The 525,852-nt window shown below is 40.6% G+C and overlaps 4 protein-coding genes and 1 pseudogene across 13 annotated transcripts; 2 read left to right on the forward strand and 3 right to left on the reverse strand.

Moving 5' to 3' along the window:
* Nucleotides 1-43,729: 43,729 nt before the first annotated feature.
* On the reverse strand, nt 43,730-43,910 carry LOC126420158 (U2 spliceosomal RNA; annotated as a pseudogene).
* An 18,042-nt stretch (nt 43,911-61,952) lies between these two features.
* Nucleotides 61,953-236,020, forward strand: LOC126419072 (D-altritol 5-dehydrogenase-like). Of its 5 annotated transcripts, none has more exons than XM_050086154.1 (8): nt 61,953-62,068; nt 111,188-111,351; nt 120,948-121,072; nt 158,464-158,618; nt 214,543-214,740; nt 217,440-217,605; nt 231,013-231,120; nt 235,780-236,019. In XM_050086154.1, the coding sequence occupies exons 2-8, from the start codon at nt 111,202-111,204 to the stop codon at nt 235,913-235,915; spliced, it is 1,038 nt and encodes a 345-aa protein (XP_049942111.1). In that variant the 5' UTR covers nt 61,953-62,068; nt 111,188-111,201; the 3' UTR covers nt 235,916-236,019. The 5 variants fall into 5 exon arrangements, with proteins under 5 accessions (XP_049942111.1, XP_049942112.1, XP_049942114.1 ...); XM_050086155.1 differs by lacking the exon at nt 61,953-62,068 and adding an exon at nt 66,503-66,735 and having other exon boundaries at nt 217,512-217,605; nt 235,780-236,020; XM_050086153.1 differs by lacking the exon at nt 61,953-62,068 and adding an exon at nt 66,504-66,735.
* A 4,435-nt stretch (nt 236,021-240,455) lies between these two features.
* Nucleotides 240,456-295,845, reverse strand: LOC126419919 (39S ribosomal protein L44, mitochondrial). Of its 2 annotated transcripts, none has more exons than XM_050087200.1 (6): nt 295,688-295,845; nt 280,741-280,846; nt 261,376-261,633; nt 261,204-261,288; nt 248,901-249,204; nt 240,456-240,724 (listed from the first exon to the last, which is right to left on the reverse strand). In XM_050087200.1, the coding sequence occupies exons 1-6, from the start codon at nt 295,758-295,760 to the stop codon at nt 240,531-240,533; spliced, it is 1,020 nt and encodes a 339-aa protein (XP_049943157.1). In that variant the 5' UTR covers nt 295,761-295,845; the 3' UTR covers nt 240,456-240,530. The 2 variants fall into 2 exon arrangements, with proteins under 2 accessions (XP_049943157.1, XP_049943158.1); XM_050087201.1 differs by lacking the exon at nt 295,688-295,845 and adding an exon at nt 295,417-295,567.
* A 36-nt stretch (nt 295,846-295,881) lies between these two features.
* LOC126419921 (zinc finger CCHC domain-containing protein 17-like) lies at nt 295,882-359,328 on the forward strand. 4 transcript variants are annotated; one of them, XM_050087202.1, is made up of 7 exons: nt 295,882-296,218; nt 335,000-335,158; nt 343,346-343,428; nt 347,491-347,620; nt 347,742-347,873; nt 357,966-358,049; nt 359,088-359,328. In XM_050087202.1, exons 1-7 carry the CDS (start codon nt 296,162-296,164, stop codon nt 359,220-359,222), a joined length of 780 nt encoding a protein of 259 aa, XP_049943159.1. In that variant the 5' UTR covers nt 295,882-296,161; the 3' UTR covers nt 359,223-359,328. The 4 variants fall into 4 exon arrangements, with proteins under 4 accessions (XP_049943159.1, XP_049943162.1, XP_049943160.1 ...); XM_050087205.1 differs by lacking the exon at nt 359,088-359,328 and adding an exon at nt 358,313-359,003; XM_050087203.1 differs by having other exon boundaries at nt 295,883-296,218; nt 359,091-359,328.
* An 8,465-nt stretch (nt 359,329-367,793) lies between these two features.
* LOC126419011 (m-AAA protease-interacting protein 1, mitochondrial-like) lies at nt 367,794-383,402 on the reverse strand. Of its 2 annotated transcripts, XM_050086065.1 has the most exons (5): nt 383,016-383,399; nt 382,681-382,852; nt 382,392-382,590; nt 372,669-372,765; nt 367,794-367,994 (listed from the first exon to the last, which is right to left on the reverse strand). In XM_050086065.1, coding segments are annotated over exons 1-5 (567 nt in total). In that variant the 5' UTR covers nt 383,018-383,399; the 3' UTR covers nt 367,794-367,897. The 2 variants fall into 2 exon arrangements, with proteins under 2 accessions (XP_049942022.1, XP_049942021.1); XM_050086064.1 differs by having other exon boundaries at nt 382,681-383,402.
* Between the last annotated feature and the right edge of the window lie 142,450 nt (nt 383,403-525,852).

A 525,852-nucleotide genomic window follows, 5' to 3' on the forward strand; every position in this document is an offset into this window, starting at 1 on the left:
GACTTCAACAGAGAAGCCAAAAGAAGGTCTGAAATACAATGGTGGAAATATTTATTGCATCGCCTCTTACAATTAAAAACTTTTGTTACAGTCATTGAATTACTGATCTAAATTTGCCTGATTTCTCTCGATTTCTATCACAAATGAAATTACACAATAATTTTTGTCAATTTGTTTTTATTCTTAATTTTTGTTTCTATAAAAATGTTTGTTTTTTATAATTTAACACTTTCTTGAAAATGAGTGTAAGTGGATGTGTCAGCTATTCTGTTTGCTATTCTGAAATATGAATACTAATGTTGAAAGAAACACTGCATATTAATGTTGTAACATAACACTGACGGATTTTAGTGTTTGTATTGCCTCATATGAATATACTGTTTCATTTAATACTTTGTTGCGCCTTAAGCACCACTTGGCATCGTGAAGGCATTGAAAGAATTAACTTTTTAATGTTAACTGTTCGTCAAACCTCACATGCACAAAGGTCTCCAACAGCTGCCGTTTGTTCCGTGGCTTCGTTTTGGTGATAGCACTACCCATAACCTTCCAACAGTTCTCATTAGGTTTGAGATCAGGGCTGTTTCAAGGCCACTCTAATACTCGAACCCCATTTTGTCGAAGAAAATATTTCACCTGAAATGTAGAAGTACATGATAACTAACCAAGAAAGTAATCTGCTTCGTGTTTGGTGCAAATATTAGTCATAGGACTCACCTTCAAAGCTCTATGGAAAGGAGCGGAGTCATTCTCAAAAATACAATTGGAAACATCTCCAAACTGGTCTCTAATGGCTGGCATAAACTTCCTTTCAAGGATGCGTATGTAGGCATCTGCGTTGACAGTGCTATTGATGAAGCCCAGACGACCTACTGCGTGACTGGAAATGCACCCCTAGACCATCTGTCCTTGTGGGTTTTTGATTGAATGTGTTATGCATTATAGCAAAAATTCCTCACCTCTTCTTCGATGCATGAACACTTTTCCATCTGAGTCATGCAGATTAAATTTGAACTCGTCTGAAAAGATTACTTTGTTCCAAATCTCTGGTGTACATGTCGCCTGTGCTTTTGCCCATTGTAGTCGCTGTTGTCGCATTATCTTGGTCAATAAAGGCTTCTTTCTAGGATGACGAGCTGAGTCCAGCCTCCAGTAGTCTACTTCTTACAGTTCTACTGGTTACTGAGATATCGCACATTTCTTCCCAGTTTCGCTTTAGTTCAGTTGATGACAGACTACGATCGTCGAGCAAAGCCTTTTCGATACCCTGGCCTGTTTGGCAGTAGACGCACTTTTCCGACCTCTTCCTTTCTCACGATCAACATTTCCTATTTCCTTGTATTTTTTCAGTAACATCGAAATTGTAGACCAATTAAATCGTGTCTTAGAGGCTATCTCTCTAGTGCTGAAACCAACAAACGAATAAGCAAGTATAGCAGCTTTCTTTCTGGCATTAATTCAACTGATCTGCCAATCTTCTCGCTGCAAAGTCTCAACTCAAAATGGCAGTATAAACACTGGTTTCATTGTAAAACCAAACGTCAACAACAAAGAGTTGTGTATTGTTGGAAAACATGCGTGAAGAAGTCAGATTATTATGGAAAGAATATGTCAACAAAATTTAGCAACAATGGGACTGGTATAACCTGAAGCAAACTGCTGCAAAAGACAAAAAGACGAAGTAATTCATGGTGATGCAATAAATATTTCGACCACTGTAGAGCTTGAAGAAGGTGTTTCAACAATCAGGTACTGGAAGTTACACCCCACCTATACAGCGTCCTAACACAAAGGTCTACATAGGCTTCCAATCACTACCTGTGAAAGCCTGTATAGTAGGAAACCAGCGTTTTAAGTGTTGTGACCTCAAACATACGACTACAACCTCCAGAAAGGCCAACGTTACATATGCCAGGTGTGGCAACCAAGGACAAATGCGCACTGCATGCACATCCTCCAAGGCTTGTTTCTGCATCCCCTGCAAGTTCAAACGCCATGTTTGCAACAAAACAAAAGGAAACCCGAAAACGATTGCACAACTGGCTCCTACACCACACGCACATACACATGCATGCACATAAACATCCGAAGCCAAAACACAAAAAATACAATTCACCATCAATGATACAGAGAAGGTATCGAAGAGCAATTTCCTGGATAAGACAAATGAGTCTTCTGCCAGAGAATCACGACTAAAATGAACTCAGCCCACCCCTAAGACACTTAATGGCGCTACAGAACAACTAGATTAATATATAGATGACATTACAATTGGTGGCACCATCAACTATGAGGTGGCAAAGCAAATCAAAAGGTAAATACACAACAGAATAAATTTCCAAATAACATTAACGCAAAGGAAAGATGAACTGGAAGATGAGCTTACATACACTAATGGCCATTAAAATTGCCACACCACGAAGATGACGTGCTACAGACGCGAAATTTAGCCGACAGGAAGAAGATTCTGTGATATGCAAATGATTATCTTTTCAGAGCATTCACACAAGGTTGGCGCCGGTGGTGACACCTACAACGTCCTGACATGAGGAAAGTTTCCAAGCAATTTCTCATTCACAAACAGCAGTTGACCGGCGTTACCTGGTGAAACGTTGTTGTGATGCCTCGTGTAAGGAGGAGAAATGCGTACCATCACGTTTCAGACTTTGATAAAGGTCAGATTGTAGCCTATCGCGACTGTGGTTTATCGTATCGCGACATTGGTGCTTGCGTTAGTCGAGATCCAATGACTGTTGGCAGGATATGGAATCTGTAGGTTCAGGAGGGTAATACGGAACGCCGTGTTGGATCCCAATGGCCTCGTATCACTAGCAGTCGAGATTACAGTCATCTTATCCGCATGGCTGTAACGGATCGTGCAGTCACGTCTCGATCCCTGAGTCAACAGATGGGGACGTTTACAAGACAATAACCATCTGCACGAACAGTTCGACGACGTTTGCAGCAGCATGGACAGCCAGCTCGAAGACCATGGTTGCGGTTACCCCTGACGCTGCATCACAGAGAGGAGCGCCTGCGATGGTGTACTCAACGACGAACCCTGGTGCACGAATGGCAAAACGTCATTTTTTCGGATGAATCCAGGTTCTGTTTACAGCATCGTGATTGTCTCATCCGTGTTTGGCGACATCGCGGTGAACGCACATTGGAAGCATGTATTCGTCATCGCCATACTGGCGTATCACCCGGCGTGGTGGAACTGGGTGCCATTGGTTACACGTCTCGGTCACCTCTTGTTCGCATTGACGGCAGTTTGAACAGTGGACGTTACATTTTAGATGTGTTACGACTGTAGCTCTACCCTTCATTCGATCCCTGCGAAACCCTACATTTCAGCACGATAATGCACGACCGCATGTTGCAGGTCCTGTACAGGCCATTCTGGATACAGAAAATGTTTGACTGCTGCCCTATCTAGCGCATTCTCCAGATCTCTCACCAATTGAAAACATCTGGTCAATGGTGGCCGAGCAACTGGCTCGTCACAATACGCCAGTCACTACTCTTGATGAACTGTGGTATCGTGTTGAAGCTGCATGGGCAGCTGTACCTGTACACGCCATCCAAGCTCTGTTTGACTCAATGCCCAGGCATATCAAGGCCGTTATTACGGCCAGAGGTGGTTGTTCTGGGTACTGATTTCTCAGGATCTATGCACCCAAATTGCGTGAAAATGTAATCACATGTCAGTTCTAGTATAATATATTTGTCCAATGAATACCCGTTTATCATCTGCTTTTCTTCTTGGTGTAGCAATTTTAGTGGCCAGTAGTGTATATTACACACAAGAAAATACACAAATGAAACCAGCACCCCAGTACACAATTTAACCCAACGAAAGTACATCACCATCACCATCACCAATCACCATCGCCGATTTGGAATCATCATCACATGGAAAACCCTACAAAAGACAAATGTTAGCAATACATCAAACCAGCTGAATTTGTCTTGGGAGGCGCTCTTCACCCTGGAGAAAAGAAAGAAGGAATAGACAGATACATAGAGCCTGACTCAATAGACACTGACCACAAACCAATACAAAACCGAGGACTACCGAACCCAGTCTTATAACAGTAAACAAATCAGACAGCAAATTTGAGGTAGACACATGTGACATTTCCAATTATGTCAATTTGTAACTAGAAACAACCACCACCCCAAATATCATCAGAGACATCACACACGTGCAGTCAGTCCAACACAAATCAACACTATCGTTAACATCACACCAGCAAGCACTACTAAAATCAGTGAAAGAAGTGTGAAAGCAAAAAGCATTGAAGAAGCAAATGACAAAATGCTGTGGAACTGTCAGATGTTTCAAAAAGATCTTAACATAATCAAAATATCCACGGGTGTGCTGCCGGTCTATAGTGTCCAACGGGCACAATATTTCGGCGATCATACATGTCGCCATCATCAGGTGAACTGACGGACTGAGCTCCTGTGAACGTGCCGGCACCTGATGATGGCGACATGTATGATCGCCGAAATATTGTGCCCGTTGGACACTATAGACCGGCAGCACACCCGTGGATATTTTGATTATCAAATACGCCGGGAGAAACTCAAGAATCACAGATCTTAACATATCTCCTATCAGTGGCCAACACCGAACCACATTTTATCTAACAATACAGCAGAAACTGCAACAGAAATCAGCACCAACAAGAAGCTAATTATAATAAATAAGAATCTAATTAGAGAAAAAAAGATAATAGCTCACAGCGCAGCAGATCTACTTACATTGCACCATCCAAAGGATGATTTTATCTATTTTCCAATAACAGAGCAGACAGACAGTATCATCCTAAGGACAGAGAATATTTCTACGTCAGCAGAGCCACTGCTTGACCTCATGCTCCAGATCTGCCTGCACAGGTCGGAACCATTTGACTTGGACAAATCATATACAGATCATATAGAGCACTAGAGCTCTTCATCTGAGTTTATGCCCGCTTGAACTGCTCGGTGTAGTTCCACATAACTTCGTCACATATCAATGCAGCCACTTTGGACTGGGGGAGCAACTGCACTCTACTTCCTTAACGCTATTGACCGGTCGACTATTGCAGTTACCCAAGCGCCTCTCACTCCCTCTCTGTAGGAACATGGCATGTGAACAGGACATGAAGGAGAGTGTAAAAGCGAAACATGATTCTCAGTAATACCCTGAGTGCGAAAGCTGGTCGTCATAACAATGTTTTGAGGAGATTTTTATTAGTGACTGACAAAGATGTTGGCTGCATGTACTGTGGCAAGTGCTTTGCTGTCCTGCGTTACAGATCTGGCACTACACATCTGAAGGCACGTGTATACTGAATATGACAAAGTGTAGGTGTAAGTCCCAACGCATTACCAGTTTCAGAGAAAGGTGCAGTAATCACAAAGGTGCTTAAAAATGTGTTCCAGAGATCTTCGTTCATTTATATTAACATTAGGTGTCACATTTCGCGCTTTATGTCAGTAGCTTGTAAATATCGGTTCAGAATTTTGAGATGTAGACGTCTCCAAAATTTTGCGTTGTCCTACAACAGTATCACGAAACAATGACAGATAAGACGATGAAATATGTGTTAGTATGATACCCAGCATTATCCAGACCACAGATGTGAATGCATGTTCACTGCAGAGAGAGAGAGAGATGCAGGAAAATATTTAAAGAATTTAAGATAATGACACTTCCTGGCTTATACATTTATGAATCTGTGTGCTTTTTGAAAATTCACCAGGAAGTTTCCACACAGAATAACCAGGCTCATAACTACAAAACAAGAAATAGAGATGACTTTGATAGAGAGACCCACAAAATAGAAATTTACCAAAGACGTGAACAACATTAACCAAAAATACTTTTTAGTACATTGCCTGCTGCAATAAAGAAAATTAAAGAATTTCATAAATACGAAATAGAGCTAAAAAGTCTTTAATAAGGCATAGCTTCTAAAAAACTGAAGAACACATGGAAATGAAAAATTAAAAGTATTTATGTATACTGATGTAACATGATCGTATTTCTACATAAGATTGTAAACTACTTAAATATAAGTAACAGTATTGTAAATGGTCCTGGCTATGAACTGACTACATTCATGCAATGTATATTGTTAACAGATGAAAGAAAAATTTGTTTGCTTGTTTGTTTACCAAGATTAGGCACTGCAAAATATGATACTTGTGACGACTGAATTCTCTGAGAAGAAAAAATTTTGGCGAATTTATTAAGACTTACATCTAGGAGTAAAACCCAGCATTGTAACAAGATTTCATTGTCACTGAGTCAGGTGCTAATACATACAAGGGATTGTAACCCTTACCGAATTATGGATGCATTACATACGCTTAGGACACACCCCTAAAACACATGTTCGATGACGATTATTTCATAAATAAGGCTGCAGTGGGTTATTCCACGACTTATGCTGTCACAGATAAACGATTTACGAAATTTCATTTTCGTCTTTCGGAAGATATGTCGCTTTGTGTAGGTACGTGGTGGAAACCCCTGGATATGATAGAGTTAAAATTTATTAAAAAATGAAACAGCGATAACGACAGAATCAAAGACCGGACTATAAGCGTCGGCAGTTATGAATGCGCAGTAAAGCGCAGACAAATAACCATAAAATATCATTCTTTTTTTTTTTTACATTATTTTGTTTCACTCTCTCGCTTGTAGAATTTTGGTTAAGATGGATTGCTCGGCATATGAGTGTTTTGTATTGTATGTGTTTCTAAATAAGTGAAGACTTAATAACAGTAATAAGTACTTTTATTAAAGTGAAATAGAACCAAATTAAGAGTAATTCCTTCATATTTTTTATCATCTTGGGAAGCACTGGTATTCCCTGGAGTCGGCTGCCTACATCTACAATTGAAATGGAGGAAAAGGTGTCCACCGTCATATTTTCGTAAAATTACCAGAAGGAGAAGCTCGCAGAAGACGGCACATATAATTAAAATATATTTAGTGATGGGCATAGAAATAGAAACGACGCAAGGTGAAGTGAATGAACAATAGCACAATTTCGTACATGCAGGACATTTCACAATAATGTGCTGTACTAATATTCTCTTTTCATTGCAAGCGAAAGGACAGCTACCAATCAATTCCTTTCATTTTTCCTTACAATTAATTTTTTATTATTATAATACAGCACTTAAACATAAGACTGTCCGTTTCCTTAACAAAACTGGTGACAGGAATTCGATAAAGACAAGCTTAAAGTAAGAAATGGAGAGTAGTTGGGGCAGCTTGTTTAGAATGCTACTATATGTAGTTGGACAGTACGATAAACTCGTGTAAATTCCTTTGGTGAGAGGCGTGTCAGATTACACCAGCACTGCAAGAGAACTTGTGATATTTTAGTCGTATTCAAATATGCAATAGGAGTGCTGGAAGGCGAGAAGTTTCCTACAGTCCGTTTTATTTTGTTATGGGTTCACAAACTGAAAAATCATTGTAATATAGGGCCCAAGGACAAGAGGTACTTTTAAATTATGATGGACCCAGTTTTCTTGTTTAATACACGCTGCGTGTTCAGCAAATGAAATCTGCACTTGATAATATTCTTCTCGGGTATGCAGCCGGATCATAACGTCTTCATGACACAATATTTCCGCGGCCCAACTGGCCGCCATCTTCAGGTGAGAGTGCTGGTGCACGATCTCGCCGGAACTCACTTCCCAGCGCAGACGCAGACGCACTTGACTGAGGGATTGTACCCTCTGCAGTTGGCGAAGTTCTAGCGCAACTAAGGCGCTTCTCCTTCTTACTTAAAGATTGGTGTAGGGTGTCATGGCCGTTAGATGTTTGCTTGACTTTGTGCAGGTTTTTTTTTTTTTTTTTTTTTTTTTTTTTTTTTTTTTTTTTTTTTTTAATAAAAGAAAGATGAAAGGATAGTCAGAGGGACAGTAAGAGACGCTGAAAACGAACGGCCTAAATGACTGTCCGGTGGGTTTAGAATGACTCACACCGACTTATGATGATCTCTCACTGCTTTGCTACCTAGGTTCAGGGATTATACATGTCTGCAGGTATATTGCCCGTCACATGTAGTTGTGCTAGGCACGCCAGTAAGCGCCAGTCGTTTGGCGTAAAGATGGGATATTTGTTAATTAGGATTAGATCCTTCTTTGTCATGAAATTTAGCCACCTGAGCTGAGACTGGTTAAAGCGGTGGGGGCGATGGGGGAGGGGAGGCCTAGCACATGGTACTGAGAAGGGGTACGGTTGTTCAAAGAATGGGTAAGACCCGTCCTGTAGCGGCGCCGCAATGTTCTTACGGGACGGCTGCAGCTCGTGTGAATCTGGTATTTTCAGGTGCTGCAACTTCTTTGCGATAGACTTCTCTACATGGGAGGAGTCGGTCGTTGCCACAGCACCTTTGCTTGCACCTGCCTTGGCGGAGTGTGACGACTGTGACGTCACATCGTCGGTTTCCATAGGCGCCACCTCCTGCATTGCTGCAGGGGGCGGAGCGGCGCGGCCGGCCGAAGTGGCCGTGCGGTTAAAGGCGCTGCAGTCTGGAACCGCCAGACCGCTACGGTCGCAGGTTCGAATCCTGCCTCGGGCATGGATGTTTGTGATGTCCTTAGGTTAGTTAGGTTTAACTAGTTCTAAGTTCTAGGGGACTAATGACCTCAGCAGTTGAGTCCCATAGTGCTCAGAGCCATTTTTGCGGAGCGGCGGTTGTCTGTGTCGCCGCATCGACCCCCACCGGTCGACTCACGCGTTGGGGGGGGGGGGGGGGGGGGGGAGGCGGCGGCGGGTACCGGCGGCTTCTGCTTGATAGCTCGCAGCTCATCGCGCAGCTGCTGGAGCTGGCGATGCACAGCTGCGAGCTCCTCCTTCAGTGCGGCCCTTTCGGCCGCAAAGGCGGCTTGGAAGCCGGCCATAGCATGGTCGGTGGCGGCTTCAAGGCGGCGCGGCTCGCACCCCTCGCCTGAGCGGGGGGGGGGGGGGGGGGGGGGGCGGCCGTCGTGGCGCTTGGCACCGCCCCAGGGCGTGGTGTAGAGATGGGCAAAACTGTTCTTTTCAGAGATCGAATCAGAACTGTTCACTCCCTGAAATGAATTAGCTCTTTTTCATGACTCACCACTCATTCACAATAGAAAATAAATGGAAGGCACATTGCCCTTTAAACTTGGTTTATTCCAGTACTATACCTGTATTTTCATCTTATTTTGATCCTATTTTGAAGTAACACGAATAATGAGTAAGAATTTTGTATTGTTTATTGAAATTTCCACGATATGACAAAGTTTTTGATTATTGATTTATTTTGCACTATTGTGGTTTTTTGGGTGATCAGAAAATGTTGTAGCTTGAGATTTACATTAACAATATATTTGGCTATAATGTATTAAAATTTCATTAACCTCGTACAAATACATCGCAAGCCATATATTTTTTAAGTGAACGTTTCCTTCCGAAGACGCCTAAAATCGCAAAATCCGTACCAGAATAAGAAAATATATATATATATATATATATATATATATATAAATATATAAATTTGACTGTAAGACTAAAGTGCTGCATATAGCCTTACACAGAATAAAACAAGGAAAATATTGGTGTATCACATTTTGCGATACGTTTATCGGTTCGCTTGTAATTAAAGCATAAATTCGAGTGTCCATAAAAAAAATCCTATAATAAGAGGAGTTGTCAGGAACCTAATCTGATCAGTTTAAACAAATAAAAATAAAATAAAAACAAATGATGTATACATAACATAATAATGTAATATACATAGCGGTATTACTACGAAGAACAATATCCAGTAGAGACGAACTCCGATGCAGGGACGCTCAGTCAAGCAGGTCGAGCCGCGAGCTGTATTACTGCGTGAGCTAAGACCGCAGAAACGGGAGTGACACCTGAGTTGCTTTGCTCAACGCTCTGGCTAGAGTCGAGAACGGTGGGATGAGCGTTGTGCGGGCGAGTTCCGTGGGTAGGGGGAGCGGTGAACGGCCACCGGTCACCCGCTCCGAGACAAATCGTCCGTTCTCTTGCGAGCAGATTGTTGCAAGTAGTTCTTTTGTTCTCCGCTAGGAGGCTCTCTGTCCTGTTGCTCGCATCAACTGCCCAGAAGGCAGGACGTGTGACTGAAACGATCGCCGACAGAGTGCGATGCTGCACCAGACACTGCACGCGGCAGAGGAAGCACAGAGACGGCACGGCATATGTGAAACACAAAATCCAATGGGGCACTGCACAATGCAGGCAGCCAAGGTAGATGCAGGGCAGAGGCCGGCGCTGGCTGTGTTGTGTGGCGTGCAGTGTGCTGTGACGAGCAGAGGCCCCGCTGATCCGCTCCGACTCTCTCTCTCTCTCTCTCTCTCTCTCTGCTGTGGGAAACGTTTGGAGCTACCGTTCTTTTTTTCTGAATCACTGATTGTTCACTCCTTTGAAAGCAGGAGCGGATCCCCCACCTCTAGCGTGGTGCGGCGGGCAGACGGCGTGACTCCCTGAGGTAGCCGCAGCTACGCGAGTTGTCGGCGTGTGGCCCGCCGCAGTTCGCGCAGCTGCTGGCCACCCCACGAGGCTTCGTGCAGCTGCGGGTGTCGTGAGCCGCCGCGCACTTGAAGCACGCGACGGCGTTCTTGCACTCGCGCGCAGTATGCCCCAGCTGCTGGCAGTTGTAACACTGCTAGCTCTTCCTGTTCTGCTGCGTCCGCTTGGGCTTTGGCTGCCGTTGGCGGCCGCCGTTGAACCCCATCGCATGGATCAGAGCTTGCAGTGCGGCGCCAATCTGCTTCCCTTTTTGTACAGCCATGGCGTTGCGTGCGCGGTGACGAAGTGAGCCGCAGCGAGTCGAGCAGCGGAATGTGCGTCGACGAGTTCCCAGCGCAAGCGGCGGCCCCTATATACGCCGCAGAAGACCCACAACGCGTGCGCGAGAAGGTGCCGTAACTGCCCTCTAGCGCAGTAGACATATCCCGCCGCCAGTGGTGGAAACAGGCGAAATCGAGATATCGCTGTCAAAAATTAAAAAATTTTTATTCCGACGATCGAACCACAGACCGTTGTTTTTTAATGTCAGATAACACCGGGTCCCAAGTCTTACTTAAAAGATAACCCTTGTCTATTAATAAGATTGTCAGATAAACGAATCTCTATGGATTCTTTTAAAACACAGACCCAATAGCGAGATGCAGGGGCAACCATTTGTGTCTCGTCATATAGCATTCTGTGTCCCTCGGTGAGACAGTGTTCCGCCACTGCAGATTTCTCAGGCTGAACCAGCCGTGTGTGCCGCTGATGCTCAACACATCGGTCCTGAATGGTCCGGATTGTCTGACCAATATAAGCCTTCCCACAGTGGCAAGGGATCTTGTAAACACCGGGCTTCCTCAAACCCAAGTCATCCTTAACAGAGCCAAGGGGCTCTCTAATCTTGGCTGGTGGACGAAAAATACTTTTGATATGATATCTTTTCAGAATCCTTCCTATCTTCGAGGAAATGCTCCCAGCAAAAGGCAGAAAAGCCACCGATTTGCAGGTATCTTCTGGTGGTTTAGGCGAAGGTCCAAACTGGAAAGCACGACGGATCTGTTTATCTGTATAGCCATTCTGCTTGAGCACAATCTTAAGATGGTCCAATTCTTGTGTCAAGCTTTCTCCATCTGAAATGGCATGAGCTCTTCTCGCCAACGTCCGCAGAACCCCCGTACGCTGGAACGATGGATGACAGCTAGAAGCATGTAGGTAACGGTCCGTGTGCGTAGGCTTTCGATGAACACTATGTCCCAGTGTCCCATCATCCTTTCTGTACGCCAGAACATCCAGAAACGGAAGCTTTCCATCACTTTCCACCTCCATGGTAAACTTGATGCTAGTATGCAGGGAATTAAAAGAGCTAGGAGGCGGTCAAGAGCTTCTCTCCCATGAGGCCACACCATAAACGTATCGTCAACGTACCTCCAAAAACAGGTTGGTTTTAAGGACGCGTCTTCAGCGCCATGTCCTCAAAATCTTCCATAAAAAGATTGGCGACTATTGGGGACAATGGGCTCCCCTTAGCAACTCCATCAGTCTGTTATAATATTTGTCATTGAATAAAAAGTACGTCGACGTCAACACGTGGCGACAAAGCCTGGTTGTTTCCTCATCCAGTTTCTCACCAATTAATTGCAAGGATTCTTCCAGAGGAACCCGGGTAAAAAGCGACACGACATCAAAGCTCACAAGCAAACTCCAGGGACTAAGAGACAAGGACTTCAATCTCTGAATAAACACCATAGAATTGGAAATGTGATGCTCGCATTTACCGACGTGAGGGCCAAGAACAGATGCTAAATACTTGGCTAGATTGTAGCTAGGAGCACCCAAATTACTCACGATCGGACGAAACGGGACCCCTTTCTTATGAATCTTGGGTAGACCGTATAATCTCGGTGGCACGGCAGCACCAGGACGAAGTTTTTTCAGAACGTCGTCAGGTAAAGAACTCTTCTTCAGCAGTGAAGGCGTCTTCCGTTTTATCCGTTCAGTTGGGTCGTCCTGCAATGTTCTGTATGCTGAGTCTTCAAGTAAGAGATCCATCTTTCCCAGATAGTCATCACGTGACAGAAGAACTGTTGCGCTGCCTTTGTCCGCTGGTAGAACTATCAGATCTTCGTCTTCTCTAATGGACTGGAGGGCTGCCCTTTCGAGAGAGGAGATGTTACTCTGGACACGGCGCCCACCACAATGTATGTGAGACCTCTTGCCTAATCTATTCAGCTTGATCCTCCGAAAAGCTGGACACTGCTTGTTCGACTGCGCAGATGAATTCGGTGATAGGTACATTCCTTGGTGTAGGGGCAAAATTCACGTCTTTCTCCAACAATGACAGCGTGGCATCGTCCAGTTCTTTACTCGTGAGGTTAATCACTGTCCATCGACGGGTGTCGTCATCAGATATCATGGGTTGAGCACAAAGCCGTTGAAACTTCGAAGACTGTTTCCTGACGGCGCTCCTATGCGTCCAATCTGATAGTGCCCAAGAAGAACTATCCACCCATTCCCAGGATGCATCCGACAGCAGCGACGATAGCTCCAAGTGCAAGAAAAGTAAATCCTTGGATATGAGATCCAGTTGTCTTCGAGTTAAGCGAATGCGCTCCTTGACTAAGGCGAAACTGGCATGCTTCATGATGTTGTTGGCCGTTTTCGTATCAATAAAATGCACAAATCTAGCAAACTTAGATATTACTCTTCCATCGCGGCATCTCAGCAAAAATATGAGGTCACTCAGCAACTTGCCTTTCTTCTTACGAAGTTTATCAAACTTCTTCACAAGTTCCACCATCTCCTCCCCGTAGAGGCTTCTGATGTGACTACGAAGGCTTTCCTGGCGAAATAATTGATAAGATTCTTCTCGGGTATGCAGCCGGATCATAACGTCTTCATGACGCAATATTTCCGCGGTCAAACTGGCTGCCATCTTCAGGTGAGAGTGCTGGTGCACCATCTCGCTGGAACTGACTTCCCAGCGCAAGCGGCGGCCCCTATATGAGGTGCATTCAAGTTCTAAGGCCTCCGATTTTTTTTCTCCGGACTGGAAAGAGATAGAAACATGTGCATTGTTTTAAAATGAGGCCACGTTCATTGTCAATACGTCCCAGATATGGCAGCACCGTGCGGCAGATGGAATTTTACCGCCAGCGGCGAGAATGAGAACTGTTTTAAATACTTAAAATGGCGACGTTTTCCTTACTTGAACAGCGTGCAATCATTCGTTTTCTGAATTTGTGTGGTGTGAAACCAATTGAAATTCATCGACAGTTGAAGGAGACATGTGGTGATGGAGTTATGGATGTGTCGAAAGTGCGTTCGTGGGTGCGACAGTTTAATGAAGGCAGAACATCGTGTGACAACAAACCGAAACAACCTCGGGCTTGCACAAGCCGGTCTGACAACATGATCGAGAAAGTGGAGAGAATTGTTTTGGGGGATCGCCGAATGACTGTTGAACAGATCGCCTCCGGAGTTGGCATTTCTGTGGGTTCTGTGTACACAATCCTGCATGACAACCTGAAAATGCGAAAAGTGTCATCCAGGTGGGTGCCACGAATGCTGACGGACGACCACATGGCTGCCCGTGTGGCATGTTGCCAAGCAATGTTGACGCACAACGACAGCATGAATGGGACTTTCTTTTCACCGGTTGTGACAATGGATGAGACGTGGATGCCACTTTTCAATCCAGAAACAAAGCGCCAGTCAGCTCAATGGAAGCACACAGATTCACCGCCACCAAAAAAATTTCGGGTAACCGCCAGTGCTGCAAAAATGATGGTATCCATGTTCTGGGACAGCGAGGGCATAATCCTTACCCATTGCGTTCCAAAGGGCACTACGGTAACAGGTGCATCCTACGAAAATGTTTTGAAGAACAAATTCCTTCCTGCACTGCAAGAAAAACGTCCGGGAAGGGCTGCGCGTGTGCTGTTTCACCAAGACAACGCACCCGCACATGCAGCTAACGTTACGCAACAGTTTCTTCGTGATAACAACTTTGAAGTGATTCCTCATGCTCCCTACTCACTTGACCTGGCTCCTAATGACTTTTGGCTTTTTCCAACAATGAAAGACACTCTTCGTGGCCGCACATTCACCAGCCGTGCTGCTATTGCCTCAGCGATTTTCCAGTGGTCAAAACAGACTCCTAAAGAAGCCTTCGCCGCTACCATAGAATCATGGCGTCAGCGTTGTGAAAAATGTGTACGTCTGCAGGGCGATTACGTCGAGAAGTAACGCCAGTTTCATCGATTTCGGGTGATTAGTTAATTAGAAAAAAAATCGGAGGCCTTAGAACTTGAATGCACCTTGTATAGGCCGCAGAAGACCCACAACGCGTGCGCGAGAAGGTGCCGTAACTGCCCTCTAACGCAGTAGACATACCCCGCCGCCAGTGGTGGAAACAGGCGAAATCGAGATATCGCTGTCAAAAATTAAAAAATTTTATTCCGACGATCGAACCACAGACCGTTGTTTTTTAATGTCAGATAACACAGGGTCCCAAGTCTTACTTAAAAGATAACCCTTGTCTCTATTAATAAGATTGTCAGATAAACGAATCTCTATGGATTCTTTTAAAACACAGTCCCAATAGCGAGATGCAGGGGCAACCATTTGTGTCTCGTCATATAGCATTCTGTGTCCCTCGGTGAGGGACTTAACTGCGAAACGCCGGTTTCCGAGTCACCGGTATTATGGAAGTACAGTATAAATGTATTATCGTCTATTAACTGAAGATACTATGAGTGCTGAAGGGTCGCTGTCTCCGAAAAGTCTAAATTCGGATGTTACACAGAATGGTAACATCTCTTTGGTCACCCTTTCGATTTATGGAAGTGCCGTCTGTTTCTGATAGAGATGAGACGTTACATACTGTGTGTCAGATATGTGGTGAAGTATCAGATCCTGATAAGCGAGAACAAAATTATAACGTGGTGGTAATATACTCTGTTTTTGTGGTATATGTAAATATTTATTTAGGGCCGTTGAGAGAAAGTCAGCAGCCAAAACAATGATGTCTCTTGTTTTCGGAGTGACTATAGCGAGATTGAGATACCAACGAGATTGACTTGTTTTTACTCGAATTGATCGTGATAACGGCGAAAATTCGGTTGAAAGGTGAAAGCATAACCATAGTCTCTTTCCTAAGCTACAATTTAATTTAGCGAGTAGAATGTTTTTTGTGTTCTAGCCTCAAACGTAACTAACGAAAAAAATTTCAGAATGGCTCGGTACCTTGTGTTGGAACGACGAAGCTAACTTGATCCGAAACGAGCCGATTCATTGTAATTACGGGACCATCGTTACAAAATATGGTAGTTAGACAGATTTCCTGTGAAACACCAAACTGTTCCCAAATTTTCGTTATTGCATAAAGCATGCTATTTTTTCTTATGAATGACAAAGATATTGTGGTTAGACGCCACCGCCCAGCGTAACCAAATTGACCTGACTGTAGTTGGACTCCATCTATTCCATTCCACAATGCAGCATTAGCAGCCACTATGTATGTCACTCCATAGCAACCACCAGCCACCTCTCTCATAGCCTTCACCTCATCTGATGGTGGTTTCCTGAGATTCCGATAGAATTTCCGTGGAATTTAGACTGTATACTTTGGCTTGGTAGCAACTGTTCTGTTCAATGTCACCACGGACTTTGATGTCATGATTTCACATAGGCCATTCATAACAATAATTTAGTTGTGTCATGCAGGCTCTGTATTATTTTGAACTTTATTTTTATGTGTTATGCACATAAAGAGCACTTACATGCAATCTGGGAATAATCATTATTCCCATGACGAAAAAGGACACCAAATTTTTCTCCTTGTGACCAAATATTTTAAGTTTTTTTACGCAATACAGCTGTTTAAGTAAACAATCTACCAAAAATTTCAGATTCCTTCTTTCCTCTAGCAAAATTCGAAAACTTGTACACAAATCTCTTTCCGAGAAAATTTGACGTTTGTCCTTCTCTCCTTTCATCTATTAATCTATAAATTTATATTAAGTCTATTTGCCAAACAGGACCTTTGCTTTTTATTTTAATGTCCCGTCCTCTTCTCATCAAATTTGTGTGTGTGTGTGTGTGTGTGTGTGATGTTTCCATGAGGCAGTTTCTCGTCATATCCAGGTGTGACTGTTGCTAGCTGTTGTGGCTCGCCAATTTATACACTGCTTCTCTAGAAAAGGGCAGACACCAAGAGACAGGGCTCTAAAGTCATTGCAGTAGACAATGACATCCAGAACCCTGTGTTGGAGAAGCCAAGCTGTGGACTCTGCATGCACTTCATGGGAAAGTTCGAACAGAAGCTGTGCAGGCAAGGTGTTGGGGAGGTATTTTGCTGTTCTGGCTTGGTTGCTCCATTGGTGTTATTTCGCTTAATTCGTTACTCCTAGGGCTGATGATTCCTTAGTGCAATCAGTGCTGGTCCCCCTGCTTCGCTGGCTTGAAAACCTGTGTCCCCATTTATTAAAGTGTTAGCTGTACATATTTTGACTGCTTCTTTAATGACGGAGTCCCAGTAAATGGAGGCTGATGAGAGGATCTCGGTCTCTCTGTAATATTCATGCTCTGTCCTGTATCAAGACAGTAGTTAGCAAAAGTAGATTTTCTGGCTCACCTAGTCTTGGGTGACATCTTTGTTTACCTCATCTGTCTTTGAGAGTGCGACACATTTGACCAGCGTATGATTTCCCACAGTGACGATGGATCTCACATATTATTGGTCTCCTTAGACATATAACACCTTTTACCAAACCCAGAATTGTTCACACTTACACCATAGCAACCAAAACCCATTTTACTCGGTGTTCAAGAAACAGAGACAAGCCTGAAGCCACCACAGCTAGCAGCTGCAATTAATTTGCAACAATCGTCACACAGAAGATTGACTACACCGCCACACCGCTATGGTCCAAGCTTGTCTGCAATACTTTGTTCTGCGCTCGATCTGTTCGTCGACTTGATGGAGAAGCTGGCTCAGATGCTGAAGATGCCTATTAAGGTAGCCACACCATCTGCTTCCAGGACAACTTCACCATAAACCTCAATCCAAGTGCCTCTCTTGCTGCCACTACCTTTGACAGCCATGCTGCCAGCACTAGAAGGAAGAGCACAGAAGAATGGCTAGAGAGGATACAAAGAAGAGAGATGGTATCCTAACTCATCAAATAGACGGAAGGTGCAGACTTCGAGTACTTGAACTCTGTAATATAGGGAAAGGGCTCTCTCTGTGAAGATCCCATGGCATTCGGAACCATTGTAGCAACGATACAGACAGAAAATGGGCAAATCTACTGACAAAAGCCACTTTGACAACGGGTTGATTGTTATGGCTCAGCACCTGGGAATGAGCATCTCAGAAACAGTGAAGTTGATGGATGTTCACTTCTTACTGTCAGGAGCGTCTGTGGAAAGTGGATGAAGGATGATGAAAACATGAGTAAGTTCAAAATGGCTCTGAGCACTATGCGACTTAACTTCTCAGGTCATCAGTCGCCTAGAACTTATAACTAATTAAACCTAACTAACCTAAGGACATCACACACATCCATGCCCGAGGCAGGATTCGAACCTGCGACCGGAGCGGTCACTCGGTTCCAGACTGTAGCGCCTAGAACCGCACGGCCACTCCAGCTGGCAAAACATGAGTAAGCAACAAGGTATTAGATGTCCACACGTCATCATAGAAGTAAAGATCGGAGGCTTGCTCACTCTGTAAAGCAAGATAGGGGGCAATGAGTGGCAAATCTGATGACAAAGTAAAATTCTGGTGCAGGCACAAGTCGTTTTGGCTACACTGTTCGATGTACATTGCTGAACAAGCAGCTTCACAGCTACTTGTTACCATGTTGTTCGAACGACACCATCAATTACGATTCCAGTGTACATGGGATCATCGAGATTGGACTGTACATCAATGGAAATGTGCCACCTGGACTAATGAATTACACTCTTATTACACCAGGTTGATGGTTGCATCTGGATACACCATTATCCAGGCCAATGGCTGCTAGAAACTTGCACCACACCATAGATGCAAGCCACTAGCATTTCTTCTTTATTATGCTATGGGGGACTTTCATGTGGTCTTCTATGGGACATGTGGTAGGACTGTAGGTATTATCTCATTGTTGGAACGCGCAAGAGTTCAGTCAATATGTGTGTTACGAATATACTACACATATGCTCTCTAGAAGTCATCAAACTCCCAACTATATTCATCTCCGACATTTATTGAATTAGTATTCTTAGAGCTTGGATTTACAATCGGAATTTAGTACACATTGAACATAGATCAGACAAGAGATTTATATTTAGAATGTGTCTTAATGTGAGACAGACATTCAGTTCAGATTCTGATATTCAATGACCCAAACAAAATTATTTCTAAAAACATTCAATGTATATCGACATTATTGCAATATGTGATGTTTGAGTCACTGATATTCCTTGGAGCTAGGTACAGAGCAGAGGTCTCTTTATTGTCGTTATCATGACATCAAGTGCAGTACTAGAGCTCTTGTTGCCACAAGAAGCCAATAAGGAATACCTTAGAGAAATAAATAGAACAACCACAATAGGAAGTTCTCCATAATAAATCTTTATAGATAGGAAATTTAGTTCTAACCCTCAAAATCACATTCCTATTGAATTTTATCTATATGCACAACTATGTACACTTATTCATTTATACATCAAGCTAGAGTGCGATTTTCCTACTAATCAGATATTTTTTTTATTGAAACTCTTACCAATAAGATGGCGGAAAATAACCTGCCCTCTCAACTGCTTGCATGTAGTTGCCGAGCATTGACATCCCTTCATGCTTGATGTCTTCCCCAAAGGTGTAGACACCTTCCAGCAGGATAAATGTCCATGACAAAAGGCCCGAATTGGGCTACAGCAGTTTGTGGAGCATGATAGTGAACTCATGATGATGCCTTGGCCAGCAAATTCACCTGCTCTGAAGTCAGTGGAAGAGATCTAGACCATGCTACGTCACCAGCTTCAGGGCCACAAACCACCAGTCTATAATTCATGGGAATTATATGATTAGTGCAAAGACATCTGGTGACACCTACCTCCAGAAAACTATCAAAGAATCTTCGAGTCCTTGCGAATCAGAGTCACTTCTATAGTGTGTTCTGAAGGTAGATCAATATGCTGTAAAGCATGTAGTCATAATATTTTGGCAAAGCTGCATATAATTCAGTTTTCACAAACATGTTAGATAGTTCATCTTTGTACCAACAATTTCATCAAACCACTTGTTATTTACAAAAATAAACGTGTTTCACTTAAATAATTTCTGAATTTTTATATTCGCCAAAAAGCACTTCTGCGTTTCCTAGCATTTCGTTATACTTGAAAAATACAAATACAAAAAAAGCACTTTCATAAAACTCTACTTTCTCCATATCTTACCAAAATACAAGTAGGAATTTAAAATCTGCAGCACCAAATACTGCACTTTCATTGCTTTCCACAGATAAAATTACTCATCATATCACCTTGTTTGCCAGATATTAATCATTTCTCAGATGATGCGAGATTTTATTTTCACTATTAATTCAGTCTTTGGTTGGGTCATGCATACTGGTTTCAGCTATTTTTAAGATGATTTTAAAGGAGTTCTGTCGCTGGTGGCAACCTAGCATTTGTAGTGCCCAGTCATAGTTGAGTTTAAATGATTTGTTTTTTTAAAGAGCATTAGTTCTCCTGTGTGTCTGTGTGGGCGTTAAATAATTTAGGTAGGGACATTATGATTTCATGATCCTCTTATAAGTGACCTAGAATTAGGACAAACATTAAAAAACAGGATTGTAACACATCTGGCAGGCTAGTTTGTACCAGCAATAGCTGTGAGCGAATAAATAACACGTTTCCCAATCTTAGTTCTATAGGAAGTAACAGGTTACATGAAATGATTTCAGTCATTCGGCAGAGTAGCTTGGAATTTCATAATTAGATCATCTACAAAACAGTTGCCAGTATTGCTGTTCTGTGTTATCAATTTCCTCTTAAAATTATAAGCATATAGTTCACAGCCTTATAAAACATTATAGGTCCTGGTTAAGACCCCACAGCAGACTGTCGTACTTGTTAGCGATTGTAAATGTATAGGACAAACACTGGAATGCACCTTAGTGTTAGTGTACCAATATCATCACCAACAGCAAATACTTCTGTTTATTCACAATAGTAGCGAAAACCTTCAGGTAAAGATCACGATGAGAATACTTCCAATCACATAACATTCTGTCATACCATCTAAATTTGACTTGGCGCTCAATCCAACTACACTATTTTGTATGTGTTGTTATTTGGATACCTGAGGGTCAAGTGATATGGTCCAACAATGACAAGCAACATGCACAATGCTACTCTGTACTCTAAAAATGCATCTTATTGGAGTATATTTATTAAAGTATCACCCCAATGTCCAGAAAAAAATACGAGATGCTGCTCCCAAGTCAGTCAACTATATGGAAGAACATGATAATGCTACCCTAGTATTGAAGATCAGGATGACATTTAGGTGACTTTCATATCGTTTTAAGTAGAGTTAAGATTTGCACTTTGATAAAATAACATCTACAAACTAGACTGAGGTCATCATTCCTGTGATATAGCACCCTCTTTAGTAGTAGTATACAACTCAGAATACATTATTTTATACCAACACAATAACAGCACGAGTTTACAGAACCGATTTTATATATATATATATATATATATATATATATATATATATATATATATATATATATACACTCCTGGAAATTGAAATAAGAACACCGTGAATTCATTGTCCCAGGAAGGGGAAACTTTATTGACACATTCCTGGGGTCAGATACATCACATGATCACACTGACAGAACCACAGGCACATAGACACAGCAACAGAGCATGCACAATGTCGGCACTAGTACAGTGTATATCCACCTTTCGCAGCAATGCAGGCTGCTATTCTCCCATGGAGACGATCGTAGAGATGCTGGATGTAGTCCTGTGGAACGGCTTGCCATGCCATTTCCACCTGGCGCCTCAGTTGGACCAGCGTTCGTGCTGGACGTGCAGACCACGTGAGACGACGCTTCATCCAGTCCCAAACATGCTCAATGGGGGACAGATCCGGCGATCTTGCTGGCCAGGGTAGTTGACTTACACCTTCTAGAGCACGTTGGGTGGCACGGGATACATGCGGACGTGCATTGTCCTGTTGGAACAGCAAGTTCCCTTGCCGGTCTAGGAATGGTAGAACGATGGGTTCGATGACGGTTTGGATGTACCGTGCACAATTCAGTGTCCCCTCGACGATCACCAGTGGTGTACGGCCAGTGTAGGAGATCGCTCCCCACACCATGATGCCGGGTGTTGGCCCTGTGTGCCTCGGTCGTATGCAGTCCTGATTGTGGCGCTCACCTGCACGGCGCCAAACACGCATACGACCATCATTGGCACCAAGGCAGAAGCGACTCTCATCGCTGAAGACGACACGTCTCCATTCGTCCCTTCATTCACGCCTGTCGCGACGCCACTGGAGGCGGGCTGCACGATGTTGGGGCGTAAGCGGAAGACGGCCTAACGGTGTGCGGGACCGTAGCCCAGCTTCATGGAGACGGTTGCGAATGGTCCTCGCCGATACCCCAGGAGCAACAGTGTCCCTTATTTGCTGGGAAGTGGCGGTGCGGTCCCCTACGGCACTGTGTAGGATCCTACGGTCTTGGCGTGCATCCGTGCGTCGCTGCGGTCCGGTCCCAGGTCGACGGGCACGTGCACCTTCCGCCGACCACTGGCGACAACATCGATGTACTGTGGAGACCTCACGCCCCACGTGTTGGGCAATTCGGCGGTACGTCCACCCGGCGTCCCGCATGCCCACTATACGCCCTCGCTCAAAGTCCGTCAACTGCACATACGGTTCACGTCCACGCTGTCGCGGCATGCTACCAGTGTTAAAGACTGCGATGGAGCTCCGTATGCCACGGCAAACTGGCTGACACTGACGGCGGCGGTGCACAAATGCTGCGCAGCTAGCGCCATTCGACGGCCAACACCGCGGTTCCTGGTGTGTCCGCTGTGCCGTGCGTGTGATCATTGCTTGTACAGCCCTCTCACAGTGTCCGGAGCAAGTATGGTGGGTCTGACACACCGGTGTCAATGTGTTCTTTTTTCCATTTCCAGGAGTGTATATATGCTTATAATTTTAAGAGGAAATTGATAACACAGAACAGCAATACTGGCAACTGTTTTGTAGATGATCTAATTATGAAATTCCAAGCTACTCTGCCGAATGACTGAAATCATTTCATGTAACCTGTTACTTCCTATAGAACTAAGATTGGGAAACATATATATATATATATATATATATATATATATATATATATATGTATATATAAGACAGACATTTAAGAACCAGATTTTTAAATTGTAGGACATTTCCAGGGGCAGATGTGGACTCTGACCACAATTTATTGGTTATGAACTGTATATTAAAACTGAAGAAATTGCATTAAGGTGGGAATTTAATAAAATGGGACCTAAATAAACTGACTAAACCAGAGGCTGTACAGTGTTTCAGGGACAGCATAAGGGAACAATTGCCAGAAATGGGGGGAAAGAAATACAGTAGAAGAAGAATGGGTAGCTCTGAGGGATGAAGTAGTGAAGGCAGCAGTGGATCAAGTAGGTAGAAAGACGAGGGCTAGTAGAAATCCTTGGGTACAGAAGAAATATTGAATTTAATTGATGGAACGAGAAAATATAAAAATGCAGTAAATGAAGCACGCAAAAAGGAATACAAACGTCTCAAAAATGAGATCGACAGGAAGTGCAAAATGGCTAAGCAGGCATGGCTAGAGGACAAATGTAAGGATGTAGAGGCTTATCTCACTAGGGGTAAGATAGATACAGCCTACAGAAATATTAAAGAGACCTTTGGAGAAAAGAGAGCCACTTGTATGAATATCAAGAGCTCAGATGGAAACCCAGTTCTAAGCAAAGAGGGGAAAGCAGAAAGGCGGAAGGAGTATATAGAGGGTCTATACAGGGGCGATGTTCTTGAGGACAATATTATGCAAATTGAAGAGGATGTAGATGAAGATGAAATGGGAGATACGATACTGCGTGAAGAGTTTGACAGAGCACTGAAAGACCTGAGTCGAAACAAGGGCCCGGGATAAGACAACATTCCATTAGAACTACTGGCGGCCTTGTGAGAGCCAGTCCTGATAAAACTATAACATCTGGTGAGGAAGATGTACGAGACAGGCGAAATACCCTCAGACTTCAAGAAGAATATAATAATTCCAGTCCCAAAGAAAGCAGGTGTTGACAGATGTGAAAATTACCGAACTATCAGTTTAATAAGTCACATCTGCAAAATATTAACTCGAATTCTTTACAGACGAATGGAAAAACTAGTAGAAGCCGACCTCGGGGAAGATCAGCTTGGATTCCATAGAAATATTGGAACACGTGAGGCAATACTGACCTTACGACTTATCCTAGAAGAAAGATTAAGGAAAGGCAAACCTACCTTTCTAGCATTTGTAAACTTAGAGAAAGCTTTTGACAGTGTTGAATGGAATACTCTCTTTCAAATTCTAAAGGTGGCAGGGGTAAAATACAGGGAGCGAAAGGCTATTTACAATTTGTACAGAAACCATATGGCAGTTATAAGAGTCGAGGGACATGAAAGGAAAGCAGTGGTTGGGAAGGGAGTGAGACAGGGTTGTAGCCTCTCCCCAATGTTATTCAATCTGTATATTGAGCAAGCATTAAAGGAAACAAAAGAAAAATTTGGAGTAGGTATTAAAATCCATGGAGAAGAAATAAAAACTTTGATGTTCGCCGATGACATTGTAATTCTGTCAGAGACAGCAAAGGACTTGGAAGAGCAATTGAATGGAATGGACAGTGTCTTGAAAGGAGGGTATAAGATGAATATCAACAAACGAAAAACGAGGATAATGGAATGTAGTCGAGTTAACTCGGATGATGCTGAGGGATTTAGATTAGGAAATGAGACACTTAAAGTAGTAAAGGAGTTTTGCTATTTGGGGAGCAAAATAACTGATGATGGTCGAAGTAGAGAGGATATAAAATGTAGACTGGTAGTGGCAAGGAAAGCGTTTCTGAAGAAGAGAAATTTGTTAACATCGAGTATAGCTTTAAGTGTCAGGAAAGCGTTTCTGAAAGTATTTGTATGGAGTGTAGCCATGTATGGATGTGAAACATGGACAATAAATAGTTTGGACAAGAAGAGAATAGAAGGTTTCGAAATGTGGTGCTACAGAAGAATGTTGAAGATTAGGTGGGTAGATCATGTAACTAATGAGGAGGTATTGAATAGGATTGGGGAGAAGAGAAGTTTGTGGCGCAACTTGACAAGAAGAAGGGATCGGTTGGTAGAACATGTCCTGAGGCATCAAGGGATCACAAATTTAGCATTGGAGGGCAGTGTGGAGGGTAAAAATCGTAGAGGGAGACCAAGAGATGAATACACTAAGCAGATTCAGAAGGATGTAGATTGTAGTAGGTACTGGGATATATATATATATATATATATATATATATATATATATATATATATATTACCTGGAATTTATGTTCATCCACATAAGTCAACAGTATTTCTGTATTTACTACAATTCTCTGTAAGATACTGGTTTAGGCGCTATGTCATTCTGTCTTAGTAATCTTAAATGTATACGACAAGCACTGGAATACAACTTAGTACGGCAACACGATTAGAATGACCATCAACAGTAAATGCTTTTTTCCTAACGATAATTATTCACACTAGCACCAAAAACCTTCAGGTAAGGGTCATGATGATGGCACCACCAGTTGCATGATCTTCTGGTCGTATGTTGTAAATATAATTGGATTTGCAGTCCAGTTACACTATTTTGTGTTATGACAGAGATACACCATGGTCAGGGGTTGTGGTGTGGGTCCTGCAGTGATAAGCAGCATGCACTTAAGATGTCACCCTCTAAGTGTGGTTGTTACTTCACTCTTTTGTGTGTGTGCTGTGATGTAAATACCCCAAGGCCAAGTTTAGGTGGATCTGATTACCTTCTATATGTATGGTGTCACCCAAAATGTTCACAAATGGAGGAAATTCACTTTAAAGACACCCATGCCATCTTAAAGCAAGAGGGTTACGGCTTATTTGAATAATAACAATAATAATATATGATTGTAAATGTTAAACAGAAATGGTGATAGCACATCATAGGCTGGCAAGTAGGTAGAGCTATTGGCGACCCTGGACAATTGAGCTATATGGAAGACATAATCTTCCATAACAGGCTGGTGACGAGATATAAAGTAGTATCTCGCCTTCCAACATGTATTCACTCTCATCCAAAACACTCTAGTGTATATTTGTTGAAAGAAGTAAATTTCCCGCAACTGACACTGCCAGAGAGAACAGAAATGTTTAAATGTAGGGTAAATGCTTTCAAAAGTCAGGCAAACGGCTAGCAGAAGCATAGATGCTAACCTGACTTGTGTAGATAAAAATTATGATATCCATGTTGTGCACAGAGACTCTTTTATCCTCTGTGAGCAAACTGCCTGTGATTTTATCTGTAATATCAAAATGCAGCTTTACTGTATGATTAAATGATGATGGCGTCCTCTTGGGTAAAATATTCTAGAGGTAAAATAGTCCCCCATTCGGATCTCCTGGTGGGGACTACTCAAGAGGACGTCGTTATCAGGAGAAAGAAAACTGGCGTTCTACCGACCGGAGCGTGGAATGTCAGATCCCTTAATCGGGCAGGTAGGTTAGAAAATTTAAAAGGGAAACGGGTAGGTTAAAGTTAGATATAGTGGGAATTAGTGAATTCGGTGGCAGGAGGAACAAGACTTTTGGTCAGGTAAATACAGGGTTATAAATACAAAATCAAATAGGGGTAATGCGGGAGTAGGTTTAATAATGAATGAAAAATAGGAGTGCGGGTAAGCTACTACAAACAGCATAGTGAACGCATTATTGTGGCCAAGATAGACACGAAGCCCACGCCTTCTACAGTAGTACAAGTTTATATGCCAACTAGCTCTGCAGACGATGAAGAAATTGATGAAATGTATGATGAGATAAAAGAAATTATTCAGGTAGTGAAGGGAGACGAAAATTTAATAGTCATGGATGACTGCAATTCGACAGTAGGAAAAGGAAGGGAAGGAAACGTAGTAGTTGAATATGGATTGGGGTTAAGAAATGAAAGGGGAAGCCGCCTGGTAGAATTTTGCACAGAGCATAACTTAATCATATCTAACACTTGGATCAAGAATCATTAAAGAAGGTTGTATACATGGAGGAACCCTGGAGATACTAGAAGGTTTCAGATAGATTATATAATGGTAAGACAGAGATTTAGGAACCAGATTTTAAATTGTAGACATTTCCAGGGGCAGATTTGGGCTCTGACCACAATCTATTGGTTATGAACTGTAGATTAAAACTGAAGAAACTGCATTAAGGTGGGAATTTAAGGAGATGGGACCTGGATAAACTTAAAGAACCCGAGGTTGTACAGAGTTTCAGGGAGAGCATAAGGGAACAATTGACAGGAATGGGGGAAAGAAATACAGTAGAAGAAGAATGGGTAGCTTTGAGGAATGAAATAGTGAAGGCAGCAGTGGATCAAGTAGGTAAAAAGACGAGGGCTAGTAGAAATCCTTGGGTGACAGAAGAGATACTGAATTTAATTGATGAAAGGAGAAAATACAAAAATGCAGTAAGTGAAGCAGGCAAAAAGGCATACAAACGTCTCAAAAATGAGCTCGACAGGAAGCACAAAATGGCTAAGCAGGCATGGCTAGAGGACAAATGTAAGGATGTAGAGCCTTATCTCACTAGGGGTAAGATAGATACGGCCTACAGGAAAATTAAAGAGACATTTGGAGAAAAGAGAACCACTTGTATGAATATCAAGAGCTCAGATGGAAACCCAGTTCTAAGCAAAGAGGGGAAAGCAGAAGGGTGGAAGGATTATGTAGAGGGTCTATACAGGGACGATGTTCTAGAGGACAATATTATGGAAATGGAAGAGGAGGTAGATGAAGATGAAATGGGAGATACGATGCTGCGTGAAGAGTTTGACAGAGCACTGAGAGACCTAAGTCGAAACAAGGCCCCGGGAGTAGACAACATTGGATTAGAACTACTGACAGCCTTGGGAGAGCCAGTCCTGACAAAACTATAACATCTGGTGGGCAAGATGTATGAGACAGGTGAAATTCCCTCAGACTTCAAGAAGAATATAATAATTCCAGACCCGAAGAAAGCAGGTGTTGACAGATGTGAAAATTACCGAACTTTCAGTTTAATAAGTCACAGCTGCAAAATATTAACTCGAATTCTTTACAGACGAATGGAAAAACTAGTAGAAGTCGACCTCGGGGAAGATCAGCTTGGATTCCATAGAAATATTGGAACACGTGAGGCAATACTGACCTTACGACTTATCCTAGAAGAAAGATTAAGGAAAGGCAAACCTACCTTTCTAGCATTTGTAGACTTAGAGAAAGCTTTTGACAATGTTGACTGGAATACTCTCTTTCAAATTCTAAAGGTGGCACGGGCAAAATACAGGGAGCGAAAGGCTATTTACAATTTGTACAGAAACCAGATGGCAGTTATAAGAGTCGAGGGACATGAAAGGAAAGCAGTGGTTGGGAAGGGGGTGAGACAGGGTTGTAGCCTCTCCCCGATGCTATTCAATCTGTATATTGAGCAAGCATTAAAGGAAACAAAAGAAAAATTTGGAGTAGGTATTAAAATCCATGGAGAAGAAATAAAAACTTTGATGTTCACCGATGACATTGTAATTCTGTCAGAGACAGCAAAGGACTTGGAAGAGCAGTTGAACGGAATGTACAGTGTCTTGAAAGGAGGGTATAAGATGAACATCAACAAAAGCAAAACGAGGATAATGGAATGTAGTCGAATTTAAGTCGGGTGATGCTGAGGGAATTAGATTAGGAAATGAGACACTTAAAGTAGTAAAGGAGTTTTGCTATTTGGGGAGCAAAATAACTGATGATATGTAATAAAATGTAGACTGGTAGTGGAAAGGAAAGCGTTTCTGAAGAAGAGAAATTTTTTAACATCGAGTACAGATTTAAATGTCAGGAAGTCGTTTCTGAAAGTATTTGTATGGAGTGTAGCCATGTATGGAAGTGAAACATGGACGATAAATAATTTAGACAAGAAGATAATAGAAGCTTTCGAAATGTTGTGCTACAGAAGAATGCTGAAGATTAGATGGGTAGATCACATAACTAACGAGGAGATATTGAACAGAATTGGGGAGAAGAGGCACAACTTGGCTAGAAGAAGGGATCGGTTGGTAGGACATGTTCTGAGGCATCAAGGGATCACCAATTTAGTATTGGAGGGCAGGGTGGAGGGTAAATATCGTAGAGGGAGACCAAGAGATGAATACACTAAGCAGATTCAGAAGGATGTAGGCTGCAGTAGGTACTGGGAGATGAAGAAGCTTGCACAGGATAGAGTAGCATGGAGAGTTGCATCAAACCAGTCTCTGGACTGAAGACCACAACAACAACATCAAAATGTTATCCATATGTGTAGCTTTACACAGCATTCAGAATGAAATAATATTATCATTTCCTCATGCACACAGATCTAGTGTGAATATGACAATGCTGTCTTGTATCACCATGTTTATCTCTCCCTCTCTCTAAAACACAGTCTTTCCACTATTAAAGCATATGTGATGCCACATCACCCTCTTATATATACCTGTTACAGCCCCTGTCTACCCATTATCCCTTCTGTATAATGATGTGTTTATTTCAAAATATTTGTGTGGCCACATGTCTCTCCCTCCCTCTAAATAAATAAGAATAATTTCAAGAATCACAACAAAATCCACATATGCTTTTTTCCAAGAGCCTGCAAGCTCTCTTCTAACATTTAGTGCAGATCTCTTAGACAATCTGGAAGCAGATAGTGATGTGATTCTAATACTTCTTTCTTAATTGTAGCTTCCCAGGAAAGTATCCAAGAGTCCCCCAAGTACTTTGAACTGGCGCTCATGTCAAAAAAAGTTCATATACTTCCAAAGTGTAATTATAGGCCCAGATATTTTGTATAACAATGTTGTGTACAGATTTTACAGAGTTTTGACATCGGTTTACCATTTTTCCACAATTTTGTCGTTTTTTCGATATTTTTTCGTGTTCCATATGGAAATGTACAAGTGTAAGCTATGTATGTTCATATTGCTTACATCACTTTGTGTGGTTTGCTATTTTTTTTTTTTTTTTTTTACCGTCTGGCTGTCATACAGAGTCCAAGCCCAGCCATGATACCTACAAAGTACTTTCTTCCTCCAAATGCCAACACTAAGTGACAAAACCAATGCTAAAATACACACACATGTACATTACTGTGGAAGTTGAATGTTTTAACATTATTCTTTACCCATAGATATTCTGAATATGTATGTATGCATGTGTTACATCTCTTCCTAAACCACTAGATCGATTTCAGCTAACTTGGTACACATATCCATTTCAGTCAGGCAACAACCCCTGTCATGATAAGAACAAGCTACTTATCACAGTTCTGAAGATATAAACACTGACATTTATGAAAAACTGCCGCGTCATGCATGACATTTAAATTTATTGCTTCTGTGCTACTAACTATATTCGGAAATACGGAAGCGTCCCATCCCGCCCGTCTGCTTTGACTCATGACCTCACAAATATGGCGGAAACAAAAACAAACACACACACTTTCCACAAGAAGCCTAATGACAATAACGGGACAAGCGCGGGAAATGGGGAGTTTTGGGTGGGGGGCAAACTAAATATAAACAAATTTAGACGCCTTGCGTAGCTACAACGTGTAAGTGAAGACAGCCGTGCATGAATACCCACCCACCTCCCCAGGGGTCGTAACCCCTGCAACCCATAGAAGATAAAGATGCTTCAGTATCTGATTAGTGTTTTTTGTCTTTTTAAAAAAAAAAAAATCTCACGGGATAGAACGAACAGATCAGAAAGATAAATATAATAAACTAAAACAGAAATTGGAGGAAACAGATAATTAAAATAAGTAATAAGTGTTTTTAAATTAAAAAAACAATCTCACGAGACAGAACGAACAGATCAGAAAAGTAAATAAAATAAGATAAAACAGAACTGGAGACAGCCACACTCAAACCAAACTCCGCGCCGTCATGACGTCACACACGACAACACCCTTACGTCACGGGTCAAAGCCGACGCGTGGAATCGGACGCTTCTGTCGACCCCTATATTCTCAATGAATTACGCAGACAGCATCCACATATGCCATTCCATGCACCTAAAAACTTATATCATAGTACTACACACAGTTCAAGAGTTATGATGTCATGAACACTGAGATACATGAAGAACTGTCCCATTGTGCATAACATTTAAATTCATTACTTCTTTCCTACAAATTCCATTCACAACACATTTTGCAGACAGTATCAATATACACCGTTGATTTTACCTACACAAATATATCACTGTAGGACAGATTATTCAACAGCTGTGATGTCAAAAACACTGAGGTACGTGAAGAAAATGCTGCATCTTGCATGACGTTTTAATACATCGACTCTCTACCTGCAGGCTAGTCAACTTAAGAAAAGTTCACAAACTCGCGTTGTAGGCACGCAAAGCAGCTGCACTCAGTGTACAGAAAACTGTCCAGGATATTACACTACAGAGCAGACAGTTCATTTTTTGTTTTCGTTTCTAAGACAAAACTGGCAAAATTAATGTCTGTTTGTCATCTAGTATGGCTTATAACACCATGCACTGTGTGCCTATAGTTTTAAAGTGGAAATCGATTACGCAAAACAACAGCACTGATAGCTGTTTTGTAGATGATCTAATTGTGCAATTCAAAGCTACTCTGCTGAATCACTGAATTCATTTCGTCTATCACGTTACTTCGTATAGAACCAAGACTGGGAAACATGCTTTATTATGCACTCGCAGCTACGGCTGGCCTGGAACATGACTGTTCCAGATGTGATGCTGTCGTGTTTTTCTTATGTTTGTCCGAACTCTAGGATCACGTAGTCGAGAAGTCTCTACCTAAATTTTTTTAACACACACACACACCTATTCCATATGGTACCCAATGCCACTCACAAGAAAGGTGCCACAGAGAGAGAGAGAGAGAGAGAGAGAGAGAGAGAGAGAGAGGAAAGAGTGTGTCTGTACGATTTCTGATTGCTCTTGTCTTATGTAAACTGTGAATGTCGGTTCTCAATAGCGTTTTCACGAAAATAGCGTGTTGATTGAACCTATCAGTAACAAGTCTGGCATTACGTTACTGGTTTTGAGAGAAGTCTTCTACTTAGTAATAGGAATGTGTTAAAGCAAATCTACGAGCAACAGGAGCTTCACTGCTACAAACTGTGGCCAGTAACCTTGTGAAACCACATTACGTGATTTGCTCGTCGCTCTAGACCCATACCAGGTTGGATTAAGAAATGTCATGGACCCTATCTTAAATGTATGGTCCCTAAACAAGTGCTGTAAGAGGAAGACATCACATGCAACGATTTCAGGCATTTTACAGATGAGTTGTCGCATTTACTGCCTTGTAAGAGAATGAAAAAAAAATTGGTAATATACTATCCACAGCCTTTTCCTCTTGGCAATCTCAAGCTCTGAACTTGGTCCCATACTAGCTGCTTTACTCTTCATCGTCGATGACAGTGTAGTAGACAGAGCGTTGTTAGATCTCTCATGATGTCACCGAGCCCTTTCAGGCTAATCATATTATTATTGTATCGACTGCATGTGGGGGTGTTATTGATACTAAACAATGTATTTTTATTAATAACACCCACGGGTAAATCCAGCAGATCAAAAATGTCCTCAGCGACATACAAATACATGAGCTGCATGATAAAAATAATTGTAGAACATTTTGAAGTCATCTTCATGCATCCCCCCCCCCCCCCCCCCCGAAGCGTCTCAGTCTAGTTACCATAGATTTCATCATGTTAAGATGCTGAGTGTGTTATCTGGTGAAAGCAGCTGCTCATACTGCGAGCTGTTGAAAGGAATTCTCGATCGTCAAGTAGATGGACACACGGGTAAGCGAGTCCCCACCATTTATCAGTTTGCTTAGGCGTTTTCCCACTATTGCCATCAGTCCAGAATCGAGAAGAAATGTGGCGATTTTACTGTTGTCAGGTATGTGCAGCTCGTTTTCCCGTTTCATGTCTGTTCACAATTTGAGTCCCGTTGGTGGGAGATTAAATGCAAGTGAATGAGTGGAGGTTAGACTTACCAACATATGGTGCCCTAGCCCTGCAGCTTTCTACTTTCGCATTTTATAGTTTAGAAAGAGATGTTCTGTGAGCTCTGTGAGTCACTGATTTTGTAGAAACATTTTATTTTGCTCGACTGTGCCCATTGCTCAGTCTCATTTGCGTGTGGCGAGGGTGTACATACTTTGGATTATTTCCGTATCTAATTTACGAGTCATATACTGACGTTGCAAAATAATATTGCGAGAGTTAAGGCTCTTTTTATTCTGACTGGAAGCCCTGGCAGATCTCTAGCCCATCTTCAGTGTGCTTGCAGGATTGTAATTTGTTGCCAAATGTTTTCCAATATGGCCAGTATGGTTCACATATAGTGGTGGGGTATTTTGAATATTTCTTTTATAAAGTGTTTTATACTGTGCTGATATGTTCTTTAACTGTATGTTTCCTATGGTCAGTGTGTTGAAGAATTGTAGAAACTGAGCTCCAATACAGAAGCAAAGCATTCCCAAATCCATTCCATGTAACATTTTCTTCCTTTATATGTTTAGATTAGATTAGATTAGATTAATACTAGTTCCGTGGATCATGAATACGATATTTCGTAATGATGTGGAACGAGTCGAATTTTCCACTACATGACATAATTAGGTTAATTTAACAACATACTTAAGTTAATATAACAACTTTATTTTTTTGTGTTCTTTACTTTTATTTTTTTAATATTTTTTTTCTTAATTTATATCTAAAAATTCCTCTATGGAGTAGAAGGAGTTGTCATTCAGAAATTCTTTTAATTTCTCCTTAAATACTTGTTGGTTATCTGTCAGACTTTTGATACTATTTGGTAAGTGACCAAAGACTTTAGTGCCAGTATAATTCACCCCTTTCTGTGCCAAAGTTAGATTTAATCTTGAATAGTGAAGATCGTCCTTTCTCCTAGTATTGTAGTTATGCACACTGCTATTACTTTTGAATTGGGTTTGGTTGCTAATAACAAATTTCATAAGAGAGTATATATACTGAGAAGCTACTGTGAATATCCCTAGATCCTTAAATAAATGTCTGCAGGATGATCTTGGGTGGACTCCAGCTATTATTCTGATTACACGCTTCTGTGCAATAAATACTTTATTCCTCAGTGGTGAATTACCCCAAAATATGATGCCATATGAAAGCAATGAGTGAAAATAGGCGTAGTAAGCTAATTTACTAAGATGTTTATCACCAAAATTTGCAATGACCCTTATTGCATAAGTAGCTGAACTCAAACGTTTCAGCAGATCATCAATGTGTTTCTTCCAATTTAATCTCTCATCAATGGACATACCTAAAAATTTGGAATATTCTACCTTAGCTATATGCTTCTGATTAAGGTCTATATTTATTAATGGCATCATACCATTCACTGTACGGAACTGTATGTACTGTGTCTTATAAAAATTCAGTGAGAGTCCGGTTACAAGGAACCACTTAGTAATTTTCTGAAAGACAGTATTGACAATTTCATCAGTTAATTCTTGTTTGTCAGGTGTGATTACTATACTTGTATCATCAGCAAAGAGAACTAACTTTGCCTCTTCATGAATATAGAATGGCAAGTCATTAATATATAATAAGAACAACAAAGGACCCAAGACTGACCCTTGTGGAACCCCATTCTTGATAGTTCCCCAGTTTGAGGAATGTGCTGATCTTTGCATGTTACGAGAACTACTTATTTCAACTTTCTGCACTCTTCCAGTTAGGTACGAATTAAACCATTTGTGCACTGTCCCACTCATGCCACAATACTTGAGCTTGTCTAGCAGAATTTCATGATTTACACAATCAAAAGCCTTTGAGAGATCACAAAAAATCCCAATGGGAGGTGTTCGGTTATTCAGATCATTCAAAATTTGACTGGTGAAAGCATATATGGCATTTTCTGTTGAAAAACCTTTCTGGAAACCAAACTGACATTTTGCTAGTACTTCATTTTTACAGATATGTGAAGCTACTCTTGAATACATTACTTTCTCAAAAATTTTGGATAAAGCTGTTAGAAGGGAAGAATGTTTCCTGAAAGTTTGGCCATATCTTTTTGTTACACCCTGCGTAAAAAAATAATTTTATACAACTGAAAATCCCTGTCTTTGAGACAGGTGTCTTGCGTTCAATTAGTTTTGGATGGCTGCTAGAACACATCTCCCGTACCAACAAAATATTTCATAAACTTATCTAGTACAGTATCACGCGACCTACTAATAGGTGCAGTCTACAAATTCATATCCTTCTGTTATTCTAACAAAATTGTGCAGAATGAGTTGGACGATTCGACAATAGAACTCCAAAATCCAGTTTGACATTCAGGGACTGATGAAAAATCCTCTACTTGTGATTTAAAATTCCTGAAGTGCATTCAATAAATTTCTGGGCTTGAGTAATTTAAACACGTTTTTCTTTGTGATTCAGTTTCTTCCGTGCATTTTATTGTTGTTGCCATTGTGGTCTTCAGTCCGAATACTGGTTTGATGCAGCTCTCCATGATACTGTATGCTGTGCAAGCCTCTTCATCTCCAAAGGAGTACTACAAGTTACATCCTTCAGAATCTGTTTATTGTATTCATCTCTTGGCCTCCCTCTACGAATTTTACCCCCCTCTCCCCAACACTTCTCTCCAATACTAAAATGGTGATCCCTTGATATGTCAGAATGTGTCCTATCAACCAATCCCTTCTTTTAATTAGGTTGTGCCACAAATTTCTTTTCTCGCCAATTCCATTCTCATAATCTACATCTAATCTTCAACATTCTTCTGAAGCATCACATTTCAAAAGGTTTTCCATTCCCTTTTTGTCTAAACTGTTTATCGTCCATTTTTCACCTCCATAAGTGACTACACTCCAGATAAATACCTTCAGAAAATACTTCTAACACTTAAATCTATATTCGATGTTAACAAATTTCTCTTCTTCAAAAACCCTTTCCTTGCCATTGCCAGTCTACACTTTATACCCTTTCTACCACAGCCATCATCAGATATTTTGCTCTCCAAATTCCAAAACTCACATACGAGTTTATGTGTCTCATTTCCTAATCCAAATCCTTCAGCATCAACTGATTTAATTCGACTACATTCCATTATCCTTATTTTGCTTTTGTTGATGTTCATCACATATCCTTCTTTCAAGCAATGTCGATACCATTCAACTGCTCTTCCTTGCTGTCTCTAATAGAATTGTCATCGATAAATCTCAAAGTTTTTATTTTTTCTCCCTGAACATTAACTTTTACCTCAAATTTTTCTTTGTTCCTTCAATACATGCTTAGTGTACAGATTGAACAACATTGGGGATAGGTTACAGACCTGGCCCAGAGCCTCCCTTTCACGCCCCTCGACTCTTACAATTGCTGTCTGGTTTCTGTACAAGCTGTAAATAGCATATTGCTCCCTGTACTTTAATCCATGCTATCTTCAGAACTTCAAAGAGAGTATTCCAGTCAACATTGTCAAAGGCTTTCTCTAAGTCTACAAGTTTTTTAAACGTAGGTTTGTTTTTCCTTAACCGATCTTCTAAGATAGAGTCAGTATTGCCTTACATGTTCCTACAGTTCTCCAGAATTCAAACTGTTCTTCCCCAAGGTCAGCTTCTATCAGTTTTTCCATTATTCTGTAAAGAATTTGTGTTAGTATTTTGCAACTATAACTTATTAAATTGATAGTTCAGTAATATTCAAACCTGTCAGTACTTGTTTTCTTTGGAATTGGAATTACTACATTCTTTTTTTTTCGCACATATGGCCTTAATATTTCTTTAGAAAAAAGCAAAGTCTTCATCCTTCACAAGAAAATACGGTACATGGGGGTTATGTGTATCTGTCAGCTGTTTTGGTTAAGGTGACACTGATGTACATCTTTCTAGTTTCCCTCAAAACACGCTGTTTTTAAATGTATTTGAATCACAATTTTATCCATATGCCCTGACATCAATGAAAGTGAAAGTGAAACAAGTCTACAATGGCTATGGGAAGAACACAGAAAAAAAGTTTGTAACTGAAACAGAGTGAATCTTTTTTTAGAGGTTTTACTAAATGTTTACATTTTCCATCCAGGGCTTGGATGCAATGAGGAAAATTGGCGTGCTTAATACAACCATTGCTAATTTAGTTCCATTTTTCAGTTGAGGGTTCTAGCATGCATTCTTCTTTCTTAATGTAGTTATCTGCACAATCGTTGACATACTCATTAACAAAGAATAACGCAGGTACGAAAATGTGTTTATGCTTCCAAGATATCTGTAACATGTAAAGTGTATATTTGATACATATTTACATTCACAGAGTAAAGTCAATCGAATTTTACATATTAAGTCAGTCGAGCTTGCACTAAAAGCTTAAGCGTTTTTTTATTGAAATAGTAGAAGTACGTGTCCACAGTAATAAAAGAGTTATCAGCCTTTCCCTTCCTTCAGTCGATGAGGTCCAAAAGCGATGGAAAACTACACGGGATGCCTATTTTAGAAGTCATAATGAAATTACAGAAAAGTAATCGGGATCAGCAGTAAGTACGATATAAAAATATGTCTTCCGCGATCATATAAACGTTGTTGATTGCATTCGTGAAGGATCAACAGAGAATGGCTTTGTCTCAAAAGTTTTTCGAGATATACACTGTAATAACGATGCACTCGAAGAAAACCATCAAGACAAACCTTCTGAAATCGATATTGCCTCCATGTACACCTACATCAGATTCCATAAACTTCCAGTGGTGTGTGGCGGAGGGTTCTTCTGGAACTGCTAATTAATAACCCCTTCCTTGTTTGCATGCAAATAGCGCATGGGAAGAATGATTGTCAGTAAGCCTCTGTATTAGCTTTAATTTATCGAATTTTCTCGTCGAGGTCATTTCGCGAGATATATGCTGGAGGAAGTAATATGTTCTCTGACTGTTCTGGGTAAGTACTCTCTCGAAGTTTCGGTAGTAGAGCTCTCTATGATGCACAATGCCTCTCTCGTAGTGTCTGCCACGGAAGTTTGTTGAGCATCTCTATAATGCTCTCCTGCTGACTAAACGATCCTGTGACAAAACCCGGTACTCATTTTGGATTTTCTCTGTCTCTTCTATCAGTCCTATCTAGTAAGGATCCCAGATAGATGAACAGTATTCAACAATCGGTTGGACAAGCTCTTTGTGTGCCTCTTCCTTCGTGGATGATTGCTTAACATTCTTCCTCTGAATCTCAGTCTGGGATCTGTTTTTTTTTCTGTATGCTTTATGTGGTCATTCCACTTGAGGTCGTTCTGGGTAGTCACTCCTAGATATTTTACGACAGATACTGTTTCCAGCAATTTGTCATCAATATTGTAGTCATGCAGGAGTGGATGGTAATAGGGTAAAGGGAGAATCACCACAGTTTGTTAGTGTGGGTTGCCTACATCAGCGGCAAGCACACATTCAGAGTCAAACCTATTGTTCTCTTTTGCTTGACAGGTCCTTAACCTGTTGTTCTACTAAGTGGATTATGATCCCCTGGGAATAATCTGTCCTTCCAAGAAACCTCCACCCCTCCCCCTCCTCCTCCCCCACCCATCTGGGAGCTCCCCTCACCAATACAAGCACGCTTTTGATATCAATTTGATGGACTAATTAATTAAATCATCAATTAATTAAGCCCTCTGGGAAATCCCCCAACCCTGCCACTCCCCTCCCCCACCTGGAAGTTGAAAGGAAAAAAGAATCAGTTGATTGTCCATTTGGTGAGAAATCGATTGCAGTGTTTGGAATATTGTTTAAATACTGAAGACAATGTGTGGAATATTGTTTATTTAAATGATTTATGGGATACAAAACAGTGTATGGAATACAGTCTCTTCAGTTATTTAGTTAAAGAATTTGTTGGGAAATTGACATGTTAAGACTCTAATTTTTTATTTTCCCCGCTTTAAGAAGTGCACTAGAATCTAAGCACAGATGCCAAAATCAGTACACTTATGTACCTAAAAGTTCATGACATATATCGAAACCCACAGCAAATTATGGAAAAAACACACAAACAGAATTAGAAGCACTGTTCTCCAGATGAGAAAAATGGAGGGAATTTTTGGTGTCCTACAAACGCTTGTCTGGAGATGCTCTAAAGCCACCATGGTGTCTGTGGGACAACATCCCACCTGTCCGAACCAGAGGCGGCTGGTGTGCTTGGACTTGACTCTGAACAGTCGAGCAAAGAAGATATCATGTGACTATCTTACATCAAAGAATTTTCTGTAAATACACTGCTCTGCCCCCATCTTTTTCGAACAACTCTGTAGAGACTCCTATGAACAATTGTAGAATATGTGGAAAGAAGTGACATAAAATCGATAAAATTACGAAAAATATGGAAAATATTTACAAATTGATGGAATATTCCGAAATACTGGGAAATTGAGGGAGTACTTGCATGTCTTCTGTTTGGTGCAGGAAAATTCTTGTACATGGAAACGAATAGGCGACAACAAGAGGAATATCAGAAAAAGTTGACATTGAAGCACCATGAACCAGGAAAACAGTCATTTTTCGTCGAAAATGATAAGATGATTGGAATAGAATGTTTCATGTGTATGACCACCAAATGTAGAGTAGTAAATTTATATACAGGGTGTACATAAAGTATGGGAACACTTTTAATTATTTATTGCACAAGAACCAAACATTGTACAGATACCATACATATGTCATTTTGGAGAGAAACCCTGAAAGTTTTTTTTCATGCATACCGCCACTGCATAGTTTGGTAATTTGCCGATAGTCAGCGCTAGTCGCAAACATGGCGTTTTCAGGTGCGGAGCGAGCTTTCTATGTGTTGGTGTTCAACAAGAACGACTGTGCTACAGCTGTTCAATGGATGTTTAGAACCAAGTACAGTAAGAAGCCACTGGCACGACAAATTCGTTACAACGAGTTGCTTGTGCCCAGCAATGAAAAGCGGACGTCCCAGTGTGAGTGAAGTGAATGTGGAGTGCTTACAAGAGACATTCATAAGGAGTCCAAGAAATCGGTGCATTGTACATCCCGTGAACTCGAAATGGCTCCAATGACAGTGCAGAAAGTTCTGCGACAGAAGCCGTCTGTGAAACCATTCAGATTGGAGCTAGTGCAGAAGCTTGATGGATCGGCCATGCTACAGAAGGGAACAGCTGTTTCACGAAATGGCCTCCCCGACCACCAGATCTCACTCTGTGTGACTTTTTTCTGTGGAGACACATTAAATACCTGGTGTACGTACCGCCTCTACCAAGTGATGTAGCAGAACTCCGGGAGAGAATACGGGAAGCAACTGCCACAGTTGACGATGCCATGCTGGGACAGGTATGGCAAGAATTCTATTACCGTATTGATGTCTGCCAGGCCACTCATGGTTCGTATATTGAATGTTTGTAAAAAAAAAATACTTTCAGAGTTTCTCTTCAAAAAGCAATATGTATGATATCTGTATAATGTTTAGTTCTTGTGCAATAAACAATTGAAAGTGTTCCCGGATTTTATGTAGACGCTGTATGTTGGATAACAAGCCTGCATGTGACCTCAACGTTATCAGCAACCACTTTACAAATTTTTATAAATGTCCTTAGCTAAAGGGCGTTGTATTAACAGCTGGGGTGACTGCAATGTACAGTTACAAAATGGGTCACATGTTTGACCCTATGAATGACTTTTTCGGTGCTTTAAACCCTAACAATCAGTATTTCTCCGTGCTCTCCACCAATCACAACCATGTGGTGTCAGCTAACAAATGCCTTACAGAATTGTTGACGTATAGTTTTTTAACATCGTCCTACTGTATGTCTATTGAGGCAAGAGTGATAAATACAGATTGACTGCTGTCTTTGATGCTTTCCTGGGAAAGAGAGCCATCTGCCTCTAAACTGACATGGATCTGCGTTAAAAGACGATAGAACAGAGATGGAATGGTCTGTTGAGAGGGGTTATAACGATGTATGATTTAATGGTACATTGATGATGCATTCTAGAGAGAGAGAGTGATGTTGCTGCAGGTCATTTATCACACGTTTAACCATTTTTTTCAGTTGCTCTCTCGGTGTGCATCAGTTGTGTGGTATAACTCGCGATCGACTTGTATGCAACTGCATATTCTGCGTGTGACTCAGGGCGCTATCTACCTGCAATCGTCAACAGCAAACGTTTCCACACCACTTTCAGCGGAGTGCTTCCAACGCATGTGTGATGATTAGTGTTCATCATTAGAAAATTTTTGTCAACACACCCATCTAGACGAACGAAACTATATGTGAAGTACTCCATTTGTCTGTCACAACTTGGACATAAAAAATCGAGTCTTCAGTTTCATATATGTATGAAGCGACTGTTATTGTACTTTTCGCTTTCGTCCTATCCAAAATGCATGCATGTGGATCATCGAGGAGAGGGCAAGCAGGTTAGTATGTAAAAGACACAAATGCTCTTGTAGAAAATCAAACAGCAGATGGGTATGTGAGCAATTAGACGATATACATACGGAAAACTGTGGAAAAAAATCGAAAAAAAATTCGAGGATAACCTACTATCATCACGAAAAAATGATGTGAAATACATAAAAAGTGAGGCAAACACGATGAAATATAAAAAATCACAAAACATAGTAAAATTATGGAAATTGACAGAGAATACATAAAATTAGAGACAAATATCATGAAAAGAGTACTGAGCAAAATAAATAAATTTGCCTGTTCTGGAGGACGAAAATATGCTGATGTTACAGATACACTCCTTAATAGTGGAAAGAGGAGGCACTCTAGAGATGTGACATCAAGGCGAAACAGCAATCCTGCACATGGACAATACAACCTAACATCGGACCATGACTTCTGTGTGCAAGAGGAAGGTTACCAGAGCAGTGGTAAACTGCAATAATCTCCTCTGGCTGCTGATCATGGTGTTTGGTTCCTCATAAGAGGTCATTGTTTCTTCGTATGCATTTTCGGCTGCCAACGATTTTTTTGTAGGGCTGTTGTGAACATATCATAATTTCTAAATAGTAATCGGGCTTGAACTTTGTACACAGGAGGCGTCATACACCTCTGGAAAACTAGGTAGTGTTTGTGTTACAAAAGGTTGATGTTTTCTAGTAGTTTTATCACTTTACAGTTTGTCACCATAGTTTATCGTAGAGAAACTTGCAGGGAGAATGTATATCATGCACTGGAAATATATTTTTTACATTGGAATATTGACAGCATTGCATTCCACACTACAAATAGGTCAGAAACTGCATTGTTCTAACATTATATCGGTTTAAGTGCAGAACCGTTTAGCCTTTGAAATGTGTTTATGTTCAATGATCATATCTGCCTTTCTGATACCTTCTTGGTACGGACACTAAACACCGGAACAGTGCTTCAGAATTGATAGCACAGTTGATTTATGTAAAATGTTTCAAACTATGTCCGTCTGGAGATCCATCATGCATAAACTACACATTTCTTCTTAACAGTCTGTTATATCATCACAACACTCTCAGATCTACTATATACCGATAAAGGATGCTAGCCTCCTTGACGTGTGCTCGTATGGAAAGAACTTGTGCACTTGGATGGGCGCTGTGAGTAAGATTGGTGCAGAACAGTCTACACTGAACAGCAGTTATGGACTCAGGTCATTCTGTTCCTTCACGAGATGTGGAATCTAGTTGGTAATAGTATCCTCTTACTTCTGATCAGCTGAAAATTATATCGAGGACAGTGTTGTATAGAGGGTTGGCAAAAGACAATGTGGGAAGATATTTCAATATCCAACTTTATCCTAAGAATGAGAGAACGCTCTGTAACTCCCATCCAAATAAGGAAAGATGGGCAATCATAGTCGTAAATTATGTTCCATGATGAAATGCTAGAAATATATAGGTAACCTAACTGCATTGGTATATGGCGTTGTCTGGTATACTTTAGCGTATATGTTTGAGAATTAAGAATGATGAATGGACATACTGCACAGTCATCTATTTAAATTCTCAATGTAGTATATGGTAATCGAAAAGTAGTGGAGGGAGTGGTTTAGCGACGATACAGAAACTGGGGAGTATGCTGTCATGTCATTTGTTGACGTTGAAATTACAGAAAAAGTGATAAAATTGCTAAAATTGATCTCACTATTAACTATGGTGCTTATTACAGTACATCGTCACATACCAACTGTGTCTTTTCTATCCCTTCTGTCCATTGGTATGCTGATGATTCCACTTGATTCCAAACCGCAGATAGCATTTCTACCAGAAAGCGTAACTTTCTCAGCGGCTCTTGTGTGTGCCTGTAGAACCAACACCGCTTTTTATGCAGGATGACGGCAACATGATCGTTGTGATCATGTTTTTAATAGCAAAGTCCTTACGCAAATGTATGTTGCCAGTGGTGGAATCCTTCTGAGGTCAGCTTCAAATGTCTGTTCTCAATAGTGTTCCTCGAAAAGAACATCGTCTTCCTCCAGGTATTCCCATTTGAGCTACCTGGTGAGTACAATCCGACTGTTGAAAAAAGAAAAAAAAGTTACTCGCCATGGAAAGTGATTCTCATGATCAATTTAATTAATTAGCCTATCAATTTGATACCAACAAATTTCCATCTGGTGGGTGGAAGCGATGGCTGAGGTACCACGATTATGATTCTTGAGTTGGAGCGTTAGTCAGGCGTTCTTTTTTTTTTTTTTTCGTTGCGGCAATATCTTTTAATGAAATTTCAATCTCCCACCTACACAGGGAGAGACGACCATTGTAAAAAAATCAGATGTATTACCGATTTTGTAAAGTGATATATAGTATAAACCTGATATTTGCAGCTTGTCTGTGCTGTTACCTTAAGAGACTGCTTATGTAGCGATGCATTTAGTTACTTTAAGGGGAATTCGAAAGTGAGGAGACATCCTGTAATTGAGGTAGATCTTAGCACTCCCTCACGAGCCAAAAAGGAGTTTAATATTCTAGTCCTGTGATGCAGGGCATAACAGATATTAAGCTGATTAGAACAGATCTTTTTCTACTTGATGAGAAAATACTCAGAGGAAATATAGCCTACGCCATACGGTTACAGGATTTTCACAACAAGGAACGCTACTTTAGCGATGATAAAATGCGTGTATGCCCTGATTTTCTCTGTCTTCGAAAATAACTTCTATAAAAGAGAAAAAATCTACATTTAGTGTGAGGAATTTGAGATGTATGGTTTACATCATCGATGTCTCGGGTTGGGTAAAGTGGGTTTTTTAAACTTGGAGGCGGGTCTATGCTGGGGTGGAACTGGTTAGAAGTACTGTATACATCCAAGCCACAGCTGTTTGTTTCGCAGTGCACTGTGGCTGGCGACAGGGGTGGTCGCGAGGCTTCGGTGACAGATTATCTCGGTCAGTTAGATACAAAGAATGCACTGACCCCTCTGATCTTGTCCATGGTAGCGGGGTCTGGTAAAGTGACCAGTGTGCTGGGTGAGCAGTGACAGAAACGATTGTGTGTGTTGCGTAAGAGAAGATTCAGTTGACGGGTTTTTGCACTGGACGATTATTCTGCCCATGTAAACTGATTGGTTGACTGCTTGGTGACAGCCACTTCAGCATCTGAGCGTTCGGTACGGTGAGTGTGTGGATGCCAGGAGATGGGCACGCAGTTGCCGGCATAGCCGATACATGTGCAAGCCTCTCCTCACCAGGGCCGGCGAGACGGTCAGTGTCCCTGCTGGCGGCGGATGGCGCGACCACGGCGTCAGGCAGTCAGCGGATAGCATGCACTTCACATCGTGTGTATGACTGGTTGAATATTTTTTTTCTGGATATGTTTAGTGGAAACGATATGATGGAGGAGGGTGTTTGTGTTCTCGAACATCGGTGCATACAATATCTCGGATATATTTAACACTAAGATCTGTTTGTGGCTGAAATTTCATTACTTGATTTACACAACGTTTGCCTGTGGTACTCAAAAGTTGAAAATATGTTTTATTAGAACAAGAATCATATTAAGGTGACGGTGAGTGTTTTCAGCAATCTATTTAACTCCTGTAAATTGTTAAACAATTAATTTGATAGGGTAGTGCAAAAGGATTATTCCACTGTACTTTTGATGTCGATATTGCGTTAACTCTCTTTGTCTTCAGGATAGGGCAACAGGAATAAAGTATTCTGGGGAGAGATGAAAACCACTGTCTGCATGTTTCAAGACGTTGTTCACCCAGACAAACAGGGAGTGACTTCTTGAGAGAGAGAGAGAGAGAGAGAGAGAGAGAGACAGGAAGTGAGTCTGGAATTTTCCGTTCAACAGAATGCCATCACTTGATAACTTAGTTGGGGGGGAGGTGAGATCAAAGGAGGCCTATATGTGATCCTTGGCTGGAGGTGTTTACTGACACGATCTTTAATTAGGACATTGGGCGGTTTTGACCTACATGGCGGCACCATGACGTTAGAAACACACACAGGATACCCCAAACGGTGGCTACTGTACCACACTTCATTTCATTCATGATTATAGACCACTTTTTCAGGGTTTAACTGTCAGTAAAATATGACTGCTATATGTCTCTCGATCTGTACAAAATAGTTTGCCGCTGAAATTCTCGTACTCCTACACCAACAGCAGCAGTTTGGCTGGTAAATTCAGTAAGAAACAATCGGAATGCTCCATTCACATGAAGTTCCATGTGTAAAGGTGCAGGTGTTTTGTTTTTGCTTATTCGAGAATTGAGAACAACTGTGTGAGGTGAAATGACAAGTTTAATGTCGCAATATATTTCTCACTAAATTACAGCTTTTCACGCAGTTTTCAACTCCCCAACATAAAAACAGCGCAATGGCTAACGCATCTTGCCAACATCAAAAAGTGAAATAAGTTTATACACAACAATGTTAAATATTAACTCTCTGGAAGCACATTAATCCTAAACACAATATTATGAAAGTTTATGTGGAAGTTTCTTTACATTACTCCTAAGCACACTTAATGTGAAAATTTAATTGGGCATTTCTTTACAAAATAGCTCCTACACATACATTATGATGTTGGTCAGTACTACGAAAATCGTCCAATTCCGGTTCAAAGTTCGGTACTATTTAGGATGACAATCAAGTCTACGGTGGATGGTTAGTGAAGTGACAAATTTGAGAACAAAATTACCCAAGGCCGCTCGAGTTTATCATGGACACAAGCTGGTGAACCAACAAGGATTACGCCTCTCCATGCAGTATTTCCCTTAAGCTGCGATGTGCTGCTGTCTGCAAGGCTGCTCTCTCCCAATGAATTCCTACAAAACTAATCTGGCCTTTGCTGAACTTTCTCTATGTTTCTCGTTATACGAGAAAACATGAAAACAGCCATAGTCTTATTATGTGGCGATATACACTCGCATGGTTGGAGCAGCGTGCATATTATAGTACCTTCTCAGTTAGAACAATTTATTAATTTCGTTGGTTCGTTTCTCCACAGTTGGAGCTAAATTTTGCTACAGCTAATTCTTTAGCTGGAGTGCCGCCGCTGTGAACGCAGTGTCCACACAAATTTCTTCTCTGCGTCATACGGAGCGTTAAGCACTCCCTTCTGCACTTGACGCCAGGTCAGCGAATAGTCCCCTCTCTCATTTCTCTCTTGTCCTACTCATGGCAGAACTGCCTCCCTCCACTTGGGTTCCTTTTTCATGTCACGGCTTTTTTCGACTAATAGGAGCGTTCCTCTTATTTTGTAGAAACACCCTCTACCAATCGCAACGCCCCTTCTATCAAAGTGCGTTGAAATTTCAGTATTTTTCTCCATCCTAGTGCGTTTCCGCCAATCGGACGTTTTGTGCCTGTTGTAGACACCTAAAGTACATTGACCTTTCCATGTCGCACTCGCTGGACGAAAATGCGTCACTCTTTTGTTCTTATCCCGTTGGAATTCCGAAAACCCAGTTTTCTAAAGCTTCATCTCTGCCCTTGCGAAGATGCCTCGCTACAGGTGGTCGTCCGGCTCGAATCACCTGGTCTGTGGTCGCTGTCCCCCTCCTGCCACCCCTCTAAGTGGTTTTCCAGCACAACTCACACAGCGTGGCTTCGCTACACCATTGTGGAGCTGGCTTTTCAAAACTAAAAGCGACTCGACTCGCATTCCCTGTTCTACCTTCCACTAAAAAACATGCATTGTATAGGAATTGTGTGTTAATTACCATCGATTGACTGTCATCCCTTTTTGCATTACATATTGATAGGCAAATGTTCTCGTAACTGTCGATTTACTTTAGGTGTCATCTTCACCTTCTCATTGCGATTTGTAAAGGTCTCATGTAAGGTGCGAATCTGACCATTTATTCTGCCACCTTACACATGATGTCAGAGAATCACAAGACATTCTTTGTGGGAGGAGGGCGGGCATAGGTGTCTCTACAGGCTGGTTCGAATAAGGTGGGGGCAGAGCAATATAGTTCGGTGATGTCAGGCAGTTACGTGATATCTTCTGTTTTCAAGTGTTCAGAGACCAGCCTCCTCTCGTTTGGTCGGGTGAGATGTCCCCCAACTGCCATTGTGACTTTAGAGAATCTCCACACCAGCAGTAGTAGAACATCGAAAATTCCACCCATTTTTCTCCTCTGTAGGACAGTGCTTCAGATTATGCATTTTTTTCCATGATCTGTTGTGGGTTTTGAAAGATGTCATGAACTTTTAGATATGTAATTGTTCTGATTTTCGTGCCTGTGCTTAGATTCCAGTGTGCTTCAAAAAGTGAGGAAAATAAAAAGTAAGAGCCTTAACATGTCAATTTCCCAATAAATTCTTTAACTAAATAAATAAACTATATTCGAAACGCTACCTTTTATCCTATAAATTGTTTCAATAAACAACATTGCACACATTGCCTTGTCTTTCAGAAATTGTTTAAGTAACATTCCATACACTGCAATCGATTTTCCGCGAAGTTCCTTAAATAAATAAGTAGACAGATAAACTATATTCTATACACTGCCTTGCATACCATACATTTCTTACGTAAACAATATTCCACCCATTGCCTAAGTTGTTTAAACAATAATCCATACATTTCAATCGATTTCCTGCCAAAAGACCAATCAATTGAGTCTTTTTCCATCCAATTTCTAGGTGGAGGAGGGGAAAGAGAGGGCTTGGGGACTTCCCAGATGGGGAGGGGTTAATGAATTGATCTATTTACTTAATTAGTCACTCAAATTGACTTCGAAAGTGTGCTTATATCGGTGACAGTAGTTCCCAGAGGGATGGGGGAGGGGAAGAAGGGGTGGGAATTTCTTGTAATCATATATTATCCCCAGGGGGTCATAATCCACTTAGCAGAACAATAGGTTAAGGACCTGTCAAGCAAAAGAGAACAATAGGTTTGTCCTATATGTATGCTTGCCTCTGATGTTGGCAACCCACATAACAATTTGTGCTGATTTTCTCTTTACCCTGCTACTGTGGATTTCTTTCCCTATGTATGAGCAACATGATACGTTTATGTACGCTCCTGGTCAATTCTCAGAGCCTGCAATATTCATCAAACCCCTGCAGGTCATTCTGCAAATAGAGAAAGTCTTGTGGCATCGTTATTTTCGTATAGGAACCGAATAGTCTGTAAACAGTCTTAAGGAGATTGCGATACTGTCAAACTGATCATTTATATACATTGTAAACAGTGAAGGTCCTATCATACTTCCTTGCATAACTCTGGATTTTATATATACATCTGTCACTTTTGTTCAATTAAGAGAGTTCCATGTGCAAGGATGTCTTGAATACAGTCGTAAATATGGTCCGATATTCGACAAGCTCGATTTTTTTTTCACTTAACGGCAGTGGATAATGGCGTCAAATGCCTTCCGAAGTCAAGAAACACGGCGTCAGCCAGAACGTCGTTATTTACAGCGCTATGGGTTCAAAAATGGTTCAAATGGCTCTGAGCACTATGGGACTTAACTTCTGAGGTCATCAGTCCTCTAGAACTTAGAACTACTTAAACCTAACTAACCTATGGGCATCACACACATCCATCCCCGAGGCAGGATTCGAACCTGCGACAGTAGCGGACCCGCGGTTCCAGACTGCAGCGCCTAGAACCGCTCGGCCACTCAGGCCGGCTGCGGTATGGGTCTCGTGAAGGAACAGAGCGAGCTGAGTGTCGCAATGACTCTGTCTGCAGAATCCATGTTGATCTTCATAGTGGAAATTTTTGATCTCCCTAAATGTCGTATTCTTGAGCATAAAAAATGTTCCATAATTTCACAACAGATTGACTTTCTTAACATTCCTTGCAAAACTGTAGTCATAATTGCTGTCACAGCCCTATGATCAATGATATCTCCCTGTACGTTAACTCATGCAATAAGTTCAGGTCTATTTGTACTAGGAGGTCTAAGATGTGACCTTCACGAGTTGGTTCTCCAATTATCTGCACAATGTAATTTTCGAACAATACATTCAGAATAATGACATATGAGTCTCTGTCTCTGACACCAGTTTTGATGCCATGATTCTTCTTATCTATACCTGGCAAGCTGAAGTCTCCCCCTATTATAGCGGCATCATCAGGAAGCTTATTAACGACATTCTGCAAGCTCTCTCTGAAGCGCTTTACCACTACTGCTCCTGACACATGCGGTCTATACAAGCGTCCGATTACCATTTTCACTGATCTCTCGTGCTTAATATTGCCTAGATTAATTCACATTCGGAATCCGTGATAATCTCGATAGATATCGAATTCGTTATTGTAATACAAACACCGCCACCATTGGCGACTAACCTATCCTTACGATAAATATTCCGATCTGAATTTAAGATTTCGTTCCTGTTCCAGTTTCAACTAATTTTCCGTTCCTAATACTATCTGGGCATTATAACCTGCAATAAGCGATTCTAATTTTGAGATCTTTCCTTGGCTGCTACTGCGGTTAACTAATATCGTATTAACGTCTTCTGTGAGGACGAGCATTCTTTGAGAACATTGTGGCTGATTTAACTTCTATTTTGGCAGACAATTCGTCTCTGATCCTAAGTGGGAGGGTGTTCTCTAACCTAAAAGAACCCCTACGTGCAGCACACATACTCCACTACCCCTATAGCTGCTTTCCGCATGCCTGAGCTATTAAGGGGAGCTCTAAAATTCTGCATCCTATATTGTACGTCGAGAATTTGCATCCGGTATTGTTACAGTGTCTGCTGAGTCTCTGGTTTGGACCTTCAACTCTACGCCAAACTAGAGGACCGTGATCGACCCTGGATACAAGTAAATCAGCTTAGGCTGCACCTCCCCCCCCCCCCCTTCCATGAGAAGCTAGTTATCTTCGCCAAATCAGGCATAACCGAAAGGAACTGAGGATGGCCGCAGAACCCAAGTGGCAGGCGTCATTCGTTCCGTCATGTGCCACTATTTTCAGCCAGTTGCACTCAGTACCTCTTTTACATCGCGGTAGAGACCCCCTGGCAAACGTACCGAGTGCATACTGGCATTCTTTTCTCCCCTGCAAGGAGGTCCATTACTTGCCTAACGTTGGAGGTCCCAGTACCCAGCAAAACCACCCTCTGTACTTGTCCAGACTAGGAAGGAAAATCAGCCACTGACCCACCAGGAGAGGAAACCCATGGCTGCTCAGAAACATTACCAACACGGGATAGTATCTCGTACCTATTGCTAAGTTGTAAGGAGCCAGCCATGCAGCTCGTTCCCTCTTTCAGCTTCCACCCACAACACGCAAACCCACCATCATCCACCATACACTCTCGATTCTATCAGGTGTTGGGTATCAGAAGATGCAGCGACAAACTGGTCGTCATGGAATTCCAACGGCAACAAGGACGTCTCAGGTCTCATAATTGGCGACTTAATGTCGCCGCAGCTTTTAGCAGCAGCCAGAAGTTATTCGACCACGCCAATGCAGCCTCCAGCTGTTTACAGACAACAGACAATTCTCCTTTAGTGCACTCACAACAAGCACAATCCCTATCCATGTCGTACTGAATAAAAAATAAATTAATTAAAATATCAACAAAGCATTGAGGAGTGGCTAAGGAAGTACACAGACTCAAGAAAAACAGAAAACTATCCGACTGTGTCGCTACTGAGGTTGGTATGTAGGCAAAATATAAGCGAGAGAGTTCTCACTACAACGTAAGATCTTGAAACAGAAATAAATTTCTCTACTGTTAGTTACTTTTTATTAGAAACTATGCTTGCACATAAGGTACCGTAGGAAACAAATACGCTGTGTAGTAACACGAGATTTAAACAAGTGTCACGCAACGCGGATCTTCAGACGGCGGATCGCTTCACTCAGATATGCACTACGATTTAAGCAAAAAACTTAAGAGTAGTAAACATTAGTTTACGCAGTAAAATCTACAAGTACAATTCACTTCCTCCCGGTTCTGTATAGAATTAGGGAGAAGAGGAATTTGTGGCACAACTTGCCCAGAAGTAGGGATTGCTTGGTAAGGACACGTTCTGAGGCATAAAGGAATCACCAATTTAGTATTGAAAGGAAGTGTAGAGGGTAAGAAACGCAGAAGGAGACTAAGAGATGAGTACACTAAGCAGATTCAGAAGGATGTAGGTTGTAGTAGTTATTTGGAGATGAAGAGTCTTGCACAGTATAGAGTAGCATGAAGAGCTGCATCAGACCAGTCTCTGGACTGAAGACCACACCAAAAACAACAAAAAGTAGGATCTACATTCAAGAGTATAACAACACCAGTGTACGTGTGCTACGGCTTCTGACCAGTCACCTCGTTTGAGTTTGTTTGCAACAGAATTATTCTTATGATGAACAGAGTATAGTCGACCACAATATTATTGCACCTGCGAGTGAGGGCCCTTCGGTCCGCGCATTGTGAGTTTTTATCGTGATATTTCACGAGCACATGCTGAACCACTTGAAAGTATTTGGACACGTGTCCCGAAATCATTCACATTTTGATGTGTTTTCCTTGGTCACCACTGTATTTGTTTACTGTAATCTCACCGCATGTTCCCGATAATGGCCACAGGAGGCCAAGTGCAATAATATCGTGGTAGGGTAAGAATGGTCCTAAAGTTTCTCTTTCAGCTCAACATGTAAACAAGCAGCATTGTATTTAGCGTGTCCTTCCTAAGAGTTGTGAAGCACACGTTCTCTTGCTTTTCGGCACAAGGTCTTTTTTTCTACAGTTATTTGCAATTCCATTTTTGCAGTGTGTAGTTGGAGTATGTTGAAACAACTACTGCTCACCACATTTTTCCCGAGGTGCCTGGTGTCGACAGAAAGCGTCAATTTGTTTCCTGTTATAAAGAAAATGGTTTTTAAGTGGAATTTTATGTTCCCATTCGATAGAACGGTTCCAAAATTACGATATTGGTTTTATCCATTGATCGTGACCGGGCCAAATATCTCACGAAATAAGCGTCAAATGAGAAAACTACAAAGACGAAACTTGTCTAGCTTGAAGGGGGAAAACAGATGGCGCTATGTTTGGCCCACTAGATGGCGATGCCATAAGTCAAGCGAATATCAACTGCGTTTGTAAAAATAGGAACCCCCATTTTTATTACATATTCGTGTAGTACATAAAGAAATATGAATGTTTTAGTTGGACCACTATTTTCGCTTTGTGATAGATGGCGCTGTAATAGTCACAAACATGTGGCTCACAATTTTAGACGAACAGTTGGTAACAGGTAGGTTTTTTAAATTAAAATACTGAAAGTAGGTACGTTTGAACACTTTATTTCGGTTGTTCCAATGCGATGCGTGTACTTTTGTGAACTTATCATTTCTGAGACTGCATGCTGTTACAGCGTGATTACCTGTAAATACTACAGGGCTATTACAAATGATTGAAGCGATTTCATAAATTCACTGTAGCTCCATTCATTGACATATGGTCACGACACACTACAGATACGTAGAAAAACTAATAAAGTTTTGTTCGGCTGAAGCCGCATTCAGGTTTCTGCCGCCAGAGCGCTCGAGAGCGCAGTGAGACAAAATGGCGTCAGGAGCCGAGAAAGCGTATGTCGTGCTTGAAATGCACTCACATCAGTCATAACAGTGCAACGACACTTCAGGATGAAGTTCAACAAAGATCCACCAACTGCTAACTCCATTCGACGATGGTATGCGCAGTTTAAAGCTTCTGGATGCCTCTGTAAGGGGAAATCAACGGGTCGGCCTGCAGTGAGCGAAGAAACGGTTGAACGCGTGCGGGCAAGTTTCACGCGTAGCCCGCGGAAGTCGACGAATAAAGCAAGCAGGGAGCTAAACGTACCACAGCCGACGGTTTGGAAAATCTTACGGAAAAGGCTAAAGCAGAAGCCTTACCGTTTACAATTGCTACAAGCCCTGACACCCGATGACAAAATCAAACGTTTTGAATTTTCGGCGCGGTTGCAACAGCTCATGGAAGAGGATGCGTTCAGTGCGAAACTTGTTTTCAGTGATGAAGCAACATTTTTTCTTAATGGTGAAGTGAACAGACACAATGTGCGAATCTGGGCGGTAGAGAAACCTCACACATTCGTGCAGCAAATTCGCAATTCACCAAAAGTTAACATGTTTTGTGCAATCTCACGGTTTAAAGTTTAAGGCCCCTTTTTCCTCTGCGAAAAAAACGTTACAGGACACGTGTATCTGGACATGCTGGAAAATTGGCTCATGCCACAACTGGAGACCGACAGCGCCGACTTCATCTTTCAACAGGATGGTGCTCCACCGCACTTCCATCATGATGTTCGGCATTTCTTAAACAGGAGATTGGAAAACCAATGGATCGGTCGTGGTGGAGATCATGATCAGCAATTCATGTCATGGCCTCCACGCTCTCCCGACTTAACCCTATGTGATTTGTTTCTGTGCGGTTATATGAAAGATTCAGTGATTAAACCTCCTCTACCAAGAAACGTGCCAGAACTGCGAGCTCGCATCAACGATGCTTTCGAACTCATTGATGGGGACATGCTGCGCCGAGTGTGGGAGGAACTTGATTATCGGCTTGATGTCTGCCGAATCACTAAAGGGGCACATATCGAACATTTGTGAATGCCTAAAAAAACTTTTTGAGATTTTGTATGTGTGTGCAAAGCATTGTGAAAATATCTCAAATAATAAAGTTATTGTAGAGCTGTGAAATCGCTTCAATCATTTGCAATAACCCTGTACATTAATGCAATAAATGCTCAAAATAATGTCCGTCAACCTCAATGCATTTGGCAATACTTGTAACGACATTCCCCTCAACAGCGAGTAGTTCACCTTCCGCAATGTTCGCACACGCATTGACAATGCGCTGACGCATGTTGTCAGGCATTGTCGGTGGATCACGATAGCAAATATCCTTCAACTTTCCCCACAGAAAGAAATTCTGGGACGTCAGTTCCGGTGAACGCGCGGGCCATGGTATGGTGCTTCGACGACCAATCTACCTGTCATGAAATATTCTATTCAATACCGATTCAACCGCACGCGAGCTATGTGCCGGACATCCATCACGTTGGAAGTACATCGCAATTCTGTCATGCAGTGAAAAATCTTGTAGTAATATCGGTAGAACATTACGTAGGAAATCAGCATACATTGCACTATTTAGATTTCTATCGATAAAATGGGTGCCAATTATCCTTCCTCCCATAATGCCGCACCATAAATTAACCCACCAAGGTCGCTGATGTTCCACTTGCAGCCATCGTGGATTTTCCGTTGCCCAATAGTGCATATTATGCCGGTTTACGTTACCTCTGTTGGTGATGGCGCTTCGTCGCTAATAAAACGCGTGCAAAAAATCTGTCATCATCCCGTAATTTCTCTTGTGCCCAGTGGCAGTACTGTACACGACGTTCAAAGTCTACGCCATGCAATTCCTGGTGCATAGAAATACGGTACGGGTGCAATCGATGTTGATTCTCAACACCGACGTTTTTGAGATTCCCGATTCTCGCGCTATTTGTCTGCTACTGAGGTGCAGATTAGCCGCGACAGCAGCTAAAACACCTACTTTGGCATCATCATTTGTTGCAGGTCGTGGTTGACGTTTCACATGTGGCTGAACACTTCCTGTTTCCTTAAATAACGTAACTATCCGGCGAACGGTCGGGACACTTGGATGATGTCGTCCAGGATACCGAGCAGCATACATAGCACACGCCCATTGGGCATTTTGATCACAATAGCCATACATCAATACGATATAGATCTTTTCCGTAATTGGTAAACGGTCCACTTTAACACGGGTAATGTATCACGGAGCAAATACCGTCCGCACTGGCGGAATGTTAAGTTATACCAGGTACTTATACGTTTGTGACTATTACAGCGCCATCTATCACAAAGCGAACAAAGTGGTCCACCTAAAACATTCATATTTCTTTACGTACTACACGAATATGTAATAAAAATGTGGGTTCCTATTTTAAAAAACGCAGTTGATTTCCGTTTGACCTATGGCAGTGGCATCTAGCTGGCCAACCATAGCGCCATCTTGGTTTCCCTCTTCAAGATAGACGAGTTTCGTTCCTTGTAGTTTCTTCGTTTGATGCTTATTTCGTGAGATATTTGGCCAGGTCTCTATCACCCTGTACAGATACGTAAATTATTGTGTATGACTTAGTACACAATGGTAAGTAGAAGTGGGTGACACAGTGGTGCAGCAACTGTCATTGTAGGGAAGCTGGAGAGGAGCAGAAGTAATAAGCGAACAAGTTGACACAACAAACAGAAGATTTACTTAAATTGTATTTCTCCAAGGGCACGAAGATACATTCCAAATAATGCAGAAATAAACAGAGTCCAGCTATCACAATGTCAACAACGATGAGGATCGCTAAAGTAAGAACGAACATTGGCGTCACAGCGAAGAGGCTCCAAGTGTGAATAGGGATGAGGGGCTGCCGCTGGCCGATCTACACGCGTCAGCAGAGGGTGCTCGTGGTACTGAGCTGCTGGCGATGTGGCTCAGTTTGCGCGCTCCATTGGGTCCACTGGGTCCCACACGACCGCTATCGGCGTCTGACGGAAAGTTGCAATTCCGTTGCAAGTTCAAGATGCCCGACAGCACCGCCTTGGCCTGTGCTGACTGCTACAGCCGTGCATAAGCGATGCTCATCGCTGGTAGACCACTATAGTTCAATTCTTTTATCTTGGCGGCTCGCGCATGCTCGTCCAGACGCGGGAGATTGCTGCGTTGCCAGTTGCAAACGATGCACGCGCCAAGAGAAGCAGCGCCATAGTGTAGTATAGTTCGCAAACTTTAAGTTTAGGGGGGAGCGCGCAGTTTATGAAGTAAAGCCACCACGGCCGCATTAACCCTTTCGCTGCTACAGAGACGTGCTCCCAGGATTCCGCGCTGTGCGCGATTTTGTCATCACTGCACCGCTCGCCTGTGGTAACACATGGTGTTCCGACTGCTTTGACACACTTATTATTTGATTTCACAAAAACTATTTGGCCCAAAAATTTGATTTTTACACATCTTATTGACTGATACCTTCCCCCCATAAATGACTTAATTTTGTTTCGATGTTCAACGCAGTTATTGTGAAGCATTAAATATAGTAAACCATTGCCCGAAATTTTGAAGAGTTTGCATAGGTAAAGGTCCATAGCGTATACTTTCCGTATAGTCGATTTTAGTTGCCACAATGTTGAGAATGAAATGTGGACAAGATACCTAAATTTCATATAAAATTTACTGTATAACAATATCTCATTTCATTCAAGTACCAGATAGGTGTCGTATGTAATATTGAGATATATTCTGTCTTTCGCGACTGTAATAAAATTTTTATTTATACCAGAGTCATTTCGCTTTTTTTCTAAAAAGTTCAGATTTAAAAAAAAGTTGGCGAAGTACACAAAACTGAATTGTGGACATAATATAACATAGAAACTAAAATATATTGTCAGTGAGGCGCAGTGCGCAAACAATTTGTGTTTGTCACAACGGACAGCAAATATTTGCCAAAACAGTCGACGAAAACGTTGAATATGATGATGTTCAAATGGTTCAAATGGCTCTGAGCACTATGGGATTTAACATCTGAAGTCATCAGTCCCCTAGAACTTAGAACTACTTAAACCTAACTAACCTAAGGACATCACACACATCCATGCCCGAGGCAGGATTCGAACCTGCGACTGTAGCGGTCACGCGGTTCCAGACTGTAACGCCTAGAACCGCACGGCCACACCGGCCGGCATGATGATGCTGCCAAAGCAGCGAAGCAAAGAATTGTGTCAGACAATCAAGTAGCTTGGCAACGTACGAGCCAAAATTCTGCTCTAAGTAAACTTTTATTACTGTTGCAAAAGAATATATCTCAATATGCATAGTAAAACAGCGACTGCGGAAGAGAAGATATACAAACAGATAACATGAATGTTGTATGTGTGCCTTTTCATTGTTTTTAATTGCTGTGAAAAGAAATATTGGGGGACAAAATTAGAAAAACCGAAAGCTTATTAAGATTATAATGAAGAGAGAAAGCACAAGAAATTTCAAAAAATTACATTCAAATGAATAAAATTCATGAAGTAACACACTTCGACATTGTTTTATAAATAAGAAAATACTAAGCACCAAACAAGGTTTGATCTTAGAACCTTTCCCTTAGCAACCAAACACCTTAACCATTACACTAATGCAAATTGTCAGTCAAAGGAATTCCTGGAGGACTCTAAAATATCACGCAAAATACCGACAAACACTGTTGGTGTGACTATGAATTACGTTTCGTCGGAGTACTATAGGAAATAAACAATTACCGCTGTTCTTTATTGCAAAAAAGCGATTCGTGAGAATGATACAAACACCTTTCCTTGCTTATTGCTTGTTTGGTTTAATTAATTAATAGAATATGAAGCATTTGGTATAAAGAATGCTTTTTCCAAACTTTCTACACTCCTGGAAATTGAAATAAGAACACCGTGAATTCATTGTCCCAGGAAGGGGAAACTTTATTGACACATTCCTGGGGTCAGATACATCACATGATCACACTGGCAGAACCACAGGCACATAGACACAGGCAACAGAGCATGCACAATGTCGGCACTAGTACAGTGTATATCCACCTTTCGCAGCAATGCAGGCTGCTATTCTCCCATGGAGACGATCGTAGAGATGCTGGATGTAGTCCTGTGGAACGGCTTGCCATGCCATTTCCACCTGGCGCCTCAGTTGGACCAGCGTTCGTACTGGACGTGCAGACCGCGTGAGACGACGCTTCATCCAGTCCCAAACATGCTCAATGGGGGACAGATCCGGAGATCTTGCTGGCCAGGGTAGTTGACGTACACCTTCTAGAGCACGTTGGGTAGCACGGGATACATGCGGACGTGCATTGTCCTGTTGGAACAGCAAGTTCCCTTTCCGGTCTAGGAATGGTAGAACGATGGGTTCGATGACAGTTTGGATGTACCATGCACTATTCAGTGTCCCCTCGACGATCACCAGTGGTGTACGGCCACTGTAGGAGATCGCTCCCCACACCATGATGCCGGGTGTTGGCCCTGTGTGCCTCAGTCGTATGCAGTCCTGATTGTGGCGCTCACCTGCACGGCGCCAAACACGCATACGACCATCATTGGCACCAAGGTAGAAGCGACTCTCATCGCTGAAGACGACACGTCTCCATTCGTCCCTCCATTCACGCCTGTCGCGACACCACTGGAGGCGGGCTGCACGATGTTGGGGCGTGAGCGTAAGACGGCCTAACGGTGTGCGGGACTGTAGCCCAGCTTCATGGAGACGGTTGCGAATGGTCCTCGCCGATACCCCAGGAGCAACAGTGTCCCTAATTTGCTGGGAAGTGGCGGTGCGTTCCCCTACGGCACTGCGTAGGATCCTACGGTCTTGGCGTGCATCCGTGCGTCGCTGCGGTCCGGTCCCAGGTCGACGGGCACGTGCACCTTCCGCCGACCACTGGCGACAACATCGATGTACTGTGGAGACCTCACGCCCCACGTGTTGAGCAATTCGGCGGTACGTCCACCCGGCCTCCCGCATGCCCACTATACGCCCTCGCTCAAAGTCCGTCAACTGCACATACGGTTCACGTCCACGCTGTCGCGGCATGCTACCAGTGTTAAAGACTGCGATGGAGCTCCGTATGCCACGGCAAACTGGCTGACACTGACGGCGGCGGTGCACAAATGCTGCGCAGCTAGCGCCATTCGACGGCCAACACCGCGGTTCCTGGTGTGTCCGCTGTGCCGTGCGTGTGATCATTGCTTGTACAGCCCTCTCGCAGTGTCCGGAGCAAGTATGGTGGGTCTGACACACCGGTGTCAATGTGTTCTTTTTTCCATTTCCAGGAGTGTATAAAAGAAAGCCTGCTATCAAGATATTGCTTTTGTTCAATTACTTTATTTATGACTGAACGTTTCTAAAACTGAAGACAGTCGTCCGTGCTCTGCACTGCAGTCGAGTTCTGGCAACGCTGTTCTCTGTTCATTGGCTGACTGTATTTTGTGACGTCAGATGCGCAGAACGAACCTAAACTCGGCCGCCGTCGTAAGTGAGGCGCACTATAGTTATTCTTCTTGTTTTACTGTCCCTGTTAAGCAAATCCATAAAACGAATATCGTACTAGACTACTCTGGAACCACTCTGTCGAATAGGAACGTAAAATTTTGTTTTAAATATCATTGGAAAGATACTACACTCTTTCTGTCGACAATGGGCATCACATGAAAGATGTGATGAGCAATATTTGTTTGAGCTGACACCAGCTACACATTGCAAAACTGTAAATATCTGCCGCAAAATCAGCGAAAATGCACTTGATGACTCTTATGAGGGACACATCACAATTCACGTGACTATTATAATTTGATGTTGGCTGCATCTGCAGTACACTTGGACCATATAAGATGTACTGCACATGATGTAATTGCGTAGAAATAAACATCTCGTCAGCTGACTAGCGACAGCACATATTTGCAGGTCATTTGTGGAATACTCTTCAATTGGTCTTTATCTCGATTGTAGTATTTTCAAAAAAAGTTACTTTATTACAATGACGGAACCTCGTTTAGCATTTGGCTGCAACAAAAGATGTATGAAAGGAAGTAAAACATCGTTGCACAGGGACAGCTCGTAAAAAACGAACACTTTATCGAAATTAAGTCAAAGAATTTATAAGCTGAAGCTGAGGGATATCATTACCTAGCAGATGCTAATGGTCTTCCATTTGAAAGTCTCTAAACGTTACGAACTGAATTATAAGCGTCGTTATACACAGATGGAAAAAAATAGTAGCACCAAGAAGGAATTGTGCGATGTAAACGAAAGCTGGCGAGCGGGCTACTACATCTGAAAGATGATGTCTTCTCAAATGTCGTGCCAGTCGTATTAGAGTGACGCTAGTAACACCACTATGAGAATGCAAATCAGATTTGCTTCAAAAACGCGCTTTAACGCTCGTAAGCGTTACTTACCTTTGAGACTAGACGTAGTAGTGAGTTGATTTCAGTCAAGAATGCCTTTAAGGCGACGAAGACACCAGTACCAGCACCTCACTGAGTTTGAAAGAGGTCGCGTAATAGGGCTACAAGAAGCTGGATGTTCCTTTTGTGACACTGCAGAAAGACTTGTCAGAAATGTAGTCACTGTACATGATTTTTGGCAGATGTGGTCACGAGAATGTATGGTCGCAAGAAGACTGGGCTCCAGATGGCCACATGGCAGTACCGAGAGGGAAGACTTTCGTGTTTAATGTATGGTCCCAGCGTATTGTACTGCATCTGTAGTACCAATCTGAGCAGCAGTTGGCATTGCAGTGACACAACGAACTGTTAGAAATTGGTTACTTCAAGGACTGCCCCGAGTCAGATGCCCTGTAGTGTGCATTCCACTGACTCCAAATCACCGTCATTTGCGACTTCATTGGTGTCAAGTGAGAGATCATTGGAGGGTAAGGTGTTTTATGATGAAAGCTGATTCCGCTTCAGTACCAGTTATGGCACTGTTTTGGTTAGAAGGAGGCCAGCTGAGGGCCTGCAACCAATCTGTCTGCATGCTAGACACACTGGACTTACACGTGTGGTGCAATTTCGTTTGATGGCACGAGCAGTCTCGTGATTATCCCACGCGCCCTGAGTGCAAATTTGTGCTTCACTCTGGTGATTAGAGCTGTTGTGCTGCCATTCATGAACAGCATTCCAGAGGGCGTTTTCTAACAGGAGAAAGCTCACTCACATACCTCTGTTGTAACCCAACGTGCTCTACTGGGTGTCTTCATGTTCTCTTGGCTTGCTCGATAACCAGATCTGTAACCAATCGAGCACATATGGGATATCATCAGACGGAAACTCCAGTGTCATCCACGAACAGCATTAACAGTGCCTTTATTGACCGACCAAGTGTAACAGGCAAGGAATTCCCCATGCTACAAACTGACATCCAGCACCTATACAACTCAATGGATGAAAATTCTGGCGGTTAAGCTGATTATTAATGTACCAGCATTTCAGATTTGCAATGATTTATCTCGCTCTATATTAACCTGTGATCTTGCAGAGTTAATCACTTAAATGTGTTACCTAGACAGATGTATTCTCGAAATTTCATTACTCTACACTAATGCTTTGTGGTGTTGCGGTTTTTTCCCTCCTATGTATATTTGTCTCGGAAAAATACGTGCGGAAATTTATGAAATATTAATCTATAAACCGATGAATGACGAAGATTTTGAGTCGGTAGAGTGCTAATAGCTGACTCATTAAAGGAATGTTCTCTGAAACCAAAGTTTTCTCATAGATTTCTTATCTTGATATTGTTTCGGGATGTGTAAAGGATCATAGAAATAAAAGCCAGACTTTGTGAATAGAAGTGGGCATCATTTCCTATAAAATATAGTAATAAGATATTTCACACTTAGGCCTATAACTGAGGAGTCGTCAGAAAATTAAATGCATCCTATCTCTATCAATGCTTGATTTCAGCTATAACAACAATAAGGTTAATTGTTGGTTCCACTACGCATAATAATTAATGACAAAAATGCAACTTTTCTCCTTTGTCATGTGACATAGTTGTTGGTTACAAATCTTAAGGTGGCAAAGATTTGGACAATTTCTAGGTTGTTATTTCTTGTTGAATTCCACAGACGTTATTAGATAAGTTGGCGCTCTGTTTTTGTTAAATTCTAGTAGTTCAGAAGAATGTGATGGCATAACCAAATTATCCCAGTAAAGAGTACATTAAGCTGTCGGAAGCAACATCAAGAATACGGCAAGTAATATTTTAATTATGAGCTGATAAAATATAATAAGAGTAACAGAAATGGCGAAAAATAATACGTTGTTGTCCAAATGCAAGTAAACTCATACTGTCCTTAAAGCGACAGTTAATTCTGTTTTGATATAGTTTTCGTAACAGCTGCACTGAGATTTTCTTGTGTTTTGAGCAGTATTATGATTCATCATGGAGTCGTGTCGCTCTTCTCTCCTAGGAACACTCAAAAGCTTCCTTGACAGTTTCTCGACTTCATGGAGCTCAACGCCTTTTACGTCGACACCCGTGCTTCGCAAACTACTGCGAAAGGTTTCTTCCCGTTCCATTCACTTACGAACTGCAGGAAGAATGACTGTTTCACTACGATATTGCTTTACATTTCGTTAATATGACTTAAAGGTAAACAATATTGTGTTTGTAGATCAATGAGTGACATTATGCACGAAATATCTTTCCACAAAAATTCGGCGATACCACTCGACTTTACTCATTTCACGGCTGCCTTTCCTCTAATCAAATAGAACTCATTATTTAGTTCATCACTGTAATTTTAATAGTGACTGTCTTCCGTTGAGGAGTATTCTTACAATAAATAGCATATGACTTTCTATGGCATCTGATTTGTGGTGATAATCATTTTCAGAGGGTCATCCTATGCCAACTAGTCCATCCTCCTAGCCTCCCTTCGTTGATATCTAAGGTTTCGTTGAAATGTGATGCTGAGATTCCAACAGTTAGCGAAGGAAACATCACAAATTTGTAGCTTGTGGTACGCATTACGTAAGGTGCTGTACTCATTCAACTGACAGTGGTTAAAACATTATGCATGACTTTCCAACGTTTTTGACAAAAGTTTACATTGTAGTTAACAGTGCTCTCCCTGTGATACTTAATACATCAATTCTCTGCTAACTGTAGAAACTAACTTAGGATTCAAGGATGAATAGTTTGGTTTCCATGGCCCCTCAAACCTGGGAAAAATTTCTTCAGGGCAGATATTTCGCATGGTTTGATCATTAGTTTTTTCCAAACAAAATAAACTTAAGGCAGGCCTCCTTTTGTATGAATGAAAAGCCCTGTATGATTAACAATGTTACCAAGTTGTAGGTATTACACTTAGTTTCAAATATATTTTTAAGATAAAGAGGGTTCCAAAAGAAAAATTTGCATTAAATTTCACTACTTTTTGAAGTCCTAACTCTCAAAATGAATACTCCATTTTTTTTTACGTTTAGCTACCAATTGAAAGCGCTTATCTTTGTCTACAAGAGTGTTATTTGTTTCGCTGTTTCCGGAAATTCGGTGCTATTTAATCACTTAAGCACGCACATTATTACTCCTGTTTATTGGGATCACACCTGTGAGGTCCAAACATTGGAATTTGTTCAGTTTGTGTTATTTTAGTTACACAGGCCATCAAGAGGAGTTTTCAGGTATTGAATATACAAATCAGATATGAGGTGTTGGAGTTACAACTCCATCAGGAATGTGCTGTACTGTTTTGACATTACTGTACCTAAATATGAATAATTTTTTGTTTTTCCTTCTCCTCTTCTTTCTGCATCACTATCAGTGACTTGCCACAGTGCTAGTCGAAATACTTACATTTATTTTAATAAATTTCGGAATTCACAGAGAAGTAGTTACACATTGATGCATAAGTAATAACAAAAGGATTTTCATGGCCAATACCAACAACAGTATATAACTTAATACTGAAGACATATCAAACGGATGTATAGGAAGGATGAGCTCGCAAACAAAAGACAAGATTTGGTGCTTATGGCGAATTAGCAAAAAATAAAAATAAGTAGTAATCGATAAGAGACTGGACATGTACACTATATACAATAGAGGCTATGGTAAATCAACCACACTATTCATCACTTTCTGGGAACACAAACACACACACACACACACATGTGTGTGTTTGCATGTGCTATCATATGTACCATTTTCTGTCTTCACAGATGAGCTATTTATTATCACAGTAAGACCCAAAAATCATTTGCAAAATACAGATGTTACCGTATTCAATGTGAACCAAAAATTAGTATGTCATACACTGTGTGATCAGAAGTATCTAGACACCCCCAAAACATACTTTTTTCATATTAGGTGAATTTTACTGCCACCTACAGCCAGGTACTCCATATCAGCGACACTCATTAGATATCGTGAGAGAGCAGAATGGGGCATTCCATGGAGCTCATGGAATTTGAACGTGGTCAGATGATTGGGTGTCACTTGCGTCATAGGTCTGTACACGAGATTTCCACACTCCTAAACATACCTAGGTCCACCGTTTCCGATGTGCTAATGACGTGAAAACGTGAAGGGACACGTACAGCACGAAAGCATAGTGGCCAACCTCGTCCGTTGACTGACAGAGACCGCCAACAGTTGAAGAGTGTCGTAATGTGTAATAGGCAGACATCTATCCAGACCATCACACAGGAATTCCAAACTGCATCAAGATCCACTGCAAGTACTATCACATTTAGGCGGGAGGTGAGAAAACTTGTATTTCATAGTCGAACGGCTGCTCATAAACCGCACATCACGCCGTTAAATGCCAAACGACGCGTTGCTTGGTTTTAGAAGAGTAAACATTGGACACTTGAGCAGTAGAAAAACGTTGTGTGGAGTGACGAATCACAGTACACAATGTGGCGATCCGATGCTAGGGTGTGGGTATGGCGAATACCTGGTGAACGTCTTCTGTCAGCGTGTTTAGTACCAACAGTAAAATTCAGAGGCGATGGTATTTTGGTGTGGTCGTGTTTTTCATGGAGGGGCACGCAACCCTTGTTGTTTTGCGTGGCACTATCACAGCACAGGCCTACATTGATGTTTTAAGCACCCTCTTGATTCCCACTGTTGAAGAGCAATTCGGGGATGACAAGTGCATCTTTCAAAACATTCGAGCACCTGTTCATCACGCATGACCTGTGGTGGACTTGTTACTGTAGTGGACTAGCCTGCACAGAGCCCGGACCTGAATTCTATAGAACACCTTTGGGATGTTTTAGAACGCCGACTTCATGTCAAACCTCACCGACTGACATCACTACCTCTCCTCAGTGCAGCACTCCATGAAGAATGGGCTGCCATTCCCCAAGAAACCTTCCAGCACCTGATTGAACGTATGCCTGCGGAAATGGAAGCTGTCATCAAGGCTAAGGGTGGGCCAACACCATACTGAATTCCAGTATTACCTATGAAGGGCGCCATGAACTTGTAAGTCATTTTCAGCCAGGTGTTAGATACTATTGATCAGATAGTGTATTACAAGTGGGGCGTTATCATCTCAACGATTGATCTTCGACATCATGTAAACCAGTAACAGCACACAGTAACTCCTTAGCTCATCCCAGTGCTATGACCAACTCTATGTGGTAAGGGTACATTTTATACCTTAGATCTAGAAATTCTACAATCAGTTACCCATTCGTCTCGTCTTTCATGAGACCAATCACCTTGTTGCTTACCAGTATTATGTTATATGGGTTATGAGACTCTTAGACATATCGAGTGAATTTTGGTGACACGTCATCACCTCATATGGATCACAGCTCTTTGCCCAGTAGATGAAACGGTTAGGATTCATGTTAAGCAACTCTGGTACTTCAAAATTAGTTTATCGCAATTTCATACTGAAACTGATGCATCTGGAGTTTGGAGAGGTCTGATGTTCCAGTTCCATGAATTGAGCATAACGAATAGTCATACAGTTATTTGGATTTAATGTCGCAATTTCCCTCTAACCTCCTCTTCCCACTGCACAGTGTCCATGGAGATGCACACCAGAGTTTAAGTTAGGTCTTGGTGTTGACTTAGTACTTATGTACAGCATTTTTAAAATGTGACTGCGCCTATTCAGGCTGTTTTAGTTTTATTTCTAGACCATGCCCTCTTAGACAAATTATAGATTCAGGTATATCTTCTGAAGAAGGCTCAATTATTTGGGTTGAAACCTACGTAAAGGTTGGTTTCATTACCACAATCGAGGCTGATAGTTTCTTATATATTAGATTATCACGATTGCTGACTGTGCTACAATGTTGAAAGTACAAAAATAAGATATGTGAGTAGTATTACTTCTGCTTCTCCTACAACTATTTGTTTTTTAGAGTTGCGTGTAGTACTTGTGATGTACGTTTGTTCTAAGTGTTCTGGATAGGGATGTAGTGAGAGACGTAAATGCTGAATTGGAGCATGAAATATTGGCTTATGCACATAATACATATGATGAAGGTGACAAGTGAATACAATCACTCATCATTACTGAAACACAATGTATCAGAAATTATTATTATTAATGACATCATTAATTATTGTGTGTGTCTGTGTGTGTGTGTGTGTGTGTGTGTGTGTGTGCACATATGCATGATGCTTATCAATCCCACTTTTCCTTGCAGGAGTATTGACACCTTATGGAAGAGGCCTTACAACACCGCAGCCACACCCAAGTATGATTTGTCCATCATCACCACAGCCCAGACCGTCAAACTGGTAGTAACCATTTCTGAACCCATTTCCGGTACTACATACAGTAGCCCCATCGTCCCCTCCTGGAGCATCATGTTGCAATTGGCCACCAACTTTCTGGGTCTAGTAGCAACAGCAGCAGTTGTACAGCCTGCCTTTTTAATGAACACCAGGTGAATCATGCAGTTGCATTGAACTACTCTGCAGCTGCTTGTGCTTTTGGGGATCAGCTATTGCAGCCCAACACTGGTAACACCAATGTGGGGTATTAACTTCTCTTTACATTCCTTTTTGCTTGTACAGCAAGGCTAGAAAGAGAGTTCCCTGAAATCATCTTTACACAGCAGTATTTCACCATCAGCTGCAAAGGTGCAAGACAGATCTGCACTGTGAGTTGGTACACAACCTAACCCCCACCTACTCAAAGATGGCGGTAATGAAGTAGAGAAAATCTTTGTTAGAATTTGGGGAAAAGATGGTGTAATTTCGTGGATTGCATCAGTTACATACTGGTGTGGTAGTTGTTCCAAGAGCGTCACACTGAGCCTTTTTTTATATATCTAGGAAAGAGGATCTGTGTACTCCATTTTGACATGTACTCACATGACTTTGCTCCAGTTAGTAGGGAAGTACAGTTCTATCGCTCTTCCTCCAGATATTCCCGTTAAACAGGCTGGTATTAATGTCCAGAATACTAAAAAGAAGAATAGATTTTGCTTTGCATGGTCGCTTCTGGCTTGTGATAGAAATTACCCAAAAAATGCAATGGCTATGGGTGCAAACAAAACAACTAAATCTGTGAGCAAAATAGTTTTGAAGAAATTTCTATCTCCATCACAAACCTAGACCTTCCAAGATTCCAGAGGCAAACCCTAGTTATTCAGTTCATCTTTATGGTCTGGATGTAGATAAGAAGGGAAAAAAATTCCAGGAAATGTGAAGATAAACCCCACTGCTTTGCAAAGTAGCTGGTCAGCATCCCAAACATGTAGATTTATTACTATTCTGCAAGAATGAGAATCATCACTGCATCTGGATCAAAAACATGTCCTGCCTACTTTCTGCCAAATTTTTGAAATACATTAAAAAAAAGTTTTGCATCACCTCGCTTCCAAAATTTCTGTAACCTGTACAGTTCAGAGGTTCTGGTCCTGGTACCTCTAATACTCAGTATCATGTCCTCTTGAATTGATGCACATCTGCATTCGTCATGGCATACTATCCATAAGTTCATCAAGGCACTGTTGGTCCAGATTGTTCCACTCCTTAACGGCAATTCGGCATAGATCCCTCAGAGTGATTGGTGGGTCAGGTCGTCCACAAACAGCTCTTTTCAGTCTATCACAGGCATGTCTGATAGGTTTCACGTCTTGAGAACATGTTGGCCACTCTAGTCGAGCAATGTCGTTATCCTGAAGGCAGTCATTCACAAGATGTGCACAATGGGGGCACAAATTGTCGTCCATGAAGAGGAATGCCTCGCCAATATACTGCCGATATGGTTGCACTATTGGTCGGAGGATGGCATTCACCTCTCATATAGCCGTTACTGCGCCGTCCATGACCACCAGCAGTGTACGTTAGCCCCACATAATGCCATCCAAAAACAGCAACGAACCTCCACCTTGCTGCACTCTCTAGGCAGTGTGTCTAAGGCGTTCAGCCTGGCCAGGTTGTCTCCAAACACGTCTCTGACGATTGTCTGGTTGAAGGCATATGCAACACTCATCTGTGAAGAGAATGTGATGCCAATCCTGAGTGGTCCATACAGCATGTTGTTGGGCCCATCTGTACCATGCTGCATGGTGTTGTGGTTACAAAGATCGACCTCACCATGGACGTCGGGAGTAAAGTAGCACATAATGCAGCCTATTGTGCACAGTTTGAGTCATAACGTGATGATGTGTGGCTGCACGAAAAGCATTATTCAATATGGTGGCGTTGCTCTCGGGGTTCCTCCGAGCCATAATCCATAGGTAGCGGTCGTCCACTGCAGTAGTAGCTCTTGGGTGGCCTGAGCGAGGCATGTGTTTGGTTCAGTCTGAGACGCCTGGACACTTCCCTTGTTGAGAGCCCTTCCTGTCACAAAGTAGCAATGTGGACGCGATCGAGCCGAGGTATTGACTGTTTAGGCATGGTTGGACAACAGACAACACTAGCTATATACCTCCTTCCTGATGGAATGAGTGGAACTGATCAGCTGTTGGACCCCCTCCGTCTAATAGGCGCTGCACATGCATGGTTGTTTACATCTTTTGGTGGGTTTAATGACATCTCTGAACAGTCAAAGGGACTGTGCCTGTGATACAATATCCACAGTCGACGTCTATCTTCAGGAGTTCTGTGAACTGGGTGATGCAAAAGTTTTTTTTGACATGTGCATAATGAGGCAAGAGATTTTTGTCGCATGTACCTCAACTCTTTCACTATGTGCAAGTGTTTAGGAAGAGACGTGATTGATTGCTTGAGCCAGGAACCAGCATGCATGAAAATTCCTATCCAGGATAAAAAAGTCTTACAGTTTGATAGTGTCCCCCACCAGGAATGCTGTCCCTTCATTGTATATGCAGACTTTGAGCCCTTACTATGTAGTTCCTATGGCACATTGTGAAGGCGATCTCACAGCCTCTCACACCACTTTCATAGAAATGCATGTACTGTATATAGTGGTATACCAAGTTTTACACTCATATGACTCCAATATCTATCAGTTTGAATCATATGTTGGGGATAACCCTGCGAGATTCTTGCTCTCTTAGCTGAAACGAATTTCTGTGAGCATTGGTGAGATTTGTTGCAACAACATTCCAATGACCAAATTACTCCAAAATGTCACATTGTACAAGAAGACGGTTATTGTCATATTTGTGGCCTACCTGCCATTGGATAGAAATGCAGAAGCTCTGCTCAGAGTCCACTGCCATCTAACAGGGAAGTTCTGTGGTGCAGCTCTTAATGCATGCATCTTGAAATTCAAACTGCCACAACATATACCCAGCTTCCTCCTTGAGCGGGCATGATGCTCACTTTCTTTTTGAGCACTTGGGTGGTTTTGGTTTGGGAACGATAACGTTAGTGCCATAACTGACAATGTAGAAAACTGCATTTCATTCTACAAATGAATCATGTCCAGAACATCACTTGGGTTTCTGGATTCACTGCAATTCATACACGCATCCCTACAAAATCTTGGTGACACAACGATTCAGGAGGATATGCATCTCACCAGAGCTGCATATCTTGATGTTGTTAGGTTTCAGCTTGTGATGAAGAAAGGGGTCTTCATTTAAGAATACCTGGATTTGATGGAGAGGCTCTGGGAAACCACACTGCTCGATATAACATTCTCCAGCTCACTCACAGGTACTACCACAATGGATGCAGAGTATAGTCATGCAGTGAATATTTGTCAGGAGATCAGTAACTCTAATTTAGAGGAATATGCTAATTGTACATGGAGACAGGAGTGCATCTGCTCAGAGACATTTTTGAGAAATTCCAGAGTATGCTTGGGCACATACACCCTGTATCTTGCCTTCTAGTACACTGTGCAAGAGTTTTGAGCTTTTGTGGGATGCAATGTTAAAAAAAGACATGTATCAACCTCGAACTGTTGACCAACATAGATATGTTGCTTTTTTTCGGACACGGGATTCGGGGGTGACTTTGTCAGTGCCTGAACAGGTATACCAAGGGAATAACCCACAAATGAGTGAGGAGTACAGGCCACCTGAGGATTCGTATGTAAACGAACCCAAAAGACATGTCACGCAAAGGTCTATGTCATTTGGAGGGTTTCCATAGCTGTTCTTAGATGAATTAGATTGAAAGATGAAATCTAAGATGCAGCTGCAGATGCTTGTGTGGAATATATCCTAAAGGTAGACCTGGAGTATCCCACCTCTTTGCATGATGCACATACCGACTTGCAACTGTGTCCAAAGCGCCTAGTCTCGCAAAATAATTCCATCCCCAAGCTGATGACAACGCTGGGGAATAAGCAGTGATATATTCTACATTACAGAAACCTTCATCACTGTCTCAGATTGAGGATGAGACTTTCTAGAATGACATACAGCATCTCCTTCAAGCAGCATCCCTGGTTGATGGAGTGCGTTGATGTTAATACCAAAATGAGGACTCCTATGACGTGTGATTTTGAAAAGGACTTTTAAAAATTAATGAGTAATTCTGTTTTTGGCAAAATCATTGAGAATGTTAGAAACCACAGCAAAATTCATTTAGTTTACTGTTGGAATGGGTATAATGGCGCAAGAGATTACATTGCCAAGGCAAATTTTAAGCAGTCCACAATCTTACATGAAGGACTAGTCGCTATGAAAATGACTAAGCTTAGTGCAGTTCACGAAAAGTGTCTGTATTAGTATATGTGTTCTGGACATCTCCAAACTCTGCATGTAGCAATTCCACTATGAGTTCTCACAACAAAACTTCGCCAAGCCCCAGATTACTTTATGGGTACAGACAGTTTCATCTGCTGGGTGAAAGGTTGCAATCCATACAAAGTATTTGGTATAATTCTGAGGAATTCCAGTTGTCTGGACATGCAGCCGATAGTAAATACGGCATAGCACCTCAAAACAGGAATGTTATTGGCCTGATGAAAGACGAGATGAAAGGTTCACAGATTCTGGAGTTTGTGGGGTTTGTACCCAAAATGTATGCAAGCATATAGCAGCTGGTGCCATCCAAAGGTGAACTGTGGGTGTGCATCGTGCAGCCTCACAAGCTCTCACAACTGAGGACCAGGAGTGCCATCATGGTGATGCAGATGATTCTCCACATATGACGTGGCAAGTAGTCTCTCCATCATGGGGCCATGAGGTACATACTGCTCTGCAGTTGGAAGTTAGCCTGATGTACAGCGATGACAAACATTTCATCTGTATGGATGGGACCAGGAGTAATTGATGGGTAACACATTCAACCCTCTGCTTTTTGGCCAATCTCTGATGATAGCATTGCATGACAATCCTTTCATCACCGTCTACACACATCAAATGCTTGCTATTGGATGAGAGCAAAGTTGGGGGAGGGGTGGGAAGGGGATGACCGTGCCACTTGTCTCCAGTGACATTCAGTATGATATGCACAACTGTATCAACTGTAATATGACACCAAAGATCATTTGAATGTTATCTTGTTCTCTGTAAGCCTCTACTCCTCTTCACATGTGAATAGTTTTAATTTTACCAGTTTTTGAAGAAATGGCCATATGAATCTACATAAATGTAAGCACCACAGTATAACAAGCCTACTAACCTTCCTTGAAAATGAAGTTTGCTCACTGTTAGGACACTAATCAGTATTGTTCTCAGTTTCATGTTTGCCAAGTCATCCATGACGAAATGACCATCGCACCTAGTCAAGGTTCCAAAAAATAAGAGAATGTACTGAGGAATCCAGCAAGACACGTTGCAAGCTAAACTTACAACACCGCAAAATATACCTGTTCATTGGCAGTCCCAAACTACCTTTTGCAGATATAACATACATCAGAATGTTGGAAATGCAGTTCATTTTCCTGCAAAATTGTTAGAGAAAAGGAATTATCATACTGTTCATCAACTTGAAACTCAGAGAGCGGCTGTTCTCCACATATTTGCTGTAAAACAACCAATTATCCTGTCAAAATCTTTTATAAAATGAGCCACAAAATTTTATTTGTAAAAATAAATTGTTAAGACACTAACAGTGTCCCTCTTGCAGTGATGAAGTTTTATCCTCACAACAGAAAGCAGATAGTCTCGTTAACAGACTGTGTCATACACTTGAAAATAACTGAGAATGGAGATCATAACATGTATAGTACCACAAGGATTGGTGCTGGCCCCACACTTGTTTCTAACCTGCATAAATGATTGTCTAATGACATTAAAAGGGGGTTAGAAACTAACATTTGCTGATTACAAGCATACTAATCAAGAGTCCAAATTCAGTCCTAGCAGACACAGCCCAGATGAAGGCTGAGCAAGCATACAGATTGTTTAAAGTTAAATCTTAATCTTACAGTGACACCTATTACGGAATATCAAACCAATAATGAAGACCTGTCAATATCTGATGTAGACATTGAAGGTCATACATTAAATGAATTATCCTGAAAAATTCCTTCGAGTCCTGTAGGATAATATGGAGTCAAGACATACATAAGTTAATCAGGAAGCATGGTTCAGTGTACTTTTCCCTTAGAAGTAGTGCTTGATTTGTAAAAAAAAAGAGATTCTGGTACCGTGACCTTCTAAGGGATGGTTTTAAAATTAGGACTTCTTAAAAAGTTATTTTAACGCTTTCCTGAGCATTTTAAAAGTGTGAATACAACATCTGTTTTAGATTGTTTCAACCACAGCAAAAGTTCTATCGAACTACATCTCAAAATCTGAGGTTTTGATTTTTTTCGTTAGAGGTACTGGTACATCACATTAAAGTGCACCATCACAAATCAAGCTGTTGTCAGAAATGTTTTTCATTGTGTTCACCTAAGGACAAGAGTGATGTCTTATTTTGCATATTTTTACTCCCTGTTATCTTGCAGAGCTATCTTCAGAGGCAGTGTTCATAAAGTAAATGAAATGTTTATTCAGCAGAAGCGAGTAGTAAGAATATTGTGTAAAGTAGACAAACATACTTCTTGAAAATGCCTTTTTAAAGCGCTTGAGACTCTTACACTCTCTTCTCAACACATCTGCCCCTAAATCAGGTTAACAGAATTCCGTTCACGGGAACTACGATTTACACAGTCTCAATACAAGACACAAAAATAATATTTTTGCCTCCTTGTCCAGATTTCAGGTAAAAAATAGCACTGTAAGATACATAAGAAGACAGCAGATTTTCTCACAGTACCAGCTGTGTTTCTAATTTAATCGATTAAATGTAGCATAGCAATAATTCATTGTTAAATATTGAGCAAGCAATAAAGGAAACAAAAGAAAAATTCGAAGTAGGTATTAAAATCCATGGAGAAGAAATAAAAACTTTGAGGTTCGCCGATGACATTGTAAATCTGTCAGAGACAGCAAAGGACCTGGAAGAGCAGTTGAATGGAATGGACAGTGTCTTGAAAGGAGGATATAATATGAACATCAACAAAAGCAAAACGAGGATAATGGAATGTAGTCGAATTAAGTCGGGTGATGCTGAGGGAATTAGATTAGGAAATGAGACACTTTAAGTAGTAAAGGAGTTTTGCTATTTGTGGAGCAAAATAGCTGATGATGGTCAAAGTAGAGAGGATATAAAATGTAGACTGGCAATGGCAAGGAAGGCGTTTCTGAAGAAGAGAAATTTGTTAACATCGAGTACTGATTTAAGCGTCAGGAGGTCTTTTCTGAAAGTATTTGTATGGAGTGTAGCCATGTATGGAAGTGAAACATGGACGATAAATAGTTTGGACAAGAAGAGAATAGAAACTTTTGAAATATGGTGCTACAGAAGAATGCTGAAGATTAGATGGGTAGATCACATAACTAATGAGGAAGTATTGAATAGGATTGGGGAGAAGAGAAGTTTGTGGCACAACTTGACCAGAAGAAGGAATCGGTTTGTAGGACATGTTCTGAGGCATCAAGGGATCACCAATTTAGTATTGGAGGGCAGCGTGAAGGGTAAAAATCGTAGAGGGAGACTAAGAGATGAATACACTAAGCAGATTCAGAAGGATGTAGGTTGCAGTAGGTACTGGGAGATGAAGAAGCTTGCACAGGATAGAGTAGCATGGAGAGCTGCATCAAACCAGTCTCAGGACTGAAGACCACAACAACAACAACAGTACATTTTCCATTAAAAGTACAGGGTCACTTTTTTTGAAACCCCATCATTTTCTCCCATTACGATGCAAAAGTTCCAAATTTACCTCGGAGGTGCCTACAACGTTCCTCTGTAGTAGCGCCCTTCGACGTCACCCCTGGCCTCAGTGGCACTTCAAACAATAATGTGTCGACAAGGACAAAGTTCATGTGAAGTGTAAGTTGGGTTAATGATGTCATATTGTCACCACGTTTCACCATATTTCGGCTGAACGCCACTGTGGACGTGTTACACTATGGGAAGATCGTTACAACTCCCCTTCTCCATATTTGGCCCCTACTCCTGATGCCTCTGCCGCAGAGGTCAAAACCATGCTGCCTAGCATTGAAATCATGCGGTTTTCTTACACTCGACGTTAAATCCTGAGCATTCTGGGGTTATGTCGAGGCCTATGATTATTTCTAATGGGCTCCCCAGTCGCGTCTTGTGACGTCGGGCCATCAAGTGGCTGGCACTGGCGCTAGATGTCACACTCAGTGAGCCCTTTTTAGAGCTCTGGTTGTACTTTTGGAGAGTTCTGGAAATGGCTGCAATCTATTTGAGTTACTGTCAGATTTGTTATGCACTGTGTACGTGTTTGCACTCTGGTCACACAGCAAGTTATATAGATTTTATATCTGTAAGCCTAAATATGAACTTTTACCTGAGAAGGGAACCTGTTCGATTTTCTTTATGTATACTTATATGATTTGGAAGTCTGTGCCAAGACATCAGTTTCCTAAAGCAAAGTGACACAATTTAAAGAAAGAAAAACTCGAGAAAATTGCCTCTAAAAACAAATGATATCCGAGTGCTTTCTGCTGCAAAATGTTTGGCAGATGTTTCATAGATCCCTGTAGTTGAATGCATAGCACTGAGGACTGGTGATGTAAAGGTATGTGATTCAAATTTTCTTTCCAACAAATTTCTTTCTTACTTTTATTTAAGTTCTACGTTTTTTGAAAGAGGAAATTACGATAAAGAAACACTGAACCATAATTTTGTAACGAAAATGTTATCATTTTGTTTTCCTTTATGGCCATATGAAACGAACTAAAATTTGGCACAGGCATCTGAAATGACCTATATACTTGAAGAATACTTCATAATGAAGTTCACTCTGTATATCCTCTGTTTATTACAAATGCCCATTAATTTTTTCTTTCTTCTTTCTGTGGAGAAGCAAACACACGAAATGCACCAGTATAATGGATGAAACTTCCTGGTAGATTAATCAGGTTTTAATTTGTGAGGAAGTTTCATTTCAGTGCACATTCCATAGCAGAGTGAAAATTCGTTCTAGAGTATTATTGATGAACATGTCATTTCAGATGTCTGTACCAAATTTTGTTTCACACGACTCATAACTGAAAATAAAAATAATATAATCAGAAAATTATAATCCAGTTGTTTTTATTATAATATCCACTTGTCTGAAAATATACAATTTAACTGAAAGCAAAAAAAATTGTTTTAAAGGAGGTTTTAACCAAAGCCCCTTCCATCACCATTTGGTGACGCAATACATTCAGCTGCAGGTACCTATAGGACGTTTGTCAAATAGTTGTAGTTAACAGTGGCTGGAAATCATTTCTTTTTAGTGGCAGCTTTTTCAAGTTCTTCTTTTTCAAAATTGTGTCAGACTGTGGTAATAAAGTGATGTCTGGGCACAGACTTTCAAATCCTATAAATATATGTAAAGGAAATCGAACAGGGCCAGTCCAGTCAGATAAAAGTACTAATTTAGGCTCTCAGGCGTAAATCTATATAACCTGCTGTCTGACCAGAGTGCAGACACATACACAGTGTATAACAAATCCGACAATACCTCAAATACATTGCAGTCATATTCACCAATCTTGAAAAGAATGACCAGAGCGTTAAGAATGATTCACTGAGTGTGGCATCTAGCGCCAGTGCCAGGCACTTGGTGGCCTTGACCCCAGGAAGCTCACGATTAACCGTCAAGGTTTCTTATGAGCTTATGAATGGCTGCGAAAAATATTTTGAGCAAACTGCTGCTTACAATTGACTCGAAAAGACCATAGAAGGTGCCACAAAAGGCCTGAATGAAACCAATCCTTTCTTTGGGGCGTTCATTTCCATATATTCTGCCAGCGAAAACGAGAGTTTGCAATGGGTTGTGTAACAGAACGGCGTTCATTTTGACACTGTTGTCCTTCAATCCCCCCTCCCCCAGAATATTCAGCCATTCTCTACAAATATCACAGGGCTGCAACCACACAGAACATGATATCACCGATTTAGACTGTAGATGTACTCTAATTTTTGTTATAATATGCAGGCTGGAATAACTAGCCACCGCTCAAAAGCACTGCCGAAATCTGAATGTCATCCAGAGCAGAAAAGGATCTTTATGCTTTTTCACATCTCCCCACATTGGTAGCAACTTCAGCGCCGTAAGCATGTCTCTTTTTGCACTTTAAATATTTCTCTGTACAGAGCTACCCATTCGACAATTTCTAGGTGCTGGCAGGATAGGCAATCCTTTTGATAGTCTTCAGATTCTGCATGCAGCCAGCAAGCGCTGCTACAGCGACTTAGCACCACACAGCTACTTTTTTTATTAATCACAATGGCATAATTCTACAGACAGCTATCGCACATTGTGGCTTGTTTTCGTCTCATGTTATCGTCATTGTTTTCAGTATGTGCTGAAGATTCTGTGAATAACGACGTCTCCCTTAGGCTCCGGCACATCTCAGTGCAGATGAATTGAACTGTTTGTTTTATTTTACAGAATTACGGAGACAACTGTCTTCCGCTGAGTTTAGCCACGCTGTAGCTCTGTCTGGATATGACAGAGCACGGTGGTGGTAAATTGTGAACATGGTAGGCCTCTTATAGAGTGTGGTAGTAAGGGTGCAGCAACAACTTCAGGCGGCAGACCTTCCATGATGATCACACTAGTGGGTGCCGAGCAGCCTGGGACTGGCAGGTAACAGCAGGGACTCTAGTTGATTGCCATGCTGTTGTTGCTGGTCAAGTGACATCAGTGTAGATGTTTGGCAATAGTTGAGGGAACTGGAGGTGCATTAGTGCAACTCAGTGAAGATGCCCAACTTGGCATGTGCACATAATGTGACTAGGATGCAGTTTGCCAGACAGCTTGGGCTACGGAGTATCGTTGTCTGATGATTTTCACAGATAAGTCACACTTCTCCAGGGAGGATCACTATGGCATGATGTGTGTTTGGCATCGTGGTGTAGAGGTGAAGGGTCATCTGTACATAATTTTCCTACAGACCGCATTTGGGAGCAGCCCTTTCATGAGTTGGAGAGGCATCTGACTAATCAGGACACCACTTTTTGTCTGCATGCCAGGTCCAGCATTGAATGTCCAGCACCACCAGTATGAGACAGTGGAACTGTACATCATTTTCGAGGCTGCAGTGTTCATACTAATACAGGACAACACAACACTTGGCCTCACATCGTCCTGATCATTCAAGAGCCTCTCAATACAGCAGGAATCCTAGTAATGGAATGGCTGGTCAAAGGACCTGACTTAAACTCAGTTTAAAAAGTTTGGTATTTCATGTGTCGAAAACTAAGGTGCCTTAATACCCACAGCTAAGGTGCCTTAATACCCAGCCATGAACAGTTAAGGAATTTGGTGATGTGTCACGAAACATCTGAACAACATTCCTCAGGTCTAGATTTATTTCTTGATCCACAACAGTAGTCACCAATGTCAGGCAGTCATTAATACTAGAGTTGGAACCACCTAAAATTCAGTGAAATAATTTTAAATGTCATTAAAATCAGAAAATGTACCTTTCTTCACATTCAAAATGATTTGAACTTCCATCAAAGCAGAAGAGCTGAGTGGTGTTACAGCAGCACATTAGTACTTGCTGGCCACATGTGAAATGTGAGGGCTGTCGAAAGGTTGCCTATGCTACTGGTGCCTTGGAATTGATGAATGGATGTTTCTATACAGGGTGTAGCTCACAATTGGTTCACCTCTTACTTTAACAGCAGACAGCAAAAGGTCATTATTCACAGTGTTGAGAATGATGTGGGGTCTGAGTAGGGTATAGTCAAATGGGAAGGGGGGGGGTGCCTCATAGATCACTGCTGGAGGCACTCCTGTTCCTTACTGATATAAATGTATGCCCTCTAGTATTATGGGTATCTCTAAAATATCTCTGTTTGCTGATGACACTTGCTTGATAGTAAATGTTGTTGTGTGCAACATTGGCTCGGTTTCAAATAGTGCATTTCATGACTTAAGTTCATGGCTTGTAGAAAATGAACTAATGCCAAATCGCAGTAAGACTCAGTTTTTGTAGTTTCTAGCACAAGATTCAACAAAACCCGACATTTTAATTCCATCGAATGGACATATGATTAGTGAAACTCAAGAGGTCCAATTTCTATATGTTCAGATAGGTAGTAAATTGTTGTGGAAAGCCCATGTTCAAGATCTTGTTCAAAGACTTAATGCTGCCATTTTTACTATTTGAACAGTATCTGAAGTACGTGATTGTTCGACACGAAAATTAGTCTACTTTGATTATTTTCATTCGCTTATGTCGTATGATATTATCTTTTGGGGTAACTCTTCCCATTCTAAGAGGATAATTTTGGCTCAGAAACGGGTGTTTCAGGCAATAAGTGGTGTAAGTTCGCAAACTTCTTGTTGGCTCCTGTTCTCTAGTCTGGACATTTTGACATTGGCCTCTCAATGTATTTATTATTTACTGTCATTTCTTGTTAACAGTATCAGCTTATTCCAACGAATAAGAAGCTTTCATTCAGTTAATAATCGACAGGAATCCCATCTGCATTTGGATCGGACTTCCTTAACTCATGTGCAGAAAGATGTGCAGTATACTGCTGCATCAATTTTCAACAAGCTACCAAACGAATTCAAAAATCTTACCAGTAATCCAAGCACTCTGAAATTGACAGTGAAGAATTTCCTCATGGGTCACTTTTTCCATTCTGTTGAGGAGTTCCTTGAAAATTACGCTGATTCTTATGTTATATTGTTGATTGCATGTACTTAAACTTATGGCTTGATTTTTTGTGTTCATAAACTTTTATTTTTATCTGTTATTACTTTTATGAGTGTTTTGTAAGCAATCTCCTTTGTTGATTGATTTCATTTCCCTAGTATTCTACCAATGAACCTCAGTCTGACACCTGCTTTATTCACAACTGAGACTATGTGAGAGTTCCCTACAAAATTGTTACACCAAATAATTTAAGTCTCTGCAGATACCAGTTGTGACTCATTGGTACCATTGTCATGGGATATCATGTTTTTTTCGTTTCGTGAAGTCCATAATTTTAAATTTCTCTGTGAGCTGCCAGTCTTTGCACCAGTTTGGAATCTTATCAAGATCTGACCGAATATATGTGCGCTCTTTTCAAGCAGAATGTCATTTTCTATAAGTTCATCAACAGGGAAAAGTTTGTGGACTCAATTAATATTGTCTGCAAGGTCATTAACATACAACATGAAGAGAAATATTCCCAACACACTTCCCTGGGGCTCTATCCGTGAAGTTGCCTACATTTGTAGGTGACTCTCCATCCAAGATATGTTCTGGTCTCACACTTCACTTGATATCCAATATGAACATGCATATACTGCCAGAAAAAAAATTAGCACACCTTTCTAGAGGTTTCTAGTTCAGTCAAGATTTATTGTTGCAGCAGTGCATATGGAGTACCTACATAAAATGATTACATTTACAAATCAGTACCACAAGCTGTTTTGAGGTACCAGGTATCGATCGACACTGATACAACCATATTAGTATATGGTGTAGCCTACATGGGTGGCACTGCAGGCACTGATTTTGACGTCCAGTCGATTATACAGATGGTGAATAGTGTCCTGGGATACGCTATGTCATGCATGCTCGACCTGTTCATGTAATTCTATAAGAGCTGTTCGTTAATACGTTGCATGAGTCCTCCTCATCCCATCATGTCCCACACTTGCACAATTGGAGACAAGTCTAGAGGTTGCACTGGCCAGGAAAGTTGGTGCACGTCTTGCAGAGCACGTTGAGTTTCACAGACAGTGTGTAGGCCAGTATTATTCTGCTGGAACAATGCATCACCTGCCTGCTGCACAAACAACAAAATAATGGCTCTAAAAACATTCTGTGAGTATTAAGTCCTGGTTCGTGTCACCCCTAGAAGTATCAAACGTGAACGAGAGATGCAGCTCATTTCACCTCACACCATAACACCTGGAGTAGGACCAGTGTGACTTTCTCCAATGCATTCTACAGTCGGCGAGGACCAGGTCTACATCATCACTTGCATACGGGCAGAATCTGCTTTCTATGCTGAAGACCACGATGCTCCATTCCATCTTCCGAGTCATCCTCTGACTGCAGCAGTCGGAGCTGTGCACGTTGATGCTGTGGCCTGAGTGAACAACGGGCTAGAAGTGTGCATACCTACATTCCCACTGCTGATAACTGGTTTGCAACAGTTTGTGTTGACATGTCTGGTCTCACAAGCCCTCTTACCTGTGCTGTGGTAGCTGTACGATCTGCCATTGCTACCCTTAACAATACGATGATTCTGGCAGCGTCTGTGCTACCTGGACATCCAGTACCTCATCTACGTGTGTGAGAATGTTCATGTGACCACTGATACCAGCATTGTTGCACAACCGATACGGCATATCCAGTTTGTGCAGCAGTTCTCTGAAAAGACCATCCCACCATTCGGATGGCCACAATTTGACCCCTTTCAAACTCGCTCAGTTGGTTGTAGGAAACATGAGTGCATTTCCGTGGCATGGCTGCCTATAGCCTTCTGCCAATGAGCATTCTCTCTGAAAGGGTAGACATGGCCCTCTAGTTGCTATGCCACTACGCTATCCATTGGCGAACATAGTTGAAACCATTATCAGTCCATCTATTATGCCCATGTGGCACAAGCCATCATCGGATCAAAATCGACTTCGTCTTTCCAGGTGTACTAATTTTTTCCGGCAGTGTATAATCTCAGGCACTAAGTGAAATGCCTTTTTCTTGTCAAGACACACTGCATCTGTCTAACTGCTTTGGCCCGTGGCTTTCGGGATGTCATATTTATTTATCTATTTAGTCCTTCAAATCCTATATGTATAGAATATATACAAGGATATTGGACATGGTTAGGTATTTACAAGATAAAATACAGTTTGTATTGCAATCCTAAGGACTAGATATTGAAGTAATTTAGCACAGATTCATAAATACAACAAACATTACAGGCAACATACAAATTAGAATATTAATAATGCATCTTTATTTTTGTTGTTTGGCTTTTATATATTCTGTCAGACTGTAAAAGCAATGATCAATTAAATATGCCTTTACTTCAGCCTTAAAACCACAGAGTTTACCTATTGATTTAATATGTTTAGGTAGATTATTGAAAATCTTTATCCCAGTATGTAGTGTGCCTTTTTGGCACAATGATGTTCTCACCCATTTCACATGAAGGTCAGATTTTTGCCTTGTATTGTGTGCATGTATATCTTCATTTTTTAATAAGATATCTGGGTGTCTATTGATATATTGTTTGATGAAAACTGATGTTTCATAGATAAAAATGCAAGGAAGAGGAAGAACTGACAGTTTTTTGAATATGGGTCTGCACGATTTCGTATTGTTTACCCCTTCAATAATTCTTAGTATTCTCTTTTGCATCCTGAAAAGTTTAATATTTGTTGTTGTATTGCCCCAGAAGATTATGCCATATTTAATTACAGAATGCACATAGGAGTAGTATACATTTAACAGGCTGGCTTTGCTGCAACAAGTTTTTAAGATCCGTATCATGTAACAGGTTTTGCTTAGTTTTCTTTGCAAATATTCAATATGTACCGCCCATTTTGTGTTGTTCTGGAGCCAGAGTCCCAGAAATTTAGTGCTGTCAACACTTTCAAGAACTCTGTCCCTAAGTTCTATTTCTATGTTTGGATGGTGTCTTCCTTTTACATTATAGAAATTCAGTGCTACTGTCTTTTCTTTGTTTATAATTAGCTTGTTGTAGCTGAACCACTGTTCTACACTGTTCATTGTTTGGATAGCGGAGTCTTTAAGTTTTTCTTCTGTTTTACCACTAATAAGGAAGCTTGTATCATCTGCAAATTGGAGGGTAGTTTGGCAATACTTGTTGTACATAAGATCATTGACATAGAGGAGAAACAGAATGGGTCCTAATACTGATCCTTGAGGGACACCATATTTCACATTTTCATATCCTGAATAGTAGTAGCTGATTTTGATATGGTCAGTATATTGCACTTCAACCACCTGTTTGCGACCACATAGGTATGTCTTGAGCCACTCATTGGATATACCTCTAATTCCTAACTGGTCAAGCTTCTGCAGTAGGGCACTATGGTCAATGACGTCAAAAGCTTTAGATAAATTAAGACATATGCCTGTCACAAACTCACCTGCATCCAGTTTAGTATAGATTTCATTAAGAAATTCAAATATTGCACTTTCAGTTGAATAGCCTTTCCTGAAGCCATGCTGTGAAGGAGAGAGAATCTTATTTTTATTTAGGAAATCAGACAATCTCTTATAAAAAACTTTTTCAAAATTTTAGAAAATACAGGCAGTAGGGCTATTGGTCTATAATTTGAAACACATTCTGGATTTCCTTTTTTGAACAGTGGTTTCAGCTTTGCTGTTTTTAAGCATGAAGGGAAGGTTCCTGATGCCAGTGAGCTGTTGCACAAATGTGTCAAGGGTTCAGTTAAGGCAAGACAGCATTTTTTAATAATTGCATCTGGTATTCCATCAATTCCACATGAGTAGCCTGTTTTCAAGGTTTTTATAACTGATAAAATTTCTTCAGAATTTGTGGGTGAAAGGAACAAAGATGTAGACACATTTCTCACACTATTGCATGTTGGAGGTGATATTTTGTTGTGTTCTTCCAGTCCACTCACCAGCTCTTCACTTACGTTTGCAAAATATTTGTTGAAGGTCCCTGCAATTTCTGTTGGACAAGAAATCATTTGTCCTTCATAACATAAGTTCACATTTTTATATTGTTTAGTTTCACTTGTTTGATTTTTTATAACTTCCCATATAGCTTTAGACTTGTTTTTTGAGTTTTCAATGTATTTGTCATTTGCCATTGTTTTAGCTTTCCTTACAACATTTTTGAGGATCCTCTTGTAATTCTTCAGGTACAATTGAAATTCATGAGGCATGTTCTGTGTCTTTACTATATCGTGTAATCTTCTTTTCTCTGCACAAGATATTCTAATACCTATTGTAATCCATTTGTTCTTCTTGAAGTTAGGTTGACATTTTTGCTTTTTTAATGGAAATGCAGCTTCAAAGTATGACATGAAGATTTCCATGAATTTTTCAAACTTTTTGTTAGTATTTTCACAGGTATACACTTCATACCAAGTTTCTTCACTTAGTCTCTGTACAAAAAGGTTTATTTGCTTGTTAGTGAATTTCCTTGCTTCTTTTACAAGTTCCTCTTTCTCAGTTGTTTCACTTGGGGTGTGCAAAGCAATAAACTGTGCATAGTGAATATTGAAGCCAGTATTAAGATTTCCGGCACATAAATTGTGATTTACATTTGTGTTTATTAATATCTGATCAATTGTTGAGCTAGTTGTTGGTGTAACTCTTGTAGGAGAGTCTATGGTGGCTTTTATGTTATATGTTTCCAGTAGGGTCATCAAGCTTTGCTGGTCTTTTGAGATTTCTTGAAAATCAATATTAAAATCTCCACATATGGTCACTGTTTTGTTGAAGTTTTTTATAGTATTTAAAGCTGCTTCTAGTTGGTGACAGAAATCATTTAAGTTCCCATCAGGGCTACTATATACACAGATGATTATTAATTTTAATGCAGAGAGTTCAACTGCGGATACTTCAAAAATTTTCTCTTCAGCTAACAGTTCAATGCATTTTATGTTACAATAATCAATGCCACTTTTAACAAATATACATGACCCTCCATGACTGGATGTAATTCTAGAAAATGATGAAGAAAGATTGAAGTCTGCAAGTTTTGTGACTGACATTGCATCTTTAGGCAGCCAGTGTTCAGTTATACACACTACAGAAACGTTTTTTAGCTCATCAGTACATAAAATTTCAACTTCACTTAATTTGTTTAGCAATGATTGGACATTTTGATGAATCGGCATGAAATTAAAGGGTTTGTTAGGCTTTGGCATATTGTTAGACTTTGGCATATTTAATTGATCACTTACCTTTACCCTGTCAATAAAAAATCATTCAGGTGTGCTGTAAGTACTGCTTTTCTTCTCCCGACTGCACCTATTCTTCTATTATCATCTGCAGCAGCATTTTCTTCTGTGTCTGGTTCCCCTGGTAGTTGTTCAGCTGCTGCACCTGCTGTTGATAATATTGCTGCTGGTGTTTGAGCAGGGTCTGCAATTGGTAGAGCTGTCACTGCATTCATTGTGCCTGAATATTGGAGGCACCTAGTTCCTTCTTTTGTTGTTGATGTTGGTGAGTGAGGTCTTGCTGGCGTTGTTTCCTTCGAATATTTGGGGGGCCAATCCAGGATGATTTTACTTTTGAGTGTTTGATGCCTCTTGGTGATAATTTCTTCAATTTTTCCGACGAGCAGTTTTTTCCCCATGTTGTTAACGTGCAATCCATGTAATGTGTGGAATCTGCGCCCAATATTATTAACATTTACGAGTTCTACATTTCTGAAATGTTTGCAAAGTAATGAAATTTGTTGGTTGGCATTGATTATTTCTTTATTTACGCATGACCAAGACGGTAAGTCATGCCGATGTGGAATGTTCAGCACTAAAACATTTGTGTGTGTCAACTGTCCTAAGCATCTTTTTAGTTCTTGTTTTGCTTTGTGGGTTTCGTTTTTATATACGTCATTTGACCCACTAATTAGCACAACAAAGTCTTCAGAGGATAAGTCAGCAACGTCTGTGGATCGTACATGATTGCAAACTTCCGACATAGAAGCACCAGGCTTTATGTAAGCGATTGTTTGTAAACTGGACTGACCGTTCAGAAGGCGAGCAAATCCACGACCATGACTGTCTGCCATTAAAACTACTTTTCTTCGTTTAGGTTTCTCTGCCTGTTTAGAAGGTCCACCGTCGTTATGGCCAAACAATTTAGTATCAGCGCTGGACATATACTTCATATTTGGGTCACGTAAGTGTTCAGGTCTTTCAGTTTCATTTCCTTTCATAGCAGTAGTTGAGTTGTTAGGCATTCTTTTGGATGTATCACTCCGCGTATTTTTAGTTTCATATTCAGCTCGGAAGTTAGTTTTATCAGATGCACAATGTTTCTTACCTTGCACGGTTGATTGCACACTGAACCTGCTTGTAAACGCGGTATTAGGGTCATACAATAACCTTTGTTGAGAATGAGGCACTTTGTTTTTCACTTTGCCTGGAATTTCGTGGTTACTGTGAGGCAAGTTTGATGTAGGTTCACACTTTCTGGTCGTAAGTTTTTTTAGTTCGCTCATCAGAGTATTAATGGTTAATTGCAGACTACTTAAACGATCATTTAACTTTCTGATTTCATCACTACAATTCGTGCACACGCTGTTTTTATCGGTGTAATTTTCACTTTTTCCCGCATGAACACTATGCATATCAACACTAGCCGCCATCTTTATACATACGAGAAGAGTGCAACTTGGGTTCCACTTGATTGAAGTTTTCGGAATCAAGGGTGGTTGGCCTGCAGGATATCATTCTGCTTGAGATACATAATTACATTTGAGCTCAGAATGTTTCCAAGATTTTACAACAAACAGATGTCAAGGATACTGAACGATAGTTCTGTGGCTCACTTCTGCTGAACGTTTTGTAGATGGTTGTGACTTGTGCCATCTTCCAAACACCAGCCACAGTTTCTTATTCGAGGGATCTTTGGTGTATTGCAATTAAAAGAGGTGATAAATCAGCTGTAAATTCAGTAATGAACCTGTTAGAGTTCCTGTCACACCCTGGAGCTTTGTTCAGTTTTAACGATCTCAGATGTTCCTGAATGTCACTAACTCAAATATCTGTTTCACTTATCTTTGCAGTGATATAAGAATTAAACTGAGGCATAACTGCTGGGTTTATCTTTGCAAAAGAACATCTGAAAACGGGGTTAAGAATTTCTGCTTTTGCTTTGCTGTACTCAGTTTCAATTCCTGTCTCATTCACAAGCAACTGGACACTAACTTTGGCACTGCTAACAGCCTTTTCATATGAGCAGAATTTCTTTGGGTCTTATAAAAGATTTTTCTATAACATTCTCCTATAGTAGTCATTTAAGGCTTCATGCATTGCTCACTTGACAGCCAAATGCTTTTAATTTAGCATCTCTCTATCTATAGTTCTGTGCTTTGTCTTACACGTATTATGCAGCAGTCTTTGTATCTTTAGAAGTTTCTTTACAGTGAGTGTATACCATGAAAGGTCTCTCCCATCACACAGTGGTCTTCTAGATATGTATTATAACATAATAGAAAAATAATAAATGTTAGATATATGGAAATAATGAGATTAATTTTTCAGCGTGTCGGACAAGCACGATAAAATGAGCTCTGCTTGAAAATGCCTAAAGAGTCTTTTATATTAGTTCCACATAAACGAAATAGTATTTCTGTAGTTGTAGAATTATACTTAGCAATTAATAATACTATGTCAGATCACCGTATCCACCTACGAAATCTTGACTGTGTCCATCATGCCTTTTGTAATCGGATCTTCGTAATAACTCTGAAGTACACAGTTGGGCTTCTTGGGTTTTTGTATGTTACAATACAACTTGGAATAATAACTCAGTTTTTCACTGGTGAAATACTATTATATTCTTTCTTCTATGCACATCAAAAATACAGACTTTTTACTTATTCTCACAACCAAAATGGCTAACGACGATTTCGCTCTAAAGTAACATTTGTCTACCTTCATTCATTAACAGAGAGCGAGTCCTACCTCTTATCGAGGAACAGGAAAAACACCTTATGTTTTTTAACGCTTGATAGTCAAAAATATGTGACGTAGGCGCAGCTCTACGTTAGGCTACCACTTCACATCTTCTCTTAGTCTGTGAAGAAAACGAAAACACAAAAGCAAGAAATGCAAAAGGTACAGCAGAGTATCTATCCAGTGCATGGTCAACTGTTCTTCTAAAGTTGTGCCATCGTTCCTCTACATGCTCCCATTTTTTCACACAATCGACTTATCATTTAGCATCTCACCCTCCTCCCTCCCTTTCTCTCACACTTTCACCTGGGTCAGTTTTCACCAATAATTGTGATACACACTGTATACAAGTCCTGCACTTGGGGCCCCAGTGCCCCTCTCAACTTGGTTCGCAAATCACCGCTACTAATTGTGATTCATCTTGTATATAAATCTTAAAGTTGAGGAGCCTCTGGAGCCCCTCTCAGCTTGGCACCCAAGCAGCAGCTTATGTTGTTTGGGTCTCAGCTGGCATTGCATGCCCCTGTCTTTATTTAAAGGTTTCATGTTCCTCTTTAAGATCTGACATTATTGCCTCTTTCATCTAGTTTATTTACTGTCCATAGTGGAGAAAAATTGTGTCGCGAAATTTGAACCCTAACTAGCTGATCCCAGTAGGAACCAAAATTACTAATGTTGTGTAGGTCGACAACGCACAATTTTTAAACTATGGATACTTGGAGCCACGCACTCTGGTTGCCCACGGGATTGCCCTGTTGCCGGATGCTCTGGACAATGCATGACCGCAAATGCTTTGCCTGTCAGAGATCGCGATGTATCCAAGGCGTCCCGTACACTTGATGGTAGTGCGCTAGCCTTCCATTCTTAGAGCCTGGGGGCGAATCCGCTGGGATCCCGACACATCCATTGTAGTGTCATGATAGGATTTACCGGGAACAAACCCGTCAACAGCTGCTAGTTCGCACACAGAAAGTGTTTTACAAATTGTGTTCGCCCTGAAAAAAGCCTCTTTTGTAACTAGGACATTGTTTACTTAAAGCAGATGCGCGAACTGGTGACCCTCTGACGCGGCACAAGCTTGGTAATGTCGAATGGTGTTTTGACAAACTCTTTCAAAGATTGCTGGCATTGCCCTGATGTGATTGGCGGCATGTTGAATGCGATCCATTAATTCCTCTTCATTTCTAGGCGTTTCGAGTCTGGGTGGGTGAACTAGAACCTTGAAGAATCCCCACCGGAAAAAGTTCAGTGACATGAGGTCTGGTGATCGCGGGGACCATGTCCTACAAGCACCTCTGCCAATTACACGAACGTCGAAGAGTTTGTTTAAATATCTCCGCACAACATGACTGTTATGTGTGGGTGCCCCATCGTGCTGCAACCACATGTGTAGCTGTAAGTCCAGAGGCACATCTTCCAGCAAGCCGGGTAGAGTTTCTAAGTGAAGGTAATTTTCCCCATTAAGTCGAGGAGGTAGATGGACCGGCCCAGTCACATGGTCACTCACAATGCCTGCCCAAATGTTGAGCAAAAATCGTTCCTGGTGTCTGTGAACGTACGTGACGTGAGGATTTCCCCTTGCCCAGTAATGAACGTTTTGAATGTTGTACAGGCCATCCCGATGGAAGATGCACTCGTCAGCAAACAACACAATGGTGGGGAAGTCGGTATCTTGAGCAACACGTCGCAGAAACCACTGGAAAAACCCTAACCTGTGATCATAGTCCGCCATAGGATTTAAGTCTCGGATAGGGTGGAAACTGAATGGATGCTGGCCATCATCCCTCAAATCCTCCCAGATTAACCGATGAGTGACCCCCATGTCGTGTCCAACCAGCCAAGTACTTGTTGTGGGTGCTACCTCGCAGCACTCATGAACAGTCTCTTCAAATGCAGCATCTCGTCGTGTTGGTGGTCTTCCAGCATCACCATGATATCCCGCTAACAAGCCTGTTTCGCCAAGTCACCAGTGAATTGCTATAAACGTTTGTGGGTGTGGGTGGCGTCTTGTTGTGTACCGTTCAGCATACAACCGTCGAGCTTCATGTGCGTTTTCGTTGACTAGTCCATAAACAAAATCTATATCTCGTTGTTCTTCAAGCGGATACTGTACCTCCATGCTTACTGTATGACTAAATCGCAGCTGATGTGTGTGTGCTCCGAAGCGAAGCTTAAGTGTGAATGCCTCTGATGTGATGTGGAGACAAACAGCAAGACCTATTCAACACATGTGCGTATCACATTGTGGCAATGACGGGGCGAGGGACGTCCGTATGTGTGAACTGACAACCATAGTGTTTCCCGTGAACCAACGAATGTCAACAGAGCAATCCCATGGCCAATCGGAGAGCATGTCGCCAAGTTTCCGTAGTTTAAAAATGGTGGGATGTCGACCTACACAACATTAGTAATTTTGGTTCCTACTGGCATCAGTTATCCAGAGTTAAAATTTCGTGACACAGTTTTATTCCACCCTGTCTAAATATTTTTATTTGTTTTAGTTGCGTTTTGTACCTTCATAGTCATTGTTGCTTCAACTACTTCAGGGTCACTGTTCAGCGTGCTGTGTGGACATCCTCTTGAGATCAGGTCTATTTGTCGCCATTAGAACCCATATATTTCCATCAATAGTTGAAATCCAAACAGTGTGTTCCTGGAAGTTTTCAAAAGAAGGCATTTAGTAATGTTTCACATCATGTCTTGTCTTATACATCACTGACAAAACTGTAATTATTGCAACTGATTGTTGGATGATGAAAGTCTCATTTGATGATTACAGAATGAATGGGGAACTTATGCACCATCCATCTGAGATTCACCTGGGTGAGTCTCTTGGTCGATAGAAGGATCCAATGACAATTCATTGCCCTCCCCTAATAACGAGCCTTGCCCAAATAATCTCAAATACATTTCTATTTCTATATCAGTGGATAAGAGTTGCTTGTCTATTGTGATAAATACACCGCTTCCCTTACCCATTAGCCTATCCTCTGGATACATGCTTAAAGTTTTCCCAAAAATCTCACGATTTCGGCTCCTTATCAGTTTCCTGTACCTAGCACTGTAAAATGTGAGCTACATTGCTTTTTGTGAATGTTTCAAAATCTGTCACTTTGTTGCAAATGCTTCGGAAGTTAATTATTATTACTAAGATAGTGTCAGAAGATCGCTGTCAACTTGCAACACTGTCGCCAACTTACAACTGAAAAGCGCTAACGGCTGCAGGCGAAACGAGTAGCCGTCTATGGCTCTGTCACAACATTGAGGCGTTACCATATATGTTTACAAAATCACGTTATAATATTGAATTTGGTATCACTGTAAAGCTGCTGCGTTCAGCCTGCAACAGCTGTCAGGAATGAACTTACTCCAACTCAACCACGGTATCGTATTTTAATACTGTCACATGTGAGGACAGTTCATTGGATTTTACACTGATATTCTAGGTCTCCTACAGCTATTGTTACATGACATAAATACCCTTTTCTGCTTCAGATCACGTTCATATTTCGTCGAATGTAGCTGAACAGTTCATAATGGTTCAACCTTGTATACCAGAGGAAAAATTGTGGTCACGCTGCACTCCAAAGGGGTGAGATCACATTAACTGTGGCCGTAGTATCGCAATGTCCTTAGAGAAGGGTTGAATCGTCTGGGAGGGGGAGCGTGGTGTGTCAGCACTGTGAAAGGTTGTCACAAACGTCGTCCTGTTGCACATCGCACTTCAAACTATTGTTTTCGACTGTGAAGTAAATGAAAATCATCGCTCCAAAGGAAGGGGGATTGTTTCATTCACTTCTCCTACCCTTTATGATACCACCTGAGGCCTTTTTGTTTCAGTGCTTAGCAGTGGTGCGTCCAAAATATTTTATCCTCCACCCATAAGAAAACCACGTGATTTCAGCACAGAGTCACGGTGCTGACCTCCGTTGCAGAGGTGTCAGGGCAAGGGGCATGATGTTGCTAAGTGGAGGTGTGGCAGCCTCCCCATATTGCGATCATCCACTCTGGTGTATGGCCACGGTTGTGGTGAAATTTGATGCCAATGAGACTTCATTAACCCAACTTACACCTCATTTGAGTTGTGGGGTCAGATATTTTTGGGGACATCAACAGTTTTTTTCAGATCTCCAGTACTGTCACCTTACAACATTGCCATATTTCTCCTCCACCACCACTCCCAACACTACGACATTAATCTAGGCTAATTTCCCTATGTACAAATTGTCCTAGGCGTAAAATCAAAATTGGCGGACCTTAGAACAGCTTCTAATATGTTGGATTCCAATGTGGTGGACCTAGCCCAGTTCTCCTAAGTATAAAATCCGAGATGGCTTACCACAAGACTGCCTTTATGATGTCAGAATTAACTATGGTGGACCTGAAAATACTGGGACAACCTGCATGGTTGTCAGATTTCCTGGGTTTTACCCCAACCTATGTTGTTAGAATCCATGTATCAGACCTGGAGATACTGGGGCAACCTGCATGGTTGCCATGTCACTTAAACCTTTGATGTTAGAATCCATGTGTCAGACATGGAGATACTGAACCTGCATGGTTGCCATGTCACTTATGCTAAGTACAGAATCCTGTCTTACGTTTAAAATGGTGGGAAATTATAGGTTTTCCTCACTCCTATGATGTTACAGTTTACTTGTGCTAACAGTCCACTTGCCATGTAACTCACTTTTGCTGTATAACAATTGCCACTTCCACAGGGATAATATAGAAATGTTTATGTCTTTATTTAACCAAAAGAGTCTGTCCCTGCATCAACAGTCATATTCAAGGAGAATTTTAGGTGTATAGTACAATTAGTAGCACAAATGAAAGGACTGATGTAGCATTCCTTCACAGCAATCAAAGTACACGTTTCAAGAGTATCAAAATGTTCCTGTATGGAATGTTTCCCACTGTTAATGAAGTATCAGAGATTTTCATGAGTACAGTATACTGTAGACAGCCCACTGCCTCCTTTCTGCCAATACCAGATTCTTTTGCCAAGGACTCTGCACTCAGCTGACTCACACATAAATCATGACCAATATCATTGCAGGCAGGCCAAGTGAGGGCAAACTCTCACCATTTCCCTGAAAGACACTCAGTGATCTTCTATGACACTCCTGCAGCACTTGCACATGCACTTTGAAATGTGGGCTCTTAATGGCTATCCCATAATGTGGGCACCTAATAGCTATCCCATGTCCTAGCTATTAATAGGTGTAGTGTCAGAGTTTACAAGAATGTCAGTTGCACAGTCAATATGCTAGTCACCACTGCTGCAAGGTGACAGTTTGTATGCTTTGCCCATACATACCTTAATTCCTGAGCAGTTACATTCCTGCAATGAGTGGGTCCAGTTTTGTTTGCCTACATCAGAGACTGCTTTGACTTGTGGTAGTTCAAAGTGCTAATGTGTCCTACCCTAAACTGAATGAAAGCTTTGATTTCCAGTTATTATTGGAGAACTTGGACAATTTTGTTACTGACAGTGGTAGCATAAATCACACTGAAAATGGCATGTTACTTAGAATTAAGAAAATTTAAATATTCATATGTCCACTACAGAATTATTTTGTGAAGATATTATGGTAGTTGAAATCTATGATCAAGTGAATAGTCATACAAAATTAGAGAGAGGATTGTCCTTCAAGTTAAAAAAAATAACATGCGTATGGTGCATTTAATAGTTATGTATGTGGTAAATTCTCCACGTTCATGTCTGTGAGAGATGGTGTCAAGGCATAAGTACCACTCCTCCTACATGGGAATGACAATGTTATAGCTTGAGGTATTGTGTAAAATTGGCAAGGTAGCATCTAAAACCCTATGACCATATCATATAAAGTGGGAATGGCTGCTGGGTATTCTGATGGGACATTGGCCTAAAATATTGCACTAGCTCTGCTTCTTCAATGCACAGGTTCAACTGCAGGTCAGAAGAACTGCAACCTTATATTACCCCTTTCCAGTCTGAGTGCTTCCCTCTTGACTTAACATTATTATGGTTCCCTAGAGGTTCTTCTACATATTGTTTACTACCAATCTTTCCCTGTAGCTTCTGCTTCTTTTTCATAGAATTTTAACTGTCTATTTGCTACTTTGTCAGATATTCTACCTTCATAACAGCGATACCTTCACCACAGCAGTAATGTGATAGGGAGATGCCTGATGATGGACAACTGTTGGAAGAAGCTGCGTCATGAAATCTATCTCTGAGACCCTCCGTTTCATTATCATACATGAAACAAAATGGTTTTGGGTATTATTTATCAAAATAGTTAAAGATTTGTTCTATAACATTACAAGACACATGTGGCACTACTACTGATTGAAAGTTACCAAAAGATGTATGGCATCACTCACTGTACACAAAATGTTATGAAAATTTATGTTAAATCAAACAATGGAAAATAAAGGAGTGACTAACAGCCAGATCTGGCTTTAGCTGCCAGAGACTGTGGACATGTGTGTGTATGTGAGAGCTGCATTTGTGTGTATGTATGTGTGTGTGTGTGTGTGTGTGTGTGTGTGTGTGTGTGTGTGTGTGTGTGTTGTCTATGTTTGTCAAAGGCCTTCTTGGCCAAAAGCTAATTGTGTGACGGTTTTTCTATTGTGCCTATCTGTGACTCAGCATCTCCACTATATGGTGAGTAGCAACTATCTTTTTCATAATATTGAAAATTTATGTTAAAATCACCAGACAATATGATATTCTTACCTTTGGATTTGTAAAAATGTGTGACACTTTCAAGTCTGTTCAGAAACTGGGATATGTTGCCCTCAGGGGAATGGTAAATACAAACTATTATTACATTAGGCTGCTTGATTTATATGGTGCAATGTTCAAAATGTTTCTGAGTATTTAAATGGTCATTTTTCTCCTGACTGAATACTGTGTCCTCCTTAGCAGATATCACAGAGGCCCCCAACCCTCTTCCCACCCCCTTCCCCTGCTATTTACAGTAACTGGTACTAACTGTATAATATGGAACATCAAAGAATGACATATTTTGATTTTTGAGTCGGACTTACTTTCCACAAAACTCAAAGAAATTCTGGTCATATGTAAAAACAGTTAGTACCACTACAGCTAGTGTACAGTCGCTTACAGATGAAACAGGAACGGAAATTAAGGGTAACAAATCAAAAAGCAGAAACGCTAAACATCATTTTCAAATGCACATTCACAAAGGAAAACACAGTAATATTGCCACAATCTAATTCTTGTACCACTAAAAAGATGAGTGAAATAGATATGAATGTCAGTGGTATTCAGAAACCGATGAACTTATTAAAGTCGAACAAAGCTTCGGGGCTCAATGGAATTCCTATTGGATTCTATACTCAATTTTTGGCTAAGTTGGCCACTCTTTTAACTATAACATACTGTAGATGCCTCAAATATGTAACTGTGCACAGTACTCTGAAGAAAGCAAACATACTGTAGATTCCTCAAACATCTAACTGTGCCCAGTACTTAGAAGAAAGCACAGGTCACACCCATTTACAAGAAGGGTAACAGAAGTGATCCATAAAACTGCTGCTCAGTATCTTTGTCATCTATCTGTAGTAGAATCTCAGGACATATCTGAGCACAAATGAAGTGGGTTACCACAAACAGAATGACCTCCTCCATGCCAACTAGCATGGATTTGAAAGAAATTGATCAAGTGAAAATCAACACACGCTTTTCTCACACAACATACTGACAGCTATGGATCAAGGCATTTGATTCAGTGTTACAAGTATACTTCTTATCAAAAGTATGACCATATGGAGGATCAAGTGAAATTTGTGACTGTATTAAAATTTTTTTGACAGGGAAGTTGCAGCAGGTTATTCTGGATGGAGAGTAATTTACAGATATGCAAGTAACTTCAGGTCGAACCCGGGGAAGTGTGTTAGGGTCTTTGTTGTTCATGTTGAATTTTAATGACAGTACAGACAACTTCAGTAGCAGCCTCAGATTTTTTACAAATGATGCAGTTATGTATAATGATGTACTGCCTGAGAAACTATACAAATATTCAGTCAGTTCGTAAAAAAATTTCGAAGTGGTGCAAACATTGGCAACTTGCTTTAAAAGTTCAGAAGTGCAAACTGTGCACTTCACAAAAATAAAAAATGTTATATTCTATGACCTCCATACCAACGAATCAGTCACCTCATGCAAATACCTGGATGTAAAAATTTGTAGATATATGAACGCAGTCTAAATCATAGGTAAAGCAGGTGACAGACTGTGCTCCATTGGTAGAACACTAGGGAAATGCAATCAGTCTACAAAGGAGCCTGCATACAAAACTCTTGTGTGGCCCTTCCTGGAATATTGCTCATGTGTGTGGGCATTGTACCAAATAGGACTAACAAGGAACACCCAATGGATGCAAAGAATGGCAGCATGTATGATTACAGGTTTGTTTGATCCACAGCAGAGTACCATGAAGAGAGTGAAAGAGCAGATCTGGCAGATGCTTGAAGATAGATGCAAACTATCCTACAAAAACTTACTTAGAAAATTTCTAGAACCAACTTTAAGTGATGAATTGAAGAATGTACTCATATTACAGCCCCCTACACATTAATAATAATAATAATAATAATACAGGATCAAACAATAAACACCAGATATTACAGCAAGCATATTATTAAAGATCCCAATACCACAACAGATAAATGCAGACTTTGCAAACAACAAATAGAAACAGTAGATCACATCACAAGCGGATGTACAATACTAGCAAATACAGAATACCCCAGAAGACATGACAACGTCGCAAAAATAATACATCAACAGCTTGCCTTACAACATAAACTTTTAAAACAACACGTTCCTACATACAAGTATACACCACAAAATGTACTGGAGAATGATGAATACAAATTATACTGGAACAGAACCATTATAACAGATAAAACAACGCCACATAACAAACCTGACATCATACTCACCAATAAAAAGAAGAAATTAACACAACTAATTGAAATATCCATACCCAATACAGCAAATATACAGAAGAAAACAGGAGAAAAAATTGAAAAATACATCCAACTGGCTGAGGAAGTCAAGGACATGTGGCATCAGGATAAAGTTGACATTATACCAATTATACTTTCAACTACAGGAGTCATACCACGCAATATCCACCAGTACATCAATGCAATACAGCTACATCCAAACTTATATATACAACTTCAGAAATCCGTAATTATTGATACATGTTCAATTACCCGAAAGTTCCTAAACGCAATGTAACATATACCGTACAGTTAAAAGGAAGTGACGCTTGATCAAGGTCCGCGTCACTTTCATTCCGAACCAGACCTAAGGTCTGAGAAAGGAAAGATAATAATAATAATAATAATAATTTTATTGTCGTTCAGCTGATTACAGTAATAGACAAAGTCAAGAGCATATATTTCTACATAAACTACTATATCGAAGTAAATTGGTCTACATAAAATAGGTACACGTTAGAATACAGTATTTTCATCTTCAAAGAATTCATCAATGGAGTAAAACGGATTGTTCACTAGTAGCTTGTATAATTTAGCTTTAAAGATATTTACAGGCAGTTCTTTAAAGTCAGCACTTAGTCTATTAAACATCCGTAGTCCAAGAACTAGCTAAGAGTTATGCGATTTTGATAATCTATGATATGGTATGTCTACAGATGTTCTGTTTCTAGTATTATGGCTATGAATATCACTTCTCAACACAAAATTAGACACATTGTTTCTAATGTACATTAAAACATTGTAGATGAATAAGTTTACTACTGTAAGACACTGAAATTTAATAAACAGAGGTTTACAATGTTCTGTTTTATCAGAATCCGTTATTATTCTTATTACTTTCTTCTGTAAAAGTAAAATGTCATTTACATGACAGCTACTGCCCCACAGTAAAATTCCATAAGAGATGATGCTTTGGAAGAAGGCAAAATATGCTGATCTCATATAGTCATTGGGAACATGTCTTTTTAAATTTCTAAGTAGATAAATAACTCTTGAAAGCCTAGCCAATATATTTTTAATGTGTGGTTCCCACGTCAATTTATTGTCAATAGTAACACCTAAAAATTTAACAGTTTCTAATTCCTGGGAGTTAGGAATCTCCCTGAGGCTAAAGTAAAGTGTCTGGGTTTTGTTTTCATTTAGCAAGAAGCCATTAGCTTTGGACCATAATGAGGACTGAGCAAGGGTATTTTCGGTCAGTGTTTTCAGTGTACCTAGATCAGAGCTTTTATGTAGAAAAGTTGTGTCATCAGCATACAATATTGTATGAGATTTTATGAATAAGGGCAGGTCATTAATCATTAGTATACACAGTAAAGGTCCAAGCACCGACCCTTGAGGCACTCCGAACCTAACATTAACCAAATTTGATTTCTCCCTACCAATGCACACAACTTGTTGACGGTTCTCTAGAAAAGACCTGAACATATTTATACTGTTGTCATCAAAACCATAGTAAACTAGCTTATTCATCACAGTGTCATGCTCTACACAGTCAAAGGCTCTGCTCAGGTCACAAAATGTAGCCTGGGCATAGTCCCTAGCCGCGAACACATCTAGGACTAACTTTACGAGGGAGTCCATTGCATCTGTTGTGGATTTACCTTTCCTAAATCCAAACTGTTTATCACTAATTATACACTCCTGGAAATTGAAATAAGAACACCGTGAATTCATTGTCCCAGGAAGGGGAAACTTTATTGACACATTCCTGGGGTCACATACATCACATGATCACACTGACAGAACCACAGGCACATAGACACAGGCAACAGAGCATGCACAATGTCGGCACTAGTACAGTGTATATCCACCTTTCGCAGCAATGCAGGCTGCTATTCTCCCATGGAGACGATCGTAGAGATGCTGGATGTAGTCCTGTAGAACGGCTTGCCATGCCATTTCCACCTGGCGCCTCAGTTGGACCAGCGTTCGTGCTGGACGTACAGACCGCGTGAGACGACGCTTCATCCAGTCCCAAACATGCTCAATGGGGGACAGATCTGGAGATCTTGCTGGCCAGGGTAGTTGACTTACACCTTCTAGAGCACGTTGGGTGGCACGGGATACATGCGGACGTGCATTGTCCTGTTGGAACAGCAAGTTCCCTTGCCAGTCTAGGAATGGTAGAACGATGGGTTCGATGACGGTTTGGATGTACCGTGCACTATTCAGTGTCCCCTCGACGATCACCAGTGGTGTACGGCCAGTGTAGGAGATCGCTCCCCACACCATGATGCCGGGTGTTGGCCCTGTGTGCCTCGGTCGTATGCAGTCCTGATTGTGGCGCTCACCTGCACGGCGCCAAACACGCATACGACCATCATTGGCACCAAGGCAGAAGCGACTCTCATCGCTGAAGACGACACGTCTCCATTCGTGCCTCCATTCACGCCTGTCGCGACACCACTGGAGGCGGGCTGCACGATGTTGGGACGTGAGCGGAAGGCGGCCTAACGGTGTGCGGGACCGTAGCCCAGCTTCATGGAGACGGTTGCGAATGGTCCTCGCCGATACCCCAGGAGCAACAGTGTCCCTAATTTGCTGGGAAGTGGCGGTGCGGTCCCCTACGGCACTGCATAGGATCCTACGGTCTTGGTGTGCATCCGTGCATCGCTGCGGTCCGGTCCCAGGTCGACGGGCACGTGCACCTTCTGCCGACCACTGGCGACAACATCGATGTACTGTGGAGACCTCACGCCCCACGTGTTGAGCAATTCGGCGGTACGTCTACCCGGCCTCCCGCATGCCCACTATACGCCCTCGCTCAAAGTCCGTCAACTGCACATACGGTTCACGTCCACGCTGTCGCGGCATGCTACCAGTGTTAAAGACTGCGATGGAGCTCCGTATGCCACGGCAGACTGGCTGACACTGACGGCGCCGGTGCACAAATGCTGCGCAGCTAGCGCCATTCGACGGCCAACACCACGGTTCCTGGTGTGTCCGCTGTGCTGTGCGTGTGATCATTGCTTGTACAGTCCTCTCGCAGTGTCCGGAGCAAGTATGGTGGGTCTGACACACCGGTGTCAATGTGTTCTTTTTTCCATTTCCAGGATGTATTTAGTTTACCCAAGTAGGCACTAACTTGCTCATACATAATCGTTTTTAAAATTTTTAAAAAACTGGGGTCATGGATATATGTCTGTAACTAGCGGGACAGTTCTTTTCCCCTTTTTTGTATATGGGCACAACTCTAGAAATTTTTAGTATGTCGGGGAACTTACTTTCAACTAGGCATTTGTTAACACAAAAGGTTAAAGGATAAATCACACAATCAATAACATCTTTCAACAAATTACATGACATATCATAGTAATCAACACTAACTGAAGGTTTGAAATTTTTCACTATTTTTAGGATATTATTTGGGCTCACTTCTGTGAAAGTGAAGGTGCTTGGGGGAAGCTTTTCAAAGCAGCTGTCCATAATACTAAGTGCATTTTCAGGTGGTTTGATTATTGAACTACTAATTTCTTCAATGGACTGAATGCAATATTTATTAAATTCTTCTGGGGTAATGGCAATTTCCTCTTTGTGTTTAGTGTGTGCAATGGAGTTTATTACACTCCAGGCCTTCTTGCATTTATTGTTAGATTTTTCAATGTTTACAATGTTATGCAGTTTCTTTGCTTCATTTATTGCCTTCCTGTACTTGCATTTAGCTTTAGCATACAGGTCTTTATACAGTTCTGATTTACTAGTTTTTTACAGACTAGAGTACAGCATAACAGTATTTTTCAGTTGCCCTAACTGTGGAGTATACCATTCCTTAGTTTTCCTTTTCTTGTAATTACTACTAATATTCACTGTACATTTTTTCAGAGGGATGCTATTTTCAAATACATTTAAAAAGATGGAGAAAAACTTTGTGAATACAATATCAGCTGAACAGTGTTGAAGCCTAATAAAACATATGTCCCAACTGAAATATGTGAGGGCATGTCTAAACCTATCCATCCTCTCTCTGCTCACTGGTCTAGTAATCACAGTTTTAGATTCTGGTTTGGTGCAGTCTGAAGTTACATTATTAAGACTAAGATATACTGCATCATGGTCTGAGAAAGGGAAACTAATTACATCAGTGGACATACAAGTTCTCTTAATATTTGTAAATATATTGTCTAGACAGGATGAGCCTCTGGTAGGTTTGCAGTTAACATAGTACATGTTAAATGGGCACAGTTTTTCTGTCCTGCAGGACATCAAAACTTGAATTGATATCCCCTCCACTGACAACATTGTATTTTTTCCATTTCGGTATACATATGTACATTAAGAGTTCCTCAAGTTTCTCCAGAAAGATATGGGGGTCACCACTAGGTGGCCTGTACACTACTACTACCATTAGCTTAAGGCTCTCAATTACTAGACCTGACATTTCAAAATGCATTTCATCACAAAGGGTATTGAGATCTATCCTGCCACAGTTTGGTGCAAGAGGTGTTTTTGCATATATTGCTACCCCACCACGTAAGTGCTGTTTTCTGCAATAGCAACTAAGTAGTGTGTAATCCTCCAATACTTTGTACCCAAGCTCATCCTCTTTACACCAATGTTCACTTAAACATAGAATATCTATCACGTTTTCATTTGAAAATTCGTTGACAGTTAAGTTTTTATCTGCCATGCCCTGAATGTTGAGGTAGCATATTTTAAACTCTACTTTAGGCATTTCTTTTTTTGCGTATTCTCTTAGTTGACATGACCTACTGTTACTGCATGAAAGTTGACCAGGTTGTGTCCTTATGTTACTAGAACACCCAATTCTGGTCTATGCATACAAGTTTTTTGTCATCTCAGTTGAAACCTAATCCAAACACATTACTGGTCTTTTTTCCTTCTCTAGCTTATCCAATACTATTTCGATAATTGTATCACTTAAAACACGTTTACCTAGATAACTGAAATGTTGACCATGCTTGGTATGCCATTCTCTGCTACAACTACTGGTGTTAATTAGGGAAACATTCTTAAAGTGCTTACAGATAGCTTTGTACTCCTTGTTTGTCTGCTCCACTTCCTTATTCACACATGACCACTGGGGCAAATCATGTCGATGTGGCACATTAACAACAATGACGTTGGTGTGGGTTAACATTCCGAGAGTCTTCTTCAGGTCGAAGTAGCAATCTTCCTTTCGTTTCTGCTGACGTCGTTTGCTCTGGCCATTACCACTACAAAGTCTCTGTCCGCGAGGACTGTGCTTTCTTTCTTGATTGATGTTGAAACATCTCGTAAACCAGCTCCTGATTTAACAGTACCTTCTATTTCAAACTCGTTAATCACACGAGGTCCGCTTTCCGTTAACATAGCTGCTAATCCTCTGGCGTAACTGTCTGAATAAATCTTGATTTTACGTTTTTTCTTATACCTTCCTTGGCTGTTCGCTAAGTTTTGAGAGTCCTGCACCACATTATCAGATGAGTGTGCTGATACAGTTTCTATGTCATCTGTGTTTTGAAGCGAATTATATTTGTTATTTAATGGTAACACAAAGTCCTGCCTATGTTTATTGTTAATATGTTTGTAAGCGCCCCCCTTCGATTTTACAGTTACCCATCTACTGCTAGGCCTGTTGTGAGTCGTTTTAGTCGTAGCTTCACTTTCTGGCAATCCTTCCATAGGTTTGGGGATATTAAGACATACCTGATGACTAATCTCTTCCAATTTAAGCTTGAGTCTTCTGTTTTCATCACTCAGAATTTTTGTGTCCTCTCGTAGCTCAGCAATAATTAACAACAGATCATTTTTGGAGGATGAAGCACCGATTTTCACATCTTTGGTTTTTGTTTTACCACGCCATTGCTCCGACTTGTGTGGATTTAATTCATATTTCTCGTACAGTTTTTTTAATTCGTCCTGTAAGAGTCCAATAATTGTAATATATGATAGGTTTTCCTTTTTGATACTGTCGGTCTTCCTTGCTGCATCACACGTACACGTTTCTTGACCATTAAGGGATGCAGCCCTTTGTTTACAATCCGCACAGTTCCACATAGTCGCACAATTATCATCGCTTCTCAGTGAAGGATCAACCTTTCTGCAACGAAAATGAAATTTATGGTTACACTGGACACAGACGAAGCCACTTTTAACAGGTTTCGTGCACTTTTTGCAAGATAGACACTGTAAAACACTATTTTCGCGAACTTCTATATTCAATACTTCCGCAACTGACGCCATCTTGGAACCGCTGGTCCTATAGAGATCACAAAAACATGATAGATGAATTACAATGTGTATGGAGGCATTTAAGCAATTATTCTTCCTGCACTCCATGTGTATGGAACAAGGAAACTAATAACTTGTACAATGGAGTGTAACCTCTGCCATGCACTTCACAGTGGTTTGCAGAGTGTGGATATAGATAGAGTGGTCTTATTATAGCTGTACCTTCGTCCAAGTAATATTGCAGGTCTAGGTCAATAAATTCCAAAAGATAGAGCTGTTGGGGAACAGACTTTCAGATAACTTTCACTCATTCTGTTCATTTTTTTATAAATCCACTCATGAAGGAGAGCTTTCAGGGATATCAAATCTGTAAAGTTATGTATTCTCTGGAAGAAGCAGCAACTGAAGGCCATGTTTTTTAACTAAGTAGCAACAAATTGTGACTAGTACAGTTTACTTGCACTGATAATTATAGCACAATCTAAGATAAAAAAGATTATGCACCATGAAGGAGTTATCTAATGTGATGGAAATTTGTAGATGTGATGTACATGCATAATCTACTAAGAACTTATTTTGCTATGAGCCAGTGTTTTAGTTGTGAATTTCACAGTTAATCCTACTTGTATGGATAGAGGTTTTTCTTGGCAACTGGAGTAAATCAATAACTGGTGCCTTTTACAGATCCCCTGACTCAGATGACACAGTTGATGAACAGTTCAAGGAAAATTTGAATCTCATTTCAAATAGATACCCCATTCATACAAATACAGTTGGTGGTGACTTCGATCTACTCTCGATATGTTGTCAAAACTACATGTTTAAATCAGCAGTGTGCATGAAACATTGTGCAAAATTTAAAAGAACACAAAACCCCCAAGACTGGCAAAGTCTTACAAAAGCTCGAAATTTAATGCAAACTCCAATGCAAGATGCTTTTAATAGTTTCCACAATGGAACTCTGTCTTAAAATCTGGTAGAAAATCCATGGAGATTCTGGTCATTTGTAAAGTACACCAGTGGCAAGACAACCAATATTTTCAGTGCACAATAAAATTGTGATGTTGCTGATATAGTGCCATGAAAGCAGAGTTACTAAGCATGGTTTTCTGAAATTCCTTCATCAAAGAAGACAAAGTATTCCAGAATTCAAATAAAAAACAACAGCATAAGTAACTTAGAAGTAGATATCTTCAGCGTAGCAAAGCAACTTAATGCACTGAATGAACGCAAGGCTTCTGGTCCAGATTGTATTTCAATCAGTTTGTTTTCGTAGTATGTTGATATAATTGTACGTGAAGGAACTTATCCCCCTTCTTGCAGTGGTGTACCGCAGGTCTCTATAAGAGCGTAGCATTCCAAAGGATTGGAAAAGGGCACAGGTCATCCCCTTTTTCAAGAAGGGATGTCGAACAGATGTGCAGAACTATAGACCTATATCTCTAATGTCGATCAGTTGTAGAATTTTGGAACACGTATTATGTTCGAGTATAATGACTTTTCTGGAGACTAGAAAGCTACTCTGTAGGAATCAGCATGGGTCTCAAAAAAGACGATCATGTGAAACCCAGCTCGTGCTATTCGTCCATGAGACTCAGAGGGCCATAGACATGGGTTCCCAGGTAGATGCCATGTTTCTTGACTTCCGCAAGGCGTCCGATACAGTTCCCCACAGTCGTTTAATGAACAAAGTAAGAGCATATGGACTATCAGACCAATTGTGTGATTGGATTGAAGAGTTCCTAGATAACAGAACGCAGCATGTCATTCTCAATGGAGAGAAGCCTTCCGAAGTAAGAGTGATTTCAGGTGTGCCGCAGGGGAGTGTCGTAGGACCGTTGCTATTCACAATATACATAAATGAGCTTGTGGATGACATCAGAAGTTCACTGAGGCTTTTTGCGAATGATGCTGTGGTATATCGAGAGGTTGTAACAATGGAAAATTGTACCGAAATGCAGGAGGATCTGCAGCAAATTGTCGCATGGTGCAGGGAATGGCAATTGAATCTCAATGTGGACAAGTGTAATGTGCTGCGAATACATAGAAAGAAAGATCCCTTATCACATAGCTACAATATAGCAGGTCAGCAACTGGAAGCAGTTAATTCCATAAATTATCTGGGAGTACGCATTAGGAGTGATTTAAAATGGAATGATCATATAAAGTTGATCGTCGGTAAGACGGATGCCAGTCTGAAATTCAGTGGAAGAGTCCTAAGGAAATGCAATCCAGAAACAAAGGAAGTAGGTTACAGTACGCTTGTTCACCCACTGCTTGAATACTGCTCAGCAGTGTGGTATCCGTACCAGATAGGGTTGATAGAAGAGATAGAGAAGATCCAACGGAGAGCAGCGCGCTTCGTTACAGGATCATTTAGTAATTGCGAAAGCGTTACGGAGATGATAGATAAACTCCAGTGGAAGACTCTGCAGGAGAGACGCTCAGTAACTCGGTATGGGCTTTTGTTGAACATACCTTCACCGAGGAGTCAAGCAGTATATTGTTGCCTCCTGCGTATATCTCGCAAAGAGACCATGAGGGTAAAATTAGAGAGATTAGAGCCCACACAGAGGCATACCAACAATCCTTCTTTCCATGAACAATATGAGACTGGAATAGAAGGGAGAACCAATAGAGGTACTCAAGGTACCCTCCACCACACACCGTCAGGTGGCTTGCGGAGTATGGATGTAGATGTAGATGTAGGTTGTTCCATACCTAGCAATCATGTACATCCGCTCATTCATCAAAAGATCTGCAGCTAAGGAGTAGAAAGTTGCACAAGTCACATCAATGCCCAAGAAAGGAAATAGGAGTAAACCACTGAATTACAAACCCATATCACTAATGTCAATAAGATTTTGGAACATATATTGTGTTTGAACATTAAGAGTCACCTCAAAGAAAATTATTTATTAACAAACAGCCCACAAGGATTCAGAAAATATTGTTCTTGTGAAACACAGCTTGTTCTTAATTCTCAGGATGTAATGAGTGTTACTGATAGTGAATGTGAAACTGATTTCATATTTTTAGATTTCTAGGAGGCGTTTTATACTGTTCTCCACAAGGGATCTCTAATCAAATTTTAAGCCTATGGAGTATTGTCGCAGTTGTGCAGCTGGATTCGTGATTTCCTGTCAGGAAGGTCACCGTTCATAGTAATGATGGAAAATCATAGAGTAAAACAAAAATGATGCCTGCATTTGCCTAGGAAATGTTATAGGCTCTCTTCTTTCCCTGATCTACAGAAATGATTTAGGAGACAGACAGCGCAGTCCTCTTAGATTCTCTGCAGATGATGCCAACATTTATCATCTGGTACAGTCATCAGATGATCAAAGCAAATTAAAAAATACAAAAAGTGGCAGTTGACAGTAAATAACAAAATTTGTGAAGTCATTCACTTGAGTCTAAATGAAATCTACTAAATTTGGGTTACATGGTAAATCATGCAAATATGAAGGCTGAATCAAATAGCAGAAACTCCAGGCTGGAATATCAACAATGTAAGTAAAAGATAGATTGTAGTTAACATAAATGTAACATATTAAGTTGCAGACAGGCAGAATTAAAATACACTTACACATCAGCTTTCAGCCACAATCTTTGTGAGAAAAAGAAACACACACACATTCATTCAAACAAGCAAGCACACCTGACACGTACATAGTCACCATCTCTGACTGCTTGGACCAGAACGCAACTGTCATGCGGAATGGAAGTAGCAATCTGGAGGGGCAGGAAGAGGAGGGGGTAGCAGTATATGGGTGGAAGAAAAGAGGAATACTGTCTGGCAGAGTTTGCAGGGAATATACTGCCAACAGGTGCAGCATTAGGAGCCTGTGGGGTAGGGAGGGAGAAATAGACCAAAAAAGGAGAGCAGCAGGGAAAGATAGACTGTTGGTGGCACACAAAATTGGGTGGGAGAGAAGAATAGGGATGAAGTGATAGAACAGAAGGAGTAGGAACTGTTGGGTCGAGGGTATGGGGACAGTGTGGTACCACAGGTTAAGACCGGGGTAAATACAGGAGCAGAGAATGTATTGTAAGGATACCTCCCATCAGTGAAGTACAGGAAAGTTGTTGGTGGAGGGAAGGATCCAGATTGCTCATGTAGTGAAGCAGCCACAGAAATCAAGCGTGTTATGTTCTGCATGTTGTGCAACAGGGTGGTCTACTTTGCTCTTGGCCACAGTTTGGCAGTGGCCATTCTTCCTGGAGTGCTGGTTGGTAGTCATACCAATATAAAAAGATGTGCAATGATTGCAGCAGAGCTGGTATATGACATAGCTGCTTTCCCACATGGTCCAGCCTCTGATAGGGTTGGATAGGAAGTACTGGGGAAAGGTGGAGGGTATGGATTGGGCAGGTCTTGCATGTGGATCTACCCCAGGGATATGAACCTTGTTGTAAGGGGTTGAGATTGGGAGTGGCATATGGTCGACTAGGATGTTGTGAAATGGAACACCACTTTTTGAGGGGTGGAAGGATCTTGGGTAGGATGTCCCTCATTTCAGGACATGATGATAAGTAATCGAAGCACAGGCAAAGGATGTGGTTCAGTTGTTCCAGTCTGCAGTGGTACTGTGTGACAAAGGATGTACTTCTCTGTGGTTGATCCTTGGGGGTGGTGGGAAGATTGGGGGTGTGAGAGTAAATGGCACAGGAGATTTAGTTTCAGACTAGTTCTGGGCAATAGTGCCTGTCTGTGAAGGCCTTGGTGAGACCCTCAGCATACTGGGCATGGGAGTTCTTGTCACTGAGGATACTCAATCCCCAGGTGGCCAGGCTGTATGTGACGGATTTTTTGGTGTGAAAGGGATGACAGCTGTCAAAATACAGGTACTGTTGGTGGGTGGCTGGTTTAATATAGACAGAGGTGGAGACAGAGCGATGAGAGTGGAGGAGTTCAACATCCAGGAAGGTAGTACACTGGGTTGAGGATGACCAGTTGAAGTGGATGGGAGAAGAGTCTTTGAGGTTGTGAAGGAATAGAGATAGTGTGTCTTGGATCTGAATCCAGATCATGACGATATCATCAATGAACCCAAACCAGACAGGAGATCTGGCATTTTAGGAGACCAGGTAGGTTTTTTCTAGATAGCCTATAAATAGGTTGACATAGGAGGGTGCCATGTAGGTGCCCATGGCTGTACTGTGGGTTTGTTTCTATACCTTAGGTTCAAAGGAAAAGTAGTTGTGGGTTAGGATAAAGTTAGTAAGGTGAGTGGTGGGTTTTGAGTCTGAAGGACATTGGGAAAGTGTTCAATAGTGGTAAGACAATGGGCATAAGGGATATTGGTGTATAGGGAGTTGGCATCAACAGTGACGAGTAGGGATCCAGGAGGTAAAGGGGGGGGGGGGGGGGGGATGGTGGAGAATCAGTGAAGGAAATAGTTGGTATCTTTGATGTGAGAGGCTAGATTATCGGCAATTCATTGGAGGTGCTGGTCAATGGGGTCTGAAATTGTTTCAGTTGGGGCCCAATAACCAGCCACAATTGGGCTTCCATGATTTATGGGTTTGTGAATTTTGGGGAGCATGTCGAAGGTGAGTGCATGGGTGTCATAGGGGTGAGGAGGGAAATGTGTTCATGGGGAGGTTCTGGGAAGGGCCTGTGGTTTTAAGCAGGGACTGGAGGCTGTGTTGAACTTCTGGGATGGGATCACTCTGGCAGAATTTATAGATAGAGTTACATATAACGGGGAGAGGCTTTCTGTCACATTGTCACTGTTGTTCATAACAACAGTGGTGGAACCTTTGTGTGCAGGTGGGATCATTAAGTCAGGATTTATTTTGAGGTTGAGTACAGCTGTTCTTTCTTCTACTGATAGATTGGTGTTCTGAGAAAGGGGCGTGGGAAGGACAGTGGGGCTAAGTTGGAGGTAAGGAATTCCTTGAAGGTGACCAGTAAGTGATTAGGTGGGAGGGAAGGAGGATCACAGTTGGATGGTGGTATGAACCGGAAGAGGCAGGGTTCAATGCTGGAATTAGTGTGATTTTGGTTGGAGGGGTTGGTAGCAAAGAAGTATTACCATTGCAGGTATCGGGAGATGGAGAGTAAGTCTTTGACAAGTAGTGCATGGCTAAATTTTGATGTAGGGCAAAAGTTGAGGCCTTTGAATAAGACTAAAATTTTTGTGGGGCTGAAAGAATAACCATACACAACCTCAAAATAAATCCTGACCTAATAATCCCACCCACAGACAAAGGTTTCACCACTGTTGCTATGAATGGCATTGACAGTGTAATGGAAAACCTCTGTCAATTATATGTACCTCTACCATAAACTCTGCCAGAGTGATCCCATTCAAGAAGTCCAACATAACCTCCAATCCCTGTCTAAAACCATAGTCCCCTCCCACAACCTCTCCCCTGAATACATTTCCCTCCTCACCCCTATGACACGCCACACACCCACCATCTACATGCTCCCCAAAATCCACAAGTCCAACAATCCTGGATGCCTGATATTGGCTGGTTATTGGTCCCTGCTGAAATTATTTCGGTCCCCATTCACCAACACCTCCAAGCAACTTGCCGATAATCTAACCTCCCATATCAAAGATACCAACCATTTCCTTCACTGACTCTCCACCATCCCCACCCCTTCACCCTCTGGATCCCTACTTGTCACTGTTGATGCCAATTCCCCATACACCAACACCCCATGGTCTTACCGCTATTGAACACTACCTTACCCAGTGTCCTTCAGACTCCAAACTCACCACCTCATTCCTCATACACCTTACTAACTTTATCCTAACCTGCAACTACTTCTCCTTTAAAGGAAAGGTATACAAACAAATCCACGGTACAGCAATGGGCACCCACATGGCATCTCCTATGCCAACTTGTTTAAGGGTCATCTCGAGGAGAAATTCCTAGCCTCCCAAAATGCCAGTCCCCCAATCTGGTTCAGGTTCATTGATAATATCTTCATGAATTGGACGTAGGTCCAAGACACATTATCTTCATTCCTTCACAATCTCAACACCTCCTCTCCATCTGCTTCACCTGGCCACCCTCAATTCAGTGTACCACATTCCTGCACATTGCCCTCCTCCTCTCTGATCACTCTATCTACACCTCTGTCCACATTAAACCCACCAACCACCAACAGTATATGCATTTAGATAGCTTCATTGCACAGCTTTTTATATTGGTATGACTACTAACCAGCTGTCCACCAGTGCAAAGTAGACTACCCTGTAGCACAACATGCAGCTGAACATAATATGCTTGATTTCAATGGCTACTTCACTGCCCAACCTGTCTGGTTCCTCCTCTCCACCATTTTCTGAATGGCACGCATCGGAGTTACCCTTACAACTCATTCTCAGATTCTGGCCTCAACATATAGTACCAGAACCTTGACCCAACAGTTCCCACCCATACTGTCCTACACCTCCTCTCTATTGTTGTCTCACACCCAAATTTGTGTGCTGCCCTCTGCCAACACATCAGCCCACCTTTCCCCGGTCCTCCCCTTTTTAGCTCATACCCCACCTCCCTGTCCCTCTATCTCCTGACGTTGCACCAGTTGGCAGCCTAGTCCCTAGCCACTTCACTGGACAGTACTCCCCCCCCCCCCCCCCCCCCTCCTCACCCACCCACTCCCATCCTCTTCCTGCCCTCTTCAGATTGCTGTTTCCACTCCATATGACAGTTGCATTGTGGTTTGAGCTGCTGGATATGGTGGTTGTGTGTGTGAGGTGTGCTTGCTAGTATGAATGAATGTATGTGTGTTTCTTTTTCTAGTGAAGATGTAGCCAAAAGGTAATGTATAAGTGTCTGCAACTTAACATGTCACCTTTACAGTAAGTAGCAGTCTTACCTTTTCCTTACATTGTAAATATAAAGCCTGTAAATTCCACTTTTACAACTAACTTAAAGTGAAATGATCACATAGATAACATTGTGGAGAAAGGAAACCAAAGACTGTGATTTATTGGCAGGACATTTAGGAAATGCAACAGGTCTGCTTACACTATGCTTGTCCAACTTCTTCTGGAGTATTGCTGTGCAATGTTGCAGTGTAGGATCTGAATTAGATATGACTGATGGAGGACATCGAAAAAGCTCATTTCTCATTATTATGAAACAGGGGAAGAGTACCCTGGATGTGATATGGGAACTATGGTGGCAATCATTAGAACAAATGTGTCTTTCACCATTTTTCTCCTCAGATTGTAAAAATATTTTGTTGGACCCCAGGAAGAAATGATCATCATAATAAAATAAGAGAAATTAGAGCTCACATGGAAAGATTTAAGTGTTCATTTTTCCCAGATGCTGTCAAGTATGGAACGGCAGAGAAATAACTTGAAGGTGTTTCAATGAACCCTATGCCTGGCACTTAATTGTGAATTGCAGAGTAATCAAGTAGATGTAGATTATGCCTTAGGACAGTATTGATTGAAAGTGTGTATGTATGCTTGTATTCATCTCTGCAGGTCAACAGAATGAGAGAGATTTCTGAGTGCAAAGCACACAGAACTGAGCTTTTTGATTAACTTATCCAAGTACAAGTGTTATCTCAGGTTATTATCCATCTTAAGTCATTGTATGATCAAGACACTGACACTGATCTGCAGATCACTATCCAATTTGAGTTTTGCATAAGTGAAATTCACAATCAGTACTATTAGGTGGCGGCAGTGACATGGGGGACTATGCAGCACTTCAACTGGACACGCGTCTGCGACGACTATATCCAACACGGCTGCCCATCATGACACGCTGCCCACCAGGAGAAGTGATTGTTCGTGTTGCCTATGCTGGCATCTGCCACACTGATCTTGCCATTCTGCAGGTTAGTGTAAGAATATACAATCTAGGCTTATACACACATCGAAAAAAGTTTTGCATCACCTCAGTTCTGGGAATTCTGGAACCTGTACAGAAAATTGGAATAGAGATCAACATAAATATCATTTCCACCCTTTTTATTGCTCATGAAAACCACACATTGCGTGAGACCTTCAGAGGTAGTGGTGCGGACTGCTGTACACGTCGGTACCCAGTAGCATGTCCTCTTGCACTGATGCATGTCTGTATTCGTCGTGGCATACTATCCACAAGTTCATCAAGGCACTGTTGGTCCAGATTGTTCCACTCCTTAATGGCAATTCGGTGTAGATCCCTCAGAGTGATTGGTGGGTCATGTCATCCATAAACAGCCCTTTTCAATTTATCCCAGGCATGTGCGATAGGGTTCATGTCTGGAGAACACGTTGGCCACCCTAGTCAAGCAATGTTGTTATCCTGAAGGAAGTCATTCACAAGATGTGCATGATGGGGGCACGAATTATCATCCATGAAGACGAATGCCTTGCCAACATGCTGCCGATATGGTTGCACTATCGGTCGGAGGATGGCATTCATGTATTGTACAGCCATTATGGTGTCTTCCATGGCAACCAGCACCATATGTTGGCCCCCCTTAATGCCACCCAAAAACAGCAAGGAGCCTCCACCTTGCTGCACTCGCTGGAAAGTGTGTCTAAGGTGTTCAGCCTGACTGGGTTGCCTCCACACACATCTCCAATGATTGTCTGGTTGAAGGCATATGATACACTCACTGGTGAAGAGAACATGATGCCATTCCTGAGCAGTCCATTTGGCATGTCATTGGGCCCATCTGTACCGGACTGCATGGTGTTGTGGTTGCAAAGATGGACATCGGGAGTGCAGTTGCACATCATGCAGCCTATCGCGCACAGTTTGAGTCGTAACATGACGTCCTGTGGCTGCACAAAAAGTATTATTCACATGGTGGCATTGCTGTCAGGGTTCCTCCAAGCCATAATTTGTGGGTAGTGGTCATCCACTGCAGTAGTAGCCCTTAGACGGCCTGAGCGAGGCATGTCATCGACAGTTCCTCTCTCTCTGTATCTCCTCCACGTCCGAACAACATCCCTTTGGTTCACTCGGAGACACATGGACACTTTCCTTCTTGAGAGCCCTTCCTGGCACAAAGTAACAATGTGGACACTATCAAACCACAGTATTGACCATCTAGGGATGGTTGAACTACAGACAAGGTGAGCCATGTACCTCCTCCCTGGTGGAATGACTGGAACTGATCAGCTGTCGGTCCCCCGCCGTATAATAGGCGCTGCTCATGCATGGTTGTTTGCATCTTTGGGTGGCTATAGTGACATCTCTGAACAGTCAAAGGGACTGTGTCTGTGATACAATACCCATAGTAAACGTCTATCTTCAGGAGTTCTGTGAACCGGGGTGATGCAAAACTTGTTTTTATGTGTGTAGTTATTGAATAACAAACACATGTAGCTGGGATAGAGGGGGGAGTGGTGGAGGTAGGGGCAGAAGAAAGAAGAGAGATTTTATATTGAAAAATTCCTTTGTGGAGAAGGAAAAATTGGCAAACAAGAAGAATTTCAGCATATTTTCTAAATTGTATTTATGGCCTATTTTCCTTTTCCTGTGATTACTGTTGATGTAACTGAATTCTAAAGGCTGTAAAATCTTGCTTTGTTAAAAGAGTAAGGCTATGTTTGAATTGTGGAGGAGATTTTTATTCCTAGTGTAATGCTCATGGATGCTAATACAGGTATTGTAATTTCTGAGGCTCTTCTGATGCTAATATTACTGTTGTTTCCCAGATATCACTGCCTGTTAATGACAGACTTCATAATTAAGCAACTACATTGCAGAGTTATTATTAGCAGTCTTAGTTGCTTACATGATCATTATGTTATTTGTGGTCTATGTTTCTCTATGTAGATATTTTGTTTCTTAAATGTACAATTTCTCCAGAGTATTGGTCTATGTATCTTTAAAAAATTGGAACACAAAAGCCAGCTTATTTTCTGAAATTTTAATTCCCAAAATCAGCTCTATTTGATTATTTCAGAAGATTCGTAGTGTGTTGTTTCCAGTTCAAGTACTTTTCACTAAGCATATTCAGAAATTTTTCTCACTGTTGGCTCTCCCTTATCTTCTAGTGCAACTGATGAAGTCACAGTATGTATTGTGTATAAGTATTGTATTGTGCTTTTCTTTGTTTTGGACATAATTAACTTACAGAAATCTTTTTAGCAAGAAGCCATTCAATATGCTGTTGATTAGCACCCATCCACACTGCATGAAAGATATTTTATAAGAATCTGAAACTTTATGCCACTTAGTTTATGGGAAAATGGTGACCATTTATTTAAGAATAACCCCTGAACGTAATTAGTGCTTATAATCAGAGCAAATAATTAAATCTATCACTTACCTTCCTTCAAAATTCTCTGGTAAATGTCCTGTTGATACATTTGTAACTGTAATATTTATACCAGTCTTTGGCCACAAGAATATTTTTTTAAATTTTAATAAACATTGTGCTTTAAATAAAAAACTCTTCCTAGCAAAGACTGGTGTAAATACTACAATATTAGGCATCCATATCACAGTATCTTCATCATGACAATGTCACACATCCTGTTGCTTACTGTCTATTGAAAATGTAATGTTCATTTTTATCTCAATAACGTGTAGATAATACAGATAAATTATTGACTTTTATTGCATTTTCTTATCATTATTCACTTTCTCAGATCTGTTTATGGACATGAATCCTCATCATCTATTACAAACAAATGACTCATTTTTTGGCAAGTGTTGTATTAATGAAAGTACAATTATCCCTGTAGTATCTTTAGAGAATAGTAATACACCTGCTTTCTGTTTAGTGTCCACCACTTACTTTTTTTCCCATAAATATGCTTATGTTTTCTCTTCTCCTTATATGTGTGTTTCTTTATCTTGCATAGAAACTTTTACACACCCAGTTTTACATTTTGCTGCATTAATTCCTTGCTGGTCTTTAAATGTTATTCTTGATATATTATCTAGATTATTGCTTTAAGTACAATATGTTTTTAAAATTTTGACTTTGTGAGATATCTTTCTTGACATGCATACTTCAATGCATGTACTTTTTATGCTCATAAATATTTGAAAAGTAAAAGATAATTATTCCTAGAGTTTCTTGAAGGATTTTCAAGTTTCAGATATCTTAAATAATTTGGTGATTTCACTGTCAAATATCCTTGAATGTAATATGGCATGGCCAAGCTTGTAACTGTACAAGGGCTGTTCAGAAAGTAAGGGATAGTTGGTCATAAAATGGAAACAACAGTGAAAATAAAAACTGTTTTATTTGCAACAGTTAACTACATCTTCCAGACACTTAATTGCTGCTCTGATTTAGACGTGTGTCATAACATTGTACCAACTTTCCAATACCCTTGTCATAGAAGGCAGTCTCCTGTGCTTTCTGACAATTTTCTATGCTGGACTGCAGCTCATTATCTGTGCCAAAATATTGTCTTCATAGTCAGTGGCTCCTTTCAGTAGTGATGAAAAGGCCATGTGGTGGATGATCAAACACTATCCATCAAAAACACTGAGGGGTATCCTCACTGCCCCTGCAGTGTGTGACTAAGAACTGTCAGGAAGAAGGAAATGCATGACAGTTACATTATGTGGGGTTGCATGAAATGAGGCATAATCTCTCGACAGGCACCCATGCTTGTCAGGAAACGTTATTTTCTAGGCATCTTTGTGCATGCAGAATTCAGATGAGCTACATGACACTATCTACAGGCATACTATAGACGCTGCCCAATACACCTGTGCAAAGCTTTTACGTTATGGGTTTCATGTCATGACCTATCATTCCTTACTCTCTGAACAGAGACCTACCAAATGTGCAAAATTCAAGAATATTATTTCTTCTTTGCCCCTCTGAAAATTAATATTGTAGTACTGTTTTATAACACATAGCTTTATCTTTCAGATGTTATCTGTGGTTTATATTATTTGTGTGCAAAGAAGATAGAAGTCAGAACAGGTTCCTCAAACCTAAACCATGAATTTCAAATTCAAATTCTTTATTCATCCAGTAAATCTCTACAGATTGTGCAATGTCATATGTGTATGAACACACACACTGACATGCACACACAGACACACGCACACACTCACACACACACACACACACACACACACACACACACACACACACACACAATTTGCCTGTAACATCAAACTCTATTGAAATAGTGCAATAAATTAATTCTATTAGATCTTGCTGTAGGAGTGGTACCAGTGGTACTTGCTTCAAGTCTCGTGTACTTCACATGATTTAAAAATTGTACCACTAAATAGAGGTATTGAGCTAATAAGAATGCCTTTAGGATGCATAAAACAGTAAAAATGAGGAAATAACTTTTATTTTATGTAGCAGTCCATTGTACATTTGTATAGCATTTTTTGTAGCGGAAGTAGTAAAGTTTGATATCTGTACTGACTGGACTTGAAGTTTATCTTTTTGCCTGGAATCACATTCATGTATACTGAAGTTATTATTTAAACAATGGAAAATACAACATGGACTATAAAAATATAATGAAAAGGATAGTTGCTACTCACCATATAGTGGAGATGTTGAGTCCTAGAAAGGCACACCAAATGACTGTCAGAAAGTTAGCTTTCAGCCAACAAGACCTTCATAAAAAATAGACCACACACACACACAAATACAAATCACACACACCTGACTGCAGTCTCTAACAGCTGCAGCCAGACTGCGAGCAGCGGCACATTAGGGGAGAGGCAATTGGGCGGGGGTAAGGAGGAGGCTGGGGCAGGGAAGGAGAGGGATAGCATGGTGGGGGTAGGGGACAGTAAAGTGCTACTGGGAGTATGCAGGTATGAGGTGGAGAGCAGGGCACCTAGGTGCGCAGTTGGGAGGTTAGATAGAGAGCAGGGGAGAGACGGGGGATAGCGGAAAAGGAGAAGAGTAAAAAGACTGGGTGCAGTGGTGGAATGGAGGGCAGTGTGGTGCTGAAGTGGGAACGGGGAAGGGACTATATGGGTAAGGACAATGGCTAATGAAGGTTGAGGCCAGGAGGGTTACAGCAATGTAGAATATATTGCAGGCAGTGTTCTCAGTGGTGTAGTTTAGAAAAGCTGGTGTTGGTGGGAAGGATCCAGATGGTACAGGCCTTAAAGCAGTCACTGAAACGAAGAATGTCGTGCTGGGTGACATGCTCAGCAACAGGGTGGTCCAGTTGTTCTTCACAAATGAGAAATGCCCTACCCACTATCCTTCCCACCCCTCCCACAGTGGTATTCCATCACCCACCAAACACCAAACCTACAGTTGTTCTTCACAAATAAAAACAAAACAACCAACAAGTTGTCTGTCTGCATGAATGGCCACTGACAAACTGCGGCTGAGAAACAAGTGAACTACCCTGTTGCTGAGCACACTGCCCAACTCAGTGTTCTTCATTTCAGTGACTGCTTCACAACCTGTGCCATCAGGATCCTTCCCAACAACACCAGCTTTTCTGAATTGCGCAGGTGGGAACTCTCCCTGCAATATATCATACATTCCCATAACCCACCAGGCTTCAACCTTCATTACCCATTGTCCTTACCCATCTAGCCCCTTCCCTTCTCCCATGCCAGCACTGCACAGCTGTCTATTCCACTGATGCACCCTGTCTTTTTACTTCCTCCTTTTTCCGCTACCCACCTCTCTCCCCTGTCCTGCGTCTCCCAACTGCATGTAGCTGCCCTACCCTCTACCTCATCCCTGCATGCTCCCAGCAGCACTTTACTCCCGCCCCCTCCCCCCCCCCCCCCCCCCACCTTCCCTGCCATCCTTCCCCCTCCCCACCCCAAATTCCACCTTACTCCCATCCGATTGCTTCTCCCATAGTTAGCTGATGCTCGCAGTTGGGCTCCAGCTGCCAGAGATTGTGTTCATGTGAATGTGAGTGGTGTTTGTGTGCGTTTGTGTGTGTGTGTGTGTGTGTGTGTATGTGTGTGTGTGTGTGTGTGTGTGTGTGTTTTGTCTATTTTTGACAAAGGCCTTGTTGGCTGAAAGCTAACTTTCTGACAGTCTTTCTGTCGTGGCTTTCTGTGACTTAGCATCTCTGCTATATGATGAGTAGCAACTATTCTTTTCATTATAAAGTTTTTATTTATGTCTTTTAAACTCTTTCTCACATACTTATGAATAAAAATGCACTGGAGTGGAAGGAGCCTCCAGGAGTCTGTTGTGTATGGTGCATTGCTCTTATAGCTCTTTTTTTGGTCAAGAAGTTGAGCATGTAGGGTGTAGCGTACTTTCATCTGTGTCACATTTGTTTTTTTTTGTTTTTTTATGTGTGTGTGCTATTTAAAATCATATAAGCTATAAGCTTAAAAATTTTGTTTCCAGTATGAGTACAATTTCACCAGAGTTTGCCACAGAAGTGGTGGAGGCTTCCCCCTTTAAACAAAAGTTTAAAAAAGTTGTTTTGAATGTATTTATTGTAAGGTTATTTTCTTGAAACTGGTCATTTAGTTGGTCTGTAAATTCATTTATGTTTGCCTGTAGTTGTCGTGCGGTTTTCTCTGAAAGAAAGATGCCAGTCTCACCTGCAAGCAGGATATTTGTTTGTCATTCAGTGCTTAGACCTAGGCCATTTATGTACAGATGGAAAAGAATAGGCCCAAGAATGGATTCTTGAGGACTATACTTTTTATTAATCCTGCATCTGAAAAATATGTTCCAATGCTAGCATTTAGTTCAGGCATGGCAGCCTTTGTTGAACTGCAGGCCTGTTCACATACTTACTTAAGCTTGCAGGCTACCTCATGTCATGACGTGATAGCAATGCTTCTAGCACATAAAGTCAAAACTGCAGTCTCCGTGAAGTTAATGTTTATAGGGTAATGCACCGTTATGAACGACACTCTTTTCCCAGCACACCACAGCAACAAATTATGCCTCAAAACTTGCATTTTCTATGTTTCCATTTATTAATGCTTGCTAAACATTGTTTTCTTACTTATGATGGTTTACAACAACTGTCTTAAAAACTTCTGATTCAAAATTCAGCAACACCATTAGTAATGAAATAATGTATGACACATAAACAGATAGAAGCATCTGAAGATGGGTTTCCAGATATCTTGAAATGTCATCATGGAAAACAGATGCCAAGGCCTATAAAAGCAACTAGTTGCAACTAATTCATTATAAATAATCTTAAATTTTAAGAGCTACAGTGTTCTACCAGAGGCATTCAATAAGATGCAACACATATTTTTCTGAAAGCAAGTTGGTTTCATTCAGGATTCCTGTACACCATACTATTCCCCATTCTTTTGGTTACAAAATCTTATTTTTCTACATAATCTCTGTTCAGTGCAATGGCCTTGTTGTGGCCTTATGCCATCTTACTGGGAGGGCCTGAATGCCTGCATGGTACCACTGTACTGGTTGATGCTGAAGCCAACATCTTGCTGCATCAATAACCTGCCCATCATCCATGTACTTCTTCCCGTGGTGTGTATCCTCATTGAGTCAAGCAGATAGGAGTCACAGGTTCATGATCCAGGTAATAGGGTGGATGAGGAAGAACAGTCCAACAAAGTTTTGTGAGTCCTCTCTGGTGGGCAGGGTTGTGTGAGTCTTTGCATTGTCTGGAGAAGGAGAAGTTTGTTTGCATTTTTGTGATGACAAACACATGTAAGTCAAACATTGCAGAGTCACAGCTGTGTGTGGCCAGCCAGCAGATAGGGGATTTGACAGGTTTGCATGACCTTCTTGCGATGATGACAGATGCCTCGCCTAACAACGCACCATACTTTTGTTCACTGCCAGGTCTCTGTAGACATTCTGCAAGTGCCTATGAATATCTGTGATACTTATGATGCTCATGTTTTCCACCAGAAAAAACTCTCTCTGCTTGGAACACACCTCCAATACAGACACCATTTTGAAGGCTATGTATAGCACCACCAACTATTGGAACTTTGTGAAGCTGTAGGGTTTGAAGAGGGAATATCCCACAACAAATTCCACGTTTTTTTCAACTGAAATAGGCTTAGAAAAATGGTGTTGCATTACTTATTGAATGCCCCTCATAATATGTCCACAATCAACAAAAAATATTTACTAGTGTTAATACATGAAAGAATAGATAAAAAAAGTGTCAATAATGTAGGAAATTCCAGTTGACACCCTATTAGGAGTAAGTTCATGATTTTCAGGCACAGGCAGCGCATTTGAGTGTGTGAAATTTAGATTGTTAATATCCTCAAACAATATTAGCAAGGAGTTTTTAAATATTCACCCAAAATACTTTTGATGACTCATGGCATAGGCCTGTGTTGTTTCTATAACACTAAATAAATTGAGATATTTCTTTGTTCATATTCAAAAGATTAAAAGTCAAAATTGCTTGAGCATAATATATTTCATCTGTGTTGCACATAAGCCAAACTGGAAAAATCCAAACAACACAATGGTGAATTGTCAAACAGATCATATTCACCCTCACATGCTCAGTACATATTGGCAATACTGAGAATATTTTGGCTGGCATCAGTACTGTTCATCAGTATACCAAGTCTTGACAATAGACTCTCAGATGGTTATTATATTTACGTATTGGATGTGTGTGGGACCTTCCCTCACTCTCCCTCCCAGAACTTCTTCCACCAGCCAGACTGAAACCAACTGTGGGCTGACTCCAGTCCACGGCCTGATGATTGCCTACATGTTATATAGTTTATGTGTTGTTACTACTTTCTGTTTGTGGTTAGTGAAGTATGAGGAGACTCATTTTAATGCAGAGCCTCTAATGCTATACTTTTGGGTCTTTTCCAACAGGCTTTTGTTGTGCAAGATGACAAAAGCTTTACTTAGATATAAGAAAATACCAGCAGCACTTTGTTTTTTGTCCATTGCTTCTAGAGAATTTTGTAAACAATTATTGATAGCACTAGTCATAGATTTATTTTTCCAGAAACTGTGTAGGGCATCAATGAGGATTTGTACTTTTCCAGTAATTTAATTAATCTGTAATACACAAGTCTTTCAGTGATTTGTGCAAAACCTGATAATAAAGAGATTGGTCTATAGTTTTCTAAATCTGCTTTATCACCCTTTTTATCAATAGGGATCACTGTGGCAATTTTAAGACGGTCAGGAAAGGTTCCTTTTGAAAAGGATGTGATGCTTTTATCTGCAACTAGTGTTTGCATTGTTTATGATAGTTCCTTTATGATAAACTCTGGAATATCATCAATTTTTAAGGACACTCTTTTTTAGGTTTTTGCTATGTGAATGATTTCATTTCAGGTTGTTTCATAGAGATAGATTGTGTGAAGACAAATGTAGATGATAATAATGATGTGCTAGATTTTCTTGAGGTTCATAAAATAATTTGTAAACTAAAAAAGATATGTCAAACAATTAATTAGAAAGCATATTTTAATGCGAAATGTTATTGTTATGACTGAGTACATTCACAGAGGTAACCAGTGATTCAAATGAAAAAGGAAATATAAAAGGCAGAACAGTCATGCCTATTCTTGATTGTTTCACAGGGTGATTTTCAAATAGACTGTGATCGGCTTGTTCTTGGACATGAAATAAGTGGAATTGTCTCAGGTGTTGGCAAAGAAGTTAATTGGTTGAGAATTGGTGACAAGGTCGCTGTGAATCCAAACAGGTGAGTTGAATGTATGGAGAAAAGCAAGGATTTAACAAAAATACAATTTTTTATATGAAATTATATGTATATGTGGAATTTCCACATTTTGTGGCAATAATAATCAATCGAAAGAATAAATCATAATATTAAGATTGCAAATCAGTTGTGAAATTTTGATTATGTGCTAAAGTGCAGAACAAAAAGTATCTTTGACCAGCTATTACATTGTGGCGACAATAGGTTGTATTGACCATGATTAACACCATCTTTGGACTCTTATTGCTCCGCTGAGCCTCCATGTTAGTTTTTAGTTCTGTTCTGTATCTGATGCTGTGTACACATTTATGACTAACTACGAAATATATCTCGATGTGGAATTTAATGGGGATAGTTATTGCATTCGGCCAATAACCATATCTCGTTCCCATACTGGTGACCCCAAAGTTTCTACGTCTTCTGCAGGTGTTGTAAATCAACAGGTTATATGCACAACATCATGGCTACCTCACCCAATGCTTTGCTCAGAGACTTGGACGCCCAACTAAGACAACCAGGCCACTCCAATCCATCGCCAACAGCTGGCTCTCACTAATCGACAGTGATTCGTGATGTCCAACCAAGTTAACCTCAAACTTTGTTGTTCTACAATGGTTGAGTGCTACACCGTTAATTCAAACAATGGACTCTGGTTTTGTGTCACTGGACTGTAATCATCAACATGTGAAATGTGAAGTGGCTAATTTTCAGAACTGTGTGACTACCAATCGATCATGTAATGTTCAAAGTGATCTAAATTCGCACATGTACTTTGACCCTCAACGAATTTGCACACGTACTTTGACTTTCAGTGGGTCGCAACATCAGTTACAGTCATGCCGTGTGCAATGATGCCATTTGTGCAAAACACACACGCTATCAACCTATTCTGGTTTTGCCTCACTCACAAACTAATGATGGACATTTTCATGCACCAAATTCCCCTTGCTCACCCACCAGACCTGTTGCTCAATTTTTCGACCATGTGGGCTCGAGCACATCTTATGGTGCATTTTACTGCAGCAATGCGATTTTCAGCAAGTTTCACTGGTAATTTATAGTCCGACCATACGGGATGTGTTCCTGACGTGCACAGAAAACTCACACTGGTGTCGCACGAAGTACCAACCCAAGCCCCCCCCCCCCTCCCCCTCTACCTCCCCCCACCCCACCAGACGCATTGGAGGGACCCTGATTCTGAACATTCAGCCGCTCACCTCTTCCACAGTTCTACCTGCGTCTGCCATGCCGGGCTTCTGCATCATTTCCGAGGTGGACAATTTCAAATCTGTACCTCTAACCTCTGGTCCAGTTTATGGGACCACCACACATGTTGCACAACCACTCATTCCCATGGTACTGACCATGCCAGCCGCGTCATGTTTTTGCGACATGTCAAGAACAATGCAACCCGCCATTGCTTTGGATGTCCTTGCCAAAAACACACCTACACCTATGGTGCCAGGCTGCAGTATGGCCCCTCCTACCACAGACCAGCAGGCCTTCCAAGACACACTGAAGCTGATTTTGTCCCCCCCCCCCCCTCCTCACCCCCTGGCCATGTGTGGAAGCTGTCCCCTTTATACGAGGACAACCTCATATCATGGTTTGTGCTTGTGGAGCATCTGTTCGAGTTACATCATGTCTCCAATAACAACTCTAAATTCCTGTGTCTCGTCACGCACCTCCATGATCACTCAGACTTAATTTGTGATCCACTACTCTCGCCACCACCTCCACGAAGTACGAGTTCACAAAGAAAACAATATTGGACCGACTTGCCTGCTCACCACAAGAATTAATCATCAAGATCTTGTACGGGGAGCAACTGGGGCACTGAACTCCATCACAAATCTGGCACCGCCTTAAATTACTTGTGAGTGAGCATACAATGCCGGATGTTACTCTGTGGGCGGTATGGTACGCCAAGATAACTATCGACCTACAGATTCACCTGCTACTGCACTCCTTCAAGTCAATCAGCTTTTGTCTTTGCATTGCAGACCAGCTGTATGCACTGCTACGACAACACCAACTAGCACACCACTCACCACTGGTTGGCACAACTGCTCCTGTTCACTGGCTGTCTGCAGGCACAGGCAAAGCTCTCTCCACCTCCACGCCGTCTACACCACCTGGCAGTATCGGCTCACTCTCTCCTCCATCCGAGTACTCAAGAATCACCCACCCACCATAAGTGCCATTATACATCCTAGAACAAATAAATGAGGACAAGCATCCTCCGCTGCCACAGCCGCCACCACCAGCACATCCGGCTCATCCGTATTGTTGGTACCACAAGATTTTCGGCGATGATACCAAGAAGTGTCAGTTACCTTGCCAGCACCCAAACGCTGACCACAGGATTTAGAAGATGCTGAATCCTGCGGGAACCTCACAGGGGTCCTCACACATTGCACTCCGTCCACTCATCCACCCGACCGAGCAGTCATTTATATGTGACCGACATTTCGTCACAGCTTGACTTCCTAGTCAACACAGGCGCTGACGTGTCTATCATACCCACATCGTTGGTTCCTCCCACCTTTTCACCGATGAGGTCACTTCTACAAGCTGTCAACGCATCAGTGTTACAAACCTCAGGCTCCGTCAAAGTTACAGTGCACCTATCTCCTTCTCTGTGTTTTCCATGGACTTTCTACATTGCCGACATCGATGAACCAATTCTCGGTATGGATTTTTTGTCACATTACAAACTCTCTCCAAATGTGGTTCAGGGCTCAGTGCTTCATCATCCCACTAACACTCAGATACTGTACTCCTGCACTTATGTTCCAAGTTCTGTTTCTCTTGTGACATGTGAGTTAGTACACGAGTGCTATGCCCTCACAGGTGACATTATGACCTGCGTCACTAACCTACTGTCAGAATATGACGCTGCAGCACAACTCCACGGGGAAAATGACGAGCTGAAACAACAAATAGCACACACTTACAACAAGCTTGTCGCAGCTCGTACGTCACTGGTGAAACTGCAGTCCACAGTGCCACCACCTAATTGTGTTTCTCCAGCAGACACCAGCTCGGTCACTCAGCAGGTTAGTCCAAAAACAATGTGTGTGACGATTCGCATCCAGTAGACACCGCACCCCCAACGCGCTCGCCAGATTCATTGCCATGTGTTTCAAACAGTGCTTTTAATGATAGTTGCACGTGCAATATGACCACGCCCACCAGCCAGGCAGGTGCCACATGTGTTGATAAATATTCCCCCTCTCTCACGCGCCAGGCACCTGACTCGGTGGCCATCGCTGTTCCCCGTCCGACGCCAGTGCCTCTCTTGCCCACACCAGTTACCCTAGGCAACGCTGACAAGAGACAGTTGCTGCACATCCCGACCTGCTCCACACTGTGCACGCAGCCAACCTCTCCAACCAAGTGCACACCATGCTAGAAAATAGGCATGTGACTTTCATGCTGTCTTTTTCCACTCGCACTAACGGTTATGTCTTGTTACGCCCCACTCTTCCAAAAGCTTCACATCAGGATGTTGCTCAGTTTCATGTGCAGTTCTCAGTTTCTTCTGTCACTGATGGAATGACACACAAGATAGTTACCACTGCCAGCCCTCCTATTAGGCACAAGGTTAGATGCCCTAATCCCATTAAGTTGCGCACTGCCTGGCAGCAACTTAATGAACTTTTGGAGGCAGCTATCCTGCAACCATCGGACAGCAACTGGTCTTCATGATTCACCTCATCACCAGACATGATGGTTCTTTCTGAATATGCGGTGACTACAGACACTTAAACGCTTGCACCGTCATGGACAATTACCCAGTGCCGAACATAAATGATTTCACTCATATGTTATTGGGCGCAAAAATCTTCAGTGTTATTGACTATAAATGTGCCTATCACCAGATTCCTGTAGCACTGGGAGACATTCCAAAGACAGCTATTATTACACCGCTCGGTTTGTTCCAATACAACTTCATGCCGTTTGTCCTGAAAAACACAGCACAAACATGGCAACGTTTCATCAACTCAATCTTATGACAGTTCGAGTTTTGCATTGCATATCTGGATGACATACTCATTTTCAGCAACTCAGCTGAGGAATGTGAAAATCATTTGTCCAAGGTCCTCCAGACCTGGCATTCCAATGGCGTCGAGGTCAACAAGGACAAATTCCAATTGCGCCAGTCCTCTGTCACATTTTTGGATTACACCGTCTTCACAGACGGAATACAGCCTCCCAAATCCTGTGTGTAGGCCATCACAACTCTGCCGCCTCCGGCTACTTACAAAGAACTCTGACATTTCTTGGGTATAATAAATTACTACTATTGGCATCTGCCTTCTGCCACTGCCGTGCAGGCCCAACTGACAGAATCGCTGTCAGGCAAACAGACTTCAGACCTTAAACCAGTTCGCTGGACTGAACCTATGCTGGAGGCCTTAAAGGCTCTAAAAACGTCCTTAGCTCACACCATGACACTCGCCCATCCCAACCTGTCGGCCGAGTTGTTCATCACTACGGATGCCAGTGACATCACAGAAGGAGCAGTACTACAGCAATGTATAGGCGACATGGTTTCTCCCCTTCATTTCTTCTCTAAAATACTGTCTACAGCTCAGAAGAAATATTCCACTTTTGATAGGGAACTTCTGGTGGTCTATGAAGCCGTCAAACACTTTCGTCCCGACATCGAGGGCCGTTCTTTCTTCATCCTTACTGATCACAAACCACTAGCGGACACTTTCTGCAACCCTCTTGAGAACCCACCCCCTCAGCATTTCCGCCACTTTGATTTAATCTCTTAATTCACAACAGACACTCGCTACATCAATGGTACAGAAAACATCCCCACTGATTTTTTCTTGCCTATCAATACTGTCTCACGCACCATCAACTTATCCAACTTGGCCCCTCTCCAGACCTCTGATAAGGAATCTCAAGCTCTCCTCACAGATCCTCAAACATATCTTGTATTTGACAAGTTCCCCAGAGTTTTGGACGAGGTGTGGTGTGATTCTTCTACCGGCACCCTGCGGCCATTGCTCCCGCCCACATTTTACTGGAACAGCCTGCGACGCCTTGCATAACCACGCTCACCCTGGCATCTGCACCACTGCACAGCTCATATCCTAGCATTTTGTTAGGAAAAATGTTAAACGAGACTGTCAGACCTGGGCACACAGTTGCATCTCCTGTCAATGCAACAAAATTGACTACCACGCCTCCCCTCTGCTATGCAAGTTGGACATTCCGAAAGGAAGATTTCGTCATATCCATATCGACCTTATCGGGCCACTACCACCATCAAAGGGCCACAGATATATTCTCTCCACAATTGACCATATGTCTCGCTGGGTGGAATCTGTTCCTTTACCCGACATCACTGCTGAAATCGTGGCCAAGGGTTTCATCTACTCATGGATTGCCAGGTTCGGTTGCCTGACTACCATCACCACTGACCAAGGTCGGCAGTTTGAGTCTGCCCTGTTCACCATTTTATGTAACACCTGCGGCATTAAAAAAATTCATACAACAGTCTACCACCTGCAAAGCAATGGGTTAGTTGAATGGTGGCACCGCACCCTCAAAACTGCCCTCAGGTGCCATGACTGCCTCTGGTCTGAGGTTCTTTCATGGGTGTTACTTGGTCTCCGTTTGACCTTTAAACCAGACTTACAGGAAACCATCTCTGAATTCATTTTCAGGGAGTACCCCGTCCTACCAGGGGAACTTATCCTGCCTCAAGCACCCGAGGATTTTTCCCCCTCCCCAAATTTCATTAGTCGCATGCGGACTCACTTCAAACATGCACAGCTACTCCCACCTATCAGCCATTCCCTGCCGGACCCTTACATGCCAACCGCACTCAACACTTGCTCCCACGTTATGCTCAGGCATGATTCTGTTAAACAACCCCTGCAATTAACCCTACCTCGGCCCCTTTAAAGTACTGCAGCGGGGCGAGACAACGTTCGACATTATGGTTAAAGATTGTCCTCAAACTGTTTCATTCCTGCTTTCATGGACTCCGACACTCCTTTGCCATCTCAGTCGGACCCTCCTGACAACTTTTCCACTGTGGAGCCTGAAAATACTTTGTCTCATCCCACAGCGCTGTTTTCTCCAACCCATGATTCGTCATCACCACTGCAGGTTTTACAGCCACATAGTGATCCACCCCATGTGCGGGTTTTGTCTCCCACATTCAGCCTGTGCTGCAATGTGCCACCACACCATGTAGATGACGTGTCGATCGTCACTTTCAATGACTGTGTGCTTGTGTTCCTAATAGACACCGCGGCCTCTCCCACCAACGGGCAGTTAAATGTCAGTGTAGTGCATAACCTGTCCCTCCCCCACGAGTGCGAGCCATCAGAAATTCACGCATTCGCCTCCTTGGGTGGTTCAATCTGCATTCGGGGTGGGCACGCCTGCACCATGCTGCAGGCCGTTCCACACGCCTGCTCGCGGGCCGGCTGACACATTGTCCATCCCCGCTGGTTGACTTACTACGAGATGGACCTGCTGCCAATCAATCTGCCTCCACACTCTGCCTCATCTCAGATGGAAATCCTGGTTGTATGCCTGCCGCCTCACATGACTACTACCGACGTGGATGCCCACATCACCTCCATGCAAGCCTCACAGGTGGTACTCCATACTGCGGGAGGGGTGCGTGGGAGTGGTCGGTTGGGGGTGGGGGGGGGGGGGGGGTTGTGTGGCATTGATATGTCATATCAACCATGATTAACACCATCTTTGGACTCTTCTTGCTTGCTGAGCCTCCATGTTAGTTTTTAGTTCTGTTATGTATCTCAAGCTGTGTACATGCGTTTATGACTAACTATGAAATATATCTCGACATGGAATTTAATGGGGATAGTTATTGCATTCTACCGATAACCATATCTCATTCCCATAACATTTTTAACTGAAGTAGCTGATGCGAAGCATGTCTAAGCTCTCATCCACAAACTTCTCCAGAAAGTCAAAGTAGTGGTTCAGCAGACTGACTTATGAGAACATAGTTTTTCATGGTGAAATTCTTGGATAAATGCTTCACAGGTTTCATGAAGCTTTCAATGACTTTGTCTGCCATAATTGTCAGGAATTATCTGTAGGCTGTGGTTTATCTGGAATGTTGATTTGTAACTTAGAGATGAAAAAATCATGGACCTCCAGGAATGTGCCAGAGATTATGATGGAGAAACATTGAAAAGGAATTAAGCTTGAAATCTCCATGAGAAACCAAGTTGAAAATTTCAGCATTAGCAGTGCAAGTAGCGTTGTCTCACTTTCTGCTTACTTTTGTTTTTGTTACTTGAATTGTTGATTTTGTCCAGCAAGTACTGGTGCATTGTTTTCTATTGCTTTGTTTAGAATTTTACTCCAGGTTCTGAAGAACTTCAGTTACATAGGGTTATTTGAAAATTTGAAATCATTGTGTAACTCCAATTTTCCTTAACAGGATATTTTAATGTCAACAATAAGCCATGGTTTCTCAACCAGTTCTTTGGAGTCAACTCTGTACATTATTTTTTAAATGTGTGTTCAAAAAGTGGTCCAATTTCATTACTAAATATGTTAAATTTAATATTGCCTTAGGCTCCAGATAAATAGGCCCCAATTAATTTTCTGAAGACAGTGTTTAAACTTCTAAACTGTACCATTATTTATGGTCTACTTGTTCTTCAGCAGCATTCTATCATGCTCTGAGATGCACTGTGCATAGAAACAGTCTCCATCAAGCCATCATGGTCAGATAGTCTATTTATAAGTTGCATGACTGCAGTGTTGTTAATTTCATCATTTTCTACAAATATGTTAATGACTAATGTACTGGAGCGACCAATGATTCTGATCAAGAAGTTAACCACTGGTGCTAGATTAAAGGAAAACATAAGGTCTTTATGACAAGAGTCTGTTTGCATTGAGATCACAAGTTAGTTTGTATTCTTTGTGTTTACTGTTAGTTGCTGTCTGATAAACTGCTTAAAATTGCCAGAAGGATCTGTGCAGGTGGATACAGTTATTAGACAGTAAGTAAGTTAGTTAGTTACATGTTCCATAGATCATCTGAATGATTATTTTATCAAAGTAATGTGGAATACGTCTATTTACAGGATAGTTATATATGTTTAGTGTTAACATTAAAGAACACATTATTATTTCTGGTCCTATTCAAGCAACATGGGCAGGTGTCTTCAGTTTAAATGTCATTCACCTCAAAGTATTCCTGAATGTTTAGTGCTTTAAAAAGGCACTTGGTTTTTACAAAAATTCTTGTTCTTCCTCCACCATATTATTTCTACAGAACAAAGTTGGTAAGGTATAGTTATCAATCTGGAGAGAGCTGGTGGGGGTAGTCATATGATGGCCTGAGAAGCACTTGCGTCTTATATACCTTGTTAATCCTCTAAGAAAATGGGAATTTCATTAATTGTACTTAAAAGTTTTGGTGGAAACTTGTTACTGCCTTGTCATTTGATGTATGTGAGCACTTAATTGCCTAAAACAACCTGAGAGGAATAAATCAAAATACTCAGTATTATCTGTTTTTCTTGGGTAACTTTGCACATCCAGATTACCTTTCAAGGGGAATGGGATTTGAGTATAGGTTTTTTTCCCCACAATTGCTGCAGTTACAAGAGCACCTAATGCATTTTTACCTGCTTCATTAGATGCAGGCCTAAGTTAGTAAACAACTTTCTAGAGCATGCAAATATTTGTCATTTGATAGTTCTTTTGAGCAAAAGCCTCCTTCACCCATGACTGTGGGATGAAGTCTGGTCTTTCTTGGATAATTTCAAACAAATGCCTTGAAGTATTGAAGCGTTAAAATTTTATCTGGACCATTTGTATATCATAGTAACTTTCCTTGCAGGCTATGTTGCCAGTGCCCCGTATCAGGAAATCGTAACCATTTGTAATCTTACCCTCCCACACATCACTATTAAATTTTTCTTTGTGTCTTCATTAGTTTCAAAAGCTTCAAGAGGCATAAGATAGACAAAGGAAAAACTTTTTACTTCTCTTCATTATCTCTTGTTGTTGACTCCAAGCCTTGCATCTAGGGGTACACTCTTGCGGCTGAAATTTTGACTTTTTGGGTTCCTGAGGACTACATAACTGATCAAGTGCTATCTGTTGCTATGATTTTCTTTTTATTTTATCTCACTCTTCTGTATCACACTGACTTTGCAATTTTCATTTTCATAAAACCATCAAATACATTGTTGTTGACAAGATTAGCAAAATACATGCATTTCCATCATAGGCATGCCAACTACTACTTACATTCTGCAGTACTCACTATGCCAAAGAGTTTACAAAGTGAAAGAGTTTACATACTTTCTTGACAAAAGAAGAATTATCACCAACTTATAACATTATTATATAAATGAATCCAGAAATAAATTTAATAATTAACGTTAGATTTTTCAATTAATAATATGAATTTTAAGTATGCCAGAAATTTCATAATTTAAAATAATTTTAAAGAAGAGCAATTTTAACAGGTTACCCGATAAGTATTCAGCAGGTACTGATGAAATACCAGATATTATCATCAAAGCAAGTGTAAGATCTATTGTAGAACCATTAACGGATATTTTCAATTCATCGTTCGTGAGTGGTATATTCCCGAAAAATCTGAAAATGGCAAAAGTGACGCCACAGTACAAGAAAGGGGACAAACATGAAGCTGCAAACTATAGACCTGTATCAGTATTGTCAGGCTTTCGTAAAATTCTTAGAAATTTCTTAGAAGGCTGACAGTCTTTCTAAATAAAGAAAACATAATAAGTGATGCACAACACAGATTCAGAACTGGCAGATCAACACAGTCAGCTATTTATACCTTCTTAAATGAAATTCTAACTGCAGTAGATAATAAGCAACATGTGTCTGGCATATTTCTTGACCTTAGTAAAGCCTTCGATGTAATTGATCATAATACTCTGTTGCAGAAGCTAGGTAATTTTGGAATACGAGGCCTGCCAAACAAGTGGATACATTTCTACCTTCATGACCGTCAACAGATCATATGGAGTTCCTCCAGGGTCAGTCCTTGGGCCAATTCTTTTCATTCTTTATGTTAATGATTTGTCAGAAAAAGTAACTAAAGGGACAACAGTACTTTTTGCAGATGACACAAATATCCTAATCAAATCACATGATGAGGAAAGCCTACAAAAAACAGCTAGAGGTATAATACAAAATTTGACACAATGGTTCAGAACAAACAAGATAATAATAAATAATGAAAAAACAGTGACAGTCAATTTCCACAATTCACAGAAACTACATCCTGCAAGACCAATTTTTAAAATTGATGGAAAAACTGTCTCATCTGCGAGCGACACAAAATTTTTAGGTATACATATTCAGCAAAACCTAAAATGGGAGACACATCTTAACCATGTAAATAAAAAGCTAAACACACTTACTTACACAGTAAGAATCCTCGCACAAAATACAAGCCGTGCGTCTGTGATCACAATGTACCATGGCAGTATTCAGTCACTGCTGATCTACAGCGTTATCTTTTGGGTGAACTCTGTAGGTACAAACAAAACATTTAGGCTACAGAAAAAGATTGTTAGAATAATAAGCCATGCTAAGTACAGAGACTCCTGTAGACCAATATTTAAAAATCTCAGTATACTGCCTCTTCCTTGCTTATATATATATGAAATATTAAATTTCACAAAAGGAAGTATTTTAAAAGATGGAAATATCTTCAAGCATCACTGTGATTACCACCCTCATGATACTAGGCAGAAGCATTATTTGCATGTCAATACAGTAAGTAAAACCATTTGTAAGAGAGGAGAGTATCATACTGGCATAATGCTGTACAATCACATGCCATCCTATTTGAAACAGATGCAAAATTTACAAAAGTTTAAAGTGAAACTTAAAGAATACTTGGTTGACCACTGCTTCTATTCTGTTTCCGAGTTTTTAGAGTACGAGAAAAGTGTAGTCTAATTTCTCCAATATTCTTAATAAGTCTATCATTTTATTTTATTATATTAAATTTGTCATCAATATTCAACATGTATTGAATAATTTTTAATTATTTATCCTTTCAAAATAACAATGTGTATGATGTTGTATATACTGTATCAACCTGACTTGTCCTACATCGTTTGTGCAAAATATGTACCTAAACCCGATTTACAGGACCAATGAAGAAATACAAATACAAAAATACAAATACATACATAGTGCTATCAAATTAATTCCTTTTTACACATTTTAGCCTGAGATATAATACATTGTATACAAAATCATATAAAGTCTTTTAGAGATAATGTTCACCTATACAAGAACTGATAGTATAAATGGTATCAGTTATTTCTATAAAAATGGTAATGTTAGAAAAGGGTTCCCCATTACAATATCCTCCTCACAAAATTTGAAAACAGTGTTTACAATATTTTGTGTCAGACTACAAGGTTTTGCCAAATGGTGTACAAAATGATGCTCAGGATAGCAGATGGATGTATAGGAGTATCTGATACATAACATATTACAGAAAACATGAAAAAATATCTACTATACAAGTCATAATCTAAACAAATATCAGGATATGGAACTCAGATTTTCAGATCTGTGGAAAATACTGTCACAGGACAAATAATACAAAGTCAAAACTACAACATTAGACCACTAATCTATAGAAATAATTACAGAGACAATGTAAATTACTAGAATCATAAATTGTACGTTAACATGCATACAATATTCAAAAGAGAAGAGAAAAATTTCAGAGCCTAAGTGAACGACGAGTGAGCTGATTCGAAAAACTCACGACGGGTACAGATGAGCAAAAATATTCTCATCCATGAGTAAGCATATAGTACAAAATCAATCAGCCACATAAACCAGAGTAGTTGAGGATAAGTTGACTCATTAGGGCCTAAGTTTACGATGTGGGGATAGACCCACGAATCCAAACCACAGCGGGTACAAACCAGCAAAAAGTTTCGACATAACAAAATGAATAAAGTTCATAATCATATCAATAAGTCCAATTAATACATTCTCCTTGAGTACACACAGTCACAGGGGTACTCAAAACAGAGCTAAGCATGAGTCTGTCCATAACTCAAGAACTAATCAGATACAATATCGCAATACTCAGTATACATTCAAGTAACAGTCTGTCAACATATCATAAATATTGTTCAAGGCAATCATCAGATCCATGAACTAAATCTTACAGCAACCTTTCTTCTAATCTCCTTTTTAGTGCACCAATCAATGTCATTTTGTCAAATGGTTTGTCAAGATATGTTAATTTCTTAAGTTGGTTCTTACAAAACTCTTTCTGTGTACTGTCCCTATTCCTATAATTTGGACCATTCAGAAATTCACTTTTAATTCACCCTTGTTCAACTTCTGGCCAAAATTTATTTAAAAAACTTTTTTTGAAACTTTGGTAATTCCCACAGGTTTAAATTTAGAGTTACCCAAGCCAGAGCTTCACTTTCAAGACATCTTTTAACAAACTTAATTTTTTGATCATCACTCATGTCCGACACAAAACTATCTTTACAGTGGTGTAGAAAATCCACTGGATGTAAATTGTCTGATGGAAAACTTTTTATTGGAATGTTGGACCATGCAGTATCATTATTTGAATACAGATTGTTGTGAATGCAATTTTCTTGAACAACTGATTTTTTTTTTTTTTTAATCTAAAACATTTACATTAGTTTCATAATGTTTTCAACGTTTAAAATTTTTTGACCTAAACTATTAAAGTTCTGTTCCATTTTTTCCTCTATGGCCTTCTGTTGAACTCTGACATCATCAACATTCTTTGTTTGTTGTGCAGGTTGGGCCATGAACTCATTTTCCAAAACAATAAATTTATTTTATAATGCATCGACTTTTCATTCACACTTTTTAATCCATCTGACAACCCATTTTTTTTAGCTCTGAAACCTGATTACTAAGTTGGTCTGTTTGGTGTTGTTTCCATTAACTGATCAGTAACTGCACTCAATTTTGCCAAAATCAACTGAATAACTTCAGTTTTAACTATTTCTTTTCTGACCACACTTTCACCTAAAGTTCTCACTTCATCAGCACTACCTTCATCTCTGTTCATCTTCCCAGCAATCACACAAGTCCACCAAAAACATTAATTTCACAAATAGTCTGTACTTATCTTTTTTCTTATTGATGCCCCTCGTCATAGTTGAAAAGTCCTCTTTCAATTCATCCAGTCCGTCACTATCGATATTATCTTGTCACTGTTGGTCCAGCTTTGTTGGGCAGTTCTTGGGTCTTCTTTCATTGAGCGATTGAAGTTCATTTACATAAAAAAATGCAAATACACAAATCTAAAATCCATTGTTCTTCTGCAACAGACAAAATTTCGTTATCAGTCAACAGATTCCGGCTGATGACCACACTTATAATCTTACCCACCCACACATCACTATTAAACTTTTCTTAGTGTTTTCATTAGTTTCAAAAGCTTCAAGAGGCATAAGATATACAAAAGAAAAACTTTTTACTTATCTTCATGATCTCTTGTTGTTGGCTCCAAGTCTTGTATCTAGGAGTACATTCTTGCAGCTGAAATTTTGACTTTTTGTGTTCCCGAGGACTAAATAACTGATGAAGTACTGTCTCCTGGTATGATTTTCTTTTTATTTCATCCCATTCTTCTATACCACACTGACCCACAGTTTTCATTTTCATAAAACCATCAATTACATTGTTGTTGACAAGATTAGCAAAATACATGCGTTTCCATCAGAGGCATGCCCTCTACTGCTGACATTCTGCCGTATTCACTATATTCCAAAGTGTTTACAGAGTGAAAGAGTTTAAATAATTTCTTAACAGAATGAGAATCATCACCAAGTTATAACATTATTTATAAATGAATCCAGAAATAAATTTAATAATTAGTGTTAATTGTGCAATTAATAACATGAATTTTAAGTATGCCAAAAATTTCGTACTTTAAAATAAGGGTAATTTTAACTGTACATACATATTACTACCAAATTAATTTCTTTTTATACATTTTAGCCTGAAATCATATGAATTCTTTTAGTTAAACAGCTGAGATAATGCTCACCTATACAAGAATTGATAGTATAAATGGTATCAGTTATTTCTATATAAAAGAAATGGTAATGTTAGAAAAGGGTGTCCCATTACAAATTCTTTACATTTTCAGGATCACAATTTAGTACTACATTATGAAATTTTGGGTCAGTTTACACCATTTCACTAACCTCAACAACATCTCATATTTCTTTTTACAATTTTAGCCATACCTCTCCAATGACTGTTAGCAAAAAATTATCCACATCTTTTGGCTGTTTTGCTTACAGTAGAATGGTTTAGGCTTTGACACATAACATTAATCTCTCTTTTGACAACTTCCACTTTTTATCATTGAAACATAGGCCGTGGACAAATTAATTTTTTTGTAATTTTCACATTTAGTACTGGAACAGTAGGTTTAGCCACATTAATACCTGAATTAACTTTTGAGTACGATAATTCATGATCCATTTACTGTAAATAGTATTCTTGTGTCAACAGCTTTACCTTTATTCCTTAGTTTTTTCTATTCTGGAAATTTGTTGACTCTATTTTACAACAGTTCACACGCATTTTGAGTCAAGTAAATTTTATAATTTCTTTATTTGTCCAACAAAAATAAGTTTTTTTCTTTTTTATTATTAATCTAAGAGTATGATCTTTTGTTTCTCCATTCCTCATAGATTTCACTGTAATAGAGAAAACTGCATGTTATGTAAGCGTAGACATATAAAATTAGGAACACGAAATATGGCTATAGTACCATTCAGTCTTCTATGATTTGAAAATGTGACCAACAAATTGAGAAATGTATGCTATCTGACAAATGTATCCAGACATCTATTAGTGGACATTAAGTTCCATCTACATCTATACTCTGCAAACCAAAGTGATGTGGACAACAGAGGGTACATACCATTGTACCAGTTATTAAGGTTTCTTCCAGTTCCATTCACCTAAGGAGCATAGGAGGAATGATTCCTTGAATGTCTCTGTGCATGCAGTAATTATTATTCTAAACTTATCCTCACAATTCCTGTTAGGGCGATATATAGGGGATTGCAATATATTCCCAGAGTCATCATTTCAAGCCAGTTCTTGAAACTTTGTTAATAGACTTTCTGAGGATCATTTATGTCTGTTGTCAAGAATCTTCCATTCCAGTTCCTTCAGTATCACTGTAAAACTCACCTATGGATCAAATAAACCTCTGACCATTCATGCTGCCCTTCTCTTTATATGTTCAATATCCTCTGTTAGTTCTATTGGTATGGGTTCCAAACACTTGAGCAGTGTTCTAGAACTGGCTGCACAAGTGGTTTGTAAGCAATCTCCTTTGTAGACTATTTCCTTTCCTCAGTATTATACCAACAAACCAAAGTCTTCCATCTGCTTTGCCCACAACTGAGCCTATGTGATCATTCCATTTCATTTCCCTACGAGATGTTGTACCCCGGTATTTGTATGAGCTGTCTGATTCCATCAATGACTCATTGATACTATAATCATTGGATACTACATTTTTTTTGTTTTGTGAAGTGCACAGTTTAACATTTCTGAAAATTTCAAGCAAGTTGGTAATTTTGCACCACTTTTAAATATTATCAAAATCTGACTGAATATTTATGCAACTTTTTTCAGTTAGTACTTCATCATATTAATATTTTCTGCAAGGTCACTGACCTACAACATAAACAGCAAGGGCCCAAATACTTTTCCCTGAGGCACAACTAAAGTTACCCCTGCATCTGATGATGACTCTCCATCCAAGATAACATGCTGTGTCCTCTCTACCAAATAGCCCTTAAACCAGTCACAAATTTCACTTGATATCCCATATGATCATGCTCTTGATGGTAAGCATACATATGGTACTGCGTCAAATGCTTTTCAGAAATCAAGTAATATTGCATCTACCTGACTGCCTTGATCCAAAGATTTTAGTATGTCATGTGAGAAAAGTGAGAGTTGGTTATCACATGACCGATGTTTTTAGAATCCATGCTAGTTGTCATCAAGGAGGTCATTCTGTTCAAGATACATCATTATGTTTGAGCTCAGAATATGTTCTAAGATTCTATGATAAATCAATGTCAAGGATATTGGATGGTAGTTTTGTGGATCACTTTTACTACCCTTCTTGTAGATGGGTGTGACTTGTACTTTTTCCCAAGAACTGGGCCCGTTTTTTTGAGGGATGTGCAATAGATTATAGTCAGAAGAGGGGCTAACTCAGCATCAAATTCAGTATAGAATCTGACAGGGGTATCATTGTGCACTGGGATTTTGTTGAATTTGAAAGATTTCCACTGTTTCTCAACACCATTGACACTAATCTTTTGAGTGGTATGAGGAGTAAATTGGGGCAATTTTTCTGGGTTTTCCTTTGTAATGGAACATTTGAAAACAAGAGTTAAGCATTTCAGCTTTTGCTTTGTTACCCTCAATTTCAGTTCCTTCATTCACTAGGGACTGGACACTAACTCTGGGGCAACTAACAGCCTTCACATGAGACAAGAATTTCTTTGGACTTTGTGAAATATCATTTGACAGTATTCTCCTGTGGTAGTCATACCTTGACAGTGAAATGCATTTCATTCAGTATCTCTCTATCTATAGCCCTATGCTTTGTTTTACATCTGTTATGCAGTAATCTCTGTTTTTTTAGAAGTTTCTTTACAGTGACTGTGTACCATATAGGTTTCCTCCCATTATGAACTCTTCCACTGGATAGATACCTATCTAGTGCATGGTCAACCAATGAGCCATAGTTCCTCTACATGCTCTTGCCCATTGCCCAATGTTTCAAAGTTCCTGATTTTTTATCTAGTTTACTGAACATATATATCTACCCGCTTGTTTTAGTTGCCCTTTGTGCTTTGGTAATCACTGATTCCACAACCACATCATGATCACTGATACTAGTGTTGACATGGATATCCTCAAAGAGGTCAGGTCTGTTGTTGTTGCTATTAGATCCAATATATTTTCATCACAAGTGTGGTTCCTAACTATTTGTTCTAGGTAGTTTTCAGAGAAGACATTTAATAATGTTTCACAGGATGTCTTATCTGTGCTCCACTAAAAGAACTCTAATTTTCACACTTAATTGTTGGATGATTAAAGTCTCCACCAATGATTACCATATGATTGGGGAACATACATGCAAATGAACTGAGGTTTTCTCTAAAGTTTTTGGTTACATCAGGAGGTGAGTCTGGTGGGCAACAGAAGGATGCAATTGTCATTTTATGCCCACCCCGGGTATTGAGTCTTGCCCAAACAATCTCACATGCAGCCTGAATTTCTATCTTGGCAGATTTGAGTTTCTTGTCTACTGTGACAAATACACCACCTCCATTGCCCATTAGCCTGTCCTTTCAATATACACTCAAATTTCCCCCAAAAATTTCACTGCTGTCAATTTCAGGTTTCAACCACGTGTCGCGGGGGTGGGGTGGGGTGGGGGGTGGGGGAGGGGGGAGGGAAGAAGAAGAAGAAGAAAAGAAAAGACTCCTCCCTAACAGGCCATGAAGGCCCATGAAGGCCCAACAGTACTGACCAGTCGCTGTGTCATCCTCAGCCCACAGGCATCACTGGATGTGGATATGGAGGGACATGTGGTCAGCACACCACTCTCCTTGCTGTATGTCAGTTTCTAAGACTGGAGCCGCTACGCCTCAATCAAGTAGCTCCTCAGTTTGCCTCACAAGTACTGAGTGTACCCCACTTCCTAACAGTGTTTGGCATTTATGTTCACCCATCCAAGTGCTAGCCCAGTCTGACAGCACTTAACTTCAATGATCTGATGAGAACCAGTGTTACCACTGCAACAATGGCATTGGCCAACCAGTTGTCTGGACTTAGCATCATGTGAGCCTCGCTGCTTCTCATGAGAACTTCAGGCTCTGGCACTTTGTTGCAAATTCTTCGGCAGTTAACCATTAGAATTTTAATATTCTCACCTGTGGGAGGCATTTCTTTCGATCTTACACTGATACTTCTGTGTTTCTGACAGCTATCATTATCTGTATTGGATGAAGAGTAATATAAACTGAAAAGCTCTTGTGTGCAACCCGCACACAATCAACTGTCCAAGTAGCAGCCTCTGATGTGTAGTGCACACCTGATCCATTTAGGGGGACCCCAAAGTTCTCAACCCTATGGTGCAAGTCCAGAAAATAGCAACCTAACTTGTCACAGAACCTTCAAAGTCACTGCTTCACTCCTTCAAGTTGACTCAGAACTAAAGGCACACAATCAATTCTGGGGACAATGGTGCAAATTGTGAGCTTGTTTGAAACTCCATACATAAGGCTGGTCTTCTCAACCTTCTTGCCAGTCACTGGAATGATCCAAGTATGACCTCAGAGCCCATACGACAGGCATCATTTGTTCCACTGTGTGCCACAGTCTACAGTTGGTTGCAAGCTGTTCCCTCTGTGTCTGGTGGATAGCCTCTTCAAAATGTTGAATATAAAGTGAGTTGACTCTTCACTTTTATGACAGCTTGAACACAGCTGGTGATATTTTCAATGAGGTACCTGAATGACTGTAAAGAATTGGTAGCCCATTCTTCTTCAAGAGTCAAAACCAGATAACATAAGTGATATTTAAAGGGGGGTCTGGAGTGATGCTGACATTCTAACTCATCTTAAAAGCACTCCACTGGGTTCAGAGTGCAACTCTTGGCAGACTATTCCATTTCAGGAATGTTATTGCCTTACAGGTGCTGCTTTAGGACAGGGTGAGCTCTCATGCTGATACAAATAATTATTGTCACCAAATTGTTTCTCTACTGTATTTATTACTCAATGCTGTAAAATGTGTTCATATCCTTTCGCATTTAGCATTTTCTTAAGCTCAATAAGGCAACCACATCCTAACCAAGAAAAAACACCTCCATAACATAACACCAGCTCCACTGTACTTCACTCTCGGCACTACATGTGATGGCAGGTAACATTATCCAGGTATTTGCTAAACACAAACGCTTCCGCCAGATTGCCGCAGGATATAACATGATTCATCACTCTCAGTTTCTCAGTTCCAGTCATTCACTCTCCAGTGACATCACTCTCTACACCATCATTTAGTATTGGCTACAGAAATGTGTGGCTTATGAGGTGTGGCTTGATCATTGTACCCCATTCTCTTTAACTCCCTATGCAAAGTTATTATGCTAGCTGGAATATTTTACATGCTCGAGTGTCCTTGTCCACAATTACATGAGATCTGCCTGCTCTAGGTTTCACAGTGGTTGTTCCTTCACATTTTCACATCACAGTTACACTACCAACAGTCAATTTGGTAGCTTTAGTATGGTTTCGGTATGGATCTGTTCCTCAGGTGACATCCAATAACTACTCCATCTTCAAAGTCACTGAGGTCTCCTGACTGCTCATTCTGCTGTTCCTGCTTCTCTACTGAAAATGTACTGTCTCCTTCCTCTTTATGTACTGGCAAGTCCACCTCTCATGACATCTAGTGGTTATGTTTGCAATATGTAAGGGTATCTGGATATTTTGATCAAATAGACTAAGAATTCTTTTGTCATTTTATATTAGTATGCAAATTTTCTGTGGAATTTAACCTCTGCTGTTCTAAAGACAAATGCCTAAGCAGATTATAATATAGATTACTCACGTGGATCATACCCTTATGGAAGACCCAGCTGCAAGACCTGTTCTATGCACACACATAGTACATCCTACCTAGTCTTATTAGAGACATATCCTATCCCGTCAAAGGCAGTGCCACCTGTGAAAGCAGTCATATCATATAGCATTTCTGCATGAATGGCTACTACCAAATTGTGGTCAAGAGCAAAGTTGGCCATCTAGTGACAGAACATTCTGTTCAGCACAACATGCTCAATTTCAATGGCTGTCTCACAAATTGTGCCATCTCTATCAATCCCACACATCACCAATACTGGCTAAGTAACTGGAATTGTCCTTATAAGACATTCTTCAATCCCACAAACCTCCTGCTGACCTCAAACGCTACTAGCCCCTGCTCTGCCCCCTCCTCCACCAGAGCAACCTCATTGGTGCCACATTTCTCAGCTGTGTACTTGTTGCCTCTCCCTCTCAGCCATCAATCAGCCTTCCATTCAACCTCCCTTCCTGCTCTCCACCTGCTCCCTTACTGCACCAAATATATCTGGGTGAAATCTTGGCAACATTTTCAGTCTTGTTTATATGCTCATCCAGTACTCAGTCTCTATTATACAGTGAGTTATTATGCGTACTCCTTCCATTATTTATATACCATCCAGGAGTTTCCATTATCAGAGTACTAGCTTTCAAGAAATGAAAATCTGATCATAGGCTTTTGCTGAAATGAACAACCAGAAATCATTATCACTACTTAGTGGGAATTAGTGAAGTTCGGTGGTAGGAGGAACAAGACTTTTGGTCAGGTGAATACAGTGTTATAAATGCAAAATCAAATAGGGGTAATGCAGGAGTAGGTTTAATAATGAATAAAAAAATAGGAGTGTGGGTAAGCTACTACCAACAGCATAGTGAACGCATTATTGTGGCCAAGATAGACACAAAACTCATGCCTACTACAGTAGTACAAGTTTATATGCCAACTAGCTCTGCAGATGATGAAGAAATAGATGAAATGTATGATGAGATAAAAGAAATTATTCAGGTAGTGAAGGTGGACAAAAATTTAATAGTCATGGGTGACTGGAATTCGAGAGTAGGAAAAGGGAGAGAAGGAAACATAGTGGGTGAATATGGATTGGGGGAGAGAAATGAAAGAGGAAGCCGTCTGGTGGAATTTTGCACAGAGCATAACTTAATCATAGCTAACACTTGGTTCAAGAATCATAAAAGAAGGTTGTATACATGGAAGAATCCTGGAGATACTAGAAGGTATCAGATAGATTATATAATGGTAAGACAGAGATTTAGGAACCAGGTATTAAATTGTAAGACATTTCCAGGGGCAGATGTGGACTCTGACCACAATCTATTGGTTATGAACTGTAGATTAAAACTGAAGAAACTGCAAAAAGGTGGGAATTTAAGGAGATGGGACCTGGATAAACTGACTAAACCAGAGGTTGTACAGAGTTTCAGGGAGAGCATAAGGGAACAATTGACAGGAATGGGGGAAAGAAATATAGTAGAAGAGGAATGGGTAGCTCTGAGGGATGAAGTAACGAAGGCATCAGAGGATCAAGTAGGTAAAAAGACGAGGGCTAGCAGAAATCCTTGGGTAACAGAAGAAATATTGAATTTAATTGATGAAAGGAGAAAATATAAAAATGCAGTAAATGAAGCAGGCAAAAAGGAATACAAACGTCTCAAAAATGAGATCGACAGCAAGTGCAAAATGGCTAAGCAGGGATGGCCAGAGGACAAATGTAAGGATGTAGAGGCTTATCTCACTAGGGGTAAAATAGATACTGCCTACAGGAACATTAAAGAGACCTTTGGAGAAAAGAGAGCCACTTGTATGAATATCAAGAGCTCAGATGGAAACCACGTTCTAAGCAAAGAAGGGAAAACAGAAAGGTGGAAGGAGTGTGTAGGGGTCTATACAAGGGCGATGTACTTGAGGACAATATTATGGAAATGGAAGAGGATGTAGATGAAGATGAAATGGGAGATATGATACTGCATGAAGAGTTTGACAGAGCACTGAAAGACCTGAGTCAAAACAAGGCCCCGGGAGTAGACAACATTCCATTAGAACTACTGACGGCCTTGGGAGAGCCAGTCCTGACAAAACTCTACCATCTGGTGAGCAAGATATACGAGACAGGCTAAATACCTTCAGACTTCAAGAAGAATATAATAATTCCAATCCCAAAGAAAGCAGGTGTTGACAGATGTGAAAATTACCGAACTATCAGTTTAATAAGTCACAGCTGCAAAATACTAACGCGAATTCTTTACAGACAAATGGAAAAACTGGTAGAAGCCGACCTCAGTGAATATCAGTTTGGATTCCGTAGAAATATTGGAACATGTGAGGCAGTACTGATCCTACGACTTATCTTAGAAAATAGATTAAGGAAAGGCAAACCTACATTTCTAGCATTTGTAGACTTAAAGAAAGCTTTTGACAATGTTGACTGGAATACTCTCTTTCAAATTCTAAAGGTGGCAGGGGTAAAATACAGGGAGTTAAAGGGTATTTACAATTTGTACAGAAACCAGATGGCAGTTATAAGAGTCGAGGGGCATGAAAGAGAAGCAGTGGTTGGGAAGGGAGTGAGACAGGGTTGTAGCCTCTCCCCGATGTTATTCAATCTGTATATTGAGCAAGCAGTAAAGGAAACAAAAGAAAAATTCGAAGTTGGTATTAAAGTCCATGGAGAAGAAATAAAAACGTTGAGGTTTGCCGATGACATTGTAATTCTGTCAGAGACAGCAAAGGACTTGGAAGAGCAGTTGAATGGAATGGACAGTGTCTTGAAAGGAGGATATAAGATGAACATCAACAGAAGCAAAACGAGGATAATGGGATGTAGTCGAATTAAGTCGGGTGATGCTGAGGGAATTAGATTAGGAAATGAGACACTTAAAGTAGTAAAGGAGTTTTGCTATTTGGGGAGCAAAATAACTGATGATGATCAAAGTAGAGAGGATATAAAATGTAGACTGGCAATGGCAAGGAAATCGTTTCTGAAGATGAGAAATTTGTTAACATTGAGTATTGATTTAAGTGTTAGGAAGTCGTTTCTGAAAGTATTTGTATAGAGTGTAGCCATGTATGGGAGTGAAATGTGGACAATAAATAGTTTAGACAAGAAGAGAATAGAAGCTTTCGAATTGTGGTGCCACAGAAGAATGGTGAAGATTAGATGGGTAGATCACATAACTAATGAGGAGGTATTGAATAGAATTGGGGAGAAGAGGAGTTTGTGGCACAACTTGACAAGAAGAAGGGACCAGTTGGTAGGACATGTTCTGAGGCATCAAGGGATCACAAATTTAGCATTGGAGGGCAGAGTGGAGGGTAAAAATCGTAGAGGAAGACCAAGAGATGAATACACTAAGCAGATTCAGAAGGATGTAGGTTGCAGTAAGTACTGGGAGATGAAGAAGCTTGCACAGGATAGAGTAGCATGGAGAGCTGCATCAAACCAGTCTCAGGACTGAAGACAACAACAACAACAACTTAGTCAATATACATGAATCCTTGGAAGAAGTCAGTACAGAACTTTAATATCCTTTTATAAAATATTCTTATAAACATATTCAGGGAAAATCATGGTTAGAAACAATTTTCTAATAATTGTTATAAGTTGACTTCATTGGTTACTACAGCATGAGAAATATGCACTACATAGTTTCTTTTGTGAAGTGCATACTGTGGCTATGCAACAGTTTAGTGGTTACACAGCATTATTCTTTGATGGTTGCCTAACTATATCCTCTAAGATCTCAGTTCTCTTTTACTTGGGTTATTTAAATAACTAAAGTATTTATTGTAAATGAAAGAACACATTGAAATTCCTCCAAATCTTGCTTTGTTCATAAAACTAATGTTGCTATCTGCTGTTTTATTTCAATCCCAATTTTGTGAAAATGACTGGAATGCATTTTTCATGGTAGTAGATTTTCCATGAGATGTTTAAATTACTTGCGTGTAATTGTATGTGTAAGAAGAGACAAATTTAATTTGAACTAACAACCAAATTTACACATTTACATTGTTGATGCCAAGGAAGGCATCTGTCATTATTGATATTTCGTGTACAGTTGAATCACAATCCATGACAATCTCAAGTGAGACATACATATAGATTCTTTAGCCTCTAAGTATCTAAAAACTTATCTAAACTCTCATCTCATAAAAAATAGACTATAATAGCAGGCAATGTGAGCATTGACTCCATAACTAATGGTATAAATTATCTTAGATATATTGATATGTTACAGCCCTATAATTATACCCATGTGAATTCAACATCAACAAAAGTAGCATGTGACTCTCAGACATGTATTGGCCCCATTATTACAAACGGAAGCAAGGAAGACTTTGTCTTTCTGAACCGTTGAGAACCACATTTCAGATCATAGTGCATTAGTCCTATAGCTTCATACAGGCAGAAGAATATCTCTTTTACCAGTAAAAGAAAGCTAGACTATCATACGTTAAAGGAAATGTGGCACATATAAACTGGAATCAGATAGGCCACTATGAAACAAAAGGTATTAATGAAAAGTGAGACAAATTTTATACAACATTAACCCATTGTCTTAATCAAGCCCAGTGGTCAAAAAACTAAGGAAAACATACAGTTTCAAGACTCTTAAACTCGAAGGAAGATATGAAGGATGTATATATTCTTTTTAGAGACACCAAACTGCAATGCTAAACCTTGTGGAAAATGTACAGGGCAGCACTTAAGACATTAAAAGCACAGATATACGCAGAACAGATGAGGCAATCCAGCAATGTTAGCAAAACAGTATGAAGTATAGTAAACAAGGAAATCAGGGCAAGTGACAATGCAGTTTGCAACAACATAATAATAGGCAGTGGAAAACTGCTGAGTGGCCCAAAGCAAGTATGAGGGATTTATAGACCAATTTAGCAAGATGAGTAGGGAGAATGTGATTGACCCACAACAGGTGCTAAATCCCAGTAATGTCAGTAATTCATTCTTCTTGAGGTGTGTTACAGAATTGTAAATCCTGAAAATGTATTCAACTTTAAAACAAATACAGCCAGTGGCTGGAATGACATCTCAGTCAAATTCCTGGGAGAAGGAGTAGTGAATTAATGAATCCACTACAACATTTAATAAATAGCTCTTTCAGTCAGGAGCCATTTCCTTACATGTTAAAAGTCACTGAAACAAGAATGGTGCATGAAAAGGGAATAACAACTGATGTGCAAAATTATAGGCCTATTTCATTGACATCAGTACTTAGTAAATTGTCAGAAAGGCTACTTCTTGATCAACTCAAGTCATTTTTCTTCAAGTACAATTTACTAAAAAGCTCTCAGCACAGTTTGAGGAAGGGAAGATCTAAAGTAACAGCTGTAGCCACATTTTTTCAAGTGCTATTGGATAAACATGATGACAGAAACAATGTTATTGGCACCTTTTTAGACCTATCTATGGCCCTTCACTCTGTAAATCATTCCATTCTCCTATATAAATTAGAAACTTATGGCATCAGAGGAGTGACATTAAATTTGTTAAGATCCAATCTTGCCAACAGGAGACAATGTCTTAAGCTGTATCATACAGTTGGGCTACATACACAAATAGTAAAACCATCTTATTAAATTCATAACAGTGGAGTCCCTCAGGGAAGCATTATTGGGCCTTTTTTGTTTATTGTGTTCACCAGTGATATAATAATTCCACAAAATTCAAACCTAATAAAGTATGCCAACAATACCTCCTCCATAAGCTGTGGCTCTACAGAACAGTTAGCAGTGAAAAATAAAACAGAGAACATGAACCTCGTCACAGAATATCTGACCAAAAACAAATTGATGGAGTTTCTACCAAATCATAAATCAAGACACATGGATACTGAGCCAGAGTTATCCATTGAAACAATTGATAAGTATAAATTCCAGGGTATTGTAGGCATAAATTCCAGGGTATTGTAGTAGATGAACATCTTACATGGAAGGAGCACATCAGCTGTATGTGTTAAAAAGTCTTCTGTAACATCAACCTGCTAAAACACCCTTCTAGCACAATAGTGCCACCTGTCTTAAGGTAAATCTATTTTGGAATCCTAGGTATAACATACTAGCAGTGTATTAATTGTATGTTCTCAGGACTATACTGTTTGTAAAAGAAAATATGGAACATAGTATAATCAATAGTGAAATCCATAATTATACTGCAAAAAACAGAGGATTACCTCATAAAATTTAGTAATAAAGGAGCAGCAGATCATAGTACATTTTCTGCTGGAGATATTTTTATAACAGACTGCCAAATAATATAAAACTGTTAAAAAGGAAACATATTTTAGACAAAACTAAAGCAATTGTTAATTGCTAAATGTTTGTACTCCATCAAGGACTTTTAATGTTGTTGTTTATAATTTATTGTTATTTCTACACTCTTGTTGGTGTTCATATGTTTATAAACACAGTGTCCATAACTGTAAAAGTTATTATGGACAAATAAATCATTTATTTCTTATTTATTTATTTATTATTCTCCATAAATGTGGTTAGCAAACATTGTAAAGATAAGTATGAATTAAAACTGCATATCATCCATTGCTCTCATAAAATTTGAACTATGCAATAGAAATATGGGGTACAGAGCAAGAAAACCTAAACACAATTATAACACTGCAAAAATGGGTGTGCTTACGATTATAAGTGTACATATTTTGAACATAATATTGCTTGCAAAAATTGTGAAATCAAAATTAAAGTGTAACTGCAACAGCGTAACACTAGGATAAATATAAAACACCACATAAATAGCCTCAGGTGAGCACTATATGAAAAAAGTGCACTTCATATTGGGCTGAAGCCAATCAACCCAACTACTATGAATCTATTATTTAAAAATAAAAAATAAAACAGAAAAAAATAAAAAAATACCTTAAACAAATTCTAACAGAAGATTCATTTTATTTTTCAGAATATTTCTTTGTATTCATGAAAATAAATAGGAATATTCTTTTTTTGTTGGTATTCTAGGTACAGTGTTAATTCATAGGTAATTCACAAGAAATCACTATCAACTGTAAGATAGTCCTTCTACTCTTCAAATCTGTATTATAACTACCAATCTATTCATAAAAAGTAGGCCTAGTCATGCCTTTGTATATTCACAAATTTATTGTTGAAATCAAAACTATACCATTACACTTGCATTTTTGTTTTGACAAACTGTAGTTTGTAAAATCATCATCATCATCATATGCAGTTTTAGTTTAGGCATTCTTGTCTGTCCCAGTTTCAGGCATACTGCAGCAGATTGTTCCACATCTTCTTAGGACACTCAGCATCTGACATCCACTGAAAGTGTTCAAACTTTGTAAAGTCTAAATTTCAATATTCTTACCTGATATGTTCACAAGAATAATCTGTGTAATGTTCTCACATTGTATTATTTATCGATTTTACTGATTATCTGATACTGAATAAGTGACATTATTATTATTATTGTTATTGTTATTATTATTACTAATTTCTTCACTAGTGTTGCTGTGATTCATTTCACATTTCTAAAACTTCCTCTTTATGTGCATGCTCAGGTTTAGAGAAGGAGTAAATGAATAGAACCCAGAAACATTTCACTTTTTGTACCATGCACAATTTAAATATAGTGTTCTATGGACATAATGAGCTTGTGAAAAAAATTGTACAATTGAGGTTGTCTCCATTGTTAGCTGTGTTATAGTGTTATAGAATATCTATGCAGTATGCTCTGCTGTACATAATTGTTTACTAGATCTGTGTCATTGTACTTAAGGTTTCTGAATTTACATATGTGGTACAGTAAAGAGAGAGAAAATCATATGTGTTATTTACGCATTCCTTGAACGTACACATAAGAGAACATTTCCAAGTGTAAATAAATGATCTTGATGAAATTTGGTGAGTGTGTGGAGGGACAAAATAACAAAATACATACATCTTTTTGTGAATGTGTAATTTCACTTTTAAGGGTAAAATATTCCCCTAAAGGTAATTTTGCAGCTAATATTTGAAGGAAATATCTTTGAAATAATGACATATAATTTTTTTTTGTGTATAATAGTTGATATGTAACCAACGTTCTTGAAAACTGTATAATTGACTTTTGTAATAATTTGAAATTTTAAAAAATACCCCACCACCATAATTAATTTTGAAAAATGAAAACTTTTGTTATAACCTAAATTAAAGAAGCTTTCAAGCCTCATACATCTATGTGTAATAAAGCTGGTTTCTTTTTGAAAATAAGCTGTACACAATGTGCTTTAGAGAGTTTTCAACAAATCTAATGAAAATATCTAAACATTCATTATTATCCTAATTACTTATTTACTTATATTTGTTTTATGTTTTAACTTGTTATTGTATGTTTTACATCCTTTTTTTACATACTTGTATTTTATTAATTGAAAATAATAAGTAACTCATTATTATGATTCAGCTTCATTCCATTAATGACAATCTGTAAAGACATGCTTGAAATGTAACATTTTTTACAATATTTTGTATTTATTTCGTTATTTATTTATTTATTGGTCCAGTGATCCATGATGTGACAATATCACAGGATACGGAACATGTCAGACATACATGGTAGCACATAAAAACAAAACAAAATGATTTCATATTACAGTAAACAGTAACTTAGGTTCTACTATAGAAAATCTATTTTGAGAGATAAATAAATATTACAAAATAATAACTAAAGATTGTAAAATATGAGTTTACAATAAAGAATAGTCAGGATTACAAATATAGATTTTGGCATACATTTGCAGTTAACAATACAAGAAATGCTAAACATTGTAGTTCAGGAACTCTTCTATCATATAAAATGATCCTTGTAATAGGAACTGCCTTAAAGATTTTTTTAAACAAGACTCATCTTGTACCAAACACTTAATTCTTGAAGAGAGAGTGTTAAAGATCTTGCAGCCAGTGAAATGGACTCCTTTCTGTACCATATTTAGATTTGCCTGTTCATTGTGGATATCATGTTTTCTTCTCATCTCATGACCATGATACTCACTATTCAGTTTAAGAATGGATTTTTCTTTCCTTATGAAGCACATCAAAGAGAATATATATTGTGCAGGGAATGTAAGGAGTCCAAGTTTCTTTAAAAAAAAAAAAAAAAAAAAAAAAAAATATTAACATGTTCCACATCCACGAGGATCTACTCAGCACGGATCTATGGAATGAAAAACTGATCGAATCTAATCTAATCTAAAAAATATTCCTGCATGTGGCTGTAGAATGGACTCCACATATGATTCTTATGGCTCTTTTTTGTGCACACAGTACTTTTTTTAAACCAGTGGCTGATTTTCCCAAAATATAATTCCATTTGCCATAATGGCATGAAAATAACCATAACAGGCTGACTTCATGGTTTCCATACTTCTATAAGAAGAAACAATGCATAATGCATACGTTGCTGAACTCAATCTTTTGCATAGAACTAGGATGTGGTTTGACCAGTTCGATTTGCTGTCAGTATGGAAGCATAGATATTTTGAGGTATTCACCATCACTATCACCTGCTCACCTATTTTTACTACTATTTCTTCATCTTTGAATGTTTCATGGAACTGAATGTAGATTGTTTTAGTGTAATTTAAAGAAAGGCCATTAATGTTAAACCAGTTCACTGTTTCTGCTTAAAACCTTATTTGCTGTTTCCTCAAGTTTATCCACAGAATTATCAATAAGTAGTGTAGTGTCATCAGCAAGAATGGTGAATCTACAATATTCCATACAGAGAGGCGGATCATTTATAAAGATAATAAAAAGTAGGAGGCCCTGAACTGTGCCTTGGGGCACTCCAAATGTGATGACACCCTATTCTAAAGATAATGGGACTCCATTTTGACTATCCACTACAACTTTCTGTTTCCTGATTGACAGGCACAAGTCAAGCCATTTCCTTGATGAACCACATATACTGACATATGCAGATTTTTGTAAAAGTATCTGGTGACTGACACAGTCAAACACTTTTGTTAGGATACAAAAAATTGCAACCAGTTTTTGTTGATAGATTCCAAGACTTTGCCAGCAAATGCAAATATTGCATCTTCTGTTGACAAACCTTTCTGAAATCCAAACTGACTTTTGCTGAGGATATTTTGATCCCTGAGATGCTTAACTATCCTGGAATTCATTAGTTTCTCTAAAATCTTTGACAAACTTATCGGTAGTGATATTGGCTGATAGTTAGCAGAATCGGTTTTATTTCCCTTCTCATACAGCAATTTTACAACTGCATACTTAAGCCTGACAGGAATTCCAAATAATTTTTACTTTATTGCTTGAGTAATCAATTTCTGCCTTCAAGCAAATATTCTTTGCTGCTTGTATCGTCTTATACAGAACTTTATTGTAGAGTTTTTAGTGCACACACATATTGGGATCTGCTGCATGTAGTTCTCTTCTTGTTTTACAAGAAATTTTTATGCCTTTAGTAATCCAAGGCTTGTTTCCAGATTTTAACAGGTTTTCTCTCACTGACTTTTTTGGAAAGTTTTTTTCAAAAAGACTTGTAATTTCATTAACAAATATATTAAATTTTGAGTTAACATCAATTGCAGCATACACAGGAGACCAGTCCACTAGCTGTAATTGCTGATTAAAGCTTTCAATGGTGTGTTTGTTTATAATCCTAAAGTTTTTCCAAATGACATTTTATTTCCTTTGGGCATTTATTTGGTTTAGAGTGAGGTATTGCCCTTCATGACCAGATAGGCCATTTATAATATTTTTCACAGTTAAATTACTGTAAATATCCTTAGCTACAAAAACATTATCTATTAAAGTGCTAGAACCAGCTGTTACTCTAGTGTCCACCACTGGTATGAAGTTGTAGCAGTACATCAGGTGTTCAAAGTCCATTTTATTTCTATTTTCTGTTAAAAAGTCCACACTGAAGTCACCCATAACAATGGTTAATTTAGTTTTCCTACATAGGTGAGACAGAAGTGATTCTATCTGTCTCAGAAATACATTCAGATTTCCAGTAGATGCCCTGTAAATACCCAGTGCAATAACTATTACACTGTCTGCTGTTAATTCGATGCCACACACCTCAAATAGCTATTCATCACACTATTGCACATAAATTGAATGAAATTTCTTCACATAATATGCGTGATGAAGAACAAATTATAAAAGAAAATTCAGATGACTTTGAAATTGTTGCAGGTGATCATTTAAATATCGTGGTGTGTATCAGGCTTATTTCAGTACATTAATAAGCCTTGGCAAAGAGAACTGTTTATGTATTACTGAATGCAACTTGATTATATTGTTTCTCAAGTGGAGACTGACATCATAATTGTTCAACAGAACTAAATCTGAAGAACTTGTCACAATGTTTTTACAACATTGAAAGCCTTATACCTATCAAGAATGTAACAATAATACAAATTTTTCTCCCTCACTGGGAATAAGAATCATCTTTCAAATATCTTTTCACCTTCTGAGCTGTTTGTGTACTAGATTTTGATGCTGTCACAAGGATATTTGGAGCTTCAAAATGAGCCATTATGTGAAGCAATTCGATTCATTTTATGTGTGTGGTATAAAAACGTTATGTTTTAAGCACTATTTACAAATTATTAATGTTGTAATGATTTTGTACCACAATAATGAGTTACTTATTATGTTCATATTGTGTGAAGTGGTATACTAAAAAAAAGAAACAAAAAAATGAGTGTAAAATGTAAAATAATGATGTAAAACATTAAACAAATATAAGTAAAAGAATAATTAGGATAATAATGAATGTTTAGATATTTCACTAGATTTGTTGAAAATACTGAAACAGCACATTGTGTACAGCTTATTTCCCAAAAATTTAATTACATATTAACCTTAATACGAAAAACAATTTTTATTTGTGATTATTTTGAAAATATTCTTTCCAAACCTAAAATTCCCAATGACCTTTCTGGATGTGTTTTACATCTTAAAAGTGAAACTGGGCACAAACAAAGAAATATGTATTGTTTTATTTTGCCCCCCCCCCCACCCCCACTGCCCTACCCCACCAAGCAATGGGGTCACTTGAATCAATACAAATTGTGCTATTAGACAGTCACCCTGCAGATAGCACAGAGATCAGTGCATTTGTCTACCTTTTGTAAACATGGCAGGAAGAGCTGATGACATATAAAACAAAACTTGGCACAGTGAAGACAACACAGAAAACCAGCACACAGCAATGTACACTGGACTATGGTTGGTGGTTTTAACATCTCCTTCTCATTAAAATCTGTAGGAAAATCAACATCCTGCCATTGAGTCAAACTACAAGTGCATTAATTTGGATAACAACCAATACCAGAGCACCTCTTGCAGTCAATATACAAAAGAAGTTAAAAATTCATAGTTCAAAGTCATAATTGGTTACTTATCATTTTCATATGATTTAGAGGGCCAGGGTTTTACATCTGATTAACAAGCCATTCATTTGATGCATCTCAGTTTATTTTACAAGGGCTCAGGACTCAAACATGACCATGAAAGTAACATAGTGATCAACTTTGAGAAAACGGAACAAAGGGGCAATACACTCTGTTATGGTTTTATTTATATTTTTAATGGTTAACAGAATTCATTGCTTTGTTATGAGAATAATTTCAATTAGTTTTAATCTACAGTAACAATTTTACAATTTCTATTACATCATAATTATTCAGTGCTTTATTGCCTGGTCCCCCCCCCATGAACCATGGACCTTGCCGTTGGTGGGGAGGCTTGCGTGCCTCAGCGATACAGATAGCCGTACCGTAGGTGCAGCCACAACGGAGGGGTATTTGTTGAGAGGCCAGACAAACGTGTGGTTCCTGAAGAGGGGCAGCAGCCTTTTCAGTAGTTGCAAGGGCAACAGTCTGGATGATTGACTGATCTGGCCTTGTAACAATAACCAAAACGGCCTTGCTGTGCTGGTACTGCGAACGGCTGAAAGCAAGGGGAAACTACAGCCGTAATTTTTCCCGAGGGCATGCAGCTTTACTGTATGATTACATGATGATGGCGTCCTCTTGGGTAAAATATTCCGGAGGTAAAATAGTCCCCCATTCGGATCTCCGGGCGGGGACTACTCAAGAGGATGTCGTTATCAGGAGAAAGAAAACTGGCATTCTACGGATCGGAGCGTGGAATGTCAGATCCCTTAATCGGGCAGGTAGGTTAGAAAATTTAAAAAGGGAAATGGATAGGTTGAAGTTAGATATAGTGGGAATTAGTGAAGTTCAGTGGCAGGAGGAACAAGACTTCTGGTCAGGTGACTACAGGGTTATAAACACAAAATCAAATAGGGGTAATGCAGGAGTAGGTTTAATAATGAATAGGAAAATAGGAATGCGGGTAAGCTACTACAAACAGCATAGTGAACGCATTATTGTGGCTAAGATAGATACGAAGCCCACGCCTACTACAGTAGTACAAGTTTATATGCCAACTAGCTCTGCAGATGACGAAGAAATTGAAGAAATGTATGATGAAATAAAAGAAATTATTCAGATTGTGAAGGGAGACGAAAATTTAATAGTCATGGGTGACTGGAATTCGAGTGTAGGAAATGGGAGAGAAGGAAACATAGTAGGTGAATATGGATTGGGGGACAGAAATGAAAGAGGAAGCCGCCTGGTAGAATTTTGCACAGAGCACAACATAATCATAACTAACACTTGGTTTAAGAATCATGAAAGAAGGTTGTATACGTGGAAGAACCCTGGAGATACTAAAAGGTATCAGATAGATTATATAATGGTAAGACAGAGATTTAGGAACCAGGTTTTAAATTGTAAGACATTTCCAGGGGCAGATGTGGACTCTGACCACAATCTATTGGTTATGACCTGTAGATTAAAACTGAAGAAACTGCAAAAAGGTGGGAATTTAAGGAGATGGGACCTGGATAAACTAAAAGAACCAGAGGTTGTACAGAGATTCAGGGAGAGCATAAGGGAGCAATTGACAGGAATGGGGGAAATAAATACAGTAGAAGAAGAATGGGTAGCTTTGAGGGATGAAGTAGTGAAGGCAGCAGAGGATCAAGTAGGTAGAAAGACGAGGGCTAGTAGAAATCCTTGGGTAACAGAAGAAATATTGAATTTAATTGATGAAAGGAGAAAATATAAAAATACAGTAAGTGAAACAGGCACAAAGGAATACAAACGTCTCAAAAATGAGATCGACAGGAAGTGCAAAATGGCTAAGCAGGGATGGCTAGAGGACAAATGTAAGGATGTAGAGGCCTGTCTCACTAGGGGTAAGATAGATACCGCCTACAGGAAAATTAAAGAGACCTCTGGAGATAAGAGAACGACTTGTATGAATATCAAGAGCTCAGATGGAAACCCAGTTCTAAGCAAAGAAGGGAAAGCAGAAAGGTGGAAGGAGTATATAGAGGGTCTATACAAGGGCGATGTACTTGAGGACAATATTATGGAAGTGGAAGAGGATGTAGATGAAGATGAAATGGGAGATATGATACTGCGTGAAGAGTTTGACAGAGCACTGAAAGACCTGAGTCGAAACAAGGCCCCCGGAGTAGACAATATTCCATTGGAACTACTGACGGCCGTGGGAGAGCCAGTCCTGACAAAACTCTACCATCTGGTGAGCAAGATGTATGAAACAGGCGAAATACCCTCAGACTTCAAGAAGAATATAATAATTCCAATCCCAAAGAAAGCAGGTGTTGACAGATGTGAAAATTACCGAACTATCAGCTTAATAAGTCACAGCTGCAAAATACTAACACGAATTCTTTACAGACGAATGGAAAAACTAGTAGAAGCCAACCTCGGGGAAGATCAGTTTGGATTCCGTAGAAACACTGGAACACGTGAGGCAATACTGACCTTACGACTTATCTTAGAAGAAAGATTAAGGAAAGGCAAACCTACATTTCTAGCATTTGTAGACTTAGAGAAAGCTTTTGACAATGTTGACTGGAATACTCTCTTTCAAATTCTAAAGGTGGCAGGGGTAAAATACAGGGAGTTAAAGGGTATTTACAATTTGTACAGAAACCAGATGGCAGTTATAAGAGTCGAGGGACATGAAAGGGAAGCAGTGGTTGGGAAGGGAGTAAGACAGGGTTGTAGCCTCTCCCCAATGTTGTTCAATCTGTATATTGAGCAAGCAGTAAAGGAAACAAAAGAAAAATTCGGAGTAGGCATTAAAATTCATGGAGAAGAAATAAAAACTTTGAGGTTCGCCGATGACATTGTAATTCTGTCAGAGATAGCAAAGGACTTGGAAGAGCAGTTGAATGGAATGGACAGTGTCTTGAAAGGAGGATATAAGATGAACATCAACAAAAGCAAAACAAGGATAATGGAATGTAGTCGAATTAAGTTGGGTGATGCTGAGGGAATTAGATTAGGAAATGAGGCACTTAAAGTAGTAAAGGAGTTTTGCTATTTGGGGAGCAAAATAACTGATGATGGTCGAAGTAGAGAGGATATAAAATGTAGGCTGGCAATGGCAAGGAAAGCGTTTCTGAAGAAGAGAAATTTGTTAACATCCAGTATTGATTTAAGTGTCAGGAAGTCATTTCTGAAAGTATTCGTATGGAGTGTAGCCATGTATGGAAGTGAAACATGGACGATAAATAGTTTGGACAAGAAGAGAATAGAAGCTTTCGAAATGTGGTGCTACAGAAGAATGCTGAAGATTAGATGGGTAGATCACATAACTAATGAGGAAGTATTGAATAGGATTGGGGAGAAGAGAAGTTTGTGGCACAACTTGACCAGAAGAAGGGATCGGTTGGTAGGACATGTTCTGAGGCATCAAGGGATCACCAATTTAGTATTGGAGGCCAGCGTGGAGGGTAAAAATCGTAGAGGGAGACCAAGAGATGAATACACTAAGCAGATTCAGAAGGATGTAGGTTGCAGTAGGTACTGGGAGATGAAAAAGCTTGCACAGGATAGAGTAGCATGGAGAGCTGCATCAAACCAGTCTCAGGACTGAAGACCACAACAACAACAACATTGCCTGGTCAGTGACATTATGATCTTTTGTATTATGCTCATTTTCATTTATGAGTGAATTTTACATTTGACTTGTTTTACATTTCTCATCAAAATCTCACTACTTCAACAGGGCTGCAAAAGTTACTCACATATATTCAGCAGTTATTTTTAATTACATAACTGTGGACATTCTCTTTTTTTCTATATAACACTTTTATATAGGAAAATTTGGTTTTATAGAACTATTTGTTTCTTCCCCAGAAATTTTTTTAAAACTTTTATTCATGATGCTGAGGAAAAACACATACAAAAATAACAGGAATTTTCATTCTTTCAGTACCTTACCCAGATTTTACAGAAAAAAATTTTGAGCCTACTTTTGATGCGTTAACTGCAGTTGCTGTGTCAACTGAATCACATGTCAGGGTGAACAAGACCTCTCAGTTAAATAAATGAATTACATGACCTCTAAATATATAAATTTATTGCAACAACATTCATAATAATGCTAAACATCCATTTATGAATATATTAATGAAAAAATCTTGGAAATAATAAAACTTATCCACATTGATTTTAGCAACAACAATATGGATCCAAAACACATTTCCATAGTGAGTCCTAGTGCCATTTATTGGATTGGGACATTTGGCAATTATTTCACGTGGAGCAATAAAGGTATCATCTTCTATTGTAGCTTCGAATTTTGTAGTAGAAACACTTCATAGTAATCATCACACATTTTAATGCCTTGAGCAAATAAGCGTGACTGCTCATGGCACTTTTCCCTTGTACTTTAATTACAATGAAGTCCCTTTCTTCACTGTTTGAATGTTTTCATCACAACTTGTGTAAAAGCCAGTATCAGAAGAATCAATGTACTGGACATGATCAGCATTTTCAGAGCTGCTGCTTCTCTCTTCCAATATTTGACTGAAGGCCTTACTTCATTTAATTTATACTTCATTGGCAACTGCTTGGATCTCTTTGCTGCTGCCTCTAACTGTGGTTTAACTGGTGTTACTATTAAGGACAGCTGATTTTCCTTTCTTTCTGCCTCTTGTTGTTTTCCTTCCATCAGTCATAAGTTAAGGATGTTTGCACACTTATGTATAATTGAAAGATGAAGTATTCTGACCTGTATATTACTACCTAACTTAGAAATTTAAAAAAAAAGCAAAAAAACTCTCATTTTTATTCAAATATATCATCTCACTACTCATCAATATACTGAAATAGCAAACTCAGGAGAAGACAAGCCTTTTATTATGAAATATGTATGCATCATATAGTTCACTATGTTGTGGGATCAGATACTATATCTAATCTTAGTTCTGACTGTTACATTTTACGGGGACCAAAAACAAGTGAAGACAGCCCATTGTCATACACTGTATTGCACTGTACTGCAACTTTTCTTGATTCTACTACTTCCATCAGTCACCTCACAGAATGACTTCTTAAAGGTCTGATTAATATTGTACATACAAGAAACAAGTTTTTGGGACCTGTTGAAGAAAGTTAATGATGATTGTAGTAGAATAACAGATTTCAAATTCCTGACAGAATTTTTCCTCGTATCTCTTCACTAACATTATTATTGGATTAAGACAATGCATTGAATTTAGAGAACAATACTTTATGACTTTTCAGCAAATGCGAGCGATGTGCAGTTTGTCTTCATGAGGAAATGGGTGCACCTGCGGAAGCAAGTGTAGGTGTGGAACGAGATGGAGGCTGGGCAGAGTTCTGCCTAGTGCCACAGTCGCAGTTACACTTGCTGCCATCAGACGTCCCTCTCAAACAAGGTCCGTTTATCAGCATCTTCTGAGTCTGTGTACTACTGATAAGCATTCTGAATTAAATTAAGTGTGGCTAGTAAGGAGTCTAAGAGCTTCCTACTTCAATCTCTCTCATAAACAGGACCTAGGTGATGGACACTTGGATGAAGTATGCTAACTGTTGTCATAATTGTTTCTTCATCTCTTTTATCAGTTATGTGTAATGTTTCTACATCTCCTCAGGAATATGATGTTGTACTGAACAACCACACATCTGTAATTGGCTTAATTTGTTAATCTTAATGTATGTATGAACATTGAATACTTGAAATGGAATTGTGTACTGACATATAATTTTTCATGAACTTTGTTTTCATACCACAGAATCCTTTCATGTATTGGGGTGATTATAAATTACAGCTAAGTCATATTTACCTTGAGCCCAGGCTTAGCACTTTGTCTTAAACTAAAGCCATTATTCTCATTTAATCTGCACTCAGTATTTTGAAACTCTGAGTAGTCCAGTTAACATCCCTAATGCCCATGGCCTTACTGCTATTGAACACTACCTTTCCCAACATCCAATGGATTCCAGACCAACATCCTCCTTCCTAGTCACCATAACCAACTAAATCCTCACCCACAATTACTTCTCTTTTGAAGGCATTACCTACAAACAAATCTGGGATACAGCTATGGTCACCCACATGGCACCATCCTGTGCCAACCTATTCATGACCCATCGAGAGGAATCTTTCCTAAACACCCAGAATCCTAAAACCCTCATCTGGTTCATAATCATTGACAACATCTTTGTTGTCTAGATCGAGGGTGAGGGCACCCTATCCACATTCCTCCAGAGCCTCAACAGCTTCACCCTCATTTGCTTCACCTGGTCCCACTCAACCCAATGAGCCACCTTCCTAGATGTTGACTTCCACATCAAAGATGGCTACTACATCAGTACCTCTGTCCATATCAAAACTACTAACCACCAGCAATACCTCCACTTCGACAGCTGCCACCTGTTCCCTACCAAGTAGTTTCTTATGGTTGTTGCATCTGCAGTGATAAGTAGTCCCTCTCAAAATATGAGGCGTGTTTTTTAAGTAAGTACCTCTTTGAAATTAAAAAAAGACGTGCTAAGATATCTTAATAATTTTACACTCCTGGAAATGGAAAAAAGAACACATTGACACCGGTGTGTCAGACCCACCATACTTGCTCCGGACACTGCGAGAGGGCTGTACAAGCAATGATCACACGCACGGCACAGCGGACACACCAGGAACCGCGGTGTTGGCCGTCGAATGGCGTTACCTGCGCAGCATTTGTGCACCGCCGCCGTCAGTGTCAGCCAGTTTGCCGTGGCATACGGAGCTCCATCGCAGTCTTTAACACTGGTAGCATGCCGCGACAGCGTGGACGTGAACCGTATGTGCAGTTCACGGACTTTGAGCGAGGGCGTATAGTGGGCATGCGGGAGGCCGGGTGGACGTACCGCCGAATTGCTCAACACGTGGGGCGTGAGGTCTCCACAGTACATCGATGTTGTCGCCAGTGGTCGGCGGAAGGTGCACGTGCCCGTCGACCTGGGACCGGACCGCAGCGATGCACGGATGCACACCAAGACCGTAGGATCCTACGCAGTGCCGTAGGGGACCGCACCGCCACTTCCCAGCAAATTAGGGACACTGTTGCTCCTGGGGTATCGGCGAGGACCATTCGCAACCGTCTCCATGAAGCTGGGCTACGGTCCCGCACACCGTTAGGCCGTCTTCCGCTCACGCCCCAACATCGTGCAGCCCGCCTCCAGTGGTGTCGCGACAGGCGTGAATGGAGCGACGAATGGAGACGTGTCGTCTTCAGCGATGAGAGTAGCTTCTGCCTTGGTGCCAATGATGGTCGTATGCGTGTTTGGCGCCGTGCAGGTGAGCGCCACAATCAGGACTGCATACGACCAAGGCACACAGGGCCAACACCCAGCATCATGGTGTGGGGAGCGATCTCCTACACTGGCCGTACACCACTGGTGATCGTCGAGGGGACACTGAATAGTGCACGGTACATCCAAACCGTCATCGAACCCATCGTTCTACCATTCCTAGACCGGCAAGGGAACTTGCTGTTCCAACAGGACAATGCACGTCCGCATGTATCCCGTGCCGCCCAACGTGCTCTAGAAGGTGTAAGTCAACTACCCTGGCCAGCAAGATCTCCGGATCTGTCCCCCATTGAGCATGTTTGGGACTGGATGAAGCGTCGTCTCATGCGGTCTGCACGTCCAGCACGAACGCTGGTCCGACTGAGGCGCCAGGTGGAAATGGCATGGCAAGCCGTTCCACAGGACTACATCCAGCATCTCTACGATCGTCTCCATGGGAGAATAGCAGCCTGCATTGCTGCGAAAGGTGGATATACACTGTACTAGTGCCGACATTGTGCATGCTCTGTTGCCTGTGTCTATGTGCCTGTGGTTCTGTCAATGTGATCATGTGATGTATCTGACCCCAGGAATGTGTCAATAAAGTTTCCCCTTCCTGGGACAATGAATTCACGGTGTTCTTATTTCAATTTCCAGGAGTGTATTTTTACATGAAAGCCTGTACCTTAATCTACTTTTCTACATAATTTCCGTCAATATTATGGCACTTGTCCTAATGTTGTACCAGTTTTTGATACCCTCCTCATAGAAGTCTGCCGCCTGACTTGTTAACCACTGCATCACCACTGTTTTCACTTCGTCATCATCTTGAAGATGCTGACAGCCCAGGTGTTTCTTCAAATGCAGGAACAGATGGTAGTCATTGGGCGCAAGATCGGGGCTGTATGGAGGATGATCTAGAGTTTCCCATCGAAAAGATGTGATGAGATCTTTGGTCTGTTATGCCACATGTGGACGTGCATTGTCTTGCAGCAAAACGATGCCCTTGCTCAACTTGCATGGGCTGTTGCTTTATTCTGGTGTGACGTAGGCCACTCATGACTCATTGCCTGTAACAATTTGGTTTAAGAAATCATCACCGTTGTCGTGGTACCGCTCAAGGAAAGTCAATGCACTGTCTAAACGTTTGGTTTTGTGCTTATCCGTCAACATTTTAGGTGCCCAACTTGAGCACAATTTTCGGTAGTTCAAGTGCTCGGTCACAATGCCATACAAAACACTATGAGAAACATTAGGAAGTCATCCTGCAAGGAGCAAATCGTAAAGTGTTTCTTTTCTCTAACCTTATTGTCCACTTCCTGCACCAAATTTTCATTAACGACCGAAGGACACCTACTCCGTTGCTCATCATGCACATTTGTGCGACCATCTTTAAATGCTCTCATCCACTTTCTTACCATTCCATCACTTATAATGTTTTCCCCGTAAACTACACAGATCTCATGATGAATATCGATCGCTTTTAGGCATCGGAGGCATCTTAAACACTCAGTACACAACGTAAACAAGGAAGAATCAGACTGTAATGGCATCAGTGTATAGATGAAGGTACAGGTTTTCATCTAAAAATAAAATTATTGAGATATCTTAGCACGTCTTTTTTTAATTTCAAAATGGTACTTACTTAAAAAACACGCATCATATACTGAGAGTCTCACTGAAGCCTTCACAGACTGTAATTATCTTCCCAACCTTGTACAAACACAAATCTCCCATGCCTTATCTTTCCAGTCTCCCACCACCTTCCAAAGCCTCACTGTCCAGCCACAAAGGAGTATGCCCCTCATAACTCAGTACCACCCAGGACTGGAGCAACTGAATTACATTTTATGCCAGAGTTTTGACTACCGTATCTACTCGAATCTAAGCCGCACTCGAATCTAAGCTGCACCTGAAAAATGAGACTTGAAATCAAGGAAAAAAATATTTTCCCGAATCTAAATCGCACCTGAAATTTGAGACTCAGAATTCAATGGGAGAGAAAAGTTTTAGGCATCACCTCCAAATCGAAACAAAGTTGGTCTATTGTAATATGAGACACAATTTAGGTCGAATGAATGACAATACAGCTACAGTAGTTTGGTTCGAGTCGTAAGCTTAGCAGTTAAGCTTTACCAGGTAGCCATTGCTATGCGTCAGGCGCTCCGTCCATATTTATACGGATACCCTTCCTTTTTGACGTGCTTCATCTGGTTCAAATCGGTTGCTTATTTTTCTTTGATCTGATAAGGACCATTATCTTTGTTATAGGTGTTTACGTCACTCTAAGCTAAAAATGCATTACTGTACTGTGTCATGCATTGTTTGTTGCATTCTGATAATGAGTGTTTACGACCTGTCGCCGCTCACGGCATGGCTTGCTTTTGTGCGCGCTGCCGCCGCTTACAGTAAAAAAAAAGAGAGGAATTGTCTCATTAGCAAAACAATGCAAAGGGACTGCTATTTGTTGTTACTTACACTGCTGCTTTCTTTGACAATGATCAACAAGAACCAAATAATAGACTGTGTATGAAAATCTTTGCAGACGCCTCTTTTGTACATTACATTCTGCACAGAAATTAGAGTCATCTTAGATTTAAAAATCTAGTCAATTGCCTTGCTTCATTTCTGATTGTATCACTATTAGGCAGAAGAATAATACGAATTTAAACATGTCATGATATGTATATTCTTCCACATTTGCTGTTGCCTCACACTAGTTTTGTAAGTTATTAGGCAGACAGGATTTAAATGAGATAGCAGCAAACACGAAAGAATACATGGCAAAATGTTTGTATTCGTATTATTCCTATGGTGAAGAGAATACTGCATGTGATTCACAATTCATAAAAGTTCCTATTAGCAACCATCTCTTCTCACTGGTAGGAAAAATTCAGAACGTTGAGTTGGCCATATTGACAAACATCCCAAACAGTCTTGCCAGTTGGATTTTCGTAGAACATTGAAATGCTGCTACATTCGAAGATGAACAATACGGAATTTGTATTTACTTCGTTGGATAATGTATGAAAATGCAGTGGTCGAAACTCGGGGCGGAGAAAAAATGCTCGTCTTCCACCCGTTTTTTTTTTTAATTTATTTATTGACGCAGAGGTTTTGGCATCAGTATTTATCTTTGTGCCTGCAAAGCATGCCTGTGTAGCTCTACATAAATTCGACAGCAGAAGTTAGTTGTGGTGGCACCTACCAACATTTTACAGAACTTCCGCTTACTTTGCACTCGATTCTAAGCCGCAGGCAGTTTTTTGGATTACAAAAACCGGAAAAAAAGTGCGGCTCAGATTCGAGTAAATACGGTACCTCTCGTCGTGCCCTTAAATGAGAAATGTCTTGCCCACTATCCTTCCCACCCCTCCCACAATGGTATTCCACTGTCCACCAAACCTACACAATATACTCATCCATCCCTGCACAACCCCTGCTCCCAACCCCTTTCCTCATGGCTCATATCCCTGTAATAGACCTAGATGCAAGACCTGTCCCATACATCCTCCCACCACCACCTGCTCCAGCCATCACAACCACCTGCCCCATCAAAGGCAGAGCTACCTGAGAAATGAGGCATGTGATCTACAAGCTCGGCTGCAAACACTGTGCTGCATTCTATGTGGGCTTGACAACCAACAAACTGTTTGTTCCCCTGAATGGCCATCGACAAGCTGTGGCCAAGAATCTTGTGGACCACCCTGTAGCTGAGTGCAGTGCCCAACATGGCATCCTTGATTTCAGTTTATTGCTTCACAGCCTGTGCCATATGGATCTTTCCCACTAACACCAGCTTTTCTGAATTGCACACATGGTTTCTTTCCCTGCAATATATCCTACATTCCCATAACCCTCCTGGCCTCAACCTTTGTTAGTTATTGTCCTCACCCATCCAGCCCCTTCCCTGTTCCCATTCCAGCACTACACAGACCTCATTCCACCCAGTCTTTCTACTTCTCTCCTTTTCTGCTATCCCCTCCCCCCGCCCCCCCCCCCCTCCACCTCTCAACTGCCCTCTGTTTAACCTACCGACAGCTCACAGCAGCACTACCCTCTCTCCACCTTGTCCCTGATTGCTCCCCAACCACACTTCACTGTCCCCCATCCCATCCCCACTATCCCTCCCCCTCCCCACCCCAGCCTCCTCCTTACCCCCACCCAGTTGCCACTCCCATAGTGCACTGTTGCTGCTGCTCGCAGTGCGACTTCAGTTGCCAGGGACTGCAGTCGTGTGTATGTGAGTTGCATTTATGTGAGTGTGTGTGTGTCTGTCATCTATTTTTGAAGAAGGCCATACTGGCCAAAAGCTAATTTATGACAGTCTTTTTGTAGTGTCAATCTGCGATTCAGCATCTCCACTATATGGTGAGCAGCAACTTTCCTTTTCATAATATTGTTACAAATCATTAGTGTCCCTGTTTGTGCATTCAGTGTGTGAAATCATGACTGCACTAGAAGTTTCTTGAGGTGTTTGATCATACTTTACTCAGAACTCACCTGCACTGCATCAAGGAGATGTCATCTTTCGTAGACCTGTTCTTAGAACGTACTTACCATCGTTCATCAGACCCAAAGTGCATTGGCAAAATTGTGTAAAAGATTCCAAATGTAATAAAAAAGTATAAAATTTCAGTTTATTTGGTACATTAATTACTGCAAGGACCTGTACTAAATGCTATGCACCTGTAGCACAGTAGTCAGCAAAGTTGACAACCCTGTGAAGGATCCATGATTGATTCCCAGTACTGCAAGCAATTTTTCCTTGGTGGTAGGGCTTGAACAGGGGTCCACTCAGCCTCTAGCGTCTTGATACCATCTAAGGAGCTACTTCATTGATTAGTATTGGCTTCAGGTCACAAAAGCTGACAATGTCTACGAGAGTGGTGTGCTGACACCACACCCCACCATTCCACATCCAGGGAGGCCACTGACAGTGGACAATACAGTGGACCAACCAGGGCCTATGGATGGAGTTTACAAGAAATATACTCTTCTTTTAAAATTTTCGCATATAAGAAAATAAATAAGCCTAGAATACGTTTTTCACCTTTCCACAACTCATACCCACATTCTTTCGGCTGCCAGTTTACACTTTCTTCAGTCTTTTTTTTACAATAGTTACGTTTCTGTGTTTCCGTTTCCTGCCTTCAGACCACTTTGGGTCAGTTTTATTTTCCTTCCTGCCTTTGAACCTTTCCAGTTTTAAAACTTTATCCCTAAAAATTTCCATTTCCAATGCTTCTTGCTCTCTTATGTTATTTCTTTCCAAATCTTTCCTAACCTCTTGAATCCAAGTTGTTGTTGATTTTTCTTCTGCAAGGTATTTGAAGATCTGTTTGGTGAATCTGGTGTCATCCAGTGTGTAAATGTATTCAAAAAACAGTAATCTCCTTTTATTTATTATTTACAACATGTTTTGTACGTTCTGATAAATTTCTTTGTCACTTCTTAATTTCCAAAATGCTGCATCTTTCTGAGGCCTTTATATTTTTTGTAGAGTTCTTCTTTCTTTCTCGTATTTCTTATTTATCAAGCTTATTATTTAATACTAGACATACACTAGCATACAGGTGTTCTGGATTCACTGCTGTGTTGTACTGCTTTATTTTAATTTTTTTTTAGATAAATACATTTTGCTGTAGGTACAGTTAGTTGTACCATACACTTTTTCCACCTTGTGTATCCATTCTGCTGGAGCAGATTTTTCTAAACAATGTTTTTGAATAGTCTCCCTCAAATATCTGAATTCTTTTAACTTTCCTATTTGCGCAGTAACTCTTATTAAATATTTTTGAGTGCTTTTTATATTTGTCATAAATTTCGTTTTCTCTGCAGAGATTCATAAACCCATCATGTTAGCTGTCTCTTCAGGAAGATTAAAAATTGACTTGCATTGTTGCATTTGCCACGCTTTCAGAAAGTATGATAAAATAATCCACATATGCTAGGCAATTTATTACAGTGCCTTTGTTTTTTATCGCTAGCACAAGTGATGATATATTGGATTCTTTTAGTTTTCCATTCTAAATTGCCACAACTTTCTCTGTGACACAGTTAAAAAGAAAAGGAGATAAGTCATAAGTTTACCTGATTCCTGAAGAGCTGAGTTCCTACTGCTGTTGAGTACACAAGGAACTTTACATAACCCCAGAGGTTATGTCGAGTCGAGAGGGGTGAGGTCAGGGGAGCACACAGGCCAAGGGACTGGGCATCCCTTCCCAATTACTCCCTGCCTAAAACTGTTCATTAAATATGCCCTGACCATAACAGCTAATTGGACTACTGTCATGCTGAAACCACAAACTAGTGTGCAAATGCAAGAGAAGGCCCTCCAGGAGGCCAAGCAAAGCATTCTCCTGAAAGTTTAAGTACTATGTACCATTCAAACAATTTGGTAAGATGTGTGGCCCAATAAGGTAATCTCCAATAATTCCAGCCCAAACGTTTATTGAGAATCTCACCTGATAACTTCTCATACAGGCACTGTGTGGACTCTGAACAGCCCATTGGTAGCTATTACGGGGATTAAAAATACCCTCTTTGTATAAGTTGACTTGTCAGTAAACAGTACAAAGCCTGAATATTGGGAACAAAGGAGACCCTATGAGAATTGTTGTTATGGTTCAAAATCAGGCTGTCCCATGCTTTGAACTGATTGATCAAGGAATGGATGTTGGTGGTACCGTACAAAATCTGCCGGATACTCACACGTTCTTCATGCATTGCAAGGCCAATTACATGTGTGCTTGTTCTTGCTTCCTTCATACAACTGATGGGCAGTATGTGGTATTCCTGTGAGCTTCACCATAACACAGATGCATATAATATCACCAAATTGTCGAAATGTGTAATTACCCTGCAGTACGTAAAGCACAATAAGCAGACAACTTTACACTGATGCATATTGACTAGCTGTGTGTTTATAGCATAGCAACAGTGGATGTAAGGGGGTGAACTTAAGGATGACAAGCAAAAAGTACACTACTCTCTGTACACAGGCTCGAGTAGACCAGTGTAGTTGTGTGTTTAGTCTTCCATCCACAGCAATAACATAACATCAGTGGATAAAAGGATAGTTACCAAAGTCATAGGAGGTCAAACACCTTCTACTGCCATAGACACTTTGTTTCACATGTACAGCAACAGGTTCTTCATATCAAAATATTCTGTATTTTATTCTGTACAGTCTCCAAAATTTTTAAAACATCATGCAACACATACATACATATTTTAAGTCAGCAATTACACTGAGTTAGACTTGAATTTATAATCCACATTATTAGTTTTAAAAAACTGACTCCATTAGTGAATGTGGTTTTCATGAGAACTGTTATTAATTAAAAGATATTACTAATTGAAAATAATCCTACAGTTCATTATATCATAAATCTTGTGCACTGGGTGACAATTTGGATAAAGTGACATAAACATTAGAAAGGCTCGCACCCCAACTTTGCAGTACCATAATGTAATTTTCATAGAACTAAATCAAAGAATGGAAAATCCAGGATGGAATGTAGAACTAATTCACTTATGAGATATCTAACATTGGAAGTGCAGACTACCACAATTTTCAGTTACCGACTCCGTTCCTGTGCTTGTTAGATTCCAAAATTTGACACAGAACTGTTGTTGCTGCAGTTTTTATGGAGCAGATAACATATTTCAGTGACTTCTTAAACTACTAATCAAAATGTTGCGTAATGTGTCATAATGAAAAACAAATTTGAATATGGCTGCCATACTGATTCCGAGTGCAGATGCATAAAATGGTTTTGTGAACATTCTAAATTACTAACCCATAACATATTTCATAAAACACATTACTACCTTAGCATATAGCCCATTTTGAGTGGCAAAATCTGACCTGAGTATTTTCAAAACATTGTGTAGTTACCAAAAACAACAAATATCTTGACGCTCACATTTAGAAGACTGATCCTATCCCAAAATCACCAGTCTGGGCTCGGAGATATCAGTGGTAACATCTGTGTATACCAGGAGTGCTAGGAAATGTATAATATATCTGAGCAGTTGTTGCAAGTAAAGTTCATTTTTATAAAGCAAACATAAAACAACTAAATTTAATTATTACATAAAACTTACGCACTGTATGTTTCAATCATGTCATTAACTTTTTATGCAACAAGAAAGTGAGCACTGTCTTGCTTGGCACTGTGTCAAGTCTTCACTGTGTTCATTGATTATTGTGTCACATCACTGAGACACTGTTGTGTGGTTTATGTTTGGATGTAGAAGTGTGGTGGTACCTACCTGTATATAAAGAGCAAATTGAAAACTAGACCTGGCCATTGCATAATTTACAGTGCTAATAAATGTGGGACGTACCACTTAATTGTATCAATTGTGTGGTTTTTGTGATTTGCACAATCCTGGCACACAGTAATGAGCTATTTTACTGAGACCTCAGGCTACGAGACACCGAGGATTTTGAGACTCCAAGAAAAAAATAGATAGGAGCTGAAACTTCCTGGCAGATTAAAACTGTATGCCAGATCAAGACTAGAACTCAGGACCTTTGCCTACTGATTGAGCTACCCAAGAATGACTCACCACCCATCCTCACAGCCTTACTTCCACCAGTATCTCATCTCTCACATTCTTCTATAAAACTTGCAAGTCTAGCACACCTGGAAGAAAGGATATTGCAGAGACATGGGTTAGCCACAACCGGGGGATGTATCCGGAATGAAATTTTTACTCTGCAGCAGAATGTGCGCTGATATGAAACTTACTGGTAGATTAAAACTGTTTTGGACTGACACTTGAACTCAGGACCTTTACAGCTCACAGAGATGCACAGTGGTGCCTCACACAGAGAGCATTCCAGGGTGCGCCTGAGAGCTACAATACCAAGAATTGCTTCTCAGCTTTGAGCAAGTTCTCTCCTTTTTTTTTTTTTTTTTTTTTTTTTTTAAAAAAAAAAAGAAAAAAGTCACAACTCTGAGGACAGGTTGTGAGTCCTGCTTGGGTAGCTCGATTGGTAGAACACTTGCCTGTGAATGGTAAAGTTCCTGAGTTCAAATCTCAGTGCCACAATTTTAATCTGCCAGGAAATTTCATATCAGTGCACATTTTGCTGCAGACCAAAAATTTTTTATTCAAAATAGGAGCTGTCAGAGATTATGGGAATGAAAGATGTGTTGCAAGGATAACTCTCATGTATGTAGTTCAGAGAAGCTGATGCTGTGCGGAAGGATCCAGATGGTACAAGTTATGGAGTGGCCGTTGAACTCAAGCACGTTATGCTCAGCAGGGTATTTCGCTTTAAGCCTTAGTTTGGCAGTGGCTGTTCATTCTGTTGAACTGTGCTGGCTGGTGGTCATGACCACTTGTGGTCAGCTATTTTTTGCCAGGTGTTGAGATCAGAGGAAACAGAAAACTGATAGGAACAACAGTAGATATGTCAGTTAAGGTATTACCAATAGCAAGATTAAAGAAACGAAACCTAAATGTTTATCATTAATACACATGTTATTGATGTTATGACAAAAGAGAGAAAGAGTTATTAAATATTTGAAGAACTAATATGCATATTAGACATTTCGACACTAAGCTGATAAAGAACCTCACTCCCTGGAAATGCTTTAGCACTGCAATTTGTAGGTGGCATGACGCATGGGGATGAGTGATCCATAGCATGTCCGTAGGCATCAGTGATATGCCTTATCAATAAATACATTTATTGTTCAAGCAAAGTTTACAAAGGTACAGTTTCTTCAGAGTTGCAGGTGGCAGCCAGGCATGGGTAGAGATGCTGCGAAAGAATGGTGATGCCTTGTCAGCACATTGTGACATTGCTGCCACAAGTCAGTGGCTCAGCTGCATGTGATGCTCACAGTGATAGCAGATGAGACATATGTAGCCCACCATATATACTGCAGTGACCGAGACTGGCTACCTTCTCAGCACTCAAAGACAGCTCATCACACACTCAGGTGAAGTCTACCGACTGTGGTCCAAGATGCTGGTTATCATGTCTAGAGGTCCTGTCCATTCACCATGGATTGCTGAAGACTGCAGCAGATGCTCACAAGCCAGCCAGGAGGTTGTGTGGACACACGTCACCTGCTTGGTGTGAAGACAGCAGTTCGTAGATCAACAGCAATGACCCAGTTGAGGAGGAGAGCGGGCTGCTCAATAGTCTTTTCATCAGTGATGAGGCAGTGGGTAGCAATGGCAGACCACATCTGTAGTATGCATCATGTATGGCTGCAAGCAGGTAGCACTGGCCATCATCAAAAAGCTCATCACGGGTTCACTCAAACTCATTAGACAATCTTTCAGTCTGGTCCTTCAACACAGACAGAACAGCATGATGACAGAGTGTCTTCTTGTGGCCAGAAGGCTGCTTTATTTTTTATAGGTGCCAAGCCTTCTCACCTACAATGAGGTGCCTCTGAGTGCTTCAGTTATTTTTCCCAGTTTACCAGATCCATCAGCACCCTTGCCTTGCAGTTGTAGTTTCAATAATAATTCTAGGCCATTGAACTTGGTCTTTCTGTCAATGTTTGACTCTGTAACAACATTCAGACATGGAATTACAGTTACCTCACAGTGCATTGTTAAGTAGTACAGTGGTGTTTGCATTTCTGTTTGCCCAGTTCCAAAGTCTGTTGCATTGGTTGTATGCCATGTTGACATATGACAGGCACATTAGTTCAGCTCACACCTACTCCATTCCAAGCTCGCCTTATGAAACTTTAACAAAAATTTAAGCCTGCACAGTAAAGTTATTCTGCTGTGGAACAATGCCTGTATCAATGCAAGTAATTTATATATCCAGTAGTGCCATAAGAACTTCAAGTTATAAGTTTTTTAATTGTATTGTAAGTGCAGTGGATATTAATTTAGGTCTGGAACTGTAGTAAATGTGGTGCTGCATTGATTTATATTTATTGGCTTACTTTATTAGTCGGATAAGGAATTAGTCCTCAATATAACTGTAATCATTGAAGTCAGTGTTAACACGGAATGGTTTAACTTTTAGTTGGACACATATGCATCATTAGTTTCTTCTCATATGTTGGACATGCATCATTATAAATTTTGTTTAAGAAAGTCTAACACTTTTTGTACTTTAGAAAAGTGCATACACATATTATGAAAGCTATGTTTACATTTTGTATCATACTGTCAATTTTGATAGTGGAATTTTGGTTTATTCACTCATGATGTGCATTTGCAATCCATTTGCTTTGGGTGCAGGAGACATGTCAAAAATCTACAATGAGTTATAATGATTTTTAACCAAATAAATAATAATATAACACTAATATGATATTTATTTGGATATGTGACACATGCATTCAGCTCAGATTTCCAGTTCATCGTGCATGAATTCATCCACTGAGTAACAACATTTTATTGTCAATGCCTCATCTAACTTTCTTTTAAGTGGACCTAAATTTATCTGCATTAACTTGTTCCCTTTTAATTTATTATAAATTTTCATTCCCATATATTGTGGTCCCTAGGCATACATGGGATTTGAGACAACAGATGGGAAGCATAAAATTTTCATTGTTTCTTGTATAATGTGAGTGACCCGGACTGGCTAGCCATGCAGTCTAACGCACTGCTTCCCAAGTGGGAAGGCGTGCTGGTCCCTGGCATGAATCCCTCCAGTGGACTAGTGTCAAGGGCCGGTGTGCCGGCCTGCCTGTGGATCGTTTTTAAGGCGGTCTCTGCATACGCGTACACCACGATTACTCTACCACACAAACATTTGGGGTTACACTCGTCTGGTATGAGACATTCCCGGGGGAGAGGAGGGGGGGGGGGGCTATCCATCGGGGAGCCAAACCACATAATAACCCTGGGTTCAGTGTGGCACGGCGATGGAGTGGGTGGACTGCTGTGGCCTGTTGTTGGGTTGCGAACCACTGAGGGCTACAGCAGGATGAAGCCTCTCTGTCGTTTCTAGGTCCCCGGTTCAATACACAATAAAATACTCATGTGAGTGAACAAAATGGTTACCCTCAAATAATTCATACCTGGTGTACAAAAAGATAATACTCTCATATATAGGGCAATACTTATTAATGTTTAAAAACCCCTGAAGTGACGTAAATTTGCCAAAAGTGGATGACAAATGTTGAACATGTAAGATCACCAGAACACATACGTCATCACATGTGCAGCAGTGGAGCCTATTGGTCTGTTGTACCTGATCACCCCTGCTCAAGTCACGTATTCACATCAGTGTGGCTCCAGGCCTACATGCACAACTTAAGCATGTGGGGCTCAGAGTTTGAGTCTTCCATCTGGCAGGCAGTATTTTTTACATTGTGTTAGACAGTTACATATTTACATTGAGGTACTATTCAAATTTTATTTACCACTCTCACAGTCTGTGCTGATTAATTGCAAAGTACAGTACTATAAACACCTGCCACATTGCATCACAAACAAATAAGTATAAATGTCAAAACTATATCGCTATGAGTAAATGACCTCTGCATTCTTTACTTAATAAAGTATGTAAACAAAAAAAAAAAGGGGACAAAAGGAGAGAAATGCAAAATAAAAACAGCTATTGCGTGATTACAGTGAGTACAATAATTTCAAAAATTCTGCATTTACAAGAGAATGCATTTACAAAAGATGTTTGAAAACAGATTAGTTTAGCAGATTGATGTGTAGCACTGCTGCCTACTGGTAAGTGTAGGATCGACAAGCCTGAGCACTGCATGTGTGGCCAGGTACGTCATCTGGTAATGGAGAGTGTTGGTTTGCTTCCTCTTACAGACAAAATGATTTTTAAAGTGGAATTTTACATTTCCATTTGATAGAGTGGTCCCAGTAGTGTGGTATTTGTTTTATCAGTATTGTTAACAGAGACAGTAAAACATGAAGAATAATCAGTGCTTTAGCAGCAACACCACTGCCCTGGCCCATGTTGACTGTTACTGCCAAGCTTGCAGTGCTACTGAGTTACTGTTCAATTGCTGTTCTTTATGTTTTACTGTCCCTGTTAATATGTAATTATAAAACAGATATCAGACTCGACTAATTTGGGAGTGCTATATCAAATGGGCACATGAAATTTCAATTTAAAAATAATTTTGTTTGTAATGGAAAACTAAAATATGCTTTCTTTTGACACTGGGTATCGCATGAAAGAAGTGACATGCAATAATTGTTGGGGCTGTCACTTCCCCAAGCAATGCAAAAACAAAATGGCAAATATCTGGCAAAACACTAGAGAATGGGGGACTGATGACCTTCGCTGTTTAGTCCCCCTTAAACATCCCAACAGCAACCACCACTAGAGAAAATGAACCTAATCACTCTTAGGAGAGACACCCAGTATAGGGATGGCTCAATTAGCATTTTAAGTTTTCTAAATAGCAGTTCTTTAATATTTACAATGCATACATTTTGAATGATCTTTTTTCTATATTTTTAGTATCCACACTGTGTTTGTCAAGCTACTCCAAAAAACAATATGATAACCAATAATTGATTTAAAGTAGCTTGTATACATTGCTTTTCATGTGTCCATGTCAGTTGCAGTAGATAATGTTTGTATTGCAAATGCAAAGTTGCCCAATTTGCTCATTGAGTACTCAATGTGTGCCTGCCAACTCAAATTTTTATCCAGCTTTAATCCTAAGAATTTGATTGAATTAACTACTTCTGTATCTTGGTTTTTGTGAAAATTTTAATCTGCTCAAATTTGGCTGTTTGGTTTCAAACTGCATCATGTAAGTCTTAGCCATGTTTAGATTTAACCTGTTTGGTTGAAGCCAAGTTTCTAGGTCACTGAGGGTACTGATCAAGGATTTGGGACAGGACATGGCCTAGAATGGAACCATGTGGAACACCGTGATATCTATTTTTATTTTTTATTTTTTTCCCAGTCAGAGTAATAATTTGTCTCATTTCAAGAAATGATAACTCTTTGCTTTCTGTTTGGTAAGCAAGATTCAAGCCATTGTAGGACACTGGCCTTAACGTGCTATACTTTTCAAGTTTGCAACTAGGCAATGCATGGCTTACAGAATCAAAGTTGCAGGAGGTCCCTGCCATCTTATTGGTCTTATCTAAGGCTGTACTTATTTTCTCAATGACACTATCTGTATATATGGTGTTTTTTCCGTGTTGAAAACCAGACTGATCATTTAGGATAATAGAGTGTTTTCCGATGAAGTTTTAGATTTGGCCTACAGTAACTTTTTCAAGAACTGAGATAGGATGATAATTTCCCACAACCTCTCTTGATCTCTTTTTGAAAAGTAGCTTAACTTTGGCATATTTCAGTACCTTCCATTTTGTTTTCTGTTATATATTTTTGCTGATTCCCACCAAAGTCATTCAGGGATACTATACTGCTCTTCAAAACTTAAGGGCAAGCCAGACGGATTAAAATAACATACTAATTACTCAGTAGAAATGAATGAAAGTGTGGAAGCGTGTTGCCAGAGGTCTTCCATTTGTACACAAAAAAAAGTTGGACAATGTATGGCATTAGGTCAGCATGACTATACTGCCAAATGAGGCTGGCCCAACAAAATGAGGTACTTGAATGAACAGGAAAAGAGTGTATGTCAATCAATGAACAGTTCCAGTGCAATGTAGTGGTACATGATAACATGGCGAGGAGAAAACGTCTGGATGGCTGCAGTGGGAAAGTATTATTGGGAAACTGGAAGGAGGAAAGTGTGAAGAGTGTAGCACAGGAGTTTGGTATTTGTCAAAGCATTGTTTCACATGCATGGGGAGTGTTCTGAAACACAGGCACTGCTGCCTGAAGGAGACGTCATGGTCAACTACAGTAGCAGATGACTGCTACAGAGTGCAACAGGCAAATAGGGACCCAAGTCAAACAGAGGGTGCAATTCCATCGACATTTAACAGGACTGCAAAGCATGCAATCTCATTTTTCGTTGTGACACAGTGATTGCATGGGAGTGGTCTCTTTAGCAAATGGCCAATATGTTGAATTCTGTTGACACCGACACTTTGGCGGCATTGTTTTGCAGTGGTGGGAAGAGCACAGGACCAACAAGGAGTGCATGCAGTCTTCTCAGATGGAAGCAGATTCAGTCAGAGTAGTGATTCTGGATGTACCACCATATGGCTAGAATGGGAAGATGTAATGCAATCAGAAACATTGTTGAACATGATTTCTTTGGGGGTCCAGGTGTTATGGGGTTGTGAGGCATAATGTTGCAAGGTCGTACAGACCCCCAAATCTTTGAACATGGTACAGTCACTGGTCACCATTTTTGCATGACTGTATTCCTTCCTCAAGGGTGCATTCTGCCCTGAGTTCATTTTTATGGGTAGTGATGGCACAACCACATCAAACAGCACAGGCAGAGGAAATCTTGGAATGATAGGATATTCAGCAAATGGATTAGGCTGCCTATTCTCGCAACTTAAATTCCTTTGAACACATGTGAATACATTGATGAGACATACTGCAGCATATCCACAAGCACCAATAGCCACCTGGCAGTTGTCAACCACATTGGTAGAGGAATGCAACACTCTACCATAAAACCCCTCACCAACCTTGTGGCCAGCATAGAAGCACATTGAAGAACATGTGCTGCTGTATGGCATGACGACACACCCTATTAGGAACCTGTTTCATCTTTTGTAATGTTGAGTGGCCCATCATAAATCACAGTGACTTCTGTGTAATTATTGTCCTAGACTCAAAATGTCATTTCTGTTTGGCTTATTGTGCATTTCTTTCAGTTCCATTCTGCATTATACTGTATTGTGATACTGATTGTGTGTAGGATGGCCCTCATTTCTGGGCATTCTTCCCCCACCTCAGCACCTTCTTCCCCATCAGGTTCACCTTGTCCTCCTCAGCCCAATGTGCCAAGTTTCTGGATGTTGACCTCCTCCTCTCAAGCCCACTAACAACCAAAAATGCCTGCATTTTGGAAGATGACCCCCTTCCACACCAAAAAATTGCTTCCATTTAGCATGGCCACCTGTAGATGGCATATATGTGGTGACAAGAAGTTCCTTGCCCAGTAGTCGAAGGTGTCATAAAGGCTTTCACAGACAGGCATTACCACCTCAAACCTAGCCTGCAAATAGATTTCCTGCAGCATATCCTCACACACCCCTAATTCTCCTACCACTCTCAAGGAGTGTACCCTTTGTCATGGCCACCACCAAACAGTGGCCAAGTACAGAGTTGACTAATGAGTGGTGGAACACACTGCTGAGCACAATGTGCTCAACTTCAATGACTGCTTCACAGCCCATGATGTCTGGATCCTACCCTCAAGCACTACCTTTTCTGAAATACACAGATGGGAGTTATCCTTGCAACACATCCTTTGCTCCTGTAATCCCCCTGGCCTCAATCTCCACTACTCCCACATCCCCTACTCAATTGGCTCTTCTTCCCCTGTCCTGTCACTCCTTCTCAGCTCAAACTTTCATGTCATCATAATTGTCCGAGAGAGCTTAAACACCTCTGTGATCATTGTAATTAGTATACTCCCATCCTTACAGTCACAGTGATACATAGGGAGTTGTAGTATATTACTAGATTTAACACTTCATGTTGGTTCTTGAAACTTAGTAGACTTTCAGAGGATAGTTTAAATCTGTCTTCAAACATTTTCCTGTTTAGTTCTTTAAGTATTTTCATGTTGCTCTCTCAGGGGTCAAACAAGCCTGTGACCACTAAATAAAAGTAAAACAGTATCTTATGAGTCACTCATTCGATAACTCACCACATTATTTAGACTCAGATGTATATATTACAGTTGACACTGTTGTTGTTGTTGTTGTTGTGGTCTTCAGTCCTGAGACTGGTTTGATGCAGCTCTCCATGCTACTCTATCCTGTGCAAGCTTCTTCATCTCCCAGTACCTACTGCAGCCTACATACATCCTTCTGAATCTGCTTAGTATATTTATCTCTTGGTCTCCCTCTACAATTTTTACCCTCCACACTGCCCTCCAATACTAAATTGGTGATCCCTCGATGTCTCAGAACATGTCCTACCAACCGATCCCTTTTTATAGTCAAGTTGTGCCACAAACTCCTCTTCTGCCCAATTCTATTCAATACCTCCTCATTAGTTATGTGATCTACCCATCTAATCTTCAGCATTCTTCTGTAGCACCACACTAATGTTAATAAAAAACAGGTTATAACTTTTCCTGTGTGTAGATAGTTGATGAAGTTCTATGAAACCAATGAAGTTAGATAAATTCCTAGTATGAGGTAGCAGATCTAAACAGCAGCTGGTCAGCAAAAAGGAGTAAGAGTAGCATTTCTTGAAGTAACTGTTTTTCTCCAATATAGAAGTAATATCATAATTATTAATATGCTCAATTTAGTGCTGGTCAGCATTTGTTGCTAGTACATTTTACAGAAGCAGGCTGTAGTTACTGCATGGTGTGCAGCATGTACAACAACTGTGTGCTTAAGATTTTGGTTGGCAGTAAATTGCATTCATGCAATTAGACAGTTAGTTAGTTTTCATTCCCAAACACAATGCTGCACAGTAACTGCAGCATATCTGGTGTATAATATGGCTGCTTCTGTATGTGGCCCTGCCTTTTATAGGATAAGAAATGTCTATAACGGGACTGTGGAAAGGTGCGTAGACACAAGATTTTGTTACAGATGTGTGGTGCAGTGATTAACTATCACCGTCTCTGTTTTTAGACTTGGCATTTTGTTGTGAAGGCACCTCAGTTTAGGACAGAGAGTATTTTATTTCAAATAAACTCTAGTAATCAATATACCCTGGAATCAGTAATTTTTAGTCACTTTTCTCTTTTGCTGAGTTAACCTCAGGATTTTCCTATGAGCCATATCAAAGTTTCCTACCCTCGATGTGCTGAATCCCTCATTAAGAAACCTCTGGCAAAACACAAGCATGGAGTGCAACAAAACATGTTGAAAAAACGAGTCAGTTAGTAGTTTTGTAATCTTCTTTGTGGATTTGTTGAATTCTTTTCATGAACTTTCACAATGAATCTCAGCCTGTCATATGCTTTCCCAACATATACATTTATGTGGTTGTTCTATCTTTTATGTCACTTTGGACACAGTAATCTCTAAATGCTCAACAGACTGAACTATCTTGACATGTTCTCACAGCTTTACTCCCACCAGTACCTCTCTCCAATGTTCCAAATATCTCAAAAGTTCTCTTGGTTACCTTGCAGGGCTAGTGTTCCTGCTAGTCCTGAAAGGTATGCAGGAGAACATTTCTGACATTTGGAACATCAGAGAGAGACACTGGTGGGAGTAAAGTTATGAGCACATGTCAAAAGTTAAGACTGGATAGCTCAGACATTTGAGCATCTATCCATGAAGGACAAATGTTCTGAGTCCTGGTCTGGCAATAGTTTCAATCTGCCAGGGAGGTTCAAATCAGTAGACACGTGGACACTCCACTGCAGACTGAAAATTCATTCTGTAATAATTGACTTCTGTAATTGATTTTAATGATTTTTTGTTGACAACATAATCAAGTCATGCAGCATCTTCTTAGCTGTTCATGAATCTTCCATTATAGTTTATTGACAATATAATCTAAATGGATGGATAAAAAAGTCTACTCACCAATCAGCAGGAGTAGAACACACACATAAAAAGGTTAAACTTTTACAAGCTTTCTGAGCTAGTGGCTTCTTCTTCTGGCAGAAGAGTTGAAGGGGATGGATGAGGTGTGAAGGAAAAGGACTGGAGAGGTTTGGGAGAAGGGGTACAGTTCAGAAAAGTCACCCAGAACCCAGGTCAGGGAAGACTTATCGGATGGGATGAGAAGGAAAGACCAATTCTGGGGTACTGCACCAGATGAGATTTGAAAACCTGAAAGTTTAACAGTGGAAGACAGGGTACTGTGAAAGACAGAGATTACTACTAAAACATCACGAGTGAAAAGCCAAGCGCGTTGCAAGTAACAGAGGTGGTAGGGGGAATGGCAAAAAATAGACACGTCAGGAAATGACAGATGTAGAAAACTGAAATGGAGTGAAGAAAGGAGGAGTTACTGTGAATAAATGCTGAGACAGAAGGAGTTAATGTAAGTTTGTAAGTTAAGGCCAGGTGGGTGGGTAGAACAAAAGACATGTTATAATGCTAGTTCCCACCTATGGAGTCCTGAGAAACTGGTGTTTGGAGGAAGAATCCCGATGGTATGTGCGGTGAAACAGGCACTGAGGTCATGACTGTCATGTGGTAGAGCATGCTGTGCAACAGGATATTGTGTGCTGCTGGTATACACCCTCTGCCTGTGCTCATTCATCCTGACTGATACCTGGGTGGTAGTCATGCTAATGTAAAAGGCCAAATATTGTTTATGTAACAGCTGGTATATGAAAAGTTCCATTTCACAGGTTGCTCTCCCTTCGACAATATATGTTTTGCCCCTTACAGGGCTGGAATAGGTGGTGGTAGGAGGGTGCATAGGGCAAGTCTTGCAGCAGGGATGGTCACTGGGGTAGGAGCCGTAGGGTCTGACAAGGATGTTGCGAAGATTGGAAGGACAATGAAAAGCTGTTCTAGGTGTGGTGGGAAAAATCTCAAACAGAATGGATCTCATTTCAGGGCATGATTTTAGGAAGTCATGGCCTTGTCGAAGTAGATGATTAATGCATTGAAGAAGAGGATAATACTGAGTAACAAGTGGTGTGCTCTGAAGTTGTTTTTTGGAGGGATAATTAGTACCAGGATAGGGTGTGATGGCCAGGAAATCTGCTTTTGGACTAGGCTGTTGGGGGTAATTATGTCCAGTGAATGCTGAGATGAGAATGGTTGGTATTGCTGTCTGCCTCTAACTAAACACATTTGCCTCAAATGCCAAGGCTGCACGGGAGGGAATGTTTGACATTGAAAGGACAGCAACTGTCAAACTAAGTACTTGTTAGTAAGTCTGATGTGGATGGAAGTGTGTAGCTGGCCTTCAGTGAGGATGAGATCAGCATCAGGGAAAGTGGTGTGGGGTTCAGAATATGACCATGTGAAATTTAATTTGGAGAAGGTATTTAGAGATTCCAGAAATTTTAACAGGTCAGCCTCACCATGAGTCCATACAGCAGAGATGTCATCAATGTATCTAAAACAAACCAGGGGCTGAAGGCTTGTGGGTCCCTGGACAGCTCCCTCCAAGTGACCTGTGAAAAGATTGGGTAGGGAGGAGCCATCCTGGTTCTGATGGCTGTACCCCTGATCTGTTTGTATGTCTGCTCCTGAAAGGTGAAGTAATTGTTGGTAAGTATACAGTTGATTAAGATGAGCAAGAAGGATGTCATAGGTTTGGAATCAGGTTGGTGTTGACTCAGGAAATTTTAGTAGCAGACAGGCCATGAATGTGGGGGTTTTGTTATAGAGGGAGATGGCACCAATGGTGACAAGCAAGGTGTGTTGTGGGAGTGGGATGGGTGCGGTTTTCAAAAGACCTAGGATCTTGGTTGGAACTGTTCAAGGCAGAGTTCTGTGTCAGGTTTGCTGTTGAAAAGATTTTGGAACTGGGTTGCAAAGTGATATTTCCAGAAGACATTAAGTGTAAAGGAAAATAGGTTCTTCACTAAAGCAGCAAGATTAAATACAGGTTTAGGGCTGAAAGTGATACCCTTGAATAATACAAATAAATCTACTCCAGCAGACTTATCTCCTACAAAATCCTGCAGTTATGTGTCCCTCATGTTTTCTTGGATGGCATCATCTGCTAAATCAACCTCAGATTGCAACAACATGCTACACTTAATCTCAAATGCTATCCCTCCTTACCCTAAACTACCTAAACATTGATCTTTCCCTTCCTGTGTAGAGTCTTGTATCATAAGGAAGCATGGGAGAGGATGTTGTTATTGGTGGCTCGTATCCTCTTCTTACAACACAACTGCACATGTGGATTAATATGATTCTTTATTTACATGATGTTGCTACTTAACTTGAATAGAGTCCATTTTCATGATACAAGCTCATCAGTAATAATCCTCTTTCAGACACTATCAGTAATCGTGCTGTTACAAACTTTAGTCTTGCTATAGTCACAAATCTGGTCGCTATGCACTGTCATAGCCTTAGTGAGTTAGTGAGGCATCCCGGTCAGCAGCAGCAGCCTAAATATGTGTTGTCAAGAGGGTATAGGTGGCATGGTGCTTTTCAGTGTGTCTCTGGCCTCTTCCATGATCCTGCACCTACTGTTGATCTCTGCACTGCATCTTTGCCGACTGGTATACTGGTGACAGCATATGTCAGCTCCCTCCCACCCCCCCCCCCTCCCGGGAATGCAGCACGATTGTTGTCATGTATGGAGGATGTGAATGACAATTGGATGAGGGGGGGGGGGGGGGGGGGGAGAGCGGGGGGAGGCAGGACACTGGACATAGAGATGAGCCAGTAGCCATAACTGTGAAGGACGGCGTACTCCCGACTGTACCCCACTATCTGGGTTGCGAGGCAACAGGAACATCCTTCAGAAAACTGCTGCCAGGGCACATGTCTAGGCAGGGCACATGTCTAGGCTTGAGGGTATGTCCTAGGGTGATGACGATGATGGTGGGTCCGCGTCCATCAGGTCGGCCAGTGGGGACAGCCGGGGCGGATGCATCATCCATCCGCTCCTCCTGGGGTGCCCTGGTAGCACCAGCGGGTGGCTGCAAAGGCCGTGTGGTCCCATGAGACTGCAAATCTGGGGGAAGAAAAGCAGCAGAATCACAGGGCAAATGACATGCGTGAATTTGGTTCTGGTGGCAGCACTGCAGTCCATCAGGACCTGCAACCAAGTACATAAAAGAGCCAATGCGTTCCTAGGTCACACCTCTTTCCCAGTGTACACAGTTGCCATAAATCCTGTAAAGGATTAGATCGCATGGCACAAAGTGATACTTGCAGACCATTGGCAATGCAAGATGCTGCAGTGGGTGTAGCAAGTGTAGCAGCATCCGATGGCAGCGGCCATGCAGAAGTTCTGTCTTGTGGGTGGGGGGCAATAGCAGGTGAGAAAGAGTTGCAGCACCTCTTCGTGTGTGTGGGTGGTGCAAAGCATGGCCATCTGTTGTTTAAACGTGTGTACAAAGCGTTCTGCTTCTCTGTTGGACTGGGGGTGAAATGGAGCACTTATTCGAAGACAAATGCCATTTGGTTCACAAAACTGTTCAAAATCACATGAAAAGAACTGTGGTCTGTTGTCTGATACAAGTACTTCTGGCAAACCCTCTATGCAAAACATGGAGGACAACACTTGAATGGTGCTACATGATGTAGAAGCCATAGGCACCATGAATGGAAACTTGCTAACAGAGTCTACCACTATGAGCCAATGAGTGTTCCAAAATGGCCCTGCTAAGCAATGTGCACCTGCTGCTGTGGGGATTGAGTCTTAGGCCAAGCTGAGATTGTCTGTGGTGGAGCGGACTGGTTTTCCATGCATGTGTGACACTGTGATGTGGTCTGTGGAATGCTTGTGTCCATGCCCTGCCTGCCAAATACAGTGCCATAGCACTAACTGTTTAGTATGAACAATTCCCCAATGTCCTTAGTGGATCAATCACAACACATCCTTTTGCAACACTTTGGGAATAAGCACATGCAATTGTCTTCTGTCATTTTGAACTAGAATCACACCCTGTTGAATGGAAATGTTATCTGATGTGCAAAACACTGGCGCACTAATGAGCTCTGAATACTGTTCAATGAACGAGGCCAAGACATGCAAGTGTAATGCTACAAAATCTTCAGATCAGGGTCACTTCCGTGGCCTGTGCAATTTTTTGATAGTGCAAGGGTAAAGATAGCAGCAATTAAGAGTCCTGCACATGGATTTGGCAACAAGATATAGCAGATGCATCAAAATCAGAGTCTGGGGCAATCAGAAAGCAAGATAGCACGTCTGCAGTGCCATGCTTTGCCTTAAGTCTGTACACAATTTCATACTGATACTGCAAACACAACAAAGCCTGATGTTTCAATTTTTGAGGAGTGCATGTAGGAACTGGCTTTGTCAGAAGAAACAAGGACCGCAAAGGCTTGTGATCTGTCACTAAAAAGAACTTGCGACCACATAAATGGTGATGGAATTTGGTCACACCATACACAATAGTGAGAGCTTGTTTGTCAATTTAAAAATAATTTCACTGAGTTTGAGTTAACAACTAACAAAAGCAATAGGTCTGTCTTGTGCACCAATTCTGTATGGAAGCACAGTGCCAATGTCATAAGAAAAAGTGTCAACTTGCAAAACTACTAGCTTGGCAGGGTCAAAATACACTAAACATCTGTCACTGAGCAAGACATTTTTGTGTTTCTGAAATGCATCATGACACTTTTTGGTCCACACAAAAGGCACATTTTTCTAATTGCAAGCAATGCAATGGAGCCACCATCTGAACAGCATTCGGTATGAACCAAATGTAGTACGTCATCTTGCCTAGTACTGACTGCAGTTCAGATTACACTGTGAGGATCAGGTAGGTCACAGACTGCAAGCAAATGAGATTGTAGGGGGTGCACAACCTGGCTGTTTATCACATGTTCAGTTTGAAGAAAGTCACACTTTTCGAGACGACACTTGAGTCCTGCTTCTGACAACACTCCAAAAAGAGTATGCAAATTAGCAATGTGTTCCTCTATTGTACGACCTGAGATGACAATATTGTCAAGGCAGTGTGAACAAAATGGCACTTTTGCAGTCAGCTTAACGTTGAAAAATGGCAGGTGCAGAAGCACTGCCAAAGGGCAAATGCAAAAACTTGAACAGTCATAAGTGTAGTTCATTAAATTTTTGGCATGCAAATGCAAAAAAATATTTCTTCCACTGATATTTCCTCAGAGTAAGCCTATGCTGCAAAAAGTTGAAAATTCACATCAAGTCCTAAGTGTGTATTTACAACAAACACTTTCTGATTCTTCATTTGATGGACTTTGCAAGTAGGTGTAATGCAAATCTACACTCCTGGAAATGGAAAAAAGAACACATTGACACCGGTGTGTCAGACCCACCATACTTGCTCCGGACACTGCGAGAGGGCTGTACAAGCAATGATCACACGCACGGCACAGCGGACACACCAGGAACCGCGGTGTTGGTCGTCGAATGGCGCTAGCTGCGCAGCATTTGTGCACCGCCGCCGTCAGTGTCAGCCAGTTTGCCGTGGCATACGGAGCTCCATCGCAGTCTTTAACACTGGTAGCATGCCGCGACAGCGTGGACGTGAACCGTATGTGCAGTTGACGGACTTTGAGCGATGGCGTATAGTGGGCATGCGGGAGGCCGGGTGGACGTACCGCTGAATTGCTCAACACGTGGGGCGTGAGGTCTCCACAGTACATCGATGTTGTCGCCAGTGGTCGGCGGAAGGTGCACGTGCCCTTCGACCTGGGACCGCACCGCAGCGACGCACGGATGCTCGCCAAGACCGTAGGATCCTACGCAGTGTCGTAGGGGACCGCACTGCCACTTCCCAGCAAATTAGGGACACTGTTGCTCCTGGGGTATCGGCGAGGACCATTCGCAACCGCCTCCATGAAGCTGGGCTACGGTCCCGCACACCGTTAGGCCGTCTTACGCTCACGCCCCAACATCGTGCAGCCCGACTCCAGTGGTGTCGCGACAGGCGTGAATGGAGGGACGAATGGAGACGTGTCGTCTTCAGCGATGAGAGTCGCTTCTGCCTTGGTGCCAATGATGGTCGTATGCGTGTTTGGCGCCGTGCAGGTGAGCGCCACAATCAGGACTGCATATGACCGAGGCACACAGGGCCAACACCCGGCATCATGGTGTGGGGAGCGATCTCCTACACTGGCCGTACACCACTGGTGACCGTTGAGGGGACACTGAATAGTGCACGGTACATCCAAACCGTCATCGAACCCATTGTTCTACCATTCCTAGACCGGCAAGGGAACTTGCTGTTCCAACAGGACAATGCACGTCCGCATGTATCCCGTGCCACCCAATGTGCTCTGGAAGGTGTAAGTCAACTAGCCTGGCCAGCAAGATCTCCGGATCTGTCCCCCATTGAGCATGTTTGGGACTGGATCAAACGTCGTCTCACGCGGTCTGCACGTCCAGCACGAACGCTGGTCCAACTGAGGCGCCAGGTGGAAATGGCATGGCAAGCCGTTCCACAGGGCTACATCCAGCATCTCTACGATCGTCTCCATGGGAGAATAGCAGCCTGCATTGCTGCGAAAGGTGGATATACACTGTACTAGTGCCGACATTGTGCATGCTCTGTTGCCTGTGTCTATGTGCCTGTGGTTCTGTCAGTGTGATCATGTGATGTATCTGACCCCAGGAATGTGTCAGTAAAGTTTCCCCTTCCTGGGACAATGAATTCACGGTGTTCTTATTTCAATTTCCAGGAGTGTATCTTAGAAAAGTAACATCCTACATCAAGCCTGTCCATGAGTTTCCTCAGGGTGAGGCAAGTGTTGTCCACTGTCTGTGGGTTGACTGTAGGCTTGAAGTCAACACAAATGTGAATGTGATTGGAAGGCTTAAGCAACAAGACAAGAGGACCTGCCCATTGACTTGCTCAGCTGGGAGCAATTAACCATTAACTTGCAATGCTTTCAATTCACTGGCAGTTTTTTCTCTTAAAGCAATTGGGACAGGGCAGGCCCAGAAAAACTTAGGCTGTTCATTGTCTTTCAATGTAACATGCACTACAAAGTTATTAGCTTTTACCATTCCTTCTGAAAATAGTTCAAGAAATTCCTTAAGCAGATACTGAAAGTACATTGTCTTGGATGCCAAGTCCAAAACAAATACAAGGCATCTAAACTGAATATGTTCTCACTGTCTCTTGATTTCAATGCAGTAAAATTCACTGCCCTAATGTGATATTTGTAAGTGGCAGGCAAATTGCACTGTCCAAGCACTGGAATTTCCTGTCCATTGTAAGCAGTGAGGTGCTTGCTAGATTTAGAAAGGCGTGGATGAGCCTAACTATTCATAAGTGACACAATTATGCAAAGTTACTGAGGCACCAGTGTCTAACTGAAAGTTGTAATGAGACAAATAGTTTGTTAGAATGTCATTGCACAGCACTAGTGCAAGCAGGAGGCACAACCTTAATCTTACTTTTGTCAGAATCTGTTGATGGTTTTGAAAACACAGCATTCACTGCATACTCATGAGCCTGTTTTATTTTCGAGTGGGCAAAATTGGTGTTTTTGTGCTGTTGCAAACAAACTGGTTGGACATGCCCATTTTTCTACACATGTAACATGTTGCGTTACATGAGGGGCAGTCCTGTCTTTTATGGCTAGCAAAATATCTGGGTCAAGACTTCACTAAGTTCACAGGCCTGTTGACACATCTAAGTGGCTGTCTGTGTGACTGTGTATCTGCTCATTGTTGTGGCTGCTTGGGGCATTCATGAATGAGGGGTGATTCGACCTGACAAACTGGGGCCTGGTCAAACTTATTGGCCGCTATGGCACCTGAATCATATTGCTCTGAGATTTACAATACTGGGGATGTGATGGATCAGAGTACTTTAAGATCTGTTCCCATATTCTACTAACTGAGACATTGAATGTTATTGTGTCGTGGATCATTAAATCACTGTAAAAATTGCCACAACTACACTTAAATTTACACTTCCTAGTCATTCCTATTAATTCTCTGCACCACTGGGGGTGTCTGTTCCAGCTTTTTCTGCAAGCAAAAGAACTGATATCTAGCTGCAGCTACTTGGACTTGCTGGTAATAGTATTTAGTTAATGCAGTGTTTACTTGGTTGTAGATGAGTTCATTGGGATACGCAGTTTGGAATAGTTTTTGTATTAACCTGAACGCTGGGTACTCCACAACTGAAAGTAAGCATTAAAACTTTACATTACCTTGAACACAATGAACTTGACAATGTGCTTGGAACTAAGTCAGGTATTTAATCCATTCCTCTTCTGTTTTGTTGAATTGCTGGAACAATGGGCTATTGGTTGACGGCACTTGTTGGGCTGGTTGGTTGGTTAATTTTGGTTGTGCGGCTGATCCTACTTGTGCAGCCAGGAGTTGTACTGTCATCAGTAAGGTTGCGATTTGTTGGTTCTGAAATGAAAAATTTGTGTTAGCTCCATCACATTGGTCATCTTCGGCTGATGTGCAGGGGGCAGGGGGTGGAGGGGGCGGGGTAGCCGTGATTTACACAAATACACTATATAAAAAAGCAAGCAAAGTCTCTGAAAAGAGAAATTTCATTAGTTCTGTGGCTCCCATCCTGGCATACATGCAAGAACACAACAACAAATTAGCAATTAGAACTGCTCAAACGCAATCACCCCTGCAAGCTAAAACACAAGAGAGGCAAGCAAAATCTTTGGTGTAATCAATTAACTTTGATCACTACTGAATTATCCTCATCAGCACTGTAGTATTCTCATTGTCACTGTAGTGTCTTGTACCGTAAGGAAGCAAGAGAGGGGATGTTGCTATTGTTTCTTTCTACAACACGAAAGCACACATAGGTTAATGCAGTTCTTTATTTACATGAAGCTGCAGCTTAACTTGAATAGAGTCCATGTTCATCATACGAGCTCATCGGTAATAGTCCTCTTGCAGAAAATATTGGTACTCTTGCTATTACAAACTTTAGTCCCATGATAATCACAAATCTGGCAGCTATGCACTGTTGTAGCCTGAGTGAGGCCCTCAGGTCAGCAGCAGCGGCCTAAATACATGCTGCCAAGAGGGTGTTGGCAGCATGTTGCTTATTGGTGTGTCTCTGGCCTCTCCCATTATAGGTGTGCTTGATCCAGTGCCTACTATTGATCTTCACACTACATCTTTGCCGACTGGTGTGCTGGCGACAGCTTACGCCAGCACATCCTGTCCCTCTGCAGCTCCCCATACAGCCACACTATCAACTACCATTCCTCTCCTACAAACTGAGCTTGTCCGACCTCCTTAATATCCCACAGCCTTCACTGCAGCATCCCAGACCAATAATAACTCATAATTACAAGTACCAGTCACAACAGTACAGGGTTCTTAAACTTTCGTATAAAGCACTCTCCCCTCCTGAATTATCTGTATTACATAAGGATCCCACTTTCAGCCCTAAACCTGCATTTAATCATGTTGCTTTGATGAAGAACCTAATTTCCTTTACATGTAATCTCAACTGGAGATATTGTTTTGCAACCCAATCCCAAAACCTTTCCAACCATGATCCCAACTTGATCCACCACCACTTCCTTAAAATTGTCTCTTACAAGCCATCCAAGAATTCCTCACATCCTGCATTGCTTCACAACCCTTCCTCAGGTCCTTGCAACATGACCCTAACCTGTCCTCTGCAGAACTCCAGGCACTACATTCCCTAAAAGCTGATGACTTTGTCATAATCTTCCCTGAAGATAAGGGAACTACCATTGTGGTACTTGACTGGCAGGAATATGTTCAGGGTTGCCACAAGTTTCCCCAAATGAAATTCCCTGATATTTCCTTGATTTCCAGACAAGTTTTAGTATTTTTTCCTGACAAATTTTGAGTTCTCAAGGGTGAGTAAAGACATAAGCTGCCAAAAAAGTAAGGACTTCTGTATTTTCTAACCTTGTGAGCAAAAATCTTAAGTACTAAAATCCACATGTTTTGTAATGAACTGTATTTAGATGAAGAAAGCAAGCCAGGTGGTCTATGTGTTTCATTAAGATCACTGATGCTGTTTTATTTAAATAAAAGAAAACACATTTGATGACAAAAATACACATTTCGTTGGAGTCGCAAGACAGATTTAAAATACCTTGACTGATTTAAGAAACAATCTCAGAAAAAGATAGGCCTCTTGAAAGAAGTGTATAAGGCAGCGAAGAGTTGTGTAAATGAACACTATAGGTGACCACCAATAAAATGTTGGTTCTACTATGTTTGTTATTGTCGGATATTATTCATTTTACATGTATTGTGTGGTTTTTCTTTCAAGAAATATGTGAGTACATAGTGTACAGACTGCCTGTGACTGTCATAATTTTCTTCTTCTTATTGCCAATACTTTCTAATAAATAAACTACTTTCAAAGTGCCAAAATTTACTAGAATAAATAAAATGCGTACAAAATGCCACACTGTACAATGTACTTGCAGTGATGTGGTCGCAATTCTTGAAATCCATCACCTACGACCTCTGGTCTGCCAAGGAGCACATATAGTCCTGGGTCCATGGATAAACCACAAAAATCTGCCGTATTATGCCATACACAAACAGACATGGTCTGCAGACACATCTGTGAAACTAGATACAATGGGCAGGGAAACAATGGGCTTCAGATTGGTAGGCCCGATCCGTTAGAGATACCCACAGAAATGGCCTGCAGTTTTGGCCTGTCATGGAAGTCTATTCACATGGCTGGTTAAGGGGGGAGAAGGGAAAAAAGAGGTGGGAAGGGATAGCAGGTTTAGAAGAAGTAGGAATAGGACTTTCTCAGACAGTGTTGTTGTGAATGTGGAAAACAGGTTTGATCTTTCATCACAGTTGGAAACTGATGAGCCACAAGCCGATGTAGAAGTAGACAGGGCACAAAAAACTTTCAGTAAGTGTTTGAAAAGCAAGAAGTCAGAAAAAGCTGTAAAGAAGAAGAAATTTTTGTTGTTAGGTTGTTCACGTGGTAGAGGTGTTGACCAATTGTTGCAGGATGAACTAGTGTCAGGTTACCCCAAGTTTTTTTTAAACCTAGTACAAGTCTGGGTCAGGTGATAGAGGATGTGAGTTCACTTTGCAACGACTTCACAAAGGAAGAGACCATGGTAATAGTGGGTGGGGCAGACAACATAGACAGAAATCCTAATTATTCAATTTAGAGTCACCTGGTAAAGATAGCTTCAGCAATGAGACTTACTGTTGGGCTTGTGTCTGTCATGAGGTATCATGATCGGCCACATTTAAACTCTTCTGTTAGGGGAGTTAATTTAGAGGTGGAAAGGCTGTTTGGATCAGGTATGGGGTGTCATATCGGTGTGGTTCCTGTTGGCTCTATCAGTAGGTGGGACTAAACAAGGCATGGCCTTCACCTCAACAGGAAAGGGAAGGGAAAACTGTCTTGGCTAATAGCAAATAACTTAGTGGGGGCACTATCACAGGTGGTAAAGTACCAGTTGCTACAAGTGACAGAACAGCAGTTTTTTGGGGTAGGGAGGGCAGAAACAAAAAATGTTCAGAGACAGGCTGAAAATGACATTCACACTGATAAAAAAGACAGTCAAAAAGCAAATTTTAATGTACACAATTCCTGCAGACAACCTCTGATTGAAACTAGAGATACTCAAAAATTGACAGGACAATTATGTTCATCCAGTTTTAATTCAGCCAGTACACAAAATGTGTTATCCTTATTGCATCAGAATATCTGAGGACTAAGGGGTAAGCTAAATGAGTCACTTATTTGTGTTGAAGAATTAGAGTTGAGCATACCAACTGATATAATCTGCCTCTCTGAACATCATGTGACCACTGCCATAGATATGTTAAATGTTACAGGATTCAAGTTAGCTTCTTACTTCTGTAGAGAAAATATGGAGAAAGGAGGAGTTGCACATTTGTCAGAAACTGTTTTCATTTCAAGAATATTGAAATTAATAAATTTTGCTCACAGCAGCACTTGGAAGCTCTTGCAACAGAAGTAGTATTTCATAATAAGCCCTTTAAATGATTAATGGAAAATCTCATATAAAGATGTGAAACAAATACTAACAAAGAGATGAGATAGAGGGGCTGGCCAGTACTTACCTCAGCTCAGTACAGCAGATAGATACACAAAAAACAGAACCAAAAATTTACGTTCCTAGCTTTCGGAACAAATGTTCCTTCATCAGGGAGGAGAGAGGGGAAAGAAAGGGAAGAAGGGAAAGTAGATTCAGTTACTCACAACCCAGGTTATGAAGCAACAGGGAAAGGAAAACAGGGAGGGTAGCAAAGATGGAGGCATGGTTGTCAGAGGGAAGCCAAAGATATTCTACTGTAAGTACTGTGCCAGCTTCAAACCAAAGAGGATGCATACAGAAGTAAAGAGGTATATAGTATAAAGATAAACACAACTATGTAGGATGAAAAGATGCGTGAATGGCTAAAGAGGAAAGGGAAAGAGGAGAAGACTGAAGAGTAAATGGGAGTGAGATGGTTTAACGTAGGTTCAGTCCAGGGGGATGGCGGGATGAAAGGATGTGTTGGAGTGCAAGTTCCCATCTCCGCAGTTCAGAGGGACTGGTGTTGGGTGGGAGAAGCCAAATGGCACATACAGTGTAGCCGGTTCCTAGGTCCCTAGAATTATGCTGGAGGGCATGCTCCACTACTGGGTATTGGACATCTCCTAGGCGGACAGTTCGTCTGTGTCCGTTCATGTGCTCAGCCAGTTTAGTTGTTGTCATACTAATGTAAAAGGCTGTGCAGTGCAGGCATGTCAGTTGATAAATGACATGTGTAGTTTCACATGTGGCCCTGCCTTGAATTTAGTATGTTTTACCAGTAGTGGGGCTGGAGTAGGTGGTTGTGGGGGGATGCATGGGGCAGGTTTTGCAGCGGGGTCGGTTACAGGGGTAGGAACCGCTGGGTAGAGAAGGTAGTCTGGGAATATTGTAGGGTTTAACAAGGATGTTACGGAGGTTAGGGGGGGCGACGAAAGGCAACTCTGGGTGGTGTGGGGAGGATTTTGTCAAGGGATGATCTCATTTCAGGGGTTGACTTGAGAAAGTCATATCCCTGGCGGAGTAATTTGTTGATGTTTTCGAGGCCCGGATAATATTGGGTGACAAGGGGGACGCTTCCGTGTGATCTGGGGATAGCATACTATACTATATACCTCTTTACTTCTGTATGCATCCTCTTTGGTTTGAAGCTGGCACAGTAGAATATCTTTGGCTTCCCTCTGACAACCATGCCTCCATCCTTGCTACCCTCCCTGTTTTCCTTTCCCTGTTGCTTCATAACCTGGGTTGTGAGTAACTGAATCTACTTTCCCTTCTTCCCTTTCTTTCCCCTCTCTCCTCCCTGATGAAGGAACATTTGTTCCGAAAGCTAGGAACGTAAATTTTTGATTTTGTTTTTTGTGTATCTATCTGCTGTACTGAGCTGAGGTAAGTACTGGCCAGCCCCTCTATCTCATCTCTTTGTTAGTATTTGTTTCACATAAGAAGTCCTTTGTAATAGTAAGTATATACAGGTCACCTTCAGAAAATTTTAACTTCTTCACAAAAAATCTGGAAGCTCTTTCATCCCATCTCACAGTAAAAAACAAGGAAATCATGGTTGCTGGTGAATTTAATGTGAATTTATTGAAAAGCTCTGCCAGTGAAAAATTATTAGAATCAGGAAGACTTTCATTCAATTTAGTTCCTACTGTGATCTTTGCAACCAGAATATGTAAATGCTCTGATATTGCTGTTGATAATATATTTGTAGACAAATCTAGGGGGAAAAAGTCATATCACAAAACCAATAGTAAATGTGCTACATGAGCATGACATGCAGCATCTTGTGTTAAATGTTGGAACGTGTCAGGATAAAAAAATCTATTAAATCTCAGTACAGGAGGATAATAAATCAGTCAAAAATTTTGAAATTCAGGAAATTTCTCAAATTAACTTCAAAGATGTTTACAAAACTTTTGGCTCAATTGGAAAATACAAAGCATTCATTAATAATGTTACTTCTACTTTTGAAAACTGTTTTCCCCTAAAGGTAACTCAAATCACACAGAAGTCAAAAAGTAAACCTTGGACTACACAAGTTATGAGGATATCATGTGGGACAAAAAGGAGACTGTATCTGCTATCTAGGAACAGCTCTGATGTTAGCATTGTAACGCATTACAAAGAATACTGCAAAATATTGAAGCAAGTATCCCAGAAATCAAAGCAGCTTTATTATGAGAAAAAGATAATCACACCAGGCAACAAAATAAAAAAAAAAAAACTGTATGGCATATAGTGAAGACAGAGATAGGTGGGGCCAAAAGGGAAGAGGGACAGATAGCTCTAAAAATAAATGAGACATTGGTAACAAGTGCATGTAGTGTTGCGAACCTCTTAAACAAGTACTTTATTTCTGCTACTGACAGCCTGGGATTATCAGGTTCAGTGAACAGTGCAATGGAGTATCTGAGACCAGTCTTCAGAAAGAACTTCAGCAAAATGAAAACAACACTCATGTCTCCCAAACAAGTAGCATCCATCACAAAATCCTTAAAATCTAGATATTCTAATGAGTATTATGACATATCAACAAAGTTAATCAAATAGTGTTCATATGAGCTCTTTATCTTAAGTTATTTGTGTAATCAATCTCTTATCAGCAGAACATTTCCAGCCTGCCTAAAACATGCTGAAGTTAAGCCTCTCTACGAGAAGGGGGATAAAAAAATACCATCAAACTATTGACCAATTTCACTTTTGCTGGCTTTTTCAAAATTATTTGGAAAGGTTGTGTTCAAGCATCTCCTTAAGCATCTAACTACAAATAATATATTTCCCAAGTCACAGTTTCGGTTTATTAAGGATTCTGATATAGAGAAAGCTATTTACACTTACATTGACAATATACATAATTCGTTAGATAATAAGTTAGAGGCTATTGACATTTTCTGTGACCTGTCAAAAGCCTTTGACTGTGTGAACCCCAGCATTCTCTTAAGTTAATCAGAATATTATGGTGTCACTGGCAGTGCTACGAAATGGTTCGAGTCTTATCTAACTAACAGGAAACAAAGGGTGTCATTGTGAAATACCTGTGCAGTAAGCAGTCAGTCTTCATCTGACTGGGAATTCATTACATGTGGTGTTCCTCAAAGTTCCATCTTGGGTCTGTTGCTTTTTCTTGTGTACAATAATAACCTCTTGTCTGTCACATTGCCAGATGTTAATTTTGTTTTGTTCACAGATGATACAAACATTGAAATAAGTAGCAAGACAAGTACAGATTTAGAAATAGCTCCTAATAAAATTTTCACTGACATTAATAAATGGTTTAAAGTTGATTCACTGTCATTAAACTCTGAAAAGACCGACAATACACAGTTCAGAACTGCTAAGACATTTCCTTCCAGCATCTGTATAACATATGAAGACATGCAGATCGAAGAGGTTAACAGTGTTAAATTTCTGGGATTACAGCTCAGTTGGTAAGGGCATACCACAGAATTGCGGAATCACCTAAAAAAGTCTGCATTTGCTCTGAGAATGATGTCAAATACAGGATATATAAATACAAAAAAAACTTGCATACTTTTCTTACTTTCATTTTATTATGTCATACAGGATCATATTCTGGGGTAACTAGGCAAACTGAGCAAAAGTTTTTAGCTTGCAAAAGTATGTAACAAAAATCATTTGTGGTGTAAATTCAAGACATCATGACTTACACATCAATTCATAGAACTTATTACACCACCCAAACCAAGCACCAACACCTTTCACCTTCTTTCTAAGATCCACCAACCCAATCATCCTAGCTATCCTATAGTTGCTGGCTTCAAAGTACCCCAAAACATATATATCTGCCTTAGTTGATCAACTCCTGTAACCCATAGTACAAAGACTTCCCTCCTATATTAAAGATATCAACCATTTCCTAGATCATCTGAAATCTGTGCTCATCCCACTCCCACCACAGACCTTGTTTGTCACCACTGATGGCATCTTCCTCTCTACCAACATCCCCCACGTACATGGTCTGCCTGATGTTGAACATTTCCTCAGTCAACACCCACCTGATTCCAAACCTATGACATCCTTCTTGCTCACCTTAATCAACTTCATACTTACCAAAAATTACTTCACCTTTTAGGAACAGACATACAAACAGATCAGGGGTACGGCCATGGGAAACAGGATCGATTCATCCTGTCCCAATTTTTTCATGGGTTGCTTGGAGGGAGCTTTCCTGGGTCCATAAGCTATCAGACCCTGGTTTGTTTTAGATACACTAATGACATCTTTGCTGTATGGACTCATGGTGAGGCTGACCTGTTAAAAGTCTTGCAATCTCTAAATACCTTCTCCCAATTAAATTTCACATGGTTGATTCTGAACCCCAAGCCACTTCCCTTGATGCTGATCTCAACCTCACTGAAGGCCGGCTGCACATTTCTGTCCACATCAGACCTAGTAGCAAACAAAAGTACTTACATTTTGACAGTTGCCATCATTTCAATGTCAAACATTCCCTCCCATAAGCCTTGGCATTCAAGACAAATGTATTTGGTCAGATGCAGACTCTTTACAGCAATACTCCACCATTCCCACTTCACCCTTCACTGGATATAATTATTCCAACACCCTGGTTCAGAATCAGATTTCTTGGCCATCACATCCAATCCTGGTACTACTGATCCCTCCACAAACAACTTCAGAGCACACCTCTTGTCACCCGGTATTATCCAGGTCGTCAGTGTGTAAATCAACTTCTTTGACAAGGCCATGACTTCCTAAAATTATGCCCTGAAATGAGATTCATTCTGTTTGAGATTTTGTTCACCACTTTTTGTTGCCCTTCCAATCTCTGCAATATTCTTGTCAGACCCTCTGCCTCCTACCCTTGTGATCAACAAATGGAAGACTATTCTAGATCTGCCCAAATAACCATGCATATTAGCACACTGCTTCCAGGATTTGGTAAGGCCGTGGGTTATATCTGCCTGGTGAATTAATAATGAGGGCCTCTCTGCAGACCAGCCTGGATGTTGTTTCTCGTTGGTCCCCCCACATCTGACTAGGTGAATGTTGGGCTGGTGGTCATGTCCTGCCTCAATTACATGATCCACAAACATTTCAAAAATGTTCTCCAATTTCACATAAGTTAACATTAGATGCAGATACATTCCATCCAAAAACGGGGGGCGGGAGTGGGGCAGGGGGGGGGGGGGGGGGGGGGGAATATGGGGATGATGAAAGGAAGGGTATCTGGCCACCTTCTGCCACCACTAACATTTCCAAATCCAAAATAATGTGCCAACTGCGATGCATGAGAAAAGGCCAGGAAAAAGAAGAAGATGACAGAAGACTAGGGCAAGCCATCAACAAGATGGTAATTTAAGGAAAAAAGCAATTAGCAACAGTACTTCCCCAGAAGCTGAATGATGGGTAGTGGCCCAAACATGAAAATCTTAATAAGCAGCCAACGTTAAGAAACCAGGGAAATTCCTGGAATCCTCAGGTGGGCAGTTAGGTAAAATAAAATTTCCTGTTGCAATTCTGCAGATGAAATCCACTTTATAGATAATTCACTAAAATTTTAGAAACCTTAGGAATATGCCTCATGAATGAGGTCTTTTTTTTTTTTTTTTTTTTTTTATATAAAAATAAGAGGTATTAGTCATATCTGAACATCAGTACCACAATACACTATCTTCATTTGTACTCTGAAAATCGTTGTGCAATGCTTGGCAAAGAGTGCATTCCATGTTACCAGTCATTAGGGCTTTTTCTGTTCCATTCACTTATGGAGCATGGGAAGAATTGTTGACTAAATGCCTCTGAGAATTCTGTAATTAGCCTGATCTTGTCATTGTGATCCCTATGAGAGTGATATGTAGAAGGTTGTAATATATTCCTAGATTTATCACTTAAAGTTGGGTCTATAAATTTATCAAATAGTTTTTCACAGGATAGTTTGCTCTATCTTAATGCATCTGCCATTTCAGTTATTTCAGCATCTATATGAAACTATGTAGTATTTTTATGCATAAGTCCCTGTCCATCTCTGTTGCTTTAAGCAGAATAAAGAAAACAAGTGAACCAAGCGCTGGTGTTGTAATAGTAACTGTAAAATGAATAAATTGTAGTGTCATCAATGTTAGAAGCTGTAACATCTTTGGATTACTGAAACAGCAGCCGTAAAATGAATACAGAGAAATTTAGTGCCATTTAATCATAGGTGTATGCAGTAAACGTTGATAACTTCCTAACCAAGCTTACAAATTTGCTAATTATATAGAGAGAGTAAATACTTTGTTAAAAGTGGCTGTGCAAGCATCATTACTGGGGATGTAAACATCAGTGTGCTAATTATGTCAATAGGCACACCATACATCTGCTACTAGATGAATTTTGTCTGATTCCTCTGATAAATGAATAAGTTGGGAAATAGATAACATATTGATAAGTATTGTTGAGATAAAATCTATCATGATTACTTTTTAGGGTTCCATACCTCAATCGATAAAAAATGAACACTTATAAGATCACTTTATTATCTATCTGTCTGTCCATCTGTTATGACCTCTTTTGGTCAGGAAATGGATAGAGGTATCAACTTAAAATTTATGTCACATGCTAAGATCTATGAACCAATGGTGATATGAAAAATGCAAGCTTTGAACTCAGTGCAGTCAAATGATACATCCATTTATGCTACATACGAGGGTGTGCTGAAAAGTAATGCCTCCAAATTTTTAATGTGGAAACTATTAAAGCTTTTTAAATAAAACAAATATTATTAATATTCTATATCTTAATTCTTCATGTCTACATATTTGCAGCCCTCTGCCACAAGAAGGCTTTGAATTGTAGCATGTAACATAGTGGTATGTAATGTAACTATGTCAATGTGTGAGAAATAGTGTGCTGTAATCAAGTTTAAAATTTGAAGAGTTTATCCACACATGGAGCACCCTTTCTTTCAGTGTGGCAATGCCAGACCACACTGAGCACTGTGACATCTGCAACAATCGATGCCTTGGGTTCACGGTCACCGATCATCCCCCATACTGTCCCAACTTGGGCCCATCTGATTTTTATCTGTTTTGAAAACTGGAAGAACACTTTGATAGTCTTAAAGTCGTGTAAGCAGAGATGATGTTGTAGTTCTGTAAACAAAGTCAAACATTCTACAAACATCAACAAACTAGTCTCTCATTGGGAGAAATGTGTTTGTTGCCAGGGTGACTATATTGAAAAATAAATATGTAGACATGAAGACTAAAGATGTAGAAAATGGAACACCTGCAGCTGTCTTTTCAATATTATTTATTATACTGCTACCAGTTTCAGTGCCTCAGTACACTATCTTCAGCTCACAACTGACACTGAGGGAGTTAACTCCAATTGTATACAAGATTCCATCAGTGACCAACATATATGAACTGGTTTCCATAAACTGTAACAATGGTGTTGTTTCTCCAATGAACAGCTAACCAACTGTATGCATGACTCCATCAGTGGCCAACATAACTCCAATTGTATACAAGATTCCATCAGTGACCAACATATATGAACTGGTTTCCATACACTGTAACAATGGTGTTGTTCCTCCAATGAACAGCTAACCAACTGTATGCATGACTCCATCAGTGGCCAACATCTATGAACTGGTTTCCATAGATTGTGATGATAGTAGTTGATGGTTAGACACACAGCATCATTGTTACAGCTTATGGAAACCAGTTCATAGATGTTGGCCTCTGATTGAATCATGTATACGGTTGGAGTTAACCTCCTCAGTGTCAGTTAAGGCCTGAAGATGGTCTACTGAAGCAACAAAACTGGTAGTGATGTAAAAAATAACATAAAAGGACGACTGTAGATGTTCCATTTTATCATGTAAGTGAACGGCACAGTCCCTCAAACCTTTAAAAAGGATGTAGCTTTAACTGTTTTGACATAAAAAGTTACACACACACCTTCACACAGGCACAACTAACACACATTTGACCACTGTCTCTGGCTGCTGAGGCCAGCTTCCTCCAAAAGCCTTAATCCCACAGAAGTATCAAGCCTTTCCAAAAGTCTTTCCTTTTGCCCCACACCCAAATTCAATTATGTTAGTCCCTACAGTGGAAACACTTTTTTGCCACCAACTCTACCAATCAGACTCAACCCAAAGCCAATGTTGAACCCTCTCTGACTCAGTTCACTCCTCTGTCCAACAATGAAGCCCCCCCACTGCCCCAAACCACCTTCTTTTAACGTTCTCACCATAATTCTCCAAATGCCTCAACATGGAAACTAACCTTACATCTCCAGAAATAACCATAATCCACTGCCTAAAACCTGATTCCAACATTGTAAACCTATCTGTTGACAAAGGCTCCAGTTATGTAGGTCTGAATTGCCAACTGTCAGACCCTGCCACTGTGGCCCTATTCCAAAAATCCAACAGCATTTCTAGTCTGTCCTCAAATCCTTAGGCCCATCCCAGAATCTCTCCTCTGAGGCAATCTCTGTGCTCACCACCATCCCCTGCATTCCTACCTTCTATATGCTTCTTACAGTCCATAATCCCAACCACCCAGGATACCCCATTGTGGCTGCTTTCTACGCACTCAAGAAAGAATCTCTGCTCTCATGAACCAACACCTTAAGCCTATTACCAATAACCTACCCTTCTATATAAAAGACACCAACCATTTCCTCCACGAAGTATCTACAGTTCCTGTTTCTGTACCACACAGTGTCCTGCACATTACTATTGATGCCACCTCCTTCTACACAAACATCCCAACCACCCATGACCATGCCAGTACTGCACACTACCTTTCCCAATGCCTGACTGTCTAAAAACCTACAACCTACTTCCTGTTTATCATGACCAACTATATTCTCACCCACAATTACTTCACCTTTGAAGGCATCACCTACAAACAAATCTTTGGTACAGCAGTGGGCACCCGCATTGCACCATCCTTTGGCAACCAATTCATTGACCATCTCGAGGAAACCTTCCTAACCACCCAAAATTCCAAACTCCCTCCCCTGGTTCAGTTTCATTGATGACAGCTTCATGATCTGGAATGATGGTGAAAACACCATATCCACAATCCTACAGAACCTCCTCTCCATTTGCTTCACCTGGTCCTCCTCAAACCAACAAGCCACTTCACTGATGTTGACCTCCACCTCAAAGATGGCTACATCAGTAATTCTGTCCATAGCACACATACCAACTACCAGCAATACCTCCACCTCAATAGCTGCCACCTATTCCATACCAAGATGTCCCTTCCATACAGCTTAGACACCCATGGCCGTCGCATCTGTAGTCATGAGCAGTCCCTCTTAAAATACACCAAGGGTCTCAATGAGGCCATCACATATCACAATTACCCTCTCAACTTAGTACAAAACAGATCTCTTGTGCCTTATCTCTCCAGTCACCACCACCTCCCAAAGTCTCACAGTCTGACTACAGAGGATCATTTCCCTCATGTCTCAGTACCACCCAGAGCTGGAGCAGCTGCCAGGGGTTTTTGACTACCTCTCATCTTGCTCCAAAATGAGAAAAAGCCTACCCACTGTCCTTCCAACAAGCTGTTTGTCCACATGAACGTCCACTGACAAACTGTGACGAAGAGACAGTTGGACAATGCAGTTGCTGAAAATGCTGCTCAACACAATGTGCTTCCCTTCAGTGACTGATTCACAGCCTGTGCCATCTGGGTCCTTCCTAGAAAAGTGAACTTTTCTGAATTCCACCAGTAGGAACTCTCCCCACAGTATACCGTACGTTCCCATAACCCCCGTGGCCTCAGCCTTTGCTAGTCCCTGTCTTTCACCCACCTATCCTCTTCCCTGTTCCCACTGTAACACTACACAACCTTCTATTCCACTAATGCACACACTATTCTTTTTCCCCTCCTCTGCCTCTCTCTCCTTCTGCTCAGTTTCTCCCTCCCCCCTCATGGCCACCCCCAGCATTTCACAGCTCTATCCTGCCCCACCACATTCCTGCATTCTCCCACAAGCAGCACTACGCCTTCCCTCACCTGTACTTTGCTATCCTTTCCCCTCCCCATCCAGTCTCCTCCTCATACCTAACGTCAACCGACTGCTTCTCCCATCAGGTGCAGTTGGCTATATGCAGTCTGGTCTCAGTGACCAGAGACAGAGGTCACACAGCTTTCTGTTGTGTGTCCTGTATAAGGGATTTTTGCTAGTTACCCAGTTGTTCTCAGATTCCATACAGGAATGCACCTCTGTTGTACTAATATTCTTCATAATAGGAAAGGTGATCTACAGTAAATCCATACATGTTCCTGACAGTTTTTGAAAACAAAAATTTTTCCTAAAAAAGCAAATCCACCAAAGTAGCAGCTGCTCAGATCCTTGAAGAAGTTGTAAGTGGTATGCATCTAATATTAAAGACTATTTTACATCTACATCTACAACTATACTCTGCAGACCAATGTGTGTTGCATGTCAGATGGTACATCTCACTGTGCCAATTATCAGAGTTTCTTCCCAGTCCATTCACATATGGAGAGTGAGAAGAATGATTGTTTGAATGCCTCTGTGCATGCAGTAATTATTCTAACCTTATCCTCATGATCTCTATGTGGGTGATACGTAAAGGATTGTAGTATACCCCATAGTCATCATTTCAAGCTAGTTATTGAAACTGTGTAAATAGACTTCCTCAGGGTAGTTTGTGTGTATCTTCCAAGAGTATTCCAGTTCAATTCCTTCAGTATTCCTGTGACACTCTTCCATGAATCAAACAAGCCTGTGATCATTCATGCTGCCCTTCTCTGTACATGTTCAGTGTCCCCTGTTAGTCCTATTTGGTACAGGTCCCACACACTTGAGCAGTATTCTAGAACTGGTCACACAAGTGATTTGTAAGCAATCTTTTTTGTAGACTGACTACACTTCCCAGTACTCTACCAATATACGAAGTCTGACTCCTCCTTTATCCACAATTGAGCCTATGTGATCATTCCATTTTGTATCCCTACAAAATGTTACATCCAGGTATTTGTATGAGTTGGCCGATTCCAACAGTGACTCATTATTATCATAGTCTTAGGCTACTACATTTTTTCATTTTTTGAAGTGCATATTTTTACATTTCTGAACATTTAAAGCAAGTTTCCAATCTTTATACCATTTTGAAATGTTGTCAAGATCTGACTGGATACTTATGCAGCTTCCTTCAGACCGCACTTCATTATAGATAGCTGCATCATCTGCAAAAAGTCTGACATTACTATTAATATTGTCTGCAAGGTCACTGATTTATGACATGAACAGCAAGGGCCCCAACACACTTCTCTGGGGCACACCTGAAGTTACTTCTACATCTGATGATCACTCTCCATCCAAGATAACATGCTGTGTGTGTGTCCTACCAAAAACTCCTCAATCCAGTCACAAATTTCACTTAATACCTCACATGAACATACTTTTGACAGTAAGTATAGGTCTGGTACTGAATCGAATGCTTTTCACAAATCAAGAAATAATGCATCCACCTAACTGCCTTAATCCAAAGATTTCAGTGTGTCACGTGACAAAAGTGCGAGTTAGGTTTCACGTAATCGATGTTTTTGGAGTACTTTGCTGACTGGCATTGAGGAGGCCATTCTGTTCAAGATACCTCATTATGTTCTAAGATTCTACAATAAATCAATGTCAAGAATATTGGACCATAGTTTTGTGGATCACTTCTACTACCCTTCTTGTGGAAAGGTATGACCTGTGTTTTTTTCCAGGAACTGAGCTTGGATTTTTGTATAAGAGATCTATGGTAGATTATAGTTAGAAGAGGGGCTAACTCAGCTGCAAATTCCATTTAAAATGTGACAGGGATTCCATCGGATCCTGAGCTTTGTTCAGATTTAACGATTTCAACTGTTTCTCAACACCACTGACACTAATACTGACCAAGCGTGGTGGTGCAATGGATAGCACACTGGACTCACATTCAGGAGGATGATGGTTTAATCCCAGGTCCAATCATTCTGATTTAGGTTTTCCATGATTTCCCTAAGTAGCTTCAGGCAAATGCCAGGATGGTTCCTTTGAAAGGGCACAGCTGACTTCCTCCCACATCCTTTCCTAATCCAATGAGACTGATGGTCCCGCCATTGGTCTCTTCCACCTGATCAAACCAACCCAACTAATACTGACTTCATTCATCTTTTCATTGTTATGAAGATTAAATTGGAGCAATTATCCAGAGTTTTCCTTTGCAAAGGAACATATGAAAACAGCAGTTACGCATTTCAGCTTTTGCTTTGCTACCCTCAATTTCAGCTCCTGTCTCATTCACTGGGGACTGGACACTAACTTTTGTGCCACTAACAGCGTGTACATATAATCAAAATATCTTTGGTTTTGTGAAAGACCATTTGACAGTATTCTGCTACAGCAGTCATTGAAGACATCACACATTGTGTTCTTTGACTGCTGAATGCATTTTGTTCAACGTCTCTCTGTCTATAGCCCTACACTTTGTTTTACACTTGTTATGCAGTAATCTCTGTTTCTTTATAGGTCACCTTACAGTGAATGTATACCATGGAAGGCCCATCCCATTATGAAATGTTCTACTGGTACATATCCATCCAATGCACAGTCAACTATTCTATTAAGCTGGAGCCATAGTTCCTCTATGTGCTCCTGCCCTGTGCTGAAAGTTTCTGGTTCCTCACTGAGATATGGCACTACTATTTTTTTTATCTAGTTACTGATTATATATATATATATAGTTGTCCTTTGTAGTTTGGTAACAATTGTTACCACAACCACATCATGATCACTGATACTAGTTTCGTTGTGGACATCCTTCTACATGCAATCATGAATACTGTGATGATTTAGAGATCTGGTGCAACTGTTTCAAAAAAGAAACTGTATTAGTTTGATTTTAGCCATCTCAATGTAATCACCAGCAAAATGTCAGTCATGAAACTTAACATAAATAGATCGCTGGCCCTGACACAATACAACAATACATTGAAGGCTGTTTTAGTAGTTACAATGGTACGACCCAATACCCAAAATTATTTTGTTGGAAATAGGGTATAGTATGTTCCTAGCTTCTGAACTTACCATGCTAGCTGCCATGAAGCTTCGAGTGGACACAGCCCAACCTCACACTTGCTGTTGTGTGCTCACTGTTGGCCTCTAGCTCAATTATGTTTAGTACAGTATATATGTGGGTGTCATGCTTGTAATAGAATCACTGTCACTTGCACCATGTTGATGAAACATATGTTACTGATGAATATGGCCCGTAAATGCAATCTACAGTTTTATCAGGTCAGCCTACATTGAAGTTGTGGCTTCTGACAATTCTACTTGCTGCAGATTTCTTGCAATATTTTGCAGTAATTTATATTTCTTGACTGAGTTGATACTGGAGTGCAAGAAACTGGGTATAATATCTTGTTCAGTGGTCTGTAGGAGTCAACCAAGATTACCACAATCTTGTGGTGCAGTGTCAGGAAATACAAAAGTTCACTGCCTGATAGTTTTACAAGAAAAAGGTAACAGAAACAGAAAGGTGTGAAGTAGATTTTATAGTGATACTTGAAGATTTCTGGAAGACCTGAAGCTCTGAAACAAGTGGAAGAGGTAATCATACTATGTGGGACCTCTGGCCATTGTGTTACCCATAGATGCAAAGATTGAGATGCATCCTCAGTTCTGCTGGCCTACTCAATAATTGTATATTATATATGTGATCATTTCCTTTCTTTTTGTTTGTAGTATACCTACTGTTTACTACTATTACTTGCTTCTAATTCTCATTGCGTGATAACTAAACTATAGCAGTCGGTGTCGTAACACCATAGTGAGTTCATATGTTTCACTGAGACACCACATATCTGCAGGCCTACCATATTTTCTTTCCTTTCTTCAAAATAATGGCCTACAAGGGACTTCTATTAAATAAGCATGGAGTAAAATAACTTTGTTTTCTGAATTTCTCAATTTTTTTTGTTAGTGTAAACTGGCCTAGTGATGGAACATCCATCAACCTGCATACAGTAGTCAAAGTGTTATTGTAATCATATCAAACTTGAAGTGCCTGCCCATTCAGGTTCCCATCATTCCCATAGCATTCTCCTGTGTGTCAAACAAGTGTATGAACATTCATACTGCCATTTGTTGTATATATTCAGTATCCCATTTATTCCTATAGATTGCATACTTTGACTTGGCCCCTCTCTGGTTGGTGAAAGTTGGATGACTTCATGCCACTCCGGAATGTTTATGCTCATTGCCAACATTAGCTACATAACTCATTGCCAACATTAGCTACCAAACAGTAATGTGTGCAGTAGCAATAAGTAGCCATTGTGAATCCAGTGTTGATTTGTAACAGGCAAGTTTTTTTAAGTAAGGTCTGTTTGAACATAAGTACACAACGAAAGGTTATTTCAAAAAAGTAAATGTATTTTCAGAAAGTACATACTTCACTCTATTTTTTGACATAGTTGCCAAGTTTGTTGAAACACATATCATACCTCTCAACCAATTTTAAAATACCCTCTTCATAAAAACTTGCCCCCTGCTCCGATAACCAAGAGTTCACTGCTGTTTTCACATCATTGTCATCATTGTAACGGCTGCCACTGAGCTGTTGTTTGAGGTGGAGGAACAGATGGTAAGCACTCGGCGCAAGATCAGGACTGTAGGGTGGGTGGTCTAAAACTTCCCAGCCCAAACTGTCCAATAAATCGCGGGTCTGACCTGCAGTGTGAAGTCTTGCATTGTCATGGAGAAGGACAATTCCCTTTGTCAGCATGCTGCGTCTTTTGTTTTGAATCGCTCTGTATAGCTTTCTCAGGGTTTGGCAGTATGCTTCTGCATTGATAGTGGTTGCATGAAGTCGACCAACAAAACACAATGCCTATCCCAAAACACCGACGCCATGATTTTGCGCTGGGAAAGAGTCTGTTTGGCCTTCACCTTTATAGGTGAGTGTGTGTGTCTCCATTCCATGCTCTGTTGCTTTGATTCGGGTGTGATATGCGAAACCCATGTTTCATCTCGAGTTACGATCTGACTCAAGAAGCCATCACCCTCTTTGTGATAATGAGTCAAACCTTTGGTTTTTGTGGTCCTCTGTTAGGAGTTTCGGGACCCAACAGGAGCAGAGTTTCCTAAACTTTAGGTGTTCAGAAACAATGTTAGCACTGATCTCGACATGTCAGGAAATTTGTTTGAGAGACCTGTTATTGTGAAGCGCCTGTTCTCACAAATCCTTGCTTCAACTGATGCCACCAAATCGTCTGTATTCAAAGAAGGGTGACCGGAGCAGTCCTCATCATGGACATTGTCATGGCCATCTTTGAATTCTTGTACCCACTTACTCACCTTGCTTTCACTCATAGCAGTATCACCGTACACTTTGCAAATCTGTCAATGAATTTCTGCTACAGACAGGTTCCTTGCTGACAAAAACCGTATCACTGAGTGAACCTCATGCGCGGCGGGTGAGTTGATAGTCTTAAACATTTTGAAAGCACAGAACAGAACCGTACAGGTTAGCTACAGAGCTGAAATTGAGCACAGTTGATCCCGAGGCATGCTGGTACACAATGCACATGCTTGTTGCCGTATGCGCGCAAACTACTAGTGTCTACAACAAAATGGACCTTACTTAAAAAACACACCTTGTAGTTTCATAACTCTTTACTTCTACCTCTTCACTATTTAAAGTTTTCATAAGTAATACTTATTTTGTAGCCATAAGATTCCATTTTTAATTACTCAAAAATTATTTTCATGTCATTTCTGTAAAGCATTAAGCCATTACGCTTCTGTTTCTTTTACAAGCTCTAAGATTGCTGCCCTGGGAGAATCATATGGAGCTTGTCCAAACAGCCAATGTGCCACGAGCCAATAGCAAGCCTCCATGCCCAGCATCCTTTGACCAGGAGCCAAGTTAAAGTGTGTATCTGTGTTTGGTGTGCAATTCATACTCAACAGCAGTAGTCTTGGATGGGTCACACTAGAAGTTTGCAAGCAGTCTTCTTTGTGGACTGTGTGCATGTTCCCAGTGTACTGTGGCACCTCCTTTAGAAGAAACTTGCAACTACGTGATCATTCCATTTTTGTATCCCTACAAATTGTTGCACATATTATGAAAAGGGTAGTTACTACTCACCACATACTAGAGATGCTGAGTCGCAGACAAGCACAACAGAAAGAGTTTCGAAAAGCTTTCAGTCAAACAAGCCTTCATCAGAATAGACAGACAGGCAGATACACACACACACACACACACACACACACACACACACACACATACATACACACACACACACACACACACACACACACACACACACACACACACACACAACACACACACACAAATCAAATCGCATACACATAAACACAGTCTCTGGCTGCCAATGCCATGTTGATGCCAGGAAGATTACAGGAACATAAGATGTATTGTAGGGATAGTTACCACTTCTGCAGTTCAAAAAATCTGGTGTTAGTGAGAAGGATCCAGATGACAGAAGCTGTGAAGCAGTCACTGAAATGAAAAACATCATGTTGGGCAACGTACTCAGCAACTGGTTGGCCCAGCTGTTTCTTTGTCACATTTGTTGGTGGCCATTCATGTAGACAAACAGCTTGTTGATTGTCATGCCCACGTAGGATGCAACACAGTGTTGCAGCTTAGCTTGTGAATCAGATGACTGGTTTCACAGGTAGTCCTTCCTTTTGATGGGATGGGTGACACTAGCGTCCATATGGGTGGGGATGGTGGTGGCAGGATGTATGGGACAGGTCTTCCATCTAGGTCTATAACAGGGATACGTGTCCTAAGGGAAGGGGTTGGGGGCAGGGTTTGTGTAGGGATGGACGGGGCTATTTTGTAGGTTCGGTGGGTGGCGGAATACCATTGTGGGAGGGGTGGGAAGGATAGTGGGTAGCACAATCTTTAGTGCAACCCAACCTAGACTACTGCTGTTGTGTATGAAATGCATACCAAGTACAGATACACACTTTAACTTGGCTCCTGGTCAGAGGATGAGAGAGTGGAGGCTCGTGATCAGCTCATAACACGTTGGATGTTGGGGGCAAGCTCCAAATTGTTCTCCCAGGGCAGTAGTCCTACACTTTATAAAAGAAACAAAAGTGTAATTCCTCTAGAGGCCCATGAATAGTTTGGCATAAGATTCATTGACATCTTTGTGATCTGGATTGCGGATGAGGACACCCTACCCACATTCCTCCAGAACCTCAACACCTTCTCCCCCATTTATTTCACTTGGATCTGCTCAACCGCTGCGTGTTGACCTCCACCTTGAGGATGGCTACATGAATACCACCATCCATACCAAACCTACCAATGTCACCATCCATACCAAACCTACCAATGCCACCAATGCCACCATCCATATCAAACCTACCAATGCCAGCAATAGCTACACTTCGACAGCTACTACTCATTTCATACCAAGAAGTCCTTCCATACATCCTAGCCACCCATGGCCATCATCTCTGTAGTGAAATGCTGTCCCTTTTATAATATACTTACGGTCTCACCAAGGCCTTCACAGATCATAATAACCCTCCCAACTTTGTACAAAAACAGATCTCCCGTGTCTTATTTCTCCAGTCACTCACAATCTTCCATAGTCCCACTATCCAGCCACTCAGGAGCACTCCCCTTGTGACTGAATACCACCAAGGACTGGAGCAAATGAATCAAATTCACCGCCAGGATTTAAACTACGTCTTGTTGTGCCCCAAAATGAGGCATGTCCTACCCACTATCCTTCCCACTCCTCCCACAGTAGTATTCCACCACCCACCAAACCTACACAGTATCCTCATCCATCCCTACATACGTCCTGCTCCCAACCCCTTGACTTACGGCTCATTTTTTTTTTTTTGGTTTGATGCGGCCTGCCACGAATTCCTTTCCTGTGCTAACCTCTTCATCTCAGAGTAGCACTTGCAACCTACATCCTCAATTATTTGCTTGACGTATTCCAATCTCTGTCTTCCTCTACAGTTTTTGCCCTCTACAGCTCCCTCTAGTACCATGGAAGTCATTCCCTCATGTCTTAGCAGATGTCCTATCATCTTGTCCCTTCTCCTTATCAGTGTTTTCCACATATTCCTTTCCTCTCCGATTCTGCGTAGAACCTCCTCATTCCTTACCTTATCAGTCCACCTAATTTTCAACATTCGTCTATAGCACCACATCTCAAATGCTTCGATTCTCTTCTGTTCCGGTTTTCCCACAGTCCATGTTTCACTACCATACAACACTGTACTCCACACGTACATCCTCAGAAATTTCTTCCTCAAATTACTCTTATTATTCCCTCTTGGTTGTTGTACATATTGTATATGACCCGTCTCTCCCTATAGCTTACCCCTACTTTTTTCAGAATCTCGAACAGCTTGCACCATTTTATATTGTCGAACGCTTTTTCCAGGTCGACAAATCCTATGAAAGTGTTTTGATTTTTCTTTAGCCTTGCTTCCATTATTAGCCATAACATCAGAATTGCCTCTCTCGTCCCTTTACTTTTCCTAAAGCCAAACTAATTGTTACCTAGCGCATTCTCAATTTTCTTTTCCATTCTTCTGTATATTATTCTTGTAAGCAGCTTCGATGCATGAGCTGTTAAGCTGATTGTGCGATAATTCTCGCACTTGTCAGCTCTTGCCGTCTTCGGAATTGTGGATGATGCTTTTCCGAAAGTCACTCATATATTCTACACACCAATGTGAATAGTCGTTTTGTTGCCACTTCGCCCAATGATTTTAGAAATTCTTATGGAATGTTATCTATCCCTTCTGCCTTATTTGACCGTAAGTCCTCCAAAGCTCTTTTAAATTCCGATTCTAATACTGGATCCCCTATCTCTTCTAAATCGACTCCTGTTTCTTCTTCTATCACATCAGACAAATCTTCACCCTCATAGAGGCTTTCAATGTATTCTTTCCACCTATCTGCTCTCTCCTCTGCATTTAACAGTGGAATTCCCGTTGCACCCTTAATGCTACCACCGTTGCTTTTAATGTCACCAAAGGTTGTTTTGACTTTCCTGTATGCTGAGTCTGTCCTTCCGACAATCATATCTTTTTCGATGTCTTCACATTTTTCCTGCAGCTATTTCGTCTTAGCTTCCCTGCACTTCCTATTTATTTCATTCCTCAGCGACTTGTATTTCTGTATTCCTGATTTTCCTGGAACATGTTTGCACTTCCTCCTTTCATCAATCAACTGAAGTATTTCTTCTGTTACCCATGGTTTCTTCACAGCTACCTTCTTTGTACCTATGTTTTCCTTCCCAACTTCTGTGATGGCCCTTTTTAGAGATGTCCATTCCTCTTCAACTGTACTGCCTACTGCACTATTCCTTATTGCTGTATCTGTAGCGTTAGAGAACTTCAAACGTATCTCGTCATTCCTTAGTACTTCCGTATCCCACTTCTTTGTGTATTGATTCTTCCTGACTAATGTCTTGAACTTCAGCCTACTCTTCATCACTACTATATTGTGATCTGAGTCTATATCTGCTCCTGGGTACACCTTACAATCCAGTATCTGATTTCGGAATCTCTGTCTGACCATGATGTAATCTAATTGAAATTTTCCTGTATCTCCCGCCCTTTTCCAAGTATACCTCCTCCTCTTGTGATTCTTGAACAGGGTATTCGCTATTACTAGCTGAAACTTGTTACAGAACTCAATTAGTCTTTCTCCTCTTTCATTCCTTGTCCCAAGCCCATATTCTCCTGTAACCTTTTCTTCTACACCTTCCCCTACAACTGCATTCCAGTCGCCCATGACTATTAGATTTTCGTCCCCCTTTACATACTGCATTACCCTTTCAATATCCTCATACACTTTCTCTATCTGTTTATCTTCAGCTTGCGATGTCGGCATGTATACCTGAACTATCGTTGTCGGTGTTGGTCTGCTGTCGATTCTGATTAGAACAACCCGGTCACTGAATTATTCACAGCAACACACCCTCTGCCCTACCTTCCTATTCATAATGAATCGTACACCTGTTATACCATTTTCTGCTGCTGTTTATATTACCCGATACTCATCTGACCAGAAATCCTTGTCATCCTTCCACTTCACTTCACCGACCCCTACTATATGTAGATTGAGCCTTAGCATTTCCCTTTTCAGATTTTCTAGTTTCCCTACCACGTTCAAGCTTCTGACATTCCACGCCCCGACTCGTAGAACGTTATCCTTTCGTTGATTATTCAATCTTTTTCTCATGGTAACCTCCCCCTTGGCAGTCCCCTCCCGGAGATCCGAATGGGGGACTATTCCGGAATCTTTTGCCAATGGAGAGATCATCATGACACTTCTTCAAATACAGGCCACATGTCCTGTGGATACACGTTACGTGTCTTTAATGCTGGATACACGTTACGTGTCTTTAATGCAGTGGTTTCCATTGCCTTCTGCATCCTCATGTCGTTGAACCTCCCAGTTGCTGAGCACCCCAGCAACACATTGCTGATTCTTCCGCCTTTAGGGGCAATTTCCCAACCCTAGGACAAGAGGGTGCCCTGAACCTCTATCCGCTCCTCCGCCCTCTTTGACAAGGCCGTTGGCAGAATGAGGCTGACTTCTTATGCCGGAAGTCTTCGGTTGCCAATGCTGATTATTTATCAAAATTTAGGCAGTGCCGGGGATCAAACCCGGGACCGAAGGCGTTTTGATTATGAATCAAAGACGCTACCCCTAGACCACGGCTCATATCCTAGTAATAGACCTAGATGGAAGACCTACCCCATACATCCTTCCACCACCACCACCTACTCCACTTCGGTCACTAGCATCAGTTATCCAATCAAAGGCAGGGCTACCTGTGAAACCAGTCATTTGATGTACAAGCTAAGCTGCAACTGCTGTGCTCCATTCTACATGGGTATGACAATGAACAAGCCGTCTGTCCACATGAACAAACTGTGGCCAAGAAACAGTTGAACCTCCCAGTTGCTGAGCACCCCAGGCAACACATTGTTTTTTATTTCAGTGACTTGTTCACAGCCTGTGCCATCTGGATCCTTCCCACCAACACCAGCTTTTCTGAACTGCACAAGTGGATACTCTCCCTGCAAGGACCGATGACCAAGTAGTTTAGGCCCTTTTCACTCCCCCCCCCCCCCCCCCTTTTTAAACCAACCGTTTCTCCATGCATCATATGTTCCTGTAACCCTCCTCACTTCAACCTTCATTAGGCATTGTTCTTACTCACCTAGGCCCTTTCCTTCTCCCATTCCAGCACTACACAGCCCTCTGTTCCACCAACACATCCACAGTCTGTTTGTTTATCTTCATTTCCACTCCCCCCCACGATTCTCCATCTAACCTCCCGACTGCACCTAGCTGCCCTACCCTCTCTCCACCTCATCCCTGTATGCTCCCATATGCAGCACTTTACTCCCAACACTCTTACCCTACTATCCCAACCTCTGCCACCCCAGCAGTTGCTTCTCCTATCATGTTCTGTGCCTCAGCAACCAGAGACTGTGGTGATGTTTGTGAGAGTTGCATTTGCATGAGTGTGAGTATTGTAGCGGTTCACATGCTTTATTTTCATCATTTGTTGTCCTCAGTGACAATGTACTGTGCTGCTACACTGGCTGAAAGAGGGGTTTGTAATTTGGACACTATCTACCGTAAATAATGTAGCTGACAGGCGCACAGTTGCATTTCACAGATGTTTACTTTCACTTTTCACAACCCCACATATACACATATAATATGGCCAGTGCACTATCGTTTAACTTTCCATAAGCCTCTTTAATAGTTTGCAGGCGAACATCCACATACTCCTATAATAGTTTACTGTTGTACATCTACGAGCAGTAAAATCCCTAACCACGTAGTTCACAGTCTTTCAAATAAATTGATCAGTCACTGTCATTGCTGTAACACACAGCTTATTGGTGTAACACTTATTTCACTGTTACATTGATGCATTGTTGCCGTTCTAACCAACACAGTTTCCTTGTCTGAAACTCGGCCGCGAACTGACTGTCTCGTGACCAAAATTCGGGCCCTTATATATCATCACAATAATAGTTTAATTCACAGAAATTACAATTAAAACTTAAGTCATTAAATTAACTGAATTCATCAAAATATTGTGTCTTTTTAACAATTTTTTTTTCTACTGCAAGGGTTAAGCCGAATTATTTGTTTAAGTGATGAAATTAACATATATGGTTACGTAAACAATGCTTTTGACAAAACTGTTAATTACTTTGGAATTACTGAAGGGCTAGTTTTGCTAACATTTTTCCTACTAGAACTAAATAGATACTTTAAGAATACTAGCATTTCATCTTCCAAATGCTTACATTATTACAGAATTTATATCTGTTTATATGTCAATGATAGAATTTAAGTTACGAAACAATTACTAATTTCACCCTATAACAAAAGATACTAACTAGTAGTAGTCAAAATAAATTTGAAAATCAATTACATACCTAAAACTAAGCACAAAATTAAATCTGGTTTTAAATTCTTTGAAACTGAGGGCCAACCTTTCTCTCATATGAAAATGCAGATTATATTCAAGCATATTAATGTTAATTAGTTAAAAATTGGAAAAACAAATTTAAGGAGGCAGATGGCAAAACAAGAGGGTAAGAAAAAATATCCCAGCTTGCTTTGTCACATTGTGTGTGCGTGTTGTGTAATCTGATGAAGGCCTCGTTGGCTGAAAGCTTACTTCCTGACAGTGTTTATGTTGTGCCTGTCTCTGAATCAGCTTCTCTGCTATATGATGAGTAGCAACTACTGTTCTCATAATACTGAAGAGAAATTATGTATTAATAGCTATAGGACAGAACTGTGTGTGGAGTATTCAGCCATTGCAGGATGCAGCAATCAGAGTAGCTAATGGACTTCCTAGTGTTTCCATTCTCTCTGAACCATTATGATGAAACACTTACATCCCTGAGGAGTACTATTATGTCTGAGCTTAAATAATAGCAGTAAAGAAGTTGTATTGATGATTATTGAGTAAGACATTTCTCTCTCTTTCTGTAATCGGAAAAAATGTACATCTAAAACTGTGATATTTCCTGCTTCTGTACACATAAATAATAATAATAATTATTATTATTATAATTATTATTATTATTATTATTGTTTCTCACAACATTTTTGGATACAGTTATGTTATTTCAAGGTTGCAAGTCTGAAGAATGATTTCTGCATTGGTAAACGTGGGCAACATACCCAGAAACTGAATCTGTCAAACTTATTGTTATTTACTGCTCCGTAGTGCTTGTCATTTACTGCAGTACATTCTTTCAAGTTACAAAATGGCAGTAAGTGTCATTAATGACAATAATTTGTGTCTTGCACAGGTGTGCTATGTGAGAGTCTCTCATGCGTGGCTCATGCATGGGAACATGTGACACCACTTCCACACAGTGCACGTGTTGCTGTGCTTGGCACTGACCTGGTGGGCTGTCTTACTGCCAGCCTGCTGCACGTACAGGGCTACCGCCATGTCACATTGTGTGAACATTCTGAGGCTGCCCGCCAGAGAGCCCACAGTCTCGGTGAGCAACGTGAATGTGCACCTGAAGCTAAAATGGAACTCTTCATCAGCTCTAAATCTGTAGATATACACAAATGCATTTACATCTAATTTATGTTGCTGTTCTGTTCAGTATAAGTAAAATCTGCAAGTTAACACTCATCATTTGACAGTGCGGTTCACCCACACAGGTGAGGTATGATCTTCATTTAACAAACAGCTCCCATAATCTTCATTTAACAAACAGTTCTCATCAAACCTTAACAATGGTGATTTAGCCATGCAGTCAGCTGTGCATCCTTCTGCACTACAGTTGCTGCTGTTGTTGCCGTCGTTATTTTTGTTGTTGTTGTTGTTGGTGGTGGTGGTGGTGGTGGTGTTGGTGGTTGAGGAGGATCACAATGGCTGATTCAACCTCGCCAGAATGCAATGTGTTTGTTCTTGTTGTATGTTTAGTTGTTGACCACATGCATATCCTGTACCATATTACAGGGTTTGTTCTTTTGTACAGAAAAATTGCTTTTGATTTAGAACTTTCCTTTATTGAAACAGAAGTCATCTGATACTTTCTTTACCTGCAAGTAATTGCTAGTATTTGCTCTTGTGACATATCACTCCAAGTCAGTTGTGAGTTTTTCCCCTTCTTATAGAAGGGGTTCTCGGGTTTGATATCTGGTCAGTCCTAGGATTTTTATCAGTCACTTATTGGCTCTGTCACATCTGGCAATGCTTGCTGATGTGAAAAATGCTGTGCTGTATCATGGCTCAGAATCAAATTGAGCTGTCTGTCCTCTGTAAGTGGTTGGGTACGTCATTTCAAATGTCGGAGGAAGGCAAGGTCATACCAGCTCCAGTTGGCCTATCCCTAGTAAAATATTCTGATGTTCAAATCAACTGTGTGGTTGCGACAGCTTTGACTTTGTTTTAATGTTTGTTACACTAGCAAAAAGGAGCTATTTTGAGAAGATAATCCGCTATTCACCATCTTACTCCGTTTTTATCTCACACTTGAAGCACACCATTTAAGTAGCTGTACAGACTATCAGCTATATATATACTGGCAAAGTTGAGACCTGTTGAATATAAAGGTTAAATGTGTAATGAACAGTTTCCTTCTGGATTTCTTCTGATAACTTGTTATAGGTTTTTGCTCCTGAACATAAAGTTCCATTTTGGACCCAACATAGGAACGCATAGTCTATACAGAGATTAGTTTTATTTCTAGATTGTGGTTCAGAATTGCACTGTTTATCATAAATTATTCTGACAGAAGTGGCTGGAGGTAGCAGTCTCATGTGTGTGAGGTGTGCTTACTTGTATGAATGCATTTGCATTACTTTTTTTTGAAGAAAGGTATGGCTCAAAGCTAGTATGTAACAACAGTCTTTTCATCATGCCTGTCTGCAACACAATGCGTCATCTTATCAATGAATAGCAATTGGTCCTTTTCATAATATTGTTCGTTCATATTCCTACTGGCTACTAAGTTACAGAGGGCACTACAAAGACAGTACAAAATTTCAGTACTTGAGATAAAATACCATCACAGCCAGAAAAGTTCCTGCTTTTCAGTGATCTAGTGATCTGTTATTGCTTTAGTAGATAATTTGGTGTAACTGATGTCCAGTGGTGGAGCATGCAATGCTTGTCTAAGTAAATCTAAAGGATCTGTTTTCAATGGATTAGTTTTTGTCCCTGTATTTTCAGCTACTGTTAGGAAGAAGTAATTGAATTTAGTGGCCAGTGATTTGCATTTTACATCATTTGCCTTGTTGCCACTGCAATCAGGGAGTTTGTTTCATGCCCAGTAATGTTATAAGTTGTCCATGTCTTGTTCTTGAAATTTTTAATTTATTGTGAATAGTGTGTGATTTTTGCCTTCTTGATGTTACACTGAAGAAGTTTGCAATACTACACATAGTTCATTCTAAGCCCTTATTTAGGCTAATTGGGCTAGTTCCCCAAATGGAAAAAAATCTCTCTCCATAGCATAAGATACTTTTATCCCTGATGTCAGCCACTTTTCTCTCAGTTTCCAGTGAAATTGTCCCTGACACATTGGAAAGGAAAGGAAGTCTGGATTCATAGTGTTGTCTAAAAGCTGTCAAGAAAGAATAAAACTCTCATCTACAGTGTGTCCTTGGTAAACTTCTTCCTACATTTAAATATCCTGTGTTTATACTCTTTGTAATGTTAAAGTTCATATTTATGTAGAACAGTTCTCCACTTGAAAATATTTCTGACTGATGATGCGAGGTTTATTAACTACACATTTTAGAAGAGAAGTATGCTCTTTAATAGGAGAAATAATGATGTTTTATGTTAAGCCCACAGTCAATACAGAAGCCAATAGTGGTCATAGCTTTGAAAACCTAGAAAAAATTAAAACCTTATTGCATAACAACTGTCTAATGTAGACTCTTCAGATAAGCCAGTTTCTTAGGCACATCAGTCGTAGAGGCCTCCATCTTAAAACTCTGAACTGGATGAAAAAAATGTTACAGAACTTAAAATTACTTTCTCTTCTCACTCTGTGTACAGATAGTCAACAAAAACAGAGACATGAAATATAAAAGATGCCTCTAATTATAAGCCATTATAACTACTGTGTCTGATGATATTAGCCACGTTATTTGTATGATAGTTTTCAAGTTTTACTTAAGCATACATTGGAGTACATCCAAATATTCTTTTATTAACTGTCTACATTATTTCCTACAGGCCTTGGGTATGAGATGATAGATCATAATGAACTCTGTAACAAGACTTTTGATTTGGCAATTGACTGTACAGGAGATGCCATGATCCAGCAAGAAGCAGCCCATGCATTAGGTTTTGGAGGACACCTTCTCATTTTCAGATCAAACTCTGTGAAGGACAGACTATGGTAAACACTACCGATATTTAATTTATAACATTATGGAGCAATATAATAACAATGCTTATTGTTAAAAATGGTACATTTTACACGTAAGACATAGTATTTTTTTACCATGGCTTGAAGCTGGTATGTATTCATATGTTCTAACTGGGTGCCTTGTTTGGAATCATGTAAGTGATTATTGTCATTGGATCTTTGTTTTCAGGATGAACATACAATTATGACCCAATACATTTATGACCACTGTCCAATGCAAGATTTAATGCCACTTGATGGCAATGTGTTCATGTGACACCATAAGGATAATATATAAATGGAACAGAGATGAATGGGGAATCCATCTAGTGACAATACTGATCGCAGTTGGGGAAAACTGGTGTCATAAGTGACTTTGAAAAAGGACAGATTATCGTGGCCCTGTGCTTGGGAACGATCATTTTGGAAATGACTGAGCAGATTGGCTGTTCAATTGCTTCTGTAATGAGCATCTATGATCATTATTGCAGAGCACCTGCATCCCTTCACTCTTGATGTCTACCTTGCCAGTGATGGTAACTTCCAGGAGGATAACCATCGACCTAACAGCCAGAATCATGCCAAAGACATTTGAGGAACATGATAGTAAACTCATATTAATATCTGACTACCAAATTCTCCTGATAGAAGCCTCATGGAACACATATTGGATGTTATCAGGTGTTAGCTTCATAACCAAACTCACTGGCCCATAATTTATGGGACTTGCACATATACACTTAGTACAATACATCTTCATAAATCTGCCAAGGACTTGTTGAATCCATGCCATGCATAATCACTGCTGTGTTGTGCTCCAAAAGTGTACCAACTTGCTATCAACTAGGTGGTCATAATATTTTGATTCATTGGCATTTTGTTCATATACTTTAACCAAAAAGTTTCATTTTAGACTATTTTTCTTTATACAGATGTGCACTTCATCTTTAATTTCTGGAATGACTCCATCTCTTGTCACTAATTTATTCATCTTCTGATTTTTCGCATACATTTCATCAGACCAACTGAAATTTTCTGGCCGTGAATGTGTGTTTGGCTCTCTACTGTGCTGATCCTAGTTCCTTTCTACCTTCTTTTAAAAATTTCAGTTTTTTATATTGAATCTTGTTTAATATTGGGTTGGGGAAGACTAATTGGAATCACATGATTTTTCGCTTTTCAGCTTTTGTGGCTGCTGCTTGAAAGCATGAAAACCAGATATCAATTGCCTGTTAGTACTGTCACAACATCAACTTCTTTCTGGTATTAATAATTATTTTGAATTATAATCAACATGGTGGTATTATTGTCTTTTCATAATAACAACAGGGCTAATAGTTTTCCATCAACTTATTGCGAAATTTTTGAGAATTATCTTCTTTAGTGTAAGTGGTTGAGGTAGAAGTGTTGGATGGATATGGATAATTATGCAGAGGGAATTATTGATTAAATTACTGACTTTCCCACAGAGACATATATTGCCCCCTCATATTAGCTGTACTTATACTCTCATCGTCAAACATGCATATGTGTATGTATATAGGATAAATGTTTTACCCTGCATTCGACTGATAGATGTTATGTCACTGGAAAATGCCACTTTGACACATGAACTATACTACAGGAGTACTACTTCTGATGATCAAATTTATAATAAAGGATTAAAAACATGGTATTTAGAAGCAGTGAATAAAGAACTACGCATATTGATGGCATTTGTGTGTTAAATAATCTCTGGAAAATTTGGTCTGAGTTAATTAATTATGTCACGATAGGCAGACTACATGTAGGATAACTGAAGACTGTTATATATGTAGCAGTGTTTGCTATATTCTGGGAAGCTTGGGCAGTATTGGTGGTCTCAGTGACAGCAGTGCCCTGGCGATGTGTTGTCTTGGATGGCTGAAGACAAAATCCTGGCCCATTACGTCATATCTGATTCTCATACATAATGACCCATCTCTGTGCAGGGTGCTGCTTGACAACATGAACTGTATTCCATCGACGACTTAGAATGACAACCAGTGCTCTGCACTCATATTTAACAGTGTCACATCATAACCAAAATAAACTCTAAATCCAAAAGTATGGTCAGCAATGAAATACAACACTTATCCATGAAAGCATGGTCATAACAAACACCATTGTAAAGCCAGAACAGAACTGATGTCCTGTAGGAATCATGCAGCTATTTACACAAACATTCCACAATGTTGGATTTCTAAATACATCAAATACTCCAGAGCACACAAACATTACGTATTTCAAGAACCTTCCATACCTGATAAATACTAAATAATAGTAGTTAGATCAGAACTGCTGACCCGCAGTACATCAGTTAGTAATGCTAATCACTACCCCACACTGCTTGCACCACAGCTCACAACATTCCCTCTCCTGGAGAACCAGTGACCTGCTGCTTCCATATTATCACTGGAGCCAACTGAAGCACCTTGGGTACTGATCTTTTCATTGGTCCTCCATATAGTGGCACTGTCAGGTCCTTGCATTCTGGTCATGTTGTTACATCCTCTTCACTATGATGGACACCAGAGTAGCCCCTCCAGTCAAAGCTTCATGATCGTCGAGTGAGTCTTCAGTTTCCTTGAACATCCCATCATCAATCTGTACCTCTGGATGATAGTAGGGCTTCATAAGGAGGCTGTGGATAATGTCTCTGCGCTTCTGTTATCTTGATGAAGGGTCATAATCCTCAACTTCATATATGATGTTCAAGAAGAGATGAAGGAAACAATATGACCCACAGAAGTATTGTAGTAACTTCTCTGATATTCCCACTTTCTGCACAGCCATAAAAATCTTATTAAATCTTATTGGCTGTATCTTGCTGACTGGTGTTTGGCATTATAGAGCACTTTCTCTTTCTCATGAGTGTCCAGAGTCCATATACCAGCCAGCTGCCTTACTTCTTCAGTCGTGGTGATAAGATGTTTCATGTAGTCATCCTGAGTATCATCTGCTTGAAATCAGAACAGTGTATTCATTGTCATTTTGGTCCTATGACCAAGGAGTAGAAAGAATGGTGTAAAGCTTGTAGTGTTTTGCTTTGCTTTGTTGTATTCAAACGTCACAACAGGCAGTATTGTATCTCAGTCTCTTTGTTCAACACCATCATACGCCAAAACCATATCTGCCAATGTCTTATTAAAGTGTGCTATGAAGCCATTCACCTGTGGCTTGAAGATAATTGTCATCCTGTGGGGAATGTCACAATGTTGACTTACCTCTGATACTAGTCTTGACTGGAGAACTTTTCCACAATCAGCGATCATTACACAGGGTGCTCATGCTTCAAAATGATGTCTTCTACAAGAAACTTTGCAATTTCTGGAGCTTTGGAAGTTGGCTCAGCTTTGGTGACAGCATAAGGGCAGGTAGTGAACCTCCCCAAGATGCTGATTCCAATTCGATGGAATGGTGCTTATGCAGGTGAGATTGATAGCACATGCCACAGAGATAACTGCAGCAGCATGTGCTTTGCTATTGGCATCCCTTACAATGGCTCACATAGTCTCTAACAGATCAGTTGAGATATGGCCAGTACTACCTGCAATTGATTCTGTTTAGAGTCTTCACAAACACTAGCTGACCAGATATTGGAGTATCATGAAAATACTTCAGGATAGTTGACAGTAGATTATGTGCTATGACCAGCAACTATTTCCACCCCACTGGATGACAGTTTCTCTTATTTGAAATTCTCCTTTGGTCGGTTCCTCCTCCTTGGAGGCCTCTCAGGTTTTCAGTGGTGCTGAATCTTCTCTTTGTCCAACAGCAATGCCATTTAACATGATGATAACTGAGATTTCAACACTCCTGTGTTCTGCTAAGTGATTCTCTTCTACCCTTCTTTGTGTAGGTAGGACAAAGTTTGTGACAATTCACACTGGTGATGATGTAGAGATTGGTGAAATGAAACAAGTGGTTCTGGAGGTAAAGTTCAAAGCCTATCTATGTCATTTCAAGCATATACAACAACCCAAAGTGCAATCCAAATCACAAACACAAGTCAGGCAAGATGAAAACTCTGCTATTCAGTGGCCCATAATGAAAGGCTTTAATGACTAGTGAGAGACTGGCTAGTAATAGACAGGCTGTGGTATTCAGCGGTGAACGCTCGTCACAGGGTGATGCCACCTCACATACTTTGGGCAGTGGCCACCCCATGCATGCACAAGCCACAGCTGTCACCTGGAGCCCAAGTATCTCTAACATGCTGTCCCTATAAATACTTGGGCTAGATGGGGAATCAGAATCACCACTGGATACTAAACCTCTCCCCCTTTAATCAGCATGTGCAGCTGAGAGTGGTTTATCATGTGGTAACTTCGCCAAGTAAGATGGGAGAGAGCTGCAGGAATTTCCTCCAAAGACTTCTGCTGATCACAAGAGTCTAGAGTTCACCTTGGACTAGCCTGTAGGCAAGTGGGCACTGCTGTGGCAGAGAAGGGACCAACAGGTTGGTCACTGTGGGCACCAAAGGCCAGTAATGATCATCATCCATCTATGGTGAATCGAAGGGCTCACCAGTGGCAGGGGTGGGAGCCAGAAGCAGTATGGGAGCATTTTGACCTCCATTGACTCCCATCAGTGGTCATTATCAACTTACTATTGATGCCTAACATGAGGTCAGATGTTGTTGTGGTAAAAGGCACGCTGTTGGACTGGCTTGTCCCTGGAGAGGTGGTGGATGGCACACCCAGTCAGCAGTGGAGGAGAAATGGGGTGGGGTGGTACATTACATTGTGGATGGATCTGATTCCAGTGCCAGAACAGCTGCTCCTGGCCAGCCTCAATCTCAAGCATTTGCCTCCACCTGTTACTGATGACAACACACTGGGCCCAATGGAGGTTCTGGCTGAAAGTATGAGCCCAGATATGGCTGTGTGTGTAAGTGATGGGCCTGCTGAGTCAGGTGCAGCAGGTCAATCAGGGTGTACGATCTGTGCCAAAGTAAAATTTTGGCTGGGCTACATCCATTCACAGAGGTGGACCAGTAGGTGGTGAAGAAACTGTGAGTGTTTCCCCAGAGCTGGCTGTCACCAACAGTTTTTGCATCTGTGTCTTGAATTTTCCAATCATCCATTCAGCTTCTGAGACAGGATGGAACAGGGTAGAGATCAGGTGCTCAGTGCCATTGCGCCAAGAAAAATTCTGAAACTCTGAGGCAGTGAACTGAAGACCGTTGTTAGAAATCAGGATGGAAGGGACCCAATTTATTGTGAATATCGTGGGCAGGGTACGGATAGTAGCTGCTGTAGTAGTTTTAGCCATTTGTGCAATATATGGAAAGATAGAGAGGGCATTGACAACTAGTAACCACATTGCTCCTTAGAATGGCATGGCGATATCAGTTTGCACTCTTGGCCAGAATTGGTTATGGCGTGACCAAGGGATGAAACACTGTTTTGGCTGACTGGTTGTGGATACAGGCATGGCAGTTCCAGACATTGTGTTCGATGGTAACATCAATGCCAGGCCAATACACTACACCACATTATTGTCTTCATTCTGCACATTCCCCAATGTGTAGTGTGGAGGAGACTGCAGCTTTCAATTTTCTGTCAGCTTACTCAGATGTAATCATACCTCCCTATGATATCTTTGCTACACAGGGATGGGGTGAACAAGAATCATTGCAAATAAAATATTTATATGTGTAGGCCATTTAAAGAACCTACACAACTCACTCACTCACCTCCTCCCTCCAGTGTATACTGGCATGATCAATCTCACTGGAAGTCAATATACATTAATGGTCACCTTTTTTGTACTTTAAACTCTTGGCCTGTCAGGGTAACGAGACTTTTATTCATGGCCAACTTTATCTCATTTACTCCTGGAACTTGTCATTACATAACATATACATCTGATGTTCAATGCACACTTTAGAAATTATTACTACAACTATTTAAAAAAGGTTTTAAGGGTTGCATCAACAGGCACATTTGAATTCAGAGTCTGTAGTTTGATTATTGGAATCTAACTGCTGCTATTGTGGCAGTGTCCAGTGTGTGTGCCTCACCTAATGTATGCTGTGTGCGAACTTGAGTTTGTTAATGCTGTAATTAAGCTGAGTTGTCCATGAGTGTGCTACAATTTCATTTATTTACCCAACGTCAATAAAAGTGTTCGTCTCATTGCTGCAAGGTGGTGTGCTGAGGTGGAACAATTGATGCTGTGGTGAGGAGGTTCATCATTTACAGCCCAGGCATTTGTTCTTGTCGTAATCTACATGTTTCAGTGGTTGAACCAGGCTCACGCTGTCAACATCCTGAAGACTCTTGAATGGGTTTCAGGTAAGTCTCCAATGCCTTTATTCATTTCCATACCCTCTCTGTGGAAGAATATCTTGTCAATACCTGAGTCCACTGAGGATATAAACGTTCATTACTGCCCAGCTTTGGCACACATTTTTTATGGGAACACATGGAATTATGGATTTCAAACCTTTACAAAATGTTCGTAACACATTTGCAGTTATTAGTTCACATATGCAGTCTTGGATAACATATTCAGCTTTACATTGCATCATAGTGTATACATTTCATCATTGTTATGATAACCTAAGTACTTGCATTTAAAAACATACTGACACACCGGGTTTGTGTATTTTTTACTCTGTACATATGCATTTTCATATGGCATTTGCGTTTCTTTACATAAATATTGTACAAAAATTTACATAAATAGTGTACAGAAATTATACATACAAGACAGTTAATATTACACACATTTCTTCTGATTTTATGTCATGTAACTTTTTTGAGTTTTTTATCACATTTTGCTCTCAGGCATTACCCTTTTGAAATTTCATTTGTAAACAATCTGCAATCATAGTCTCATCTTGCTTTAATGTTACACAGATTGTCCTTTTTTCAATCTCATTTTCCAGCACTGACAAAGTATTTGCATCCAGCATTATTACTGGATGTGCATGAGCTTTGTGTTCATACATCGCACCTGACACAAGTATCCATCATTACAGATGCTGAGAAAAGACAGACTCATAACATGAAATTGTGATAAGCCTACAAAACTACATTTCGCCACATCTCTGACATGTTTACTAGGATCTGTCTATTGGTCTATAGGAAGTGTTACGGACAGGAACAAGCATTCATTTTTACTCTACCACTGCAATTCCTCATTCATCACAAGAATTATTGAGTACATCATTTCATGGCTATCTGCTCGTGTTAATCCACTAACTTCATGTTTACTATCAACTGATACATTCCAACAGTACAATATTGTGTTATGCAAGTGTCATCATCAACTGTAAACAGTATACTTCAGTGTTGGTGATTTATACTTTCTTTTGCTACATGATATCACTCTTGTATATTCAGTTGTGCATGAACATGTCTCTAGGAGAATTGTGCCAATAAACACGTGTAAAACAATGTTGAGACAGCTTGTGTTCATGTGCAAATGATCTGTACTAACTGTTGCTTGGCACCCTTCTCAGTCACATGGACTTGTACAGCTTGGTCTGAACCCTTTTGATTTGGTAGCACAAGACCTAAGTTCAACCTATTCATACATCTGGCATACTACAGCTTTTTCATACAGACATTCACACCATCACTTTCAAACATATTTTTATACATATAATTATTTATTTTCAGTGCAACCATTATGCTTTGGTGCCAAACACCTAACTATTGTGTTACCTATTTTACCCAGGATGTGACTCCGCATCATTCATTAGAAGGACACTTAAAACTAAGTGCATAGTTGCCCACTGGCTAGTAATGCATCACACCTTCAAGATTCATATTTTCAATTTCTGTCAGTACACAGTTCATTCTTTATCAAATTTTTTATGAGTTGTAAGAGCGCATGTCTGTAATGTGGTTGTCGTTTTGACTTATTGTTTTGCACCTGGAAAGAAAAGTGTTGTCATAGGTGGTGTTTTATATATCCCCTTTCGTACAGCATGTAAATAGCAACTTCTATAAATGTAAATAGCTTGTACAATGTATCATAGAGTGTAGCTAGTTTTCTGTAGATAATGCTTACCTCCACCCATATATTTATTCCTAAGCTTAGTTCTTCGTAACTTCTTGATCTTAGTTTAGTTCTGTAGTGTAGATATTTTATTTGCTTAGTAGTCAACTCATATCATAAAGTTTTCTCTAAGTGTAGATTGTCTGGTGCTTCATTGCTAAGCTATGATTATCATCTGATGGCAATCCACTGGCCTAAGCTATTCTGTGCACATGCACGAAGTAGTCAACCTTAAAGCTAGCTACTGCGTGTGTGCGTTTCTGTCTTCACTCCACTTTGCCACTTTCATGCAGTGCATCTCAATTGCATGAGGATGGCACAAATAAGAATCATTACAAATATTTATTTATATGTGTAGGACATTTAAAAACCTACACATGGGCCTCACCTCCATAGATGGCTGCCTCTCTTACCTTTACCCACTTCAGCAGCTAGGCAAGCAGTTGGTGCTCTGTACTGCAACATGCAATGGCTACTTTGTGTCAAGGAGTGATGTCATCCAGGGAACCACATGTGCTTCATCCCGCAGGTTGACTATAATCCTCTGCCAGGTGACTGGCACAAACAGAACTGTAGTGATGAATAACGTCTGGTGACATAGCAGTAATTGAAAACTCACCTTCTTTCTCTGTACTAGCAGACAACACATCTAGGGCATCTAAAGTAGAAACACACCGGCATGTTGTCTTCTGACATCCAAATGTCTGTTCTTTTGCGGTGCTTTATACTCTGAGGAGGAGTTGGTTGTATGTGAGTTGGTTCAATGTGAGTTGGTCGGATGGTGTGTTGTCATCTAAGACTGCAGCGTAAGTTTGAATTGTTCGAGACCATTCATCACAGCGTATTCTATTGATGCTGGTGACACGGATTTACAAACCACTTCTTCTACATTCTTGTTTACCTCCTGATGCATGGGGTCGACAGTCATGGCTATTATCCCTTGCGTGCTCAGACACACCATTCGAGGGTCACTCGTATTTCTTTCATTTGACTCTTTTATGCTGCATTTTCTTGATGCACTAGCTTTGCTTAATCAGTTTGTCTGTTGATGTAACATCCTTTAGCAGAAGAGACCAGTACACATCTTCTGTGGCTCCATTAATCAAGTGTAAGATTTTTTCAGCTTCTGCCGTATTTAGGTTCAAAATGTGGCATAGGGCTAAAACATTATGTACGTAGACTTTTTCATTTCCCCATGATGCTGGGCCTTTATCTTCAATTGCTCCTCTGCTAAGTGGACTTGCTACTAATTGTCACCAAATGTTTTCTTCAGTTCAGCCTGGAATTTATTATAGCTATCCGCAGTCCCTGATCCCTCTTAATGTCCCACTGTAGATGATTGCAGAGATCCCCCTTCAGTTTACATATAAACACCTTTTATGTTTCCCAACTGAAGCACCCAGCATATCCACTTAACTACATCATGTCATAATCAGAAACAAGTCTGAATCTAAAAGCAGTGTCATCAAAGAAATACAGCACTAATCACTGAGAGCATGTCTAACGCTTTGGATGACAAAGTGGTGAAGTATGTGTATAAACTCCCACTTCTTTAATGATACGACTTGCTTGAGATTGTCAACCAACTTTCCTTGTTGGTTAGCTTGCTGCTACATCATACTTTTCTCTTCTTCTCCAAAGTATATTTGCTAGGACCAGGGATTTCTCAAGACTCTTTCTACTTACAAAATAAGCAGACGTACGCAGATTCTTTTTTCACTTAACGACATATATTTGAACATCAAACTTTTACAAATCTCAGTCTCCACATAAACAAATACTGTCAAGTAAGTCTCTTCACGTCTCCAAAGCGTAGAAACAAAGTACATTTATATATAAGATAAGGTTGGCTTAATAACCATGTCCTTTTTCAATATCAATCTGAATACACGTCTTGTCCTTTCCAAGCCCAAAACGAGCATTAATTAAAAGTCTCTTTCCAACTCCATTGTTCTTTTGTCACTACGATCATCAAACTTACAGAACAGCACTGAATAAATAAACATTCCTTGTTCTTTCACTACGACTTCCATGGCGCGACTGGCGAACACTTGTCGGTGCCGTTCAACCATCGCGTGTACAGTTGCCTCATGATAAAACTTCAAACCTACACACACACAGACATGTGATGCGCAGTAAATAAGCTCTGTCCCACTTATATTTAAAATATCATGTGTTCAAGACGGTAGAAGGCCGAATGGTTCTAGAATTTATGCGGAAATTCTTAAAGAAATACACATGTTTATTATGAGCACCAATGTACTGCCAAAATGGAACTTACTTCCAGAATGCTGGTATTTAAACATACTTTGAATATTCCACATTATGCAAACATAAAATGTTTCAAAAACCTACGAGAACGGATAAATATTACATAACAAATAGTCGCAGATGGTTGGGTTTGAACTGGTGACCTGTAGCACACCAACCAGAGATGGTAACCACTACATGACACCGTGTGCACCACAGCTATATGTAATAGTATTCTCTGATGTCGCACCACAGCAACAGTAGCAAGGAATTAATGTGGCTACTAAGCACATTAAAACTGTCAGAGAAATAAACTCATCGGACAAATAAAATCCCTCTTTTCTGTGCAGTGTATCTAAACACATCAGCTTCCTCTTATCTCTTTTTGAGCACCAGGCCCAGATCTATAGGAGGGGTGGGGGATGGGGGTGGGGAGCATATCGAGGTATCTGCTGTGGGTGGCAATTTCAGGAGGTTGCCAAAATCATATGATTTTGAAATGCATCCCTCTTGGTTTTTGGACATTTCTGAACACATTCTAAATTGATTTCTGAACAAATCATCAGTTGATTTTTGAATGCATGCATAGTGTACGTAATATCTCTGCCAGGTGGCGGTCACATCAAGAAATAAAAAAACTTTCCTGCAGGCAAAAGGGGATGGGATTATACAAAATTTTTGGCAGATCGCTACACTAGAAAAAGCCAGTTGTGCTTAATAGCGTGGAAAACGCGTGGTACGAACATGCACGTAATAATGCCTAACCAACGAATAAATGCAGGATAACTGAACTGGTGATTTTGGCAGGGTTACCGAAGTTAACCGGAGAATAAGTTTTGACAATGACTGTTATAGTTACAGAATTGTTTGTTGAAATGAGGAACGAGAAGAAATGAGGCATCACACATATTATATGGAAGAATATATCAATTCCAAATTTAAATAAAAATTTCGTACTACTGCTAGTTTTCAATCTCATGCCTGAGAAACTGGAGCATATGAATGGAATGTGAATCTATTTCCTAACAAAACTTTTTGCTCACAATAGGTCTATTAGGCATTTGATATTGGTACTTCATGAGTTATATTCTGTTGTGTAATTTATGTAAATGAGGTAGATAAAAATGACCATTTGGGCCAAAACAGTCTCGCTTATTTGGCATGTGTTACAATTGCTGCAATATTAGAAAGGCCATTTCGTTTTATCTAGCAAACAATGACAAAATAGATGTAATTGTGAGAAACCACACCAGTCTTGGGTACTATTCGTATTAACAGCTTTTTCAGTACTAGACAATGACATTTTGATTTTTCATGCATCAAAACGTTTGATGAACTTTGATGAGGTACTAGATTCTTTTGCGTAAAGGAAATAAAATGCTAGGGCCTAAGGATTGAAGAAAAGTGTGCTATCTTGCTTGTTTCTTGTCTTTACTGGTTTTATGTTTCCTATATTTAATTTTAAATCACATAAAAGAGAAAGTTATTAGCTAATAGGCAATAGAGAGCAAATTTTCTGGAGAGTTCTTATTCTCTCGGCCACAAATAATCCCACCTAGTATTGTTAGTTTTTTAAAGAGGGGTAAGATGTCAAGCCGATCTACTGGGAGCAAGAGAGACACCACAGGACGTTTGAATTTCCACTATTCTCAATTTGGTTTGATGGTTTCCATTACAAAACATACATGTTTGAATTCCACAGAGCGAAATACGTTGAGGTATGGTAGAAGAATGCTGTGTGAAGGGGTGTGGTGCTGCACTTTGGCACATGTATCATATAATATGTGTCATATTTTCTCGAACATATATGCTTGATACATAAAACTCTTCAGAAAGATGTGTGCTACAAAATGAACATATTTTTGAAAAATTATTTTTTTTATTTTTGGCATCCTATCTAAAACACTCAGGGGGAGGGGGGGGAGGGGGGAGGGGGAGGGGGGGTCTGGAGTCCACTGATCATGATTCCAGCACTATTGACCAGGTGTAATCTATATTTCCTGTGATAGCTGAATCTGTTACAGATCTCTTCTTATTTATTTCTGCATCACATTTATTGCCATACTATTTTATTCAAGAGCTTTTCGACTGTCGCCTAGATCTCTCCAAACCTAATAAGTTTGGTTTCAGGTTGTTTGATAAATCTTAGAGGTTGTTACATGGATATCCTTCCATATGAATCACTTAGTGGTACTGTCTTATCTTCGAGGAAATGGGCTCATGTCCTAAGCTCTCTGAGAGGCAATGGTCACTGAGGTGTCAGTGTCTTTCATGTTACCAGAGCATGGCAAATGCTTGGTGAACATCACAAATGCTTCCATTCTCTTCAGTTTCAAGCCTCATTATTTGTTTTTGCCAAACAGTTGACTCAAAATGTTGGTGGACTGAGGCAACTGCATGTCAGGCTCCTTAGTGTTCTAGGAACTTCAGCTGCCATAGCAGCATCTTTTCACTCATTTATTTCACACAGATGTGAATATTTGTGAGTGCCATATTGCGAACTTTTGATTTGTAGCAGTCATAGTTTAAAGAAATCAGAATGATTTTAACAGGTAATTTAACCAAACAAGGTATGCTTCTGCAAAAAATTTTAATTCTTCTGTGATCCTGTATTTGTGTTTGTCTGGATTCTTAACAGCAGCTCAGTTGAGGATGTGCTTTGGTTTACATCACTATATAATGATTTACTGATTATATTGAAAGAATCAGCAACCAGTTGCATAAAAGAAATTTAATTTCTTAACCAGTTACACTCCCTTAATGCCCTTCTTCAGAAGGTTATAACTAGCACATTATTTGCTAGTGACAACAATAAAATGCATGCAGCATATTGCTGTGGTCATGTGGTTCATAGTGCAGGCACTATGCACCACATGACGACAGCTATGAATCACATGAGCACATGCGACAGTTATAACTTTCTGAAGATGGGGAGTAACTGCTTGAAACTGGTTAAGAAGTTAAATTCCTTTTATGCAACTGGTTGCTGATTATTTTGATATATACCACTACAATTGCTGAAGATGCACAAATGCTAGATTTACTGATTGTAATCATGTTGAATGTAAATTAATAAAATCCAAAATAATTTCTGACTGTGATTAATTTTTGCAGCCTGTCACCATTTAATATTTTCACAAATGAGATAAAAGTCACTGGTTCCCTTATCAATCCTTATGCCTTTGGGAAGGCTCTTACTTGGGCTTCAGTGTTGGGGCACAGGTAAGAATAGCAAAATTTGTGTTAGTGATACTAGTCTGAAATGAAAGACTTTAGTCAATTGAAACCTAATCAGATATGTCAACTGTAACCTAATCAGATACCCTGAACACAAAGAGAAAAACATTTGAAAATATCCCAGTTCCATGGGAAACTGTAACAGTAACGTTCTTAAATTATCTGCATACTTGTTTTAAATTGAAATAAGGGTTTCTTATTGGTACAGTTCTCAAACATTGGGTAACCATATGTGACAAGCTTCCAATTTTGCCTTTGTTAAGAAAAATGTGAAATAACCAAACAAAGAGTTTCATCTGTTTTGTAAAAAGCATTATAATAAATAAATTTAAAATGTCTGTTGCACTTTTTGATCTCTTAATTCAAAGAAACTGTCTGCTTCCATATATTCACAGCACTGTAAAATGAACCCAATTACACTGTTAGTATTGTTGCACCTTCATTTCAGTAACATCACTGAAAAGCAGACTTAATTTAACTTTGTTTACAAATAATGTAATTCTGATAACAGAACACAGCAATGTAGACTAGCCATTATCAGACGAACAGATACTGAGAGCAGAAAAACAACCAAAATTGTGTACTTTTCTTATTAAGTAGAATATAGTCGACTTTCGAAACAATGGTCTTACCAACTGAGTCATCTGAAAATACCTCACACCTTTCTGAAAGCACTTTCCTACCAATTAGGCAATTTGAGTCTGTGTGACATTCGAATTCAGAGTTATAAGGCAGGATGGTTTCTTCATCATGGCCATGGCCGACCACCTGTCCAGTGCTCATAAAAGTGTACTTACATATCCTGTGTGTATGTATATCTTGAGCTATTTATTTTCATTGTATTATGATGATAAAAACCATAACATTTAGAGATGACCTTTAGATGAATAAGTAAATCAAGTTTCAAGGGAGGAACAAGATTTGGATGTAATGTCTCGTCGGTGACATGACCATTAGAGATAGAACACAAGTTCTGTTAGGACAAGGATTATTTATTTATTGCTGTATTTATTCAGTTTATTGACTTATTTTCCACACAGACGAATGCTGAAGATTTGATTCATAGATCAAATAACTAATGAAGAGGTACTGAACTGAATTAGGGACATAAGAGTGTTATGGCACAACTCAACTAAAAGAAGGGATTGGTGATTCTGAGGCATTGAGGCATCAAATAATAGGAGGGGTAAGGGGGGAGGGGAGGGGGGAGGAGAGAGATAGGGGGGGGGGGAGAAGGGAGGGAGTTAAAATTGTAGAGGGAGACCGAGACCTGACTATAGTAAACAAGTTCAAATCAATGTGGGTTGCAGCAGTTATGCAGAGATAAAGAGGCTCACACAGGATAAACTGGCATGGGGATCTTTATCAACAAATTTTTGACTGGAGACAACAACTTTCTACACAGTGTGTTTGGAAACTTTCCATCATAAAAGTTATTTCATTGTGTCACTCAGTTTATAAGCACATTTAGCACAAAATGAACACACTATGAATAGAAAGCCAACCTATAGATACCCATCATCAGCCCACTGGTTGATGAGTGTCTTGGAAGACTCTTCAGGTTTACTTCCTGTACTACTAGCAATGACTGCACCTATTGCTTGTACAAACCATGCCTACTGCCACCAGTATATTCCATCACGTTGGTAGAATTCTTGCATGGTTTTTATAATATAATATATTCTGCATATCACATGCTCTATTCTACTTGAATTTTCTAAGCAAATGAAACTGCAACAGCACTTTTAAATTACTACGTTGCAATCCATTGCTTAAAATTTATATGAACATTCGGGTCTAACTCTTATGCTGCCTCTAGTAGCTGAAACCTCAGTGATCCTAGGAGTCGTCATGATGATGTGGATGATGCAAGTTAAGGTGACACTACTTCAATTATTAGGCCATGCATTGCTGCTGCAAGTAGAGCACTTCATTAATTCAACCATTACTTGCATCACTCAGAGTTTTGCTTTCAGACACTTATATTGTGTTATAAATGATATGTAAAATGAAAGAACAACTCAAACAGTTTTACCAAGAATCTTATAAATGTTCAGTGTGAGCACCGTTTGTCACGTGGCACACATCAAGTCTATAGCCGAATTCTTCCCAAATGTTGATAAGTGTGTCTTCAGTGATTGTAGCAACAGCTGCTTCAATCCAGTTTCTTAATTCAGGGAGGTCTGCTGGTAGCAGAGGCATGTACACACGATCCTTGATGAAGCCTAAAAGGAAAAAATCATATGGCATTAGGTTGGGTGAACGTGGAGGCCATGCAAAGCAAGCCCTGTCATTGGGCCCCTTGCGGCCTATCCAGTGCTTGGGTACAGTGAATTTCCACCAATTACGGATTGCGCCGGAAACATTGTGCGCTGTGCATGTGCACTGGTGCCAAACACAACTGTTTGAGTTGCTCTTTCATTTGACATATCATTTATAACAGTGAGTTTAATGTAATAAATATTATAAAGTGTTAAAACCCCAATATTCATTTACAAACACCCTGTATTTCCCTTATGCTTACAGAAGTTTTCACTGTACAACTGACAGGAGACTTAATCTGGCAGGCTATTCACAATTTTCCACAATTCTGAGTCTTTAGCTATAAAATTTAATCAGTAACCTTGTTCTGTCTTTGGTCTGTGTGGCTTGTGCAATTGACACTGCAATAAAATATGCTATGGGAAACCAAAAATACTGAATTCACATGCTACTTCCTTCAGCATTGTGTTCCAGATATGTGTTGAGGATAAGGGCTGTGGCAAGTCAGTAGATGAACCATGCCTCGATTATGTGAGACATGTTATAGTTTTATCCTTTCCTGGATATTTGGGAAATTTTGGTACACCTGTTGACCATTATGAGATGACTCCTTGTCACTCTACCAGTTGCTAACACCTTAGCTGGATTTCATTATAAATTCCATTAGTGGTTAACTTCTGGACCTCCTTCAGCTATTATGTGGCAATGAGATACCTGGTGGTAATGTCTATTGGCTAAAATTATAAGCAGTGACTCAAGCGGAGTAGTAAGAATTTCTACATTACACTTATGACCACACCCATCTGTACACTTTACAAGCACTGCACAGTTGGTTTGACCATGAAGTTTCTGCGATGCTGGTGATGGCCACAAATATGGCACCCTGAAAGGATAAGAATGGAGAAGAAAATTGCTATGTTCTTTTCAAATAAATAATTTATGTTAATCAGTTACAGAAAGCCTAAGTGTGGATTGCCACTCCTCCCATGCCACAAATACTGCTACATCTCACTCGCTTAAAAGACGCAGTCACATACAACATGTCTCCTGCATCATTACAATGTGCCTCTACTACAAGATGTAAGATTCAATTGGTACCAGATGTCAGAGTGGAAGACAATACTCCGTATGTCAACAGTTTTCTGTAAAGCTACACGTGACCATGGTCACTGCTCAGGTTTCTAAGCTGTGGTCTCGTTGATGCTACAAGTTCCCTAGTACTGTGAACTCTGGGAATGCTTCAAAAGGCACCACTGGTTATTATAGGAAGTATTGTGTTACTTGGAGATTTTTCAAGATAATTTGCACACCAATAGCGTAAACAGCTATTGAGGTGACGCAGTCGTTACTGGTTAACTACTGCAGTCCCATCAGCAGCATTCCACCATTATCCATGACCAGTTTCATTCTGAGCCTCAGGCCACAATGCTCACATGCTGTTTTGTGACGTTTACGACTGATATTGTTCAATGTTAGCAACTTTTCCTTCATCTTCTTTTAAGAAAGTTTTTTAAATAATGTCTTTACAATACTTGCCATTGATTTTAAGTCTTTATGTTTTCCACAAGAAATTATTCATACCTTTTGGAAAAGAATGGGAGGATAGTTGCACCTTGTGGAGACATTGGGAAGGCATACTGGAAAAGGGGCTCCTTTTTTCTGCAAGTAGAGCATCCGTAAGTGGAAAGATTGCATGGGAAGTACTTTCTCATCTGGAATAGGCAGTAGCTGTTGAAGCGCAGGTATTTATGATGATTGGCAAGTTTGATGTGAACAGACGTACTCGTGAGGTCATCAGTGAGGCTTAGGTAAATATCCAATCAGGTAGCTTGCTGATGTAAGTAACATCACATGAACTGAATAGGGGGAGGCACTAACGTCCTAATGGAATGAGGGTACGTATAGGATATAAACATCAGTGAATCTGAAACGGGTGAGGCACAGGATTGTGCCATTCAGTGTCTATGTCAGAGCCATACCTGTAATGTGTGTGGAAATTGTTGTGGTTATTAGCAAGGAAGTTGTGAGTTTCAATAAGACAGGTACTGGAAAAGTAGTGGAATGACAGTGGGCACAGGAAATGTTGGCGAGGAGATTGTGGCATTGACAGTGGTTAGCAGAGCACTTAGTGGCTAGTTTATGAAGCAAACAGAGAGGGCAGTAGATCTTAAAACAAAGATGGAAATATTCAAATTTCATAAACTGTCCATTTATCACTATTTCTCTTCAAAAGTAAAACACATTCACAGTATTAGAACTATGTCAGATTGTCAGTGCTTCCTCAAGCAATCATTGTTTTTTTTTTTTAAACATAAACCTACTGTTATGCAGCAATTCAAAAAAGTATGTTATAGTAATAAGCTATTACTGTTTCAATTACAGGTATCTTGATTTCAACAAATTGGGTGTTGTCTCATACCCATTAAAAGAGTACCAAGAAGCTCTTGAGACAGCAAAGAGTGATGATGCAGCAAAAGTAGTCTTTGAGTTTGATGTTTCTGATGTACCGACTCCATAAATGCCTAAAGCAAAGGCAAACAATCTCACAGTAATGACTCACATATCAACCATTTATACAGCTTTTGTTTAGGCTAAAACTACATACTAAAGCTACAATACTTAGATGATTTTAATAGAGGATTATAGTTTTTATGAAAACCAAAACTCCTATGTGGAATGTAATTTATGGAAGGTAACAATTTACTGATGTTTAAGGTCACACACACACACACACACACACACACACAGAGAGAGAGAGAGAGAGAGAGAGAGAGAGAGAGAGAGAAAGAGAGAGAGAGGAGATATACACTGCCTGAAAGGAGATATACACTGCCTGACAAAAGAAGTGAAGGATCCAGAAGAGGAGAAGAGGACATGAAATGAAAATTCATGGGTTAAGAGGATATGTGACGTTATTACAAAGATTACAAAAGCAAGCCATTTAAAATGAACTTGGCAGTATGAGCCCACTATCAATATGAAATTGCACCCCTTCTGTCCTGGATGCATGCACTGATCCAGTTGGGAGCGTTGTCAAAGCCATTGAATCCTTTCCTCAGGTCAGCTGGTCTAAAACAGTAGTACTTTGTTCTTGATGATGCTGACATCCAAGTTGCTCCTACATGTTCTAACTGGAACAGATCTGGGAATCTTGCTGTCCACAGGGGTACTTCACCATCACACATACAGCTCATAGATACACACACAGTGTGTAGATGAGCATTCTCTTGGTGACAAATAGTACAATGACACTGTTGCATGAGCAGTAAGACATGAGGACACAGGATGTTCTTGCTGTACCATTGTGCCATCACAGTTCCCTCACTCACTAACAGCTGTGTACTAATATCATACTCCAAGGCTCCCCACAGCAGGATCCCATGAGTAATACCATTGTGCCTCTGCAAAACATTGGAAGAATGGAACCATTCCCCAGGTCTGTGCCATTCTCACCAAAGACGGTCATTTGGGACAGCACAGAACCATGATTCATTGCTTAACGCAATGTGATGTCATTCTTCAGCATTTTATGCTTCCTGGTCACGACACCACTCCAAACGCAGCTATTCATTTTGTGGTGTTAAGGGGACCACACCCTGACTATCTAACCCATGTTAATTTAGGCAATTATTTGACCCATTTCTGAAAAAAACTATTTGATGCAGGGCCTTAATATTTTTACTGTATGTTACATGATGCTAATAGAGTCAACTGTACTAAAATCTACTTTAACCATTTTATAGATTTTAAGAAACACTTTTTTAAATTCATTAACAAAAAATATTAAGTTTTTCTCTCTGAAAATTTCATTCATTTATCTATGATATTTTCTGATATAATGGGGCATATGTACTGAAAATTTTAGTTTGTGGGAAATTGGCTTTAAAGGAAAAACTTTTGAAATTTGTTACTTACAGTTAATTAAAACTGTCCTGATGCATATGATGGCCCTTCTTTGGCCTCTAGCAGGTTTTCCAGCTTCTTTTTCACCTTCCTGGATGTCTGTCTTTCTTTCTTAGCCATATTAGTTGCAGACCTGTCTGCATCAGCTATCCTGATTTTATCGCAATGTTGCAGCCCAGTGAACATATTTTCACCAGGATTAATTCCCAGCTTTTTCAGTACCCAACACTTTCCAATAATATCACAACTGAATGTAATAACTGCATCATGAACTCCTAGTTTCATTGTATGCATGCCTACAAATACAGTTTTAGGAAGGCGGTTCCAAATTATGCTGTTGAAACATTCGTTTGGGTTCTGTGTCTGCCCATGCGGACATTTCCTTAGAAGGTCAGGATGAGCCAAGTCTCTGAAAATAGGTTTAACTGCTGTAGTAACAGCAGCAGGAAGAGAATGCTGGTGAGAATAAGATTCCCCAGTTGCCTGAGCCCTATTGTATTTGCACCATGAATTTTCTCCTGATGGACACAATCCATGACATGGCTTATCATCAGTGCAGGACTTACGGAAGAATATGGCCCAAACATCTCTCTTCATCGCAATCACACTTGAACAAAACTAACTGCGTGTTTGAAAGTGTGTTGTTTACAAACAGCAGAAACAAAAGAATACTGACCATTGCATTCCAAGGGTAGCCAACATACTTGGGAGTTAAAAAACAAACTCTAAAGTGCAATGTAGGGGATATAAAGCTCTAAAATATATGCAGAAAAGTGGATGACAGAAAAGTGGGCGTGGCACATAAACACACGTGGTAGGAAAATGCTCTTTAAATGCTTGAAAAAAATTTTTTTTCAGCAAAATCCTTTTCAGAGTACTTAAATAAAACCTTAATCTATTGAAATATGATGAAAACCGAAAATAGACTTTTTTCGACCTGAACCATAGTGTGGTCCTCTGAACTCCTAACTTAGGCATGGGATGATAATTCCCTAGTGGCAGCTACTGTTCTCAAATCAATGGTGCAGGATGACACAGAATGTTGCATGGGATCAACTACTTGTTCATAGATGGCATGTGCAGATGTGAAGGATTTACGTCATACTTGGTGCACAACACATCTATCCTCCCTCATGGGAGGTCAGACGTGGTTGACTGGAATAATGAAACAGTCTACCCTCACATTCTCATGAAGTCCAACAGCTGGCCACCATCACATCCGAATGCCTCACAAAACTGGATATTGCAAGATTTGACCAGTTGGCCAAATGGAGATCCAAATTGGGTTAACTTTCAAGCTCTGTTAGGTGTTGATAACACCTGTCCACATTGCTCCAGATGCTCAACACCATCCCCCCCATTCGCCTTACCTGGTTCTCCTCAAACTGACACGCCACCTTCCGCAATGTTGATCTCCACCTCGAAGGATGGTTACACCAGTAGCTCCATTCCTAAACCTACTGCCATCCATTCCATACAGAGAAGTCCATTCCATGCAGTCTAGCCACCCCTGGTTGTCACATCTGCAGTGACAAGCAGTCCTCTCCACATATACCAAGGGTCTGTCTCACTGAGGCCTTCACAGACTGAAATTGTCTACTCAGCCTTGTACACAAACAGATATCTTATCCCTTGTGCCTTCAGTTACCAACCATCTCCTCATCTACCCACCATCCAGCCACAAAGGTGCACTCCCTTCGTGACTCAGTACCAACTAGGACTGGAGCAACTGAATCACATTCTCTACCAGGGTTTAGAATGTCTCTTGCCTTGCCCTGAAATGAGGAATATCATACCTACTATTCTTCCTGCCCCTCCCACAGAGGTATTATGCTGCCCACTGAACTTACACAATATCTATGTCCATCACTACTTTACCCCTGACCCAAATCTTTGCCTCATGGCTCATGCCCCTGCAACAGACCTACATGCAAGACCTGTCTTATACATTCTCCCACCATCACCTACTCCAGTCCAGTCAAAGGCATTTCCTATCCCATCAATGGCAGGACTATCTGTGAAAACAGTCACGTGATCTACAACCTAAGTGCAAACACTGTGCTGCTGTGCATGATAACTAACAAGCTGTTTGTTCACATGAATGGCCACTGGCAAACTGTAACCAAGAGACAGTGGACCCATGCAGTTGCTGAACATGCTGCCCAACACAATGTGCTTCTCTACAATGACTGCTTCACAGCATGCACCATCTGAATCCATCCTATCAATGCCAGCTTTTCTGAACTGCACAGCTGGGAACTCCTCCCTCCCCACAATATATTCTTCGCTCCTGTAACCCCTGTCCTCAACCCTCACTAATACCTGTCCTCAACTTACCCATCGCCTTCCCTGCTCCCACTCCAGCACAATGCAGGTTTCTTTGCACACCAACTCACCCATTAATCCTTTTCCAGTTCTCTACTTTTCTGCCCCCCCCCCCAAACCTCCTGACTGTACCTAGCAGCCCTTACCTGTCCCCACTATGACTCTGCAACCCCCCCCCCCCCACCCCCACCCCACCCACAAACACACACACATCCCTGCCCCACACCGCCTACTTATCCCTACCACCAGATTTCTACTCCCATCAGGCACAGTTATGACTCAGTTTGCCCACAGCGGCCAGAGGCAGTGGTCATGAGTTTTTCATTGTGCCTGTTAGTGACTTAATGTCTCCTTTATATGGTGAGTTCCAATCTATCCTTTTCATAATATTAAAATTAAGAAATGATGTCTTGCTGACATAGAGTTCGTTAGAGATGGAGCCCAAACTTGCATTGTATAAAGGAAGAGGAAGTAAATCAGCTCTGCACTCAAAAGAAACACCCAATCATTTGACTTAGGAATTTAGGGCAGCCACAAAAGCCTAAATCATGTATCCTTTTCCTCCTGAATGTGAATCAATTGCTTTAATCACTACACCACCTCACTTGATTTTATAATCAAACATTAGACCATATGAATAAAGGAAACTGAAGGATGCCACCTTTTATGACATGAGAATGAAAGGTGTCATGTGCTTGTGTAAACTTTAGATGAAAATTCCACTTCTAATAATTACAGTTATGCAAATAATGTAGATGTATATAGGGTTTAAGGAATCTGCTGGATGACAGCTATCACATGTCAAATGTTAATCTAATCTACAGTAGCAATTTTATTTGAGATCAAAAATTTTAATAAAACTTTATACATATACAGTTCTAAATTTTTGGATGAGCAATACAAAGTTAACAGTTTACTATATTTTGTGGATGTTTCACACCCCAGTCTTCCAGACTGGCATTAGAGTTTGCTTTGTACATTTCTACATCAGGATTTATTTTGTACGAGAATGGCTTCATGTTTTCTGTGACAGAGAATAATCGTTTCAGTGCATCCAGTGCAGCCTGCTCAACTGCTGTATCTACTGATTCTCCAAATCCTGTAATGAAATGAAACTGGCATCAGGAAGTTACCTGTACTAACATACATTTAGTTACACTAATATAACAAATGGAAAACTCCAACAAAATGCCATTATTATGGCACTAAATCAACATTTGTCTCCCATATGGCTGACAAGTGGGCCATCAGACCTGTTAATCACAGATTTTGAAGAGTCTTAGTTATGTTGTAAAATGGCCTGTCCTGACTACCTGGATAGCAGCTTTTCAAGTGATAAACTTTAGTTTTTGAGAAAACTGATGTTGAAGTTTTGTGTGTACCTTCCATACCCATAACACTAGACCGATTTCGACTTACTATCCCTTGCTGTGCTAGAGCAAACTTCCGGATGGTATTTGTCACATGACCACCACTCACATTTAATGAAAGCTGCTGCCTTGCAGGCATATGTATTTCCTAGAAATGATGCCACAGACACAATTCAAAGAGATTGTTCTATCATTGATCAACTTTGATTTGAATCGTGCATGTTTCATCATTCCTGTGAAAGTAGGTGCACTAAACTGATGCAGAACTAAAGAATGTATTTTTATGGAATCTTCTTTTTACGTGATTTTTCTATTGGTCTTCAGCAAACAGGGAACATTGTGATTTTTTTTTTTAAGATTTAACCAGCCTGTAAAAATAAACATTGCAAAGCTGGCAAAGTGGAGTACATTTGAGTGGGGTAATTTTTATGGTGCAAGTGGATGCATCTTTTTCTTCTACTAAGATTTGATCATAAAGTGACAAATCAGTCCACCCTCCGCAGGAATCAATAATGTAAAAAGAATTTTTCATGTATCACATACAGAAAAACAACAGATTTTAAAAACCCGCTGTACAGCGTTTTCATGAACTCACCTGATTTTGTGCAAGTTACAATTACATTTTTTAAATTTACGAGTCAACTCTTTTTTTTAACAATCAGACCAAATTTCCGGGACAGTTCTTGCTTACATTTAAAAAAAGTTGGGGAATATCTTTCCTGATGCAGTTATAGTATACTGTACTGTGAAGGAATGACTAATCCTGTTCAGATCTTTTTTCTTGCACAGGGATGGTTTTTGCTCCATATCCCACTAAGGATCTACCGTGCGTTGATGGGTCCGGCAACCAGTTTGATCGGTATTAATTAGATAATTGAGGTCAAAGATAGGGATGTTCTGTACACTGAAATTGGAAAAAAAACTTTTGCAAACAGGATTTTAACATCTGCTGCCAGTGCGGTAGCCGTGAACCTTAGCCGGTGCACTGCACACACTAGCTCGAAATAGGTCTAACATTACGGGTATAGGAGGTATGCATAAAATTTTAACATCATTTTTCTTGGGAACTAGAGGCCATTGCCTGAATAGCTGCTAGCCAATACTCTGGACAAGGCCCTCTCACAGCATAATCAAGACTCATCAATATCCATGGTTAACAGGTCTTGATGGTTCCCTTGTAAGAGTAATTGAGAAATGGATGCCCGCAACATGTTAACAGTTTACAAAACAACAGTGTTTTGACTGGAGGATGTACAATGAATGTTAAAGAAAGCAAAACAAGGATAACGGAATTCAATCAAATTAAACCAGGTGATGCTGCGGGAATTAAACTAGCAAATGAGACATAAAAGTAATTGATAAGTTCTGCTATTTGGATAATCATCTCTTAAACTTTTTATTTTGTTTTGTTAGACAGAACTCTTTGCATATCTTCATACTTACCACTCTGTCCCACTGTCCCACCCTCAATTCCTTCCTACATGTGCAATGTAACCATTGCTTCAAAGTAAGTTTTTGTTTCTCTCTTTCTCTTGTTGTAATTTTATTCTTTTAACCTTTCTTTCGACATTAATTTCTTTTGTTTTGACGTTTTTATACTGCTACCTGTCCTTGTCTTATCTGCAATTCCATTCCTAGTATCTTTCTCTCTTCTCTCTGAGTTGCTGAATTGTCAACTATTCCCTCTTCCTTCCGTCTTCATAAGTTTTTAAATCACCTCTGTATTTTATTGTTCGTTTTCCTCTCGGCCATTCATATTGTATGAACCTCGCCTTGTGTCATTTTCTCGCTTAATCTATGACGAGTCCTATTTCCATCACTGATTTCTTCTCTCCTGTTGGATGAAGGGGTCATTTACTCCAGAATCGTCATTTTCATCTTTTTTTAAACTTTCAAGGGAATAATGCTTCTTGCTTTTCGGAGAAAATATCTTCACATTTTCTACTCTGAATATCTTAAGAAAATGCTCTGCAACATAAAATTCTGTCATTTTCTTGTAATATAATTTTGACAGTGTATCCACTTACAGTATTATAACACTGCTTTTACATTTCTAGAATTAATGTATTCCCACTGTTTACAACCTTATTTCACTTCTGTCAAATTTCCTGTGTTCTCAATGTAAATTTGTATCCTTTTCAGCATTAACATATTTATAATTTTCCTGCAATTTATGCTTTATGAAACAACATTTATGGAGAAAACTAATGCAACTGACATAAAATGATGTTGACTTGGAATTGGCCTTCTTCAAGCATTACGCAGTTAACTTTCTTGAGTCCTGAGCATTGTGCTCATTAGATCTGAACCAGTAAAAGTCCATACAATTCATGGTATTAAGCTTTGTCTCCTGCTTCTGCCAAACTCTACTTGGCTTGGTAGCTGACAGAAGCAATTGTTTCTGCAGAAATGAGAAGTATGACTCCAAATGAACATTCACTTCTTTCTTCAGATGAACATTCACTTCTTTCTTGTGTCTACCAACCTTAGGTTTCATTGATGTGTGCTATACAAAAAGTAGTATTCTGTTATAATTGTAGCCATATTGTTTTAGTGTTGTATTTGCTGTGTGATTATGATCATGTGCAGAGGACATCAACATTCAACTTTTAATTAATAGTATAGTTTTGTTTGCTGTTTGTATACGCATTGGACACAGTGTCATCTGCTAGCTGAGGTTGACTACATTACCTGCACCAACAAAGCTGTCACCAGAAACTGAGGTGAACTGCTTTCAATCAACACAGCTTCTCCTGTCAACCACCATACCAAGAGTTAATGTGTGGACTGAGTGGCATCTTCTGTAGCCTCGCATGTATGATCGAAATGTCTTCTTGTGAGCTGTTCAATTCAAGTAGAAGTTTAGTCTTTTTTGTCATTGTTTTAAAATGGAAAATATTGCAGAAAGAGATAGGAAAATCCATTCAACGGAAGAGAATGTAGAAATTCCTGAAAGAGTTGTAGTTTATTGCTGAACATGTGTTGCATTAACAAAGAGTTTAAAGATACCTGTAATTTTGCTGAACAGCATCATAAAAACAGCGACTATGTTTGGAAAGTGCAAGTGGACCAAATTTTAAAAAAAGATTAAATATATGTTATTCTAAAGGAATTACGAAGAACTGCATTCAGACAACACAAACTTATAACATTCCCTTGTCCATGTACAGAGACTATGTGTGTAAAGCAGACATAGCTCTGTTGTACCAGCTTTGTTATGGTAAAGTGTGCACTTGTTCAGACAACAATGGTTTTATTGTACATTCTACATCCCATCTATAGCAGAGCACTAAACTGGTGATCTATGACACTATGTTCATGTTCATTCCAGGACACCTACAGTTATCGCACAGCTACAATGCACAAATGAACACAGGTGCTCCTGATACCTACATGGCATCAACTAGGAAGTCATGCACAAGTCCTAAGCTACATGCATAAATAACTTCCAGTATTTGCTTACTGCTGCAACTTACAACAGTTGTGATCACATTTAATTTTTAGAAGTGTGAAATAGTCCTGGACCTAGCCATTCTCTAAGCTTACAGTGTGATGATTATTATTTTAAAGCACTGAACAGTGATGACTATTGTTTTAAGGCACTGAACAGTAAGTCATGAAATAAACAGAGACAAGTGTGGTGAAAATCTTTTAAGAAATAACAATAAATTTCAAAACCCAGCTGTAACAATAAATGAGTATTTAAAATACAACATTCACATCAGGGGGCACAAGACTATCTCAACAAAGATAAAATACAAGCAGAGACACAATTAAAAAGATACTTCAAAATAATGAGTGAGGAAGTCACTATGGAACACATTAAAACCTCACACACAATATTTATGAAACAAATATGTATGAAACAATCATCAAATAAAACCTTAAATCACAAACCTCAATTGTCTCATTATCAGTTAAAGCAGGAGGCAGGTCCCATGAGAGACTAGGTCTGCCCTCGCGTGGCACAAGAAAACACATTGTCTGTGTGTGTGTGTGTGTGTATTGGCACATGTGCACATGCTGTGTGTATTGTGTCTACATAGGAAATAATGCTGGATAGCATCTCTAGCAGGGTCAGGTTGTCGACAGTGAATTGATATCTCCTGAATCACATTCAGAACAGCTAAGAAGCTGCCTGATCAGATGATGATTTACCATTTGCTCCAGCTCATTAAGGCAACACACTGATAACTACTGAGACATGTTGGGTCTTTTCCTGGTTGACGTGAGGTATCAAAATTGTCTCCCTCCACCAGTTGGGAAATTGGCCACTCTGCCATACTGAATTAAAACATTATAAAAGAATTTCCTTTGCAGCCAGCTGTGTCATATTTGGTTGTGACCATGCACAGTATGAAGAGACTAAGACAGTGCCAAATCCAGCTCCTCATCTCCATCTGCACCTCTAGGACTCAGATTTGGTGGATCTGAAGTGCAGCTCATCCCGCTTCCCAGTCGCAAGACAGTGGTGGAATGCTGAATCTTGGCTGGTGCTGATGTTGTCTGGTGATGTCTCTGAGCATTGTTTAGAGAGACTGCTGCTTCCTATTGGTAAATGACTGCATTTACCAGAAGTCCACCTGATGGCTTCCCACAGTTTTTTAGAATATGTGGAGTGGTTGAAACAGTCTAGGAATGTGTGTGATTATATTTTCTTGCTTTCCTTGATTATGCATCAGGCTTTCACAACTCCACGGTTTTCTACAGTTGGGCAGCACTGAAACTGTCACAGAGCCACGTGCCTGGCCCAGATTGCTGAGCAGCATGCATTAGTCCACCAAGCTACAAGCTGCCTTCCAATATGACCTGAGGACTTTGGGTAAGGCAACCAATGGCACAAGATGACACAGATTGTTGCAGGGAGTCCTTTACTTGTTCTCGGATGGCAGGTGCAGAAGTGAAGGAGGTATAACAAGGCTAGTGCCCAAGTTGGTGATCCTCCCTTGTAATGGTCAGACGCTATCAAACAGAACCTTGACAATGAATATGTCTGTCCTCACATTTCCATGCAGTGCAACATCAAACCACTGTCACATCTGAAAGGACCACAAATGTCGATATTGCAGATGGCCAAATAGAGACCCACAATGAAGCACCTTCCAAATTCTGTCAGATGTTGATAATGCTGTCTCACATGACTACGTGGTATCACAGTGATCCCTTAACAGCTGATGCTGTTCACACCCCTTGGATACAATACCAGGCTTGGTAAAAACACGGAACACAAACACACTAATGCAGTGGCCATCAAACTGCGGCCCGAATCAAGTAATTGTGCGGACCCGAGTTCTCATCTGTACTTTTTAACAATACGTAGCTGCCACTAACAGCCCAATCCAAAAACATGAAGATCTTCTTAATAGTATATTTTTTCTTGCTCAGCAACAAACAAAACTACTTACAGAGAGAGAGATTTTAAGATGTGCTTAATTTTAATTGATACTCATGAATTCAGTCATGAGCTATACCTCAGGGCACAGGCATAAGTAGTGACATCACTGCAGTATTAGAGGATGTGAGAGGGGAGGTGGTTTACTGGTGTCATTCAATACTGACAACTCATGGGCGTGCATGCATCTTACCAATTAGCTGACTTACATGACTTGACTTAATTAACTTGGCCCACTGGAGAGCATAGGGCATCAAAAGATCTCGCAATTCATCTCTGTCTTGGGCCATTTCCCTCAGTTCCAACCATTTCTTGTCAATTCTCCTTGCTTGCCCTTCCACCATCATTTTCCATGTAGCTCTGGGCCTGTCTCTGTTCCTTGTTCCCTGGAGATTCTGATTCAGTGCCTCCTTCTAGATTGCCCTGTCTGATCTTCTACACACATCTGGTTCGTTTTCCTGCACAGAGCTTCTCCTTACTTATTTGTTCCGGCCAGCAGATATCCATGATGCTACAGAACACCTAATTATGAAGCTCTATAACTGTGATGTTATCTTGTTGTCTAGTTTCCAACGTTCATGAACAAATAAGACAGCCTTGACATTTGCATTAAAAATACAATTTTTTTTCCATACTGGATACAATGAAGGCAGCATTTGCGTTCTTTATGAGGTTCTTCACATCCTCTCCAGCCCAACCACTCCCAGCAACACCACCAAAGTACAAAAATGAGTTTACCTTCTTCACTTGTTGCACCTCTACAGAGGTTACTCCATTTACTTAGAATTTACTCTAATTTCGTTTGTTTTACGTATATTTATTTTGAGACTAGCAATTCCTGCTTCTTTTTTAAAGGGTTTAATTTATCTATCACATCAATCAGCATTCATGGATTCCCCATTTCATTCCTCTTCTCCTGCCCGTGGTGACTCTTCTCATTAAATCTAGGGCAAGTAGAAAAAGTGATGGTTATAAAACAGGTCCCTGCCAGACTCTTGTGTTACCACTGTTGGGTCTGTGATATTTCCCTTGTGAGTATACAACTTCTGTAGCTGTTATGCAGCTTTCTGATGATATTTATAAAATTTTCTGTGCTACATCACAAATCCGCAATACCTGCCACTGCACTTGATGCTTCACTGAATTGAAGGCCTTTCTTAAAATCAGTGAATGCCACGTACATCATTGCTTGGAATTCTTTACTTTGCTCTAAGATGATCCTAAAGAATATTACTGAGATCAACACAACTGTGCTTTGCCTGATACTGGCCTGTTTTCTACACAATCAATTTTCATGTGAATCTTTAATCCTATTTAAGATAATTCTGGTGAGGACCTTAATGGACACTGGCAGCAACATAATACCACACCAGTTGTTACAATCCAACAGATTTTCCTTATCCACCATAATTTTATTTTTGGGTCCTACACCTTAGACAGCTTTATCTTCTCCTTGCTTAGACAGCTTTGTCTTCTGTTGTTTAAATAACACTATCCATCCTTTTGCAGCCAGCCTTCCACTTCTTTGAACCACACAAACTCCTTTGACCACACAGAAAGTGTTTCCATCGGAATAACTACTGATCAACTGCTATGGTATAAATTACAAACGGAAGCAACATGGATTTTTGCATGCACATTATAGAGGTGGTCATCTTCAAATTTGGTACATATTTGCAGCAAGGACTACAGAATTACATTACGACTCTTGTAGTACAACACGATGAGTAAAAGAAAAACTACATTAAATACATATTGAAAACTTTTGTGATCGTGTTTCATATCGCATAAAGCATTTAAACATAAGAACAATTACTTTATTAATCAATTAATTGTCTGCTCACACAGACAACACGACAACACTTCATTTGGGGTCACTGAGGGTGGCAACAATCCGAAACAGAGAATAGTCAACACCAAGTGCTCCAAATGTGGCCAACTTTTAACAATCAGAATATGGGAGCTGTCAGCCAACATATCGTGCCCATACTACAGCTAATCTATTGGTGGCCCACAACATGTTAATTTATATAGCTTACCAATTAACTTTAACATTGGTACATATGCATCCAGAGGTGTCACCCCACAATGTCAGTACTGGCTGTTGGGCAAAATCATTTGACAACCACAACACTAATGTACTCCAGTGGCTGTGCTACCTGTTAAGAGAAAATTGCAGTTCTAACTGTGTGCATGACCGCTGATGGTTTGTGCGTGTATGAAGTTACAATGGCATCTGACAATGTCTTCTGGGTACTTCACTTTTTTTGTCTATCGGTGTAGTACTTTCCTTGGGGAGGAGACCAGGTCCGATTGTGGAAGGTTAAAAAGGGAAAGGCACATCATTCAGACTTCAGGATGAGAGAGAGAGACTCACTTGTCCTACTGAAGGTATGCACTGGCTAGCAGTTCTCTCTCATAAGTTTACAGTTCACTTGAGTGTATTTTTATGTTGCATCAATTGTTGCTCATGGCTAATATAATACTGTATAAAAAGAAATAAGTGCACTAACCAGCACCAAGGAATTTACGGTCACTATAAACAGCAACTCTGTATGCAGCCAGTATGGTATTTGGACCGGCCACTCCAATGAGTCGTGGCTCTGGTGCAGCTCTTCCTTGTTGTTTGAGAATGTTTTCTAGTGTTAGAAGCGGCTGTTCTGGAGACCATATGTCACTCACATCTTGGCCAGCAAGTTGAGCCACCACAAAATCACGTACAAACAAGCCTGTCTTCTCACTGCCTGAGCTCTTCAAAAGTGCTCCAACAACAGCACAGAACACTTGGACTAATGTTGATTCTTCCACAGGAAATTCCTTTGGGCAAATCAGAAAAAAATTCAAAATATAACTTGTTAGCATTTCGAAAAAAATATTACTTTTAAAAACAAAATATTCCTAAATACAAGTATTAGTTCTCAGTATTATACATAAAAATATGTACTATTAACTTACTTAACTTCCATTTTCCACTCATGTAAATTTTAAACTCGTGCCACTGTTTTCTGAGAGAATGCAGAGTTCTTTTAGACAGATCTGCTCATTCAGTTAAAATGTAACATACAGATATACCACAAAGCAATAAATGACAAACACTACTGGGTTCTCTCACTGGTGTAGGAAGAAATATATCAAAAGAGAAACCTTAGGGTGAGGCAGTTGCAATTAACAGAATCTGTCATCTCAGTGTCAAGGATATGTAGCTACAATTCACCATCAGATGCCCTCATTCTTCTACTGAACAGGAGTGTACACAAAGTATCACCAGAACAGGGAAAATGTTGGCTGCACTACGACACAAATTTTGCTAACTTGACAACTCTTTTGAGCAGCCGGGCTCTGCCTGTCACAATGGCAAACAATGGACTATAGCACAAAAAGCATTTGGTCCAACTTGCCTGACTGAGTGCAAGTGTAGCTTGTAATGACCTCTTGCTAGAATTACAGTGAAGTTTATCACAGGTTATGTGGTGAATGGAACCAAGGAATTCAGTACTTTTTGGAGAGGAAACAGCAGCTCTCTCTCTGTTAGGACTGGCAGAGAAGCTTCATGCTGGTGGAAGGCAGCAATTCATCCAGTAGTCACAGTTGGTGGAAATTACATGGTAATTGTAATGCTGCGACTATATAGATCTCCCAGCATAATCGCTTGACAGTCTCCCAGGGTTTGCTGCTGATTATGGAATCAACATGACTCAATATTTCAGCGATCTGTCTATCTTTAAAAAACATGAAGCTGCTGAGTCCAAATGAAGACCAATGAAATCAACAGGACTCAATATTTCAGTGACCTGTCTGTCTTCAGGAGAGATACTGCTGCCGAGTCCCACTGAAAAGTGATGCCAAAACTGGAATCATCAGGCCGCATACCATGCTGTGCCGCCCACTGCAGGTGCTGCCTCCAAGACAGGGTTTGTGGCACCACCCATAGTAGAATTCTGATGCCAATGATGTACCATATCGAAGACTATCCCCAAACTCTCTGGCCAGTTACACCAGAGAAAATTGTGTTTTGATGTGGATAGTACAATGTTCAACATTCTGCTACGACAAAAACCGTTTTCTCACTAAACAGCTGTCTGGCAAACTAATTTCAGTTTCCTGGCAACTATCAGCATCTCGTCATATTTCATTCCATGTCCCTCATGTAAACAATTTCCTGCTACCACTGATTTTTTGGGCTGTTGTAGCCTTGCACTTGTCTTGAATTGTGCAAACCAACCAGCTGAAGTGAGTCTTCCCACATTGATACAGAATTTCGTGTATCCCAGGCTTTATACGTTCCAAATCATTGTTGACAGACCTGAGTAGTAACCTTATCTTGGAAAGTAGATGGAGCACACTCTTAATATCATGTTTATTCTTAAAGTTCTTCTTATCTTAAAGGATATGCCCCCGGTGTAAGGAATAAAGGCCACAGATCTATGCTCCTCTTTGTGCACTTCAGAGGATGGTCCGGACTTTTTAAGGAAAGGGATACAGAGAACTTTGGCTTTGCAACAAACATGCTTCTAAAGATACAATGATGACACCTTTTTAATCTCGTTCCATGGATGTGATTTTTGGACCACTTCAACTGTCTTCATCAGTTTTAAATTTATGATTGAGGTTGAAAGTAATAGGTAACTCCCATTTCTGGACATAACTGTTCACAAAAGACTTGGTGGTACTCTGGGACATGGTCCTTAGAACTCTTGTACACAGATTATATCCTATTTCTGACACAAGAACTTCCAATGTTGTTGTGTTTAAGGGAAACAGAAACTCCAAAAAGCAGATTCATTGGGCAATGGTGTTTGCACCATCCCTGGAGGTGAATGAAGAGGAGCACAGATCTGTGGCCTTTATTCCTTACACTGGGGCATACCTTTTAAGAGTGGGTGAATGTTAAGGAGACTATGCTGCATCCATCTGCCAAGATTAGAGCACTATTTGACTCTGTTACAATGATTTGGGACTTAGAAAGCCTAGAATATACAAAATTTTGTGTCAATATGGGAAAGCTTACATCAGCTGGTCGATCTGCACAGTTCGGGACATAAGTGTTTAACTTCACCATCACAAAACACAACAGCCTGAAAACTCAATGGTAGTGGAAAATTTGTTTCAACAAGAGACATGGGAAGAAATATGATGAACCCTCACAGTTGCCAGTACATCCAGTTTCTGGTACAGTGTTTGTAAGGAAGCAACTGAAATTAGGGTGGCAGACAACTCTATTAATAGAGACAAGGGTTCTCCTCTCAGCAGGATGTACAACCCTGTGCTATCCCACATCAAAACCCAACGTTCTTTGGTGTGGCTGGTCCAAGTATTTGAGGATAGTCTTTGAGTGTGACACTATGGGCAGTCTTGGAGGCAGAACATGTAGTGTGTGGCCCATGCTCCATGTACAGAAGGGGTCTACAAATGATAAGGGTTTCAGCAGGGCTCAGCACAAGGAGTGTTTCTCTTGATGTTGATGTACAGATGGAGTTCCGAAATACTGACTCATGTTCATTTTAGGATCTGGCAGCAAATCCAAGAAATAACAAATTGTTTTGCTACCTGCCGGAATGGTCAAAATGACTTTAAGAACTGCAGTACTGTCATATGGAAGACATTGGGTAACTACCAAATTATCTTCACCTGGTTCTTGCAGTTTGAAGCTCAAAATCTTCCTCCTGGATAAATATATTGGAGGTAACATAGCATTTCATTCAGATTACTACACGGGACTTCTCTGAGGGAGTTATCAGACAAAAAAAGAATAGCAATTAGGGTGGAAATGTGGAATGTTAAAATGTGAAGGCAGTGTGGGGAACTAGAAAATCTATAGGTGGAAATCGAAAGGATGCGCACAGATATGTTATAAATCAATATGATGCAATGGCCAGAAGAGGATGATTTTTTGAGTGGAGATCTTAGGATTATTTGTACTGAATCAATTAGTGGTAGAGCATGATTACAAATAGCAATCGATAGGAAAATTGGCAGCAGAATGAAGGCTTGAAACTTCCTGGCAGATTAAAATTGTGTGCCAGACCAAGACTCAAACTCAGGATCTTGGCCTTTCACAGGCAAGTGCTTTACCATCCGAGCTACCCAAGCACAACTCACGACCCCTCCTCACACCATCATTTCTGCCAGTACCTCGTCTCCTACCTTCCAAACTTCACAGCTCTCCTGTGGACTGGAATAGAAGCTGTGAGGACAGGTCATGAGTCATGCTTAGGTAGCTCAGATGGTAGAGCACTTGCCCGCAAAAAGCAAAGGTCCTGAGTTCGAGTCTCGATCCAGCAGACAGTTTTAATCTTCCAGGAAGTTTCATATCAGCACACACTCTGCTGCAGAGCAAAAATCTCATTCTAGAATGAAGGATTATATGCAGACTACAGAAAGAAGGTTGATGGAGAAACTTAACCGGTATCCAACAGATATAATCACACTCAGACATTGCTATTTTATGTTATGGGAAAAGAAGGAATAGCCACGGCTATTTTATTATGCTTTGTTCAGAACTTAATTGTATTGCTGAATCTCTGTTCTTATAAATTATGATTCAGCAGCATTGCGAAATGGCTTCCTAGCACATCAAGCTGAAAGTGTCCCTACAAACACTGAATTGGGAACTGTAACAGGAAGAAGATGAGCGTATTGGTCCGATAACAAGCCGCCACCACATTTAAGCCCTACCTGTAAAGTTTTAGGAGGAAATAATAAAAAAAAAGTGTGAAAATAAGCCACACACAAACCGAGATGAGAAAAATTACAAAAAATTTACTTGTACTTATATGTAAGATGTAGGTACGTACTGTAAACATTTCTTGTAATATATGGTACAGCACGTTGGCATCTAAGATACCAGTATCACATGTTGTTTTATTCATTCTCATCACCATCAGTACCAGTATTCACTTCATCACACTCACTCTCACTCCCATCATACTCTTCATTCTTTTCCCATAGCACATCATCCTAGCTGCCAGCCAGAGCATTTGATGTGCAGCATTTCTTGAGCTCTTGATGGTAGCCTCTGATGATATGGAAGACCATGAAGCAAGAACCCACTCAAACAGAAGACAGAAGGGCGACTGATGGCTTTTTAATCTTACCAGACGGTCTAAGGACATGGTCTTCTTCCGAGAACCAATCTCCATACATTTTTCGCAAGTTGTCCTTGAACAGCTTGTTTATGGCTACATCTAGCTTTTGAACTCATTTCACCAGGTATTATGACAAGGTCTATCTTTTGTGCAGAAAGTTTATCTTTTACTTCAGCAGTATGTCCCTTAAAACCATCCAAAACAAGCATGTCTCTCTCAACATTGAGTGCCCCAGGATTCCAAACAATAGACGGCCAGTCAACGATTGGTTGCATTGTCAATCATCCTGTTTCTTAACAGTGAATCACTATGTCCTTAGGAAACTTTTCTTTGGACATAGTCTTTCTCTTCAGAATGACATAGGGGGTAACTTTCCCCCACCACAATGAAAAGACTCTCTGCCATCTCCAGCAGCTCAGCCCAGAAGGCAACTGTCACATGGAATGGAAGCAGCAGTCTAGAGGGATGGGAGGGAAGGAATATTAGTGTATGGGTCAAGGGAGGGAGGAGCTTTGTCTGGCAGAGTGTGCAGGGACTAGACTACTAGACTGCCAACAGGCACAGTATTGGGCCGTGTGGGTTCCCATGGCTGTGCCATGGATTAGTTTGTATGCCTTCCCTTCAAAGGAGAAGTATCTGTAAGGATAAAGTCACTGTTGATGTCTCTTTCCTATACACCAACATCCCTCATGCTCATGCTCTTGCCACAATTGAACACAGCCTTTCCCCATGCCCTTCAGACTCCAAACCCACTAATTCCTCATACATCTTACTAACTTCATCCTAACCCATGACTACTTCTCCTTTGAAGGAAAGTTACACAAACAGCAACAGGCACCCTCCTATGCCCATGGGGGCCATCTAGAGGAGACCTTCCTAGCCTACCAAACTGCCAAACTCCTAGTCTGTTTCCGATTCACTGAAGATTTATTTATGATGTGGACTCTCCCAAGTCATTTTCCCTCACACCTCCAATCTTCCCATCACCCTCAAGAACCAGCTACAAAGGAGTGCCCCCATTGTGACCCAATACCACCCTGGACTGGAACAAGTGAACCACATTCTTCATCAGGGCTTTGATTACCTATCATCATGCTATGATCCTACCCAATATCCTTTGTACTCCTCCTAAAGTGGTGTTCCATCACCCACCTAATATCCACAACACCCTAGCCTATCCCTATGCCACTCTCAATCCCAACCCCTGGCCAAGGAGATCATATCCCTGTGGAAGGCCCAGATGTAAGACCTGCCCAGTCCATCCACCCACCACTTTCTATTCCAGTCCTGTCACACTCTTATCCTACCCCATCAGAGGCCTGGCCAGCTGTGAAAGCAGCTCTGTCATATACCAGCTCTGCTTAAATCTTTGCACAGCCTTTTATATTGGTATGACTGCCAACCAGTAGTCCACTAGGATGAAAATCCACCGCTAAACTGTGGACAACGGCAAAGTAGACCACTCTGTGGCACAATATGCAGCTAACATAACACGGTACAATATGCAGCTAACATAACACGCTTGATTTCAATAACTGCTTCACTATCCTAGCCATCTGGGTCCTCCCCTCCACTACCAGCCCTTTTGAACTGCGTAGATGGGAGTCATCCTTAAAACATATTCTCTGCTCTCGAAATTATCCCAGCCTCAACCTATGGTAACATACTGTCGTCCTCCCCCCCCCCCCCCCCCCCCCCCCCCCCCCTCCCCCGGTACCATCCCGTCATCATCACCTCCTCCCTATTCTTGTCTCCCACTCACTTTGCTCACTTTGTGTACTGTCCTCTGCCAATGCACCTGCCCATCTTTTCCCTCCCCATTCCTCTACTGTTTTGCTTTCCATTTTTCCCCCACCACCTCTCCATGTCCATGCCCCACGGCCTCAAAACGCTAAACCCGTTGGCAGTCTAGACCCTGCATGCTCCACCAGACAGTTTTCTCTCTCTCTTCACCATACTCTTCTAACCCTTCCCCTTCCCTAGACTGCTGCTTCCATTCCACGTGACAGTTGCGTTCCGGTCTGAGTGGCTGGAGATGGTGGTTGTGTGTGTGAAGTGTGCTTGCTTGTGTGAATGAATGTATCTTTGTGTTTCCTTTTCTGCTGAAGGCTTTGGCTGACAACTAATGTGCAAGTGTCTTTTCATTGTGTCTGTCTGCAACGGAAAGTGGCATCTTTAAGATGAGCAGTAAACTATTTTTTTCCATGATGATATTCCAACCTCAATCTAGAGTTCTCAGTGTTTCACGATTATTCCCCCCCCCCCTCCCCCCACTTCCCATGTTGCTCAGCACGTAAAAAAGAATAATGGCATTTCATCACCATTACCAATGTGATGAAAAGTTTATGAGTGACACTTTCATAATTGGATGACATACTGCTGGAAATTAACCAGTTTTTATCAAAATCTTCTGGCATTCTCTGTGCTAGTGTAGTATTTCATCGGAGGGCCAGGCCATTTCTCCACATAAACCAATGACACCAATCAGCACACATACAAGATTCTCCTTAAGGAACATTTAAAACTCTTGCTTCCACAAGCTTGGATTATTTCTCATGAGATGGCATCCCATCATTCCCCTTATCTTGCAAACAAGAAAGCACATTAGCTTCAAGTTCCAGATACCTGGCACATTTTGGACCCCTGAATGATTTTCTCATTGAAACAGTTTTCTTCCTTTTTCCTTTTGAAGCAGTCCAATGTCGCACATTATAATTGTCCAGTCCACACTTTCTTCCAGCCTCTCTTTTAGTAGGTTTTGACATAATGCACAACTGTAAATTTAAAGCTTGCATTGTAAATGCACCAAATTCCTTGGTTCAATGACACTTTTTGCTTTAAATAGTCATTCATATTGACACAAATCAGGTTCTCTTACCAGTATACAACTGAAACTTAATTATGAGCTAAAGAAACAATAATGGTAGATGTACACAATGTTAAGAACAATAAAAAAGTTTATGTTGCTACGTAATAAAATACCTTGTCAACAGTTTTTGCTACAGACACTAGTTGTATTGTTGCAAATGAGAATATTTTTTTTATAGCAAAGGTATGCAAAAAGACAAGATCTGCATAAGCAGAAATGTTTCAGGAAGAAGAGAAAGAAGAATGAGAAGTGGATATTAGATGCAAACTAACTTCTCGAAGGTGAAATTTGGTAAAAAAATGTGCATTACTTTTGAGCCAATGCAATAGCAATATATTGTACTGTGAAGTAAGGACAAAATTCTTCCATTTTTACTTTCAAGTGTGATATATTTAAACTTTGTCCTTTCTTAAGGAAATTAAAATAATAACCGCACATATTCATTCACCGCATCATAGGTATTGATAATATCGTGAATATTTCAAAATAAGCACTGGGCTTTGGAAATCAGCATGATCTGGAGGTAATGACCCAGACTGCCACATGTAAATCTTATCTGCGGATGAAATTTTCTTAAATGTTTATACTTTTAACATAGTGACTGACAGCACCCCCCACCCAAAAAAAAAAAAAGTTGTAAATATAAGACCACACAGTAACATAAACAAGCCCTATGATTTTATGTCCTCATTACAACGTGTCTTGGTATTAATTGAACCATAAAGCACCTCTTATTAGTAGGATAACTATAATTAGTGTGTTTGTGCTACTTACCTATGAAAAATAGCTTTTCCTCCTTCTAGGAGTTTCGATTTGCATCCGTAATACCAGCAGTTACACACCTTTGCTGTTACTAATACATAAGTGTGGTGAAATTGGGGAAATAATGTAAAAAACTTTAACAATAGTTTCATATCAATGTCACAAGACTGTTTCCGATTTTATTCTGCTTATGATGCAAAGTACTTTTGGACAGGCACTGCGGCGACTACAGCCATTATGAAATACATTAAATGTATTCACAATTACGAATAATGACAACCATCAGCTCCAGAATGGAATGATGACAGTGAAAATCTGTGCCGGACCGGGACTCAAATCCAGATTTCCTGCTTATCGCTAGCGGTCACTTTACCATTTGGTTATCTGTGCATGGCTCATGGCAAGACTGGCAAGACCCAAGCTTGCATATGTCGCCAACCATGCGTCTCTGACCAGGACTCACACATCCATTATGTATATTCCTGTACAGGTCAGATGTTATGCTTGAAAGTCACTTGCAAGGTATCAGCAAAGAAATATGATGTTGCAGTGCCTGTGTTATTCTCATTACAATGCAAAGTTCCTTTGGACATGCATGCATGTCCAAAGGAACAGGCACTGCAGTGACTACAGCTGTTATGAAGTACATTAAATTTATTCACAATTGCGAATAATTACAACCGTCAGCTGCAGAATGAAATGATAATGAAAATCTGTGCCGGACTGGGACTCGAACTCAGATTTCCCACTTATGGGTCACCTTACCATTTGGTTATTCATGCACAACTCACGACCAGACTGAAACTTACTTACGTCATCAACCATGCGTCTATGACCTGAACTTCTACATCCATTATGTATGACGTGCAACAATAAAGTAATGAGGCTGGTGTGAAAGAAAATGTTGCTTATCATTTTAGTCAAGTTTAGTGTTGTCTCCTTTAAAGTAGTTCCCTTCTGATTGCACACACTTTTTCCAGTGCTTCTGCCATTGATGATAACATTTGTGGAACTCATCTTCTGTAATATCCTCCAAGACCCTCGCCACAGCTTTTTGGACATCTTTTGCTGTTTGAAAATGGTGTCCCTTGACGGCCGTTTTGACTCTTGGAAATAGAAAAATGTCACACGGGGCGATATCTGGTGAATAAGGTGACTGTGGTACTACTGAAATTTGTTTTGAGGTTAAAAATTGCTGTACTGACAGCTGTATGGGGTGGCGCACTTTTCATACCAAGATTTTCAGTTATCATTAGACGAACCGTTTCTCAATTGATCTTCAGTTCTTCTGCAATCATTTTCATGGATAATCTTCGATCTGATGGTACAAGTTCACGCACCCTGGCCAAGCTGACATCCGTCCGTGAGGCTGATGGTCATCCACTGCGGTCTTCATCTTCAACATTTGTTCTGCCTTCACTAAACATTTTATGCCAACAAAAAACTTGAGCTCTTGATATAATCTCCTCTCCAAAAGCCTTCTGAAGCTTACCATAAGTTGTCATCGCGTTTTCACCCAATTTAACACAAAAAGAAATGGCGTACCGTTGGGCTATATTATGCGTTTCCATTTCCGTGATGAGAGACACAAACACGTGTTAACTTATTACAGCACGACTCATGACTGAGCAGTTGCATGGATGTGCCACTTGGACTAGAAGCAGTTTATAGACCAAGGTCAAAGAAATTGTGCCTATGCAAGCCTGGAGGGTTGCCACATCTTGCAAAGAAAATCAGTCTCATTACTTTATTGTCGCACCTCTTATATTCCCATACAGGTTAGATTTTATACTTGAAAGTCACTTGTCTGGTATCAACAGAGACATTCAATATTGCAGTGCCTGTGCTATTCTGATTACAATGCACAGTGCCTTTGGACATGCATGCATGCATGCATAACCTCTGCTGCCTTTTCTCTCAAGGCTACTCCTTCATCTTCTGTTGTGTTTCTTACTCTTGTTTCAGTCAATTGTTGCCTAATACTCCGTTTCAAATTCTAAACAACCACTCATTCTTTCAGCTTTTCCCGTGCCATCTCTTCAATTTACTCTCTTTCTTCAGTTTTAATCTGCAGTTCTGAACCACATTTTACGGTTAAAGTTCATATCTGCCACTGGTTTCTAAACCTCTGCCTCAGCATTAATAATCTATGAGTATTTGGGATCTTCTTGTTTCCAGGTCTGTTCTACGTATATAATCACCTTACAATGACTATCAACCCACGGAATAGTGATGATTAAATTGTGTTTTGTGCAGAACTGTACCAGGTAGCTCCATCTTTCAAATCCCCCCCCCCCACACCGGCCGTGTTCTCCGATTATTTTTCCTTCAGTTCTGACTGTCGTATTCCGGTCCTCCCAAAAAATAAGTTTTCATTTCCATTAATTATCTTAATAGTTTGTTTTACCTCGTCATACATTCTTACAATACCTTCAACTGCGGAGCCAGCTGGCATATAAACTTGTACCATTGTGGTGAGTATGGCTTTGTGTTTACGTTGGCTATGATTATGCATTCACACCAGTGTTCATAGTAGCTTATCCATATTCCTCTTTCTTATTCATTGTTAAACCTACTCCTGCACGATCTCTCTTTGACTTTGTATTTATAACCCCGTACTAACCTGACGAATAGCCCTGTTCTTTCTATCACCAGACTTCACTAAGTCCTACTACATTCAGCATCAACCTACCCATTTCAGTTTTTAAATTCTCTAACCTCCCCACTCAATTAATGGATATCAGATTCTTCACTCCAAGCCGCAGAACACATTTTGTTTTTCCAGGGCAGTCCCTGTTCGGAGATGGCCGGGGGAGGGGGGGGGGGGGGGGGACTATTTTATTTCAAGAATACTTTATCCAAGAGGAAGCCATAACCATTTAATCACGCAGTAGAGCTGCATGCCCTTGAGAAATATAATGGCTGTGGTTTCTCACTGCTTTCAGCTGTTTTCAGTACCAGCACAGCAAGGCCATATTGGCTTTTGTTACAAGGTCAGATTAGTCACTTATCCAGACTGTTGTCCTGTAACTGCTGGAAAGCCTGCCACTCCTCTTCAGAAACCAATGGTTAGTCCGACCTCCCCACTTATAAACCTCTCTTGTGGTTTCACCTGCAGTACAACTATATGTATCCTTGAGGCATGCAGGCCACCCCACCTCAGCGAAGTCCTAGTTCATGGTGGATTTTAAAGATTAATGCTCCAAAAACTGAATCAAATATTAAAGCAGCAAATGAAGAATGCCAAATGAAAGAAATCTAGAGGGCACAATAAATTACAAACCAAAGAGAGAAAATAAAGATGTAGTGCACAAGTGCGGAAGAAAACTAGGCTCAAGAGAAGTTGTGGGAGGACAGAAGAAAATGTTAGCTCCATTGATGTTGGAAACCGCTAAGAAGAAGAAGAAGAAGAAGAAGAAGAAAATGATGATCATGATGGGAAAAACAGATATTAAGATAATGGTACCACCAGTAAGAAAAACTGTGAACCACATAGTCTAAATATGTACGTGAAATAAGAGAAAAAGAAAAATTACCAGCAGTGTCATATGAACATCTCATTTAGTTTTTACTTTTAAAAAAAACTGAACTGCAGGAATCCAACTAGATCTGCATAACTGCATGGTGAGAACCACACTGGCATGAACTACTGGCTTTGAAAAACCTGTAGTGGTGGTAAAAAGGAAATTAAAAAATCTCTGTAGGGGTGGTAAAAAGGAAATTTAAAAAATCAATGCTGGGGCCGAATACAGCATGTACTGACAGCATACTTAGGTGGGCGGAATTTCAAAGATGATGATGTTCAAGAGGCTGTTTAGGGGAGACTGCATAACATTTATGTGACAGTTTCCCTGCTAGAAAAATGCTGTACATCCAGCAATCAGTATGTGGCAGGTACCCTCTAAACTCATCTCAAAAAGTAAGAAAACATGTTGCTGCAGAACTATTTTCTGTGCTTCGTATTTTCACATCCCCTATACAACTCATATTTTGCCACTATAACAGAATGAAAATATTTCAAAATTACTATTTAATTTACAAGTAAGTGACAAATATTGTAATAATAAGAACAGATATAAAGAAATTATTGATGTACTCACAGCAGAAAGAATAAGATCTTCCGTTCCAATAAGCTTTGAGATAGAAGCCAACGTGCTATCTGTCATCAGGAACTTGCAAATGGCTCTGTAATGACATCACACACATTTCAAAAGAGCATACACAGAATGAATAGTAAAATGAAATCTCTGACTATTGCTTTAATACACTTACACAACACCTTCTTCTGGTAATTTAGGCAAAGATTCTCTCACATAAATCTCTATGTAGTTTTTCATGAACTTCATGCCTTCTTTTGCCAATTCTTGGTTGTCAGTAAGTGCTAGCTTGGGATCTTCAATACCTAGCTGCTCCTGCTTCATTTCCTCTTGAACAATGTAAGAGCGTGTTGTAAACGCTTGCTGCAGTAACGTCCTGTCAAAATCTTCCTTCAGGCGCTTGCCAAATGCAAAGATTTCAGCATGATAATTCCTGTAATTTTATTATTGCTTTGAACATTGTAAAATTCTGGCAAATAAAATTAAAAGTCTGCACATTACAGGATAATATTTGTGCAACAAAAAGGCTTCCACAGTGTTGGGACTGAACCAAAGCCTGTATTTTATGATCTAAAGATGGAATGAGACCAGTCATCTTGTTAGAAAAATATATGACTTTGATGGATGGTTAAATTATTCTAGTAATATCTATGAATTTATGGAGAAATAAGGAAAACAAACAGTATCATATATTGTTTTGGATATTTCAAACAACTATGACAGATGGATGAAAATGAAATATTACAATTCTTTAGCAGGAGATGCATGGAAACAGAGTGTGCCCACCAAACAATACAAGATTTTCAAACTTTCTGGTAAATAAAAGTCAATAAAATACTGAGTAATAAATAACATACCTCCCTCACATCTAATGTATAATGTGTTGGATCCATCATCCACAAATAACTCCTGAGGCATACATGTATGCATCACACACACAAAATAAGAATTTCGAGCAGACAATACTCTATTGCCAGAGTACTCCATGTGAAATATTTTAATAGTAAAATTAATATCAGTGAACAGTTGCACTGATGGTTTTCTATATCAAGCTTCAAGAATATAGTGTACTCAACAACAACTAAACATCTCTGCATGGAAGTTTCCTCAGCACATATTACTGTCAGTTCACAAATTAATGATATAGTGGAATGGGAAAACATCAATTACTTAGTACACTTGACTGTGGGATGCCTCATGTGATGTGTGTGAAGAAGAAAATAAAAATGTTTTTTGGCCAAGAGTCTTCTAAAAACAATTTCTGCTTGTTCCTAAAATGCCAGCCATGTAACTTATAGAACTGAAATTTGTTACTACCATGCTGTTATGCAGTCTCCCCTAACCAGCCTCTTGAACATCATCATCTTTGAAATTCCGCCCACCTAAGTATGCTGTCAGTACATGCTGTATTCAGCCCCAGCATTGATTTTTTAAATTTCCTTTTTACCGTTCCAGAGCATAGGTGGACTCCTGAATGGACACTACCAAAGGATGGCAAGGGTAGCACTGGTTGATAGCTTGTAGGCTGCTCAAGGAGTCAGTACACAGGAGAAATGACTCGCCAGGATATGAGAGGATGTTCTCAAGAGCACGAGATATGGCCGTCAGCTCTGCAGTGAAAACACTGCAGCCATCTGGCAAGGAGTGCTGTTCAATACGTCCTCCATGAACATATGCAAAGCCTACATGACCATCAGCCATCAAGCTGTCACTGTAAACCACTTTATGGCCCTGGTACATGTCGAGAATCAAGGGGAACTGATAACGGAGAGCTGTGGGGTTAACGGAGTCCTCAGAGCCATGCAAAATGTCCAGAAAAATCTGTAGCCTATGTGTACACCATGGAGGTGCACGTGAATGGACCTCGAGGAGAGGTGGTAACAGGAAGAACTCCAGTTCAGACAGAAGGGACTGGACGCGAACCAGAATCATAAGCCCTGACCTGGGCCACCAATGCGGGAGATGAACCGCCGTGGATGGGAAAAGGAGACAGTAATTCGGATGCCCAGGAGAACTGTGAACGCGTGCAACGTAACTGGCGAGAAGTTGTGCACGCCTAACCTTCAATGGAGGGACTCCAGCCTCCACCAGGACACAGGTCACCAGACTCGTTCTAAAAACTCCTGTCGCTAGGCGAACGCCACAGTGGTGCACTGGGTCGAGCAAACGCAATGCTGCGGGCGCCGTCAAAATGTAAACTACACTCCCATAGTCAAGGCAGGATTGAACAAGGGCTCTGCAGAGCTGCAGCAGTGTAGAGCGATCTGCACCCCAATTGGTGTTGCTCAGGCAGCGGAGGGCACTGAAATGCTGCCAGCACTTCTTAAGCTGATGAAGGCGAGGTAGTGATGGTGCTCTCCCGCCATTGCGATGGAAAGACGCCATCGCACCAGATCCAGTTGAAGATGATGAGGAGATGTCGCTTGTATTCAGACAAGGGATGTTTAATCATCTGACCATGGATCCGATCTGGCCCAGGACCTGTGTCAGAGCAATGTGCAAGAGTGCTGAGGAACTCCCACTCTGTAAATGGGCCGTTATGGGGTTCAATGTGGTGTGTAGTGAATGAGAGGTCTTTCCTTCCATCTGCCATTTGAGGGTGCAAAAGTATGGGGGGTAGTTCTCTGACGCAGAGGCTCAAGCTTAGTGCACAGCAAAGTTCTCGGCAATCGCGTTTGCGTCGATAGATAACATGCTATTGATGTTAGTGCCAGGGACACCTGTTGGGGTCTGGTACCCCAAAAAGACGTCTGATCTTGTCCAGACTTGGGAAGGTGATGTACGGCACCCAATGGTCAACAGATACCTCTCCCAACACTCCTGTTTCCGTCGTTTTATAAGTTGGCGAATGTGGGCACAGAGCCATTTAAAGGTCACTACGTGCTCTAGGGAAGGGTGCCGCTTATGTCGCTGTAGAGCTCACCGACAATCTTTAATTTCTTCAGCAACTTCCGGTGACCACCAAGGGACTGTCTTTCACCGGGGGCACCCTAAAGAACGAGGGATCGTGTTTTCCGCCGCAGAAACGGTTGTTGTAGTGACCTGCTTGTATTTCTTAGCATTGAAGTTAGACCTTGACCACTTAGAGACTACTGGTGTTCAACCACCAGCAAAAGATGATATGCTACACTCCATGGCATGTCTTCCGCTCTGATGGCACTCAATCCAACCAGGGGCCCTCCCCAGCCACAGCAAAGGCCACTTGGCAGGATGGTCATTGCTGGGAGTCCTGATGCCCCAGGGTGACAGGCATCTACTCCTTGGCATATGTGGGGAGTTAGTGGCGCAGGCATCAGCAGAGCAATCCCTGTGTGGTCAGAGGCTACAATCAACAGGGTACATGGTGGCCCCACCACAACGGACTGGCTACCATGCTGGATATCAGGCGCAAACAAGCTAAGAAGTCCGTTATCATCAAGAGTGCAGAAAGTGATACGACATAGAGGATGGAGGAAAATGCACCCAGGAGGGTGACCTCGCCCAACAGCTGGAGAATGAGCGAAAGTGCAGATCCACGTCGATGAAGAATGTGAAAGGTCTCAACGCATGATAGACACTATGCACCATGTAAGGTGCCCTTTCCCCAGATATTGAAAAATGAAGGTCAAACCCTACAGGGGACCATCACATAAAGGCTGAAATGTGTGAGACTCCTTTTAGTCATCTGTTACGACAGGCAGGAATACCTCAGGCCTGTTTTAACCCCCAGACCCGCAGGGAGGAAAATAAGAATAATGAACCGAACTGATAAAAAAAGGGTACTGGAAGAAAGGATATAAGAAGAAAATCCTGTTTTCCCACGAAGAAGTGTCATAAGAATGTCATACTGCCTCTAGCAACCCAACAAATAACAAATCAAAGAAAGAAAATGAGCATGTTAACCCATGCATTAGACAGTTATGAAGAAATATGGTGCCGATACCTAGCAATTAAAGATCACAACTTTACACCAAAAAAGAAGGTTTTTATACAATGACGAAAGATGACCGATTACTTTAGCGGATGGTGACCAGCAACTACGCAGTTATTTCCAGCTCAAGAGACAACTGTTCAACCATTTCACAGCTTCACTCAGAGTTATGGCAGTCAGTACAGTCCACACTATGATGTGGCATGTTGCACAGGAAATGTGGCTAAAATGCATGAACACCAAAATATTTTTAATTTTTCTGTTTTATGTGACGTTGTGTGTTGAAACACAAAGGATTTTGTTCCAAGTAGCAATTTCCTAAGCAAATACTGGTAACTGTCGTGAATTAATGAAGTGTCGTTCATATATTATTCATTAAATTGTACGGCCAGATGGAAAACCAGTTCTAAGCAAAGAAGGGAAGGCAGGAGTAGTACATAGAGGGTCTATACAAGGTGATGTTCTTGAGTGCAATATTATGGAAATGGAAGAGGACATAGGTGAAGATGAAATGGGAGATACGATACTGCGTGAAGAATCTGACAAAGCACTGGAAGATCTAAGTTGAAACAAAGCCCCGGGAGTAGACAACATTCCAATAGAACTACTGATAGCCTTGGGAGAGCCAGCCCTGACAAAACTCTACCTTCTGGTGAGCAAGATGTATGAGACAGGCAAAATACCCCCAGACTTCACGAAGACTATAACAACTCCAATCCCAAAGAAAATATGAGTTCACAGGTGTGAAAATTACCGAACTATCAGTTTAATAAGGCACAGCTGCAAAATACTAACGCGAATTCTTTACAGACGAATGGAAAAACTAGTAGAAGCCAACCTCGGGGAAGATCAGTTTGGATTCTGTAGAAATATTGGAACATGTGAGGCAACACTGACCTTACGACTTATCACAGAAGAAAGATTAAGGAAAGGCAACCTATGTTCCTTGCATTTGTAGACTTAGAGAAAGCTTTTGACAATGTTGTCTGGAATACTCTCTTTCAAATTCTGAAGGTGGCAGGGGTAAAATACAGGGAGCGAAAGGCTATTTACAATTTGTACAGAAACCAGATGGCAGTTATGAGAGTCGAGGGACATTAAAGGGAAGCAGTGGTTGGGAAGGGAGTGAGACAGGGTTGTAGCCTATCCCTGATGTTATTCAATCTGTATATTGAGCAAGCAGTAAAGGAAACAAAAGAAAAATTTGGAGTAGGTATTAAAATCCTTGGAGAAGAAATAAAAACTTTGAGGTTCGCCGATGACATTGTAATTCTGTCAGAGACAGCAAAGGACTTGGAAGAGCAGTTGAACGGAATGGACAGGGTCTTGAAAGGAGGATATAAGATTAACATCAACAAAAGCAAAATGAGGATAATGGAATGAAGTCAAATTAAGTAGTGTGATGCTGAGGGAGTTAGATTAGGAAATGAGACACTTAAAGTAGTAATGAGTTTTGCTATTTGGGGAGCAAAATAACTGATGATGGTTGAAGTAGGGAGGATATATAATGTAGATTGGGAATGGCAAGGAAAGTGTTTCTGAAGAAGAGAAATCTGTTAACATTGAGTAATAGATTTAAGTGTCATGAAGTCCTTTCTCAAAGTATTTGTATGGAGTGTAGCCATGTTGGATGTGAAATGTGGACAATAAATAGTTTAGACAAGAAGAGAATAGAAGCTTTAGAAATGTGGTGCTACATAAGAATGCTGAAGATTAGATGGGTAGATCACATAACTAATGAGGAGGTACTGTATAGAATTGGGGAGAAGAGGAATTTGTGGCACAACTTGTCTAGAAAAAGGGATTGGTTGGTAGGACATGTTCAGAGGCATCAAGGGATCACCAATTTAGTATTGGAGGGCAGTGTGGAGGGTAAAAATCGTAGAGGGAGACCAAGGATGATTACACTAAGCAGATTCAGAAGAATGTAGGGTACAGAAGTTACTTGGAAATGATGAAGCTTGCACAGGATAGAGTAGCATGGAGAGCTGCATCAAACCAATCTCTGGACAAGACCACAACAACAACAAACAACATGGCAATACTGCCAAGAAAAATAGAAGATATTTTACGAGTTGACGGAACAAACAATTACTGATCTGATGGCAAAGATAGTACAATGTCTATTTAAAAACAACAAACGAAAATATAGATCAACGCTCCTATACGTTAGAGGAACATACTGCTGAGTCACCTCAGTAAAAGGTTCAGATAAATCAACAAATAGCAGAATTAAAATACACTATACTAAATTTTAAAGGCAAGTTATATTCTGAGATAATTAAGCACTGTGATTTTGTTAGGGATGAGGTAAATGAACACACACACAGTCTGTGGCCCATGCAGCTGTTCAAATGGGAAATGTCAGAGACTATTATTCCTGAGCTGCAGTGTAAGTCTTTTAATATTTGTAAATATGTTCGAGTGCTGGTTTTACAATTTGCTACAGAGTTTTACTGGTCCTACCAGTTAATTTCAGGAAAGGAACACAGCTCAAACCAAGACACAATGTTAGTACAGTCGTACAGTAAGAAGATAAATACTTTGAAAGATCAGCTACTGAATTAATAGAGCTTGATAACGTTAAGAAATTAATCATTTTGTGTGTGCTTTGATCTCAGAGTGGTAGAGTGGACTCTTTTTTCAATAAAATAACAGAAAGATAAAATCTTATGTACAAAAGTCAACATAATTCCATATGGACACAAACACAAGTATCGTAAATGAATCTAGTAGCACACTCATAAATATCCCTCAAGAGTTTTGGAATGTCGCTGTTGGTCAATAGTGCAACAAGGGTTACTACATCATCAGTAATTGCCTATGTGGCCGTGTATGCGGACAGGAAAAAGTGTGCGGTAGGTATCAGAGATCTTGATTATCGGACCATTTCTGCCAAACAATAATGTTAAAATTGGGTATGGAAAAATTCCCTAAATTGCAAGTTTACAAATGAGATTTATCAGAAATCAAAGTACAAGATTTTCAAAAGAATTATTAAACTTAGTCTAGGACGAAGTGTATAGAGAAACCAACATAAATGTGAAATTCTCTAAATACTCGACATTATTTAAACTGAACTTTGAAAAAGCATTTCGTATTTCAGTTCCATGAAAGAATCATAATGAGACAGGGTTCTTAAATTTCTGTCATAGGTACAAAAATATACACTCCTGGAAATGGAAAAAAGAACACATTGACACCGGTCTGTCAGACCCACCATACTTGCTCCAGACACTGCGAGAGGGCTGTACAAGCAATGATCACACGCACGGCACAGCGGACACACCAGGAACCGCGGTGTTGGCCGTCGAATGGCGCTAGCTGCGCAGCATTTGTGCACTGCCGCCGTCAGTGTCAGCCAGTTTGCCGTGGCATACGGAGCTCCATCGCAGTCTTTAACACTGGTAGCATGCCGCGACAGCGTGGACATGAACCGTATGTGCAGTTGACGGACTTTGAGCGAGGGCGTATAGTGGGCATGCGGGAGGCCGGGTGGACGTACCGCCGAATTGCTCAACACGTGGGGCGTGAGGTCTCCACAGTACATCGATGTTGTCGCCAGTGGTCGGCGGAAGGTGCACGTGCCCGTCGACCTGGGACCGGACCGCAGCGACGCACGGATGCACGCCAAGACCGTAGGATCCTACGCAGTGCTGTAGGGGACCGCACCGCCACTTCCCAGCAAATTAGGGACACTGTTGCTCCTGGGGTATCGGCGAGGACCATTCGCAACCGTCTCCATGAAGCTGGGCTACGGTCCCGCACACCGTTAGGCCGTCTTCCGCTCACGCCCCAACATCGTGCAGCCCGCCTCCAGTGGTGTCGCGACAGGCGTGAATGGAGGGACGAATGGAGACGTGTCGTCTTCAGCGATGAGAGTCGCTTCTGCCTTGGTGCCAATGACGGTCGTATGCGTGTTTTGCGCCGTGCAGGTGAGCGCCACAATCAGGACTGCATACGACCGAGGCACACAGGGCCAACACCCGGCATCATGGTGTGGGGAGCGATCTCCTACACTGGCCGTACACCACTGGTGATCGTCGAGGGGACACTGAATAGTGCACGGTACATCCAAACCGTCATCGAACCCATCGTTCTACCATTCCTAGACCGGCAAGGGAACTTGCTGTTCCAACAGGACAATGCACGTCCGTATGTATCCCGTGCCACCCAACGTGCTCTAGAAGGTGTAAGTCAACTACCCGGGCCAGCAAGATCTCCGGATCTGTCCCCCATTGAGCATGTTTGGGACTGGATGAAGCGTCGTCTTACGCGGTCTGCACGTCCAGCACGAACGCTGGTCCAACTGAGGCACCAGGTGGAAATAGCATGGCAAGCCGTTCCACAGGACTACATCCAGCATCTCTACGATCGTCTCCATGGGAGAATAGCAGCCTGCATTGCTGCGAAAGGTGGATATACACTGTACTAGTGCCGACATTGTGCATGCTCTGTTGCCTGTGTCTATGTGCCTGTGGTTCTGTCAGTGTGATCATGTGATGTATCTGACCCCAGGAATGTGTCAATAAAGTTTCCCCTTCCTGGGACAATGAATTCACGGTGTTCTTATTTCAATTTCCAGGAGTGTAGATGTTGACTGCTGCTAAAAGTCATTTAATGAAAAATAATAAACAGTGCAGAGAATAAAAGCAAAGCAATCTGGGATATCATAAAAAGGAAACAGGGAGAGAGACAAACAAAGGCATAACAACATACTGTTAAAGGAGGAGGATAAATGATCCACATTACCTAGCAAACTATGAGAATGAGCATTTTTTGACTATTGCAGAGAAATTACAACAAAAATTCCCAAAAACAAATATGACACCTATAAACAATTATGCAGTAAGTACTATAAAATGATGCTGCTACCAACCAGAGAGCATGAAGTCTTTAAAAGTGAACAAAAACTACAAAATAAAGTCAGTAGAAGTAGCGGTTATCAATGTGTGTAGTGAAACAATGCATAGAGAGTACACAAGCTTCCTTAACAAACACAATAAACAAATCATTCATGTCAGGGAAACTTCTAGAATATTCAAACAAGTAGGGGTTGTACATCAGATAAAGAAAGGTAATGCATAAGACAGAGAAAACTACTGACCTATTTCCCTGCTGTCTCCATTTTCAAAAATAGTAGAATCAATTATGAAAGAGAGATTAATGAGTTACATGGACAAATACAATATTTTAAGTGAATCACAGTTTGGTTGCTAAGATTCTACTAAATAAGCTAGATGCACTAGGAACAAGAGGGGTAGCTTATGACTGGTTCTGATCATACCTACCCACATAAGGTGCAAGCAGAGATGACACATACCTTAAATAACTCTAAACCTTCAATAAAACACTTATCAGAGCCAAAATGCATGTATGTAAGAGTTCCTATGGGCAGAATTTTAGGACCAATGCTGTTACAATATACATCAATGACTTTCCAACAGTGTTCCGATGACAGCAATATTACAGCCACTGAGAGAACAAGAGAACTGCTTGCAGAGAAAACAAATGAAACTCACAAGTTTACAATTAGTCAATAAGCAATAAAATGCTGTGAAAATAAAGAAACAAATGCAATGAATTTCCGTTCGAAGAAGCAAAATGACACTGATAAATAAAGATGCATCTCTGTGGACAGTGTATGAAATGCAAAATTTCTAGGAATGAATATTGATTTTCAATTGAAGTGGTGTGAATACACAATTGATACTTGCAAACAGAGTGTCATCAACATGTTATGCCATTAGTGTCCTGTCATAAGTGTGTAACAGTCAGTGTCTTTTAGTTACATACAATTCACATGTACATTCAATTCTTTATTTATAGCTAAGGCATTCTTCTCTGGGGAACAAATGCAAAAAAAATTAACACAATTTTTAAACCACAGAAAAACGGTCATAAGAATAATAATCAAAACTAGTAGTCGACCTCATTGTAAAGATCAGTTCAAAACACTGTGGATTATAGCTGCACCATTGTGAATATATTTACCAAAAAGTTACACACATCAAAAATAACAGTGGTAATCACAGCACAATGATCATGGAACGAGATCTACGAGGGCATGCTTGAAAGTATTGCCTCCAAAGTTTTTATTCTGTTCTCAATACCAACTGATACATTACATATCATACATTTTACTCAGTTAACTTTCCCACTTCACTGATGCAAGCTGCAAACCCCTGTTGTTGGAGGACTCCTAGTTGTTGTGTGTAACATGTTGGCGTGTAACATAACTGTGACGCTGCATGAGAAGCAGCGTCTGTAACAGCATTTCTGAAAGCACGAATTCGAAGAGTTCATCTACACATGGAGCAACCTCTCCTTCAGGATGACAATGTCAGACCATGCATGAGTACTGCATTTGCAACAATCCAACACTTTGGGTTTACTGCCATTGACCATCCTCTATACAGTCCCGGCTTTGCCCCATCTGATTTTCATGTTTCCAAAACTTAAATAACACCTTCTAGAACATCTCCCTGACAGTGATGAAGCAGTGCAAGCAGAGGTGACATTGTGGCTCTGTCAACGAAGTGAAGGTATCAACAAACTGGTCTCTCGTTGGGAGAATACCAAAACAGAATAAACATGAAGCTCAAAACAGCATTTGCTACCAAAGAATAAAACTGTGCAATACATTACCAAAGGAGCGTAAAGAAATTGCTAAAATAAATTTATTTTAAAAAAGCAGTTAAAAAGTACTGTTAACTCAAACATTCTATACACTGAAGGATTAGGTACATAACACAAAACAGTGATTTGGTAAAAAATGTAAGACAAATTATAATAATGATAATAACGCATATAACATCCCACATAACAGTTTTACATTATAGTTTTTCCTTTTCTGGAAAAACTTACTCCAAAATCTCTACAATGTATATACTAACACCTTATCCTCTTTTCTGAGTCAACATCTGACTTGTTATAGACAGACTGGTTGGATGCTTAAAGGGACCAAACTAGTGTGTCATCAGTCCCTTTGTCCTCGAACACATAGGTCTACATGACTGTAGATCAGAGAAAGCCTACCACGCAAAACCCAGGGAAAGAAAACCCCAAGGTCTACCGATGTCAGCAAAGCTGAGTTAAGGGACAAAAAGAAAAAAGGGACACAGAGGAAGAAAGGCAAGCAAGGTGCTCCACCTAGAGATCAGCCGGAAGCTCCTGAATGCAAGTGTAATGAGGGGACATACATCCTTCTGTCCCTGCCACTTACCAGAGGAACTCTACTTTTCGAGATTTCCTTGGAAGACGAACAAGTCTAACAGACCACACAGGGGGGAGGTTGGGGGAGGGGGGGGGGGGAGCAGAAGAGGAGGTAGGGCCACCAAGCACAGACAGCTGCAGCCCAGTCTGGGCAGAGGAAGCAACTGAGTGTTCTGTCAATCCCTCAACAGGCTGATAAGGTTAAGTGGCCCTCCATTAAAGAGAATGGTAAAAGCCTGCTTCATGAATAAAACGTAAAACTAAGTCAGCTGCTGGGGCAATGTCTCTTCACACCAGGGGTAGCGAGTCAGGAAGATTAAGAGTGTGCCACAGGATGAGTAGGTTGGGATGGTCCAGCAAAATGTGGACCACCATCAAACGGGCGCCACATCGGCTATGCAATGAGTCCTCACTATGGAGGAGATGACCATGGGACAGTAAAGTATTGCCAATGCAGAGCAGGCAAAGGATGGTAGAGTCCTAGTGAGAGGTCTGCATGGAGGACCTCCACAGATTTGTAGTCTCCTTTATCACTCAATTCGTTTGGTGAAGTCAGTGTGAGCCATTCCATATTCCAGGCACATAAAACTTGACGGCATAATACCAATCGGAGGTCTGTTTATGGAATACTGATCTCAAGCGTCAGTTTATTGGTAGCCAGTTTGGCCAGGATCAGCAAGTTCATTCCTCACAGTCATGACATGGCCCGGGGTCTGGATGAAGAGCACTGAGCATCCTCACTGTTCAAGGGCATATAGGGAATCCTGGATAGATGTGTCCAAGGGATGGCAAGAGTAGCACTCGTTGAGAGCTTGCAGACTACTCAAGAGATGCTGCAGATGAAAAAGGACCCACCAGTGCAGGAACGGACACGCTCAGGAGCCTGAAAGACAGAAATCAACTCCGCAGCAAAAACACTACTGCCATATGGCAAGGAGAGCAGTTCAGTATGTCCGGCATGAGTGTAAGCAAAGTCTACACAACTATCAACCATCGAGCCATCAGCTTAGATGATGGCTTCTGATGTGTGGGATACGCCAATGACGGAGAAAAATTTGTGGTGGAGGGCTTTGGAATGAACTGAGTCTTTTGGACCTTGAGATAGGTGAAGACGAAGCTGTGGCTGAGGGATGCACCATGGAAGTGGAAGAGGAAACAACTGAAGTTCAAAGAGGATAGACCTGATACAGATTGTAATCACTGACCAGGGCCACCATTGCAGAAACTGGATTACCTTGTTTGGAAAGAGGAGACGGTAGTTCGGATGCTTACGGGAGTTGCTGCTCAAAGGACTGGTTTGAAAGGCTCCTGTTGCAAGTCGAACCTCACAGTGATGTATTGGATCCAGTATCCACAACACTGAGGGTGATACCAAACCGTATGCCAAACTCCCATAATCGAGGCGGGATTGCACCAGGGCTTCATAAAGCTGTAGAAGGGTAGTGCGCTCTGCACCCCAGTTAATGTTACTCAGGCATTGCAACGTATTAAGGTCCAGCCAACAATTTCACTTAAGCTGGTAAATACGGGGAATCCAAGTCAACTGAGGATAGAAGACGTCCTAAAAAGTGATGTCTCCACCACACTGAGAAGTTGATTGTCAAGGTAAAGTTCTGGTTGTGAAAGAACGGTATGACATCGACAGAAATGCAAATCTTGGTGGTGGAAAATGAAAAGCCATGAGTGGGGCCCATGTCTGTGCCTTTCGTATGATGCCTTGCAGTTAACATTCAGCAACACCCACACTAAAGCAGGAATAGTAGAGGCAGAAGTTTTCAACATACAAGGAGAGTGATACTGAGGACCCCACAGCTGCTGCTAGATCATTGATGGCTACTAGAAAAAGGACACTCAGAACAGAGCCCTGCCAGGATCCCTTTCTCTTGGACATAGAGTGTACTGTGGGAAACACTAACTCAAACCCAGAGCACAGTACAGTGTGACAGGAAGTTCTGGATAAAAATTGGGTGCGGACCCAGAGACTCCACTCACAGAAGATATCAAGGATGTGATGTCATATGCCTTTCCCAGGTTGAAAAATATAGCTGTAAGATGTTGCCATCGGGCAAAAGCTGTTCAGATGGCAGACGCTGTTCGGAGGGCAGACTCCAGGTAAACCAGATCATAAGTAGCAGAATGGCCTTGGTGAAAACCACACTGGGATAGAGCCAGAAGACCCTGAGACTCAAGGCACCAACACAGCCACCGGCTCACAATGCGTTCAAGCAACAATGACTCTGTTATTATTAACAAGATTGTAACGTACGTTTATAGAATTAATGGTAGGGTAGAGCGATTAACACTTGATGACAGAGCCAACAAAAAATATTTGAAGATCAGGGTGCATTGGAGAAAGTACGTTTAGCATGTAGTAATAAGTTAGGTCCATTTAGTTTAAGGCCAGATAAATCAGCCGGTGTTCCTTGGAGGAAATATAGTAGACGTAATCGATTTAAATTTGTTACGTACTGCAAGCCAGAGACGAGTGCTGATATAAGTAAAGTAAAGGGATGGCCTGATTTAGAAAATCTTTGTAAATGTAAGAACAAATTATTCCAAGGTGTTAATCCTTTTTATATCGGGTTGGAAATAGCTGGTGATGAACCTGCAAAGAATGGTGTTGTACAGAGTGAGGTTAAATATGTTGCATTTGTAGTTCGCAACAGCTTTTCGCGAATGATGCTGTAGTATACAGAGAAGTTGCAGCATTAGAAAATTGTAGCGAAATGCAGGAAGATATGCAGCGGATAGACACTTGGTGCAGGGAGTGGCAACTGTCCCTTAACATAGACAAATGTAATGTATTGCGAATACATAGAAAGAGGGATCCTTTATTGTATGATTATATGATAGCGGAACAAACACTGGTAGCAGTTACTTCTGTAAAATATCTGGGAGTATGCATGCGGAACAATTTGAAGTGGAATGATCATATAAAATTAATTGTTGGTAAGGCGGGTACCAGGTTGAGATTCATTGGGAGAGTGCTTAGAAAATGTAGTCCATCAACAAAGGAGGTGGTTTACAAAACACTCGTTCGACCTATACTTGAGTATTGCTCATCAGTGTGGGATCCGTGCCAGATCGGTTTGACGGAGGAGATAGAGAAGATCCAAAGAAGAGCGGCGCGTTTTGTCACAGGGTTATTTGGTAACCGTGATAGCGTTATGGAGATGTTTAATAAACTCAAGTGGCAGACTCTGCAAGAGAGGCGCTCTGCATCGCGGTGTAGATTGCTCGCCAGGTTTCGAGAGGGTGCGTTTCTGGATGAGGTATTGAATATATTGCTTCCCCCTACTTATACCTCCCGAGGAGATCACGAATGTAAAATTAGAGAGATTAGAGCGCGCACGGAGGCTTTCAGACAGTCGTTCTTCCCACGAACCATACGCGACTGGAACAGGAAAGGGAGGTAATGACAGTGGCATGTAAAGTGCCCTCCGCCACACACCATTGGGTGGCTTGCGGAGTATAAATGTAGATGTAGAATTATTTGGCAATAACATCCATCTCAAGAAGGTGCTTCCCTGGTTTCAAAACTGGGGAAATGCTGCTTTCTTGCCATTGTGATGGGAACTTACCCTCACTCCAAATGTGGTTAAAGATGCCAAGGATATGATGCTGACAATCCACTGGTAGGTGCTTGATCATTTGGTTGTGGATGCGGTCTGGCCCTAGGGCTATATCACGGCAGTGGGTGAGGACACTGATGAATTCCCACTCACTGAATGTGGCTCTAGGTGTCTTTTAGTAAAAGATAATTGCTTTCACGCCAACTGTTGTTTTAGGACACAAAAGGCAGGTTGATAATTTTCAGACGCTGACAACTGAGATCAGTGCAGAACAAAATGTTCAGTGATGGCATCTGGGTCAGTGTAGACAATGCCTTAGGTCTGATATTAGCACAAACCTGCGCAGGAGAGGCACATGGTCTGATGGTTGAAGCATACCATTCCCAGCATTCTTGCTTCTCTCTCTTCATTAAATGGCAGACCGGGCACGAAGTCGCTTAAGGGCAAGGAGTTGCTCCATCGATGAGTGCCACTTACAACATTCAAGAGCTCACCTTCTGTTTTGAGTGGCCTCTGCAATGTCCAAGAACCACCAAGGTACTGTCTTCCATCAGGGCAGGCCAAAGGAACAGAGGATCCCTAAATCCGCTGCCAAAAGAACGGCTATAGTTGTATTCTGGACTGCCTCATTGATATCTCCATGCGGCAGGGAGCCAAGATTGACACCAGATGTGAAAGCACCCCAGTCAGCACTGTTGAGAGCCCACATGGGCAGGCATCCACAGGAGTGACACTGAGGGATGGATAGGAAGATCAAAAAGTGGTCACTACCACAGGTCATTGTGGACCCTCCAGTGAATGGATGGGAGAAGACAAGGGCTGCAAATGGAAAAGTCTATGGTCTTGTGTCACAATGAAGAGTGTGGGGATACCAGTACTCAAAAGTCAAAGATCAATTCGTGCCAGTAAATTTTTGAGGTTTTTACCATGGCCAGTGACCATGGGTCCACCCCACAAAGGGTTATGGATATTAAAATCACCCAAGATTAGGAAAGGTGGAGGGAGCTGAAAAATCAATGCAAACAGTATGTTCTGAAACATTTCACAGTTGGGAGAGAGGTAAACATTACAGATGATGGTAATATCCTCAAATGCCCTTACCCAAACAGCCACAGCCTCCAAAGGTGTATTAGGAAGCACGAGTTCACTATATAGTGTGTCTAGCACATGTATGCAAACCCTGCCCTACACCCTGTCATAGGTAGCATGGTTCTTATAACATCCCCAGTACCCACAAAGGGCTGGGGTCTGCATTGCTGGAAACCAAGTCTCCTGAAGGTCAATGCAGAAGGCAGGTGATGTGCTTAAAAGATGTCATAGCTCACCCAGGGTAGTGGAAAAAACCAATATAATTCCACTGGAGAATAGTGTTGTTGATATACTATGAGGACATGAAGGGGCCAAGGGGGGAGGTTATGTTTTAGGGTCACCTTCTGTCACTAGTTGAGAGGTTACAGCACCAATATTCAAATGTTCTGGGTTCCATTGTGTGATGTTAACAGGCACCTCAGGGGCCAACTCAATCTCCGCCTAGGTCACAGGAGTGGAACGAGTGGGATCTGGTGGTCACTAGAATGTCCTCCTTCTTGAAGGACCTTATCTGGTCTTTTCTCATCTTAGAGGATTGCAATGATTGCAAGAGCTCCTCTCAATCAGTTTCAGGTAAAGATGATATCACAAAGCCCCGCACAACTTGTAGCCTGCAGCCCCTTCAGCCACTGGCCGATGTCCAGTTGTCGACCGGCCTGCGGAGAAAAGCCAGAGGAAGGTGCTTTGTCTGCAGATGGGATGTGTCCTTCAGCCCCCTGTGTACACGATGGACTAAGTGTACAACCCATCACTCCAAGTTGGCACGTAACTGATCATCTGATTCTAAGAGCAAGTATCTGTGGAAAACGATGTCCCGAATTAAATTTAAACAGTTATCGGGAGTGATGGTTACCGGTATGTCAACCAGCTTGTTACAAGCTAGCAGTGCCTGCGACTGGGCAGGCGATGCCTTTTAGATCAGAACTGACCCACTTTCCTTTTAGAGATGACTGCCACTTCCCCAAACTTGTTTCTAAGTTCTCCACAAAGAACAAGGGCTTTGTGTCCAAGAAGGAATCACCACCAGTCCTTGTACAAACCAAGTATTGTGGAGAGTACTGCTCTGCTTGCCACTTAGCTCTATGTTCCTCCCATGGCATAGCCAGGGAAGGGAACATTTTAGGGTCGTATCTGTCTGCACACAGACTGCTGGATCCATATGGCCACCAATGGGAGATAACTTCATCTGCTTTTTTTTACCGCTGATCTATCATGGTGCCACCCACTCTGAATGGGGGTTCTCCCCATGGGTGCTGTCCAGCCTCAGCAATGGCTACCTGGCCAGTAATCCATTGCTCGGAGTCCCCGTGCCCCAGTCATGACAGGCACATACTCCTTGGCGCGCATGGGGAGTTTTCAGCGCAGGCACCAACAGCGTGATCCCTGAGTGGTCAGGTGGTTACCATCATGCACATACTTGACAACGCCCTCCACAACGGGATGGCTACTGTGTAGGATTTTGGGTGTATTACTGTATTAGGGAAAGATACACAGATGGAAAGGCACTAAGGTGGAGCACACACTGCACTGGGTGACCTTCCTTGCACAATCCACACTTTTTGGAATTTTGGAGAATTTTGAAAATTGGTGACGGTCAAACCCAACAATGGGGACCATGTGTGTATTTAATGAAAAAGTGTAGAATACGCTGGACGTAGCAACTCAAGGCCCAATAATAAACCAGGTCCAAGCAGGTTCGGCACCAAGAACACCTTCCGATGGAAAGGGAAAGGGGGAAAGGGAAGAATGCTGCAAAGGCTGGGGCCCTGTGAGAGCCAAGCACATACTCGCAAAAAATTTGTGAGCCTCCTTGAGGGACACTGTACAGGGATGCTGACCAGTTTTTCAGGTTGGAAAATGGGAAGTTGCTTTGCACAAAATGGTCCTGACATCAGCTGATGGTGTCTGTAATGTTACGAAACAATGTGTGTTTAGTGTGTACACTTACTTGGAATGAGAAATAAATGAACAAAGGAGCAGTAACCTTTTATCATTATTTAATAACTTATTTATAAAACAGTACTGTACACTAGAGGTAAACCGAATGAGACAGCATTGTTTTAAATAGAGTAGTCTTACATTTGGTAGAGTGGAGGTTCCAGTTTTCATCTGGCCATCCTGATTTCAGTTTTTGGTGATTTCTCTGAATTATTGCAGGCGTGCCTGGATGGTTCTACTTTAAGGCCATGGCCTGCCCCATCTTTGTCATTCTAAACCTACGAAGTCTGTAAATGTCTCTTAATTTGAATTACTTTATTTTTCTTGTTCTTAAATTGAAATACTGAGACATATCAAATCTCCTTGTAAAATAGGCCTGTGGATAAATAAATTGAACAACAACCACAACAACCACCACCACTACTACTACTGCTACTACTACTTCTCTTGGCTATCTGTTTCCTGATGTCTTCACTTCACCTTCTCCAACTGCAGACATGGCACTTCAAACTTCTCTGAAACCTTTCTGATAGATTAGCTAGCCCTGCACGACCCTAAACTACTGTCCTATTTGAATTCATGTATTTCTCTCTACTGATTCACTGTAAGAGGAAACAAGTTCATGATAACGATAATGTACTGAACCTACAGTTGTACACCCTCAGACACCCAGCCTTCAGGTCACAAAGAGCGCATTATGTAGAATGTTTAGAGTCTTTTAACAATACAGTAAGTATATGCATAAAAAGGTGTATCAAATAACTTTCTTGCTCCTTCGGAGGGGTAAAAGACATTCTAAGAGTAATGAACAGGGTACAGATAAAACAGTTTTGTTAGACAACAGAAAGGATTTTGTATGAACATACTACCATATAGTAAAAATAGAGTAACAGTAAGACAGCAGCAGTGGTAGGTTGTTTTTGCTTTACATACAGATACAATAAAAGGCCTCTAAAAACAGGTATTGTAAACAGGTAAAATATAGTGCAAGAAGAAAGTGTTCATTTATGTATGAAGTAATAGGGACACTGAAAAACAATTTTTAGCTGTAAGAATGACAAATACATAACATATGCAAAAGCATAAACACAGACAAATTGAAAGGATGAAGTCCAGAATTGGCTGAAAAGAAATGCTTGTTGTGATACATGAAATGTATCTATTTTCTTAATTAAAGATTTACTTCCATGCATCTGACATGAATGAAAAATAAATAAAAATATTTTAAAAACCATCCCTTATTTAGTATATTGCCAATTTTGGGCTGCAATTGTTTTTATTGGTGTTTGTACCTTTGGTGTAAATTCTGATTATGAAACCATATAATAGGGACAATCTTTTACAACAGACTAACATTTGATGTTAAGATGGCTAATGTAAATACTTTAAAGAATAAACTGAAGCTCTTATTAATACCGAAATGCTGTTAGTCAACAGAATATTTCAAACTGTAATGTCTCACTGTAAAACTGGCAGTTCATATAACCATAAGCTTGTTTTTGTAATAGAAAACTGACAATTTATGGTCTACACTTTTCATACTAATACATACAGTTATCTGTTATTAGTAAGAGAAGTATAATTAGTACAACTTAGTATCTCAGTATAACTAAAGCTATGACACTGCCTCAAAACTGGCAGCTATATGGACAGCAAATAAATAAATATGTATCTGTAGGCCTACTCATTGAGTGAAGCCCCATTTTTTTGCACATATAAGCACAGCTACTTTATTTCTTGCCCCCTCTCCACACGTGTGTGTGTGGGGTGGGGGGGGGGGGGGAGGGGTTTAGTGTGCATAAAACTGAAAACTTACCATTCCAAAAAGGAGGATCGCTTTTGTATTGGTTCTGGACCAAGTCTGTCTTTCCTCTTTTTCAATTCCCGCAAGGTAGGTGCCACCCAACGCTTCACTGATCTCTCTAGGGGAAAAAGCAAAAGAAAAAAAATCATATATGTAGGCATTCATTTGGTTTGTGAAATGCACTGCACCCAGAAAATTTGTTGACTAGAACATTAACTTCAGCTTTTCTTGCTTACTTTTCAAAACTATTTAGCAAAAAAAAAAAAAAAAAAAAAAAAGAGTAACTGCAAAGGAAGAACAACATACCTTCAACAAAGCTGCGAACATACCCTTTACATTTCACAGCATTGTGTTATTTAAACCAATCTTCAGTTTGTTCATTGCTTTGCTTCAATTCAACAATATAGACAAAAAAGGAAACATTATTCAAATATAAATACTGAGTGTTGGGAAATATACAGTTCTTTCCCAAACCCACTGATCAGGAAAATAGAAACACTCAGTTCCTTCTCTAAAAATGTGTGTGTTTTTTTTATATAATTTGTGCTGATTTGTGTTCTGGTAAGCCATAATTCTGACTCATTTAATGGAAAAATGAATATTCTACAGATAGGAGAACTACATAGAAACTATCACCATGTTGCAAAAAAGCTTTGACACTACTTACTAATGCCACCCTCAAGTCATGAAATATGAGGGTTGCCCAGTAAGTTGCCCTATTTTATTTCTCCACAAAATAAACTGTGCCTGTGACTCAAGAGGGCTGGCAAATTTGACTGGTACATGTTGAAATGCTCACACCAGCTTAGATGCAAGCCACACTATCTTGCCGTATGCTGCCAGTTACCACTACAAGTATGTCCACTTGTGACCTGTGCTCTGTTATTCAATTTTTCACAGTGAATCAACTACCCACTGTCAACACCCATCACGAGTTAACCTCTGTGTATGGTGAAGGCTGTACAAACATTCAAATGGTTCAGTGTTACTGTCTACAGTTTGTGGAAGGGCACAAAGATGTGCTTTCTGAACAGTGCACAGGGAGGAAGATGGCAGATTATGGCAACATGCACTGGTGCCATTACTGCAATTTTCAATGTTCTCGAGGAAGACTGTCGCATTGCTGCTGATAATGTCCAAATGTGGCTGCCTCCTGGGGCTGCAATTAAACACTCACACATCACAAAGATCCTGACAGACCATCTTCACAACCACAAAGTCTGTGCACGACAGGTGCAATGTTTGCTAAGTGATGTCCATCAGCAGCAACAGGTGGATTCGGCCAGAATGTGTGTGTCAGGAAATGCATTAGGGACAGGGAGATCTGCTCTTCAAATGGCTTGTGACTGAGGATGAGATCTGTGTCCATCACTGACTTCTGTGAGAAAATATCACAGTGTGATGTGGAAAAAACTTGGGGAAAGTGCCCCCAAAAAGACAGAGATCACAAATTTAACAGGAAAAGTTATGGCAACTATCTTTTGGGACTGTTAGTGGGTTTTGATCATTTAGTACTTGCCTCGTAGCACCATAATGAATGAAAATAAGTACAGTGATGTTTTGAGGAATCTGCGAGCTGCTGTCAAAATAAAATGACCTGGACTTACGTGTTGGAAAGTTCTCTTCCTTCATAACAAAGCTTGACTTCATACAGCACACATAACCCAGTCGCAGTTTGGAAAATTCAACTGGGTAGTTTTCCTGCATCTTCCATATTCACCAGATTTTGCCAAATGATTTTCTCATGTCCCCCCCCCCCCCCCTCCCCCAGCTCATGGGTCATCTTGGAGGCAAGCACTCCAACACCGATGATGAAGTCACAACAACAGAGAAAAGCTGTTCACGAGCACAGGACCTGACCTGGTGCAACACTGGCTTGGAAAAACTTTTTGTCACACATCATGTGGTACAATTTGACTGTCTAGTGTTCCCACTACCTGCTGCTCAACCACTTTACAGGTGGTTCTGAGCAGACAGAAAAAAAAGGCAAAAATGTCAGGACTGCACAGTTGGCCTGACAGATAAACCCAGGAATACCTGAACAACTTGGTATGAGTGGAAAAGAGCTTATTCTGACAGAGTGAAAGCAAAATGGTTGCCAATGAAACGTTAGCAGGCAACTGTCTCTTTTTAGATTAGCAGAAGAACTCTTCTCTTCATATGTACAATCAAGGAAAAAGCCTACTCATACATTCACTGTGACCACTGAAATATGTAAGGAACCAGTACGGAAGACCTGCCACATAAGAGGATGCAAAAGTTCAAACAAAATTTTAAAAAAATTATGTGTGCAGTGCAGGAAATTTGTATGTGGTCCATGAGTTGGAAGTGCTCAGTATGTCTATGCACAGCATTTTGACAAAGATGGTGGCTTTAATTGAAAACATGTAACAGGAAAAAAATGTTATTTTCACATAACTGCCACAGTGATTTATGCTCAATTTTCTTTATATTTCCTAATTAATATATGTTTATGGCCTGTTTGGAGCTTTGATTGAGAACAAGTCATAGAGATAAAAACATTATTTTATTTGCATTTGGAAGTTTAGTTTCAATTAATACTGTATTTACAATGTATTCTTCATATTGATCCTTCTTTCTTTAGTTTAATGTAGTTTCTACAGAAAAATTTAAGCTTATCACATTGGTAGTGCAAGCATAATACACAAGTGACATTTAAAGACTCAGCACTGAATTAACTTAACAAATAACACAAGAGAAGAGAGAAAGAAAGAAAAACACAGAGAGAGAGAGAGAGAGAGAGAGAGAGAGAGAGAGAGAGAGAGAGATGTCACCCGTCAAAATGACCGATAGTGGTCTTCCAAGTAGTTTGCTACTGTTGGTCCTCCCACTGTTAATGGTCCAACCTGATGTGCAATTGGCTATTAACACACCTTTTTCCCCAGAAATGGTAGTTATTAAGTCTATCTGGGGAAAATTATCTAGGGTTTTTTCTTTTTTTTTTTTTTAATGGCAAAATGACAACTGAACTAGTGGAACATATATATGTGATGGGATTTTGTCAGAGTTTCATAATGATTGGGTAGATTTGAGTTTTGTGTTAACTTTTGGTGTCAGTTTAGATTACATGTATATTGTCAGAGTTAATTTACATTACTTGTCTAATATTGTTGTAAGATTAAGCATAAGGGTCATTCCATATCAAATCAACGCAAAAAGATTTGACACTCGTTGTCTCATATTTTGATTTGTTTGTTTTACGAATGTAATTAAGGAAGCAAAATATTTCCGCTCTACCTCAACCCATTTAGATTTTACAACCTCTTAAAGTTTTTGGAATTTAACAGATATTGGATGTCATGCAAAAGAAATACGGGGTGTTCAAATATATAAAATAATTTATTTCTTCCTTGTTTACCAATGAATACTGATAAAATTTTATTTTTGTGTGAATTATTATGTAAAGAGATCAGAAAAGTGCAAGTTAAAACAGCATGAGACTTCAAATGGGCACAAAAAAAAATCTTTAATTGCAGTAGTCAATTTTTTTTAAAAACCGAATATGGAGAACCACAATAAGAGCACTACCATTAAAAGTGAAAAGGATAATCAAGTAACACTTTTTTATTTTTTTTACTCCTTTGTTGTTTCTTGCTTCAAAGACGAAAATAATTAACAAAATTCACATGCTTACTTCTAAGTGTTTGCATTTCCTTTTATTTAACAATATCCACTTGGCTTTAAAAACCCGAAAAGTGAAAGCAATGTGTAATAAAAACAAGAATGAATATCATGTTTAGCGTGCATGCATGAAATCTATCTATGTAATATTTTGAACTTTCTGCGTGAGTTTTGGAATCAATAATGTTGCAGCTTTGCAGAAGTGCATAGCATAATATCACTGTTTTATTATTTCTGCAAACTGCTGAGTAACAATCTTTTATACTGTGTACAGGTATGTATAGCTCAACTAGCAAGTAATTCTTCAGTTTTAGGCAGAAGGAAAATGATGTTAGCCAAATTTTCTCATCTAGATATTAAAACAATGTGAAAGTAGATGTCAAATACATATTCCAACTGACAACTGAGCTCAGTCTAACTAATATTGTGGACAACAGTTTTATTTTGTTGTGTAATAGAGAAATGCGTTGTCAGGGAAGTTACTGCGAGCGATTATTCAATTGCACTTAGATGTGTTACAGCCATTTAATATTTGTTCTTAACCCATATTATTTTACAATGCATCTTAAATTTACACCATTAAAAATATTTTTAATAATCTGCAATTTTTCCATCCCCTGCAACGTGGAAACCATCACTCCTCAAGAAAAAGAGAACTGAACCTTTTTGCAGGAAATTTAATGTAAATTAACTCTGTACTGGTAAACATTTTCACTAGATGCCACATTTTTGAGAAATTCAAGAAAACATAAAAAAAGTGACCTTCACATGGCTCCACCCCCACACTCACATCCCACAGGTCAGGATTTTTCATTACATTCTTCATGATACTGCCCCTTACCACTGTAAAAAAATGCAAAACTATACCAGTTTTTTCTCAGGTGACAAGAAGAAAAGGTGGGACGTGTATACAGAGGGACCATACAAGCGAAGTGAACTTTACAACAGTATTATAAAAAGGGAAGAGGACATAGATGAAGATAAGAGATATGAGACCCTGTGACTTATCTTAGAAGATAGATTAAGAAACGGCAAAACTATGTTCATAGCTTTTGTAGATTTGGAGAAAACATTTGACAATGTCAACTGCAATACACCCTTCGAAATTCTGAAGGCAGCAGAGGTAAAACACAGGGAGTGAAGGATTGTATATGACTGGTACAAAAAGCTTCGTAGTTTCACACCTTTACTTGGAACAAGAGGACAGTAACAACACGTCATGCCCGCAAATGAGGGCATTATTGTTGATGCTGCAAAACATAGGACACACATCAGCAATTGGCACTTAGGTCATCAGCTGCAGGTCCCTTACAACACTGTGATGCCTGTGTGGGCAAAAGCCACCTATAGCGGATTCACGAATTGGTTCCTCCAGATTTTCCTGTAAGACGTGTTTTGTCAATGGTTTATCCAACAATGTGGCATGAGGCTTGCTTTTACAGCAGTGATGTTAGGGATGGGTGTGACAACATTCACTTGCGATGGCACCCAAACTTTCCATAATCAGCATGAGTGGACAGGCATATGTCAATCCACATGCAACTGTAGAAATTACCCATCAACAAAGGTTCACCATCAACATCTGGGCAGGAATTATCAAGGTCCACTTGACAGGACCCTCTATATTTCCATAACATCCGAATGGGCAGAGGTACAGATGGTTCTCATGCAGAAGGCTGCCTCCTGTATTGGAAGATCTTTCACTACAACTCCGGTAACAGATGCACTTCGTGCACAATGGTGCCTCTGTCCATTTTAGTGTTCTTATTCACCAACACTTGATTCATCATTATGCTAATTGTTGCATGGTTAGAGGTGGACCAATTGCTTGGCCCCCATACTCCCCTAACTTAGGGTGGTGAGCACGAAACTAGTATAACTTATTCTTGTAGTAACTCTTATTTCTTTAGTCTGGACTACTTAAGTAAATTATTTCTGCAGTAATATACCCTAAATAACTGTTGGAGAGCTATTTACTTCTTTAGTTGTAACTAAAATAGTAACACCTTTTTACTAAAGTGGTAAGCCATTTCTGCACACCACAGGCTCCTGGTTTTCATTTCTTCTTGCAAACTATTGATAGTTGGCAGACATTATTGCAACACCTGTTGAAAGTAATATTGTGTTGTAATTAATGTTAGAAAGGATTATTAAAATTCAAAAAAGCTGAATAATATTGTATTAATGATAATATTTGTGTATCATGAAAAAGGAACGTGCTATTAATGGATAAATCTATTGTTCAGTCCTTACCTTCCCTATCTACAGTCACCACTGTCCATTATTGGTGAGTGACACATGCTAATTTAAGCAGCAACTGATAAAATATTTTTACAATGTGATACGTGAGATAACAGGAACATGGAAGGAAGCAAGGATAATTTAAGTGTTAAGAAACATTAAAAAACATACCAGACAATTAAAAAAAGAGTGGTTTGCTGAAATAAGAAAAAGTCCATAACTACTACTAAATCTCAAGCATGATCTCAAATTCCTAAAAAGGAAAAAGGATGTCCATTTTTTTTTATTTTCAGCTCCTTGTACTGGTCATGTTTGCAGTTAAAATTTTGGGATGTGAGGTCAGCCAGTCACGCAAAACATTGTTTTTCTCAGTACCCAAACATGTTTTGGCACCACTGTGCCATCATCAGTGGGTTTTTGTTTTTATTTATTCTGCAATGTGAACATTTTGTTAAATGATTATAAAATTAAGTGCATTTTTAGTTAAAACAACAGATCTTCACACACACACACAAAGATAAAACGCAAATAAAATTCAAATTTGGTGACGAACTCTCTGGTGACCAAATGAACACTGACTGGACTGGGACACATAACAAACCACAATCACATTGTGTTCTGGTGTAGAGAAAAGTGTTTTACTACATTATTTGTGGAAAATACTTGTTATAGTTACGTATGCATCACAACATCTCAGCATGATGCGAAGAATGGAAGTGTTTGCCACATGAAAACATAAGTAAATATGACAATAGGCGCGAAAACATCGCAAAAGACTAAATTACATTCTAGAAGACAGGTTAACTCCCAGCAAAAAACTTTCTCACCAACGTCGTTTGGTTGCAGATGACAAGCTACCTGTAATAATTAACACAAAAGTGATCCAGAAAATTCATGCTCACCAAATGTAAAGGTATTTACAAAAAGAAACGATCTGTTGTTTGAACTAAAGCTGCACATAATTTTATAATCATTTAACAAAAATGTTCACATTGCAGAATAAATAAAAACAAAAACCCACTGATATGGCACAGTGGTGCTGAAACATGTTTGGGTACTGAGAAAAACGGTGTTTTGCATAACTGGCGGACCTCACATCTGGAAAAGGGATGCTTGGGAAAAAAGAGCAACTTAAAGTAATTTGAAAGAACATGAAAGCAAAGCGACAAAAATGAAAGCTAAATTTTATCAAGAACAGTTTCATACTGGCAATGGAGTATCTGAGGCTAAAATACATGATAGGAGCCAAATAGTTGCTGATATGTTCCCCAAGTTTTCAAAGGAATAACTGGAGTTTAATGACAATGACACAACTGAAGACAATGTGGTCCTTTCAAGTAACATCAACGATGATAACTACTCTGAAGATGGCAACAAACCTGATAAAGATGAAACTTTATCCCACAGTCATGAACCCTTGCTTGCATTCAATAGTTAGAGCTTATCAGAAGATGCACCCATCTAAAAAGGCAGAGAACATGTGGTTGTAGGTAAAAACAGGGAGTTCTTGGAAAAAGCAGATGAGATTACTCATTTAAAATGTGTTTAATACAAGAGAAATACAATGCGAAAAGGTTGTTAATTGAAAGACAAAGGGAAATTATGGAAGAAGAGCTTAACCTTAAAACTGAAGTTATGAATGAGTTCAAGAAGGAAATGGAGCAAACTTCATGTTCCGGTTCTTTAGGCATTTTGAAGAGAAATTTAGGTTTTTGTAAATTAATGTATATTTTATATGTATATTTTACTCTATATTAGACGGTAGTATCTGTTCCCAAAGTACATAAACACCTGTTTGTAGCTAGGGTGTCCATTTAATTATCATCTCTTATATTTTACTCGCTTTTTTTTTCAATTGTTAATATGTTATTGTTTTTCACATGACATAATATTTGTGTTTACTATTTCAGGATCAGTACATTTAATTTTTTTAATTACTACATTCTAATATTTATTTGTATTAGCAAAATTATAAAAGCAGACATCTAGTTTTTCTTAGGAATAATGCAGACTTTTTTATTGTGTAACTTTGCACACTGAGGTAATAAGCAGAACGAAAATGTTAATCGACAAATTGAAAAAATGAAAGAAAGAGTGAAATTTAACTATAAAATGTCCGTAAATAAAATGTGTCACATTTCACTTCAGTAGTGACAATCCAGTGCCTTATTTATTCATTTAAGAAGGAAAATTCTTTACACCAACTTGTTATTTTACTAGAAAATTAGGTAAATTCTATTACAAAGTTGTGCAGGACTGCAGCAGCCACAATAACATTTCCACACTTGTTTCATTAATGTCACACTGTTATAGTGAGAAGTTGGAAACAGTTCTTCCACACACTGAATGTACACACTATTACACATCTGGTAGCAACATGGAGTCTGTTGTAGCGTGTTACGGCTCCTGTGTAGGGGTCAAAACACAGGAGTCATAAGATGGTTGGAGAGAGAATTTCCACTATCTCTAACAAGTAACCCATTATATTCGCAATTTTCAAATTCTGTGGCAGCTCTAGTATTGTCCCAAAGACATGCATCATGTGTGGAACCCAATCAATGGTTCACCATGTTCAAAATCTTTATACTGGCATCACAGATGATTTATTTATTGATAGAAAAGAAAATCTTGCAATATCTATACGCATTGAAGTGCCAAAGAATCTGGTATAGGCATGCATATTCAAATAGAGACATGAAAACAGGCAGAATATGGTGCTGCGGTCGATAACGCCTATATAAGACAACAAGTGTCTGGTGCAGTTCTTAGATTGGTTACTGCTGCTAAATTGGCAGGTTATTAAGGTTTAAGTAAGTCTGAATGTGGTGTTATAATGAGTGCATGAGTGATGAAACACAGCATCTCTGAGGCAGTGATGAAGTGGAGATTTTCCCATAGGCCTACAACAATTTCACAAGTTACTGTGAATATCAGGAATCTGATAAAACATCAAATCTACAACACTGCTGCAGCCGGAAAAAGACCGTGCAAGAACGGGACCAACAACAACTGAAGAAAATCGTTCAATGTGACAAAAGTCCAACTCTTCCACAAATAGTTGCAGATTTCAATGCTGGGCAATCAAAAAGTGTCAGCGTGTGAAACATTCAATGAAACATCATCGATACAGGCTTTTGCAGCCGAATGCCCACTCATGTACCCTTGATGACTGCATGACACAAAGCTTTACAACTTGCCTGGGTCCGGCAACATCGACATTGGACTACCGATCACTGGAAACATGTTGACTGGTTGGACAAGTCTCATATCAAATTGTATCGAACAGATGGAAACAACCTCATGAATCCATGAACCCTGCATGTCAGCAGGGGACTGTTCAAGCTGGTAGAGGCTCTGTAATGGTGTGGGGGGTCTGCAGTTGGAGTGATATGGGACCCCTGATATGTCTAGATACAACTCTGACAGGTGATGCGTATGTATGCATCCTGCCTGATCACTTGCATCTATTCACGTCCATTGTGCAATCCGATGAACTTGGACAATCCCAGCAGGACAATGCGGCACCCCACATGTCTAGAATTGCCGCAGAATGGTTTCGGGAACACTCTTCCGACTTTAAACACTTCTGCTGGTCAGCAAACTCCCCAGACATGAACATTATTGAACATATCTGGGATGCCCTGCAACATGCCGTTCAGAAGAGATCTCCACCCCCTCATACACTTACAGATTTATGGACAGCCCAGTAGGATCCATGGTTTCAATTCCCTCCAGTACTACTGAAGATATTAGTCGAGTCCAAGCCGCGTTATGTTGCAGCACTTCTGCATGTTTGCAGCGGCCCTATAGGATATTAGGCAGGTGTACCAGTTTCTTTGGCTCTTCAGTGTATTCCTGGTTGTGTTCCAGAAGGATGAAGGATAAGTACACAATCTATGGCCCCTATGACTATGGGGAATCTCACAATTCCATAGAATTCCCTTTTGTTCCTTGATATATTATTTTGGTTCTGTGGCATGGACACAAAGTGGCTTTAAGGCAATTAAATGGTTAATCACACTGTTAAAAGATCTTTCAGCAGTAGTACAATGGGTGTTAATCAGATCCCATGCTACGAATTTGATAAGTACCAGTGGGAATGATCCACAGTGCACAAAGAAGTTTCAGCCTTGGAAACAGAACACTGCCTGTCATTACTATGCTGCAGTAACAGCTCCAGCATACTAAACTGTAACTCAAAAGATTCCTTATGTAACGCAAACAGCTGTTTCAAACCACTGTCATTCTACATTACAAATGGGTCTCTTTTCTCCATTACAACCCTAATTCTTGGCATGTCAACCTCTTCCTCCATCTCCATATATTATTTGCTGTCTAGGTATTCCATAGAATTTTATATTCAACATGCAGAAATTGAAGAATGCACCTTATTCTCTAACTTCACTTCTACTACTGCTTGGGGGTAAATTTTGGCCTTATTTCCTCCTCAAGTTACTAATGTGGTAGCACAGTCTTTGATGGTGCTCATGTTTGTACCTTACTGTGATGACATGAAGACTGCATACTCGCAGACAGTGGGCATTTTGAACACATCTCATGCGGTAGTAAACTGGGTGCATCATTGTAAAAAATCATCTGGTGTTTCTCACGAACTAGGTAACCGACTTCCATATCTCCTACATGTGCTGAACCTCACTCTGAAATATTGCTGTGTATTATTAGAACATCTTGTACATGAGTGCATACAGAGTTACAACAGCACATAGGTTGGTAAGAAGCGATTATGTACAGAGGGGTACAATGAATATATCACACAAGGAAGCTCAGAAACCACGTATGGATTCAGAATACAACAGGAGTATATTACTTCAGAATATTTAGAGGAGAAGAAGAAGGTAGAGTTGTAGGTAGTATTAAACAGGACACTGTACCCTAATTTACATATATGTGTGGTGTGGTGAATAGGATAGCGGACCTACAGAAAAAGGATGACCTATGTCTAAATGGGAATAACGGAAAAATTGTGCATATAGGGACATCACTGCTGCAGAAAGTTAAATTGTTGTCTGGGAGCATTTTTCTCAAGAAAAAAGGAGCATTTTGACAGTAGCTACAGAAGCCGGATACTGTTGGTTTCGAGGTATCCTCCAAAGTAGCAAAATAAATGAACATACCAACTTTGATGATTTAGTCTGTATGCTAAGTCAATAACTGAATAACAAAGATACAAGCATCTGAATAACAAAGATACAAGCATCCAGATGTTGTATGCTAGTCTACATGCATGGAACAATAAGTAATTAATAATAGAATGACCAACAACAAAAGGTTGTTAACTGTTCAAAACACTTAACTCCTTCAGTTTGGTAGCAGTCACATAAACAATAAATGCATTACTTACCTCCAAAAGCTCTAATGCATCTCACAAGTGTCTGACGAGGAAACTAGCCTAATAACAAGGGATATTTCGTTGCCTACACTGACTTAAGTAGGTTAATATGTAAATATAGCTTTGTATGTTTTGTATACTCTTCTTAGGAGCAGTAGTGATCTGGTTCTTAAAACTTTTGTACTAAGGGAACTTCTACACTTTTTGAGATAAGCAGCATGGGTGCATTTATAGGAATTTTTAAGGAAGGTTATTTGGATTTAGTGTATGTGGTAAAGCTCTGTACCACCAAAGGTGTAACATGCACCCAAGCAGCAACGGTGCTTTATTCAAAGTGCCTTAAAAGGATAATTAAGAGTTGATCCACACATGACATTATACTTATAATAACTAGAGTCCAGAACTTGTCCTAAACAAATAAAGAAGTGATAACTATGTCATCGGTCTTCTCTATGGTTACAACATACATATCCGTACGAGACTGAAACGAGAAGAAACCCAAACAGGGCGCCATGAGCAGCTATGTACGCAGGTACATAATAATAATAATAATAATAATAATAATAATAATGATTACGTAGTAGTGCCACCTGACATTTTTATAGGTTATGTACAATACATATTTATAGCTACTTAGGTTCATGTCCCATGGATTACTTTGCACAATAAATCTAATAATGTCGAACCAGTCATCTTACATTACAAATTAATTTGTAAATGTGGCCACATGCTGAACATTTTTTCTTAATGTATACAGATGTAAGTTAGTAATTCCTATTCACCACTTTTTACACACTACAACAACAGAAATTCTTCTACTGAATATGACGAGTTGTCAAGGAAACACTTTTTCAGTTTGTTTTCAGGCCTTACCTTTCTGTCTGCCAGAAATTTTATTTCACTGGGTCAGTAATCAAAATTTTTTGTAGCATCATTGCGCCTCTTTTTGTGCTAAAGAGAGTTTTAATATGAAATAGTGAATGTCATTTTTCCGGGTCAATTGAAGTGTCTGATTCTACTCCTGCTTTGACCTGTGACATGATGGTGGTGGTGTATGTGATGTCACTATGGTGCAGAGTTTTTAAATTTGTTTTGTTTGTAGATGTCATGTTGCTGTATTTTATCGGGCCCTCTAGTGATGGATTTGAATGTAGTTGTGCAGAAAGAAGCCTAATTTTTTTTACTGCTTTTTATTAGTTATGGATATGACAGTGAAGCTCACAAGTGTATCATTAGGTTCTAACATAGTTGACAATATGATGTCTGACATATAGTTTCTGCAGATGCTCGGTCTTATTGCTGAATATGTTGTCACATTTGTGGCAACAACATGAGGTTGACAAGAGTTCCAGTGTCTCGGACCAGGGACATGGGACATATTTTTTTTTGTGTGTGTGTGTGTGTGTGTGTGTGTGTGTGTGTGTTGGGATGAGGGGAGCACAACCTAGGTGGTATTGCCATAAGCTTTTGTTGGTAAGGAATTTTTGTTTTGGTTTTCTTCTATAGTAGTTTTGTGTTGCATATTTATAATTGGTCAGGTGTGTTTTAATTGCTGTAGTGTATAGGTATTCAGATTTTTGAGTTGTTGAGGTTTTGGTTCCACTTTTTGGAGTTGTAGGATCTGGTTTTTTTGGTATCCTTATATGTAGTTGAGTGATAGAGGTAAAGTTAAATGTCCAATTCCACTTTTTGGTGTTATAGATGTTGTTTTTTTTTTTTTTTTAGTTGAGCTGCATATCTCAAATCTAAAGGAAAATGTAGAATTCCTGTAGTTTTGTTGGTGTAGCAGGAAGTTGTAATTTCCATTTTTTTATAGTATTTGTTTTGGGATGGTGCAGTGTTGTTGTTGCTGTACACTCCCAATTTTCCATGGTTATAGAGTTAGTTTCATTTTATTTTTGGAGTGCAATGTTATTGTCTCATTTTTATTTTTGTCCACATTTGTTGGCATTTGTATGTAGTGATGTCATTATCATTTTGTGTACACTTGAAATAGCAGTTTCCATCATATTGATGGTGTCATTGGTCAAAGCAGAAAGGTGGAAACAGATGCTTCTGTAATGGTATTGTAATTACAAACATAAAAATTCCTCTTGAGCTATAGTGGATTATGTACAACAGACTGCCTGCTGCAAAATTATGCACCAAAATAATCTTTGGTGATATGTTTTTTGTCTAATAGATTTTTTTCTGAATTTATGCAAGAGTTTTAATTTTTGTAACAAAAAGTGTATTAAATATGTGAAGCACATTAAATACTGTACATGAAAATGACATCATGCTAAGCTACAGATAAATAAGTTTCCAAAGCCATTATTTCAATTTCAGATTCACTGGGCTCCCCAACAGTAAACAAAGTTGTAGTCTTCTAACATAGCCTATGGTTTGGGCTAGACTAATGATTTGTCAGTCACCATAAACAAGATTTCGGAGCAGAGGGGGACTAACATCACATGGGACATGCAAAGTACACTTTGCATCTCTTTATTCTACATACTGATAATTCCAAATGAAACAACATTGAAATTCCAAAAAAAAAAAAAAAAAATTAAGAAAATGACTTCTAGCACCGACTTTACAGATTATCCTAAAAAGCAGTGCATTACATACATTTCAGTACCTCTATGAGATATAGTAAATTCACATTTTCTGACAAACACATTCCCTGACCATGTACAAATTACCAAAATGGCAAAACTTTGTAAGACAGGTGTCAAATCAAATCTAGAAAACTACAGATACTCTCATTATCAGGCTCTGGGAGTATCACAAAAAAATAATGTATTACAGGTTACCAAAATTTTTCGACAAAAACAACAACCCTCTGATTACCTAAATTACCATCTAAGATCTACAAAATACCACACAAGTTGTAGCTACTTAGGAAAGACTTTGGAAAGGAATATGAAATTGTGGACCACGAAATACTGTAGGAAAAGTATCAGTGGGTTTTTCAGTTTTCCTAGCTTGCTTAGGCAAATGCTGAGATGGTCCTCCGGACAGGCAACAGCTGTGTCATCCCCATAAGCTCTCTGTCCTATTCTCTTAAAGCATGTTATGTATGATTTGTGTAATTTTTTGCCCAAGTATGGACACCTTTTTACCTCGACAAATACTATATAGGCCTAACTGTGATATGATCATTGGATGAAGGAACAAAAATAAATAAATCAGAGGCACTGTATTAAAATGGTTCATCTCCTCTTCACAGCTGGAACGGAAAAATAAAACATGATCTACAGGAAAATACATGGGCATATATCACAATCGAAAAAATATAAAGAGCGTGGCTTCACGATTAAAGGCATTTGCGTTCCATTTCTGGGGCCGGTATTCAAATTTGCGCATGGAGCTCTTCAGATCTATACTTCCCATACTTCTCCAACGTCCCTTCTGCCGAATGCATAGACTGTTCCTTTGAAAAGGCCACAGCTTATTTTTTCTCTCAGACTCACCCAATCTCAATATGTGGTTCGTCTTTAATGACATCGACAAAGCGTTCAACTCATATTTCTTGCTTTAAAGAGGACGTATCATGTATTACGGTAAAGTCACAAAAAGTGTCTTTACTGCCAATGTCCTGCACCGGAGGTTCTATCTTTTGTTTCTCTCTTACGTTTTATTGTTGACAGGTGACATCTCTTTCTTTATTACTTATGCAACCCTACGGCAAGAAAACTGAAAATCGGCACAATCAGGACAGAAGTGGCCTGCTTAAGAACTTACGCTGGGTTATTGCTAGTAGGTCGCCGTTTCGGAGAATATGATGCACAGACAGCAGTTTTCTTATAGCTGCCATACTTCAGTAATCACAACACAGTATGGACTTCGAAGAAATGTAAACAAGCCGCTCTGGGAACATAAAAACACTGAACTTTCGCAAAGATAACAGAGTAACAAAGTCAAACAATTGTCGTACAGCAAAGATGATACTGGACAAATGTAGTCATTTGCAAGAACAGCTGTAGTACGTACTGCCGCGAAACGTGAAATAGTAACAGTGTCGAATGTTGTTTATGTTTAAAATGGGAAAAGAACCGATATTAACAAATGGTACTTAAGAGTTTGTGCGATTTCTTCGAACTTAAATATAAAATTATTAATTTCGTCAGTAAATAATGTTAAAGAAATGAGGATAATACTAAAGATAGTACGGAATGAAAGGCTAAAATTGTAAAAATAACAAGTACCAAGTCAAACATGATGAAAAGTGATGAAAATGTGGATGAGCTTTTGAATACCATATTCTTGGGTGAGGTACGTATATACTTTTTTTTTGTCGGTGTGAACTCGTAATGTACTGGATATGCAATAAGTTTTCGCAATTAAATATGAGTAGGAAGATAATGTTTATTTTTGTGTTCATTTGATTTTTCAAGACGTAACCAAGACAAAAATCCATAGAAACTCATTCGTCGAAATCCACATTGTCAGATTAATGCCTTGGTCAGCTCTCAGTCAGCCACTAACTCAGTCACATCTCAACCTGAGCTAAACCTTGGACTACCCGACCAGTCAGTCTGTGACCACAGTTTGCATTTCAAAAAATTATATAGATGCAATAGAAATAGTGTGTCAATTTCGCTACTGTATGTGCATTTATGGTGTCTCATGCCTCATTGTTATGTTACCAAGTGAATGTAACATCTGGTAATGTTAGGTTTAGGTTGACGCGAGTGATTGCATAAATGGTTCTGTCATTAGTTTAATTCTGTCTTCACATTCCCTACACCGGAGTGGCATGTAGAGATCTGCTTGATTCCTCGCTTTAGGTGACACAGTCACGAGGGAACGTTCCATAGGAAATCAATATTAAGATGAGCAAACTTCAGGTACAATTTCTGAAGAAACATCATCTGCAAATCAGATAAAGATTTTTTACTGTAATTTTTCGTTATGAGTAATGTTTTTTTTGTTGTGAAAGACAATAAGTTATATTTCTTATAAATAACTTGTAAATTTGTTCTTGTTCTCCGCTGCGGTCGCAGGTTTGAATCCTGCCTCGGGCATGGATGTGTGTGATGTCCGTAGGTTAGTTAGGTTTAAGTAGTTCTAAGTTCTAGGGGACTGACAACCACAGATGTTAAGTTCCATAGTGATCAGAGCCATTTGAACCATTTTTTTTTGTTCTTGTTCTCACTATAGGCCACATTTTAATCAATCATTCTTTTATTAACAAGAGGTACTGAAAGTCTGATGCTATTATCAGTCTTTTTTTTTGAGAAAAGTGCCTCGGAAATTAAAAAAAAATGTGTTTTTGAGGAGAAGTGAATTTGTTTTACATACAAGAAACTAATGTCCATTACCATACAGATACACGGTTAAAACATTCCAGGACTGTATCTCTTCTCATTGCTTCAACATTGTTTTGGTTATTCCTAATTAGGCTACCACACCATAATAATTCTGAATCTTGCCTGTTTCAACCTTTGTTAGGAGGTCATTGGAAGCGTCTGATTCCATATGTCTGCTTTTACCCGTGGTGTGGTGTTTTTGAGTTGGTTGTATTGGTAGATGTCATGTTGTTTAATTCGATGGCGCTCTCCAGTGATAGATGTTGATGTGTTCAGTTTAATGTGCGGTAGTGTGTTCATTTGAGTCTTGGTTGTTGCTGTGGTAACTTGGGTTTATTTGAGTCTATAACTTGTAATTGGAAGTGTTTTCATTGTTTTCAGTGAGTTATGGGTTTTTCTCTCCTGAGTGTTTGGCATTTTTGTTAGGTGTGATTAGTTTGGTGTTTGTCATTGTGTGTGTGTGTGTGTGTGTGTGTGTGTGTGTGTGTGTGTGTGTGTGTGTGTGCGTGCGCACGCACATTATTTCAGTTCTGTTTTAATTGATCTGGTGAGTATGGGGTTTTTGGGTTTTGTGAGTTGAATAGGTGTGTGAAGTTTGTGTTTTTATTTATTCATTCATTTTATTTTTATGGTGTGCCAGTAGATATCGAGAGCTGCATTTGAGCTAGGCCTATATAGGTCAAGGTAGATGTCCAATTTCACTTTTTGGAGCTGTGGGTGTGGGTTTCTTGGTATTGAGGGTTTCATTTGAGCTGTATAAGTCAAGGGAAATGTTTGATTCTGCTTTTCAGAATTGCAGATATTGATTTTTTGGTATTGTATGCTTCATTTGAGCTTTGTAGGCAGAGTGAAGCGTACAATTGCTGTTGACTTTGTGGCTGTAGCATTATGTTGTAAGTTGAGAATTCTTTTTTAAAATATTTGTTTTGGGATGGTGTGGTGTTTTGTATTTTCATATGTTTAGCTTCGTTCTCACCCTAAACTTCCTGTTTACCACGGTTGTCTCATTAGTTTCATTTTATTGTTGGAGTGAGACATTCTTGTATCTTTTCTTTTTTTATGTGTTTGTAGTTGTAACATTATTGCCATTTTGTATACACTGCAAGTGGATGTTTCCACCATACTGATGAAGTCTATGTACAGGATCCATGGTGACAGTCGATGCTATTGTCGCATTAATTACAGGAAAACCATTGATCACGTTTGGTTCTCAGTATCTAAATAGAAACAGAGCAACTCATCATGCTCAAACATTGAGTCCGAGCGACTGGAAGGTGAGACAAGGCATTGGCACTGGCATGTTGTGCCTTCGGCTGCTAATTGATCTAATAGTGATAATGGGAGAGGAAGAGAGCCCATACTGTAAACGATGCACTGCCTTGTCGGATACAGAAGGTGAAGGGTTAAAAAGAGCAACCAAAGGCTTGTGATCCATAATTAAATGGAACTAAGAACCATACAAGAATAAATGAAATTTCTTGAGGGCGAACACAACCACTAAAGCCTGTTTTTCAATCTGAGAATATGGCTGCTGAGTAGAGTTAAAGTCTTAGAAGCGTGAACAATGTGTTGTTCAGTCCCGTCCACATATTTGTGAATCAACACCATGCCAAAAGCATGCTGCGAGACATCTGTAAGCGACAAGAGATGCTAATCTGGTGTGGAAGTGGTCTGACACAGGGCAGATTGAAACTGAGAACCAAATGCGATCAACTGTTTTCCTGTCATTAATGCCACGATAGCATTGACTGTCACCATGGATTCTGTACATAGTCACTTCCTCTCTTTTGTGCAGTTCCAGTGGCTGGAAAAACCCCTGGGCCATTTGACGGCATTCCTTTGTTACCTATGGGGGATGCTGCTCCCCAGCTTGCGATTCCTGCTTCCTGTTCTGCAGCTTCTGCATTTTGGTCATTGGGGGACCTCTTGCACCAAAGCTTTGGCTCGCTGACATGTGTATCCACCGTGCGTAGATGGAGACATCACACGACTTATCGCTGCTTGCGCACACTGTGTTCAGCAACAGGTGGCACTGCGGGTTGCTTTTTGCCCCAGGCCGATGCCACAGTGCCCTTGGGAGTGTCTACGTGCCGATTTTGCTGGACCCTTCCTAAATCACTACTGGCTCATTGTAGTGGATGACAATGCCATGTTCCCTACATGGTGCATTGTCCGTCCACATCCACGGTGGCCACTATTTCCGCTTTAAGAGTTTTGCAACTGAGGGACTTCGGTATACCATGGTTACCACTAAAGGCCCCCCATTTGTTTCTTGAGAATTTACTTCTGTTTGGACCCTCCTTCATCTGCTGCATCCGATACTGCATCCACCACTGTCACCAGCTCTATGATGGCCAGATACGCCTGTCTGGATTCGTGGTTTCAGCTGCTGGCTGAAATGGGCTCTTGCCATCGTTGTGTCACTGGGGCTGGTGCCTGAGCATTGTCTGCACTCCTGATGTGTGGACTCACATCACTTCGACCATCTACAGCCACGCACAGTGGGATCTTTTCTGGAGTGCCCCCCTCCCGCCAATGCCTGTCCCTGTGTCGCAGATGGTCCTGTCGTGTTGCAGCAGGAGTCACTGCCTGGCAAATCATTGTCTGAGATTTCTGCCCCCACCCCCACTCCTCAGCTGCCGTCATTTGTGCAGCTCCCGCTGCACCTGCTGCCGCAGCCGCCGTCGTATCCATGGCTGGGTCCTGTGTGGCCATTGCCTATGACACGCCCACTGACACCTCTGGCACCAACCACTGACCTCTACGAGGACATTGCTATGGAGATGCTGTCCCCAGTCATGCCCTGCAGCCTCAGACGAGAGGGGGAATGGTGCACCAAACAGCCCCCTCATCACTTCCACCCCTACTCACCATTGCCTGCCTGCCACATTCTACAGCAGCCACATTCATCGTGTGATGAAATGGATGTCAGCACAGTCATTGGTGTTTTCCGAGGCACGTAATCTCAGTGCCTTGAAATCAGTGCCTTTTTTTTTTTTACATCGGTACCATTGCTTTTTTTCAGTACTATTGCATTTTTTAGTAACAGTGTTTTTTTTTCGGTACCAGTGCTTTTTTTTCAGTACCAGTGCTTTTTTTTTCAGTACCATGCATTTTTTCTGTACCATGCATATTTTTCTGTGCGTGGTGTTTTCATGTATGCCATTTCCCACCCTTGGAAGGGAGGAATGATGTACATTCCAAGGTGGCACGTCCATACAGTTCTCATGCCTTCTTATAGAGATCACCTGGGTCCACCCCCTGCCACACTCTGGCGAGCCACTAAAGAAACAGTATTATTTAAAGTGACTGCAAATGAATACTCGGCCTTTTCTGTAATTGTATCACTGTTGTCCATTCGGTGTGTTTAGTGCTACACACAATGTATTCTTCATAGTACTCTATAAAGTACTATGTTCCATAAATCTACAATGGAAATTCCAGGTAGGAATATCAGCAATGTAGGAAAAGACAGATTGCTACTTACCATAAAGAAGACATGTCAAAAGTTGCAGACAGGCATAATTAAAGGACACTCACATACAGGTTTTGGCCATAGCCTTCGGCAGTAAAACACACACACACACACACACACACACTAAAGCAAGCAAGCATACCTCACGCACTCACAACTCCAGCATGATTCCGGCCCAAGATGCCGGGGTTGGTGGCCATAGATGTGTGAGGTGTGCTTGCTACTTTTGTGTGTGTGTGTGTGTGTGTGTGTGTGTGTTTTACTGATAGGGGCTGTAGCCAAAAGCTGTATGTGAGTGTCTTTTAATTGTGCCCATCCGCATCTTGATGTGTATTCTCTACGCTAAGTAGCAATCTGTGTGCCATAAGTCATGTTTGTTATTGCTATGATACATATATTCATTAATAGTGCCTCTGTGAAGAAACCTGCTGCTTCTGAATCAGCATTACAGATTTACCTGGACTGTAACAGGACTGTAATATGGAGGACATGGATAAAATCTCTTCACCTTGTCTTCTTGGCGAAGGGTCGTAATCATTACTAAAAGTAAAAGAGCATATATGGCCCAAAGTAGTACTTTAGTAACTTTTCTGATAGTCCCACTGACTGCACGGACAGAAAAGTCCATACCAAATCAAGCCGCTGCTTGAAGTTGCTCTAGGTCTTTCTTCGGGGCATCCAATTTCTATATGCAAGCCAGCTGCCTTGCTTCTTTGGTCCTTGTGATGAGAGATTTCACATAGTCAGTCTGAGTAGCATCCATTTGACATCAGCATGTGTGGAAAGCATACCTGCCAATGACTTGTTTAAGCATCTGGGAGGATATTTTTCTGTAAATGGTAAGGCAGCTTTCATCCTTTGGGTGATGTTACAACATGAAGTTACCTCCAATACTAGTCTCAAGTGGAAACATTTTCCATGATCACAGATCACCCATGCTCCAAAATGGTGTCTTCTACAAGGACCTCTGCAATTTTTTGGGGTAACATTTTCGGAGGAACAGCAATCTTGTAAGCCATGTTAATGTACAGTTTCAGTGACTGGGGGGTTGCTGACTGTTCCGGACATTTTCAACTTTAGCAGATGGTGCTGTTCTGAAGATGATCTAACACTAGGCTGAGACCGGTCATTTTAAATAAAGTAACCATTATGATCTAAACATTTTTTCAATAATTTTATAATGAATGATTTACCAAATAACTATGTCTGGAACTTATTTATGGCCAAACCAACTGCAAGGCTCTCTTTAATGGTTGTAGAGTGGGTCATCTCAGACTTGAAGAGTACTATGGAAGCCTAAGCTGTTACCTTTTCAACACCTCCCTGAATTTGTACTAGAACTGACCCTATTCCAACACTGCTAGCATTGGCAATGGTGCCATGACTTGATAAGATATTAGTGCCTGCTTAAGGGCAAGGAAAGATCTTTCCTGCACTTTGTTCCGTGAATATTTGGCATTTCCCTGCAGTAGTTCTAGTAAGGGATGTGCCTTGGTGCAGAAATCCTTTATGTATCACCTGTAGTACAACCAATTCAAAGAACGTTTCTCACACCATGAATATGTCGAGAAGTTGGAAAATCAGTTACTGCCCTTTATTTTCTCTGGATTGGGACAGACTCTTATTGCCATCCACTACACGCCTAAGGATTTTTATTCCTTTGATGCCTGCAGTCTGAATACACATCAACACAATTGTCAGACAGCCTAGATGTATTTAAAATGTCTCCAAGAAAATGATAGTGTCCCTCAAATAGCAATTACATGTCATTCACTTAAGATGTTGATGCTGGATGTCAATCATATGTTCAAAGGTGGCTGGAGCCTTACGGAGTTCAAATGGTGTGACCTTAAATTCATAGAGGCTGCGAGCAGCTGTGAAGCAATCTTTTCCCAGTCAGCCTTGTCAACTTTGATTTGCCAGCAGCCTGATGCTTATCCATAGTGGAGAAATTTTTTGTTGCTTTCGAACAGTCTAGGGTGTCATCAATATGCGGCAATGGATTTTCGTGATTTTGTTCAGTCATTGGTGCTCAATGTAGAAATGCCATGTGCCATCATTGTTTTTCACCAAGACCACAGAAGAGACCAAGAACTTTATGAAAGTTCAGTGATGTCATCTTGCAGCATCTTCTCCATTTCCTCCTGTGTTATGCATTGTTCAGCTGGAAATGCCCTATAAGAGCACTGGCTTTCTGGTGGTTCATCCCCATTGTTGATATGGTGTGGGCCAACTGGTCTGTCTTTTCTCCAGCCAAATTTGAAAGCACCTTAACACCTGACAGAGAATGACTAACCTAGCCAACATTATTCCTCGATCAGGACAGATCCTACTGGCAGGTCAGTCGTAGCTTCCCACCTCAAGAAGCTCAGCGTTCGTTTGCTGGGGCTGGCTTGGTGACCTGGGTTTCCTAAGCCAAGGACTGGCGAGCACAACCAGTCCTCTGTAACTGTAAGCTCTGGGCATGCAGTGTCCCAGGAATTGAGGCACTTGGCTTATTTGCCTGAATCACAAGGATGATAAAAACCTCTGCAAAAATACCCTCAATCTCAAACTGTGATGAGATGCACGACTGGCAACCTCTGAGGAACCTGCTGTACCTCAGTTGTATAAGGCTTACCCAGGCGAGGGTGGCTCTGTCTAGGTGGACTTTTATTTTGCTCCTCTTGGGACTGAGATGAAACCCTTATACTTATTAAACTGATGAACTCCCTGATGGGTGTACCACTGATGGGTATCAACATCCAACTTTGCAAAAGGTCTTGTGTAGCAGTCCTCCTGACTCAGGAGTTACTCAGAGTACTTCCATTCACAGTAGCAGAATGCATGCTGCTGGTCAGAAAGTGTTTTCAATAGTTCAGAGGAAAAGCAGTAGCTTTGCAAAGTTTCGCCTAGAGTCTGCTATAGATTGCTGTAGGATTGACACTTCGGCAGGAGCATATGGAGGTGTAGAACAAGGTTGCCACGACCTGCATGGAACGCACACACAATCTTACATTTCATTCAGCTTGTGCAAACAGGCAAACTATTTACTTTATAAATATGGAAATTGCATCCATGTGTTCTGGAAGAGTTACACTACAGTTTCATTTTAGTTTAATTTGTGGCAACAAATTATTAAGACAATATAATGACACTTTAAAAATGTGCATTTTTTTAAAGACTTTACTGAATTTTCTACATGTGGGAACTTTTTTGATATTAAAGTTAAATGGATACATTATGTGAATGAAATCTTAAGAATACTTCATATTTTCAAAACCATAACTCTGTCAGAGATCCCTAATGTGATAAAGTCTGAGTTAAAAGACAATGGTCCACTCACATGTCAATTACTAATCAGGCCCCCATACAGTTTCAACATGAGAAACAGATGTCTATAATTTTGACTTAATATTTGTGACCGAGGGCTTATTTGTTCCAAGATGTCTATAGATTTGTAATGAAACTGTTATTAATTTTTCTGATCCACCTGTTTAATTCTAATACAACAAAAATAAGATTAACCGTGTTTATCATGGTGGGAAACCATATCTTAAATATACCAATTTCTATTGTTTAGAAAGAACAACAGCAATACAAATAACAGGACCTCTGTATTACAGCAGTTATATCATAAACAGTAGTATTTATTTTGTGTTATAAAATTTCCAAGCTTAGAGTGATATAATTTTGTTATGTAGGTACTTAAAGATGTAAACAGCTCCCGCCAAACATATAGCTGAATCCACCTGTTTTCCATTTGTACGGGAATATTGGAAATACTTCACCAATGCCACTATTGTTAGTGGGATGGATTCTGTCATTGTCATCATTTAATGAAATTATCATCTCTTCCATTGAATTTTCCAAAAGAGCTTCATTGTCATGCTCTTTTCATTATGGTCTGCATATGTCTGACGGCACTCTTCCTGTCTTCAACAGGATGTTCCTGACAAGTTCTCTTGTGAGTGCTTTGACTGCAGAGAAGGTAAATTTATTATTATTCCTGAGAACATAACTTTTAAGTTTGGCCCATATTAATTCTGTAATTTTATTGGGTTGAATTGGCAGTGGTAACGTGGTAGCCTAATGACAGTATGCCCATGTTTTTCTGCCAATTTGTTGATTTTGTATAGGGGGAACTGCGGCTTATGGAGAGATATTTTTTCCACCAAGCTCCACCTTTTTAAGGTCATCACTGACATTGACATTATGACACTGAAGCCAGTCAATCATTGCTTCCTTTTGGTTTGCCATGGTAGGTGCCTTGTCAGCAAGTGAATGGTAAGGAGCATTATCTAGAACAACTGTTGATGGTTTTCCAACATTTGGTATTTGTGAATTTTTGAACCACTTTGTAAATGTAACATGTTTAATTTCTTATTGATAATCTCCAATTTTCTTTTATTTAAAAAGCAGGAGACAGTTCGGGAGAAAACCCCGTGAGGTGCCTCCTGCATGAAGAAGAATAAGTGCCCCCCCCCCCCACCACCACCACCACCAGAGAGCATTGTCAGTGTTCCTTTAGTTGTCATCTGTCCAATCCTGCTTGACAATGTGGTGACCAAAATTACCCACATTTCATCAAGTCATGCTACTTCGTCGATATTTGTACGTTGGGTGTCCCTTAAAAATCAGCATGCCCATGCAGCTATGTGCTCCCTCTCCATCACAGTTTACAACCATATACAAGGATTGTACCAAAAGTAAGGTTCCCAATGAGCTACAGCCTCGAGGGAAGGTGGTAGGCTAAATCCGACAACAGTGCCGTGCGCAGTAGTTCCTCCACTCTTGAGCCTGCCCATCTGCAATCCGCTACGTCACTCAATGTTGGCTTGGCAGCAGTCAGAGATGGAAGTGCTGATTGCCGCTCCCGCCAAGTGCAAGGTTCAAGCAGTACTCCGGTTTTGCCATGCAAAGAAGTTACCACCCATGGAGATTCATTGGCAACTGACTGAGGTTTATGGTGAAGAGTGCAGGTCTGTCAGCACATCCGCAAATGTTGCAGGGCTTTTGCTGAGTGTCCGATGGAAGTTCACAATGAAGAACGGAGTGGAAGACCACCGTTGTCCAGAAGATCAACAGTGAGCTCCTCAAAGATTGGAGGGTCACTGTCTGTGAACTTGTTGAATGCATTCCTGAATCTTCCCATGGCACAGTTGAAAGAACTTTAACATAAACATTGGGTTGTCACAAGGTGTGCTCGCTGGGTCCCTCGGATGCTGAGTAATGGACACAAGAAGCAACGCCTTGACAGTGCTTGCAAGTTTCTTCAACTATGTGAGGGGGGGGGGGGGGGGGAGGCAACAGGGAGAAGTTGTTGGACTCTAATGTCACAGGAGATGAAACGTGAGTGTTCATTACACCCCCAAAACAAAACAACAATTGTTAGTGGTGTCACTCCAGTTCACCGCCACCAAAGAAATTCAAGAAAACGCAGTCGGCAGGAAAGGTTATGGCGACTGTGTCTTGGGATTGGAAGGGGGTACTCCTCATTGATTTCATGCAACCTGGGATGACAATAAACTCAGATAGATATTGTGAAACATTGACCAAACTCTGGCGAGCAATCCAGAATCACCGGAGAGGATGACTGACGGAGGGAGTAGTGCTTCCTCACTTCAATGCTCGACCCCACATCGCTCGTCAAACACAGGAGATTTTGAAGAAATTTGGGTGGACTATTATGCCCCTTCCCCCATACAGCCTAGACTTAGACCCCAGCTTCCCCAAGCTAAAGGAACACTTGGTGGCAAATGCTTCAAGAACGATGATGAAGTCCGATCAGAGGTCACATGCTTCCTCAATAGGTTGACCGGAGACTTCTTCAACTTAAGAATACAAAGCTGGAGCACCGTCTTCAAAAGTGTGTCGAAAAAAAAATGGAGACTATGCTGAAAAATAGGCAAAAGTGTGAGTTTTCAATAATGTATAAATTAATAACAATAAACAATGTCTTCTATTTGTAAAAAATATGGGAACCTTACTTTTGGTACAACCCTCGTAAATGCCCATAGTGATACACAAGGTTGTGTAAAAGAGTGGACAGGGATGTGCAACAGTCTTGAAAACGTCTTGATTCTTTAAGTATGACCAATAACTTCCTGAGCGTCAGATGTTCCTTCCTGCGATGATAATCATAAACATGAAGACAAATCGCATCCTCTGCAAACAATTAGATTTTGCTAATTCACGTACCGATATGATTTTTTCCAGGCCTGTTAAGTTTTGATGGTTGTTCAGTTTTCTTTTCTTTGTCAAACATTTCCTTCCAAATCTTCAGGACAGTGTTTTCGTTTATATTCAAATGTGCAGTAGTTCTGTTGATCACATTGCAACGGAAAGCAGTAGGCTGCATGGACTTACTTCCCAGTGACATCGTTCAGTACCATACAACAAATAACAGAAACAACAAATAATGGTAACAACAAATAATGGTAACAACAAATAAAAGAATAACTCTTACAACTGTAAAAATGGAAACACAGGAAGTCACAGGGCGCAACGATCACACAGATCAGCAAGCTAAGGGCAGCTGCAGGTAGTATGGTATTGGCGGAAAGTGACCAGGGCCTGCCATGTGGGCTTCCCTCCCTACCACTTCTGTCCTTGGCATCTAAAGTAATTTTGGACAGGCTATAGTTCTACATTCAGAAGGGTTTACAGCCAATTGCTGACAGTAAAATCTGTCAAACGATTCTGCAATTGGGGTATTGGTCAAAACTTCTAGTTCCCAAGAAGCAACAAGCCTCCAGAAAGCTAAATATCTTGGGGATATGGAATCGACAAGGGGCTACATAATGGCTTGAACTACAGTAAAGGTGTTGCATCATGCAGACATTTGGTGCATATTCCCAATGAGGTACTGGAAGTCGAGTGGACTCAAGAAGGTATCATCAAGGTGCAAAACATAATTAAAAGGGTAGACAGTGAGCTGGTCAAATCAAACTCCTTAATCCTCACTGTCAACAGTACGGAATTTCCAGTGTATGTCAAGGCTGGTTTCCTTCACTTAAAATGTGGCCTTTTATCTCCAACCAGGGTACTCATGGTGTAGGCGTACCGTCTTTGATTCATAATCAAAACGTCTTCGGTCCCGGGTTCGATCCCCGCCACTGCCTAAATTTTGATAAATAATCAGCATTGACGGCCGAAGACTTCCGGCATAAGAAGTCAGCCTCATTCTGCCAACGACCTTGTCAAAGAGGGCGGAGGGGCAGATAGAGGTTCAGGGCACTCTCTTGTCTTAGGGGTGGGAAATTGCCCCTAAAGGCGGAAGAATCAGCAATGATCAACGATGTGAGGATGCAGAAGGCAATGGAAACCACTGCATTAAAGACAAGTAACGTGTATCCACAGGACATGTGGCCTGTAATTGAAGAAGTGTTATGATGATCTCTCCTTTGGCAAAAGATTCCGGAATAGTCCCCCATTCAGATCTCCGGGAGGGGACTGCCAAGGGGGAGGTTACCATGAGAAAAAGATTGAGTAATCTACAAAAGGATAACGTTCTACGAGTCAGGGCATGGAATGTCAGAAGCTTGAACGTGGTAGAGAAACTAGAACATCTGAAAAGGGAAATGTAAAGGCTCAGTCTAGATATAGTAGGGGTCAGTGAAGTGAAGTGGAAGGAAGACAAGGATTTCTGGTCAGATGAGTATCGGGTAATATCAACAGCAGCAGAAAATGGTATAACAGGTGTAGGATTCGTTATGAATAGGAAGGTAGGGCAGAGGATGTGTTACTGTGAACAGTTCAGTGACCGGGTTGTTCTAATCAGAATCGACAGCAGACCAACACCGACAATGATAGTTCAGGTATACATGCCGACGTTGCAAGTTGAAGATGAACAGATAGAGAAAGTGTATGAGGATATTGAAAGGGTAATGCAGTATGTAAAGGAGGACGAAAATCTAATAGTCATGGGTGACTGGAATGCAGTTGTAGGGGAAGGAGTAGAAGAAAAGGTTACAGGAGAATATGGGGTTGGGACAAGGAATGAAAGAGATTACATCATGGTCAGACAGAGATTCCGAAATCAGATACTGGATTGTAAGGGGTGCCCAGGAGCAGATATAGACTCAGATCACAATATAGTAGTGATGAAGAGTAGGCTGAAGTTCAAGACATTAGTCAGGAAGAATCAGTACGCAAAGAAGTGGGATACGGAAGTACTAAGGAATGACAAAATAAGTTTGAAGTTTCTAACGCTATAGATACAGCAATAAGGAATAGCGCAGTAGGCAGTACAGTTGAAGAGGAATGGACACCTCTAAAAAGGGCCATAACAGAAGTTGGGAAGGAAAACATAGGTACAAAGAAGGTAGCTGTGAAGAAACCATGGGTAACAGAAGAAATACTTCAGTTGATTGATGAAAGGAGGAAGTACAAACATGTTCCGGGAAAATCAGGAATACAGAAATACAAGTTGCTGAGGAATGAAATAAATAGGAAGTGCAGGGAAGCTAAGACGAAATGGCTGCAGGAAAAATGTGAAGACATCGAAAAAGGTATGATTGTCGGAAGGACAGACTCAGCATACAGGAAAGTCAAAACAACCTTTGGTGACATTAAAAGCAACGGTGGTAACATTAAGGGTGCAACGGGACTTCCACTGTTAAATGCAGAGGAGAGAGCAGATAGGTGGAAAGGATACATTGAAAGCCTCTATGAGGGTGAAGATTTGTCTGATGTGATAGAAGAAGAAACAGGAGTCGATTTAGAAGAGATAGGGGATCCAGCATTAGAATCGGAATTTAAAAGAGCTTCGGAGGACTTACGGTCAAATAAGGCAGAAGGGATAGATAACATTCCATCAGAATTTCTAAAATCATTGGGGGAAGTGGCAACAAAACGACTATTCACATTGGTGTGTAGAATATGAGTCTGGCGATATACCATCTGACTTTCGGAAAAGCATCATCCACACAATTCTAAAGACGGCAAGAGCTGACAAGTGCGAGAATTATTGCACAATCAGCTTAACAGCTCATGCATCGAAGCTGCTTACAAGAATAATATACAGAAGAATGGAAAAGAAAATTGAGAATGCGCTAGGTGACGATCAGTTTGGCTTTAGGAAAAGTAAAGGGACGAGAGAGGCAATTCTGACGTTACGGCTAATAATGGAAGCAAGGCTAAAGAAAAATCAAGACACTTTCATTGGATTTGTCGACCTGGAAAAAGCGTTCGACAATATAAAATGGTGCAAGCTGTTCGAGATTCTGAAAAAAGTAGGGGTAAGCTATAGAGAAGACGGGTCTTATACAATATGTACAACAACCAAGAGGGAATAATAAGAGTGGACGATCAAGAACGAAGTGCTCGTATTAAGAACGGTGTAAGACAAGGCTGTAGCCTTTCACCCCTAGTCTTCAATCTGTACATCGAGGAAGCAATGATGGAAATAAAAGAAACGTTCAGGAGTGGAATTAAAATACAAGGTGAAAGGATATCAATGATACGATTCGCTGATGACATTGCTATCCTGAGTGAAAGTGAAGAAGAATTAAATGATCTGCTGAACGGAATGAACAGTCTAATGAGTACACAGTATGGTTTGAGAGTAAATCGGAGAAAGACGAAGGTAATGAGAAGTAGTAGAAATGAGAACAGCGAGAAACTTAACATCAGGATTGATGGTCACGAAGTCAATGAAGTTAAGGAATTCTGCTACCTAGGCAGTAAAATAACCAATGACGGACGGAGCAAGGAGGACATCAAAAGCAGACTCGCTATGGCAAAAAAGGCATTTCTGGCCAAGAGAAGTCTACTAATATCAAATACCGGCCTTAATTTGAGTAAGAAATTTCTGAGGATGTACGTCTGGAGTACAGCATTGTATGGTAGTGAAACATGGACTGTGGGAAAACCGGAACAGAAGAGAATCGAAGCATTTGAGATGTGGTGCTATAGACGAATGTTGAAAATTAGGTGGACTGATAAGGTAAGGAATGAGGAGGTTCTACGCAGAATCGGAGAGGAAAGGAATATGTGGAAAACACTGATAAGGAGAAGGGACAGGATGATAGGACATCTGCTAAGACATGAGGGAATGACTTCCATGGTACTAGAGGGAGCTGTAGAGGGCAAAAACTGTAGAGGAAGACAGAGATTGGAATATGTCAAGCAAATAATTGAGGACGTAGGTTGCAAGTGCTACTCTGAGATGAAGAGGTTAGCACAGGAAAGGAATTCGTGGCGGGCCGCATCAAACCAGTCAGTAGACTGATGACAAAAAAAAAATCTCCAATCCAATGCACTGCTTTAAATGCAAGCACTTTGGGTACATTAATCTAGCATATAAGGAAGAAACAACTTGCAGGGAATGTGGGAAAGCCACTCACAAAGGAGTCATTTGTTCAGCTCCTCTGAAGTGTGAAAATTCGTTTGGGCTTCCTCCTTTCTGGAGAAGGGACTGCAGCATCTACCTTGAAGAAAGTAAAGTATGGGAGCTGAAAATAAACAAGTGTATCCTGTGTGATTGTGGTGAGGCCAAAAAGATGTATAAATTCATGCAGCCTTCCACATTCACTACTTCTTTCGCTTCAACTCGTGGAAAGTGTATTCCAAAAGCCGATGTCTCTACATAAATGGAAGTTGCTAGTGTTCGCACTACTACTGTTATTTTTAAGTCCATTTGTAAAGATGCTGTTATGTTGGAGCCCATAACTTCCTTTAGAACATCAGAAAAAGGCACAGTTGCCAGTGGTGGTGAGCTCCCAGCACTCTCAGAGGCAGAGTCTGATAAACAGATCAGCACTGTCACTATTGTTGCATGTTACAAAGCCTCCCAGCCAAAATCCAAATGAAAAACTTCAGTGGCAGACAAATACAGGCACTAAACCATCAGACTATGTCAGTGGACTTCGACCTCACAGTTCTAAAGATTCTGCTTCGAAGCCAGTGGAATAAGTAGTCTGTCTGGGGCAACCATCCTGCCCCAAGACTGAGCCTACACCTGTTGCAGGCTCCCACCATGGCAGAGAGACAAGGTGAAAATACAATCCACTCGTTATATGACTCCCATACATCAGTGGAACATCAGTAGGTTTGGAATGAATGTGGAGTAACTGAAATCCTAGCACAGGTACGCCCCCTGTGCTTGTGTTTACAAAAAAACTAATTTTAAAGCTTTTTACCCCCTTATGCTATGGGGCTATACCCTCTACTGCAAGAGTGGCCTGATTGAAGAAAGGGCCAAGGGAGGTATCGCTGTGTTGTCAGTAACAGATACCATCCTCTGATCTATCTCTGGTTACTGACTTGCAAATAGTTGCTGTTGATTACCATCTGCTGTCTATTTACTACTACAGAGGGCGATAAATTCTGAGTCTCTCAGAGATCTTTTAGAACAACTTACCTGCCTATTTCCCCAATGGGAGACTTCAATACGATAATGTATTAAGGGTCTCAAACTCTATTTGCCCCAGGGGTCAAGTGTATAGAGGATGTATTGGATGACAATGTTTGGCTTTAGGAAAGGTAAAAGCATGAAAGATGCAATGCTGACATTGCAGTTGATAATGGAAGCAGGACTAGAGAAGAAACAAGACATATTCATAGGATTTGTCGACATGGAAAAAGTGTTCGACAATGTAAAGTAGTGCAAGACGTTTGAAATTCTGAGAAAAATAGGGGTCAGCTATTTGGAAAGATAGGTAATATACAATATGTACGAGAGCCAAGACAGACATTTTTGCTCAACCAACTATGGAATACCATTTCTCCAGTCATCATCGAGCAACAAGGCCATTTGGGATCTGCGTGAAGCATGTGCTATAGTCACTTCGTGAGGGACAAGTACAGACCAAATCCGGGGTTATAACTGACTGTCTCCCTGATCACTGCAGAGGTCAAGGTAATTTTAGATTCTGTGGAGTCCAGGAGAGGTTGCACTCCTGCATATGTCTTTCATGTGATATTTTCTGAGTTTAAATGAGCACCACAAGTAAGCTGTATTCAGGGGTGAGTCTAAACAAGGGAATTCCATTGGCTGCTGTGTTGTTATTCCTGATCTGTTCTCCAGAAACAGTTATCTCAAGACTTCACTGTCTTCAGTGCTGAATTATACATGATCTTGAGGGCACTGGAGCAGATGAGATGTGTCATGCCTGCTAAATTCCCTATCTGTTCTGGCTTCCTGGGTGCCCTTGACTCTCTACTACACCTTTACCCAACAGATAAAGTAGTCCAGGATATCCAGGATGTCCTCTACTTACAAAGGCTAGGGAAAGCGGTGTGTTTCTGCTGCATGCAAGGACACATTTGTATTAAGGGGAACAAAATGGTGGATGTAGTCACGATCCACAGTTCATTCAGTTTGTCATCCTCCAACATGGTATTGCCCCATGGTTGAGGTACAGAGTCGTGGACAGGTGGGAAGAAGAGTGGCTGGAAGTGACAGACAATAAACTGTGCCTGCTAAAGTCCGCAACTCAGCCATGGCATACTTCCTACTGGCCATGCAGACAGGATGAGGTCACTCTCACTCATCTTCAAGTAGGACACAGTCCCCTGACTCCTGGCTTCTTGCTATGGTAAGAGGACCCTCCTGTGTGTTGTGCTTATGGCGCACATCCATGATGCTCCACATTTTAGTAGACTGTATTTTGAATACTAGCAAGAGTGCAACAGCTCATTTCGTGACTAATTACGAGGGCAGTTCAATAAGTAATGCAACACATTTTTTTTCTGAAACAGGGGTTGTTTTATTCAGCATTGAAATACACCAGGTTATTCCCCAATCTTTTAGCTACACAACACTATTTTTCAACGTAATCTCCATTCAATGCTACGGCCTTACGCCACCTTGAAATGAGGGCCTGTATGCCTGCATGGTACCATTCCACTGGTCGATGTCGGAGCCAACGTCGTACTGCATCAATAACTTCTTCATCATCCGCGTAGTGCCTCCCATGGATTGCGTCCTTCATTGGGCCAAACATATGGAAATCCGACGGTGCGAGATCGGGGCTGTTGGGTGCATGAGGAAGAATAGTCCACGGAAGTTTTGTGAGCTCCTCTCGGGTGCGAAGACTTGTGTGAGGTCTTGCGTTGTCATGAAGAAGGAGAAGTTCGTTCAGATTTTTGTGCCTACGAACACGCTGAAGTCGTTTCTTCAATTTCTGAAGAGTAGCACAATACACTTCAGAGTTGATCGTTTGGCCATGGGGAAGGACATCGAACAGAATAACCCCTTCAGAGTCCCAGAAGACTGTAACCATGACTTTACCGGTTGAGGGTATGGCTTTAAACTTTTTCTTGGTAGGGGAGTGGGTGTGGCGCCACTCCATTGATTGTTGTTTTGTTTCAGGTTCGAAGTGATGAACCCATGTTTCATCGCCTGTAACAATCTTTGACAAGAAATTGTCACCCTCAGCCACATGACGAGCAAGCAATTCCGCACAGATGGTTCTCCTTTGCCCTTTATGGTGTTCGGTTAGACAACGAGGGACCCAGCGGGAACAAACCTTTGAATATCCCAACTGGTGAACAATTGTGACAGCACTACCAACAGAGATGTCAAGTTGAGCACTGAGTTGTTTGATGGTGATCCGTCGATCATCTCGAACGAGTGTGTTCGCACGCTCCGCCATTGCAGGAGTCACAGCTGTGCACGGCCGGCCCGCACGCGAGAGATCAGTCAGTCTTGCTTGACCTTGCGGCGATGATGACACACGCTTTGCCCAACGACTCACCGTGCTTTTCTCCACTCCCAGATCACCGTAGACATTCTGCAAGCGCCTATGAATATCTGAGATGCCCTGGTTTTCCGCCAAAAGAAACTCGATCACTGCCCGTTGTTTGCAATGCACATCCGTTACAGACGCCATTTTAACAGCTCCGTACAGTGCTGCCACCTGTCGGAAGTCAATGAAACTATACGAGACGAAGCGGGAATGTTTGAAAATATTTCACAAGAAATTTCTGGTTTTTTCAACCAAAATTGGCCGAGAAAAAAAATGTGTTGCATTACTTATTGAACTGCCCTCGTAACCACCTATTATTGACTGACAATGACATAAATGTTGCACATATTTGAAGATTTTGTGAAATGTCCAGCTTGTTCCATAAAATTTTGGGGCTCCTTTTTTAATGTATTTTCAGGGTGGCTGACTCGTCTATATTTTTTTGTAAATGATCAGCCAACCACAAATTCCTATAAAACTATTTTAGTTTTTCTTTTTATCTTATTTGTGTTTTAATAGACAGTTGTAGAACACATTCAACCATTTTAACACTCTCATTCAGGATTGAGCCTGTGAGATTGTGTGTCATGGGTGAGATTGGGAGAAAGTGAGTGCAGTTTTGGTTCTTAATTCTTTCATCACATTTTCTATGTCCAACCACTTCCCATCCACAACTGGTTTTGGCATTCCTGTTTACATACCTTACGAGATGAGCTGTGCCTGCTCATAACAGCTAGTAATGCATATTTCTCGCCGGCCGCTGGTGGCCGAGCGGTTCTGGCGCTACAGTCTGGAACCGCGCGACCGCTACGGTCGCAGGTTCGAATCCTGCCTCGGGCATGGATGTGTGTGTTGTCCTTAGGTTAGTTAGGTTTAAGTAGTTCTAAGTTCTAGGGGACTTATGACCTCAGCAGTTGAGTCCCATAGTGCTCAGAGCCATTTGAACCATTTGAATGCATATTTCTCCTTGAACTCCTGCAATGTTTATGGTCATCACTGGGGCTGTAGATTTGTTTTCTGAGCCAAAGTGAGGTTTTGCAATTGATGAAAGCTTCAGAGTTTAACTGAATATCTAGATTGACCACTGGAACTCACCTCATTAATGATGACAGAACAATGTCTTCATCTGAAAACAGTTGTCCAGAGCAATCTTTGTTACATGTGCTTGTTGAAATAGCTTCATCAGTCTGGAGCTCTGATCTTCCAGTGTATGACTGCTTGTGACGACTCCAAGAAGTCCTATCCAAGAAAAACATTGTGACTACAGTCTGTTAAAAAGACAAATTCGAAAGGCTGTCTTCTGTCATTAACAGTAACTCTTACAATACATGTTCCTGTCAGATTTCTGATTTCCGACCTTCAGCATAATCATTATCGTATCGCGGAATGTATTCTTTAGCTGGCAATTGATAAAAGAAGCCCCTAAATTGATTAGCACTCAGACAGCTTGGCCATAGACGATGATATCAATGAGATATCTCGATATTACAGCCTCACTTCCACAAATGGTTGCCTCACTTAGTTTTCCTGAATTCAACAGCTAGGCTAATGGTTGCTACCTCTGTAGGATGACGGAAAACAGCTATGGCATGTTGGGGAACAAACTCGTACAGGTACTGTGAAGGGCTTTGTCCTACAGGTTGAATGCTGTGGATAAGACTATTGTGTTGGTTGACATCTTTCGGCATAATAGTTGTTGAACACACTTCTTCTTTCTCTGTGTCTCTTTCTAAAAGCCAACCAGCTTGGATTTTGAAAACGTCAATCATGTGAAACCCAACTCACACTTTTCTCACATGACATACAGAAAGCTTCGGATCAAGACAATCAGGTAGATGCAGTATTTCTCAATTTCTGAAAAAGCATTTGACTCGGTACTGCACCTACGCTTATTGTCAAAAGTATGATCATATGGGGTACCAAGTGAAATTCATGACTGGATTGAGGACTTTTTGGTTGGGAGGACAGGGAACACACAGGATGGAGAGTCATCGTCAGGTGTTGAAGTAACTTCGAGTGTGCCCGAGGGAAGTTTGTTGGGCTCCTTGCTGTTCATGTGGAATATTAATGACCTTGCAGACAATATTAATAGTAAAATAGGGCTTTTTTACAGATGATGCAGTTATCTATGAAGAAGTACTATCTGAAAGAAGCTGCATAAATATACAGTCAGATCTTGACAATATTTCAACATGGTGCAGAGATTGCAGCTTTCTCTAAATTTGCAGAAATGTAAAATTTTGTGCTTCACAAAACAAAACAAAAACATAGTATCCTATGACTATAATATCATTGAGTCACTGTTCCAGTCGGTCAACTCATACAAATACCTGGGTGTAACACTTTGTAGGGATATGAAATTGAATGATCACACAGGTTCAGTTGTGGGTAAAACAGGTGGTAGATTTTGGCTTATTGCAATCAGTCTACAAAGGAGATTGCTTACAGATTACAGGTGCAATTGGTTCTAGAATATTGCTCAAGTGTGTGGGACCCATAGCACATAGGACTAACAGCGGATATTGAACATATACAGAGAATGACAGGACAAATGGTAACAGTTTGTTTAATCCATGGGAGAGTGTCACAGTGATACTGAAGGAGCTGAACTGGAATAGTCCAAAGTTTGTTTAATCCATGGGGGAGTGCCACAGAGATACTGAAGGAATTGAACTGGAAGACTCTTGAAGCTAGATGTAAACTATCCCGAGAAAGTGTATTAACAAAGTTTTAATGAACCAGCTTTTAAATTATTCCTCTAGAAATATACTACAACCCTCTATGTATCGTTCAAATAGGGATTGTGAGGATAAGATTAGATTAATTACTGCATACACAAAGGCATTCAAACAGTTATTCTTCCCGCACTCCATGTGTGAATTGAACAGGAAGAAACCCTAATATCTGGTACAGTGGGACATACCTCCCCACCATACACCTCACTGGGTTTGCAGAGTATAGATGTAAATGTAGATTTAGTGTAGAATGTGTCCAGGGCATTGACGATGAAAACATACCAGCATATTGTCTTTGTTCTCCAAATGTCTATCCTTCTGCAGAATATTATTATTTGTGGAGGAGTTGGTTGTACCTGTGTTGGTCAAATGCTGCATTGTCATTTGAGGCCTATGATGTAAGTGTGAGGTGTGTTTAACTGGTGACTGAAATTATTTCTTAACATTGATATACCTCCCCTCCAACATTCTCTATTGCCCCAACATATCTGGTCGACACTCATGGGTGCTGTCTCTCGCATGCTTCGTCCAATAGTCCTGGTTGCCATAAAATGCTGTATTTGTTCTCTTGCTACCTGACATACGAGAGAGGTGAGGTCATGATGGTCATCCATAGCTGCCATAGGGACCACGTTTGGGAGTCTGTCGCACTTCTTTCATCTGATTTCATATCCATTTGCACTGGTACCACTTTATGAATTCCTCAGTTGTTGTGACATCCCATACCAGAAGAGCTTGTTACATGTCTTTTGCAACTCCTTTCATCAAATGTGAGAATTTTTTAGTTTCTGTCATATTTGGATTCACTATGTGGCATAGGGCCAAAACACACTGTATGTAGAACTGTGTCATTTCCTTTTGGAACTGGGCCCTGTTCTTCAATTGTTCTCCCACTAATCACACTTGCTGCTGATTGTCACCAAATGTTTTCTTCAATTCGACATGGAATTTGCCCCAACTATTGAGTTTCTCTTAATTGGTCTTGCAGCATTGTTGTGCTGTGCATTTCAAGTAAAAGTACATATCAAGTCACACCATCTGTTGTATCTGGCAGTTTGATGAAATCGTTTCAGCCATTTTGTCAAGTCCTGATAACCATCTCCACAGAACACTGAGAGATGCCTGATGTGCAGCTGATTTACTGCTGGCTTGAAATCAATTTGTTTTATCGATAAACAGACCGTGGGAATGGTGTACTGCATGTATTTTGGTTCCTTTCCTCATAGGCAACGTCTTTACATTGCCTAATAGGTGCAACGATGATTTAGATGTTTTGAAGTAACCGGTGTTGCCACAAAACAGTGCCATGTCATAACCACACTCGAGTCCAAACCAGAAAGCAGGCCCATCAGTGAAATACAACACTTAGTACTGAAGGCATGTTTATTACAAACACCAGAGTAAAGTCGGAACAGAACTGAAATACTGCATGGAGAGAACGTAGAATATTCCAGAATGATGGCTTTTCAAAATGTACAAACATAAGGTATTTCAGAACCCTTTCAAAAATAATAAATACTACATAACCAATATTGCTGGTTGTCGGATTTGAACTGGCGATCCACAACACACCAGCCAGTGATGCTGACCAGTATACCACACTGCATGCATCAATTTGTGACAGTATTTGGTGCAACATGATTAACATACAACATAAACATTGCTGATTCTAAAACACTTTCCTGGAGCACACCATCTAAATGTAACGTAAGTTACCAGGAACTCTGTTCTTTGGGGGGGGGGGGGGAACCCCTACTATTTGCTCACTCATATTAAGTAGCAGCTGTAAATCTACTCTGGGTAGCTTAATATATATTTACTTGGATTGGTGACAATATTCAATATTATGGAAAGAATAGACTGATACTCAACATATAGCAGAAATGCTGAGTCACAGATGGAAACAACAAAATCATTGTCAAGCATAACTTTTCGGCCAGAAAGAACTTCTTCTGAATTAGACAACATACACGAACACACTCATGCAAATACAACTCACACACACGCATGAGCACTGTCTCGGGCTACTGAGGCCAGGCTGCGAGCAGCTGCACATGATGGGTGAAGCAGGCTGAGTGGTGGGGGTAAGGAGGAGGCCTGGTTGGGAAGGGTAGGGATAGCAGTAGCAGAGTAAGGGTGGGAGACGGTAAAGTGCTGCTTGTGGGAGCATACAGGGATGGCATGGAGAGAGGATAGGGCAGCTAGGTCTAGTTGGGAGGTTGGACAGAAGACAGGGCAGTGGAAAAGAAGTGAAGTAAAATATGGGGGTGCATTGGTGGAATAGAGGCCCATGTAATGCTGGAGTGGGAACAGTGAAGGGGATAGGTGGGGGAATGACAATGACTAATGACTAATGCAGGTTGAGGCCAGAAGGATTATGGGAACATGGGATACATTGCAGGAAGAGTTTCCATCTGTGCAGTGCAAAAAAGCTGTTGTTGGTAGGAAAGATCGAGATGGCACAGACTGCGAAAAACTTTGTGTTGGACAGCATGCTCAGTAGCTGTTGGTGGCTATTCACGTGGAAAGACAGATTGTTGGTTGGCATGCCTACATAGAACGCAACACAGTTGTTGCAGCTTAGCTTGTAGATCACATGACAGGTTTCACAGGTAGCTTTGCCTTTAATGGGATAGACGATGATTGTGACCGGACTGGAGTAGTTGGTAGTGGGAGGATGTATGAGGTAGGTTTTGCATCTAGGTTTATTACAGGGATATGAGCCATGAGACAGATGAGAATGTTGTGTGGGTTCGGTGGGTGGCAGAATACCACTATGGGAGGGATAAGGAGGATAGTGGGTAGGACATTCCTCATTTCAGGGCACAGTGAGAGGTCTTCTTTGATCTCATTGTGTTTTCTCATCGATTTCAGTGGGTTTTTGCCTTTCACTATCGGCCTACTCCATCAGATTACATCTTGTTTGCCCACACCTCATCCATTCTACCCTTCTTACATTTTTTTCATGTGTTTTGGTGTTTCTTGCAAATTTTTTCACACATATTTCTTTGTTGCGTATTTTTATTTGTTTTTATACTCCATCATGGTTCCTTACCCCTTCTACCTGCACCAGTACAGAAAAGTTCCCTTATCCCTAGCCAGAACCCAGTTCCACATACTATTCCTGCATTGTTGGTTAGCTCATGGAATCTGTCCAAATGGCCTCACCATCAAATTTCCCATCTCCAGCTGGAACCCCTCCTTCCACAATGACCTCCATCTGAAACTTCCTGGCAGATAAAATCTGTGTGCCAGACCGAGACTCTAACTCAGGACATTTGCCTTTCGCGGGCAAGTGCTCTACTGTACGGTAATGACGCCTTCTCCTCCTATAATATTGTGGCATCTTCTGTGTGAGCAGTCCAATGCTGTTGCTCGCGTGGCTGCACGAAGACTGAAGCCTTCTTACCAAATTCATTAAACAGTTTTAATCTTCCAGGAAGTTTCATATCAGCACACACTCTGCTGCAGAGTGAAAATTTCACTCTGGAAACATCCCCTAGGCTGTGGCTAAGCCACGTCTCCACAATATCCTTTCTTCCAAGCGTGCTAGTTCTGCAAGGTATGCAGGAGAACTTCTGCGAAGTTTAGAAGATAGGAGACGAGGTACTGGTGGCATTAAAGCTGTGAGGACGGGGCGTGAGTCGTGTTTGGGTAGCTCATTTGGTAGAGCACTTGCCCGCGAACGGCAAAGGTCCCAAGTTCAAGTCTCAGCCTGGCACACAGTTTTAATGTGCCAGGCAGTTTCATATCTGCACACACTCCGCTGCAGAGTGAAAATTTCACTCATGACCTCCATCTGTTCAGATTTCACCAGTCCATAACACTCACCAACATAGTCCTGCAAAACATGTCAATCAGGCCTAAATTGTTTTTGCAAACCTCCTCTCCATCTGCAAAATTCTCCTGCTATGCAATTCCAAATTCCTGGATCCCATCTCACGCATTGAAACTCTTGTCCTCCAGGAACTAGAGCAGCATGCATAATGCCACCTAAAAAAGCTCTCCAACCTGTTTACCTCCTACTTCCACCTAAGAGTACCACTATCCACCATCTCTACAGCAACCTCCAAATTTTACCCACATTCCCTCATAGCTGACAAACCCTGCCTCACAGACCTTCTATATTTACTCCACACTGAAAAAACTTCATCCCACCGCCACACACAACACAAAACCTAAAGAGGCCTGAAACACTGTCATGACCCTTTCTTCCAAAGCCTTAACACCATAGAGATATCAGTCCTTTCCTTAAGCCTCGGCTTTTGTCCCACTGCCAAATTCAGTCATACAGGACTTGTTAAATACATTTTCTCCTTCTCCCAGTTCCTACAGTGGAAATATTTTTTAACCACCAACCCTACCAACCAACCAAAGACCAATGTTGAACGCTGCCTGACTCATTTCACTCCTCCATCCAACCATGATCCTCTCCCACTTCCCCCTAAATCAACCATTGTTAACTTTCCAGAATTTCTTAAACTCAAACCTGTCTCACCGTCAATCCCCAAATATCTCAACATGCAAGTTAACCTTACATATGGAGAAAGAACCACAAATCACTATCTAAAAACTTATGCCAACCTGATAGTCATTCCTGCTGATAAAGGCTCCACCACTGTTGTTTTGAACTGCAAAGACTGCCATATTCATCACCTACAAGCCCTGCCAGTGTGACCCCATTCCAGAAATCCACCAGGATCTACAGTCTCTTCTCAAATCCTTAGGCCCATCCCAGAACCTCTCGCTGGAGTCTGTCTCCCTCCTAACACCTACCACTCCCTGCACTCCTATCTTGTACATGCTTCTAAAGTCTGTAAGCCCAACCACTTAGGACACCTTGTTGTGGTCAGTTACTGTGCCTTCATTGAGAGAATATCTGTTCCCGTAGGACACCACTTTCAGCCTATTACCCACCTATATAAAAGATACCAACCATTTCCTCAACCAACTATCCACTGTTCCTGTTCCTTTACCACATGGTGCCCTGCCCATCACTACTGATGCTACCTCCCTTTACACTAATACCCATGGTCTTGCTGTTATTGAACACTGTCTTTCCCTACATCCAATGGATTCCAAACCTACAACCCTCCTTCCTGGTTACCATGGCCATCTATATCCTCACCCACAGTTACTTCTATGGAAGACATCACTTACAAACAAATTGGGGTACGGCAGTGGACCTATGCATGGCACCATCCTGTGCCAGCTTATTAATGGGCCATCTAGAGAAATCTTTTCTAACCACCCAGAGTCCTAAACCCCTCACCTGGTTCAGATTCGTTGCTGACATCTTCATGATCTGGGTAGATGGCCAGGACACCCTATCCACATTCCTACAGAGCCTCAACATCTCCTCCATTTGCTTCATTTGGTCCTCTTCAAGCCAACAAGCCACCTTCCATGATGTTGAACCCCACCTCAAAGGTAGCTATGTCAGAACCTTAATCCTTAAGAAATCTGTCAGCCACCAGCAATACCTCTACTTCGGTAGCTCCCACCCATTACATATCAAGAAGTCTCTTCCATCCAGCCTAGCCATCTGTCACCGTCTAATCTGTAGTGATGAGTAGTCTCCCTCGTAATATACAAAGGGCTTACCGAGCAGACTGTAATTACCCTCCCAAGCATGTATAGAAACAGATCTCCCAAGCCTTATTCTCCAGTCATCCCTCACCTCCCAAAGACCCACTGTCTGGCCACAGAGGAACATTCCCGTTGTGACTCAGTACCACCCATGACTGGAGCAAATGAACACAGTCTCCACCAGGGGTTCGACTATCTCTCAGCATGCCCTGAGATGAGGAATTTCCTACCCATTATCCTTCCTACCCCGCCCACATTGGTATTCCACTGCCCACCGAACCTACATTATGTCCTCATCCATTCCTACACAATCCCTGCTCTTAATTCCTTGCCTTGTGGCTCACATCCCTATAATAGACCTAGGTGCAGGGCCTGTCCCCTACATCCTCCCAGAACCACCTACTCCTGTCTGATCACAAACATCATCTGTCCCATCATAGGCAGGACTACCTGTGAAAGCAATCATGTGATCAACAAACTAAGCTGCATTCTATGTGAGCATGATAACTAACAGGCTGTCTATCTGCATGAGGGCCACTGATAAACTGTAACCAAGAAACAGCTGGACCACCCAGTTGCTGAAGCACGCTGCCCAATGTAACGTTCTTCATTTTAATGACTGCTTCACAGCCTGTGCCATCTGGATCATTCCTACCAACACCATCTTTTCTGAATTGCACAAGTGGGAACTCTTTCTGCAATGTGTCCTATGTTCCCGTAACCCTCCTGGCCTCAAATTTCATTACTCATTGTCCTTCACCCATGTATCCCCTTCCATGTTCCAACTCCAGCACTACATGGCCGTCTATTCCACAAACACAACCCCAATCTCTTTATTTCTCGCCTTTTTTGCTCCCCCCACCCTCTCTTGCCTTCAGTCTAATCTTCCAACTGCACATAACTGCTCTACTTTCTCTCCACCTCGTTCCTTTATGTTCCCAGAAGCAGCAATTTACTGTCGGCCACCCCTATCTTGTATCCCCCCCTCCATTCCCCAGCCTCATCCTTAACCTTTTCACCCACATTGCTTCTCCCATCAAGCACAGCTGCTCTCAATATGGCCTCAGCAGCCAGGGGCAGTGGTCATGTATGTGTGAGTTGTTTTTGTGTGTTTGGTCTAATTCAGAAGTAGGAGTTGTTGGTCGAAAGCTCATGTTTCACAGTCTTTTTGTTGTGCCTATTTTCAACTCAAAATCTCCGCTGCAGTGAGTAGAAATTTATCCTTTCCCTAATACTGTCATTATTCCATCCTGGATTTTCCACTGTTTAATCGAATTGACATTTATGAAAGGAAATAATTTCCTACATCTGTGTCAAAAGAGGTGTGTTTATGGTAAATTTCTACTTCTCATGTAACTTCACAATGAGCATTGCTACTTGCCATGTAGATAGCAGAAGTTTTCCATTCCTAAATATAGATAATCTTGCAATAGTAGGAGTGATGGTTAATGGAGTATGTTTTTAATTTTATTTTGAATTACTAGATATTCTCAATTTATTGCTTTATGTGGGATGGGAATTTGAGTACCTTTGCACCAAAGTGCATAACTCTGTACCTTGTATTGTGGTTGTGCAAATTGCAGTTCACTTGATTTTTTAAAAAAAATAGCCAGCAACAAAAACTCTGTACTGGAAAATGGGAGTAGGAATTACAAGATTCTTAAAAAAGGTCTCTCCTAGATATATGCTTACTTACTTTACACAATATTCTTACTGCTTGCTTCTGCTGAATAAACAGTTTATTTACTTTAAGTGCTTTCCCCACTAGATAATTCCATAAAATAACTGGGAATGAAAATATTCTAAATAAAGCAACATCCTTACCTTTGGGTCAACACAGTGAGAGATAGTTCTAAGAAGAAAACATTATGAACTGAATTTATCAATTGAAGACATAAAGTCTGTAATAGAGAAAAGTCAAAAGGTTGGACTCACAATGGGCAACAATTCATCAGATACTTAAGTTGAGATCTTCATAAAAGAGCTGGAAAATAAGTTTTTTGAACAAAGTCCTGACGATGGGGGGGAAAAAAAAGAAAAAAAAACTGTTACAGACGTTATGTAGACAAATTCATACTACTGTGTAAAGGTGACTAAAAAAGAAATACTTGAGGTAGCAGAAAGAATGGTGGGATGCATGAAAAAGTTACATTCACAGTGGAACTGGAAGAAGAAGGAAGTATATGTTTTTTGGATCATAGATTAACTAAAAGAGATGGAAGGCATAAGATTACCATATTTAAGAAGACAAAGGCTACTGACATGATTATAAATGAGAAAACCTATCTGTCTACGAGGCATAAATAGGCATACTTCAGAGCCATGATCAACAGGATTGTAAAACTACCACTCAACCCTAAAATGAAATGGAAAAGTTAAATATGATTAAACAAGTAGCCAGAGCAAACAGGTATGTAATGAACCTTTATAACAAACTAAAAAATGAAAGTAAAAATGGGATTTCAAACGAAAGGTACAATTGGTTCTAGGCTACGCCACAAGGTTGGTGACAACGGCAACAAATACTTAGAATCTGGAATCTACTAGATCAATTTTCAAGACTGTGGCAAATTTTATATTGATCAGATGAGAAATAATTTCATGACTTGTTTTGAGAGCATACATATAGCCAAAATAAGAACACTTTCAGTAAACATTTGGATAAAGAAAAACATGTGGCAGCAACATAGAGGATGATATGGAAATGTTGCATAAGGCATCAAAAGGACAGTTACTGAATCTACTCAAACAAATGGAAATTTATGTACGCACGCAACTGCAACCGGGATTACTGCTGAATGAACAGAATGAGTTTAACTTGGATGCTTATTTTGATGTATTCAAAAAACTACTAGTCTGAGTAGTGTCAAGCATTGCAGCATTTTGGCAGGCAGTTGTGTGCATCAAACACCAGCAGCGAGGAGAGTGGAACTTCTTCCGCAAGCTCCACCACAGGAAAATAAGAACTTCACACAGAGTAGCCACAAGGTGGCACCACTTAGATTACACTCCAAATGTGTCATCGACTTTCGAGATTTTGATTAATAGCCACTGTTTTGTTAATTTCCGTACAGTTGCAGCTATGTTTCATTGTTTTGTCATACTGAAAGGTTTCAATTCATAAGTCTGATGTTACTTTTAAACTTTTTATTCTGACATTTGCATAGTTGTGTCTTGTTTACTTTGCCAGGCTGGGAGGTTCCCATTATTGTGTATTATATTTTTTATGTGGAGTTTCAGTATTGATCTCATTCCACATATTGTATGGCAGTTCATGTTTTACTGTCAGATGCTCATTTTGCCATATGAAGTAATTTTAATTAATGACTATGCATACTGCATTTTAATTATTAAATGTACAACACTGGTTACTCATCTACCATTGCTATAGTGCCCTCAGCTGGACACATCCAGGCCATCACCAGCACTTACTATGTACCTACATATATGGATTTTGATATTTATAACTACATCAGAATATTTTATGGGATGTATGACTGGTATGCATGGCTGTAAATCATGTAAATATCTTTTATTTTTCTTATGTATCACTAAGCCTGTTATAGATTTTGCTTCAGCTAAGTGAACTTGGTTACATTACTGTTTTCTACTTGTAACTGATCTGAAGATTGCAGTAGCTGAATGAAACTGATGATTGTGAATTGTAATATTTGTGTGATCAAAATGGGCCGTTAAAAGTAAAGTGAACTGAATTGCTTTATTAGTCTAAATGTTTACTCTATTTTAAGTTGTTATGCAGCCAGGGGCAATTCCAGAAGTCAGTCAGGGGGTTTGGGGGAACGGAATATGGCTTAACAAAAGGAGAGTTGGGATCCTCTGCTGACAAATTGGTAAAATTTGGTGTTGTTTAAAGTAGTTTTTGGTAACTGTTTTGGAATTACGGGTAAAAAATGGGTATTGATAAATAATAAGATGTGTATTTTAAGTTAAATGATATTTATTGGTTTAGGTAGTAAGCTATTCACCACTTATATTCTTTTGTTAAAATGTGTTTGAAATACATTGCAACCTATATTGCTACATAATTATAAAAAAAAGATTGCATCTGTTGGAGTAATATATTCGCTGATTTCTTAAGTCATTTTATTCAGTGTAATATGATACTCCATGGGGGGGGGGGGGGCTATAGCACCCATAGCCCCTCCCCCCTTTCCGCTGCCCCTGTATGCAGCTGAACTCCAAGTAATTGCACACACTGTTTCATTTGTGTTGTTGTTGTTGTTGTTGTTGCTGTTGTGGTCTTCAGTCCTGAGACTGGTTTGATGCAGCTCTCCATGCTACTCTATCCTGTGCAAACTTCTTCATCTCCTAGTACCTACTGCAACCTACATCCTTTTGAATCTGCTTAGTGTATTCATCTCTTGGTCTCCCTCTACGATTTTTACCTTCCACGCTGCCCTCCAATACTAAATTGGTGATCCCTTGATGCCTCAGAACACTATGTTACAGTCATTGTATACAAGCAACTAGTATTGTCAAACCAGGTGCACCCATCCAAGAACTCATTAGAAACATAGAAACTGAAAATGATCGACATATTGTCGCCATAGCTGGAGCCAATAATGTATATAAAAACGACCTTCACAGTGCAACACGAAACCTTAAGGCAATACTAAATTCAACAGAAGAGAAATCAGTTTTTGTAGTCGGAATTCCACATAGGCATGACCTTTCAGAATGGTCATGTGTGAACGTGGAAATCATAAAAGCAAACAGGCAATACTCAAAGATTTGCAGGGCCTACCAAAATGCATATTTTATAAGTATGGACTCCTTGCAAAGAGACTGTTACACGAGACATGGCATGCACCTTAATAACAGAGGCAAGAAGATTCTGTGCCAAAACATCAGCATGATACTGAAAGCGTCTGACAACCAAGAAGTAGTTGCTGCTCTTCCAGTTCCTTGCTTGACGCAAGCAGAGCCTGAAGAAATGGTTACTTCTATTGCAGCAGTAGAGGTGGAAGCAGCAATTGTACCTACACGCACAACAAACGCTGCAGCAGCAGTACCTACCACACTTCACCTACAGGATTCAACAGCAGCAGAAGATGAAGCAACATCCAAATCTCCACTGTCACCAGTTGCCACAACAATGCCTACAGCAGCAGCAGCAGCAGCAGCAGTACCTATCACACTTCATCAGCAAGATTCAACAGCAGCATAAGAAGAAGCAACCACCTTATCTCCTCAGTCACCAGATGCCACAACAGTGCCTCCACACACCATAACAGCAGTTCCATCGATTCCTGTAGTAGCAGCCCCATCTACAATATCATCACAAGGAGGGAAGAGTAGGCATACAACAGTAGATGTGCTACCACTCCAAGTGAACAATTTTTTAGTAAAAGGCAACAAGAGGCAGAAATCCAAAAGATAAGCCCTGAAAAAGGTTTGAAAACCAATCACCATAGTGTTCAGTGTGTAAGCAATAAGAGCATGGATCTTAAAATATGTTACCTTAACATTCAAGGACTGAAAGATAAAGAACTTATCATGAATGAGTTTGGTCTTGATAACCAGTTCGATATTTTTTGTCTGAGTGAACATTGGGCTAATGAGAATGAACTTGCAGTTGCCAAATTTGACAGTTTTAGTATAGTAAATAGCTACTGTAGGAAAGAGCACATTAGAGGTGGTGTGGCAATTTATTCCAACCAGTCACTCAGTTGTACAATAACCAAACTAGACCTAAATTCCTTGTGTGATGAACAGCACTTTGAAGTTACGGCTATAATCATTAATAGTCATAAGCTAATAGTAGTATCCATGTACAGATCAACAAAGGGAAGCATTAACATATTTTTAGAAAAAATGGACATGCTATTGAGTGAATTAAGTAATATTAAATGGCTACACTATGATATTGCAATAGGAGGTGATTTGAATGCTGATTTTGATGTTACTAAATGTAAGGGTAGTGTTGCAGATCTGGAAAACTTACTAAGACAATACGACTTACATCATGTTAATAACAGGCCCACAAGAAACAAAGCATGTTTAGATAACATCTTTGTAAACTTCAAGACCACTGAAAACACATGCGAAGTTGTAGTGTTCCCATTCTCTGACCATGACTCCGTATCTCTAAATTATGCAAGTAAAATTCCCCTCAATAGGAGCAATGCAAACAGACCTGTCCCAACAGGTGTGATTACCAGACCCGTAACTGAGGATAAAATTAACACATTTCGTAATTCCCTTGCTGACAGAGACTGGTTTGGCCATTGTAGTGTCGATGGACATCACACATCAAGTAATGACCTGCCAGCCAAAATAATATTTGATAGATTTTTTAATGCATTCTTGACCCTATTTAACCATAATATTCCCATAAAGAAAATCAAAATAATGGACAGCAGCCACAAATCCAGATCTCAAAACAGACAAAATATATGGTACACTAAACAGCTGACAGATCTAAAGAAACAAGTTTTGTTACTGTACAACATATACAATAGTATGAAGTCTGACTGTGCCATATCAGCCTATGTGGAATGCAGGAATGAATACAAAAAAGCCATCCTGCAAGCCAAAAAAACCTACAATGCCAACAGCATACATAATTCCACCAATAAATGCAAAACTGCTTGGAAAGTAATTAACAGTGCTGCCACAGATACTAAAAAAGACAAAATTAATATCCCACCACAAACACTCAATGAGTTTTTTATTAATTCAGTGAAAGAAATAGGAGACGCAATTATCAAACCAGACATTAGTCCATCAGAGTTACTCTCCCAAAATTGGGGTAGACAGTCACTAAATACAAGCATGCTAACCTTTTCCGAAGTATCGCCTAGATATGTACAAGGGACCATAAAACAACTGAAATCATCTGATAGCTTAGATATATATGGCATATCATGCAACCTGCTAAAAAAAGTGTGTGATTGCATTCTGTACCCTTTAACCCATTGCATAAACAAGTGCTTACTTGAGGGATATTTTCCTGATGAGTTAAAACTGTCTAGGATCGTCCCAGTATACAAAAAGGGAGATAAAGACTCTCCATCTAGTTACAGGCCTATTTCAATAGTACCCGCATTTTCCAAGGTAATAGAATGCATCATGTACCAACAATTATCATCTCACTTTGAGAATCTAGGAATAATTAATGCTACACAATACGGGTTTAGGAAGAATCTGTCGACCACTGATGCAATCAACACGGTAGTCAGTTTCATAGCCGGCCGGAGTGGCCGAGCGGTTCTAGGCGCTACAGTCTGGAACCGCGCGACCGCTACGGTCGCAGGTTCGCATCCTGCCTCGGGCATGGATGTGTGTGGTGTCCTTAGGTTAGTTAGGTTTAAGTAGTTCTAGGGGACTGATGACCTCAGAAGTTGAGTCCCATAGTGCTCAGAGCCATTTGAACCATTCAGTTACGTCCTCAAAGTTTTTGAGAACAAAGGCTTTGCTCAGGTCTCATTCTGTGACCTAAGCAAGACCTTCGACTGTGTTGAGCACACACCACTACTAAAGAAACTAGAATTCTACGGCATCAAAGGAAACAGCCTCAGACTATTAAAAGCTTATCTCAACAACCATAAACAGGTAGTTTGTGTTGGTAAGGAAATGTCAAACCGAGAAAATGTTAAAGTAGGTGTGCCTCAGGGATCTGTACTGGGGCCCTTTCTGTTTCTGATAATGATCAATGACCTCCCCTCGTTTATTAGATCCACCACTGTATTGTATGCAGATGATACGACTTTTCTTCATAGCAGTAACAATCTTAATGATCTTAAAACCTGTGCTGAAAATACACTCGCTCATGCAGCATATTGGTTCAGAGCAAATGGTTTCCTGCTAAATGAAAATAAAACTCAGCAGATAATCTTCACTCTAAGAGACAAGCCACTATCTGATGACCCTAGTTCTGTTAAATTTCTGGGAGTTATTTAGACTAAAAGTTATCCTGGGGCCAACATGTAAACTATATTAGTAGTAAGCTATCTAGAGTAATTTATTTAGTAAGACAACTCAGAAATTGTTTACCTGAAACATACATCAGATCTTATTTTGCATTTTTCCAAAGTATAATATCCTATGGCATTATCTTGTGCGGTGACTGTAGTCATATACATGACATCCTATTATTGCAGAAGAAAGCCATTAGGATAATTACAAATTCTTCACATAAGGCTCACTTCAAACCCTTATTTACTAAACAAAAAATTATGACAGTAATAAACCTCTATATATACAATGTCTTAATCTTTACGAAGAAGAACCTACAAGATGTGAAACGTAGAGAAAATGTGCATTGTTACAACACAAGAAGCATCAAACACATATACACGCCTTACCACAGACTATCAAAATCAATAAATAGCTATGAAGTCACAGGGCACGAACTATTTAATAAGCTGCCACATGCTGTACAGGATCTTCCTGAACACACATTCAAAGAAAGACTGCATGAATGGTTTATTGCCCACCCATTCTATGATATCAATGAATTCTTCAACTGTAAAATGCAGTAATCCAACAGATGACCCACTGTACATTTATTGTAATATAAGCTAAAATATTTCAGTAGTCAATACCTTATCACACTGTATTATAAATTGTAGCTTCATTTGACGTTGTCAATTGCTGTAATGGCCTAAAGACAATAAAATCTTTATTATTATTGTTATTATTATTATTATTATTATTATTATTATCATCATCATCATCATCATCGTGTCCTACGAACCAATCCCTTCTTCTAGTCAAGTTGTGCCACAAACTTCTCTTCTCTCCAATCCTATTCAATACCTCCTCATTAGTTATGTGATCTACTCATCTAATCTTCAGCATTCTTCTGTAGCACCACATTTCGAAAGCTTCTATTTTCTTCTTGTCCAAACTATTTATCGTCCATGTTTCACTTCCATACATGGCCACACTCCATACAAATACTTTCAGAAATGACTTCCTGACATTTAAATCTATATTCGATGTTAACAGATTTCTCTTCTTCAGAAACGCTTTCCTTGCCATTGCCAGTCTACATTTTATATCCTCTCTACTTCGACCATCATTAGTTATTTTGCTCCCCAAATAGCAAAACTGCTTTACTACTTTAAGTGTCTCATTTCCTAATCTAATTCCCTCAGCATCACCCGATTTAATTCGACTACATTCCATTATCCTCGTTTAGCTTCTGTTGATGTTCATCTTATACCCTCCTCTCAAGACACTGTCCATTTCGTTCAACTGCTCTTCCAAGTCCTTTGCTGTCTCTGACAGAATTACAATGTCATCGGCAAACCTCAAAGTTTTTATTACTTCTCCACGGATTTTGATACCAACTCCAAATTTTTCTTTTCTTTCCTTCACTGTTTGCTCAATATAAAGATTGAATAACATCAAGGATGGGCTACAACCCTGTCTCATTCCCTTCCCAACCACTGCTCCCCTTTCATGCCCCTCGACTCTTAAAACTGCCATCTGCTTTCTGTACAAATTGTAAATAGCCTTTCACTCCCTGTATTTTACCCCTGCCACCTTCAGAATTTGAAAGAGAGTATTCCAGTCAACATTGTCAAACCCATTCTCTAAGTCTACAAATGCTAGAAACGTTGGTTTGCCTTTCCTTAATCTAGCTTCTAAGTTACGTCGTAGGGTCAGTATTGCCTCACGTGTTCCAATATGTTTATGGAATCCAAGCTGATCTTCCCCGATGTTGGCTTCTACTAGTTTTTCCATTCGTCTGTAAAGAATTCGTGTTAGTATTTTGCAGCTGTGGCTTATTAAACTGATTGTTCGGCAATTTTCACATCTGTCAACACCTGCTTTCTTTGGAATTGGAATTATTATATTCTTCTTGAAGTCTGAGGGTATTTCACCTGTCTCGTACATCTTGCTCACCAGATGGTAGAGTTTCATCAGGACTGGCTCTCCCTAGGCCGTCAATAGTTCTAATGGAATGTTGTCTACTCCCGGGGCCTTGTTTCGACTCAGATCTTTCAGTGCTCTGTCAAACTCTTCACGCAGTATCGTATCTCCCATTTCATCTTCATCTACATCCTCTTCCATTTCCATAATATTGTCCTCAAGTACATCGCCCTTGTATAGACCCTCTATATACTCCTTCCACCTTTCTGCTTTCCCTTCCTTGCTTAGAACTGGGTTTCCATCTGAGCTCTTGATATTCATACAAGTGGTTCTCTTTTCTCCAAAGATCTCTTTAATTTTCCTGTAGGCAGTATCTATCTTACCCCTGGTGAGATAAGCCTCTACATCCTTACATTTGTCCTCTAGCCATCCCTGCTTAGCTTTTTTGCCTGCTTCATTTACTGCATTTTTATATTTTCTCCTTTCATCAATTAAATGCAATATTTCTTCTGTTACCCAAGAAGTTCTGTTGCTAGCCCTTGTCTTTTTACCTACTTGATCCTCTGCTGCCTTCACTACTTCATCCCTCAAAGCTACCCATTCTTCTTCGACTGTATTTCTTTCCCCCGTTCCTGTCAATTGCTCCCTTATGCTCTCCCTGAAACTCTGTATAACCTTTGGTTTAGTCAGTTTATCCAGGTCCCATCTCCTTAAATTCCCACCTTTTTGCAATTTCTTCAGTTTTAATCTACAGTTCATAACCAATAGATTGTGGTCAGGGTCCACATCTGCTCCTGGAAATGTCTTACAATTTAAAACTGGTTCCTAAATCTCTGTCTTACCATTATGTAATCTATCTGATGCCTTCTAGTATCTCCAGGATTCTTCCGTGTATACAACCTCCTTTTATGATTCTTGAACCAAGTGTTAGCTATGATTAAGTTATGCTCTGTGCAAAATTCTTCCAGGCGGCTTCCTCTTTCATTTCTTAGCCCCAACCCATATTCACTTACTACGTTTCCTTCTCTTCCTTTTCCTACTTTCGAATTCCAGTCACCCATTACTATTAAATTTTCATCTCCCTTCACTACCTGAATAATTTCTTTTATCTCATCATACATTTCATCAATTTCTTCATCATCTGCAGAGCTAGTTGGCATATAAACTTGTACTACCGTAACTTCCTGGCAGATTAAAACTGTGTGCCAGACCGAGACTCGAGCTTGGGACCTTTGCCTTTCGCGGGCAAGTGCTCTACCGTACTACTATAGTAGGCATGGGCTTTGTGTCTATCTTGGCTACAATAATGCGTTCACTAAGCTGTTTGTAGTAGCTTACCTGCACTCCTATTTTTTTATTCATTATTAAACCTACTCCTGCATTACCCCTATTTGATTTTGTATTTATAACTCTGTATTCCCCTGACCAAAAGTCTTGTTCCTCCTGCTACCGAACTTCACTAATTCCCACTATATGTAACTTCAAGCTATCCATTTCCCTTTTTTAAATTTTGTAACCTACCTGCCCGATTAAGGGATCTGACATTCCACGCTCCGATCCATAGAACGCCAGTTTTCTTTCTCCTGATAACAGCGTCCTCCTGAGTAGTCCCCACCCGGAGATCCAAATGGGGGACTATTTTACCTCGGGAATATTTTCCCCAAGAGGACACCATCATCATTTAACCATACAGTAAAGCTGCATGCCCTCAAGAAAAGTTACAGCTGTAGTTTCCCCTTGCTTGCAGCCGTTTGCAGTACCAGCACAGCAAGGCCGTTTTGGTTTAGTGTTACAAGGCTAGATCAGTCAATCATCCAGACTGTTGCCCCTGCAACTACTGAAAAGGCTGCTGCCCCTCTTCAGGAACCACACATTTGTCTGGCCTCTCAACCGATACCCCTCCGTTGTGGTTGCACCAACGGTACGGCCATCTGTATCGCTGAGACACGCAAGCCTCGCCACCAGCGGCAAGGTCCATGGTTCATGGAGGGGGAGGGGGGGGGGCCTGAAGATCATAATAGGTGTAATAAGTGTAGAGGAGGCACGTATCTTGCTGTAGGTGACAAATACCTGATGGTGATTAAGTGATATTTTTAATTATTCCATGGTACAAATATGGTAAGTTTTATATGCACAAGAGAGTATCTTATGCAAAATTGGTATAAAGACGTATGTAAATTATACCCTACTGAAGTTTGGTCCCTCGTAAAAATGAATCAATAGGTCATGCTTAATACATTGGAAGTGAAACTTTTAACATAAGTCTTTGTTTGCTCACACTGAAACAACTTCAGTTCCAGTTAATTGTGCATGAGGTAGAAAGTTCTTAGAATGTAGAGTTTCCCTCATAGTTTGTTCAGAAAGATCAAACAATTTCTTGATTGTGGGACACATTAAATAACTAATAATACACTGTTTTCTCTTTGCAGGTGCGCTCAGTTCATAACTATGGAGCTTTTGTTACTATACCAGGGCGTCGTGACAATGGGCTAATACATCGTAGCCAAATTTCCAAAAGTGCAGTAGATGACGCAAATGATGTGTTACAGCGTGGAGAAAGAGTTTGGTGCAAAGTTATCGGTGTAACGGTGAGACATTAGAATTATTTCTAATTATTTCCGATTATATATATTTGAGCAACAATATATGCTCAAGTCTTAATAGTAACGTGGAGTCACTCACTAATTTAAAATAAAGAACATTATTTTATTTTTATGTATTTATTAATTTGTTTCAATAACATTATTAAAGTGCAACAGTATAAATAAACACATAGTGGCATTAGACACAGAAGCAGTGAGCCATATACAGTAGATAAGAGTAAGGGGATCTTCTTGTATAACCAAGACCTGGGTTGCTTCACCATGATCATGGGATCTGTAAATACTTCTGCATATGAATTTTGTAAATTGTGTTGACTTTCTGTCTGGCCCCTGAACCACTTTTTATAAGTTGTGCTCATTGGGCTGTAGACAAGGCTAAACCCAAAAACTATTTAGTCTGAAGGGCAGTGTGTCAATTGTTGACTAGTTTGCTACTTCTGGCTGACAGTATGCTACGTGTAATATTAGGGTAGAAATGCCTTGACTCAGATGTATTGTGTTGCTGTGGCTTCAAAACCAAAACATCGCTGAAGTGTGAGGTGTGGCAGACTTGAGATATTTCTCATGGAAAACTCTGCTTATAAAACAGATGGATTTGCTATTATTATTATCATTATCATTTGATCACTACCATCATTTAGAGACATGAACCTATCTTGACACTGCAAACCATATGAAGTGTGAGTTGATTTGAGGTATCAAACTGGCAGACAAAGATTTAAGATATTGATGTAGTAATCAACATATGATTTTTTTAAAAGTCTGTTTCATCTACAAATTATCCCTGTTATTGATATCTTGGGTTACAGATGCTGGAGTTCTTTGAATAATGACATTTGTGGGCATTACAAGTTCTCAGCTGAGTATCTTTGTGTTCAATTCCTAGGTCAATATTGTTTTGTTTGTTGAAGTAAAAAGCCCATAGTTATGAGAAAATGAATGACCTGTTCAGTGCAGTATATAACTTTCTCTTCTATGTGAATATGTTTTTGACAGAGTGAAAGTAACATGTGTCTGTCATGAACTGCTCAAGTTGTTCCCAAAAAAATGCAGCCTTATTTTTGTACCTGCATGTCAGATATTTCAGTTTTTTCATCGTGTCTCAGTGTGTTACCCAAACCATTCCAGGCAAATGCTAGAGGGATACCTACCAGCAGACAATGTCTGACACTTTCCCTTCTCCTTACTAGTTATTAAGATTTATGGGTATTCTCATTTTCACCAGGAATTTTATAGTTCAAAATGTTGTTATTCTGATTTTTCGTTCCTTGCAAGAAGTACTATTCAGTGATTGATAGCCTTACTGCAAGTTCACAGTAGTGTGCATCTTACATGATGGCCATAGAATACCTAAAAAAATACGGCATTAATTTCTTATGAGAGAAGTGTCAAATTTGGAGAATGCTGCTAGGAAGTTAATGATGTTGTTCTAGTTTGAGTGCAAAGTCGTCTCTAGGATGGCAGCCATTTCTTTTGCTTTCATACTATCGATAAACATCATAGGTTTGCCTTAAATAAAGGAAAATCTAGTTATTCACTAATGATTATATGTCTTTCAAAATGAAATCATTGCATACATCACACACTTGCAGATGAGTTCGGGGCCACAACATTGCTGTGATGCCTCTGTTATATTACTACATCTTCCCTTCTGCCTCTCTAAAAACCTGTGTCAGATGCTGAGATCTAGTAAATAGTGAGGCATTAGTATTATGCTTTACAGATCTGGTGCGAATGTTTTTCCTATGAAAAGTGTTGTATTGTGAATGTCATTGTCATGTAACAGAGGATTTTTTTTTTTTTTTTTTTTTTTTTTTTTTTTAACCCCTACTCTGGGTTTTTTAACCAATTTTTGATTTTGTAGTATACAATATTTCAGAGGTACATTTTGAATGCTTTTTGAAATAAATGTATTTTAGTTGTCTCTTTTATCTCCTTGGGCAAATTATTATCAAATCTTAATCCTTGATATAAATTGCTGTATTGAGTTCTTAATTTGTTTTTCTATGGTAAATGAACGGACTCTTGTTCAATAATCATGTATAGAACAGTACGTTATAGGAAAAAAACATTCAAAACTGTCATAGATAAATTTAGGAAGGAAGGTACACAAGAGTTAACCAGCAAAGATTGTTATTCACAACGTAGGACAGAAATGTAAAAATTTCAGAAAAAGGTATTTAGAGCATTTAAGAGCATTGCGAAGCAACAGCACTGATTTCACATTTGCAGATCGCACTCTGACCTCACTTCACATTGTTGAAGGGAACCACCACCCTAGTGTCATAGAAACAGACCTCCAGATCGTAAAACTCGGTAATCATCTGTATCGCTTATTAACAACAGAAGAAAATCACCACATACAAAAAGGTATACACAGGACAAAAAACTCATCAATGATTTATTTATTTATTTCATTCATCCAGGTGTCATCTTACAATGATTAAACAGTAAATGGATAGGTAAAAAATCTACTCACCAAGTGGCTGCAGGGGAACACACACACAAAAAGGTTTAACTTTTACAAGCTTTTGGAGCCAGTGGTTCCTTCTGGCAGAAGAGTTGAAGGGGAAGGAAGAGGGGTGAAGGAAAACGACTGGAGAAGTTTAGGAAAAGCAAAGTTCAGAAAATTCACTCAGACCCCAGGTCTGATAAGCCTCCCCTGACCTGGTTTCTGGATGACTTTTCTGAACTGTACCCCTTTGTTAACATCAAGTATAGATTTAAGTGTCAGGAAGTCATTTCTGAAAGTATTTGTATGGAGTGTAGCCATGTATGGAAGTGAAACATGGACGATAAATAGTTTGGACAAGAAGAGAATAGAAGCTTTCAAAATGTGGTGCTACAGAAGAATGCTGAAGATTAGATGGGTAGATCACATAACTAATGATGAAGTACTGAATAGAATTGGGGAGAAGAGGAGTTTGTGGCACAACTTGACAAAAAGAAAGGACCGGTTAGTAGGACATGTTCTGAGGCATCAAGGGATCACAAATTTAGCATTTGAGGGCAGTGTGGAGGTCAAAAATCGTAGAGGGAGACCAAGAGATGAATACATTAAGCAGATTCAGAAGGACGTAGGTTGCAGTAAGTACTGGGAGATGAAGAAGCTTGCACAGGACAGGGTAGCATGGAGAGCTGCATCAAACCAGTCTCAGGACTGAAGACCACAACAACAACAACAACAACAACAACAATCCCTTTCCCTAAACCTCTCCAGTCATTTTCCTTCACCCCTCTTCCTTCCCCTTCAACTCTTCTGCCAGGAGGAGGAGTCACTGCCCCGAAAGCTTGTAAAAGTTAAACCCTTTTGTGTGTGTGTGTGTTTATGTGTTTGTGTGTGTTCCTCTGCCACCACTTGGTGAGTAGATTTTTTTTTTATCTATCCATGTATATTATATTGCCAATAATTGATTACTTTCATTATGATTAAACAGTGCTCTGCAACAGAATATCATTCAGCACTCTTAAGTAACTATCAAACACACACAATGAAAAGACATTGGAACAGATTTGAACATTCGATAACAAAACAGTGAAATAAACCACTACCAACAGCATACACAAAATGTAAATGTGCAGTGAAAAGTATGTCTGAGTCATAGCAATGCAGTAACAGGCACATTTCACCAATGAGCATGAGAAAACATAGGTAGACACTGTTAAAAATCCACAACATAGTCTATAAATACAAAATAGTTTCCTATAAATAATAAATAGTTTTCCAACCTCACAAAATTTTACTGGGGTCCACAACAGGTTATTTTAAACATAACAACAACAAAATCATACTTAGCAGGCAAATAAAAACCAAGTACAACTCAAGACAGGTCAAATGCAGCAACGGTAAGCATAAAAGAGGGGCATATGCCACTATTTTACCAGAATGCAAAGAATTTTTTCTCCATGCCTTATATTGTCTGTAAAGGCTTTGTTCTTAAGAATAAAACCGGCCTTAAATACTCTCCTGAGGAACACCTAGGTTAGTATATTTTAGATTTGAAAAATGCTTCACTAAATGTTTATCATCACTTGAAGGGTGGCTATCTCTACCTTTTGTGGCTTATTTTCCAGGTATCACTGGAACCATTCATTAACTGTTCTTCTTTATCTATGTTTTTAGTTTGGTATTATTTTATGGCCAGCAGTCGCAAAAGCCTTGGACAGGTCTATAAGTATACCTGTAACAGTCACCTCTGGAATGACTGCAACTTAGCAGCAGTACTTTTTCTTTCTACCATTAGTGACGTGTTTAGTTTCCCTCAACATTTAAGTCTCCTGCACATTTCGTACTTCTGCTTGATACTTTTCTTCAGTCAAGCCTTGCAGCTGGAACCTCTTTCTGGTACTTACAACAAAACTGTCAGATTGTTTCCCCTCATCTTCCCCTAAACCCCATCCTGACATAGTACAAGGCCCCATTTCTCAGCCACCCATTGCTAGACTTCATTCTCAGTAACTCCTTCCCTGCTCCTTCCATCTGTGACTGAATGGCAACAAATCACCTTTCATGCTCTTTGATCAAGCTATTCCTGCTGCATATCTTGCAGCTTTAAGATAGGGCATTTGTAATTTCCCCCATGTTCTCCATACTACAGTCACCCTCACAATGAATCTCGCAGTTTCCACTCATGGTCAAAATAAATAATTACACAAAAAAACTGGAGTGCTAAAATAGATGAATGCTTGTGAAATGTGTTATGTTTATTCAACTGTGAGTGCATGCCAACTTCTGAGAATGTTAGTTCATTATGAATGCAAGTTCAGTGACATCAGCTGTACATATGTAAACAAAATGCTAATGAAATAATTTGAATAAGAACACTTGTACAAAGTTTTTATATTTCTCTCTTTCCTTCAGAATTTGTTTACTAGTTGTAAGAGGGAATATATGTTGTCTCAAATGCCCCATAATTTATTACATCAGTCAGTGAGCAGTAATATAGTAACCTATATTGAAAGTAAATTTCTTTAGTACATCTCAACAACATTTTAATCTTTTTGGAACATAAACAAAAGTGCTACTTGATAACTAAAGAAATTCTCATTGTGAGGACAATAGGGTGTCCCTTATTTTGCTCTCCATTTTTTCTTTCTTTTTCCTCTAAAAATTTTATGCTCATCCATTAAATGTTTTTTACTTCATTAGATATACTCTGGAAAAAAAATGTCGTCTCAATACAATGACGTTGACCCATGCTGACTAGAGCAAAAAATTTTAATATTGGGAATTTTCAGTTTTATAGCTTTTAGTCAGTGTCAAAGTTATAGATGACTGTCTAAAATCAAAAATATATTTTTGCTTTTTAGGGAGTGTTTAATACTCTTGGGACTAGATGTGTTTAGTATTCCTGAGAATATTTTCTTTCCAGAGTTTCTCCCCTGCAATCAGGATACAGTCTTCGATGTTCTTGAACACTACACAATACAAATTCCTTTTGCTTCTTGTCTACAGTTAATAGTCTGTGAAAACCTTGCATTAATTTAATACACCTTAGACATTAGCAGTTTTTAAATCCTTAACTATCCTCTTAGCATCTGAATATGAAGTGCTGCTCATCTATGTTGAAGAGAATTCTTGAATAGAACTAGTGTCCATAATCTTCAGGCAAGAGAACAGGCCACAGCTGTTGTGCGACATGAAGTCTGCTAATGTGTTCTCTGAAAACGAGATGAGAGTGAATTGGAAGATGTAAATTAATGAATTAAATATATGGCAATCAGAATAATATTAAACTTACCACATAATGGTCCATCCAATTCTCCACAAAAAGAAATATATCTCACTTCCATTTCTATATTATCTCTGTCCAAATTTGCTACCATTTCAGTTTTTGTTTGTCCGTTTACGTCATCATCAAAGAGCAATAAGAAAGACAAGTGTTCTGATAAATACCACAAATGATGACTAAATTTCCTTACAGCTGCTTTTAAAATTCTGGAATATTATCTTTTCATATGATATAAGATATTTTAAGAGATCCAGATGAGGAGCTTTCACACCTCCACTGCACTAACGCCATGGATTGACATAAACATTTACAATGAAAAGAGAGGCATCTGAGTCCATTTTTATTTTCAGTGGAGAGGTCAAGTTGTGATCTTAGCAGAAACATTTTAAATAATAAATTGGTCTTGCCACATATCTTGTTCGATGCGTTGCTCCAGGAGCATACATTTTCATATTTTTGTTGTTGTTGGTTTCTTTTCCCTCCAAAGTCTCCTCCCAAAAATACTACACAGACCTCTATGAGTTCGCAATCAGCTGTTACTGTTAGTTTCTCTAATTCAATTTATTAAAAGTCTAACATCACCTTAATTTCTGATTCATTAAAAAAAAAAATCGACAATCTTTTTGTCGGTGTGAAAATTACTGACACTGATGATGACTTTCCCGTTTTTTCTCAAATGTGTTAACTGATATGTCATGACTGCTTATTGCATCATGTACTTCATATTCAAATACAAGTTCATGTATGTGATGATGGAATGGGAAATACATGAACACACTGTCCATTTTGTGTATGCACCATTAACACAGCCAGTATTTGAGGTAGCTGTGTCACTGCAGAGAACTTGTACACTATCTTCAATACCCCAATATATTAATGCATTCCAAATAGCATTTTTACCAGAACCATTCTGTACTTCTGTAACACAGTGAACTGTTCACTGTCCCCAAAGGTAACAATACTGTAAGTTAAAAGGAAGGTCAGCGTTCGCCGTAATATTGATGGTTTATTGATAGCAAAATCGATTTTCAATCACATAGTGATCATCTTCTGTGCTGTGGTGTAAAAATTAAACTCATAGGCACTGGTATCAAGTTATTATCAGTAACCACAGCACTGAAGATGATCACTATGTGATTGAAAATCGATTTTGCTATCAATAAATCATCAATATTACGGCCAACGCTGACCTTCCTTTAATTTGACATATATGGTCGTTGTGCACAGAGCACTCCATGTAGTCGCCAATCAATGACTGTAAGTACTTTCCTTTTGAGTTTTGCTGGCAACAAACTCACCATCACCAATGTCAATTTCATATAAATTTGAAAATGCCTTATCTGAGTCTTCTAACAATGGAAAATCCAGGACGGAATGTAACAATATCATGAAAAGAATACATGCTACTAACATATAGTAGAGATGCTGAGTCACAGATAGGCACAACAAAAAGACTGAGCTTTTGGCCAACAAGGCCTTCAATGGAAATAACGCAAGTGTGTGTTTTGTGTTGTTTTGTCTATTTCCAATGAGGGCTTTGTTCGCCAAAAGCTCACTTTCTGACAGTCTCTCTCTCTCTCTCTCTCTCTCTCTCTCTCTCTCTCTCTCTCTCTCTCTCTCTCTCTCTCTCTCTCTGTTTTTTTCCCCAGCACAGCATCTCCATTATTTGATTTTTCAGACGATGATGATGATGATGATGATGAAGAAGATAAAAGGCAGAAAATGTAGTTTTTTGTTTCTTCTGCCTTGTCTTGTCTTCCAGTTTTTTCTGCCGTGGTCTTTCGATCCATTCCTGGACAATAGCCTTTCCACCCTGGCTCCCTGTGTTGAAAGAAGAACATCGTATTGTCTTCCAACCTGATTTTGTGTGTGTGTGTGGGGGGGGGGGGGGGGGGGGGGGGGGGGGGCGTGCTTGTGGGAAATCTTGCTTCCTACCAAAATATAATGCACTTGCAAACCACAAGATTAGCATTCTCAGTAATTGTTAATTGTTCATCCCATATGTTATAAAATAAAACTTCCAGCACTTGTGTGCTTGATAGTAATTTATTTCCAGTTATTTGGTCTTTTATATCTCCTATTAAAAAACACACATTCCTTGGCATCGCGTAATTGATGTGACATCCTAGATAGTGACTGGAAAATATGTGTGATATGATTGGTAGCAAATAAACCATTGACCGATAAGCTGAGGTGACTTCAGTGCAATATCTGTGAACAGTGTGAAAGGTCATGTTCCTCATGGGAGTTCGTGCTAGAGTTGGCATGGGTTACAATCCTCTGATCGCAATAAAATTTTCTACAGACTTGTTTTAGAGTCATTCAAAGAATGTTGGAGGGACAGTGCTCAAAAATATTGAAATCCAAAAATAAGGGACACCCAAATGGATAGCCGTAATTTAATTGTTGCTTCTAATTTATATCTATTTTGCTCATATAGGATGAAAAGAAAATTTCCTTGTCAATGAAAGTGGTGGATCAGGGTACTGGAAAGGATTTAGACCCAAATGGAGTTCAGATTCAGTAAGTATGGATATAGCATAATGTTAATAAATCACAGATCAATAGATTATTGAAGCATTTTGAATTTTTATGGTCTGAAGACAGTAATACCTCTGTGTGTAATTGCAGATATTTGTTTCATGAGTTCAAAAATACAGCTACACTTTGTGATCAAAAGTATAAGGGACGCCCCCCCAAAAACATGTGTTTTTCATATTAGGTGCATTGTACTGCCACCTCCATTTCAGTGACCTCAGTACTCATTATACATCGTGAGAGAGCAGGATGGGGCACTCCGCAGAACTCATGGACTTCGAACGTGGTCAGGTGATTGGGTGTCACTTGTGTCATACGTCTGTATGCGAGATTTCCACATGCCCAAACATCCCTAGGTCCACTGTTTCTGATGTGATAGTAAAATGGAAACGTGAAGGGACACATACAGCACAAAAGTGTACAGGCCGACCTTGTCTGTTGACTGACAGAAACCGCCGACAGTTGAAGAGGGTCATAATCTGTAATAGGCAGACATATATGTAGACCATCACACAGGAATTCCAAATTGCATTAGGATCCACTGTAAGTACTATGACACTTAGATGGGAGGTGAGAACACTTGGATTTCACGGTCGATCGGCTGCTCATAAGCCACACATCACGTCGGTAAATGCCAAATGATGCCTCGCTTGATGTAAGGAGCATAAACATTGGACGATTGAACAGTGGAAAAACATTGTATGGAGTGATGAATCACGGTAAACGATGTAGCGATCCAATGGCAGGGTGTGGGTATGAAGAATGCCCAGTGAATGTCATCTGCCAGTGTGTGTAGTGCCAACAGTAAAATTCAGAGGGGCTTGCACTCCTTGTTGTTTTGCGTGGCACTATCACAGCACAGCGCTGCATTGATGTCTTAAGCACCTTCTTGCTTTTCACTGTTGAAGATCAATTTGGGGTGGCGATTGCATCTATCAACATGATTGAGCACCTGTTCATAATTCACGGCCTGTGGCGGAATTGTTACACGACAGTAACATCCCTGTAATGGACTGGCCTGCACAGAGTCCTGACTTGAATCCTATAGAACACCTTTGGGATGTTTTGGAATGCCAACTTCGTGCCACGCCTCACCGACTGACGTTGATACCTCTCCTCAGTGCAGCACTCCGTGAAGAATTGGCTGCCATTCCCCAAGGAACCTTCCAGCACCTGATTGAAGAGAGAGTGGAAGCTGTCGTCAAGGCTAAGGGTGGACCATCACCATATTGAATTCCAGCATTATTGATGGAGGGCACCACGAACTTGTAAGTCATTTTCAGACAGGTGTCCAGATACTTCTGATCACATGGTGTTTATATAGGGTGATTTTTTCCCACCGTGTACAAACTCTAGGGATTGATCGATGCGTGGATACGGAACAGAAAAGGTTTAATGAACTTATGTCTGTAAATGTATGGTTTCTATGCTAGAGGTCATTTATTCAATCATACTTTGTTACAGAGGCTGTGGGCTACTTACACTATACCATGCAGTCACAGTTACAATATGCATGGGGTCCTCCTAGAGGATGAACTGGTTCCTCATACATAATGCGCTAATGCCCTCTCCTGCTGTAGTAACTGGTGATGTGTCCAGTTCACTTTTTTGTTGACTCACCTTGTAGTGGCTGTGATACAGTGTTTTACACAATTGTTTTGTATTTGAATCAAGAGCTTGCCAACATTGTGTTTACTTATGGGAAGGTAATGGCAACAGGCGGCGGGCAGCAAGGTTGTATCAAGAGACCTACTCCCAGTGACAACCACCGCAGCATTCAATGTTTCCAACAGTGTTTCGTCATTTGTCTGAGTCAGGGTTGTTTCAGAAAGCAGGAAATCATGAAGAATATACCTGAAATGTTTGGACACCAGACTTGGAGGAAAATGTGACTATCACTGTGGAAGGTGACCGCCATGCCAGTACCAGGCAGTTGGCCGGCCGGTACAGGGTAAGCCAGATAACGAAGTGGAAGATTCTCCATGAAAATTGTTGCAATCCTTCTCACTTACAACATGCACAGGGCGCACTAGCAACAAAATTTCCATATTGGGAACAGTTTTGTCGCTGGTTTCTTCACCAGGCAACCGTGATTCTGGGATTTGTGTCATCCAATCATATTCACAGATGAGGCGACCTTTATGTGGAGTGGTATCTTCATCTTTCATAACAGTCGTTTGTGGTATAGTATCCAGAACCCCCATGGTATGGTGACAGCGAATCATCAGCATTGTTCCAGCCAGAATGTGTGGGCCAGGATAATTGGTGATTGTATTTTGGGACCAGTCTTCTTCCCACATTGCCTAACAGGCCGGAAACTGTCGGCGTTTCTTGTGGATGTTTTTGCCTCCACCACTGGAAGAAGTGCCTTTGGTGATTCGAAGGGCTGTGTGGCTGCTACATGGTAGTGCTCCAGTCCATTTCGCCATTAATGTTCGGACACATCTGTAATGTGTCTTCCCTGGTCAATGGATCAGCGAGGGGGTCCAGTTGCATGGCCTGCTCATTCACCAGATATCAATCCCTGCAATTTCTGGTTATTGGGTCATTTCAAAAGTATCATGTATGCAGAGCCCGTTCCAGATGTGGAGACACTGGAGCAGCATATTCATGCTGCCTTTGACACTGTTTGGATGCAGCATGGCCAATGTGAATGTGTGAGACAGAACATGCTACAGTGCGTACATGCATGCATTGAGGAACATGGAAGCCATTTTCAATACATACTATAACAGTAGCTGCATGGAACAATGTGTATTATACCGCAGTCTCTGTAACAATGTGTGATTCAATAAATGGTCTCTAGTGTGGAAACCATGCATTTCCGGACAAGTTCATTAGACCTTTTTTGTTCTGTATCCCCTCATTGATCAATCCCTAGTACATGATTCTGTATATTTCCATGTGGTAAGCAGCTTTTGCCATACTTCGTACCTTAATCACCTGTTGTAGTCTCTCTCCAATTGTTCTCTTTGAATGCTAATGCATTTGTGACTGGTGGTACAGATACCAGTTTTATTTTTTCCTCTCAATTACTACAGAGGAAAATCACATACAAAAACTTCACTTTTGTGAACGTATTTCTTAAAGTATACAGCCTCTTATGCAGCAGTCTGAATGTGAGTTTGGCTTACTGATTTTCCCTGCTGACACCCTACATCGTCCTGTACTTTATTAGTTTCTGACTGTACATGTTCCACACCAGCGTGTTTTCATTTGAATAATAATAATAATAATAATAATAACAACAACAACAATAACAATATGCACAATAGATAGTAATGGTTAGTGTTTTATATTTCAGTTTAGTCGCTAATGTTAACCTATCAGAGACAAGTTACTTGTAAAAACTGCCATATCATATATTAACAGTAAGTGGCTGGATTCTTAAGCAGCTGTCCACTGATATGACCATAAACTTGAAAACTTGAACAATCAGCTGCAGATTAAGCTGTTTAGCACATTTTCAACTACAATATCTGTTTCACAACTGTGTGACTCGGATCATCCCCTCTTCTTCCAGCTCTCCCCACAAATATTGACAATGTCCCTTAACTGTGCAAGCAGAGCTGTCCCACACAAATATTCTTTGCTCATATAATTCTCTTGGTCTTAAACTGTATTACTCCCCTCCCCCCCCCCCCCCCCCCCTCCCTCTCCCCCATCTATCTATTCACATTTCTTAGCCCTCTGTGTCTACCAGCCTTTTACTTTTGTAAATGAATAGGTTTGTGTATCCTCCTCTACTATGTTTTCTTAGCAGTTCCTCTTTACCATGTCTCTGCACTGGTTTGCGCCTGGGTTGCCTTTCTGTACCTCTACATTCCTTTTCTTTTCTATCATTATACCTTGTTTCCCGAGCCCTCACTCTTCTGATCCTTTCGCCTCATTCAGATTCAAATGAAGTACCTCAATGTGGCAAGTATTCATTCTAATGAGGCTGAAATACCAGAAAAATGTAATGTGTGTATGTGTGTGTGTTTAGAATAGAAACATATTTTCATGGCTGTTGCATTTTATAAAAGTTTAAACTTATTCTACTACCAGCCAAGACGAACTCAAAAGAAAGTCCTTCGACCCGTCTTCAAGGAGAAAAGTTATTGAACTTGAAGCAGTGTTAAAGACAACGTGTACAAAATGTGGTACTTATGGACATTTAGCAAAAGATTGCTTCAAGGTAAGAACTATTCATAGACTGCTCCAGCAATTTCTTGGCATTCTGCTGCTACAAACAAGCGCATAATTTCTCTCTTAATATTTATATAGTAAATTCTTTAAATATGCATTTAATTTTATAGAGTCCAGATGGGAAAACCTATGAGCTTTTGCCAGACGATGACAATGATGATGATGTGCCCGGTGTACTTGCTCAGCTAGCTGAAGAGGCACAGAAAACAAAGCATAGTAAGAAAGCAAAGAAAATTAAAAAGGTAACACACTATGAAATCTCTTCAACAATTAATAACACCTACAAGTTGTAGTGTAGAAAAAGCTTTTATTTATACAATAATGCTTGTTTAATTTCAATGAAAATGCCAATGCTCTTTCATAATGTCACGTCGAAACCACAGTCAATTCCAAATCAGAAGTCAGGGTCCTCAGTGAAGTACAACACTTACAAGTAACCTGGATGGAGAGTGCAGCTATTTATATAAACATCAAATATTATAGTGTGTTGATGTTTTTTCGCAAACATCAAATATTCCAGATATGGTAAATACTAAATAACAAATAATTGTTGACAGTTGGTTTTGAACTGGTGACCCGCATCACATTAGCCAACGATGCTAACCACTCCACCATAATGCATGCACCACAGTCATGGCAGTATATAATGGCTCTCGTAATTGTACTGTATGTAAAATGGTCTCCCCTGCAGCTACTATTCTCTAATATTCCTAAACACATGCATAACACAGTTTATAGTTCAAAATAAAAGTTACATTTATATTATTGTATGTTATAATCGGTTTAACTAAGGTTCTATGAAGAAACTTGATGCATCAGAATCAGCAATTACAATTCACCATCTACAAGCATATATTTTTCATTGAGGTCTTTAAAGAAAACAACACCCTTTTCACTTTGTTCGGCCAATTGAATCTCTCAAGTTTTTTCCCCCCTTTCAACAGCATCACTGTTGGCGTACAGGTTCCCCAACCACTTGGTTATGGTGAATTTACCATTATTTGCCCAGAAACCAACTGATCTATCTCCTGTATGAAATACCACCACCAGTCTCCAAAGTCCAGCAGCGATCTTGGACGGTACAAATGTATCAGCATTTTGTTGCATCATCGTATTTGACTGGAAGGTCTCGTGGTCTAAGGTTTTATCTTGGTTGGCTATTATGTGTATGCCATGCTTGATGGATGTTCTTCTGATATTGAACCCAGCAGCAAAAGAGGTGTGATGTAGAGATGCACAGATATGGGGCAGGGGGTGTATATTTTAAGTTGTGGAGGCCATTATGTGATCTTTGGAGGGGCCTAGGGTTTTAAAGATTTCCTGCACATAGTATTGATGGAATGAATGGGGTCATGAAGAAAAGTTTTTTGCATTTGTGTGTTGATGCAGGCCCTTTGCCTCATATTGCCTATGATCACGTGACACTGTAGTGGAACTTTTGTCTGCTGGGATGGTAATTGTAGTGGTCTGACTTCAGATCACAGATGGCACAGGATTTAGCTGGAATAGGATTTGAGGTTTCAAAGAAGTTTGTAGGAAAGTTTGCAGGACAGTGTTGCAAATGTAGATCTCCTGACATGCCTGGAGATTATAGTGTTAAGAGGACAGGAGGAGCATTATTTTGGAATTGGAAATGTTCTGGCATGCTTTAATTCTCACTCTGATGTTTGTGGATCAGTGGTCAGGTAGTGGTTCCAGTTAAGTGTCCAAGTGACTGTGAAGATATCTTCAACTAGGACAGTGATGTAAAATTTAGCTATGGAAACGAAGGTTAGGCCTTTCAATGGAACATGTGTGTCAAGAGCTGAGAGGAAGTTGGATGAAGGGTTTGGGTTCGAATTGTTGTTTTTGTACATAATTATAACTTTGATATGGTGAGAAAGCTGGAGGTACACCAAGCCGGTTCTGATTGCTATGGTGGTCCGGAGTGTGAAAGAAAGCACTGTTGATTCATCATCATCATCTTGGACAGTTTCCAGCCACTGGCTGGGTCTGTCGGGAACACAAGCCTCTCCATCGTGTTCTGTCTTTCCACCATTCCCCCTCTTCCACCTTTGTCCAGTTCTCTCCTCTTCTCGTCACACATTCCTTCACCCATCTATCTCTTGGTCTACCTCTGGGCCTCTTCCCCTCCAGTTGCAGATCAAACATCCTCTTTGGAATTCTTCCCTCATCCATTCTCTTCATGTGTCCATACCACTGCAGTCTTGATTTTTCTATCCTGTACTGTACTGGTTCCTCCTTTAGTCTTTCCCTCACATACACATTTCGCAATCTGTCTCGTCTTGTTACACTCAACCTGCTCCTCTGGAACTTCATTTCACTAGCCTGTATTCTACTTTTGTCGCTTTTGTGCATTACCCATGTCTCACTTCCGTATGCCAATATGGGGACAAAGTAGGTTCGGTATATAATTCCCTTGGATTTCTGTGGCACCTCCTTGCTCCAAATAAGCCCCCTAATGCGTTTGTAGAACTGCCCTGCTTTTCTGCACCTTTCATTTATTTCCATTGCGTTTCCCCCCTTACTTTCAATCATGCTTCCCAGGTACTTGAAGTCCTCTACCACTTGTAGTTTTTCCCCTCCACAAGTTATATCCACATTTGGCCTATTCTTCTTCCTTGTTGTGACAATTATTTCACTTTTATTTGCAGAGAAATGCATTCCATATTGTGCTGCCATTGCCTCCCATACATCTAACTGCTCTTGCACCTCCTTCTCGCAATTTCCCCATAACATCAGGTCATCGGCAAAAAGCACTGCTTTCATTTTATGATCTCCAATTGCATCTGATACTTGCTGTAGGATTTCATCCATAACAATAATAAACAATAAAGGCGAAAGTGCACTTCCCTGTTGCAGCCCATTTTCCAGCTTGAACCATGCAGTACGTTCCCTCCCCACTTTCACACAACTCTCACTTCCCTCATACATTTTTCTGACTTTTCGTGTTATCTCTTCATCTATCCCTTTTGCGTTCAGCACATCCCAGAGCTTGTCCCTACAGATACTGTCATACGCCTTCTCAATATCTAAAAAGGCCATGATTAAGTCCTTCCCGTACTCATAGTGCCTTTCCTGCAGTTGCCTTACCGCAAATATGAGGTCCGTTGTTGATCTTCCCGGTCTGAAACCATACTGCTCCTCTTGCAGTCTACTTTCAATACTGCTTCTTATTCTCTTCTCCAGGATCTTTTCATAGATTTTTCCACAGTGGCATAGCAGGGTGATTCCTCTGTAGTTCTCACATCTCCTTTTATCCCCTTTCTTGAAGATCGGGACTATAATTCCTTTCTTCCAATCCTCAGGAATTCTGTTCTCCTTCCACACCACCCTCAGCACTCTGTATAGCCACTGAGTTCCTACTTCTCCTGCTGCTCATATCATATCCACTGCTACTTCGTCCCAACCTGGTGCCTTGCCCCCTTTCATCCTCTTTATGGCTTCTTCCACTTCATTCCAAGTTAGATCATCAGTTTCCCCACTATTATAATCGTCTGCTGCCTTAGGCTCTCCAACGCTGTTAGTTACCCGCTTGGCGGCATTCAACAGATCTTCAAAGTACTCCTTCCAAATCTTTTTGAGCTCATGCATTTCCTCCACAACTCTTCCATTATTATCCATGATCCTCAGGCACTCGCTTCTGTCGTTCCTCTTATTTCTTACCATGGTGTAAAGTACTTTTTTGTTCCCTTCACTGTCCTCTTCTAACATTCTTGTCCATTTTCCCATCCACTTCTTCTTCTCTGCCCTTACTATGGTCTGTGCCGCTTTCTTGCTTTCCTTATATTTTACCCTAGCTTCCTCTGTTCGGGCCTGGAACCATTCTCTGAAGGCTTTGTTCTTTCGAAGTACTGCCTCTTTACATATGTTGTTCCACCATGGGGTTTCCTTACTTCTCCTCTTTGTGCTAGTTCTTCCGCACACAGTCTCAACTGCCTCAACTAGAGCCCTCTTAAAATCTCCCCATTCTTCTTCCACTGTTCTCTGATCTTCCTTTGGCAGCTTCTTCCTGATCAGTGTCTGGTACTGGGTCCTCCGTTCATCCTCTTTCAGCATCCATGTCTTCAACCTTTTCTCCTGTATATCTGTTGCCCTCCATCTTTTTTCTCTCTCAGGGTGGCTGCCAACAGCCGATGGTCACAGTCTAAGGCCTCAGATGGAATGACCTTAACATCTGTGAGGCTGCTCATCATCTGCCTCTCCACTAGTACATGGTCTACTACTGAAGTTTGGGACCAGTCTCCACTGTACCAAGTTATTTTGTGGCTACTTCTCTTCTTGTACCAGGAATTTGCGATCGCCAGCCCATTCCTCTTGCAGAATTCCAGCAACAATTTTCCTTCTCTATTTCGGTTCCCCCAGCCCCCTGGTCCCATTATCTCCTCGAATCCTTTCCTGTCTGTGCCAACATGTGCATTGAGGTCCCCTATTATAATCTGATTACCTCCATTTAGCTGCTTTTGCATGTCATCTTCAAATTCCTCCTTTTCCTTTTTTGTACACCCCACCTGTGGGGCATATGCTTGGATGATTTCAATGCTTTTTCCTTTCACTTGTACTCTGGCTTTTATCATTCGATCATTGATACCTTCCACCTCCTCCTGCAGACCCTCTCTGACCACTATTGCCACTCCATTTCTTCCCCTCTCATTCCCTATCCAGTACAGTTTACATCCTTTACTTAGTGGTTTTTCACCAACTCCTCTCCACCTAGTCTCAGCAAGTCCCAAGATGTCCAATTTCCTCCTTTCCATCATTTCTACAATTTCTTCTAACTTCCCAGTTAGAGTCCTTACGTTTAAGGTGCCCAGTCGTAAACCATCTCGTAATCCTGTTCCATTGCTTGGTCGGTTTCCTTTAAATCCGTTCCGTGATCCGAGGCATGTTCCCTTTTTAAAAGCAGTTGATTTATCCACTACTGGCTTGCTAGGCCTATCGCAGCTTCACCAGAGCCCCGTTAGCCGTCACGTTTCAGGGTTCCCATAGGGCCTTCCCAGCTCCCATAAGTCCAACCCCTCATCCAAGTCGTGGGAGATGGGCAACGGCACAAAGTAGGGGACTGCCTATAGGGGCGATGTACAGCGGGGACTTCGTGTGCCCCAGGACCACTGTTGATTGCTGTTTGTAATTGTTATAGCAGTCATACACCCACTATACGACCAACATGGTATATGCTGCTTCGTGGAGAATTATTCTGTAAATGCCAACACACCAAGTGCTTAATTATTTTCTCTTCTTGTTAGTGAGATATAACTAAAATGGAGTGGAATTGAGCTTTTTCTAGGTAATTTTGCCATGCTATATTAAAACTATGTTGTAGTTCATTGCCATTGTATTATAGCACTTTGCATTGGGGTCATTAATTTAAGTCTTCGTCAGTCTCGGTCTCACTCATGCTTTTTGCGCACAGTGTGTCCCTGAATATTGCATCTATATTCTCAAGAACATAAATGAGAACATCAAGACAGAAGTTTTAAGCCCTGCAGGTATTGGCGAAGAATTTGAGGGTATTGGCAAAGAATTTGAGGGAAGTCTGAGGTCCATCATCAAGTCCACTGCTATTCAATCTGGCCATGAACTTATGTCACAGAGAATCTACAGAAACCAACTCCATGTAAACTTTTATATGCTGATGACACAGTTCTAATAACAAAAACTCTACTAGAAATTCAATATTATCTTAATGTTTGGTGTACATTGCTAGAACATAGAGGATTTAGAGTAAGTAGGACCAACAGTGTATAAGTATTGCAACTTATCAAGAACAACCCCCAGTTTGAAACCACAACTTCATGAAGACAATGCCCTCATATCATTAACCGATCATTTCAAGTACCCTGAATCAGTAATAACATCCACAGCTACTGTTTATAAAGACATTGAAAACCTGGGTGGTTAAACTGGAGGTACTAATAGGATTTATCTGCAATGCGAAAATGCCTATTGTCACATGCATCTCCTATCCCATCAAAGCAGCCATGTGGTCTACAAATTAAGCTGCAACAACTTTGCTGCCTTCTAAGTGTGCATCACAGCTACTAAGCTGTCAGTCCGCATGAATGGCCACTGACAAATTGTCACTAAGAGGAAGTTATTGAAATCACCCATTTGCTGAACATACTGCTCAAGAAGAAGTTATTCACTTCAGCGATTGCTTCACAGCCTAACATTTGCAAGCAATGCTGTCACTTTCTCAGTAATAGCCGCAGGCCGTGCCACACATTTCAGGTTATTGAAATCTGCAGTCATACTATAAAGTCAGCAGCACTGGGATCCAGACCTCAGTCATGTTTGTAATAGCCGCAGGCCGTGCCACACATTTCAGGTTATTGAAATCTGCAGTCATACTATAAAGTCAGCAGCACTGGGATCCAGACCTCAGTCATGTTTGGCTGCACTTACTTTCACTCCTTGTTTGCAGCGTTGCTTGGCTTCACGTATTGCTGTGTTGATGTTTTCGATTTGGTTTAAACCTGGCCTTGTCATTCTGTCATCTTGTCTTGTTGTCCTTAGTGGTTTTCTGGAACTCACTGTTTGATGGCCTAGGCTGCTTGGCCAGTGCCTTCTAGTCCTGTCATATTCTGGTTACTATAGTAACTCGCTGTCTTCCACTTCTGCCACTCCAGCACTACAAAGTCATATCTGCCAATGCACCTACAGCCTTTTTCCTTTCTCTGCTTTTCTCCACTCCCTTTTCTTTCCCCTTCTCTCAGCACAAGGAGTTGACTCTGCATGTAAAAGCCCTGTCCTATCCCCCGCCCCCACGTCCATGACAATCTCACAGACAGCACATCATCGTCATCCACCGTTACAACACTGTCTCTCCCCCCAACCCTACCCCATTCCTCCTCCTTGCCCTCACAACACAACCCCCCTTGCTACTCTTGTCAGATGCAGTCGCAGTATGCAGTCTGGCCACTCTAACCAGTATCAGTGGCCAAATGTGTATGAGATGAGCTTGTGTGTATGGTTTCTATTTCTAAAGGAGGACTTTTTTGCCCAGAACCTCAAATCTGGATAAACATCAACTCTATAATGGAATGACAAGAATGAAAATTTGTGCCGGAACTGGGCTCAAACTCGGATTTCCTGCTCGCAATAAGCAGGATATCCGGGTTTGAGTACCGGTTCGCACAAATTTTCATTGTCATCACTCCATCATACAGCTGGTGGTTGTCGATATTCACAACTGCAAATAAATTTTATGTATTTTCAGTGTGGTGAGCCATGGCGCTAATCAGATGAACAGAACCTCCAGGTTACCGAGGCAAGGATGCTCAGCTGGCCTGGAGAAATGATCCTAAAAGACAGATTCATTTAAGGAAACAAACATAGTGGAAAAACTTCAAGAAAATCCCCTACACTAGTACAGGAATGTCATGTGCTGTAAACCTAACAATATGACAAGGACAATACTTTACATAAAATAAGTAAGAAGAAGCATTGGATAAACACTGAATTCATGGATTAGGACCCACTCTACTGTGGAAACCATGGGACTGAACCTTGAAATGACACAAATATGTTCAGAATGGCATAATGTGGCTAGAAGGGATGACCCCAAGAGACATGGGAAATAAAGCACAGAAGTAGAAAAAAAATTCTTTTATTTTCACTTCTCTTTCATATGCACTTTTAACAAAACTCTGTAGTACCCCACTCCTATTTCCTGTTTTCTAAGTTCAAACATTACAAGCTTTCTTAGTTCCTAGTTCATCACTTGTATTCTTATTTCTTTTTTCATTGTAAACTTTATGCTCTGTATGTTGTTATGAGCATATAGAAAATATCATACTATGTAACTTTCTTTTTTGTTGACACATATTACCTCCATAACCATGTATATACTGCATTATACCAATTTCTGCTATCTTGAAAATGCAGTCTTCCTTCCTTCTGTGATTCAAACAGTATCTGACAATAATATGAAAAGGATAGATTGCTACTCACCTTATAGTGGAGATGTTGAGTTGTAGACAGGCACAACAAAAAGACTGCTAAGCAAGTAAGCTTTCAGCCAAACAGCCTTCTTATAAAGTACACACACACACACACACACACACACACACACACACACACACAAACACACACACACACACACACAAAAAACCACTGTCTCTAGCTACCGAAGCCGGACAGCAAGCAGCTATCTGTGGTGGGAGAAGCAATCTGGGTGGCAGAGGTATGGAGAGGGAGGGATAGCACAATAATGGTGGGGGACAGTGAAGTGCTGCTTGTGGGAACATACAGGGATGTGGTGGGGACACGGTAGGGCAACTAGGTACAAGTGGGAGGTTACATGGGGGACAGGTGGGGAGGGGAGTGGAAAAGAAGAGAAATAAAAAGACTGTGGATGTGTTGGTGGAATAGAGAGAGGGCTGTTAAGCCCTGGAATGGGAGCAGGTTCGGGGACAGGTGGCTGAAGGACGGTAACAAAGGTCGAGGCCAGCGGGGTTACAAGAACGTAGGATATACTGCAGGGAGATTTCCCACCTGCACAATTCAGAAAAGCTAGTGTTAGTAGGAAGGATCCATATGGTGCAGGCCGTAAAGCAGTCACTGAAGTGAAGAATGTTGTGTTGCACAGCGTGCTCAGCAAGTGGCTGGTTCTGTTGCCTTTGGCCACAGTTTTTCAGTGGCTATTCATATGGACACACAGCTTGTCGGTTGTCATGTCGATGTAGAATGCAGCATAGTGGTTGCAGCTTAACTTGTAGATCCCATGATAGCTTTCAGAAGTAGCCCTGGTTTCGATGAGATAGGTGATGCTTGTGATTGGACTGGAATTGGTGGTGGTGGTGGTGGTGGTGGTGGGAGGATGTATGGGACAGGTCTTGCATCTAGGTCCAATGATGATGTTTGGTTTGTGGGGCGGTCATCAGTTCCTGTAGACACAGTCCAGTATGATGATGGAAGAATGAGGACAACACGAACACCCAGTCCCCAGGCAGAGAAAATCCTGAACCCAGCCGGGAATCGAACCTGGGACCCCGTGATCCAGAGGTAGCAACATTAGCCACTAGGCCACGAGCTGTGAATGCATCTAGGTCTGCTACAGGAATATGAGCAGTGAGGCAAGGGGTTTGGAATGGGGATAAGTAGGGATACTGTGTATGCTCAGTGGGTGGTGGAACACCACTGTGGGAAGTGTAGGAATGATAATACGGTAAGATTTCCTCATTTCAGGGCATGAAGAGAGGTAGTAGAGAATGTGATTCAGCTGCTCCAGTCCTGAGTGGTACTGTGTTATGAGGGGAATGCCCCTTTGTGGTCGGACCATGGGGCTTTGGGAGGTGGTGGGTGATTGGAGAGATAAAGAACAGGAGATCAGTTTCTGTACAAGTTTGGGAGGGTAATTTTGGTCTATGAAGGCCTCAGTGAGATCCTTGACACATTTGGAGAGGGACTGCTACTCATTACAGATGCTATGGCTATGAATAGCTAGGTTATATGGAAGGAACTTCATGATATGGGATCGGTGGCAATGTCCTATTGCTTGGTGGTCAGTAGGTTTGATATGGACAGAGATACTGATGTAGCTATCTTTGAGGTGGAGGTCAACATAAAAGAAGCTGGCTTTTGGGTTGGGGAGGACCAGACGGGAGAGAAGGTGTTGAGGTTCTGGAGGAATGTGGATACAGTGTCCTCACACTCAACCCAGAGGTTTTGGATTCTGGGTGGTTGGGAAGGATTTCTCTAAATGGCCAATGAATAAATTGGCATAGAATGGTGCCAAGCAGGTGCTTTACTCTGTGTTTACAGTACTTGTATTTTTTGAGCCTAACTGCTTAATCAAACTTTTATTCAATAATAGTTTGTATTTTTTGTTAACTAGTGTGACAATTCTTCTGTGATATAGTAATACAACCTCTTTCATCACATCATTGGTTCCTCCTTAACAACTTGGATATGAATATTCCAATATGAGAACATTGATATTTAGAATTATGAATGGTACTGCATATTTTCATTTGTCATTCAGCACCCAATAACTGTTCACAGAAAGCACAACACACCATGCACTTCCAGATACCACTATATATGTTATATACTGAAATTCTGCCCTATGTAACCATTCCTGATGCAGACTTGCAACTGCACTTTGCTATACAATTTGCTCATGCTCATTCAGATATTAATCAAATCATCAGAATAACCTTTTCCATGTCTATATAGCGCTGCACTTCACAGTGAAGTGTTACAAATGTGGGCAGCTACAATGTTGCCTTTCTGTAGCCCATTGTTGTTGGTCAGTGATACAATTTTCTTACTGTTGCACTAGTATGTTACATTTTTAATATGATTTTTAACTTATTTTATATTTTTTGCAGCACAAGAAAAGTAAAAGTCACCACAAGAAATCGAAAAAGTCTAAAAAGAAACGAAAATATGCAAGTGATACATCTGACAGTGAGGTATAGTAGAACAGTAAATCTATCTATTGTTTGGTACTTTTCAACAGTAATTAAAAGAGCTTACATATTTGGTACTGAAAAATATCTGTCAGATTACCCAGGGTTATAACAGGTCACAATACACATTGATTTGTTGTGCAGATCTTTACAGAGGTTGGAAAGAATGCCTATATCCCCTCTCTTATTTCAATTTTGGTGGGTGGATTTGCTCAAATTGTGCCCTTTGGACATTAGTGGTGAAGTACTTGTTACTCCATTTCCAGGAAAATCAGCAGAAGATCCAGGAGTTTACAAATACCTGTCACAATGCCCTGACTGAACAACTGTAGAGTACTATCTGCACACTTTTGTTTTGTTCTATAGTCCTCAGTCATGAACCAGTGGGCAAAGTGTGGATGCATAAGTAATAATCAGCCTTTGTATGTTAAAGTAATAACAGCGAAGCACCATTGTTGAACTCCTTGTTCCTAAATTTTATATTTTTGTAAGCTCTAATTTTTATATTTATTATTATATTCCATTGTGCCTGTACCTGTCACCTCATAAGACAACTGGACTCTGTTAAACTAAATACTTAAGACTCCACCACATCTGTTTGTTGGTCTTAACCTCTAACACCAATTGAAATTGACATCATGGAGTGTTTACCTTTGGTTATGTAGGAGAACTATAGAATCAGGATGGGTATTTGACCCGCAACTCCTTGCCAATACACCTGTGCATCTTAACCAAGCGATTCCTCTGCTTGGTCAAGAAAAAACTGAAGACTTTACAGAATGTTCATAGAAACAATACTAATAAATATGAACTGACTAATGAGGGAAAGTCTTTCCTACAAAATACTGAGCAAGATGATTTTGATGCATAAAATCTTCCTCATATTATACTCCACAATCCTATTAAATAGTAATTTATTCTGCAAGTAGTTTTGACTGGCTGTCATCATTTGGGATAAGGGGAGCATCATGATGTAATCATATTACACTTTAATATATGTTGTAATTATGGATCTGTGATTATCCCTACAATTTTTTCCAGCAGTGTTCTGAAAAATCAGCCAGCAGCAGCCCAAATAATGAAAGAAAAATAAAGGGACATCATAGTGAAAAGTCCCGCAGAAAGAGAAGCCATTCATTATCTCCAGAAAGTGTTTCCAAGAAGAAGAAACAGTAAAACATTGTACTATTGTAAAAAGATACTGATTTTACCAAAGACAATTTCAGGCAAATGCAACAGTCACCTTTTATGATTATTAGTAAAAATGAACTTGAAAAAACTACTTGTTATGTTTTTAAAAAATCAATTTAAGTGTGAATATCACTAGCTGATGTCCTAATGTGAAATTGCTAATTGAAGTACTCAGACAAAATCGTACACATCCTACCATCAATCCAAGTGATTCCTGAATACTAACAGTTTCACTTCTTACTAGTTAAATATGTCCCAATTTCTATAACCAGCCCTGCTGTTCGTATTTTTAACACCAAAACTTTTATATGAGCATTTAAAGGAGTTTGAAACCATTTTCTTTGGCATTTTTCAGTATCAGACTTGAATGACGATGCAACAAATCTTGTCATTCACACAAGAACATAAAATGTGACACATTAGTGCTTCTGAAGAGCAGCACACAAATTGTTGGAAATAAAGCCAGACCCCTATTTACTTATATTCTTCTTCAAAAATATAAACAAGATTTACATGTAGCTGTTTACTATTGTTACAGTTTGATGCATCAGCCACAAAGTTACAAGATCACAAAACTGTCACAAGTAGTACGAGGGTTGCCCAGTAAATAATGCCCCATATTTTTTTTCTCCAGAAGTATTTATTCCACAACAATCAAATTTACATATGTGAAAGACTGATGTTTTGTCTACTTGCTTTATTTTTCCACATAATCTCCTTCAAGTTCGACGGCCTTTTTCCAGCGAGACACAAGAGCGTGTATTCCCTGCCGGTAAAAATCTGTACTCTGCCTACGGAGCCAGGTTGTCACTTCGTGAATCACTTCTTCGTCATTGGCAAAACGTCTTCCACGAATGAAATTCTTCATTGGCCCAAACAAGTGAAAGTCTGAAGGAGCCAAATCGGGGCTGTAGGGTGGATGGGGTAACACGATCCAACCCACTTTCGCGATGTGTTCACAAACTTGTGTGAGGACGAGCGTTATCATGCTGAATCAAAACATCCTGTGGGTTAACATGACGCCCAAGGCGCCGGAAGCGCTGCTTAAGTTTGTCTAATGTTTTGACATAAGCCTCTGTCGTAATGCGTCGATCCCGTCGAATGAGAACATCAGCCCGCTGCAACATGTCAGGCGTGACAGCCGTGGGAGGCCTTCCCGACCGCGGCAAATCTCGGAGCTCCGCAGCACCGCCCTCTGATGCTTTCACCCTCTGTGCCCAGCGACCAACAGTACTCCTATCGACTGCAGATGTTCCGTAGACTTTGCACAAGCGTTTATGAATATTGTCCACGGTTTCTTCCTCTGCTACGAGAAATTCAATCACTGCACGTTGTTTATGACGGATGTCACCTGCAGACGCCATTTTAGAACATTCCTACACCACCGCTCTCTGTCGGAGGAAATTGAAACTTTGCGTACACACGCGGGAAACTTCAAATAACTCGCACCTAAAGTGTCACATTTCTAATATTTTTTATTTCGGAGAAAAAAAATATGGGGCATTATTTACTGGGCAACCCTCGTATAAGCTATGTTGTTCCTTTGTCAGTGTCCATGGCAGTAAATTCAAATAAACTATTATTATATTCCTTATGTAGCTGATTTTATAATTTGTCAGCGTGGTGAATATTACCAATTGCAACACATAAAGGGTCAGAATCTTCTTGTGACCCAAACATAGTTCCTTGCCCAGAAATGAGCAATAACACTTCCCTCTCCAGTAGTCCATGCTGTACTTGCCTGATATTTCAATAGCGTAACTCACAGTCTTCATAACGTGCCCCCTGAGGCTGAATCCAATGTGGAACAGGACCATTATTTATGCCTATGTAGGGATAGGTGCTCTGATCTGTCCGCTCTGCTCCATGTGCTCCGAGGTCTGTGCTGCTCATAGCAGCAACCGTACTATTTTACAACTGTAGCTGTTCCGACTGCTGTACACTTTGTGGCTGTTGTCATCTGATGTTCTGTTCCGCCCACAAGTGGTACTGGGCACTCATGGCCAGATAATAACCTGATAGCTGCTCCTAGCGGGTGCAGGCCTCATACGGAGCATTTGACATGACCTGCTGCAGTAATAGAACAGCATAGTCCATGGGAAAGCTTAAATGATTGAAGTCAGAAGATTGAACTCACAGTACAATTTGGGAGGTAGAACAGAATGAGAGATGACAAAATTATTAACTGACAACAGCCAAAAAAGGAAACGCACAGCAGTCGGTACAGCTACAGCTAGTGCTAGTAGTAAATCGGATGGAGTGCCAGATCATTGATGAGTGCTTAGCCCCACAGAGGCATAAATACTGGACCCATTCCACAATGGATTCAGCCTCAGAGCACTTGATGGAGACTCTGTGGATTACCTGCAGAAAACATGATTATCCAACATGACAATGCCTTCACACAAAAGCCTGAAGACCTACAATATTGAAGCATTCAATTGGGGCAGAGGTATGATACACATACATGGTCTAGTTTTATCCAGATAACCTTTTAGCTAATTCTGTTTTTTTAGGTCATTTTTGGAGTTATCACTACCACTTCTCATGCTTTGATTCAAACTGAAGTATGGAGGAGACCATTTCTGGACTTAAGTGGAGAAATCTATGTCAAAACAGTTGGTGAGTCCCTTTGAGATATTGCCAGTGTCCTTTTGGACCTTCCAGTCAAATCTCACTAAGTCCGTAGATGCAGTAGCAATCAAGTAGTAAATTTTGTTGTTGTGGGTTGGCTTCAGATCAGGCTGTGCCATGCTGCAGGTTTCATTAAGTGCTATATCTTATTTTTATTGGCCGAGCTTGATCTCATGAGGCTTACAAACTGCTTTTCAGCAAAATAATTAAAATGACCAAATCAGGGGTTTTGAGTTCTGTCTTACTAAAGAAACCAAAAGGCAACTGGATTTTTTGTAATTTTCTTGTTCTTATAGTACATGTGGTTCAGAATTAAAATATTATTTACCCCAAGCAGTCTGATGTAACTCAAAAATTCTCGAGAAAATAAACTTTGAGATATTCCAACCATGTTTAACTCACTACAGCTATTACAATTTTTCGATGAGCCACTATGCTCTGTGCCATGTGAGTGGCCCAGGTTTGATTCGCAGATGATGGATATTTTTGAACAAAGTTGCATATTTCACGAAGCGTAAAATACCTACAGACAAAAAGGAAAAAAAAATTGTACTGCTCGAGACAGGTAATCACTGGTTTGAGTCTTATTTCATTCATTTCCCCCCCCCCCCCCCCCCCCCACACACACACACACACACACATTCAAATACGTACATCAGTAATACTCAAAAGTGTCCTATGTGCAGCCCCAGAGGCTTTGTGAGGTTTCCGCCAAAATAATACCAACCTAAAGAACAAAGCACATCAAGCCTAATCATGCACTGACAAAAAACAGCTCTTATAAAGATTGTATCAATGTTGGTTTTAGAATTTTTTTCTCTTCTTCTTTCAATGCATAATAGTTGACAATCAGGCAACAAGCAGAATAATGAATGCACAGTGATGATATGATAAAAAAAAAAAAAAAAAAAAAATTGTACAAAGAGGTTTGCAGTTTTCTGATTTGGCTGTCTATACTTACCACCTGGAGCTATATAAATCCATGCCGAGTAGCACAGAGTATACTTTCTACACGAGTTTGCGATTGCAATATGTAGTCAAATTTGGCACGGCGAAACCATGCACTACACACTGACTGCTGCGTATCTGATTTGTGCTTGTTGTTGACTATAGTTGTAAAATTTAATATTTTGTGGAGATAATATTCTACATTTGACATATTGTAAATTTACGCTCTTGATTTTAAAAGACGGGATAGAGTTTTGGCTTAAAAATGCTGCAACAAAATCTTGCATCTAAAGTTCAAAGGTGGTTCATCCGGAAGATGCAGCATTAACCTCAAAGATTTCCGATCTAGACTAAGGTTCAAGATGATGCTGTAACAACTTCAGGCTCCATGGTTTCAAGCAGTAAGGTATCTAATGATCAGTAAAGGTGATAAAAAGAACACATGACAAATGCCTCAACCATATGCACTGGAAAATCTAGGATGGAATAATGATAATATTATGGAAAGGATAGACTGCAATTTAGCATATAACGGAGATGCCGAATCACAGATAGGCTTATCTGCGACTCTTAAGTCTCTGCTGTATGGTGGGTAGTTTGCTTCCCATAGTATTCTCATTTCCCTGCATGTTATACAGCAAGCTATTTCCAAACATTGCCATGGTACCTACTAATATGCACTGACATTTAGAAAGTGTGCACCCTAATTACAAAGACCAGAATGAACAATGTTTTTATACATAAGAAAGAACAGCTATATAAAAAAATAAAAAAAACACTGAAGTATGTGACCCAAACTGTGAATGAAAAAACTACAGACACATTGTATTTGGTCATCTATCACATTGCACAAGCGGACAAAGTATACATTATCACTGGTAATATAATAAAACAATGTGTAGCAGACATAACACAATGTATGCTCAATGAAAAATCTATAAAGTATCTTTCTACAGTCCACTTTCAAACAACACTGTTTCATGTTGAATTAATGCTCTTGCAGGCTATATCAAACAGGAACTAGCTTATTGCTTTCACAGAAATTCATCTTGCAAATGATGGACTGATGACACTGGACTGGCCATCTTGCTGATAATGTTATGATAACCATGTAAACATTCATTTGAAGATGATTTGATTTTGCTTATGTGTGCATCACTGCCAACTGACACTACTGCAAAATAAATTTTTAACATGATAAACAATTGGTTTGAAATATACCACCTTGATTGGAACAATATTATCAATATTTGTACAGTTGGTCAAAGGCTGATAAAACAGCAGGAGCAGTATCACTGAGAAAAAGTAAAGTGCCAAACTGTCATTCCAGCCATTTCATAAACAAACACTCACAATAAAGATGCCACCAAATCTAAAACTGGTTCTTAATTAAGTAAAGATAATCAGTTACTTTTCAGTGCAAACAGTTTTGAAGATTATGGAAGCAGACAAAACATTACTGTTCAACAACAAGTTTACATGATTACCTCAGGGTAAGACCTTAACAAGATTCTTTAAACTCAGAGCTAAATTACAAGCTTTTATGAATGACATTTCTTTTAAATTAAAAGACCATTTGAGTGATATGACTTGGTTGTTCAGACTAGCTTTTTTGGCAGATATCTTTGGAAAAATTGATGAATTAAAATTATCTTTACAACGGAAAGAGATAATAGTTTTCAGTACTAACAACTGTGTTAAAAAAAGAAAGTAGATTTTTGGATAGCGTTGGAAGAGAGAACTAGAAAGCTTTTTAACAGTGTGTTCTTTGGTGAGGCAGTAGAATTACCAGATGAAACATTTGAAGGATTGGTCCAGTGTCTCCATGATATGTATCATATTTTGAGATGTATTTTCCTGAACAGCAGAATAAAAAGACGGAGAATGAATTCATGGGTTCAGAATCCTTTAGTACAATCCAGAAAATATGTCAAATGAAATCTATGAATCCTTGTTACAAATGGCATCAGATTCAAGCATGGACGAACTGTTTAAAACAGTATCACTTGTGGATCTTTAAATTTCCTGGCAGATTAAAACTGTGTGCCGGACCGAGACTCGAACTCAAGACCTTTGCCTTTCGCGGGCAAGTGCTCTACCAACTGAGCTACCCAAGCATGACTCACGCTCCTTCCGAACTTTACAGAAGCTGAGAGGACGGGGCGTGAGTCGTGCTTGGGTAGCTCAGTTGGTAGAGCACTTGCCCGCGAAAGGCAAAGGTCCAGTTAGAGTCTCGGTCCGGCACACAGTTTTAATCTGCCAGGAAGTTTCATATCAGCGCTCACTCCGCTGCAGAGTGAAAACCTCATTCTGATCACTTGTGGATGTTTATCATGAACCCTGCACCAAAAATCTACAACTTCCCACACAGGCTGAGACTGTTCTTCTCATGTTCCCAACAACTTAAATGTGTGAAACTGGATTCTCAGCATGACAAAAGCCTGCAATAGACTGGATGCTGAATTTGACATGTGCCTTCAGTTCTCCTCTATGAAGCCTGACATTGGACAGTTGGCCAAAAATAGAAACAGCTTAATGCCTCTCATTAAATGGGAACAATTTTATCAATTTACAGTGGAATCAATACACAGTATTTTGTTTATTGTATTATTGTGTGTTTATTATTATGTAGTGGAAGTCAGTTTGTATAATATACCAATTTTTGTATGTTTTTCATTGAATAATTATAATTGAAGGATTAATACAAAACTTAAGTCTTGCTTACTTTAGGGTTCTGTAAAATATTTAATATTTCAGAAAAGTTTGAAGTGCTGACCCACTTCATTTAAATTTAAAATTTATGAAATGTATTCTGATTAACACATTTCTGTAATTTTTACAAAAAATTCACTACTTAACACAAAAAATTCATTTTCATTGCAAATATAAATTCATAATTAATGATGTTTATAACATTTGTTTTAAAATAAAAAATATAACAAATCAGTTTTTTCCATCTTCATATATTTTACAGAGGAAATACTGATAAAAGATTCAACTTTGTTTCTAAGTTTGCATTTGCCAATCAAACACAGGCTGCCCAACTGGCAGGCGAACTTTCTACCATAGAGCCATGTGGCCCATCAGAATCATCATCCTAGATCTGTGAATTAAGGAAAGTCAGGAAATTTGAAGGCCGATTTTCTTGAGAATTTTTTAAGAACTGCATTGAACAGCTTTGGCGAATTAATAGTCTACTCCTGAAGTTCAAGTACCATAAATATATATTAAAAAAAACATCTGATTGGTGTGTGGTCTCCTTGTTAAGACCTGTTCTCATCCGTCCCTGTCGCACTTTTCATAGCATGCTGTGTACCAAGTGATTCAGTAGTTACAGACACTTTCTTAACAAACATACCACTCACTGCATCATTGAATTGGCTAAGCCACTGTCATGAGTTGTGCCTGGATACCTCAGTTGCTACGATCAAACAATGGCAAACCCAGGATGGAATAATGACAATACTATGAAAAGTCTTTTATGACCATCTTTTTAGCGATTGTTGCAGGACTCGGCTGCTCGATAGAGGATGTCAAATTAAACACATTTCATTTCAGCCATCAATTGTCAACCTTATTTTATTGGGCATCAAGTTTCAGCATTTTACTAAGTCATTGGGTCACTGTAGCAGGTAGATATCTACTAATACCAGTGTTGCTAGCTCCTGCTTTGATCAGTTGCCTAATAAGATAAGGTTGACAATTGGACAGCTAAAAGGTGTTTAATTTGACATACTATGAAAAGGATAGTTGCTACCATATAGCGAAGATGCTGAGTCACAGATAGGCACAATAAAAAGATTGTCCAATAAAGCTTTCAACCAAACAGGCTTTCATCAGAATTAGACAACACACACACACTCATGTAAATGCAACTCTCTCTCTCTCTCTCTCTCTCTCTCTCTCTCTCTCTCTCTCTCTCCACACACACACACACACACACACACGATGACAATCTCCAGTTGCCATGGCCATACTGCGAGCTGCAGTGCGCAACGGGAGAAACAAACTGGGTGGCGGGGGTACGAGGAGGCAGGGTCATGGTGGGTAGGGGATGGTAAAGTGCTGCTTATGGGAGCATACAGGCATGAGGTGGGAAGAGGGTAGGGCATCAAGGTGCCAATGGGAGGTTAGGCTGGGAAGGACGGGCGGCAGAAAAGGAGAGAAGTAAAAAGGACTGGATGCACTGGTGAAATAGAGGGCTGTGTAATGCTGGAATGGGAACAGGGAAGTAGATAGATGGGTAAAGGACAATGACTACTGAAGATTGAGCCCAGGAGGGTTACAGGAATGTGGGATATATTGCGGGGAGAGAAGGAGATTAGTGTTTAGCATCCCATTGACAACGAGGTCATTAGAGACGGAGCGCAAGCCCGGATTAGGGAAGGGAATCGGCCGTGCTCTTTCAAAGGAACCATCCCGGCATTTGCCTGAAGCGATTCAGGGCAGTCACAGGAAACCTAAATCTGGACGGCCGGACGTGGGTTTGAACCTTTCCTCCTGAATGATATTGTGGGGAGAGTTCCTACCTGCACAGTTCAGAAAAGCTAGTGTTGGTAGGAAAGATCCAGATGACGCAGGCTGTGAAGCAGTCATTGAAATGAACGTTATGTTGCACAATGTTACAGTATATATGCATTCATTCCAATATTTTCACATTTCTATGAAGGTAAAAGAAGCTCTTCCATGTGTAATTTGATAGATTCTGTTACCTGAATAGTGTTACATTTACATATTGGCGTCAATAAATAGTGATGTGTTAGTTGTGTGCCATTGATGGTAATCATATTGCTCATAAATGAATGTTTTCTAACTCAACAAGTCAGTTGTGCAATGTACTGAATTGTGCACAAATAATTATTGTCATAATTTTAGAAATTCAGAAGGAATAAAACATTCTCAGAAATTACTTTTAGCTGTACAAAAACTGCCTCTACAAGAAGGTAGTGTGCTCAGTTCAAAAATAAAGGTAACTCATCTTAATACTTTTATATTTAGCTCATTTTTAAAACTATGAATTACAACAATTTATCTGTGACAGACACAAAACAAGTTAAAATCTTGCAGTTGTGGAGCCATTACCCTGCAGGAACTGGGCGTATATCAAATCGAGTTACACGGAACAGTGAGACAGTCCAGTCTGGTAATCTTCCTTCTGTATAATTTCTATGAAATCTGAAATCAAGAATTCAAAGCATATAAATATACAGTTTACCATTTTAATGATAATTTTGTGTTAGTGTTGGAAGAAAACTTACAAAAACAAAGAATCAACATCAAACATATATAAAACACACAAACTGATTGGGCAGAGAGTGGTACTTGCAAAGTAAAGACAGACACACCTTAAGATCGATAGTTTGAAGGCTCGTTTGAACACCAAAGCAGTGGCTTAAGCATGATACTATTCAAGGTGAGATACACTTGCCTTTCACTGGGCTCATTTATGCAGTTAGTTATGGTGGAAACTAGTTTAAAGTTGGCTACTTTGCCAGAAGGTGGTAAGTGACCAAAAAATGTCCTTGGACTGATTGAGAATTGCAGTCTGATAGTGAGTGTGTGTGGGGTTTTAAGTGTTTCATCAGAAAAAGTTGCATCCCTATCTTCTGCCATTTCTAATTTGCCACATGATGGAGGATATTCTGTTTACATTTCTGTGCCGCTGCTTATTATACAAAATTCAAAATTATAATAAGGTAAAGCAAGTGTAGTGCAGGCTGATGACACTATAAAACAAAATATCCTTCCTTCAGCAACAAAAATCTCTCTTTGCTACTACATACTTTCCAATAAACAAAATGCAAACACAAAATAGTGAATGTGGTTCAAACTAATTTTTTTAATATATGCATATATTCAGAATGAACCAAAATGTTTGCACCCTGACATCGCAACGCAGTTCCTTGCATACTAAAAGTACAATAATTTAACCCCATGCTTTTTTTTTTTTTTTTTTTTTTTTGTAGAAAATCAATGCCAAAGGCAGGCAATTGGGCTACACTCTTATCAAATATAAGACAAGTATCTTCATTCAGTTCAATACATCTGTGCTCTCCAGTGAATGCAGCAGTGGGTAGTGTTTTGTATTGGAATACTTGAGTTTGATTACAGGCCTAGGCAGTTTCTATTTTTGATCCACCCACTAATACTGTACTGTAGACTTTTTAAAACACTAAACATAACAATCATTTGTCAAACCTGTCATATATATTCATCAAGAGTAATAATCAGTAAGGTAATTTTTATCATGATTATATGATAGAAATAATTACAGAACTTATCAATGAGGAGATGTTAAACATATATACTACATTTACTAACAGCAGCAATTGCAATACTTTTAAATATGCCATCAGTGACAACATGTCTTCTACATAACAGAACAAATGCTTAAAGCGACCTCCCTGCATCCCTAAACATTAGTGATCTGCGGGGTCTTGCTTCTCTGAAACAAGTTAGAAGAGCAGCATAGAAGTACAGTACCAGCTATTTCACATTCATTGGCAGAGAAGAATAAACATGCTCTTCCATATGTCCATACAGAAAGATATAAATGGAATTTAGGCCAGACAAATGCAGAAGATGGAACACACAACCTCCATGGCCAATCCATTTCCTGGTAAAGCGTCGACTTAAATCATGTTGCACATTTCTTCCAAAATTTGCAGGTGCATCGTCATATTAGAGCACAACCTCTGCTCAATAAGAAGTAGAATATCTTAAGGCAAATTGTGATAAATGCATCATAGCTTCACTCAGTCAACCAATCCAGCAACCTGTGCAGACCTGCGATACTGCCCCAATATTCTGGCCCACAAATTGGTGTATCCAGAGGCACTGGTAATGTGTGGGTTAACATGTCAATGGAAGGCACTAAGCATATTAAGATACAGTCATGTGTGAATGCTGCTTAATCAGACTATATTACAATTTTTATTAAGTCATTATTGGCTCCCTATTGTTGTTGGAACCATTCAACAACTGGCATCTGCAGAAAGCAATCCTTAGGATGTTGGCATTGTAACAAATAATGATAGGGATGTAACCCTTCATTGTGCAACATGTCAAGAAGCATGTGTTGTGAAACATGCTGTTTCCCTACTACCTCATGAGTACTTTCCTAACATACTTGGTGTATAGCTTCTAGAATCGGTTCTTGGTTAGCTCTGGAGTACTGCTAGTCTGTAGATAATCTCTATTCACTGAAGGTGGGGGAGGGGGGTGGGGAGGTGGGGGAAGAACTTGTCTTGCAAAGGTGGAAATCCACACAAAAACATATTTGTCTTGATAATGTCGCTCTAGATACTTGGCAGCATATTCACTAACAGCAATTCCAGTGCTGTTATCAGATGTAAGAAAGATCAAAAGCATGTTGACATATTCAGCAGTTGTGTATGCCATACTACTGCCCACACAGTTTAACAAGACACATAAGCAGAGAGCACAGTAGGTCTACAGCTGTGCCCTATCTGTGGAATATCACATGTAAACACTTCATTTGTCCAAGTGGGCCATTCTCCCTAACATACATCAACCCTCTTACAGACTTTTCTTGGTGCCACTTTTACATACAGAGCTGTAGAAATCAACTATTTAACCTGAACTTTAAGTAGCAGCAAATTCCCTGTGACAATTTTCAGAACACTTTGGGAGTGCTTTTAGACAAACAAGATGCTGATGATGATGATGATGTAATTGTCTCAAAAGGAACTGCATAGCACATGATGTTCTTAGGCTGTGTGTGTGATTCACGACTTGTAGGAATACAGCTTTTGTTCTGCCTTATTCTACCCAACACAGTCACTCATGAAAGCCATAAAACAGTTACACCAACTCCCTATCAGTAACAGATGAAATTTTTCCAGGTATCCATCGATAACAAACAGCTATAACTGGTTCTTACATGATTATGGTTCTAAAAATAGTAACAGTGTTTTGTGATTACTTGTGAAATGGGTTGCTTGCCCTACTGGTAATGGAATATCCTAATTACATGTAATGGATATGAAAGTGATAGGGATGATAACTGGTGCTAATCCATAGAACCAATGGCAGAGGCTATACCAGAAACTGTGTTCAAATGTAGTTGATTAAATAGTGTGAATATAATAGAGGGAAACATTCCACGTGGGAAAAATAGATCTAAAAACAAATATTCTGTAACTTACCGAACGAAAGCGTTGGTAACACACAAACACACACAAATTTCAGTCCAAGGTTGCTTCATCAGGAGAGAGGGAAAGACGAACGGAATAATGAAAAAGATTGAAATTTGTGTGTGTGTGTGTGTGTTTTTTATTTATTGTCTCCTATCAACATACCAATGCTTTCGTTTGGTAAGTTACAGAATCTTTGTTTTTAGATATGATTAAATAGTGTGATAGACTACACTTGATCCAATGTGATTTACGTAATTGCAGGGGAACAACTTAGGGGTACAGCTGAAGAAAAGGGACAATGGACTGGAAAGCATGGAAGTGAATAGAGTGAACATTTAAAGCCAAAATACATTTTTAAAAGTGGAATAATGAAAAAGATTGTACTCCCATTTCTGCATTAGTACACCATAGCTGTCAGTACTGAATGAGTATACTTGTTATACAATGCTGTGTTGGTGTACTGTGTAAGAACACAGTCTCTCTCACCAATACCCCCACTTGCCCACGCCACATGCCGACTCTACCACATCCTAGCCTCCCTCAAGTCCTGCTCCTTAAAACCAGTTGTATTCAAAACTAAGAAAGATGTGTATGTTTTTGCAACACAGCTCTGGGCTTGAATGAATCACCCAAATTCTCAATCCAGGTTGTGATTTAAATGTGCCAAAATATAGGGCCAGTCTCACCAATTTCCTTGAGTAACTTTTCTTTGCCTCTGCTGGTCAGATGATATGATCTTACCTAACTCATTCCTTTGTTTGTAATTACGTGTTGGACACTGTTCTAGCCAAGGGCAGTCACGAGGCTATGGACAAACAGTTGGGGCATAGGCAGGCAGCCAGCTAGCCATGTTGCGTATGCAAACGTACTGCCCTGGCTTCACACCTACAGGCAGGAGCAGTCAAGTGGTTAGCGTGCCTGCAATAGGGCTACCTGGCAATTAGTCTATACTCACAGCACTTTGGAAGTAGCACTGGACAGCCTAACTCATTGTTTGCTTTGTGTGTGCAGGAGGATCACTAATTCGTCCATAATGACAAATTGAAAACAGATACATAATACAGGAAGTACTCAGTTCCTTGTCATGGAGTACAGTCTGTATCTCATCAATCTTGTCCTCAAGATCTGCAGTAGTTATCAGAAATTTGTTCTTTGGCATTTGATCCATAATTCCTTACTTGTAGACTATGTGATTTCTATTAGATTCATCTGCTTCTGTCATCTTCTTCCCCATAATCTTCAGGAACTTTTTGCCCCTCTTTTAATTCACCCCATACTTTTTTGTTTTTTCTTCTCCAATATTTACCAATTTCTTATTTTTTCTGTAGCTATCTAACCTTGTATCCCACTTTACCTGTGATCTAACTAACTTCACCTCATTATACAATTTTCCTCTCACTGTCCTAGTTTTGTTTTCCTTGGCTTCAGGGTCACAAAAGACTTTCTGAATAACTTAGTGTTACTTCATCCAATTCTGTCCTCTCTTTGCTGGATAAAGGGACCTGTGATACCAAAAACAAGCATTTCTGTCTGCCTTTGTTTGTGTGTAGCATCAATCAATTGTGTAGAAAGTTGGTTTTTAAAACATGGGTTGCTGTAACTCTTATTATATTATTAGTTCTGTAACATGTATATATGTAGCATTTTATTAATTAATTTTTATTCATTTGAGGTTAGTGAGTCATCTTACCTTGCTAATATTTCAATGAAGATCAAGGCACTTGAACTTTTGTGTTCAGCTGTCTTCAGGGCGACAAAAACCATGTCCACGTCACAAAACTTCTGTTCTGAAACATATCATGATGGATATTTTTGGACAATGTTGATTTTTTTAAAACCTAATACATGGCCAAAAAGTTATTCATTAGCTAAATTTGTACATAATAATATTGGTTCTGTTGTAACATAAGCACTACATAAAGCTGCTTAAAATTATACATCCTTTTCATATAGTTATTTTTACTTGTATTTGCTTTATCAGCTTCTTCATGTGGTTCACGTTTTGACATTTGGTTTCTCCTTTAGAACTGACCCCCAGCTTTCCTAACATTTATTGGAACTAAGAACTTATTCACAGTGAGGTAATAGTTTTTGGTGGGATGGCTTCCATGAACTAATCCTGCAAAGCTTCATATGAGTGCACTGCTGATCTTAATTCTGACAATTATTTTAGAAAAGGCTGAGATATTTCTGCTGCAGCTAGAGATCAAAATGACTTATTTTTACTTAAAAGATGTTTTAATTACTACTAACTGACAAGCATTGATAACTCTCTATATACTTTACCTACACAAAATAGAATTTCAGTTTCACAATCCTCTGATCAAATGGAACCATTTTCTGCACATCACAACAACATTATGTTTGATTTTTATTTTGGCACTTGTCTAGTTATTTTAGTTTACTTGTTTTTAACTCTTCCACATCCCTCCCCATTTTCAACCCAGTTCAATCAATATACATTACTACATAAAGATAAGATGCTGTTTACTATTGTTAGTAGAATCTGATAAAGTTCTTGACCAATTTACTTCAATACATGATACTGTAATAAATGTTTGGGTAGAGACAAACTAAATATTTTTTAATATATATGTATCAAACAGTGTAATGATGCCTGTCCAGAATCTCCTCCCAAACATCAATTTCAGCCAAATTTGGTACACAAACTGAAAAACTTCAAGAGTAGCAGCACTGCGAGGTAAGAAACCTACTACATCTACATCTACATTTATACTCCGCATGCCACCCAACGGTGTGTGGCGGAGGGCACTTTACGTGCCACTCTCATTACCTCCCTTTTCTGTTCCAGTCGCATATGGTTCGCGGGAAGAACGACTGTCTGAAAGCCTCTGTGCGCGCTCGAATCTCTCTAATTTTACATTCGTGATCTCCTCGGGAGGTATAAGTAGGGGGAAGCAATATATTCGATACCTCACCCAGAAACGCACCCTCTCAAAACCTGGCGAGCAAGCTACACCGCGATGCAGAGCGCCTCTCTTGCAGAGTGCCCCTTGAGTTTGCTAAACATCTCCATAACGCTATCACGGTTACCAAATAACCCTGTGACGAAACGCGTCCCAGATATTTTACAGAAGTAACTGCTACCAGTGTTTGTTCCGCTATCATATAATCATACAATAAAGGATCCTTCTTTCTATGTATTCGCAATACATTACATTTGTCTATGTTAAGGGTCAGCTTCAATACACGTGGAGATACAGCCAAAATGTCCAGCTCCTGCCATACAGGCTGCCCTGCACAACGTGTGTGGTGTGGGAATAGTATTGCTCTGCCTTATGGATGTGTTATGCAAGGTAGCCTACATGTCAGTGGCAAGAAACAATTTTCCAGTCCCATTTGTGCAGGCTGCCCTACACGACAAGCCTGTTGGGATGGAGTAGTATCAGCTTGCTTGATCAATCTGTTTTGTAGGGCCACACATGCAGAGGAGGGTGGTTGAGATGGATAGAGGGGGGGGCAGGTTGGGATGTATAGAACAGGGGAGTAGGAGGAATGGACAGAGGAGGCGGGGATAAGAAGATGGATGGGAAGAGGGGGAGGAGGAGATTCATAGGATGAGGGGGGGGGGTTAAGGGACAGAGAGGGGAGAAACTAATGGATAGGGAAAGGGGAAAGAGGAGCTGGATAGGGTGAGGTGAGGAGAAGGTGGTGTACAGAGAGGGGGGGGCAGGAGGAGACGGCTAGGGAGTGGGGAGCAAGACAAGATGAATGAAGAAAGGGGACAGGGTCCAGAAGTGGACAAAGAGAATGGGTGATGGAGAGGATGAGATGGCCAGAGAAAGATGGAGGATGAGTAGATGGACCGAGAGGGGAGGGAAGAAGAGGTGGACAGAGAGGGAGGAGGAGGAGGAGGATGAGATGGGCAATTAGAAGGATGGGGGAGGGGGGAGAGGACAGACGGGCCGAGAGCGAGGGGAGATGAGGAGTACATGCATAATGGGCAGGTGGAAAAGGAAGAGGAGGAGAAGTATATGGACAGAGGACGGGGGATGAATATATGATCGGACACGGGGGGGGGGGGGGGGGGGGGTAAAGAAGATGGACAAATAAAGAGGGGAGATGATGAAACAGAGGAGGAGGAGACGAAAGAGGTTGCTAGAAGATATGCAACAGAGAGTGGGGATGAGATGAGAATGATATATTTGTTGAACATACGCAGTCAAAGCTGCGGAGAAAAGGCTATATATCTATGTCCATACATATAAAAATAAACCACTGGACCTATTTCAACCAAACTTGATACACATATCCCTTATTGCCAGGCAACAATTGCTGTGGGGTTAAGAACCAGTTGCCTATCATTATTTAGGAGATATGTCGTCAAACACTGAGATGCAAGAACAACTGCCACATTGTGCACATTTTCACAGACAATATTCACATATGCCACTGAATGTACCTACACAAATATATCATTGTATGATACATACTTCAAGGGATATTACATGATAAACATGGAGATGCATAAAAAAATGCTGCATCATTCATGAAGTTTTAATTAATTTATTCTTTACTACCAAGACACTCCTAGAGTTGAGTCAACTTGAAGAAATCACTGACACCTAGCATTGCTTTTGATAGCTTTCAGCTGTGAAGCACAAACAGCTGTAGGCAAAAACAATAGCTGTCTATAGAGCACTTGACACAGGTCCACTCAGCATACAGAAACTGCCTGAGATCTTTGTAAGACTTTCATAATTTGAATGGTGTTCTCAGAAATGCATGGAAATGAAGTCTTTTTAATATTACACTACAAGTACGGTTAATTTTTATGTATGTATGTAGAAGAACTACTCACAGGCCACTGGACCCAAGTTGGGCAAATCCGACACACAAACTGCTTATCCTGAGAGGACCAACATACAGGGGCTTATAATGCTCTAGCTCTAATATTTATGGTGACAAACATGATGTTTAAGCTCCTGCTGCATTGACTGACTTGCACCACAGGTATGCTGCATGGGAATCTTATGAACCTGCTTAGCTGGGCAATCTACACATCAGGGGCAAGAAACGGTTTCCCAGCCCACGTTGTGCTGGAGTAGTATTGGCCTGCTTTGCAAGGCAGCCCACACGTCATGTGAGGGAAAGGGTTTCCAAGCCCTTAGCATATAGCCTGTGCTGCATGAGAAATGCACTGCAGTAATACCACCCTGTTTTAGCTATCTCTTGTGAAAGTACACAAGCCTGGAGAAAGGTCGAGATGGACAGAGGATGAGATAGAGGGGGGGGGGGAGGGGGAGAGCAGAATGGGGTAGATAGGGAGAGAGAGGTAGGAGAGGATGTAAAGAAAGAGAGTATGGGGAGAAGGAGATGGGGGAGAGAGAGAGAGTGAGAGATGATGGACAGAGAGGGGAAGGACGAGGAGATGGACACATCTGGAGGCAAGGAGATGGGCTGGGAGAGGGAGAGAGACAGGCCACAAGATGTGTGCATTATATGTAATATACTTGAACGCAAGCAGTGGTGGTGGTGGTTGGGGCGGGGGGGAAGGAAGGAGGGAGGGAGGGAGGGAGGCTGACTGTATGTTATACTTCACAAGAATCAGCACTGTGGAGTTCATAACTTTCCGAGCAGACATATGAGCAAAAATGTGTTTTTTTTTTCTTTTTTTTTCTGTCCTTAGCATATAGTGTGTGGGAACAGTATCAGCCAATCTTATCAACTTGCTTTGCAGGTAAGACTAAATGTTGGGGGCAAGAAACAGTTTGCCAGCCCTCAATGTGAAGGGTGCCCTGCACAACATGTTGGAGTAATATCAGCTTGCATTATCGACCTCTTTTGCCAGGGCAACTTATATGTCAGGGGCAAAAGAGAGTTTTCAAGTCCCTTATATACATTCTGACCTGCGTGACACGTGTGGATGGGTATAGTTGTGGCAATGTTGAGATGGATAGAGGAGGAGATAGACAGACTGGGAAAGAGGACGAGGATTTTGACAGAGGGAGGGCGACGATGAGAATAAATATGGGTTCTGCAGGAGATGGAGAGGGGGGAGGAGAGGATGGACAGAAACAGAGGGAGAAGGTGATGCGCAGAAAGAAGGTAGAGGAGAAATGGACAGAGGGAGGGGTAAAGGAGGAGGACAATGGTAGTGGGCAGATAGAGGTGGTAGGATGAGGTGGACAGAGAGATGGCCAGAAATGCAATAGGAGAGAGAAGAGGAGGAGATGTGTGCAACATATGTGCCTAACACATATCAGGAGACGCGGTGGGGAAAAGGCTAGTTTTATATACGGAGAAAACATTGTTTGCAAAAAATCCCTAAGATCTACCAATTTACTTCAAATTTTTTAAATATATATAATGCATAAATATACACATAATATATAATAGAGAAATGTTGTATTCAGTTTTTTAAGCAACAATATACAGATTTTCTACTAAAACCGGCTGCACGAAAGAAAGTGCCGCACTGTGAAAAAGTGTGGATTCATTCTCTCTTTCAGTCAGTTTTAACTTTGATAGCAGGTAATTTAAATCATTACAGAAATTGTTCCTCTCATTTATATTCTTTTTCCTTATGTAAAATTTTACGCAAAACTTGTACACATGACAATGTTCTGTTTCATCTTGTTTAATAGACTAGGCCTACATGAAAGCTGTATTTATGGCTTATCGGCTTATGTTTAGAATACTACTATGGAATATGAATCACATGAAACTTTGTAATCCTGTGTGTTTGCAGATTAAAACTATACAAAGTACTGTCATTGAAGCTACTATCCTCACAGATCCACCAGTTGTCATACTTCATATACCAATGATCCCAACCAATTAACCCATTCATTTTAAATGACTTCAGTTGTCAATCAAGGTTTTATTTGCACTAACAATAATAAACGCTCAAAGTGAGAAAGGGTGGGGTGGGGGGGGGGGGGGAGTGGACAAGATGGACACATCGAGGCGGAGGGGAAGGAGGCTAAGATTAATATTTTGAAACACAAATTTGCAAACAGAAGTGGCAGTTTGTAAGGCACTACTAAATTTGGAAGCACTGAAATTACCCATATAATTGGCCATTAGCATAACTTAAAACTATAAACTTAAATTGATTCATAAGACATGTCATAAATCTGACATAGGGCTTATTTGATGACATCATTTCTATGTCACAAAATTAAAGAAGCAGCCTCCGCTGCAAAGTGGCAGTTGTGTGTGCAGTTTCAGGAAATGTTGGGTTAGTTAAGCCAGTGATTCTGATTTTTCAATTTTAGTAAATAACATGTTCACAATATTGACTTTAACAATAACAAATGTTACTCAAAAATTGTTTGTTATTTATTAAGATCACTTCAGACTTAAAATGGATCTGCAGAACTGCAACCTTAAACAACCAACAATCAAACTGTAAGTATATCTGCAGGATTGGTGGATTCGAATGTGCTAAAGATGGGCTCACTTCTAAAGAGTCAACAACAAAGAATATGTAGATCTCAACTAGGAAACATTCTTTGAAAATCTGAAAGCAGCAGGGATAAAAGATATGGAGTCAAAAGTTGTCTATAGCTTGCACAGAAACCAGGCTGCAGTTTATATTAGCAGAAGGATGTGAAGGGGAGACAATAACAGAGAAGATAATGAAATCAAACTATAGGTTATCCCCTATGTTATTCAACCTGTACATTGAGCAAGCACTAACGGGAAATCAAAGGGAAATTTGAAAACTGTACATTGAGCAAGCACTAAAGAGAAATCCAGAAAATAAATTTACATCTGTGAGAATACGAAGCTTAAAGTTTGCTGAGGACAATTTAATTCTGTTAGATACACCTAATTTGGGGAAATCAGCTGAATTGCATGGGCAATGTCTTTGACAGAGGTTCTAAGATGAAAGTCAACAGAAGTTAAAAAAAACTAGGGACATAGGTTAAATTAGGGAATGAGATAGTAAAGTCATTTTTGGAGTGACGTAATTGAAAATGGTGAAAGTAGTGTGTCTAAAATGCAAACTTGCAACTGTAACAAACAATGCAAATTTTAAGAGCGAGGTCTCGAGTGTAGCCATGAACATATGTGACGCATGAACAACAGACAAGGCGAAGCTAGAAGCCTGGGTCAAGATGAATATTTGATACAAGTCTTTAGATTTGATCAATGACTGCTGTGACATCACCTTTTGCTTCGTATACTCCTAGTTCTGTTGTTAGTTACTGAAAACAACAAATGTGAAGCAAAAAAATCTGATTGTGGTGACAGAGTGAACTGTAGCTTCACATGAACTCTAGGTTAGGTTGGCTGAAGTGATCGCTGTATCAAGCAGAAATCTACAAATACCAGTATTTGAATGCTGGCCCCTATTTTGACTGGAACCAAGGTCGGAATCTTCCTACATGTCAGTCAGGGTGCCTGAAAATAGCATAATAAATTGGCAAAACTGGCAGCCAAATAAAATAACAGTTCAGAAATTAGACGGCTGAAAGGTGTTCGATTTGACATCCTCCATTAGAAAAAACTGTCAACAATATCACTTTATAATCGCCATTTGTTTTAGGCATTTATCACATGTTTACTAAGTCACTGGTCCAAACCAATGACTCTTATAGAATATTTATCCTTATCCAGAAACTTTCAAAATCTGGAGTCACAGAAGAATGCTGAGATTAGGATAGGCCTATATCAAATAACAAATGAAAATGTAGACCTACTGAATCAAATATAGGAGAAAAGAACTTTAAGATATAACAATGAATTGCTAAGACACTGAAGAACAGCAAGTTTTATAATGCAGGGGGTAAAATTTGAACTGGGGTTCAGTAAGAAGGTTCAAGTGGCATTAGGTTGAATTAGTTATGTGGAGACGAGGCATCTTGCAAGGGTAGATAGCATGGCGAGCTGCATCAAATCAGACCGCTGACGAAGAGTGCAACAATTACGAATGCTGGACTCAAAAAAAGGAAAGCAAAAAGGCAGGTATTTTCAGCTTCTGTTAGTATTTATATAAACATGTGGACATTCCACTACTACTGTAATATATTTGCACATTGTCATTTGTCAGCCTAGTTATCAGCCTAATAGAAATTACTAAAAGGTATCAGATAGATTATATAATGGTAAGACAGAGATTTAGGAACCAGGTTTTAAATTGTAGGACATTTCCAGGGGCAGATGTGGACTCTGACCACAAACTGTTGGTTATGAACTGTAGATTAAAACTGAAGAAATTCCAAAAAGGTGGGAATTTAAGGAGATGGGACCTGGATAAACTGAGTGAACCAGAGGTTGTACAGAGTTTCAGGGACAGCATAATGGAGCAATTGACAGGAATGGGGGAAAGAAATACAGTAGAAGACGAATGGGTAGCTCTGAGGGATGAAGTAGTGAAGGCAGCAGAGGATCAAGTAGGTAAAAAGACGAATGCTAGTAGAAATCCTTGGGTAACAGAAGAAATATTGAATTTAATTGATGAAAGGAGAAAATATAAAAATGCAGTAAATGAAGCAGGGAAAAAGGAATACAAACTTCTCAAAAATGAGATCGTCAGGAAGTGCAAAATGGCTAAGCAGGCATGGCTAGAGGACAAATGTAAGGATGAAGAGGCTTATCTCACTAGGGGTAAGATAGATACAGCCTACATGAAAATAAAAGAGACCTTTGGAGAAAAGAGAACCACTTGTACGAATATCAAGAGCTTAGATGGAAACTCAGTTCTAAGCAAAGAGGGGAAAGCAGAAAGGTGGAAGGAGTATATAGAGGGTCTATACAAGGGCGATGTACTTTAAGACAATATTATGGAAATGGAAGAGGATGAAGATGAAATGGGAGATACGGTACTGCGTGAAGAGTTTGACAGAGCACTGAAAGACCTGAGTCGAAACAAGGCCCTGGGAGTAGACAACATTCAATTAGAACTACTGACAGCCTTGGGAGAGCCAGTCCTGACAAAACTCTACCATCTGATGAACAAGATGTATGAGACAGGCAAAATACCCTCAGACTTCAAGAAGAATATAATAATTCCAATCCCAAAGAAACCAGGTGTTGACAGATGTGAAAATTACCAAACTATCAGTTTAATAAGTCACAGCTGCAAAACACTAATGCGAATTATTTACAGACGAATGAAAAAACTGGTAGAAGCCGACCTAGGGGAAGATCAGTTTGGATTCCATAGAAATGTTGGAACACGTGAGGCAACACTGACCCTACGACTTATCTTAGAAGAAAGATTAAGGAAAGGCAAACCTACGTTTCTAGCATTTGTAGACTTAGAGAAAGCGTTTGACAATGTTGACTGGAATACTCTCTTTCAAATTCTGAAGGTGGCAGGGGTAAAATGCAGGGAGCGAAAGGCTATTTACGATTTGTACAGAAACCAGATGGCAGTTATAAGAGTCGAGGGGCATGAAAGGGAAGCAGTGGTTGGGAAGGGAGTGAGACAGGGTTGTAGCCTCTCCCCGATGTTATTCAATCTGTATATTGAGCAAGCATCAAAGGAAACAAAAGAAATATTTGGAGTGGGTATTAAAATCCAGGGAGAAGAAATAAAAACTCTGAGGTTCGCCGATGACATTGTAATTCTGTCAGAGACAGCAAAGTACTTGGAAGAGCAGTTGAACGGAATGGACAGTGTCTTGAAATGAAGATATAAGATGAACATCAACAAAAGAAAAAGGAGGATAATGGAATGTAGTCGAATTAAATCGGGTGATGCTGAGGGAATTAGATTAGGAAATGAGACACTTAAAGTGGTAAAGGAGTTTTGCTATTTGGGGAGCAAAATAACTGATGATGGTCGAAGTAGAGAGGATATAATATGTAGACTGGCAATGGCAAGGAAAGCGTTTCTGAAGAAGAGAAACTTGTTAACATCGAGTATAGATTTAAGTGTCAGTAAGTTGTTTCTGAAAGTATTTGTATGGAGTGTAGCCATGTATGGAAGTGAAACATGAACAATAAATAGGTTGGACAAGAATAGAATAGAAGCTTTCAAAATGTGGTGCTACAGAAGAATGTTGAAGATTAGGTTGGTAGATCACGTAACTAATGAGAAGGTATTGAATAGGATTGGGGAGAAGAGAAGTTTGTGGTACAACTTGCCTAGAAGAAGGGATCGGTTGGTAGGACATGTCCTGAGGCATCAAGGGATCACAAATTTAGCATTGGAGGGCAGCGTAGAGGGTAAAAATTGTAGAGGGAGACCAAGAGATGAATACACTAAGCAGATTCAGAAGGATGTAGGTTGCAGTAGGTACTGGGAGATGAAGGACCTTGCACAGGATAGATTAGCATGAAAAGCTGCATCAAACTAGTCTCAGGACTGAAGACCACCACAACAACAACAACAACAGAAAGTACTTCATTTAAGTTAAAAGCAAATACACTATTATTTTTAGGATTAAGCTCTTATTTTAAACAAATATATAAAGTCAACGTAATTTCCTCTCACCCACTATGGTCTGAAAATTAACTCGCCGTGGAACAGCAACCTGAATATCTTCTGGTTCTATCCCAATAAGACGCCTTTGCTCATCGCTCCATGATGTTTCAATGTCGTGGATTAGTTTGGTTGTTGCTTTCCTTGTTAGAAGACCAGCCAGTCCATCCCTCAAATCTTGACAAATCAGTTGAGATATAGTTGACACCGCCTTTTGCAACATGTACAGATTTCAGCAGCGGACACTTCAATTATAAGACGTTGTTACTACTAAAATAACATTTCACTGAAGCGTGCCTACCTGTTTTGCTCCACGTTTAAATTCTGATTCATTGAACTGTGGATCCCAGGTATTTTTCAAAATACCAAAATCTAATTTATTCATTAACCACGAGAATGGATTCTGTATGTATAGAACCTTTGGGAACGGTTTATTCGGTTTTTCATTGTCGACAGATGTCTTGTGAAAACACCTGTAAGTATGAAGGCTACTCAAAATTCTAATGCATCGATGAGAACGTGTATGCAATAAAGACAAATGTTTTTGTGCAGTAAACGTCTGAATACTCGAATGATGAACGTGATTTTGGAATCCAACTACATTACAACAGCCTAAAAAGGAATTGTCCTTCTTACATCCACGAATCAAACTGCTAAGTCGACTATAGTGGTATCTACCACATATATTTCGAGGGGCCGTGGTAAACATAACGATTTATACGAATTTCTGCTGGCAACTAACTATACAATACTAAAATTCAATAATCCAAACGAAGTGCTTGGAGAAGGGCTAGATTCATTTCTACTGTTATGTAGCAGCCATGATACATTCAACTGGACCGCTCCATCAGTTACATGTAACTGAAACCTTCTTTTCAAATTACACTCCCCTCAACACTTCCAGCTATATGTCAACAGACCAACGAAAACATTATTACTTGTCAAAGCACTGAAGTACAAGTAGTGTTAATACTGACAATCGATATCGTTCGATTGCTTTTGTTTCTTCTTCTTCGCGGATGTATCACTTACGGCCCGTCCACACGCAACGATCTGTCTGCACAAATGTCTGCGCACATCACATCTGACAGACAGATCGTTGCGTGTGGACAGAAGATTTGCACCAACCTGAGGTGTGTGCAAACCTGGAAGTTGGAGTTGGAGGTTTGAGCGAAACCTCTCAAATCTGTGGGTTCAAATCACATCTGCGCAGACAAGTTGGAGCGTGTGGACAGGATATCGTCGCAAATCTGGCGCGAAACAGCTGTTTGCTCAGTCTAGTGTTTGTATTTGTGCGCACAGGGCATTAAAATGGCTGATACTCGTCAGTGTTCTCGAGAGTTTGTAAGTGAATTCATTGAAATATATAGAAACCACCCACGTTTGTGGAAGATTAAAGTAAAGAATATAGTGACCGAGACAAAAAGACAGCAGCATACAATGCTCTAATTGAAAAATTGCGGGTATTATTTCACTCAACTCTTGTTTCGATATTGTAGTTGAAAATTCCAAATCCTTGTAGCTCCTTCCTGTTGCTAGAAATCTTAATGTTACCGCCAGCCGTTCATGAGGAGAAATTGCCCTTCTCTATACAAATATTTTTTCTCATAATATGAGGGGTTACAAGCTTTAAGTATAAGTTTCGACATCCATCCGCAAATAATCCAGTCGTTAGGTTCGCCCTGCAACTCTCGCAGTAAATTTACGTGAGAAAACTGCTTTCGCTTTAGCAGCCACTATCAACACCATTTTGACCGCTTTCTCTGTTTCCTGCGGTTGGTCTGAATGTTTTTTGCAACACAAGTTGCGAACACAGACCACAACAGAACTTCCTCCATTTCTATATTTCAAAATAACTGAATTAAATTTTTGACGTTTATGGGGAGTGTAGTCGCTTGCCACTGATATTTCTTTTGTACGCCGACAGATGGCGGGCGAGTAATAGATTAGGGTTTGTGTCGTGTGAACACACCACATTTGCAGCGATCTTTTGCATGTACAGACATCTGCGCAGACAGATCGTTGCGTGTGGACCGGGCTTTAGGACTACGCGTAATCAACATTTGTTGGCCTTCCTTTTCGTCCAGTATTCATTCCTAAGCAACGAATAGGCTAGCTTTCGTTGTGTAGACCCCATGTGTTTTCTGATTTCATTTCTCTCATGTAGATTTGGAGACCCTAATTCTCTCAGCTCTTTTTCCTTTTCTTTTTACCAGTTCGGTCTTGTAGTTTTGTTCTTTAAAAATGTATGTTTATTGTGCGTTAACCTGTTTGAGTCCATTCTTTCTAAATGCCCCCATGAATCGGATTCTTCTCATGCGCATTGTGTCTGTAATTTTGGAGATATTTTTATATATTTCTGCATTGGGTTTTGGATAATTCACACCATCTTTAGTTGTTGGTCCTAGGATTTTCCTCATTATTTTACGTTCTTTCACTTTTGTTTTATTTTTTTTTAAATCTCAAAAATTTTTTTCGTTCATTTTGCGCTGTATATTTCACCACATTATTTATCAACCCGTCAAATATCAGCAAACAGTTGTAATGGTGCAACAATTGCTTGTAACCCCACAAAATTAAGATATGTTCCTACGCACGCAATAAACTGCACCAAATCCTTCCTCAGCGTCTATGAGACGTTCCAATGATCTAACTTCAAACTAACACTGATATAAAGTTAAAGACTGCGTGCCCACGAGATATTCCAGTTATCTATCACGAAACTAAAGCCAGGGTCACATATGCAACAAGAGTCGCCGCAACTCTTGGTATTCTGCAGTGACACCGTGAGCTGTCATTCACATACATAAGGACACAATTATTTAATATGTTGCCAACTATAGCACGCTGTGTATCACTGAATCTCTTCAGAAACATTATGTAAATGTGGCTTGAACAAAACGGCTTATATATGACACAAGAATTTAAAGTATTTAATAAAAATATTATAATCTTGTGAAATTGCTGTATAATTTGACCACTATTTGTACAGTACATTTATACTTCATGTTTAACACTGTCAAGCGTATCTCACTTATATTTGTTACAATGTTTTCTCAGCATGTTTATTCTGGAAGTAGCCAAATGAAGTGGAAGGGGTGCAGACCCACATATCATCCAAATGAAATTACACATGACCTGGTCGCCATGTCGTGAAACTGAAAGATACGTTGATATTCAATCATACAATGAAAAGTGGACATGCGCTGTCGACAGTCAACAAGGCCAACGGTTCATTTAAACAACAGTCAAACCTCGATGTGTCAGTCCTCAATATATCGAAGATATGTCTATGTCCAATTTTTTCTTCATTCTCTACCTTTGGAAGCACAAAACCCTGATTTTTCGAAGAAAACCCGCCGTTATATCGAAGTTTCTGAAAAGCCCGAGAAGCGCAGATTTTACCCCTATACAGAGGGTTCCAAAAAAATGTATCCACTGTTTAAAAGTCCACAACTGGCAAACTAACCGACGGAGTTGTCTCACCTTTGGTAGTGTAATAGTTTGTAGTTCCAGCAATCGTCACACAAGCGTTTTATTGCGATGTTTTGTTTTGTCAGATGACAGTCGCCAGATAGTCAGTGTTTTGTTCTTACTTGCACCTAGTTACTCGAGTAAACATGACTGGCGCAAGGCTTATATTCGATGAAAGGATGTCAGTTTTGGAGTGATATTTTAAGTACGAAAACATTAATGAGGTTCAACCGCAATGGCGAAATGAGTGTCAAACAGAGCCACCGACACGTTTAACGATTCGTCGCATTCGAGACAAATTTGAAGCGAAAGGCTGTGTTGAAGATGTACACAAACAACGATCTGGACGACCTGTATCGGTAACAAGTCGTAACTCCCGTCGTGTATTACAACAATTCACTCGCTCACCACAGAAGTCTGTGAGACAATGTGCCCGTGAAACTAGAGTGAATCGCTCAAGTGTTCGGCGAATTTTGAAGACAGCAAAGTGGAAGTGCTTCATCCCACGATTGCTAGACGCAATGAACGAGGACGACCCAGATCGTAGAATGGAGTACTGCGAGTGGTTTACTAACATGGTGCGCAATGATGAAGAGTTTGCAGAGATGATTGTGTGGTCTGGTGAGGCACAGTTCAAACTCAATGGTACAGTAAATCGCCACAATTGCATCTACTGGGCCGTCGAAAATCAGAGCGTCCATGCAGACAAAGCCGTGAATTTGCCAGGAGTAAATGTGTGGTGTGGCTTGATTGGGCCATTCTTCTTTGACGGCAAAGTTACCTGTGAGGTGTACCTTCAGAAGCTTCAGACATCCATTTTACCTGCCATCCGAGACTTATATGGAGACGGAAGAGTTTACTTTCAACAAGATGGTGCCCCAGCTCACTATCAAAATCGTGTTAGGGCGTATCTCGACGAAAATCTACCAGGAAGATGGATAGGCCATAGAGGTACTGTGGAGTATCCACCACGTTCCCCAGACATAACTCCTCTCGACTTTTACCAGTGGGAACACTAATGGACCTCGTTTATTGACAAAAGCCACGCACATTGGATGAACTTCCAGAATCCATCGCACATTCATGTTCAAATATCCAACTGAACACGTCGCAGTCAGTAGCTCGTGCTGCAGTTCGTTTGGGTGTGGATGTTAATGGTGACCATTTCGAACATCTACAGTGATATCTTTAAGTTGGACTTTAAGCTACACTTTCACCAAAAATGAGACAACGCCGTCAATTACTTTGCCAGTTATGGACTTTTAAACAGAGGATACAATATTTAGGACCCCTCTGTATATCGAAGTTCAGTGGACAAAAACTCTTCATATCGAAATCACCTCTCTCTCTCTCTCTCTCTCTCTCTCTCTCTCTCTCTCTCTCAGGCGCAAATAGGAGAATTCCAGTCCTTTCGCTCCCTGTGTCGATGCATCAGTGATATCTGCACCGCATTGCAATTCCCACACCCTTTGTGCAGGTGCGATTTTGGGCTGTGTGAGGTGTAAAAGTCAGCCATGCACTCTAAGAAGAAATCTCTAACAGTCACTGCGAAGCAAAAGTTAACTTACAAAGTGAAATAAGGGAGAAAAAAAATAAGACATAGCTGTAGTGGTTAGAACAGATCGGAAACGACAATGAAAGGGTCAGTTTCCAGACTTAGAAGAGTGTTTAGTACAGTAGTTCTGACAACAGACGAACGATAATGTGAACAACAGCTAACTTTTTGAAAGAAAATGCAGAATATTTTGCAGCAGCTTTGGGTTACGATACGTTTCATATGAGTAAAGGTGGTTAGAAAATTTCAGGACAAGAAATGGTATTGTTTTCTGAACAGTGGCTGTGGCTATTATTTTTCGAACCGTGAGTGGGGGAAATACCAGTGTTGATAACAACATTTTTTGTGTCGAGGGGAAGTTAGAATTACAGAGGAACCTTCAAGTTTACAACCTGGATGATGCTTTTAACAAAGACGAACCAGGACTTTTTACATTTGTCTTCTAGACAAAACATTGACTTTCCGAGCAGAAAAATGTCACGGAAGCAAATATGACAGGCACAGAAAAACTCAAGCCACTTATGACTGAAAAACCTAAGAAACAGCTACGTTTTTCTGGGTGTAAGTCGTTCCCTGTGGAGAGCACTGCGAACAAAGAAGACGGACGTCTTCAGAAGTCTTTTCCGACTGGTTGAAGGATTATTTAGGAAAATGACGCTCGAAAAGTGAAAACTTGTGTTGCTTTTGGCACAATGCTATTCTTCCCTTAAAATTCGTGACAGGTTTGTGAACAATTGCAGTGCACACAATATTATCTCTCCATTAAAATCCGTGACAGTACAATTTTTACCACGTAATTCTATGTCGTAAATTGCCGCCGTTAGATCACTGAATAATCAAGATGTCAAACAAAACTACAGGTATGAAGCAGTCCATATGACATTCGCAATATTGACTATGACAGCCTTACAACTATCAACATTTTAGATGCTATGAGAATTATGGCTAAAGTGTAAAGAAACATGAAACAGCAAACGATCGTCAGTTGTTTCCAAACATGTAGATCTTCTACGACAGAGAAAAATGAGCATCTGGTGGATTTAATACTTAAGCATGTAAGATCTTAGTTTGATTCAGCACTGGTTTATGGGAATTTTGTTTATTTTATATATTACTTACAGGAGATCCCCCCCCCCTCCCTCCCTTAGTACCCACGAATCCGAATGAACGAAAGTGAACAACACGTTCATTTTAAAGATTTCATGTATGTGGACAACGATGTCACAGTAGCAGGATCACTAACAGAAGCCGAGATTGTTGACTCTGTCAAGACAGCAAACCAAAAAGGCGGCAACAGTGCCGAAGAGGAAGGGGAAGTGGAGGAAAGTAAGGTTGAAAAAACGCCATCAGCGACAGCCAGGCATGCCAGAGCGGCTCTTGAGACAATCCGAGTGTACAAGGAGAATTTCGAGGAGGTAAACGATAATGTGTTCTCAGCCATCATAATCATAGATAATGAAATTGACTCAAAGTCGATCATAAGTTTAAACCAAGCAAAAATGACAGATTACTTTTAAAGCCAATGACTTCTGGAAATTTTTATGTACATATGGCGTATTCTTTTACCGAATTTAATTTTTTATGCTGAAAGTACTTCATTTTAAACTTATAAATTAATGTCTATTTCAGAAGAAATAAAACAATATGCATAACAATCTATCTTGATTGCCTTTTTATAGTACCAAAACTAAACATAGGTCTACATCACATACACACATAAAAAAATCACAGCACAGTAATAAAAAAATCGTGCATTCTAAACTATTTTTTTGCTTAAATCTGGTTATAGCGGAACATCGATATATCGAATGAATTTTGGTTTTCATAGAGATCTGATATCTCAAGGTTTGACCGTATCTAGGTTTCCATAGCACTATCGGCTATTTCCCCAATCCTGTTTCAATCAAGACCAACTACTGTACGTTTTTCGCCTTTCGTAGGCTGAGTTGTTGTTTTGTTAAGCAGTTCCGGTCTCACTTGCAGTTAAATTTAATGCAAGTGCTGCCTTTTATTGTTTTTGTGCTGTGTGTTTTTATGTTACAGCTTCTAGTTATGGTTCAGTTTGTTACAAGAAAGTAGAGGAAAACTGATTCTTATTCCGTTATGGTACTATAAAAGTATACATGCACTACTGTGATGGCCTAATTACTGATCTATAGCTGCTTGTTAGCATGGGGGTCGTTATTTGGGGACTGGCAGTACTTCAAAGTTGTAATATTTCAGTATTTCATACGGCGGTGTAACAGTGTATACAATGATCTACCAGAACATTATGACCACCTTCCTAATAGCCAGTATGTCCATCTTTGGCACAGATAACAGTTGTGATACATCATGGCATAGAAGCAAAATGGCCTTGATAGGTCACTGGAGGGAGTAGGCACCATATCTGCACACACAAGTCACCTAATTCCCTTAAATTCCGGGGAGAGGGGCGATGAGCTCTGACAGCATTTCAATCACATCCCAGATGTGTTTGATCAGGTTCAGGTCTGGCGAGTTGGGAGGCCAGCAGATCAATTGGAACCCGCCGCTGTTTTCCTTGAGCCACTCCATGACACTCCTGGCCTTGTGACATGGTGCATTATTTTGCTGAAAAATGCCACTACCATCAGGCAATATGTTGTTCATGAAGAGGTGTATGTGGCCTGCAACCAGTATACGATACTTCTTGGTTGTCATGGCGCCTTGCACAGCTCCACTGGACCCATGCATGCCCACATGAATGTTCCACAGTCCATAATGAAGCCGCCACCAGCTTGTCCCTGTCGCACCATACAGGTGTTAAGGAGTTGTTCCCCTGGAAGATGGCGGATTCATACTCTCCTATCAGCATGATGCAGAAGACATCAGACCACACAATGCTCTGCCACTGTGCCAACGTCCAGTGGCGATTGTCACGTGCCCATTTCAGTCGTAACTGCTGATGTCATGGTGGTAACATAGTCACATGCATTGGTTGTCAGCTGTGGAGGCCCATCACAAGGAGTGTTCAGTGCATTGTGTGTTCAGACACACTTTTACTCTATCCAGCATTAAAGTCTGATGTTAATCCAGCGACTGTTCACCACCTGTCCTGTTTTGGCAATCTGCCTAGCCTACGATGTCTGACATCTGTAATGAGGGATGAGGGATGTCCACCCAACCCCACAACATCTGAATATGCTTTCGCCGTGTGCCAAAGAGACTCACCACAGCACTTCTTGAACACCCAACAAGTTGTACAGTTTCCGAAATGCTCATGCCAAGCCTCTGGCCATCACAGTCCGCCCTCAGTCAAACTCAGATAAATTGCGCAGCTTCCCCATTCTAGGCATGGACAGCATGCTCACTGATACTTTAGGCAATGTGCGTGTGTTAGACTAGCAGTTATTCCTCGTCAGGTGACGCTGCTATCGCCTGGGCGGGTTTATATCGATAGCTGGTCGGTGGTCATAATGTTCTGGCTGATCAGTCTATCACTAAAAATAACATTTAAGTAAATTCAGTCCATAAAAAATACACTTTGATTTGCCCGTGTCGCCCAAAAATTTTATTAATCAGCAAAAATATCGGTAAACATTTTTGGAATACAGTGATCAATTAATTGTTATATTTAGATTAAAGTTCAGTCTTGATTACGTTATGTCTGTTTTAATGAGTAACCGGTTTCGGTTTTTTTCCTATAAAACCATCATCAGACCCATTGGCTCCCTTGGGTCTGATGATGGTTTTATAGGAAAAAAACCGAAACCGGTTACTCATTAAAACAGACATAACGTGATCAAGACTGAACTTTAAATATAACAAAAATATCACCCAAACGTCGATGGTTGCATTTCTTTAAAAAAATTTGCTAAACATTCTATCATTAGTAGCTCAAATGGCAAAATACCCTCAATCTGATCACCCAGTCGGTACTCATTTATCAAAACCATTTCTGTTACAGAATGATGGAGAGGAGTTTGTGAAGAATGGAAGAGGTATATGATGACAGCACATTTTATAGTTCATTCGTTTCAAGAAGATTTTTTTCAGTGAACTGCTTGAATTCGTCTGAGCTGACTGTGCCCTGAATTCCCTCTCCCTTCCCCCATTTCGTCCAAAATCTGTTTACACTCCTGTAAAACCATAGTAACTGAAGCCAGCAATTGAGTGCTGATTTAAAACTTAAAATGTGCATGCATTAATGTACCACACAAGCACAAGTAAAGGAAATCACTATTTCAGAATTCAGTCTTTTGTAGTGATGCATTTTATTTTAAAACAATGTACAACAACCAGTTTTTCTAGATCCTCCACTCACGTGAGTTGCTCTGTGCAGTGAGGTGCTGAGGTAGCAATCCCTGGTTTTAAGAGTAAGAGGTGGTTCGAATCCATTCTTCAGCAACTTTGAAAATGGTTTTAGTGGTTCCCTATTTTCGATTTAAGCAATTTCCGGGAGGTGTCTCTTATTATAGTCCACAGCTAATTCCTTTCTTTGCTGACAGATTCAAGTTCCCTTAAAGATGTAGCCTTCCTGCTTAAATGAAAAGAGCTGTATCGAAGGTGAGCCAAACGTCTCTTTGGAACTCTCGGTACTGAAAGCCATAAGATAAACGAATAATCCAGATTCTTTTCATTTAGGCTCTTGCTTTTGTCTGCAAGGACGTTCTTTAATGAAGAAAATGATCTTTTTACACTGCAAGAAGTGACAGATACACATTTAAGCAAGGAAATTTGGGAGAGTGCAAGGTTGAATTATTTCAGATCCTTTGAATTTTCGTCACCAAAAATTGTTCTGGGTTCTCTGTTGAACAGACATCTCTCTACTCCAAAAGTCCTCCAGGTACTAATCAAAGTATCCCGAAAAATTAACGTTCGTTTGTTCCTGATCACTTCCTTAGCTAAAATCCAGACTGAAAGAAGAACATTGTAAAATGACCTTTAAGGGTGAAGGGACACTGGAACATAAGTGCATCTTAGTGGTTTACCAAAATACAGCACAATTAAGTAACGAAATCATATCTCTGCTTGGTGAAGACTTCGAATCATCGTTGAATGAAATGGTTTATTGTTCCTTATGGAAATTTTTACAGTAAATAAAAAATATGAGTCTTTTTAAGGTCCTCTTTAACAAATCTCCCCCCCCCCTTTGACAAAACCTTTCCTATGTCCTTTGAAGTTGGAATACTGAGACGAAATTTATGAAAAGTGTATATGAAAACTGAGGACATATATTCATGCTGTAGCGACTTTAAAGCACAACAACAACAACTAAGGAGCCTGACATCTGAACAAAAGAAGTGGTGGGTCATGTGTAGCTCTTCACAAACTACTAAAAATAGAAATTAAGCACACAGATGATACAAAAAATACTAAAATGGAAAACGCAATCTCTGTTGTAGTGGATTCTGCATCTACGAAATTCCCAAATTTGTAGAATCCAATGACGCTAATCTACATATCAAATTTCATAGTTAAATACACATGATGCACTGAAAGTAAATTAACCTTCAAAAAACGACTAAGAATCTTCCTAAAGTATTCTTCAATTTTAGAAATAATAACTTTTATTTTTATTTATTTGTTCGTGTTCTGGTGATCCAGTATACAATGGAACTGTATGGATATGGAAGGAGTATAGATATGGAAGGATTAATGAAATGATTGATTAATGAAATGAATGTAGTAAGGAAGCTTTAAGCAATGATCTTTGATAAAAGTTATGGTGGGGCAATTGTTTACTTATCATTTCGTTTGCTTTTGGTGCATTTAAACTATAGAATGACGAAATACATTAGGTACATGGCTACCACTTCAGTGATTGTTGGAAGTATGGACAACACAGAATTCTTCATACCACAAGGCATGCTGACTACAAAAACTATAAGAAGTTGTTGTAAGCTGAGAAACAGCTGCAGCAATAAGCTGTATTCAAATCTGTTGCCGGCCGAAGTGGCCGTGCGGTTAAAGGCGCTGCAGTCTGGAACCGCAAGACCGCTACGGTCGCAGGTTCGAATCCTGCCTCGGGCATGGATGTTTGTGATGTCCTTAGGTTAGTTAGGTTTAACTAGTTCTAAGTTCTAGGGGACTAATGACCTCAGCAGTTGAGTCCCATAGTGCTCAGAGCCATTTGAACCATTTTTTCAAATCTGTTGCACTGTGGATGATGTAAAGCTTACGTATAAAAAGAAAAATGTGGAAGGAGAAGGGTGTGTGAAAAGTTAAGTAGGTTCAGAGTATACAGAAGTGAAGTAAATGTGTTTATTTGTACTCCAAATAACCTTCATAAATGCCTCATTGGGTGATTTATATTTTGTTTTGCATGTTTCTGGAATAATACGTAAAATGATACATTGTGGGATTCGAGTGGCATATTGAAAACTGTAATAGCTTTCACCTGTTGCAAAAAATCTCAAATTAGCCATTAGACCATCTTTAGCAAAAATAGCATTCATGATTTAAAGAATAAAACAGAAACACTGCACCAGTTAACCTAGAAGCTACATCATTTATAAATGATTAATGTTCTGCTTTCATGAGGATAGGAATGTGGGTGAGGAAGAGATTGAAATTTTGGCGAGATTTAACTCTGAAACTTGAGTTAGGTTTCCACAAACATGAATTTCTTACATCCCCCACCCCCACTCACATAATCAAGAGACATGTGGAAACACCGTACTTGCATACTGTCAACCCAACTTGCGTGTAAGTTACGAAACCTGAAAGGAATTCTAATTTCTTGCACGATGTTGCTTCATCCATCATCCCCTACGAGTTTCAGTAACTGTCAATAAGTGGATCTGCCCTCATTCTGTTATGACAAAATAATGGGTTTATACGTGTGTTGGAACTAAAAAAGTGGCAACTATTTATTCACAACCGTTAGACATGAGTTTCATGTTTGCACCTGTTACTGTCCTTCAAAGTAGTCACCAGCGTTGTGTAGAACCAGTTGCCAACAATGTGGAAGGCGTAGTATATGGTTAGCAGAGACTGTTCTGCTGATAGTGCGAATGGAGCGGTCTACCGCCTGTCGAATCTCTGGAACAGTTCTGAGGCTTGTGCCACAAAGTTGTTCCTTCATCTTCAGAATCTAATCAAAGTCACAAGGACTTAAGTCCGGGGAGTATGGTGGATGGTACCGTACTTCCCATTCCCATCGACCGAACAGAGCAACCTCAGGTTGCACTGCATGCGCCTGCACATTGTCATGCAAATTTATGGACGGGTTGCAAAGAAAATCTCTCCGCTTCTTTCACAAAGCTGGTCGCGGGTGATGCTCCAAAAACGAACAGTAATACTGTGTACTGACGGTCTGCTGTGGAGGAACCTAATGCGTTAGGATAACGCCATCCCAATTGTACACGAGAATCACTATAACTTTCATCATACTGGGGTTCTGACGCACTTTCAAATTTCGCGGCAACCCATAATGACGCCATTCGTTTCAGCTTTGGCTCCTACGACGTGGTCCACGTCTCTTCCAGTGTTACGATACAGCGTAAAGGCGGGTCCACACTGAGCGCGCCGCGCCGCGCCGCGCTGCGCAAAACGGCCTTGCGCGGCTCTGCGCGCTCAGTGTGGACGGCGAACCGTGCTGCGCCGCGTCGTGCCGCAGTTTTCCGGCTGTTGTCGGTACATCAAAGGGAGTGGCGCGTTTGCGCGCGCTCAGTTTAGACGGGGCTTCGGCTCGCTCCATCTTCAGACTGTGCACGCGCTCCAACTGGAAAGGCCGGTTCCCACTAGAGCGCGGCAGCGCGTCGTGCGGCAACGGCAGCGGCAAGCGTTTTCCACTTTGACGCGGCGGCTCGCGGAATTGGCGTTCCCATCTGGAAGCGGCAGACGCTAGCGGTAGCCAATGACGAACAGCCACTGAGGTACGGGGTGGAACCCACCGAAACGACCAGTGTATTTGAATAACTATATCTTATACCTACATGAAGGAAAGACGAAGTTGGGTGAAGGCATAAAAAATTTTCATTTTCTGTACAATGTACTCTTTTACATATTTCATTATTCATGTTTTCTCATTTCAACATAAACAGATTTCATGAGTACCATTCATGATTGTTCACTATCTCCTTACACATTGAAACAATGTACGATAAAAGAGATTATTCAGATAGTTAAGCGAGACAAAAATTTAAAGTGTGATACGGTAGCAGGTACAGGAAAACACTAAAAACACAAAGGCTTGGGGGAAGGGATGAAAGTGGAAGCCACCTGATAGAATTTAGCACAGAGCACAATGTAATCATCGCCGGCACCTTGCTTAAGAATCATGAAAGAATAATACACACTTGGAACAAAGTTTTCGAAACCAGATTTTAAATTATAAGATATTTCCTGGTGCAGACGCAAACCTACAATAATTTACTGGTTACGAGCTGCGGTTTACAACTAAAGAGACAGTAAACGGTAGCAAATTAAGGAAATGGAACTTGAATAAGTCAAGACCGACAGTTTTTCGATAATCTTAAAGTTACCGTAATGCAACAACTGACTGAAACAGAGAAAGGAATCCGCTAGAATACGAATGGATATCTTTGAGAGAAAAAGTGGTGAATGCAGCAGAGTATGTGAACGGGAAGAAGGTACAGTAGAAATCGTTAGATAAAACGTGATATATTAAATTTGACACGAGGGAAATATATAAAAATGCAGCAAATAAAGTAGGCCATGGGAAATAGAAATGTCTAAACATGACGTTGACAGAAAGTCCAAAATTGCAATGCGATTTTGCACTTGGAAAACAGGGGAATGAAAATGAGAAAGAACAAAGAAAACTTTGCTCAAAGGAGAAGCAACTGCCAAGGACTCATCTGGCAAGCCAGAACTAAGCAAATAAGAGAAGGCTAGAAAGTGGAAGGAATATGTAGAGAGGAGAGGGGGAGGGGTTGTACAAACTAACATAAGCACAATGTTAGATTCGCGTGAAATGTCTGAACACGCAAGGCAATACTGATCCTACCACTTAGTTAAGTAGACACACTGAAGAACTGCGAAACTGTGTTTATAGCATTTGCATGTTTAGAGAAAGATTTTGACAATCTTAATTAAAACATTCTTTGAAGCTCTAAAACATAGGGCCACAAGATTATCTACAACTTGTACAGAAACCAAACTGCATTTCTAAGACTTTAATGACTTGCAAGGGAAGCAGTAATTGAGAAGGCAGAAGTAGAGAGGATATAAAATGAAGACTGTGAATAGCAACAAAAGCGTTCTGAAAAAGAAACTTTGTTCACATCGAATATAAATTCTAATGATTGGGTACAATTTTACAAAGGTATTTGTGTGGAGTGCAGCCTTGTATGTAAGTGAAACGTGGGTTTTGAACAGTTCTGTCAAGAAGACAATGGACGCTTTCAAAACGTGGTGATCAATAAGAATGCTGAAGATTAGATATGAGGATCGTGTAACTAAAGAAGAGGAACGGAATTAGAGCAGGAAGAGGAAGAGGAAATTACGGCACAACTTTGACTACAAGAGGGGTAAGTTGACAGGACATATTATGAGGCGTCAAAGAGTGAGGACAAAGGGGTTGGGTGGTAGTATTCTGATAATAATAATCTGTTGAAATGCTATTCTGCTATTTTATCGATTAATGTAAGCAGTGAATTTACTATTCCATGCACTTCTCCACGAAACATTTAAACCAGAACTGAAATCAGCTGAACACCAAATCTTTCAACTACTGTCTGACAACTACTGCATTCTCTTTCAACTTTCTATAACTATCACTGGCTAGCCACACACACATAAAGATATAAGGAGGACAGAAATAAACAAACATTAGTTTTCAGCATATAATTCTTTAGATTGGCAACATGCACATAAACAAACCAAACAGGAAGGGACATGAGGTGAAAACACTGTAGTTATGACTTCAAATCAGTGTTTTCGGTGAAATGTCTACAGCTAGTGACAGAAGAAAAAAGAGCGAACATGAAAATGTGATTATGTTCCATAATCTAAGTTTTAGTTCAACCTCCAGCATGCGACCAGGTGAGGGGAAACGCAGATGTCCGCCAAAAACTCGATTCACTGTAAGTAATCAGTTGTTATTGTTGTGGTCTTCAGTCCTGAGATTGGTTTGATGCAACTCTCCATGCTACTCTATCCTGTGCAAGCTTCTTTATCTCCCAGTACCTACTGCAGCCTACATCCTTCTGAATCTGCTTAGTGTATTTATCTCTTGGTCTCCCTCTACGAGTTTTACCCTCCACGCTGCCCTCCAATACTAAAATGGTGATCCCTCGATGTCTCAGAACATGTGCTACCAACTGATCCCTTCTTCTAGTCAAGTTGTCCCACAAACTCCTCTTCTCCCCAATTCTATTCAATATTAGTTATGTGATCTACCCATCTAATCTTCAGCATTCTTCTGTAGCACCACATTTCGAAAGCTTCTATTCTCTTCTTGTCTAAACTATTTATCGTCCACGTTTCACTTCCATACATGGCTACACCCCATACAAGTACTTTCAGAAGCGACTTTCTGACACTTAAATCTATACTCGATGTTAACAAATTTTTCTTCTTCAGAAACGCTTTCCTTGCCATTGCCAGTCTACTTTTATATCCTCTCTACTTCGACCATCATCAGTTATTTTGCTCCCCAAATAGCAAAACTCCTTTACTACCTTAAGTGTCTCATTTCCTTATCTAATTCCATCAGCATTATCCGACTTAATTCGAATACATTCCATTATCCTCGATTTGCTTTTGTTGATGTTCATCTTATATCCTCCTTTCAAGAGACTGTCCATTCTGTTCAGAGTAATCAGTTATTCACGTAAAAAAAGATGTGAACTGTTTTATAATCTGCAAGTATCACATATCAAAACAAAACTGAATCGTTCTAGATTCCACCGAAGATGCCTTAAAGTAAAAGGCGAAACGCATCTTGAACCAATAAAGTACACTGGATAAAGAAAAAAACGTTTGTTACTTCCAAAGGAAATAATCAATAGCTGTAGATAATTAGCAAATTACATCTTATGACATACCAGCAAATTAGTCTCGTTTTAATTTCTCATTACACACGCTATTAAATGCTGTTTAAAAAAATTCATCTATCCCTTCCGAAAAAACTGTAGTTTCTTTCATATCTTGGTAGTTAAACAGATTTTGGATATTTATCATGAGTTTTTACAAGTTATCGTTTGCAAAAAAACACGTTTCGATTTCTTGAACCGTTTACGAAATTTGCAGTTGATACAACCACATGGTTTACGACGAGCAGGACGAAAGTATCGGTCGCGTCGCGAGCGATCCGCGCGCGGTCACCGCACAGCCCGTCCGCCGACATATCATTCAATATCTCGAGAACGGTGATAGCTATCGTTCTGCTCTCAGCTTTAAAAACAATTTCGATATGTTGACTAAATTTCATACGCAATAATGTATTACCTAAAATGAACTGTACGCAAAGTCCACGCAATGCGTTTTTACCTCTGCACACTCATTCAAATTTCGTGTAAAGGTTTACGTAAACGCGATACAGCAAGTAACCACGACGAATTACGAAAAGCTATTCGCTCCTTTATCGAGAGAAGATATCAGGCTGTAACATGCCCAAGAATCAAATTTTTCTACCGAATAGTTTGCTTGGAATCGGATGATAAGTATTTCATAGCTGCCGCCGCGTCCGCGCCAGCCGGGGGTCCGTACCTGACGTCACGCTCAGCGCGTTCTGTGATTGGCGGCGCGCACCTGGAGCGCGGCACGCGGCAGCGGAAGCGGTTCGACATGGTCAAACCGCGACACAGAGGTCGCCGCGCCTTGCCGATGACGCCATTTCCATGGCAACCACGCCGCTGACGCGCGGTTTTGACGCGCGGCAGCCCTAGTGGGAACCGGCCTGAACACAGTGCGCGCCTCGGAGCGGCGCGGCGGGGCGCGGACGGCGCTCTCCCCTCTGCTACAGCTGTGCGCGGGATGCAGCAGCGTGGCGCAGCACGGCGCGGAGCGGCGCGGCGCGCTCAGTGTGGACCCGCCTTAAGAAAGCACTTTCTGCGCAACCAACCCATCATTTTGTTCGACAATGCGCGGGCGGATACAGTGCAGGCTGTGGCTGCTCTGTTCGGTCGATGGGACTGGGAAGTACCGTACCATCCATCGTACCCCCTGGACTTAAGTCCTTGTGACTTTGAATTGATTCCGAAGATGAAGAAACCACTTCGTGGCATTCGCTTCAGAACTGTTCCAGAAATTCGACAAGCAGTATATCGCTCCAGTTGCACCATCAACAGAACAGGCTCTGCTAACGGTATACAATGCCTTCAACATCGCTGCCAACAGGTTCTACACGACGCTGGTGACTACTTCGAAGGACAGTAGCAGGTGTAAACATGTAACTCTTTGTATCGGTTGTGAATAAATAGTTGCCACTATTTAAGTTCCAACCCTCATATGTCAACTAAGTATATAAATACTTTCTAAAGTGTCAAAATGTTTGGAAACAATGCTTAGGGATATCATTCTAGCATTCAGCCGTCTCCTCATAATCAATTATTTGTGATAGATTAACACACCATCGCTTGAGGTGACGACATAGATTATAAAGTATTGAAAGTGAAAGTATGAACTCGCTGAGGTTCGAATTACTGCAGAGCAGTCATTACTGTAAAGATAGATATTTGTTTTCTATCAGTATAACGATAATAATTCTGCACTTTTGTCTTTGAGACTAAATACAACCGTGAAATGGAAGTTTATTTAGGGCTTAGGGATTTAAAACTTCTCTTTACTCTCATTAAAATCCTATGTAGGTATAACAGCGTTTGTATTATTGAGTAATAACTGTTCTGTACAATAGTACAATGTTTGGTTACAAAACTAAGGAACCTACCGGTAAAACAAATGTATATTTACAGCACTCGTGACCTATCAGAACATCGACTAACTCTGAAAATAAAAACAGCAGAACTGTTGAAACAAAATTTCTTTTCCAACATACCTTCAGTGTATTGCAGATAACATAAAAATTTACAAATAATGCTCTTCACAATACAATAAGTACTTTGTACTGACTGCAGTTGCCAGATATTTCAGTATTACCTCTAATTTAATATGAGCTCATGCAGCATCTTGCACAGCCTGAAATACGGTTCAAACGATTCTGAAATTGATTTTTCTCATTCGAAAACGATTTTCGAAAGAAACGTCATTCTCAGGAGATAACTCCCTTATTGCTGTATTGGATGTTCCAAAATGAGTCCTACAAGATGCCCATTTCCTTAGCCAAGCAGTATAAAGTGCTGCAGTCATGGTCTGTGCACCTGGTCCCAGCGGAGGTTTGAGTCCTCCCTCGGGCATCGGTGTGTGTGTTTGTCTTTAGAATAATTTAGGTTAAGTAGTGTGTAAGCTTAGCGACTCATGACCTTAGCAGTTAAGTCCCATAAGATTTCACACATATTTTAACATTTTTTTGCCCATTTCCCTATCCAAATCTGTGTGATTGATTAATGTTCATCAACTTCACTATAAGGTCTTTGGCTGAAAACTCCTAAACTCCCTCATGAATAATTTCACTTGTCGCCAACTTGAAAGTCGCGTAAGTAGCGTTTTCAGCTTCGACGTGTGGAAACACTAATGTGTATGTAAACGTAGTGTAATACTCATCAACCTCAAGATAAGAGTACTCACTGATTTTGATTAATTAAAAAAAAGGCTAACAATAGATGCTTATTTTTAGGAACTCTGAAAACTACTTGCAAAGGTTGATCTGCGTTTAGAAAGACTGGGCAGAACATCACCTCATTCATCTTATCTCCCCTGAATAAATGCCGTTCGAAAACGCCACCACATTAAGCATCTTTCGAAAACGCGTCCCTATGGGGAGAAATGTTGTAATCACGAAAAGCGTAATATTGATGGTTAAAGATGTATTTTAATTGAAGACATTTGTTTGGAAAAGAAGTGTCATAGAATGAATAACTCATAGACTTTCTTTTATGCACTTTATAAATGGCTGAGACTAAGTTACCTTTTAATTCTGTTGCTAATGTTTTAGTATTTTCTATGCTTTTTATTCTGGATGGTAGTTACCTTTACCAGATCATCAACACGTGCGTATTTATTCGCTTTTGCGTGTTTCATACTTAATTTTCACATTATTAACGATTGCAACTGACACTCAAGAGAGAGAGAGAGAGAGAGAGAGAGAGAGAGAGAGAGAGAGCACTCGGTAAGGAACATGGAATATTATAGAAGGAACATACTTCTGTCAGCTTAATAACGAAGTTCCGAAATATAACATGAAGGCAAGAAAAAAAAGTCGAATATAGCAGGATGCATCTCACCTTCATGGATACCATGCAGTTTGTGACCAACCCTTATAATCACTACACCATAATTCAGCAATGGTGTTCCACCCTTTATACTGATGCTAACATCGCATGAAGGCGTTAACAGCCGATATGTCATTATGTGACGTTTGTATGTAACAACCCATAGCAAATTTGATGTGCTTTTATATATCTTCAATATGCCATTGCCATTGCCTTGAAACGGCGTACTTTCATAACACGGAAATTATGATACGAAATTACGGGATGCAGTATGGTGTTTCCCCAGCACCCATCATCGAATGTTAAAGATAGCTGATAGCAGTTTCTGCGGTCTTTGACAAATTCGTGTGATGCCAAAATGACGTCATATTTGTGAATTGTAGGCTACCCTCCAAAGATAACGCACAGTTGCTGGACTTCAACCAATAACAGTGCTTAAAATTTCATACTGTATCGGTGTTCTTATGTGAGGCGCTGGATGCTATTTGTGATACCCTTACGTCTCATTTGAAGGACAGTGATATAACATTTGTCCCTCTTGCAGTTGTCAATAGTGAAAGACAGTGATATAATATTGTCACTCACGCAGTTTTCAACAGTAAAAATAAATTCATTTTTTACCTAATTTTGAAATCAACTGAAGACTGGATTACAACTCGTTGGTTTTAAAAATGACGTAATATTCAAGTCATAGATGCTAATTTGTTTACTTCTGAGCATGGAAGATAAAAAAGCATGGCGGTAAAAAAGGAGGGATATGGTGATATAGACTTATGCTGTACTCTGTTTTGAAACCAGAGTGGGCGGGGCCTGCCCCAAAACCACAAGACATTAGCAGACTACTGTTTACAGTTGCTTCTTGTTCATTATTTCTGTCTCGTACACGCAACAACTGTTTTAAATACTGTAAATTACAGTGCTCATGTGATAAACATAGTGTCAGAAAGCACTTTCGAATGTTTTCTGCTCTGGAATGCGTGTTTACTCTAGTAACATGACACATTTGGCCCAATTAGTGTAAGTTGTTTTTTGTTAATATATTTCGAATAATCAAGAAGAGGAGGAATCGAAGTGAATAGCATGCATCTGTAATCTACTCAGTTCCACGTTTACTGTATATGTATCGTTAACAAATGAAGCTGGAACTCTGAAACCAATTATTGTTTGATCACTGGTACTGCTTCTTGTTTGTTACATTTTCAGCTCTCAACTCGTATGCACAACTTTCTAGTATTCACGCTTGCGAAAAATTTACCTAGGGCATAAACGTATGCAATGAGACAAGAAGCACGGCATGCTATTGCATTTTGTGCATGTCAACAGAATGAACGATTATTGGAATTGCAAAGAAACAGAGCTGCAGAGAGGCATGCAGAATATTGTTCTTGTTTTATTCGATTGTGAGTGTATTAGTCCCACTGTAATTTAGACATGTTCTCACTCTGAAATCTTGCCTATGGTGCATCATTCAATGAGTGACCAATAACAAATTTTAACGTGTATAAAAACGTATAACTTTTTTAAAACATGTACCAGCATTGTGAAAAAGTATAAGGGCCGATTGTATAAAGCATTTAACCTTAGATTAAGACAGAAAATGGCCTTAGATCAAGCTTAACCTGGAAATCTGCGTTGTATAAACGTTAATCCTAGATCATATCACAGTGAAGTCAGAACATATTTGACTGACGAAAATACACAGTTCAAAGTCAGGGACAGGTCTAATCGTCAATTCATAGTGTAGTGAAACTACGATTCATCGCTTTTGTTTTTTGCAGATACCCATGAAACAACAAAAAAAGTTATTATTAATACAAAAATGGCAAGTAATTATGTGGTCACACCATTCCAACGCCGCTGATTCTTAAAATACTTTTTTTCGATCTGGAAGGTTAGGTTACGGAAATTACCAGCTGTCATGTATACGTAAGGATCAATCTCGTAGCAGCAGAGTAAGAAATGAAAATTCGAAATATTTGCAGTGGACAGTTGAGTATGGAAATTTTTGACAGGAGCCAATAACGATTCAACATCACTTATAATGTCCTCTTTTGGCTCATGTAGCAGTAACCATGCAATTCGTATAAAATTGTTGTTAATGTAAAATGACTTCTTCCACCTCATTGCAATTTACTGTGCAAATGATACATAAATCATGCCCTTAAACTGCTATAATTCCAAGTGTATTGATAAACAGAATATAAGCAAGTATTTTGAAACACGCTAACTACGTCAACCTACATCATTCATTTCGATGTACCTCCATGAAATATATAGATAAAACTTGACAAGCAAAGGAATATAGTAGAGAGAAAACAAGTCATGGATATATATCACATTATTCATATTTCAAACGTAACGTTACACTACCTCTGTTTTCACAGTAGAAAGTCCTATCTTTCTGTTGATCTATGTAGGTCTACATCTAGATCTGCATCTACATGGATACTCTGCAAATCACATTTAAGTACCTGGCAAAGGGTTAATCGAATCACCTTTACAATCTCTATTATTCCAATCTCGTATAGTACACGGAAAGAACGAACACCTACATCTTTCTGTATGAGCTCTGATTTTCCTTATTTCATCGTGGTGCTCGTTTCTTCCTATGTAGGTCGGTGTCAACAAAATATTTGCGCATTCGGAGGAGAAAGTTGGTGGCTGGAATTTCGTGAGAAGATTCTGTCGCAACGAAAAACGCTTTTCTTTTTATAATGTCCAGCCCAAATCCTGTATCATTTCAGTGATGCTCTCCCCATATTTCGTGATAATACAAAACGTGCTGGCCCTTCTTTGAAATTTTTCAATGTATTCTGTCAGTCCTATCTGGTAAGGATGCCATACCATGCACCAGTATTCTAAAAGAGGACAGACAAGCATAGTGTAGTCAGTCTCCTTAATACAGGGCGTTTCAAAAAGAAAGAGCAGATTTCAAACATTTATTTCTCAAAAACTACAAATGATAGAAACACAATTCCAACGGTCCTTCACTCAATATGAGTACCAAATGTTACACAACAAATATCAAAACTGTACCTCAATATGAGCACCATTTGTTACACGACAAATATCAAACCGGTATCTCATTTCTTGCCACACACGACGCAACTGGTCTTTAGTTACCGAATTCACGGCCGCAACAATTCGATGTCGTACCTCTTGAAGAGTAGCGGGCATAGATGGGACATAAACACAGTCCTTTATGTACCCCCACAAATAAAAATCGCAGGGAGTAAGGTCTGGTGACCTGGGAGGCCACAGACGATGACATTGATCTTGTGCTCCTGCTCTTCCAATCCACCGTCCTGGAATGGTGTTATTTAGGTACCGTCGTACAGGTTCAGAGAAGTGTGGTGGGGCGCCATCTTGCATGAAGATGAAGTGATTTGAATCTTCCTGAAGTTGAGGAAATAGCCAGTTTTCTAACATGTCCAGGTAAATGGTTCCTGTGATAGTTTTCTCCATGAAAAAGAAAGGTCCATAAACTTTGTTTACCGAAATTGCACAAAAGACGTTAACCTTTGGTGAGTCTCTTTCATGTTGAATAACGTCCCTCGGAGTTTCACTCGCCCAAATTCGTACGTTATGCCGATTAACTTTACCAGAAATGTGAAACGTTGATTCATCTGAAAAAATTAATCGTTCGGCAAAATTGTCCTCTTCCATGTCCTGTAGAATTGCAGTTGAAAATTCGAACCTTTTGTTGTGGTCGTCAGGACGCAATGCTTGCAATAACTGCAGTTTGTACGGCTTCATGTGCAGACGCTTACTCAGAACGCGCCATACCGTTGTTTTAGACATGTTTAGTTCGTGACTTGCCCGTGTCGTGGATTTTCTAGGGCTCCTTTCGTAAGCTGCACGGACACGCTCGACATTTTCATCCGATGTGCGTGGACGACCCGTGCTTTTTCGCTTGCAGATGCAACCATCTTCTACGAATCTGTGATGCCACTCATAAATTTGCTTATGACGAGGCGGCTGTTTGTTGAATTGACGGCGGAATGCACGTTGCACACCAACAATGGACTCTAACTTTGCAAATTGCAGCACACAAAATGATCGTTCCTGTGGTGTCGTCGCCATTTTCCTACAAACAAACGCCAGCGCCACTGCGGATTTGCATGGAACTTCTGCGCGGACCATTGAAAAACTTTGAACCTTTCTCTGACAAGAAACGTTTGAATTGTGTTTCTATCATTTGTAGTTTTTGAGAAATAAATGTTTGAAATCTGCTCTTTCTTTTTGAAACGCCCTGTAGATCTGTTACATTTTCCAAGTATCCTGCTAACAAAACGCAGCCTTTGGTTAGCCTTCCTCACAACATTTTCTACGTTTTCCTTCCAATTTAAGTTGCTTGTAATTGTAATTCCTAGGTATTTAATTGCATTTAGGGTCTTTAGATTTGACTGATTTATCATGTAACCGAAGTTTAATGAATTCCTTTTAGCATTCATCTGAATGACCTCACACTTTTCGTTATTTAGGGTCAACTGCCAATTTTTGCACCATTCAGATATCTTTCCTAAATCGTTTTGCAATTTGTTTTGATCTCCTAATGACTTTATTAGTCGATAAGCGACAACGTCATCGGCAAACAACCTAAGACAGCTGCTCAGATTGTACCCCAAATCGTTTATGCAGATAAGGAACAGCAAAGGGCCTATAACACTATCTTGGGGAAGGCCAGAAATCACTTCTGTTTTACTCGATGACTTTCCGTCTATTACTACAAACTGTGACTTCTTTGACAGGAAATCACAAATCCAGTCACATAACTGAGACAATATGCCATAAGCACGCAATTTCACTACAAGGCGCTTGTGCAGTACAGGGTCAAAAGCCTTCCGGAAATCCAGAAATACGGAATCGATCTGAAATCCCTTGTCAATAGCACTCAACATTGCATGCGAATAAAGAGTTAGTTGTGTTTCACAAGAACGATGTTTTCTTAATCTATGTTCACTGTGTGTCATCAGACCGTTTTCATCGAGGTCAACTGAAGAATAGGATATTAGTGCTAGCGAAAGCAAAAACAAGCTACATATGTAAGATTGCCATGGAATATCTCTGTTGCAATATATAGGTCGTAACCTGTATTTCAGGCGACCTACACAGTTTAAGTGAAGTACAGGATACAAATTTTATGTATGCCGGTTTTTGACCTATATAGGTCAACTGAAGAATGGGATACTAGTACTAGCGAAGACGAAAAAAGGCAACAAACGTAAGATTTCTATCCTGTACTTCAGCTGATCACATGAAGAGTTGGATACTAGTACTAGCGAAAGCTAAAATAGCGACAAACGTAAAACATGCATCCTGTAGTTCAGATGACCTTTATAGGTGAATTGAAGAGTAGGATACTAGTAATAGCGAAGGCGAAAAAAGAGACAAACGTAAAATTTGTATCCTGTACTTCAGCTGACCCAAACAATTCAACTGAAGAATAGGATGCTAGTAGTAGCGAAGGCAAAAAATGTGACAAACATAAAATTTGTATGCTGTTCTTCAGCTGATCCGTAAATCTCAACTCAGGAATAGGGTACTAGTAGTAGCGAAGGGGAAAAACCGACAAAAGCAAAACTTGCATCTTGCGCTTCTGCTGAACTTCATAGCACAACTGTTATGTATGTCGTTTTGCTTGCATTTGCTAGTACTAGTATGCTATTCTTCAGTTGATCTACATACTACATGATAGGAATCAACCGCAGAAGAAACAGCAATTGGAATGACTCACTATAAGATAAAGGTATAATTCAAAATGTGTACACCAACGATTTAAAATTACCACAAGTGACAAAAGTGTATGCAATATCTCTCTCTTAATAACACATTCATATATTTTTTTATTTACGAATATGACACTTTGCTACAGACGATAACAGATTTATTATCTATAGCTCGAAAATAAACAAACTAATGTCTATGACTAAAATAGGACATCATTGGTCAAAGCTGATGTGTTGTATCCCATTCTTTGGTTGACCCCTGTTGGTTGTCGTTTCAAAGGATTTGTGTACACGTTTTAATTTACCAACGTATTCCCCATGCGTAAAGAATACCATACCAATGCCAGTTTCGTCGTTCCTTTCGTCATGGGTAATACAAGTATCCTATTTTTCAGTTGGCCTTAATAGATGAAATAGAGCACAAAATATCAGTGTTTGAAGTGTCGTTTTCCACACATTAGGTAATATATGTCAACTGAAATAAAGGATACCAATGTTAGAGGTCTCATTTTTTCTGCAACAGGTAATATCTGTGTCAACTGAAGTACTGCTTAGCAAGGTAAGAGTTGTAGTTTTCTTCACAATAGGTAATTTATAGGTCTGCAGAAGAACAGAATACTAATCTTAAAAACAGTATGTTGTTTTCTTCGACATGGGTAATATTAATATCCTGTTCTTCAGTTGACCTACACAGATCACTCACAAATAGAGCGATGAAAAAACGACTGTTTATATGTCTCCATATGAGCCTGTCGGGTTCAGCTAAACTGGTGGCTGTCCGACCTTTGCTTAACGCGATTCAGAAGAATGAAGACCTTCCGTTGAGCAACAATATCTTTATTGTGAGCGCGTATCTGACGACGCCCGGCATGCATGGACAGATCGGAGCTATAAAATTTGCTTCCGGCCTATACAGAGGATCCTTAATCCTCGGAAACTTCCGTAGTTAGGAGAGGAAACAGTACTCGTCCACACAAGTCAGGAGGCACGGAACTACTCACTAACTCAAAAAACAAGGAATAATAACAATAAACAGAACGTATATAAAAGCTAGAAAACACAGCGCCTCTAGAGGCTGAGCGCGGAACTACACTGACGTCGTGTACAGTAATTACGACCGCACAGCACTGCACTGACACACGCGTACAGCACACAAACACACACACACCGGCGAGCTTGAATTAGCGCGCGGGAGCGTCGCTACATCAGCCCCCCCGGGCGGAAGCGGAGCGTCGGCGTCGAGATACCGCGCCGGAAAGTGCACCCGACGTCCAGAACGGGTCGTCCTCGTCGGAGGAGGAGGAACAACGTCAGGAGGCGGATGTTGTGCTGCGTTGGGCGGCGGATGTTGAAGAGCCGGCGCCGGAGATGTGGCGTCAGTGTCTGGAACAGCGGTAGGTGGATGCCTACGACGAGGTGCCGCTAGTGGGGTGTCAGGAAAAACAAACGCGGGTGTAACCCGATTCAACGCAACAGTCGTGGTTTTGCCGTTCACTAGGATATCAATGGTGTGGGCACTGCGCCGTAGCACTTCATGTGGACCAGAATGAGGAGCTTGTAGAGGCGGTTTAACGCCCTCAGTGCGGAGCATGACGTGACGGCATTGTTCCAGGTCCTGGTGCACGAAAGTGGGCGGCTTGCCATGACGTGTGGCTTTCGGAGGGCGAATCTTTGATACATGGTCCCTCAATCGTCGCAAGAAATCCGGCTGGCCAGTAGCAACTGTCTCTGTGGCATCAGCGTCTACAAAGTCACCAGGAAGGCGCAGTGTTTCTCCATAAACCAGTTCCGCCGCTGACGACCCCAGGTCTGGTTTGAAAGTCGTCCGTAAGCCTAACAAGACCACTGGTAGTGCGGTTGTCCAGGTTTCTTCGTGGCACATCAGCGCGGCCTTCAAACAACGGTGCCAGCGTTCGATCATTCCGTTGCTTGCTGGGTGATAACTTGTGGTCTTATGGTGGGTGTAACCACAAAACTTGGCCAGCTGTGAGAACAGGTCTGATTCAAATTGCCGTCCACGGTCAGTGGTAATATGTAGTGGGCATCCAAATCTTGCCAACCAAGTCATTGCAAAAGCGGAAGCTAATGTGTCTGCTGTGATATTATCCACCGGCACTGCCTCCGGCCAACGCGTAAAACGGTCGATCATTGTAAACAGATATCTTTGCCCGTTCGAAGGTGGAAGTGGTCCGACTACATCTAAATGAACGTGGGCAAAGCGGGCGGTGGTATCCGGAAAACCGCCGATCGGTGCGTGTACATAGGGTTAATCTTGCAGCGTTGGCACTGAAGACAAGATTGGACCCACTCGCGGCAGTCTTTTTGCATGCCTGGCCACACGAAACGTTGCGATACTAGGCGGAATGTCGGGCGTACCCCGGGATGGCACAATCCATGTACTATATCAACGGCTTGTCTTCTAAAAGCCGGCGTCAGAAAGGGACGAGGTCGGCCGCGAGAAACGTCGCAGTATAGCTGTGTATCTTCCCCCGGAACATCAACGAGTTTCAGTTGCAATGCAGAAGCCGTGTCTTTAACATAGGCAAGGAGTTCTTCGTCGTCTCTCTGTGCCTGTGCCAGTGCAGGAAAGTCTATGGTACTGGAAACACTGCTGATCCGTGAAAGGCAATCCGCAACAATGTTGTCGATCCCAGAAATATGTCTAATGTCGGTAGTAAACTGGGCCACGAACTCAAGGTGATGAAATTGACGGGGAGAGCAGTTGACACTATTCCGACGGAAGGCGAACGTGAGTGGCTTGTGGTCTGTATATATCGTAAAAGTTCGCGCTTCCACTTGGGGGCGAAAATACACTCCTGGAAATGGAAAAAAGAACACATTGACACCGGTGTGTCAGACCCACCATACTTGCTCCGGACACTGCGAGAGGGCTGTACAAGCAATGATCACACGCACGGCACAGCGGACACACCAGGAACCGCGGTGTTGGCCGTCGAATGGCGCTAGCTGCACAGCATTTGTGCACCGCCGCCGTCAGTGTCAGCCAGTTTGCCGTGGCATACGGAGCTCCATCGCAGTCTTTAACACTGGTAGCATGCCGCGATAGCGTGGACGTGAACCGTATGTGCAGTTGACGGACTTTGAGCAAGAGCGTATAGTGGGCATGCGGGAGGCCGGGTGGACGTACCGCCGAATTGCTCAACACGTGGGGCGTGAGGTCTCCACAGTACATCGATGTTGTCGCCAGTGGTCGGCGGAAGGTGCACGTGCCCGTCGACCTGGGACCGGACCGCAGCAACGCACGGATGCACGCCAAGACCGTAGGATCCTACGCAGTGCCGTAGGGGACTGCACCGCCACTTCCCAGCAAATTAGGGACACTGTTGCTCCTGGGGTATCGGCGAGGACCATTCGCAACCGTCTCCATGAAGCTGGGCTACGGTCCCGCACACCGTTAGGCCGTCTTCCGCTCACGCCCCAACATCGTGCAGCCCGCCTCCAGTGGTGTCGCGACAGGCGTGAATGGAGGGACGAATGGAGACGTGTCGTCTTCAGCGATGAGAGTCGCTTCTGCCTTGGTGCCAATGATGGTCGTATGCGTGTTTGGCGCCGTGCAGGTGAGCGCCACAATCAGGACTGCATACAACCGAGGCACACAGGGCCAACACCCGGCATCATGGTGTGGGGAGCGATCTCCTACACTGGCCGTACACCACTGGTGATCGTCGAGGGGACACTGAATAGTGCACGGTACATCCAAACCGTCATCGAACCCATCGTTCTTCCATTCCTAGACCGGCAAGGGAACTTGCTGTTCCAACAGGACAATGCACGTCTGCATGTATCCCGTGCCACCCAACGTGCTCTCGAAGGTGTAAGTCAACTACCCTGGCCAGCAAGATCTCCGGATCTGTCCCCCATTGAGCATGTTTGGGACTGGATGAAGCGTCGTCTCACGCGGTCTGCACGTCCAGCACGAACGCTGGTCCAACTGAGGCACCAGGTGGAAATGGCATGGCAAGCCGTTCCACAGGACTACATCCAGCATCTCTACGATCGTCTCCATGGGAGAATAGCAGCCTGCATTGCTGCGAAAGGTGGATATACACTGTACTAGTGCCGACATTGTGCATGCTCTGTTGCCTGTGTCTATGTGCCTGTGGTTCTGTCAGTGTGATCATGTGATGTATCTGACCCCAGGAATGTGTCAATAAAGTTTCCCCTTCCTGGGACAATGAATGCACAGTGTTCTTATTTCAATTTCCAGGAGTGTATTTCACTGCCTGGTATACTGCCTGGAGCTCACGGTCATATGTGCTCCATTTTCTCTGTGCAGGCGAAAGCTTGTGGGAATAATAGCCAGTGGGTGCCATGCGTTGTCGGACCATTGTTGTAACGCGGCACCGATCGCCGTCTGGCTCGCATCTACGACAATTGCTAATGGCGCGTCGAGCCGTGGGTGTGCGAGAAGCGCCGCGTCGGCCATGCTCTTCTTTGTTGCCTCGAACGCAGAACACATGTCCTCTGTCCACTGTATCAGAGACTTGCTATTTACTTTAGGGCCTGATAATGCCGCCGTCAAAGGTTCCTGCAGCTCCACAGCGTGAGGAAGGTGTCGTCGATAAAAATTGAGCATCCCCAAAAAACGACGTAATTCTTTGATCGTAGTTGGTCGGGGTAGCAGCAAGATAGCGTCCACCATCTCGGACAGAGGAAGAGAGCCTTCAGCAGAAATCTTATGGCCAAGAAATGTCACCTCTGACTGCCCAAAAAACACACTTGTCCACGTTCAAGACGACACCGTAACGCTCCAATCGCTCGAAAATTTCTGGCAGATGTTGTCGGTGTTGATCGCGGTCAGCAGAGAACACTAACACATCGTCCAGGTAGGCGAAACAGAACGGCAGCCCCTGGAGAACCGAGTCTATAGACCTTTGCCAGGTCTGAGTGGCATTACGTAAACCGAAAGTCATAAATTTGCTTTCAAATAAACCGAAAAGTGTTATTATTGCAGTCTTTGGAATGTCGTCATTGGCCACCGGAATCTGTGTATACGCTTTAGCGCAGTCCAGAACTGTGAACACCGTGGCACCATGTAAAGCGTGATTATAATCCCTCAGTAACGGAACGGGATATCTGTCCGGCACTGTTCGCGCGTTAAGCGCACGGTAGTCACCGCATGGGCGCCAAGCTCCACTCTTCTTCGGAACACGATGTAATGGGGAGGACCACGGGCTCTTAGATGGCCGCATTATGCCCTCGCGAATCATGGCGTCAAATTCTGCCTTCGCTATCTTCAATCGGTCCGGAGCGAGACGCCTAGGTCGGCATGCTACTGGGGGACCATCAGTCGTTTGACTGTGATGCACCGTGTCATGTGGTATGAACCTGGGAGCTCCGGGCGGCCTGGTCAAGTTCGGATAGTTAAGCAGTAATTCAGTGTACTCACCCTCCGTAGCATGGACCAACTTGGCACTGTGCGTTGCGGTGTTGCGACGGAAACCCGTGACTGCTAAGCCAGTGACGCTGTCTACCAAGCGTGCGTTCGCGACATCCGGCAGCAGGTGGTAGTGCGCGAGGAGATCAGCCCCGACTATCGCCTCCGTGACGTCAGCCACTGTAAAATTCCACTCGTACGCGCGACGTAGGCCGAGATTAAGCTCCATCCTCTGTGTGCCATATGTTGCGATGGAAGAATTGTTGGCAGCCGTCAGACGGAAGGCAGTTGGCGGCCGGCAACGATGTATGCTGTTCGTGGTATGATACTCAGGTCCGACCCAGTGTCAATTAAAAACTTAACGCCGGAACTCCTATCGGTAACGAACAGGCGCTTGGAGGATAACTGGCAGTCGGTTGCGCCTATTGTCGACTGCCGGTGGCGTTTGGGTGCGAGCATGCCGATGTGCACTTCTTTGCCTGATCGCCGAATCGTCGGTGGTACCAGCACAACGGTACCTCGCCTTGCGGAGTGGTAGTACCGCCGGAAGATCTGCTTCTCGAACGCCGCCGTCTGTATCGGCTTCTTCTACTATTGTCGTCGTCACGTGCCAGCAGCGCACTGACCTGGGCGCACAAAAGCTCAACCTTGGCAGCGAGAGAATCATGGTCGGCTCGTGCTACAGACGCGGTACTGTTTGCACTGTTGTCCAACGCCGCGACTGCGCTGACCGGAGCCGGTGTGATCGCGTCCTGAATCCGGTCTGCTAGCTGCGCCACGTCATCCAGCGGCATGTCCGTTTGTGAGGCGATTATGGCTTTTATTTGCGGCGGCAACCTACTGCTCCACAGTGTTCTGAGCAGACTGTCTGGCACAGTAACGGTGTCAACTTTGCTGCGTAGATGTCGCAGGTATTGAGAAGGCTTCCTGTCGCCAATTTCTTCCTGTGTCAGAACCTGACGTATCCGGTCCTCTTGCGACGCGGCCACCCGTCGAATCAACTCTGATTTTAGCCTGGCTTAAGCTCCAGCCTCGGGCGGTGCTGTGATTATGTCCTGCACCTCGGCTGCGTAACGTTGGTCGAGTTGGCTCACAATCAGCGCAAATTTAGTTGCTTCGACCGTTATTCCAGCGCAGCTAAAACTTGCCTCTGCCTTCGCGAACCAGAGTACCGGGTTGTCGGGCCAGAACGGCGGCAATCGGACTGCAATCCTGGAGACGGCCTGCTGTTCGGTCATTATGTGCTCGTTACTTGCGTAGCTCACGGCTGCTTCTTCTTAATCACGTCGGTCTCTGCTTGAAACACGTCGGGCTCTGCTTGAATCACGTCGGGGTCACCACTTGTCGGGTTTAGCTAAACTGGTGGCTGTTCGACCTTTGCTTAACGTGATTCAGAAGAATGAAGACCTTCCGTTGAGCAACAATATCTTTATTGCGAGCGCGTATCTGACGACGCCCGGCATGCATGGACAGATCGGAGCTATAAAATTTGCTACCGGCCTATACAGAGGATCCTTAATCCTCGGAAACTTCCGTAGTTAGGAGAGGAAACAGTACTCGTCCACACAAGTCAGGAGGCACGGAACTACTCACTAACTCAAAAAACAAGGAATAATAACAATAAACAGAACGTATATAAAAGCTAGAAAACACAGCGCCTCTAGAGGCTGAGCGCGGAACTACACTGACGTCGTGTACAGTAATTACGACCGCACAGCACTGCACTGACGCACGCGCACAGCACACAAACACAAACACACCGGCGAGCTTGAATTAGCGCGCGGCAGCGTCGCTACAAGCCCTAATTTCTTGTATGTTATCTTCTTGGTCCCAACCTGCAGTTTATATTGGTAGCAGTAGACTCATTTGGCAGTCAGCTTTCAAATGATGGTGCTCTAAATTTTCTCAATAGTGTTCTTCAAAAAGAACATCACCTTCCCTTCAGGGATTCCTATTTTATTTCCCAAATCATCTCCATAACATTTGTTTTTCATACCTATCTGTAACAACTTTAGCAGCCCAACTCTGAACTGTTTCAATATCCTCCTTCAATCTGACCTAGTATGGATCCCAAACACTCAAGCAGTAAGTCATACCAGTGTCCTATGTGCAGTCTCCTTTGCAGATGAACCACACCTTCCTAAAATTCTCCCAATAATCCGAAGTCGATCATTAGTCTTCCCTATCACAGTCCTAACCTGCTCATTCCATATCATATAGCTTTGCAATGTTATGCCCAAATACTTAAATGAAGTGACTGAGTCAAACAGAACACTAATAATGTTCTATCTGAATATTACAGGTTTTCCTACTCATCTGCATTATCTTACATTTTCCCACGTTTAGATCTAGCTACGATTCATCACACCAACCAGAAACTTTGTCGAAGCCATCAACTTCCAAGCCATACCCTACACCACAGCATCGTCGGCAAGCAACTGTGGAATGCTGCCCACTCCATCTGCCAAATCATTTATGTATATAGAGAACAACAGTGATCCTATCATACTTCCATGGGCTACTCCTGACAGTACCCTTGTCCCTGCTGAACCCTCGCTGTCGAGGACAACATACTTGATTCTAATGTTAGGTATGTTGTTTCTTTCACTGTTGGCAATACTAGTATCTTCTTCTTCAGTTGACCTTTATAGTTCATCTGAAGAAGAGGGCACTGAATTCAGCATGTTGTCCTTTTCACCACTGGTAATACTAGCGTTTGGTTGGTTGCTTTTTCGTTCATGGATACCATTGCTATCCTCTTCCCCAGTTGAAGAACATGATATCAGTGTTCAGTCTGCCGTATTCTTCGTGTAATGTACTATGTCTTCCTGCTATTTTTGTTAGTATTTTCTTTTTTTGTTATGTCTCCAGTTCTGTTTTTAGATCGTACCCACTTGAACCTCCCCGAGTCTCACGTCTGTCCTGTTACTTTCATTTATTTTCAGACTCTGGTAAATCGTGCATTCTTTTTTCTTTCTTTATTTAAGATTCTGGGTCCATGTAATGTACGATCTCTGTTCTCTGTGCTACATTTCTGTTTTTCGTTACATTATAAGATTATGTTAAAAGTATACATACACGTAATGTAGTCTGCTTTTTCTGTTCTCTTTGCTACATTTCTTTGTTTCTGAACCAGTGATTTCTGTAATATACATAGTATAGAGATCACTGTTGGGAACAATCGATTATGCTTTCAAATGCTGGTCACCTATTATTATCTATGGCTTACTTAGGACTCTTAACCCTCATTAGAATCATATATATACATAACAGTGTTCATATTGGCACTATTATTGAGTAACGCCTTTTTGTACAGTAGTTCAGTGTTTGGTTATGAAATTAAGTACCGCGCCAGTAAAACCTATCAGAACATCACCTAACTCTGAAAACAGAAACAAATCAGAACTGTTGAAACAAAAACTTTCTGATGTACCTTCAGTGTCTTGTAGATTTAGGTATGTAGATTAAAAATAATGCTCGTTGTAATACAGTACACACATTACAGTGACTGCAGTTGTCAGATATCTCAATATTATTTGTAATTTAATGGGGGTGTGGCACAGCACGAATTGAATCCCATCCTTCAATATAACCCTTTGTGCAGTTATTCAGTCATTAAGTTTACTGAATTACAATCAGTATCTTGACTTACATTTCCTTAGTATAGCAGAAATAATTTTACGTTGAGCCCCCAGAAACATTCTGTCCGACATTTCACAGATTCACTGGCCAGAGTTGTAACAGGATTTATCCTGTAAATATGCATCAATTATCAGAATCTAAATATAGTCACAGTGTTTCAGATGCCTTTATGAACTCCAGATCACCAGGTTTCATTGTTTATGGAAGGAATCGATCTTGCATGAAACTAAAACTGAGCTGTTATTTGGTCAATAGGCCTAATATGTGTCTACCTATAAAGTAATTTTTTGTACACTTGACTTGCTCTTAATCACAATATATTTACTCCTTTTGCAGTTACTATATAGATTTTTCATAATCTCATTCCTCCTATAGGCATAATTTATGACTCCTTGCAAGTTTGTAAATAAGATGAATAAAGATAATTTTATGCTGCACTTGACATGCTTTAGACTTTTTGCTATCGCAGTTTCTAGGCACTTGTACTAAAACATGAGATGCACAGTATTTTATGTACATTTTTTTGAGTTCAGTGACAACAAATTACGTACGTCAGTGGAATTTTTATTAACTGCTGTTACCAGTTTTTTGTGTGTACATAAAAGAGTCACAAACGTTTATGAAAGCATTTATTTTATTTAATCTATCTAGATGCAACTGATACAGCGTGAATGTTACTTGCTGCTGAAGTCTGTAGCAATGCCCTTTACTGTTCGTGGCTCAGATAACATCAACCTCATAAAAAGTCACAATATAAATTTTTCATCGTCAATCCTTTCACAAATACAATTTTTACTGTCTGCAAGTTCATAAATAACCGACTACTAAGACATATTTACTGGGGAAATACTGTAATATACATCTACAGCGATATGAAACTTCACACAACTTATATTTTTATTGACAGCTTGTACTGAGAGCGAATGGAAGAAAGTAGAGAAGGGATTTGAGACAAGATGGATAGTTGCAGGGTACATGGGAGCAATTGATGGCAAGTATGTACTGATCCAGTGCCCAAGAGAATCAGGTACCACCTTTTTCAGATGTAAAGGATCTTTCAGCATCATCTTGCTGACACTGGTTGTCAGCAGCTACAGTTTCCAATACATAGACTTGAGGTAGTAGGACGAGAATCTGATGGGAGTGTATTCTCCTGTTTTCATCTGAAAACAGCTGTACAGGAGGATACATTATGTATATGCAAGGCATCAGTGGTTGTGGGGGATGATGCCCCTCCTCTAAAAAGGTATCAATGGACTAGACTCAGAAATGAAATGTTAGGTTATGGACAAAAGATTTTCATTTATCAGCTAATAAGGCTTTGGAGGATTGCAGAGAACGCCTTTGGTATACTGGTTGCAACATGTCATATGTTTGAAAAGCCGACATGTACCATTATCAGTAGATGAAGGAGGAAAATTTGTGATTTCCTGTTGTGCATTGCACAACTGGTTGCACAAAACTTCACCTTTATTTCTCATTTGAGGCTCGCCAGACAATGAAGATCTTCACAAGCGAGAGGTACAACTAACCAAATTGACACAAAAATTTTTGTTGGAGGCATCTCATTTTAAGCAAAAAAACGACAAAAGATATTTTCCACTAAACTGGTCTCGATATCTTCAATGTATTTACTGATCTACACTACAGAAATCACCAAAAGTTACTGTTACATGTAATTTATTCACAGACAACTACTTTCCATCAAAAGACTATCCTCAAGCCACAGATGTATATTAATCCATTTTAAAGGAAGTTACCTTCATGTCAAATACATAATTATTATCAATAGTCATACCAAACATGAACATTTTGCTTAGCATTAACGTCTGAACTTCCTGGTTTTGCGGCTTATGACTTCACACCACATATACCTAGTGTTCCCACTAGATGTCATAGCCAATCATCTTCAGAGAGCCTATATACTGTCTATAGGCTCTATAGTCGTCTTTAGAGAGTGGTCAGCACCGCTACTGTATGGCAGCCATCTTTCTGCTTAACTATCGCGTGACGTATGAATGGACAATATCTGAGTGCAAACTCTGTTGTTATACTTCCGGCAATGAGGCACAAAAAAAAAGATTAAATTGTGGAAAATACCCTAGTAAACTTATTTTGAACTACTGGACCAATAATATATCTCCCTAGCTGTATTTCCACTAATAGTATATGATGTTCAACCCAGAGACTGAAAAAGATATTTATGCACATATCTGCTTTGAAGCAGAACAAGAATGTTGACTACGAATCTAGATGTTGTAAGATTTGTTTTCTACATCAAATGCAATAAGTTACTCTTGAAACTCACATTAACTCATAACATAAAACCTCACAGTAGACATTAATGTCTTAGTTTAGAAAGTAAGTCAGCATGTGTACTGTTATAAGACTACAAATTTTTTAGCCTAAAGTATTGTCAATGCGATTTGTTCAGCAAAATATCTACCAGTGGACGCTTATTTACAGTGAACAGTGCTACAGCGAAATAAATAATATGTTCTCATAATTTATCATTGCCAACAGTCTGCAAAAATAGCGAAACAGAAGCGAAGCATGGTGTTCTAGGTCATAATAACACAGAGACTGGAACTTGACATTTCCAGCAAGGACAATAAAGTCTGGTTGTCATGTGCACGATATTTTAAAGAAATGTAGTTCATCAAAATGAAGAAATAAAAGAATGTACATTTGCACATTTGGTAGTATTGAAAGGTGTTTACAGTCATGTAAAACTCAGAGAGTCACTGTGAGTAAACCGAAAAATCAAACATACATTGTGACAAGCATCCCTTATAGAAGTCATCTAGCAGACCCTGGTATGTAAAAATTCGAAATGCGCACTGTACCTACTGAAAGACTTATAATACGAAATGCACCAGTACTATTGTTGAAACTTCCTTTCAGATTAATCTGGTTTTAATCTGTGAGAAAGTTTTATTTCAACATGTATTCTGCAGAGTGAAAATTCATTCTGGAGTAAGCCTGTATCAGAATTTAATTTATATTGTGTGATCCATAACTAATTAGAAAATTATGATTCAGTATTTGTTTATTATAATTTCCACTTGAGAAAAAATATAGAATTTAAATAGAAGTGAAAAAATTCTGCTAAGATTCGAACCTTAGTCTCTTCCAACACAACATTTCAGTGCTATTTATTCAGCTACAGTAAATGATTTCATTGTATGAAATGTTTTATGCTTAAGAGAGCTCGTAAATTGTCATTTTTTAGACAAATTTTCCCTTTTTTTGTTAGGTAGTGTCGCCTTGTTTTAGTAAACTGGTGTCTCAACACAGGTATTAAAAAATTGAACTGGGCCAGTCTATAGAGTCCCTTGATTTTGGTCAAACAGTAAACTATCAGTTTGTGTGTTAATAACTCATAAAGTATGTATTGAATAATGGATGCAGGAGCATATGACAATTCTTGCAGTTGATAGTAATTATGTACTTCGTGAGAAGGAAGCTTTCTTTGACCTAATGTAATGTAACATTCGTTTGTAACTTGAAGATGGTAGCTTGATGGGAAGTGATTATCTAGCAATAAATACACTTTACAGCAACGTTTAGTGGTTTCTGTGATGCTATTCTTTAGACGAAAATTGCAAGAAAACTTGCAAAGCAATTTTATTATTGTTATCGAATGAGTATAAACACTTTTGATGAGTTGATGAAAATCATATGATCACAAAAAACGCTCCAACAGATAATGTAAAGAAAGTCTTGCATCTATGGAGCGTTTGGCGATGTTTTGCTACACATTATTTTATTTTATAGATCGTCATTGTATTTTATACAGCGTTACTGACCTGATACTCCAAGCAGTCGCTACTGTAATTCGAAATAGATGATGGAGTTTCCTTGGAGAAGTTCTTATATTAACTTTTGGCCAACCATTGACAGGAATTTTGCAGCATATTTAAGACAAATTCACACTAGCAGTCACGTCACAGCATTGTCACATCAGCACGTATTCACATTTCATTACTTTATTACTATATCTTCGTCGTTTACCAGCCATGGCTGGACAGACCGCATCACAAATACAATGTTTATCAATTAACATTTATACAACACTATATACAAAATTTATACTACAAATAAAAGAAAATATTCATGCAGTGCAGAAAAACACCTAGAACATAGAGAAAATGAAATATAACTAAACAGGAAAGTAAAACTTCATAGCAGCAAATGAAAATACCATAAAGCAAAATGTTTACAAGACCATGTAGTTCACACACATAAAGTTTCATTTCGGCAAAATATGTTCTTTAAGTAAAACACAAAATTAAATATGCAGTTAACTGAGAACATTAAGATTAAATTTAGGCAAAATTATATACAAAACATAACAATATTTATTATTTTGTCCATTCACTAGAACCACTGTTGAAAAAGTCTTCCAAGGAATATAGTGGATGTTGTTTCAAGTCATGAGCAATTTTTTTGCGAAATAATTCAGGTGGCAGGGATTTCACTTCTGGAGGCAGTTGATTGTACATTTTTAGCGCGACTGTTGGAAAGCTGTCTTGTGTACTTGATAGGCGACACCTTGCCACTTCAATGTTCCTCTTACAGCAAGTGTCATGATTATGTATTTCTTGTCTTATGCTAAAATTCCTTTGATTTTCTTTTATATAAATGAGGCAGAAAAACACATACTGGCTAAAAACAGTCATTATGTCTAGCCTGGTGAAAATAGGCTTACAGTGGTCCAGTCTTTTGCTAGAGGATATGATCCTGATGGCTTTTTTTTGTAATAGCAACACATCTTTGCTGTCTGAGGAGTGTCCCCATAACAACAGTCCATAGCTAATGTGGCTGTGGAAGAGTGCATGGTAGACTATTGTGAGAAACTGGTCAGTTATTACCCTCTTCAGCTTCCTCAGGAGGTATATCACACGAGAAAGTTTGGTGCATGTATTGCAGTGTGATCATTCATGGAGAGTTTGCTGTCAATTTTGAAGCTCAGTAGTCTGACAGTCTCCATGTTTTCTTGGTCTTCAATGTTGGTTAGACTGCATATCAAATACTGGGTTTTTTCATCATTGATCTTCATTTTGTTTATTATGAACCATTCTTTTATTTCTTCATACATAAAATTTGATGCAGCAAGAGCTTCTGTGGCTGTATGTCCTTTGGCAATAAGGGTAGTGTCATCTGCAAACTGCAACATTTGACTATTACAGCTCATATCATTGACATATATGAGGAATAGGAGAGGTCCTAAGACTGATCCTTGGGGGACTCCATGTTCCAGTTTTTGTTCAAGAGAAGTTGCTCCATGCACTGATACTACCTGCTTTCGGTTTTCCAAATAAGATTGGAGTGTTGATAGAACAACACCTCCAACACTATAGCATCTTAACTTGGCTATTAGTGTTGTGTGTGAGATGCAGTCAAAGGCTTTGCTGAGGTCACAGAGTGTCAGTGCCACACTCTCTCTCTCTTCAAAATTCTGTCGAATCGTTTTTAGTAAGTCCAGTGTGGCTGTCACTGTTGATCTCCATTTGCAGAATCCATGCTGTGTGTTTTGGAATAAGTTGTTTTCCTCAAAGTAATTCAGTACCTGGCAGTACATCACAGACTCAGTAACTTTGGCTAGTACTGGTACCACTGAGATTGGTCTGAAGCTGAACACCTTGCATGGATCCCCCTTCTTATATATTGGTACTGTACGCGCCAGTTTAAGGAAGTCTGGGAAGACACCAGAAGATAGACATTTGTTTATTGCTATGGCTAGTGGCTGAGCTAATTCTGCAATAATTTTCTTTAGCAGCATGCAGGACATGCCATAGATGTCTACACTTTCTGAGTGTTTGCTGGAGTTCACAATTTTTATCACGTCTTCAGGGTGTACTTCCTTCCAGTTTTGAATACTGCAACTGTCTGCATTTCTTATGTTTGCAGTCGGATCTAGGTCAGAGTGTGGAATTTCACTCACTGTCTTTTCCACTATTCTGACAAAATATTCATTGAAGTCATCGTGGCTACATGAATTTAAGCAGGAGGTTGTTTTCTTTCTGTTCTCATTTACAAGATTCCAGGCAGTTTTACAAGGATTTTGAGCCTCTTTAATGTATCTATCATTATATTTCTTTTTTGCTTCCTCTACTGCCTTCCTATAAGCTTTTTTGCTTTTAGATAGTTGCGGTGATGTAATTCTTTAGCTGGAATGTCTAAAGCTGATTTCATTCAGTCCTTGCACATTGTTACAATACACTTCAATTTATTGAACTTGAGGGTGTACCATTGTTTCACATTGATAACTTTCTGCCTGCCTTGTGAATTGTCCCAAGGATTCTTCACTGGTCTTACCGGAAGCATGTAATGAAATATTGCTTTTATGGTTTGGAACAGACATAAGAAAGAATCACTTCCTACTAACTCTGCAATTTTCTGCTGTCAGTTTACGCAAGACAGAGCTGCTTTGCGATCATTTAGTCTCTCTTCTTTAACAAATCTTCTTTTGAATGTGTAGTTTGAATGCCATGTGCTTATCTGCGGTTTGTTCCTCATACTGGTTTCCATTACTAGTGCACTATGATCTGCTATCATAGGTTCAACTACACTGAGTTTATAATCCCAGATGTTGAGGTTGGTGATTATGGTGTCCAGGCATGCACCACCCCTTGTTGGCAGCTTATTTGCAATAAACAACCCATAGCTGTTAATTAATCTCATAAAGACCCTCTCCCTGGCATCTCCATCACCTATGTGTATGTTAAAATCTGCACACAGTGCGATTTTTGATTTTACGCATGTTAGGTAACACAAACAGTTCTCCATATGTTTAATAAAATTCTCAAAGTTACCATCTGGTGAATGGTACACAGCAACAACAACTAAATCAATATTTGTTAATATGAGTGCAGCTAATTCAAGATCAAAATCCACAAAAAAACTGCTTAAATCAATTTCCTTGATGCTATGATCTCTGTTGGCATACACAGAGACCCCACTGTGGGTTGCAGTTCTTCGAAACCAAACACTGGCCATGTCTAAGTATTCAACAGATTTATAGAAATCACCTTCTGCTTCAGCTAGCCAGTGTTCACAAATATATAAAACATCTGGTTTAATTTCTACTATAAAAAATGATAGGAGATCCATTTTGGTTCTTATGCACTGCACATTTACACTTGCAATGATTATAGGCATATTGTTTTCAGTACTAGCAACATTCTTGTACAGTGATCCTTGATCCTTGTTTTTAACTTCATAATCTATTTTATTGGCATAATGGTTGGTCTCTGGAACAAAAAACGCTTAATTACAACATTTTTGGGCCATACAGCTGTGTCCATTAGCTTGTATTTTAGATGAAAGTCTACACCAATCTTAAAACTACTATTTACACCCTTAGATTCCAATTTTTCTACGTGAAAGTTGCTATGACCTGGTAGGATTTTCTTCAAAAATTTAATTACGTTTTCTGCTGTCGTTCCACTTTTCACCTTTCCTAAATGAAACCAAGATCTCTTTTCCCCATACAGTGCCTATTATTTTATTTTTCCTGACACTAACACTTGAATTTCCAACTACTGACATGGCATTGGTTGGAGGAGTTGATCTCATAGTCACTGTCTGTGGCAGTTTGCATGGTATAGCTGTCCATCACATCATGTCCCATCATGTCACCTTGGTTAGCCTAGTACCAAACAGTGACCATCTGTGACACAAAAAGTTGGAGTATAGATTCGGAACTAAACTAAGAATGATAACGTTTATTAATGGGCAAACGTATGTTCTTGATCAGTTTTGAGAGGTAAATTGCTGAGAAGCGAACAGTGGCATTTATTTGTTAGCAACATGCATCCACAAAAACACATCAAGCAATATTTGTAAGAGAAAAAAATAGTGCCTGTGAGACCCGAGTTTCTCCTGGCGTATACAACTTTCAAACAACTTCCGGGAATTCAGCCAGGTAACACTTTCAGCGACCGCTGATATCGATTCTGACGTATCGCAGAATCGATGCTGACCCCACAAAAAGTGTTGAGAGAAAGACCAACAGCCTCCTGAAGAAAAGTGGATTGTCGCAGCACACTATCAAGAGTCTTAACACCTATAGTGCTGTTCCCCCTAGGTTATATGGCCTGCCGAACGTTCACAAGGAAGGGGATCCTTTCCGTCCTATAGTGAGTAACATCGGCGCTCCGACAAATCGTGTAGCCGAGCATCTTGCTTCTCTGTTGAGTCCACAAGTCGGTCGGTGTGAACATCATATCAGGAACTCAGCTGATTTTTTACTTCGTTTGGAGGGACTGAGGTTGAGTGACTCTGATATTTTAGTGAGTTTCGATGTGGTCTCTCTCTTCACTCGTGTTCCTCTGTGTGATTCGTTGCGGTTAATTGAGGCCAGGTTTGGTGCTGAATTAACTAATCTCTTTCGGCATGTGTTGACATCTACTTACTTTTTGTTTAATGACCAGTATTACGACCAGACAGATGGAGTTGCGATGGGTAGTCCGTTGTCTCCTGTGATCGCAAATTTGTTTATGGAAGACTTCCAGGAACGTGCATTGGAGGCGGCGCGTTTGAAACCCGCCTGTTTCTTTAGATACATTGACGATACCTTCGTTGTTTGGCCTCATGGTAGGGAGAATTTGAATGACTTTCTAGAACATCTGAACTTGATCCATCCGAACATTCGTTTTACGTTGGAGGTGGAAGAGGATGGTTGCCTTCCCTTTTTTGAACTGTTGGTTAGGAGTAAGGATGATGGATCATTGGGACATGCAATCTACAGGAAACGTACTCACACCGACTTGTACTTACAGGCTAATAGTTGTCACCATCCGGCTCAGCGTGAAGTGGTACTTCGTACCTTGGTACACAGGGCACATGTCGTTTCTGATGCTGAGACTTTGCCAGCTGAGCTGTCCCATCTTGAAGTTACATTTCGTGAAAATGTTTATAGTGATAGACAGATTGAACGTGCGTTGCCCTATCGACCAACTGTACATCGGGTGATTGGTGATAATTCTGAGTCAACACCTAAGTCTACTGCCTTTTTGCCTTATGTAGGAAACACGTCCGACAAGATCGGTCGTATTTTAGGGAAATACGACGTGAAATGTGTTTTCCGACCTCCATCTAAAATTAGAGCACTTTTGAGTTCCGTTAGGAATGATCTTGGACTGCATAAGGGGGGTGTATATCGTATTCCTTGTAGCTGCGACAGAGCATATATTGGTCAAACTATCAGGACCGTGGAGCACCGATGTACTGAGCATAAACGGCACACACAATAACAGTAGCCAAATATATCTGCTATTGCCGAACATTGCTTGGATACTGGTCACCCCATGTTATATAATAACACCGAGATATTGGACTGCACATCCAGCTATTGGGACAGTGTTATTAGGGAGGCAGTTGAGATTACATTAGCGAGCAACCTCAATAACAGGGGTGGAGGTTTCTGTTTAAACTCTGTTTGGAATCCGGCTCTCTCCCTCGTCAAAAAACAGAGGGACAGAGTCAATACTACCTCACCTGCGAATTCATATTCTCACTATCGACAGCTCTGACTTTGGTCATCTTTGGTGGCACTAGTGTTCAGTGTGTGTGTTATCTATCCTGCTTCAGTCCGAGAACCGAGGTTTCAAATTTGCATGTACGCAGCCTGTCCGTTGCAGTTTGCCTTGAAAATGGTGGGGTGTTCTCCCGCCGAAATATCGGCGGTCTCTGAAAGTGTTACCTAGCTGAATTCCCGGAAGTTGTTTGAAAAAATAGTGCCTGTTTATCTTATCAATGATATTTCATTCTCACGCAACTAATAACATCATACACAGCTATATCTTTATCCTTCAAGAATGTTGACCTTTTCATTTGAACTGTTTGATCAACCTATGGCTCCTGTTGTAAAAGCTAAATAATTTTTCACTCTCAGATATATACGACATCGCTTTTAGAAGAACAGTAAATGGTAAAATATCGAAGTCATGATGGAACATCGGCAATTTGCTGCGAAAATGAAGCATAATAACAAAAAGATAAAAAAGAACAAAATCCACTACTACATCATGTGTGAGTGCGTAGACGATACGTTAACTTCCACGACGACACCGTCAAAACTTTCTTCCCGAGACCTCAGCATGACTTGACGGACCACTGAAGGTGCATCTGAATGCCCCCCTTTGAAATGCATTCTCTAATGTTTTGACATGATGTGACAGCAAGTTTGATGTTCCATAGCTAATTCGTCTTATAAATATTAAACAATTGTAGAAGAGAACAGTAATTGGAATGTTACAATAACTGGGCAACAGCAAACAGGCAGTGGATGACGATCTCAGAGCAAAGGATAAGCCATATAGAAATTAAGTATGTAGAATAATTACATGTCAATAAAAGTTGATTATTATGTGCCACATTGTTAATGAATCCACATATTGTTCTATCTTTTAAATAACTAAGTTGGTGATATCATTTGGCGCAAGATAAGGAAGAACAAACAATACAATCAGCTGCAATTAAAAGCAAGATAGAAGAAAACTATGATCACCACTGGAAAACATCATTAGCAGATACTAAAGGCAATGCCATGTTGATGATTTTTGTATGTCCTTTGCCCCCTCACCATTTGATTGTAGTAGCTGCAGTACATTCATTGATAACATTTTGTGATATGCGTGTTCTGGGCCTGTCTCTTGATTTTTTTCCCCAGAAATTATGCTTCCAAGATCTTTTTTTATGAAACTTATGTTGACTTACGTATCCAGTTAATTTAGTTCTTCTTTCTGCATCATATTAACTTTAATAGTTTTTAGTATATTTTCATTAAATTTCCTTTCAGTCCTGGATGCTTTTTCTGGCCATTATCGACACCCACATATATATTACTTGTAATTTATTTTGTTTTCTCATATCCCCTCCACAATCACACTATAAAATTCTACAAAAAATTACTTGATCAATGTCTTTCTCGTTTCTATAATAAAATGGCTGTGTCTAAATAAATTATTCTGGTTTCTGAATACATATTTATTCATTGCAATTTTTCTTTGAACATCCACTATACAGCATTATTCTAAATGATGGACCCATTTTCAAAACTTTGTATTTATTCAGTACCAATCCAAAATGAACAAGCTTTATACCAACGAAAAGAGGAAGTTTCAAAGTTTTTTCATAATGTTTTGTATAAATTTAATGAATTTAAAAAATTGTAAATGTTTATAATTGATTAGTTTTTAATAATTATTAATAATTAGAAATGTGGTAAATGTTATAAATGTTCAATGTGGCCACTGTGGGCTGCACAGCAAATACCACCGCAGTAGCTAAACTTGTCCCACACACATGAAAGCGTATCTGCTATTTCTGAGTGCATGGCAGCAGTGATCCGGTTCTGCAGATCGTTTAGAGTGGTTAGCAGAGTTGGGATGTAAACAGCTTCCTTGACACAACCCCATAAGAAATAGTTGCAGGATGTGCAGTCAGGAGATCTAGGTGGCCAGAAGTGCATAGCCAGGTCCTCAAGTCCCCTGCAACCTATACAGCACTGAGGAAGGGAATCGTTCAAAAAGCATGATGCATCACGGTGCAAATGGGGTGGAGCTCCATCCAGTTGGAAAATGAAGTCCTGGAAATCTTCCACAACTTCAGGGAACAGCCATTCTTCCAACATGTCCAGGTACGTGATCCCCATTACAGTTCTTTCCACAGAGAAAAATAGTCCGTCAACCTTTGTACAGTATTTGGCATAGAACACATTGATCTTTGGTGAGTCTCTTTCGTTTTGCAACAGTGAATGTGGATTTTTCAAACCCCATATGTGAACATTGTATCCGTTGATTTTTCCACTAAGGTGGAATGCCAGTTCGTCACTAAAAATTACATGCTGTAGAAATGTGTCATTCTCCATCTTTGCTGGCACATAACCATTAAATACGAGACGCTTCTCTTTCTCATTGAGGTTGAGAGCCTGCGCAAGTTGTAATCGGTTGGGCTCGTACTGAAAACGCCGCCTCAGAACTTTTCGTACAGCTGGTTGGAGTATTCCAAGTTCTCTCAACAGGCTCTATTGGTAGACTTACTGGGACTGCACACAAAACTTTCGTGAATCCGCTGGGCATCATCATCCTCTGAAACACGCGGTTGGCCTGTGCTTTTTCCTTTGCACAAACTCCTAAACTCTTTAAATTGCTTAAACCAATGGCTAATACTCTTGCGAGTAGGTGGTTGAATACCGAATTTGGTATGAAATGCCCACTGCGCTGCAACTTGCAACTAACTTTTCTCGAACTCAAGAACGTAGGAAACCTTGTGCCCCACAGTCGCCATCTCACTCACAACTGACAGTGAAATGGAATGATGGGACTATTGCCGTGCAAACTCTACAAGCCGCTTCTTAACCTATCACTGCCCACACGCCAAAAACTCTGAAACTTTTTCTTTTCATTAGTATAAAGCTTGTTCATTTTGGATTTGTACTTGAATACATACGAATTTTTGAAAATGGGTTCATGATTTAGAATAACCCTGCATTTCAGAGTACTCATGATTTGCTTCTGTTATACGAAAGTGGTTCATGAATGGATCTCCATTCATGTGTATTACTACAAGTAGGCTCTACTGTAAGTATACTTGATGCAACTATGTACTTTGTGCACAAAATCCATCTCGAAATCCAACATTTTGCATTCACTTCTTCTTACTGGAGTTTTGTTTCTGTTACATCATAATATGAATGACAATACCAATGTTTGCCTGAATAATTTCAGTTGACACCAGTTTGGAAACAGAGGCACCAGGATTTTGACAGAATGTGTGGAAACAGCAATACACCCTGTCAGTGCCATGTCAGTTTTCACTCCACATGCTGTAGTGTCACTGTAGTTGCAGTTGGAAACCCATTAAGACCAATTGAAAATTTTGTGAGAGTCTTTCTGCATTTCTTTACGACCATCCAATGTCAAGCCAACAGCACCATCAGCAAATGATCTGATAGGGCTGCACACAGTACAGCAGTATGATGCTGTGAGTCGTCGTTCCTATTTTTACCCCACACATTGCTAATAGATTTACACTCACATGTAAACGATCTATTAGTACCAATAAATCACGCTATGTGTCTCTTTCTCTGAGCAAACCATTTTGGAGATAATATACTCTCGCTGTGTACACATACATTGAACAACTGTATGGTGGAGAAGTCAGAGGGAATTCAGATTATCTAATCACAAAGACAAAAGTGGAAAATGAATTCATAGGACCCCAAATTATGAGGTCATAATTCAACTATGCTCCAAACAAATTAGACAACAATAAATCGGCTGGAAGACATAATATCCCTGCTGAATCATTAAAGAAATCTGGAGATATGGTGAAAGAACAACTGTACAAATTTACGTGTTTCTTCTCTGAGGATGGAACAGTACCAATGGACTTAATACAAAGTAAAACCATTACCATACCTAAGAAAGGAGACGCCAATTGTTATTGAAATTATAGAACCTGAAACGTACTCAATGTTGTTAAGGAAAGACTAAACCGTGAAATTAACCAACTTTTACAGCAAGAAGAATCTGCATTTAGGAAAGGAAAAGGAACCAGGAAAGCCATAATGGCACTACAAATTATATTAGAAAAATGAACAGGAGAACGTCTGCTGCGTTAATTCACCTAGAAAATTCTTTTGACAAATTGCAGTGAAAGACACTCTTTGGAAAACCAAATGAAAGCGTAACAGATTGCAAAGATAAAAGACTTATTTTCAGTCCATACAAAAACAAAAGTACAAAATATATACTAATAGCACTAAGAAAGAAGTTAGGATCTGATTAGGTGCACAATGCTGTCCTCTTTCTTTTTATTTAATTCATTCATAGAAAGTGAAATAGCAACAAAGAAAAGCAAAATTAGAGGGATCAAAATTAATGATAAACAAATAAATTATATGCGATTTGCTCATGATATAGTAATCTTAACAGATTCTTAGTAGGATATGAACTTAATGCTAAAAATTTTGTTTGATGCGTTGTGTAATCATAAACTGAAAATAACCCCTAAAAAGTCTGAAATAATAGTGTAAAATCAATTGAACACACAAATAACTGCAAACTTTATAGTTGGGAAACTTAATAATCAGTGAAAAGATTTTAAGGTGCAAATTATGGTCAGAAAAGAGGGGAAAAGATTCTGAAAATACATACAAAAAGATGCAAGAAAGGTGCTGATGAAATTGCTTAATTTTGGTTTAAACTAGCTACACTGACTTTTATTGTCCCATTTACTTGGTTCTATTACACATACCATTTCAATGTTTTTGACATTTAATTGGTTGCACTTTGAGTTCAATAGTTCCTTATGTTTAAACGCCACTGGACATGTACAGAAACCAGTGAAGTGTATCTTATCAATCTCCATGATGGTAGTTCGGCCAAAGTTGCAAAGGTTTATACATCTGGATTGTTCTTCAAATTCAATTCGAATTTGTCATCAGCAAAGTCATTAAGGATGTAACTCACTAACACTCATCAGCTTCTTCAACTGTTCCACCTTCTCCACATTTTCCTCTTCCACGCTCTGAATCACGTCAGTAAAGTACTAGCGGATGTACACTGTAAAAAGGACCAACTCTAGGACGTTTTTGTTGACTAATTGTTGGGCCTGCTTGATGGCTGACGTGTCCATTGAGTCTAAGACACATACAAGAAAAGTGTACACCTTATATTCTCCTTGATACTTTTGCAAACACCAAGTAGACCATGTGCAACATGTGTCACATTGTTGAGGTTAGGGTACATGTCCTTCAATTGTTGGAATGTCAGAAGTATATAGCATGCTTGATCAATCATCAAAAACTCGAATTTTTTCTATTGTGAGCCCTCTGACTACAGGTTCATACATGAATCAATGAACGAATACCTTATTGTGTAGTCATTTGTCTTCTCGAGTTGGTACATTTTTAAAAAGCATGTGTTTTACCTATTCACCTGCTCACCAAATAATGGAAAAACTAACACATTCAAAATATATCTTTGAAGCTCATTAGAAGTTTCATCTAAAATGAATCCCACTTTGTGTTTGCCTACCATCTCTCTTGTTTTCTCCAAACTGTTCTCATAAATTGGCTGCATCTATTTTTTTCTCAGAGTGCTCTCATCCGGTACTGACCTTTGTGTGTATTTCTCCAAAAATGATTTTAATGCAGGAGCGTTTACCTTGTGGATTGGAATTCCTAACTGGATGAATGCTACAGCAAGATCCACACTAAACTCACTCTATACAAGTACCAGAGTAGTTTGCTTAGGTTTCGACTTGCGAAGTTTTTATGTCCTTTAAATGCTTATTGTTCTGAAAGTGCTGGGTTATTCTGATGATTGTCATTGATTGCAGTATTTACTTGCCAGATGGCACATTGCGGAATGATGCCATTGGTTTCAGTAAAGTGAGTGTTGAATTCTTCTGAAAGTGCACACGTCTTCTCCTACCATTTTGGTAAGACCCTAACACAGCCAGCGAAACAGTACACTATCGATAGATAGGAACCATTTTAAATCAAGCCAGCACTAACTGAATTTGTTTCAATTGTTGCAGCAACATTGTTTACACTGTATTTGATTTCACATCAATGGGTTACTATTGTTACTAATGTTAATTATTGTTGCTGAGGTTGGACATCGCCAATGTGCGTGTGAATAATTCCTGATGTTTTCCATAACTTATATTTTAATACTTAAGGCCCATTGTTGACTTCTGTTTAAACAAAATCTTAAAATCCTTTCAAGAAGAGAAACAAGTTCTGTTTAACGTATTAAAAACGCAGAAATATGGAAGGAAAGGTGCTTAGCTATGGAACCGAAGGGAAATGATGCAAAATGTAGTACTCTCGCAAAAATATGCAAAAAGGTGGAACATAAAATATTCATTTCGCTTCATTTCATATACCCAAATTCATAAAGGGTGTAATAGGTGTAAGTGCTGATACTATTATATGTAATACCTTAAAATGTACACACATTAGTGTTTCGGTTGTTTTTTCTCTGCATCGAACAATTTTCTCACAAACATGTCACAAACTGTACGATCTGGTGTTTTCTACACAGTCGTTACTAAGTGGAATATGACTGTCGTTATAGACTAACTTCTGCAACCATAAATTCACAGTTCAGCATCTGATTGCTGCCCAGGTGAAAATAAGCATTAATGGTTTCCTCTTGCTACATGTTTGTGTAGGTACTACACAACCTAAAGGTATGCAACTTGTAATAGCCCTAATTCTTAGTCTGCAGATGTAGTAATACTGATGTAATTTTGTTCAATACACTGTCCCAAACCTCCAATAAAAACATCTGTACTTACACCGCTTACAACCTGTATATTGACCAGTCTGTGTGAAAATAGCTATATTTTTGGAAAGCTGATACATTTTAATTTATTTTTTAATAGCAACATCTGACAGTAGAAGTAAGAATGCTCGCTTCTGGGTGTAACGGTTACTAGAAAATACTCATCTTCGTTTTCCAGTGATCTCTGATGCTGCAGTGGCTGTAAAAAATTACGAATATCTGCTTAAAAAATTTTGGTGAGGCTTCCAGCATTCTTAACAGTGTAGAGAATGATTTAGTATGTCAAGAGAAATTTTAAGTAAGCACATTGATGCGAAGTTTCGCTATCACAATTAGATGTTTGCTGTGCAAAACTGATGCAAAACTGCAATAGAACTGACTCCCAGAAACTGTCACAATACTGGTGCAAACATTGATGAAGCGCCGCTGTTTACATATTGTTCCAATAATTACATGTTATGTCATCCTTTATTACAGAAAGAAAATTTAAGTACTACAAGGGAAAACTTGATGTCATTTACTGACTGAAATCACAGAATTAAATATTAAGTTGCTCTTTCCATGCTGTGACATTACGTTTTACTTGGTTTTTAGTTTTTAGTACTGAAATTCGTAAAACGTGTTTGTTGAGAACAATTTTTATTGAGTTGCTTGTATCATGAAGATTATCAGTTGGAAAATGTTCCTAACATACACACAAGTTCTTTACATATATAAAAACAAAAAGTAGTTTCACTTCTTGTGATATGTTTTCTGGACTTATAAAATGAGAATTGTTTAAGATTTATGATCAAGTATCGATTAGTAACAGTCGAACCAGAATAAAGTTGTATTTAGACTTCCAAAAATCGAAATGAAATTAATCACTGTATAACATACTGAGTTTTAAAATCACCAGATAAATGAAATAAGAATGTTAGAAAATTTATATTAGCCTGTAAATATAGCAACTGAGGTCAACACTTCATGTCATACTTAACAATTATATATTAGTATGTTTCAACATCCTCATCCCCCACCAACACAGTGTCACAGATGAGAATCAGATACAACACTCTGCCAAAAATTAAACTTCAACATGAATGTGACTTCAGATATCAGTTATTACAAGATGTACAGTGGTATAACTATGAGTACATGCTCAAAGCGTAGCTTAGAAAAAAAGATTCAAATTTAAACCTTGTTAATTTATTCACAATTTGAAAAAGAAACAGAAGAATTAGTTACATATAATAATAATATATATTCTTCAGTGCTACATGCTTGTCCTGCTGCTTGAGAAGATGCCAGTTGATTTGTAGTAATGGCTCCTTCCAGTCTCTGTATATTCCTCTGTTGCTTCCAGGCATACAGTCTCTGTGTTCAGTGTTTCTGCAAATACATATAACTGACCTGTTGTCACTATACACCAGCTCCAAGAGCACATCATGTACGAACAGAACAGGAAGCAATAATATACAACTGATGCTCGAATACCCAGATATAGTATTTATATAAAATAGTCTCAAGTTTCATTATAATTATACAAATATGATTTTATAAAAAGTAATATCCTAGGCAGATAAGTTTTATCAGTTCTGCCAATATGCATGAATAGCTTCTCCTAATGACGTCTGAGGGTAACATGTACATTCTCAAGCAGCACATCCAGAACATAATAAAAGTAAAAGCAATTTGTAAGTAGCATGATAATTAGTTTGTGTTTTCATAAACTTAAGTTATTTTCAGTTTCTTTCCATGTTTGTATGTTTATTCTGACATTACACTTGCTTTCTCTGCAAAATAGTGTATACTCATAAAACATCAAAATATTAAATTATAAAATGCAGGCATATGCTTTTTGCTAGTTTCCTCATGTCAGCAGAGTAATGTATGTATTCATAAAGTAATAAAATTAGCAATTAATAAGTTCCTTCCTCACTTTCTCAGTACTGTAGAATTTTGATCACCTAAGGTAAGGAACATTGTGGAGCCACATCCTTTTGTGCAAGTATTCATCACATCGATGTGTAATAAAACTTCATATAATAACAAATCAATGTGTTCCATGTGCAAATTACATTAATAACAGTTATTATTCCAGTTAGATTTGTCTCAGCAAGTGATAAGTTATATGCAAATTCTGTTCAGCTAACTCCTTTTCTGATCTAGCAAAGTTACATTCCAGTAAGGCAACAAATATCTCTTACTATAGCTCATAAAAAAGTAACCCTCCTTTCAAATTTCTTTATTTTTTATTTATTTATTTACTGTATACAAGCATTCATTGTGTTTGTAATACAAGTATTTTTTGACATAACATACTGAAAGTGTTCACATCACAGCTCAATAACAGATTTGCAATTCAACACCTCTGTGATATCTCATAAATTATTCACTGAAGTTTTGCAATCACATGTCCCTCAAAATGTAATGATAGTGAAATTTGTGTATATGAATGAATGCATCTCTCGACAAACAAATGAACTCAAGTGTAAGTTTACAAGTGTACCACTAATACTATGTGCCTTTACCACAGAAAAACTTGAAATACACATGTAGTAAAACACCACAATGCACAAAAAGCTCCTTAGCCATCCTGGTATTTGACCAGTGATCTTACAACATGTGAAAAATGAACGGATCATAAATACGAGGAAGTAGAAATGTGTACATCTGACAAGGGTATTGACGAAACTACTTTACAAACTGCTGTGGCTTAAATCACTCAGACAATATTTTCTACCTATTATTCAATATGTCTTTGTACAGATTCTCTGTGTGTACCATAAACATAGATAATTCATGTTTTGTCCATAAGATGTCTCCATTAACATAATAGGGTACATCCGTTCAGCTAAAATTACTTTTAGTAGTGTGTGCAGCATAAAAAATGTGAGTATGTTTGAGACATTCTATGAGAAACTCCAACGACTTCTTCCTAATAGTTTGCCAGATACTTAGGAGCTTGATGGCAAAAACAGTAGCATACAGTAATATTGATTAGACTCATTTTGTGTTACCAGTTTCATTTTCCCTTTACCAGTAGCATTGAACTCATGTGCAATACTATATAGAAACAATATGTATCGATAAGGTAGCTCCCACCGAAATAAGTGTGTGTTGGTTCAAAACAGTATCCATCTACTTACTACAATTGGACCATAAAATTATCTACAATATGTACTTAAGGTATGTAAAATGAATTCACAGCAATATGATAATTATAATACAGTGCTTTCTATGAAACTAATTCTAACATAGTAATTATTTAAACAAAGTATCTCCCTCATCTCTCAATAACCTAAAGAAATATATCTTTCAGTGGCAAAAGTAATTCATGAGTGACTTTTTTTCTTAAGATTCCTAGTGCAGTTGACTGATTTCACATATACAATTCTGTGAGCATTCTTAAGCATTCACTTCAAAACAACTCAGCACAGTTTATTCTTAATCAGTACACACACACACACACACACAAATATATATATATATATATATATATATATATATATATATATATATATATATATCGAGCTTTAACAAAAACCGATAAACTGCAGGGACAGGTTCCTCAGCAGAAATGGGGGTACTATGAACATGTGTCCAGAAATGCATCATTGTCATGGCAGATGGCACTGATGAATGACAGTTCCTCTGACCATGTGTTGTGTATTCCTTGTACGTTACAGGCTGTGTGACTGACATAGCATATTATAAACAGCAGAATGGTCTGGTATTCATGTCGGGAATAAGTTGAGATGGTGTTTGTGTATGCCCAAGCAGATTGAAACTGTCGAGAGTCAGCAAGGCTATATCAATATAAGCACCCTCAGACACCAACTACATCACGCAACATTTCAAGCACTTTTCGGTCATTCGTATGATATGAGTCCTTTCAGGCAGACAAACATACAGGGAGAAGATGGACTGTGTGTACACCAGATTTGGAGGACTGTCCTTTCAGACAGACAAACACGCAGGGAGAAGGTGGACTGTGCATACACCAGATTTGGAGTAATGGGTTCTGCAGACAAATCCTAGTACAAGCTGCAGACATGTGGTGCATCAACAAGGTGCAGACCAAAATACGATTACCAGTACCCTGCATGAAAATCACTACTATACTTATCACCTGCAACACGTAAGGGACACATGGGATGTGGCCAGGAGAACATCTGTTGTCAGCACCGTCTACCATGACAACAATGCATTTCTGGACACATGTTCATTGGAGCATTTTCTCTCCATATCCAGTCAGGAAACTGTCCCTGCAGTTTGTCGGTTTTATTAATATTTTACTTAGTTTGTACAGCCCAGGCATTCACAAACTTTTTGACACCGAGCAAAATGTGCCTCTCATATGTAATATTACTTGTGACATTAACCTTCAGTATGTAGTTGTGTAGCTCAGAAACTCACAGATTACAAATAAGATGAATTTAATACAGTAAGAAAATAAAGTCTCAGTACACAGATTGAGATTCTTTGTAAGATTAAAATTTCTTCATTTCTAGCTGAGTAACTTATCTATTCAATCCAGACTTTTCTCTTCCAAAAATGCAAAATGAGCATAATTCCACAGCATTAGTTAAATAATAATTGATATCCACGAGTTAGACATCAGCAGCAATGGCAGAGTAAAGAATAGTCAGATAATAACTACAGATCAGAAGGCTAAATTACAAAAGCAAATGGTGTAGTGCTGGGTCCCTAGAGGTTGCCACACTCTTAATGTGCAAAGTAAACACATTTACTTGGGGGAAAATGATAGTATTGTAAAATAAAAATCGTATGTCACACTTTCGTTCATAAATAATTTCTAAATTTCCAACTGCACCTCACATGAAAATTTGCTTTCTCTTTCCTTGTCTATAAGATCTTAATTGTACTACATTCCTTAACCCAAATATTTTTCTTATTTTACAATTAACTAATCTGTAAGCATTTGAATTGGGATTCAATATCACTTCAAATGGCCCAACATATTTGTCAAAAATCTTTTGATTTTTTTACTAACTACTCGAGTTTTTTCGTTGAAATTTACAAGAACTAGGTCCCCAATTCTGGAATTTGTAACTTCTACTTTTCTGTCATGTCTCTGATTTCTTAAATTACTCTGTTGTTCCAAGATCCCCCAATTATTTCTTTCCTGTTGCTACAATCCCTTTCTGTGACCCTCCACCATCCCTTCGAGCTCTTCATTTTTTGTAGTCTCCTACCAACAACTTCTTTTATAACCAATGTATTATCGTATTCAGTGCAACCCCTTTTCTGACCCCTGCCCCCCTCCCATCATTCTTCATCTTCTGTAGTTCCTTATCAACAGCTTCTCTTTTTGAAATCATAATACAGTAAGGTACTATGAAAAATGGTTCATGAGGCTTCAACTTTAATTTACAGTGACAGTTCCTCATTCTTCCTGGTTTCTCACTAATCAGGTCTTAATATTCAGATTAAAATTCTCTCGGTTCCCTTTTCTGTTCTTGGTTACGTTTACTAGCCTTATCAACTTTTGAATTCATCAATTCATAAAACCCATCCTTATCTTGATCCTCATCATTGCTGTGGTCTTCATCAATTACACAGCCCATGTCCTTATTACAAACAATCCATTTTATCTGACTGGTTTCACCACTGCAATTTAGCACTGACAAATTCGTTTTACATTAACCCCACCCTTTCCAACTATAAAAAAGAGTTACTCAGTAACCCCACTCTTTGCTTTAACGAGCTAATCAATCCCCAAAATAAGGGCTTATTAAGCTCAGGAATCACAAGACAATCTTGAAAAAATAATGCACTACCAATTTTAAACTCTAGCCTTACTTGAAACTTCTCAGTTTTACTGGGCCTCCCAGCAGCTTCCTCAATCTTGAACCAACAGGAGATAATTCAATAAAATTGTTACTGTATTTCATTCTGTCTCCCAGTTTCTCAAAAATTTCACAGATTGGACTGCGAGTTTCTATCAAACACTTCCCTTCTAGTTATCAATTTTAATAAAGATATAAGGACTCTCCTCTGTCTCCTCACTACCCCTAGCTTCTTTTTCCAATGCTAAATCATTTTCTATGCCTTTATTGCCAATACCATCCCACCTTGATAATTATCACATTCATTATCAGAAACTGTATGCAGAGCTCCTACCAACATCTTAGGTTTCTCTAAATTACCCTCATTTTTCTCTTTCTTCCAGTCTGGATATAATTCATTGCAAATTCCCACTTTTCTCTACAACATTAATGTTACTACACATATTTCTGTAATGATCACAAACAAATTTTAAAATCTCATCATAATGCAAGTGAATCATTCCTCTCGCCCTCCATCAACCAAAGACCTTGCCGTTGGTGGGGAGGCTTGCACGCCTCAGCGATACAGGTAGCCATACTGTAGGTGGAACCACAATGGAGGGGTAGCTGTTAAGAGGCCAGACAAACGTGTGGTTCCTGAAGAGGGGCAGCAGCCTTTTCAGTAGTTTCAGGGGCAACAGTCTGGATGATTGACTGATCTGGCCTTGTAACACTAACCAAAACGGAACTGCTGTGGTGGTACTGTGAATAGCTGAAAGCAAGGGGAAACTACAGCCGTAATTTTTCCCAACAGCATACAACTGTACTGTATGGTTAAATGATGATGTCGTCCTCCTGGGTAAAATATTCTGGAGGTAAAATAGCCCCCCCCCCCCCCCAATTTGGATCTCTAGGTGGGGACTACTCAGGAGGACATCGTTATCAGGAGAAAGAAAACTGGTGTTCTACGGATGGGAGTGTGGAATGTCAGATCCCTTATTTGGGCAGATAGGTTAGAAAATTTAAAAAGGGAAATGGAGAGGTTAAAGTTAGATATAGTGGGAATTAGTGAAGTTCAGTGGCAGGAGGAACAAGACTTTTGGTCAGGTGAATACAGGGTTATAAATACAAAATCAAATAGGGGTAATGCAGGAGTAGGTTTAATAATGAATAAAAAAAATAGGGATTCAGGTAAGCTACTACAAACAGCACAATGAACATATTATTATTGCCAAGATAGATACAAAGCCCATGCCTAGTACAGTAGTACAAGTTTATATGCCAACTAGCTCTGCAGATGCCGAAGAGATTGATGAAATGTATGATGAGATAAAATAAATTATTCAGATAGTGCAGGGAGACGAAAATTTAATATTCATAGGTGACTGGAATTCGATAGTAGGAAAAGGAAGGGAAGGAAACGTAGTAGATGAATATGGAATGGGGGTAAGGAATGCAAGAGGAAACCGCCTAGTAGACTTTTGCACAGAGCATAACTTAATCATAGCTAACATTTGCTTCAAGAATCATGAAAGAAGGTTATAAACATAGAAGAGGCATGGAGATACTGAAGGTTTCAGATATAACGGTTAGGAACCAGGTTTTAAACTGTAAGACATCTCCAGGGGCAGATGTGGACTCTGAATACAATCTATTGGTTTTTAACTGTAGATTAAAACTGAAGAAACTGAAAAAGGCGGGAATTTAACACGTTCGCTGCGGCTGACGCTTATAAGCGTTTCCGCGATCAACACGCCAGAGCGGCTGACGCTCATAAGCGTTTCCGCGATCAACACGCCAGAGCGGCTGACGCTCATAAGCGTTGCCGCGATCAGCAAGCCAGTGCGGGTAACACTTATAAGCGGTGCGCTCGCTAGCTGAGTTCTCACTAGGGGAGGTCGCCAACTGGGACACGCCGATTTCGTCCGAATTGTTTCTAGAAAGAGGTGGGACTCCACATAACGTGCCCGAAATATTTCGCCTGAGTTGGCCATAGGAAAGGAGAACATGCTCTCGAAAGTTGTTCCGATAGCACTATAGGAGGCTATACCCTATTTAAGCGCTCTGTTCGTCGTTATTGGCGTAGAGTAATGGTCAAGCGCATTGCTCACGAAACAGGCGACTTGGGATCAATCCCAGGTCCGTCCTGATTTTTTTTTCTCATTTTTATTTTACTTCGTATCTTCAGAGTGTTCGGTTATTTACGGTAGATGTATATTTCTATCGTCAAGTCAAAAATCTAATTAAAAGATTACAAAGTGCCCCTGAATAACTCCAACAACAGCGAGAGGTATCATCAAGAGAAGATGCAATTAAAATACATTCGACCGTGCTGCATCAATTCAGTGCTCTTGTGGACACCCCTATGATCTAGTACGCTTGGTTTGCATCCAAACTATTAGAGGAAACACCTTAGTTTTAAAACTTGAATTAAGTGTGCTTTCCAATGAAGCATGTTGCAGAGAAATGTAACTGCTCAAACAATGCCTTCATAAAATGTGCCTAGAGTGAAACATATATGTTTCACCATAAAAATGGCAAAACTTCTACTGTCGTAATGAATAAAAAGTAGCGCACGTAATCACAAGAATCTTTAAAATCTTTATTTTCATTAAAACTTTCGCCTAGTTATATAAATATACTACTTGAATGTATTTAAATTCTACGGTAAATAGTTGAAAAATCTGACGAAACCAAGGAAAATAAGAATGAAAACAATTGAAAAAAAATTAGGAAGTACCTGGGATTGATTCCAGGTCGACTGTTTCGTGAGCAATGCGCTTGACCATTACGCTACGCCGTCAACATGTTTGCTGTGGCTGACGCATATAAGCGGCGCGTTCACTAGCAGAGTTCTCAGTTTAGTTTGTTCGGCTGTGCACTCGTGTTAGTTCAAGTAACCAACGACATATCACGTAACGTGTTCCTGTCTGCAGTTGTGTGTTTTCGTTTTTTGTCGTCTGTGTTGTGCATTGTTTGCAATGGCGGCGAATGAACCGACACCGGGGCCTTCGAACGCGAAAAAGTGTAGGAAGAGTGACCAATATACTGACCATGAGTTACTACGTGTGTTAGAAGATAGTGATGTAGAGTTCAGAGAGGACAAACCAGATGAGGGTGACTGGCATTTGGAGACTGCAGAAACAGACCACAGTGATGACAGTGTGGAAGCAGAACTGTCCAGTATGTTTCGTGACAGTTCGGAATCGGACGATACGGGCGACGATGATGAGGAAATCGCCGACGATAAAGAACCAGCGCTCGCAGAGGTAAGCAAACCAGGTGTTACGTGGCATGAAGAACCACATGGGATGCAGTATCACCCGTTTACGAAAGCAGAATGTTTGCTGATGAAGCCTGCTGGCAATACGCCAATGGATTTCTTTAGGCTACTGGTTACAGATGACATACTGCAGCTCATAGTTGACGAAACAAATGATAACGCACGGAATATATTTGCGAGCGCAAATACACAAGAGGGCTCTAGAATTAGTAATTGGAAACCCGTAAGTATAGAAGAAATACTTGTCTTCCTGGGGATTTCATTACATATGGGTAATGTCAAATGTGCCCGACTACAAGACTACTGGAAGAGGGATCCGCTGTTCGAAAATAAAGGAATAACGATGAGTATGAGCAGAGACAGATATTTGCTTATCTTACGCGCATTGCATTTTGCAAAAAATCCAGAGTCAGGCGAACCGAAACCAAATGATCGACTGTATAAGATACGCCCTATATTGAATTATTTCAACAACAAAATGTGTAATGTGTATTATCCAGGTAGGGATCTCTCTTTAGATGAATCAATGATTCTTTGGAGGGGACGATTGTCATTTAGACAATACATAAAAAACAAAAGAAATAAGTATGGCATCAAATTGTACATGCTAAATAACCCAGACGGCTTCATCAATAAATGCGCTGTGTACACGGGGATGCGTGGTGATATGGGGGGAAAAGGGCATGCTGAAAAGATAGTATGGCATTTGTTAGAAGAGAAGGTGAATGTTGGCCATCACATTTACATGGACAATTTTTACAACAGCTTTGCCTTAGCTAAAACCCTGTTGAATGCAAAAACACATTGCACCGGGACACTAAGGGTAAATAGGAAAAATACCCCTAAAGACGTGGTATGCGCCAAGCTGGGGAAAGGGGACACCATAGCACGATATTCGGACGGGGTAATGATCGGCAAATGGAAGGATAGACGAGAGGTCTCCTATATTTCCACAGAATACCCCAATACAATGGAACGTGTGCAGAATGCACGCCAGCAAATAGTCGCGAAACCACTGCCAATTATCAGATATAATAGTTGTATGTCTGGGACCGATATGCAGGACCAGATGTTGTCTTATTATTTATGTGAACGAAAGACAATCCGCTGGCCAAAGAAACTATTCTTCCATGTAGTTGACATGCTAATGTTCAATGCACATTACCTATATAATAAATACTCAGGGCATAATATGACTTTGTATGATTATAGAATACAAATAATAAAGGGACTACTTCCACCAATGGACGTTACAAAAGGTGTGCGTAACAAATGTAAAGACACACATGTTGTGCAAAAGCGGGACGCAACGGAAGGGACGAAGCAAGTTATGCGGAAGCGATGTAAAACGTGCGCGGCACGGGGCAAGCGTACGGATACACCATACGTGTGTATAACGTGTCCAAACCAACCTGGATTCTGTTTGAACTGCTGCACAATTACACATCCATAATGTAATGGGACGTCGTATCTACAGAGGAAGATCTGTTTGTGTTTGATTTGTAAAGTGTTTGTTTTATTTGATAGCCATGTAAATATAGTTACATTGGTTGCTCAGAATATGATGTTTCTGTACAGTACCGTATGTGGACTTATTTGTGGTTTGCTATAAAAACATCACCTCTACACCTTGAAAACTTATTTGTTACTAGCTGCAGTGCCCGGCGTTGCCCGGGTGTGTATTCATTCCTGTCTTATTTTAGTCCATCTGCTTCTTCTCTCTCTGTCCATCGCCTCCTGTTCTATCGCTATCTATTTTCCATTCATCTCAGTTCCGTTTTCACACAGGTCAATCTTCATGACATAATATTTCCTGTACTATGTGTCCCACAAGAATATAATTTTCCATGTTCCCCGGGAAGAATATTAGGAAACTGCAAAATCAGGTGCGAATGGAGTTGGTATTACAGACGTAATACATTACAACCACATGCATAGTGGGACGGATTTTCGTGCGTTTCATAGTTTTGACGTCATATCTCCTGTACTACGTGTCATACTATGATATAATTTCAAAGCTACATTTAGTGGTATATATGCATATCCTTTGCAAAATTCTTCGCGAATAGCTTTAGTAGTAATGACATAATAAATAGAAATCACAAACCTGATGTTGCGGTTATTCAAGAACAGAATTGTTTATGACGTCATATCTCCTGAACTATATATCGTAAGTAGTTTTTGCTACCATAGCAAATGATTCATTACCTTAGAGAAGATTTGTACCAAATTTGATTGAAATCGGTGTACTAGTTTAGGAGCTGATGTGGAATATCGTCACATGATGCGGCCGTTTTTGACGAATTACATTGTTCATGACGTCATATCTCCTGACGTATGTGTCGTATGTGGTTCTTACCCCAACAGTGATAGTTTTCCGATAATAGGAATATGTGTACCACGTTTCGTTGAAATCGGTCCAGTAGGAGGAGATGTGGAACATACATACATACACATACAGTCATTTTTATAATATGTATATATTTGTGATTGGGTTTCCATAGCACCACATTGCAGACGAGTCCTGTTTCTTTTTCTTCGTTTTATAAATCTTTTGGTGTTTTCCGACTAATTCTTTTTCAATGGAGTGGATTTGTCACTTGTGTGAATTGCATTTTCTGTCCAGTTAGCAATACAATAAATAAATAAGGGGCTTTGTTAGAATTGTTTGCAATAAATGCATGTAACGCTTATAAGCGACAGACAGCAGGCAGCATTTATCACATGATCGGCATGCAGCTAAAGTGTACTTGTATTTCTATATCTAGCACCTCTTCCGCAGACGTTATATTCGTTGCCAATAGTACGTTCGTGCACAACATGAATTTGTCGCAAAACTAGACATTAGTCTTGCGATCAAAATTTAGGCGTGTTCATAATTTGTATTCAGCCAGGTATGGATTACGAAATATAAATTCCAGCAGTATCTTATTATAACTTGAAACTGCTGACTTCCCTTGCAGAACAAAGTTTTATTCATCCATAAGAATTATGAAAAGATACAGTGGCGAGCTAAGTCGGTAACTATGTAAAGTTATTTCCTCGAAATAAAAATCATAGAAGGCCGTGCGGCTGCAAAGAGAAGTGATTGCAGCGCTCCTGGCAGCTAGCCCCGAACTGTTTTGACTGAGTGGAACGCTGCGCCTCTGGTAGCCAGCGTACGAACTCCAAACGAATCAGCTGGCGGCATCTAGTTTATTCGCCACAAACTTACAGGTTTCGCAGGGCTATGATTTCAGCTCTCAGCGCACGTGCGCTTACAAGCGTCCGCCTCGCGCGTTAGCGGCTCGCACTGGCGACCGCAGCGAACGTGTTAAGGAGATGGGACCTGGATAAAGTGACAGAACCAGAGGTTGTAGAGAGTTTCAGGGAGAGGATAAGGGAGCAATTGACAAGAATGGGGGAAAGAAATACAGTAGAAGAAGAATGGGTAGTTTTGAGAGATGATATAGTGAAGGCAGCAGAGAATCAAGTAGATAAAAAGACGAGGGTTAATAGAAATCCTTGGGTAACAGAAGATACATTAAATTTAATTAATGAAAGGAGAAAAAATAAAAATGCAGTAAACGAAGCAGGGAAAAAGGAATACAAACGTCTCAAAAATGAGATCAACAGCGAGTGCAAAATGGATAAGCAGGGATGGCTAGACGACAAATGTAAGGATGTAGAGGCATATATTACTAGGGGTAAGATAGATACTGCCTACAGCAAAATTAAAGAGACCTTTGGAGAAAAGAGAACCACTTGTGTGAATATCAAGAGCTCAGATGGAAACCCAGTTCTAAGCACCATTGCCACGCCATCACATCATCGTCATATTAAAGCTCAATGTTTGTATATATGTGATTTTAATAACTGATGGTCGATTGTCACTCATTGTGCTGTTAGCATTATTTCTGTTGTAGTTCTACTTTGAGCTGTGACAAAATTGTTGCTACACACAAGAACACAACCTCTATACAACAATTACATTCTGTGGTAAGGGGCTTTCTTCTACTACCGTCATGTTGGACGCCAAAGTTGTTTAGTGAACACAGCAGCAACCAGAGTCGTTTTCCTGCAACCTATGCACAATTTCAAGCACACTTTGGTCTCTTAAACTTCTGATTTACAACATTCGTTTTGGGATTCCATAAACAAGGTCGTTCCTCATACGTTTCAAGAAACCAAAAACTGCTGCTAATGACCACTATTATGACATTGGCAAAATTATTAACCATGATAATCAGAACACAGTGATGGTACTTTGAAATTTAGCCACAGGGTAGTAGGGGGAATTTGCTTCCGAGATGTGTCTACATTATTGCCAGCTCTTCCTCCCTCTACCAAGGTCTAGGTCTATGTCACCCCCTAGCCCTCGACGACCACTCCTGACACCACAGGCCAATTGCTCTACTTGTAAAATGGGGGAAAATTCAGAAATACATTATGGGCAACTGTCCTAGCATTGGGGATACGAGGACAGCTTGCATGATTTACAGATGTCTGTGTAATCCAAGATGGAGGAATTAGCTCACCTACCCCTGGTTATCAATCCAAGATGGTGGACCTCAGGATACTGGCACAGCCTGCATGATTCCCAACAGTATTACCTGTAACCCTAGAAGACTTTCAAAACTTGCTGGGTAATCAGATCCACTCTGTCCATCCCTATGTAACTGCTTCTTTTTATTTGTAGTGGGAGTAGAACTATATGGGAGGAGTTGAATGTATATAAGAGATGGCACTTGACCTATCTACCTAATTCATTTCAGAATAATGCACTTCACCATTACATGCCACATAACCACTAGTGGGTCAAAATGTATTAATGATTTTGAAGTTCAATGAATTTTGAAGGTAGAATTAGCTGATGAGGGGTGGTAACAGCTTTACAATAATCTGTGGCATATTGACAACAGTGAATCACTTCAGAGCATTGACATCAGGACCATCACTGCATCAGTCGTCAATGCACAAGGTGACACCATCCCAGAGTTATCATCTCTAGACTTGGCATGTCATGTATATTTCAAACATGCAACTGTTATGAATGTATGCCATTTGCACAATGCCATATGGATTGCCACAGACAAACTGAGATAATGGTGACCATATGTCAAATTGCTGTGCGACAGTTTTTCTGGGTATGTGATACAACTTAAGTTCATAGACTGAGTTGTTGGACAAGTGCAGAAGTGTGTGTATGTTTTGGAGAAACCTGTTTTATCCAATGTTAGGAGGAGGTGAATGCAAAAGTGCAGGGGTCTATTACTCGTCGACAGTTCAAACATATGGCGAATGATGGTCCCCCTTAGGTAAATGGAAGCAAAGGACAGGGAAGGACACAGGTGCACTCAGTGTGTATCGTGGAGGCCTCATTCAACATGCTGAAGTGGCTATTGAGGCAGCCATTGAGGGAACAGGGTGCAACAAGCCGCAGATTGTGCCACATGTTGGAACAAATGATGCCTGTCATCTGATCTCCAAGATCATTCGTGAGTCATTCCAGTGACTGACCAAGAAGGTTGACAAGACCTGCCTTGTACATAGAGTTTCAATGAAGCTCCATATTTTCAGCATTGTCCCCAGAACTGATTATGCTCCTTTGGTTCTCAGTCAAGTGGAAGGACTGAAACAGAGACTTAGAAGGTTCTGTGATGAGGTAGGCTGCGACTTCTCTGAATTGCGACATACGTTTGAGAACTGTAGGATTCCACTACGTAGGTCACATGTGCGCTACACATCACAGGCTGCTACTCAGGTAGGTGACGGTGTGTGGGGTGCACACATGGATTTTTTTAGATTAGGCGACCCTCCAGTCAATCTAGATAATCATATCTGTAGGAAACCCAAAAGTATCAGTACAAGATCCAAAGAAATGCCTCCCAAAGGTGAGAGTATCAAAATCCTAATGGTAAACTACCAAAGCATTCACAGCAGAGTGCCAGAGTTTGAAGGGCTCATGAAAAGCAGCGAGGATCACATAATACAAGGTACACGAAGCTGGTTGGAACATTAAATTGATTGTAGAAAGATTTTTGCGGAAAGTTTAAGTTTATATAAAAAAATAGGCAAATGCAAAACAGAGGCGGTGCCTTTGTTGTAGTAGACAAGAAACTCAAATCCACAGAGATAGAAATTAAAACTGCATGTGAGATTGCTTTGGCAAAACTCAGTATCAGGGGTGGGCATACAATGATAATTGGGTCCCTTTATCATCCACCAGACTCATCTCCTAATGTAACCAAAAACTTTACAGAAAACTTCAGTTCACTTGTATGTAATTTCTCCAAACATACTATAATTATCTGTGGAGGCCTAAATCATCCAACAGTCAACTGGGAAAATTACAGTTTTGTCAGTGGTGGACATGTGAAACTTTACTAAAGCCTCCTCTGAAAACTACTGGAACAGATTGTTAGGAACCTCCCTCCTGATGGAAATATATCGGCTCTAATAGCAACAAACAGACTTGACGTCTTTGATGTTGTCCACATCGAAACTGGTATCAGTGGCCATGACATATTTGTGGCAACAATGATTGTCAAAGTACAAAGGACAACTAAAAAAAGCAGGAAGATATATTTGTTCAGTAAACTAGATAACAAATCAATAGTGTCATATCTCAATGAGGAACTTGAAACTTTCACCACAGGGCAGGAGCATGTTGAGGAATTCTGGCTCAAGTTTAAAGGAATCGTTGTCCACGTACTGGATAGATATGTACCCTGTAGAACAGTTCATAATGGGAGAGAACCTCCATGGTATACAGTCACTGTAAAGGAACTTCTGAGGAAACAGAGCTTACTGATTAATATGTGTAAAACGAACACAATATCCATAGAGAAATCCTGAATGAAACGCGTTTGGCTGTCGAGAGAGCAATGCATGATGCCTTCAAGAATTCTGTCAAGTGATCATTCACAGAACCCAAAGAAACTCTAGCCTTACGTAAAAGCTGTTAGTGTCACCAAAGTTAGTGTCCGGTCCCTAGTGAATGAGGCAAGAACTGAAACTGAAGGTTGCAAAGCAAAAGATGAAATGCTTAACTCCGTTTTCAAATGTTCCTTTATAAAGGAAAGCCCAAGAGGATTTCCCCAATTTAATCTGTGAACCAGTTGAAAGATGAATGAAATAAGTATTAGTGTCAGTGGTGTTGAGAAATAGCTGAAATCCTTACAACTGAACAATGCTCCAGGCCCTGACTGAATACCTATAAGATTCTGAGTATGCAGCTGAGCTAGCCCCTCATCTAACAACAATCTATTGCAGATCCCACGAACAAAAAACAGAGCCAGCTCTTCGAAATTGGCACACATCACACCCATCTACAAGAAGGATAGTAGAAGTGATCCAGAAAGCTACCGTCCAATATCCTTGACATCAATTTGTTGCAGAATCTTAGAACATATTTTGAGCTTAAATGCAATGAGGTCTCTTGGACAGAGTGACCATCTCAGTGCAAACCACGATTTCGTCTCACATGACACTGAAAGCTTTCGATCATGGCGACCAGGTAGATGCAGTATTTCTTGATTTCCGGAAAGCATTTGATTCAGTGCTGTACCTATGCTCATTGTCAAAAGTACGATCATACGCGGTATCAAGTCAAATTTGTAACTGTATTGAGGACTTTTTGTCAGGGAGGACATAGCAAATTATGTTGGATAGACATTGTCAGATAAAGAAGTAACTTTGGCTGTGCCCTAGGGAAGTGTTTTTGGACTCTTGCTGTTGATGTTGTATCTTGATGACCTTGCAGACAATATCAATAGTAAAATCAGGCAGTTTGAAGATGATGCAGTTCTCTGTAATGAAGTATTATCTGAAAGAAGCTGCATGAATATTCAGTCAGAGTTAGATAAGATTTCAATGAGGTGCAGAGACTGGCAGCTTGTTCTAAATGTTCAGAAATGTAAAATTTTGCATTTCACAAAATGAAAAAACGTAGTATCCTATGACTATAATATCAGTGAGTCAGCCAATTGGAATCAGCCAACTCTTACAAATACCTGAATGGAACAATTTGTAGGGACGTGAAATGAAATGATCTCATAGGTTTAGTCATGGGTAAAGCGGGTGATAGAGTTCAGTTTATTGGTAGAATACTGGGGAAGCGCAATCAGTCTACAAAGGAGATTGCTTACAAGTCACTCACGCAACTGGTCAAGTGTGTTAGGCCCATACCAGATAGGACTAACAGGGGATACTGAATGTATACTGAGAAGGGCAACACAACTGTCCACAGGTTTATTTAATCTGTGGGAGAGTGTCACAGAGATACTGAAGAACTGAACTGGAGGACTCTTGATGACAGAAATAAACTATTCTGAGAAATTTTATTAATAATGTTTCAAGAACCAGCCTTAAATGATTACTTTAGAAATATACTACAACCCTATAAGTATCACCCACATGGGGATCATTAGGATAAGATTAGAATAATTACTGCAGCCACAAATGCATTCAGACAATCATTCTTAAAGATCTCCAACGTGAATGGAACAAGAAGAAACACTAATGACTGGTACAGTGGGACATATCCTCTGTAAGGCACTTCATGGTGGTTTGCAGAGAACAGATGTAGATACAGATGTAACTATGTCCATTAAACCCAGATATGCGAAATTTACTTCTATAATTGGAAATTCAATACAAGTTGAATTTACAGATGTTCTTCGTATATCTATTGTTCCTCTAACATACCTGAAAGAAATACAGGCCATTTTAAAGCTTACAAGATACAGCTGTTTGAAAAATATTGCTGTGACTATCGTTCAGCATTTTACTAATAACTGTATCAAAAAGGTATGTATACATTTTAATATTTCTGACAAAACTGTAATATATTTTATTTCCCTACATTATGTCAGTTATTACCTACTCTTCGAAATACATATTGCAGTGTAATGGAGTAAAAGTTTATGAAGGCATGCAGTCATTGTAGCTTAGTCAGTAAGTTAATTACACGAAAATAGAATACTAGCTAAGCTATAATAATTGTGCATTTTGTAAGGAAATTTTTGCAGAAATGGAAAAAAATATATTTTATTGTTCCTTTTTACAATCCTCGCAAATAGGAGGAGGTCCATCAATTTGTCATTGGGCATTCAAATCGTAATGCTTATAATCACAGACGAGAAATTAGACATTAAAATAGGTAGGCAAAACTGCATTATAGGTAGCTCAAATAGACAATGAAGGGCAGTACAGAACAACCTTACATTATGCTTAGTTATTTACTAGACTGCACACTCATGCAATCAGTATATTTATGTTAACAGAGCGTTCACATCAATATCTACATCTACATGGCTACTTTCCAAATCACTTTTAAGTGTCTGGCAGAGAGGTTCATCGAACCACCTTCACAATAATTCTCTATTATTCCACTCTCGAACAGGGCATGGAAAAAACGAACACAGGTATCTCTCTGTGCGAGTTCTGATTTACCTTATTTTATTATGATAATCGTAGGTCGGCGCCAAAAAAAGTTTTCGAATTCAGTTGAGAAAGTTGGTGATTGAAATTTCGTGAGAACAACCCCTCGCAAATTGAGACGCCTTTGTTTTAATCACATTCACCCCAAGTCCTGCACCATGCCCGTGACACACTCTCCCATACTTGTCAATAATACAAAAGAAGCTGCCCTTCTTTGAACTTCCGTGATGTACTCCATTAATCCTATCTCGTAAGGATCCCACACTGCACAGCAGTATTCCAAAAGATGACGGAAAAGTCTGGTGTACACAATCTCTTTAGTAGATCAGTTGCATCGTCTAAGTGTTCTGCCAACGAAACACAGTCTTTGGTTTGCCTTCCCCACAACATTTTATATGTGTTATTTCCAATTTAAGTTGTTCATAATTGTCATTCCTAGGTATTTAATTGCATTATATTTGTAAAGTAGCTTTAAAGGTATAAATGAAATGCTAACTGAGCTTGACAGAAAAAGGGAAATGTTTCTTGAAACCCTATCCATGACAAGGCTTTATTGCTTTATTTATTGCATATGACAACCAAATCCTTTCTAAATTTTTTGGAATCATATTAAATCTCTTGTCAGATGATACATTTTTCATCTGAGAAAATGACCTTCCAATATCTCCAGTGATAACAGGAGCAAATTTAATACAGTGAACTATTATAGAAGCCATTTCTACGATGACAGATTTGTCACCACATAGAATTTTAAAATGCTTCTAAGTTTATCAAAATCTGTATTTTTCTAAAACACTACTTTAGGCTTTTCGCTAACTGATGAACCACATTTCCTGGGCACACTTTCCAAGCTTGGCACTGTATCATCCAAAATTTTAAGTGATTTTGTCAAAGGCTGCCATGTTTCTTGAATATGACTGATCACTTGTATCAGGAAACTGAATTTGACTACAGGAAAAGTTAAATCGTTTCTCGCTTCCAAAATTCTGAGAATTTACTTTGTTGTTACAACTGAAGATGCTTCATCCTCCACTTTGGTTATACATCGGAAATCTGAAACGCAGTAAATTGTTTCTGAAATTCATTTCCCCCATCTTATTGTGATAAGCTGAAGGGGCAGAGGTGCCTATATCTGGTGCACCGTTTACAAAAATGTTTGAATCCTTGATAGGGCTTTCACAAAGATTTCCTTAACACAAGAAATCAGTTTGTCAACATCCAGAAATAAGCTATTTATCTCTTCCGCTCTCCTGACACCTGTGAAAACCATGTGCTATGCATTTCATGTGAAGCAGGTTTGAACGTAGAATTTTTGAATTTGTCCCATCCATTTTCATTGGTGGTGCAGTGTCAGATTAAAAGTAATATGTTGTCAAGTCGAATTTCTTCAGACCATCGTAAGTTGTCGATTGAAATCCAGATTTTTTAAATTTCCTCACCTTTAATGATGTTCATTACTTCATCGTAACAGTCACTTAAGTAACATTTTCGCAAACCTTACTCACTGGGCACAGACTCGTCTGTATACTTCTCCAAAAATTGTCTTGATGTAGTTTTCTATATTTTCCATGATGGGATTCTGTTTTCAATAAAAGCCTTACTTAATTCGAATGCAAACTGCGATTTTTGACACTATTTTGTAATTGCTATTAGAAGCAAAGAAATCCTTTTTCCTGTAGCCATGGAAAGCGCATTTTTGTGTTTGGTTGTACCGATAAATTGAGAAATGCAATATTTCTTTTCACCGACTGCTAACATTTTTTACACAGAGGTATTTACTATCAGTGGAAAAAAGTAAGATCCAAAAGTATTAAGGTACATTTAGAATTTGCTGTGTAAAGAAAACACTGTTTTCAGGATGTTACTAACCATCTTGCAAGACACTTTTGCAATGAAAACGGAAAGAAAGAGAAGCTTAGAACAATGATTAAACCACGTTTTACTCCTGGTATTCATTATTATTTTTGAAGGAGGTGCAATGTGATAAGAAGCTGATTAAATACAAGCGATAATTAAAAGCCTTACCTTGGGTACCCCTTTTTAAGCTGACAGTCATTGTCATTTTTAATAACAGAGGAATAAATAATAATCAAAGGGATAGGAAAAGGTTTTTTTGGCATTTTGCCAAAGTTCCAGTCTCTGGTTATAACAATGTTCATACTTACAAATAAGCACAGCAGTCTGAAACACTCAAAGTAACATATGGAAGCTGTGTGAAATATCACTGAAGAAGGGTATCAGTCTCTTAGGAAACAAATTATAGTCAACTTCATTCAGATTACGATGCTCTTCTGTAAGTTTCGTCTTTATTTGTAAATATCAAAAAAAATTTTAGTTTTAAGCAAATCGAATAAGTGATATGAATGAACACACTATTTCTCAGTACAATCATCAGACGCAAAGGCTACCAATTGCAGCATTGTGAAATGTTCAGGAATAATTTGTTCCAGAATATGTATGAGTAGATTTCGTAATAACACCAATGTTTTGCATCCCCCGTTTCAGCAGTGGCTGAATGGAGCAGTTCAGAGCCATGAAGGGCTCTGCAAAGCTCAGAGCCTATGGCATACAATCGTTGTCATCAGTTAAATTAACAACTAATACCGTCATTCTGCTTTTACCAGATTTGGCCTCATGTCTTGTAACATTATTCATTTTCAGCAGTGTCTGAGGTGGCAGCACAAGTGATAGTTTTGAAATGGCTGTATAATGGCTCTGAGCACTATGGGACTCTGAGGTCGTCAGTCCCCTAGAACTTAGAACTACTTGAACCTAACTCACCTAAGGACATCACACACATCCATGCCCGAGGCAGGATTCGAACCTGCGACCGTAACGGCCGCGCGGTTCCTGACTGAAGCGACTAGAGCTCCTCGGCCACACCGGCCAGCAATGGCTGTATACCTCAGAGCATTTTTCTTTTATATCCAAAGCAGAGATATGATAATTCTTAAGCAGAGATGACATAGTTGTACCACAGTCTAACTTAACAGTCGCGACACTTCGCCTCGATTTCATTGCCTACCGCGTCGGCAGCGCCCCAAGAGGCTAGTAAGTTAATCTGTGAGTTCGGCATGATCGTGAAAGCGAATAGTGGTAGTTTATTTTGATTTTTACAATGGTTTTTACAAGTGGGAGCGCTTGTAGCACAATAAATCGCAGCAACAACAGAAATAAGACACCACAGCTGTCTTTTTTTAGATTTCCTAAGGTTCCTGAGAGATACGTTAGGAAACTGTATCATCAGGATTCACTTGAAAACTACATGTGTATTAATGATTAATGTTTCGTTTTAGGAGCAGAAAATAGCAAGTTAATTGCAGACGAGAAGACCTTATGAAAAAAGACCGAGTTTATGTGTATAATAATATCAGGTTTTGTTCGCTACATTTTGAACAAAACCAGTTCATGAACGCAGACAATAATAAACTCGTGCGGATTGCAATACCCCACACTTTTTGATATCCCAAATAAGCTACCTCAACTGACAATGAAGAGGAAACTGCCACAAAGATTCGACAATCCATCTAAAGCTGTAAGACAGTGGTATAACACAGATGCAGCCAGTTCAACTCTCCATGTATCGGTGCCAGATTCGTGTGAATCGTCAATACAGTCAATACAGACCTGCTTTGACGATGAAGTGGTTAGATTAAGTGCAGTTATTCATGTCTAACAAAAGCGTGTGAAGTGTCAGAATGTGCAGATCGCTAGACTTTGAGCAAAACTATTACGGGACAAGGAAAGTGCCTACAGACAGGGTCAGAAACTGTATCATAAGGATCAAGTGAACAAGGACAAACGAATGTTGAAGACTGTAGGTATGTATTTCATTCACTTCTGTTGTTAGTCACTTAATTTCCCTTGCTTCCTTCATGTGAAGACATTATTTTGTTAGCACCTTGTTCACTGACAGACTGTTTGAAAATTATTCAAATATTTGATTTTGCGGGAAATGTAATGTAATTAGCTCATTATAATGTTTTCAACATATTTCCCCCACTATTTGGCAATTGCTTGTCCCACTTAGAATAATATAAAAATGATGGTCATACTTGAGGCAACAGGCGACAATGATAAACACAGTAGGCCTACAGAACGATAAGTGTGCTGTCGATCGCTTTTGAATGTAGAGGTACATGTCTGTGCTTCTTACATGTTAATCTGTGTGTTTATATTCGTTTGTTATCAACGTGGTAAGCTGCAATTCTATCCAACGTCACAAGTGTTTCTTCACGAATGTGTTGTAGCTTGCCACTCGATGCATAGTTTTTGTCCATACTTTCGCTTATTTTAGAATCATTTTTAAAAACATATATGCCTTCTGATACTACACGAACCTGTGGAGGCAAGAAAATAACTCAAATATTTCGAAAGTTACGTAGGAAATGGATGCAAAACAAACATTATGCTTACTATGCGTCTGAAGTTCACCTTACTCTCCGCTTGGAGCGCTAGTGTCGCTCCATCTGTCAAACGGTAACAACTTTTACAGCAGTTGGTGTCGCGACTGTTATGTTATATTGTGGTTGTACCCTAACGCTTTGGACGACTTCAACTGCCGAAGTATGTGTGCAAAATCCACCTTCTTCAATGATAGACTGACTTGAGATGGTCAGCCGACTTTCCTTGCTGGTTACCTTGCTGCTGCAACCTCCTTTTCCCTTCTTCTCTGAAGTATATCTGCTAGGAACAGGAATTCCTCAAGGCTCTTTCTACTTATAAAAATAAGCAGACGTACACAGTTTCTTTTGCTTAACTTCACGACGTATATTTGAACATCAAACGTTTACAAAACTCATACTCCGCATAAACAAACACTATCAGGTAAGTCTCTTCGCGGTAGAAAGGTTAAAAACAGAGTTCATTTACACACAAGGAAAGGTTGGCTTAAAACCCAAGTCCATTCTCATTCTGAATCTGAACACGCGTCTTATCCTCCCCATGTCCAAAACGAACAATAATTAACAATATTTCAACTGTTCTTTTTTCCACTACAATAGTCAAAGTTATAAAACAACACAGAATACATGAACACTCCTTGTTCTTTCACTACTGCTTCCAAGGTGCGACCGGCAAACACTTGTCGATGCCGTTCGACCACCATGTCTATGGTCTTCTTATTACACACTTCGGAATTGCACACACAGACAGGCGACTCGCAGTAGATAGGCTCTCTCACTCTTATATTTAAAATGTCGTGTGTTCGAGACTGTAGAAGGCCAAGTGATTCTAGAATTTACGAGGAAATTCTCGAAGCACGACATACCCCCCCCCCCCCTCCCCTCTTCAGATCGAACACGCGATATTTTATACATAATCATCTTGTAAATTAAAAAACATACCTAATAACAATTTACATTTTAACATTATACTTTTATCTCACAGGTTTCCATATACCCTTTCAACACCAACAATCCTTTTTCTTTTTTCTTTAGCACACTCTTTAGTTGAGCGATTCTTTAATAATTAAACTTGAGTACTCATTAGTGATCCAGTAAGCCTGATTAGAATTTTGGAAACGTGAGACCTTTTTTCAGTCATAGGTTACAGGTGTTTGTGACAAATGAGAAGTCTATTTTTTGTTATCATCTTTAATACTCCCTTTCCTAAGTATGTATTATTTATAATATTTTATGTAGTTTGGAGGAACTCTGGGTATCATGAATGTGTTCCTTTTGACACTTGTAAACTTACATATCACATAATAATGCTCGTTGTGTGTAGAATTCAAACATATAAAATGTCTGATGTCTGTCATGATATATATAACTATGTATATTTCGGACATGTCCGAAAGAACAGATACCATTTTAGTAAATATATATTTCGGACATGTCCGAAAGAACAGATACCATTTAGTAAATATATATAGTTAAGGCTCACCGGCCACTTGACCATCTTCTTCTTCTGTGCGAATGCACAAACAGTGCCCGAACTCTTACGGGAATCGTTAACGCGCCGCCAGTAATGAGTATAATGGGCGGGGGCACTACGAATGTAGTGCGGGACAATACATTGAGAATGTGGGTTTTGCGGGAGGCGTGCCCGAGATAAATCCCTGCAGTCGCGCTATCCTCTGTGTCCTCGGTGGCTCAGATGTATCGCCGGCATGGTAGCTCAGCGTGTTCGGTCGGAGGGTTAGCTGCCCTCTGTAATAAAAAAACTGAGTTAATCGATCAACAACGAACTTAAACGGATGTCTTAAGATGTCCGCCCCGAGCAGATGCAACGAACAAAACAGAACAAAATCAGATACGCGAAAAAAAAGGTGTATAGAGCGTCTGCCATGTAAGCAGGAGATCCCGGGTTCGAATCCCTGCCGGATACACATTTTCATCTGTCCCTGTTGACGTATGTCAACGCCTGTAAGCAGCTGAGGGTGTTCATTTCATTGTAATATCATTCTAACGAGCTGCTTGGTCACCGATGGTATCTGTTATTTCGGACATGTCCGAAAGAACAGATACCATCTTAGTAAATACAATTTTCCATTTTCCCACTTGATTAGCAGGTAAGGAATTTCGGATGGACATAGAAAACATTTCTGTAAAATAGGGATCATGATGGTTATTTTCCGTTATTCTTTGAACCATCGATTATATTCTGACGTTCGGATGTTCTAATGACATAAAATTAATTGCAAATATAATGCCAGGCCCTTCCATAAGTTTTAATTCTTCCATGCCTATGGGTAATCTAGACAAAGCATCTGGTAAAATATTCTCAGAATCTTTTACGTATTGTATCCTAATATCATATTCCTGTAGGAAAAGCATACAGCACATTAACCCACTATGTAATAAACGACTACTCAATAGAAAAGATAAATCTTGATGGTCTGTATAACTGTGGATATCTGAACCCCATATTAGTGTTTGAAATTTTTGGATACTCCATATCATTGCTAACAGTTCTTTTTCAGTAGCTGTGTAATTTAACTCATCTTTATTCAGACTATGGCTAGCAAAAGCTATGGTTCGGTGTTCTAATGATTTAGATCCCACTCTCCTTGGAAGTTTTGCAGCAATACCATAATAAGATGCATCTGTTGAACTTTTAAAAGTTTCACCTGTAACCGGATGATGTAATATGGGCGATTCAACAAGTGCTCTTTTGACATTTTCAAACGCTTCATTCACCTCTTTATCCCAAATCCACTGTACTCCCTTAATAAACATAAAATTTTCGGGTCATTCAGTACTTGCCCTTGTATGTACCATCGATAGTATCTGGCCATTCCTATAAATCCCTTCACCTGCCTTACATTTCTAGGATGTGGACATTAATAGCTTCGATGCGTTCTGGGTCCGGCCTAATTACCTGCATCCCTACCATATGCCCTAAAAACTTAAGCTCTTGACGTGCAAAATATGATTTAGATGGTTTCACTGTAATACCTTCCTCTTTAAATTTTATCAGGGTCTTACGGAATGTCATACAATGTTCTTCTCAAGAAGGTGATATTATTAAGATGTCATCTACATATATTATTAAATCTTTCAATAAATCTCTCTAATGCTTTATCCAGCACACATATAAATACGGATACAGAAATATTAAGTCCGAATGGCAGTACATTCAAATGGTATGATGCATCATCAAACAAAAATGCTGTATACTTCTTTGATTCTGAATGTAACCTAATTTGCCAATATCCAATAGTCAGGTCCATTGTGCTAAAAAACCTTGCTTTCTCAAATTTGGTAAACAATTCGTTAGTGTCAATGGGTTTGTCTCTTTCTGTCTCTATATGCTCATTCAATGTTCACGGGTCTAACATTAATAGTACCCCATCTGTAGCCTTCTTCACCACGACCAAAGGGCTACTCATGACGCTGGAGCTACGTTCTATTATACTGTTATCAATCATTATGTTGATTTCCTCCCTAACTGCTTCTTTCAAACTTACTGGTACTGGATACGGCTTGCAGAAGAATGGAGTGTCATCTTCGATTTTAAACTTACGTATGTAGTCACTGATATTACCTGGACGATCGGAAAATACTACTTCATATTCTATTAGACTTTTATATAAATTTTGTTTTTGTTTACTGGTCAATATTATAGACTCGTTTACTTTGTCTTGCATGTCAGCTCGATGTGATACATGACCTACACTATCGATCTCTGGTGACAATTGTGTAGTAGCTGTTAATTGTAGACACTGACATTCAGTTGTTTGTTTACCAACGTACCTGTTTGTGACAAACGGTATCCAGTAACAACTGTCCCCTTTTCTGATGCATAGAAGATTTTCCTCAACGTTAAAGATAACTTTAAATTTTAATAACCAATCTAAACAACATTAAACATCTCTATTTATATTCTCTATGATTAACAGTGTTTGGAGAAATAAAATATTTCCAACGCTATCGTACACTTGAGTTCCGTGTTTCACAGCTTTACATTTCGTTTCTACACTCCTGGAAATTGAAATAAGAACACCGTGAATTCATTGTTCCAGGAAGGGGAAACTTTATTGACACATTCCTGGGGTCAGATACATCACATGATCACACTGACAGAACCACAGGCACATAGACACAGGCAACAGAGCATGCACAATGTTGGCACTAGTACAGTGTATATCCACCTTTCGCAGCAATGCAGGCTGCTATTCTCCCATGGAGACGATCGTAGAGATGCTGGATGTAGTCCTGTGGAACGGCTTGCCATGCCATTTCCACCTGGCGCCTCAGTTGGACCAGCGTTCGTGCTGGACGTGCAGACCGCGTGAGACGACGCTTCATCCAGTTCCAAACATGCTCAATGGGGGACAGATCCGGAGATCTTGCTGGCCAGGGTAGTTGACTTACACCTTCTAGAGCACGTTGGGTGGCACGGGATACATGCAGACGTGCATTGTCCTGTTGGAACAGCAAGTTCCCTTGCCGGTCTAGGAATGGTAGAACGATGGGTTCAATGACGGTTTGGATGTACCGTGCACTATTCAGTGTCCCCTCGACGATCACCAGTGGTGTACGGCCAGTGTAGGAGATCGCTCCCCACACCATGATGCCGGGTGTTGGCCCTGTGTGCCTCGGTCGTATGCAGTCCTGATTGTGGCGCTCACCTGCACGGCGCCAAACACGCATACGACCATCATTGGCACCAAGGCAGAAGCGACTCTCATCGCTGAAGAGGACACGTCTCCATTCGTCCCTCCATTCACGCCTGTCGCGACACCACTGGAGGCGGGCTGCACGATGTTGGGGCGTGAGAGGAAGACGGCCTAACGGTGTGCGGGACCGTAGCCCAGCTTCATGGAGACGGTTGCGAATGGTCCTCGCCGATACCCCAGGAGCAACAGTGTCCCTAATTTGCTGGGAAGTGGCGGTGCGGTCCCCTACGGCACTGCATAGGATCCTACGGTCTTGGCGTGCATCCGGGCGTCGCTGCGGTCCGGTCCCAGGTCGACGGGCACGTGCACCTTCCGCCGACCACTGGCGACAACATCGATGTACTGTGGAGACCTCACGCCCCACGTGTTTAGCAATTCGGCGGTACGTCCATCCGGCCTCCCGCATGTCCACTATACGCCCTCGCTCAAAGTCCGTCAACTGCACATACGGTTCACGTCCACGCTGTCGCGGCATGCTACCAGTGTTAAAGACTGCGATGGAGCTCCGTATGCCACGGCAAACTGGCTGACACTGACGGCGGCGGTGCACAAATGCTGCGCAGCTAGCGCCATTCGACGGCCAACACCGCGGTTCCTGGTGTGTCCGCTGTACCGTGCGTGTGATCATTGCTTGTACAGCCCTCTCGCAGTGTCCGGAGCAAGTATGGTGGGTCTGACACACCGGTGTCAATGTGTTCTTTTTTCCATTTCCAGGAGTGTATTATACCAACTATGTAAACTCCAGTTACTGGTAACAGTGGTATGTGTCTTTTAATCTGTAGTGAGTCAACCCTTATGCGGTCGAGCGAGTTTTCGTAACGTTAATAGTTGCGCGGTGTGTTGCTAACACCCCAAATAAAAGTGGCTATAAGACATTGTTGTTGAGCATATCACTGATATGAATATGTTTCTTTCACAAATGGGTATTTAGGATGTTATCTCCCGGTACATTATCGTTTTATTTAATATTACTTTAGTATTAAATTGGGTTATTTGAAACATATGCAATAATTCCCATTTTCTTACAATATTTTGTTTAATTATTTATTGCTGTTATTCTTCATACTATATTACAGGTATAAGACATTATACATATAATTAAACATTTGTTCAGTCAACTCATACAACCATTTTATGAAATCAGTCACTACCAATGGGTGCAACGGGTGCGTTATCATGACACTTTTCACGCACATTTCTCATGTGCTTTACACACATAACTTTCAAACATCGAGCACAGTGCGATTTAACTTCTATATCTTCACTCCGAAGATAGACTGTGCAGCGCCTGGGCTTAAGTATTCTTTGTTCACAAGGTGGTGCATTGTTGCTGTCTTCAATTGCCGCCATTTTAGCGGCTTTCTGTCTGACTTATTTAGGCAGGCAGTGAGTGGCTGCTCTCTTGCACACTATGGGATTTACTAATGACCTTCATGTAAAAACATTCTTTGGGAAACCCTCTCATTGTTATTATTTGCTTATATGATGAAGACGTTAATGCAAGCAATGTCAATCATTTGGACAAATAGGGCAAGTGGCCAGCGTCTAGTTTTTCTTGAGGTTGAATAAGTAGCGCACATTTCAGCTATTGTGCTCACACCTGTTTTGGTCTTATTGTACTTTGTTACAATTTCTGGTTTCTTTTCCTCCGCAGTATTAGTGTCAATGGGACCGTCATGATGCAAAGATGAAAGGAGAATACCGTTCTTGCCCTTCTTTGACACATATGAAACTATGATGATATCAGTTCTGAATCCAAAAAGGCTGCTTCTAAGTTCACGACCTCTCGTGCAGTCTGAAAGGAACTTCCTCTTATTCTTTCTAAGATTTCCTACTACTGTAAGTTTCTTTTTCAGAAGCTCTTCAGCCAGTGGTATGGAACAAAACCAGTTGTCTAGTGTCACATTGCATCCTGTACCTTCGACAGGCCGTACAAGTCTATTTACTGTCTTGTTAGGCGAGTTTGACAGTGCAAACGGACCCTCTGGCTGTTTCACACTATAGATTTTCATCCCCAAAGTATATCATGTTCTTGCGTCAAATAAGGTGAAAATTTTCAAACCATATTTCACAGATTTGTTTGGTATATACTGTCGGAAACTGCATTTGCCTTGTGATGTTACAAAATAAAAGTGATGTTGTTATTCAATGGAAAGTTGGAAATTGAGATTTAGCTTACTGTTTTATCAATCACAATTGGCGTAAGAATCATGGATTGACCATTGTCATAAAATATTGCATTATGAGATGTAAATAGTTTTTACTTGCAGTTTCGCGTGGCTTGAGGCAGTCACAACTAGCGTGTTATTGAATAAGAAATTGCGTTATCGTCTTTCTAATTACTTCATGATCGTAGATACGATCATACCCGGTTGTGAAGTTATTGTCATGACAAAACAATTTCCTAAGGGACCAGAAAGTTCTTAAGGGCGCAGAAACAACTGTAACATCACACAAAAGGAAAATTCAATATTAAAGCTGATGCAAGAAGACGATAAAACAGTTTTCTTTTTATCAATGTAACACACACATTGGACTGCTGATCTTGGTGTCTGTAATCTTAGCAAAATGCATAATTAAAATGAAAATAATACTGAGGAGGGACTGCTGATCTTGGTGTCTGTAATCTTAGCAAAATGCATAATTAAAATGAAAATAATACTGAGGAGATGATAGGAATGAGCACTGCTAAATGATTCAGTATTCCCAGAACAAATATTTATTATAACTAAAACATATATCGTACCTTAAGCTTAATACAACAATGACGGTAGATTTTTATGTCCGTATCATGTCCATTGAGCGCTCTTTTATATAGTCATTGTCTTCTTTGAGTCGCTCGTGCGTCGTCACGGTAAGTTATAACAGTTCTTTACACTTCACTCAACTCAGACATACACGTTTTTATACATTTAGTAAAAATTAGATCAGACTGCCACAAATCTGCGTCCGTCTTACTTGAGAAAAACAGTACAAGTCTTTTTTAGCGCTCAAGGCTTCATTTGTTCTCCAGCGAACAAAATAGTGAAGGATCGCATATCTATCCGTATTTTTCTGTTTATATTGCCGCCCAAAGACGACGAATTACATTATTTAGAAAATTCCACCGTCGCCATGCGACGCCTCATTATACATTAATCATTATTTATAAACAAGTATTTGCCTTCTGGCTGAAAGTATTAACTACTCGTAGTTGCTATTTTAATGAAGTCAAAAATAGCGAATATCACAGCCTCTAAATGCAACCAGTTGTTCATCCACTGTCATATATTCAGACTCAGTTTGACATGAATAATTCAAACACTTCTCTGAATGCAGCAGGGCGATCAAGCTCCCAACACTGTTGTCTGTCTCGAATATCATCAAATCTCAAACAATGCGACAAGAAACGAAAGCGCCGTAAACTCATTGTTGCATGAAATATTGAAATTCCAAAACTGTTATACCGGAGCCAAGGTAGCCCCTAAGGACCGGCAACCCATATTACACAACTGAGGACGAGATTGTCTATGCCCAAGGCGTACCAAAAGCACTATGGTAAACATCGGCTATTTACATACAAGATAATGGAAACAGACATTCCGAGCACTACTTCCTGCAGGGGGAGCTCGCGCCACGGCCTGCAGGAAGTATCAGTAAGCCAAAACCTGATTGGCTGGAGACAGCTATTTAGGGGCTAGAAGCAGCCCCGAAGTTCAGTTCACGCCGAATGCCGACCTCGTGTACTGCGACCGTGGAAGATTACGTCTTCTTCTCTGAATTGGACTGTTACTAGTGTGTGAGTGTGTTACCACGAACCTTTGTGGCAAATTAGAAGAGAACTTTTGTTTGCCTAAATTAGGAGACTTTTACTGGCATCGTTATTGTTATCTTTTGTTTGTATGTTCAGTCATCAACCTTGTGAATTTACATCAATAAAAGTTGTGTTTGTGAAAAATTGCGAATTGTCAGTCACATCAAAACGCATTTGTGTCCCATAAGACCCCAGATTTTGGTGTCTGCCCTGTTTTGCCCAGCCAATATCAACAGACCCAGAACAGATTTCATTTCTTCCTCATTTGTAGGTTTGGCATCACGTTCTCTTGTGAAATTTGATGGAATGTGTTGCATGTAAATATTTGTGCACGATGTAATCGTTATAATTATTATGTCTTTTATAAATACCGAAAAACAGTCCACAGCAGTTTTCGCAGATTTTGCGACAGCTTTCACACCAGGGAGATGAATAATTAGGTCTACACTTCTAGTTCTTACGTTGCGACTAGGACAACTTTTCATCCATTTTGCAACCTTATCCTTTCCAATAAAAAAATCATACTTGCTTACATTATCCGCTGCACTTACTTGTGTTTCCAGTTCCAGGTTGTCTTCATTCTCCGTTTCCGTGTTACTGTGATGAGAGAGAACTTCACATCTGTCTGTTTCCTCCTCTCCTTCTTCTTCTCTTTCAAACGTTTCGGTTAAGATCTCTTCCAGAAGCTTCCGCACTCTTTCTTGCTCTATTTCCCAACGATCCATAGCTGTTTTCATTGCACAGGGCGACAATATACAGGCAGATGCTACGGAACACAACTGCGCGCTTTCTCGCAGCACTGCAACATAAAAAATCCCATGGGGTGCCAACAACACCCCAAGGCACATTGTTACGTGTTTTCTTGGAACTTGCGCTTCCATTGCAGATTCTATTGCTACTCAAAGCTTTCATATTACGTCCTAGAAAAGTACTAAACAACATGACGTTATACTCCTATCCATTGATAAGGATGAGTGGGGTGTTCTGAGCACCCCGCGCGACCGCTTAAAGAATGCGCTAGATATGAGTGACACTTCACTCCCCGAGTCTCTAAATATGTTAACTGCAGAAGTCTCCACGGTCCCTGCTATTATAAGTTGTGGATTGTTGATGACTAGGTTTTGGTCTTCCAGCAGTAACCATTCTTTAGTAGGTATTCTGTGTGTGAAATTAACATGCTTATTATGAACTAGGTCTCCTAGTGTATCTCCGCGATCTGAGCCCCGGCCCTGGATCCAGATCGCATCACGTTTTCCTCATTACCAGTAACCACAGATTGGTTACCGAATCGAGATACTACGTTACCACTTTGTGTTGTACTATTACTCGGTACAAATTCCTGCAAAAATACTGGACCTAAATTCGAAGGTGGATGTTTCTTTTGACAGATGTCATTACAATTTTCTATTGCACTGGTGTACGCTAGCTAGGTTGACTTCATGCTTTTTGAAATTATTACCACTATTCCTTTTGTAGTTCAGATTTTCCCCTCGATGTAGAGTTTCATTACGGTCTTTATTTATTGCATGTAGAACGTCAACGAAAGAGAACAATTCTTCAACTGTTTTCCAGCCACTACACAAGATGTCTTTCCTTGCATAGACGGCCGGCCGGGGTGGACGAGCGGTTCTAGGCGCTTCAGTCTGGAACCGCGGGCCGCTACGGTCGCAGGTTCGAATCCTGCCTCGGGCATGGATGTGTGTGATGTCCTTAGGTTAGTTAGGTTTAATTAGTTCTATGTTATAGGGGATTATAGGGGACTGATGACCTCAGAAGTTAAGTCCCATAGTGCTCAGAGCCATTTTTTGAACCTTATATAGATGGGTAAACGTCTTATTAAAATTCTAGCCAATCCCTCTTCCTCCATCGTTTTATCTAAATACTTCGCCCGTGTTAAATGCCTGTCGAAATATTTTCTCATAATACCCCACGTATTATTGTAATATTTCGGGTCCCACAAAATTGATATTAACTTCCCCTGTGCACTAGCCAACCAGTATTTCTCCTTAAATTTCTTCTGGAAGTCTTCCCAAGAAGAAAAGCTCTCAATATTTATAGTATCCCATTCTGAGGCTTCTCATAAAAGGTACCCCACAGCAAATTCAATTTTCTTAGAATCTTCCCTGTTCTTTGGCAAAGCTTGATTGACTCTTTTCAAAAAATGAGTTGGATGTACATCCCCGTCCGGCTTAAACTTAGGGAATTGTCTCGATAACCCTGAATTCGCTCCCAACTGCCACTTCACTAGTTAATACAACATCCGATGAAGTTGTCCATTTTTCCACTTTGTCCTGGATAAGTTTGAATTATTTCCACAAGTCATCTATAACCTTTTGCGTATCTGAAAGTTCGGAAGAAACAGTAGGCGATACGTTCCCGGAGGCTACTCTCGCGGCAACTTTTCGATCTATCATTTCCTCCACCTGTTCCTCCAAACTACTTAACATTTATAATGTCTGAGTTCGCTAGTTTTTCTTTGAAGTTTTTTCTACATTATCTACTCGTGTATTAACGCTTGTAATTTGCGATTGTATTATTGGCATCAACTTATCTTGCTTATCGATGCAATATTTTAAAGTAAGAAACCCTTGAAATTACCCGGCAGATCAAAACTGTGTGCTGGAGCGAGGCTCGAACTCTGGACCTTTGCCTTTCGCATGCAAGTGCTCTACCATCTGAGCTACCCAAGCACGACTCACACCTCGTCCTCACAGCTTTACTTCTGCCAGTACCTCGTCTCCTACCTTCCAAACTTCACAGAAGCTCTTCTGCGAACCTTGCAGAACAAGCACTCCTGGAAGAAAGGATATTGCGGAGACATGGCTTAGCCACAGTCTGGGGGATGTTTCCAGAATGAGATTTTCACTCTGCAGCGGAGTGTGCGCTATATGAAACTGCGTCGTGAAAATCTCATTCTGGAAACATCCCCCTGCAAGGTTCGCAGAAGAGCTTCTGTGAAGTTTGGAAGGTAGGAGACGAGGTACTGGCAGAAGTAAAGCTGTGAGGACGGTGCATGAGTCGTGCTTGGGTAGCTCAGATCGTGCCGGCACGATAAAAAAAAAAAAGATGCCCACGAAAGGCAAAGGTCCCGAGTTCGAGTCTCGGTCAAGCAAACAGTTTTAATCTGCCAGGAAGTTTCATATTAGCGCACACTCCGCTGCAAAGTGAAAATCTCATTCTGTAAGCAACCCTTGCTTTACAGCATCAAATTTAACATTACATACATTTTTAAATGATCCTCAGTTTTCATTAATTTCAGATTCGATCATATTAACTTTTTCCTCTATATCAAATTCTAATTTCTTTGTCAAATCCGGAATTTGATCATTCTGTTTCTGACTAAAGTCAGTGAACAGTTGCTTTACACGGAGGTTTAAGGAATTAGTTACTTCATTCTTTAATTCCAATTTCAAATTCTCTACTTTATTGTTTAAATCGTCAAATTCAGACTAAAGCCCCTATGCTTTCGCATAAACTACCAAATTCTGTGCTTTGCGATTCTACTTTGGCATTTGGCAAATTTAATTGAGAATTTACTGAGGCTAGTTCTTCTTTCTGTAGAGTTTCATTCTGAGCATTAGAAGCTTCATTTAGTTCCTTTCTTTAAGCCACTGAATCTACCCTCTGGGCTTTAATCAGATTTACTAATTCAGGCCAGTCTGGCGTATCTTTACTAACTTTGACGGCCATAGCTGGTTCTTGAGTTTTTTTCCATTTGTCCTAAGTTATCCATATTCTTATTAGCTTTAGACCTAGTAATCAATTTAAAAAATTCAACTCTTGAGTATAATAACCACAGTAATATTGTTCTCTTAACAGTTCTTACTAGTCTGTACTAAAACAATAAAGTTCTGTTTTACGCTCACCCGGCGTAGAGTTTAGGCTGGATCGAAGAGTGGATGTGTAACCAGCACCGGTGAATAGCAACTGGTGCTGGTGGTGTCGGTTGTTGGTTTCTACGTAGGCGTTGGAGAGCAGATGTGGAAGTAGGTCAGCACCGGTGGACAGCAACTGCTACCGGCGGCATCGGATGCCGGTTTTTTGCGTCTGCTCACCCACGATGTGTGAGAGCTGTATACTCCCTACATCAGATCTGCCCAGTCGAATTGTTCTCGACGTATTTCTTCTTAGTCGAGATCTTCTCTCCGTTCTTTCAACCTTATTATTTTCTTACGTCTTCCCTTTTATGCATTTACTAATTTAATACTCTCTTTCAAATTCTGAAGGTGTCAGGGGTAAAATACAGGGAGCGAAAGGCTATTTACAATTTGTACAGAAACCAGATGGCAGTTATAAGAGCCGAGGGGTATGAAAGGGAAGCAGTGGTTGGGAAGGGAGTGAGACAGGGTTGTAGCCTATCCCCGATGTTATTCAATCTGCATATTGAGCAAGCAAGAAAGGAAACAAAAGAAAAGTTCGGAGTAGTTATTAAAATCCAGGGAGAAGAAATAAAAACTTTGGGGTTCGCCGATGACATTGTAATTCTGTCAGAGACAGCAAAGGACTTGGAAGAGCAGTTGAACGGAATGGACAGTGTCTTGAAAGGAGGGTATAAGATGAACGTCAACAAAAGAAAAACAAGGATAATGGAATGCAGTCGAATTAAGTCGGGTGATACTGAGGGAATTAGATTAGGAAATGAGATACTTAAAGTAGTAGAGGAGTTTTGCTATTTGGGGAGCAAAATAACTGATGATGGTCGAAGTAGAGAGGATATAAAATGTAGACGCAATGGCAAGGAAAGCGTTTCTGAAGAAGAAAAATCTGTTAACATCGAGTATAGATTTAAATGTCAGGAAGTCGTTTCTGAAAGTATTTGTATGGAGTATAGCCATGTATGGAAGTGAAACGTGGACGATAAATAGTTTAGACAAAAAGAGAATAGAAGATTTCGAAATGTGGTGCTACAGAAGAATTCTAAAGATTAGATGGGTGGCTCACATAACTAATGAGGAGGTATTGAATAGAATTGGGGAGAAGAGGAGCTTGTGCCACAACTTGACTAGAAGAAGGGATCGGTTGGTAGGACATATTCTGAGACATCGAGGGATCACCAATTTAGTATTGAAGGGTAGCGTGGAGGGCAAAAATCGTAGAGGGAGACCAAGAGATGAATACACTAAGCAGATACAGACGGATGTAGGTTGCAGTAGGTACTGGGAGGTGAAGAAGCTTGCACAGGATAGAGAAGCATCGAGAGCTGCGTCAAACCAGTATCAGGACTGAAGACCACAACAACAACAACAACTTTTCACCATTTGAATTTTTAGGCTGAATCGCAATTCCGTGAACTGGTTCTTTGTCTTGTTATGCTCGGTTGCTATGGCAACACCTAATATCTTCTTATCTAGTTTTCGTCTCAAAATTCCTGTTTTCTTCTGTCCTTTCACACAGGTCGCCACGTTCTAACGCTTTGGACGACTTCAACTGGCGAAGTACGTGTGCAAAATCCCACTTCTTTAATGATAGACTTACTTGAGATGGTCAGCCGACTTTCCTTGCTTGTTAGCTTGCTGCTGCAACCTCCTTTCCTCTTCTTCTCCGAAGTATATCTGCTGAGAACAGGAATTCCTCAAGGCTCTTTCTGCTTATCAAAATAAGCAGACGTACACAGCTTCTTTTGCTTAACTTCACGACGTATATTTTAAACATCAAACTTTTACAAAACTCATTCTCCACATAAACAAACACTATCAAGTAATAAATGAAGTCTTCACGGGTTGTCAGCCGAGTAGCGTCGTTGTCTAGTAGCAACGTTTCGATGAAATGCGTCTCCATCATCTTCAGGCGATCTTCGCATTCCATCGAAACGTTGCTACAAGACGACGATGTTACTCGGTTGACAACCCGTGATGACTTCATATATGAAATTCGCCGAGAAAGCCTGCTCTCACGTACTATCAAGTACTCGCGCGTCCAAAGGTTAAAAACAGAGTTCTTTCACACATAAGAAAAGGTTGCCTTAAAAACCAAATCCATTCTCATTCTGAGTCTGAGTCTGAACACACGTCTTATCATCTCCATGTCCAAAACTGTGGGATTTTAGAATCTATGTCTCCCTGGTGTGTGAACATCTTTTGTGTTGCTATGGGCAACTACGGACGCTATGTGTTGTTTTATTCCGTGTATTGAGCTCTTTGTGTGTGTAATTCATGTAGCTTGTTTAATGTATTAATAAACTGTTCCAATCATAAACCGCCCGTAAATTACTCTGCTAACAGATTATGGTCCCAGGATTATAAATCGGCGTAACATTCTAAAAAAATTACGAGAACACCGGCTCGGGGAAATTAACAGCAGCGCGCGATAATTTGTAACGACGTAATCGCAAAAATCATGGTACCACTAAAAAATACCAATTCATTGCCTACGATCGAAAAACTGATGGGAAGAGAAAACTACAGTACCTGGCGTTCGCTATGCGAACATATTTAGAACACGAACAATTGAGGGGATGCGTCAGTGGAGAAGTACAGGATGCAACTAAAGATTGTACAGCAAGAGCCAGAATTATACTCTCCGTCCATCCGTCGATATATATTCACTTGCAAGATACATCTAGAGCAAAGGAAGCGTGGGACAAGATAAAGCAAGTCTACGAAGATTCTGGTCTCTTCAGAAGGATAGGGTTATTAAAAACATTACTGTCAATCAGACTGGAGAATTGTTCGTTAGTAGAGGAATATGTGTCAAAGGTAATTTCCACGTCACAAAAATTAAATGGATTGAATTTTGAAGTCAAAGAAGAATGGATTGGGTGTATTCTGCTTGCAGGATTACCAGACGAATATAAGTCTATGGTTAAGAGCTTAGAAAATTCAAACGTGCAGATCACAGGAGAATCCATAAAAATAAATTACTGCAAGAAATAAACGAATGAAGCCTGTAATAACCAATCGACTAGCGATGCTGCTCTGCGAGTCAGCAAGAAAAAGAGCGATGTAATATTCAAAAATGGGTCCCAGGTACTGCAACAGGTACGAGCATCTGGCTAAAAACTGTCGCAACAAGAAGAAAAACGACGAAAAAATTTCGACCAAGACAGGTAGCTAACAGACGTTTCTCACAACATCAGCTGTAGGTAAAGATACGCGGGCAGAATGGTACGTAGACTCAGGTGCATCAGCGCACATGTCTAAATATCCTTGTAATGAAAGTAGTGTTTAAGCATTGACAGGCTCGCAAGGTTTAATAGCAAGTAATGAAAACTTACCCGTAAAAGGTATAGGATCTTCATTTGTAGATGTTCTACTGGCAACAAGAAAGCTAGAATCAAAGTAGAGGATATTCTGTGTGTGCCTCAGCTAAACACAAATCTACTGTCTGTTAGTAAAATAGTAGAAAAAGGTCATTCGGTTTTATTTGACAAACAAGGTTGTCGTATTTACAACGCATGCAAAAATATGATTGCTAGTGCGTCATTAGCAAACGGATTGTACCGACTAGACCAACCATATGATCGAAATTTTGAAGCAAAATCCATATAGCAGGCAAATAGTGCAGACTTGTGGCATAATAGACCAGGTCATCTACATTCTGAAGTTAAGAATGCACTTTGTAATGGACTGGCTAGTGGAATATCATATAAGGGAACAATAAATGTTACCTGCGCAATTTGCTTAAAGGGAAAACAAACGAGACTTCCTTTTCCACGATCTAGCTCAAGAGCCACAAAAATTCTCGAGCTAGTTCACCCAGATTTGTGTGGGCCGATGGAAACTAGATCAACTGGAGGAGCTAAATACTTCCTTACTCTAATTGGATGACATTCCAGGAAAGTATTTGTATATTTCCTCAGAAATAAACACTAAGTAGCACAACTGATACGAGGCTGCAAAAATCTAGTAGAAAGGCAAACTGGAAAAAGGATCTGCACTCTACGCACCGATAATGCCCCAGAATATGTGAATGACAATCTGATAAATTTTTTCAGAGAGGAAGGAATCCGACATCAGACTACAGCGCCATATACACCAGAACAAAACGGAGTGGCAGAACGTTACAACCGTACAATAGTAGAAAAAGCAAGATGCCTGCTCTTTGAAGCAAATTTGTCAAAAAAAAAATCTGGGCAGAAGCAGTCTCCACTGCAATTTACGTAATTAACAGATCCCCGAGTAATGTGCTAAAGAACAAGACCCCAAAAGAAGCTTGGACAAACAAGATGACGAATCTTAAGCATCTTAGAATATCTGGAAGTAAGGCAGGTGCTCACACTCTAAGAGCCAACAGACGAAAATGGACAAAAAAAGTGTTGAGTGTATTTTGGTAGGATACTGCGAAGATTCAAAAGCGTACAGACTTTTGGAACTTAACTGTCAGAGAATCACAAAAACGAGAGATGTGATTTTTAATGAAGATACGTCGAAACAGTGTAAAGAGGAAACTGAGTCAAAGGAACCAAGTCGACTGTTTCTCCCACTGACAGAGAAGAAGCAAGATGAAGGAACTACAACTGAATTAGAAGAAATTGAACCTGAACTTGAGAGTGTAACATCAAGTAGTAGTTCAATGAATACTAGCAGCAATGACGAAACAAGTCCAGGCGATACAGTTAATGATAATGAGCAACCGCAGCAAATACGAAGGTCATCGAGAGTTCCAGCCAAAGAAACTGCATGAGTTTGTAACTTATCAGTCTAAACAGTCAACTGACTCAGATACTTTGACAGTAGAAGAAGCGATGATTTCAGACAACGCTGAAAACTGGCTGAAGGCAATACGAGTTACAATCTCACAAAGAGAACCACACGTGGGAGTCTGCTGATTTACAGGGTGGCCCACGAAATGTGTTACCATTTTGTTTTTGAATATAAACTTTATTGTCAATGCAATCTGAAAGGAACATATACTACAATGAAGAGCCGTCCATGGAGATTTGTTCTAACTCAGCACATGCTCAATATGTCCACTATTTTGTTTCCTAACTTCCTTCAAACGAACACTGAAGTTAGTGATTACCCTACGGCACATGTCTTCCGTAATGTCACTGCAAGCTTGAAGAATAAGTCTTCTGAGCTCCATTAAATCACGTGGACGTTTCGGGAAATTTTTTTCCTTTAGGTATCCCCAAAGAAAAAAAGTCACATGGATTGAGGTCTGGACCATTGGGGGGCCAATTTTGTCCGTCATTGAAGCGACCTGGAAAACTGAGTGAAATAATCCGCATGTCGAAATGCTCGTGTAAAAACTCCAACACAGTGTTTGCAGTATGTGGCCTTGGGGGTTCGGTTGTTTGGGGGAGGAGACCAGACAGCGAGGTCATCGGATTAGGGAAGGATAGGGAAGGAAGTCGGCCGCACCCTTTCAAAGGAACCATCCCGGCATTTGCCTGGAGCGATTTAGGGAAATCACGGAAAACCTAAATCAGGATGGCCGGACGCGGGATTGAACCGTCGTCCTCCCGAATGCGAGTCCAGTGTGCTAGCCACTGCGCCACCTCGCTCGGTTATGTGGCCTTGCTCCATCTTGCATGAACCACTGCGTGTTGAATGGCAAGGCAGTACCAAGAAGCCGTGGAATGACGCTATTGCGAAGCATGCTCAAATAACGCTCGCTGTTCACAGTTTCTTCAAAGAAAAATGGTCCAATAAGTCCGTGACTGGGAATTTCTGCCCACGCTGTAATCCTCGGAGCATAATGTTGTCGTTCATGAAGCACTTGTGGGTTTTCAGTGGCCCAAAAGCGTACATTTTGTTTGTTAACCACACCGTCTAAATGAAAATGCGCCTCGTCTGAAAACCAAACGTTGTTGAGAGTTTCTTCCATATCCGCCGACCAATGAGCAAACAGTAGTCTCTGCTGCTTGTGTTTTTCAGTGAGCTTCTGTGCCCAGGTCATCTTATATGGGTACATATGGAGGTCACTTTTAAGAATGCGTTGAACGGAGCGTCTGGATATTCCCAGTTGCACTGCTGCCTTTCTACACGATTTCCCGGGACTTCTCTGTACAGCAACTCGTACCGCTTCAATATTCTCCGGCGAACAAACAGGCTTACACCGAGGTTGCTTCGCTTCCAATACTGTTCCTTCCTGTACAAACGTATCGTACAACCTGTAGATGGTTCAAAATGGTTCAAATGGCTTTGAGCACTATGGGACTTAACATCTGAGGTCATCAGTCCCCTAGAACTACTTAAACCTAACTAACCTAAAAACATCACACACATCCATGCCCGAGGCAGGATTCGAACCTGCGACCGTAGCAGCCTGTGGATGGTCTTCTTGCAAGGGACCCATCGTGTGTTAAACTCTTGTCGAAAACGCCTCTGAGTCACAACAAGGCTTTTCGTTTCATGAAAAAGTAACACAACTGCCGATCGTTGCTGTGTCGTCAGTCTTCCATTGTCAGCCAATTGCTGCTTACTAGTCTCCTAGTGGCAGTATCGAGAATTCCACGTCATTTCGTAACTCATTTGTTTTTCCAAGCCCTGCTGGTACTGCTGTAGAGATCCCAGCGGGATATCTAATGTGCGTCGTAAATTGTGAAAGAAACAATTGGTAACACATTTCGTGCGCCGCCCTGTACCTTCAGATAAAAATGAAAATGTCGTGTGACTAGGGCCTCCCGTCGGATAGACCATTCGCCGGGTGCAAGTCTTTCGATTTCACGCCACTTCGGCTACTTGCGCGTCGATGGGAATGAAATGATGATGATTAGGACAACACAACACCCAGTCCCTGAGCGGAGAAAATCTCCGGCCCAGCCGGGAATCGAACCCGGGCTCTTAGGATTGACATTCTGTCGCGCTGACCACTCAGCTACCGATGACGGCCACCTTCAGAAAAAGCCATTAACAGCAAAAATGGGTATTTAAAAAAAAAGATATGTAAGGTCTCATTGCACGCTATAAAGCACGGCTAGTAATAAAAGGTTGTGCTCAGAAGCAAGGCCTGGACTAAGATGAAACGTATGCACCAGTCATAAGATATAACTCATTAAGGTATTTATTTGGTATGGCTGCTAAATATGATCTTGACATTGAACACTTAGACGTTGTCACAGCTTTCTTACAAGGTGACTTACATGAAGAGATTTATGTGAAAGTTCCAGAAGTAGATCCAGTTACAAAGACAGTGAAAGGTACTAGTGAAAAAAGACTGAAAAATGCAGTATATGGATTGAAGCAAGGTGGTCGCTGCTGGAACTTGAAATTAGACGGTACACTATTGAATCTCAACTTCAAAAGGTCAACAGCTGATCCTTGTGTCTATTATAAAAATCAAGGTTCAGACATTTTAATAGTTGCTGTTTATGTACGTGATATGCTCATTTTTAGTAACAATTCACAAGACAGAGATGCTTTTAAAAACAAACTTAGAGAAAAATTTAAGTTGAAAGATCTTGGTGAAGTTACAAACTGTTTAGGCATCCGAATTACTAGGAACCGCAAAGAAGGATATTTGTGGATGGATAAGACACACTATGTGGAACAAATTTTCGACAGATTTAATATGAAAGAGTGCAACCCAGTATGTACACCACTGGACAGTAATCAGATGCTTACTCATGATATGTGTCCGAAAACAGAACAAGAGCAAGAAGCTATGAAAAACATACCCTATAGTGAAGCAATAGGTAGTTTAATGTATGTTCAATTAGGAACAAGGCCGGACCTAGCCTTTCCGGCAGGAATTGTTAGCCGTTTTTGTAATAATCCAGGTACACCGCACTGGCAAGCAGTCAAAAGAGTTTTCACATGTCTAAAAGGTACTAAGGATATGAAACTTCTGTTTTGTAAATCAGAGGACTGCCACATAGTAGGTTACTGTGATGCAGACTGGGCCGGAGATTCTGAAGGCAGGAAGTCAACAACTGGATGTCTCTTTAAATCCCAAGGAGCAGTGATATCTTGGCAGAGTAAGAAAAAGCCAACAGCGGCCTTATCTACAACTGAGGCAGAATATATGGCTCTGACCTTAGCATGTCAGGAGGCTCTATGGCTTCAAAGGCTACGCAATGAAATATAACCAAGCTCCAAAAAAGACCCTATCAAACAATTATGTGCCGGCCGGGGTGGCCAAGCGGTTCTAGTCCCTACAGTCTGGAACAGCGCGACCGCTACGGTCGCAGGCTCGAATCCTGCCTCGGGCATGGATGTGTGTGTTGTCCTTAGGTTAGTTAGGTTTAAATAGTTCTAAGTTGTAGGGGACTGATGACCTCAGATGTTAAGTCCCATAGTGCTCAGAGCCATTTGAACCAACCTCAGAAGTTAAATCCCATAGAGCTCAGAGCCAAACTATTATGTGACAACAAGGTAGAAATTGACCTGTCTAAGACTAGCGGCTATAAGAGTCAAACCAAACATATAGATACAAGACACCACTTCATAAGGGAAAAAATAGAGTCAGCTCGAATTACGGTGGAGCATATACCTTCAGACAAAAATGCAGGCAGATAAGATAAAATCTCTGACGAAGGCGCGCCATAATCTGCTGCTGCAAGATTTTGGACTGAGAAAGTAGTTTTTTGTTGTGTGTGTGTGTCTTTTTTGCAGGCATAATTCTAGTGGGTGTGTGGGATCTCAGAATCTATGCCTCCCTGGTGCGTGAATATCTTTTGTGTTGCTATGGTCAACTATGGACGCTGTGATTTGTTTTATTCCGTGTATTGAGCTCTTTATGTGTGTAATTCATGTAGCTTGTTTAATGTATTAATGAATTGTCCAATCAGAAACCGCCTGTAAATTACTATGCTAACAAAAACGGACAATCATAAACAGTATTTCAACTGTTCTTTTTTTCCACTACAATAGTCAGAGTTATAAAACAGCACAGAATACATATACACCCGTTGTTCTTTCACTACGGCTTCCATTGCGCGACCGGCAAACACTTGTCGGTACCGTTCGACCGTTTTGTCTACGGTCTTCTTAGTACACATTTCGGACCTGCATACACAGACAGGCGACTCGCAGTAGATAGACTCTCTCACATTTATATTTAGAATATCATGTGTTCGAGACGGTAGAAGGCCGAGTGGTTCTAGAATTACGCGGAAATTTTCGAAGCACTACAGTACATTTTATGTTTTCAAGTGAAAGATACTGCTGCAAATGTTATTCATTAACAACAGTAACACAAAAACTCTCAACATACAGCAGCAACAGTCCCCCCTTCAGTACAGCCAAATGGTTCAAATGGCACTGAACACTATGGGACTTAACTTCTGAGGACATCAGTACCCTAGAACTTAGAACTATTTAAACGTAACTAACCTAAGGACATCACACACATCCATGCCCGAGGCTGGATTTGAACCTGCGACCGTAGCGGTCGCGCGGTTCCAGACTGTAGCGCCTAGAACCTTTTGGCCACACCGGCCGGGATTGAATTTATAACAGGTGAATTTATAACCGTGTGTGGAGACTGCTGTAATCAAACATTTTATGCGAATATTGTGACTGATAAAAGAACAAAATTGAATAATTGATATAGATGAAATTTCAAGGAGTTTCTTTTTAAAAGATGATGTACCAATGTGTAACTGTGTCACTATACTGTGTACCACGCACAAATATGGTTGTATAACACATTATGCGGCAATTTAAAGTACACAACCTTGCGAGCTAAATCACTGAATATACATCTACATGTACACAAAACTATTCAACATGTTGATACAAAACCTGAAACTAGCATTGGGAAAAAATGGAACATCATAGAAGATTTTAATATATTGACAGCTCAGGTGATGTGCGCTGAAACTCAGCAGTACCTGCCCTTCAACACCCTTGTAAGATTTTCAGATGGTTTTTGACCATCCTGTAGAAATATTTATATACAGGATTATCAAAAAAGATATTAAAATATGTAAGGGAGTTGAAGGGTAAGCACTGCTGAGAAATAATTGTTAAGAAAAATATTCGATACATTTTACCATTTCTGAGTCAACTAACATTGAATCTAGCCAATGAGCTCACTGTATGTGCAAATTCAAGTGGTCCTCCAGATACAGTTAGTGTCCTTTGTTTTCATAGTGGTAATAGCGCACGAGTCTGCTCAGCCTTTGGTCTGGTTTGATAATTACTGCCAACCCGTGTCCAATTCTTGTATTGCTCTCTTGTCCGACTTTCGGAAACCAAATAAAGAACAAATCTGGTGACACGATCTCTAGTGAGTCACTTCAGTTTGCATGCACTACAGCCTGTTAGGCTAGTTTCAGCGCTAATTAGCTAAGAAACAGAGCAACATTTTGAATTTTCTCTCAACAATTAATTCTTAGCACAGCGCCCCCTGCAGCATCCGTACAAGCTTTCCAAGCTGTTATCAGTATGTACAAGCACTGTGGGAGCATGTACATTTTTAATAAATGTGGGAACTTTATAGTGACTGTCCTACGAATAGTATTTTCCTGGAGTTGAGAACAAGCCTGGTCATCTAACAGTAAATGTTGCAGTGGACATTTGCGGCTTTGATGCTACGTGCAGCTATTAGGGAAAGGAACATATTGAAGAAGCACTTACCGAGAACAGAATACTGGTCCCAAGAATTTCTAATAGCGGTGTACGGACACTGCATTCGCCCGAAGACGGAGAAAAACTCCCTACCTAGGCCTATATATTAGGCTTCTTTAGCCACAGCAGGGGCAGGGGCGCAAGAGAAATCTAGGTGGCCCAGCCAATGTGTTTCGACAGCGTCATAAATGCCCTTTGTGAACGGGGATGGCGGCCATAAAAATCCGCGAGTTTCCATGCTCACCATGGACTGAACGCTATTGAGGGAGCCGTCAGGGTGTGTCATCCCACTGCCTGCAGAGTTTTTGGTAAGCCACAGGCTTTCAAAACAATTTTAGAAGAAACACAATGTTTATGTTTGGACACAAAAGCACTTCTCTTAGTTTAGCCGAGATTCCTGGTCAGACACATTGTAATGTTCAGGCTGTCTCGATAATGATCTCTGTTATAAATGTTTTGTTCACTTTAGAGCTACATGGGAACTCAAAACACACTGATTAAAGTCGCCATGGAAAAAAAAAGTGTCAGGAGCACAATGTTTTTTCTTCTCTGTGCAGAAATTTGCTAGTCAGGGATTGGCCGCTTCTCCTGAAAAGAGAAGAACATTGTTAAATTCGATTAGGAGTGGCTGATGGGTGAACAGATGAGGTTTAGGGGAGGCATGGAGCTGGTAGAGTCCTGTGATGGCATGAAATCTTTGTGGGGGCCGTTGTAGGAGTGTATTTGTATAGTTTACCTAGTTTCGGTGGAAAGTGAGGAGAAACTAGATCTTCCGATTCGGACTCCAGTCTGCAGAGGCCTTCTGATTCAGACTCCATTCTAGATAGGATTCTGGACTTGACTTTTGTTATGAGTGAGTTGGCCTTGGGACACTTGGCCAAAGCGTGACTTCGCACTTGAGAGCCTGTGGTGAGGACGTAGCTGTTACGACAGTTTAGACATCAGTCACCTTGGACAACTTGCTGTGCCGAGGGCAGTCTTATTCGTGACATGTCTGCCGCATCGACATTTGATCTCCTTGCGTGCTTTGCCGTATAAGTGAGTCAAATTGGTCACGGTATAACCAGCGAGTGAGAGTGCCACACGCTGGAATCAGCTGAGATTTCAGAGCTTCATTAGAGAGTAATTGCGATCCGTCCAACAGATCGCCAGCCTCGACTTTGCATATTTCGTGCCCACGATAGCGAATTACGGGCGCCGCACATTACTGCTCTGCAGACTCTTGAACCACGACCATCATCTGAGATAGCGCTACAATCAAAAAAGGCGTAGAGTATTGCTACTCCGGCTTGCAGGGCAAACAGAATCAAAGACTCGTCACTTGTTCTCAGCTGCACTAACGAATAGGACTTCGGTGTAGAATAAATCCACCAAAGTCTTTTAAGAGTTAGATAATTTCAGATCGTGTTATGCATGTTCCGAGTCACAGTTAAATGCTCAGTCAGACAAACCTTTGTCTTTGACAACCAGTCGCAACACTATGCAAGTGTTAACTATTTTTCCCTCTATTTGTGTTGCCAACAGTTCATGTTTTATTTGTCATCACGCTAACATGTACTGTTTGTCCTGTTATATTAATCAATATACGTGCGCCATAACTTTTATAAAAGATCAATCCTTTGTGGACATATTAATCACCCATCAACAGTTGACTATAATAAATACAGGGCCACCATTTAATTAACAATATTTCAGAAACTTTCTGGCAGATTAAAACTGTGTGACGGACCGAGACTCGAACTCGGGACCTTTGCCATTCGCGGGCAAGTGCTCTACCAACTGAGCTCTACCCAAGCCCGACACACACTTTGTCCTCAGAGCTTTACTTCTGCCAGTACCTCTTCTCCTACCTTCCAAACTTTACAGGTTTGCGGTTCTTTGAGGAACGTTCACTGCCTGCTTCAAAGTCAAAGCCAGGATCGAATAGAATTTCGTCATTAGTGAAAATCCTTGTGTTAACAGACACCTTTTTATGGCATGATAATGGCTGTACGCTGGTTGAACTGAGCTCAGGGTCCAACCTTTATTTATCTATGTGACAAGTGGTCATAATGTCTTTGCACCGCACTGTCGTTGTCCATTTCGCCCTCCAAGGAGTGTAAGAATGTTAGTCAAGAAACGACGGCATTATGAACATCTAATTCAGCTGTACAGTTCTCGTAGTAGTATCTTCCATAATATTACTATGGCTTGTGAGAGTATTTCTGTCCCTTTTCCACGATATCTTACGCACTACTCAAGAGGCGAGTGTACGTTCCTTTTCGCTGTATAGCGATGACGAGATCGCGGCCATGCCACTGCGCATTGTAAGTAGGCTGTTTAGGTTTTCTTATTGGTAACGCCACGTAGCGCTCTGTATGAAAAATCACTGGCTGTGCTGTGTGCAGTCTGTGGCTAGTTTGCATTGTTGTCTGCCATTGTAGTGTTGGGCAGATGGATGTGAACAGCACGTAGCGTTGAGCAGTTGGAGGTGAGCCGCCAGCAGTGGTGGATGTGGGGAGAGAGATGGCGGAGTTTTGAAATTTATAAGACTGGCTGTCATGAACTGCTATATACATTATGACTTTTGAACACTATTGAGGTAAATACATTGTTTGTTCTCTATCAAAATCTTTCATTTGCTAACTATGCCTATTAGTAGTTAGTGCCTTCAGTAGTTTGAATCTTTTATTTAGCTGGCAGTAGTGGCGCTCGCTGTATTGCAGTAGTTCGAGTAACGAAGATTTTTGGTGAGGTAAGTGATTTGTGAAAGGTATAGGTTAATGTTAGTCAGGGCCATTCTTTTGTAGGGATTTTTGAAAGTCAGATTGCGTTGCGCTAAAAAGATTGTGTGTCATTTTAGTGAATGTTTGAGCACGTTCAATTTTGCTCAGCTGTTTGAAAAGCAAATAATGTAAGAGGTTTATCAGCACAGCAATTCAGAAATTTTTCTAAGGGGACGTTTCATATGTCGACCCTTAGCCGAGGATACCTCACTGGAATCTTCTGATTTTTTCTTGTAGTTTGTGTAATTAGTGTAGATTTTGTTTATTGCTAGCGCGTAATTGTAAAGAGAATCTCCTTTGTAGTTGCAGTCTTTCATTGTTGTACAGTAAAACAGGTGTGGCATGCATGTAAATTTGCACCAAGTATTTCGCAGCTGCGCTTGCAATATACTAGATATTATTTTCAGTGCTATGTTAATGTGTTCTCTTATTTTTGCTCTTCAAATTGTGCTTTTCTGTGTTGTCGTGTGAAATATTGTGACAATAATGGCGTGTGAAAAACGTAATACGAGGCTCCAAAGTAAACTGAGAAATGACAGTGAAGACGAAAGCAGTGTGTTAGCGCCACCGTGTAATGAATTAACTAATGTTCAAACTAGTAATTTGGTAATTGTGCATAGGGAAATGGAGCGGGCTGCAAATAATGGTGTAGGCAGTGAAACAATTAGTGAACAGGGAAGCATTATCGATCGATCGGTCAGCAATAGCTCGCCTCAGGAATCCGAAATGACAGGACACAATCTCGCAAATACTGTAGATTCAGGTTTTGGGTCCTCACCGTTTTCTCAAATAAGTCAAGACACATTTTCTGCTTGTCAAAATGTGAATATTGCCGGTGCAAATTCACTGCCAAAAAGCACTGAGGAACATGTTTCAGACACCAGTGCATTGTTATTACAATTAATACAAAAATGGGACAAAAACAGCAAAAGCTTCAAAAGTTAGACACAATGGAACAAAATCTTCAAAAGTTAGACACAATGGAACAACACCAGAGACAAACACAGCAACAGTTAGACACAATGGAACAAAATCTTCGGAAGTTAGACACCACACTTGAACAAACACGTGAAGATTTAACTACTGAGTTACATAACATTGAATCGAAGTGTCAAAAAATCTGTAATGACGTAAAAACACAAATTTGTGAGCGTTTTTAACCTTTTTTTCGCGGCATGAAAATACATTACAGAATCACGAAGCAGCCATAAAAGAACTGCAAACTATTGTTCATGAAAATCATGAGACCTTGCAAGCTAAGATTGACTCAGTTGCATCTACCGATTCGGTTATGCAACTTGCAAAAACTCAGGAAAACTTAAAGGACACAGTAGACACGATTTCAACACAAATGGACACTCTGAAACTTGGCTCAGAAAAACACACTGAGGAAATAAGTTCACTATCAGAGAAAGTAGCCGAACTTTCGGATCAGTTCACTAACTTATCTACAAAGGTGGATGATGATCTGAATGACACAAGACCTGTAGCCTTCACTGACACAGAAGAGTACGAACAAATTAGGAAATTCAAACAAAATCAGAATCAAATTAATACGCAACACCAAAGAGAAATCCGGGGAGTACAAGATCAGTTGACACAGGTAATACAAGAATTACATATTTCAGAGGACACTCCAATAGGGGAAGAGGGACATATAAATACGGAACAGCCACTAAATAATAACACAGGGCACTTCGGAAATTATGAAAGAAAGTGGCAAGGTACACCGAATTTTGAGATGGAACCGCCGAAACGACGTAACAATGACCGACATGCGACTCGCCGACATGATGGTTTTGACTATAAGCTGTTTATTACTACACGTAAATTCAAAATACACTCCTGGAAATAGAAAAAAGAACACATTGACGCCGGTGGGTCAGACCCACCATACTTGCTCCGGACACTGCGAGGGGGCTGTACAAGCAATGATCACACGCACGGCACAGCGGACACATCAGGAACCGCGGTGTTGGCCGTCGAATGGCGCTAGCTGCGCAGCATTTGTGCACCGCCGCCGTCAGTGTCAGCCAGTTTGCCGTGGCATACGGAGCTCCATCGCAGTCTTTAACACTGGTAGCATGCCGCGACAGCGTGGACGTGAACCGTATGTGCAGTTGACGGACTTTGAGCGAGGGCGTATAGTGGGCATGCGGGAGGCCGGGTGGACGTACCGCCAAATTGCTCAACACGTGGGGCGTGAGGTCTCCACAGTACATCGATGTTGTCGCCAGTGGTCGGCGGAAGGTGCACGTGCCCGTCGACCTGGGACCGGACCGCAGCGACGCACGGATGCACGCCAAGACCGTAGGATCCTACGCAGTGCTGTAGGGGACCGCACCGCCACTTCCCAGCAAATTAGGGACACTGTTGCTCCTGGGGTATCGGCGAGGACCATTCGCAACCGTCTCCATGAAGCTGGGCTACGGTCCCGCACACCGTTAGGCCGTCTTCCGCTCACGCCCCAACATCGTGCAGCCCGCCTCCAGTGGTGTCGCGACAGGCGTGAATGGAGGGACGAATGGAGACGTGTCGTCTTCAGCGATGAGAGTCGCTTCTGCCTTGGTGCCAATGATGGTCGTATGCGTGTTTGGTGCCGTGCAGGTGAGCGCCACAATCAGGACTGCATACGACCGAGGCACACAGGGCCAACACCCGGCATCATGGTGTGGGGAGCGATCTCCTACACTGGCCGTACACCACTGGTGATCGTCGAGGGGACACTGAATAGTGCACGGTACATCCAAACCGTCATCGAACCCATCGTTCTACCATTCCTAGACCGGCAAGGGAACTTGCTGTTCCAACAGGACAACGCACGTCCACATGTATCCCGTGCCACCCAACGTGCTCTAGAAGGTGTAAGTCAACTACCCTGGCCAGCAAGATCTCCGGAACTGTCCCCTATTGAGCATGTTTGGGACTGGATGAAGCGTCGTCTCACGCGGTCTGCACGTCCAGCACGAATGCTGGTCCAACTGAGGCGCCAGGTGGAAATGGCATGGCAAGCCGTTCCACAGGACTACATCCAGCATCTCTACGATCGTCTCCATGGGAGAATAGCAGCCTGCATTGCTGCGAAAGGTGGATATACACTGTACTAGTGCCGACATTGTGCATGCTCTGTTGCCTGTGTCTATGTGCCTGTGGTTCTGTCAGTGTGATCATGTGATGTATCTGACCCCAGGAATGTGTCAATAAAGTTTCCCCTTCCTGGGACAATGAATTCACGGTGTTCTTATTTCAATTTCCAGGAGTGTATTTAAGAATTCCGGCAACGACATTCATCCACAAGCGTGGCTTCATCAATTCTCTCATTGTTTTCCTCCCAACTGGTCATTAGAGCACAGATTAGAATTTATGTGTGGCTATTTAGAGAATGAACCAGCTGTAAGAATGCGATCGGTCATTCACGATTGCCACAGTGAAGGAGAATTTTATCATGCCTTCCTCTCAGCATATTGGTCTCAAGCTACACAAGACCGAGTAAAACATAGCATCATAATGATGAAACATTTCGAACAATCTGAATTTTCCAGCCTTGTGAAATATTTTGAAGACATGTTGCACAAGAATCAGTACCTGTCAAACCCATACAGCCCCTCATAACTCATTTGCATTTGCTTAATCAAATTACCTGAACATTTACGACATATTATTTTGGCAGGACGTTGCAAAGAGGATATTGAAGCTCTTCAGGGACTGTTACAAGAATTGGAAATTGACACTGACAATTGCGGAACGCGAAAACAGGAACACAACAATTACAGGTCACATCCGTCACAATTGCGCGATGAAAGAAATAATAACTGGACACGACAAGGCTATTCTTACAACGTAAATCGTGACCAAAACAGACACCACCCGTATGACAACCGTTGGCAAAATAATAGTTACAGAAAAAGATCGCTTTTCCATAGTAATGAATGTGACAGAGACAATCATAGAAACAGACAATAGGGGAACCAAAATAATTATTATCAAAGGAGACAGAATAACTTCAGACGCAACGGTCCACCACGCAGTTACGATTCCAGGAGAAATTCTCCACCACATGACCGACAAACAAGAAACTATGTAAACTACCGACAAAATGACAGACCTGAATTCCGTAAGAACTGGCGAGCTTCAAACATGGCGGGCCTTCTCATCAAGGTGAATTTGTAGAAGTTAGGTCTCCTAATCCCAATAACGACGCGCGCGAACAAAGAGACAGACAATGACTCGCACCGCAGGCAGCCACGTTCGCCGGCTGGCTCAGCGAAAAATAACATAGACTCTAACCTTGTGAAAAATTTTAGCATTCCTTACCGACGTATACAACATGATCATTGCTTTGAAGTTTAAACTCTGTCCACTAGGAAGAGTAAAGGACTGCATCACATTTCACATGTAAAACCATTTATTGAGAGATAATCTGCCTTTTAAATAAGTCTTTCCTATAAAATTTTTCACTTCACGTTACAAGTACTCTTTGTCACACTTAAAAACTGTTAACATGTAACTATGTTTTAAGGTTAACTATCCAGTCTAGAACCTAGGGAACATATTTAGACAGTAATTACAAATGCATTGTTATAGTGAAAAGACGACATAGTGTTATTGTGTGTGTACATTCTTGCTTGTTAGTTGCACGATCACGTAACGACTATAAGGCTCACATACTTACAACATATACCGGCACTGCTAATGAGATTTTCATGCAACATTTTGGTTTACTTGAAAATACATTCTTTGTTTGAAGTACTTTCTGTGAGATTGAAGATGACTTAGTATTTGGTTTCTTTGACAGCTACACGATTATATCACGACGCTACTAATATGTGACACAATTTACATTGTTGCTTTTGTGGTGCATCTGTTTTATATCTGCACAGTTTTTATGTATTATTCTGGAAAGTAAAACATGTTTTAGCAGTACCTTTGTGGTATAGCTACAACGAGACAGCCTTTTTTGTAGCACAACTTGTAGTACTTTCTTAACCATGGTAAGGTACGTAATAACTACGATATCTATACGCAAAGCATTTCACTTTTGTTTATGATGAGGTAAGTACATTGACTTCAGCAGAACTTTGCTTACAGAGGACGATAACTACGACACTTCCACAGAATTATCTTACAGCAAGACGCACATTTAACGCTACAGGACACGCATTTGAGTGATTAATTTTGTACTTAAACCATTTATTTTTCAAGATTTTTGAATTACAAAGAAATTTTTCCGTGATACATTTCATTTTATTGCTGTAATCTGTAACACCTGAGGGTATAATTACATCAACCCTCAAGGGGCTACACACCTACTTTGTGTACCATGTGTTTTTGCAAGCACAAGGAGCCCTAGCTAATATGGTATTGGCTTATACAACTTTACACATCGGTACCATATTTCTCTAACACATAAATTACACAGCTATCTGATCATGTAACTGGAAGAGACAAACATTTATTTTACTACATCAGTGGCAGATGTTTACGTAATTACACAGTTGAATAACTTCACACTTATGAAACTGTATTTTGTCTGTACTTTGTGAACTGGTCATATATTTTTTTTGGAACCATAGTGATACTACAAGAGCTTTGAATGATGTATTTGGTATGGGATCATGATTTTTAAAGTACATTTGAGGTAGATGACACTTTTGACATGAGCAGAGAATTTTTTTAGGTTTTGAAATTATTGAAGGAAGCTACGACTATTTTGAGATTTGGCTGAGGTTTTATGATGTTATGATGATGATGTGTATTACGCTGTTGTGGTATGTTTATCATCAATAAGCTGATGCTATATGAGGAATTTGATTATGCTACGTATTTATTATGATGAAATATTGAAGAAGTGTCGACGAATATGTATATGTGTAATAAGGTAAGGAATAATGAGTAGTGGTTAGGGACTCTGACTTGTGAAAAAGGATGTTGGAAACCAAGAATCGTACTTTAAGAGTTATGAAATGTGTGTAAATGCGTGAATGTACCACAATGCCGAGGAAAATGTTTTGGACACTGTTATATTTACAGGATTTTGTTTCTACGCAAATTCTAGACCTGTGAAATTTTTTATAGTGCAAACTGGTGTCGTAAATATTTCGGTAAGAAAGCCAAGTGACCTTGACGTAATGCATCTTGAGCGGCCAGCTGTGTCAGACGCCTCGAGAAAAAGCCATTAGTGTGTGCCTTTTCAGAGGCACAGGTAGAAAAAAAAAGAGGCCGTTATCCTCGCTATTGACATTTCTTTGTCGAAAACATCGCAAATACGACACGCTCAAACTTGAAAACATATGATTACACTGTGGAGCTCTTAATTTATGATATTTACTAAAATGCCTAATGAAATGATGAGAAACATTTTTACATCAATTGTCTTTTTAGTTGAGAGATTGCTCAATTTGTTTAATATCTAGCTTCTAGCTGCCCTGCAGCATTGGTTAAAATAAAATTTTATAGATGTACTAATATAAATATTTTATGCCTACAGACCCAGTAAAGAATACGTTTATGATATACTTTCTTAGAAAAGAGGGCGCAAATAGACATTTCCCTTCACAGGAATTGCATAAATAATTTTTTTAATGACTTGGTAACTTTCTTGCAGAGTAAGTTTTTGTGATGCATCACTCTAGTGTTAAGATGTGACATAGGTATTAAACATGGCCATTTTTACTGTAATATTTTCTCTGCTTGAGCTATGTCATGTTTAGATATAAGTTATTGCATTTGCTGCTGCTGTTTGCCAGGCATAGTGCTACTAAATTGCACTCTGTTAAGCCAGTTTTACTACTGATTTATTTTTCTTGTTGCTGCACACTGGCTCCTATTAGTTGTAATGTTGCATTTGCTTGGTAGTTTAGATTTATTGTAGCTTGCTTTGCCAATTTCCATTTTTTTGTCATTGCTGTTTGTGTTAATTGTTTTGTGCTGCTGGATTGCCTCGTCCCTTAGTTTAGCATCTGAGCTCAGTAGATTTAAGTTAGCTTAAGAGGGGTAGACTATATAAGAGAATGAGTTGCGATGATTGGTAGAAATGCATTGAGAAGTTTTATGAAAAAAGTACAGAAATCAGGTATAGATAGGACTTTTTGGGAATAATGATGAATGAAGGGAGATCTCCAAGAAAAAAAAAGTTTTGTTTGCAAAATACTGCAGTACCAAATGTTATACTGAAAACAAACCCTGTCCTTTCCCCCTGTGTTATTCTGCTATGTTTTGTGTACTCTTGTATATTTGTGTTCTTCCTGTCTTTATGTGTTTAGCTAATAAGATTTATGTTGTAGAATTTTTCTAGTACTAAGGTACATTCACTATGATGAGGAACACTGTTCTCCTCAAATATAATTTGCATTAATAATATGTTATTCGCTTTGTAAATATGTTAAGACATTATTAATTCTGTTCTGTTTCTATGCTCAAGTGTGAAATTAATGTTTCTAAAACTATTCTCATTATTTTATATATTTACTTATGTCATAATTCCTGTAACACTGATGTACATGTTTATTTCTATTCTTTTGTAAAGCCTGTTTTACTACAAATGTTATCCGTATCGTTATGTTCTTTAATGATGTATTTTGTACCTTTGTAATTGTATTCTTATGCTACAAAATTGTAATTGACACCAGTTCATCATATTATTAACTTGTAAGTTACATTTCACTGCACACGTTTCTGTTGGTCATAGTATATGGACAATATGTGAGAAGTAGGGACTGTTAGTGTTTGCACATGTGTTAATAATTCAGCAAGGGACTGGATAACAGCATTGCTGGTTCTAAGAACAATTCCAAAAATTTTGTGAGTGCACAAGTGGTGGTTATGGACTTGCTATATTATCCGCAAGACTCTTCAATGGTGATTGTGCACCTGCACAGTCACAACAGATGGCTGCTGGCTGTCTCTACAAGGACTACAGTGGGTCTGCATCTTTGATGACTCACCAATACCATTATTTCTACAAGGACTGCACTGGGTCTGCACCTTGGATGACTCACCAATACCATACTCTCTACCAGAACTACAGTGGATCTGCTCTTTGATGACCTACCTACCAATATTCTTCAAAACTTCGACTGACTCTGCTGTGGGTTTGCTCTGTTGTGACCCATTACCTGTCTGCATGTCAAGAGTCAGCATTGTCTTTCTGTTGGAAGGACAACACTACTTATTCAAGACTGCATGGAAATCCACTACTTCCGTGTGCATTGTCTTTTGCTGCTCAGACTTTGAGAAAAGAAACGGCAGTTTCATTGTGGTGAATGATCAGGACTGTCTTTATGGAGTGTGAGAAAATTTTAGCTTTTGACCAACATTGTATTAATAAGTGTGTGCATCTTTCTTACTTTAATTATGAAAATTTTTTTCGAATCTGTATTGGCCAGTGCCCAAAACAATTTGTAAAATTTTTTGTGGGGAGCATAGGGGCTATGTAAGTAGGCTGTTAAGGTTTTCTTATTGGTAACGCCACGTAGCGCTCTGTATGAAAAATCACTGGCTGTGCTGTGTGCAGTCTGTGGCTAGTTTGCATTGTTGTCTGCCATTGTAGTGTTGGGCAGATGGATGTGAACAGCACGTAGCGTTGAGCAGTTGGAGGTGAGCCGCCAGCAGTGGTGGATGTGGGGAGAGAGATGGCGGAGTTTTGAAATTTATAAGACTGGCTGTCATGAACTGCTATATACATTATGACTTTTGGACACTATTGAGGTAAATACATTGTTTGTTCTCTATCAAAATCTTTCATTTGCTAACTATGCCTATTAGTAGTTAGTGCCTTCAGTAGTTTGAATCTTTTATTTAGCTGGCAGTAGTGGCGCTCGCTGTATTGCAGTAGTTCGAGTAACGAAGATTTTTGGTGAGGTAAGTGATTTGTGAAAGGTATAGGTTAATGTTAGTCAGGGCCATTCTTTTGTAGGGATTTTTGAAAGTCAGATTGCGTTGCGCTAAAAAGATTGTGTGTCACTTTAGTGAATGTTTGAGTACGTTCAGTTTTGCTCAGCTGTTTGAAAAGCAAGTAATGTAAGAGGTTTATCAGCACAGAAATTCATAAATTCTTCGAAGGGGACGTTTCAGCATGTATGTCCCGATTTTCGGGTGTGCTATGAGTGGTATTTGCTGCCGACACATTAGATGCGTGGAGACACTAAGTCTGTTGGGATTCTGGGCCATCGGCAGTCATGCAGTGAAGCCTTTCTCGAGGTCTTGGTATTTTGCGAGGGCCATCAAAGCGCCGTTAGCGAAATACGCTATGAGTCATGGACATGTACCATTCGAGTCGCGGAGGTGCGGCATATCTCAGGTTCAGTAAAAGGAGGGTAGCAGTAAGAAGGAAACCATTGGTGAGGATGAGAACCGACCTACAACAGAGAACTAATTTACCTTTTTATATTGTGTTACAGTGGTGATCCAACAGGAGGAAATTGGAGACGTTTCTGTAACATGTGAAGCAACAAGCAAGCGTGTAATAATAAAATTTGTAAGTTTAAGATTTGCAAATACAGGAGCAGGTGTCGTAAGACAGAGCATCTATGTGGACAGATGAGAGCGTGGTTTCAGACCACTTTGGTATTGGGTGACAACGCCTCTGGAAGTATCAAGAACAGGAGGAGTATACATAGTACTGTCATAATCTAAGGACAGTGAGGAGTTAGACGCAAGGTAGACAGGCATTGAGTAAACAAAATAAGTTAATACTACATGTTGTATGGAAAGAGCATGTTGGCTGAAGAGCTGATGCAGTGCCGGCTTATCATAAGGATATGTATGATCGGAAATAGTACTAACACAGCTGTCATATACGGACCAGAGACACTTCACACCATATACACTACTGGTCATTAAAATTGCTACACCATGAAGATGACGTACTACAGACGCGAAATTTAACTGACAGGAAGAAGATGCTGTGATATGCAAATGATTAGCTTTTCGGAGCATTCACACAAGGCTGACGCCGGTGGCGACACCTACAACGTGCTGACATGAGGAAAGTTTCTAACTGAATTCTCATACACAAACAGCAGTTGATCAGCGGTGCCTGGTGAAACGTTGTTGCGACGCCTCGTGTAAGGAGGAGAAACGCGTACCATCACGTTACAGACTTTGATAAAGGTCGGATTGTAGCCTACCGTGATTGCAGTTTATCGTACCGCGACGTTGCTGCTCGTGTTGTCCAAGATCCAATGACTGTTAGCAGAATATGGAATTGGTAGGTTCAGGATGGTAATACAAAGGCCGTGCTGGATCCCAATGGCCTCGTATCACTAACAGCCAAGATGACAGGCCTCCTATCCACATGGCTGTAACGGGTCGTGCAGCCACGTCTCGATCCCTGGGTCAACAGATGGAGACGTTTGCAAGACAACAACCATCTGCACGAACAGTTCGACGACGTTTGCACCAGCATGGACTATCAGTTCAGAGACCATGGCTGCGGTTACCCCTGACGCTGCATCACAGACAGGAGAGCCTGCGATGGTGTACTCAACGACGAACCTGGGTGCACGAATGGCAAAACATCATTTTTTTTTTTGGATGAATTCAGGTTCTGTTTACAGCATCATGATGGGCGCATCCGTGTTTGGCGACATCGCGGTGAACGCACATTGGAAGCGTTTATTTGTCATCGCCATGCTGGCGTATCACCTGGCGTGATGGTATGGGGTGCCACTGGTTACACGTCTCGGTCACCTCTTGTTCGCATTGACGGCACTTCGAACAGTGGACGTTACATTTCAGATGTGTTACAACCCGTGGCTCTACCCTTCATTCGATCCCTGTGAAACCCTACATTTCAGCAGGATAATGCACGACCACACGTTGCAGGTCCTGTACGGGCCTTTCTGATACAGAAAATGTTCGACTGCTGCCCTGGCCAGCACATTCTCCAGATCTCTCACCAATTGAAAACGTCTGGTCAGTGGTGGCTGAGCAACTGGCTCGTCGTAATTCGCCAGTCACTACTCTTGATGAACTGTGGTATCGTGTTGAAGCTACATGGGCAGCTGTACCTGTACACGCCATCAAAGCCCTGTTTCACTCGATGCCCAGGCGTATCAAGACCGTTATTACGACCAGAGATGTTTGTTCTATGTATTGATTTCTCAGGATCTATGCATCCAAATTACGTAAAAATATAATCACATATCAGTTCTAGTATAATATATTTGTCCAATGAATACCTGTTTATCATCTGCATTTCTTCTTGGTGTAGCAATTTTAATGGCCAGTAGTGTATTTAAAACAAGTATAAATGTTAACACTCTCGTGTTTAGTCAACACGATAACTCATATTTCTTATTTCATTCTAATTATGATCACTCATGTAACTATATATGTGCTCATAATGTATTTATTCCAAGAGCTTATTTCTGGGTCTTTGTTTTATTCATAAGAAACTATGTATGTACGTTCTTGTGAAACATTGGCACTGAAATATACTACAATGACTGTGCAGATTTTGGGAGCTGTTAAACCAACTATCGATGCATCTTGTGGGGCATCATGACGCAAACCCCGCGGCCAGCGATAAAGACCATGAGGCAGCTTGAAGGACACCTGCGGTGGGTGGCCTAGAGACCTGCTGAGTGGAGGGACAGTCGCCAGCGCTGAGTGAATGCTGGGACATCAGAGGGTATACCTGCCACCTTCGCAGCCCAGCGAAAGTGAAAGCAGAGGGGTAGCTTCATCATGCGCCATGGCTGTCTTAAACCAGCCTACCCTGGGTAGTTGTGAACAGAGGCGGCCCGCTGGACAAGGTTGGTCTGCTGTTCACGTCACATCACATGCTTGACAGCCTGGCAGATGGGCACTGACTAAATGTCGGCTGACAGCAACCATCCACAGAGCGGTTGTGAATGGAACCACCAGACTGGAGGCTTATCCCTGACGTCATGCCATGTCCTCAAAGCACCCACAGGTAAGCCACTGCCACAAGGCTCAGAGAGATTCTCTGGACGACACACTCCCTCTACAGATGGCGTGCAGAATCAGGTGTGACACGATCTGGATGAGTTGCTCCTGAAGTCATATATTGTAATGCAGATGAGCACCAGCGACATTGGAGACATCACAAGTTACCCACTGGCACAGTGGAAGAGAGGAAATCCTCACTAGAAGTTGCAAAACAAATGCAACACTTTCTCACCACCTAACCCAAGGGAAGGGTGCACTCTTTCAGCTACTGGATCGACAGATGAGACAGGGGCAGAGACGTCACTAGCAGAGTTGGAGATGACGGATGACATGTAACCACACTGGTGTCTCATTCCCTGTCATCAGATGTAATGTCTGTCACACCTGACAGCGTTCCAGACTACGAATTGCTGCCAGGTCGACACGATGCCAACAGCCTAGCTGCCTTACTGATGATGCCACGGTCCAGATGGTGAACCAGAGCCATCCGTTGTTGCTCCTACATTAAGCACTGGCGCAAACTAGCTGCACCTCAGTGCTTAAACTAAAAATTTGTGGTAAGTTCCTAAGGGACCGAACTGTTGAGGTCGTTGGTCCCTCGGCTTACACACCACTTAATCCAACTTAAACTAACTTACGCTCACGACAACACACACACCCATGCCCAAGGGAGGGCTCGAACCTCTGACGGAGGTTGACGAGCGTTGGGTAAAGAAAGTAAGTTAATACTAAGTGTTGTGTGGAAAGAGCATATTGCGCGAACTGTGACAAAGCACCTTAGGCCGTGCGGGTACTCCGTGTGGCTCTCAGAGCTTCAGACAGTGCAGAGATAGGATGAGACACATAGTGAACTCAAAGTATTTACGCAGCTTTTGATTAAACACATATAATTAGTGACAAAAGACTGATAGTGCACAGCAATAATAAGCGCAAACAAGATGAAAATGGCGAAGAAAAAAGTTCGGAACATGAAAATATGCACATGTTTCGCAAATAGAGCTGTAGTGCGACATCCAGCACGTGACCAGATGAGAGGAAACGTAGAAACCAACTAAAAACGAGAAGAGCAATCCCACTGATGATACCTGAAAGTGAAAAAAGATGAAACGCATCTCGGAGAAATAAAATACAGCGCAGCAAAAGAAGGCATTTTTTATTTACAAAACAAATATTTCTGTGGTTGTTGTGGAGGATGGCCACGCAAACGAACTCTTTAGTCCAGAGACCATGTGTGTTTAGTGCCATGGTATATCTGTGTGGCTTTGTAAATGTAAATTTTCTCCTCGGAGACCCATGTGGAGGGATTGATAGGATGATTCATGATACAGATTTTCATGTAATTCTGTATATTTTCTTGTGAAATTGCTTTAAAATTTTTTTATACAACTGGCCAAGTGTAGATAATTCGTCAAACATTTGTGCTAACTTGAGTTGAAGAAAATGAATTTCAAATGTCTTGTAGGTAGAAGAAAAAATATTACACTCCCCTAGGAAATAAGACATCAGATGACACATGTTACTTGTTTAGATTTTGAGGATGAGTGTGTTTCTTAAGTTATGGCTATTGTCCGTTTGTGCATTAGGAATGACTGAAACCTGTTATATGGTTGAGCATGGGTAAAATCACTGGGGCAGAGAATGGTGTAGAATCCACAGAATTGTAATATGATTAGGGACATTAGTGGTCTCTAACCTCAGAAATTGTATAAGTGAGTAAAAAAATTCTGCAGCAAAACCTTTTTAGGCGCTTAGTAATTGTCTATCTGATGGCTGTGGTGTAGCAACTACCCTTGAGTCCACATGAATCATACTACACCAAGTAATGTTCATCTGCATGTCTTACAAACACACAGCTTTGTGTGAGCGAGTGAGCCCTGACGTGAATGAGATCTAGTTAGGATGTCTTCTTTGTGCACAGTCTTGGTTGGCAAAGTCACACCCAATACTCATGTCATCATTGCGATATCTCAATACTATTTGATGATTACCCTGTTCCATATCACACTATGATGTTTTGAAGCGAGACACTACACATACGGAAATCAACCATGGTGGGAGGGCAAATCACTCTCACTATTTCCATATTCAAGGCTACACTTTAATGTTGATTTTGCACCCAAGAAATCGTTTTTATGAGACGACAGGGAGTTTTCATATAAGCAGGCACTGATGGGAGCATGTATGTTGTTAATGCATACGGGATCTTTACAGGGGTTCTCCTTCGAATAGTGTTATTCTGGAGTTGTGAACAAGCAGGCAGTTTGGTCATTTATCAATAAATGTTGCAGTGGACGTTTGGGCCTTGGATACTACGTGCAGCTATTATGGAAAGGAGCATACTGAAGCACTTACTGGGGATAGAATGCTGGTCCCAAGAATTTCTCGCACCAGTGTACAGATAATGCATTTGGCCGAAGACGCGAAAACACTGCCTGCCTGGACCTACATGTTAGGCACCTTTAGCCATAGCAAGGGAAGCGACGTGAAAGAAATCTAGATCGCGCAGCCAACGTGTTTCGACAATGTCATAAACGCCTTTTGTGAAAACGGATGGCGACTATAAAAATTCGCGAGTTTCCATATTCACCGTGGACTGGAGGCTGGTGAAGGAGCTATCGGGGCATGTCATCACCATGCCTGCAGAGTTTTTGGTAAGCCAAAGGCCTTCAAAACAATTTTAGAAGGATTGAAAAGTAATTGGCGGCTCTAAAATGATCTATGTTTGGACACAAAAACACTTTTCTTAGTTTACGAAGGCCCCTTACTGGACAGGTTGTAATGTTCAGTCTGTCCAGATAATGATCTCTGTGATAAGTGTGTTGTTCACTTTAGAGCTATATGGAAACTCAAAACACACACGTCAGGAGCACAATGTCTTTTCTTCTCGGTGCAGAAATTTGGGAGCCAGGGTCTGACTGCTTCTCCTGAAAAGAGAAGAATATTGATAACTTCGATTAGGACTGGCAGATAGGTCGAGCAGATGAGGTAGAGAGTAGGCATGAAACTAGCAGAGTTTGTGACTGGCATGAAATCCTTGTGGGAGTGGTTGTGGGAGTGCATTTGTGGAGATTACTGAGGTTTGAAAGAAAGTGAGGAGAGGAGAAACTTCGTCTTCCGATTCAGACTCCATTGTGGAAAGGTCCTCTGATTCAGAGTCCAGTCTAGACAGGATTCTGGACTTGATGTTTGTTATGAGTGGGTTGCATTTGGGACACTTTTCCAGAGCGTGACTTCTCACTAGTACTGGTCTTGACTGGAGAGCCTGTGGTGAGGACTTATCTGTTACGACAGTTTAGACCTGAGTCATCTCGGACAACTTGATGCACCAAGAGCAAGCTTATTCATGACAGGTCTGCCACCTTGATGTTTGATCTCCTTGTGCACACTGCCGCATAAGTGAGTTAAATTGGTTCAGCGTTTGACCAGTGAATGGGAGATTTCAGGGCTTCATTAGAGAGTAATTGCGATTTATGTAACAGAACGGCAGCCGTGGCTTTGCATATTTCGTACCCGCAATAAGACAGCGCTACCCATCGCGAAAAGAGTATAGTATTGCTACCAGACTTGTAGGGCAAATAGAGCCGCAGTCTCACCCTTGTTCTCAGCTGCACCAACTTAGTATGACTTCTGTGTAGAATAAATCCATCAAAGTTTATACAGTCTTAGATAATTTCAGATTGCCTTATGCATGTTTTGAGACAGAGTGTCAGACAAACTTAGTCTTTGCCAACCAGTCGCCGCCCACTGGGGTGTTAACTATTTGTTGCATCTATTTGTGTTGCCAACAGTTCGTATTTTATTTGTCATCAAGCTAACAAGTATTGTTTGTCCTACTGTATTAATCAACAAACATGTGTCATAACTCTTATAGAAGATCAGTCCCATGTTGATATATTAATCATCCATCAACAACGATAAAATAATGATATGATCATCATTTCATTAATATTATTTCAGCACTCAAGCTTATATTGATTTTGATAAATGTGATAACCTCAAATGCAGGCTAACAACAACAAACACAGTGAAAGGACAAAATCAGTTTAGCAGATGTATGGGCCAGGTAGTCGAGTGGAAGGCTTATTAGTTAGAATGATTGCTGTCATGGCATAAACTTACAATCTCCTGTAACCTTTCAAAACATACCACATGTCCAGAATAGTTTTGCACTACTACAAAAATTGAAATCCTTATTGCAATGGATAACACTAATTCTGAGCAAGCAGATCATTATATTAACAGACCTTAAAGAAGACTGACCTACTGTTAAATGTAAGATTCGATCGCACATAGAAGGCAAATATGCTAGATGTGAGGATTGTGTCACTCAAATAAAATTGAAAATACTCCATCCAGAAGATATACCCAAAACTATGAAAGACGTAATGCTGTGAATAAAGCATCAGTGAAGGACCAGGATATAAATTCTTGAGGAGACAAAAATCAACAAAAATGTCAGACATTTAAATGCTCAGAAGGAAAGCACTGAGAAAATCAGCAGGAATGTAAATGCTCGAGCAGAATCCACACTACAGCCATTTTATAGTTCATCAATTTGTTAACTATAATGTATGATGAAACCGAAAAAACTCTACCACACAACAAATACAAAAAAGTATGTAAGTCATATACCGTTGTAGAGAAAATAAGCTCTTAATGTTCATTAAAAGAAGCAAGGCAGTTAATGGAAGAGGCCTTACTCACGCAATTTGATACAATTGAAATTCCACCCATCTCTCCTTCTGAAATTAGGAAGATAATAAACTCTCTCAAGAATAAAATCTCACATGGAATTGATGGCATTTCCAGCAGAATAATAAAAGCTTGTTCCCAAGAGATAAATGGGATTCTTAGCCACATATGTAATAGCTCTCTGAAGCAGGGTATTTTCCCAGATAGACTGAAGTATGCCATTGTTAAACTATTGCATAAAAAAGGGGATACATCTGATGTCAACAACTACCGCCCAATCTCTCTTCTGACTGCCTTATCCAAAATTCTTGAAAAAGTAATCAATTGTAGAGTAGCTTCACATCTTTGCAAAAATAAAGCTTTGACAAAATGTCAGTTTGGTTTCCAGAAAGGTTTTTCAACGGAAAATGCTATATATACGAGGGTTGTTTTTTAAGTAAGGGCCGTTCGCGCGTACAGTCCCGTAGTTCGCGCGGACGCCGCAACAAGCCACTGCGCCACTTGCCGGCATCCTTCCCGTTCACACTGATGCAAGTTGCAGCTCTGTAGCTGACGTGTACGCATCGTTGTGCTACTTTATGATGTTTACGATTATTGAATCGCCCGCCACGTGTGAGATACGGTCAGTGATACATTTTTTGACCGCGAGAAGCCTATCAGCTGCAGAAATTCATCGTCAGTTAACAGAAGTTTATGGCTTGAATGCAATGAGTGAAGGTAAAGTACGTCAATGGGTTAGAGAGTTTAAAAATGGCCGTCAAAACGTCCATGACGAAGAACGCTCAGGCCGGCCATCTGTGATCACTGATGATTTGGTGGCTGCAGTTGAAACAAAGATTCGTGAGGACAGAAGATTCACAATTTCCGCTCTTTTTTTGGAATTTCCACAAGTTTCAAGATCGGTTTTGTACAAAATTGTGTCTGAAAACCTAAACTTTAAGAAACTGAGAGATTTGCCACTTCATTGGACTTTTTGATTCGTTACGAGGAAGAAGGGGATGACATGTTGAGTCAAATTGTCACTGGAGATGAAACATGGGTATCACATATCACTCCCGAAAGCAAGCGACAATCGATGGAATGGCGACACACAACCTCACCCGTCAAGGTCAAAGCCAAACAGACGCTGTCAAAACGCAAGATTATGGCAACTGTGTTTTGGGACCGGCGCGGTGTTTTGCTAGTGGACTTTATGCCACGAGGAACGACAATCAACCCAGATGCCTACTGTGCAACTCTAAAGAAGCTCTGCAGAGCAATTCAAAACAAAAGGTGCGGCATACAGACAAAAGGAGTTTTGCTCCTGCACGATAACGCTAGGCCTCACAACCTCTCAAAAGACTCGGGATTTGATTGATTCTTTTGGCTGGGAAGTTTTGGACCATGCACCATACAGCCCTGACCTTGCTCATAGCGATTTTCACCTTTTCCGGTACCTGAAACACCATCTTGGCGGGCAGCGCTTCAATGACGACGATGAACTGAAAGCGACCGTGAACTCTTGGCTGTCGGAGCAGGTGGCCGAATTCTTTGAAGAGGGAATTAAAAACTTAGTTGTACGGTATGACAAGTACTTAAATAAACAAGGCAACTATGTAGAAAAATAGGTAAAAGTGTGTAGAATCAGAAAATAAAAGTTTTTATAAAAGTATTTGTATCTTTTTTTAAAAATAAAAGCGGCCCTTACTTAAAAAACGACCCTCGTACTTTCACTAATGAAATATTACATGCTCTGAGTAACCGGAAGTCACCTGTTGGGATTTTTTTTTATCTCTCAAAGGCTTTTGATTGTGTAAATCATGAAATACTTGTAGATAAGCTCAAGTAGTGTGGTATGAATTGGACAGCGCTCAAATGGTTTAAATCATACCTAACTGGAAGAGAGAAGAAAGTTGAAATAAGCAGTTCACATAATTTGCAAAAAACTGGTGATTTCTCAAACTGGGGAACAATCAAGAACGGGGTGCCACAAGGTTTGGTCTTGGGTCCTCTGCTGTTTTTAATATATATTAATGATCTGCCATTCTATATTCACGAAGATGCAAAGCTGGCACTTTTTGTTGATGATACAAGTATGGCTATTACACCCAACAGACAAGAATTAACTGGTGAAATTGTAAAAGATGTTTTTCAGAAAATCATTAAGTGGTTCTCCGCAAATGGCCTCTCATTAAACTTCGACAAAACACAGTACATACAGTTCTACATAGTAAATGGAATGACACCATCAATAAATATATTCTTCGGCCAGGAATCGGTAGCTAAGGTAGAATATTCAAAATTTCTAGGTGTATGCATTGATGAGAGGTTGAAATGGAAAAAACACATTGAAGCTCTGCTAAAATATTTTAGTTCAGCTACTTATGCTATTAGGGTCATTGTAAATTTTGGCGATATACATCTCAGTAAATTAGCTTACCACGCCTATTTTCATTCTCTGCTTTCGTATGGCATCATATTCCGGGGTAACTCATCTTTGAGTAAAAGAGTGTTCATCGCAAAAAAGCGTGTAATTAGAATAACTGCTGTAGCTCATCCAAGATCATCCTGCAGACACTTATTTAAAGAACTAGAGATATTCACTGTAGCCTCACAATATATATATATATTCACTTATGAAATTTGTTATTAACAATACAAACAAATTCAAAAATAATAGCAGTGTACATGGCTACAACACTAGGACAAAGAATGATCTTCACTACTCAAGGTTAAATCTAACTTTGGCTCAGAAGGGGGTAAATTATGCTGCCACAAAAGTCTTTGGTCACTTACCTAATAGCATCAAAAGTCTGACAGGTAGCCATATAGCATTTAAAAGGAAATTAAAAGAATTTCTTAATAGCAACTCCTTCTACTCATTACATGAATTTTTGGATATAGTAAGTGGGTAATTTCCCTGACCCCCACAAAAAATTAAAAATATTAAGTGTCATGTAATATTTTGTGTAATGTAACATCTTGTACAGACACCTTTTATTAAATTTAATCTAATCTCTCAGTGTCAGTTTAGTACACAACATCATGTCGACAAAATGCAAAGTTGTTGGGATACAGAATGCTAGTTGATAGAAATTACAATGTCTAACATTAAATCTAATAATATCTAACATCAAATATGTTTATACCTATTACTGAAAGTCTTGAATGATTCAGAATGTCAAGTTTTATAACAGATATTAGAAGGTAATATTCGAGCATTATGGATTACACCACTGTTCAACATTCACTCCTATCAAACGAAGTATTGTGAACCGTTTGAACAGACTGATAAAAACTCGAATATGGAAGAGTTTTAATCTTAATAGATCATAGAAATGGATGAATGTTCTTCCAAATATGATTAGACAGTAAACAATAAACATGAAATCAGTTGGTGTTTACAATAATGAACTACTAAATAAGTTTACAGTCATATTAAAATGATGGATCCACACAAACAGAAGTTTAATGTAGGTGATTTAGTATGCATTTCAAAATTAAAAAAACCAATTTGAGAAATCATACCTACCAAAAACAGCTGAAAGTTTTTACACTGAAGTATTACAAAAAAAGAATAGACCAGACTTGTTTCTCGTAAAGCATGTCATAAGATATACATTGGTGTAGTACAATGTATTGCAACATTTGCAGCTGATAAAGCAATGCGTGCCAAACTTAAATTGTGTGATAACACAAAATTTCAGATAAGTTATGATCACCACTTATCACCTCCTTAAGAAGAAGAGCACTCAAAGATGATTATAAAATTGAATCAGATCATCAGTGTCAGTAGCTAAAAGTGCTCTGAAGCAGAAAAAATAAGAAGATGAAGACTGATTAAAGCACCTCAGGATTTACCATTAGCTAAGACATCACACAGAATTATTCTATTCCTAATTCCTGTGCTGGCAGGACATTTGGCTATTGGATCATTAGGTAGAGGAGCAGCACCCATCGTCAAACAGTGAAAACCCTCAAGAACGGGTTGATGAAGTGAGAAGACACAATGGGACGATGAAAGCCGTCGTTAACGAAAGAGCTCCTAGCTGTACTACCTAACAGACCGCTTACAGATACCGACAGCCTTAAATTCGCCAAAAAATTCCGTATTCCAAGATTTCATGATGTGTTTATACGGGATACGACACCTGAGACCATGTGGAAATGTAAACAATGCGGGACTGCAAAATTCAGATGTTGCGGGAAGACCTGGTATTTGCTGGGCGGAATACGCTTTTAAAAAAGGGAATAACATCTACTATTTTGACATCTTGATGTGTCGGGTGTTCTGTCAGATATAAGTGTCTTCCAAACAATATCTTTCGACAACATGAATCATTGAGACTGCTAGTCCGGTGAAATGGATGCAGTATTTATACCTATTGCCAACCTCCTCCATGGTTGGTTCTAGGTGTTCTGCCAGCAGTCTGTTCCCACATAAGCGTCCTCAGACATTGCGTCTTCGGTCTGGCGCGCCTGGCTACGAGCTGGCGTTTCGTTTTCGGTCCAGTGCGCATCCTTGGTTTGTTCTAACCATTCCATCAATGTCCTGTTCCCAGTAGTAGCTTTCTGAGATGTTATACCTTCGGGTTGATGCACCTGGCGCTCCGGTTTCAGTCACACGCGGCTGACAGCGATCTGGGGTTCTGTTCTCATACGATACTTCAGGTTCTCTGTCTGGGTTAGTTCCCCATGTCCACTATCTCAGTTCTTCTTTTTCATGAGCTCTGCTGCTGCCACTGTTGCTTTTTTAGGAACTCCAGTGCAGGATCTCAGCCTTTCCTTAGTTGGTACTGATTATCATGACTCATGAGTTTTCCCACCACCTTTATTTCAATTGACTATCTTATAATACTATCCCAGTAGCTTGAGATCTGTGCCAGAACCCTCATTTCTTCATAGTTCGTTTCATGGTTAAGTTCAAGACAGTGCTTAGCAGTGGCTAATTTCCTGTCTCATTCGAGTGTACCTCTGATGTTCATGGCATCTGATGTCTGCTTTTCTAGTTGCAGAATTAAATTTTCATTCTGCTGCAGAATGTGCGCTGATATAAAACTTCCTGGCATATCAAAACTGGGAGATTCGACCTCTACTGACTGAGCTACCCAAGCATGATTCGCAACCCGTCTCCACAGGTTGCAAGTTTGCACAAGAGCTTCTGTGAAATTTGAAGGAAGGAGATGAGGTACTGGCGAAAGTAAAGCTGTGAGGATGGGTCATGAGTCGTGCTTAGATAGCAGTTGGTAGTGCACTTGCCCATGAAAGGCAAAGGTTCGAAATTCGGGTCTCAGTCCAGCACACAGTTTTAGTCTGCATGATAGTTTCACTGTTATAGTCGTTTGGCCAATGTATAAAATGCCACATTGGCATGCTTTGTTGTACATTCCTGGTTTGTGTAGACCAAGGTCATCTTTCATAGTTCCCAGTAGTCCCCCTATTTTGGTAGGTGGACAGAACACACATTTGATGTTATGTTTCTCGAGAATCCCGCTGATCTTGGCAGAAATGTATACCACATAGGATAGGTTAGCAGTAACCCTGCCTACGTCGTGCTCTTCTTCTCCACTGTATTGCAGAGTGGCTGGCTGGAAGGTCTACTGAATCTATTTGACAGTGTATCCATTTTTGCAGAAGACAGATCGTAGATGCTCTATTTCTGGTTTCCAACTATCTTGTTCTAACAATGTGAATGCCCTGTGCTCATAAGAACTTCATTCTTCTGCGATGGGTAATGGAAGCTGGTAGCTTACATGTATAAATCACTGTATGTATATTTGTATTACACAAACCATCTGCTCTCCTTTTGACAGGTACATCCAGGAATGACAGCTGACATGCTTCTCCAGTTTCATGGTGAACTTGACATATGGGTGGTGTGAGTTGAAATGTCACAGAAACTCATTGAGTCTCTCCCAACCATGAGACCAGATCACAAATGTATCATCCACATGCCTGAAGAAACATTTGGGTATGTATCTAGTTGTCTCTAATGCTTCTTCATCAGATTTCCCCATGAAAATACTGGCAAGCTCTGGAGACAGGCAGTTGCCTACAGTCACTCCTGTTGACTGCTCGTAATAATGTCTCCATTCAGACAATATGTTGAAGTCAGTCTATGCCAGAACAACTACAGAAAGACATCGTCAAATATCTTGGAAATCAGTTTCAGTGAGTCTTTCATGGTACCTTGGTAAACATGGAGACCACATTAGGTAAATCTGATCAGTATTTCAGATTCCATGGTATGCAGTTACTTGAGACATTTGCAAGAAGTCTTCTGAGTTGTAGATGTGATGAATACACTTTCCAATGTATGGACACATTAGTTTCTTCAAATATTTAGCTGCTGTATACACTGATCCACCAATATCGCTGATAACTGGGCATAGTGGCACACCTTCTTTGTGTACTTTCGGCATTCTGTACAGTCTGGGTGGATCCGGAGCTCTAAATTGGAATCGTTTGATGTTCTTGTCAGACACGCCTCTTGTCCTCAAGAGCGCTCTGGTCTTCTTGTCCACTTTGTCCATACGCCCACATTCCAAAAGCGTTTATGCTGGGTTCATCAAAAGTTGACAAACTCTCTCATCATAACCTGTCAGCTGCATAAAGATGAGCAGTTTCCTTTGTCTGCTGACAAAACCATGATACTGCTGTCTTCGTGGAGCTTCTTCAGTGTTGCTCTCTCGTAACTGAAAATCTTCGTGTTGGGTGGTCTCGCCTTGTTGACCACACTGCAGGTCTCCCAGCTGAGTCGGCTGAGGTGGCCGGGCGGTTCTAGGTGCTACAGTCTGGAACCGCGCGACCGCTACAGTCGCAGGTTCGAATCCTGCCTCGGGCATGGATGTGTGTGATGTCCTTAGGTTAGTTAGGTTTAAGTCGTTCTAAGTTCTAGGGGACTGATGACCTTAGAAGTTAAGTCCCATAGTGTTCAGAGCCATTTGAACCATTTTTTCTCCCAGCTGATATCATCTCCCACATGGAAGTGTGTTAGTAGCTTGCTCCGCTGCACTGCCAAAACTTGAACTGCATAATTGAGGCCTCTGATGAGTAAATTCAAAGTGATGTCCTCTGCATGATGTCCTAGACATCATGCGCCGACAGCAATACACAAAACTTATTTGGAGTGCATGTTGTAGCAACTAGAGCTCCTACAGTGCAGACAACATGGAAATTCGCAACCCTGAAACTTCATGGCCAGATCAGCAGAGGGCATCAACAGCACTCTGACAAAGTCACCAGGCTGTGTACACGGCAATGGTAGAGGTCGGTTGCAAACTACACCTCTTCATGCATCCGTTGTGTCACATGCTAAAAACAGACCAGCACTTATCCGTTCTGCCTCCTCAACAGGGACTCTTAAGTGATATACGACATGCTCATTGAGCCTTGGTGTAATTGAACTTGTTGCGTTATTTTGCCCCAATATTTAAAAAAAGTGACAGAATTTGTAAAAATCAAGGCAGCAAATGAATATTGTTTCTTTTTCATTGAGTAATGGAACAACGGTCGATGTTGATTGTGGCGGGCATTCTTCCTAATGTATCTCATATGCATCTAAAAAGAATGCAATGATCTCAAAATAAAATTGCTCCTGAATTTTTTACCATTTACGAGTCATAGTGATTTAATACCACCAGTCCTTCTGTGGGGCCTGTATCTGACAGAAACAAGAGCAGCAGATTAACAGATCGGAGACAACGGGGAGATCATATGTAATTTTTGCTTGCTGAAAATGATCGCAAGTCACTGTTAAATGGTCCACCAACAATCTCAGGGACGCAATTTGCACATAGCAAAATGAAATCAGTCGCTGAACTCGGATTCGGTTGCGTTACGTCTCTTTACCATGATCTGCTGAGCTCTCAGTTCCAGCTCTCTTACCTGAAACAAATATTACAAAAATCATAATCATGTACTAGGTAATAATTGTGGGGAGTACATTTCCTTCTGAATGAAACATAAATATAACTCATTTTCGACATATACGGCAGAGGGAGACTTACATAAAATGCGTCTGCTCAGTTCGATGGAGACAAGAGAAAGACTACAATTTGCTGAGAGGAGCCTCGCTCCTCGCTATCATTTTGGTATAAATACTTGAACATACAATTCCGTAAATTTCTTTCGGCCACAGGCTGATTTCTCAGACATAGTGGATCTGAATTCACAGTTCATACATGTTTTCATATATTTTTCAAATACTATGTGAAACATTTCCTTTTGAAAAGAGCGCACATTAATGAAAGACAATCACTTTGAATTTTTTATGTTTAAAAAGACATAACTTTTTCAAGTAATGCTTCATACTGTTGTTCTTCTAGCTGACGTGATGGAGATTTCTATCTTTGTCCGACTTTATACATCACTACCGTTGGCTCTCAATAATTCTTCAGCGAACTGCACCATAAGAATTGTGAAGTGTATATTCTTCTTCACTAAAGCTTGGATTTGGATCTTGATTTTAAACCTGCATTGAGATACTAATTTTCCCTTTTTAATTTAAAATTATTGGGACTTGAAGCCTCTGTCAGTTAAAGAGCATGTGACAACAAAAAATTCACTGTTTTTAATGTAAAGCTCTGAAGGCTTCAAGATTGCGTTCACTAAAGAGTGTGTAACTCTTTCAAATATCACGGAACTTATTCAATTACTTTGTGATTCTGGAAGTCTAAGTGGCTCCATAATGTATGAACCATCAGTTATTTTATTCCACTTACTGAAGGACTAGCATCCATTTTGTTTCACTTATTGAACATACATCCTATCTTTTGTTTCACTGTGGCGAACATTTTTGTGGAAATTGTGCTAAATAAACCTTTGCTTCTTCCCTGTACCTGAAATGCTTACAGATAATTTTAAAACTAGGGCACCCACAGCTAAAGTAATTATACATAATTGATTGGCCTCTCATACAGTATAACATAGGTGTTTACACACAAGTGTTAAAACTTTTAAAACAGAATGAAAAGTCCAGTATTCTGCAATAGCTGTAGTTATTGAAGTCGGTTTGAGAATCACACAATCGCTTTTGCAAATTTTAAGTTGCATCTTCTGGTGTATATAGCGCTGTGTCATGTGGTATAGAGAGCTATTACAGAATGCCACAGAGTATCAGTTGGCGTGACTAGGCAAAGTTCTCAGCCTTCTTCAGTTGGAAAACCCGTCATCAATGATGAAAGTCCAGTCTGTGTTAGGATCAAGATGAACTGTCTGTCATTTGGCCGATTAAAATATGTTACTGTGAGCCTATGTCAAGCAATAGACGATGCCCCTCGTAAATGTTATCTAGGAAAACATTGGATCCAGAAGTCGATATACTTATGTGTGTTTGTCACCAGCATAATACACACACCAAAAAAAGTTTTGTATGACCCCAGTTCCAAGAACTCCTGAAGATAGACGTTGACTGTGGATATTGAATCACAGACACAGTCCCTTTGACTGTTCAGAGATATCACTAAACCCATCCAAGGCTGTAAACAACTATGTATGAGCAGGGCCTATTAGATGGAGCGGGTGCAACAGCCGATTAATTCCAGTCATTCCACCAGGAAGGAGGTACACGGCTCATGTTGTCTGTAGTTCAACCATGCCTAGACAGACAGTCAATACCGAGGTTCGATCGCGTCCGCATCCTTACTCTGTGCCAGGAAGGGATCTCAACAAGGGAAGTGTCCATGTGTCTCAGAGCGAACCAAAGCAATGTTGTTCGGACATGACACAGAGAGACAGGAATTGTCGGTGGCATGCCTCTCTCAGGCCGCCCACGGGCTACTACTGCAGTGGGTGACCGCTACCTACGGATTATGGCTCGGAGGAACCTTGACAGCAACGCCGCCATGTTGAATAATGCTTTTCGTGCAGCCACAGCACGTGGTCTTCCGAATCAAACTGTGCGCAATAGGCTGCATGACGCGAAACTTCACTCCTGACGTTCATGGCAAAGTACATCTTTGCAACCACGACATCATACAGATGGGCCCAACAACATGCGCAATGGACCGCTCAGAATTAGCATCACGTTTTTTTCACTGATGAGCGTCGCATGTGCCTTCAACCAGACAATCGTCGGAGACCTGTTTGGAGGCAACCTGGTCAAGCTGAAAGCCTTAGACACCCAGGCCAGCGAGTGCAGCAAGGTGGAGTTTCCCTGCTGTTTTGAGGTGGCATTACGTGGGGCCGACGTACGCCGCTGGTGGTCATGGAAGGCGCCGTAACGGCGAGTGAATGCCATCCTCCGGCCGTAGTGCAATCATATCGGCAGCGTATTGGCGAGGCATTCGTCTTCATGGACGACAATTCGCGCCCCCATCGTGGACATCTTGTGAATGACTTCCTTCAGGATAACAACATCGCTCGACTAGGATGGCCAGCATCTTCTCCAGACATGAACCCTATCGGACATGCGTGGGATAGATTGAAAAGGGCTGTTTATGGAAGACGTAGCCCACCAACCACTCTGAGGGATCTATGCCGAATCGCCGTTGAGGAGTGGGGAAATCTGGACTAACAGTGCCTTGATGAACTTTTGGATAGTATGTCACCACGAATATAGGCATGCATCAATGCAAGCAGACGTGCTGCTGGGTATTAGAGATACCAGTGTGTACAGCAGTCTGGACCACCACCTCTGAAGTTCTCGCTGTATGGCGGTACAACATGCAATGTGTGGCTTTCATGAGCAGTAAAAAGGGCGGAAATGATGTTTATGTTGATCTCTATTCCAATTTTCTGTACAGATTACGGAACGCTCGGAACGGAGATGGTTCAAAACTTTTTTATGTGTTTAGTAATCGTAACAAGTGTCCAGCGTGTGCAGTGGCCGCCATCTGAGCATTGAGGCGATTAACGACACACAGGGCTCTTTAATTGTGCTCATAAGAAGGGGCTCGTCGTCATCAAACTTCTTGTCAGTTAGGTTAAACACAGCACGTGAATCCTTCATCTGCTGAACTTTCTTAGTCATGTAGTCAAACTTTGCAGAGTGACACACCGCGGCATTCCTTTGTTGGTCTCTGACAGAGAGCAAGAGTCACTGTCTGTCCAGTCTTTACCTACAAGGATGCCAATGCTCCAAAGTTCGTATGAGGTGTAACGTGGGTTAATGATGCGACATTAGCACCAATACTTCGCTACAATGTTGCCTGACGCCACCGTGGATGTGTCACACGATGGAAAAATCGTCACACCCCCTCTTACCTACATTTCACCCCTTCCGTTAACGCCTCTGCGATGGAGGTCACATAAGCGATGCCCAGCGTTAAAATCATGTGGTTTTCTTATGGGTGGCGGAGGACAACATTTAGGACATACTGCCGCTCAGAATTGACATCAAAAGGCCACATGGGTGCCATAAAGAGCTTCAGTGAAACCACTGTTGGGGCATTGACTTCCACATATCTCACTGCCGAAAATGACATTTTACAATGCCATTAAGAAACAAGATGACGTCCTTGAGAATGTTCGACACTGCTGCCCCCCCCCCCCGCCCCCCTTCCCGGGAATTTCAACTCTCCTCTAGGGACATTGTGACATTGTGAGGCTGCACCTCCAATTGGCATAATGTGATCCACACTTTTTGTTCTGATATAGTGGGTGGAGACACTAGGGCATTTCAAAAGCATTTGAAGAAATCTGAAAATGATTTAAAGCAGCAAAAACTGTTTATGCTTTTTCAGTTCCCCTGTTTCACACCCTCCTGTGGCGTGATCATGGGGGGATGCAACATTGACATATGCGTGAATAAAATGGCAAAAGCTCCCTCTAAGAGCCCCCAGATTGGCAACACCCTTGGTGAAACATTATATCTCTGTTGAACGCTTTAAAAATGTGTCTGCACAGAGACTTCGACATCCATTCAGTTGAATGCCACTCCACTGCTGTTCTAGCGCCTGCTTGCAGCCATGGGGAACCTGATGGGTACTGGTGGGGTTGCCTGCCCTCAGTCACTAAAGCGGCAGTGGAGCGCCACCGATCTGAATGGCTGAATGGACTGAATCTTTGAGAGGGGTGAGTGTGAGGTGGATGTGTCAGTAGTGCTAGTCGTTATCACGAACATCATCCTGTTGCTCGTCACAAAATATATATATATTGAGGCACCACAAATAAGTACAGGTATGGATTTGGGAAATTATTGTAAATCTCGCACAGCTATGTCTGGAAGGCAGTAGTAAGACCGATTGCCACATTGGATGGCAGGCGTGGGTGATGCTGAAATTTTGCAAACGATTCTGTGGTACAGGTTTAAGACACTGCTTGAAGACTAGAAGGCACAGACCAATGGGCACTATATACAAACGTGAAATAATCAGGGTCGCACAGGGCACTGATGTGCTGTGAAGAATCGATACGTTGTAGTTACAACAGTGCCTAGTGACTTGTGTGTAGGGGCTGAGGTGGGCTGAGGAAACGTGGTTAGCAAAGAGCACTTCACTTGTACCCTCCAGGGGAATTACATCAGAGGTGTAGGGAGAAATGTATGAATAAGGGAACCTGAAGGTCAAATCAAGCAGTTATGTCGTCATTTTGTCCACATCTTTAACAGGAGGAAATGACGACTGCTTAAGTTGCAGGCCAACCACGACGACTTTTGGTGATGGATATCAGCAGCCAACCAGCCTGATGAAGCTACCTCCAACCTCTGATGCGTGGACGTGTCATTGCTGAGGCAGGGCACGTCGCACCTTGGAGCTACACTAGTGTGAGGAGCGAGAGGGCTGCTAGCCTCTGCTCTGTGGGTTACCATCGTTCAGCAGACTACAAGCTGCTATCTGCTGGGGCGGGGCCTGGGTGCGAACTCGCGGCCTCCCTGGTGCAGAGCAGTCTACGGGCACTAAATGAGCTGATGGATGGACGACTGGAGCTGCTAAAGCTCACTACAACGACGGCCGTTGTCGGCTTCCCTTTGGCGCTCTACATGGGGTCCACTGGTTGTGCTTGAAGTAGAAGTCAGCTGTTTTCCGGGCCACTGGCACAGTTAACGCACACCGTGGCACCTAGCTGTGGCATGAGTAGAATCGCTACAGCCACAAGGACGGACAACCGGACGCCGACACTGCGGATTCCGACGTTTACGTTGGTGCTGACCCGCGCATGCTGCACGGCTCCATCACCTAGTTTAGTGCAAGGCCTGCTGTATACCTTCGATGTAATAAAGCCAATGGCACACTTCCCTGTGTTTCTCTGCACGCTTCAGCATGAGTCATCCCTCCCTCCCAAACTCCTTTACTACTTAAAGTGTCTCATTTCCTAATCTAATTCCCTCAGCATCACCCGACTTAATTCGACTACATTCCATTATCCTCGTTTCGCTCTTGTTCATGTTAATCTTATATCCCCCTTTCAAGACACTATCCATTCCGTTCAACTGCTCTTCCAAGTCCTTTGCTGTCTCTGACAGAATTACAATGTCATCGGCGAACCTCAAAGTTTTTATTTCTTCTCCATGGATTTTAATGCCTACTCCGAATTTTTCTTTTGTTTCCTTTACTGCTTGCTCAATATACAGGTTGAATAATATCGGGGAGAGGCTACAACCCTGTCTCACTCCCTTCCCAACCACTGCTTCCCTTTCGTGTCCCTCGACTCTTATAACTGCCATCTGGTTACTGTACAAATTGTAAATAGCCTTTCGCTCCCTGTATTTTACCCTTGCCACCTTCAGAATTTGAAAGAGAGTATTCCAGTCAACATTGTCAAAAGCTTTCTCTAAGTCTACAACTGCTAGAAAAGTATGTTTGCCTTTTCTTAATCTAGCTTCTAAGATAAGTCGTAGGGTCAGTATTGCCTCACGTGTTCCAATATTTCTACGGAATCCAAACTGATCTTCCCCGAGGTCGGCTTCTACTAGTTTTTCCATTCGTCTGTAAAGAATTCGCATTAGTATTTTGCAGCCGTGACTTATTAAACTGATAGTTCGGTAATTTTCGCATCTGTCAACACCTGCTTTCATTGGGATTGGGATTATTATATTCTTCTTGAAGTCTGAGGGAATTTCGCTTGTCTCATATATCTTGCTCACCAGATGGTAGAGTTTTGTCAGGACTGGTATAATGAATTCTACTCTGCTTTTGTAAATGATGAAAGTCTATGTGAATGCAGCTTGCCGCTAACTTGGTGTAATGTTTTGTCTGTACAGAAGTGTATCTGTCGCCTTTATCGCTCTTTCTCTCTCACACATAAATCGGTACAATAAAGTCAGGGCTTCGTGTTTTCTAGTTAGGCTGATCCGTGAAAAGACAGAGAAACAATTATGCTAATGGAGAATTCTCTCACTCTCTCTCTCTCTCTGTCCTTTATCTGTGTACAGTTTAAATATATTATTTACGTGAAATCAGCCTAGTAGAATCTCTGGTGGAGCCCTTCGTCTTAATATTCAGCGGCTGGCTTGCTAGAAAAGATCTTTACATTTGTTATTATTATTAAGCGCTGCATTCAGTTGGGAAAATCGATCGTTTGAACAATTCGTTCAGTTTACGACAGATCTAAAATTTCAGATGTGGACGAAGCCTTTTTGGACGATTTCAAAAAAACTCAGAGATTGCAGGCTCTGTTCGTCACAGCTGAAACTTCCCAATTAATTACAGGGCCCAGACAATCATCAATGGTTCAGACAGAGAACTCATTCGTCATTCACTCTAGAATAAAATGGTCACAAACCTTATTTCTGAGGAAAATTGTATATTGAATCCATTTCCGTACATGTTCCGTTTTCTGTTGGTTCCAAGTCTCATGTAATTTTCTTTTACAGGTTTTTCTTTCTCTTTATCTATCACGCTAGCGGCACAAACTTTCCTAGCTCGCTTTAGCGCGAAGAAGAGTAAATAAATCTCCTTTAGCAATCCGACAATCTTCCAACCGATACTTCCGAAGCTGTTCCTCTCTCCCTCTATAATAACCATGGAGCATACATTTCTGTACCTCTGTTGTTCCAAAGAATAAACGTACTAGAAAAATACCTTGGCGTCGACGAGCTGTGGGCGCATATATTACTAGAAAATCTGATCAGATAATTTTCAAACGTAAATACATGTGGATGATTTGGTTGACCATTATTAATTATTGCGTGGTAGAGGGTAATTTTCCGTGGGGAGATTACACTGGCTCTCCCAAGGCTGTCAGTAGTTCTAATGGAATGTGGTCTTCTCCCGGGGCCTTGTTTCGACTCAGGTCTTTCAGTGCTCTGTCAAACTCTTCACGCAGTATCATATCTCCCATTTCATCTTCATCTACATCCTCTTCCATTTCTATAATATTCTCCTCAAGTACATCGCCATTGTATAGACCCTCTATATACTCCTTCCACCTTTCTGCTTTCCCTTCTTTGCTTAGAACTGAGTTTCCATTTGAGCTCTTGATATTCATACAAGTGGTTCTCCTATCTCCAAAGGTCTCTTTAATTTTCCTGTAGGCAGTATCTATCTTACCCCTGGTGAGATAAGCCTCTACATCCTTACTTTTGACCTCTAGCCATCACTGCTTAGCCATTTTGCACTTCCTGTCGATCTCATTTTTGAGACGTTTGTACTCCTTTTTGCCTGCTTCATTTACTGCATTTTTATATTTTCTCCTTTCATCAGTTAAATTCAATATTTCTTCTGTTACCCAAGGATTTCTAGTAGCCCTCGTCCTTTTACCTACTTGATCCTCTGCTGCCTTCACTACTTCAACCCTCAACCTCAAAATTACCCATTCTTCTTCTACTGTATTTCTTTCCCCCATTCCTGTCAATTGTTCCCTTATGCTCTCCCTCAAACTCTGTACAACCTCTGGTTTAGTCAGTTTATCCAGGTCCCATCTCCTTAAATCCCCAACTTTTTGGAGTTTCTTCAGTTTTAATCTACAGTTCATAACCAATAGATTGTGGTCAGAGTCCACATCTGCCCCTGGAAATGTCTTACAATTTAAAACCTGGTTCCTAAATCTCTGTCTTACCATTATACAATCTATCTGAAACCTGTCAGTATTGCCAGGCTTCTTCCATATATACAACCTTCTTTTATGATTCTTGAACCAAGTGTTAGCTATGATGAAGTTGTGCTCTGTGCAAAATTCTACCAGGCGGCTTCCTCCTTCATTTCTTATCCCCAATCCATATTCACCTACTACGTTTCCTTCTCTCCCTTTTCCTACTACCGAATTCCAGCCGCCCATGACTATTAAATTTTCGTCTCCCTTCACTATCTCAATAATTTCTTTTATTTCATCATACATTTCTTCAATTTATTCGTCATCTGCAGAGCTAGTTGGCATATAAACTTGTACTACTGTAGTAGGCGTGGGCTTTGTGTCTAACTTCGCCACAATAATGCGTTCACTATGCTGTTTGTAGTAGCTTACCCGCACACCTATTTTTTAATTCATTATTAAACCGACTCCTGCATTACCCTTATTTGATTTTGTATTAATAACCCTGTATTCGCCTGACCAAAAGTCTTGTTCCTCCTGCCACCGAACTTCAATAATTCCCACTATATCTAACTTTAACCTATCCATTTCCGTTTTTAAATTTTCTAACCTACCTGCCCAGTTAAGGGATCTAACATTCCACTCTCCGATACGTAGAACGCCAGTTTTCTTTCTCCTGATAACGACGTCCTCTTGAGTAGTCCCTGCCCAGAGATCCGAATGCGGGACTATTTTACCTCCGGAATATTTTACCCAAGAGGACGCCATCATCATTTAACCATACAGTAAAGTTGCTTGCCCTTGGGAAAAATTATGGCTGTAGTTTCCCCTTGCTTTCAGCCGTTTGCAGTACCACAACAGCAAGGCCGTTTTGGTTAGTGTTACAAGGCCAGATCAGTCAATCACCCAGACTGTTGCCCCTGCAACTACTGAAAAGGCAACTGCCCTGCTTCAGGAACCACACGTTTGTCTGGCCTCTCAGCAGATACCCCTCTGTTGTGGTTGCACCTACGGCACAGCTATCTGTATCGCTGAGGCGCGCAAACCTGCCCACCAACGGCAAGGTCCATGGTTCATGGGGGAAATAAACCCATAGCAATCGAAATACTAAAACGTAAAGCAAAAACATTACGAACTTATTCTCTCTCTCTCTCTTTTATGTTCAGAAAAAACCGAACACCTTGAACGACTAGACGCTCATATTCACAGGACCTGTACACTAGTATGTTCTGCAGAAGTGATTAGCGTTTGAACTATGTTGGCCCGCTGATTCATGTTCAACATCGATATCGCGGTGTCACACGGCCTACCAGTAAAATGTGCCTGTGGCTCTTGTTGTCGCTATAAACCGAAGCTAATGGATCACTGTCACTTGAACAGACCTGCGGGATGCCTTGCAGATGTATGCACTAACCGTACCATCAAATCAGTGAGTTTGAAAGAGATAACATTATTGGTGTGAGACAATGTGGTGCATCCACGCAGGAAATTGCTGCTCGAGTAGAATGAAGTGTTTTTGTAGTGCAACGGGTATGTGCAGAATGGTTAACAGAAGACCGGAGAACAAAGGGAGATGGGTCAGGTCGCACCACCAAGACCATCCCCTAAGAAGATCGACACCTCATCCAAAAGGCATTTCAGGACAGGTCTGCATCCTCCTCATCTCTGGCACAACAGTGGAACAGTGGAACACATTGTACAATATCATGTGTGACATGCTATCCTCTTTTAGTACAGCATAGGTTACATGCACATCATGTACTTCTCCACCTACCTGTGCAGAAACATGCAATATGGCAATGGTGTGTGGAATGATGTCAATGGGGACAGGAACGACATCAGATAGTGCTTTTGGACGAAACCTTGTTCTATTTGTTTGAAAATGATGGCCACATTTTGGTTCGCTGCAGACAGCAGGAGTGGCATCACAGTGACTGCATTCACACAAGGCGTACAGTGCCAACTCAAGTCCTTATGGTGTGGAGTGCTATTGGGTACAACCACAAATCACACTTGATGCATGTCAAGCACACCATGACCAGTATAAACTACATGAATGACATCCTGCGATCCTTAGCCATACCATTTATGCACAACAGCCCAGGTGCCATTTTTCAGCAAGACAATAGATGACAACTTAATGATGCATGAGCACATACCTTCTTAATATCACAGGATGTCAGCCTTTTGCCCTGACCCACCATATCAGCAGATTTGTCACCAATCGAAAATGTGTGGGATATGGTGAAGCGGCAGGTGCAATGCTGTGACCCAATACCAACCATCACAAATGAACTTTGGAACAAGGTGAATGCAGCATGGATGGCTATCCCACAGGACGCCATTCGCCTTATATGAATCAGTGTCATAACGCATGGAACAAGTTATCATGGTCCATGGTGGACTCTGTGCCTACTAGGCAATAGGTCACATGCTGAAACAAGGTGACTGATACGCTAAACATCAGACCACAAACCCTGTGAGCTGGTTCATCGCCCATCCCAGACAACATTCCTGAGAAGCAAACAAATTTCACGTAAGCATTGTATGCCTCTGGAGGCACCATCTGTCCGACTAAGAAGGGCAGAGTAACATCGTCCATAAGTGGGGATAGTTGTGTGTATACGTCATAGTCATGTGTAACATAAATCGTTAAATCATGCCTACACCCACATCTACATACATACTCCGTAATCCACCATACGGTGCGTGGCGGAGGGTACCTCGTACCACAACTAGCATCTTCTCTCCCTGTTCCACTTCCAAACAGAACGAGGGAAAAATGACCGCCTATATGCCTCTGTACTAGCCCTATCTCTCTTATCTTATCTTTGTGGTCTTTCCGCGAAATATAAGTTGGCGGCAGTAAAATTGTACTGCAGTCAGCCTCAAATGCTGGTTCTCTAAATTTCCTCAGTAGCGATTCACGAAAAGAACGCCTCCTTTCCTCTAGAGACTCCCACCCGAGTTCCTGAAGCATTTCGGTAACACTCGCGTTATGATAAAACCCACCAGTAACAAGTCTCCTTTACAGATGAACCACATCTTCCCAAAATTCTACCAATGAACTGAAGACGACTATCCGCCTTCCCCACAACTGCCATTACATGCTTGTTCCACTTCATATCGGTCTGCAATGTTACGCCCAAATATTTAATCAACGTGACTGTGTCAAGCGCTACACTACTAATGGAGTATTCAAACATTACGGGATTCTTTTTCCTATTCATCTGCATCAATTTACATTTATCTATATTTAGAGTTAGCTGCCTATACAAAACCACACACACACACACACACACACACACACAATACACACACACACACACACACATACACACAGATATATATATATATATATATATATATATATATACAGACGTGCGCAAAGCACACACAGAATTTTCGCTACTTACTTGAAACGTCAGCAGCAGCATTGAGATGAGTGTGTCTACAACTGCTACAGTGTTATCCTCTCCGAGATTTCACAACTACAAGAATGCTTCACCTTAAAAGTCCAGTGAGCAGTGATGGGGATCCGCTTGCGAACCGCAGTGTTATATAGTAACCAAGGGTGGTGTGAAAGGTGGAGGTCCAGTGCAAACATGCATTCAACATCAGCAGTTGTACAAATAGGAGCTTGGTCATCAATTAATTCTGATATGTCTGCAGTCAGTGAGGACAGTCTTACAGACTTAACTTGGCAGGGTCGTTGAGTAAGCGTGTGCTTAAAGTTCTCAGCTGCAATCACTTTGATTGGGCTCACAGACTTAACTTGACAGGGCCATTAGGAGAATATAACGAATGTGGCCGCCCCTCACTGTGGGTGTCTGCTAAAATTCTCAGATACAATGGTGATCTGTAGGCAATCAAATTAATTTCATAGTCAGCCTAAAATTCTCTGGTACAGTCAGCATGGATGGTCTGACAGATTTAACCTGACTGGGACACTTGGGGTATAAGTAACGTTATAGTGAGGGCTCACCAAGAAGGGCCAATGTGCAAGAAAGCCGCAGGATCATGGTATGAAGGGCTGATAGTGCAGCTAAGGGATGACATGTGGCGGGAAGTGGCTATCATGAACCAGTTTGGGAGGCACGAGCACATGCACAGTGAACAATAGCCTGTGTGCCCACTCACACGAGACACAACCGCTAGCAGCATGCAGGACACAGTGTTTCAATACAACTGTAAATATTTATAATAGAAACAATGTAATTGTTTACAAATAACTCCCCTTTCCTTCCTATTGCTCCTGGAGGGCACTCTGTGGTGAAGCTCCACCCCATGAAGTCGCCATTGTTTACAATATAATGCTCCTATGACTGTGTCTATAATTGTTAATGAATAAGAACTCTTCCGGGTTACAGTTAATTTCACTGGCAAGCACAGATTTAAATACGCAAACTGTAACTACACAAAATCTAAAATAATGTAACACAGAACTATGTCTGGTTGATCAGTAGTAAAGTAATAGAAGAAGCAATCGACCTGGAAACCTATTAAAATCTTCTATTTAAGTACTATTGATCAGGCTGGACATCACATAGGATCTTAAAACATGGACCAAATGCGATTCATCATCTCCTAAAATAGAGGGCAGGTCAGCTGGTAAGTTGGCTGCAGCCTTCACAGCTTGGTACAAAACACAATCTGTGTACAATTACCTGATCACCACAGGCACTGCTTATTGAAGGATTCTTGTGCTGGAGGAGGGATCCATGTGTCACATGACAGCGCCCTACCTGCATAAATAGCACTGTATCTCATCACTGTGGTCAGAAGAAGGAATGCTACTGCTGTGTCGTTGGTTTCACCCACTGCAGCTCGTTGTTCCGCATTCATAATGACTCCTTCTCCCATAGACACATGGTGCTATACCGCAGCAGCAATGTAAAAGCATGTATGGAGGCAGCAACTTCAGAGATTATTTATTTTCCAAGAAGTTATTTTTAGCTGCTTCGCCCCCTTTTCATTATCCTGAATGTCCACGTGTCCTGGTACCCAACAGAATGACATCTCTTTGTCCAGCCTCTGTAACCAGAAAAGTGTGTTGTGGATCAATTGAAGGTACTTTTCTGCTTTATATATGTGATGGATAGCCTGAAGGGCATTAGGGAGTCGATGTAATGGTGAATTTTATAGCAAGAGTAGGGAGGCAAATTATGTTCTGGTGCTTTTTGTTAGTGCAGGTTGCATATAATCAGGGGAAAGCTTGATTTTTTTATGACCCCTCCCCATCCCCTTAACCTATTGTTCTGCTAAGTGGTTTATGACCCCCTGGGGGTTGATTTATGACCCCCTCTGTATAATCGGTCCTTCCAAGAAACCCCCCACCCCTCCTCCTCGTCTTCCTCCCCCACTCTTCTGGGAAATCCCCTTGCTGATACAAGCACACCTTTGATATAAAATTAACTGACTAATTAATTAAATCGATAAATTAATTAGCCCCTCACCCTCTGGTAAATCCCACAGCCACCCTTCTCCCACCTAGAAATTGGCGAGAAATGACTCAGTCTGCGCTGGAGAGGAATGAACTCACGACAGGAAATTCAAATCATTCTGTGTTGTTTGGGAAGGTGGAGGTCTTGTAAAATGCATCGAAAAGAAATAATCAAATAACTTACTTTTTTCTGATCATGCAAGGAATACTGTCATAAAGTCAATGTCAACATAACTCACCACACTGATATCTCCATTAACAGTCTTTCGAGGATGTCTTTGTATTGAGCACGGGGCATACCTGCCAACTGGTACATTGCGCGCCCGCACGCCACTGCTCCACTGGGCTGCATCACATGCTGGTATTTAAGAGGCCACACTATGCCCACTCAGGTCCTGTGACCACTGTCGGCCACCACACCACCAGCCATTCACAGTATTATCATGCACTGACCAGAAGTGCTAATCATTGATCAAACCATCAGGTGACAGGAACCGTTAGCCAACAGGTAAGAGATTGTAGGAAGCACTCGGTTTCCGCTACTACACACATCACACATGATGTCCTGTTCCGACTGCAGTGCTACAGATTGATGGTGGGAATAACATATCACAAAAAGAATCAGCCTAACATGTATGCTGCAAATAGACTCTACAAAACACACATCCACTAACAGGTCTGAGTAAATGCATGGTGCTACAAAAAAATAACTCCCTTACTGCACTTTGCTGGAATCTCACAGTGTCCGGAAGTCACGTGCCCAGGCCCATAGACAATTACCTAGCGACCCCAGTGTCCCCAAGCGATATCGGTGGGAACTACTGACTATGATCACATCATCGCTTTATATTGAGGGTCTTGTATGCAGAGACATTTGAGAACACAAGCACGTTCCTCCACATGCTGCCTGTAGCCCATGTGGTCACGAAGGTGGCCAAACACATACTGAACAGTAGTTCATTAGTCACTAACCCAAGGAGCACCTTGAGCATCATTACCTGCACAGTCTAGCGACCCCAGAGCAGAAGTCGGTGTCCTTTTGATATATGTCACCTAGAAAACTACCTCTGCTCTCTCTCAAGTGGTTACATAACCACCTCCATTCTCTCTCAAGTGGTTACATACTATTTGTACATGCATGAACCAACCTGTCCAAACCTGTCGACCTAGGTATCCCTGAATACTGCAGTCTGATTGATTCCTGCCAAATTAATGGTCAGAGGTTGAGTCTATATAAATCCTTCTCCACCCCAGCCTCGTCCTGCTATCGCTTACCAGTGTCTCATGCTTGTGTGAGTGCAGCATCAAGTAGCAGCCACAATGCCATTGGTGGCAAGCACCCGAGGCAATGGGCATTACCTGCTAAATTAATATTCAAATCAGGAACTATAACTTTTTCTTCCACAAAGAATCTTGTAGTATTAAATACATCTAGTCTTCCTGTTTCGGCATACATCCGCCAAATTGTGGATGAAATGACTGTTGTGATGCATCAGCAGCAGCAGCAGCAACAGCATCATAAGTAGTACATGTATTTTGCTTCATTTACGTAATATTCTGGTGTTATTTAGAGGTTAGCCAGTGAGATGTTGCTGTTGTACATGATTTCGAAAATCAAAATCAATAACTGTACATTTTGCACTAAGAATGTCGTAGTATTAAACACATGTCGTCTTATTGTTTCAGTATATGGCCAACGTGTGTACGTAGTATGTTGCTGTTTGACAATAATTTCATCATGTATGTAGTATGGTGTACATTCCTTGTTGTTGCAGAAGATTCCCAGGTAGAAGAAGTGGAACAGGGAGGGTCATGTGCTGGGGATAAGCAGGAGCCACCGCAGTTCTCCTGTAAGTGCATATTCTAAAACAGAAAAATATTTTTTTCTCGTACTTTTTCACCTGTGTCTACATTTTGATTATTAAAAATTCAATATGTGGTTTTAGATTATATCAGTGAGATGGGCAGATGGCTATTCCCCAATTCAGGTGAGGACGAAATGGCACCATGGGTGGAGGAGATTGAGAGAAACCTTCATTGACATGACGAGATGTTGGATGACCTGAGGGAGATGCCAAGGAGTCAGAGTGAAGTAGGTACTACATACTAACTCTGCTTACAAGTAAGCAGTGTTTTTTTCTTTCTTTGTAGCAACTGGCGATGTTTGGAACATTGGAACATTGCACTGCTTGTATTTGTTATTCTTTCTCTACAGCACCACCATCCATACTATACGTCATGGCTCGAGTGCTGGGAGTAGCAAACCTGCTTTGCCTCACTGGCAAGGGCATCACATGTCAGCACGCGAGAAGCCACCGCTGCGGCCGCTGCCGTGGCCGCCGCCCACCACCTCCCACACCAGCTTCACTCTGGCATCCATGGGCCACCCTCTCTCCAGCTAGCGAGTTATGACAGCAGCAGCAGCCAAGCTGGTCGCACTCGGCTGATACTGCAACATCTCCTGCGCCTCCTCCTCCACCTTCTTCTCCTTTCCGATCTCATGAGGTATGGCACATACATCTCAACATCTCTCCGCAAGCAGCTTCATCATCTAGTTGTAGTAGTATTAGTAATAACGATGATTCTGTGGCTACCAATAGTTCCCTCTCCCCTCCTTTTAGCGAAGAACGTCAGATCAGTGATCCCATACTGCAGTTAGACTATTTGGTGATTGCAGACAGAGCGAATCTCGTTCAGTAGAACCGAGAATCCGGCAGGAGGGTGTTGTTCAGTTTCTAAGAGCATGCCTTCCTGTTATAGAAGTGGAGCTCCTGAAGGTTGTTAGTGATCTGTGGTACCCCAACATTAAATCCGATATAATGCTGTGCATTGAACAGTTGCACCCCTCTCCCCCAAAAGTTGCCTCTCGCATTGCAGAGACAAGTCTTCATTATCTTTGGGGGGTACAATGGTGTGAGAACATGGAGCATATCAATCACTGAGTGGTGTCGTGAATCCTTCTTGAGAGCAGCCACTGGCCTAATTTTCCGAGATGGAAGTTAGCTGAATGCTACACTTGGACATCCATACACATGTCTATGATCAGGTAAATGGAGGGACAAGGTATACAGAGATACCTAAGGATATAGCTAATAAGGAGGCATGCATCAACGTCTAAAATAAATTCGATCAGGCTTGTATTGGTTCATGTTTATCGCCTGGAGAAACGTAAATCAGATGGGTTGAACGAGCATATAGTCGGTTTCCCCCTCCATTTCTCAAAATTTGTTGGTGAGCATAAGATGCATGTAAACATGCTCTTATTCTCCCATGAGGAAGATAAGGAGAAACACAATAATCATTATATTTTGATCAACTGTCAATATATTGTCATATAAAGCAATCTGCTTCATGTGCCTGAATTATTTTTGCTCAGAGAAGTTATTGGCAAGGCATCTAATAAATTGTGCTTCCAAGGACCTGATATATGTCATTTTGGAAAACGAACTAATAAAGTGTAAAAATGCTCATCATGGGGAGTGATGACCTTTTATGGTGTAAGCTGACTTTGAATGCCTCCTCGCTGCTGTTACCCACTGTGAAGGTGACCCTACAGCCTTACATGCTACCTTTACAGAAAAACACATACCATATGCAATGGTGTACCAAATTTTATCGTCCTATGATTCAAGTCTTAAGCGCTAAAAATCTTATGTCGGGAATAATCCTGCAATCTGACTGCTCACTGAGCTCGAAAAAGTTTCATGGGAGGCTGATAAGCTTCACAGCTACAAAATTCCATGCTCAAATCAGAGGAGAATGAAGATATGTACAATAATGCGGGTGACTGTAATATTTGTGGGCTGACATTAGATAGAAAAGCGGAAACACCACGTAGGGACCACTACCATCTTATGGGGAAGTTCAGTGGCGCAGCTCACTATACATTGAATTTGAAATATCAATTTCCTTCCATAACTTAAGAGGGTATGGTGCTCACTTTGTTCATTGATTTCTCCAAATTCGTTGGCGACCATCTGGTCCAAGAAATAAATTTGGAATAAATTTTTAAAATTACAATAATAATTAAGTTTTCTACTGGAAATTTTTCTCAGATGAATTAGTTCTTAATTGAGACAACTTCAAGTCGGAAATGTTACATACACTTAACAGCTTGCCAGAATTAGGAAAAGCTAAACACTAAGCGTTAGTGTGAGATATACTGACAATCTTGAATGGTCCATTGTAAATGAATTTATTTTTTAAAATCTCATTATATATCTCACTTGATTTCTCGTTCACTTTAACGAGAACAAGGTCGCCAATTGCAAATTTAGCAAACCGCGTTTACGCGTCATAACGCCGTATTAGCGCCTCGGCTTTCTTTTTCATAAGCTCGTGTAAACTCTTTCTTCACTTCAATGTTAATACTAACTCGTAGAGGGAAATCAGTTATCTTTTCCACCAAACTCTTAGACTTGTGGTCTAACAGGATTTCCTTCGGAATGAATCCTGTAGTTTCATAATCTTTTCAAAATCGTTTATGTATTTGCCCCATGCCCTGTCATCTGGTGACAATACGTTTAACAAATTCGCCCCAGATCATACATGTATCGTTCCTCCGGATTTCCCGTGGGGCAATAGGTCGATATGTGTGTATGCATCACTTCAACCCTATTGTTTTTCACACCTTCATTCCCTAATTTGAAAGTAAACTATGTCCCGTTATCAGACAAAATTGATTTTAGTTTGCCGATATGCACAAAGTAATCGTTTGCATGTTTGTTACAAAGCACTTTAGCTGTTACGTTTCTTATCGGATATAACTTAATGAACTTCGAAAAGGCTTCCAGCACTACTAATATGTAGGCGAAATTACCTGAGGTCTTTGACAGGGGGCCATATAGACCCATAGACGCTAACTCTAGTACACCGTCAGGTCTTATACTCTGCGATCTCCTTGTCGACTGCCATTTCATCTTCAAATATTGTTACTGTGAGTGCGTTACTCGGTCTAATACTGGCCTGTGTCATTTCTATCATTGTTTGCACTATAACTGTTATTGTTGTAGTGGTGTGAGTTATTATTATCATGCTGGTGATTAGCATTATTGCCATGGTTATTGTTGTTATGATTGTTGCCGTTGGGGTAATTGTTACTATTAGCACAGCTTTTAAAATTTTCGCAGCTATTCCGCCAATTATCTTCATCTTCTACCTTTCCCAAGAATGTAGTAATTGTTCTGTAACTACTGCCTATGTACCTTTTGGAATCATCTGGATGATTGCATTGATATGTAATGAGGTACACTATATTGTTAATTATATAATGATAATCATCAGTTTGTAAATGTGTTAAAAACTGTTTGTATCTAACTAAAAAATACATGCACATGTATAACTTCAACTGACGGAGCCAAATGTATGGTAAACATGCTGAAAGGCCGATAAACAAGTATCTAAAAAGGCTGCTCTAAGCAAAATTTATTATCTAATATATTCTTGAATGTATGCCATTTCCTGATGAATGTGACAACTTCTCTTTTCTCTAATTCTGATCTTCAGAAGAGAGATGCGAACTCAAGTCCTGGAATACTTAAAGCATCTCTACAAGATTATATTCAAATGTCTGTGCATGCATTAACTCGCATCAAATCTCGTTCGTCCTCGCCGCATTGTTTCGATCTTCTGTTATCCCGCTGATCTATCGACCTAGGAACATTTCAGTTCAAGACCCAAATTTACTACCAAGTCTGTGTCGTTCGCCAGCTATGGCTGGATGACTGCGTCAAAACTTACAAAATTGATATGTAAAAAATGGTTCAAATGGCTCTGAGCACTATGGGACTTAACTTCTGAGGTCATCAGTTCCCCAGAACTTAGAACTACTTAAACCTAACTAACCTAAAGACATCACACGCATCCATGCCCGAGGCAGGATTCGAACCTGCGATCGTAGCGGTCGCGTGGTTCCGGACTGTAGCGCCTAGAATCGCTCGGCCGCCCCTGCCTGCTGATATGTACAAATAATACGTAAGAGAAGAAGTCCTTCTCTGGCCTGTGTGCGCAAGATATCTTGCAAAATAATTGCTAATAAACTGTCAGACGGAAATAACAGTCTGAGTTGTCAAGACAGTTGCTCCTCAAGCGACGGTAGTTTTATAATATGTACTAATTTACTTCACAAGTAACAGGGCAAAAACAATGAGTGTCGAAATTATTTGCGAAAGGATACACAGACGTATAAACATTTTTGATGTGCTAATTCCTCACATAATGCGACGGGCCACATGTTTGAGAAGAACACTTTCACCACATCAGCGGTTGACATCGACATTGCAATGCCATAAAGATTTTGAACTGTTGACTGTAATGTTGAAACAAGCATTAAGAAGAATAATACGTAACATATGCGAAGCTGTATACGCTGTTATATAGCAATATTCCATGAAGTACAATTCCTTAGTTCTATAATTTATCAGTTGCGACAAATTACGTGTTCTTTCTTTTTCTTTTTTTTTTTTTTAGTCGATTTTGGAACTTCATATACTCTAATCAGTTATAGAAATGGGAAATGAGCTAGGTCCTGCTGTATCCTTTACCTTGGATC

This window comes from Schistocerca serialis, chromosome 9 (genome assembly GCF_023864345.2).
Source record: "Schistocerca serialis cubense isolate TAMUIC-IGC-003099 chromosome 9, iqSchSeri2.2, whole genome shotgun sequence".
Taxonomy (NCBI): domain Eukaryota; kingdom Metazoa; phylum Arthropoda; class Insecta; order Orthoptera; family Acrididae; genus Schistocerca; species Schistocerca serialis.

Coding starts and splice junctions, on each gene's coding strand:
- LOC126419921 (XM_050087202.1), top strand. CDS start 296,162: ATGATGAAAAGTGATGAAAATGTGGATGAGCTTTTGAATACCATATTC. Junction 296,219..334,999: donor ATACCATATTCTTGGGTGAG/GTACGTATATAC, acceptor TTCTCTTTGCAG/GTGCGCTCAGTTCATAACTA. Junction 343,429..347,490: donor CCAAATGGAGTTCAGATTCA/GTAAGTATGGAT, acceptor TTCTACTACCAG/CCAAGACGAACTCAAAAGAA.
- LOC126419011 (XM_050086064.1), bottom strand. CDS start 383,088: ATGTTTACCACGGCCCCTCGAAATATATGTGGTAGATACCACTATAGT. Junction 382,591..382,680: donor TTAAACGTGGAGCAAAACAG/GTAGGCACGCTT, acceptor ATGTTGCAAAAG/GCGGTGTCAACTATATCTCA. Junction 367,995..372,668: donor TTCATTGAAATATTAGCAAG/GTAAGATGACTC, acceptor TCTTGATTTCAG/ATTTCATAGAAATTATACAG.
- LOC126419072 (XM_050086154.1), top strand. CDS start 111,202: ATGGGGGACTATGCAGCACTTCAACTGGACACGCGTCTGCGACGACTA. Junction 158,619..214,542: donor AGACGTCCCTCTCAAACAAG/GTCCGTTTATCA, acceptor TGTCTTGCACAG/GTGTGCTATGTGAGAGTCTC. Junction 231,121..235,779: donor GCTTCAGTGTTGGGGCACAG/GTAAGAATAGCA, acceptor TTTCAATTACAG/GTATCTTGATTTCAACAAAT.
- LOC126419919 (XM_050087200.1), bottom strand. CDS start 295,760: ATGGCAGCTATAAGAAAACTGCTGTCTGTGCATCATATTCTCCGAAAC. Junction 280,847..295,687: donor CCTACTAGCAATAACCCAGC/GTAAGTTCTTAA, acceptor TTTTTCCCCTAG/AGAGATCAGTGAAGCGTTGG. Junction 261,289..261,375: donor TTACCAGAAGAAGGTGTTGT/GTAAGTGTATTA, acceptor ATGTCATTACAG/AGCCATTTGCAAGTTCCTGA.